Consider the following 576,716-nt stretch of genomic DNA (forward strand, 5'->3'; position numbering starts at 1 on the left):
CCTTGAGTTTGGACCAATAGGAAGCACCAGAAGGATATTGATGGTGTGAACAGCAAAAATCTGAGACTGGTCTCAGTTAATTTAGAAAGTCTATTTTGCCAAAGTTGAGGACACACGACTGTGACACAGCCTCAGGAAGTCCTGACATCATGTGGCCAAGATAGTCGGGGCACAGTTTGGTTTTGTACATTTTAGGGAGACATGAGACATCAATCAATATACGTAAGAAGTACATTGTTTCTGTCCAGAAAGGCAGGGACATGTCGGAGCAGGGAGGGGGCTTCTAGGTTACAGGTAGGTTTGAGACAGATGGTTGCATTCTTTTGAGTTTCTGATAAGCCTTTCCCAAGGAGGCAGTCAGAATAGACATCCATCTCAGTGAGCAGAAGGATGACTTTGAGTAGAATGGGGGCAGATTTGCCCTGGGCAGATCCCAGCTTGAATTTTCCCTTTAGCTCAGTGATTTTGGGAGCCCCAAGATATTTTCCTTTCACAAAGGGCAGGAGGAGAAAGAAGCAGAGTATTCACCCCTAACGCCAGCTCCTTCCCTGGACTACAGTACAGTGAGGCTCTATTCTTCCCCCACAGAACCACACTCTTATGGAGTAGCTCTCCCTATGGCATTCTTCCTATAGCTCTTCCTTGTAGAGTTGATGAAACCACTCCCTTCCCTTGAGCCTTCAAGCCCAGGGATGGAATCAGCCCAGGGCACTTAACTACCTCGAATTGGCTCCGCTTAACTCAGCCCACCTCCCTGTAAATAGTCACTACACTCTCTTCAGCCTCTCCTTTGGAGTGCACCATCTGCCTCCTGCTGGGACCCTGCCTGAGACAGATGTTTACACAAATACTTTGAGACTAAAGGATTTAGATCAATCCCAGAATTATTTCCCTAGTGAGCACAATATTTTATGGAGGGTCTCATTTGTAGACTTAAGAAAGAATGGTATAAGTGAATATGTAAGAAATCCTTTTTCAGTATCTTTTTCCCTCTAGGAGGATTTCAGAAAGCTTAAAATCCCCTGGAATTGGATCCTCCTGGATTTCTGGTTTGGAATCACTGCTCAGCAATTATTTAGTAACTGCACATCCCTCAGAACGAGGAATGAAATATTCACCAAGACAGCCGGGCACGGTGGCTCAAGCCTGTAATCCCAGCACTTTGGAAGGCTGAGACGGGCGGATCACAAGGTCAGGAGATCGAGACCATCCTGGCTAACACGGTGCCCGTCTCTACTAAAAAATACAAAAAACTAGCCGGGCGAGGTGGCGGGCGCCTGTGGTCCCAGCTACTCCGGAGGCTGAGGCAGGAGAATGGCGTAAACCCGGGAGGCGGAGCTTGCAGTGAGCTGAGATCCGGCCACTGCACTCCAGCCTGGGCGACAGAGCCAGACTCAGTCTCAAAAAAAAAAAAAAAAAAAAGAAATATTCACCAAGACATTCAGAGCTCACTGCCATTTGGTACTGAGCTGCCCCTCCATTCTCTCCTTCCAGTCTGTGCCTCTATAATCACAGCCACCAGAGCACTTCCTCACCCCTAAGTTCATTCTGGTTCCTTCGACTGGCATGTCCTGCTCCTTCCAAACACATCCATCTCCCATTTCTCCCTTTATTGAAGTCCTAGTCGTTCCTCAAGTCTCAGTTCAAATCCTCGCTTCCCTCTCAGTCTTACCGGATTCCCTACTCCTTTGGACCATCAATTCAGCTCCTGTTCTTTCCCTTCTTTGAGTTCCCAGAATCAATCTATTTTTTAAATTAACAGTTAATAAAATCGGCTTTCTGGGGGCCATAATGTTCTGTAAATTTTAGCATGTGTATACAATCATGTGAACACTACCATAAACAGGAAACAAACAATTCCATCAACCCCAAAAACTTTCTCATGCTATCACTTTGGAGTCATGTATATATGTGTGTGTATACATATGTGTGTGTGTATATACATACATATATATTTATATAATATAATATTTTTGTCAGCAAAGCAAGTTGACACATAAAATTAGCCATCACAAGCATATAAATATTTATATGAATATATGTATGTATTTATATATACACTATCTATAAAGATAGATAGATAGAGAGATAGACAGACAGAGAGACAGACAGACAGACAGACAGACAGATAGATAGATAGATAGATAGATAGATAGATAGATAGATAGATAGATAGATAGATAGATAGATTTATTGCAAGGAATTGGCTCACATGATTATGGAGGCTAACCAATCCCAAGATATTCAGGGTGAGTCAATGACCTGGAGACCCAGGAGAGAGGAAGATAAAGCCCAGTTCAAGTTTGAAGGCCCGAGACCCAGAACTGATCATGAGTTCTTGTCCAAAGGCCTACATGCTGAAGACTCAGGAAAAGCCTATGTTTCAGTTTGAGTTCAAAGGCAGGAAAAGATGATGTCTCCGGTTCAAGTAGTCAGGCAGGAGGAAGCCTCTCATACTCAGAGGAGGATCAGTCTTTTGTTCTATTCAGGTCTTCAGCTGATTGGATGAGGCCCACTCACCTTAGGGAGGATGATCTGCTTTACTCAGTCTACCAATTTAAACGTTAATTTCATCAATGTCAACACCCAGAATAACGTCCCACCAAATATCTGGGCAGCCTCTGGCCCAGGCAAGTTGACACATAAAATTAGCCATCACAAGCATATAAATGGGATCATAGAATATGTAAGCTGTTAAGAATGACTCCTTTCGCTTCATAAATGCATTTGTGATACATTCAAGTTATTGTGTGTATCAATAGTTTTGCTCTATGGAAACACCATTAAGAAAAGAAAAAGACAAGCTACGGACTGGGAGAAAATATTTGCAAATCACATAGCTCATAGTTCATTCTGTTTTTTTTCTTTCTTTTGCAGAGTAGTATTCATTGTAGGGACTCACCACATAGTTTGTTTATTGATATCCATCACTCATTGAATAGTATTTGTATCATTTCCAGCTTTGAAACGATGAATAGAGCTACTATAAACATTGGTGTATAGATTTTTGTGTGAACATAAGTTTTAATGTCTCTAGGATAGCCTAGAAGTAGGATTATTGGGATCATTTAACTTTACAAGTAAATTTTTTAAGAAACTGTCAAAATGTTTTCCACAATGTCTTGACTACTTTGTATTCCTACCAGCCATGCACAAGTGTTTCCAGTTGTTTCACATTGGAAGCATTGGCATTATTAATAATGCCCTCTTTTGTTTTTCTCTGGGCTTTTTTTTTTTTTTTTTTTTTTTTGGCATCCTAAAGGTACATAGTCATATCTCATTGTGACTTTAATTGGCATTCCCCTAATGGCAAATGATTTTAAACATCTTATACTATACTAATTTGACTTCCATATATGGTCTTTGGTCTTTTTCTGTTCAAGTCTTTTACCCATTTTCTAATGAGGTTTGTTTATTTTCTTACTGTTGAGTTTTGAGAGCTCTTTTAACACTCCTGAGACAAATCATTTGTCAGCTATATGATTTACAAATATTTCCTCCCAGTTTGTAGCTTGTCTTTTTATTTTCTTAATGGTGCTTTCATAGAGCAAAACTTTTAATGTTAATGAACTCATGCTTTGCTTCCATGTGAAGAATTCTTGCCACTCAAGTGATGGGTGCACCACGATCTCATAAATCACCACTAAAGAACTTACTCATGTAATCAAAGCACATGTTTCCCAAAAACCTATAGATTAAAAAAAAAAAACAAAAAAAACTTGAAAAATGAACTCTTGCCAAATCTCATGTTACAAAGATTTTCTCCCATATTTTTTCTAAAAGATTCATAGTTTTACCTTTTACTTTAAATTGATGACCTTCTATTTTGAGTTACTTTTTTGTATAAGGTGTACAATTTAGATTGAGATTCATATTCTGCCATACAGATGTCCACTTGTCCCAGAATTATTTGTTGAGAAGCCTATGCTTTTTCACCGAATTGCCTATGAACAGATGCCAAAAATCAATTAACCGTATTTGTGTGAATTTATTTCTGGAATCTTCATTATTTTATATTGACCTATGCATTGATTCCTTCACTTTCTTGATTATTGTAGCCTTGTAGCAAGTCTTTAAATTGAGTAGTGTGATTTCTTCCATTTCATTCTTCTTTTTTGACATTGTTTCAGTTGTTGGGTCTTTTTTTTTTTTTTTTTGCCTTTCCACATAAATTTGAGAATAAGTTTGTCTATATGTACCAAAAAAAAACTTGCTTCAATTTTTATTGCAATTGCATTAAATGTATAGATCAGTGTGGGGAGAAGCTTGCCTGATATGACTCTCCTTTTATTTGGATTTATTTTGATATCATTCATCACTATTTTGCAATTTTCAGCATGCAGATTCTACACATGTTTTTTACGCATATATCTAATATTTTCATTATTTGGAGCTATTGTAAATTGTACTTTTTGGTTACCAGTTGTCCATTGTTACTATGTAAGAAAGAATAAGACAGATTACTTTTTAATGTTGACCTTGTTCCCTCATTTACTAGTTCCAGGATGTTTCTTGTAGATGTCTTGGGATTTTCTATATACAAAATCAAGTCATCTGTAAATAGAGAAAGTTTTTTATATTTATTTCCCACTGTATTCATTGTATTTCTTTTTCCTATCTCATTGAACTGGCTGGATCTTCTAGTATAATATTGTATTAGATTGGTGAAAGTGGACAACTTTGAATTGCTTTAATTCTTAGGGGAAAACATTTAGTGTTTCACCATTAAGTATGATGTAGGCTAATTTTTGTAGGTACCCTTTATCAGATTAAGGAAGTTCTCTCTTATTTTTAGTTTGCTGACAATTTTTATCATAAATAGAAGTTGAATTTTTCAAAATCTTTCTCTGTATTAATTGGTATCATGTGTTTTTTTCCTCTTTACACTATTAATGTGGTGGATTACCTTGATAGATTCTGAGTATTGAACTAGCTTTGCATTCCAAGGAAAAACTCCACTTGATCATTATGTATTTCTCTTTTAGTATATTACTAGATCTGATTCACTAATATTTTAGAAGGACTTTTACACCTGTACTCAGGAAGGATAATGGCTTAGAATGTTCTTGATTTACACTGTCTTTATCCGGTAATTTGGGCCTCATAAAACAAATTGACAAGTATTCCCTTCTCTCTTTTTTCTGGAAGAGATTGTATCAAATTTGTGTTATTTCTTATGAAATAATTGGTAGTATTCAGCAGTGAAAGAAATCTTCTGATGCCAGAGATTTCTTTTTCAGGAGATTTTTAATCATGAATTCAATCTTTTTAATAATTAAAAGTTCTAGTTATCTCTTACATTTTGGTTGAGTGTTGCTAGTTTGTGACTTTTTGAGGAATTGGTGCATTTTATCTAAGTTGTAGTGTTTACAGGTATATAGTTACCCAGAGTCTGCCCTTATTTATTCCTGATATTAATTTGTCTTCTCTATTTTCTTCTTTGTCAGTCCTGCTGGGTCCATAGCATCAGATGGTTCCTCCCACAGTTTCATGTTTCCACCTCACATTTTTGCACTATTACAGTGTTGTTTCCAAGTACTTTTTATGTGTTTTCCCTTCCCAAGTTTCTCGGGATCTAGAATAGAGACTCGCACACTGAAGAGATGGCATTTTTTTCTTTTAACTAAGAGAAGTACCCACAAGCTGGTTTGTAGGTCCTCTCCTCTCCAAAGGCAGTTCTGACTTCCTGAGCTAGATTTTTTTCTTTTTCTTTCAGTAGTTTTGGGGATACAGGTAGTTTTTGGTTACATGGATGAGTTATTTAGTAGTGAATTCTGAGATTTTTGTTCACCTGTCACCTGAGCAGTGTACATCGTAACCAATATGTTGTCTTTTATCTCTCACCCTCTTCCCAGCTTCCCCATTCCAAGTCCTCAAAGTTCATTATATCACTCTGTATGTTTTTGTGTCCTCATAGCTTAGCTCCCACTCATAAGTGAGAATATATAGTATTTGGTGTTCCATTCCTGAGTTACTTCACTTAGAAAAATAGCCTCCAGCTCCATTCAAGTTGCTGAGCTAGTTGTTGATAACACCTTGGTCTGCTGCAGCCACATTTACCTGGTGAGAAGCAGCAGCGCCCACTACTGGCTCCTAGGGGAGCTCATTACACCTCTAGCACCACAGGCCGCCTCCTCTGGGCAGGAGTTCTCAAGTGCATTGGTCAAGCACAAGGACGTTCACTGCATCATCAGGCTAGGGGTGTAGATTTTCCTTCTCTTTTGCCTTTGTTATTGCTTTGGTTTTTGTTCCCCCTCTTACTTCATTAAGTCTGGGGAGGAAAGTGGGGTTATAGAAAGCTTCTGTTTAGGAATCACTCAGTCCTGCAGTTTCTGTGTGTCTATCTCTCTGTGGACTTTTTTGGGCCGTCTCTCATGCTCACTCTCTCTCTCTCTCTTTCTCTCTGCAGAATGAGAGGTCTGTTCTGCTCTCAGCATTAGGGCAAATACTCTTCAATGATTTTCTACTGTTTCCTTAAATTGCCAGATCTTCAATTGTAACAATGATAGAATATGGAGGCTCAAAACTTGAGTAGTACAAACTCAGAAGAAGAGGCGTGGAAGAGGCGATCCAGTCTGCCATGGCTCTATGTCTTGAGTTTGTCTCAAAGTCAGGAAGAAAGACTCCATGTGATCCAGTCTACCCCTTTAGGAGACATGGGAAGTGGTTTGGAGCAAAAGCTTCTTGATATGAAAGAGTGTGTTTTTGCCTGGCTCTTAGCTCTATGTGTAGATTTCATTCAGGTACCTTGCACAGGGACTTGGGGGAAGCTGTGGCAGGGAAAGTATTGGAAATCCAGCTGCTGAGCCCTCAGCCATCATTCTAGACTTACATGGGACTGTGGTTCGGCTGATAATGAAGAGGCTACTACAGTCAGGCACAGTGGCTCATGCCTGTAACCTCAGCACTTTGGGAAGCTGAGACAGGAGGACCCCTTGAGGCCAGAAGTTTGAGACCAGCCTGGGCAGCATAGTGAGACCTGCCCCCCCTTCTCAACAATTACAAAAAAAAAAAAAAAAAAAAACTGCTCAGATGCCAGGCATGGTGGTGCACACCTGTAGTCCCAGCTACTCAGGAGGCTGAGGTAGGAGAATTGTTTGAGCCCAGAAGCTCAAGGCTGCAGTGAGCTATGATCATGCCATTGCACTCCAGCCTGGGCAACAGAGCAAGACTCTGTCTCAGAAAAGAAAAGACCACCACACAGATTCTGTAGCCTTTCAAAAAAGACCATGATCCAGGTAACTCTGCAGCCAGAGGCATCCCTGATGACAGACTGGTTTGTCATCAAACCATGGCTTGGTTCTTTGTCCTCACCCAAATCTGATCTCGAATTGTAATCGTCATATGTCAAGGGAAGGACTAGTAGGAAGTGACTGGATCATGGAGGCAGTTTCCTCTATGCTGTTCTCATGATAGTGAGTGAGTTCTCATGAGATCTGATGGTTTATAAGTGTGGCACTTCCTCTCTCTCTCTCTGTCTCTCTCTCTGTCTCTCTCTCTCTCTCTCTCTCTGTCTCTCTCTCTCTGTCTCTCTCTCTCTCTCTCTCTCTTCCCTGCCACCATGTAAGACATATCTTGCTTCCCTTTTGCTTTCCGCCATGATTGTAAGTTTCCTGAGGCCCTCCCAGCCATGTGGAACCGTGAGTCAATCAAATCTCCTTTCTTTATAAATTACCAAGTCTCAGGTAGTATCTTTATAACAGTATGAGAATGGACTAATACACAGACCCTTTGGCATAATTAAAACTCAAGCCTCTTCAACTAAAGAACAAATCAGCTGAAAATATTTTAGGGGCTCCCAGCAGTTTACTCCATCTACTAAGTAGGCTCTCTGCTCATTGAGCCTATTCAATTTCTGTATAATGTCAAAATCTTCAGACCCTGGTGGATCTCTGACTCAGATCCCATCCTCCTCCATCTCACTAGCTTGTGCCAAAGCTTAAACCCATTCGTACAAGCCAACCACAAACACTTCAGTGATTCCCCTAAATCACATTAATTGCAAGAGCTGTCATAACATGATCAACAGAATCCAAAAGCATCATTTGAAGTCACTTCTCATCATAAACTCCATTCAGTATTTTTGAAGGAGAGAAATTAAGTTGAAAGCGAAGAAAGAGTCTTAGAAAGCATCCCCACAGTGCCCTTTTTCAAAGACTTAATCAAGATTTATTAAGTTTTAATTACATGCAAAGCACATAACTAGATACTCTGATGAATACAAAGCAAGTATTAAGCATGGTCAACCTTGAGAGCATCAGCTCTGGTAGAAAGACAATTAGATTTCAGACCAGAGCTTAAAATCCGTATCTCTTACCTACTTACTGTGTGATTCAGACTCTAGACTTGTGACAAGTTATTAAGAAATCTAGGGCTCAAAGAAGAACCAATGAAACTATAGCGATAACCCCCAGGGGTGTTTTGTGAGGAATAAAATTAAATAACCAGGTTGGGCATGGTGGTCCATGCCTATAAACACCAACACTGTGGGAGGCCGAGAACAGTGCTTGAGCCCAGGAGTTCAAGACCAGCCTGAGCAACGTAACAAGGTCCTATCTCTACAAAAAAAACAAAAACAAAAACAAAAAAAAACTGCTGTGGTGGCATGCACCTGTTGTTCAAGCTACGTGGGAGCTGAGATGGGAGGATCTCACTTGAGCCCAGGCGTTTGAGGCTACAGTGAGCTATGACTGCACCACTGTACTCTAGCCTAGGCAACAGAGTGAAGACAGTCTCTAAAATAAAATGAAACAAAACAACACAACTGGTGGGCACTTGGTCAATATCGGCTGGCCAAATGGTTACAAGGATGCATCTATGAGGTTACTATCTAGTTAGAACACCAAGAAAATACAAATAAAATAATGAGAGAAGAACCATAAGTTATGCACTAGTGGTAATATAAACTGCATACTTACATTATGAGTGGAAGAAAGAAAAAAAAAAAAAAGATCACTTGTGGAGTGAATTTGGCCAAGAAACACTTTGGGAAGGAAGGAAGATGTCAATCGGCCCTGGAAAATGGGCATGCTTGGGATCAGCAGAGAGAGACAGCAGCAGGCAGTGGAAACCCTGTGAATTGAGCAAACCAGGAAGGTATGTGCAGCTTCCAACATCCACATGTAAGCCTTCAGATGCCCTCACGAACCAAACAAAATGAAAACATTGTGCAAAAGCTACGTACTACTTGGCCTCCAGCTATGTCTTTCACTACTAAGCTCCATGCCCCATCACACCAGAAATGACACATACTCACGATTTCTAGGTTCAGTCTCTCTGCCAAAACCTCTCCGGGATTTCTGGCAGAGAAACAAGCCTTAAGATACAGTCAGCAGGTGTCTACGTGAGGATGTCTTCCTTAAGCATGAGCTTCCTCATATCTCAATCGCTTATGTTCTCCGAAAGAAAAATTGTTTTTCTCTTCTTTGAAATAGATAAGATCAAGACTCCATGTAAGGTGATGGAGGGCGACGCAAAGACACTCCCTCAGGCTTCTGTAGACCCCAGAAAACACCCCCGTTAGCACATTTGTTGTAATGTTTGTTTACATGTGCGAGTACCCCACTACTTAAGGTGGTGGGAGGATGTCAGACAAAATCTTGATACATTCTAGTCATCAAGCTAGAAAATCTATTTCCTTCAGCCTAGAAGAAATGTCTTATATTGGAAAGGGGAGCAGAAAAGATCGAACATTTTCAAGAGCAGATTCTCAACATTCTGCACCAGATAGCATGCTAGACACTCTGCGTATTACCTCCCTTGGTAATTGCAATGACTTGAGGACGTTGGTAAATGTCGCCTTAATTTACAAGTATTATTCCACTTACAGAGATGAGGTAACTTGCTGAAGATCACAAAGCTGGAAAATGGTAAAATTGGAATTTGAAGTTAGGCTTGTTTGGCTCAAAAGCCTCTTCTGAAAGCATTAAACACTGAGGTGGATTAGGTGGCCTGAGAAGGTGGAAGTCACATTGCCCTGTCCCTCTTCCATCTGTGTCCATGGAAGTTAGAGTAGTGATTTGTAAGAAATGAAGGCAAATAAATAAATGAAAATTAGGTGCAAATGGAAAGGCAGAGAAGTGTGGAGGGAAAGAATTCGATACACACAAGAGACTGGGGACAGGGTTGTGGGATATCATTACTTAACGTCATTATAGTTCATTACAGATGCTTCACAGTCCTAAATTTTATATTTACTTGCAGCTTCTTTTTGAAACACAGTCTCTTTTTGATATGAGAGTCATGCTGACAAAACAAGATTGATTAAAGTTTCTAATTATCTGTCATCACAGCATGACCATTGGCAAATGAAATGCATTTTCTTGTTTCTTCCAGCAAAGATAGAGAGTTCACTAATGCAAGACAGAAAGCTCTTCTGGTTCACTTCAGTACTCAGTAAAAACCTGCACAGCAAGGCAATAAGTCGAGTGGGTGAAATCACACAGCCTCTCAGCAATGCTGATTTTCCATAAAAAAAAAAAAAAAAAAAAAAAAAAAAAAAATTAGCCAGGGCTGAAAGTAAGGACTCCAGGACGAGTTGTCAATGCAGACATCTTATAGAATGATTATTATCTTCCTGACTTTAATTTTGGTCCCACATACAACCAGGTTATATCTGCAACTCATTATATCTTCATATGGTAGCCACTAAACAATCCTATAGAAATTCCATATGAGTAGATTATTTAGAGCAATGCTAGCTGCTATAACAAATAAATCTTTAAATTATCAGTGGCTTAACACAAAAGATATGTATTTCTTGTTCAAGTAACAGTCCAGGGCAGGTATTCCTGATTGTCCAGCAGCCTTCCACGAGGTGATTCAGGGATCCAGGCTTTTTCTGTCTCGTGGTTGCCCCATCCTGTCAGGCCTCAGAGCCTTCTCAATCCAGCCAGTATATCAGCCAAAAGAGGAAGAAGAAGGCACAACCACTTTTGAACCTCTTTAGTCTTTAAATGGCACTTAACTTTTACTTTATGGACAAGAACAAGTCACCTAGATGGCAGAAAGACTGGACAAACATTTCCAAGTAAAACTTTCTCCCCTGGAACAGGACAAACTTTGGTGGGCAGTTAGTGATCCTGCTACTGTTGTTTCTTTCAGCCTCCAACATCCATATTAACCTTTATTAATTTTTTTTCTTTTGAAACAGGGTGTCTCTCTGTCACCCCAGCTGTGGTATAGTGGTGCTATCACGGCTCACTGCAGCCTCTGCCTCCCAGGCTCAAGTGATCCTTCCACCTCAGCCTCTGAGTAGCTGGGACTACAGGCACGTACCATCACGCCTGGATTTTTAAATTTTTTGTAGAGACAGGCTCTCGCTATGTTGCCCATGCTTGTCTCAATCTCCTGGGCTCGAGGGATCCTCCTACTTGGTCCCCAGAAGTGCTGGAATCACAGGCATGAGCTACTGCACCCGGTTCATATGCATTATTTTTTTCTACACCTAGAATATATCCATCTCCTCCTTAAGAGAGACCACCCAAAGTCTCACCTGAAACGACATCTGTGCAAAGCATGGGAGCTCTGAAAGACAACAGCCATTTCCCCAGTTTTTATGAAGCACGTCAAGATATGATCAGTTGTACACATAAAAAACAAGAAATCATCTGCCCTCCATACATTTCATATACATAGTGGTGATAAAACGAGGACCAGAAAACCACAAAACAGCAACAAAAAGCCCTCCCAGTCTTCTTTGTGAAGGAGGAATTCCACACACGCCAGTGACATCCTGTTTTCTGACTTCTTCCACCAGAGCGGCAGCCTTAGATATATTCAATCTGCCTTTCAAGTTATGCTAGACAATATTTTCCTTTCTTCCTCTTTTTTTTTTCTTTTTTTTTTTTTTTTTGACGAAGTCTCGCTCTGTCACCAGGCTGGAGTGCAATGGCGTGATCTGGGCTCCCTGCAATCTTCGCCTGCCGGGTTCAAGCGATTCTCCTGCCTCAGCCTCCCGAGTAGGGGGAATATAGGAATGCACCACCATGCCCAGCTAATTTTTGTGTTTTTAGTAGAGACAGGGTTTCACCATGTCAGCCAGGATGGTCTCGATCTCTTGACCTCATGATCTGCCAGGCTCGGCCTCCCAAAGTGCTGGGATTACAGGTGTGAACTGCCATGCCCGGCCAACAATACTTTTTAAATTGACAAGTTATAATTGTATCTATTTATGGGGTGAAATTGATGCTCGGATACATAGGCACAGCACAGAATGATTGAATCAAGCTAATTAACCTATCTACCACCTCAAACACCTCTGTGTCCTTTGACCAATGCCTCTCCATTGCCCCCACCCCCAGCCTGTAGTAAGCACTGTGTTCTCTGCTTCAGTGAGTTCGATTGCTTTAGATTTCACATATAAATGAGAACATGCACTATTTGTCTTTCTGTGTCTGGTTTGTTTCACTTACCATAATGTTCTCCAGGTTCATCCACATCAGACAATACTTTTTTGTTTATCTGTTGTATAACATGGGCCTGTACCTTCTCAGTTTCTGATATCAGTATCCTCAAAGCCCACCACCCAAACACCAAACCAATATCACATGTTTTATGCTTTTTCTGATGGGAGCATCCTTCATCATGAAGGGGCTAAAAGTGAGAATCCTACTGAAAAAAAAAACCCTCCATTCTTTTACTCTCGGCGGAATTCAGAAAATGCCCCCAAATCAACATTAGAACAACATCATCCTAGGGATGTTATGTGTATTTGGCAGGCTAAGTTTAAAGATTTTTGTAGAGTTGTTTTTTTTTTTTTTTTAAATTAACGTCTCAGAAACAAAGCTATGAAATATTGCCTTCTTTCCTTCAATCTATGGTTTGATAATTTTACTTGTGTTCAAGGACTCTCTATAAATAAATGCGATCAATTGGGTAACAAATCTCTCAGGTTATATATGTTTGTATCATCCCTTCAAAGTAGCCTTATAAAGAGTCAATACTGGCTGGGCGCGGTGGCTCACGCCTGTAATCCCAGCACTTTGGGAGGCCAAGGCAGGCGGATCACGAGGTCAGGAGATCGAAACAATCCTGGCTAACACAGTGAAATCCCATCTCTACTAAAAATACAAAAAATTAGCCAGGCATGGTTGCATGCACCTGTAGTCCCAGCTACACGGGAGGCTGAGGCAGGAGAATCGCTTGAAACTGGGAGGCGGAGGTAGCAGTGAGCCGAGATCGCACCACTGCACTCCAGCCTGGGCAACAGAGCGAGACTCCGTCTCAACAACAACAAAAAAAGTCAATATTTGCATTCCTCCTTACAAACCATTTTCAGAGCCTTCAATACCTTCTTTTTGACCTTCTCCATTGTGCCAAGATTTTGTCAGTAGGCCATTTCCAAACATATAATTTATTTTCAAAGGTATCTATTATTAAGTCTGATTATTGAAATAAATGGTCGAGTACTACCACGGGGAGTCAAATACATGGGGTATATTTCAGCAGGAATACAGCAATAATTTGTGTATCAGGATCACAGGTGGAGTCTTGTAAATTGAAGCACCCCTAGGTGGGAACTGGGAGAGATATACATGTATCGCTTTTCATATTGCGAAAGGTTTGAGGAATAATGTAACATATACTTGTGAACTCACCACCCAGTTTAAGAAAGGAAGTCTTGCACATACATTTGAAGCATCCCCCGCACCACCAGTGGCATTATCGACTCCCCAACAACCTACCCTCACCCAGTCATGATATTCTTTCCCTGGATTTATGTCTTTTTATAGGTGTCTTTATGGTTCATTATACGTTGATCACATATGCATCAAAATGACCCATCACATTATTGTGCAAATTCTTGAATCATAAACAAATAATATGCTACATTCATTCCTGTACAATTTCCTTTTTTCTTTGTCTTGTATTTGTAAGATTTCTCCATATTGATAAATATAACTCTAGTTCATCCATTTTTCATGTTCCTTTGGCGATCCACTGTACAAATCCACCACAGTTGACTTCTCTGTTGCCCTGCCATTGGACATTGAGCTTGTTTCTCATTTGTCAGAATCACATACATGTCTGCTGTGACCATTTTTGCAGCTGCTTCCTTTTGCATTTTTGAAGAGTTTTGCACGTGTTCTGCTTATCCAGCTAGGGTCAAGAACTGGTTTTCTAGTCCAGTGCTTTTCAAAACATGGTCCCTGGACCAGAAGCATTGACATCTTCTTGGGAACGTTCCAGAAAAGCAAAGCACAAGACCCTACCCAGACTTAATCAGAAACTGGACTGGGTGGTGGGTTCCTGGGGGAGTGATTTGTGTGGTAACAAGCTTTCCAGTTTTTAACAAGATTCTGGGGCTCACAAACATTTAAATACTACTCTTCTAGTTTAGTAGGATAATATCTTTCAGGCTGGGCATGGTGGCTCACACCTGCAATCCCAGCACTTTGGGAGGCTGAGTTTGAAGTCAGGAGTTTGAGACCAGCCTGGCCAACATGGTGAAACTCCGTCTCTACTAAAAATGCAAATATTAGCTGGGCACGGTGGCACATGCCTGTGATTCTAGCTACTTGGGAGGCCGAGACAGGACAATGGCTTAAACCCGAGAAGTGGAGGTTGCAGTGAGCTGAGATCACATCACTGCACTCCAGCCTGGGTAACAGAGTGAGACTCTATCTCAAAAAAAAAAAAAAAAAAAAAAAAAAAGAATAATGCCCTCATTTTGCATGTCTTTTAACCCAAATCAAATCAATATTTCCAAAATGTTTTGCAATGGCTGCAACATTGGAAAAAATCCAGAAACTCCCATGGACTGCTTCAAAACACAGTACGCATTTTCATGAAATATACTAAGCTGTAAGAAAGAGCTTTGAAAATCACAAACCATAATATGAACAAATAATAACCAACATGGTAAATTTATTTTAAAACACAGTTGTGTTGCATTATAAGTCACGACTCATGGATCTAAAGACAGCCAGAGAAAAGAAAAACACAGGGGCATAAAGTCATTTTAGTCAACTGTAAGTGTTAAGAAAACATTCGAGAACATCCCAGGCATTAAATATATTTCTGAATGAGTTTCAGTATCATCTCCCATATGGCATGGAATTGTTTTCCTCTGTATTTCTATGTGTGTTCTTGCTTGCATTTTTGCTGTCTGGACTACTTAAGATTCTAGGCTCTTGAAACAAATGAACAAGCAAACAAATACAAAGTCGTATCTCAGGATGTGTTGGTCAAGCATGGCAGCCTTCTGGAGTAAAACAGAGCAGTGAGGGAACAGGGTAAACATTTTCCAACCCTAGGCACTGAGGGAAGGGTACCAGCCAGGTTAACAGCAGAAGGTCAGCAACAGGCATGGGGCAGTACCTAGGAACTTGGCAATTGCTCATCACAATGCAAGAAAACATTCACTATCACAGGTCTTCGGTGTCATTGGAGAGCCCCAAGAGGTAAAAAAGCAAGGCTTTAGGTCAGATACACAGAGCTCTGTGTATCTGGAAAAATCCAAGTATCACCAAGAGTTTTCATCTGGGATAGGGTCTTGTCAAAGAGCAGAGAGGAAATGGTCAAGAATAAAAAATGTCCCCATTTTTGTTGAGGGACTTAGGTTGCTAGAAGGACTGAAGATGAGAAACAGTGGAAGCTGAAGTCCAGGGAAAGGGGTAAAGGAAATCACACACAGGAACTCAGTCAGCAAAAACAGAGAAGGTGCTCAGGCTCATGCCTGTAATCCCAGCAATTTGGGAGGCCGAGGCGGGCAGATCGCCTGAGGTCAGGAGTTCGAGACCATCCTGGCCAACATGATGAAACTTGGTTTCTACTAAAAATACAAAAATTAGCCGAGCGTGGTAGAATAATGCCCTGCAGGCTGGGTGCAGTGGCTCACACCTGTAATCCCAGCATTTTGAGAGGCTAAGGCAGGCAGATCAATTGAGGTCAGGAGTTTGAGACCAGCCTGGCCAACATGGTAAAACTCTGTCTCTACTAAAAATGCAAATATTAGCCTGCCACAGTGGCGTATGCCTGTAATCCCAGCTACTCTGGAGGCTGAGGCAGGAGAATCACTTGAACCGGGGAGGTGGTGGTTGCAGCGAGCCGAGATCATGCCACTACACTCTAGCCTGGGCAACAAAAGCGAGACTTCATCTCAAAAAAAAAAAAAAAAGGGAAGGTGTGACCTAGGGATCATCCTGGAGCAGTCTTTTAGGGATCAGGGCTCCCTGAAGAATGACTCAAAAGCAAGTCCTTGGATGGAGAAATTGAGCCATGGATGTACTTTTGGTTTCAATCAAGCTAGGCTAGGAATATGTACAACTGAGTAGTGAACTAAGGATGTGTGAGGAGCATCGCTAAGGCCAGATGTACGGAGCTGGGAAGACAGATCCTGGGGAAATGAACAGAAAGTCCATAAAAGAAAGAAGAAGAAACAAGTCCCAGCTGCGTTCCGTGGCTCACGCCTGTAATCCCAGCACTTTGGGAGGCTGAGGTGGGCAGATCACTTGAGGCCAGGAGTTCAAGACCAGCCTGGCCAATGTGGCGAAACCCCATCTCTACTAAAAATACAAAAATTAGCTGGGTGTGGTGGTGCGTGCCTGCAGTCCCAGCTACTCAGACGGCTGAGGCAGGAGAATCACTTGAACCCGGGAGGTAGAATTTGCAGCGAACTGAGATTGTACCACTGCACTCCAGCCTGGGCGACAGAGCCAGACTCCATCTCAAAAAAAGAAAAGAAAAGAAAAGAAAAGAAAACAAGTCCAGTGCTTGATCTGCTTGCCTATGCCTCTCTTTTCCCAAGGGATTTATTAATGAATGGTCAATTCCCCATTCTTGAGGGAATGAGGCAGGTGCAGGAGGGGTGGGCTAACTGGCCTCCTGGACTCAGGTGGACATTGTGGGGAGGGTGACTGGAGTCAGAGAGCATATATCCCAATTCCCGTCAAACTAGGGATGTCAGAGTCAGAGCCAGGAGCATCATTTAGTTCACATTAAATCTTTTTTTTTGTTTGTTTTGAGATGGAGTCTCACTCCGTCACCCAGGCTGGAGTGCAGTGGTATGATCTCGGCTCATTGCCCTCTCCACCGCCTCCCCCCAATTTTTTGTATTTTTAGTTTTTCTGTATTTGGATAGGGATGGAGTTTCACCGTGTTGGCCAGGATGGTCTCGATCTCCTGACCTCGTGATCTACCCGCCTCGGCCTCCCAAAGTACTGGGATTACAGGTGCAACCCATCCCTCCTGGCCCCCCGCCATCCTTCTTTTTTTTTTTTTTTTTAAGAGACAAGGTCTCACTCTGTTGCACAGGCTGAAGTGCAGTGGCTCTATCATAGCCCACTGTAACCTCCAAACCACTGTAGCTTCCAATTCCACCCAAGGTCTCGCTCTGTTGAACAGACTGGAGTACAGTGGTGTGATCACAGCCCACTGTAACCTCTAACTCCTGGACTCCAAGACTCAACTCCAACTCCTGGGCTCAAGCGATCCTCCCACCTCAGCCTCCTGAGCAGCTAGTACTACAGGCACGCAGAACATCCAGCTAATTTCAAAAAAATGTTTTGTAGAGACGGATCTCGCTATGTTGCCCAGGCTGGTGTCAAACTCCTGGGCTCAAGCGATCCATCCTCCTGCCTCAGCTTCCCAAGTAGCTGGGAGTACAGGCATGAGCCCCTGCACCTGGCTCATACTGAATCATTAAGCAAGGTGATTATGGGGGAAAAATGGTGCCAAAAAAGATGGAGGAGAGGAGGGGGAATGGGTTAAGTATACTGGAGCGCCAAGAGGAAGAACAAGTCAGAAAGACAAGCTAAGGGCATTCTGGATAAACCCCAGACAGCAGAGCCAGCACCCATAATGTGAAAGCTGAGTTCACTCAATGGAGCCAAACAGGATGGATGACACCCTCCTAAATCACATGCAATCAAAACGGAAGGAACAGGCTTGCTGATAAAACTCCTGGACTCAGAGAAACGAAGAGAATCAAGAGTCCTTACAAGAAGCCTTCTGCCCTCCGGGAAGACTGTGGCTCCAGGCAAGTAACCCAGCCAGATATTGGACCTAGAAAATTGGATACTGCTGAGAAGTTTGACAAGGCTCGAAATGCCAGGGCTTCTTTTCACGGAGTCCTAAATAAACAAAGGTTTCACTCACAAAGCAGGCGCTCTCGCTTATTTGCAAGTCTAATTTATGCAAAACCACCAGTGGCCAGAGGTAGATTTTCTTACCCAACCCAAACCACTTTTCACTGCGACAACGCTAGAATCTTTGGACTGCTTTGTGTTTGTTGAACTGAAATGAACCCACAGTTGTGGCCAAATGTTTGTGGAGAGCTTTCCGAGTGCCAGGTCACGGGTTCAGTTGAGTGAGACCTAGTTCCTTCCACATCGAAAGAGAAAAATGCATTCAAACTCCTGTGGTGAATTACGTCAAGATTGGGGTCTTTTCTCTCCCTTACTCCTCACTTAAAAGGAGCTTCTGATTCTGGAACGATTTCACCAAAATGTCATACAGACATTTGAAATCAGAGCAATTGCAAAAGCACTATTTATGACTACATTGAAGTTTTATAGAATACTATCTGCTTAAAAACAAAACTGATCATTAAGTTGGACCCATTGTGGGCTGCATTTAGTTCATGAAATACTAAGTGGACAGTTAAACAATGGTATTTTACCCTGAGCTCTCAGCTGGCTACTTTATATTATTTTTCTCTAATCTGCTCCATCACACTCAGATTATCAGTGTGGATCCAGCAACGGGAACACATTTTGTTCTTGAATTAACAAAAAAATCGATTCAGTTCTGTCAATTCATGACATTTTTGTTTTGTTTTGTGTTAGAGACAGGGTCTTACTCTGTCGCCCAGGCTGGAGTGCAGTGGCACAATCATGGCTCACTGCAGCCTTGAACTCCTGAGCTCAAGCAATCCTCCTGCCTCAGCCTCCCAAGTAGCTGTCACTACAACCAAGGGCCACCACACCCCTCTAATTTTTTTATTGTTTTTATTTTTATGGATATGAGATCGTGCTATATTGCCCAAGCTGGTCTCAAACTCCTGGCCTCAAGCAATCCTTCCACCTCAGCCTCCCAAAATGCTGGGATTGCAGGTGTGAGCCCCTGTGCCTGGCTACGACATTCTCTTTGGTGTAATTCTCTAAAAGCATGTTTAAATTAAACAGCTTTGCTATTTATCAGGCCGAATGTATGCCTGGTAATTGGCACCAAAGTATTTCCCACTTACATTGCCTGAGTCTCTTGCCGATAGGAAATTGTAGTAAGAACCAGGCCCACTGGGAGTGAAAGGCCATTGAACGGGAAGCGATGCCATAACTTGTGCTGTCATTTGACTTATTAATAAAATAAGTACGTTGAAAACTACGTACAAATGACAAACACCCTGAGGTCGTATTTCCGTGCTTCCGAAGGTAGAATTACAATTTGGCTTCTCCTCTAACTCTGGAGAGAAATGTATGATATATGCACAGGGGCGGCCCTGGGCAAATCTTGCCTGGCTGACCTCCAAGCAAGGCAAATAGAACCAAGGGTGGGCACAGATTCATCTCCAGAGACTACTGTAACAGATTACCACACCATTCATTATCTCAACGTTCTGGAGGCCAGAGGTCCACAGTTAATACTCCCAAGGGACACCAATTCCTGTTCGGTGTTGGACATCGACCATAGGAAGCCTTGGGAGAATGGCCCTGTTTCAGGAACAGGAACTCTCCTGTTCCTAAGCCAAAATCTCCTGCCTTCTCTCTGGCCGTTCCCCTTCCATACCAACTTCTCATTGCGTCTCAAACGTAGACACTCTGTGCATTAACCCACCTCGGTTCCTTTGCTCCTGCTTCCTATAGAACGCCGTCTCCTCCAGTGAAAACCTCCTCACCCATCAAGGCTCAGGAAAATGGAGCCCCTTCTGACCCTCACACAGCCAATGGCTTCCTCTGCTGACAGGCAGCACGTGGCTTATATACCCTCAGCACACACACATCCTGTGTTGGGCTGTGTGTGTGCAAGAAATGCATCTCAAAATGTGCTCTTAGAACCAACAGCATCTGCATTTCCTGGGAGCCTGTTTAAAGGGCAATTTCTCAGGTCCCACTCCAGACCTACTGGATCAGAGAGTCTGACCGTGGGGCCCAGTAATCTGGGTTTTAATCAGCCCTCCAGACTCAGTGGGGCACTCAGTTGAGAAATCACAAATGCAGGCTATGTCTATCCTATAGGCAGTGTTTGGTGCACAGAGAGAAATGATGTGTTAGATCAGATTACTCTGGTAGCTTTGAAAAAACTACTGAGTGGACCTTATTTGCCCCCTCTGGAGGCTCTGGGCAAGACACATTCCTTGCTTCCTTCAGTTTCTGATAGGCACTGGCATTCCTTGGCTTGTGGCTGCATCATTCTGATCTCCACCTCCACCTTCACACTGTCTTTTCCTTCCTCTATGTTGTTTGTTTGTTTGTTTGTTTTTGAGACAGAGTCTCACTTTGTCACCCAGGCTGGAGCTCAGTGGCGTGATCTCGGCTCACTGCAACCTCTGCTTCCCAGGTTCAAGCAATTCTCCTGCCTCGGCCTCCCGAGTAGCTGGGATTACAGGCATGTGCCACCACACCCGGCTAATTTTTGTATTTTTAGTAGAGATGGGGCTTCCCCATGTTGGCCAGGCTGGTCTCAAACTCCAGACCTCAGGTGATCTGCCCGCCTCAGCCTCCCACAGTGCTGGGATTACAGGCGTGAGCCACCATGCCCGCCACACCCCCCCACCCCCGTATGTTGAATCTCACTCTGCCTCTCTCTTATAAGTACACTTGTGTCTGCATTTAGGCTGCACCCAGATAATCCAGGATCATGTCCCCTTCCCAAGACCTTTCCTTTAATGACATCTGCAAAGACCCTATTTCCAAGGAAGGTAACTGTTGCAGGTTCCAGAGATTAAGGCCCGAAGTCTGTGGGGGTGCCATTATTCTATCTACCTCACTAGGGTTCCCTCCATGAGATGAGGCTAATGATGGAACTTCACCAGAAATTAGACCCTCCTTGCTTGGCCTCTTCCATTTTCCTATCCTGCATCCGCCCACCCCCCACCCCCCAATCAGTTTCTCCTGGGAGTACATCCTCAGAAAATTGCTTCCTTCTCTCAGAGTGTATTCTTGGACAACCTGACCTAAGATGAAATTATAGAAAAGGATAATACATTTGTACTGTACTGTATTGTTTTGTTTTGTTTTGTTTTTGGGTTTTTGTTTTTGTTTTACTTTTGTTTTCATTTTGAGATGGAATCTCGCTCTGTCCCCTAGCCTGGAGTGCAATGGCGCAATCTCGGCTCACTGCAACCTCTGCCTCCCAGGTTCAAGCAATTCCCCTGCCTCAGCCTCCTGAGCAGCTGAGATTACAGGCACACACCACCACCACCACACCTGGCTAATTTTTATATTTTTAGTAGAGATGGAGTTTTGTCATGTTGTCCAGGTTGGTCTCAAACTCCTGACCTCAGGTGATCTGCCTGCCTTGGCCTCTCAAAGTACTGGGATTACAGACATAAGCCACCATGCCCGGCCTGTACTGTGTTGTTTTTAAGCTACCAAATTTATGGCAATTTGTTACAGCAGCAATTTGAAACTAATACCCATGGAGCATAACTTAGTCCACAGGGTTTGTTCTGCCTCAAGACATTGACAAAAGGAAGCCTTGGGAGAATGTAAACTCCCAGGTACTTTTGGGGCTGGTGCCTCTGGATAAAGCCACGGTGGCCCCAGGATAATCTGCTGAAGAAGGTGGCAGGTGTGCACAGTTAGGAGGGAGGCTTGCAAAATCTAGAGAAAGCCACAGAGCCAGAAAAAGGAATCTTGGGAGAGAACACACAACATCAGCTACAGATGCAGTGGATTCACACCCAGGACCCAGGTCTACCTCAGTCTATGAATATAGAAAATTCAGGACTCGGCCAGGTGCGGTGGCTCACGCCTGTAATCCCAGCACTTTGGGAGGCTGCGATGGGTGGATCACCTGAGGTCAGGAGTTCGAGACCATCCTGGCCAGCATGGTGAAACCCCATCTCTACTAAAAATACAAAAATTAGCTAGGAGTGGTGGTGGGTGCCTATAATTCCAGCTACTCAGGAGGCTGAGGCAGAAGAATCACTTGAACCCATGAGACAGAGGTTGCAGTGAGTGGAGATTGTGCCATTACACTCCACCCTGGGTGACAAGAGTGATACTCTGTCTCAAAAAAAAGAAAAAAGAAAAAGAAAAAGAAAGAAAATTCAGGATTCCAGGACTCAGCAGCATTTATCCCTCTGCATCAAGACCTTCTACTCCAGGTATGTGGGTCCCTGCCTTATGACATAGTACTTGTCTCCCTAGACCCAGCACTTGGCTAGGTTCTTGCCATCTTTCCAGTTGACCCTGTTTCAGGAACAGGAATTGGTCAGGCTGCTACCTGTATTAGTTTTCTAGGACTGTTATAAGAAAGTGCCATAAAGTAGGCTGCTTTAACAGTAGACATTTTTTTGTCTCACAGTTCTGCAGGCTGGAAATCCAAGATCAAGGTGCTGGCAGGGTTAGTTCCTTCTGAGGGCTGTGAGGGAGGATCTGCTCCAGGCCTGTCCCTTAGTTGCTGGTGGCTTTGCAGGCAATCTTTGCTGTCTCTTGGCTTGTAGATCTCTACCCTCAGGATTTTCTCCCTGTGTGTGGTCTATGTTCAAATTTTCTCCTTTTTTTTTAGAGATAGAGTCTAGCTCCGTCTCCCAGGTTGGAGTGCAATGGCAGGACAAGAGCTCACTGCAGCCTCCAACCCCTGGTTCTCAAATGATCCTCCCACGTCAGCCTCCTGAGTAGCTAGGCTACAGGCATGAGCCACCAGGCCTAGTGAACTCTTTAATCATTTTTTGTAGAGATAGTTTTTGCTTTCTTGACCAGCCTGATCTTGAACTCCTGGCCTCAAGTGATCCTCCCCCTTTGGCCTCCCAAAGTTCTGGCCTCCCAAACTCCTGGCCTCAAACGATCCTCCCCCTTCGGCCTCCCCAAGTTATAGGTGTGAACATCCACTCCCAGCTCCTTTTTTTAGTAAGGACCCTGATCATATTATAGTATGATCATCTTAACTAAGGACATTTACAATAAACCTATTCCTAAATAAGGTCACATTTGGAGACACTGGGGGCCAGGACTTCAACAGAGGAATTTTAGGGGGGGGTACAATTCAACTCAGAACAGTGCCCAAGGGCTCACTACCTTCTTGTAGATTTCTCTGATGCTATCTGCCTCGATTTCCGTTCATTTCCAGCTCCTGGACACTCTCTGTCTGTCTTGTTGACCAACTGCAGCCTTGCCATTTGGTGCTGGGTAGACAAGAGCACCAACTGGCTTTGTCACCAGCTATCAGATAGTTTGCTGGCTTGTCACCAACTATCACCTTACCCTTTGGATACTTTGTTTTGACTATTGACCTGGAAATCTTCCTAGCACTTAAAAGTTAGCAAGCTGGGCTGGGCATGGTGGCTCACGCCTGTAATCCCAGCACTTTGGGAGGCCAAGGCAGGTGGATCACAAGGTCAGGAGCTCAAGACCAGCCTGGCCAATATGCTGAAACCCTGTCTCTGCTAAAAACACAGAAATTAGCTGGGCATGGTGGCAGGTGACTGTAGTCCCAGTTACTTGTGAGACTGAGGCAGGAGAATTGCTTGAACCCAGCAGGCAGAGGTTGCAGTGAGCCCAGATCGCGCCACTGCACTCCAGCCTGGGAAACAGAGTGAGATTCCCTCTCAAAATAATAATGATAATAATAATAATGAGTAAATAAATAAAAGTTACCAAGCTGGTATAGTATTGGCATTCAATAAGGAGTCATTGAATGAATTAATTGATTAATCACCATCGAGCAGGTGGGATGTACTTTCTAGATTCTGATCTACACAGGCTGGTGGAGGTATTTGCATTTACTTAAGCCATGCTCAGCTACATCTTCAGACACGACATTATCTATCAATGATGAATGACTAAGAATCCATACTTCTGTAACTCCTACACTACAGACTCAGGTTATATACATGGTGTGTCAAAGGAAAAGAAGCACATAGCTTTCTGATGAGTCAATAAAGGAAGGCCGGGCACAGTGTCTTATGTCTGTAATCCCGGCACTTTGGGAGACTGAGGCGGGAGGATCGCTTGAGGCCCAGAGTTTGAGACTAAGCTAAGCAACATAGCAAGACCCTGTCTCTACAAAAAATAAAAAAATTAACAGTGCATGGTGGTGCGCACCTGTAGTCCCAGCCACTTAGGAGGCTGGGGCAAGGAGATTGTTTGAACCCAGGAGTAAAATGTTGCAATGAGCTATGATCATGCCACTGCACTCCAGCCTCAGTGACAGAGCAAGACCCTGTCTCTTTGTGGCTTCAAAGGCGTAGAATGTAAATGCTATGGAACTTGAGGTACTGTTATTAGGTATAGCTTCCCTCAGGCATTCAGGTTGAGTTCAGCTCCATAGTTGTCTAGACGGGCATGACCATCTCCCCCTCCCACCTGCTTTCCTCTTTTTGGGTGAAGATAAAAAGATTATTATCCATTTTTGAGGTATTGATGTATACCAAAGGCCATGAGCCAATCAAAGATAGGAAAGCTGAGTGCAATTTCATTTCCTCCTCTTCCATAAAGTTCATTATTTCATCTTATTTTTTAAATTAAATATTAAATATATACATAAGAATGTTTCCAACTCATGTCAAGTTTATAAAGAAAATCTCTGACAAATAGGAAGGTCCAAAAACCTAGATCTAAATAATTTCAGAAAATATCCCACACCTGCACACTTGATCTGGTGACCTTAAGTCAGTCCAAGTTTATATTCCATGAATTACAGCCAACAAGACACACCCTTTCCTCCCAACAATTGTCTTAGATCCCTTTTGCTTTGTGCATACTTCCTGTCAGTTTTTACTCAGCTCCTACCCCCTTGAACCATATCTTCTACATTCAGCTTTGAATCCACACTTTGCATTTATTGACTGCTCATAAGAGATTTAACTGCAGCAAGGTTTTGGCTTGAACCCACCTCCCTAGAACTTTTCCTAAACTGTTTTCATGACTTCCAATATCTTTTGGGGAGTTAGCCAAAAACTTTTTGCTGAGACTGATGACAAGAAAGGTATTTCCTAAGTTGTCTTTCAGGATTTTTAGAGTTTGAGGTCTTATATTTAAATATTTAATCCATTTTGAGTTAATTTTTGTATATGGTAAAACATACGAGTCCAACTTCAATCTTCTGCACATGGCTAGCCAGTTATCCCAGCACTGTTTGTTGAATAAGGAGCCTTTTCCCCATTGCTTGTTTTTGTCAGCCTTGTTGCAGATCACATGATGGTAGGTGTATGGCTTCATTTCTGAGTTTTCTATTCTGTTCCATTGGTCTAAGTGTCTGTTTTTGTACCAGTACCAAGCTGTTTTGGTTACTGTAGCTTTATAGTATAGTTTGAAAGGTTGTGTGAGGTCCCTGGCTTTGTTCCTTTTGCTTAGGATTGCTTTGTCTATTCAGGCTCTTTTTTGGTTCCATATTAATTTTAGAACAGTTTTCTCTAATTCTCAGAAGAATGTCATCAGTAGTTTCATAAGAATAGCATTGATTCTGTAAATTCCTTTGGACAACATGGCCATTTTTACAAATTTAATTCTTCCAAATAATGAGCATGGAATGTTTTTCCCTCTATTTGTGTTGTCTCTGATTTCTTTCAACAGCATTTTGTAATTGTTGTTGTAGAGCGCTTTCACCCAAATATCTAAAATCTTCAAATATCTAAAATTCCAAATAGCTGAATTCTTCTGTCTGTCATATCTACAAGACCCAGAGGACCTGACCCCCACCCTGGCTTCCTTAGCTCACATGGCAGCTAAGCCCAGCCCCACTTAAGAGGGGATTTAGAAAATATCACTTTCTAAAACTCACCTATTCAATCCACCTGTGGGTGGTTATTATTATTATTTTCTTTGAATGGGCATGGCTGTGCTCCAATCAAACTTTATTCACAAAGACAGTCAGTGGGCTAGATTTGACTCATGGGCCGTAATTTGACAATCCATTATTTTTTTAAATAGCATTATTGTGTTTTTATTAATGCTTCACATAATTATTTTAAGATATGTAATGTACAGCATGAGTTATAGGTAGCCTTTTGAAGAGTGACACAGGAAACAGTCAGGGGATGGGGGGCAAGGGGAGGGAGAGTATTAGGACAAATACTTAATGCATGTGGGGCTTAAAACCTAGATGATGGGTTGATAGGTGCAGCAAACCACCATGGCACATATATACCTATGTAACAAACCTGCACGTTCTGCACATATATCCCAGAAATTAAAGTAAAAAAAAAAAAAGATAGGGCGGTTATTTACAAAAAGAGTTATATAGCAAAACCCAATTGAGGGATAGTTTAATCTTATCTTCCTAGGGGCAGGGGCTACTCAAATAAATGGAGACTGAAGTAAGTCCTCAATTAATGTCCTCAACAGGTTCTTGGAAACTGCGGCTTTAAGTGAAACAATATACAACAAAACCACTTTTACCACAGGCAAATTGATATAAACAAGAGTTCAGTTCCCTCGGCATGCCTCTGGTCACAAAGAACATCACCAAACTTCTAGACCCAAAATGCTGCTAGTATTAAACATTGAAATAAGTGTGCGTTATAAATATAGTCAAGAAAGATTAGGCCTGGCATGGTGGCTCATGCCTGTAATCACAACACTTTCGAAGACTGAGGCAGGTCGATCACTTGAGTCCAGGAGTCCGAGACCAGCCTGGGTAACATAGGGAGACCTTGTCTCTACCAAAAGTACAAAAATTGGCCCATCTCGTAATCTGGTCTCAAAATAAATAAATAAATAAATAGATAGATAAATATGTAAAATAATTAAGAGGAACAATTAATTATTTATCCAATTTTTGGTGAATCGGTGAGTGACATGGTCATCATAGTGGTGATAAATTAAGGAATAAACGTTTGCAAAGTGAGAATTGTAAGATACACTTCCTGCCACCACATGGTTGAACAGCACTCACAAATGTGCCAGCCCCACTGAACTCTTGCGGATCACATCATTTATTGTCTAGCATTTGTGTGATTATCACATACTTCACAAAATTTTATTTGACAAGAATTTGGATTTATTTATTTCCTCACTCGCCAACCCACTCTTTTCAGTTCAAGGTTGCAGGTGGTCAGAACCTGTGCTAGCATCTCGGGGTACAAGGCAAAAACCAGCCTTGGCCAAGACACCATATTCCGTCACAGAGTACACTCCTACACACACCCATCTTTGCGCAGACTTGGAGAACGTAGACCTGTCAGCTCACCTAACTCACACTTCCTTGGGATGTGGGAGAAAATCCAAGTACCTGAAGAAAACCCAGACAGGCAAGGAGAAAACATACAAACTTCACACAGACAATGGCCCCAGCCAGGAATCTGTTTGTTTGTTTGTTTTCTCATCACCGTTATAATGAAACAACATTGAACAAAACGACGTTATTCAAAGACCCACTGTGTATCACTTCTGAGTAGTAAGGAGAACATGTGTGGTCAACCAGGTATGAGTTCTCTTTCTTCGATGCTCTTCAAAAACATCCATGGTAAATGCTCCACTGTTAATAGGGCAGCTAGACATGCAAATGGGTTGCTGTCACACAGCGTGGTAAAGGGGGTACCCACAAGGGGTTCAACCGGTTTCTGAGAAGAGGCACCTCATCTATCCCTGTGAAGATAGGATGCAGAAGGACCAGGGAGCCCTTTCAGAGGAGGTGATAGCAAATCTGAGTCATAAAAGAGTAGATATTCTGTCTCTTGCGCCACTTTTTAAAATTTTCACCCACTATGAGCTTTCCCTTCTGTGATGGATAATTTCATGTGTCAACTTGATTAAGCTTATGGTGCTCAGATGTTTGGTGGAATACCAGTCTAGATGTTGCTGTGAAGGGTTTTTTTGATGTGATTAACCCTCAATCCACCCATGGGTGGTTATTCACAATAAAGAGTTAAATAGCAGAATCCAATGGAGGGATATTTTAACCCTATCTTCCACAGGGGTGGGGGCACTCCAATAAATGTAAATATAGATTACAGTACATCCTCTTGGTAAACTCTGAATAAAGCAGATAATTGTCTCTAATGTGATGGGCCTCATCCAATCAGTTGAAGGCCTTACAGGCAAAGAATAAGGTTCCCTGAAGGAGAAGGGATTCTGTCCCAAGGCTGCAACATGGAAGCTCTGCCTGAGTTTCCCACCTGCTGCCCTGTGGAATTCAGCCTCAGTTCTGTCACATCAATGCTCACCCGGATATTCAGCCTGCTGACCTCTCCTGTAGATTCTAGACTTGCCATCCCCACAATCACATAAGCTAATTTCTTAAAATAGATGACGTATGGATGAATGGATGAGGAGACAGATGGTAGATAGATAGATAGATAGATAGATAGATAGATAGATAGATAGATGACAGAGGAGATAGCTACGGATATAGGGAGAAAGATAATAGAGATAGATGGAGAGATAACTAGGGAGATAGAGATACAGACACATGACAGAGAGATAGACTACAGAGATAGACAGATGATAGATGATAGATAGATAGATAGATAGATAGATAGATAGATAGATGATAGAGGAGATAGCTAGGGATATAGGGAGAAAGATAATAGAGATAGATGGAGAGATAAGTAGGGAGACAGAGATACAGACACATGACAGAGAGATAGACTACAGAGATAGATGATAGGAAGATAGATAGATAGATAGATAATAAATAGATAGATAGATAAGATAGATAGGAAGATAGGGAGAGAGGTAATAGAGATTGATGGAGAGTTAGAGAGCTAACTAGGTAGATAGAGATATAGACACATGACAGAGAGATAGATAACAGAGATAGATAGATGATAGATAGACAGATACAGACACACACACACACACACAGAGGCTGGGCACGGTGGCTCACACCTGTAATCCCAGCACTTTGGGAGGCCAAGGCAGGTGAATCACCTGAGGTCAGGAGTTTGAGACCAGCCTGACCAACATGGTGAAACCCTGTCTCTACAAAAAAAAAATACAAAAATTAGCTTGGCGTGGTGGCACATGCCTGTAATTCCAGCTACTTGGGAGGCTGAGGCAGGAGAATCACTTGAACCTGGGAGGCAGAGGTTGCAGTGAGCCCAGATTGCGCCATTGCGCTCCAGCCTGGGTGACAAGAGAGAAACTCCGTTTCAGAAAAAAAGAAACTCCATTTCAGAAAAAAAAGAAAAAGAGATAGATAGATAGATAGATAGATAGATAGATAGATAGATAGATAAGCTAGAGATAGATGATAGAGAAGGGTAGGTAGATATACAAGTAGAGACAGAGAGAGATGATAGATGATAGATAGATATAGATAGACAGATACATACATACATAAAATGAATGAGTGAATGAGAGGTAGATAGAAGATAGATAGATAGATAGATAGATAGATAGATAGATAAGCTAGAGATAGATGATAGAGATGGGTAGGTAGATATACAAGTAGAGAGAGAGATGATAGATGATAGATAGATATAGATAGATACATACATACATAAAATGAATGAATGAATGAGAGGTAGATAGAAGGTAGATAGATAGATGATGGATGGAAGATAGATAGAGAGATAGATATAATAGATGATGGAAGATGATAGATAGATAGATAGATAGATAGATAGATAGATAGATAGATAGATAGATTAGATATCTAGATATCCTATTCGTTCTGGTTCTCTGAAGAGCCCTCATTACCCACACAATGGGTGGGTTTAATTGTTTGGTGGGTGACTGTCCAATGACCAAAACCAAGGAGAATTTCACAAGGGGATTTTGTAATATTACATGCACCATGTAAGGAGAACACTGGGGATAGTTCCTGAAGCTCCCCTAACAAAGGTGAACACAGGGCTTGTATTAGAATGGTTAGCTGAGTCATTGAATGTTCGGGTGGAGTCAGAGCAGTGCAGACACAGTCGCAATCGTGCTTCTACACACATCGTACCTGTGGAAAATAGTGAGTAAGTTCCCCCCACCTCAGTGGGGTTTTCAGTACGACAATGAGGAGTGTTTCCCAAAGTTCATCTCCAACTCAGGTATCTCTGGATCCAACCAGTTTTTGTTTTTTTGTTTTTTTTCTGGAGCTGAACTTCTTCCTGCAACTTTTTGAAACAAGAAATCAAGGTGCAGCTTTTTCACAGTGTGGACCAGAAAACCCAGGAACTCTGAGTCCACCTAATACACCTCCTAAATCACAAATCTCTAGGGGCAGTGAGTTCTGATAGAGCTAATTCAGGACCAGAGACAGCAGCAACCACTCCATGAGGCCTGGGTAGGGGGCGAGTGTGAACCTAAAAGTCTAGGCCTTCCATGAGGTGGCTGCAACACCATCAAAAACCGGAGCTACTTCCCTGGCAGCTTAGACAGTCCTCTCCTGAAAGAGCAAGAAATTCCTGGGGCCAGTCCGTTGTGGGGATGCAGAGATGTGCTGCTAAGTGCCGGCACCCCGGGGAAGGTGCTCAGAGGAAGGTCCTCTGGGATCTCTATTCTCTTATTCAAGGGACTGGGCAAGCCACCAGGACTTGGAACGACAGTAGGCAAGAGACTCAGGAACAGGGCAAGGGTGGTGGGGAGAAGGAAGAGAATTTACAAAGGCTACAAGTGCAGCAAGAAAAAAATCCACTGCCAACAGGTGGGTCTCTGAATTCTCATGCATTCCCTCTGCTGTCCTCTGCCCCCAAATGGAATCTGAAACTCATGGTTCTAAAATTCTATAGGTGATTCTCTCCATGCCTCATCGTATTCCACAAACTGGACGCTTGTTTGATGAGGGTTTACCTACACCGATCGAATGTTCCTGGTCTCAGGAGCTTGGTTCTCAAAAAGGAGCTGAGACAAACAGCTCCAAAACCCCAGAAGCAGCCCCCAGGACACTTGAGAGTTGACTCAAACTTCCGGGAAACATGGTAATAAAGTGAAGGCAAGAACTGTTCTCAAAAGGAGCTCATAGAACAGAGAGGTGGGGACAGGGCACAGTGGTTCTTAGGCCTGTAATCCCAGAGCTTTGGGAGACAAGGTGGGAAGATTGCTTAAGCCCAGGAGTTTGAGGTCAGCCTGGACAACATAGCAAGACCCCATTTCTTTAAAAAAAAAAAAAAACAGTTAAAAATTAGCTGAGTGTAGTGGCACATGCTTGTAGTCCCAGCTACTCAGGAGGTTGAGGTAGAAGGATCACTTAAGCTTGGAAGTTGGAGGCTGCAGTGAGCTCTCATGGCACTGCTGCACTCCAGCCTGAGCATCAGAGCAAGACCCTGTCTCTATAAATACATGAATAAGTATATAAATATATAAAGAAAGAAATGAATGAAGATGAGTGATTGAGGTGGACGGAAAAGTCAGGAAAGTCTTCCTTAGTCATGCTTTGAAGAAAGGTTCCAATTTGGTAGCTGAGCACTGTGATAAAGGATACATCTTAAGGAACCAAAGTTTGTAGGGGAAGGACAGGAGCAGAGAGGAGACCCACCTGTGCTAGATAGATTGTGCAACTCAGGTCTGGAAGTTGAAGGGAAGAAAGGAAAGAAGGAGGGAAGGAAGGAAGGAAGGAAGGAAGGAAGGAAGGAAGGAAGGAAGGAAGGAAGGAAGGGAGGGAGGGAGGGAGGGAGGGAGGGAGGGAGGGAGGGAGGGAGGGAGGCAGGGAGGGAGGGAGGGAGGGATGGGAGGGGACGGGAGAGGAGAGGAGGGGAGGGAGGGAGGAAGGAAGGAAGGAAGGAAGGAAGGAAGGAAGGAAGGAAGGAAGGAAGGAAGGAAGGAAAAGAAAGAGAAGGAAGGAGAGAAAGAAAGAGAGAAAGAGAGAAAGAAGGAAAGAAGGAAGGAAGGAAGGAAAGAAGGAGGGAGGGAGGGAAGGAAGGAAGGAAAGGAAGGAAAGAAGAGAGGGAGGGAGGGAGAGAGGGAGGGGAGGAAAGAAAGAAGTACAAAGAAAGGCAAGTGAGGCTGCACCTCGGCTTTTGGCTTACCTATGAGCCCCACCCTAAAAGTGCAAGACACTCTACAGGCAGCATTCCTTCTGAAATTCTCCCTGACTCTCTCCTCATACCTGATTCTGGTCCTCTCAGCGCCAACCCTGCTGACTGTCCCAGGCTCCAGCCTCACCGTGACACTTGGCATGGTTGGCCCACCCCTAAGTCCCAGCTGTTCTTAATAAAAATCCTGGTTTGTCACACCATTAATTGGCCTATGTCGGCCTTGAAATGCCCCCTCTGGTTTGACTTGGCTCCTCAAACAGTCTCCCCTCAGTCCCGCCATGAGCAAGGAGCAGGCCTCCAGGTCACATCACCCCTCGCTGTGTCACTTTCTTCTCCACTCGACATTTTTCCCTAAGTCCCCATCATCAACAGTTGTCATTGCAGCTCCCATTTTAAATGCTCATTATTTGCCATTTTTAATAGAGATGCAAATCCAGATTATAAAAAGCACTTGTAAAAATAGAACATCTTTGCTTATAGAATAAAGCAGTTTGTGTGCACACGCACCCACACAAACACACAAAACCAACCATTCGTGAAATGCCTGTTTGCAAAATAAAGCCACATTCTCCAAGCTGTGAATCACACTGTCCCCAGAAAACAGTGCCACTTGGCTGTGACCGCGGGACAGGGTCAGTGAGTCAGGCTGCTACAAGCCAACTGAGGAACTGCAGCCTTGTAGGATGCATTCAATGGTCATTTCTACCTGTCACTAATTTTCCTCTCTGGATGAGCAGCAGCTCCATTAATCGGAAAAGACCTTGATGGATACAGCTTTCCTATCTCCAGAGGCAGGTGCACCGTGGGTAGCTTGCAGAGCATGACACGGGCACCAGCCCTGCCAGGCTGCTCGCCACTGCCTGCATGGGTCAGTAAATCTGATTACAGTGCTTCTTGGTCCAAAGTGTCTCGCTCTGGGTTTTTTTTTTTCCCCCTCTCCTTAAAGAGTGGTGTGATTACTTTATGCCAAACCACTCAAGGATAATTCATACTGTCAGGAAACCCTTGTGTCTGCCCATTATCCGACAGTTTTCGGCTCACCTCATATTCCAGAGTGGCATGACATAATGTAACACATTTTGAAATACTGTAAGGCAATAACCAAAGTAACACAGTTTGACATCTTGAATCTCAGAGGAGGTAGGCACACTCTGGCTACACCGTATTTCCACTTCCCCAGTATCTGCTACTGATACTATTTGACTTTTTACAGCATTATGTGTTTTAAAATGTAATTAGAAGAGTGAGGTGGTAGCATAAAAAAAAAATTCTCAGGCTTAAGAAGAACAGTCAGTAGCATATCCATCCTCAAATTGAGACCCCTCCAGTGGGACTCCATGAGCCCACGCATATGAAACACTGTAGATTTTAAAGAATCAGTGCACAGCCGGGCGCGGTGGCTCGTGCCTGTAATCCCAGCACTTTGGGATTCCAAGACAGGCAGATCACAAGGTCAGGAGTTCGAGACCAGCCTGGCCAACAGAATGAAACTCTATCTCTACTAAAAATACAAAAATTAGCCAGGCATGCTGGCACATGCCTGCAATTCCAGCTACTCGGGAGTCTGAGGCAGGAGAATCACCTGAACCCAGGAGGGGGAGGTTGCAGTGAGTTGAGATGGTGCCATTGCATGCCAGCCTGGGTGATGGAGCAAGACTCTATCTAAAAAAAAAAAAAAGAATCAGTGCACACCCCATACCCCATATCACATGATGAGACACTGCCGACTCATTTACGGGAGCCTCAAAGCCCTTTGTACATCAAACCCATCCAACTGAACCACAGCTATTCACTGTGCACCTACTATCTGCAAGGCTTTAAAAGGAAATAGTTGGTAGGTGGATTGGAAATCAGGAGGGTCAAGATGAGGTGCACCTGTCATCTTAGAGTAAATATGGAAAGTTTTCTGGATCAAGTACCAGACCTGCTTGCCTAATTGATTTGAATGTTCTTTACATGAGCCAAAAGGAAAGGTCTGGGCCAAGTGGAGAGTCTTGTGATGCTGTCTCGGCCTCAGCATCGCAAAGTTCCAAAAAGCCAATAAAATCCACAACTCCAGCACTAAGGCTTGGCACAGAGTCCATTCTAAAGAAAACAAACAAATCCTTGCAAACAAAGAAACTCCTCATAGTCCTTCCTCCTTCTCAAATTATTACCCAATCCATCTTTTCTTTCACTGCAAACATTTTATTTTATTATTTTACTTTATTTTTTGAGATGGAGTATTGCTCTGTCACTCAGGCTGGAGTGCAGTGGTGCAATCTCGGCTCACTGCAACCTCCGCCTTCTGGATTTAAGCAATTCTCACACTTCAGCCTCCTGAGTAGCTGGGATAGCAGGTGTGTGCCACCAAGCCTGGCTAATTTTTTGTGTTTTTAGTAGAGATGAGGTTTCACCATGTTGGCCAGGCTGGTCTCGAACGCCTGATCTCAAATGATTTGCCCGCTTTGGCCTCCCAAAGTGCTGGGATTACAGGCATGAGCCGCCACACCCAGCCTCACTGCAAACATTTTAGAACAGCAGTTCCCGACAGCTGAATCCGTTTTCTTTCCTCGTATGCTCATGCCAGCCCCCTGCAATTCAACTTCCCATCTCATCATTCCAGGGTGTCTCCAACTGCTTGGTCTTCCTCTCCCCTGCGCTTGAGCTCTGAGCTGCACCACACACATGGGGCCACCTGTCCTTCCTAACGCAGTCCCTTCTCACAGCCTACCTTTCTTGCTTTCCTTCCCACCTCTCAGATTGCTCATTCTTGGCCTCTGAGGCTTGTCCATTCTCTCATGAGTTTCTGTGCTTGGTTCTCTCTCTTTTCACACCATATACAGTGATAAATGCATCTGTCTCCGCCTTGACATCAGCTGCCGCACTGGTAATTTATGACTCCCAAATCCCTACTTCCAACCCAAACCCCATTCCCAATTTCCAGGCTTGGAGTTCCAGTTACCTGCTGGGCAACCCTAGGTATCAGGCCTCTTCCTCTCCTTCCAATCGACATAAATGCTGGAGGCCTCCAATGTTTATTTTGAGGCTGTCCACACTCTTTCAACTCTTCTGATTCGGTAACTGGTGACTTCTTTGAGAAACTTACATATGCCAAGCCCTTTCCCAGCTCCTGGTTTTTCAACTTTGAGTTCCTTCCTCCTGAAATGCCCCTCCCGCAAATCTTCACATCCTGGGTGGGGCACAGTGGCTCACATCTGTAGTCCCAGTACTTTGGGAAGCTGAGGCAGAAGGGTTGCTTGAGGCCAGGAGTTCAAGACCAGCATGGGCAACAGAGCAAGACCCTGACTCTACTAAAAAATAAAAAATACCCCAGCATGGTGGCGTGCACCTGTGGTCCCAGGTACTCGGGAGGTTGATGTGGGAGGATCAGTCGAGCCCAGGAGCTATGACTGCACCACTACACTCCAACCTGGACAACAGAATAAGACTCTGCCTCTTTAAAAAATTAATTTTAAAAAATTCACATCCTATCCTCAAATATCCCCTCCTCAGAAGGGCCTTCCCTGCTCAAAGCAACTACAAAGCCTTCATACTTACTCTATCTCATCACTTATCAAATGCAGCCATTATTTTATTTATTTACTTCTTCGTTGTCTCTCTCCATTGCTAGAAGGTAAACTGCGTGAGGGTAGGCACTTTGTTTTACGGACTGATTTATTTCCAGTACCTATTAGGGAATACTGAATGCTCCATAAATATTGCTAAAGGAATGACTACTTCTGACCCTCACAATTTAACTTCAGCACAGATTTTTTTCTTGGAACATCAAGTGGATATGCCTACTGTCTCATGATGTCTCACAGAAAACCCAAACACATCACATCTAACCCCAGATCCTTGATTTTCTGTTGTTCCTCCTCTACCTTCAGGACAGTATTTGGATGGTGCTAGTTACTGGTTGTGCAGGATACAAATCTGGGAGTTGTTCTTGATTCCTCCCACTCATATCCAATTCATCGTGAAGTCCTATGAGTACCGCCTCCAAAACAGAGCTCCAATCTTCTCTCCAGCCCAGCCCCATGCTACATTCCCGATATGGTTTGGCTGTGTCCTCAACCCAAAATGTCATCTTCAGTTGTAATCCGCATTATCCCCAGTGGAGGTGATTGGATCATGGGGCCGATTTCCCCCATGCTGTTCTCATGATAGTGAGTGAGTTCTCACGAGATCTGATGGTTTTTTTAGTAGTTCCTCCTGCATCGTTCTCCCCACTGCCATCTTGTGAAGAAGGTGTATTTTTATATTTTTAGTACAGACAGGGTTTCACCATGTAGGCCAGGCTGGTCTCAAACTACTGACCTCAGGCAATCCACCCCCATTGCCCTCCCAAAGTGCCTCAATTACAGGTGTGAGCCACCATGACCAGCCTCCAGAGGTAAATATTTCAAAGTAGGTAGAAGAGAGAATTTTGAATGTTCTCACCACAAAGAAAGGATAAATGTTTGAGATGATGGATATGCCAATTATCTTAATTTGATAATTACACGATATATACATGTATCAAAACATCACACTGTACCCCATAAATATGTGCAATTATCATGTGTCCATGAAAAATAAAATAAAACTTGAAAAAAAAAACAGAGGTATGATGTCACATCTCTTGAAAATCTTTCACCATTCTCAATTGACTCAGGAATTGTTTGGCATGACTTTCAGAACTCTGAGATTCTAGCTATATTCTATATTTTCTGTCTTATCTCCAGGGAACAGTCCCCAACCTTTTTGGCCCCAGGGACAGGTTTTCTGGAAGACAATTTTTCCACAAGACGGGGTGGCAGGGAGACATGGTTTCAGGATGAAGCTGTTCCACCTCAGATCATCAGGCATTAGATTCTCATAAGGAGCGTACAACCTAGATCCATTGTATGCACAGTTCACAATAGAGTTCACACTCCTATGAGAATCTAATGCTGCTGCTGATCGTGGCAGGTGGAGCTCAGGTGAGAATACACACCTGCCCGCGGCTCACCTTCCTGGTTCCTAACAGGCCACAAACTGGTAAAACCTGTGCCAACAGATGCTAGAGATTATCTCACTCCCATTCTACAGGAAACGTATCATCCCCAATCATATTTATGCTGCCAATCTTTGTCTTGCCATCCCTTCAATCTAGAATTCTTTGCAACCCCTTTCCTGTCTACAAGACCCCAACTTATTTCCAAGTCCATTGTCAATGTCCTCTTCCCATGAATTCAGTAAAAGCTAAGCATTTTTATCAAACCTTCAAATCAATGATTGGATTTCTTTTATGTTTTGTAACACATGAGCAACTGAATTGTCTCTTCACTGAGCACTTACCATGTGCTAGCCTTTGTATATTCAGCCTTGACACACTCTATGTATTAGGCTGTTCTTGCATTGTTATAAAGAAATTCCTGAGACTGGGTAGTTTATGAATAAAAGAGGTTTAATTGGCTCTTGGTTCTGCAGGCTGTACAGGAAGCATGACACTGGCATCTGCTCAGCTTCTGGGGAGGCATCTGAGAGCTTTTACTCATGGTGGAAAGGGAGGTGGGAGCAGACACATCACAGGGCAAAGGCAGAAGCAAGAGAAAGGGTTGCTGGGAGAAGAGTCACACATTGTTAAACGACCAGATCTTGTGAGAACTCACTCACTATCACAAGGACAGCACCAAGGGGATGGTGCTAAACCATTCATGAGAAATCTGCTTCCATAATCCAATCACCTCCCACCAAGCTCCACTTTCCACACTGGGAATTGGGCTGGGACAAATATCCAAGCTATGTCACGCTGCAACATAGATACTGCTATTATCTCTACTTTTACAGAGCAAGAAACCAAATTTAATTAAAAGGGTTTCGACTTTCCTCAGGTCATACAGCAAACAGGAAATCTAGGAATGTAACCCAGATCGACTGACACCAGAGCCTGTTTTTATTTAAAACACTGTCTGGTACACCCTCAAAAGACAGAGGTCTCGTTTAATTTATCTTTAATGCTCCATATCTAGGCTGCAGTCGGTGATCAATAAATGTCTGTTGATTGAAGGAGAGAGAGTAGAATATCATCAGACTTCCCCAAGGTTCACCAGGGAAACCACGAGACTCCTTTGTAATTTGGCTGAAGTAACTATTCAGTCAACATTGAATCAAATGTGAATTGAATTGAGTTACCCCAAGTAATAGAGCTAGATATGTCTCACGAATTGAAGACAGAGAACTCCCTTCTATATGAGTTTGCAACTCATCACTGTCAGAAAGACTGGGCAGGGAGAGCTGGGCTCAAGCCGGCATACACAAAAGAGTCTAAAAAATAATCAATTGAATTCAAACCTCCATACATCATGGATGTTGAGACCCAGAGAGGACCTGGGAGATCATCTGCTTCTCTTCTTTCATGTCACAGAAGAAGAAAATAAGGGCTAGTAGAGAATGTAGCCCAGCAAAATCATCCAGATTGGTGAAACCACATCCCTTGCTGCCAGAATGCCTGCCTACATTATTATCTTTCTTTCCATATATTTTTCATTTTTATTGCCTTGGGTACCTATTTAGAATTTTTACTTATTCTTTAATTAATGAATATACTGGGTTTCTTGTGGTTGTTATTGCTCTTTGGGGGTCTTTTTGAGGCAGGGTCTCACTCTGTTACCCAGACTGCAGTGCAGCAGCACAATTGAGGCTCACCGCAGCCTCACCTGCCTAGGCTCAAGAGATCGCCCAACCTCAGCCTCCCAAATAGCTGTGATCACAGATGTGTGCCACCGCACCCAGTTTATTTCTTTATTATTTGAGGAGATCAGGTCTCCCTGTGTTGCCCAGGCATGTCTCAAATTCCTGGGCTCAAGCAATTCTCCTGCCTCTGCCTCCCAGACTGCTGGCATTACAGGCATGAGCCACCACGCCCAGCCTTTACTGTTTTATTTTAAAGGATTGTCTGCTTAAATGTTTTGTTTCCATTTTTGACCCCCATAAAAGGGTAATTTATAGCATCAGCCAGCAAATAAAAGCCATGTGTCTATGAAACTTCTACTTTTAGATACCGAATGTGACCTTTCTAACCATCAGTCCAGTGAACGATTTTATAGGCCCTCATGGTTGAGACAAATGAGACCAAGTCAAACCAATGGGGGACAAGACAGGGGTCAGAAGGCAGGAGAACGGTGTTAAAATACTTAGGAGTCGCAGCACTCTCAACTGCAATGCACAAAAAAACACCACTCAAATAATAAAGGGAATGCACGTCCGCTCTTGCAACCGAAAAGTCCACAGGGAAGGTTGGCATCAGGTAAGGCTTGTTCTGGTCACACATAGAGTACACTCATGACTCAATTTCACCTGCTTTGCAACTGAGATTGCCAAGGTGAAAAAAAAAAAATCATAGTTTTCCACCCTCAAGGAGCTCCCTGCCTATTGAGGGAGACAAATAGATTATAGCCATCTCCTAAAAACAGTCATCTGGGTATGCTGAATCCACTTCCTCACCACCTATTCAGCCCTGAGCCCATGTGAGTACATGCAGGCCACTTGAGAACATAGCAATGGGTACTTCCCCAGCCCAGGCAGCCACTCAAACTCCTCTTCAGAGTGGCCAGGAGGTACTGTCTGCATCTTTAAAGAACTCAATACAATCAGTCTGGGAAGAAACATAAGCACAGGGGAAAAAATAATTCTGGGTCACGGTAGGAAATTATGGACTATTAAGTGGTGGCAGAGAGCAATTCAGAAAGAGAAAGGGAAGAGAAGAAGAAGCAGGTAACCCCAGATCACAGAAAGCCTTTTATATAGGGTAGAACGATGCCACAGACAGGAGGCATTGCCTTTAAGGACTCACAACAAAGGTAGATTTTGGGGTTGTTGGCATAGAGGACTGGCCAGCCTGAGCTACAGTGTATGGCCCTGTATTAAAAAAAAAAAAAAAAAAAAAAAGCCATGTCCATGATGGGGACAACAGTGGGGAGACAAAGGCCTTACAATAACGGGCTAAAAAGTGAATAAGAGTTGGAGAAGTAGAGCCAGGATACCCAGAAACTCCTTCCAGAAGTTTGATCATAGAAACAGGTGAAAGATTGAACAGAAACTAGAAATGAATATTGCATTGTAAAGGGGACAGAGAGCCAATCCTCTTCGTGGCTAGAATTAAGTGAAGTAAGTACTGGAAGAATAAGTCAGAAATTTTTCTGTGGGCCCAGAACTCTGGGAAAACCTTTCTCAGATGCCCAAGTAAGGGTTGCTGGTGTGCAAGCTATTGATCTACCAGGCCCACAGGTTCTGGCCACGTGCAGTGAACCCTGTGACTGCAGTTTGCTTACTATATCACACTGGCTGGGCGTGGTGGTTCACGCCTATAATCCCAGCACTTTGGGAGGCCAAGAAGGGAGGATCACTTGAGGCCAGGAGTTTGAGACCAGCCTGGGCAACATAGCAACATCCCATCTGTACAAATAATTTATAAATTATCCCAGTGTGGTTGTGCACACCTGTGGTCCCGGCTACCCAGGAGGCTGAGGCGAAAGGATCACCTGAGCCCAGGAGGTCAAGGCTGCAATGAGTCATGATCATGCCACTGCACTTCAGCCTGGATGACACAGCAAGACGCTGTCTCAATAAAAAAAAAAAAAAAAAAAGCTTAAGAACTTCAAAGACATATTCTTACATTAGCTGAAGAACCAGCAGAATTCTCTACCTGGGGTCCACTGGAAAATTGCCCTAAGGCACCCACTGTACCGATTTAAATCCTCTTCTTTTTATGTTTTGTTTGTTTTGTTGTTTTATTTTGTTTTGTTTGATACAGGGTCTCACTCTATCGCCCAGGCTTGACTGCAGTGGTGCAATCAGGGCTCACTGCAGCCTTGACCTCCCGCCTCAGCCACTCGAGTAGCTGGGACTACAGGTGCACACCACCATGCCTGGCTAAGTTTTGTATTTTTTTTTTTTTTTTTTTTTTAAGTAAAGACAGGGTCTCGGTATGTTACCAGGCTGGTCTTGAACTCCTGGGCTCAAGCGATCCTCCTGCCCCAGCCTCCCAAAGTGTTGGAATTACAGGTGTGAGCCACTGCACCCCACCAAAATTCTCTTCTGGTTCATTCCAAAAGGTTTTAGTTATGTTCTATTCTTACGCGAATAGAGAAAAATAGTTACTCAAGTCCGTTTCTGGGTTCTGTGGCTGAGATGAGGAGCCCGGCTGGGGATAACTATGTGACAGCTTACTATTTATTTTACTGCATTCTGACTCTTTATAAAGAAAAAAACCCAAAAAACAAAACTAAAGTAAACATAGGTTAGTATGTTTACTAATGGCAAGTAAACATAGGTTAGCCCAAATATTTAACTTAGGAAAATAAGCATCATGCCAGTGTAGATGTATGTAGGACTGCATGAATGCTACGACTCTCTTCAATGGTAGGAATTTTTGCAGATGTTTTCTTTTATCTGAAATGGGCAAATGGGACTCTTTCAGGTTTACAGAAAATGCAATGTGGGGCCAGGTGCAGTGGCTCATGCCTGTAATCCCAGCACTTTTGGAGGCCAAGGTGGGCAGATCACCTGAGGTCAGGAGTTCAAGACCAGCCTGGCCAACATGGTGAAACCCCCTCTCTACTAAAAATACAAAAATTAGCTGGGCATGGTTGTGCACGCCTGTAGTCCCAGCTACTCAGGAGGCTTAGGCAGGAGAACTGCTTGAGCCCGGGAGGCAGAGGTTACAGCGAGCTGAGATCATGCCATTGCACTCCAGCCCTCCAGCCTGGGCGACAGAGAAAGACTTTGTCTAAAAAAAAAGAAGCAATGGGCGGGGAGTTCCAGAAGGTACAGCAGCAGGCCCCATCATGCTGGTAACAGGGACTAGGGTTTCTTGACCCCTAATGGAATCTTCTCTCCTGTCCTCTGCTCTTTGTCTGTTGGAAGAGTGTTTTCTGATTATTTTCCATTAAAGGCATCATTTGCATTCACTCACATGAGAGCACTTTTGAAGCATCTTCATTCTTTTACGCAATCACTTAGCATGGTTGCTCTGTGAAATCTGTGGTTTGGAAACCTGCATGCTGCCCCTAATCACATGCTTTTCAGTTCTCCTCTCCCCTTCCTTGAATTCCTAGGATGTGTGCACCTGATAATCAAGACTTATTCATTGGAAGTCTTCATTGCATTTGATGTGGATAATACAAATTTTACTCGTGAAATGCTACTCAGGGTCTCACTTTTGAATGAAGACGTTGATTTACTTACATTTTCAGAACACACACAATAGGCGGAGAATTAAAATAATGGACAACAGCTAATAGAAAACAGGTGTGACTCTAAAACTTAAATTGTGTATTCCCCGGTCTTGGAGAAGCACTGGGAGAAGAATGTTTACCATACAATAACAGAGACAGCAAAAAATAAAATGAAACAAACAATACATTCACATTGAATGAGTGTGGCTTTCCAGCTGGGGCCCATTTCAGCATCTAGCAGCGCAACCAAAAATGAATAGACAAAGATGGCTAAACTGGGTTGGTATTATCCCCCTAGACACCGAGAAGAAGATGGCAAGAGTGTAATTTGATTTCAGTAAAATATTTTCTAAACAAGTTCGGGGACTGTATCATCTGGGTTGACAAATTGAATACCAGGTCTGAAGTTTTCCTAATAAGGTAGATGCAGTGACTTCATAAGACGAACTCATCAATCAAATCCACACTTGAGGGCCGGGTGCGGTGGCTCACACCTGTAATCCCGGCATTTTGGGAGGCTGAGGTGGGCGGATCACCTGAGGTCACAAATTCGAGACCAGCCTGGGCAACATGGTGAAATCCTGTCTCTACTAAAAATACAACAAGTGAGCCAGGAATGGCAGTGTGCGCCTGTAATCCCAGCTACTCGGGAGGCTGAGGCAGAGAATTGTTTGAACCTGAGAGGCAGAGGTTGTAGTGAGCCAAGATCATGCCACTGTACTCCAGCCTGGGCAACAGAGCAGGACTTTGTTTTAAAAACAAACAAACAAACAAAACAAACAAACAAAAAACAAATCTGCAACTGAGAAGGCAGCAACATTTAAGGGAAATACAAAAAAGCACCAGAGGCCAAGCCTTCAGACTAGCTCCTGATATATGACAAGGGAGGGTTTAATCTGCTGACCTGCAATCCACAGGAGAACTTGAAAGTGAAAAGGACTAATGTGTGTGGTTATTTCTTCTTTTCTTTTGTTTTGGTTTTTGTCTTTTAGAAACAGGATCTTGACGTGTCACCCATGCTGGACTGCAATGGTACAATCATAGCTCACTGCAGCCTTGAACTTCTGGGCTCAAGTCATCCTCCTGCCTCAAACTCCCTAGTAGTAGCTGGGACTAAAGGCATGTACCACCACTCCTGACTTTTTTTCTGTAGATATGGGATCTTGCTATGCTGTCCAGGCTGACCTGGAAGTCCTGGGCTCAAGAGATCCTTCTGCCTCAACCTCCCAAAGTGTTGAGATTATAGGCATGGTCTGCATGGTTATTTCTGCCATCCTGTGCCTACTCGTGCTGTAACACTGAATTCGCTCCACTGGCCAGTTTTGGCTGAATGACATCGTGTTTAAAGCACCTCTTTTCCTCCTATTCTAAGCTCTGAATTACACTCTGCCAAATTAGCCTGACTCCATACCCAGGGCATTTCTGGAGATGTCATTGCATAGAGATGGATCCATGTCACTTAAGAGAACTGAGAAGGGACCAAAAAACTGTCATTTTTCTTGTCTTTTCTTTTTCCTTCTTTTTTTTTTTAAGACAGAGTCTCACTCTGTTGCCCAGTGCTGGAGTGCTATCTAGGCTCACTGCAACCTCCACCTCCTGGGTTCAAGTGATTCTCCTGCCTCAGACTCCTGAGTAGCCAGGATTACAGGTATGCACCCCCCACACCAGGCTAATTTTTTTTTTTTTGTATTTTTAGTAGAGACAGGGATTCTCCATGTTGGCCGGGCTGGTCTCGAGCTCCTGACCTAAGGTGATCCACCGACCTTGGTCTCCCAAACTACTGGGATTACAGGCGTGAGCCACTACACCCAGTCAATAAACCAGAAAGGATTCATTCCATAAGCTGGGGATTGAACTCAGGCCACTATTTGTGTGAAGGAGCAGAGCTTTAGCAACTGAGCTAATGCACAGAGTCATTTTTCTTTTGGACACTGACCACCTGGAAAATCCAGGTAGGGAAGAGGAGAGAAGAACTGAAAAGCTTGTGTGACAGAAAACAAAAACAAAAACAAAAAAACAGGTCTTATAAACACGGATGATCAAGAAAGACACCTGTAGACCCTATTCACATCTTCCATTCATGATAGCTTCCTTCTTCCTTTAAAGTGTCCTGTGGGCCAGGCACAGTGACTTGGGCCTGTATCCCAGTGCTTTGGGAGGCCAAGGCAGGAGGTTCACTTGAGGCCAGGAGTTAGAGGCCAGCCTGGGCAACAGAGCAAGACCCTGTCTCTACAGAAAAATCTAAAACTTAGCCAGGCGTGGTGGTGCACGCCTGTAGTCTCAACAACTTGGAAGGCTGAGGCAGAAGAATCGCTTGAGCCCAGGAGTTAGAGACCAGCCTGGGCAACAGAGCAAGACCCTGTCTCTACAAAAAAATCTAAAAATTAGCCAGGTGGGGTGCTATATGCCTGTAGTCCCAGCAACTCAGAAGACGGAGGTGCGAGGATCACACGAGGCCTGGAGTTTGAGGCTGCAGTGAGCTATGACTGTGCCACCGAACTCCAGCCTGGGTCTGGCTCCAGACAGAGCAAGATCCCATTCTGCAACCCTGCCACCCCCCAAAAGGTGTCTGGCCATAGCTCCTCAGATTGTCTTTTATAGACAGTAAGAGCCAAAAGTTTGGAAAAAACCTTAGAGAAGTCATCTAGTCCAACTCTCCATTGAAGGCAGTGTCTACTATGGCCATGACTCTCAAATTTCATGAGAAACTTGTTCAAAATACATATGCCTGAATCTTTCCCAAAAATATTGTGATTCAGTGGATCTAAGGCTGGGCCCAAGAATCTTCGTTATTAACAAGCTCCCAGATGATCCTGATGCTGGAAATCTGCAGGATACACTTGGAGAAATGCTATATCCTAAGTTTCCATGGGACACCAATGCTTCAAAACTTCTAAGGCTGTGGTTTTCATGTCCAAGCAGGCAGCCAGCACTCAGGCAGATTCTATTATTAAAAAGGAGACCAAGGGGCTGAGCATGGTGGCTCATGCCTGTAGTCCCTGCACCTTGCGAGGCTGAGGCAGGCAGATCGTTTGAGCCAAGGAGTTCAAGGCCAGGCTGGGTAACATGGTGAAACCCTATCCCTACAAAAAATACAAAAATTAGATGGGCAAGGTAGTGCATACCTATAGTCCCAGCTACTCAGGAAGCTTAGGTAGGTGGATTGCTTGAACCTAGGAGGCGGATGTTGCAATGAACTGAGATAGCACCCCTGCACCCCAGCCTGGGCAACAGAACAAGACCCTATCTAAAAAAAAAAAAAAAAAAAAAAAAAAAGAGGCCAAGGCAGGAGGATTGCTTGAGCCCAGGAGTCTGAGACCAGCCTGGGCAACATAGCCAGACCCTACATCTACAAAACATAAAAAATTAGGTTGTGCCTGTGGTCTCAGCTACTCAGGAGGCTAAGGCAGGAGGATCACTTGAACCAGGACTTTGAGGCTTCAGTGAGTTATGATCCCACCACTGCACTCCAGCCTGGGCAACAGAGTGAGATCCTGTCTCAAAATAAATAAATAATTTTAAAGGACTTTCTTGTTCATTAGCCCACTGGTGCCGGCTCTGCATTCCGGAGCTGCCTGCAGCAATTCTTCCTCCTAGAACGACCCTCCAGAGATTAAAAGACCCCCATTGGCCCTTCCCCCAGAGATTTCCCTTTTCCTTTCAGTTTCTTTCAATGGTTCCCTTTCCTGATTTAGAATCAAGTTCAAATGCATGGAGCTGTGAGATCCACCATGACTGACTGACTCACACCTGTCTCTGTCCAGCCCCATGGTTCCTCAGTGCTTGCTTCACACGTGCGATTTCCACAAAACCCAAGAGCGGTTGTCCATACACATTGCTGCCGTAGGTTTCCATGCCTCAGCTCGTGGTTTCTTAGTTTTGTTTTATTTTCGGTGTTTTTTTTTGTTTTTTTTTTTTTTATGTGAAATATGTTTCCCTGACTCCTCTTTTCTTCTCCATCTTCTTCTTGAGGTGGTAGAACTTCAAGACTCACTCAGGCCGGGTGGCCTCTAAGAAACCTTCATCACACCAGAGATCAAACCCCATGTGATTTCTGTGTGCTTCGTTTCACCTCAGCCTTCCCCTACTGTGGCATCAATCACCATGTTATTCAAATTACCTGTATTCTAGCTGGGAATGGTGACACTTACCTGTAGTCCCAGCTACTTGGGAGGCCTAGGCAGGAGGATCACTTGAGTCCAGGAGTTCGAGACCAACCTAGGCAATGTAGCAAGACCCTGTCTCTACCAAAAGATAAACAATTTGAGCACATGGTGGCATGCATCTCTCTTCCCAGCTCCTCCGGAAGCCCAGGCAGTACGATTGCTTGAGCCTCAAAGTTGAGGCTGCAGTGAGCTATGATCACGCCACTGTACTCAAGCCTGGGTGACAAAGTAAGTCTCAAAAAAAAAAATTATAAAAGATACAAATAAATGAAACAGCCATATATAAAGATATAGGTCAGGGTATTGGAAAAGGGTGCAGAGGTCTGAAACCCTCTCTGGGCACACCACCCTCCCAGCATCTCAATGTGTCCTCCAACTCAAAAGCTCGCTGAGTCCCATCCTTTACCGTTCTTATGGAAGTTCCATGATGTAGGAACGACTGATTAAGTCACTTGCCATTAGAGATTCAATCTGCAGCCCCTCACCTCTCCCTGGAGGTCAGGGGGTGGGGCTGAAAGTTCCAGCCCTCTAACCCCATGGTTGGTTCCTCCGGCAACCATCTCCCTTCCTCCAGGAGTTACCTCATCAGCATAAACTCAAGTGTGGATGAAAGGAGCTTATTATGAATAACAAAAGATGCTCCTGTGTCAAATGGGAGTTTCGTTTTAAGTTTTTTGAGAAATCACCAAACTGCTTTCCACAACAGCTAAACGAATTTACACTCTCACCAGTAGTGTATAAGCATTCCCTTGTCTAGGCAACCTCGCCAGCATCGTTTATATTTTGACTTTTTAATAACAGCCATCTTTACTGGTGTGAGATGGTATCTCATTGTGGTTTTGATTTGCATTTCTCTAATGATTGTGATGTTGAGCATTTTTCCATGTTTGTTGGCCATATATATGTCTTCTTTCAATAAGTGTCTATTCATGGCCTTTGCCCACTTTTTAATGGGGTTGTTTGTTTTTTCTTGTTAATATGTTTAGGTTTCTTATAGATTCTGGGTAATTGTCCTTGGTTGGATGCATAGTTTGCAAATATTTCCTCCTATTCTGTAGGTTTTCTGTTTACTCTGTTGATAGTTTGTTTTGCTGTGTAAAAGCACTTTGGTTTAATTAGGTTACATTTGTCAATTTTTGTTTTGGCTGCAATTGCTTTTGGTGAAAAACTACCTGTGCTTATTACCTGAGTGACAAAATAATCTGCACGACAAACCCCCGTGACAAGCAATTTACTTATATAATAAGCCTGCACTTCAGGTCAGCTGCAGAGAGCCACTCATTCATGGTCACACCACAAAGATGTAAACCAAAAATAAAATTCCTAGGCCCCAACCAACTGAGTGAACCCCTTTCTTGAACAAGGAGATCTGGAAAAAAAAAAAAAAAAACTAAAAAACTAGTTCAGGCCATGACAGAAAGAGGGGTACATGTCTCAATATACCCCTTCCCTTTGGAGTTTAGGCACAACTAACCAGCGTTAACATTAAAATAGAGATCATAAGACCACAGAACAGACATTTTGTAGCAGTAATGTCAGAGGCGTTTGAACCCGAGTGACCAGAGTGATTTCATCTTGAGCAGGGGCAGGAGAATGGCGTGAACCCGGGAGGCGGAGCTTGTAGTGAGCTGAGATCGCACCACTGCACTCCAGCCTGGGCGACAGAGCGAGACTCCGTCTCAAAAAAAAAAAAAAAAAAAAAAAAAGATCCTAAAAGAGGCATTTACCATTCATTTTCTCTGAAGCTTGTTACCTAGAGGCTTCATCTACATAAAATCCAACCTCCTTATCTTAACTCAAGCATTTATTTCTGCTGACTTCAACTCTTTAGGCAAAGCTAACTTCTTCAACCACTTGTCAATCAGAAAATCTTTAAATTTACCTAATGACATGTAAGCTCCACCTTCAAGATGGGCTGTGTTTCAGGGCTGAATCAATATATACTTTCTATGAAGATATTACTCAAAAGGCGTCCCAATCCAGACCCCAAGAGAAGGTTCTTAGACCTAGCACAAGAAAGAATTCGGGGCAAGTCCATAGAGTAAAATGAAAACAAGTTTATTAAGAAAGTAAAGGAATAAAAGATTGGCTACTCCATAGGCAGAGCAGCGGCATGGGCTGCCCTACTGAGTATACGTATGCTTACTTCTTGATTATATGCTAAACAAGGAGTAGATTATTCATGAGTTTTCCAGGAAAGGAGTGGGCAATTCCTGGAAATGAGGGTTCTTCCCCTTTTTAGACATTATAGGGTAACTTCCGGATGTTACCATAGCATTTGTAAACTGTGTTGGTGCTGGTGTGAGTGTCTCTCAGCATGCTAATGCATTCTAATTAACATACAATGAGCAGTGAGGATGACCAGACGTCACTTTTGTGGCCGTTTTGGTTTTGGTCGGTTTGGTTTCTTTCTTTCTTTTTTTTTTTTTTGAGTTGGAGCTTCACTCTTGTTGCCCCGGGTGGAGTGCAATGGCACGATGGTAGCTCACCACAACCTCTGCCTCCCGGGTTCAAGCAATTCTCCTGCCTCAGCCTCCCGAGCAGCTGGGATTACAGGCGTATGCTACCATGCCCAGCTAATTTTGTGTTTTTAATAGAGACGGGGTTTCTCCATGTTGATCAGGCTGGTCTCAAACTTCTGACTTCAGGTGATCTGCCTGTCTTGGCCTCCCAAAGTCTTGGGATTGCAGGCGTGAGCCACGATGCCCATTGACCGGCTTCTTTACTGTTTTATCAGCAAAGTGTTCGTGACCTGTATCTTGTGCCAACCTCCTATCTCATCCTGTGACTAAGAATTCCTAACTTCCTGGGAATGCAGCCCAGGAGGTCCCAGCCTTATTTTACCCAGCCCCTATTCAAAATGGAGTTGCTCTGGTTTAAACACCTCTGACATATTTTGACAAATTGGTTTACATCTTTACCTGTAACTTCTGTCTCCCTAAAATGTATAAAACCAAGCTGTCACCCCACCACCTTGGGCACATGTTCTCAAGACCTCCTGAGGCTGTGTCATGGGCCATGGGCACTCTTACTGGCTCAGAATAAACCTCTTCAAATGTTTGACAGAGTTTGGCTTTTGTTGTCAACAGCAGTAACCCACATCTAAGTCACATCCTGATCCTGAATGTGGTGGGAATTGAAAGGCTGGGATGTTTTTGCTCGTCTTGGGACACTCCAGGGGCTAATACTGATCCAAGCTCCTGCTTCATTGGCTGAAGATTTGTGGGTTCTGCTTCAGTTCTCCATCTTTCTCAGTTCAGTCCTGTTTCCTTCCTGCTTCCTTTCCCCATAAACATCCTACACCCCAACCTTTGTCTCAAATCTGCTCCCAGAAAGCCCAGCCTGTGATACCACAGTCTCTTGACTACAAACCCACTGTTTACTTCCATAAGAATGACAGATACATATTTTTTTAAGCTTGAAAAACAAACCCTCAACACATCTATGCCTGAGGCAAAGCAGGGCAGAAGATCACAGGGTTTCTGTTATGCCAAAATCTCTCCTAGGTAAACGCTGCGTGCCGGCATCTAAGCCCCTGGAGGTGCTTCAATTTATATTTCATGTGCAAACACTCTAAGGAAGGCTGCGTGTGGAAGCCAGATCAAAACATTTATCCTCACTGTGTCTTGGAAAAAACTTATTAGCTGGCTGTATACAGATATTGAAGAGAAGCAGGAAAATGGAGGGAAAGAAAAAGAACAACCACCACCAAAAAAAAAAAAAAAAAAAAAATTCTGTTGCTACTAGTTAAATAAAGAAGGCTGGTAGCAGCAGATTTTTGGAGAGCCAGGGCTGCAGGTTGCTACTGTAATATATTGTTATGCATTGCCACCAGAGCCCTTGTAGAGCAACCGCAGACCATGTCTGACATTGCCTTCACTGACCTTTTCAATATTGCCCCAGAGCGTTGGAGCTGGTGTTTCTAGAGGAATTCAAATCGAATGTACTCAGGCAGAAAGGATTTGGCTGTGGGCAAACCCTATCAGTCTCTTCACGTTTTGGCCTTGTCATTCTCATGTAAATTGCAATTCTTTATTAGCATGGCCAGTCTTCTACCCAGGTGCAAGATGCGCCGGTCTAAATGTTAGTGAGGCCACATCTGCCTGCTCAGAGCAGCAGGGCTCCCCTAGGTATGACACTAGTTCAGATCATTTCCCCGGGGCATACAGAGGCAGGGAGACTGCCAGGGCCCCACTTGAAAGTACAATAGGAATGTGAAGTTCAAAAAGGAAGGGGAGCTGGGCATGGTGGTGCAGGCCTGAAGTCCCAGCTACCTGGAAGTCTGAGGTGGGGGGATCGCTGGAGCCTGGGAGGACGAGGTTGCAGTGAGCTATGATTGCGCAACTGCACTCCAGCCTAAAAAAGGAGAAGAAAGAAAGGGGAGAGCAAACCTTGTCGTTTAGTCAATACTTTGATTTTTTCTTTTTACTTATTTATCATTTTGGTGACAGGCTCTCCCTCTGTTGCCCAGGCAGGACTGCAGCAATGCAATCATAGGTCACTGCAGCCTCAAACTCCTGAGCTCTTGCAATCCTCCTGCCTCAGCCTCCTGAGCAGCTGGGACTACAGGCTCGTGCCACCACACTCAGTTAATTTTTTTAATTTTTTGTAGAGGCAGGGGTCTCACTATATTGCCCAGGTTGGCCTTGAACTCTTGTGCTCAAGTGATTCTTCCACCTTGGCCTCCCAAAGTGCTGGGCACTGTGCCTGCCCTGCTTTTTTTTTTTTCATTTGAGATGGAGTCTTGCTCTGTCGCCCAGGTTGGAGGGCAGTGACACGATCTCGGCTAGCTGTAAGCTCCGCCTTCCGGGTTCATGCCATTCTCCTGCCTCAGCCTCCTGAGTAGCTGGGACTACAGGAGCCTGCCACCACGCCCGGTTAATTTTCTGTATTTTCAGTAGAGGTGGGATTTCACCGTGTTAGCCAGGATGGTCTCAATCTGCTGACCTCGTGATCCGCACGCCTCGGTCTCCCAAAGTGCTGGGATTAAAGGCGTGAGCCACCGTACCTAACCTCTTCATGTCTCACCACCATACAGTCATTGGCAGAGGAGACTCAGGGGAGAGCTGCCTTAGGAGACAGAGGGAGCCTTAGAGAGGTTTAGAGTGCAAGGTGGTAACACTGTGGATTATATAATCTTTCACTGCTTTCTCTGCTGCTAAAAGCATGACCAGGAGCACTAGGGAGGCCAGGTTGGTAGCAATCATTTAAGGCCCCATGGCTGCCCATGGCAGTTCTCCAAGGCCCCATAAGGACAGGCTCAGCGATCAGGATCTCCTGCCAAAGTGTTTCTCTTATTCCTATTCATTGCTTCCCTTCCTTGCACACAGCCACAGTTCTCAAAGTGTTATCTGCATAGCAGAAGCATCGGTAGCACCTGGGAACCTGTCAGAAATGCAAATCCCCAGGCGCCATCCTAGATTTACTGAGTCAGACAGTCTGGGGTGGGGCCTAGCAAACCGAGTTTTGGCAAGTTTTTCAGATGATTCTGATCCACACCAAAGTGTAGGAGCTCCTGCTCTAATAAAAGCCTTTGTCTGCCTCTCTAGCCTAATCTGCATCTAAGTCAGGGACTTTTAATCACTTGAGGGGAGAGTACTGTATTAGTCCATTTTCACACTGCTATAAAGATACTACCTGCAACTGGGTAATTTCTAACAAAAGGAGGTTTAATTGACTTACAGTTCCGCATGACTGGGAAGGCCTCAGGAAACTTACAATCACGGTGGAAGGTAAAGGGGAAAGCATAACACGTTTTACATGGCTACAGGAGCAAGAGTGGGGCAAGGGAATGGTCACACGCTTTTAAACCGTTAGCTTCATGAGAACTCACACTATCACGAGAACGGCATAGGGGAAATCCATCTGCATGATCCAATTACCTGCCACCGGCTCCCTCCCTCAACACATGGGGATTACAATTTGAGATGACACAGAGGAGCCATACCACATCAGGGACAGTGAGTTTATCTCACCATGGTCACCTCCTTAGAGGCATATCTAAGGAGGAGAAACTTGTATGCCTGGGAAAGCAGTCAACAATTTAATGTTCCAGAAACACGGAGCCAATGAATTAGAAGAGAATAGACTGACTTCTCCAGTGGCTGGAGGTCAGTAATGTGGGGAAAACTAGAACCATCCCTTCCCTGGCATTTTTGGGGGCAGGTGAACCTCCTGGAGATGTAGCCATGCAAGGGAATCTAAGAACTGTGATGTTAGGCCAAACTCGGTGGCTCATACCTATAATCCCAGCACTTTGGGAGTCTGTGGCAGGAAGATCCCTTGAGGCCAGGAGTTCGAGGCCAGCCTGAAGAACAAAGGGAGATCCTATCTCTACTAAAAATTAGTGAGGCATAGTGATGTACACCTGTAGTTCTAGGTACTTGGGAAACTGAAGCAGAAGGATCGCTTGAGCCCAAGATTTCGAGGCTACAGCGAGCTGTGATCTCACCACTGCACTCCAGCCTGGAGAACAGAGTGAGACTCCCCACTTGAAATAAAAGAGGAAGAAGAACTGTGATGTTGAGAACCCAGGTCTGATTTCACATGGCACCTTCTCAGCTGGGCTATCAGTCCACATACAACAGGAAACTGGTCATTAGCGAGAGATGGAGAGCAGCACCCAGGCACTTGCAGGATTAGATCAGGAGCCATCAGGCTGCACCCTGCACTGGGAGGGAGGACTTAATCCCAGCAAGCGGCAGAAATACCTGGCAGGAGAACCGAGGCAGCAGCCCAGTATGGGGACAGGATACAGAGGAAGATGGTTCTCGACCCAGATAGCAGGTCGATGGCAGCACAGGCATCTCCAGCTGGCTAAGGTCTGACTTACGCATCCTGTCCCAGTTAAGGTTGGCTCAGGAGCTGGGGAGCCTCATTCTGATAGGAAAAGGATCAAAACAGCCTTGTGAGAAAGGCTAGAAAGACAAGGGCAGATGGATCCAATCCAAACTTACAGGTTTGAGAGTTTAAATAAATTCAAGGACTTTTTTCCCCTCAAGCGAGGGATCTGAGGAGTCCGTTGAGGCAAATACAACAGACGCTCTGTGCAAAAAAGAAAGAGCTTATAAAGAAGGCGCAAAAGGCTTCCATCACATCAAAAAGCTCTGAGAAAACAATATTTTGTCAAGTTAAGTGTAAAATAATCAAAAACATGTGGATAATGTCTCTAAAAATATACACAGCTCTGAAAATCAAGGTGGAGAAGAAGCTGATAAAATCTGCTTTGGTTTTGGCAGAGGAGCATGTTTAGGAGCGAGGTGCATCTCTTCAGGAAACAGGTTTTTCCTATTATTTTTCTTTCTCTCCACTCATAATCCTTGGGATTCAAGGAGTTTTAGAGGGAAAAGACCTTAAAAATCATCTCCTGGACTCCCTCATTTAACGCACGCTGAGGCTTCAGAAGGTTCAGTTATATAGAGAATTTCAAAAATAAACAATGATAAATCTTAGAGCACTGGAAAACCAGTGCTTAAATGAGAGATTATTTTACTAAATAGAATTTCCTCTGTTATCCTTGTCTTCAAGTGACATATCCAGGAGCCATTCAAGACCAAGTGATTCACATACTCCGTGGATCTTCTTGGGTGTATTCACTACTTTTCATACTGCTATAAAGAAATACCTGAGACTTGGTAATTTATGAAGGAGAGAGATTTAGTTGACTCACAGTTCCCTATGGCTGGGGAGGCCTCAGGAAACTTATGATCATGGTGGAAGTGGAAGCAGGCATGTCTTACATGGCAGCAGGCAAGAGACAGCATGTGAAGGAGGAACTGTCAAACACTTATAAAACCATCAGAGCTCATGAGAATGAACTCTATCACAAGAACAGCATTCGGGAAACCTCCTTCATCATCCAATCACCTCCCATTAGGTCCCTTCTCAACACATGGGAATTATGGGGATTAAAAGTCAAGATAAGATTTGATGGGGACACGGTCAAACCGTATCATTGGATAAAGACAAATTTGATAGATACATCCTGGTCTTGGGCCTTGCCAAACTTGGGAGCTAAGCCAGGAGAGATGTCTCAGGTCTGCAGGGTTGTGCCTTCTCACTTATGTTAGTTTTATTGCTATAAAAAAATTACCCGAGACTGGGTAATTTATGAAGAAAAGAGGTTTCATTGACTCACAGTTCCACAGGCTGTACAGGATGCATGGCTGGCAAGACTCAGGAAACTTACAATCATGGTGGAAGGTGAACGGGAAGCAAGCACATCTTACACGGCAGGAGCAGGAGGAAGAGAGAGAAGGGGGATGTGCTACACACGTTTAAACAACCAGATCTCATAAGCGCTCACTCACTATCACAAGAATAGCAAAATAATTACTGGAAGAGATTGCCTGGAATGTAGCGCAAAGAGATGAGGAAAGGAACTTCGGTCTAATATACACCTAATCAAAGTTCCAATAGAAGAAAGTGTACAGAACACAGAAGAGAACATATTAAGAGAAGTAATCTCTGATAATTTTTAAAAAATAGTGGAAAATGTAAATCTTCAGATTTCGATACCACAAAAAACGTAAAGCAGGAGACATAAAAAGACCATTGTATTAGTCCATTCTCATGTTGCTATAAAGAACTACCCGAGACTGGGTAATTTATGAAGAAAAGAGGCTTAATTGGCTCATGGTTCTGCACACTGTATAGGAAGAATGGCTGGGAGGCCTCAGGAAACTCACAATCATGGCAGAAGGCAAAGGGAAAGCAAGCACATTTGCACATGTCAGATCTGGAGAGAGAGCAAAGGGGAAAGTGCTACATACTTTTAAACAACTAGATCTTGTGAGAACTCACTATCATGAAAACAGCAAGGAGGAAATTTGTCCCGGGGATCCAATCACCGCCCACCACGCCCCTCCTCCAACACTCGGGATTACTGTTCAACATAAGATTTGGATAGGGACACAGAGCCAAACCATATCACAAAGTCAAGGTGTGGGAGTGAGGATCATTAAAAAGTGACTGAGAAGCCCAGCAATGAGATGCTAAGGTTCATCAATCATTGAGAGACAGGTACATAATTACATAAGGATAAAAGGGTCAATTTTCCAAGAAGACATAACACTCCCAAACACACATATGCCAAACAACAGAGCCTTAAAATATATCAATCAAAACTGATAGAGCTGAACAGAGAAATAGACCAACCCACAACTGGAGACTTCAACACTCTATTCTCAGCCATTGATGGAACTACTAAACAGAAAACCAGTATGAATACAGAAGAATTGAGTAACATGATCAACCAACAAGAGCTAGTTGAAATATATGCAACACCCTACCCAATTTCAGCAGAACCTACATTTTTTAAATCAAGGGCCCATGTAACATTTACCAAGATTTGTGTTTAATGTGTGTGGTTACATTTAAGTCTATCACCTCCCATTTGTTTTCTACTTGTCCCTCTGTTCTTTGTGTCATTTATCATATTTTATCTTCTTTATTTGCTTATAAGCTATAAGATACATTCTGGTCTTGGGCCTTGCCAAACTTGGGAGCTAAGCCAGGAGAGATGCCCCTGCATCTCTGCAGAGTTGTGCCTTCTCACTTATCTTAGTTTGTGTTCTTTATTTTGGTGGTTTTTTTCCTTTTTTTTTTTCAATCTCTCACAATTTACTTTCAAACAACATATTTCACATGTAAGAAACTTATAATGATATACTTTCATTTATCTCTTGATTTTGTGCTAATGATGCCATACCTTTTACTTATACCTACGTTATAAACCCCAAAATATTGCATTATTTTGGTTTAAATAGTTGATTATCTTTTAAGGAGATTTAAATAGTAAGAAAACTTCTTACATGATATGATAGTTACCAGTTCTGATGCTCTCCATTTCTTTATGAAGATCCATATTTCAAACTGGTATGATTTTCCTCCTGCCTGATGGACTTCCTTTAATATTTCTTATAATGTGAATGTGCTGGTGATTAATTGTTTCAGCTCTGGTATCTCTGAAAGAACCTTTATTTCATCTTAGTTTGGAAAGATTTTCATTTGGTATAAAATTGTAGGTGAACAAGTTTTTCTTTCAGTACTTAAAAAATATTCCTCCATTATCTTCTCTCTTGCATTGCTTCTAATGAGAAATCTGATGTCATTCTTATTTTTATTTCTTGATACATAGCATATCCTTTTGCTCCAGCTGCTTTTAAGATATTTTATCAACAGTTTGAATAATTTGATTGTACTGCATCATGGTGTAGGGCTTTTGAATGTTTCTTGTGCTTAGGGTTCATTAAACTTCTTAGGTCTGTGGGAATATAATTTTCACCAAATTTGAAATTTATTTGGTCATTATTTATTATAATTTTATCCCCTCCCTCTCTCTCTCCCCTAGAAGCTCCAATCATGCGTACATTAGGCTACTTGAAGTTGTCTCACAGTTCTCTGGTGTGCCGTCCATTTTTTTCTTTAATATTCTTTTTATGATTCATTTTGGTAAAAGGCAAAAGATTTATACAATCTGAAGAGAAACCAGAATCTGTGTGATTCATTTTGGATCATTTCTATTGTTGCGTCTTCAAGCTTGTGAGTCATTTTTTCTACCACGTCTAATTTTTGTTAATCCCATATGCTTTTTATCTCAGACATTATAGTTTTTACCTCTACGACTCTGATTTAGAATTGTTCATGTATTCAATGACTATGCTTAACCTTTTGAATACATGGAAGATATTAATAAAATATATTTTGATGTCCTTGTCTGCTCTCTTCATCATAGACTATATTGTCAGATTTCTTTGCATACCTGCTAGTCTTATACTGGATGGTGGACTATGTCAATTTTTCCTTACTGGGTATTAGATTGTTTGAATTCCTGTGATATTTTTGAAATAACTATATTATTAGGATTTTCATAACATTTTTGAGTCCTTGGTTGCAGTTAAATTATTTGGGAATAGTTTGATCTTTTGGGCAGATCTGAAGCCTTGTCCAATCCAGAGCAAATTATCTCCAAATACTGAGGCAAGACCTTGTTGAGTATTCTACCCAATGTCCCACGAATTATAAGTTTTTCCAGTCTGGCTGGTGAAAACAGGTGTTTTTCCTGATGCTATGTGAGCTCTGGGAACTGTTTTCTAATCTTTTTGTTTCCCTTGCATCCATGCAATCACCAGCATTTTGCTGGCACTTGAGGGAGCATCTTTGCAAATCTTCAGAGTTCTCTCTCCTTGTAGCTCTCTCCTCTCCAGTACTCTGCCTTATGAACTCCAGTCACCATGGTCTCCCTGGACTCTCAGCTCCATCTTTTCAACTAAGAGAGTCTGCTGAGCTCTTTTTGAGTTCTGTCTCCCTGTGCCACAGCCTAGAAACTCAAGACAGTAAGCTGAGACTGTAGTAGGACTCACCTCATTTTTTTCTTGGGCAACATGGCACAACCCCATCTTTACAAAAAAAAAAAAAATACAAAAATTAGCCTGGTGGTGTGCACCTGTAGTGCCAGCTCCTTGAGAGGCTGAGATGGGAGGATCGCTTGAGCCCAGGAGGTTGAGGCTGCAGTGAGCGGTGATCATACCATTGCACTCCAGCCTGGGTGGCAGAGCAAGACCTCATCTCAAAAAAAACATTGTTTTATACATTTTGTCAGAGTATTTTTATTGTTTCTGGCAGGATGGAAAATCTCCTCTCAGTCATTTCATCTCAGGTGAAAGCAAAAGTCCTATAGGAGCTTAATCTGGAGCCAGAGCCCAGCCACAGGATCTCAGCAGAGGCCAAAGCTGGGGATTCATCATACAGCATCCAGCAGGAATGTTGTCTGTCTGGGTCCCACAGTCAGCAATCTCATTCGTCAATTTTAATCCCAGTGCTGGTCTCAAATGCACAACAATGCCTTCTCTTTGTACTCATACTGGCTAAACGGGGGAAAGGAAAGAGAAGTTCAAAGTGAGTTTTCTTTAACACAGACTTTGTTGAATTTTTTAAAATTGAAAACAGCTCATTGACCCAATGTTTTTAAATTGCAATTTAAATTTAATTTATTTTGGCTGGGCACAGTGGCTCACGCCTATAATCCCAGCACTTTGGGAGGCCGAGGCAGGCAGATCACTTGAGGTCAGGAGTTTGAGACCAGCCTGACCAACATGGTGAAACCCTGTCTCCACTAAAAACACAAAATTAGTCAGACATGGTGGTGCGCGCCTGTAATCCCAGGTACTCAGGAGGCTGAGGCAAGAGAATTGTTTGAGCCCAGGAGGCAGAGGTTGCAGTGAGCCGAGATTGCACCACTGTACTCCCAGTCTGGGCCACAGAGCCAGACTCTTTCTCAAAAATAAATAAATACATACATATATTTAATTTGTTTTAAGTATGATGTAATAAAATCGTAACATCATGGCTTTCAAAACAACTTTTAAAATAATGGTATTAAAAATCACTGCAACTATGTAGCTCTTATAATTTACGAAGCAATTTCATATGCACTATCATCGTAAACTGTTTTCAACCTCTTTAGTACAGATACCTATACTAAGGCTTTTAATGGTTATTTGACCCCATATTTGTCAGCTACAGCTGAGACTCAAATTCAGATTATTATTTAACTCTGATGTACAATGTCTAAGTAATTATAGACTCTTAACTTCAAAAAGTTGATGTCATGGGGGGAAAAAGTTGGAGTCTGTTCTGAGTTAAAGGAGTCCAGAGAGACAAAAATAACAAAAATCAAAGCATTGCTCTTGATTCGATTCTGGTTCAAAAAACAAACCAAAACTACAAAAGACATTTAAGGAGAAAATTTGAATATGGATTGGATTAGATCTTATCAGAGAATGGTCCTAAATGTCACAAGTGTGATCATGATAGTGTCATTTGCAGGGGAATGTTTTTATTCCTAGGACATAAGTAGGGAAAAATTTGGGAGTTAAATATCATGATCTTTACAACTTACAAGTGGTTTAGGATCAACTATATGTATACTCATACACGTATGTAAGTAAAGCAAATATGATAAAATGCTATCAATTGTTGAGTCTAAGCAGTGGGGCTTACAGGAATTTAATGTATGATTCATTCAATCTTTCTGTATGTTTGAAAGTTTTAACAACAAAAAAGATGGGGGGTGCCGGGTGCCATGCAAGCCTGTAATCCCAGCACTTTGGGAGGTTGAGGTGGGCAGATCACTTGAGGTCAGGAGTTCAAGACCAGCCTGGCCAACATGGTAAAACCCTGTCTCTACTAAAAATACAAAACTTAGCCAGGAGTGGTGGTGGGCATCTACGATCCCAGCTACTCGAAAGGCTGAGGCAGAAGGATTGCTTGAACCTGGGAGGCTGAGGTTGCAGTGAACTGAGACCGTACCACTGCACTCCAGCCTGAGTGACAGAGCAAAACTCCATCTCAAAAAAGAAGAAGAAGAAGATGGGGAAGGGAATAACCACATTAGCCTCTAAAACAAAACAATAAAAAGAATCTGCAGATAGACAAGGGATGGCTGTAATGCTGTAACCCTATTCTTGCGGAAAAAAAAGAATCCCAGGACTGGGAATTTTCCTTCCAGACATTGGCCATGCATATAATCTTAGAGGCAGATAAGTAAAATGTGAAATGCATGACTTGAAACCAAAACCTATTTGGATTAAAGTAGTGTTGAAGTGAGTAAGCTACAATTTATGCAAATATATCAGAATGCTTTAAGCCCTCCTTGTTATAACTCAGACACTTTTTATCATAGAAACCTACTTCCCAATAGCCAGAAAAAGAAACTTTTAAGTAACAAGCTTAACATGACATCACGTGTTGAGATGTATAGTCAGCTCTCATTATTCCCAGTAGTTTATGGTCTATAAAGTTTCTGCAAACGCTGAATTAGTAAATATTGAATCATGGCTTCTAGGGGAAATATGTACATATGTAGATATATATCACACATCCCAGCACTTTGGGAGGCTGAGGTGGGTGGATCACCTGAGGTCAGGAGTTCAAGATCAGCCTGGCTAACATGGCAAAACCCCGTCTCTACTAAAAAATACAAAAAAAGAAAAAATCAGCTGGGTGTCATGGCGGGCATCTGAAATCCCAGCTACTCGGGAGGCTGAGGCAGGTAGAATTGCTTGAATCCGGAAGGCAGAAGTTGCAGTGAGCGGAGATCATGCCACTGCACTCCAGCCTAGGCGACACGGAGAGACTCTGTCTCAGAAAAATTATATATATAAAATCTTAAATTCTACAAACAATGAATCCTGGTGGATTCTGTTTTCTTTATTTTTACAAAGGAGAAAATGAGGTTTAGAAGTGCTCAATGACATGCCTGAGGCTACCCTCTCATAAGTGTTAAATTTGGAATTCAAACCTAGTTCATCTAGCCCCAGAATCAGAGCTTCTCTCCCTACACTTTGCTGTTCCACTTGCATCTTCTGGTCATCTCTGTGGGAGGCTAAAACAAGAGGAAAGAGCATTGCCTTGTTGCACCTCAGCTGGGAAAGTGTGCCTCGGGTGCCTCCGATTTTTTTTTTTTTTTTTAGATGGAGTCTCACTCTATTGCCCAGGTGGGAGTGCAGTGGCGTGATCTCAGCTCACTGCAACCTCGGCCTCCCAGGTTCAAGTGATTCTTCTGCCCCAGGATCCTGTGTAGCTGGGACTACAGGTGCATGCCACCATGCCCAGCTAATTTTTGTATTTTTAGTAGAGGCGAGGTTTCACCGTATTGGCCAGGCTGGCCTCAAATTCCTAACCTCGTGATCTGCCCGCCTTGGCCTCCTAAAGTGCTGGGATTATAGGCGTGAGCCACCGCGCCTGGGTGGTGCCTCAGGTTTTTAACTGCTTCACATGTATCTACAAATGACCATGAAAGTGCAGGAAGTATTGGTTTGGGGGACTACAAATACATTTTAGCAAGTTGGTAAATTTGCGAATTCAGAATCTGCACATAATGTGGGTTGACTGTAATTTACAATCTTTTTTGTTTGTTTGTTTTTGAGACAGGGTCTCGCTCTGCCACCCAGACTGGAATGCAGTGGCACGATCTTGACTCACTGCAGCCTTGACCTCCCAGGCTCAAGCAATCCTCCCTCCTCAGCCTCCCAAGTAGCATGCCACCACGCCTGGCTAATTTTTGTATTTTTTGTAGAGACAAGGTTTTGCCACATTGCCCAGGCTACAATCTTGAATCTTTCTATTAAATTGCAGTGGATGGTATCCATGTGAAAGTTATTTTATTTATTTTTAGTTTTAGTTTTTAATTTTTTTTTTTTTTTTTTTTTTTTTTTTTTTTTTGAGACAAGATCTCACTCTGTCACCCAGGCTGGAGTGCAGTGGTGCAATTATAGCTTATCGAGGCCCAACCTCCTGGGCTCAAGAGATCCTCTCTCCACAACCCCCCTATCCCCAGTAGCTGGGACTACAGGTATTCCCATAGCTGGGAATAGAGTGAGCAGATAAACAAGGGATGGCTGTAATGCTGTAACCCTATTCTTGCAGAAAATAAAGAATCCCAGGACTATGAATTTTCCTTCTAGACATTGGCCATGCATCTAATCTTAGAGGCAGATAAGTCAAATGTGAAATGCATTTACTCGAAACCAAAAACCTATTTGGATTAAAGTAGTGTTGAAGTGAGTAAGCTAAAATTTATACAAATATATCAGAATGCTTAGGCCTTCCTTGTTGTAACTCAGACATGTTGTCTGAGTTGTTTAGGCTGGTCTTGAACTCTGGGCCTCAAGTGAATCGCCCACCTCAGCCTCCCAAAGCACTAGGATTACAGACATGAGTCGCCATGACCATCCTAAATGTATTTTTCTATGCTCAACAGTGCTCACCCCAAAAAGATGCTCAGTATATCTTTGATAAATAATTGAACAACTGAATATAAAGTTAATACTCTATACCCAATAATAGGCGGTGCTTTATGGATAGGACCATTTAGAACTAAGATAAAGAAGACCAGGCAAAGATTACCTCTAATTCTTTCTCAGCTTTCACTATCAAAATCAAAGATGAATAAGCCCTTTAGAAAAATGTTGGCTAAGCATAGTGGCTCACGCCTCTAATCCCAGCACGTTGGGAGGTTGAGGTGGATGGATCACCCGAGGTCAGGAGTTCAAGATCAGCCTGGTCAACAAAGCAAAACCCTGTCTCTACTAAAAAATACAAAAATAACTAGCCAGGGGTGGTGGTGCGCACCTGTAATCCCAACTGCTCAGGAGGCTGAGGCAGGATACTTTCTTGAATCTGGGAAGTGGAGGTTGCAGTGAACCGAGATCACACCACTGCACTCCAGTCTGGGTGACAGAGTGAGATCCTGCCTAAAAAAAAAAAAAGAAAAAAGAAAAAGAAAAATGTTAAAGCTCATGATATTGCTTCCAGACCGATGGGACAGGCTGAGTAAGAGTGCACATAGAACAGTTGCCAAGAAATTTCCAAATGACAAAATAGGTTACATATCTATGAAAGTGGTAAATCATTGTTTAACGATCAAGACAGATTTTCTCAGGTTGTGAATAGTGCTAGTTTCCAGTCTACAAAGGTAGGTATTAACCCAAAATATCTAAGACAGATCTAAGTCAATTTAGAAAGTTTATTTTGTCTCGGTTAAGGATGCATCTGTGACACAGCCTCAGGAGGTCCTGATGACAAGTCCCCAAGGTGATTGGGGGCTCAGCTTGGTTTTGAACATTTTAGGGAGACATGAGACATCAATCAATACATGCATGATGTACATTGGTTCGGTCCAGAGAGGCGGGACAACTCAAAGTGGGGAGGGGGCTTCCAGGTCATGTGTAAGAGACAAAGGCTGCATTCTTTTGAGTTCCTGATTAGTTTTTCCAAAGAAAACAATCAGATATGCATTTATCTCAGTGAGCAGAGGGGTTACTTTGAATAGAATGGGAGGTAGGTTTGTCCTAAGCAGATCCCAGCTTGACTTTTTCCCCTTAGCCTGATGATTTTGGGGTCCCAAGATTTATTTTCCTTTCACACAAGTATTACACAGACTGTAGCTTGTTACCGCGGTATATTAACTGTGAAGAAATGTGTTAACTGCAAGCTTTAGTGCTAGATTGTCCGTCCACACATCACATGATCCGTGAACGATTCTGCCACTCTTTTCAAAGCCCGTCACTGCACATCTGTTATTTGGTTCACACACAGACAGCAAAGTGTGTAGGCGTGTTGCCTGCCTATCTAATCCCAGTGTTCAATCCATGTTACATTTTATAAAAATGGAAAAGTGGAAAAGGGAGTTGGCCAGCAAAGATCAAAGTATAGCAAGGAAACAAAAGGTGATAATATTGGGAATGAAATTTGATGGTAAAATAAATGGAATTATAAAAGTGATAGCTGACCATGGAAATGCTGGTCAGCTATACCTTAGACTCCCAATCAGAGAATTAGTGAAGGCGAGTTTATCAATATAAATGAAGAAGGATTTACAAAAAGAATGAAGGTGTCCCAGAGGAAGTGGCACCAGTGGTAAACAACATCGCATTAAAGGAACTGTCAGAGGTATTTCCCAACATTGAAAGCACAAAGAATAGAACGTTGAAAGCTGATTCAGGCTTACACAGCAGTATGACAGTTCACCAAAATGTTCACTCTGTGTCATAAGTTGTACAAACAGAAGAAGGCAAGCAGTGTCGAAACTACTCTTGATACATATATCGCAAAGAAATCAAGATTTTAGTTCCCTATATTTCATTCATTTAAAATTTCAGTTTACCAAATATTCATTTTTTATTTTTAAAAATTTCTATACATTTATAATTGACAGTAAGAAAGTTTTTAAAGTTCTGACTTTTAAAGTTCATGAAACAATCACAATTTTTCCCATTGATTCTTTGTTTTGTTTTGTTTTGATATGGAGTCTTGCTCTGTCCCCCAGGTTGGAGTGCAGTGGCGCAGTCTCAGCGCACTGTAACCTCCACTTCCCAGGTTGAAGTGATTCTCCTGGTTCAGCCTCCCAAGTAGCTGGGACTACAGGCACATGCCACCACGCCAGGCTAATTTTTTTATATTTTTAGTAGAGATGGGGTTTCGCCATGTTTGCCAGGCTGGTCTCAAACTCCTGGCTTCAAGCCCTCCTCCTGCCTCGGCCTCTCAAAGTGCTGGGATTATAGGTATGAGCCACCACACTAACCAATACCTTCTAAAGGAACATTTGGTTAATCAAAAGAAAATCTAGATGAAAGAGGCAGGAACGGGAAGCATAAATTTGTCTTCATTGGTTAAATGCATTTTCCTTAGTTAAGGCATTCTGGCATAATATTTTTTTATTTTTTATTTTTATTTTTTAAGAGAACAGGGTCTTGCTCAGTGACCAAGGCTGGAGTGCAGTGGTACAATCACAACTCACCGTGATCCACCTCCTGGGCTCAAGTGATCCTCCTGCCTCAGCCTCCCAAGTAGCTGGGACTCCAGGCATGTGCCACCACATTGAGCTAATTTTTATTTATTTATTTATATTTTTTGTAGAGCTGGGGGTCTCACTACATTGCCCAGGCTGGTCGCAAACTCCTGGCTCCAAGTTGTCCTCCTGACTTGGCCTCCCAAAGCACTGAGATTACAAATGTGAGCCACCACATCTGTCCAAAATTATGTATATTTAGTGCTAAGACATTTGAAGATTTCACTTGGCAGGCTCAAAGAGTTTTTTACACATTGCTGAGGCAGCTGCAGATAGTATTAGTAGGCGTTGGCTCTAAGGAGAATGAAGCTTTCACAAACGAACATTCAGCTGAAACCAAGGAGAACTATAGCTTTGAAGGGAATTTCTGGGGTGACGGTTGGCCATTAAATTTTAGGAACAGCAATTTCTGCTCTTTATTTTGAAGTTATTTCCTGCCCTGTGCTATCATTTTCCTCTGTCCCCCAACCCAAAGTTCTCTGGTGAAGTCCCTTGTGGGTTGGTGGTGCTATGGAGTTGAAGGCGAGGCACCTCTGTTCACATATGGTGTGAAATCATAAGAAAGATACAGCATTTGCAGACAGCCAGCGATGTGTTGGGGGTTTGGCAGTCAGAACCATCTAGCACGCCCTGGGGAGGTTGGGGGAACACCAGATTCACTGCGAAGAAGCAGGATAGAGGTTGCATTTATATGATATGGTTAATACAGGAAGGTGTGACCTCAGAAGGCTGGAGAAACGAGACACTCAGGTTGCCGGCTGTGCTCCCTGCAGAACGTCTCCTAACTGAGATGGTTGCTGGCAGCCTGGGCCCCTTTTCAATGGTCTGAATGTCTATGCACCTGCCCTGCTTCTTACCAGATTCACACTAGCTTTGCAGCTTAAATATTCCACCTGCCACCCGCCAGGGCCAACTGCCTCTTTCCCGCCTGCTCAGGGAAATCAGCCCAGATCCCCTGCGGCAGCCACCACATGGAAAGACTGTCCTCAGTTTTTGGCTCAGGTGAGGACGCACTAATCTGTGTCTCCATCCCCAATCCACAGGATCCCCAAGGAGTTTAATCCACACCACCCAACCCGTGCATCCCAGGAAGAAGGCGACGTCTCTGAAAATCCCATACTTTGTTTCTTATTTCCCAGTCTCTTAAAAAGCCCCTGATCCTCTGAATTCAGCTAAATCTCTCCTCCATCAGAAGATTTGTTCCCTGTGGTCTGTAATCCCAGCACTTTGGGAGGCCAAGAGGGGTGGATCACCTGAGGTCAGGAGTTCGAGACCAGCCTGGCCAACAAGGCAAAACCCCGTCTCTATTAAAAATACCAAAAAAATAAAATAAAATAAAATTAGCTGGGCGTGGTGGCACATGCCTGTAATCCCAGCTACTCAGGAGGCTGAGGCAGGAGAATCACTGGAACACAGGAGGCAGAGGTTGCAGTGAGCCAAGAGCACACCACTGCACTCCAGCCTGTGCCACAGAGTGAGACTCTGTCTCAAAAAAAAAAAAAAAAAAAAAAGAAGAAGAAGAAGATGTGTTCCCAATAGAACATAAAACAAGCAAATTATCCTGAAAAAGAAGCCCCAACATAGAGTACAGCAGTTTGAAAAGAGATGTTCATTCATTCATTCACTGACCAAAGTTGCTGAGCTGCCACTATGCACAAAGTGTGGAAGACACGATATTGATTTAAAAAAAGATACACAAAATAGAGTCGCTGCTGCTCTTTGAAAGTGACTTGCAGAGATTAGTCCAATTATCTTGCAGCTGATGTATGTACAAACTGCTGTCAGTGTCATGAAGGGAAGGAACTCACCTCTTTGAGAAATTTTTTTTTCTTTTTTTTAGAGACAGGGTCTCTCTCTGTCACCCAGGTTGGAGTGCAGCAGCAAGATCATAGCTCATTGCAGCCTCAAACTCCTGGGCTCAAATGATCCTCCTCCCTTGGCCTCCTGAGTAGCTGGTACTACAGGCGCACACCACCACACCAGGCTAATATTTAAATTTTTTTATTTTTTATTTTTTATTTTTTAGATGGAGTCTTGCTCTGTCACCAGGTTGGAATGCAGTGGTGCCATCTTAGCTCACTGCAACCTCCACCACCCTTGTTCAAGTGAGTCCCGTGCCTTAGCCTCCCAAGGAGCTGGGATTACAGGTACACACCACCATGCCTGGCTAATTTTTTGTACGTTAGTGGAGACAGGGTTTCATCATGTTGGCCAAGATTGTCTTGACCTCGTGATCCACCCACCTCGGCGTCCCAAAGTGCTGGAATTACAGGAGTGAGCCACAGCACCCAGCCTAATATTTAAATTTTCTTGTAGAGATGGGGTGTAATTACGTTGCCCAGGCTGGTCTCAAACTCCTGGTCTCAAACAATCCTCCTGCCTTGGCCTCCCAAAGTGCTGGGATTAAGGCATGAACTATCACACCTGGCCTTTGGAAATTTTTAAGAGAAGAGTCTGGCCTGGCCTGGGCAGCCATGAACCCCTTCCCTGATGGCATATAGTGTGAGAGAGATCTGGGGCTCAGTAAGAGGAACCTAGGCCAAGAGGCAGAGATGGGAGAACAACATGCCTCGGGAAGGCAGGCAGGTACCTATGGATCGAGGGAATAGAGAAAATTGTGGGAGCCATAGGACTCCAGGGTGTGGAAAGCACGCAGTATGAGAGGCAAGACCACGTGCAGCCCCTACAGAGGCCACATACACGAGAAGAGACTTAACACAGCCTCGCTCTGTAACCGAACCAGGATTCAGCTGCTGATCACTTGAAAGTCTTACACAAGAGACAAGAATGTGTGGGAAGAAAAGCTGGTTTATTTGGAGACCAAGCAAAGCAAGAAGATGGTGGACTATCGTACCAAAGTAGCATCTTAAGTCACAACCAGTTTTAGGCTCTTTTTACGCTAAGAGCAGGGGGACGGTGGGCGGCTAGGATCAAGACGTAACTGACAGTGCTTTCTTTGGCAGCACATTTACTAAAATTGGAACAGTACAGAGAAGAATAGCAAGGCCCCTGGGCAAAGATGACAGGCAAGTTCCTGAAGCATTCCCTATTTTTAAAAATAATTTAAATTTTAAAAAGAGGTAACCGGCCACCGCAGACATCCGGGCACTAGTGAGGGTCCAAGGAGGTTGGAAACTTCTTCGTCCTTGGTCAGGTCACAATGCTCATATAAATCTTACAACAAAACAGCGAGATGTTTACATACTTCTCCCTTCATCCCAGAGTTCGTTTGTAAAACTACATGATTGCTGTGTGTGTGTTATTATCCCAGTGTTCTAAAATTATCCTAGGCTACGTGCAGGAATGAGTGACGGTCCCTTAAACAAAAATGGAGTTAGTTATGTTTGTTCTTTTGCTGTTTCTCCGCTATAGTTCAAAGATGGCTTCCTAATGAAATGAAGCTCCTGGGACTCACACCCTCACGCAATCGCTGTTCCCTAAGTCTCAACAGGCCTATGACTCTGCATGGCTTCTGAAGCTGTCATAAGAAGTCTTGTGACTTCCTCTGGGAGATCTTGGAAAGTTTGCACTGGCCTGTAAGTGCTTTGCAGTTGGGTACCCCAGGTTAACATGAAAAGAGAGTGTTGCCCAGCTGACCCACATAGCTCTGCTACCCCCACTGAGACATCAGGCATATCAGAGAAGAGTTGAACCTTCAGATGACCCCAGCTGTAATCAATATCTAAATGCAAAACTATTTAAGAGATTCACAACAGCAAAGACATGGAATCAACCCAAATGCCCATCAATAATAGACTGGATAAAGAAAATGTAGAACACATATACCACGGAATACTGTGCAGCCATAGAAAAGAATGAGATCGTGTCCTTTGTAGGGACATGGATGGAGTTGGAGGCCATTATCCTCAGCAAACTAACGCAGGAGCCGAAAACCAAATGCTGCATGTTCTTTCTCACTTACAAGTGGGAGCTGAATGATGAGAACACATGGACACATGGGGAGAACAGCACACACTGGGGCCCATCACAAGAGTGGGGGGAGGGAGAGCATCAGGAAGCATAGCTAATGCATGTGGGGCTTAATACCTAGGTGATGGGATGGTCTGTGCGGCAAACCACCATGGCACATGTTTACCTATGTTTAAGAAACCCGCACATCCTACACATGTACCCCTGAACCTAAAATAAAAGTTGAAGATTTAAAAAAAAATGTTGGAGAGACCCCAGGTGAAAACCATCCAGCTGAACCCGGTTCACCCACAGAACTGTAAGAGCCAAATAAATATCTTCTTTAAACCGCTACATTTTGTGCTGGTTTGTTCTGCAGAAGTAGACGAACAAAGTTCATGCCCGGAAGTCAGTGCTTCCAAGAAAAGAAAAAAAAAAGAAAGAAGAAAGAAAGAAAAATAAAATATTAAAACAAGGCTCGAGACATACAAATGTGCCAGTGGATCAATAGGGTTGCCCGTTTCACATCTTGAGTAACAAATGCTGCCCAGACAGGCTTAAAGGCACAGAGCCTGCTGGATGGAGTTTGGCTCCTATCCACCTGTTGAATTTCTATAGTCTTTAATTTGTCTGAGTCGTGTGTTTTCCTGACTGACACCGATAGTTCAGTGTGTCCTTCTGGGCATAGTGCTATAAAATTGTAGCCTAGTTGATTAATAAGGTGTCTATTCCCCGCTTTCCTTCACTGTCATTTACAAGAAAACAGCGTGAGTGAGTGGCAGAATATAGCCCTGTCAGGATCCTGCCCTCACAGAAATAAAGAAAAATGTGAAACTGTCAAATCTCAAGTGTTCTATATCCAAAGGAACATTACTGCATCCTCTCTGGCATCCCTCAACATCCCATCATGCTCCTATCAGTGAAAAAAAACAATAGCGTAATGTGCAGATGCTTCTTCTGAGTTTATTTTTATTTGGTTCAGTAATAACCAGGGTGATTTCTGAATGCCAATAAGACAGCTACACACAGTATTCCTGTTTTTCCATTCAGACAGAAATGTAGTTTATTCACCACGCCAGCCACGCTAAAATGCCCAGAAAGTTTCACATTGGCCTATGAAAGAATTCTAGTATCATTGACAGAGATATTAGGTGTTATCTGATCTACCTAGTAACTGGATTCATTGATTTCTTCATTCAAAAATTTGCTATTGAATGGCCACTATGAGTCAGGCACTGTGATTGATAATCTACATTTTTCTATTGTAGCAGGTAACTGTGGTCTGTAAACTAACAATGAACACCTAAGCACCACCTCCACCCTGCTGCCCCAACCAACTGAACAAACTCTCTCGGCCAAAGGGACCCCAGAAAAACCTTCAAACTGAGTTCCCAGCCATGATGAGATGGTGGGGTCAGACATGCCTCATAATACATGCCCTTTTGCAGTTTAGACACAGCTGACCAGCACTAATGTTAAAACAGAGACCACAAGACTGACAGAACAGACTCATAGTGGCAGTAAGATACCAAATTCTAGACAGGATCTAAGGTCATGTCAGGCAAGGGTTAAGTCAGACACCTCTATGCTTTAAGAATGAACTACATTCTAACTACCACAGGTTTTTATTTTTCTCTAGCAGCTAAACAAGCACTGACCTTGGGATAAGTATTACTAAAATAATTAGGTCACCACCAAACACTAACTGATCCCCCCCATTCCTCCAGTCACAACTACAGCTTTGACTGGACAAGAGGCTGCTTTCTGTATCTTCTTCTGATAAGAAGACCACTAGCCATGGGCTGGTTCCAGCCGGTTTATAGAGGCTGCACATTTGAGTAGCTCCAGCTCTCGAAAAGATGTTTTGACATTTAGAGGCTAACTGTAATACGTTTAAGTGTAAAGTCTTCACCACAACGTGAACATGGGTCCTGTGTTAGATGCATGTTTGTTCAATACAAATACATTAGGACCACTTTCATGAATATTCATAGCTCTTCCTTAACCTGTTGAATATGTATGTTTAGCCAACCTGTTCAGCATAAACTCCTGCCCCAGCTCTTCTTCCTCCTTTGACGTGCCTATCTCTGTTCTGGGCCAGAGTCTGTGATTCCCAGCATATGGGATGGCCATCTTGCAGGATATAACCCTTTACAAGAAATAAAGTCTTCTCTAAATTTATAAATTTGTGATTTTTTTTTTAAGTTCACAGGTCTTAGCCTGCAGAGCTTTATTTACTTTGGGGTTCTGGTAGAGCTACTTCTGAGCCCAGGTTTGGGCACGTGATAATTTGTGTGTTTCTACTGCCCGGTCTTCCAGAATGGTGTTGGTGCTTTTTTTGAAACTTGGTTATCCAGTTCTTTCTTCAATTCCAAGACATATTTTCTATTCTTTCAGTAAACTCTTTTTCTTAGTTGAAATTACCTGGAGTCCATTTTCGTGGCTTACAACTTAGCAACACCACCTGATACAATTCTCCTTAGAGCTGAGATGGCAAGGAGTTTTGTTTTCTCCTAAACTTCATCCAGTTTCAAATAAAATAGACAGCTCTATACATGTGTGTCTTAACCACCTTAGGTGTTGGTGCCACCTCTATGCAATGGAAGAAATCAGTTTTGACCATGAAACCTTAAGTCTTGAGTATCCGTTCTCTGCTAGGCCAGATGGGAAGTCCAAGTTGAAAACGAAATGCATGTGCACATCTAATCTGACCTGATAGACTGTAAACTCCTTGCTGTGAGAGACTATGGCTTGTTCAATTTTGTATCCTTAAAAATGGTGATTCCTAAGCATTGATGCTTCAAGGGTAGTAGATGTGGTTTTTGAGGCTCATCAGAATATAGACAGTCATAAGATGGATGGAAGTCTTGGAAACAGACGACAGTATCTTGGGAAATTGAAGAGATTTGTATTAGCTCGTTCTCACGTTGCTATAAAGAAGTATCTGAGACTGGGTGATTTTTAAAGATAACAGGTTTAATTGGCTCACGGTCTGCAGGCTGTACAGAAAGCACGATGCTGTAATCTGCTCGGCTTCTGGGGAGGTCTCAGGAAACTTACAATCATGACAGCAGGCAAAGTGGAGAGCCAGCATTACACACGGCTGGGAGCAGGAGGGAGAGAGCGGGGGGAGGTACCACACACTTTTAAAGAACCGGATCTCATGACAACTCATTATCACAATGACAGCATCAAGGGGGACGGTGTTAAACCATGGAAACCACCCCCACGATCCAGTCACCTCTCACCAGGCCCTACCTCCAACACGGGGGATTACAATTAGACATGAGATTTGGGCGGGAACACAGATCCAAACCACATCAGGATTTAAAAACGAAACCCGGGGTAATACCAACATTTAAGATAAAGAAAGAGGTGGAAAGAAAAGTCAGCAACAGAAGCAGAGAAAGGAATCAGAGAAGTAAGAGCCAAGCGTGTTAGCACAGAAGTCAGTGGAGACTCAGGTTTTGAGAACCAGGCTGTGGTCAACAGCACCACGTGCTGCAGAGGGTCCAGGCCAACTGTGCACTAAGGAGAGTTCAAAGAACTCAGCAACAAAAAAGCCTCTCATGATTCCATTCCCAGCAGAGCGATGGGAACAAAAGCCAGCTTGCCCCGGTGGACACGCAGAATCGGGTTGTAATGATGACCCCTTATTGTGGTGCTTAAAAGGAGGAAGAAAGAGGGGGCAATATTTTGTGTGGCAAAAATGAGATGGAGAGGAGCTCTGGCTGTTCTTTGTAAAGGCTCAAATAATTAGATGAATTATTGAATGAATTATTATCTTTCAAAAGAAATACCCTCACTAATAGTGAATACCCTGAACACCACTAACCCCCAAATTCCATTTTAAAATCATAAAAGTAATTGGCACTTGGATAGGACTTTGTAGTTGACAATGCATGGGTTAGTACTCTTTCTCTCTGGTGTTTAAGCAAAAATGATTTACTCAAAACCCCGAACCAAGAATAGTCTTATATGGAATCTCCAATAAACTAAGGCTCTAAAGCCCTCCCTTTGATCAGGGACTGAGAGCACTTGAAAAGAAAACCATGTAATCCTCCCACTCTCCGCCTCAAAAAAAAAAAAAAAAAGCAACAAGCACTGATGCAAATAGCAAATGCTTTGAACTGAAAATCACACAATGGTAGGGGAGCATCAAAAGTGCCCACATGAAGGTTTTCTCTAATGGAGACAAAGACAAAAAAAAAACTCCACTTCCTATAGCATGTTCAATAGGGCTTAGAGCGTAAAGCCAATGTCATTTTCATGCTATCTGCACGCCAAAAGTTTTACCCGTATAATAATGCATGTTTCTAGTTATTTTATTCTATTTTTTAAATGCCTCTTAACATGACATGGTGAGATCACACATCTTTACGTTAACACAATGAAGCAGTTCAGTGGCTCCATTCTATATTCCATCCTCTCTGCCCGGTAGCCAGTCAGTTTCTTCAGTAGACGAGACCTTGTCTACCCAGTTCACGTTATATTTCCATGTCATAGCACCATGCCTGACATGTCATAATTTTGCTCAATTAATGAATGCCTTAGCTAAGTCCTCATCATCTTTTGCCTGAGTAATTATGTTCTCTAATGAATGCCTCTGCTTCCATTCTCCCTCCTGGTATCAGTTATCTATTGCCTAGTAGCAAATCATGACAAAATTCAAAGTCTCAAAACAATAATAATCCTTTCTTTTCTTTTGCCCTTGAATGTGCAATTTGGGCAGGGCTGAGCAGGGTCAGCCTCTCTCTGTCCCATGTGGAATTCACTGAGAACGAAGGATCCACTCTCAAGATGGTGTAGCCCCGTGGCTGGTAGTTGACACCGACTGTCAGCTGGGAGCTCAGCCACGGCTTTCAGTTGGGGTCCTGAATTTCATTCCTTGTGGATCTTTCCACAAATGCTTGGGCATCCTCATGGCATGTTGGTGAGTTCCAAGAACAAACATACCAAGAGGCCTAGGAGGAAGCTGTGTTGGGTTCTGTGATCCGGCTTGGGAGTCTCACCGTATCATAAGTCTGCCCAGATCTACTCAATGGAGGGAATACCCAAGTCATATTGTAAGAAGAGCCTGTTGGATATCTGATATGGTTGCAGCCGTGTATACAATCTCCCTCATTCTTTTTAACCATCTCTTTCAATGCTCCTACATGATTTTTTAAAATGCAAATCTAATTGTGGTTAACTCTCAGCTTAAAAACATCCACTGGTGGCCGGGCGCGGTGGCTCACACCTGTAATTCCAGCACTTTCGGAGGCCGAGGCGGGCAGATCACAAGATCAGGAGGTCAAGACCATCCTGGCTAACACGGTGAAACCCTGTCACTACTAAAAATACAAAAAAATTAGCGAGGCATGGTGGCGGGCACCTGTAGTCCCAGCTACTAGGGAGGCTGAGGCAGGAGAATGGCATGAACCCCAGAGGCAGAGCTTGCAGTGAACTGAGATTGCACCACTGGATTCCAGCCTGGGGGACAGAGCAAGACTCTGTCTCAAAAAAAAAAAAAAATTAAAAAATAAAAACTCCATTGTTCCTAAGAACAAATTCCAGGCCAAGCACAGTGGCTCATGCCTGCAATCTCAACACTTTGGGAAGCTGAGGTGAGAGAGCTCAGGAGTTTAAGACCAGCATAGACAACATAGTGAGACTTCAACTCTACAAAAAAAAATTTTTTAATTAGCCAGACATGGTGGTGCACACCTACAGTCCCAGAAACTTGGGAGACTGAAGTGGAAGGATCATTTGATCCCAGGAGGTTGAGGCTGCAGTGAGCTATGATTTCCACTGCACTCCAGCCTGGGTGACACAGTGAGATCCTGTCTCAAAAAAGTAAAAAAAATAATAACAACAACAAAGAATGGAGGACACACAAATCTTCCATGACGCAGTACCTGCAGCCCCTGAGTTTCACCTCCCACATGGCCCCCCAGAGTCACATCAGTTACACACTTCCCTCACATGTCCTTCCTGCTACCTCCAACAGGTCATTTCAACTGTCTTATCAGGTGCACGCTCACTTGGAAAAGATGAGTGATCACCCTTATCCTCATTGTCCTTTCTCTATTGCCCTCTGAGGATCATCCAGAGAAGGCTTCCATTGGACTGAGTACTCTCCATTTTAAGTAATCATTTCTTTTTCTTTTCTTTTCTTTCTTTTTTTTTTTTGAGACTAAATCTTGCTCTATCACCCAGGCTGGAGTGCAGGGATATGATCTCAGCACACTGCAACCTCTATTTCCCGGGTTCAAGCCATTCTCTTGCCTCAGCCTCCCAAGTAGCTGGGATCACAGGCGTGCGCCACTACATCCAGCAAATTTTTGTATTTTTAGTAGAGACGGGGTTTCCCCATGTTGGCCTGGCTGGTCTTGAACTCCTGACCTAAAATGATCTTCCCGCCTTGCCCTCCCAAAGTGCTGGGATTATAGGCATGGGCCACTGTACCCGGCCAGTAACCATTTTTCAGACTGCCTTTGAAAATTATCTTGTGGAGAGAACAAAGATTGTTTTATTCGTGTATACATCCCAGAACCTCACCACAAATTAATTGTTACCACGGTGTTAAAGGAGAAAACTGAAATACAGAGAGTAAGTAACTTGCTCAATATCCCATAAATGACAGAGCTAAGATTTGATTTGAAGTCTTTCTGGGTCTAAAGCCCTCACTCCCCGCAGAAAGGGACCGATATGGTCTTGAATGTACTATTAAGGTAATAAAGAGGCATCATGGTGTCTTCAGCTCTCAAAACTAACAAAACAAATGTAAAAGACAAATTTAAAACCAAACCACCATAAAAATAGACAATAAGCAAAAAAACCAAAGGGCCACAAGGCTTATGTCAAAAAATCTTTTGGATGTTTTGTTGTTGTTGTTGTTGCTGTTTGAGACAGCATCTTGTCTCCTAGGCTGGAGTGCAGTGGCATGATCATAGCTCACTGAAGGCTCAACCTCCTGGGCTCAAGTGATCCTCCCACCTCAGCCTCCAAGTAGCTGAATCTACAGGCATGTGCCACCATGCCTCGTTAATTTAAAAAAATTTTTTAGAGGTTGGCAGGGGTGGGGGAGTCTTACTATATTGCCCAGGCTGGTCTTGAACTCCTGGCCTCAAGTGATCCTCCTGCCTCTGTCTCCCAAAGTGCTGGGATTACAGGCATGAACCAATACACCTGACCCATAATCCTTTTGTGAAAGTCTAGAAATAATGTCTAAGAATTAGTGCTTCTCATGGCCATCTTCTCCCCAAAACCAAAACAGAATAAAGATGGTCAATGGACAAAATCTTAAGATAGCTCATGAATATCTCAATTTCTAGAGAAGCAGGCAGAGGGTATGTGTGGCCAGTTGGGGTGAAAAGGTGTAGAAAATGCTTCAAAGACTGAAGCCCTCCCCCATAATCTCGGTGTCTCACTTTTGTTTTTCCCTGGTGGAGAGGAAAGCCAGAGAGCAATCGAGAATGATTACAATTGCGCAGAGCTAATTACCTTCAGCAATAACAGGGAGTTTGCGATGTAGTCATGAAAATAAATAAGACTTCCTGAGGGAAGGAGAGGCGTGGAAGGGAAAGAAACACAGAGACTCAGTTCTGTCCCCCTCTTCCCGCAGGTCAAAACATTGAGCCCTGAAACCCCGGGTTTTGCCTTCTGTGTCTTCCACAGACGGGAGTGGTGAAAAACAGCCCCTGGGGAGAGATGGGGGAAGTCAAGGAAGAGTCTCATTGAGACCAACCTTGGTTCAAAGGGAAATTTTGGACTCTGCCTGGAATTGGGGAAATGGCCCGAAAGTGACCTTGGTGAGAGCGACAGGACAAGACTTTCTAACAAACTTGAGGAAGAGAGAGCAGAAAAACACCCACTCCCCATGATACCCCACATCCCCAGCCTGCTTACCTGCATGAGCTCCCTCTCCCTCTCTCCCTTTCCCTCCCTCTCTCCCCTTTCCTTTCTTTCTCTCTCTCTCTCCCCCTTTCTCTTTTTCTCTCTTTCTCCCTGTCCTTCTCTCTCTCCCTTTTTCTTTCTATCTCTCTCCCTTTTTCTTTCTCTCTCTCTCCCTCTCTCTCTCCCTGTCTCTCTCTTTTTATCTTTATTTCTCCCTCTCTATCCCTTTCCCTCTTTCCTCCTTCTCTTCCTCTCCCCCTCTCTCCCTCTATCACTTCCCCTCTGTCTCTCTCCCTCTCTTTCATCTCTCTCTCTGTTTTTCCTCCCTCTCTCCCTCTTTCTCTTCCTCTCTCTCATCTCTCTTTCTCTCCCTGTTTCCTCCCTTTTTCCCTCTTTCTCTTCCTCTCTGTCTCTCTCTCATCTCTTTCTCTCTCTCATCTCTCTCCCTCTCCCTTTTTCCTCCCTCTCTCCCTCTTTCTCTTTGTCACTGTCTCTCTCTTATCTCTACTTCTTTCTTCCTCTCATCTCTTCCCTCCCTCTCTCCTTTCCTCCCTCTCTCCTTTCCTCCCTCTCTCCCTCCCTTCCTTTTTCTCCCTCTCCTTCCCTCTCTTTTCCACCCTTTCCTTGACCTCACACTCTGCAATCTCAGGCAAGGAGAAGATAAAAGGATACTAAGGTCAAGGAGACTTGACCCAGACTCTATTAGAACAATACCTGTAACCATGTTTAACATGAGCAAATAGGGAATAAAGTCTTAGCACTAGCACTTGTGCTAAATAACTAGTGAAGAATATATATCAGAGGAAGAAAAACAGCATGCAAAATACAGGCAAAGACACTTTACACCTGGTGCAGTGACTGACGCCTGTAATCCCAACACTCTGGGGGGTCGAGGCGGGAGAATCGCTTGAGCCCAGGAGTTCCATACCAGCCGGGGCAACATAAGGAAACCCTCATTCCTACAAAAAATAGAAAAAAAATTAACCAGGCATGGTGGTGCATCCTTGAAGTCCCAGCTACTCAGGAGGCTGGGGTGGGAGGATTGCTTGAGCCCAGGAGGTTGAGGCTGGAGTGAGCCATGATTGTGCCACTGCACTCCAGCTTAGGTGACAGAGCGACACCCTGTCTCTAAAAAAAGACTCTCTTCAGATCTCCTGCTTTAGGATTGGATAGATATCCTGGGAAACATTTCACTACGAAACAAGTAGATGCTGGGTATCCCACAGCAAATATGGCTCTGAACGCACAGAAAATTTCACAAGAAATTAAAGAAGGTTTCCAGGGATTGAAATGAAATAGGAGCTGATGCCAGAGTGGTGAGTACAACCATGAGCCAAAGCTGCCCTGGGGTGCGTGCTGGCGTCCGTATTCTGGACTTGGGTTTTGACGGCTTGACCGGGAAGAGCAGACCAAGTTTTCCATACATCCATGGTGAAGCACTGAAACTGAGAGTCCTCACATCAGTGAGGACCCCATAAGAGCTATGCGCATAATATGAAGCTGAGCTAGGGGAAGAAAAAATCCTTCCTCAAGCAAAGGAGCCCAAAACACAGGCAAACATGTTTGTCTTGGCCAAGACGGTGAGTAGAGGAGGTCTCCTCTGAGAATGTGTAATTAAGCCCTTTCCTTACGTGAGTGTGGGGTTGAATTTACTCTCTGATTGCTCCAGGAAAGCCCAGGGTAAGTGACTAGATTGAAGAGGCACCATGCTGATAGCAGTCCGGGCACCTAAGAGCAACCAACACAAATCCTGTTGTAGAGGAAATCATTCCTATCCCAGGCTCTTCAGGAATCTCAAATATAAAAGCCAGTCACATATGAGCTCACAATTAAAAATCATAAAAGACATGAGGACAAAAGTCACCTTCCTCAAGAGTCAATAAGATTAATACACAATAAAGTCTCAAGAACATTTAGCATTAGAGTTATCAGATACAGACTATAAAATAACTGCATTAAAAATATTTAAATAGGCCAGGTGTGGTGGCTTACTCTTGTAATCCCACCACTCTGGGAGGCCAAGGCAGGCAGATTGCTTGAGTCCAGGAGTTCGAGACCAGCCTGGGCAACACGGCAAAACTTTGTCTCTACCAAAAAAAAAAAGGCAAAAATTTGCCAGGCATAGTGGTGGGCACCAGTAGACCCAGCTACTTGGGTAGAAGGATAGCTTGGGCCTGGGAGGTCAAGGCTGCAGTGACCTTTGATTGTATCCCTGCACTCCAGACTGGGCAACAGAGAGAGAAGCTGTCTCAAAACAAAACAAATACATCAATATAAATAAATAAATAAAACATTTAATGAAATAAAATGTATAATAAAAAATCTAGAGGCTCCCAAAATAACCACTGTGGTATTTGTGGTATGGTGGTTAGCATAGCTTCCTTCCAAAATAATCATATAACTTTAAAAAAAAGTAGAACTTCTAAACGTGAAATGTAAAATGATTAAAATTCAGAATTCAGAATTCAATGTGGTTTAAAGAGTTGAATGAACACAACTGAAAAGAGAATTGACTAGGTATGATGACACATGCCTGTAATCCCAGCACTTTGGGAAGCGGATTGCTTGAGCTCAGGAGTTCAAGACTAGCCTGAGCAACATGGCAAAACTCCATCTCTACAAAAAAATTAGCCAGGCATGAAGGTGCATGCCTATAGTCCCAGCTACTTGGGAGGCTGAAGTACAAGGATCACTTGACCCCGGGAGGTTGAGGCCTCAGTGGGCTGAGATCACACCACTGCACTCCAGCCTGGGTGACAAAAAAAGAGAATTAACGAACTGAAAGGGATTACCCAGAATGTAGCACAAAGAGATGAGGAAAGAATGATTTGGTCTAATATACACCTAATCAAAGTTCCAAAACAAGAAAGTGTACAGAACACAGAAGAGAAAATATTAAAAGAAGTGATGGCTAAAAATTTTTTTTAAATAGTGGAAGATGTAAATCTTCAGATTTAGATACCACAACAAATCTAAAGCAGGAGCCATAAAGAGACCATTGTATTAGCCTGTTCTTGCATTGCTATAAAGAATTACCTGAGACTGGGTAATTTATGAAGAAAATAGGTTTAATTGGCTCATGGTTTTGCAGGTTGTATAGGAAGCATGGCTGGAAGGCCTCAGGAAACTTACAGTCATGGCAGAAGGTAAAGGAGAAGCAGGCACATCTTCACATGGCCAGAGAAGGAGGAAGAGGGAGAGAAGGGGCAGGTGCTACACACCAGTTCTCATGAGAACTCACTCACCATCACGGGAACAACAAGAGGGAAATACGCTCCCCGTGATCCAATACCTCCCACCAGGCCCCTCCTCCAACACTGGGGATTATAATTTGACATGAGATTTGGTCAGGGATACAAATCCAAGCCATATCCACCATCCAAGATACGTCATAGTAAAATCACAGAACACCAAAGGTAAAGGAAAAAAAAATCTTCAAAGTGGCCAGTGAGAAATGACAGATCACCTGCAAAACAATGCCAATTAAACCATCACCAGAAATCTTTAGCAACAACTATAAAATTCAGAAAATTATAGAATAATAACTTTAAAACACCAAGAGACTCTCATTTTTACTAATGTGTTAGCACTAAGTGAGTCTAAGAGCTTTAAATATAATTTTATAAAGATGGACATGAGAAGATAGCCCAACAAGAACTAAATTGGAATTTTTTTTTTTACTGGTTCATCAAGATGGGGGCTTAGATTTAAAAATAAATATAAACATAATAGGATGTGCTATTTCTTACCCACCCTCCCCCACAATAAAAAAAATTTAGAGAAAATATACCCAGCTAAAGTATCATTCCATCCAAGATATAACATTAACCAATGACAAAGTCAAGAAATCTTGAAAACCTATGACCAAGAGGCCCTCACTAAGGAACTATCCAAAGAATATACTTCAGGAGAGAGGAGATGACCTAGAAGGAAAGTCCAAGATTCAAAAAAAAATGGGAACTAAGTAAAGCAATAATCACATCAGAAGATCTAAAGCAAGTGTTGACAAACTGTGGACCAAATCCAGTCCATTGCCTATTTTTGTAAATAAAACTTTCTTGAAACACAACCACTCTTATTTGCTTATGGTTTTATGGCTGTTTCTATAGTACAACAGTAGATTTGAGTAACTGTGACATAGACCCTTGTGGCCATAAAATCTGTCCCCACACAGTATGTAAGACAGAGGATAAGTTATTTGAAGTATTCTAAGGTCTATGATTGTTCAGAGAAAGAAATATTCTATTTAACTTTGGTCTTTAAGTTACTTAAGCATATCAAAATGTTAAGGGTACTGACTAAAAGAGTAGAATAGGTCAGGCGTGGTGGCTCACATCTGTAATCCCAGCACTTTGGGAGGCCAAGGTGGGCAGATCACTTGAGGCCAGGAGTTCGAGACCAGCCTGGCCAACATGGTGAAGCCATATTTCTACTAAAAATATAAAAAATTAGTCTGCAAACCTGTAATCCCAGCTACTTGGGAGGCTGAGGCAGGAGAATCTCTTGAACTGGGGAGCTGGAGGTTGCGGTGAGCTGAGATCACACCACTGCACTCCAGCCTGGGCAACAGAGCAAGACTCTGTCTCAAAAAAATGAATGAATAAATAAAATAAAAGAATAGGATAGAGTGAAAACTTCCAAAACAATAGAGAGGACAATGAAACAAATACAATCAATCCAAAAGAAAACTGAAAAAGAAAATCCATAAAGCACAGAAAAGGCAGATCAAATAGAAAGTAGAAACTATAATGCAAGAAAGAAGATTAAATATATCAGGAAATGTAATGGAGTGACTAATATTTTCCAGTAAATAGAGAATGTCAGATTGAGTTTAAAAATACACACACACACACACACACACATATATAAATACACATACACACACACACATATATATATATACACACTAGTATACAAATCAGAGTTTGAAAGACAAAAAAAAATCTGGCATAGTTTCTTGAAATCAGAGAAAATAAAATTTAAAGCAAGCAAGTATTATTATGAATAAAGAGGATTGCTATCATGATCAAAGGTTTACCTTGCCAGGAAGGTAATTTTATATTTGTTCATGATTAGTAGCACAATCTCATTTATAAGATAAAAATTACAGAACTACATGAGAAATTGTCAAATCCATCAACAGAATGAAATAGAAAAACACACCTTTCCTAGGAATAAATAAAGTAAGCAGTAAATTACAGAACGGTTGAACTGCACAATTAATAAGCTTGACCTTATGAATATGTGTATGTGCATCCCTGCCTCAAACAATTAGGGGAATTATATACCTCTCAACCACTCATGAAACATTTATTAAAAATGACTGCACTGTAAGTCAGAAAGTTCTTTAAATTTTTATAGGACTGACATCTAATAGACCACATTCACCAAAATTTAATGGTTAGAAATCAGCAATAAAAAGGTAACTAAAACCCATGCATTTAGACATTTCAAAAACATTCTTTAAAAAGATCTTTTTATTCTCAAAATCACACGCACACTGTAATTTGTGGGTCAAAGAGGAAATTAGCATGGGAATGTTTCACTACTGAAGACTGAACCATAATAAAATCTTATACATTGTAAGTGTTAGTATGCACTAAAGCAATACTCATAGGGAAATGTAGAATCCTAACTGCTTATATCAAAAAGATAAAGAGTAAAAATTAATGATCAAATCATGTAATGTAAGAAGTTAGTGACAGAACACAGAATAAACTTGAGGAAAGTAGCAGGAAGAAAATAACAAAGATAGAAATGGTGGCTCATGCCTGTAATCTCAGCATTTTGGGAGGCCGAGGTGGGCGAATCACGAGGTCAGGAGATCGAGACCATCTTGGCTAACACAGTGAAACCCCATCTCTACTAAAAATACAAAAAAATTAGCCGGGTGTGGTGGTGGGCGCCTGTAGTTCCAGCTACTCGGGAGGCTGAGGCAGGAGAATGGTGTGAACCCAGGAGGTGGAGCTTGCAGTGAGCCAAGATCATGCCATTGCACTCCAGCCTGGGTGCAGAGTGAGACTCCCTCTCAAAAAAAAAAAAAAAAGGAAGATGAAAGGAATGAAGTCTAAAATAAAAATACAGTAGAAAGAATTGTCAAAGCCAAAAATAACTTGTTGGGAAAGACACAGAAAGAAAAATGCTGCATGATTTCACTTGCATGTGAAATAAAAAAAAAACAAAAACAAAAACAAAAAAAAACGACGCTTGAATATATAGAAATAGAGAATAGAACAGTGGTTACCAGGACTGGGGGAGTGGGGAGATGGGGAGATGGAAGTCAAAATGTGCAAAGTTACAGTTATACAGAATGAATAAGTGTGGAGAGCCGATATATAACATTAAAACTATAGTTAATAGTATTGCACTGTACACTGAAAATTTGCTAAGAAAGTAGATTTTAGGTACTTTCACCATGAAAAATAGCTAACTACGTGGGATGACAAATATTTTAATTTGTCTGTAATAATCATTTTACTATGTACATGTATATCGAAGCATTTTGTACACCAGAAATATGTACAATAAAAATAAATAAATATTCCATTGAGAGCATTTTTTAAAAAGTGGGGGAAAGGCATAATACCATGATTTTAAAAGGCATAACTCAAAGCAAACAGGCTGAGCACAGTGGCTCATGCCTTTAATTCCAACACTTTAGGAGACCAAAGTGGGAGGATTGCTTGAGGCCAGGAGTTCAAGACGAGCCTGGGCAACATAGCAAAACCCCGTCTCTACAAAAAAAATATTTTTTTGAGATGGAGTCTCGTTCTGTCACCCAGGCTGGAGTGTGGTGGTGTGATCTCGGCTCACTGCAACCTCTGCCTCCCGAGTCCAAGTAAATTTCCTGCCTCGGCCTCCTGAGTAGATGGGATTACAAGTGCCTGCCACCAAGCCCAGCTAATTTTTGTGTTTTGGGTAGAAATGGGATTTCACCATGTTGGCCAGGCTGGTCTCAAACTCCTGACCTCAAGTGAACAGCCCGCCTTGGCCTCCCAAAGTGCTGGGAGTAGAGGTGTGAGCCACCGCGCCCAGCCCTCTACAAAAATTTTAAAAATTAGTCAGGTGTGGTGGCACATGCCTGTAGTCCCAGCTACTCAGGAGGCTGAGGAGAGAGGATTGCTTGAGCCCACAGCTCAAGTCTTCAGTGAGCCATGATTGCACCATTCTACTCCAGCCTGGGAGACAGAGTGAGACCTTGTCTCTTAAAAAATATTTTTAATTAAAACAAATTTTAAAAGAGAACAGATTAAATAAAGATAAAAGAGATGATGTACATCATAAGAAAACCAGAAACATCCTAGTATCTAAAAATAGAAGAAGAAATGGACATTGCCTTGGGGGGAAAAGTTTATCCAGGTTACTCAAGAAGAAAGAGGAGACTTGAATGCTTCTGAAATAACTAAATCGATTGAATTTGTACTTTATCCAATAACAAAGAACAAACTCATAGAAATGCCCCCAAAATAAGTAGACTTTTGGTTTTGTAAGTTTCTTTCTTTTATCCCTATTCATCACTTACATTAAAGTTATTCATAGCCTATAAAGCTAAGATCTGCAGCTACCAAATCTGATGACTGCTTGGAGATTCAGGCAAAACTGCATAGCCAGATACTCCAAACATCAAGAGAATCAGTCATTCAACCTCATAAACAGCATGTAAGTTCCCTTAAACATTGATGTTTAAGGAACTTCAAACCAACACTTTGGGAAAGTTGAGTTTCACATTAAAGACACAAAGAGTCAATGAGATGTTAAGCAACCCAGATAAGAAATTAAGATCTTCCATCCCCTGAGTTTTCCCAGGAAACCCAAGGTGAATCTAAAAAGTCGCCAAAATCTTTCTGGAGCAGATATTCAAAGCATCCCCGGCTGTAGTTCTGTAGTTCTCTGAGCTACAGGTTTCAACCCTTACTTGGGTTAAAATTCCCCCTTTAATGTCTCCCAGGGCTCTCATGGCGAACCCTCAATTCCCACCTCGCTCCCCCCTCAAAAAGCTGCTTGCTTTTTGCCTTGGAAACCTGGAAAAAGTGAAGAGCAGGTGGTTTTAGAGTGTCAGAACTGAAAACGAATGTCTAGCCTTGTAGGGAAGAGGGAGCCGGTAGGCACAGGAGACTGAGATCTCAGGATGGCTCTTCTAGCACACGTCGAAGGAAAAGAGCTATGCACAGTATCCAAGGGCACTTCTAAGATGCCACTTAATCCTGTTATGCCTAGCACTTATGGGCAGTGGACAAGATAGAAGGACAGGAACGCAATACAGCCGTGATCTTTTCCTACCCAGCCCCACCCTGTGACCCCACCCTGTCCACATTTACCACAGGCTTATCATCGTCACTTGCTTCTGCAGTCAATGCAATTAAACTTCCATGCGCAATCCACTGGAAACTTGAAATGTGGCTTGTAGATGACCCAGCTTCTTCTGCTATGATGGTGCCTGTTGAAGCCAGTATTGCGCTCTATAACAACCAGTGGGGAACTACGGAAAAGGCAAGGCTTGGAAGGACGAGGGACCTGAGCTTATATCCTGCATCGGGCGGGGGGGTCTCACATCTCACCATTTAGGATGTGTCTTAGTGAAACTTAATTTTAATGCACCATTACAGATGCTTTCATTGCAAACCCCAATCCCTGCAGATTTGCTATTGGCCCTGGATTCACGGCATTGCCTTGTTTCTTGGCTAAGATAGCCCTAGACATGACATGAAGTTCCTGTGACCCTGGAAGCCTCTGTTGCAAGGTATCATTGCCTCTACAGACCTGGTACCTCTGTATCAGGTATTACTGTCACTAGCAGGCATGGCCAAAGAGCATCTTGCCTCATACCTGTGCTCTCTTCCTCTGCCATTCTGGGGCTCCCACACTGCTGCTGAAGTACAGGATGCCTTAGGACCCATTAAGCACTTAGCCTCGAAATGCTGTGCAAACTTTAAACAATGGAAGACAGATGTCAATAGATCAATTTTTTCATCCCTTTCCCTCTTGGCAACGTGGCCTCTCTGAAGACAACCCAAGAAACTGAGACCTCACCATGAACATTGTGCAAAGTCAGCAACACATTTCCTTATATTTGCCCTCCCTCCTTTGGGGCTTACTCCTGCTACTCTGGGATGGCACTCCCCAATAAAGTGTTGAGCTTTAAGGCCTGAAGCTTAAGACACTATTCTTTAAAAGTGAATTTTGGCTGGGAGCAGTGGTTCACACCTGTAATTCCAGTGCTTTGGGAGGTCAAGGCAGGAGGATCACTTGAGGCCAGGAGTTTGAGACCAGCCTGGGCAACATAGTGAGACACCATCTCTAAAAAAGTATAGAAAAATTATTTGAGAAGGGTGATACACGCCTGTAGTCCCAGCTACTCAGGAGGCTGGAGCAGGAGGACCCCTTGAGACCAGGAGTTGGAGGATGCAGTGAGCTAGAATCACACCACTGCACTCCATCCTGAGTGACAGAACGAGACCCTAAAAAAAAGATGGGTTTTATTTTTGTCACTTTGTGCTGCCACCTTTAGAAACTGCCCTCCTAGTTTTATGGGCCATGAGCCCAAACTAACGCTGACCACTCACCCAGTACTCCAGCCCACCCCTTCCCTGGTCCCACCCTCACATTAAATCCATTAGAGAACTAAGCAATAGATTATGTACAAAACAAAGACTCAGCTTCAACTTTTGCAAGAGAGCTTTCTACTTGAGCATTTCACAAATATACTTTTGTCCTGTAGCCAGAAAGGGAACACTGAAGAATCTGTTTTCAAGCAAATTCTGGTTCAACAAAATATGAGCTAAGGGGGAAGGAGGGGCGCCATTCTTCAAGCAGATTGTCATCACAAATTAAAGCATTTTAACACTCAAATATAATAGTTTATTTTCTGACAGCTGGGTGGTTTCCTTAGATTTTTATTGACAAGAAAAAAAAGTAATTGTATAAAATCAGGATGTTTGAAAGTAATTTCTCTAATCACACACAAGGGTGATATAAAACGGAGATATAACAGAAAATTAAAAATTTTGCTAGTTGACTAGGTATTATGTCACATCTCACAGTCCTGAATCGCTAGATTTCAAAAGAAGAAAAGCAAATGAAGTTACTATTTTTTTTTGGAAGACAGAGTCTTGCTCTGTCACCTAGGCTGGAGTGCAGTGCTGTGATCTTAGCTCACTGCAGCCTCAACCTCTGAGGCTCAAGTGATCCTCCCACCTCAGTCCCTCAAGTAGCTGGGATTACAGGCGTGAGCCACCACACCCTACCAATTTTTGTATTTTTAGTAGAGATGCGGTTTCACCATGTTACCCAGGCTGGTCTCGAACTCCTGACATCAAGTGAACCTCCCGGCTCAGCCTCCCAGAGTGCTGGGATTGCAGGAGTGAGCCACGGTGCCCGGCCTAAAATAAAATATTTTTACATGAAATATTTTCTTTAATGATTAGAATTTTAATTAATAGACAGAAAAACACAGGAGGATATTATATAGCCCTAGTGGCCATTCTCTTCTCTATCAAATGCTACCACCTCATGATTAGGAACAGAGAGGTCTTGAGATGTCTGTTGGTTCTTTAATAAACCACGAGACATGAGTTTTTCTTTTTATTTTCTTTCTTTCTTTTTTTTTTTTTGAAGTGGAATCTCACTCTGTTGCCCAGACTAGAGTGCAGTGGCCCCATCATAGCTCACTGCAGCCTCCAACTCCTGGCCTCAAGGGATCCTCCCAGCTCAGCCACCTGAGTAGCTGGGACTAGAGGCATGCCGGCCACCACGCCTGGCTAATGTTTGTATTTTTTGTAGAGACAGACAAGGCCTTGCTGTTTTGCCCAGGCTGGTCTCGAACTCCTGGGCTGAAGTGATCTAATTACCTTGGGGTTTCGCTATGTTGCCCAGGCTGGATATGAGTTTTTCTATGGGAGCATTTAAGTCTTTTTCATAAACTCATTCTCCTTTTTCAATGATGCTAAATATACAGCACAAATATCAATACTAACGTGAAATTTGAAAGGAGACGTGTGCTTTATACAAGCAAATGTAGTCACTCATTGCTATTTATCCAACTTTTCAAACAGACAAAGATAAGCATGGAAGATTACAACTAAACAAGTGTGCTAAGTGTGGTGCCTCATGTGAGATTCTGAGTAGGTGGAAGATAGGTAGATATCCTGCGTTCATTCAAAGGGACAAACAAAAACATTTATTGAACATGGCTGTCTCCCAGACACTGGACTTACCATTCTGTATACATTATTTCCTCTGACTCTGTAATAGTTACGGTAACATTAGCTGCTGTAACAAATAAACCCCCCAAATCTCTGTGGATCATCACCCTCTCCTCTAATTATCTATTGTAGATGTTCCTGGTCAATGCATATATTTCTTCCACACAGTGAACCCAGGACTTGCTTTTTTTTTCATCTGTGGGCTCCACCTCTATCTCCCAGGATCGTGGAGTCTTCTTCAGTTTGCTCCCAGATGGTAGGCAACAGAAGAAGACATGGAGGAGGCATCCAGTCATCTAACTGTGTTGGCTCATATGTACACAGATCACGCCTGTCCATGTGGTAAGCCTAATTCCAGCCTCATCTGGATACAAGATGAGAACCAGCAAATGCATCACCTGGTTAGACGTCACCCAGAAACAACTATACATTACATAAGGGGAAGTGCATGTTTTAGGGAAAAACTAGCCATCTCTGTAACAAATGCTCTCTCTTTCTCTCTCTTCCTCCCTCCTTTTCTCTCTCTCTCCCTCTCCTTTTCTGTCTCTCTCCCTCTCTCCCTCCCTCTCTTCCCGTATCTCTCTCCCTCCTCCCTCTTCTTCTCTTTCTCTCTCTCTCTTTCCCTCTCCCTCCCTCCTTCTCTCTCTCACACACATATACCCACAGCTGTGCACACACAAACAAACGCTATGAAGTTGGTGTATTTTCTTTTCCATTTTACTAATGACAAAATGCACCAAGAGAAGTCTTATATATTTTCTGAGGTCTCAGAGTAAATGGGTTGTGATAATAATCCCAGTCTGGGAGACTCTAAAATCCCGAATCTTTCTAATATATCATGTGATATATAACAAGAATTTGTACAGCTCCTTTGATAGAAAAGTGCTTAGGGCTTATTGGGAGCTGGCGTGTGAAGTGACATGTCCTCCCTCAGTTCATATAAATAATGTATTTCTTACCATCTTACCAATCAATTTGGATTGAATTAGTGTGTACCCCAAAGGGCTTGAACAAATGACATATTTATTTATTTGCTTATGAGGTTTTTTCAGATTCATTTTAGAGAAAGCAAAATATTTACATGACATTTATTTATTCACTTATGAGGTTTTTCTCAGGTTCATTTTAGAGAACAGCAAAATATTTTTATAGCATAATTTTTAACATGGCAAAAATTATTTTACAAGATAGATTGGTTTGGTTGTAATTTGAATGGAGTACTTATATTCATAATGTTTTAAACAACTTTGATTTGGTTTATAGTTCACTAAAAATAAAAGAGATACTTGGAACTGGTTCTGCCTGGGTTCAGGAAATTAATGTGGTTAGTTCTGGTTTATTGGTCAGTGGCGTTCTGGGTCCTGGTAAAAACAGAGTCTTATTTCAAGCAAAATGGATTGTTACTTGTTTTTTAAAATATCTTTCACTGTAAAGTTGTTTCCTTGCACTTTGAGGGAGTAAATCTTTGGTAAGATGAATAGCCCTGGGCCAGGTGTGGTGGCTCATGCCTGTAATCCCAGCACTTTGGGAGACCAAGGCAGGAGAATCACTTGAGGCCAGGAGCTCGAAACAAGACTGGGCAAGATAGTGAGACCCTGTCTTACAAAAAAATAAAAAATAAAAAAATTAGCTACGCATGGTGGTGCTCGCCTATAGATGTGGCTATTTGAGAGGCTGAGGCAGGAGGATGGCTTGAGCCCGGGAATTCAAGGCTGCAGTGAGCTATGATGGTGCCAGTGCACTCCAGCCTGGGTGACAGAGCAAGACCCTGTCTCAAAAAAAAGACTGATGTTTCTGAGTTGAGGTTTCTAGACAGCCTCACCTAGAAAGTAAGCATGAACATCTTCTAGCTATTTGGATCAGCATAATGATCCAATCCAAAACTGAGTGACACAAAACAGCCATTGCATTGTGCTCATGGAGTCTGTAGGCCTGAAATCTAAGAAGGACACTGGAGAACAGGTTGTCTCTGCTCTACAATGTTTGGGGCCTCAGCTAGAAAGCCTCAAAGGCTGTGAGTGACATGACAGCTGGAGGCTGAAACCATTTGAAGAAATCTGGGGGTTGATACTGATGAGGACCTCAGATGAATCTGTTGGCTGGGATATCACCATGTGACCTCCCCACGTGGCCTGGGTTTTCTCATTGCATGGTGGCTGCATTCCAAGAGCAAATATCTCAAGAGGACAAAGCAGAAGTGAAGGACATTTTAATGACCTACTTGAGAAATCATATGGCATCATTTCCATCATCCTCTGTTGGTGAAGGTGTTACAGGAAACGGCTCCCAATTCCAGTCCCAAGACCCCAAGTGAGGGTTCTTGGACCTCGCACAAGAAAGAATTCAGGGTGAGTCCACAGTGCAAAGCAAAAACAAGTTTATTAAGAAAGTAGAAGAATAAAAGAATGGCGGCCAGGCGCAGTGGCTCATGCCTGTAATCCCAGCACTTTGGGAGGCCGAGGCGGGTGGATCGCCTGAGGTCAGGAGTTCAAGATCAGCCTGGCCAACATGGTAAAACCCCATCTCTACTAAAAATACAAAAAATATTAGCTTGGCGTGGCGGCAGGTGCCTGTAGTCCCAGCTACCCGGGAGACTGAGGCAGGAGAATGGCTTGAACCCAGGAGGCGGAGCTTGCAGTGAGCTGAGGTTGTGCCACTGCACTCCAGCCTGGGTGACACAGCAAGACTCCTTTTCAACCTGAGGTCTGCAGGTTGCCCATTGTTATGGTTATTTCTTGATGATATGCTAAACAACGGGTGGATTTTTCATGCCTCCCTTTTTAGACCATTTAGGGTAACTTCCTGACATTGTCATGGCATTTGTAAACTGTCATGGCCCTGATGGGAGTGGAAGTGTAGCAACAAGGGTGACCAGAGGTCACTGTCATTGCCATCTTGGTTTTGGTGGGTCTTAGCCACCAAACAGCAAACTGTTTTATCAGCAAGGTTTTTATGACCTGTATCTTGAGCCAACCTCCTATTTCATTCTGTGACTCAGAATGCCTTAACTGTCTGGGAATGCAGCCCAGTAGGTCTCAGCCTCATTTTACCCAGCTCCTATTCAAGATGGAGTTGCTCTGGTTCAGACGCCTCTGACAGAGGCAATTGCAAAGCTCTTCCTAGGCTCCAGGCCACGGGACATGGAATAGATCATTAGATGAAAGGGTTGTCAAGGTCACATGTCGGAAGAGGCTGTGGGATGGGAGAGATTGCTCTATCTTTGGAAAATACAGTCTACTATAGGGAATTCAGGTGATGCAGTCAAGAAGGTGGCAGCTGCCTCTCCACTGTTTCTCTTAAGTTGCTGCTGTTTCCTGAATCACTGCAGGTGTGGCCATGCTTCTCCACCATTCTTCCCCACGATGGAAGCCAGGCCAGACTATAATGCTTAATGGACTTCAAGAAAGGTTTGGAATTAACAAGAGAATGATAATGAGGACAAATTCCTTCTATAGACTAGCTGTAGCTGTTCTCAGATGCACAGACTTGGCCCCTGAAGAGCAGACCTCTCATTCCCAAGGTCCTGGAATGCCACCAGGTTGTAAGAGTCAGCCTCTCTCCCAACAGCAGCAATGCCCAGGAGGGCATCTCCTCCACCCAACATCCAGGACATAGTTCTCTGAGGCACAGGTAAAGTCTCTGGTCTCCCGCTCCAATCTTTCCTTCTCACCCCAAGCTGGTTGGCAGTGGAATACATCCCTTCGGGTTTAAGATCTTATTACTGGGCTCCCCCCAAAAACATCAGAACACTTGAGTATGATATTAGTCTATTTCTCAGAGCATAGAGCATTGAATACTGAGTTCACCAGGTATATGGCTTCCAAAGAATAGTCCAGGCTAAGCTTCAGCCATTCTGTTCAGGCCCTTGGTATTCTCCTCCAGCAGAAAGGTAAGAACATGTCTTCCTCTGTCTTCCGGGTTGAGCTCACAATTTCCTGTGAGCAAATGCATGGGAAAACATACACCCACAGCTTCCCAATATATAATCACACTTGACACTCAAAATTACCTATTGCAATAGGTATTCATTTTGCATACTAGGAAACAAAGGCTTAGCAGAAGTGAAAGGCCATGCTCAAATGTCTTAAACTAGGATTAATAGCTCAGCCTCTAACTCCCAGTTGTTCTCTCCCTTGGACTACATTGGCAGTGCAGATTCAGAAATTGTAATTTTGAGTCTCATGCACGTGAGTCAATATTTCCTACTTGATATTAACTAATTCATCATTTCCTTTACAGGAGCCTTTGCCACGGGTTGTAGGTAGCTCCCCTATCTCCCTCCTCCTTCTCCAACCCTCCTTTTTGAGGCCATCAATTTATTTCCCATCATTATCGCTTGGGTTTTCAGTTTTCCATAAGTGATAGAACACCTTGTATCCCAAAGAGAAATGCCACTACTCTGCGAAGCCAGCCTTTGAGTCTCTTTTAAAAGAGAGTTCCTACAGTGTGGCAGATTTTAATGACCTCCATCTCTCATGCCTGCATTAGGTCACCTGAGCCTCGCTGCTCAAAATGATCTAACCACCTCATAATGCAGGCCGAGGCAGGCTCAGACTCACTGTGGGGCGCCCAGCCTAATTCATTATACCTCTCAAAGCCATAAATCACAGGATTCTCCCACCTTTTCTCCCTTCTCTCCTACCAAAAGGAGAGCTCACATGAAATCTATTTACGTGGAATGATTATTCAATTAATTTTTTCATTACATTTGCCAGAAAGCATTGCCAGGATTTCTAAAGCTGTCCTGTGTGTTTGCATTAATAATGACAGTGGTTCATGATACTTAATTTAGCAATCGTGACCCTTTTGGAGGTCATGCCCTGCCATACGCAGACTGGAGACAGTGGAGGGGTGGCTTCCTGGTCAGGAACACGTGAGTGCCTGACACGTATTTAGGAAAATCACAGAGGTATTAACGTCTCTGCAAGCTATCCCCACTGCTTCATCCTCACTGTGGCGGCCTTAACACAAGCTTTGCCCCATGTCCTTTCTAGCCTGGGTGATTATAAGAGCCCCCTAATTCCTTTCAGTGTCTGTTTGATCCCTTCCAACCCAAGGGGGAAGCTGAAACAGGAGGATCTCTTGAGCCCAGGAGTTCAAGGCTGCAGTGAGCTCTGATAACACCACTGCACTCCAGCCTGGGGGCGCTGGAGTAAGATCCTGTCTCAGATAAATAAAGTGTACACCTGACTTTGCTGCTCCCTTTTCTCATACACATCAGTGGTACACAGTGGCCCAGGGAATAGAATCCAAGTTGCTGGCTTGCCTTGCATGCAATACTCTTTGTGATCCAGCCATGACCCCCTCTGGCTTCAGCTCTCACTACCTACTCTCCCAAGATGAGATCCATGTTTCAAACCAACACCACTAAACCACCACAACTTCTCAGACACACAAGCCCTCCCTGGTGCCCACATTATTCCCTCTGCCTTGAAATGTCCTTTACCTTCTCGACCACCTGGAAAATGTGCTCCCCTTATTCAATACCCAGCTCAAATATCACTTCTTTGGAGATGATTGCTCACACCTCAAGAGAAGGTCTAGCAATCCTTCTCTGTGACCTCCAAGCACATTGTACATGCTTTAATCACAGCCCTTACCTTGTATTCTAATTGCTTGCTTTCCTGTGAGTTAGTTAAAGTCAGAGTTCTGGTCATCCTTTCTTCTTCTTCTTTTTTTTTTCAGTAGAGACAGGGTCTCACTCTGTTGCCCCAGCTGGTGTGCAATGGTGTGATCATAGCTTACTGCAACCTGGATCTCCTGGGCTCAAGGGATCCTTCCACTCTCAGCCTGCCAAGCTGCTGGGATTACCACCATGCCCAGCTAATTAAAAAAAATTTTTTTTTAGGGATGGGGTCTCACTATGTTATCCAGGTTAGTCTCAAACTCCTGGCCTCAAGTGATCCTCCTGCCTTGGCCTCTCAAAGCACTGGGATTGCACACATGAGCCACCATGCCCGGCTGCTGGTCATTCTTTCTTGTACTCCTAATATGGGGACATTCAAATGAGTACTTTTTAAAAAATACAGATTATTTGGAATTCACCTAGACCTGTGGAGAAGCCCAGGAACTGGTATTTTTAAGTTTCCAAAGCTGTTTTCTTTTGCTGCCAGCCTGGCAAAATCCATGAACCTTGAGTTTGGGAACAACCACCCTAGCACGTGGCCTGCCTTAGCCCAGATGTTTGATGATTGCTCCTTGAATGAATGGAGGAAAGTATATCTGTTGAGCAGGTTGGGTCACAGAGGAAGGTTATGCTGATGAAGGTGAGGAGAATAGCTGCTCTTTCCTTCCTCTGACCATTATAGGGCAATGCTGATCTAAGACAGATCCTAGGTCTACAAACCCATTTAAAAAGAAATGGATGATTGATGGGCATTTCGAGTGGATAAAGAAACTGTGAGATATGTGTATATATATGTGTGTGTGTATATGTGTGTGTGTATATATATATACATGTATATGATGGAATACTACTTAGTCATAATAAGGAATGAATTAACGGCATTCACAGCAACCTGGATGAGATTGGAGACTATTATTCTAAGTGAAGTAATTCGGGAATGAAAAACCAAACATCGTACGTTCTCACTCATAAGTGGGTGCTAAGCTATGAGGATGCAAAGGCGTAAGAATAACACAATGGACTTTGGGGACTCAGAGGGGAAGAGTGGGAAGGGGATGAGGGATAAAAGACTACAAATCGGGTGCAGCATATACTGCTTGGGTGAAGGGTACACCAAATCTCACAGATCATCACTGAAAAACTTACTCATGTAACCAAATACCACCCGTTCCCCAATAACCTATGGAAATAAAAAATTAAAAAAAAAAGAAATGGATGAGACATCAATTTGGGTCTCATTTAAGAGCACTTTGACTTCTAGGTTCCAAATACAGTGTATCCCTTCACCCTCGCATCTGCCGTTTCCTGTGGGTTCGTTCTCCTTAGCCCACACAGCCTCAGGATCTACTGCTGAAAGTCCAAGGATGCCTCTGGAAATCCCAGCCCTCGCTCCCTTTGTCCAGGCACTTGGAGACCCTCCCAGATCCACTGACCCTCTGGGTTGTAAACCAGCATTGTAAATGTCACCTCTTGTCCTACTGTGGCTGAAAATAAGATGCCTGGACTGCTTCTGCTTCCTTTCTGGAGGACTGACATCTCAGGGCTCCAGAATTGTCTGGAATTGTTCATGGCTCCAGAATTGTCTCCCCCTCCTGGATTTACTTAGAGAAAGCAAGCTCATTCTGAAGCACTGAGTAACTGATTATAAGACTTTTGCTGGTCAGGCCTTCATCATTGATTTGCCAATATCCTCACTGGATGGATACAAACCTTTCCCTATGAGGACCAGGGTGTGGAGTGGGGAATTTGTCTCTCCTTACGGCTGTGGAAATGGCTGCTAAGTTCACGTCGGAAACTGTGATGTCTTTGTGCAAAGAACTGGTCCTCCCTACCATGCAGGGTTGGGGCAACCTCTGCACATTGTTGACATAAGGTTCACAGAATTCGCTGTCTGCCGGGTGCTGTCTCCTGGCTGCCTCCCAGGTCACTGAAATGCCCGCCATGCCACGGATACCGCCATAAGCTTCCTGACTTGGACACTTTACCTTCCTAGAAGTAACCAATATACTTTTAGGGACTGAGCTCTTAGTTAAGTCATCATTACCCATCATACCGCAGTAGAGAAAATTCCAGAGAAACCTAGAAAATTACAGGGAAATCAAAAAATATGAGAAAAGGTGGGAAAAAAACCTAACATTTGATGAGTTTCTCTTCAGTGCCTGGGATGAAACTATATCCTTCTACTAAAGGTTTACAACTACCTCCTCACAAGGGTAGTATTCTCCCCGTTTATGGATAGGGAAACCGAGGCTCCTATGGGCTGGGTTACTTGCCTAATTTTGTGTGGATGTCCAGGCCATGGCTATCTGACCCCCAAAGCCTTAATCTTTTCATTATTCAATCCTTTATCCAAGTGAGTCCTTCCAGCAGGGCCTGAAGTAAAAGTCTGAGGTTTTGTGTACCTATTGGGCATTTTAATTTGGGGAAATCCTGTAAAGAAAGACACAGTGCTTGGCATACACATTCCCAAGGCTTCGGCTGCATGAGACCTCAAGGTTCTAGAAGAGTGGGCTCCAGAGGCCTCAAAGGTCAAGACCTCATACACTTCTGAGCTCAAGAAGCTCAACCCTCTCTGATCCTCTGGGGAACACAGGGAGAGGCAATTGGCTAATTCATTTCTTTGGAAAGAGCCAGCTGTGAGAATTCAAAATTGAACACACATTTATTAAGAACATACACTGTGCAGGTGTTGAACTATGGGACAAGAGTGGGGGGAAAAATGAGAAAATTCAAAAGAATGATTAGATGAAGATGTCTGTATTAGTCTGCTTTCACGCTGCTAATAAAGACATCCCTGAGACGGGGTAACTTATAAAGAAAAAGGAGGTTTAATGGACTCACAGTTCCACGTGGCTGGAGAGGCCTCACAATCATGGCGGAAGGCAGAAGGTGAAAGGCGTGTCTCATCTGGTGGCAGACAAGAGAGAATGAGGACCAAGTGACAGGTGTTTCCCCTTATAAAACCATCAGATCTCGTGAGACTTATTCAATACCATGAGAACAGTTTGGGGGAAACTGGCCCCATGATTCAATTATCTCCCACTGGCTCCCTCCAATAACATGTGGGAATTATGGGAGCTACAATTGAAGATGAGATTTGGGTGGGGACACAGCCAAACCATATCAATGTCTTCAAGGAGACAGAGGGAGGGACTCACAAAGGCATGATTACAATAAGCCTGAGAGTCTCTCTGCATTCTGATAACCAGAAATGTGCTTAAAATGTGGGGGGTGAGTCCACAAGGGGCAATTCATCCTGGTGGGCAAAAGGGGTACAGGGAAAACAGGCACTTGAAGAATGAAGAGAACATTCCCCCCGTGGCCCCAGGCTGTGTGAGGATAGCTGGTGGGATATGGGCCTCCAGAGTCGTCAATTCCCTCCCGACCACATAAAGGTGGCAGGTGATTATTTCATGTCCCCAGGAAGATTTATTTAACTTCCTTTTGGTAGAGACCTATAAATGTGATCATAGTCCCTCCTGTAAAGTTTTGCAGGCCCTTTAAAAAACTTCAGCTCTTAATTCACTTCATTGCCTACCAGGGACAGTGGAGTCTTCCACGGATACTTCATGGGGAGGAAGGAGGCGGGACTTTCATCAGCACCAGTCCTGTCTCCTCAGGGGCCTTCTCCTGTGCTTCCTTCCTGCTCCCCTCCCCTCTCCCTGCCTCCCCTCCCCTCCCCTCCCCTCACTTCCCCTCCCCTCCCCTCCTCTCAACTCCCCTCCCCTCACTTCCCCTCCCCTCCCCTCCTCTCAACTCCCCTCCCCTCCCCTCCCCTCCCCTCCCCTCCCCTCCCCTCCTCTCCCCTCCCCTCCTCTCCTCTCCTCTCCTCTACTCTGGACTTTGTGAAACCTGGGTGGTAAGGTCAGCTGGCCAGCCACAAAAAGACATGGGAGATCTCTGTGATGTGTAGGATGGTTTCATGAAGGTCCTTCTGTTTTCTGCTGTCAGGATGCCCATCACTTTCTGCCCCAGCCTCCCAGGAATCACCAGCTGTGGGCAACCATTTCAGTTCCTCTCTTGGGGATTAGCAAAGACTCAGCAGTCATCAGGTCAGTTGCCCAGTTCTCTGTTTCCCAGGCACAAAGTCGGGAATTCCAATGCTAGTCTTTAAGCTACTCGATGGCCAAGGTTCCTCTTCCATTATCTAACTAAACACAAGGTTAACCTATAACTTTCCTATAACTTGAGCTCACTGGTCTTCATCTGAAACTATCAGGGGAATCTGTGAAATGTCTCCTGATGTTGTGGAAAAGGCCATATGGCCTTCTGCCTGTGTCACTGAAGAAGGAAAACCAAGAGCTCTTTAATCTCCTTTGCTTTGTTATTAAAATTAATATGTAGACCAGGCACGGTGGCTCATGCCTGGAATCCTTGCACTTTGCGAGGCCGAAGCGGAAGGATCACTTGAGGCCAGAAGTGTGAGACCAGCCTGGCCAACATGGTGAAACCCCATCTCTACTAAAAATACAAAACTTAGCTGGGCATGATGGCATGGGCCTGTAATCCCAGCTACTCGGGAGGCTGAGGCAAGAGAATTGCTTGAACCTGGGAGGCAGAGGTTGCAGTGAGCCCAGATTGTGCCGCTGCACTCTGGCCTGGGCGACAGAGCGAGACTCTGTCTCAAAAAGTAAACAATAAATTAATGTGTCATCTTTTGGAAAATTTGAAATATTCTAGAATGTATTTAAATAAAAAAAACTCACAACTTCACAATTCAGAGATAATCACTGTTAAAATGTGGGTAGATTTTCTTACACACATATACACATGATTTGCAATTTATTAGTTTCCCCTGCTATTTTCATCCACTAGTCATCATAAGAAGCGCATCTAGCACAGCCATGGACTCCTGTGAGGAGTCTTGGCCCAGAATAGTCACCGATTGGCCTTTATTATCTTTGTTCTTGTATCCTATAAGTAGCAGCATAGAGAAGTCTGTAGGAATAAGATGCTTGGAACTTTGGGATTGGTGACGTTGTACACATTAGATTTTAAAATGTATAGGTTCTACGTTAGGATTCAGTTGGGAATCTCTTGGTTGTGACAGAAAATAGACTCAAAGTGCCTTAAGCAGAAGGGTTAAGGCGCTTCAGGAATGTATTGGTTCACACTACTAAAAATTCAGGGAGAAACAAATAATTGGACATGTTGGGATTCAGAGATTCAAACTATGCCACTAAGGCCTGGGCTTTCTCCACCTCAGCTCTGCTGCTGTGTGGTTTCCAGCTCTCCTTGGCTTTTTCTTCATGGTGGCAAGATGGCAGTGAGCTGCTCCAGCCTTTTCTTCATGACTTCACGGCTAGAAGTCATGAAGATTTGAAGAAAATTTCAAATCAAGTTCTAGCCAAAGTCCCGTATCATTGGGTTTGAAGCGGTCACCTGCTCATCTCTGAGCCAATCCCATGTCCCAGATGATATGGCTCTCTGATTGGCCAGACCTTTGGCACACGCCCTTTCCTGGAGCCAATGGGAGTAGTCTCTGCCTCCAAACTTAATGGGCTAAGAAGGGAAAGGTCCTCCCCTACAAGGAATTGGGGCACTATCACCAATGTCACAATCTTCTGATGGAATCAGTGTTAGTGACACAGTCCATTGCTGTGGTTGCTGCTACTATGTATGTAAAGGATTCCTGCTCACACCTCCAGGGGTGCTGATGCTGATACATGAGTAGTAGGAGACAAGTACAACATGTGACTTTCTATCTTTTGATGAATCTGATACTTTGATTTTCTTCACATGCTTCAAAGAAGACTTACAGAGTGATGCCTGACCCTCTTACCCTCAGCCCTAAGTTTCAAAACCCAGGTTAAACACCTTGCTAAATTCCACCTGCTTTGTGATATTGAATGAAGTCCAGCCTCTGGTCCCATCATCTGGCACAGCCATGGGTTCCTGTAAGAAGTCTTGGCCCAGAATAGTCACGGATTGGCCATTGCTTAATTCTTCCTTTGTTCTTGTATCTTATTGGTAGCAGCAGAGAGAAATCTGCAGGAATAAGATGCTTGGGTCTTTGGGGTGTGTGAGACTACACACATTAGATTTTTAAAATGTATAGGTTCTAAGACTTATCCAGATGTTAGTTTTCAGTGTCTCGTTTGTCATTAGTTCACTGTGTTTGCACGCTGCTTGTAACATTTTTGAAAAATTTGAAAACTTTCAGTAAATGTCTTGGCACTAAAAAAGTAATGACAAAAGAAAATGTATAAGTTCTAGATATGTGAGTGTCATGTAGAATACAGGAGGGCTGCCATCACAGCAATCAGAACAAAAGGAAAGGATGTTGGTGAACAAAAATAACAATGTGCACAGCAAGCATTTTCCCATGTCCTTAAACGTTCTCTGAAAGCATGATTTTAATGGCTGCATAATACACGATCGTGAAATGCGCCGTATTAACCAATCACTGTTGGAGGTTTTCTAGTCTTGTGTTTGTTTTGAACTGTTATAATGCTATAAGAAACATCCTTACATATAACTCTTTAACTGCTTCTTTATTTTCTCATAATAAATTCCCACCAGTGGAAGTATTTGCTGATAGCCTCAGAAAAGCATTAAATTACAGAATCACTCACTAGGTGTGACCTGGATCTCACCTGACCCTTATCGTTATGGAGAATCTGAATCTTGGCCATTCATTCAGACCGTCTTAATTTACGCATTCCCTTGCTATGTTAACATGAGGAAAAGAGAATATTGGGATTAAAGGGAAATGTAAAGTAGATAACAGGCCACAAGTGATTTCTGCCATTCAGTCTTGGAAGAGTTAAAGTTAAATCAAAATAAGAAAATGAAGTCAAAAGCTATACTTTGTTGAGTTGTATATGGAATGAAGTCGTGACAATGTCCCTCTGGACTCCTTCTTGACATGAAACTGCTCTGAACAGTGTGATATTAGTAGAACCTTGGGTCTTGGGCAAGTCGACTAGAAAAATTCTTTTGTCCACCATTTAGTGTTTGTTAAAATCAACTAAATATGTTAAATAAAATTGACTTTTTTCTATCTAATCATTGAAGCTACACAGAGACAAAATTTAATCCAGTCATTCATTCATTCAATAAACATTTCGTAAGATATTTATTTGAAAGACATTATTCTAGATACTTGAGGCGACAGAATTTGAAATGAAGAAAGTGAATCTGCTTGCTTTCTTTCTTTCTATTTTTTTTTTTTTTTTTTGAGACAGTTTTACTCTTGTTGCCCAGGTTGGAGTGCAATGGCACACTCTCAGCTCACTGCAACCTCCGCCTCCCGAGTTCAAGCAATTCTCCTGCCTCAGCCTCCTGAGTAGCTGGGATTACAGGCACGTGCCAACATCCCTGGCTAATTTCGTATTTTTACTAGAGATGGGGCTTCTCCATGTTGGCCAGGCTGGTCTCAAACTCCCAGCCTCAGGTGATCCACCAGCCTCAGCCTCCCGAAGTGCTGGGATGACAGGTTTAAGCCACCATACCTGGCCTGAATCTATTTTCTAATACCTAAGTGAATTATTCTACACATAAAGGAAGAAATTGGAAATATGTACATTACCCTTACTGGGATGAAATGGTTCCTAGGTAAAAATAAGACCTAGTGGGAGTTAACTGATTTTATTTTATTAACTTATCCAGAGAAAGAATGTGTTAGACCAAAGGGGGATGTCATCACAGAACATAGAAAAGGGACTACGGGAGAGATTTATTTTGGCAATGCCCATCAGAGCACTCTTCTGGTATCCTAAGAAGTCCACAGAAACACATGATTTGTTTGATTTCTCTGCAAACATCAATGCATTGGACTATCACTGCCTGATGATATTAAACTTTCAAAGCTGCCACCAAGGTCCCTTGCTCTGATCTCTCGTAATCCATGCAACCTTCTGATGATTCGGCTTTCTATGTAGTTTTCCTAGATGGAGAAAATGTGCAGATCAGGCAAATGCGAATGTCTGCTCCTCTTGTAAGTTGTATTTCTCATCGTAAATTAGTGAATTGACATTTTGATTTATATACATGAGATTCTTGTGAGCTGGGTTAATTTGCACCCTGAGAAATTACTCCACTTAATATGCTGAGAGAATCAAGCTTCTGAGCCCCTAAGGCTGAGGGTTAGAGTTACTAAAGTGGTACCGTCCTGTATAGCCACTGATGTCCGACCAACCTGCCTGATATGTGGACATTGCTCAACAAATGCTTCTTGACTTATATTGATTTGAATTGAATGGCTTTGATTTAATTAAGGTTGGGTGAGAGATAAGGGCAGGTTCATAGACTTGGGAAGTCACCAATACAGATCAGATGAATCTATATGAATAGAGGAGATTGTACAGGAATCACAGAATTTGTTGAGGGGTGGAAAGGGGAGCTGATGGCAGTAACTGAGGGAATGTCCATTAGAAGGATCTGGAGGCTGGGAGTGGTGGCTCACATCTTCAGTCCCAGCACCTTGGGAGGCCAAGGTGGGAGGATAGCTTGAGCCCAGGAGTGCGAGAACAGCCTGGGCAACATAGCAATACCCCATTTCTTTAAAAATTGTAAAAGTTAGCCAGGTGTGATGGCATGTGCCTGTAGTCCCCCAGCTACTTGGGAGGCTGAGGTGGGAGGCTTGCTTCAGCCTAGGAGGTGGAGGCTGCAGTGATATATGGTCATGCCACTACACTCCAGCCTGGGTGACAGAGTGAAACCCTGTCTCAAAAAAAAGTAGGGGGGATTTGGAAGAGGAAGACAGTTACTGGGGCATTTGAAGTTGAGTAAGAGAAGAAATCTCAGTAGGCTGAAGATAATATAATGAAACACCCCAAATTCTAGTATGTTCTTCTCCATCTCTACCCTGTCCACCAATTATCTACTGGCTTTAAAGATTATTTATATAACCCTACATTTTTAGCTCAAATCTTGACCTTTTTCCTGGGTTCCAAACTCCTATATCCAACAGACTATTTGCCATCTGTAATGAGGTTTCCAGGAAGACTCTTTAACATACTTGAAACAGAACTGTGGATGCTTCTCCTACAAAGGGGAGGGATTTTTTTCCTCTCCCAGTCTCCTCAGCTTAGTAAATACCACGCCAGTTGTTCAAGCCAAAAACCAAGGCATCACCCTTGATTCTTCTATTTTCTCTACACACCCTCTCCATGCATCAAGTCCATCACTATCACCTGTGACTCTATTTCCAAAATAAGTTGCATTCATAAACTTCCCTCCATCCACGCCACTCTTAGTCAAACTGTCTATTTTCTGCATTCTAGAAGATCCTCCTGACTATATCTCTGGCACCTCTATTCTTTTATGAATGCACATTGGTTCACGGTGGTCCTCTAGAACCTAAATACATGCAATGGTTTTCCGTTGTAACTAGGATAAAACACAAAGTAAGTCCTCATCATCACCTAAAATTTCTGCATGAACTAGTCCCAAAGAGACCTACAATTCCATTTCCTACCACTGATGGCTACTACTACAGAGAGGAACCTCTTTCGTTCCTCAAGGGCTTGGCACTTGCTATTCTCTCTGCCCCAGGGCCCTATCTCCAATCTTTGCAAGACCATTAACTGTGACTCAGATCCCACTTGCAATGGACTGAATATCTGTGCCCCTCACCCCCAAATCTGTATGTTGAAATCCTAACCCGAAGTGTGATAATTTTAGGAAGTGGGGCCTTTGGAAGGTAAATTAGGTCATGAGAGTAAAGTCCTCATGAACGGGATGAGTGCCCTTATAAAAGAGACCCCAGGCTGGGTGCAGTGGCTCATGCCTATATTCTCAGCACTTTGGGAGACTGAGGCGGGTGGATCACTTGAGGTCAGGAGTTTGAGACCAGCCTAGCCAACATGGTGAAATTCCATCTCTACTAAAAGTACAAAAATTAGCAGGGTGTGGTGCTGCACGCTTGTAATCTGAGCTACTTGGGAAGCTGAGGCAGGAGGATCACTTAAACCTGGGAGGTAGAGGTTGCAGTGAGCCAAGATAGCACCACTGCACTCCGGCCTGGGTGACAGAGCAAGACTGTGTCTCAAAAAAAAAAAAAAAAAAAAAAAGAGAGACCCCACAGAGCTCATGTGAGGATACAAGAAGCTGGTGATCTACAACCCAGAAGAGGGCCCTCACCAGAACCCAATCATGCTAGAACCCTGAGATCAGACTTTCAGCCTTCAAAACTAAGAGAAATAAAGTTTTATTGTTTATAAGCCACCCAGTCTATGGTACTTTCTGATAGCAGCCTACACTAACTAAGACACCCCTCAGATATCTCCTCACTACCTGTAAGGACTTGATCAGATTATCCAGTCCCACCTAGAGCCACACTGTAACACACCACCTTGTTCCATTTCCTCCATGGTGCCTCTCTGTTAACTTGTTAATGGTCTTTCTTGCTTTACTTCTCCACCACACCTAATCTATGAGAGCAGGGACATTTTGTCCCCACCACTGCTTTCTCCAGAACCTGAAAGACTACCTGGCACATAGTAGGTGCTCAACAAACATTTATTCAATAAAAGATGAATAAATGTGTGGGAGGCCAATGCAGAAGGATCGCTTGACTCCAGGAGTTTGAGACCAACCTGGGCAATATAGCAAGACCGTGTCTCTACAAAAAATTTAAAAATTAGCCAGGTATGGTGGTGCACACTTGTCATCCCAGCTACTTGGAAGGCCAAGGTGGGAGGATCACTTTAGCCAGTAGATAATCTGTGGACAGAGTAGAGATAGAGAAGAACACACTAAAATTTGGGATGTTTTTACATTATCTTCAGCCCACTGAGATTTCGTCTCTTACTGAACTTCAAATGCCCCAGTAACTGTTCTTCCTCTTCCACATCCTTTTTTTTTTTTTTTTTTTTTTTTTTTCTTGAGACAGGGTCTTTCTCTGTCACTCAGGCTGGAGTGGAGTGGCATAATCGTAGCTCGCTGCAGCTTGGACCTCCCAGCCTCAAGCAATCCTCCTACCTCAGTCTCCTGGATAGCTGGGACTACACGCACGTGCTACCACGCCCAGCTAATTTTTAAATTTTTTGAAGAGACAGGGTCTCGGGATGTTGCCCAGGGTTGTCGTCCTCCTGTCTTGGCCTCCCAAAGTGTTGGGATTACAGGTGTGAGCCCAGGAGTTCAAGGCTGCAGTGAGCTATGACTGCACCACTGCACTCTAGCTGGGGCTACAGAGCAAGACCTTGTATCTTAACCGAAAAAAGAAAAAATGGAGTAAGAAGGTAAAGGTAAGAAACTAAAAGGAGACTATATAAGAGAAGGAGGAGACAATAAACCTCCTCATTTTTTGCCGGAACATAGTATTCCCCACCAAGAATCCCCAGTAACAAACCTAGTTCCACTGGCAATACTTTTTATTTTGCATTTAAGGACTCAAATTCTTGATCTCTGGCTCTTCTTAACAGCCTCAGGAAACAGGCCAGAAAGGAAAACAAAATCCAACTGCCCTGTTACATACCAGGAAAATGATTTTCATGCGTTCAAACTCAATATTTATACTGGAATACAAAAACGTGATTCTGAGAGAGAAAAAAAAAAGTAATGAGGAGATACCATTAATTGCAATCTAGCCCTGCTTTCTATTTTTTTCACCTTGAACAGGTAAGTTAACCTCTCTGACCCTTAGTGTTCCAGGCAGGGAAGTAGATGGACCAATACTTTCCTCTTCTTAACTCTCAAGTCTATTTTAACTCATAAAATGTGAAAAATATATAACAATGGCTTAAGGTTAGACAGTTTATAGGTTATAGAGCTCGAGAATTTTTTGATAGCTTTGGAGAAAAGAGTAAATTATTATTTTTATGGTCATAATTCAGGGTCAGTTTATCACATTATGGAGCTTTGAAAAGAATTATTCTTTAACCAGAGAAATAACATGTGTATATTACTGACTGTTATGCTAGTAATAAGATCCGTGACTATAGCATCAATGAAAGGAAGAAACTAGAATGAGAGAAATGGAAAATCAATTTGTCTACTTTTCCAACCCAACATTTATATGCTGACACCAAGTGCCGATAGTTAGAGTCAAGTATCAGATGTTTATGTAATGCCTCAAACACCGCGGGCTGCCAGGATTTCCTTCTGCAAATTCCAACTGCCTGACTTCAGTTCCAAATAGGATTTCTTTCTTCTTCTGCACATCCGTGGTATGACGTTGAATATTTTCCACCTGTGTTTGGTAGGGTGAGATAAATGACTTAATAGCTATATACATTAGACATAATTTTTGTGCAATACCATAAGAAACCTTGACTAATGTTGACTTTAAAATATTAGGGCTTATTTGTCTTATCCCACAAGAATTCCAGGAGATGAGACTGAGATGGCAAATCAATGATCCATCGGGAAGCCAGCAGTGGTGAGCTTGAGCTGCTAAATGTTTAACAACCATTCTGAAGGGACAGTACTATTTTGTTATGCTTGTCAATTTCCATAGCATACCTACTTCCATCATGGTTTGATTTCCAGCTATCAACGTGACACATCTAAGTGCAGAGTAGGGAAGAAATGCTCAATTCCATTCCAGTACAAAACATTTCCACCAATATTATATGCATAAATAATCTCATGAGCATTAGATAGTAGTAAAACAGTAAAAAAAAATATTAGTTTGCACTATTATCTTTGCTTTAACATAACTTATTTCATTATAAGTTTATATAAGGCCATTTTTAATCATGGCTGTGCTGAACAACAGACATGCAAAATTCTTGAGAAGCTATTGGTCAAATCTTGCGAACTGGTAAAAGCCAGTTCCAACACAGGCTCTTCACATCATTTTGCTCTGCCATCTTTAATGTGTGGACCTTCATCCACATGCCTATTGCTTCATAGTCACAGGATGTACTGGCCTTCTGAGCCTTGCGTGGGCATGCAAGAAGAAGGAAAAGGATATAAAACAGCTAATGCAGCATGACAATTAAAATACATATTTCCCAAAACCCCACCTAAAGGCTTCAGTTTACAATGCATCGGCCAGAATTGAGTCATGTGTGCCTAGTTTGAAAATGGCGAGGTAGAAGAGGAAACAGAGATGATGGCTGAGTTGGCCAGCCAGATGGGTCTGCCATGATAATAAAAATGTATTTATGGAACTCCAAAGTTCAAGACACCATGCTTTGCACAATGAGGCAGAGAAGAAAATAGAATGGTTCAAAACTCAGTGCTTGCCCTCCGAGATTCTTGGAAGATAAGGCTAGGCAGGGTGGCTCCCACCTGTAATCCTAACACTTTGGGAGGCCAAGTCGGGAGGATCGCTTTAGCCCAGAAGTTCAAGATCAGCCTAGGCAATATAGCAAGACTTCTTCCCTACAAAAAATTTAAAAATTAGACAGGTGCCGTGGCACATGCCTATGGTCTCAACTTTTTGGGAGGCTGAGGTGGGAGTCCAGGAATTTGAAGCTGCAGTGGGCTGTGATCATGCCACCCTACTCCAGTCTGGGCAACAAAGCCAGATCCTGTCTCTTAAACAAACAAACAAACAAACAAAGATTCTTGGAAGATAAGACAGAGAAATATAACCAACAATTCCAATTGAATTTTCCTTTAACAACACGCTAAGAGCCAAGTGTTGGTCCAGAAGCTAAGTATCTCTGTTGTTGGTAGAGGCAGACATCACTCTTGTTTGGGTGGTCCCTTCCAACAGAAGGGGTTATCCTCACAGAAAGAAAAGTCAAGTCAAACAAGTAACTGCCAATGAGTTTATAAATTCTGCTTCATTTGACTCATAAATTAATGTACATGGGTATAGCCTTTAGGCACTCCCCTATTTCAGTTATTTTAGCTAATTGCATGGGAGGTCTAAGTTGGTGTTGAAACATGTGGGCTAAAATTAAATAGCTCTATCGGCACTGACCTACCTGCTTTTTCTGGGTAACAGATAACTGTCATTTTTCTAAGCTTAGTTCAATTCTTCTCAATGCCCTCTGGAAAAACTTTACTGGTATCAAATGCTTTTTTTTTTTTTTAAGTGTTCTATTTTAAAAATTCTTTCTATGCAAGAAAGAGTTCCCATCACGATGGTTAAAAGCACCATGTTACCATTTCCAAAGATAAGCATAATACTGGTTGGTATGTTATGGCCGTGTCTCTGGAACTTTCTATCACCATCAAGGTTGAATTAAATTATGCCCATATTTCTTCAAATTTTCTGAATCTCCTCCTGCACCTGGGCAGAGTGGGGACCCTCACTCTGTGCGAATAACTTCACCAAAATGAACAAGAGGAATGGTTGCTGTAAGTTGCTGAGCTACATAAGCCTTTGGGGCTGTTGAATCAGCCATCAATTTTGCCTGATGTAAAAGGTTATTCTCTGACTTCCTTTCAGTTTTGCCCTTTCAGCTCTGTACAGGCCACCACTGAATTTTTCCCTTAAAAAAAATTTAGCATCGTGGCTTGTCTGGCACAATGATAGGTCTGGAAAGTTCAGAGAAATTCTTGCTACAAGGTCCTTCAGGACCTATGATAGACAGCAGGTTCCTCTCCTCCCTAGTAACCTAATAACCTTTCTTTTTCCCCACCACCCCATCCTTCTCTCCATATGACCCACTTTGCCCCATATAAGAATGATATGTTAATCAGCTATTGTTGCATAATAAACTTCCCCAAAACATACTGCCTCACTGCAGCCAGCATTTCTTTTGCTACTCCCAGGTCTGTGGAGTTCGTGGGACATCCCTGCTCTAGGCTGTGGGTTAGCTTAGCCAGGCTGCAGACTGCAGGTTGAATTCAAATCTTATCTTCGTCCATTTGTGTTGCTAAAAAGTGTCGACGAAAAGAGTCAAAGTTTGTGAAATATTTGGAGATTGATTCTGAGCCAAATATGAGTGACCATGGCCCCCTCAGGAGATCCTGAGAATATGGACTCAAGGTGGTCAGGGTGCAGCTTAGTTTTACACATTTTAGGGAGGCATGAGACATCAATCAAATACATTTAAGAAATACATTGGTTTGGTCCAAAAAGGTGGGACAACTCAAAGGTGGGGAGGGGCAGGGGAAGGGGGAGGGGGAAGGGGGAAGGCAGAAAGGGGAAGGGGGTAGGGGGAAGGGGGTAGGGGGAAGGAAGGGGGGAGGGGGAAGGGGTAGAAGAGGGGGGAGGAGGAGGAGGATAGAGGAGTGGGGAGGGGGATGAGTGGAGGGGAAGGGGGATGAAGAGAGGGAGACTTCCAGGCTATAGGCAAATTTAAACATTTTCTGGATGACAATGGATTCAGTTTGTCTAAAGACCTGGGATCAATAGAAAGGAAATGTTCAGGGTGAGATAAAAGATTGTGGAGACCAAGGTTCTTTTGAAGTCTCACAGTGGCTGCCCTTAGAGACAATAGATGACAAATGTTTCCTATTCAGATCATTAAAAGATGCTAGACTCTCAGTTAATCTCTTCAGGATTGGGAGGGCCTGGAAGAAAAAGATCTAGCTATGTCAGAGATTTTTTACAGATGCAAATTTTCCCCCCCGAAGGACAGCTTTGCAGGACCATTTCAAAATATGCTAAAGAAACATGTTTTCGGGTAAAATATTTTGATTTTCTTCTTTATCATGCAGTGTTATGCCAGAGTCAGATTGGAAAGTAAGTCATGATATATAGTGTTAAATAAAACCCATCTGATGAGAATTTAGGATTTGTAAGGCATGACTCCCCAGACCACTTGGATAGGAATTTGGGCAAGATTTAAAAAAAAAAAAAGAATCAGCTTAGTCCTCAAAAGCAGTATCTAGGACTGTGTAATTCACAAAAAAAAAAAAAAAAAAAAAAAAGGTTTGTTTGGCTCATGATTCTGATGTCTGGAAAAGTCAGGTATTTGGCATCTATATCTGTGATGGCCACAGAACGCTTCCCCTCATGGGGGAAGGTGATAGGGAGCTGGTGTGTGCAGAGATCACCTGGTAAGAGAGAAAGCAAGACAGAGAGGCGGGAGGTGCCAAGCTCTTTATAACAACCAGCTCTCCGTGAACTAACAGAGACAGAACTCACTTACCTCCTCTGACCCCAACACTGCCACCACCAACACTCGGGATCTAATTTCAACAAGAGGCTTGGAGGAGACAAATACACAAATGATAGCAGGTTCCCTCCATGTGTCTCTGCCTCTGTTTGGACTAGCACCTACCCCGGCGTGGTCTTTTCATGGCGGACATCCAGGATACAAAAGGACAAGCAGGAACACGCAAAGCCCCTTGAGGACTCACAGCTGCCACAAGCACTCACCTCCCACTGGCCAAATGCAGTGTCAATGGGGAGGGAAATATACACCCCCTCATGCCAGTGGAAAGTGCTCAAAATCACATGGCAAAGGATGCGGATGACTAATTCTAACTCAGGGAGATTTGGAAGAATTGTAAGCCAGGATTCCATCTTCCACAGATAACCCTTGCCTTTTGGAATCATCTGTTTTCTCGAAAGCAGTTTGCACATCACGGTTTTGTAAAGAATCTTTACACAGTGGCTCACGCCTGTAAATCTAGAACTGTGGGAGGCTGAGGCAGGTGGATCACTTGAGCCCAAGTGTTTGAGACCAGCCTGGGCAATATAGCGAGACCTCATCTCTACCCCAAAAAAGTACAAAAATTAGCTGGGCATGGTGGCCTGCATCTGTAGTCCCAGCTACTCCAGAGGCTGAGATGGGAGCATGGCTTGAGCCCAGGAGGCAGAGGCTGCAGTGAGTCGAGATGGCACCACTGCACCACTCCAGCCTGGGAAACTGAACAAGATCCCTGTCTCCAAAAAAGCTTCTCCGCTGCCTGATTTTGTTCTTCCCTCCATAAGCATACAGTAAATCCCTGTGAAATGCCCCGCTATTCAGCCTGAAGGCTAAGATGTAGGGGGCTCCTCTGAAAAAAAAAATGCTGGGCTTGGTAGCGGGTGCCTGTAATCCCAGCTACTCAAGCGTCTGAGGCAGGAGAATCGCTTGAACCCAGGAGGCGGAGGTTGCAGTGAGCTGAGATCGTACCACTGCACTCCAGCCTGGGTGACGGAGCAAGACTCCATCTCAAAAAAGAAAACAATAAATAAGAAAAATGTAGTAATAGAAACAATTTACACCAACATACTTGGTACAGGTGGCTGATATTACAAAGAAACATATGATTACGAGCCAGAATGAGGATGGAAAGGTAAGACGTTGATGGGCATGAACAGAGCATTTTCAAAAGGAGAAGCACATCTCAGGATAGAAAGTCTCACGTGGGAATGACATAACCTCAGATGTATGTCATCCTTTTGCCAAAAAAAAAAAAAAAAGTGAAAAATGAATAAGTATGTTTAACCAGTCAGCAGGCTGGTTATATTTTGGCCCTGTTTCTATGCTCCTAATTTTTTAACTAATGAACCTTCCACTATTTGATTTTTTAATGATAATAATAAGGTCTAGCATAGTGGCTCACACCTATAATCCCAGCACTTTGGGAGGCCGAGGTGGGAGGATTGCTTGAGCCCAGGAGTTGAAGACCAGCCTGGGCAACATAGCCAGACCTTGTCTCTTCTCAATATCAAAAAAATTAGCAAGGCGACACAGCAAGACCATGTCTCAAAAAAAAAGAAAAGAAAAAGAAAACTTAGCCAGGCACAGTGGAGCATGCCTGTGGTCCCTGCTACTCAGGAGGCTGAATTGGGAGGATCACTTGAGCCCAGGAGATTGAGGCCGCAATGAGCTATGATAGCACTACTGCACTCCAGCTTGGGCAACAGAGCATGACCCTGTCTCAAAAATAATAATAATAAATGCAGAATATCACAACGGAGGTATTCTTCAGAATTCTTTTGTAATGCAAACATTTACAGCCCCAATTGATTCATTTTATAGATTCAGATTTCCTTCCTTAACACCAGAAATGCCTTTCTACCGAGGCTTTTATTCATATGTAAAGAAATAACACCTAAGGAAACAGTGACTGAAAGATTTCATTCCAGGCAGCCTGGCAGGAAGAGACCTCGGTCACTCGGTTCTGTGGTTCCCTGGCAGTGGTGGTGCATGAAGAAATTGCCTTGTGTCTTTTATCTGTTTCAACTGCAGAATGAAAGCAGAGACATTTGAGCTCTGTACGGGTTTGGATTCAGTTCCAAAGTTTGCCTCCTGGACTCCGAAACTGGCCATTGGTCTGAATTAGACTCTGAGCGCTGGCAGGTCACTGAGCCTTCCTTCATTTTATGGACGATGAAAAGGAAAATTGGGAGTTCAATAAAACTGGGACTAAAATCCAGGTCTCCTGATTTTCCAAGTGAAGGCAAGATTCCGCCAGTCACCGACTGGGTGCCTCTTATACTCCTAGAGCATGTGCTATAAGCCGTCTCCTCTCCAGCCTCTGCAAAACTGACCCTCCAGAACAGCCTTGACTTCAGATGAAAGAACTTGATTCAAATTACAGCTCCCACTTATTAGCTGGATGTCCTAGGACAAATTGCACACTCTTTGCTTCCATTCGCTCCTCTGCAAAATGGGGTGATGATATCTGATGTTCAGTGGAGGCAGTGGAATAATGTCATGTACAGTGCCTGACGTGTAGGAGCAGTGTCAAACAGCCATAACGATGGTGACAAGGAGGAAAAATGAGCATGGTAGACTTAGACACCTGTCCAGAGATAGACCTGCACAGAGAACTTGGAGAAGGGATGTGGCATGAACTTGCCTGAGACTCACACAGGGCATCTGTGGTTTTTCTGCCCTGGGATAGCAGAAGCAATAGTTTCCCTGTCCTAGGTGTTGCCATGAATTTAATGAGCTGCTGTTGGATCAATGCACCTTTGGGACGGGAGAGGGGAAAGTGGTAACGGGCCTTGAGATTCAGAGATTTCCCTGAGGATAGGGAGATATTTGCGGTTTTTGCCATTACTTTTAATGGCATTACTTTTTTTCTCTCTCTCTCTTTTTTGAGATAGAGTCTCTATCACCCAGGCTGGAGTGCAACAACACAATCTCAGCTCACTGCACCCTCCGCCTCCAGGGTTCAAGCGATTCTCCTGCCTCAGCCTCCCAAGTAGCTGGGATTACAGGTGTGCACCACCATGCCCGGCTAATTTTTGTATTTTTAGTAGAGATGGGGTTTCACCATGTTGGCCAGGCTGATCTTGAACTCCTGACCTCAAGCGACCCGCCCACCTCAGCCTCCCAAAGTGCTGGGATTACAGGCATGAGCCACCACGCCCAGCCAAATGGCATTATTTTTAATGGCAAAAGCCACAATTAGTTTTGCACCACCCTAATAGAGTTCCCAAAAGGAAAATGGAGATGCACCCCATGGAGATTGGAAGAATGAGACAGTTGATGGGGCGTGGCGGGGACAAAAAACCTGACGGTAGAGAACAGCAGGAAAAAAAAATGATGTGCCACAAGGGACCCCTGTGGAGAGTTTATCTTCCTGGGGGCCTTCCTCGTGAGCTATGGAGAAATTATCCTTGACAGTCTCTTTTTTTCTTTTTTTTTTTTTGAGACGGAGTCTCGCTCTGTCGCCCAGGCTGGAGTGCAGTGGCGCGATCTCGGTTCACTGCAAGCTCCGCCTCCCGGGTTCACGCCATTCTCCTGCCTCAGCCTCCCCAGTAGCTGGGACTATAGGCATCCGTCACTGTGCCCAGCTATTTTTTTGTATTTTTGGTAGAGACGGGGTTTCACCGTGGTCTCGATCTCCTGACCTTGTGATCTACCTGCCTCGGCCTCCCAAAGTGCTGGGATTACAGGCATGAGCCACCGCGCTTGGCCCCTTGACAGTTTTAAGCTTTTCCCTCCAATGTTGCAAGTCCCCACATCCACAGCCTAATCCAAACTTGAGTGGTAATATGACGGAGGACAAAGCATCAAGAGAATAATGAAAAGCGGGACCTGCCTGCACTGTTCCGGAGGTAAAAATTGAACTATACGAACTCTAACTGCGCCACTCCCAAGGGCAAATGTGCATTGTCACTGATAGCACCACTGAGGTCTAGAAGGAAGACAGATCTCTTTTCCTGTCTTGTCTCATGATTTGAGAGGTTCTTCTCTTGCACGGTGGAGACCATCCTCTACATTATGACAATGACACAGAGCTGTCGTGGGTCCCAGCCTTCATCCTGTCTTTTCAAATGGCCCTTGTGTGGCCCATTGGAACTAAGAGAGGGGACAATTGCTCAGCCATATACCTCCCAATGACCACACAAAGACCAGAGAGAAGCCCAGAATTACTGCCCGTTGGGATACCACAACTCTCTCTTGTAGATAAGTTACCGTAAGTCTCAGTTTCTCCATCTGCAAAATGGAAAGAATAGGTCCTACCTCATATGGGTATCACATCACTTCGATGAGCAGCTCCGGCTTTATTAACGCATCCTCTGCAGGGCTTGGCACATGGTAAAGACTCACATTGTTAGGTTCTCTCCTCCAACTCTTAATATCTCTCACTAAAGTCAACTCTCCCATTTTATCTGTGAAAAAAATCAACGCTTCCAACAGCACTGTGGCAGAACCTTAAAGCTGGGGACCCCAAGGAAAGCTTTGCGCAAGGGGACATATGGAGCCTCTTCAGAAAGGCTACTCAGTCAGGAAAGTGTTTCTAGGAATATGACCTAGCATTATTTCCAGGAAGAAAAAGTGACTCATTGGAAAACGTGATTAGACATTTTTCAAAGTTCCCCCTCCCCTTCCAAACGGGGTTCATTTCTACCAAGATGCAAGGGGCTGGTTAAAATACACTAAAAGAGATGTCAAGGGAAAGGAAGTTCCAATATGTCAATCTGAGGGTTGTGAGCAGACAGAGAAGGTGCAGTTCACCACTGGGGCTTGGTGATGAAGGGATCAGGAGGGCCTTGGGGGTTTCATGGGAGGAACATCTTGTGCACCAACTTGAACCTTGGGTGTTCTTTTTTTTTTTTTTTTTTTTTTTTAGAGAGACAAGGTCTCTCTCTGTCACCCAGGCTGGAGTGCAGTGGTACAATCACAGCTTACTGCAGCTTCAAACTGCTGGGCTCAAGTGATCCTCCTGTCTCAGCCTCCTGAGTAGCTTGAACTACAGGTGTTCACCACCACACCTGGCTAATTTTTTTTTTAAGAGAGGGGGGTCTCGTTATATTGCCCAGGCTGGTCTCAATCTCCTAGGCTCAAGAGATCCTCCCACCTCAGCCTCCCAAAGTGTTGAGATTACAGGCATGAGCCACTGTGCCCAGCAACTCAAGTTTTCTTTATAAAAACCATTGGCAGTGACCTTGGTCTCTTCAACTTCAGTGATTCCTGACCAGATGCCAGCAGGTCAGGAACTCAGGACAATGACCTCACTTCCAGGCTGCCCAGTGCTGCCAAGGTGGACAGGAGGCTCCAGATTCCTAGGGATTTAGCCTTCAGGTATCTCCTTTCTGGAATGACTACTGCCGGGTTCCCCCGTGGAAATCGCCGTGCTGTCCCGCCATCCTCCTTCCCTGTAGGTCTCCACAGATTGTCAAAACACCAGCTGGTCCTCCTCAGCTGCTAAGCCTAGGAGAGAAAAGAGCAGAGGAGTTATGGACATAGCTTTGAGGGTTTTTTTCATCATCTAAGGGTTCAATATTTAGAGCAATATTGATTCGATTTATCTAGTGTTGTAATGTTCCATTGGTTGCTAGGCAACAGAGTTCTTTCTGCTGTGTACTCTGGGTGGCTCATGGGAGTTTGACTACCAAAGAGATTACTTTGTGTATGTGGGACTAAATGGACCATAGGTGCTATACATAAGTGCGGGGTGGGGGATACTCTTTTACCGAGCAGTGTTAAGACCAGGTTTCCTATCACATCTTGGTAATTGCAATTCAGCCTCCAGAACAACACAGCCATTCATATTCACATTCCTCTACAAGATACCCTCTGAGAACAATTTAACACAAAGTTGTGCTGATGCATAAAACCCTATGTTGTATGCTTACCATTCCATCCTCATAAACTTCAAACCTGCACTGGGGCAGGGATGGATTTATTTCTCCCCCTTTCCATCCCCCACAAGCCCATTCATAACCAAAAATAGCAACGTGGATTACAAAAGGACGCATTCTGGTTTGCGCTTCAATCCCGGTATGGCAGGGTCTTTCTTCATTTCCCTTATCCCATCTTCTCCCCTGCTCATCCCAAAATTGCCTTCCCTGTCTTGGTTTTTGTTTTTTGGGGGGCTCTTTTGTAAGTCCTTGACACCGATGCTTGCTGTGACTTTAAAATCCCATCAGAACAGCAGGTAATGAGGCACTGTCAGCTTGGGCTATATGGTTCAGTGACTTGGCATTGATGACGTTTATTTTGGAAACTGCATGATGGCCTGACCTATTTTAGGATCTCTGCTTTCACCATACCTCACTCCTCCGTTTTTCCAATTAGAAGCGAAGATAAAGGGGAATTGGGGGAGGCTGGAGAGGGAGAGAGAGAAGAACCTGGAAAGTGATTCTCCAGGAGTAACGTGAGAAGCTGCCCACCTTACCCGTTACCCGTAACATTGGAACCACTGTCATAAAGACAATTTCAAGCCCTACTGGAAAAGGCAAGAACTCTAAGCTGTGTCTGCAAAATGGGAAGAAACTCCAGAGGCAGTTCTCTGCCTAGTTGCCCCGTGCAGCCACAGGAAATACACAAATCAAAGCCCACATTTGGTATTGTTCAGCATTTTCCTCTGCAGGAAGACCTGTTCAGGAGAGAAATGATCCCATTCTTCCTAAGAGAAAAGCTATCTAGGGGAGAGAAAGGAAGGGGAGGGGGCAGGGAGAGGGAAGTGCAGGCAAGCGGCCGACAATGCACATTTACAGGGAATAGAAATGGAACACAGATGCTGTGCAGCAGTATAAAGCATTGCCCTAGGAGAACCATTATCAGCCTCTGGAGAATAGAGTTTCTCAGATCCAGGCAAATCATACAGTAAGTCATTGGGACCTGCAGACTCATTGTAAGTAGCTCTAAGCAATGGCCCTCCTGGGCTGCCTGGTACCCTGTCTCAACATCTTTCTCGTGGCTGTGCAGTAGCCAGCATTCCTCTGATAACCATTGAGGTTTTCTTGAATTGTCCACAGAGCAGCTGCCCTGGGTCACGGACCACTGACCTTGATGAATTCCTTCTTTGCTCCAGGAGTACTACAACTCCTTCGTCAGACTCCCCAGATAGTGGCCTTGGTCCTTTCGCGTTCTTATAACTCCCACTCTCTTGGAACAAATTCCACTGGGTCCACTAGGAAACGGCTTACAGAGCCACCATCTCCCTCTTGGAGGTCCAGGTCTTGCTGCTCCTGCCAGGTAAGAAGCTCTGCTATAGATGAGAACACCTCATTGCTAATTAAAGAGACAAGAACATCTATTCAGAGAAATGCTGGCTACACAGAAGACTCAGAGAAGGCAAGGAAGATTGACTAGAAAAAGGATGGCTTCTGATTTTGTCAATCTATTTTGCAGCTCATAGAAGTTGTTGATTTAAATGATCTATTGTAAGACTTCGTGGCTGGGCGCGGTGGCTCATGCCTGTAATCCCAGCACTTTGGGAGGCCGAGGCAGGTGGATCACTTGAGATCAAGAGTTCAGGACCAACCTGGCCAACATGGTGAAACCCCATCTCTACTAACAATACAAAAATTAGTCAGGTGTGGTGGCGTGCACCTGTAACCCCAGCTACTCAGGAGGCTGAGGCAGAAGAATCACTTGAACCTGAGAGGCAGAGGTTGCAGTGAGACTCCATCTCAAAACAAACAAACAAATAAAAAACAAACAACAACAACAACAAGACTTTGTGAGCTCTGTCTTCAGGAAACAATTTGCTAGCTGGACTTATCACTACATTCCATTTTAATTTTTTTTTTTTTCAATTTTGGTAGAAACAGGGTCAAGCAATTCTACTGCCTTGGTCTTCCAAAGCCCTGGGATTGTAGGCATGAGCCACTGCACCCTGCCACTATGTTCAATTTTGGTGACTTGCCAGAGAGGACACTTATTTCTTGCTTGTATTTCTCTGCTTATGACTTGCCTGGGCCCCTTACGTTCTTGGGACCTGTCTATAGCACTGTGCTCTGTCTGCTGTAATGGACTTGCTTCCTGGGCCACAACCTGGTCAGAGAAGAGAGTTATACCTCTGGCTTTCTACCTTCAAGAATGCTGGGACCCCCACACCTCTTACATTCCTTATTCTGTCTCTTTAACTGGGAATGAGTCTCATGTACCCCAGAGCTTCTTACCTTGCAGGAGCAGCAAGACCTGGACCTTCAAGAGAGAGATGGTGGCTCTGTGAGCCTTTTTCTAGCAGCCCTGATGGAATTTGTTCCAGGAGAGTGGCAGTTACAAGGAAGCAGAAGGACCAGGGTCTGTATTCGGAGAGTCTAACAAAGGAGTTGTAGCACTCCTGGAACAAAGAAGGAAGTCAAGGTCAGTGGTCCATGACCCAGGGCAGCTGCACTGTGGACAACTCAAGAAAACCTCAATGACTATCAAGAATTGTCTATGCTTGAACCACCTGGGACCTGCCAAGGGGAAGAAAGGAATGTAAAAGGTATGGGGTCCCAGCATTCTGGGAGGTAGAAAGCCAGAGGTATAACTGTCTTCTCTGACCAGGTTGTGGCCTCAGAAGCAAGCCCATTAGAGCAGGGGTCCCCAGCCCCTGAGTCACAGACCGGCACCAGTTCTGGTACCGGTCTGTGGCCTGTTAGGAACCAGGCTGCACAGCAGGAGGTGAGCCGCAGGCAGGCAAGCAAAGCTTCATCTGTACACACTGCTGCTCCCCATCACTCACATTCCTGCCTAAGCTCCGCCTCCTGTCAGATCAGTGGTGGCATTAGATTCTCATAGGAGCAGGAGCCCTGTTGTAAACTGTGCATGTGCGGGATCTAGGTTGCGAGCTCCTTATGAAAATCTAATACCTGATGATCTGTCACTGTCTCCCATCACTTCCAGATGGGACTATCAAGTTGTAGGAAAACAAGCTCAGGGCTCCCACTTATTCTATATGATGGCAAATTGTATAATTATTTTGTTATATATTACAATGTGAGAATAATAGAAATAAAGCGCACAATAAATGTAATGCCCTTGAATCATCCCAAAACCATCCCCCCCACCCCCACTGTCTGTGGAAAAATTGTTTCCCACCAAACTAGTCCCTGGTGCCAAAAAGGCTGGGGACTGTTGCATTAGAGCAGACAGAGGACAGCTCTGCTCAGGGGTTCCAAGAACATAAAGGGCCCAGGCAAGTCATAAGCAGAGAAATAAAATAAATTGATGTCTATTGTGACAAGTCACTAAAATTGAACATAGTGGCTAGGTGCCATGGTTCCTGCCTGTAATCCCAGCACTTTTGGAGGCTGAGGCAGGAGGACTGCTTGAGGCCAGGAGTTTGAGACCAGCCTAGGCAACATAGCAAGACCTTGACTCCACAAAAAAAAAAAAAAAAAATTAAATTGAATCTGGTGATAAATCCAGCTAGCAAATTGTTCTCTGCAAACTGAGCCCATGAAGTCTTGTCATAGATTATTTAAATCCACAACCTGTATGAGCTGCGAAATAGATTGACGAAATCAGAAGTTGTCCTTTTTCCAGTCACTCTTCTTTACCTTCTCTGAGTCTTCTTTTAGAAATTCACATGGCAGGTAGGCACTGCAATATTTCGGGCCCAAAAATATTTTTCAGGAAAACGAACTCAAAATATCAACCTGTCAGACGTTCTCTTAGGTTACTAGCCTGTCTGGTGGCTGCCTTGCAGAAGCTGGCTGGAAATTGGACCAGGTGTATGTTTCCCCTCTCTTTCCCTGTATATTTCCTTTCTTTACCCAGCATATTTTCCTAGGATTATGATTCACATATTTAAAATTAGAGCAGAAAAAGTGGGGAAAGAGGTGATTCATGTTCTTTCCCCATTCCTAGCAATGTTTAGCCTCTGGAATCTAGATTAACAATGTGATGTGCTGAGAGCCTGAAGGAAAATGAAAGAGAGAGGAGGAAGAAAAGGAGGAAGATGAATTGAAGAAGATGGAGCTCACTGCAAATGATATTTCCAGTTCCTAGACTTAGAAGGACATTGCAACTGAAATTGCTTGTGCTTGTAAAATTCTATCATGCTCAAAGAACCTCTTTTTATAGATGAAATCAGGTTTAACAGAGGAATGTTGTGCCTCAAATTAATTAGAATAAATTAGTTCCCTAATGAAATATACCATCAAGCATGAAAAAAAAAAAAAACCTAAAGCGTAAGAAGTATTAATGTGCCGATTAAGAGGAATGATGATAAGGATGTCAGTTTATGGAAAGTAACGCTGTGTCTATATACACAGATGGCTTTGAAAGACATCGACTCTTCCAACACTTGGATCACAACCAACCGGTTACAAACTGCTTGGTTGCTTGACTGAATTCAGCTGGTTTGTTTTGAAAATAACCCACACTCTGCCTAACATCATCACTTTCCAAACCACTTTGCTGGGTGCTAGCTTCACGTGTCTGCCTGAGCTCAAACTGTTGATGGATGACACTTGGGAATTGGCTGAAGAAGAGAGTTAACAGAACGTCCTGAAATCAGGAGAGAACCAAACTAGAGCTGCTGGCAGAAAGCCAACTTCAATCGAAGAGAGATACCAAACTGAGACAGTGGAAGTGTTGGAGAGAAAACCGGGCGATTCTAGAAAATTCCATCCTAAAACATGCCAAGGGAGTCGGGTTTTTCCTAGGCACCAGTGCTCAGGGGGCAATCCTTGAAAACAGGAAGAAGGAACCAGCTTGGTGATCTGGTCTTTCCATATGGGAACTTAGCAAGATGGGATTATTAGTCAATGACACCTTGGCACTCTCCCCGATGTGGAATGTCATTCCTATTTTCATAACCCAGAAGTTTTTAAGAACAGAACTGTTGATATACTGCTCAACTGACCTTTAGTTAGTTCCAAGAGAAAGATGGAGAAGTCCACAGAGAGCCGGCTCTTATTCTAAACAGCTGGGATGGAGTTTGAATGATACAAATGTAGACATTCATTTCTAGCACCTCACAGTATTCACACAGCTCCAGAGAAAGGCAGGGGGACTGATTCCTTTCTAATTAGTCACAGAAGCTTTTGATAAGAGCCCCAAGAGGTCCATGCCCCCAAATATCACTTGACACATGAGCACATGAGTCGCTAAATGCATCCTGGATGAGATGGATAGGTGGTGCCAAGTCCTAAATCTCCTGTGGGGTTTCCCTTGACAGCCCACTCTTATGATTTAGGGCACCATCGGTGGCCCTGGTTTGATTCATCACTTGGTAATTCATCTTCCCCAACAAGCTATGGTTCCTGTTTTGTAACGCCCTTCCATTCTTCTCCTTTGAAGAGAGAGAGAAACAGTGATAAAAGCCAGGCTTTGGAACAGAATTCTAGCTTTTTCCTTCCAGAATTAGCCCTCGATAAAAAAGAAGAAACAGACAATGAAATCAACTTAAAGAAAGATGTACCTATGGTCTTTCATAAGTACCATAGTACGTATGACCATTTACATCAAATATGCCACCTGCATTATTCCACATGTTTGTGTAAGTCCCCTGACCAGCCACAGCAACATATGAACAAGTGAGTGGATTTTTCCATTCTGACTATTTAAGTTACAAACACATATGGGTTTTTGTTTGTTTGTTGTTTGTTTGTTTTGTTTTATTTTGTTTTTGAGATGGAGTCTCGCTGTCTCCCAGGCTGGAGTGCAGTGGCGCCGCCTCGGCTCAGTGCAACATCTGCCTCCCAGGTTCAAGCGATTCTCCTACCTCAGCCTCCCGAGTAGCTGGGACTACAGGTGTGTGCCACCACATCTGGCTAAATTTTGTGTGTGTGTGTATTTTAGTAGAGACGGGGTTTTTCCATGTTTCCCAGGGTGGTCTCAAACTCCTGAGCTCAGGCAATCTGCCTGCCTCGGCCTCCCAACATGAGTTTTTAAAGGAAAATTATATTTTGACTCTTATGTACATAAATTTGTTAATATATTATGTCTCACAATTCTGTCCCACAAGTTATTATTGCCATTTTTTATTTTATTTTTTTTTTTGAGACAGGGTCTGGCTCCATTGCCCTGGCTGGGGTGAAGTGGCATGATCTTGGCTCACTCCAGCCTTGGCCTCCTGGGCTCAAGTAGTCCTCCCACTCCAGCCTCCCCAGTAGCTGGGACTATAGGTGTGCACCACCACACCTGGCTAACTTTTGTACATTTTGTAGAGATGGGATTCCACCATGTTGCTCAAGCTGGTCTCAAACTCCTGAGTTCGAGCAATCCTCCTATCTTGGCCTCCCAAAGTGCCAGGATTATAGGTGTGAGCCACCACGCCTGGCCATTACTGCCATTTTGAATTTTGTTATGTATTATCTGCTTTGGCAATTGTAAGTCCCTACACTTCTTGCTTTTACAACATTTGTAAGCAATAATTACTGTGCTTTTATTATAGAAGCAATGCATATGCATTATAGTGAGCTTAGAAAAATAACATTTCAGGTTAATATAAAGAAAAAATGCTTAGTTTACTACTATTACTATACACTAGAAATAATCATCATTTATAACTTGTTAAATTTTGTTTATTTACATACAACATACATATTAGATAAAATATTTAAATATTAGGGTCATCTAATCTAAGGGTAACATAGTAACGTGTTGCTTTTCTCTGTAAACTACCCTCATACCCTAGTGAGCCCTAATCAGCCTGTAATAAACTCTATCAGTGTGAAGGGAGTTTATTAGCTAAAGAAAGCATAGAGGAAACAGAAGTAAAATTCAGCTTTTGAAATTCAAAAATGGGATTCTGCATCAGACAACACCTTGCAATCTGAGGTATGTACCCAAGAAAGGTTTGTCTAAATTTCATAATCTCCCCTACCCTAACACAACCCAAGCCAACTATTTTTATCATTTCAATTGCAGGTTTTTATTTAAGAGACATACAGATAGAAAGAGGAAAAGGGAAATCTCACCCTCTAATATAGATGTGCCAATTTTCCCCTCTCCAGCCTGAGAAGGGCAGCTATACAGATGAATGAAGGTGTTACAGGAGGTGGATATATGGATAAATGAAGGCATTACAGAGTGCAAAGGAGACCCCAGACTCCATTTGTCATCTACGACTCTACTTCTGAGTCTTGCCTCTCATATTTCCCCAGCACCATCTTGGGGTGCAGTCACATGAATCTGGCTGCAAAGTATCAGTCAGACAGGGAGACACGCTGAGATGTGGCTCTCCTGAGCTGTCCTGGGTTCCCAGGTAGCAAGGATATGCAGTCAAGACCCAGATGGGCTGCCCAGGGGTGTGACAGAGCAGGGTGGGTGTATTAGTACATTCTCATGCTCTATAAGGACATACCTGAGACTGGGTAATTTATAAAGAAGAGAGGTTTAATTGACTCATAGTTCTGCATGGCTGGGGAGGCCTAAGATGTTTAGATCCATGGATTTTAAACTTGGCTAGGTTTTTATTTACGTTTGAAGGTAGATGTAAAATATTATAGAACATGTAAGGATCTAGAAAAGTTACCAACTATTTGCTCTTTGTGGGAAAAAATGGTTTTGGAAGACATTGTCCAATTGACCCACAGCTAAATCAATATTATGAACTCATAAAAGTCAGTGCTCTGACATGCTTTGTATATAAAAATGAAACTTACGATCATGGCGGAAGGCACCTCTTCACAGGGTGGCAGGAGAGAGAATGGATGCTGAGCAAAGGGGGAAGTCCCTTATAAAACCATCAGATCTCATGAGAACTCACTCACTATCACAAGAACAGCATCAGGAAAACTGCCTCCGTGATTCAATTATCTCTACCTGGTCTTGCCCTTGACACGTGGAGATTATTACAATTCGAGGTGAGATGTGGGTGGAGACACGGAGCCAAACCGTATGAGTGGGCCTTCGGCAGAGCTGAGATGGGCCCCTAGGTCAGCAGCCTGGATGAAGGATGAGGCAGAAGCTCCAGGATCATTTTTTTTCTTGAGACAGGGTCTCACTGTGTTGCCCAGGCTAGAGTGCAGTAGTGTGATCATAGCTCACTACAGCCTCAAAGTGCTAGGCTAAAGCAATCCTCCTACCTCAGCCTCCCAAGTAGCTATGACTACAGGCACACACCATCATGCTGGGCTAATTTTTGGTTTTTTGGAGGGGCTGGAGTCTTGCTATGTTTCCCCAGCTGATCTCTAACTCCTGGCCTCAAGCAATCCTCTCACTTCGGCCTCCCAAAGCTCTGAGATTACAGGAATGAGCCACTGCGCCTGGTTAGGGATCATTTTTTATACAAAGGGTGTCAAAGCACTGAGTGTGTGTGTGTGTGTGTGTGTGTGTGTGTGTGTGTGTGTGTTTGTTTCTTCTGAGACGGAGTCTCATTCTGTTGCCCAGGCTGATGTGCAGTGGCCCGATCTCGGCTCACTGCAACCTCTGCCTCCAGGGTTCATGCCATTCTCCTGCCTCAGCCTCCCGAGTAGCTGGGACTACAGGTACCCGCCACCACGCCTGGCTAATTTTTTGTGTTTTTTAGTACAGACGGGGTTTCACCGTGTTAGCCAGGATGGTCTTGATCTCCTGACCTCGTGATCCGCCCGCCTCGGCCTCCCAAAGTGCTGGGATTACAGGCTTGAGCCACTGCGCCCGGCCAGAACACTGACATTTATGGTTCATAATATTGATGTAGCTCTAGGTCAATCAGACAATGTCTTCCAAAACAGTTTTTTTCCCACAAAGAGCAAGTAGTTGGTAAATTTCCTAGATCCTTGCATTTTCTAGAATATTTTGCTTCTACCTTCAACCACAAATAAAAACTCAGGCAAGTTTAAAATTCAAGGATCTAAACATCTTTTCTGTAAAACCTGGGGTGAAACTGATTATTTTACTGCCTAGATATTCCTAGATATTTGCAACTCTTGCATGGTTTTTTTGTTTTGTTTTGTTTTTGTTTTGTTTTGTTTTGTTTTTGTTTTGTTTTGTTTTGTTTGAGACAGGGCTTCGCTCTGTCACCCCGGCTGGAGTACAGTGGCACAGACATTGCTCATTTCACCCTCCAAATCCTGGGCTTAAATGTTCCTCTGCCTCAGCCTCCTGAGTAGCTGGGACTACCAGGCATGTGCCACCACACCTAGTTAACTTTTTTATTTTTTGTAGAGATCGGGGTCTCACCGTGTTACCCAGTTGGTCTCCACCTCCTGGGCTCAAGCTATCCTCCTGCCTCAGCCTCCCAAAGCGCTGGGATTACAGGCATAAGCCACTGCACCAGGCCTGTGTGGCTTATTTTAATTCTTAGAATTTTTTTTTAATTGCTAGAATATGAGTGAGTGTATATGTGTGTGTGTGTGTGTGTGTGTTTTACTTGTAATATAACAAACCATTTCAATATTTAAATTCAGATTTTTTTCAGATTCATATAGATTCCTTAAACATACATTTTTAACATTTTGTTGCATTTGTTTTGTTTCTTTCCTCAGAAATCTCTATCATTCTTAAGTTTTCTCTATGTATGATCCATATCTGTCTAATTCTTCTGGCCTTTATCTATTAGGTTTTTTTTCATCCTGAACTCTGAAAGCCTCTCAAGTTTGTCTTCTATGTCATTGTGTCTTTTTATCTTAATACTGTGTATCAGTTTCCTTGATTTCTCCTGTTAATTTCTCTTTCTTCCTGTTTGTCTCGGCTTGCTAAATCTGAATCTCATCCTGTTAAACCCTTCACCTCTTCCATTTCCTTCTTATGATTTTGCTTCCTCTTTGATCAGGGCAGTCTTCCTGCAACTATTGTGGTCACCGAACAGTTTTCGAAAAGGTTGTCTTTGTTCTTTCAGTAAATATTTCCAGAACTATATTTTTCTACTTAGTATACCAAGAGCTTCTGCCCTTTCCTTATTCTTCAGCATTTTTTCCACCTAGCCTATGTGAATTATTCTTTAATGTTCTCATCTTGAAAATAGGAAAGCATACCTATATTTGGAGTTCTCAAGGGATTTCATGTGAACGTCTTTGGGCTCTACTCACATGCCCCATAAGTGCCAGGATGTCCCCTTTTCTTTACATCAGAATGACCTGAATGAGGTTCCCTTAATCAGTGGCTACTTTTACATCGTTTAGCCTATTGATTTAACACATTGTGCCCCTGCAAAACGCAAAACATGTTGGAAGCTACTTTGAGGTTATAGTTCTTAAGAATAATTATAACAGTTGTAGTAAGAAGACTCTCCTTTAGAAAACTCCTTAACATCATCTTAGGAAATCTTTACCTAGGTTTAGATCAGAGCAGGGGATGTCCTGGCCCTATGGGGCTTGTGAGTGTCTGAATGATCCCAGGTCATTCTTAAGGATCTTACATGCATTGATCTAGTCCTAATTTTCAGTTTTCTCCCATATCCACAGCTTGGTCCTCTACCCTTAAGAAATAATGGAGGCCCAGTGCAGTGACTCATGCCTGTAATCCCAGCACTTTGGGAGGCTGAGGCATGTGGATCGCTTGAGGCCAGGAATTTGAGACTAGCCTGGCCAACATGGCAAAACCCCATCTCTACTAAAAATACAAAAATTATTCAGGCATGGTGGTACACACTTGTAATCCCAGCTACTTGGGAGGCTGAGTTGGGAGAATCGCTTGAACCCAGAAGGTGGAAGTTGCTATAAGCAGAGATCATGTCACTGCACTCCAGCCTGGGTGACAGACTGAGACCCCATCTCAAAAAAAAAAAAAAAAAGCAAGAAAGAATGGAATATAGACTTATTGGTCAGCATTTGTATGCATTAAAAATTAGACCTAAAAGTTTATAATGGCTCAAATACAGCAGACATATATTTCTAGCTAGTGTAAGAGTTCAAGAGCTTCTGAACAAGAAGCAGCTCTCCTCCATGCAGTGATTCAGGGACTCAAGCTCCTGGAGTCTCCATCCAGAAGATGGAGGAAAGGAAAGAGAACAAGGAGGAGACACACTCTCCTCTCAAAAGTCTTCGCCTAGGATGAGCACAAATCACTTCCACTCACATTTCACTGAAAATAACTAAATCATGACCATATTCAGCTTTGAGAGAAGTCCAGCTGCGTGTTTAGGAAAGAGAAAAGGACACTGATGTGGGTGAACAAGTCTGCCACAACATTAGAAACTATCATCACCAGTACATAGTACTATGCAGATTTTTCCTGCCTTCTCCCCTGGTCACCATTGTTTTCCTTGGTTGTAAAAAATATAACTCCCAAATTCATCTACTATGACTCCTATGGCTCCTTCTCTTCCTGGCTATTTTAAGTAAGATGGCCCATCCATCCCAGCCTCAGCCCCTGGGGTGCAAATTCCATAACTAGCCCAAGAAGCCTCGGATCATACTAGAAATTAATCAGAGAAAATGACAAGGAGAGGAGGAAGTGGCCAACGTAAGCTAATTCCTCTTCTCTGCTTGTTTCAGAAGACTCAGATTTTCTCTGGCAACAGAGGCAAAACAAAGCAAGTCAACACCCCCCCCCAACTCAACAGTTCTCAACGTGTGGTCCTCGGGTCAGAGCCTTAGCATCACCTGTATACTTATTAGAAATGCGAATTTTCATGCTCCACTCCTGACCTGCTGAATTAGAAACTCGGGAATAAGGCTCAGCAATCTGTTTGAACAGCCTTTAGGGTGATTCTGTTATACACTAAAGTTAGTGAACCACTGCTCTAAATAAAGTAAGGCTGTGACCCGGGCCCTAGCAAGGAACCCTATGTGAACTAGGAGCAGTTTATTTTCATTGTAAGCAAAACATATAAGAAGAATGACATTCTAATCTTATGAAACTGAAAGTCCAGAATGATGATAGGAAAACTCAAAGCTCTGTTCCAACTTATGAGGGAAACTTTTAAAATTAAAGTCTTCATTAAATAGGAAGATTTCATCACTCACAAACGGTTGCTTGTTTTCTTTAAGGCTAGTGATCTCATGCCCTGTGCTAAATCAACATGACCATTGGTGATAAACACAGAGACAGAAAATATCTGATGTGAAAGGAATTTCAGTGACCATCAAGTCAATCCCCTTTATTTTATTTATTTATTTATTTTGAGATGGAGTCTCGCTCACTCTCCCAGACTGCAGTGCTGTGGTGCGATCTCAGCTCACTGCAACCTCCACCTCCTGTGTTCAAACATTCCCCTGCCTCAGCCTTCCAAGAAACTGGGATTACAGGCATACACCACCACCACGCCCAGTAGAGACAGAATTTTCTGAATTTTCAGTAGAGACAGAGTTACACTATGTTGGCCAGGCTGGTCTCAAACTCCTCACGTGATCCACCTGCCTCGGCCTCCCAAAATGCTGAGATTATAGGCATGAGCCACCATGCCCAGCCAGATCCCCTTTATTTTAGAAACTGGAAAACTGAGGTCCAGGAAGAGTAAGTGGATTTTCCAAGGTCCCACCCTCTGGATGCAGGGAGAGCCAGAACTAGTGCTCAAAACTCCTGATTCTGGACCCAGGCACTCATTCTGCCTACATCATCTCATGCAATCACGTTTGTGAAACCCTCTGAAACATACAAAGTGTGAAGTGGTTGCATTCTATTAATATTAAATTGGGTTCGGATAATTTGAATTCCAAATCTTAAAGAGCCAAAGTTAAACGTGTGTGCAAATTTGTTCTCTAAGCCCTGTCCAAACGCAAATAAAAAATGAATGAACAGCATCGTCACAGAATTATGGAGCATTTTGGAGCACTAATGTTGATATTAAGAAATGTAATGGAAAACATCAGACAGTATGCTCTGATATCTCCTTTTCATGTTTTCCTCTAAAATGCCTGTGGTATCATAGAGATTTCAGATAAATTTCCACTAACTGTAAGACCAATGGGCCTGAACAGGGAACAGTAATCTGTGGGTTCCACAGACCTCATTTCACAAAGAAATGCGTTGTAAAAGAAAGTGGGAAACGTGATTTTTCTCTCACTGTCCCAAGAAACTAGAACAAAAGCAACAAGAAATCTGGATGGCACAGATGGTACACAAAACACTCTTTCCTGCCACTTTCCCCTGCCTCAGCCTTCCCACATCATTTCAACAACCCTTCAGCAACAGCACCTCCTAGGAACCCACTGGCTGACCCGGTCAGAGACGTTCAGTTTCCGAATGCAGTAAGAGTCAGAGTCACGCACTGTGGCAGCGTCAGAACGTGTCAGAGATGGAAAGCAAGCGAGGCAGTCATGGGCTGGTGTCCCAGGTCACTGATAAATGGTGTTGGGTGACCCTGAGTTGGTTTTTTGGGTGGTCTTGCTGCTTAGTACCCCACTGGCTCAGACAGGGCTGTAATAGCCTCGGGAACCCTGTTTACCTTGCAGTTGTCTTTTTCCTCAGGAGTGGTGTTCCTTCCTGTTTATTTTTTAGTCATCTCTCTGCTTTTGACTTGGGAATCTTTTTTTTTTTTTGGAGGAATTCTCGCCCTGTTGCCCAGGCTGGAGTGCAGTGGTACCATCTCAGCTCACTGCAAGCTCCACCTCCTGGGTTCACGCCATTCTCCTGCCTCAGCCTCCCGAGCAGCTGGGACTACAGGTGCATGCAGCCACGCCCGGCTAATTTTTTGTATTTTTAGTAGAGACAGGGTTTCACTGTGTTAGTCAGGATGGTCTCGATCTCCTGACCTCCTGATCTGCCCGCCTCGGCCTCCCAAAGTGCTGGGATTACAGGTGTGAGCCACCGCGCCTGGCCGGGAATCATTTTTTAATAGCTTTATTTATATAGAATTCACATACCATACAATTCATCCATTGAAATTGTACATTTCAATGGTGTTTAGTATATTCACAGATCTGTGCAACCACAGCCACAATTTTAGAACTATTTCATCACTTCTAAAAGAAACCCTATGCCCTTTCACTATCACCTTTCTATTCCCACAGCCTTCCCAGCTCTAAGGAACCACTAATTTACTTTCTCCATCGATTTCCTTGTTATGAACATAATATGAATGGAGTCATATAGCACGTGGTCTTTTTTGATTGGCTTCTTTTACTCAGGGTAGTGTTTGTATGAGTCATTCATGTCGTAACATGTATCAGTGCTTCATTCCTTTACATTGCTGAATACTATTCCATTGTATGAATTTAATCACATTTCATGTATCCATTCTTCAGCTGATGAACATTTGGGTGGTTTCTGCCTTTTGTCCATTATAAATCATAGAACTGGAATCTTAGAATTGTCATCTAGCCTAAGGGAAAAAAATTTTTGAATTAGATTATTTCCTTAATAACTAGCTACTTTTACATTGTTTAGCCTATTGATTTAATATATTGAGCCCCTGCAAAATGTAAAACATATTGGAAGCTACTTTGAGGTTACCGTTCTTAAGAATATTTATAACAGTAGTAGTAATGTCTCTCTTACAAAGCCCCTTGACATTGTTTTAGGTAATCTTTATAACACTATGAATCTGATATTACCAGTCCCCTTTCATAGAAGACATCAACTCTGATAATTCAGGATCACTAGAAGACAGTTTGGAAGACTTCTAGTCCAGTCTCTTGGTAAGATATATTTTCATAGGAAAGAAATCCTTTTAGAACCATTTTCCATAACAATTAAGGCTTTTACAGTCCTACGTTCTGAAGACAAATCTGTTTCCCCTACTCTAAATTCCATACCTCTTTTTCTACCTTGTAAAACATCACCTTTTGCCTTTTATCATCACATCTGGGTTTGGAGTTATTCTCTTTGCTGGTAGTTCATAGGAGAAGATTGCATCAGAAGGCCTCTGAGATGGCTTCTAGCCCTAAAGCTTCTATAGCGTTTTATTCAGAGATGTGGAATGATTCCACCATTAAAACCACGCCTGTGGCCTTCCTATCAGTGGTTCCTTTCTGTGAGTCTGCGTAAACCCGACAGAAATGCTGGCCATGTGGACTCATGCTGTGGGGACCTGGAACCACAGAAAGCCAGAGTCTTGGGTGGGTCAATGCCAGGGAGGGTCAGGTGTTTGCTACAGGAATAATATCATGAGGAAGGGAGATTCCCACCAGAGCAGGTAATGAGTGAGAATTCAGAAGGCAAAGAGATGAGTCGGAGGCTGGAAATGGAAAGAAACATAAGATGAGTTAGGCCTGTGGATGAATCAAGGTAACTGCAGTCTTAGTTATGTTGTATCTTTGTGTCTTGCTGAAAAGCAGGGTTGTCTAACAACCTAAATGTCCATCAGTTGTAACAAATTAAACCATGGTAAATCCATACAATGGGTAAATCCATACTGTCAGTTCTTTAAACAGTGGTAGAAAGCTACACATTTTTCTGGGAAGATATTCGTGGTATAGTATTGAGTAAAAACAGGTTATGAAACACCATGAATATTATGTCATTCACGTAAAAATCTGTGTGTATGAATATATGTGTATGTGATTATGTGTGTATATATGTGTATGTAATTATGTGTGTGTGTGTGTGCACTTGTGTATATAATTTTATGTCTCTAAGTATAAATGTACATAAAGAGATCGCTGGCAGCTTGAATGAATATTTACCAAAATTAAAATTGCTTTCAGAATAAGAGGATTTTCTGGTGATGTTTTACTTTTCATTTAGCTCTTTCAATATTATTTTGCCATTATCCTCTCCTTAAAACTTACTAAATGCTCCAAATCTACAGTCTACTTTAAGATAACACTATTGACCAGATATTCACTATTTGCTAGTAACATGCATTATCTGGGCAGGACTTCACAGCAGTTCTCAGAGGTAAAATATTATTATTTTTTGAAAGACGCAAGCAGGACTTTAGAATGTTGAGAAATTGACCCACCGCCACAGAGCAAGCAAATGACAGAGCTGGAACAGTAATGTCAGACTAACTCCACAGTAGATGGCCTCCATTACTGTACTGTACTGCTATAAAGAATACAAAGAAATACAAGTCTTCTCTAGTAAGGACCATGACAATCCGTGAGCATAATTTCCCATGTTACTTCTTCTCCAGGGACACAGTGAGAAGATTATTATGAACTCGAATCAGCCTTGACAGGGAAGGTTCAGCACTCACAAACCTATTCAAAATTGAGTGATTTAATCCTCTTCATATACTAATGTGATGATTACTTTTATGTGTCAACTTGACTGGGCTAAGTGATGCCCAGATGGCTAGTAAAACATTATTTCCAGGTGCATCTATGAAGATGTTTCTGGAAGAGATTTTAGCATTTGAGTCAGTATCAGACTGAGTAAAGAAGATTGGCCTTTAGCAGTGTGGAAGGACACCATCCAATCCATTGAGGGCCCAAACAGTACAAACAGGTAGAGAAAGGGAAAATTAACTCTTTCTTCTTGAGCTGAGACATCCATCTTCTGCCCTCAGACGTCAGAGCTCTGGGTTCTTGGGCCTTCGAACTCTAGTACTTACAGCAGCGGCACCCCCAGTTCTCAGGCCTTCAGATTTAAACCAGGAGTTAATGTCATCAGCTCCCTTGATTCTCAGGTCTTCAGACTTAGACTGAATTACAACACAGGCTTTCCTGGGTCTCCAGATTGCAGGTGGCGGGTGGTGGAACTTCTCAGGCTCCATAGTCCTCTGAGCCAATTCCCATGATGAATCTCCTCTTAGATATAAGTATACACACATTACATAGACATTATATATTTTATATTATATATGCATTATATATTATCTAGCATGCATACATTACATATTATATGATACAATATATACATTACATACCATACATATGTACTATATATTCTATATATTATATATTCTATATATGTACTATATATTCTATATATGTATTATATATGTATTATATATACATATATTATATACATATATAATATATGTTTATATAGAATATATAGATATTATATATACAAGGTATATGTTATATCCACATTATATGTTATATATAATATTACATATAATCTAGCTAACACAGATATATCTATAGATATACTGCATTATGTTGGTACAAAAGTAATTGCAGTTTTTTTTTGTTTTTTTTTTTTTGAGATGGAGTCTCACTCTGTTTCCCAGGCTGGAGTGCAGTCTCGGCTCACTGCAAGCTCTGCCTCCCGGGTTCGCGTCATTCTCCTGCCTCAGCCTCCTGAGTAGCTGGGACTACAGGCACCCGCCACCACGCCTGGCTAATTTTTTTGTATTTTTAGTAGAGACGGGGTTTCACTGTGGTCTGGATCTCCTGACCTTGTGATCTGCCCGCCTCGGCCTCCCAAAGTGCTGGGATTACAGGCGTGAGCCACCGCGCCCGGCCAGTAATTGCAGTTTTTAACATCGGAAGTAATGACAAAAACCGCAATAACTTTTGCACCAACTTAATACATTTTTTTTAATATATATATCCTGGAGTCCAAAGTTCTTGAGTCCTGGAGCCCCAAAACACCTAGGGCCACCCCGATTGAGGATGCTCAGGCCATGTGGAGGTTCCCTCATTGAAAGTCAGAGTCAACTGCCACATTGAGTGAAGACATGTCTGTATGACTTTAGCCTCCAGATGACAAACCACCCCCAGCTACTGAGCCTCTCCAGCTGAGGCCCAGACACCACCGGTCAAAGTCCGGCTATCCTCGTCTAATTCCTAGCCCACGGAATCCATGAGCATAATCAAATGGTGGTTTTATGGCGCCAAGTTTTGGAGGGTCCATTGTGCAGCAATAGTAAACCAGAACAGATACGCATGCCTCCAGCCCCAACTCCATCTCCTTCCTTCAATGGCTGTCCATTTCCCTGAACTCTTACTAGTTGGATTTCAGCCTTGGGGGTTATTTGGACGGAGCTATTGACTGCAATCTGTTTCTCCATAAAGCTCAGACAAGTCGCAAGCTCCCTGAAGGCAGGAATGACTTTGTCATTTTGACAATTACAGTCCCACGCCAGCCACAGCGCCTGGAGCATAGGAATAGGCCGTTTCAGTTATTTAGCAAATTGTTGAAGTCATCCCAAAGCTTAGTGACTTAACACAGGGGTCAGCAAATTATTGTCCACAGGCAAGTCCAGCCTGCCAGCTCTGTCTCTAAATAAAGTTTGATGGGAACACAGCCACACTCATTCATCTACATATTATCTATAGCTGCCTTTACTCTACAGTGGCAGAAGTGAGTAGTTACAACAGGAACCATAAAGCCCTCCTGCGTAGCCTAAAATACTTACTATCTGGCCCTTTACAGAAAATGTTTATTGGTCTCTGGCTCGACACAACAAGAATTTATTATTTTTACAACTTCTGTGGTTGGCTGGGATCGGCTGAGCAGGCTTTTCCCCTCTACACGGTCACTAATGAGACTGCATTTATCTGAGAGCTTGGCTGCTGCTAAGACATTCAGGGTGGCCTCCCTCACATGACTGGGGCCTTGGTGCTGTTGGCTGGGGCATCTTGCTGGTGCATCTCAAATCTCTTCCACTTAGCCTTCCGTTCTCTGTCTCTCTCTCTGTCACTCACCCCTCATCATTCATTAACCCGCCTCAAGTTTTCCTAGAAAAGCCTCCAAGAAAGAAAGCAAAAGCAGATGCTACCAACCCTCTTTAGATCACGCCCAGGATTGCTTGAGGATAACTTGAGCCCAGGAGCTCAAGACCAGCCTGGGCAACATAGCAAGACTCCATTGCTATGAAAAATAGTTTAAAAAATTAGCCAGGCATAGTGGTGCATGCCTGTAGTCCCAGCTACTTGGAAGGCTGAGGTGGGAGGATCGCTTGAACCCAGCAGTTGCACAACCGACACAGCATCATTTCCACTGCATTCTATCAGTCACAGCAAGTTACAAGTCAGCCAAGATTGAAGAGGAGGAGACCACCCACCCCTGGCTGGGCGGAGCCGCATGGGCACACAGAGAAGGCAGGAACCGCTGGGTTTTTTGCATCTTTGGATGCAATCTACCATTAAGAGCACAAGCTCACTATTTGCTGAGTGAATGCAGGAGAGCTCACAAAGGCATAGAAGCAGGAAGAAAGTAAGCAAGAGAAAGGTAATGCCCTGAAGGATACTTCCTAGCTTATCCACATAGAAGGCAAGGTCTGTGCGAGCTGTCCACAGTAGGAAGGGCCCAGTGGAGCCGCAGAAGAGAATGGGTTCCCACTGAGGATGGAAAGAACATGAAACAAATCAGAAATATGGTCAATGAAACAATCTGGGGAGGGGAGGAGCCATAGGGGTGAGGTGGAGGGGAAATTAGACTGGATCTATACAGCAAGAAACTTCAGCTCTCTCTGAAAAAGTGCAAAAACCACACTTCAGGTGTACCAGCTTTTTTTAGAAGTTGTCTAGAAGGTTTTCCAGCTTTCACCCAAACCTCCTCCCACACACACACAAAAATAGACTTCACAGGTTAATGGCAGACAAGAGCTAGCAGGGATTGATGGGGAGGCAAAGCAATGAACTGTCGTGTCTGCAACATCTGAATGAGCATATTGAATGGCCTTCTATGGTACTAGTCATGTGTCAGACCAGACAGCTGATCTCAGTGGATATGCCTCCTCAGGCTCTGAGTTCTGTCATGACAGCATCTGACCCAGGCTGGTTAGTTTATACGCTTGGAAGTACTTGTTATAATCCAAGGCAGAAATATGATAGTCTTCAACAACAAACAACAGAGCATTATCTTCCAATGGTACACGCAGGTTGCCATGAACAAAGCCAGCAACTCAGGAAGTAAAATGACTGGAAGAAAATAATTCCTATTTATTATTTCATTGAATCTTGTGAAGAAGTTGAAATTTACCCATTTCATAGAAGAGAAAACTGACCATTCATGGTGGCTCATGTCTGTAATCTCAGTGCTTTGGAAAGCCAAGATGGGAGGACTGCTTGAGGCCAGGAGTTCAAGACCAGCCTGGACAACACAGTGAGACCCCATCTCCACAAAAAAATTAGAAATAAGCCAGCTACCTGGGAGGCTGAGGCAGGAGGATTGCTTGGGTCCAGGAGTTGGAGGCTGCAGTGAGCTATGATTGCACCACTGCACTCCAACCTGGGTGAAAGAGTGAGACCTTGTCTCTACAAAGCAGAATAGGAAACTGAGGCTTCAGGATATTAAAGAATTCTCCCACATTCATGCAGCTAACCTGTGGAGAAGGTAGGATTTATACCCAGTTTTGCTATAGCCTGTAACATTTCAAGTTGCTTCCTGGTCGAATACAGAAATTTCTATATAAGGAAAAAAATCAATTAAAAAAAAGAAAGAAATTTCATTTGTCTGGAAAAATTTGTCTGAAAATATGGCTCCCGCCTGTAATCCTAGCACTTTGGGAGCTGACTTTGCCCTGTTACAGCATCAGATTATGGGTTAATTTATCCTGTTTCTAATCTCAAAAGATACCCGAAAAGTCAGCCTCTATCTATCCTGCTGTGTTTACATCATCCTAATGGCTCAGAATTTAGGTGGCAATTACTTGTGCAACACTGGTGGGATTGTAAAATGGCACAGCCACTATAGAAACCAGCATGGCAGTTCCTTGAAAAATTAGAAAAAAAATTACCATATGATCCATCAATTCCACTTCCGGGTATATACCCAAAAGAACTGAAAGCAGTGTCTCGAAGAGATACTTGTACACCCACGTTCACACCAGCATTATTCGGAGCAGCCAAAGCATGAAAACAACCCAAGTGGATCCAACCAATGGATAAATGGATAAACAGAGGGTTGTCGCAATGCAGTATAGACATTTATGTGTATACTCTGATTATAAGTATATAAAATAACTGCATAGAGACTAACTGGAACAGAATTTAAAACTGAAAATTGTTACCATAGAAGGATGGTAGAATTATCAGTGACTTTTTTTCTTTTTAAAAATATTTTATTTAAATCATAGATTAAACATTATTATCAGAATGATTTAAGAGCCAGGACGCATCTCAAAATGTATTATTACTTCCCATCATAAACCCAGTTTTCAGAGGTTTATAACTCAGACCTTTCTATACGTATGAGTCATATAGAGAGAGAGAAGAGAGAGAAAGAGAGAGGAAGGGTGGGAAACAAGATTTGTCAAGCGAATTTATGCCTTAAAGGATTGATTGGTTATTTCAAATACCCTGCCCTAGACTGAGTTAGGAAATGCAAAGAAGCACAAAAATACAATAACAGGGAAAATAGTCTGATGCTTCTACAAGAAGTTTAAACACAGAATTACCATAAAACCTGGTAATTTCACCCCTAAGCATATTCCCAGAAGCATTTTAAACACGTAGTCAAGCAAAAACTTGTACGTGTGTGTTCGTAGCGGCACCATTACCGAAAGGTGGAAACGACCCAGATGTCAATTAACTGATAAACCAAACGTGGTATAACCATACAACAGAATATTATTCAGCCATGAAAAGGAATGAAGTTCTGATACGTGGAACAATATGAATGAACCTTGAAAACACCAATGCTAAGTGCATGAAGCTAGACACAAAAGGCCACATATTGTATGATTCCACTTAAAGGAAATATCAAAAATAGGCGAATCTATAGATAGATGGAAAGTAAATTAATGGTTACCAGGGGCCAGGAGAAGAAATAAAGGGGGGTGTGACTGCTTAATAGATAGGCAGGGGTTCTCCCTTAGAGGTGACGAAAATGTTTGGTGATAGTGATAGCGATAGTGATAGACAGTTTGGTGACAGATAGTGACAGGGATAGTGACAGTTTGGTGATGGTAGTGATAGACAGCGGTGATAGTTGCACAATGTATGAATGTACTGTCACTGCATCTACACTTTTGAATGGCTAAAATGATGAAATTTATATGATGCGTATTTTACTAATCACCCAGGCTGGAATGCAGTGGCGCAATCTCGGCTCACTGCAAGCTCTGCCTTCCGGGTTCACGCCCTTCTCCTGCCTCAGCCTCCCGAGTAGCTGGGACTACAGGCACCCGCCACCGTGCGCAGCTAATTTTTTGTATTTTTAGTAGAGACAGGGTTTCACCGTGGTCTTGATCTCCTGACCTCGTGATCCGTCCGCCTCGGCCTCCCAAAGTGCTGGGATTACAGGTGTGAGTCACCGCGCCTGGCCCAACTACTTTTTTTTTTTAAGTGCAACACTGGGTTCATGGCCTCAAGTTCATGGCCTCATAGCCAGGAAGTAGGCACCCATGCTGAAAGACAAGAGTAGTAGCCATGTTCACATCCACAATGCCCAGCATAATTCTTGGGATATTATAGGGACTGGAAAGATGGGACGAAGGGAAGAAAGATGGGAAGTGAGGGAGAGGGGAACAGGGTAGGGGAGCCTGGCACACCTGAAATGAATTAAGTACCTTATACAAAATGTACCTTAGAGCCACATATTCCTTCTTAATAGTTTCAAGATTGTGTTCACATCTGCTGCGTAAAAAGAATGTTAAAGTCATAATAGCTGCAGCCATACTCCAGTCCTGAAAGTGCTGGTCACTTGATTTGAATAGATAAATTCCTTTTCCAGGAGCACGCGGGACAACATATAAAATGTAATTGTCAATACTGGTCCATGAGGAGTTTAAGGGACACATCCTGGAGGGGCATGTATGCTTTTAGACTATACTTTCAGTCTATAATAAAATAGAAAGAGTGCAGGTGTAGGCCAGGTGCGATGGTTCACACCTGTAATCCCAACACTTTGGGAGACTGTGGCAGGCAGATCATGAGGTCAGGAGATCGAGATCATTCTGGCCAACATGGTGAAACCTCATCTCTACTAAAATACAAAAAATTAGCCAGGCATGATGGCATGTGCCTGTAGTCCCAGATTCTCGGGAGGCTGAGGCAGGAGGATCACTTGCACCTGGGAGGCAGAGGTTGCAGTGAGCTGGTATCGTGCCACTGCACTCAGGCTGGTGACAGAGCAAGACTCTGTCTCAAAAAATAAAAATAAAGAAAAAAAAAAAAAGAGTGCAGGTGTAGATAAAATAACTTAAATGAAGATACTTGGCAGAGAGTCTGGCTTAGAGTCGATGCTGAATAAGTACACTGAACCTTCACTAATAGGAAAATCAAGAAATCGAGCTCCCGGTTCTAGGTAGGCTGAAGTACATGACATTAAGGAAATCACTCAACCACTCCCAACTCAGTTTTGTCCAACCATGACTAGAGGCAGCTGCGTGAGATGATCTTTAACCTTCCTCTTAGCTTTTGTACATAGCATAGCATATAGATTAAGAACACCATTTCTGGAGTGGACTCAGCAACACTGGAGACATCAAAAGGTGGGAGGGTGGGAAGAGGGTGAGATGAAATACCACCTATTGGATAGAATGGACACTATTGGGGTGATGGGTGCACTAAAAGCCTAGACTTCATTATACAATATGTCCTTGTAACACAACTGCACTTGTGTTCTTAAATTCACGAAAATAAAAAAAAATAAATAATTTTTTTAAAGAACACTTTCTTTGGAATGTCTGGCTCCAGCCCTGACTTCTTCCAGAAACTCCAAGCCTTCATTTGGTAGCCACACATACATCTCAAAATGAACAGGGTTGAATAAAACTTTTGACTCCCCCACGAGTTTGCTCTTCCCGCTTTTCCCATCTCAGTAAACGGCGCTGCTATGCGCTCAGCCACTCAAATCTCATATTCCTGTGAATCCTCAATTTTATCTCACCCTTTCTATCCAGCAGCCCAAGAGCCATGAACATTTTACCTACTTGCACTCCTTTCACACACTGACATTATAACATCCTTTTAAAAATTAAACCTAATTGGGTTTCTCAACTGTTTCAACAGTTTCCCATTGAGCTTCCAATAAAATCCAAACTCCCAACAATGCTACAGGCTCTATGACCCTGCCTCTGCCTCCTCTTGGACTTCATTACCCCCTCCCCACCAGACTCCATTATTCAACCACACCGGCTTGGCCCCTTCCCTCATCTAGGCCTTGGCATTGACCATACCCTTCCCATAAATGATATTTGCCTTCCTGGCTCACCCACAACTTTCTGATTCCAACATAAATATCACCACCTCAGGGAGTATTTCCATCACCCACCCAAATTAAATAACTTCGTCAACTCACTCTATTTGACTATCTGCATAAAACTTAGATTTCTTTCTTGCTTATTCATTGGATTATTATCCTTTTTCTTCAGAGAACTTTTTAAGTCCCATGAGAGCAAGAACCTGTCTGCCCTATTGACTGCTATATCTCTAGCACCAAGGACAGTGACTGGAACATACTAAATGTAACAGGTATCTATTGCTGTGTAACAAACTATCCCAGAGCTTAGCAGAATAAAACAACAAAAATGCATTATCTCACACAGTTTCTGGGAGTCAGAAATCAGGGGTAGCTCAGCTGTGTGGTTCTGGTTTGTCTCTCATTAGATTGCAGTTAAGACGTCATAAGGCTACAGTCATCTGAAGGTTCAATCGGGGCCTTCCAAGATGGCCCCCTCCCATGGCTGGTGGCAAGAGGCCTAATTCAAGTGAGGCCAAGGAAGAAGCCACAGGGTCTTTTATGACATAGACTTGAAAGTCTTCTACAATATCCTACTGGCTGCATAGGTCAGCCCTACTCACTGAGGAAGAGGACTACCTCCTTGTGAATATCAGGAGGCAGAGATCATTGGGGTCAGCTTGGAGGCTGGCTACCACACTAAGTATTCAATTAATATACATTGATGAATAAACTCATGATCATACACTACAAAGGGCCAGCTGTGGTGGCTCACACCTGTAATCCCAGAACTTTGGGATGCCAAGGGGAGAGAATCACTTGAGCCCACGAGTTTCAGATCAGCCTAGGAAACACAGAGTGAACCCCATCTCTACAAAAAAAAAAAAAATTACCTGGGCATGGTGGCTTGCACCCGTGGTCGCAGCTACTCTGAAGGGTGAGGTAAGAGGATCACTTGCACCTGGGAGGCTGAGGCTGCAGTGAGCCATGATCACACCACTACACTCTAACCTGGGCAACAGAGCAAGACCCTATCTCAAAAAAAATAGTAAAAAGAAATCCGACTGCTTACACTTAAATTCTAGCTCTTGCACTTGCTAGCTGCATGGTTTTGGCAAACAAGCCAACTTCTCTAAGCCTCAGTTTCCTCATCTATAAAATAAGATCGTTGTAAGAATTAAATTATGTATTCAATGCAAAAGCACTTAACATGATGTGGAGCATATAATCAAGGCTTAATATATGTGACTATTTTTTATTGTAGTTACTATTAATTCTTGGTCATAGGCTCCTCATGAATACTCCTTGTAAGGGTTTATATTTCAAGGAGAGGAAAATTCGCTCACCTAGAAAGAAATGCTTAAAGCATTTTGCCTGTGCCAGAAAAATCCAAAACATTTTTGAGACTGCCATGAAAACAAGATAATTGGCAGTAGACTACCTGAAGATTTATTGAATCCACCAAGGCCACTGAAGAAAACTGAAATCTGAAAAAATTGGATCCAGATGCCAGCTGAGCACTTGCTTTGGTCACTCCTCATGCCCAGGAAAAAACAGAAAATCAATACTATTGCTAGAATATAAAAAAGTGTACCATCAGCAGACCAAAAACTTTTAGGAATTCATACGAAACAGAGAGCAGATGTGCACAATCATACTTTGCTGATAGTAATGTCAAATGGTAAAGCATTTTTTGGTGGCATTGGCTGCGTGTATCAAAAACTATTTAATATGCATGTTATTTATACTGTTTCCATAATAGAAATGTATCTTAAAGATGCATATTCAAACATGTACCCAAGAATTGCCTGTGTATATTTGTATATAAGCATATTCACTAAAATATTTTTCTGTAATTGCAAAAAAATAGAAAAAATCAAAAGTTCTAGGAGTGGTTATCATTAGACAAATTATGAAATACTATGCAGCCATGAAAAATGATAAAGAAGCTTCATATGTACTGATATGGAAAGTCATTTTTGAATATATTCTCATTATTTTTTCTTATTTCTTATTTATATTTAAAATTAGATAATAAAAAGAAAGTTGCAGAAGCTTGGGCAAACAATATGATGCCACTTCTGTAAAAATAAAGTCATATAGTCATAAGTAAACATAGAATATGTGTGTGTCCATAAATGCACAGAAAAAAATCAGAAATTTATAAACCAACTTGTTAAAAGTAATGTATCAGTCACACCCAGTAAGGAATCAGAAATCACAAAAGTTATTTGCATAGAGAGAATTTAATAAAAAGAAATTATTAACTGGGTATAGAGTTGTTGACTAAGTAACTGGAAGTTACCATAGTGGTAGCAACTACACGAAGCAGTGAACACTCCTAGTACTCCCAAGGCTGGGGGAAAAAAAGAAGAGGCTGGAATCATTAAAACCTTGAGGCTTTGAGAAGGAGCTACTATGGGGTTGGGACTCTAACCTCTAAGGAGAGGAGAATGATCAATGCTGGTGTCTCAGAGTGGGACATAATGAAGCTTGTCTGCAAACACTGGAGAAACTGCAAACTGAATTCAGTCACTACTACCGAAAGGAATTGCCACTGCTGGAGTAAAACAGCACTGCTTGGGTGGCACTGGCAAGAACGGGAAGCAGAAGTCCACAGGAAGCAGACAGAAAGTTCAGAAGAAGTACACAGGAAGTTCACAGGAAGCACACAGGAAATTCACAGCAAGATGACAGGAGGTCCACTAGAAGCAGACAACAAGTCCACAGGAAGCAGACAGGAAGTCCACGAGAAGTGCGCAGAAAGTCCACAAGAAGAAGACAGGAAGTCCACAGCAAGCCAACAGGAGGTCCACAACAAGTACACAGGAAGTCCACAGCAAGACAACGGGAAATCCACAAGAAGCACACTGGAAATCCACAGGAAGCAGACGGAAAGTCCATAAGAAACATACAGGAACTCCACAGGAAGCAAACAGGCAGTCCGCAGCAAGCCAAAATGAGGTCCATCAGAAGTAGACAAAAAGAATCCACAGGAAGAAGATAGGAAACCCACCATGGGCCAACAGGAGGTCCACAGGAGGCAGACAGGAAGTTCACAGGAAGCACACAGGAAATCCACAGCAAGTCAAAGGATAAGAAGCACACAGGAAGTCCACAGGAAGCACACAGAAAGGAGTAATTACTTCCTCCTCTCCCCATGCAGTCTCCCTCTAGCCCACCCTTGGCAGAGCCCTACAAAACCAAACATGGTCTGCAGGCTCAGATCCCTACTCCGGGATTACAAAGAAGACTTAATACTAGAGTCAGTGACTCCATTCAGAGTCCCAGTGGTGAGGATCCTTCCTGAGTTCATGTTGACAAGGCTTTGTTTGAGACTCCAGGCAGATGTATTTGCAAACTCTCAGAGACGTGATGAGCAATTGCCTCAGATGCAATCCATGAACCATTATTCAGAAGCAAGGTAGGGCTGGAAGACAGTAACTCAATTACTAGAGGTAGCACTTCTCAAAACAGCATATATTTCCATTTTTGTGGAGCAGGAAGAGTCTTTTATGTTTAATTTTTATCGAGCTGTGAAATGAGGTTTTAGCTGTGGATGTCTCATTGATGCCAGCCGTGCTCAGGAGGCTCTGTCTCTGGAGTGTCTTTAAAATTGTGCCCCTGCAGTGTCCCCCACAGGCAAGAGCACACAGCCCAGTTGAGATGGGAACTTTTTCCTTAAAAGTTTCCTGAGAAGGTTTTATCTTTCTTTACTATTTTTTTTTCAATTTCATTCATCCTAATATCTTAGGAAGCCCCACTCAGCAGCAGTGTCAGTGGCTCACCAAAAGCATGTCAAAATTAATAAAAGCTGCAGGGCAGCCAAATTGCCTTTTTGGCATTAAGGGCTGGTGGGCACACGTGTGTGTGTGTGCGCATGTGTGCATGTATGCATGTGTGCATGCGCACACACATGCGTCTGAAACAGATAGAATGTAAAAATAAGAGATAGTTTTGCTTTTACAAGACAACTGAAAAATCCAACTAGGGCTTAAAAGAAAAAACAGCTCTTAAATTTTCCTTAAAGAAATGCAGCTGATATACATCAAAATAATAATATTCTATGAGTCTGCACCTTAAGTTTGAGTCCAGTGTTGGGTTCATTTGCTTTTTTGGAAAGGAGGATAGTAGAAAACCCAGTGTTATCCACACCACAAAGCATAGAACCAATGAAGAACTAAGAATTGTGGGAGTGGAAAGAGTCATGTTGGTCCTTTGAGAAACACCCTCTTGGTCCAAACTTTATAAACTGACATCCCAAGAAGATAAATAATATATCCAGGGCCATGCAGCTGCTAAGAGGAAGAACTAGAACTAGAACTTAGGTCTCCCTGGTCATTGCTGTGTCCGTTGCCCCACAGTGCTTTTCCATATCAGTGAATACATATGTAACTAGATGGAGAACATCAAATGTTCACCAGGAATCCTCTTGGGATCAGTGGGCCATGCGTTAGGAAGAAATAGCTGATGATACATTTAGAGTCATTTAAAACTCAAAAGGTAAGTTCAAGGAATTAAAGATGGTTTCCCAACTATCTTCAAATGATGGATCCTATTAAATGGAGATTTTCCAAGTTTCTTCTTGAATATGAGAACAGAGTTCAGGATCAGAAGCTGTGACAGCTCTGCTTAAGTTGGTGAGGATGGGGAAAAATGGGAACACTTGCACACTGTTGTGGGAATGTAATAAATTAGTACAACCTCTATGGAAAACAGTGTGGAGATTTCTCAAAAAGCTAAAAATAGAACTTCTATTCAGTCCAGCAATCCTACTACTGGGTATCTATCCAAAGGAAAGTAAATCATTATATAAAAAAGACACCTGCACTTACATGTTTATCACAGCATTATTCACGAAAACAAAGTCACGGAATAAAGCTAAGTGTCTATCCATAATGATTAGATAAAGAAGATGCGGTACATATATACCATGGAATACTACTCAGCCATAAAAAAGAATGAAATCATGTGTTTTGCAGCAACATAGATGAAACTGGAGGCCATTATCCTAAGTAAAATAACTCAGAAACAGAAAGTCACCAGCCACATGTTCTCACTATACCCAGTAAAATGGAAATAAATTCATATACCTTTATTTGGGGGATCAAGAAACAGGTAAAACAACCATCTTTGAACAGGATAGTGTGACCAGAACACCACCACTGCTAGTTGGAGTCATTGCTGTAGCTACCATTAGACACCTCCGCAGATGCGTCCAAGCATAAATTCTACTTGGTTCTTATCTCTGTTTCACTTGTTTTCAGAAGCAAACACCCAGGAGGGGGCATTCAACTGGTTGAGCAGAGGTCATATGCCACAACATGGCCACCAAGGAGCCAAAATGGAAGGTCTCCATTTTCTATAGGTAGGTGCATATTAATTCCCTGACATTTCACTCAGCGAGAGAGTTCTCCAAGACAAGAAATGGGGCTGGATGTCAGAACTCAGAAATAAAGCTGACAAAGCCCTCTACAAAAGGATAACATAGATTTGCTTTGACCTTAACCTTGTCCCTCTCTCATCCACACTCTATTTTTTCACAGTAGGAATTCTCAGACTTGGATTCTCTACCGCAGGGTTTTTCTTCAATGGCCTTCATGGTTGATGAGAGAATTCTGCATTCACAATCTACTAAGACAGCAACACAGAAAATCTCTTGACCAACGGTTTCATGACCTGCCTTAAGGAAGCATTGGAGATACTCATATAGTCACAACTATGCCAACAGATACATGCCTTCTTGCTATGAAAGCAACATCCAGGGAATCAGTACATACTCAAACCCCCAACTGTAGGCCAAGTGACTTTGAGAAAGTCAACTTTCTAAGCCCTGGATTTTTGCACCTATAAAGTAAGGTTAACAATCTCTGTCTTATAGGATTGTTATGAGAGGTAAATGCAAGAACACTCAAAAGAGTCTGGCAAACTGCCTGGCACAGAGGAAGGTCTCAGATATAAGAGTTAGTTTATCATCTTTAAAAGTTTATGAGATAGTTAGAAAGACCAGATGTGTCCCTTCTGTGAGCTGAAAAGTTTTGAAACCATGCTATCCAAGAGTTTTCGAAATGGATTCAGCTGCCCAATTCGCCTTTGCAAATTCATGGAGCCCCCAAATATAAAACAAATAAAGCTGAGCTGCTTCAGCTGAAGTTCTGGGGAGCTTGGAACCTGGCCTGCTCAAGTGACCCCCCATCCCTTCATGCTTCATGCTTTTCTCCTGCCTCCACACAGGAGTTGCATCTATCAGAAACTCTCAGACCTCTCTACAGAACTGGAGCGCTTCATGAAACACAACAGAAAACCACCATCTACTCCAATCACTTATTCTACAGAGGTGGAAAATTTGAGGTTCAAAGAGAAGTCATTTTCTCAAAGGCTTCGTAAGAAGTTCCTTCTCTATTGAAAGTTAGTCATTCCTTATACTTAAAACTCATCTTCAGGATGGATAGATAAGTAATAAAGCAAACAGAACAAACTGTTAATGGTAGAATCCAGGTGGCAGGTGTATGCATGTTCACTGTTAACATTCTTCAAAATTGGCTGCATATTTGAAAATTTACATAATGAAATGTTGAGGAAAATTTGGAAGAGAAAGCTAAACTTTGTGGTCAGAGGCCAATGAGGTTTCTAAAAACATAAAACGGTCTCAGGTTTACAGTTTATCAACTTCAAGCTATTGAAATAAGTATTCCCCTGAATTGTGTGATCATGTCAAGGGGTAAGTTTAAGATTCTTTCTCTTCTCAGGATATCTAAAACCACGATAAAACATGTGCTGGCTGGGGATTTCTCTTGGAGAGTAAAATTATCAAAAGAAACATGGAAACACTTTTATTTTATGTTATTTATTTATTTATGATTTTTCCTTTTTTTTCCCCCCTTTCTTTTTTTTTGAGACAGAATCTTGCTCTATCAGCAGGCTGGAGTGCAGTGGTGTAATCTCAGCTCACTACAACCTCCACCTCCCGGGTTCAAGCGATTCCCCTGCCTCAGCCTCCCAAGTAGCTGGGACTACAGGCACCCACCACCACGCCTGGCTAATTTTTGTGTTTTTAATAGAGATGGGGTTTCACCGTGTTGACCAGGATGGTCTTGATCTCCTGATCTCGTGATCTACCCACCTCGGCCTGCCAAAGTGCTGGGATTACAGGCGTGAGCCACCATGCTGGGCCTATCTATATTTTATTTTTTAGAAACAGGGTCTCACTGTGCTGCCTAGGCTGGAGTGCAGTGGCCTGATCACAGTTCACTACAGCCTTGACCTCCTGAGCTCTAAGCAACTCTTTCACCTCAGTCTCCCAGGTGGCTGGAATTACAGGCACATATCACCATGTCTGGTTAATTTTTTACTTTTTTTTTTTTGTAGAGAGGGGCTCTCACTATGTTGCCCAGGCTGGTTTCCAACTCCTGGCCTCAAGTGATCCTCCCAGCTAGGCCTTCCAAAGTGCAGAGATTACAGGCATGAGCCATCACATCCAGCCAGAAACCCTTTGAAAGAGCGAATCTACAGAAGATACCATGAGCAATTTAGAAAAGCTACAATTCCTGGACCAAAGAACCAACTATACCACTATCATACTGTTGCAATTACTGTATTTTTATATTAGATCACACAATATGTACATATATAAAAACATCATGTAGCACACCATAAATATATAATTTTCGTCAATTAAAAATATTTTTAAACCAACTATAGAATCTAGAAACAAAATTTTTATTTGGAAAAAAAGGAAAATTGTTCATAGATTTGTGTTGATAATTTTATCTGAAGTATAATCATCCTACACACTCACACACAGTGTACACACAAGTGAACACCCCCAGGAGTTGGTCAGGAACAACTGAGGGCAGAGGTCCAGGTTCCCAGGCCATGCCGTGGGTGGAAAAGAGAATAATGAATGCAGAGAAGAAAGAATCCAGTAATGCTAAAAAAGCAAATAATAGTTTCCATGTCAAAAGAACAGCTTTCAACCAACAGCTCTCCATTTCTCAAGGAGGAAAGAAAAGTGATAGCCCTAAAAATAGAGCAAGATTATCCAAACTGAATAACACAGATCCCAGGAGGAATAGAAAAGGTAAGTAACCTTGAAATCATAATTAAGGAAATAATTGGGGAAACATTTCCCAGATCTGTAAAGAGAGCTCAGCAGACAAATGGAAGAAATGCTCAGAATTCTGGCCAGAAATGTCCCCAAAACAAAAGTCCCAATGTCATGTAATTACAAACAGTAAAAACAGAAAGAAAGATACAGAAAGAAAACAGAATGCCAAGAATAAAGGATAATTAACTGGGAAGAGAGTTAAGGGAGCCAGCAAGTTGTACAGAGGGGAGAGACATGCATTCGGAGTTAGCAGATTCAAATAGGCATCTGGCTCTCTCACTTTGTGGACATGAGGCTTATTCACCATGTTGTCTTGGCCAGCTGACACCATCTTGTTAGTTACCTCATCTATGAATGGGGGTAGTTATATCTGCTTTGTAGGGTAGTCATAGGGATTGGGTGAGATAACCTACATGTGTGGTTTCCAACATACCCAGGCTGCCAGGGGAGGTGAAGAGCTGAAAGGAGCTCTGTGGGGAGAGGGGCACCTCCCTTCCCTGGCTCCCACCTGCCATGCCATCACATTACTCCAAATACATCCGGTTTGCATTATTAGTCTTCTTTGTGAGACTTTGTTTGCAGAGAACGTTCTACAGCTGAAAAATCATTTGAAAACTACTAACCAGAGTGAGGGTCTTTAATGACCTGGGAAGAGTGAAACTAATGTATTATGATCCATTCATTCACACATTCATCAAATATGGATTGTACCTGGAGCTGTTCTAAGAACTAAAGATTACAGTCATGTAGCCGGGTGCAGTGGCTCATGCCTACAATCCCATCACTTTAGGAGGCCAAGGCAGGAGGATCACTTGAGCCCAGGAGTTCAAGGCTACAGTGAGCTATATGACTGTACCACCGCACTCCAGCCCTAGTGACAGAGCAAGACCCTGTCTTTAAAAAATAAAGTAAACAGATACAGCAGTGAGCACAATTATGGGGAAGACAGATGGTCAACACACTAATAAATATATAACATGTCAAGTGCCATGAAGAAACATAAAGTGAGGTCGAAGGAGTGGATGATTAATGGTGTTATTTAGCAGGGTGGTTAGGAAAAAGATTTTGCTGATGAAATGATATTTGAACAGACATAAGAGAAAGAGGGGCTGAACCAGCAGACATATGGTGGAAGAACATTGCAACAAGCATAGGGAACAGAGGAGGGCGGAGAGGGAGAAAAGAGGAGATACGTGGGCTATGTCATGAGACCTTGCTAGCACAGATTTCTTTCTGAATGTACTTTTTGTTTCTTCGATGAGGCCAATGAGATGAGGATCTACTAGAGGGTTTGGAACAGAGGAAGTACATGATCTTCTTTGCATTTTAGATGGATCATTCTGAATGCTGCAGAGAGACTCGACTCCAAGGAGTCAAGAGTGTAAATAAGAAACCCATTTAGCAGGTGAGCACAGAGAGAGAAGTAGAGAAGTAGGGGAGGAGGTGGTGAGCAGGGCACAGATTCAGGATGAACTCGGAAATCAGAGCTGCAGCATTTGTTGGAGGGTTGAATATGATGTGAGAGAGAAGCATCTAGGGTGGCTCTCAAGTTCTAGGCTAGACAACTGGTGGAATGGAGCTGCTGAGACAAAAAGATGGGCGGTGTAAATCTGGAGGAATTTTGGTGGGAAAAGAAAAAGAATCAAGAATTCTGTTTTGGTACATTTAAATGTGAGATGCCTCTTTGACTTAGAAGAAGAGATAAGCAGACACTTGTAAACGCATCCTAGGGGTAGGGAAGAGACTGAGTTAGAGCTCAACCCATAGGCTTGTCTCAGTCTATTTTGTGTTGTTATAAAGGAATATCTGAGGTTGGGTAATTTACAAGGAAAAGAGGCTTATTTGGCTCACGGTTCTGCAGACTTTACGAGAAGCATGGCACCAGCTGGGTGCGGTGGCTCACCCCTGTAATCCCAGCACTTTGGGAGGCCGATGCAGGTGGATCACCTGAGATCAGTAGTTCGAGACCAGCCTGGTCAACAGGGCAAAACCCTGTCTCTACTAAAAAATACCAAAATTAGCCAAGCGTGGTGGTGCATACCTGTAGTCTCAGTTACTTGGGAGGCTGAGGTGGGAGGATCATTTGAACCTGGGAGGCAGAGGTTGCAGTGAGCTGAGAGCATGCCACTGTACTCCAGCCTGGGCAACAGAGTAAGACTCCATCTCAAAAGAAAAAAAAAAGGCCGGGCGCGGTGGCTCAAGCCTGTAATCCCAGCACTTTGGGAGGCCAAGGCGGGTGGATCACGAGGTCAGGAGATACAGACCATCCTAGCTAACACGGTGAAACCCCGTCTCTACTAAAAAATACAAAAAAACTAGCCAGGCGAGGTGGCGGGCGCCTGTAGTCCCAGCTACTCGGGAGGCTGAGGCAGGAGAATGGCATGAACCCAAGAGGCGGAGCTTGCAGTGAGCTGAGATCACGCCACTGCACTCCAGCCTGGGCGACAGAGCGAGACTCCGTCTCAAAAAAAAAAAAAAAAGAAAGAAAAAAAAAAGAAGACGAAGCATGGCACCAACACCTGCTTGGCTTCTGGTGAGGCCTTTTGTGCTGTCTCATATATAGCTGAGAAGGTCAAAGGGGAAGACAGACCAAACCCAAGGGGGTACTATCTTTATAACAACATACTCTCTCAGGAACGAATCCATTCTCCCAACAACCATCCCAGTCTCGCAAGATCAAGAACTCACTCACTATGGCGAGAACAGCACCAAGTCATTCATGAAGGATCCGCCCTCATGAGCCAAACGCTCCCCTCTAGACTTTGCCTCCCAATACCACCAACTGTGGAATTAAATTTCAACATGAGATTTGGTGGTGATACACAATCCGTACCCAAACCATAGCAGGACTTACCATGCATGAAGGCCCCTGAGTACAGGGAGCCTGGGGAAGCCTCTAGAAATGGGGAAAATGGAGAAGAGGTCTGTTAACATCACTTATCAAGGATCACTTTTTTTTTTTTTTTTTTTTTTTTGAGATGGAGTCTCGCCCTGACACCCAGGCTTGAGTGGAGTGACCTGAACTCAGCTCTCTCCAACCTCCTCCTCCTGGGTTCAAGTGATTCTCATGCCTCAGCCACCCCAGTATGTGGGACTAGAGACCCACACCACCCTACCCAGCTAAGTTTTATATTTTTAGTAGAGGCAGAGTTTCCCCATGTTGGCCAGGCTGTTCTCGAACTCCTGACCTCAAGTGATCCACCAGCCTCAGCCTCCCAAAGTGCTGGGGTTACAGGCATGAGCCACCACGCCTGGCCTCAAGGACCACTTTAGAAGAATAATCTTTAAATTATTGTATCTGCTACCACAGTAAAAGAATGAAAGTTACCCAAAATAAGTAATTTAAATATTTTGCTATGTCATTTTATAATACCATGAAATCTCAAAGGGAAATGAGAAAAAAAATTATGTTTCCAAGGCCCAAAACTATATCAAAAAGTAGACACTAGGAAGAAGAATACGAGTCCAATGGAACATCTCCAACCCACTCTAAAATTTGGGTTTAAAACAGAGTTGTAGGTTCAAATATATCTATTTGATGTCGTTAAATAGGTTTAATTACAAAACAATACTTGGCTGATAGAAAAAGTTTCCTTCCAGTTGCATATAAATAGAAATAGAAAAGCTCAAAGTACTGAATAGAAAGAATATTTGCAATTGGAGAAAACAAAGAACTTCATTAAGTGGTAAAGAAGACACACTGAAGAAGCAAAGGATGAATGTCACAACTACAAAATTAGGCACTAATGGGCTGTATTCAGCTCCTACTTTTCAATATCACCTACTTAGCAGCCCTGAAGCAGCCTTTCCCAATTTTTAATTAAAATGCCTTTAAAAACACAGAAAAATAATAAAATCCATAACTCCATGGAAAACTAGGACCAATAGTCAATCTATTTCTAGATAGAATTGGGAGATTTTCCCCTACAGGGTCAATGGAACGAGTAGCTCACTTGGGCTGAAAGTAGACAGATATTATTCTTCCTCTCCAGTGTTTTGTCTCCATTTCAAAGTATGTATCACCAGAAACTTGAGCAGTAGCCTATCTCCTGCAAAAACGTTCCTTTTTTTTTTTTTTTTTTTTTTTTTTTTGAGACAGAGTTTCGCTCTTGTTGCCCAGGCTGGAGTGCAATGGCAGGATACGGCTCAGGGCAACCTCCACCTCCCAGGTTCAAGCGATTCTCCTGCCTCAGCCTCCTGAGTAGCTGGGATTACAGGCATGTGCCACCACGCCTGGCTCATTTTGTGTTTTTAGCAGAGACGGGGTTTCTCCATGTTGGTCAGGCTAGTCTCAAACTCCCGACCTCAGGTGATCCACCTGCCTCTGCCTCCCAAAGGGCTAATGTTCCTTCTTAAAGGCCATCAGAGTGCGATTTCCCTTCCCCCCAGCTCTACCTCTCCTCACCCAAATTAGGGGCTCTTTTTAAAATATTCAATCGGAACATGCCATTCTCAAAAAATAACGAACCCAAGTAGATGGGCTGGACGGGTTGGAGTCTGGGAGTAAGATGCACCTTGAAAGGTGAAACCCTAAGGAAGGGTGATTATTTTATTCATTTACTTATGAGTAGTGAGTAAAGATGAGCTTTCGTAGCACTCTATTCTGGGAGCCGTGGGTAAGATTTCACTTCCTACACTTGTTAGAACCTCCAGCTTTGGGAATGAAAGGCATCATCTCTTGTAGCAGAACCTCCCTAGAGTAAACTCACCACACATTGAGAATCAGTCTTTTTTTTTCTTTTTGGTTTTGGTTTTGTTTTGTTTTGTTTTTTGGTTTTTGGGTTTTGGTTTATTTTTTTTTTGAGATGGAGTTTCGCTCTTGTCTCCCAGGCTGGAGTGCAACTGCGTGATCTTGGCTCACTGCAACCTCTGCCTCCCAGGTTCAAGCGATTTTCCTGTCTCAGCCTCCTGAGTAGCTGGGATTATAGGCACACGCCACCAAGCCAAGCAAATTTTCGTAATTTTAGTAGAGATGGGGTTTCACCATGTGGGCCAGGCTTGTCTCAAACTCCTGACCTCAGGTTATCCACCCACCTCCGCCTCCCAAAGTGCTGGGATTACAGGATTGAGCCACTGTGCCCGGCCGAGAATCAGTCTTAAAAGCTGCATTCACTGAAGCTCTGAGAAGGGTGTTTGACCCAGTGCATAAGTCATATTGTCATACAGGCAACGCACATATTCAAGCAATGGTGAGTCCCATGACTAAACATATTCCCTCCTCTCAAGGACAAGGAAAGAGACCTCAGCACAGTGACCACCATATGCAAAATGCCTAAATAAGAGGTTAGGTATGATAGCTTATGCCTGTAATACCCGTGCTTTGGGAGGCTGAGGTGGGAGGATCACTTGAGGCCAGGAGTTCGAGACCAGCCTGGGAAACATAGAGATCCTGTCTCTACAAAAAAGTTTAAAAATCAGCCTGGCATGGTGGTGCATGCCTGTAGTTCCAACTACTCAGGAGGCTGAGAAGGGAAGTTGAGTCTGGGAGTTTAAGACTGCATTGAGCTATGATTGCACCACTGCACCCCATCCTGGGCAACAGAGTATGACTCTGTCTCTAAAATAAATAAATGAGTAAAATTATAATAGAAGACCTGATGAAACAAAAACGCATAATAAGTGGGAAAGGATTTCACTACCTAGACTAAAAGGAGGCGCAGTGAAAGAGGAAATTTTATTTATTTTATTTTGTTTTAGTTTTTGGGACAGAGTCTCACTCATCACCCAGGCTGGAATGCAGTGGTGCAATTTTGGCTCACAGTAACCTCCCCATCCTATGCTCAACCATCCTCCCATCTCAGCCTCCTGAGTAGCTGGGACTCCAGACATGGATCACCTTGCCAGGCTAATTTTTGTAAATTTTGTAGAGACAGTGTCTTGCCATGTTGCCCAGGCTGGTCTTGATCTCCTGGGCTCAAGAGATCCACCCGCCTCAGCATCCTAAAGTGTTGGGATAACAGGTGTGAGCCACCACGCCTGGCCTAGAAAACTTATTCTTGATAGGCAACATCTACCTCTATGATCCAGGAATGCAAAGCCAAAAGAGAAAAGGCTGAGATGAAAACACAACAAAATAAGAAGGAAACCAAGCAAGTTAAGAAAAATTACGGAGAAATTTAAAATATTATTGGGCAAAGAGAGTGACCATTTTGTTAACTACAATATTGCCAAGGCCTAACACATCATCTACAGGGTGCTAATCTCTATTCCAAAAATTGCCTAGGCAAAGCACAGAAAGGTCATTACTTCATATCCCAAATACTAGAATAGGCTGGGCTCTGTGTAAAAATAGTCCTCTATTAGTAGATTAATATATCTTGATTTTTCTGATAATCTGATCATCTAATCACAAGCTATTAGATTCACCTCATTAATAACCAACAATTCACACCGCTGATACCTTGGATGTAGTTGGGGAAAATAGGAACAGCTACAAAACAAAATAAAGTTCATTAGATCAGGGGTCCCCAAACCCTGGGCCGAGGGCCGGTACCAGTCTGTGGCCTGTTAGGAACTGGGCCGCAGAGCAGGAGGCGAGCGGCAGGCAAGTGGCGAGCATGACCGCCTGAGCTCCACCTCCCGTCAGACTAACAACAGCATTAGGCCGGCACAGTGGCTCATGCCTGTAATCCCAGCACTTTGGGGAGGTCGAGACGGGTGGATTGCTTAAGGCCAGGAGTTCAAAACCAGCCTGGCCAACGTGGTGAAACCCCCTCTCTACTAAAAATACACAAAATTAGCCAGGCATGATGGTGGGTGCCTGTAATCCCAGCTACTCGGGAAGCTGAGGCAGGAGAATCGCTTGAACCTGGGAAGCAGAGGTTGCAGTGAGCCGAGATCATGCCACTGCACTCCAGCCTGGGCAACAAGAGCAAAACTCAGTGACAAAAAAAAAAAAAGGATTCTCATAGGAACGTTGATATGAGACGGGGCAGGGAAGTGCTGGGTAGAGAGGGGTGGGGTCCCTGGCAAGGACTCCACCCTCGGGCCTGTGCCCACAGACCTAGGTGAGGACAGGCATTCCTGTTTTAGTGCCCAAATGTTGCATTTTCCAAAACCACTCTGGCGCACCACACCCCCCATCCTGTGCCTATAAAAACTCTGAGACCCCAGCAGGCACACACACAGGCAGCCGGACATCAAGAGGAACACACTGGCAGAAAAACACACCGACAGACGCTGGCAGGTCATCGATGATGGAACGACAGGGACGCCAAGGGGGATTTGGCAGAGGGCGGTTGGAGGAGAGCACGGCCGCTGAGCAGCCCAACTCCAGGGAAAGACCACCTTCCCACTCCATCCCCCTTCTGGCTCCCCATCCATCTGCTAAGAGCTACCTCCACCACTCAAAAAAGCCTTGCACCCATCCTCCAAGCCCACTTGTGATCCAATTTTTCCAGTACACTAGGGGACAAGAACCCTGGATACAAAAAGCCCTCTGTCCTTGCGACAAGGCAGAGGGTCTAAACGAGCTGATTAACACAAGCTGCCTGCAGAGGGCTAAGCTGAAAGAGCACAGGGTAACAGACGCCCACTGGGGCTTTGGAAGCTGTAGACACTCACCCCTAGACTTGCCTGTCTGCATGCTCGCCCTAGGGGTTTGAGAAGCGGAGCACTGAAGAAGTGAGCCACACCCCCATTGCATGCCCTGTTAAGGAAGGAGACCACTACTACCCCTGCTGCCCTCCTCCCCCCACCTTGCCTAGTTCACAAGACAGGAGGAAAGCGAGAAAGAAACAAAAGTAAGATAAATAGCCAGACAACCTTGGCACCACCACCCAGCCCTAGGAGTTAAACAAAGTAATAATAATATCAACCCCTGGCCTAAACTACTTGTGTTATCTGTAAATTCCAGACACTGTATGAAAAAAGCATTGTGAAACTTTTTGTTAGCTGATGCATGTAGCCCCCAGTCACGTTTCCCACACTTGCTCGATTTATCACGACCCTTTCACATGGACCCCTTAAAGTTGTAAGCCTTTAAAAAGGCCAAGGATTTCTTTCTTGGGGAGCTTGGCTCTTAAGACGCGAGTCTGCCGACGCTTCCGGCCGAATAAAAAACCTCTTCCTTCTTTAATCCGGTGTCTGAGGAGTTTTGTCTGTGGCTCATCCTGCTACACTGTGAGGGAGACAAAGACAAACTTTTTTTTTTTTGAGATGGAGCTTTGCTCTTGTTGCACAGGCTGGAGTGCAATGGCACGATCTCAGCTCACTGCAACCTCCGCCTCCCGGGTTCAAGAGATTCTCCTGCCTCAGCCTCCTGAGTAGCTGGGATTATAAGCATGCACCACCACACCCGGCTAATTTTATATTTTTAGTAGAGACGGGGTTTCTCCTTGTTGGTCAGGCTTGTCTCAAACTCCCGACCTCAGGTGATCCGCCCTTCTTAGCCTCCCAAAGTGCTGGGATTACCCGTTTCAGCATGAACCCTATTGTAAACTGCGCACGTGAGGGATCTAGGTTATGCGCGCCTTATGAGAATCTAACTAATGCCTGATGATCTGAGGTGGAACAGTTTCATCCCACTATGTCCCTACACCCCCAGACCCCATCCATGGAAAAAGTGTCTTCCATGAAACCAGCCCCTGGTGCCAAAAAGGTTGGGGACCGCTACATGAGATCCTATGGAGATAACTCTGTCATTCTGGCCCTTATTAGGGTTATGCCCTTAAGAGCTAATAAGTGAATGGCATTTCTCCAAAATCAGAGAATCATTGAGAGCTATTTAAAACCATTAGGATCAGTGCCTCTTTTGGTTTGGACATATACTTACATGCTTTCCTCTTGTTCAAGATAACTCCCCGTGCTATCAATACCTCTCCATCACATTGGTTAAAGGATATAATAATTGAGCAATACTTCATCCTGTTCGAAGACATCCATCATGTCATCAGAGCCTTACAGCAACCCTGAAAGGAAATAGATCAGGTGTCTGCCTGTGTCCACGCTGGAGAAGTCAGTGCAGAAAGAAAGAAAGAGATGACTGTGGCTTCCCAAGACAGGCAGGGGAAAGGATGATAGATTCGTGTCTCTCATCATAAACCTTTGCTCCCTTTCCAGCCACTATGAAACTTCAGGACACAGTGCCCAAATTGAACACCTGAGTCATGGAAACCTTAGTCTACAAACACACCCAGGACTTCCTCACAAGGAACTGGCTGAGAAACTGCTTGAATGACAGTTTGCAACGATCCTTAAAAACAAATCAACAAGGCTGAGTGTGGCGGCTCACGCCTGTAATTCTAGCACTTTCGGAGGTCAAGGCGGGCAGATCACCTGAGGTCAGGAGTTCAAGACCAGCCTGGCCAACATGGTGAAACCCCATCTCTACTAAAAATACAAAAAAAAATTAGCCGAGCGTGGTGGCAGGTGCCTGTAGTCCCAGCTACTCAGGAGGCTGAGGCAAGAGAATCACTTGAACCCGGGAAGCGGAGGTTGCAGTGAGCCAAGATCATGCCACTGCACTCCGGCTGGGATAACAAGGGCGAGACTCCATCTCAAACAAAAAACAAAAACAAATCAACAAAAACACAGTCGATCTCAGGTACTTTGGGGAAGGGAGGTATAGGATGAGGTATGGAAGGGTTGTTCTAGATTGTTGATGTGTTGCATTTCTTGAGCTGAATGTTGGCATGTGGATGTGCTCCAATTGTGACAGTTCATTGAGCTGTGTTCTTATAATTTGTGCATGTTTCTGTGTCAAGTTTATGCTTCCATAAAAGTAGAGATTTTCTTTTTGTTGTTGTTCTTGAGATGGAGTCTCACTGTGTCGCCCGGGCTGGAGTGCAGTGGCGCGATCTTGGCTCACTGCAACCCCCACCTCCCGGGTTCAAGCAATTCTCCTGCCTCAGCCTCCCGAACAGCTGGGATTACAGGCGCACCGTCACGCTCGGCTAATTTTTGTATTTTTAGTAGAGATGGGGTTTCACCATGTTGCCCAGGCTGCTCTTGAACTCCTGATCTTGTGATCCATCCTCCTCAGCCTTCCAAAGTGCTGGGATTACAGGCGTAAGCCACCTTAGTAGGCCAAAGTAGAGAGTTTTTAAAGACACAGATATCTTGCTAATTCCATGCTCGCCTTTGCCTCTCTTTTTGTCTCTCGGTTTTTGCATATTCTTCTTCTCTCCCCTCCCAGGGTGAATCACCCTACTTGTTAAAATTGTACTACAGCAAATGTTAGTAAATTATGTGCCTTGTGGTGGTGATTAAGTCAAATCAAACACATTTGTCACTGAAGAGATGGCCTCCAGCTGTTTATCTGGGAAATATAATTGAATACTAATGGGATAAACACTAGAAGTCGCCAGTTTTATTTTTACTATAGGTGCAGGCTAAAATATGAGAGAGTGAATTTCACTGAGTTGAAAATACAAACAGAATTTTTTAAATACACCATAGTTCTGCCAAAGAATTTAACACAGGTGATGTCAAAATCAATTCCTCTCACTCCATCCGTAAAGAAACACAGAGGATGCCCTTATTTACCTAGCACAACTGGGACTTTGTTTTAAGCCCAAACTTACTATGTTCATTACTTATATATGAACTTGTCTCTGCATTTCACATTGCATTTGCTCAATTTGCACTTTCCAAAAATACTTGTTATATTGCTTACCTTTGAGCCACACTCGCTGCCAAATAGAAGTTTTAAAGATTTCAGCAAAAATGAGCTGGGCATAGCGGCTCATGCCTGTGATTCCAGTGCTTTTGGAGGCTGAGGCAGGAGGATCACTTGAGCCCAGGAGTTCAAGGTTACTGCGACCTATGACTGAACCACTGCTCTCCAGCCTAGTTGACACAATAAGACCCTGTCTCAAAAAAATATACCTATATTTGACAAAAGTGGTAATGAGCTTTGAAAATATTTAAGCAACTCAAAAAGTGGATTTATGATTTAGAAGACAATGATATTGCAAATAGAAGTGAAACATTTGCATAAAATTTAACGAATTTTTTAAATGATGATGACCAGGCACAGTGCCTCAGGCCTGTAATCCCAGCACTTTGGGAGGCCAAGGCGGGTGGATCACAAGGTCAGGAGACCGAGACCATCCTGGCTAACATGGTGAAAACCCATCTCCACTAAAAAATACAAAAACTTAGCCGGGTGTGGTCGTGGGCACCTGTAGTCCCAGCTACTGGGGAGGCTGAGGCAGGAGAATGGCGTGAACTCAGCAGGTGGAGTTGCAGTGAGCCGAGATCGCACCACTGCACTCCAGCCTGGGCGACAGAGCAAGACTCCATCTCAAAAAAACAAAAAGTCCAATGACATTCTATAATACTTCTGAAACATCCTGCATGCTCTCCAAATTGAACTACAAACTTGGGTCCTACTCTGAGGATGCCTGCCCTCCTACGGAGGTGAAATACAGCAAGCACAGACCCAATAAACACACCAAGACATTAGCACAGTTTGTTGTTATCAAGCATCTTTTGACTTTTGGTTTACCTAGTTGCAAAGGTGCGAGGTCCAGCTTCCACGATCCCATCTTTGGACAAAGCCACTAACACAGGGAGCAGTTAAGGAACACATCCAAGGTCCCAAGACTGAAACCCAGGTTCCCAATACTATTTTGTGACTGTCCATGAAGATAGTTAGAAATCACACGGGTCAGCCACGTGCGGTGGTTCACCTCTGTAATCCCAGCACTTTGGGAGGCCAAAGCAGGTGGATCAACTGCGATCAGGAGTTTGAGACCAGCCTGATCAACATGGCAAAACCCCGTCTCTACTAAAAATACAAAAATTAGCTGGGTGTGGTGTCACACACTTGTAATCCCAGCTACATGGGAGGCTGAGGCACGAGAATCACTTGAACCTGGGAGGCAAAGGTTGTAGTGAGCCAAGATCGTGCCACTACACTCCAGCCTGGGAGACAGAGCAAGACTCTGTCTCAAAAAAAAAAAAAAAAGGAACTTAAAAAAAAAAGGAAATCACACGGGCCAAGCATTCATGAATTGCAGTGGTAGTGTAACAGGAGGCAAAATATGCTTGTACTGGGAATGCTGTCACAGGCATGGACTGAATGGTGGAGGTGCAGCTGATCAAGACCAGGATCAAACCGATCAGCGATGATAGGAGTAGTGGAAGGAGACGCAATGGAGTAGGCAATACGCAGTCTACGTCAGGGGACAGTCAGTATTTGCAAAGCATGACACTAGGCTATTATTATCAGAGGTATTGCAGAAAGGCAGAGCCCAGGATCAGAAAAGTCCATCATGATGCAGGCAATAGGGGCTAACTTCCAGGAGAGTGTTCTGGACGAAGCTGAGTATCGGGTTCAGGAGACCTTGCAGAGTTCCAAGACCATCTGCAGTCAGAAATCAAAGAGATTCTATTACAGGCATGTATTAAGGTGTTCCCTTTTTTTTTTTTTTTTTTTTGAGATGGAGTTTTGCTCTTGTCACCCAGGCTGGAGTGCAATGACACGATCTCAGCTCACTGCAACCTCTGCCCCCTGGGTTCAAGCGATTCTCCTGCCTTCTGAGTAACTGAGATTACAGGTGCGTGCTACCGCACCCAGCTAATTTTTGTATTTTTAGTAGAGACGGAGTTTCACCATGTTGGTCAGGCTGGTCTCGAACTCCTGACCTCAAGTAATCCACCCACCTCAGCCTCCCAAAGTGCTGGGATTACAGGTGTGAACCACCACACCCGGCAAGGTGTTCACTTTTTAAACTTCTCCCGTATATATGTGTGTGTGTGCATATGTGTGTATGTATACATATACACGTATATATAAACATATATACATACATATACACACACATATAAACATATATACGTATATATACACACATATATGTGTATGCATATATGTGTGTATATATATATATATAGGAGACAGAGTCTCTGTCACCCAAGCTCTGGCATGCAGTGGCACAATCACAGCTCAGCTCACTGCAGCCTTGACCTGCCAGGCTCAGATGATCCTCCCACCTCCACCTTCCAAGTACCTGGGACTACAGGTATGTGCCACCACGCCTGGCTAATTTTTGTATTTTTTTGTAGAGACAGGGTTTCGCCATGTTGCCCAGGCTAGTCTTGAACTCCTGAGCTCGAATGATCCTCCTGCCTTAGCCTCCCAAAGTGCTGGGATCACAGCCATGAGCCACCGTCCCCAGTCCTCTCTCCCGTATAGTTCTGCATTTAGCCCATCACCTCCCACTGCTGAGGAAGGCTTGTCCAAACCAGTCAACCCCAGGAAGGGAAACAGAGAGGAGACAAGTCATCAGTTCTTTACCCTGCCACCTCTTCCAGATGACTGCTTGCCTCTTTCTCTCTGGTTAACATGAGCCTGTTCACTGAGCCACAATTTTCAGAAAAATTCAATCTCCTTGAGTTAGAACCAGAGAAACACATTGTTCATCAGTATTTTTTGCTCCATCAAATCAGCCTTACCTTTCCCCTTCAACCCCTTCTTTCCATTCAAAATTCTTTGAAAATACACACAAAGAGGAACAGGCAGGCCAGCATGCATGCTAATTACATTGTGTTCATTTCTCCTCAAGCACAGCCTGCTAACAGAATCATGTTACACATTTGTTTCACTCTCTGTTCTATTCTGTAATGCACAGTTGTTAGACTCTCGCTTGGCAGACACAGCAGAACCAAAGGGATTATACACTTCGCATCTGGAAATATTCCACGATCATTATAGACCAAAATCTGTGCTGGGTTTCTTCCCTCCTATGCCAACCAGGTAAAACAAGAAAGAGAGAAGGATACATTTGCTCACCCAGAGAAGCCCCATCAGAGAAACCGCCGGGATAATGGGAATCACATGTTCTCAGAGCCGGTGACTTATTCTGGACGTGAAACCCACATGTGGCAAGTAAGCAAAGAGAGGACTTGGAAAGGCTTAGGTGATAGGCTTTTAACGCTGTCAAGGGAAACATTCAAATCCTCCAATTCGTGAATACTATGCCAGTACATTTTTTTCTCCAAAAACTGGAGTACAACTCCAGACCCTTAATGAGGCAGAGTCATAGAACGACTAACCAACCAATACTCAAATTTGGGGAAGCTGGGTGGGCTTACTGATGTCGTCGCTTTCACCACAGGTCTCACATAGGGCAGGTTTCTGATTCCCGCCTCTGCACAGATTTCTGCAATGCAAGGAGTTATGGGGCCACTCTAGGATAATGAAATCCACAAAAGTGAAATTGTCATGAGGAAGAACTTAGCATCGTAGTGTTCAACCTTTGACATGCGTCAGAACAGTACTTCGAATGTCCAGGTGCAAACCTACGTAGTCAGAATCACTGAGGATGGGATCCAGGTATGCCTAATGGCAAATGACGGCAGGCACGAGTTGGCTGTGCCCCCTCCCCTGTTCAGAACAACAGTTTCTCAAAAAATATTGATATGCAGTTTCATTTATTTTTACATCTCACTCTACCATCTGTGATAATGAGTGATTTCTTCTTTGGAGAAGATTTCATCACAGAAATATTCCATGGGAGGACATCTCACCGTAAATTAAAACCAAGTGAAAAATGCAAGGGTCAGATCTCCATGCTGAATCCATTAGCTCTTATTCCCAGCCCTTTCTCACCTCATCTCAACTCCAGCTGACTCACAGCCAATATGGAAAAGGCAATAGCTTTACCAAATCTAGTGTCCACTTCTCAGGTATTCAAACACATAGAATTTTCCCTACCAAAAAGGAGCCAAGATTTTACAATCCTTATAAAATATGCACACGTGGACCCAAGCCAAATGCAAATCATGACCTGGCCCCGTTTGGAGAGCTGGCTGTGGTGCAGGGAAAATAGCACAAGCCAGGAGTTCAGAGACCCAAAGCCATTTCTGTTTTCACCACTTAATAGCTTTGGGGCTCTGGGCAAAGTGACTTCCTCTCAAAGCCTCAGCATCTTCAACTTGAAACAGGGCTGTAATACAAGTACATTGATTTCCACATAAAGACGGGGTCTTGCTATGTTGCCCACGCTGGTTTCAAACTCCTGGCCTTAAGTTAATATCCATGCACTCACCTTCCCTCCCTATCTTCACCTTCTAATCTGCTCCATCCTCAGACTAGGAGCCTCACCAGGAGCACTGGAAGAACTTGTGGATGAGACAGAGCTTCACCCTTGCTTGGTGCTGCTTTGCTCTTAACTGTTCCTTGACCCAGTTTCGTGACATTACTTCTGTTCTCTATAGCAAGCCTTGCTGGCTTCAACCACAGCCACCCTCTATTTGATACCCCTCCTGACAATTCCAGAACTGAACTGTTGCAGGAAGGAGAACTAACTCCCTCCAGACCTTGCTCTGACAGTCAGCCTCAGTTTCTCATCGCCTAGATGCCTCTGCCCCTACTTCTCAGAGCATATTCTGATACCTAGACTTGCACCTTGTTCACTCAGACCAGGATCTCCCAAACCTGGAATCTCACCTTTTCATTTGTTTTCTGTTTTAGTCCAGCTCCTAGTCATTCATTTAGCATTCTAATTCTCATCTTGGACTGAAGCCCTAAACTTCAATCCCAACCCAGCGAGTGAGTGACTCAGCCTGTTTCCTATGGAGGAGACTGTTAAATTTTTCTTTTTCTTTTTTTTTTTTTTTCTGCAACAGAGGCCTGCTCTGTTACTCAGGTTAGAGTGCAGTATGGCACTCTGGCTAGGTATGTACATAGCTCACTGCAGAGTCTACCTCCAGGGCTCAAAGGAGCCTCCCACCTCAGCCTCCTGAATAACTGAGACTACAGGCATGCGCCACCATGCCCAACTAACGTTTTTTATTTTTTGCTTTATTTATTTATTTATTTATTTATTTATTTATTTATTTATTTATTTTTGAGACGGAGTTTTGCTCTTGTTGCCCAGGCTGGAGTGCAGTGGTGCGATCTTGGCTCACCGCAACCTCCGTCTTCCAGTTTCAAGTGATTCTCCTGCCTCAGCCTCCTGAGTAGCTGGGATTACAGGCACCCACCACCACACCTGGCTAATTTTTGTATTTTTAGTAGAGACAGGGTTTCACCATGTTGGCCAGGCTGAAGAGACAGGATTTTGCCATGTTGCCCAGGCTGGCCTCAAATTCCTGGCCTCAAGTGATCCTCCTGCCTTGACCTCCCAAAGTGCTAGGATTACAGGCATGAGCCACCATACCCAGCCCCAGGGAGGCCTTCTTAATGCCAAGAGTCTGCAGGACTGTCCAGCTAGACACACCCCACCCCCTTCCCAGGTGCTCCATTTCTGTGCACTGCCCACCTGCCAATCCTGCCCAAGTGACAACTAGCGATTGCCTCACTTTTCTTCTATCTGCGGTCCCTGCAGCTACGCTGATGGCCCCACCAGACTCTGGCTAACCCCAGGAGGCGGGCTTGGTGCCAAGACCCAACCCCTTCCAGCCTGGCTCACCCTTCCTGTCCCAGGTCAATGAAGTCCCACCCCTTATTCTGAGCCTTGCCCTCACAACGTGTTGACTCCACCCTACTTTTATTTTTTATTTTATTTATTTATTTATTTATTTTTGTGAGACGGAGTCTCGCTCTATCGCCCAGGCTGGAGTGCAGTGGCCGGATCTCAGCTCACTGCAAGCTTCGCCTCCCGGGTTCACGCCATTCTCCTGCCTCAGCCTCCCGAGTAGCTGGGACTACAGGCGCCCGCCACCTCGCCCGGCTAGTTTTTTGTATTCTTTTTAGTAGAGACGGGGTTTTACCGCGTTAGCCAGGATGGTCTCGATCTCCTGACCTCGTGATCCGCCCGTCTCGGCCTCCCAAAGTGCTGGGATTACAGGCTTAAGCCACCGCGCCCAGCCTCACCCTACTTTTAAAAAATGCACAGCCGACCTTGACTTAGAGCGCCACCCCATCTGCTGCCACCCATACGCCTGGAGTGTTAAACCCTGCAGGCCACTCCCTCCTTCTTTGAACAGTTTATCATTCCCTTGGCGACTGCATTCCTTTGCTTTTGTTGCTGTAACAAGTTACCACAAACTTAGTGGTGTAAAGGATACAATTGTATTATCTTTATTTATAAAGAAAGGGTGGTAATGTGAGCCATGGGGAATGGCTGTAAATACAGATGAAGCTTCGCTTGCTCGCTGGCCCAGTTCCTAACAGGCCACAGACTGGACCTACCTTCCTTCCTCCCATCCATCCTTCCTTCCTTTCATTCATCCTTCATTCCTTCCATCCTTCCCTCCTTCCTTCTTTCCTTCCTTCCATCCTTCCTTCTTTCCTTAGGTGAGGCAACATTTTTCCCATGCATGATTTTCTTTAACTTGCATAACAAATAGTTGCCATTCCTGGCTGTATATATCCAAAGGTATTCCTCCAGATCCAATAGCTGAAAAAGCCACTTTTAACCATACTGTGAATTTATCCTTGAGTACAAGAATTCATCAGGGACCTCCTGCATGGCAGCAAGTAAAAGATGAGACCAGTGCTGTAGATGAGAATAAATGACATCCTGTTGACCTGTTCATGGCTTTCTTAGGTGATAACATAAATAGGCAAGTATTTCTTCCTGCTGTGCAGTCAGTCCTAACAGTTCAAGGACTGGTACCAGCACTGTCTGTGGCCCAGGGGTTGGGAACCCCTGAGGAAATGGACATCTTTGGGAGCCACTATTCTGTCTACCACAGAGATGGGGACATTTCTGTCTCCTCATTCTCTCTGCCTCCTTTCTGACCACTCCTCTGCCTTATTTCCCTTCACTGGCTTTTTATTCTCCTGTGATTTTTTTTTTTTTAAGGCAGGGTCTTGCTGTCTTGCCCAGGCTGGAATGCCATGGTGCAATTTTGGCTCACTGCAACCTTCACCTCCTGGGCTCAAGCAATTCTCCCACCTCAGCCTCCCAGGGAGCTGGGACTACAGGTGTATGCCATCACGTCTGGCTAAGTTTTGTATTTTTTGGTAGAGATGGGGTCTCACCATGTTGCCCAGGTTGGTCTCAAACTCCTGAGCTCAAGCAATCCGCCTGCCTTGGCCTTTCAAAGTGCTGGGATTACAGGTGTGAGCCACTGCACCTGGCCCAGGTGAGCTCTTAAATGTTGCCCTACCACCACCCTGATTTCACTGTGGCCCTGTTTCTGCTATAAATCTCCCTGTGCACTCCTACCAATATGGCTTAACTCATACACAGATGAATTCCTGAGTAGATATCTCCAGTCTAATCCTTTCCCCAAAGCTTCAGACCTATATGTCCAGTGGTCAGACCTCTCTGCCTGGGTAGATGGCAAGGCCAGTGTTCCCAGGGGGCATTGCACCCCAAAACAAAGTAAAAAAATAGCTAATGTCAGAGCCTTAATAAGGGGACCTCTGGGCATGGTTTGTTCCTCCTGGGTGCAATGAGCAAAAAGAGACAAGTTGATTTCCTGCAGAAGAAATCAACGTGGACAAGCAGAAGGAATAAACATGTATTAATTTTTTCCTAATCTTCCTTTTTAGATATATAGATAGCCGCATTTTCCCACATCTTGCTTTCCTAGTACCTTCTCCATGAAAGAAAAAAAATTACTTAAACATAATACAAGGAAGAAAATTAGAGGATAAGAATGTAAATGGCTATCCCTTACTGAGAACTTATCAGGAATTTTGTAAAGCACAGTAAGTGAAATATTTTATACCATTTAATCCCCACAAAGAGCCAGTGAAGTGAAGTATTTTTTAAATCAAATGAAGAAAGTGCACCCTTGGAGGTTAAGTCACTCAGCATGTTCGTACCACTGTAAAAGAGGCTGCGCCCAGACTTGAACCAAGATCTGCCTGACAATGATGGCCATGCATCTTGAGATAAGACAGAAGGCAGATGTTCAAGAATAAAGAACATGTAAAAGCAAACAGGCAACAGCTTCTCTTTTTCCATAAGGCAACACTCACACTTTCTGGTATCTTTTAATTTTTTCTTTTCTTTTTTGAGATGGAGTCTCGCTGTTACCCAAGCTGGAGTACAGTGGCTGGCTGGATCTTGGCTCACTGCAACCTGCACCTCCCGGGTTTAAGCAATTTTCCTGCCTCAGCCTCCCAAGTAGCTGAGATTATAGGCCTGCATCACCACGCCCAGCTATTTTTTTTTTTTTTTTCCTAGACATAATCTTTCTCTGTCACCCAGGCTAGAGCGCAGTGGTGGAAACTTGGCTCACTGCAACCTCCAACCTCCACCTCCTAGGTTCAAGCAATTCTCCTGCCTCAGCCTTCCAAGTAGCTGGGATTACTGGTGAGTGCCACCATGCCCAGCTAATTTGTTTGTGTGTGTGTGTGTGTGTGTGTGTGTGTGTGCGCGCGCGCGTTTGGTAGAGCCAGGGTTTCACCATGTTGGCCAGGCTGGTCTCAAACTCCTGACCTTGTAATCTGCCCGCCTCAGCCTCCCAAAGTGCTGGGATTACAGGTGTGAGCCACCTCGTCCGGCCCAGTTGTTCCAATGTTTAGCTCCCACAAACGAATGAGAACATACGACGTTTGACTTTCTCTGCCTGGTTTATTTTGCTTTAGATAATAACCTCCAGTTTCTTTCATGCCATTGCAAATAACAGGATCTCATTCTTTTTATAGCTGAATAGTACTCCATTGTGTATATGTACCCCCCGTGTTTTTTTTTTTTTTTTTTTTTGAGAAGGAGTTTTGCTCTTGTCACCCAGGCTAGAATGCAATGTCACAATCTCGCCTCACTGCAACCTCTGCCTCCTGAGTTCAAGCAATTCTCCTGCCTCAGCCTCAAAAGTAGTTGGGACTACAGGTGCCCGCCACCACAACCAGATAATTTTTGTGTTTTTAGTCGACACGAGGTTTCACCGCGTTGGTCAGGCTGGTCTCGAACTCCTGACCTCAAATGATCCACCTCCCTCAGCCTCCCAAAGTGTGGGATTACAGGTGTGAGTCACCATGCCCAGCCCCATTTTCTTTAACCATTCCTCTGTTGATGGACACTTGGGCTGCTTCCAAATCTTGGCCATTGTGAACAGTGTTGCAATAAGCATGGAGTGCAGATATCTCTTGCCCATACTGCTTTCCTTTCATTTTGGGTACATACCCTGCAGCAGGATTGCTGGATCTGATGATAGCTCTATTGTAAGTTTTTAAAGGAATCTCCATATCATTCTCCATAGTGTCTGTACTAGTTTCTATTTGCTCTTATTTTATTTTTTTGCCACAGTCACTCCAGGATTCTGCAGCCTAGAGAGAAGAATGTCTGGCTCCCTGCTCACTCACATACTTGCCACCATTCCCCTGGCTCTGGAGTCAGATTACCCAGCCTGCCAGCCCCCAAGAGGTCTCCAGTAATTAAAGTGTCTGGAGGACAGATTGCCTGGGAACTGCCGGGCAGTCATCACCGGCCCCACCACGCCCTTGGATAATTTCCTCCAGTTGGTGGAAATTGTTGCTGGCTATTGATTTTAGAAGATGCCAAGGCAAAAGGAACCAATGCAGCCCAGTACTCACGCAACAAGGGAGATGCACCACAGGTCCCTAACTGCTCCATGGTCAACAGGTGGTCTGTGGAGACACACTGCTCTTCCCAGGTCTGCTCCTGGGTCCCAAGGGCATGGTCATCGCCTAGGGGCTCAGGGTTCCTCCTCACTTAGGTGCTTATCCTAGAGGGTGCAGTCTGGGCTTTGTACAACAGTGGATAATGGTAACCCCCAGACAGAGCCCTGCAAAGCACAATGAAGGGAGGTAGTTCCGTCCATAATCTTGCAGCAGGGAATAGAAGAGCACGTTCCAGCCTCCCCTCCCCCACCTCCCTCCACCCTTCGCCTCCCTTTCTTCCTGCCCATTACTTTTGTTAACTGAAAAAAAAAAATCACAGTTTAGAAACGTGGAAAACACTTTATTTCTTTATTTATTTTTTATTTTTTTAAGATAGTCTCACTCTGTCACCCCAGCTGGAGTGCAATGGTGTGATCATAGCTCACTGCAGCCCCAAACTCCTGGGCTCAAGCAATCCTCCCACCTCAGCCTCCTAAGTAGCTGGGACTACAGGTGCACATCACCACACTTGGAGAATTTTTTTTTTTTTTTTTTTGTAGAGACAAGGTATTGCTATGTTGCCCAGGCTGGTCTCAAACTCCTAGGTTCAAGCAATCCTCCTGCCTCAGCCTCCCAGTGCTGAGATGAGATTACAAATGCAAAGACTTTATTTCTGGTAAAAAGTTACAGCCTGCAAGATGACCATCCAATAGGCTGGGAAGCACAGCCTCCAGCCAAGACCAGAAACAGGCACGTTGAAGGAGGATGGGCTGGAACAGGCACTTTATGCTGAATAGTTTGGCTAAACATACATATTCAACAGGTTACAGGAGGAGCTATGAATATTCATGAAGGTGGTCCTGACACATGTATATTGAACAAACCACATAACATGATGACTCAGGTTCACTTTGGGGTGGAAACTTAACATTTCCATGTGTGACAGTTAGGCCCTGTATGTGAAAAGGTTTTTTCAGAACACAAAAGCACTCAGTGTGCAGCCTCTGCAAACCGGCCAGAACCAGTTCATAGTTGGTGGTCTTCTTATCAGGAGAAAGTTACTGAAATCAGGTGCCTGTCCAATCAAAGCTGGAGTTATGGCTGGTGGAACAGGGGGTCAGTTAGACAGAGTCTGTGAGCTGGATGAGTTGTAATTGTTTAAATATTGCTTATCTCTAGGGCAGTGATTGTTTAGCTGCTAGAGAAAAAGAAAAACCTTGTGGCAGGGAGAACATAATTTATTCTTCCAGTGTAGGCGTGTGTGACTTAAGGCCTGACATAACCTTAGACCCTGTTTACAATTTGGTATCTTATTGCCACAAAGAGTCTTCTGTTCTGCTAGTCTCCTGGCCTCTATTTTAACATTAATGCCAGTCAATTGTTGTGTCTAAACTGCAAAAAAACAGGGGTATTACAAGGCACACCTGACCTCCTGTCATGGCTGGGAACTCAGTTTTTAAAATTTTTCTGTGGTCCCCTTGGCAAAGAGGAGGTCCACTCAGTTGACAGTGAGCAGGAATTTAGGAATTTTTTTAGTTTACACTTCCGTTTTTGTTTTTGAGACAGAGTCTCACTCAGTCGCCCAGGCTGGAGTGCAGTGGTGTGATCTTGGCTCACTACAACCTACCCCTACCCTGGTTCAAGCGATTCTCTTGCCTCAGCCTCTGGAGCAGCTGGGATTACAGGTGTGTGCCACCAAGCCCGGCTAATTTTTGTATTTTTAATAGAGATGGGGTTTCACCATGTTGGTCAGGCTAGTCTCGAACTCCTAACCTCAAATGACCCACCTGCCTTGGCCTCCGAAAGTGCTGGAATTACAGGCATGAGCCACCACTCCTGGCCAGTTTACACTTTCTTTTCTTTTCACAAATATTAAATTACATGTCTCACTCCTATTTGGGGTGCTATAACAAAATGCCATAAACTGGGTGGCTTATAAACAACAGAAATGTGTTTTTTACAGTTCTAGTTCTAGGGCCGGAAGTCCAAGTTCAACGTGCTGGCAGATTCAGTGTCTGGTGAGGGCTGATTCATCATAGACGGCTGTCTTTTCACCCTAACTTCAAATGGCAGAAGCAATGAGGGATCTCTTTGGGACCTATTTTTAATGAGGGCACTAACTTTATTCCTGAGGGCTCCACCTTCATGACCTAATCACCTCCCAAAGGCCTCACTTCTAATGCTATCACCTTCGGTGTCAGTATTTCAGCATATGAGTTTTGGGGAGACATAAATATTCAGTCCATTGCCACTCTACTCCAAAAATCATTTCTAGGTAAAGAAAGAATGAAAGACAGAGACAGAGAGAAAAAAGAAGGAAGGAAGGAAGGAAGGAAGGAAGGAAGGAAGGAAGGAAGGAAGGAAGGAAGGAAGGAAGGAAGGAAGGAAGGAAGGAAAGAGGGAGGGAGGGAGGGAGGGAGGGAAGGAAGGAAGGAAGGAAGGAAGGAAGGAAGGAAGGAAGGAAGGAAGGAAGGAAAGAGGGAGGGAGGGAGGGAGGGAGGGAAGGAAGGAAGGAAGGAAGGAAGGAAGGAAGGAAGGAAGGAAGGAAGGAAGGAAAGAAGGGGAAAGGAACATCCCCACCCTCTGCTTTGGAATAACATTTTGTTCATTTGCAACTTTATTAATTTAAAATTAATTCAGCATATGGGCCAGTAGCGGTGACTCACACCTGTATTCCCAGCACTTTGGGAGGGCGAGGCAGGTGGATCACTTGAGGTCAGGAGTTTGAAACCAGCCTGGCCAACGTGGTGAAACCCCATCTCTAATAAAAATACAAAAAAATTAGCCAGGCATGGTGGCGGGCACCTGTAATCCCAGGTACTCAGGATGCTGAGGCAGGAGAATTGCTTGAACCAAGGAGGTAGAGGTTGCAGCGAGCCGACATCATGCCACTGCACTCCAGCCTGGTGACCAAGCAAGACTCCATCTCAAAAAAAAAAAAAAGAGAAAACTAAACAAAATAAATAAAACTAATTTAGCATATGTATTCATTAAGCATACTTTCATTCATAGTTTTTAGATTAAATTTCCATATGATTAACTCTGCGCACAAACTTAAATTCCCTCATACATTGTATACTACATTTACAAATATTTCCCTTCAAACTTCAAGTACCTAGAGGAAGATTTACAAATCTAACAGGAAATGTCACTAGGCTCTTGAACAGTTCATAAATCCAGTCACTCAAAGCCTTAAATATAATCATTCAGAATCTTAAACACTCGATATAGTTTATAAACAGCCTTGTTCTCTTAAGTTGTTTATATTAAAATCACAAGTATAATCGCTTTTGTAAATTGACAAATAATAACTGTATATATTTATGGGGTACAATGTTTTGATGTCTTGATAGATGTGTGCATTGTGAAATGCTTAGATCAAGCCAATTAACATATCTATCACCTTACATACTTAACACTTTTTGTGGTGATAACATTTAAAACCTACTGTTTCTGCTATTTTGAAATATGCAATATGTTATTATTAACTATAGTCTCCATATTGTGCAGTAGATCTTTAAAATGTATAGAATAACATTTTTAAAATATTCCAACACCAGCTGATGTCTCTGAGTGCCTTGTAACTTGCAATGCATTATCACAGCGGTCCTCAAGCTTTTTGGCACAGGGGACTGCTTTGCTGGAAGACAATTCTTCCATGGACTGAGGGGAGGGGGGATGGTTTTGGGATGATTCAAGAGCATTATATTTATTGTGCACTTTATTTCTATTATTATGACATTGTAATATATAATAAAATGATTATACAACTCACCATCATGTAGAATCAGTGGGAATCCTGAGCTTGTTTTCTAGGAACTAGATGGTCCCATCTAGGGGTGATGGAGACAGTGACAGATCATCAGGCATTAGATTCTCATAAGGAGCACACAACCTAGATCCCTCACATGCGCAGTTCACAACAGGGTTCATGCTCCTGTGAGAATCTAATGCCACTACTGACCTGTCAGGAGGTGGAGCTCAGGCAGAAATGCGAGCAATGGGGAGTGGCTATAAATACAGATGAAGCTTCGCTTACTCACCTGCCTCTCACCTTCTGCTATGCAGCCTGGCTCCTAACAGGCCACAGACTGGTACCTTCCTTCCTTTCTTTTCCTTCCTTCCTTTCTTCTTTCCTTCCTTCCTTCCTTCCTTCCTTCTTCCTCCCTCCCTCCCTTCCTCCCTTCCTTCTTTCCTTCCTTCCATTCTTCCTTCCATCCTTCCATTCTTCCTTTCATCCATCCTTCCTTCCTCCATCTTCTTTCCTTTCATCCATTCTTCTTTCCTTCCTTTCATTCATCCTTCCTTCCATCCTTCCTTTCTCCATCCTTCCTTCCTTTCATCCATTCTTCCTTCCTTCCTTTCATCCATTCTTCCTTCCTTCCTTTCACCCATCCTTCCTTCCTTTCTTTCTTCTGTCCTTCCATCCTTCCTTCTTTCCTTAAGTGAGGCAACATTTTTCCCATGCATGATTTTCTTTAACTTGCATAAAAATAGTTGCTATTCCTGGCTGTATATATCCAAAGGTATTCCCCCAGATCCAGTAGCTGAAAAAGCCACTTTTAACCATACTACAAATTTATCAATGAATACAAGAATTGATCAAGCACCTCCTGTAGGCTGGTGAGTAAAAGACGAGACCTGTGCTCTAGATAAAAATGAATGTCACCATGTTGACCTGTTCATGGCCTTCATAGATGACAACATAAATAGACAAGAATTTCAGCTTCATGATCTGTGACCCTTCCAGGCCCATGTTTCAGCTCTGAAAGTGGCACCAAGGAACATTTGAGGAAGAATATGGGAGTAATCACAAACACTACCTTTAACTTCCTAAGTAACCTGGTGCCACCAGGCAGTTGCACCTGGCACACAGTAGGTGCTCACTAAAAGAGGTCGTGCATGAAAGACAGAGGTCAGAGGTCAGGCATGGAGAGACTGCTTTGTGGGTTTGCTCTTTCTTTTTTCTTTTTTTTTGAAACAGGGTCTTGCTCTGTCACCTAGCCTGGAGTGCAGTGGTACCATCTTGGCTCACTGCAACCTCTGTTCCCCAGGCTCAAGTAATCCACCCATCTCAGCCTCCTAAGCAGCAGGGACTACAGGCACATGCCACCAAGCCTGACTATCTTTTTTTCTGTATATTTTTAGCAGAGACAGGGTCTTGCCATATTGCCCAGGCTAGTCTCGAACTCCTGAGCTCGAGTGATCCACCTGCCTCAGCCTCCCAAAGTGCTGGGATTACAGGTGTGAGCCACAGCACCCAACCACAAGTTGATTCTTGATTACCTGCACACCACTTGGAGAACAAAACTAAGGGTTAGTGAACCATGATCCTATGCCAGGCATTATGAGATATACTTTACAAACAGATATACTTTACAAACAGATATAGTTTATAAAATAACCCATGAGATGGGTTATTTTAGGAGCGAGTGGGCACAGGAGGTGAAGGGACTCACCACGATCTCTGATGCTCTCCTGCTCCCAGAGCTTCCACTTGACTTTAGAGAGAGCCAGGGTCTACTGGAGAATCACGCAGCCAAGTCCTAAGAGAAAGAGAAGCACCCAGGTGGCACCAATGTCTGCTCTTGGGAAATCCTTGAGTGCACATCCATGATGAGAATTCAGGAGTATTTCTAACCCAAACCAAGGGCAATCAGATCTACTTTGCCCCAACACTATCCAGCCGGGGCCCAAAGGATTCCTGAAATTCCCTCAACAGCCAGTTGCGGTCAGTTAATTGTCATTGTCACGACCTAGTCTCTTTGGTATATACAGAGAATCCACCTCCTACCCAAGAGGACACAGTTCTTGAGGGACTATAACAGCACCAAAGGCCTCCATTTTTTGTTTGTTTGTTTGTTTTAGTACAATTATGTATTTATCTTTTTCCCTTTTTTTAGACGAGGTTCTCACTCTGTTGCCCAGGCTGGAGTGCAGTGGAGTGATCACAGCTCATGACAGCCTCTACGTCCTAGGCTCAAGCAATCCTCCCACCTCAGCCTTCTGAGTAGCTAGGACCACAGATGTATACCACAATGCTCAGCTAACTGGTTTTATTTTTTGTAAAGACAAAATCTCACTGTGTTTCCCAGAGTGGTCTCAAACTCCTGACCTCAAGGGATCCTCCCACCTCAGTCTCCCACTGAGGATTACAGGGATGAGCCACTGTGCCCAGCCAAGTCCAGTTATTGAATAATTTTTTATTAAGAACCTACCATGACCAGGGCAGTGCCAGGCACTAAAGACACCATGATGAACAAGACAGACATGCCCTCTACTCTGACAGCTTAAAATCCACTAATAATTCGATTTCAGTGGAGACACTGGCAATCTAGAAAGTGCTCAGAGGAAGGCAGATGGGAACAAGGTCAAGAAATCATATGATGAGATTAACAAAAATACTGGTAATTTCTGCCTCTGGGTGATGGGTATGGGTGAATGGGGTCATTATAGAATTCTTTCTGTTTTGAGGTGTTTTTGGAAACTTACATAAGTCACGTGGGGTTGTCATGCTGAAACGAGGTAAGCATGATGAACGTTGCCCAAAAGGATAATGACACCCCTTAAATTTTTAGCACTTTCCAAGCCAGTGTGGTCACAACCAGTGCTAACAGGAGTGGTATGAAGTGAGCAGGGGAGGTAATAACTCCCCTCTGCTCATTTTATGAGTGAGGAAAAGACTGAATTAGAATCATAGAGGCTTGGAATTAGAAGGGACTTAAGCAGCCTGCTGTCAGTTTTCCATCCTAATGTTTAACTTGACAATGATCCCATCGAGCACAGCATATTACATCAAAAGTTATAGAGAGGGCTGGGCGTGGTGGCTCACGCCTGTAATCCCAACACTTTGGGAGGCCTAAGCAGGCGAATCACTTGAGGCCAGGAGTTTGAGACCAGCCTGGCCAACATGGTGAAACCCCGTCTCTACTAAAAATTCAAAACTTAGCCAGCCATGGTGGCAGGCACCTGTAGTCCCAGCTACTCAGGAGGCTGAGGCAGGAGAATCGCTTGAACCTGGAAGGCAGAGGTTGCAATGAGCCAAGATGGTGTCATTGTACTCCAGCCTGGGTGACAGAGAGAGACTCTGGCAAAAAAAAAAAAAAAAAGAAGAAGAAGAAAGGAAGAAAGAAAAAGAAAGAAAGAGAGAGAAGAAAGAAAGAAAAAAAGAAAGAGAAAGAGAGAGAGAAAGAAAGAAAGAAAGAAAGAAAGAAAGAAAGAAAGAAAGAAAGAAAGAAAGAAAGAAAGAAAGACAGACATTATAGGGAGATAGATGTGATCCCAACATGAAACAAGAACTTTTTAAAATCTGAAAATGGTCTAGGCATCTTTAAAAAGTACTGAGTCTGTGTCCCTAGCAGTATTGAGCAAAAGCTAGAAGCTTCTCCCATTGGGAATGACTTGGAGAGATTTTTGTTGTAAGTGGGATTAAAAAGCATCAAAGGAGCCCAGGTGCAGTGGCTCACACCTGTAATCCCAATGCTTTGGGAGGCCTAGGAGGGAGGATCACTTGAGCCCAGGAGTTCAAGACCAGCCTGAGCAATATAGTGAAACCATGTCTCTACAAAAATAAAAATAAAAAATAAAAGTAATAATAATTAGGTGGGTGCAGTGGCACATGCCTGTGATCCTAGCTACTTGGGAGGCTGAAGCAGGAGGATCACTTGAAATCAGGAGTTGGAGGCTTCAGTGAGCTATGATTGCACCACTGCACTTCAGCCTGAGTGACAGAGCAAGACCCAGTCTCAAAAAAACAAACAAACAAACAAAAACAACTTAGATTTTTGCTGTAGTTGAGATTAAAAAGCATCAAGGGGGCAGTGGCTCACACCTGTAATCCAAGCATTTTGGGAGGCTGAGGCAGGTGGATCATCTGAGGTCAGGAGTTCAAGACCAGCCTGGCCAACATGGCAAAACTCTGTCTCTACTAAAAATACAAAAAATAGCTGTGCTGGTAGCGCGCACCTGTAATCCCAGCTACTGGGGAGGCTGAGACAGGAGAATTGCTTGAACCTGGGAGGCAGAAGTTGCAGTGAGCCCAGATCATGCCACTGCACTTCAGCCTGGGTGGGTGACAGAGCAAGACTCCATCTTGAAATAAATAAATAAATAAGCATCAAAGGGGTCCTCCAATTATTAATTTTCCCAGGTGCTGAAGATTTCAAAAGGTTTCTTTGTTTGTTTGTTTGTTTATGGATTCCCTCCTGGGGTAGGCAGGAGTCGTGGGGACCATTCAGACAGGACTTTGGTCCCCTCTTGATGGAAGAAAGAACATTGAAATAACAACAGCTCCCTTTTAATGAGCAGGGGCGCTCTGCCTTGCATTTGCTAAGGGTGTCTATGCCTTATTTCACCCAACCTTCCCATGAAACTAGTAGGTAGGTACCAACATGATCCCAAAACTGCGGCATGGAGAAATCAGGTGACATTCCAGCTGACAAAAAGGATCTCGAGAGTAACCTTCAGTTTCCTGCTCCCCAAGGTTTCCCTGTTTTCCTTGTTTTGAGTTCTCTAGCACCCAGGGAGGCCAACCAGAGACTGACAAGGGCACTTAGGGAGTGGAAATGAAAAACAAAGGCACCTGCAGAGCCAATTAGTGAGTCGAAATTCAACTCCCAAACCTAAGGGCTGGTTCACTTGAGCTAAAGCGGAGAGCTTTGATCACCGTTACTAACTCATGAGGAGCACAGGACTGACCTCGGTTCCCCGCAGGGAAAGGTAAACATTCTTGTGGAAATACAAACACATCACTAATGGTCTAAAATGGCCCGTAATGGAGGCATCATTTCTTTTGGAAACAAGCCCCCCATCAAGGTAAAGGCGGTGGTATTGTTGGTACCCCCTGTGGAGACGATCTTTCCAACTCCAGCCAGCAGTCTTTCTCTGCTAGTGACAGTCCCACAGGGCCGGTGAAGAATGACATACTAATTTCCTAACCCCCAAATGTGCCTTGATCTGCTTGAAAAGTCAGCACCTCCTCTACTTGGGGGGTGACTGCCACTCAGTATAGTTCTCCTCTGAAAAGGAGGTGGATAGGTGAGGTTGAGAAGGTGTAATTACAGGTGGATCCCGGAACATCTCAGACTGTGATACCAGGCGAGGCTTTCTCTGCCAAGTGCACCCATGAAAGAACCTTCCCCGCCACCATTATCAAAACAGCTGTCAGGAAAGCACCCCTGTTATTAAATGTCGCTCTGCACGTCTGCATGAGAGACATAATCACAGGTGGTCGACCTGGAGGGGAAGCTGTTCAAGGGGAGGAAAGAAAGAAAACAGAAGAATGAACGGACTAAAAACTCATAAATGAAGTACAAAAATTCAATTAGAGCTCTAGGAACAGTGAGACGAAATGGAAAAGTGGGGAATAGGGGAGACTCTCTGAAGGTTTCTTTCGGTGAATAGATCTGTTCTTTTTTCTTTTTCTTTTTCTTTCTTTCTTTCTTTCTTCCTTTCTTTTTTTTTTTTTTTTTTTTTTTTTTTTTTTTTGAGATGGAGTTTCGCTCTTTCGCCCAGGCTGGAATGAAGTAGTATGATCTCGGCTTACTGCAACTTCCGCCTCCCGGGTTCAAGTGATTCTCCTGCCTCAGCCTCCTGAGTAGCTGGGATTACAAGCACCCACCACCATGCCTGGCTAATTTTTGTGTTTTTAGTAGAGATGGTGTTTCACCATGTTGGCCAAGCTGGTCTCAAACTACTGACCTCAGGCGATCCACCTGTCTCAGCCTCCCAGAGTGCTGGGATTACAGGCGTGAGCCACTGCTCCTGGCCCCTTTTTGTTTTTCAATCCATGGAGCAGAGAGAGAGGTTCTAGAAAGGTGATAAACAGGAGAACGTGCAGTCCCAGCATGGCCATGTCTCCCTGGCCCACCCACCGCTTCCTTCAATGAAATAATGGGGTCCTGGATCAATAAACCAGAAAGCTATTGGTGGCGTGTCTGACCTGGCCTTTGTCAAGTCATGAAAAACACAAATGACTATCAAAGACCGCTCACCAGGCACAGCTGAGTGAGAGGAAGGGGTAGATCAGCCTCCCGAGATTCAGGCACGAGAAATTAAGTAGGATTTGTTATCCCCAGAGTCATCCCCATGATGGGCCAGTGAACTAAAGATAATCGCTAGGTGTGCGAGTGTCAGTCACCAATTAATAACATTGTCTTCGAGCTGTGGCTGCAAACCCAGGTGCACATTAGAATCACTGGAGGGAGAGGGTGGTTTAAACAGAATTCAATGGATTGGGCATGGTGGCTCTTGCCTGTAACCCCTGTGCTTTGGGAGGCCAGGGCAGGAGGATCACTTGGGGCCAGGAGTTCAAGACTAGCCTGAGCAATATAACAAGACCCTGTCTTTACAAACAACAACCACCACCACCAAAAACAACCCTTCCACAGTTCAATGCTAGGTCTCATTCCAGGGCAGTTAAAGTAGTTTCTGGGGGCAGAGGGGGGCTCAAGCAACCCCTTGTCATTTTTTTTTTTTTTTAAGAGACAGGGTCTTGCTCTGTCATCCAGTCTGGAGTGCAGTGGTACAAGCATAGCTCGCTGCAGCCTTCAGCCCCTGGGCTCAAGTGATCCTCTACCTTAGCCTCCTGCATAGCTAGGACTACAGGTGTGTACTACCATACCTGGCTAATTAAAAAATTTTTTTTTGTAGAGACAGATTCTTGCTATGTTACCCAGGCTGGTCTCAAACTTCTGGGCTTAAGTGATCCTCTTGCCTCAGCCTCCAAAAGCACTGGAATTACAGGCATGAGCTGTCTCACCTGCCTTTTAAAGCTCCCCAAGTCTTTTAAAGCTCCCCAAGATGATTCTAGTGTCCAGCCATGATGGAATTACCAATTCGGCAGGAAGCAGGGTTTGTATCCTATGTTCCAGGAATACCCATCCACACCTAATCTAAATCCTCCCAACCTCGAAGGCACAGCTCACATGTCACCTCTGAAAAAAAAACCATCACTGAGCCCTTAGAGGGTGCAAGATAATGAGCTGCACGCTCTCATGGACACAAATAAGAACAAGACAGTCTCTGCCCAGACAGTTTATAAATGCAAGGAGGGAGAAAGCAAGTATCTCGTTCAGAAGGAGAGCTCAATAAATATTTATGAAATAAAAGAAGGAATGAATAAATAAGCGAGTGACTTTACAATAATAACACAGCAAATTAAATACCTGAAAACAGAGAAGCAAGTATTATGCACAGAGGAAGGGATGATCGATGGGGTGGGGGCTGGGGGGGACTATAAAGGTGGTAGCATTTGAATTGGACATTGAAGGATGAGTAGTAATAACATGTAACATTTGTTCAGAGCTTTAAAGTTCACAAGTGTTTTATGCGCATGAACCCATTTAGTGCCTTTCTATAGTGCTTGAGGTTGGCAATGGTTGGTATTTCAGCCCCTACTTTAGAAGTGAGGAAAGGTCAAATGGGTTAACCAAGGTCATGTAGCTGGTGAGGAAGGGAAGCCCGGGTCTGAAGCCTGGAATCCATTGCCTCTCCGTAACACTGCTGTGGACTTGGGACATTCCTCTGGAGGGAGGACATTACAGGCCAGGAAAACAGCGTAAGACAGACATGGATATGTCATTTTGAGCATGTGGTTTATACATGGAAGGGTGATTTTTTTTTTTAAAGGAGCCTTCCTTTTAGGAAGATAATTGTGAATGCAAGAAAGGCTGGCTGGCATAAAAATGAATGAAACCATGTCCTTTGCAGCAACATGGATGGAGCTGGAGGCCATTATCCTAAGTGAACTAACTCAGAAACAGAGAGCTGTTCTCACTTATAAGTGGGAGGTGAACATTTGGTACATATGGACAGAAAGATGGAAAATTGTTAGAGACACTGATGACTCCCAAAGTGGCCAGGGAGGGAGTGGTTGAAAAACTACCTATTGGTGTGTACAATGTTCAACATCTAGGTGACACGTTTACTAGAAGCCTAATCCTTACCATTATGCAATATATTCATGTAATAAACACGCAGATGTACCCTCTGAATCTAAAATTATTTTTAAAAGAAGGGGCCAGGTGCAGTGACTCATGCCTGTAATCCCAGCACTTTGAGAGGCCGAGGCAGGAGGAGGGTTTGAAGCCAGGAGTTTGAGATCAGCGTGGGCAACATAGCAAGATCCTGTCTCTACAAAAAAATATATAAAAATTAGCAGGTGTGGTGGCACCCACCTGTCATCCTACCTACTCGGGAGGCTGAGGTGAGAGGATTGCTTGAGCCCAGGTTATGTGAGCTATGATCGTACCACTTCACTCCAGCCTGGGTGACAGAGCAAGACCCTGTCTCTAGAAAAAGAAGAAGAAGAAGAAAAAAGACTGACTGGGAGAGCTGAGATGTTGGTGAAGGTGTCCCCAGAGGCCTCTGAACCCCCAAAATCATTGTTAACATTTCTCTTGAGACTCTTGTCACATCCTGCCAGGCATTATTCTTGGATGAATTTGTCTCATCTCTCCTCCTATATGATAAACTCCTTGGCTGGTCACTGGCCACATCTGCATTTAAATTTCTCTCAAACCCAGCCAGGGCAGATGTAGGTTTTGCGGATCCTGTAGCTTATACAATTTGAAAAGTCTTCTTTAAGAAAAATAATCCAAAATTATAAACACCAGAGTCAGTACAAAGTGAATATTTATTTAGAATGAAGGAAGGGCATATTGCCAATTACAGACTTTAAAAATAGACAAATATAACAAAACCAGGAAAAAAACGGATATGTTTATTTCTTAACTGCCTGACACCCCTTTGTAATACATTTTTAACCTCCAATTTTTTGGCCACATAAACCTTGTTTGGCTTTTGAAATGATCTTTAAATTTGTAATATCATTTTTGCTAGCAAGCATGGTTGAGTAAAACCTAGTTTCATATTATTGAAGGTTTGCAAATGTTTGAGCATCATAACTTGTTAATAATGATGCTATGTTTATAAAGTTGTTTTTTTTTTTTTTTTTTTTTATAGCCTTAAGATTTGGAGACATTTCTTGCACAGGAACAAATCTTAATACTCATTGTCTTGATGACTGAGAGATAGGAAAAAAGGTAAATCACACATCACTCAACACAACACTTCTGACATCAGATGTGTAGGATATGGAGGGGGCTGTTTCCCCCACATGCCAACCAAGCAGTTCTCCAACAGACACCAACTGGATGTCCCACAATTCAATTCAATTCAGTTCTGACACTATCTATCTGGAGATAGCATCCGATCCTACAGGTTAAAGACTCAGTCCAAAGACTGCCCCCCACTTCAGATGCCAATCACAAGACCTAGTTTGTGATTTGTGCTTTTAACCTACTATCAATCAGGGATTCTCACAACCCCCTCCTTGGATTCCATTAATTTGCCAGAACAGCTCCCAGAACTCAGGGAAAGGCTTATGTTCACCTATTTATTGCAAAGGATATTAGAGATGATAGAAATGAACAGCCAGATGGGAGACAGGCATGAGGCCAGGCACGTGGGTGGGCGAGGGGGAGCTTCTGCACTCTCCAGGCTCACCACCCTCCAGGAACCTCAACATGTCCCGCTATCCAGAAGCGCCCTGAACCCTGTCCTTTTAGGTTTTCATGGAGGCTTCATGACATAGGCCTGATTGATTACATCATTGGCTACTGGTGATCAACTCAACCTTCAACCCTTCTCCCCTGTTGGGAGGTCAGGGTTTGGGCTGAAAGTTCCAACTCTCTCAACATGTGATTGTTTCACCTAGTAACCAGCCCCATCCTGACGCTGTGCATGAGCCAGCAACCATCAATCACCTTATTAGCCTACAAAGACACATCGTGACCGGGCGCAGTGGCTCATGCCTGTAATCCCAGCATTTGGGGAGGCTGAGGCAGGTGGATTGTCTGAGGTCAGGAGTTCAAGACCAGCCTGGCCAACATGGTGAAACCTTGTCTCTGCTAAAAATACAAAACATTAGCCTGGTGTGATGGCAGGCGCCTGTAATCCCAGCTACTCGGGAGGCTGAGGCAGGAGAATCATTTGAACCCAGGAGGCAGAGGTTACAGTGAGCCAAGATCACACCACTGCACTCCAGCCTGGGCAACAAGAGCGAAACTCCATCTCAAAAGAAAGACACATGACTTTAGAGATTACAAAGGCTTTTAGGAGCCATGAGCGGGGAGATGGGGGAATATATTTCTTATTATAAATCACAATTTTACAATGACCCTCATTTACTAATGTGTTATAGATGTTCTCATTGCAGTGGTGTTGTATCCTGCATGTTATCTTTTTTTTCTTTTTCTTTTTCTTTTTTTTTTTTCCGAGATGAAGTCTTGCTTTGTCACCCAGGCTGGAGTGCAGTGGCGCGATCTCAGCTCACTGTAACCTCTGCCTCCTGGGTTCAAGCGATTCCCCTGCCTCCGCCTCCTGAGTAGCTGGGATTACAGGTGAGCACCAACACACTAGCTAATTTTTTATTTTTAGTAGAGACAGTGTTTCACCAAGGTGGCCAGGCTTGTCTCAAATTCCTGACCTCAAGTGATCCCCCTGCCTCAGCCTCCCAAAGTGCTGGGATTATAGGCATGAGCCCCCGTGCCCAGCCCCCTGCCAAAGGAAAATCTTGAATTCCTTCAAGGGAAATTCCAGGCACCTAGCCAGCTCTGAGACGTAAATGAGCAACTTGATGAGCAAGAAGGTAACAGTGGCTTAAAATGATAGCCAAGGAAGTTACAGTGAAATGTTTGATCCCCTATGGAAACTAAGATAACATCTTAACATATGACCCCAAGTCGCTTTTCAGAGACCCAGACACTCACCAAATGGATCCACTGACACAGAGACCTCAGATAAGGGGAAGCTGAGGACTGAACCCTGACCCCCGTCGTTTGTTCTAAGTTTCTTCCTGCAGGACCTGGAGGAAGCCATGCTCACAGGCCAGAGCTAACATTTCTTTTCTACTGAACCCTAATTTTTAGACAAAGCTTTGCCTCTTTAACCAGTCTCAAATCAGAAAACCTTCGAATTCCCCTATGACCTATGCCCCCACACCCCCGTTTTTAGATGTCCCACCTCTTTAGGTCAAACCAACGTAGAGCCTCCATGCATTGACTTACGGCTTTGCCTGTAACCTCTGCCTTCCCATCTTTAAAAACCCTTCCCTGCAAGTCATCAGAGAGTTCAGGTCTTAGGCATCAGCTGCCTGATATTCTCCTTGCTTGGCGCTCTGCAATAACCGCTTCGCTTTCTCTCACTGAAAATCCCCATGTCAGCATTTGGCTTTGCTGCGTTGGGCGGGGGATCCCAAGCTCGGTTTAGTAACAATGACAGTTATAACGCATTAGGTTTATGAATTTAGCAAAAACATATGAGCATGCAAACACATTGCTGAGGCTCATCCAACACCTTGGAAGAAAAACTGAGGCAAGAAAGGAGTTTGAAGCTTCAGTTTCATCAGTTTCAAAGTAGATTCACCTTTTTTTGTTTGTTTGTTTGTTTGTTTGTTTGTTTGGAAATGGAGTTTTGCTCTTGTCGCCCAGGCTAGAGTGCAGTGGCACGATCTTGGCTCACTGCAACCTCCACCTCCTGGGATCAAGTGATTCTCGTGCCTCAGTCTCCCGAATAGCTGGGATTACAGGCATGCACCACAACACCCAGTTAATTTTTGTATTTTTAGTAGAGACGGTGTTTCACCATGTTGGCCAAGCTGGTCTCGAACTCCTGGCCTCAGGTGATCTGCCCACCTCAGCCTTCCAAAGTCCTGGGATTACAGGCATGAGCCACTGCACCCGACCGTAGATGCACCTTTGAACACATTCCAGTGCTTTCAAGAGAATAAGTGCTGAATGAATGAATGAATGAATGAATGAATGAATGAATGAATGCCTTTTTCTCATAACGTGGAAGCCTAGGCTGGAAGCTGACATTACAGAACACGCCAAACAAGGGACTTGCAGGGTCTCTCTCCCTGATATGCGTCCCAGGTTAGTGGGTTCAGCCCAGAATTAACCACAGTATTCCAGGGGTGATCTGGCTCTGCAAGGTGGGCAGAGTGCACCTGTTGCCTTCCTCATTCCAGACCATTTGTTTCTATTAATCCAAACTAAAATTGCTCTATTGGGCTTTTTTCCTTTCCTTCTCTTTTTGGCCAACTACTCTTGACATGGATGCATACTGAGCTTGTAGTCAACTAAAACCTTTCAATGTTTCACACTTGCTAAACCAGTTCTCTCTCAGGCTGTAGCTCAGCAATTGAAGGTACAAATGCATGGTTCCATATTGATTTCAATTAAATTCCACATTTTTGTGCTTAGCCCACCACTCTGACCACATGAGATGGATTTCACTCTCCAGTGTGTCATCCAGCATGATGACTATGGCTCCCCTTTCTAGAATATCCAAGTCACTGATTCCAATACATCGGATGTGGCTCTGAGTGGACCTCTGAGTCTCATCCCCCTGAACTTCCACTCTGGCCTGACATTAATTCATCCATCAATATCTTTTTAGTCCAGATGTTTAATCTACTTTGAATCTATGGTTGTTTTTGAATCCATTGTAATGTCTTACAATCCCAATTTCAAACTTAGAAAGATATCAAATGGCTTGGTAGAATCTATGTATATTCCATAGTTCCACAATCCAACAGTACAGATATTCCATCAAAAAATTAAATGGGATGGGCGCGGTGGCTCACGCCTATAATCTCAACACTTTGGGAGGCGGAGGTGGGAGGATCACTTGAGGTCAGGAGTTTGAGACCAGCCTGGCCAACATGGTGAAACCCTGTCTCTACTAAAAATACAAAAATTAGCCGGGCGTGGTGGTGTGTGCTTGTAATCCCAGTTGCTCTGGAGGCTGAGACAGTAGAATCACTTGAATTCGGGAGGCAGAGGCTGTAGTGAGCCAAGATTGTACCACTGCACTCCAGCCTGGGCAACCGAGTGAGACTCTGTCTCAAAAAAAAAAAAAAAAAAAAACTAAATGTAGTTGGTAGAAGATGCCTTTTTTTTTAGCGCATCTATTCTTTTTCCTGTTGACCATCACTTCTTTTTTTACAAGCACATGACACTGGCTTATCAGCATCTGATATGGTTTGCATCTGTGTCCCTGCCAAAATCTCATGTCGAATTGTAATCCTCAGTGTTAAAAAAGGGGTCTGGTGGGAGGGGATTGGATCATGGGAGTGGATTTGCCCCTTGCTATTCTCGTGATAGTGAGTGAATTCTCACAAGATCTGGTTGTTCAAAAGTGTGTAGCACGTCTCCCTTCTCTCTCTCCCTCCTGCTCTGGCCATGTGAAAGATGTGCCTGCTTCCCCTTCACCTTCCATTATGATTGTAAGTTTCCTGAGGCCTCCCCAGTCATTCTTCCTGTACAGCCTGTGGAACCATGAGCCAATTAAACCTCTTTCTTTATCAATTACCCAATCTCAGGTAGTTCTTTATAGCAATAAGAGAACGGACTAGTGCATCTCACCAGTTCATCTGATTCATGGCTCTCTGAAGGAAGAACTCTTGCAATAGGCAAGAATACATCTTCCCATGTCTTTTGAGGTCAATGATTCCAGAATGTATTCACATGCAATTATTAGTGTCCGTAATAATACTTTGAGGCTGTGCAGTTTACAAGGCTCTGTCTTGCATAACCTCACTTAACAAAAAGCTACCTAGGAAAAAATACAAGAATTCTACTTTAAGAAAAAGAGTAATGAACTCTAATTACTAATGCCCTGTCCAGCTCCCGGACATTTGACTCCAAAAGTCAGTGAAATTGTACTTCCCAATTGAGCATTCTGAAATCCAGGTAACATGATACCAGGATTCTAGAAGCCTTTATCTCCATATCACAGTCGTCGTTAGAGCAAGAAAAGAGTTCGACAAAATACTGATTTCCAAACTGCACTGGCAGCCTCCGTTAGGACTTAGAATGTATCTACACTGTCCTTTCCCAAAGACTTACAATTTGCATTCAAATAATGGTATCAGATTGGAGATAGGATGAGGTGTTAAATAGAGTCAAGGAAACCAGGTTCAGAAAGTGGACAAGTTGCATGTTTTACACCAGGGATAAAGCTCCTAAATCTTGAATTTGACTTTTTATTCACTACCTGGCGTTCAATGTAGACTATGAGGAGAATGGATTAAATAAATATGGAGACCTGGAAAATGTGAACTTCTTTGGAAGTTAAGAGCATAACCATTCCTGGCGTGCTTCTCCTTCAAATGGGAAGGAAGCCCAATGGAGCCAGAAAGCCTGGAGTTGCAGTCAGAAAAGAGGATTTTAAACCCCCAGCTCTGTCACTTAGCGGTGGCCACTTTGGGTAAACCATTTAGTCCCTTTGGCTCGAAATACATCCTTTCTGTAAAACAGGAATAATTCCCCCATTGCTGAGCTTTTCCGGAGATGTCCTAATCTACTGGTTTTCAAACTTGGTCTCTGGACTGGCAGCATTGGCATCAACCTGGAACTTGGTTAGAAATGCAGATACTCAGGCCCTTTCCCAATTCTATTGAATCAGAAATGCTGGAGATGGGGCCCAAGAGTCTGTGTTTCAACAAGCAGTCCAGGGGATTCTGGTGTATGCTAACATTTAAGAACCTGACTCAATATAATGTCAGTAAACTTTTATTTTATTTTATTTTATTTTATTTTTGTTTTATTTTATTTTGGATTCAGGGGGTACATGTGCAGGTTTCTTCCATGGGAATTTTGCGTGATGCTGAAGTGGGTTTCTGCTGATCCAATCACCGAAAGAGTGAATATAGTACCCAATAGGTAGTTTTTCAACCCCTTCGCCTCTCTCTCCCTCCCCTCTTTTGGAGTCTCCAGAGTCCATCATTCCCATCTTTGTGTCCATGCGTACCCAATGAATAGCTCCCACTTATAAGTAAGAATAGGCAGCATTCGATTTTCTGTTTCTGCATGAATTCCTTTAGGGTAATGACCTCCAGCTGTATCTGTGTTGCTACAACAGACATGATTTCATGCTTTTTTATGGCTGCATAGTATTCTACGGTTTATATGTATCACATTTTCTTTATGCATTCCACTGTTGATGAGAACCTACGTTGGTTCTAGTCTTTGCTATTGTGAATATGGCTGTGAAGAATATACAGGTACAGGTGACTTTTGGTAAAATAATTTATTTTCCTTTAGGCATATACCTGGTCATGGGATTGCTGGGCCAAAGGGTGCTTCTACTTTTAGTTCTTTGAATAATCTTCCAACTGCTTTCCATGGGGGCTGAACTAATTTACATTCCCACCAACAGTGTATAAGCATTTTTTTTTTCCTCCTACACAACCTTGCCAATATCTGGTGAGGTTTTTTGACTTTTTATTAATAACCATTCTGACTGGTGTGAGGTGGTACCTCACTGTGGTTTTGATTTGTGTTTCTCTCATGACTGATGATGTTGAGCATTTTTTCATGTTAGCCACTTGTATGTCTTCTTTTGAAAAGTGTCCATTCATGTCCTTTGCCCCCTTTTTAATGGGGTTATCTGGGGTTGTTTTCTTGTTGATTTGTGTAAGTTTCCTATAGAATCTGAATGTTAGTCCTTTGTCAGATACATACTTTACAAATATTGTCTCCTATTCTGTCGGTTGTCTGTTTACTCTGTTGATAGTTTCTTGTGCTGCGCAGAAGCTCTTTAGTTTAATTAGGTCCCAGTTGTCAAGTTTTATTTTTGTTGCATTTGCTTTTGAGGTCAGTAAACATTTAGAGTTTGCAGATGAAACACTGGATCACATTCATGGTTGTGGTCGCTTTGCCACTAGCACACAGTTTGTGCTCTCTGTCACTGGAAATATAAGACTCTCCAAAGTTAGACTCCTGTAGGAAGACCTGTCAGAATGACCCACATTCAGAGGCTGCTATTACCAAGGGTACTAGTGGTTTACCTGGAAAGGCATGAGCAGGGTCATATACAACCCTCCATCCAGGGAGGTGGGAAAGTAGCTGAATCAGCTCTGCGTGGTTTGATTGTGCTGAGACCTTCTTCACCCCCGCTAGCAATGTCACAAAGCAGAACACATGTCAATCAACTCCTCATTCTATTACATATGGGCCCTACAAAGGAGTAGACACTGTGCTGGGTTCCCAGCAGCCTCCTTTTGGATATAGGACGTGTCTGTCTAAATACTTTCTGCCCCACCTCTGACCCTTTAAATCAAGGTAAAAAGTCAGGTATCAAGGGTGACCAACCATCCCAGTGTGCCCAGGACTGAGGGATTTCCCAGGAGATGGGTTTTTCAGTGCTAAAACCAGGGATGTCCCAGGCAAATCAAAACAGTTGGCCAGGCCGGGCACAGTGGCTCATGCCTGTAATCACAGCACATTGGGAGGTCGAGGCCCATGGATCACTTGAGGTCAGGAGTTCGAGACCAGCCTGGCCAACATGGTATAACCCTGTCTCTACTAAAAATACAAAAAATTAGCTAAGTGTGGTGGTACACGCCTGTAACCCCAACTACTCCAGAGGCTGAGGCAGGAGAAGTGCTTGAATCTGGGAGCCAGAGGTTGCAGTGAGCCAGTATGGAACCACTTGCACTCCAGCCTGAGTGACAGAGTAAGAAAAAAAAAAAAACTGGCCACCCTACAGTGAGACAGCACACACTGCAGATAGGCTTCTTGAGAGATATTTACCACACGCATCCCTGAGAAGGAGCAGGGAACCCTCTTAGAAGTCTGCTGAGCCCCCTGAGGAGGGAAATAAAGAAAAATCTTGAGTTCTTTTAAGGGACATTCCAGGCGCCTAGCTAGCCCTGAGAACTAAGCGAGCAACTTGGTAAGCAAGAGGAAACCCGGCCCCACCAAACAGTTCTGCTGGTGTGTAGACCTCAGATAACGGGGAGCTGAGGACTGAACTTTTACTGCTATTCTTTGTTCTAAATTTCTTCCTGCAGAGCCTGGAGGAAGTCACAACCACAGGCCAGACCTTAACATTCCTTTCTGCTGACCCCAAGTTTTTAGACAAAGCTTCACTTCCTTACCCAATCACAAATCAGAGTCTTTGAATCCACCTCTGGCCTGCCAGCCTCTCCACTTGAAAATATCCTGCCTTTTTTGGCCAAACCAATGTATAACCTTCATGTATTGGTTTACAATTTTGCCTGTAATTTCTATTTTCCTGAAATTTACCCCTGCCTTTAAAAATCCTTGCTTGCAAGCCATCGGGAAGGTCAGGTCTTAAGTGTGAACTGCCCAGTTTCCCTTGCTTAGTGCCCTGAAAATAAATGCCCTCCTTTCTCCTGCTGCAAAACCTCAGTGTGGATGTTTAGCTTCACTGCACTGGGTGAGGGGACCTCAGTTCAATTTGTCACATCCTGAGTCTTCTCTGATCCAGACAGATTAACTGACCAGGGCCCTGTCTTAGTCTTTGATTTCAAGCCTATTTCTATTGGTAGTTTTCTGGACCTGATGACTGCACTGTCTTACTGAGGTTTGACCATTGGTTTCCCCTACTACATTTTCAGTAGATCCACATCTCTGGTTCTCACAGATGGTGCATTCACAGGTCACTACAATCTCCAACCCCTCAACACAAGCGATCCTCTTGCCCCAGCCTCCCAAGTAGTTGAAGCTACAGAAGCATACCACGACTCCTGGCTAAGTCACATGTTTTGAGCCAACCCACTGTGCTCCATTTCTTAGCATTCTTAACCTATAAAACAACTTCACGTATGTTATTTCAGTATGACCTCATGATAAATCTGACACCAACCCTATGAAACAGAGAAAAGGGTACCATTGTCTTGTTCTTGACGAACTGACGGATGCCCGGAAGGAACAAGTGACTTATGACCCCAACAGTTAAAACCGCCATTTAAGTTGCTCATGATGTTGTGAGTTAGAAAGTCTTGGCTGACGGTGCATCTCTGCTCTCCATGCCACAAGCTGGGAAGGTGAGGACTGGAGGATCCACTTCCAAGAGGGCTTCCTCACTCTCACGTGTGCTGCCTCGGTACTCCTTGGCCTCCATCATTCCACAGGTGCCACATCTTCCAGGCCCTCGCCACATGGCTCAAACTTTTACTACACGGAGACCTCATGGTGAACACACTTCTAAGGCAGATGGCTCCCAAGAGGCAGGAACTAGAAGCTGCCAGGCCAGCAAAGAGCTATGCCTGAACTGACCCAGAGTCATTTGTTCTGCGCCCTCTTTATTAAAGTAGTCATAAGGCCTGCTTGGGGTCAAAGGGATTCTAGCTCCACTTCCTGATAAGGTAGAATAAAGTCAGGCTGAGGGATTATTCTGGTCACCTTTGCTCCATGTCAGGACTTTGATTTCCAAAATCCCATTTCCTAGTTCTTCCCAGCAAATGACACTTTTTTTATTGTTTTTAGACTGGGGTCTTGCTCCATCACCCAGACTGAATGGCATGGTGTCATCACAGCTCAACTGCAGCCTCGACCTCCTGGGCTCAAGTGGTCCTCCAGCCTCAGCCTCCTGAGTAGTTGGGACTACAGGTGTGTGCCACCACACATGGCTAATTTTTTTATGTGTTGTAGAGATGAGGTCTCACTATGTTGCCCAGGCTGGTCTCCAACTCCTGGCCTCAAGGAATTCTTCCACCTCGGCCTCCCAAAGTGCTGGAATTGCAGGCATGAGCCACCACACCTGGCCAGATAACACTTCTTGATTATGTACCAAATGTAAATGATGCACATATATTTACCTTAGCAGAACATAAGTGCTTCATTCATCCCTTGTCTAACATTTTCCCCAAGAAAACAATTTGAATTTAGCCCAATTTTTGGCAGTTATAAATTCACGAGTGGATGGTAAATTTTTGTAAGCCAATAAAACACACATCCAGAATCAGCTCTTCTGAAATTAGTAGCGATTCTAGAAATATGTTTGCAAATCAAATGATCAATTCTAACAAAATCGGAAGGGGGACGTTGAATCTACTTAAGAAAATTAACTCTGGATACTTGACAATCACGTTATCAGCATCATTTGCATGTAAACATTCTGCTCTTATCAAAGATTCTTATCTAGTCATTAAAGTAGGCCTTGTACTTGGCTAAATGCTTGTCATAATTTCACAATTTTCACTCACTAGGGCTGGCCACCCTCCAAGATATTCCAATTAAGAGTTTATTACACTGTCACATTTTCAGGAGCCTGAGTAGACATATAGTTAAATTCTATCTAAAGGAAGTATCCCAGGCTATAGCTGCTCTGTTTCTGTGTGTTTTTTTTTTTTTTTTTTTTTTGCCTTGTGTTTCTAATGAAAATAATCTATTGATCCTGTTCAAAAGAGGAACAAACAGCTCCAAATCATTACCTCCTGGCAGTAACTAATTTTTGAGTCCTATCTGCTTCACCACACTCCTTTAATGGCAGTTGAATAAATATCTAAAATGCAGACTTTTCAGTCCTTTCTGAAGCATAGTGTCTTCCAAGAAGGGGGCGAAAATCAATAAAACCAACAAATATTTACCGAGCATCAAACTATGCGTTCAATGCCAAGCTAGGCACCCTCAGGGTCTTTGTCCTTAAGGAGGTTACACACAGCAGTGGAAACAGGATAAGGTCAAAAGGGTAATTCTGAACTGCCTGAAAGAGACCTCAAACCTGCCATTTGACCTTCCCTTGCTTCTGATCAAATAACAGCTCAAGGGACCAGGGATGGACATGTGACCAAAGGCAGCCAGTGCGAGCCATTGCTTGTGTGTGTGGCCTGGCTCAGGGAGATAAACTGGTACAATCCAATTCTCACCAGAATTTAAGCTAAAAGGCATAGAAGTTTTTGCCAACGGGGGTGGTGAGCACTAGAGCTGAAAGGTCATATCGATTTAGGGAAGAGGGCAAACAATTTTCCACGAAAAAAGGGCTAATCTGCACAAAGAGATGAATTGCACAAACCCACAGCACACAATCAGACAGAGAAAGAGAAGACAGGTTTCGGTTTGTGATGCCCAGATACAGTTCCCAGAGACTGGTTCTATTTAGATTTCTTTCCTCAGATTCTGTGAGATTTCTTTACAAGACAACAACTATTTTTTGAGCCTGAGATGGTTTGACTATGTCCTGTACCTTGGTACCCCAAAACCCAAAAGAAACTCGTGCACATATGTACTAAATGCCAGCCAGGTGCGCTGGCTCACGCCTACAAATCCAGCACTTTGGGAGGCCGAGGTGGGCAAATCACCTGAGGTCAGGGGCTCGATACCAGCCTGGTCAACATGACAAAACCCCGTATCTACTAAAAATACAAAAATTAGCCAGGTGTGGTGGTGGGCACCTGTAATCCCAGCTACTCGGGAGGCTGAGGCAGGAGAATCGCTTGAACCAAGGAGGTGAAGGTTGCAGTGAGCCGAGATTGCGTCATTGCACTCCAGCCTGGGCAACAAGAGTGAAACTCCATCGCAGTATACATAAATAAATGTCACATGGGCAGTGTTGACAATTTTTGCAACCAGTGTTCACTTGACGCAGCGCTGGTTTTGGGCTGCAGTGGAGGACTAGAATTTTAAAACTGAGCACAACTCGAAATGATGCAGATAACACAGACTCTTTCTAAGCCCAGAGACCTTTTTGATGTTGGCAAATAACATATAACAAAAACTCCTAACAAAACCTGTTAGGTTGCCTTAGAATAAAGAACCGGCTAGCCATGGGGAAAGGGTGGGCAGGAGCCTTAACTGGTGTTACATACCTTTGAGTGTTTTTAGGTTTTTGTTCATTTATGTTCATGCATATTCAAAAAATGAATAAACAATTTATTTTTTCACAGGCAGCAAACTTGGGCATGAACAAAACATGTAGCAATGCTATGTTTTCCTGAAAACAGCATCTCACCCTAGAAAAACATTTTGTTATTTGACCTGGTTACTGGGTCTACCTCAGTCTGGTTCAAACGAATTTACTCAATCCTGCCGCCAGTGGCCCACCTTCCAGAACATTCCATTCCAGCCACTCTGGTCTGACACCAAAGTTACCTTTTTCCTGTATTTTTAAAAATAATAGTACTCTCTTGCAGATCTACCGATATAATGAGTCTATTTAGAGTCAGTAAGAAAATATTTCAAGAAACTGAAAATCCAAAAACAAACTTATACATTAAAAAATTGTCTTCTACTTTCTCCGTTCTGAGGTTTTGCCTTTGAGGTTCCACTCAGGAATGCTCTTCTTGCCCCAATCCCTCACCCCCATGCCCCTCACTCCTCCAACCCCTGGTGCTATCCACCTGCTCTTCAGGCTGTGAAGAATTTTCCTCTTGAAGGCCTCCCAGATCCCCCCAACCCATTTTCCTACCTCACCTATGGTTCCTTCAGGCAATTTGTCAGTTTCTCATGTCTCTTCCAATCAGGCACCGTATGGTCTATAACCCTAAGATAAATATTAGTTCTTTCTTGGCTTAAACCATTGTATTCAGTGGCTACTGACATTGTATTGCTATATAACCTCTCACAGGTAGACCCTGCTTCCCTAGAGATCAGGTACTATGGCCTACTTCAAATTCCCTGACTGAATATAGAAGTTTCCCAGTAAACAGGAATCAATTAATTGAAAGCTATACACAAAAAACTTTTATTAGCACACACATATCAGAAGACCCAGGCCAGGCGTGGTGACTGGTGTCTGTAATCTCAGCATTTTGGGAAGCAGAGGGCTGGGGCATCACTTGAGATCAGGAGTTCAAGACCAACCTGGCCAACATGGCAAAACCCTGTCTCTACTAAAAACACAAAAATTAGCCGGGTGTGGTAGTGCATGCCTGTAATCCCAGCTATTCGGTAGGCTAAGGCAGGAGAATTGCTTGAAACCAGAAGGTGGAGGTTGCAGTGAGCCGAGATCATGCCACTGCACTCCAGCCTGGGTGACAGAGTAAGACCCCATCTCGGGAAAAAAAAAAAAAAGAAAATCAGAAGAACCACATTTCCAATCCATCCAGCTGCATAAATCGTTCATTGTGTTTCCATAATCTTCTCGAAGAGCTACTATAGTCAATTTCCAATTATTTGTGTCAGTGGGGAACAGGAACAGTCTGAAAACTGAAACCCACAAATAATCCATACATTTAATTTTGGTGGATGCTTCCAGCCAGTATGAAAATTTCCTACTGTGAATGTCACCTTTGTTCCTGCCCCTCCTCTCTGGCCGGGGCAAACATTGCTGAAAAGTCACCTTAGCAGGGAGAAGCGAAAACCAGCGTTCAAAGGACCTGGGGACTGTCTAATCACGGCTAATGAGGCTGCAAATAATGCAGCCTGACTCCGAGTCATAGGAAGCATTGCCCAGTATGGTGGCAAAGGACAGAGTGGATCGGTAGGGTCCCACCCTGAATTCCAACTCATAATAGCACTCTGACCTCTCGGGCCACCAGCTATGTGTGACCCTTGGCTAAACCAGCCAACTGTGCTGCCATTTCTTCATTCTGGACTCTGCAGCAAAGACGCATGTGGGAAATAGAACAAGAGGCGGGGGCGGTGGCTCATCCCTGTAATCCCAGCGCTTTGGGAGGCCAGGGCAGGCAAATCACCTGAGATCAGTTCGAGACCAGCCTGGGCAACATGGTGAAACTCCGTCTCTACTAAAAATATAAAAATTAGCCGGGCATGGTGGCAGATGCCTGTAATCCCAGCTACTCGGGAGACTGAGGCACAAGAAAGGCTTGAACCTGGGAGGCGGAGGTTGCAATGAGCCGAGATCATACCACCGTACTCCAGCCTGGGCAGCAGAGCAAGACTCTGTCTCAAAAACAAAATGAAGAAGAAAAAGAAAATAGTATAAGAATCACACTAGCTAGTGTCAAATTGACTTCATTCAATTAGCAAATATTATTGCACACACACCATGACAGGTGCCAATTATACATATATATGTATGTGTGGATTGTTAGGTGTGTGTATAACATACATACATACAAAGCAAACACTGTGCTTGGAAATATTAAATATGCTCAAAATGAAATGGGACTGATTTAAGAAGCATTCCATAGGGCAACTATCTATCAGAGCCTTGAACACAAATGGCACTTGGGTCTACTCATTTCTGCTCACTTTTTAAAATGATAACCAAAAATCAGGGGTTGTTTTGTGTTTGTTTCTGTTTTTAGACTTGGGTTCTCACTCTGTCACCCAGGCTGGAGTGCAGTGACTCTATAATCTTGAACTCCTGGGCTCAAGGGATCCTCCCACTTCAGCCTCCCCAGTAGCTGGGACTACAGGTGTGTGCCACCATGTCCGGTTAATTAAAAAAATTTTTTTTTGTAGAGATGGAATCTTGCTCTGTTGCCCAGACTGGTCAACAGTCTCAAGTGATCTCCCCTCTTCAGCCTCCCAAAGAAGGAGGGAAGGAAGGGAGGAAGGGAGGAAGGAAGGAGAAAGGGAAAGAAGGGAGAGAGAGAAGAAGGAAGGAAGGGAGGAAGGAAGGAAGGAAGGAAGGAAGGAGAAAGGGAAAGAAGGGAGAGAGAGAAGAAGGAAGGAAGAGAGGAAGGGAGGAAGGGAGGAAGGAAGGAAGGAAGGAAGGAAGGAAGGAAGGAAGGAAGGAAGGAAATATTCATTACTTCTAGACAGAAGGAAAAATATGGATAGGTTTGGAGAAGAGCAAGAATTTGGATATATTTAGAGCAAAAGGTACACAGAGAGTTCAGAAGACAGCTTGGGGTCAGATTAAGTTTGACCTTTATTCTATGGGCAAGGTAGGGTTACTGAAAATAAGACAAAATGACATGATCTGATCTGTATTTTCTAAAAATAACTCCCTTAGAGGCAGATTGGAAAATGGCTCAAGAGGGGACTTAATTGTAGGAAAGGAGGACAATCTGAAGGCTATTGCTTGGCCAGAGGCGATGAGGACTAGAAATGAGGTGGTGACCACTGGAACAGAGGAGAGATGGGACTTGTGGGTTAAACATCAGAAGATTTGGTGAGTGCTTGCATCTGGAGGCTGCAGGGTGGCTTAGAAGGATTGGACTGTGTGGAGCAGGAAGAGGAGAGCAGGAGGAGTTATATAATGGTAGCAGAAGTAGCTTCAGCAGCAAACACATATATGACACTATATGCCAAGCATTATTTTAAGGGCTTTATTATTACATTATTATTTAATTCTCACAGCAATCCTGTGAAGTAGATTTTATTATTATTATCTCAGTTTCACAGATGAAGAAACTGAGGCACAGGGAGATGAAGTTACATACATAAAGTCACAGGGCGGGCGGGGATATTTAAATCAGGCTCTTAATGATTTCCCGGAATGGCCCCTCCAGGGAATTAACATGAGGCAAAAGCACATAGGGTGGCAATCGGACTCTGAAGCAGTGTACCCAGCTCCTAGAGTTGGGGGAAATGAAGATAAGGAGGAAAGGTCTTTTGAAGGAAGAAACAGAGCTAGGTAAGAGTAAGATCTGAAGGACTGCCAACCTCTGCTTCCTTTCCCACCTCAGTCTTCCTAGCTTTTCATGGCCAATGGCCTCCAAAACCCCTAGGTAAAAGCTGACACCCTTGTTGTGTGTCAGGACACCCATCAGTAACCACAGTTCTGCTGCCCTGAAATCCTGGCATGATCCCAAACTTTGGACCCAATGTCTCAGTCCCAAGTCCTCCACTGATGCCAAACATATCTGGAGTCAACACTGTGGGGAAGCCCCCAGAACAGCCTCCTTTCCTCCTTTTCCCACTGACCCTTCTGCGGAGCCAGCTGACAGCCCTATCTTTGGCTCCATCACACGCTCTGCCAAGTACTTCAGAACGTGTCTCTGGGCTGGGCACTGCGGTTCATGACTGTAATCCCAGCACTTTGGAAGGCCAAGGTGAGAGGATTGCTTGAGTCCAAGATGAGCCTGGGCAACACAGCAAGACCCCATCCCTACAACAAATAAAAAATAATTAGTTAGGCATGGTAGTACATGGGAGCTACTTGGGAGGCTGAGGCAGGAGGATCACTTGATCCCAGGGGGTTGAGGCTGCAGTGAGCTCACCACTGCACTTCAGCCTGGATGACAGAGTGAGACCCCATTTAAAAAAAAAAAAAAAAAAAGAACAAGTCTCTGGCCAGAGCCTGGCCCACAAGCTCTCATGCTTCTTTGTGAGCCAATACCTACCCAAACCACCGCCTAATCCTATACACAGCTACATACTGGCTGCCACCCAGAAACCCTGCTGCTGTGCTCCCTTGACTGATGGGTTCCTTGGAGCTCACCCCTTCTAGAATTAATAATGAGACTAGTGGATGCCCTTAGATTCTGTGCCTGGAGCTAGGTTGGCTTTCATCCACACCTGCCTTGGCCTAAGTGATTGCCTTTTGTGCCCTCTCTCTTGCACCATCCTGGCTGACCCAATGTCTGTCAAGGACAATGATGTCTCTGGACAAAGCTGTGCCAAACCACAGCTACAGGAAGGAGGAAAGTGACAGCAGAGTCAGAGCCAGCGGCAATGTTTCCAGCCTGAGAGGAGGAGCAGTAGCACCAGAGAAGCAGAGTAGCAGGAAGGGCGTGGGGCCATTTTGTTCCCTTTCTTCTGGGTGGGTGAGATCCAGACAGCATCGCCGCTCCTGTCGTGCAGGCAGCTGTGCCCATTAAACCATCTGCGTCACAGAATGCCAAGGGACTCACGCAGGGCTTGCATCTGCTTGGGGGTGGGGAGACGAAGCTTCAGGCTGACTCAAGGGCTGTTGTGCAGCGCTGCTCATTCTAGCATGCCTTTCCAGTGGGGCCAATTTACCACTGCACAAAGCCCATGAGCTGCTGATCTGTGGCCGTTTGTGGGTCGTTTGTGCTCACTAACGAGGATTGGCTGTCACTGAAGGCCTGATTTCCATAGCCGAGCATTATTTCTGCATGGAATTCCAAGCAAATTTGCCAATGGCCTAAAGACACAGGGTACTTTATTTATTTCAAGACACAGCTTCTAACCACACCAAGAATTCTTGAAGCATTCAGAGTACCAACAGTAAAGGGCTTGACCTTGTGGCCCCCCACAAGTGGCTACTTTGGGTGTTTCCTAATGGTACTAGGGTTTTGACCTCAGCTACTGCCATGCCACATGAAGAATGAATGTTCATTTCTGTATACCTTCTTTAGAGCCTTGCCTTCTATCCTCATAGGATAGTTTAACAGTGATGGCTAATCTCAGACTATTCTGGGGAGCAACAATTTGCAAGCCAGTGTTCATTAACAATAAGCAAAGTGATAGACTGTGTGCATAGTAGTGTGGGTAGACGATTGACTGGATGGATGGATGGATGGATGGATGGATGGATGGATGATGGATGATGGGTAAGTGAGTGGATGGATGAATGTATATATGGATGGATGGATGGGTGGATAAATGAGTCGATAGATGAGCAAATGGATGGACAGATGAATGGATAGATGGATGGATGAGTGGATGAACGGATAGGTGGATGAGGGGATGAATGGATGGTGGGTGAGTGGATGGATGAGTGGATGGATGGATGGATGAATAGATGGATGGATGGATGAGTGGATGGATAAATGAGTGGATAGATGAGCAGATGGATGGATGGATGAATGGATGGATGGATGAGTGGATGGATGGATAGGTGGATGAGTGGATGAATAGATGGTGGGTGAGTGGATGGATGGATGAATGTATGGATGGACAGATAAAAATCTCTATCCAATATGTCATGCCTCAACATTTGGAAAAGGTAAAATAGGGTCACATTAGAAGGAATTCAAACCTCCTCAACCTACCCAAGAAGAAAACTAACCCTTATTCGAGGGTCTTCCAGTTATTTCTGGCAGCCGACAAACACCCTGGCTCCCACTTGGACTCCACTATTGTAATTCCTCTCAAGGGAGCAATGCAGCTGCCCTTGTAGCAGTCACTGTGTGGGAAACTCATGCAAGAGCTGAGGGTGTTTCCTTGGTGGTAATCCCAACATTGCCATTCCTCAGCCTGCCCAGGGAGTGCTGGATGCCCTCGGAGATTCCTCCCCAGCTTCACATTACTCATCAGCCCTGATAGTGATCAGAGGCCAGTACATTCTCTAGAATCTTTCTGCCGAAGGGCTGGTCCATGGGTGATGGATGATGGGTAAGTGGGTGGATGAGCGGATGGATGGATGGATGGTATCAACATCACCTAGAAGCTTGGTAGAAATGCCCAGGTCCCAGAGATCCTTATTTAATGGGTGTGGGGTGCAGCAGAGGCATTGGGAGTTTATTTTATTTTGTTTTCGAAACAATGTCTCATGGTGCAGTCATGGCTCACTGCAGCCTCGACCTCTTGGGCTCAAAGGATCCTCCTACCTCAGCCTCCCCAGGACCTGAGACTACAGGCACATGCCAGCACATCTGGCTAGTTTTCTTATCTTTTATAGAGATAGGGGTCTCTCTAAGTTGCCCAGGCTGGTGTCGAACTCTGGGCTCAAGCAATCCTCCTGCCTTTGCCTCCCAAAGTGCTGCAATTACAAGGGCGAGCCACTGCATCCAGCCAACATCAAGACTTCCTCAATCTCCCTAAGTGTTTCTAATGCGTAGCTGAGCTTGAAACCACCATCCCCGCTGCTTCTCAAACTGTAATGTGCTGAGGAATCACCTAGAGGACTGGTTAAAATACAAATTCTGATTCTGTTAGGTCAGTGTTGGGGCCTGGAAATCTGCATTGCTGCAAGCTCCAGGGCGGCACTGGTGCTCCTTATCCAACTACACTTTGCACAGCAAGAATGTGCAGGAGATCTTTCAGCCCCATTCTTGGACCCCCCCCCCCCACCCAAGAGCCTCAACCTAGTCAAAGGGATAGAACTGGAGACACCCACCACACCAAGTTTTTCCTCCCCCTCTTCTCTCCTCTCCATTTCCCCAGTTAGTAAGTCTCCTGTAAAAATTAAAAATCTAGAGTATGGAAAGGGGTGGGATGGAGGAATAGAGATTATATGTGTGTGGTCTGAAGGAACACTCCAGGGGTATGCCGTCCTATGTGTGGGATGTGGAATAGGTTGCCAAAATGAGCAATGCCTGAACATCATCTCAGCCACCTACCCGCATCCCCCCAAAACAATGTGACTACGAGAGAAAGAAAGAGAGAGAGAGAGAGAAGTATTACCAGGGTAAAACTATGTTAAAGGGTTAAAACTCTGCTTGCATTTACCCTTAAGATCTCAAGGAAGCTTACAGAAAATTACAAGCATGTTTAATAATCCCTAAAGAGGTCATTTAAATAAACCATTTGTTAGAAACCAGAAGTTTCAACTCAAACACAGTTTGGAATTGGCTAACATGTGATGGATTTTAGACACAAATAAAGTCAGTATGGGTTTCATAGCAACACTACCGGAACCTGCCCGGAGCACAGAGCTGCCAAGCTCAACAGCCATTCCTCACATCCAGTGACCCTAAAGAAGGGCTGCTGTCACCTCCGTGCCCACCCCATGCCCTCAGCTGGCTCCTTTCTGGACTTGTGCAAAATCCCCTAATGCTTCTCCTATCCCCAGCCCGTCCTCACTCTAGTCCGCAGTCAACCTTCTACAGGCAAAGGGCTTATCATGTCTCTGTCCTAATCTGAGCTTTCCGCTGATTCTTCATGGCCCCCAGAATAAACCCTGAGTTCCCCAGGCCTGACACTGAGAGTTCTGTGTACATTGACCCCAAAGGACCATTTTCCTCCAAAGCTCCCTCCCGCCTCTGGCTGTATGCTGCAAGCCTGGAGCTCAAACTGGCCTCTCACCATTTCCCAAGTGCCTCCAGGCATTAATTCATTCTCTTTCCTCCACCTGCAATGCCCTCTGTCCTTCCAGCTCCTGTTCTGTTCTTCTGTACCTGTCAGAGAGAGTAATCTTTGTTCGGAAAGAGACAGAATTAACTGTGAAAAGCAGGAATCAGAGCTCAAGTGGGGCAGCGTCCGCAGCTGAGCACTTAGGCACTCAGGAGTGCAAGTCTCTTGAACTGAATGGATTCCAAAGGAATGCTAAGAACTTATTAATTAGACAGCCAAGCCAGTAGCAGAAGCAGCAAAGAGTAGACCTGAAGATGTACAAGCTGAATTCTGCTTCCCAGAAATTGCAAGAGTGATGTTCAAATGTATTTGACCACTTGTAAGGCACAAACACTGACCAATCAGAAGGCAGCATTGGCCTGGAGTCCTGGAGGCCGCCTGATGGGCTGAGCCTTTGGTTGCCAGAGCTTGGTTGGGGGTTGGCAGGGTTGAGGGAGGGGGTGGACTCAGGAAGTTTCCTGCTGGAGCTTGGAGGTGGGAGAGAGACCCGCAGAGAGGCCAGGAGAGCTTGAAGAGTAGTGGGAACAGGGCCATCCAGGGGCTCAAGACAACAGCTGGCTAGTCCTCTTTTTGGAAGTTCCCCTCACTCCCACCCTCAGAACCGAGGATGTGTCTTGCTTTTGCCAGTTTTGTGAAAGAGAAGGAGATTGGAACCCTGCCTCTAAACCCAAGAGAGGCCTAAACCAGTATGCTTTGTATTGATCCAGGAAATGTTATAGAGCAGTTGGTTTTTGAGCTTTTAAAACAGGAAGCAGCACAGTTTCATTAAGAACTTGCTGTACCAGACCAGACACAGTTGTCCTTGCCTATAATCTCAGCTCTTTGGAGGCCAAAGCAGGAGGATTACTTGAGGCCAGGAGTTCAAGACCAGCGTGGGCAACACAGTGAGATCACATCTCTACAAAAAATTAAAAATTAGTTGGGCATGGTGGTGCACACCTGTAGTCTCAGCTACTCAGGAAGTTGAGGCAGGAACATCTCTTGAGCCCACTGAGTTTGGGTAAAGCCTGGGCAATATAGTGAGACCCTATCTCAAACAATAAAAATTTAAAAATTAGCCAGGCATGGTGGCCTGTGCCTGTAATCCCAGCTACTCAGGAGGCTGAGGCAGAAGGATCACTTGAGCCCAAGAGGCTAAGGCTGCAGGGAGTTGTCATGGTGCCACTGCACTCCAGCCTGGATGACAAACAGAGATCTCATCTCAAACAAATTTTTTTTTTTTTTTTTTTTTTTTTTGCTATACCAAGTTAGCCTCACGTCCAGTTTTCCCATTGGGTACAAGCTTCTGGATAACAAGCCACACATGGTCTTCGAGTTGCAGCCTTTCTGATCTGCCCATCTGAATCCACTTTCTCTCCACGTGCTCCCGTCCCTCCAAGGATCCAACATCAATGCTACCCAGAGGCAAGACCCTCAATTTCTGGAGCTCATTATTAGGCTACTGTTGCTTGTAGTCTGCCCCTGACCTCATGCCCAAGTTCAGATTATTGCTCTATCTCTTAAAAAAAAAATTAGTATTATTTTTAAAGAAGTGCCTTCATACGTTTTGGTCCCCTTTGAGCTACTACCGCATTTCTCTGCCTCCTTTCAGAGTAAAGGTTACTGAAAAAAAATGTACTGTCACTTCCCCATAGTCTCACTTCCCACTCGCTCTTCAACACCCAATGCCACTGAAATGGTCTGACAAACGTCACCACCGCCCTGCCTTGTGCTAAAGCCAATGAATGCTCTTCAGTCTTCATTCTAATTGATCTCTCTTCTTTTATTTGAGACAGAGTCTCGCTCTGTCACCCAGGCTGGAGTGCAGTGGTGCACGGCTCATTGCAACCTCCGCCTCCTGGTTTCAAGCAATTCTCCTGCCTCAGCCTCCCAAGTAGCTGGGATTACCGGCACGCATGATCACACCCAGCTAATTTTTGTATTTTTAGTAGAGACGGAGTTTCACCATGTTGGCTAGGCTTGTCTTGAGTTTCCGACCCCTTGATCCACCCACCTTGGCCTCCGAAAGTGTTGGGATTATACTGTGTCGACCTCTCTTAACATCTGCCCTCGTATCTGCCTAACCCTCCTCAGTCTTCTTTTTCTTTTAATCAAGATAGGGTCTCACTCTGTTGCCCAGGCTGGAATGCAGTGATGCAAACATGGCTCACTGCGGCCTGGAGCTCCTGGGCTCAAGGGATCCTCCCACCTCAGCCTCTTGAGTAGCCAGGACCACAGTCGCATGCCACCACACCTGGCTAATTTTTTAAATTTTAAATTTTAAATGGGGTCTCATTATGTGGCCCAGGCTGGTCTCGAATTCCTGGGCTCAAGCAATTCACCCACCTCCACCTCCCAAACTGCTAGAATTACAGGCCCGAGCCACTGCACCTGGCCCTTCCTAGTCTTCTTGACAGACCTCCTTCCCCGGCTGGTCATTTCTCTTTTCTCTCTCTATATATACTAGGTGTGTGCATTCATTCCCATGGCTTCGAGACTGCCTGTATGTGCTCTCAGCATTCAAATTTGTATCTCTAAACTCTTTCTGTCCTGCTACTGATTCATATTTCCAACATCCTGCCCAACATCTTCATTTGAATGACAAAAAGAAACCTCAAATCTAACCTGGCAACAAGCAAACCATTTACTCCCATCTCCCACAAAAAAGCATTGCTCCATCCTCAAGCCTTCTTTATCTCAGCAAATAGCATCACCGTCATCCAAATTCTTATGCACAGAACCTAAGCATATTCTTGATTATTTTCCTCACACCCTACATCTAATCCAAAACTATGTTCTATCCATTAAATCTCCAAAATTCATATCAAATATGACCATTTCTCCCATCTCCCTTGCCACCTCCCTCATCAAACTACCATTATCTCTTGCCTGGACCACTGTCCTAATTGGTCTCCCTGCCTCCACTTTTGCCTCACTACAAAACATCATCCACCTAGCAACAAGGATGATCTTTCCAAATCATAAACCAGCTCATACGTATGTTCCTGGTGAACAATCTTCCCATCACAGCCAAAGTCCTCAGCAAGGTCTATAAGATCCTACCTAACCTGCAAGGCACCTGACCACCTGCTTTACATCATCCTTACCACTCTTTCCCTTCCTGCTCACTACCCTCCAGCTATTCCAGCTTCTCATTCACAAAGGCCAAGCTGATTCCTCTCTCTCTCTGCATCTTTGTACCTGTCATTCTTTAGTCATTCCAGGCTCGTCCCCCCGATTGTTGCATAAAACTGCCTCCTTCTCATTTAGGTCTCAATCAAAATGCCCCTTCTTGTTTCCTTACCATCCCAGCTAATGCTGCTTCGCCTAGTTGTTCTCTTTCACATCACCCTATTTTATTTTTTTTATGCCACTTGGTAACTACAGTTATCTCATTTTCTTATTTGCTACATGTTTATTACCTGTCTCCCACCACAGCCATCAGAATACAAACTCCTTAGGGAAAGAGGACTCTACCTTTTTTTATTTGTCACTGTCATTGACCCATAGAAGGTACTCTGTTTGCTAGACTGATGGATAGTTGGATGGATAGATAGAGGAACAGAGGGATGGATGGATTGATGGATGGATGGATAGATGGTTGGCTGGTTAGATGGATGGATGGATAAATGGATGGATGGATGGATGGATGGATGGATGGATGGATGATTAAGTATTTAGATGGATGGATGATGAGTGGATGGATGAATTGACGATTGGGTAGTTAGATGGATGGATGGATGGATGGATGAATGGATAGATGGATAGTTAAGTGGTTAGATGGATGAATGATGAATGGATGAATTGATGATTGGGTGGTTGGATGGATGAATGGATGGATGGATGGACGGATGGTTAAGTAGTTGGATGGATGATGAATGGATGGATGGATTGATGATTGAGTGGTTAGATGGATGGATGATGGATGAATGAATGGGTAGGTGGATGGGTGCGTGGGTGTGTGGGTGGGTGGGTGGATCGATGGGTGGGTAGGTGGTTAGATGGACAGATGAATGATGAATGGATAGATGGATAGATGAGTGAATATATGCTGACCTCATAAAGTCTTCATCTTAGCCCTTTCTTTACACTTTCCCTAAACATTATTACCCCTCCATATTCAACTATTATCTCAGGGTTGATGATCCCCAAATCTGTATTTCCAGTCCACTTCACTTCTGCCCATGTGGATGGATGTATTCAACTGTCTTCTGGACATCTCTAATTAGATGCCTCACATTGCATCAAAATCAAAGACCCATACTGAAACCTATTTCTCTTCTCAATTTCTTTTGTTTGTTTGTTTGTTTGTTTGTTTGTTTGTTTGTTTTGAGATGGAGTCTCACTCTGTCACCCAGGCTGCACTGCAGTGGCACGATCTCGGCTCACTGCAAGCTCCACCTCCCAGGTTCACACCATTCTCCTGCCTCAGCCTCCCGAGTAGCTGGGACTAAAGGCACCTGCCACCATGCCCGGCTAATTTTTTTGTATTTTTAGTAGAGACGGGGTTTCACCGTGTTAGCCAGAATGGTCTTGATCTCCTGACCTCGTGATCCACCCACCTCGGCCTCCCAAAGTGCTGGGATTACAGGCGTGAGCCACCGCACCCAGCCCTCTTCTCAATTTCTTATCCAAATTAAGATTACCATTATGTACTCCGGTGCTAAGGCCAAGATTCTTGGCACCAATCTTCACTCTTTCCTTCCAATCGTTACCAAGACCTGTTGACTCAATCCCAGATCTACATACACTCCTGTCCATCCATACCACCTTGCTTTATCATCATCCCAACAACTCTCACCAGGAGGATGGTTAACAGTTCCACTGTCCTCTCCACGTCTAGGTATGTACCATGTGCCCAGTCCCCTTCATCCTCAAGCTGCATGTGTTTCTTCAACCCAAATCTACATGTAAAAGTCTTCAGCCTTTCGTATCTGACCTCTGCATTCCCCAAGTGCTTGCAGGTTCTCAAGTGTTCCATGCCTTAATGTATCCAACATCTTCTGCTCTCCTACTTTGTATGCAGGATTTATTGTAGGTGTCACCCCTGCAGGGATGCCTTCCCCTATCCCCCATTTCTCACCCTGGTCTAGATTAGGGACCTCTTCTACCTGCTTCCATCAAACTTGGTTTCTCTTTTATTGCACCCAGTGCAATGACCCTTTTTTTTTTGCCTTTGTGCGTGTCTGTGAGCTCTCTGAAGGCAATGAGAGAGTCTCAAACATCTCTAAATCCTCAATGTTGAGAATAGCACTGACACAGAAGAGGGATTCAAATATGTGTAGATTGATGGGTGGAAACTTGTGGGAGTATAGCATGTATTTTGGAAAACCTAATAAGGGCTCCAGGCATTTTTGACAGGATAGAGTGATGAACTGGGTTTAACAAGATAAAATTTAATTGGAACAAATGTAAGGTTCTGCCCTTGGGTCCAAAAGGCACAGGTGTGGGAAAAGGGAGCCGCACGTGGTTGCAGTTTATATGAAAAGCCTGGGGAGTTAGACTTGTCAGTAAGCTCAGCATGGGTCAATAGTGTGATCTGACTGCCAAAACAATTAACACAGTCTTAGCTTGCACTGAATGTGTAGTTTCCAGAATAAGAGAAGTGACACATGCAGTGCAATCAGCCCATACTGTCGATCTCGGTTCGTTCTGAGCTTCACACTTTAGGAGTCAGACAGTAATAGGTGCTGAGGAAAAATACCAGGTGGTGAGAAGACACCAGATCAAGTCTAACGAGAAACAGGTGGAGGACCAGATCCACTTAGCCTTCAGAAAGTGTTTGGGTCCGTGCTAGCTATCTTCAAACATCCAAGGATGTATAACCTATTTTAAGGAATTATTTTCTAACCAAGGAGACTGTCCGAAATGTGGACAGGTAGAAAGTCTCTTGCCAATGGTGATATTTCAAAGTATGGCAGAATTGTTTTTTCAAAAACATGTATTGTGGCATCACACACACATACACATACTCACAATTTCCGTATGCTACACACCCTGCCCCACCCCTACCTGCTCAACCCCTACCCAAACTTTCTTAAAACCCTTCTAAGGGTTTTAAGGGTTTTCTAAGGTTGTACTGGACTTTTCTTTTTATTTTTCTTTTCTTTTTTTTTTTTTTTTTTTTTGAGAAGGAGTGTTACTCTCTCACCCAGCAGGCTGGAAGGCAGTGATGTGATCTCGGCTCACTGCAACCTCTGCCTCCCAAGTTCAAGCGATTCTCCTATTTCAGCCTCCCGAGTAGCTGGGACTACAGGTGTGTGCCACCACGCCTGGCTAATTTTTGTATTTTTAGTAGAGACAAGGTTTCATCATGTTGGCCAGGCTGATCCTGAACTCCTGACTTCAAGTGATCTGCCTGCCTTGACCTCCCAAAGTGCTGGGACTACAGGCATGAGTCACTGTGCCCGGCCCCAAGAATTTTTTTTTTTTCTTAGAGATGGGGTCTCATGCTGGGTGTGGTGGCTCACGTCTGTAATCCCAGCATTTTGGGAAGCTGAGGCAGGCAGATCACCTGAGGTCAGGAGTTCGAGACCAGCCTGACCAACATGGTGAAACCCTGTCTCTACCAATAATATAAAAATAAGCCAGGCATGGTGGTTCACACCTGTAATCCCAGCTACTTGGGACGCTGAGGCAGGAGAATCACTTGAACCCGGGATGCAGAGGTTGCAATGAGCCAAGATTGTGCCATTGCACTCCAGCCTGGGCAACAAGAGCGAAATTCCATCTCCAAAAAAAATAAAAAGAGAGAAATAGGGTCTCACTCTGTTGCCCACGATGGAGTGCAATGAAGCTATTAATATCATTGCTCACTGCAGCTTCCAACTGCTGGGTTCAAGTTATCCTCACACCTCAGCTCCAAGTAGCTGGGACTACAGTTGTGCCCCACCAAGCTGGGCTAATTTTTAAATATTTTGTAGAAATGGGGTCTTGCTAGGTTGCCCAGGCTAGCCTCAAACTCCTGACCTCAAGGGATCTTTCTCCCTCAGCCTCCTGCAGTGCTGGGATTACAGGAGTGAGCCACCATGCCCGGCTCATATTGGACTTTGTAATGTGCTTCCCCATATTTGCCTCACTGGTTGACAAGCTGCTTGCTAAATGTACAGCTCTGGTTGTGCTCATCTTCTCTGCTGTGAGGACCCTCTCAGGCATGGCCCCCATTGCACCTGCCAGACCAGTTCTCAAACCAGTCCAACCTGAACTTGACCATGGAGTCTCTGTCTCCTCCCACCCTTTCCAGACTCCAGAGATAGCACTGTGCCTCACTCCAGCTATGACTTCCCCAGGGGTCCCCTGGAGAGGTCTTTGGTGACATAGACCAGGAGTGTTGTATTAGTCCATTTTCATGCTGCTGATAAAGATACACCTGAGACTGAGTAATCTATAAAGAAAAAGAGTTTTAATGGACTTACAGGTCCATGTGGTTGGGGAGGCCTCACAATCATGAAGGAAGGCAAAAGGCATGTCTTACATGGCGGCAGGCAAGAGAGAAAAATGAAAACCAAGCAAAAGGGGTTTCTTCTTATAAAGCCATCAGATTTTGTGAGGCTTATTCACTACCATGAGAACAGTATGGGGGAAACTGCCCCCATGATTTAATTATATCCCACTGGCTCCCTCCCACAACCTGTGGGAATTCTGGCAGCTACAATTTGAGATGAGATTTGGGTGGGGACACAGCCAAACCATATCAAGCGTTATCGCCCTGTGAGGTCTGCCCTGACCAAAGAGGGGCAAGAGGTGCAAAAAAGCCAGCACATGAATTTACCCCCTCACTCCTTGGTGGACCACTCTGTGCACCACAAATTATGGTCCATATGGCCCAGCTGTGCAACCCATAAAGCTGTGGCCAGCTCCCTACTGCACCATTTTTTTTCTTTTTTTGTGGGGGGTGGGGGGACAGGGTCTTGCTCTGTAGCCCAGGCTGGAGTGCAGTGATGTGATCACAGCTCACGGCAACCCTGACTTCCTGGGCTCAAGCAGTCTTCCCACCTCATCCTCCTGAGTAGATGGGACTACAGGTATGCGCCACTGTGCCTGGCTAATTTTTAAATTTTTATAGACACAGAGTCTCTATGTTACCCAGGTTGGTCTTGAACTCCTGGCCTCAAGTGATCCTCCCACCTCAGTCTCCTAAAGTGCTGTGATTACAGGTCTGAGCCACTGCACCCAGCTTAATGATTTGTATTTGCTTTTTCTCCTTCTTTTTGACTCTCTCTTGTTGCTCTGGAATTGTATCTCCTCCCTTGTAATAAAACATTAGCCAAAACAAACAAACAAACAAAAAAACAAAACACCCTTCTAAGGCTCCCCAACATCCTTAGGACACAAAACCACAGTCTTCATGAGACTTCTAAGGCTCTGCCCATTCTAGCCTCTGTCCCTCTCTATCCTCTCTCCTTGTTTCATCTGCTCCTGTAGAAACCTCTCACCAGACTCTTCCGCCTTGAGACTCTCTCAAGGCTGTGCCAGCACATGAATTTACCCTCTTCCAGGCTGTGCCTCTGCCTGGAATCCTCTCTTCCCTCCCTTCTATGTGTGTTTTTGTTTGTTTTGTTTTGTTTTGAGATGGTGTCTCCCTCTGTCACCCAGGCTGGAGTGCAGTGGCGCGATCTCAGCTCGCTGCAGCCTCCACCTCCCAGGTTCAAGCGATTCTTCTGCCTCAGCCTCCCAAGTAGCTGGGATTACAGGGGCCCACCACCACGCTGGGCTAATTTTTTGACCAGCCCCTGGTTCCTCATTGTACTATTTAAGTTCTGGCCTTCCACTCTCCACCTCTCAAGGTGGAACATTATCTCAAATCCTCAGATGTGGTCGTCCCTGCATGCTGACATCTGTTGAGGAGTCCCTGTCATTGTCTTTGGTCTCAGACATGGCATGGTTTCAGTTAGGATTGTGTTATACTGCACATAGCTGTTGTCCTGACTTACAGTGAGTTAAACCTGTGGTTCTCAATGTCTGGTCCCAGATTGACAGCATCAGCATCACCTGGGTACTTGTTAGAAGTACAACATTCTCGACTGGGCACGGTGGCTCACACCTGTAATCCCAGCACTTTGGGAGGCCAAGGCGGGAGGATCGCTTGAATCCAGGAGTTTAAGACCAGCCTGGGTAACATGGTGAAAGCTGTCTCTACTGAAAATACTAAAATATTAGGCGGGCTTGGTGGCACATGACTGTAGTCCCAGCTACACAGAGGGACTGAGGTGGGAGGATTTATTGAACCCAGGAGGTTGAGGCTGCAGTGAGTTGAGATGGCACCACTGCACTCCAGCTTGAGTGATAGAGCAAGACCCTGTCTCAAAAAGAAAAAAAAAAAAGCCTCCACCCTAGATGACAGACTCAGAAACAGCAATCTGTGCTCTAACAAGCCTTCCAGGTGGATCTGAGGCAAACTCAAGTTTGAGAAGCGCTCAAAGGGAGTTTATTTTTTTCACAGAATCTGAAGTCCAGAGGTGACTGAACTACCGCTTGGTAACATGGCCCCACCTAGCTGAAGTGAAAGCTGAGGAAAAACCATTAACACTTGCAGCTGGCCAGGTGCAGTGGCTCATGCCTGAAACTCCAGAGCTTTGGGAGGCCAAGACAGGAGGATCACTTGAGGCCAAGAGTTTGAGACCAAAGTGGGGCAACACAGTGAGACCCCATCTTTAAAATAAAAACAAAAATAAGTTAGCCAAGCATGGTGGTGCATGCCTGTAGTCCCAGCTACTCAGGAGACTGAGATAGGAACATGGCTTGAGCCAAGGATGTTGAGGTTATAGTGAGCTATGATTGCACCGTTGCACTCCAGCCTGGGTGACAGAGTGTATTAGTCCGTTTTCATGCTGCTGATAAAGACATACCAGAGACTGGGTTATTTATAAGAAAAAGAGAAGTTTAATGGACTCATGAGAAGAGTATGGGGGAACAACCCCCATGATTCAATTATCTCCTACCAGATCCCTCCCACAACGTGTGGGAATTATGGGAGCTACAACTCAAGATGAGATTTGGGTGGGGACACACCCAAACCATAACACAGAGTGAGACCCTGGCTCTAAAAAAACAATAAAAATAAAAATAAATTTTTAAAAAATGAAACACTTTTGGCCCCTGTAGTGGGAGGTGGCAGAGGAAATGAGGATGGCAATGGCCATTGAGTCACCCAACAATCGGTTTCTTCCAAGGCTGCTGTGCTCTGCATGGCAGCATCCCATTTGCATGGCAATGAGCCTTCTGGTCTACCAGCACCCCTTTTTCCACTACCTACCACCTGCTCTTGGAGCTCTGAGAATTCTTCTGCTCTCATCTTGATGGCTCAGGGCCACAGGGAGCTTGGTTTCTCTTCATCCAGCACAGTCTCTTTCTGCAGTTATATGTCTGCACCATGCCGTGGACAACTCCTGCAAAGCCACTGCCCTCTGTGCTCAGGTGCTCAAGTGTGTTGGGGAACTCCATCGCCTACCTCCCTTTTGCAATGAGGCATGAAGAGGATCTGGAAAGGCGGTATACAATACCGGAGGCGCCCTGGTTACCAAACTTGGTAACATCATGGCCCCACCTATCTTTTCTCACCCATCTCAGTGAGAGTTTCCTCTAAAAATCTCATCTTGGGTGGAGTGCAAAGACTCATGCCTGTAATCTCAGCACTTTGGGAGGCTGAGGTGGAAGGATCACTTGAGGCCAGGAGTTGGAGACCAGCCTGGGCAATGTAGTCAGACCCTATCACTACAAAAAAAATTTTTTTTAAATAGCCAGACACAATGGCATGCACATATAGTCTCAGCTACTTGGGAGGCTGAGACAGGAGGATCTCTTGAACCCAGGAGTATGAGGCTGCAGTGAGCTATGATCATGCTGCTGCACTCTAGCCTGGGTGACAGAGCAAGATCCTGTCTCAAAAAAAAAAAGGAAAAGAAAGAAAGAAAATCATGATACAATATGTATTCTTCAAAATCTCTCTGATTTATACCAGGAATGCATCTTAAAAGCCAAACATTTGAAGTCTCTTTTCTCTGACTCTGTTCTTGAAGCAATGGAAGCCTCAGATGTAGTGGTCCGGAGGAGGTGGAGGTGGAAGGAGTGGTGCTGAGTTGAAGAGAGAATGACGGAGGGCGGAAGGCATTGAATACTTGACAGTATCCTGTCAAATCTGGGATGACTTCATAAACACTAGCTGCTGTTTGCGAAAACATCTTTGGAAGAGAATACTGTACAGATGTTAAAGTGTGTTGGTGGGGGGTGTGTCCCCTAATGCTGTGTCTACAAAGTCCAAAATAGCAATGTGCCAAGAAATCTCTCTCCAACGCAGTTATTTCGAGAGGAAACTTGGTGGGGTGGATGGAATAGTGGGGTAAGAATCACAAGAATTGGGTTCTCTGTCCAGATCTGCAGCTTCCTACCTGGGTAATCACATCAAGTCACATCGTCTCTTTGAATCCGGATTATGGAGCCGGTAAAATGGGTGTGAAAACACCCGCTTTGGCTACATGGTGTGTCTTTTTGTACCCATTTTATGGATAAGGGTTGTAATCAAACTAAAGGGATATAAAAGTACTTTGGGCCAGGTCCAGTGGCTCAGATGTGTAATCCCAGCACTTTGAGAGACTGAGGTAGGAGGCTTGCTTGAGTCCAGAAGTTCAAGACTAGCCTGGGCAACTTAGCAAGACCTTGTCTCTACCAAATAAAATAAAGACATGTAAATAAAGGCATGTAGAAGAAGTACTTTGGGCCAGGTGCAGTGGCTCACATCTGTAATCCCAGCACTTTGAGAGACTGAGGTAGGAGGCTTGCTTGAGTCCAGAAGTTCAAGACTAGCCTGGGCAACTTAGCAAGACCTTGTCTCTACCAAATAAAATAAAGACATGTAAATAAAGGCATGTAGAAGAAGTACTTTGGGCCAGGTGCAGTGGCTCACATCTGTAATCCCAGCACTTTGAGAGACTGAGGTAGGAGACTTGCTTGAGACCAGGAGTCCAAGACCAGCCTGGCCAACATAGCAAGACCCTGGCTCTACAAAATAAATTAATTAATTAAACAAGTAAAATTTTTTTTCATTAGGAAACAAAGTACTTTGAAATGAAACAGTGATTACACGAATGAAAGGTCGTATAAGTACCATTATCTTCTTTCTTATAATCTAAAGGAAGACATCATTATTTTCTTTAATAGAACTGGATTATTGTTGTTGTTGTTATTTTACCGAATTAAATTTCAATCACGTTTCTAGGCTTACTCTATGGTTTTCTCTTCAGACATTTCAAAGCGGTTAGAGAAACAAAATTAAGAGGTTAGGGAAATAAAAGATAACAGAAAAGTATGTTTCACATGTAACTCAGCAGGTTATTTTACATCAAGTATATCCTTAGTGAGTCTCTGCCTGCTTGATCTGTCAGTTACTGAGAGGGGGATATTGAAATCTCCAACTGCAATAGTGGATTTGTCGACTTCTTCTTGCAGTTCTCTCGGTTTTTGCCTTACGCATCTTCATTGGTGATTAGGTATACACACATTTAGGATAGTTAGATCTTCTTAACTTCAAGAGAATTGCCCTCCTTATCATAATGTAATACCTTTCTTCGTCCCTTATCGGGTTACTTGTTCTGAAGTCAGCTTTGTCTGAAATAAACAGAGCTGCTCTAGCTTGCTTTTGACTGGCATTAGCATGGTATATTTTTGTTTATGTATCTGCTTTTTCTTTCTTTTTTTTTCTTTTATTTTTAGTTGATATGAAATAATTGTCCATAGTTACGGGATATAGAATGATATTTCAGTACATGTCTACAGTGTGTAATGATCAAATCATGGTGATTAGCATATTCATCACCTCAAATATTTACTTTTCACCTACTTGACTCTTTATATTTAAAGTGGGTTTCCTGTAAACAACATATAATTGGGTGGTTGTTTAAGTCTACTATGACAAACTGTGTCTTTTAAATTCATATATTTAGACCATTCACATTTAAAGTGATTATTGATTTAATTGGATGGATAACTACAATGTTTGTAACTATTTTCTACTCATTATATTTTGTTCCTTTCTCCTTCCTCTTTTTCTGCCTTTTCTGGTTTTAATCAAACATTTTATATCTTAGCATATCAAGTATACTTATTTTTAAAAACATTTTAGTGGATGCCCTAGGGTTTCTTATTTACATTTTTAACTAATTAAGTCCACTTCCAGGTAACACTAAACCACTTCACATGTAGTGTGGGTACCTTAGAATACCCCCAATTTATCCTTCTCATCCCCTGTGATATTGCTGTCATTCATTTTACTTACCTGTATGTTGTAATCACCACATAACAGGTCTCTCACTCTTAGGCAAATTCACAGTCTGCCTCTAGCAATCCATCAAAATTACTATTTAAGTTTTTCTACCAGTTGATCCTTCTGTTGTCTTCAGGTTCCGATAAACAGATCTTGGCTATGTCTCTTTGGATTTTCCTCTCTCTCCAGATGTTAAGGTGGCCGTTTGCCTGAAAACTTTATTCTCTGAGGGGATCCAAGAGAAGTCCCAGTTTTCAGTTTGTTTGGCTTTTACTTTCTGTGAAGGATGGGAATGATGACTTCCAAGCTCTTCATGTGTCAGAGCTGAAATTGGAAGTGGTCCAGCAGATTGGTTTACATCATGGAGACTGTAGTTGTGTTTGCTGATTTTCAAAAGCATCCAAGCCTCAGCTCAGGCCTGTTTCATCCAACTAGCCAATTCTGGACTAAAAAGAGAGAGAGACTATTTTCTAACTCACATGAAAGAGATCATTTAATCCTCCAATCTGATCTGAGGACCCCAGACGTGGTGTTACTTGCACAAAGCAAGAACGGTTAAGTCCCTGCTTTGTGTTGGTTACAACCTCAGTGACATTGGTGTCATCGTTTCAGGACATAACTGACATTTTTCAGTACAGACACCTCAACTCCCTACCCTAAGCAAGGACTGGACTTACAAATTTATCTCCCAGATAATCACTATTATTTATACTCTTATCCACCCAACAGCTCATCAGAATTAACCTTCTCTGTCCAAAAAAAATTTTAAATCAAGGATTTGATTATAATATGCACTTTAAAGACACTTAGGCAAATTGTTGGCTTAAAAAAGAAGAAGAATTCTGATTTCTCCAGGACTCTATCAACCTGCACTCCCTAACTGGCAGCTCCACACAATGAGAACTGATGCTCACATTGATGACCCTCCAGCACTACAAGATCCTGGAGAGCCTTTGAATCACCCAAGAAAGATTAAATTATATTCAGTAGCGCTTTAGTGTTAAGTGCATTTTATACTGTATTCCACATCTACAGAATTTGATCATTTATAGGAGGCACAAGGTGACTCTCTTATTGTCCAGGTTCTGATTCATTTTAGCTCAATTTAAATTACAAAGGTTTACTAAACTCCTACTGCTCATCCCAAACTATGGCACACACTGGAAGGTGTATTTCACTTATTCGTGGAGCTTACAATTTCATGATTTAAACAAAAAAAAAGCAAACAGGCCAACAGAACAATACACATCTTATAACCATGGTACTCAGCACATGCAAGAGTTGATTGGATGAGTGTGTTTGCTCAGTGACCTATAAACACAGTGCTAGACAGGCACAGAGACCAGAGTAATTAGAGAATGTGACACGAGGAGAAAATATTTCCACTCAGCTACGTAAGATGATCAGGACTCTGGCAGTCAGTAAAGCGGAGGAAAGTATTCGAGCAAACGGGACAGTGAGGAGAACGTCCAGGGAATGGAGAACATCCTGGTATTTCTGGAATATGTGGGTAGGAAATGCCAAGAAATGATGCTGGAAAACCGAATCACAGAGGGCGTTGAATGTCAGGCTGAGGAATTTGAATGTTTTCCTGGAAGCACTAGGACGCCAGCAAGGGTCTTGAGCAAAAAAGTGACATAGTCAGGTGTGCTTTAGAAACATCACTCCAGAAGCACTGGGGACAGCAGATTGGGGTGAGATGGGAGGTGGGAGACATAGAATCCATTTAGAAAGTGGCTGCATACGTTCAAGCATGAGATTAGGGATAGCAGTAATGGGAAAACGGAAATGAGGGCATGATTCAAGAGATACTACAGAGGTAGATTTGACAGCACTTGGCAACCAATTGGCTATGAGAGGTAGAAGGAGTTGAAAATGGCTCTGGAGTCATTTGCAGAAAGAGCTCCAGTTCTCCACACCCAACCCTGCATCCATAGTCTTTGCAATGGGACTTTGCAGCTCCTCTCATCCAGAAATGAAGTCTATTTGTCTGCCCCCTCAAATTGGGTTTCGGTTCTATATTGCTTGGGTCTTGAACCAACACTGAATTATGCTGGTGTAAAGGGAGAGGATGCTGAAACCACATAACTTAGTTTGGGCTTCCCCAGCAATGCACACTATGCCAAGGATTCAAACAGATGTAATATGTTTGGGAGATAATCTCAGGAAGCACGGTTAGAAGAGTGGGAAAATGAGACTGGGGAAGAAAGGAAGCAACAAAGGGTATGTTATCAAGCAAGTTACCACTTTGCACAACTGAAGCTTAATCCGGCTGATATGGTTTGGCTCTGTCCCCACCCAAATCTCATCTTGAATTGTAGCTCCTATAATTCCCACATGTTGTGGGAGGGCCCAGTGGCAGATAATTGAATCATGGGGGCAGTTTCTCCCATACTGTTCTTGTAGTAATGAATAAATCTCACCAATCTGATGATTTTATAAGGCGAAACCCCTTTCCCTTGATTCTCATTCTTTCTTGCTGCCACCATGTAAGAAGTGCCTTTCACCTTCCGCCATGATTATGAGGCCTCCCAGGCCATGTGGAACTATGAGTCCATTAAACCTCTTTTTCTTTATAAATTACCCAATCTCAGGTATGTCTTTATCAGCAGCATGTATTAGTCAATACACCTGCTGAGTACTCTGGGAGACATCTCTGAGTTATTCCACCTGAGGCATGAAAGATTAGGGGTATTTATCTATCAGTCATTGCTTAAAGGTTGCTGGTGAGAGGATGGAGAACTTCTATGGCCTGTCTGACATGTGGGCAGAGCTACCACCAGCCCACCCAGCTCCTACCTAGGCTGCTTCCAGATGGGACAACTCATAGACGACCAGCTGCAGGCACCTGCTAGTGGGGCCAAAGTGCCCAGAAGAGCTGCAGGCCAAGGTGAAATGAGCAATGCCCTATGTTCTGTGGTGAGATCTGTGCAAACCTACTGCCAAAGTCTATGGAAGGTGACACCAAACAAGAGGCAGATAAATCCAGCTTCTTGGAAAATAACATTTCATGGGAACTTATGAACAGAAGCCATGTCTCAGGAGGATTCAAGATGGTTGGATCCCTACAGTATTACCCCCCAGACCCAGGGCTTATGTACCACAGAGTATTGCCTAAGGGCAAGATAAATAGTAAGTGTGTGTCTACAGTAACATCAATCTTGCTTTTACCTAAGAGCAGGATTTACAGTAAGTAAATGCTCTTACATAAGGAACAGTAGATAAAATAGAAATCTTAGCAGTATCCCCAGAACTAGGGTTAATCAGAAGTCAACATGGTGGATTAGCATCCAAGATGGAGTTGCTTTAGCCTCCATGCCCCATATGGGTGCACTGCATCTCTTCTGCCAGGAAAATAGGAATGGAGTTCAGACAGTGGGACAGAGCAAGGAGGAGGAGAAAAGAGCTGTTAGGAGTTAGAGATATGCTGTCCCTAGGATCATGGTGAACCCCAGCTTCATTTGGAGTCCATACCCTGACACAATCATAGGAACCAGAGGCTTGAGCAGTTGTAAAACCCTCAGAGAGTATGTTAAGCACACATATACACACAGATGTGTTCACATCTGAGGTGAAGTCTGCAGTTGGTCTTGGTGCCCTAAGTCCACTAAGCATGGGCTTACCCATGTGCCTGTCCACTTGCATCTCCCCATTCCCCGCTACCTTTGTCTTTGCCCCATCTATACAACTGGTTCTCATGGGCCATGTGCTTCCTCATTAGGATCAGACTTCTCTTAGTCTGTTCAGGCTGCTATAACAGAATACCTACACTGGGTAGCTTAAACAACAAGTCATTTCTCATGATTCTGGAGGCTCAGAAGTCCAAGATCAAGGTACCAGCCTGTTTGGTTCCTGGTGAGGGCTCTCTTCCTGGTTTGCAAACCGCTGCCTTCTTGTTCAATCTACATATTATAGGGGAAGATGAATCTTATGCCTCTTTCTCTTCTTGTAAAGACACTAATTCCATCACCAGGGCCTCAACTCATGGCCTCATCTAAACCTAATCACCTCCCAAAGACCCCACTTCTGAATACCTTTACAGTGAGATTAGAATGTCAACATATGAATTTGTGAGAATGGAGAGGAACACAAATGTTCAGCCCATAAAAAGACCTTTCCTTGAAGCCCAGATAGCTTGCCTAGGCCCTTCCCACCTTGTCTAATTCTTGCCAGACCCATGTTTCTGCAGTCAGGACCCTGCCTGGAAAGCCTTTGCTGCCACCTAGACTCCTGCCCAGGTGAGATAAGACATTTACAACCAAAGCCCTGACACTCACCATACTTTAATAAATGTCACTCTCCAAAGACCTCTGCAGCAAACCCAAAGGCCCTGCATTTGGGAATTCTTTGGGGACTACAGGCAGCCCCAATGAAGTCAGTTTACCTATATCCCTTGGGCTCTGTCATTTGAAAAATGGCTCTCTCTTCCCCCATCACCATACCCTGAGCCAGCCCTGCTGTCAGGTTAATTCATCCCACTCCTCAACCCTTCCACAATCTCCACTGCTTCCTTCTCTAGTTTGGTCCATTTTGCAAAAGAGATTGTTTTTTGTTGCTGTATTCTTTTTGTTGTTTGTTTGTTTGTTTGTTTTGAGACGAAGTCTCACTCTTGTCCCCCAGGCTGGAGTGCAATGGCGCAATCTCGGCTCACTGCAAACTCCGCCTTCTGGGTTCAAGCAATTCTCCTGCCTCAGCCTCCCAAGTAGCTGGGATTACAGGCACCTGCCACCATGCCTGGCTAATTTTTGTATTTTTAGTAGAGACAGGGTTTCACCATGTTGGCCAAGCTGGTCTCAAACTCCTGACCACAGGTGATCCGCCCGCCTTGGCCTCCCAAAGTGCTGGGATCCCACAAGTGTGAGCCACTGCACCCAGACAAAAGAGCTTGTTTTTATGCACTCATCCATTCAGTCAATGTTCATTAGCACCTGTCACATGTCAGGCATTGCCGGGATCCAGGAGTGAGTAAGAGAGCATAGGTGCCATCCAATGCAGAAATCCCTGTTGTCTAAAAAAGGCAAAAAAGTACACATGCAGCGGTTTACTAACAGGAGAGCACTAGCATGCCGGCTCCAGCACTGACTACAGCTGGTACCAGGCAAGTGAGTCAGTATCCTCCCCCAGCAAAAAAATAAAATATAATATAAAAGCATTTCCACAACCAGGACTGTAGGAGGTGAAATGAAGAAACAGACCAGGCCTTGGCTTAATGATGGTTCTAAGCTCATTAGTGGTTCCCAGTTGACATGAGGCAGCTCGGTCCAGCTTCCCGGCACCCAGGATCTGAGGACAGATGCATCAGTGGGAGGCAGCTTTCCCATGGTGAGGCTCTGTGGAAGCATTTGCAGCATCAGCGAGCTCTTAAAATGCTCAGTTGGAGGAGCCGCCAGGTCATATCTAAAAAACTATGTGCTTGGCACTGAGTCTGGTGGGGCCTGATTCATATAGAAACCCCTGAGAGCCATGGACGAGAGTGTTTACAGACTTAGAAAACCCTGCTTGCTCTTGTAATTTTTTTTCTTCTCCCCTGAGAAACATAGGAGTTAAGAGATTTATGGAACCTCCTGATTTATGGGGGACTCAGCCCTCCTCCCCTGATGGCCTCTCTCCAGGGCATTCCCATTTGTTCACATGGGAGAAGAGAGGCAGTTCCAGGTTCCCTTGCATGGAGAGAAAAACAGCATTTCCCCTGGACACACAGCATAGTTTAGCCAGAAATCCCACAGCACTTTCTAAAACCATGAGCAATAATGATAGCATCCTGGGTGCCTCTGACAAGCTATCAGGCTGGGCTCTGTTTCCCCCACTAAACTAGCATAGCCCAGCCCCTGCCTCTGGGAGCTTGAATTGGCTTAGAGGCTAGATTTTCTCATCTTAGATCCTAGATATGCCTGCCTGGCACATCAGCTAGGAGCAATATCATGTTGCATTGTCTTACTCCCAAATCCTGGAAAGAGCGAGACAAAAGCTGCTGCAAGGTTGGTCTGTGAGTCCTACCTTCCCCAGGAGACACCTACAGTGGCACGAACTTGTCAAGGAGGCAGAGAAGGTCCCTCCACCACGTGACCAAATGAGACTTCCCTAAACGTAATAGCAAGTCCTGCCACCCTCCGAGGGATGTTTCATTACTTTGCTCCCTTTGCAGATGTGGGAACAGAAGTACAGAATTTTTTTAAGAGAAAGGGTCTTGCTCTGTCACCCAGGCTGGTGTGCAGTGGTGAAACCATAGCTCAATGCAGCCTCAAACTCCTGGGTGCAAACAATCTTCCTGCCTCAGCCTCCCGAGTCGTGGAGCTACAGGTGTGTGCAGCCACATCTGGCCCATTTTTATTATTTATTGTAGAGATGGGGGTCTCACTATGTTGCCCAGGCTGGTTTTGAACTCCCATCCTCAAGTGATCCTCTCACCTCAGCCTCACAAAGTGCAGGGATTACAGGACTGCACCACCACGCCTGGTCCCGGAAGCGCAGATTGATTCTGGTCTTGCCCGGTGTCACACAGCTAGTAAAGGGTGGGGTAAGATTTGAACCCCAACACACACATGAGTAGGCATCTCTTCTACTCCCTGATTCCCAGCCCCACGTTTCCCAGACCATAAGAGAGTGATTCCCAGGGCCCTCTTCTGGGATCCCAGCTTGTATGAGTCTGAGGTCTCCGGAGGGCTTACCAGATCCCCTCACTGAGCCCTCGGAGGCCCCGGGATGAAAGTGATTATGCTAAGCATGAGCATTTTTTTCTTGTTAGATTGTCCATTTTTTGCCTTTCAGCACGTTCCTCGTTTCAGTCATTCCTTTTCCTTTCCAGACCCCAGGAGCCAGAAATAAACATAGGCAGTCTTCACATTGATGTAAATAACCGTTGGCTTTATTGAACCCATCTGCTCAGGCTGTTGGTTGAAATCATAGCTCTGGAGTGTTTTCCACCCCTTGGGCATTCGGGAAGTTTAGCTGCCGCCCTGCCTGGGCAAGTTTGTTCTGCTCCTTCAAGAAAGACCCTCACAACAGAAGCCTTGGGTTCATTTCCTTGCTATCCTCAGAACTCAGGAGTCTAGCCCTTTTCTCCCCATTTAACTAATGCATGTATTTATTTAGAGACAAGATCTTGCTCTCTCTCCCAGGCTGGAGTGGAGTGGTGCAATCACAGCTCATGGCAGCCTCGAACTCCTGGGCTCACGCAATCCTCCCTTCTCAGCCTCCCAAGTAGCTGGGACTACAGGTGTGCTCCACCACTCCTGGCTAATGTTTTAATTTTATTTTTGAAGATGGTGTCTCACTATATTGCCCAGGCTGTTCTCGAACTCCTAGTCTCAAGCAGTCTTCCTGCCTCAGCTTCCAAGTGTCTGGGACTACAGGTGCACACAACCATGCCTGGCTAACTTCTAAAATCTTTTGTAGAGACGGGTTCTCACTATGTTGCCCATACTGGTCTCAAACTCCTGGGCTCAAGCGATCCACCCGCCTCAGCCTCCCAAAGTGCTGGGCTTACAAGCATGAGCCACCACACCTGGCCCCTCTTCTGCTCATTAACAGTCATTTTCCCTCTCACTTTTTCTCTCTTCTGGCACCCCTAGAAGCTGCCTCCTGCCTCCCAGTCCTGCAGACTGCTTGGCTCCATCAATCTGTCCTGGGACCTTGAGTTCAAGGACAGACAGAACCAATGGCTACAACCCACAGCCACAGCCTCTGGCACCCATCAGCCCAACGTGGCCCTATGTTGGTGTCCCATGCCTCTACACCTTGTACTGGGCTCTCTTCTCTTGTAATAACAATTAACAACCAGGTGCCATGGCTCACGCCTGTAATCCCAACACTTTGGGAGGCCAAGGCGGGCGGATCATGAGGTCAGGAGTTCGAGACCAGCCTGGCCAACATGGTGAAAACCCGTCTCTACTAATTAAAAAAAAAAAAAAAAAAATTAGCCAGGCATGGTGGCACACACCTGTAATCCTAGCTACTCAGGAGGCTGACACAGGAGAATTGCTCGAACCCAGGAGGTGGAGATTGCAGTGAGCCAAGATCACACCACTGCACTCCAGCCTGGGCGACAGAGTGAGACTCCATCTCAAAATAATAACAACAATAATAATTAACAGGAGCAGCTAAGTGCATCAGACACTTGTTATATGCTAGGTGCTGCCATAAGCGAGTACTGTTTTTTTCATCCTCACAATCACCCCAGGAAACTGAGGCACTGACGGTGATGAGGTAATTTGCCCAGGATCACAGAGCTAGCAGGAGGGTCAGCTGGGATTTCAACCCAAGAAGTCTGTCTCTTGGGCTGGGATTCTTTTCTATAGAGAAACTTGGCTTTAAAGTAAGCAGGTCTCTGCACCCCATGGGTCTAGAAGCCCCAGCTAGGGGTTGGAGCCCATGTCTTTGGTCATGTGTGGTTGAGTTTTTGTCTTCTTATTTCTGGTTCTCCTTTGTTTTCCGGTTTTCATTTGTTTGTTTGTCTCTCTCCTTCTCCTTTCCTATTTCTCCTGAGCGTAACTCATGCCTTGAGCCTTTACTGCACTTGATGGCCTGGTCCTCACTCTGTTCTTTCTCTCTTGCCCCACATTCAACCAGCAGCCACGTCCTAGGGATTCATTCATTTCAGAACTATTTAGTGAGCACCTACTATGTGCCGAGAGCACAGTAGGTGAACAAGATACAAGGAGTCTCTGTAGGTGGGGCACTTTTGTTAGCAGCAGCAAATCTACATGAGTCTACAGCAACGTCAATTCTTGCCTCCTCGGAAGAAAGAATTCTACCGAGGGGCATAGGGCACAGGAAGAGATTCACGTAAGTTTTAGAGCAGGAATGAAAGTTTATTCAAAAGCTTTACAACAGGAATGAAAGGAAGTAAAGTACACTTGAAAGAGGACCACACAGGCAACTTGAGAGATCAAGTGAAGTTTGACCTTGGACTTGGGGTTTTATAGGTTGACCTGCTTCCGGAGGGTTGCATCCCTTCTCCCCTGATTCTTCCCACGGGTTGGGCTGTCCACATGCACAGTGGCCTTCCAGCATCTGGGAGGGGCCGCGTGCACGGTGTGTTTCTGAAATTGTACGCATGCTCACTTGGGGCGTTCATCCCTTACCAGTCTAGTTTTCCTAGAGGAAGGTCATACACCAGTGAGACTCAGCCATTTTGCCTCTTAGGGTGCATGCTTGAGCCCACTCACCCAGCTCCTGAGGTCTTAGTGGGAAGCTGCTGATCACCAGTTTCAGGTTTTTCTTGTCTATGGGGAGACTGCCTTTCCCTGACACTGGCTGCGACCAATTATATTTTAGAGAGACAGCGTAACAGCCACCCACCTGACCATCACCTGATGGTCTCTTGATGTTTCTGGGTTTGGTGTGGGGGTGTCCTCTCCTGACGTGCTCATGTCTGCCTGACGGCGTATTGGAACACTCTCAGTATGGTTGTTCTGCCTCTTGTCTCTCACACCCACTAGCTCAGAAACCAGTACCCCAAAATATGGCATTTAGACATTCTGAAATGAAGGAGCTTCAAGGTCTCTCTGGCCTCCCCATCACCACACCTGAGAAGATGAAATTCCTTTATCTGCCTGAGATCCAGAACCTCCAGGGAGAACAACTGTTTTCCTTCTCCTTTGTCTATCTCATTGTCTATTGCAGAAAAGGAGACCAAGACGTAACCACACCTGAACAGACTCTTTTACAAGTATAAGGATTGTCTCCAATGATCATTTAAATTCCAAAGAGAACTGTTTACAAGTTCCCCAATCCATTCATTCTCCCTAGTAATCTCCTCAACAGAATTCTTCTCCCTGCTCCTTTCCCATAACCTGTTTTACCAGGATCCAGGCCTCCATTTTTTCTGTAACCTCAAAATGGTCTATAAGCTTCTGGTCTTGAACTGACTTCAAGCAATCCTCCTGCCTGGGCCTCCCAAAGTGTTAGGATTACAAGCATGAGCCGTTGCACCCTGCCAAGATGGCATACAATCTTCTGTAACTCATTGAGAGGTTGGGTCTTTATTCTGAAAGATCTTGTGTATATGTATTAAATAAATTTGCATGCTTTTCCTCCTATTAATCAATCTGCCTTATGTCAGTGATTTTCAATAAACCTTTAGGAGGCTAAAGCCTTTGCAAAGGCTGGTGGATCTGCCTAAATGCTCTTCTGCCATGGGGCAGCCTGGATCACTCACTCACCTCCGTTTAGACTTTCCTCAAATGTCACTTTCTCAGCAAGGCCTACCCTATCTACTGTATTTAAAACTGCACCTCACCCCTGTACTCCTGTGACCTTCCTGTGCTTTTTATGTTACCCAGAATAATTTATTATACATGAATTTATTTACTATATGTATTGTATTTTTATATTATATATATTAAATAATATATCTTTATTACATTTATCATATTATAAAAATGTATTCTATTTATACTTACTGTTTTAAGTGGAGATTTATTCTTTCTCCACTCACTCTGTAAGCTCCTTGTGAATGGAAATCTTTATTTTGCTCACAGACATATTCCAGTGATATGTTTTGGCTGTGTCCCCACCCAAATCTCATCTTGAATTATAGCTCCTGTAATTCTCATGTGTCATGGGAAGGACCCAGTGAAAGGTAATTCAATCATGGGGATAGGTCTTTCCCATACTGTTCTCATGATAATGAATAAGTCTCAAGAGATCTGAGGGTTTTATAAAGGTGAGTTTCCCTGCACAAGCTCTCTCTTGCCTGCCACCATGTAAGACATGCCTTTTGCCTTTTGCCATGATTGTGAAGCCTCCCCAGTCATGTAGAACTGTGAGTCCATTAAACCTCTTTTTCTTTATAAGCTACCCAGTCTCAGGTATGTCTTTATCAGCAGCATGAGAGCAGACTAATACACCCAAGCACCTAAACTGGTACCTGATGCATAGACAATGCTCAGTAAGTATTTGTGGACTAATGAATAAATGAGTGAATGGATGGGATCTTCAGCTCTAGCCTGATGCTCTGTGCATCATAGGTGTTTAATTATTTCTTACTGAAGGGAAGAGCTTCACAATCAGATCCGGTTCACATTCTTGATGACAGCAGCCCTGGAAAAACCAGTGTTTGGTATGATCTCATTCTTCCTGATTGCATTTTTGTTCTTAGAGACAGGGTCTTACTGTGTCACCCAAGCTGGAGTGCAGTGGTACAATCATAGCTTACTGTAGCCTCCAACTCCTGGGCTCAAGCAATCCTCCCACCTTAGTCTCCGAAGTAACTGGGAATACAGGTGTATACCACCACACCTGGCTAATTTTTAAAAATTTATTTAGAGACAAGGTCTCACTACGTTGCCCAGGATGGTTGTGAATGCCTGGGTTCAAGCGATCCTCCCACCTCAGCCTTCCAAAACACTGGAATTATACAGGTGTTAGCCATCTTGCCCAGCCCTCTGTTTGCATTTTTAGGACCAAACCACAGTCATGGATACTGTGAGGTATAATCAGGATGAAGGGGAGTTCAGAGCTCACTAGGACCCCTGGCCTCACATCCCCTCAAGTCAGCAATAGGTGAGCCCATTTCCTCTCTCCTTGCCCTACCCTGGGGACCCTCCTGCAGATGAGGACCCCAGCTCTCAATCGTCAATCTGGTCTTGCTCCTCATCCTGCTCTGAGGAACAGAGAGGCCAGTGTGGCTGGAGCACAGTGAGTGAGAGAACCAGGAATTGAGACACTAGTGGAACCCAGATGATGCATGGTCTCGGGGTCATGCGGAGAAGTCTGGGGTTGTCTAAAGGCGAGGGGAGCCTGGTGCAGTGGCTCCCACCTATAATCCCAGCACTTTGAGAGGCCGAGATGGGAGGATCGCTTGAGGCTAGGAGTTTGAGACCAGCCTGGGCAACATAGTGAGACCCTGTATCTACAAAAAATATTAATAATAAATTAGCTGGGCATGGTGGCACATGCCTGTAGTCTTGGGAACTCTGGAGGCTGAGGTGGGAGGATCACTTGAGTCCAGGAGTTCAAGGCTGCAGTGAGCTATGATCACACCACTGCACTCTAGCCTGTGCCACAGAGCAAGACCTTGTCTCTAAAATAAATAAATAAATAAAAATAAAAGTAAGGGGAAGTTGATGAGAATAATAAGCAAAATAATAGCTAGCCTTTATATTTATAGCAAGGTGCATATGTTTACTAAGACTTATATGTATAGTAAATTAACATTTACTATGAGGTACTGTTAGAGTACTTTATTTACACCAAATCAATTATCAAAAATTTGCGTGAGGTAGGTACCATCATCCCCATCTTACAGCCGAGGAAACCGAGGCATGGGGAGGTTAAGGAGCTTGCCAAGCTTGCACAGCCCACAGGAGGTGGAAGCTGGAATTGAAATTCAGGCCATCTGGATTTTCAGTTCCTGTAGGAAGCACTGGGCTGTACTGTATTTCCTGCCGAGGATTGTACAAAAAAGAATTATTTGGACTTTAGCAGGAAGGTGGATTGTGGAGGGGTGAGCAATGGAAATAACAGATTAATTGAGAGGGCTTTATAGAATTCAGGTAAGAGATGTTGGTGGCAGACATAGGGTGGTAGCAATGAAAAACAGAGAAAAATGAACAGATTTAAGATAGGTTTGTGATTTCGGAAGAATGAAAGCTGATTATTCCTAGCTTTTAAACTTGAACAACTAAGTAGATAGCCATGCCTTTCATGACACAGGAACAGGCTTGGAGGTGCAGAGTCCCCAGAACCCAGTATCCTTGCCCTTGGATGGTCTCTGATAGTCAATCCCGCAGCCGCACGCTAGAGAAAGTCTGGCACACGGATGCCAAGGTTAGCCTGCACCAGCGAGCCCATGCCAAGAACAACAAAAGCCTCATTTTATTTAAAACACAGGGCTTGGCTGAATTCCCCACCTAGACAGAGGCAAGCGCATTACTTCATCTTGTGAGCTGCATTACAGCCTCTGTTTTCGTGTATCTATTAGCAAGGCCTCTCAGCCGAAAATCCAGCCAGCCCATCAATCACTCCTCCCGGAGGCCCACAAGCCAGGCAGCAGAGGCCAAAATCCCAGTAGGCATCTATCGGCGTTTGCCCGTGGGACTAGGCCCCAAAGACTTCCCTGTTTATGCATAGGATGGCTTGTTTCTTTATATTTTTAATTAAAAGCAGATTTTTATCAATCCCCCCACAAAATCTATTGGGGGAACTGTAATTTTGCTTCCAATCTCCCTATTTAATACTCCCCTAGTGCCCATAAAAAGCTGTGGTGTTTCAGTTCATGATTTGAATCTTTACAGATAATTAGTTGGCAGAATGACTTGGAGAGAGAAACAGGTATATATTTTCACAGCTTGGTCGGGAATGGGTGGAAAAGTGGTGGGAGAAGCATCCCCAGGCAGGCTTGGCACAACTTGGCTCCTGAAACATCAACATGCAATTCATTTAAAGACATGTTCATTTAGGTTCTTTGGTTGCTGCCATAAAAAGTGCTTTTCCCCCTTATTTCTGAGATGTCTTTATTAGAACACCTCTAGGCTCTTCCACCTTCGACTCCCCATTCACATCTGCAATCATTTGACTTTGCCTGCTCCCGCCACCTCGGCCTGGCCCTGAACCTGCAATCTTCTTCTCTGCAATTGTCTTTCCTGTGATCTGCTTCTCTCCTGCCTTCTCCACCTCCTCCCTCCTGATCAGTCTGCACCTCACAGTTCCCTCCTTCCCCTCCAGTCCCCCATTCCTTCCCCTTTCAGGCTCAACTGCTATTCCCATTAACTGACCACGTTCTGTGTAGGTCAGAAGATTTGTTGGAACAAAGGTACTCACCAAAGCCTGATGAGAATCTTGTGAAATGATACTTTTATACACACACGCAACAACATCTGCGTTCACTCACCCCCACCCACACACCTGCTTCTTTGACATCTGAAGAATCTGAGGCTCCTAGAGGTTAAAAATTTTACTCAAGTCCTTTTCTCCCTCTTTCCCTTCCTTTTCACTTTCCATTGTCCTTCACTTCAGTTAAAAAAAAAAAAAATATGTAGGCTGGGTGCGGTGGCTCACGCCTGTAATCCCAGCACTTTGGGAGGCTGAGGTGGACAGATAACCCCGAGGTCAGCAGTTTGAGACCAACTTAGCCAACATGGCAAAACCCTGTCTCTACTAAAAATACAAACATTATCTGGGCATAATGGTGCATGCCTGTAATCCCAGCTACTCGGGAGGCTGAGGCAGGAGAATGATTTGAACCCAGGCAGCAGAAGTTGCAGTGAGCCAAGATCACACCACTGCACTCCAGCTGAGCCTGAGCAACAGAGTGAGACTCTGTCTCAAAAAAACAAAATGCAAATACATGAATAGATACACATACAGACATATAGGTAGACAGTCAAAGAGACAGGTACACAGAGGGACAGACAGACTAACAGAAGGACACACACTAGGATAGTTAGATAAATAGAAGAAAGACAGGTAGACAAACACAGATAGATGATAGATAATAGATAGATGATATACAGCTAGATAAATAGATGATAGCTAAATATATAGATGATAGATAGATAGATAGATAGATAGATAGATAGATAGATAGATAGATAGATAGATAGACAGAGATACGATTTGGCTCTGTGTCCCCACCCAAATCTCACTGTGAAGTGTAATCCCCATAATCTCCACATGTCAAGGGCAGGACCAGGCGGAGGTAACGGAATCATGGGGGTAGCTTTCCCCATGCTGTTCTTGTGATAATGCGTGAGACTCACAAGATCTGATAGTTTTATAAGCATCTTGCATTTCCCCTGCTTTCCCTCGTTTTCTCTCCTGCCACCCTGTGAAGAGGTGCCTTCCGCCATGATTGTAAGTTTCCTGAGGCCTCCCCAGCCATGTGGAACTGTGAGTCAATTAAACCTCTTTCCTTTACAAATTAACCAGTCTTGGGTATTTCTTCATAGCAGCTTGAGAATAGATAATATAGCTAGCTAGCTAGCTAGATAGATAGATAGATAGATAGATGATACATACATGCATACATGGATAGATACATAGATATGATAGATAAATGAGGAAGAGACTGCAATAGCTGGCAAAAATCAACCAAATACCCCCCTCCATCTTTTGTCCTTTTTCACATGAAGCTCTCCACTCGCATTTCTCACTCTATCTCTTCTCCTGTAATCTTCTGCTAGGCGGAATTGTAACTTGATGAAAACTCCATGAGGTAGATTTTAAAGACGGGAAACAATAAGAAGTAGCTAACAGGGCTGCCTGGCGGCCCGGGTGTCAATCAGAACAAATGAGCCAGGGGGTGGGAAAGCTCTTCCTTTGTAAACAGTCAGGTTCTCACACATGGGAGGGTGTCAGACCCATTCGTAATTCAACAGGGTTTAAAGTGCGAGGAGAGGTGACTTACAACAGTGGGCAACAGTGACTCACAACCTTACCATGCATTTGAATTACCCAGAGGACTTCTTAACCCACAGACCGTTGAGCTCTACTCCAAGAGTTTCTGATTCCATAGATCTGGGTAGGCCTGAAAATTCACATCTCCTGAATAATCCCGATTGTTGTTGATCCAGGGACCTCACTTGGAGAACCGCTACTGTAAAATAATTTTTCAAAGGTTATTTTGGCTATTATGATGATGTTCAATCATGTCTCTTTTAATTAAATCCTATTATTCAGCATATTTGAAAATGAAGGGCCAGGCGCAGTGGCTCACCCCTGAAATCTCAGCACTTTGGGAGGCCGAAGCAATAGGATCACTTGAGGGCAGGAGTTCGAGACCAGCCTGGCCAACATGGGGAAACCCCATCTTTGCCAAAAATACAAAAATTAGGCAGGCATGGTGGCGGGTGCCTGTAATCTCAGTGACTCAGGAGGCAGAGGCAGGAGAATCGCTTGAACCCAGGAGGTGGAGACTGCAGTGAGCCGAGATGGCGCCACTGCACTCCAGCCTGGGTGACAGGAAATATAGAAGTTTGATTGTTTTCAAGGTTGGGTCAAAATTTCAGAGGAAGACTAAACTTTAAATGGTCCACTTAACACATCCCACCCCCACATTTTCTAACACTATCTGGAACTCCAATATCTGCCTGCCATCATTCTATCCATCTGCCTCATGATCCTACACAATGAGAACAAAGACCTTATCTGTCTTCTTTGCCATTAGAACTCCATGGCTTAACACTATGTATGGGGCCAGGTGCGGTGGCTCATGCCTATAATCCCAGCACTTTGGGAGGCTGAGGGAGGCAGATTACTTGAGTTCAGGAGTTCGAGACCAGCCTGGGCAATATAGTGAGACCTTGTCTTTACTAAAAAAATTTTTAAAAATTAGCCGGGCATGGTGGTGCATGCCTGTAGTCCCAACGACTCAGGAGGCTGACATAAGAGGATTGCTTGAGCCACAGAGGTCAAGGCTACAGTGAGCCTTGATTGCACCACTGCACTCCAGCCTAGGAGACAGAGTAAGACTGTGTCTCAAAAAAAAAAAAGAGTTTAAGAAAACCTCTGTCTGGAATTGTGTGTGTGTGAGTGTGTGTACACAAATGTAAACGTATATATGTGCATGTTCTGCTGAATGAGACAGTGAAGGGCTAGGTTTCCCTGTATAACGGGTCTCATAAAATGGGAAGGAGAATGGACTCAGAGATGGCTCTAGACAATGTTTGTGTCCTCCCAAAATCTATATATTGAAACCCAATCCCCAATGTAATGACATCTGGAGGTAGGACTTCGGTACGGTGATTAGAGCATGCAGGCAGAACCCTTAGGAATGTAATTAGTGCTCTTATGAAAGGGACGCCACGGAGTTTCCTTGTCCTTTTGCTATAGGAGGGCACAGGAAGAAGACAGCAGTCTACGAACCAGGAAGCGAGCTCTCCGGACGCTGAATCTGCTGGCACCTTGATCTTGAACTTCCCGGGCTCCAGAACCATGAATAATAAAGTTCTGTTGTTTCTAAGCCATACAGATTCAAGCATTCTGTTATAGCAGCCCAAGGTATTAAGACAGAGCTGGCCCAGCTGTGTAGCCCAGCTGTGTTCCTCTGGGCTCACAGCCTTGAGGAAGGAATTCCTGAAATAATTCCTGCTCCTCTTCCTAACATACCCCATTCCCCAGCAGAGTCCTGGGTGGCTCACATGCCCCTCTGAGCATATAATCTCCTAACCAGAAGATGTTTGATCTCTCCTGCCCTGTCCACTGTGCTGGCACGTGCTTAGGACAGATTGAGTTCAGGGGAAAAGTCCTTCCACCAGTACTTTGAATACTTGTACTGGCCAAATGCAGTGGCTCATGCCTGTAATCCCAACACTTTGAGAGGCGAAAGCGGGAGAATCACTTGGAGCCAGGACTTGGAGAACAGCCTGGGCAACTCTGTGAGGCCCTTTCTCTGCTAAAAATAAAAAATAAAAAATTAAAAAATTAAAAAAAGAAACTAGCTGGCATGGTAACGTGCACCTATAGTCCTAGCTCCTTGCGAGGCTGAGGTGGGAGGATCCTGTGAGTCCAGGAGTTTGAGGCTGCAGGAAGTTCCAGGAGTTTACCACTGCACTGCAGCCTGGGCAACAGAGTGAAACCCTGTCTCCAAAAAGAAAATTCTGCGGCCAGGCGCGGTGGCTCACACCTGTAATACCAGCACTTTGGGAGGCCGTGGTGGGCGGATCACCTGTGGTTGGGAGTTCAAGGCCAGCCTGACCAGCATGGAGGAATCCTTTCTCTACTAAAAATACAAAATTAGCTGAGCGTGGTGGCGCATGCCTGTAATCCCAGCTACTCAGGAAACTGAGGCATGAGAATCGCTTGAATCTGGGAGGCGGAGGTTGCGGTGAGCCGAGATCATGCCATTGCACTGCAGCCTGGGCAACAAGAGTGAAACTCCTTCTCTAAAAAGAAAAAGAAAGGAAGGAAGGAAGGAAGGAAGGAAGGAAGGAAGGAAGGAAGGAAGGAAGGAAGGAAGGAAGGAAGGAAGGTAGGAAGGAAGAAAGGAAGGAAGGAAGGAAAAGAAAGAAAGAAAATTCTGTTTAACACACCCCTCACCTAGGCTTCCAAGTTACCAGATCTTTTGGGCCTGAATCAAGAGATGGTTTGACCCTCCCTACAACGTCACATTCAAAATCATTCCTCTCAACCAGGGCAAAATTGGTAGGGGGCCAGTGCAAAATGAAAATGTAGGACCTCTTGTTTAAAAATGATTAAGAATTTCAAGACAGCAACAGCAGAGCATTAACCAAGTGCCTGACACTGTACAACTGCATGGGTTGCACCCAACCAGTGTTGCTAGATGGAGCTGATAGGCCCAACATTCTTGCCCCACTCTGGGGAAATTCTGTTCTCGTCCAGCATTTTGTGCATGGAATTAAGGGGTGGTCTTTTTTTTTTTTTAAGACAGAGTCTTATGCTGTCACCCAAGCTGGAGTGCAGTGGCAGTGTGCAGTGGCACAGTCTCGGCTCATTGCAACCTCCACCTCCTGGGTTCAAGCGATTCTTCTGCCTCAGCCTCCTGAGTAGCTGAGACTACAGGCATACACCACCACGCCCGGCAAATCTTTGCATTTTTAGTAGAGACAGGGTTTCACCATGTTGGCCAGGCTGGTCTTGAACTCCTGACCTCAAGTGATCCCCCTGCCTCGGCCTCCCAAAGTGCTGGGAATACAGATATAAGCCACAATGGGTGGCCTCCCCTTAGGAATTTCTCACACCTGCTTCCTCTTCCTGGATGATTGCTAACTCCCTCCTACAGCCATGTGTGCGTTTCCTTCCTTCCTTCCTTCCTTTTTATGAAATGGAACCTCATTCTTTCTCCCAGGTTGAAGTGCAGTGGCATGATCATGGCTCACTGCAGCCTTGAATTCCTGGGTTCAAGTGATCCTCCTGCCTCAGCCTCCTGAGTAGCTGGGACTACAGGCATGCGCCCCCGCACTTGAATAATTTTTCATTTAATTTTTTGTAGAGCTAGGGTGTGGCTGTGTTGCCCAAGCTGGTCTCGAACTCCTGGTCTCAAGCAATCCTCCCACCTCGGCGTCCCCAGGTGCTGGGATTACAGGTTTGAGCCACCACACCCGGCCCATCCAGTATCTTAAAATTGAATTGAACTGATTTCCGGGCAGATGCCCATGAACACGCCCATTTCCTGTTTGAGGGAAAGAGATGGTGAAGTCTTAAGAACCACACCCTGTTTCTAAAAATGGGTCAGCTTATTATTGGCAGGCATTCTCCGAGGCCTCGAGGGCAAAATAAGCCAAATACAAAATGGCTATTAACTTCCTGAAGTTTCAAACCAGCTAGGGAAATTAGAAAAACTAATAGAAAAGTAGATCTTGCAACCCTGAAACCAAAGTAAATGAAAAAGTTTCGAGATGAAGTCCATCACAAGGGAGAGAGTGGCCCCCCCAAGGACGGCGTCTCTCTAGAGGGACTGAATTCCAAACCCCACTGCAGAAAGGTTGTTAAGGAAAATCAAAGGAGCTTCCGGAATTAGTGCTGCATATTAAAATCACCTAGGGAACTTTAAAAGGGAAAGACAAAACTGAACCCAGACACTACCACAGGCAATTCGATAAGGATTTTTTACTCCATAACTTTTTTAACATTTTAGATAGAAAATTTTAAGAATATACAACTTACAGAGATCACCATGATGAACCCTCGTATACCTCATCAAGTTTCAGTAACTCACAACTCCAGATCAATCTTGTTTCAACCTCTGCTTCCACCCATTTCCCTCTCCACCCCAAAATAATTGTGTTTTTTTTGTTTTTTGGGGTTTTTTTTGAGATGGAGTTTCGCTCGTGTTGCCCAGGCTGGAGTGCAGTGGTGAAATCTCGGCTCACTGCAACCTCTGCCTCCTGGGTACAAGCGATTCTCCTGCCTCAGACTCCCAAGTAGCTGGGATTACAGGCACCTACCACCACATCCTGCTAATTTTTGTATTTTTAGTAGAGATGGGATTTCACCATGTTGGCCAGGCTGGTCTCGAACTCCTGACTGCAGGTGATGCACCGGCCTTGGCATCCCAAAGTGCTGGGATTACAGGCATGAGCCACCATGCCTGGCCCAAAAATAATTATTTTGAAGCAAATCCAGATGCCATATTTACTTGATATTCAGATTATATTTCCTGAAAAAATAAGAACACTTTAAAAGAAATCACAATGTCATTATCACACAAAAAATTAATAATAATCTCTCATATAACAATAATTTCTCAAATAATCACTCAAAATCTAATTTCCCCTGTTGTTTTATAACTATATATACACATTATATATAATATATACACACGCATTTTATATACATTATATATACACATTATATACACACACATACATACATATATATGTCTTTAATAGATATTATCAATATTATTTTAAAGATTAAATAATATATAGTAATATCTATTAAAGACATATATGTATGTATGTGTGTGAATATAATGTGTATATATAATGTGTATAGATACGTTCCAGCCTGTGACCTATGCTGGAATGCAATAGCACAGTCACTGCTCCCTGCAGCCTTGAATTCCTAAGCCCAGGTGATGAGCAGCTGGGACTACAAGCACACACCACCACACCCAGCTAATTTCTTTGTATTTTTTGTAGAGTGAGGATCTCACTATGTTGCCGGGGCTAGTATTTAATTCCTGGCCTCAAGCAATGGTCCTGCCTCAGCCTCCCAAAGTGCTGAGATTACAGGCATAAGCCACCACGCCTGGCTAGAATATTGTCTTTTTGAAAGTCCTGACCACCTATGAAGTAGTCTTATCAAATAATTCAAAATTGAAATGTATTAGGTCTCCAGATCTAACTACCAATTTTCAGCAAATACAGGGACAGTGTGTTAAATTACATCATGGAGCTTCAATCAGCAAAATCTAGATGAAAAGAAACCTTGCAAGACACTGTCCTCATTTCTTCTTTAAAAAATTGCTCAGTAGGCCGGGCACGGTGGCTCACGCCTGTAACCCCAGCACTTTGGGAGGCTGAGGCGGGCGGATCACGAGGTCAGGAGATCGAGACCATCCTGGCTAACACGGTGAAACCCCGTTTCTACTTAAAAAACAGAAAAAATTAGCCAGTCGTGGCAGTGTGCGCCTGTAGTGCCAGCTACTTGGGAGGCTGAGGCAGGAGAATGGCAGAGCCTGCAGTGAGCCGAGATAGTGCCACTGCATTCCAGCCTGGGCAACAGAGCAAGACTCCGTCTAAAAAAAAAAAAAAAAAAAAAAAAAAGGCTCAGTAAAAAGGAAAGTGAGAGGAGTAATTTATAGGTTAAAAGAAATTTAGCAGCTGGACGCTATGGCTCATGCCTGTAATCCCAGCACTTTGGGAGGTCAAGGCAGGCAGATCACTTGAGGCCTGGAATTCAAGACCAGCCTGGCCAACAAGCCGAAACCCCGTCTCTACTAAAAATACAAAAAATTAGCCAGGCATGGTGGCGTGTGCTTGTAATCCCAGCTACTCGGGAGGCTGAGGCAGGAGAATTACTTGAACCCGGGAGGTGGAGGCTACACTGAGCTGAGATGACGCCACTGCACTCCAGCCTGGGCCACAGAGTGAGACTCTGTCTCAATAAAAACAAAAAAATAAAAATAAATTCAGTTCTATGGATTTAGAATTGTTTGCTAGAATGCTTCCATAAAGAGAAATGTTCTTTTATCTACTTTGTGGATAAGGAAATATACAAAAAGTATATATGTATATACATATATAAGGTATGGTTCAAATAAGAAAGGCAGAATAAATACTTGATACATTCACTTCATTTACCAGCTTCCAAAAGAAGGAACTGGTTCCCTAGTGTTCTCCCAAGGTGACCGAAGGTTTGTAGTTGTGGTTTATTCTAGTATCATTAAGAACTCATTAATATGAACATATTTGATGGCTTCAATCTGCTGCTATTATTACTCTTATTCTGATTGAATACCCTACCTTTGGCAGTGAGAGTCTATTTAGTTTGGCTCCTGAGTCCTTCTGAGATGATCCTTCTGTTGTCATCACTAACAGATGATCCTTGTGTCTGGTGTGGCAAGATGTTCCAGGCTCGTGTATACATTCCTGCCCCAAACCTAGAATTTAGGCAATTTATTTCTCTAAGAGGCCCTGGTTTGTTTTTTTGCAAAATAGCATTTAGAGACCACAATCTGGGGGCTAAGCGTACTTATTGCTACTGAATTGGTAACTGTTTCTAGGCCTTTTTAGAGGACAGAACTATAAAAAGTGCTTTGTTTTTGAAGAAAATATGAGTTTATATCATATTTCTAATTCAAATTCTGGACTACAGAGTTCTTAATTCATTGGTTTTACATGTGTAAACTTTCTCACATTAAAAAAAGAAATCTCAGTTTATGATTATTCATTTGTTTAATCCCATACAACACACAATAGTCTCCAAATGATGGTATCAACTACTATCAACAATATGATTACTGAAAACAGCTGAAATTTTCCCCAGCTTTTTGTCCTTAGGGTTTATCTTACTAAGAATGTATAGTCAAATTACTACATTCTTAAACACTTGAGAGCAGATACTACACTTGACCTAACAGTGTAGATCAAAAACAGATACTAACTTTGAATCCCAGCTCTGCCCTTAACTTACGCCTCGTAAAATCAAAGTTACAGTAGTTCCTACCTTGTAGATTTCTTGAGAGATTAAATGAGCTAATATATGTAAGTGCTTCACTCAGTTTTTAGCACATTTCAGGAGACAGAAAAGGCCAAGAAGCAATCAATTACTACATTTTACAGGTACTTGGAATCGTTAATTCTTTCTGTTTTATTCCAACTAGATAAAATATTTGGATGCATTTGTTTCATTTTATCTTCATATTTTGGAATTGCTTATTTTTAATTAATTTGGTTTTACAATTACATAAAATATTTATATGGTTCAAAAGACAAAAAGTCAAGTCTAAAAATGGTACAAAGGAGTTCAGCTTCTTATCCCTGCCCCTACCCCAATTCTACTCCTCTCTTCCTACAGGGATTCTTTTTATTAAATTTAATTTTATAGTTTATCTTTACCTATTTAATATAAGGACATTTACATGTATATATGTGTGTATATATACGTGTGTATATATATACATGTATATATACATGTATATATATTTCCTTACATGTAAAGAAATGTTACACGTATTTTCTTTTCCTTTTTTTTTTTTTGAGACGGAATTTCACTCTTGTTACCCAGGCCTGAGTGCAATGGCACGATCTCAGCTCACTGCAACCTCTGCCTTCTGGGTTCAGGCAATTCTCCTGCCTCAGCCTCCTGAGTACAGGCACTTGCCACCACGCCTGGTTATTTTTGTATTTTTAGTAGGGATGGGGTTTCACCAACTTTGTCAGGCTAGTCTCGAACTCCTGACCTCTGGTGATCCGCCCACCTTGGCCTCCCAAAGTGCTGGGATTACAGGCGTGAGTCACCGCATCCAGCCCATGTGTTTTCTTTATGTACATACATGTCTATATACATGTATATTTCCTTATACCTGCACTTATAAGGAAATATACATGTACATATATGTATATAGACACATCTTCCTTATATTAAGGAAAATACATATATATGTATATTTCTTTATATAAAGGACTATACATGTATATGCATATACTTTAAGGAATTAATGTATGCATATATACATGTATATTTACTTATATTAAAATATAAATATATATACACATATAAACATATATACATACATATGTAATGTGATTTATGTCACACATATAAACATGACCCCTTCCTTTCTTGAATGAAAGCAGCATACCACACACTGCTTTTTTCACTCCCTGCTGGAAATCCTTCCCTATGCCATGTGGAGATCTTCCTCGTTCCTTTTTACAGCTGCACAGTAGTCTGTCATGGGAACATGCCATAGCTCTGTTTCTGGGTTATTTCCAGTTTTTTGCTATTACAAACAGAGCTGCAATGCATGACCTTATGTGAACGACTTTTCGTATTTTCAGGCTCTCTAGTGAATCAAATGTGCAACCGGGGTTGAGAACTTCTGATCTAGAGGGAAAGCAGGTTGTTAAGACATCTAACTTGGAATCCCAGCTCTGCCCTTAACTTACATCTCATAAAATCTAAGTAACAATAGTTCCTACTTTGTAGACTTGTTGAGAGGGTTAAATGAGCTAATAGATGTTAAGTGTTTAAATCAGTTCTTAGCACATTTTAGGAGATGCACATTGTTATTGTTATTGTTGTTGTATTAGTCTGTTCTCACACTGCTAGTAAAGACATACCCGAGAATGAGTAATTTCTAAAAGAAGGAGGTTTAATGGACTCACAGTTCCACATGGCTGGGGAGACCTCACAATCATGGTAGAAGGCGAAAGAGGAGCAAAGTCACATCTTACATGGTGGCAGGCAAGAGAGCTTGTGCAGGAGAACTCTTATTTATAAAACCATCAGATCTCATGAGACTTACTACAAGAACAGTGTGGGGGAAAACACCCCCATGATTTAATTATCTCCACCTGGCCCCACCCTTGACACATGGAGATTATTATAATTCAAGGTGAGATTTGGGTGGGGCCACAGCCAAACCATATCAGTTGTGAATCTTCAAATTCCTTCCTTCCTTCCTTCCTTCCTTCCTTCCTTCCTTCCTTCCTTCCTTCTTTCCTTCTTTCCTTCCTTCCTTCCCTCCTTTCTTTCCAGAGACAGGGTCATGCCCTGTTGCCCAGGCTGGAGTGCAGTGGTGTGATGATAGCTCCCTGCAGCCTCCACCTCCTGGGCTCAGTCAATCCTCCCACTTCAGCCTCCTAAAGGGCTGGGATTACAGGTGCATACCACCATGCACACCCCAAATTTCTTATCTAGCTTCCCTGTTTCAATGGTCCTAACTGCCTCAGGATGTTGGTACAATAAAATTAGATCATGATTGTGAAATGCTTGAAATAGTTATCATCCCCGAAAATTTGGAGAAAGGGTGTTGTTTTCATCACCATGATTGTAGACTGGCCCTTTAGGATGGTGTGACTCATCTCTGGAGCTGCCTATACAGTTTTCAGACTCAACTAAATCCATGAGACAAACTGTCAATTCATTCCAACCACTAATTTCATTGATTTCTTTATTTTCTACTAAATTGACAGACTGAGTAAATTGACCAAATTGACTGGCTGTTTTGATATCATTTAGACCTAGCTCAAGTGGTGCTAATCATGAAAGGAGAAATAATTGTTATTGACATTGCAGCAATGATCAAAGACACGCTTAGTGTGGGCTGACAGAGGAGTGCTGGGATCTTACCATGGAACTAGCTTCATGCTTCACCACGCTAAGATTCAGAGAACAAACCCTGCCCAATCTACTTTGCTGCCGTAGTAGAGGGATGATCAGAATGGAGGGCAGATCAGGACACAAAAACCTTGGAAAGAATCCATCCATACATAAGTGCACTAGCTACTCAAGAGACTGAAGGAGGAGAATCGCTTGAGGCCAGGAGTTCGAGACCAGCCTGGGCAAAATGGCCAGCCCTCATCTCTACAAAAAATGAATTAACTAGTTGGGCATGGTGGTACATACCTGTAGTCCCTGCTACTCAGGAGGCTGAGGTTGGGGGACCACTTGAGACAAGGAATTTGAGACCAGCCTGGACAATATAGAAAGACCCCATCTCTACAAGGAATATTAAAAATTAGCTGGGTAAGATGATACCTACCTGTTATCCTGGCTACTCAAGAGACTGAGGCAGGAGAATTGCTTGAGTCCAGGAGATCAAGGCTGCACTGAGCCAAGATGGTGTCACTGCACTCCATCCTGGGCAATGGAGTGAGAATCTGTGTCTAGAAAAAATAAAATAAAAATGTTTTAAAAGAATACATAAGTGCATATTATTGGTGTGAGTCTATGTGCCAAATTCTGACTGTGGGAAAGAGCTAAAGGAGCTGAAGTGAGTTAGATACTCACTGTGGTAGGCTGAATAATGGCCCCAAAAGAGCTCCCCATCCTAATCCCTGGAATCTATGAATGTTACTTTTCATAGCAAAAGGAGCTTTGAACATGTAGTTGGTTTTTTGTTTATTTGTTTGTTTTGGTTTGTTTTGTTTGTTTTTTTGAGATCAAGTGTCACTCCATCACCCAGGCTGGAGTGCAGTGGTGCGATCATGGCTCACTGCAACTGCCACCTCCCATGTCCAAGCGAACCTCCTGCCTCAACCTCCCTAGTAGCTGGGATTACAGGCGCCTGCCACCACACCCAACTAATTTTGTATTTTTAGTAGAAACGGGGTTTCACCATGTTGGCCAGGATGGTCTCAAACTCCTGACCTCAAGTGATCCACCAACCTCGGCCTCTCAAGGTGCTGGGATTACAGATGTGAGCCACAATACTTGGCCTAAAGATGTGACTAAGTTCAGGATCCTGAGATAGGGGATTACACTAGATATCTGGATGGGTCTAATGTAATCACAAGTGTCTTTTTTACTGGAGGGAGTCTGGGGGAGCTCTGACTTACAGAAGAGGAGCAGGAGCTGTGAGGACACAAGCAAGGGGCTGAAGTGGTGTGAAGAAGGGGCCATGAGCCAAACAGTGCAGGCCGATCCCAGAAGCTGGGAAAAGTGGGAAAATGAATTATCTCCTAGAGCTTCCAGAAGGAGCTGGTCCTGCCAATACCTTGACTTTAGCCTGGCAAAACTTGTTTGATACTTCTGGCTTGCAGGACTCTGAGAGAACAGATTCATATTGTTTTAAGTCACCAAGTTTGTGGCAATTTCTTAGAAGCAGTAATAGGAATATTCCGAATACGCTCCCTACTGGTGGTCTTCTAGCTGTAGCCTGAGGTGGAGATGCTTCAGGGAAGAAGGGGAGGCTGAATGGCTGAAATGGGTGGAGGTCCTGTCCCTTGTTTTTGCTTCAAACAAAGTAGTTCTCTGTGTGTGTGTGTGTGTGTGTGTGTGTCTGTGTGTGTTTGTGTGTGTTTTCTTCTTTCCAACTTTTATTTTACATTCAAGGATACCTGTGCAGGTTTGTTATATGAGAATTGCATGTAAGGAAGGTTTGGTGTACAGATTATTTCATCATCCAGAAATAAGCATAGTGCCTGATATACTTTGGGTGTGTCTAAATCTCGTGTTGAAATGTCATTCCCAGTGCTGGAGGTGGGGCCTGGCAGGAGGTGTTTGGGTCACGGGGGCAGATCCCTCATGGCTTGTTGCTCTTCTCACCATAGTGAGTGAGTTCTCCTGAGACCTGGTTATTGAAAACTACACGGGACTTCCCTTGCCCCACTCTCTCCCTTGCTCCTACTCTGCCATGTGCGATGCCTGCTCCCCATCCACTTCCCACCATGATTGGAAGCTTCCTGAGGTCTCCTCAGAAGATGATGCCAGAGCTATGCTTCCTGCACAGCCTGCAGAACTGTGAGCAAATTAAACTTCTTTTCTTCATAAATTACCCACTCTTAAGAATTTCTTTCGAGCAATGCAAGAACAGCATATACAGTATTCAATAGGTAGTTTTTCTATTCCCACCCTCCTCCTACCCTCAAGTAGGCCCTGGTGTCTGTTGTTCCCTTCTCTGTATTCATGTGTACTCAACATTTAGCTCTCACTTATAAGTGAGAATACGTGACATTTGGTTTTCTGTTGCTGCATTAATTTGCTCAGGATAATGGCGTGCAGCTCCATCCATGTTGCTGCCAAGAATATGATCTTGTTCTTTTTGATGGCTGTGTAGTATTCCATGGTGTATATGGACTATATTTTCTCTATCCAGTCCATTATTGATGGGCATTTAGGTTGATTCTTTGTTTTTTCTATTATGAGTAGCCCTGCGATGAATAGACGGGTGTGTGTGTCTTTGTGGTATAACAGAAAAATTTATGTTCCTTTGGGTAGAGACCCAGTAATGGAATTGCTGGGTCAAATTGTAGTTCTGTTCTAAGTTCTTTGAGAAATCTCCCATCTACTTTCCACAGTGACTGAACTAATTTACATTTCCACCAGCAGTATATAAACATTCCCTTATACATGTCCCTGTAAGGGGCAGCTGATTCCCTTTTTTGTTGTTGTTTGATTAGTTTTTTAGATATAGAATCTTGCTCTATTGCCCAGGCTGGTGCAGTGGTGCCATCATAGCTCACTGCAGCCTTGAACTCCTGGACTGAAGCAATCCTCCCACCTCAGCCTCCCAAGTAGCCAGGACAACAGGTGTGCACCACTATGCCCGGTTTATATATATATATATATATATATATATTTTTTTTTTTTTTTGGTAGAGTCAGGGGTCTCACTATGCTGCCCAGGCTGGTGTCAAACTCCTGGCCTTAAGTGATCCTCCTACCTCAGTCTCCCAAAGGCTGGTATTACAGGCGTGAGCCACTGCATCCAGTCCAGTTCGATTTTAATTTTTGGTTACATGTAAGATTTCACTGGGGCAGAAAAGGTTCTTCTAAAATGAGGAGGAAGGAGAAACCTGAAACAGAGATAGTTGATACTCCTGCAATTAATACATGGGAAACACTTGGCACATCATAAACATAATGGTGGTGGTGATGGTGGTGGTAATGCTGGTTATTATCTGTTCTGATTCCTTCATTTTACTGATGAGAAACTACAGCTCGGTGCAGTCAAGTGATTTACAAAGTGTCATCCAGCTCCTAGCAGAACCAACGCAAGAACCCAGGTCTTTACAATCCTAGTATTCACTGCAACCCACACCTTGGATCTTCCTCCAAATAGTAAATGTCACCAGCTGACTGTGCCTTACTTTACAATTAAATTTGCTGCATAAAGGCTGTTTGGGACTGGGCATGGTGGCTCACACCTGTAATTCCAATGTTTTGAGAGGCCAAGACCGGAGGATCACTTGAAGCCAGGATGTATTAGTCAGGATTCTGTACAGGGACATAACTAATAGGATATATACATGTCTGCAAGCTGAGGAGCAAGGAGAGCCAGTCTGAGTCCCAAAACTGAAGAACTTGGAGTCCAGTGTTCAAGGGCAGGAAGCATCCAGCAAGGGAGAAAGATGTAGGCTGAGAGGCGAGACCAGTCTCTTCTTTTCCCATTTTTCTGCCTGTTTTATATTTGCTGGCAGCTGATTAGATGGTACCCACCAGGTGAAGGGTGGATCTGCCTTCCCCAGCCCACTGACTCAAATGTTAGTCTCCTTTGGCAACACCCTCACAGACACACCCAGGATCAATACTTTGTATCCCTCAGTCCAATCAAGCTGACACTCAGTATTAACCATCACACAGGAGTTCAGAGCTGCAGTGAGCTATGATCACAAAAGCCACTGTACTCCAGCCTGGGTGACAGAGTGAGACCCTGACTCTAACAAATAAATTAAGGCTGTTTTCATTTTATGCCTTTTAGTATAGAGCCATTACCAAGTTTCAGGACAGTTGATCACTCCGCGAGTTCCCTGTGTTACCCACTACCTTGCTTGGGCTATTGTGCCAGTGGATGACCTTACACCAGAAAGGGATCGCTGATTCTGGTCCCTCCTGCACTCCACAGCTGGAGAGATGAACGCTGCCTTGTGCACAGAGCAGATTGTCATGGAGGTGGCAGAGCAGGCCGGGGAATGGGGCAGGGACAGGGAGGCAGCGTTGGAAGCAGCTGCAGGCTCATTAGGGGCACTTGGGTGAAATCTGGACCACCCCACTCCTAGACATATGCTCAGCTGCAAACCACAGCTGCTTGCCAACGAATATCTCCTCTAAACAGCAGCGACAGAGTCAACACACTCTCCCAGCTCTGGAGGCAACTTCTCTTGCTGATCAGCCACTTGCTTTGAAGTCCAACTGAGGAGGCATCCTGTTGGCCAAGCATCGAGAAGAAGGAGCAGGGTTTTCAATCAGGCCAGTGCTTTTCTGTGATTGCACCATAGAGCAATGAGGGGGAAGCAATAGTGGATTCGCTGGGAAGGCACTGTCCTGTGTGGTTCCGCTTCCCAGAGGTCTTCTTGCCTTTACCCAACTACAAGCATTGCAATTTCTTATCTAAATAAAGCTTCTCACCTGGGCATTCGAGATTCTCATCTATCCTGTCCCTACTAACTGCTCCAAGGATTTTTTCAATTCTTCCACTCAGTGGGCACTCATTGGCCCCCAAGTATGCCATTGCATCAGAATGGCATACTTGGGGGTTTCATGATGGAAGTTTCATGAAGGAAGCAGCTTTGACAATCTTTTCAATGTTGTCTCCCAGTCCTCATATGTCTGGCACAGGGTGGGTACCATAATTACTTATGGAGGGATGAATGCCACTCACTCAATACCTGCTAGGTAGTAAACACAGTGCTAGGCATTTATTGGTGTGAGATCCTAGCCAAGCTTCTGAACCTCCTTGTGTCTGTAAGTCTGAAACGGAGGTAAATATACAGTATATCATCAAGGATATCTTCCATCTTAAAAATATAGAACTCCAGTCTGGAAAACGTAGCAAAACCCCATCTCTACAAAATAAAAATAAAAATAATCAGCAGGGCACGGTGGTGCATGTCTGTGGGCCCAGATACTCGGGAGATTGAGGTGGGAGGATCACTTGAGCTTGAGAGTTTGAGGTTGCAGTAAGCTATGATTGAATCCCTGCATTCCAGCCGTCGCAACAGAGCCAGGCCCTGTTTCCAAAATAAATAAATAAATATATAAAATAATAGTACCCATATCTCCAGACTTTATGAACCTCCTATAGAAAATTGCAATAATAGTATGTTCAGAGGGTTGATGTGAGAATCAAATGAAACTATATATATACAGCATCAAGTTCGGTCCCTGACACAGTCCAATCATGTTAGCCATTATTATTATGTGGCTATTATTACAAAGATTAATAGAATGTAGGAGACAAACAAGTAAACAATTGCAGTCCAAACTGAAAGGCACCATCACAAAATTATGAACAAAGCCCTGTGTGGTCCCAGAGGCTCTATCTTAAAAATGTGTCTAGAGGCCAGGTGATGTGTTCCCAACATGTAAACTGGTTTTTAGTACAGAGTAATTACGCCTGTAGTCCCAGCACTTTGGAAGGCCGAGGCAGGTGGATCACTTGAAGTCAGGGGTTCGAGACCAGCCTGGCCAACATGGTGAAACCCATTATCTACTAAAAATATAAAAATTAGCCAGGGGTGGTGGTGGGCGCTTGTAATCCCAGCTACTCAGAAGGCTGAGGCAGGAGAATCGCTTGAATCCATGAGGCAGAGGTTGCAGTGAGTCGAGATTGCACCCCTGCACTCCAGCCTGGGTGACAGAGCCAGACTCCGTCTCAAAAACTAAAAAATGTGTCTAGAGCCAGGATCTTTCTACACGATCCCCACCAGTAGCATTCTAGTACAAGTTTCTTACTTAGATTATTTCAATTGCCTCCTAACTTCTCTCCCTGCCCTAACATCTGCCCTTTCCCTGTTCTGTCACCTACAATCTATTCTCAGCACAGCAGCCAGGGATGTTACTAGAACTTGCTCATATCTCCTCCATTTGAAACTCTCCAATAGCTCTCCGTGTCACTCCAAGTAAACACCAGAAAGACTATGATCGTCTCCTGTGAAGTTTAACTTCAGGTTAACTCGACTGGGTCTCATGGTGCCCAGACATTCGGTCAAACATTAATCTAGGTGTGCTCGTGAGGGTGTTTCCACATGAGATGAACATTTGCACTGGCAGACTGAGTCAAGCAAATTGCCCTCCCTAGTGTACATGGGCCTCCTGCAGGCAACTGAAGACCTGAATAGACAAACAGGCTGACTCAGAAGGAATTCTTCCTGCCTGACTGCATGAGCTGGGACATCAGTCCTTTCCTTCATTCACGCTCAAACTGAAACATTGGGTCTTCTGGGGACTTAAGCCTGCCACTCTCAGAATGGAACTTACACCATCAGCTCTCCTGAGTCTCCTGCTTGACAATTGCAGATGTTGGCCTTCATAATCACATGAGCAAATTCCACATAATAAATGCCTTTATCAACCTCTGTCTCCTTCTCTCTCTCTCTTTATATATATATACACACACCTTCATACATATATACAGAGTTGATCCTTGAACGATGCAAGGGTTAGGGTGTTCAACTCCCTGCGCAGTCAAAAATCTGCCTATAAGTTTTTTTTTTCCTTTTATTTTTTGAAACAGGGTCTCACTGTCACCCAGGCTGGAGTGCAGTGGTGCTATCTCAGCTCACTGCAACCTCCGCCTCCCAGGTTCAAGCAATTCTCCTGTCTCAGCCTCCTGGGTAGCTGGGACTACAGATGCATGCTACCATGCTAATTTTTGTATTTTTTGGTAGAGATGGGGTTTCGACCACGTTAGACAAGCTGGTCTCAAACTGCTGACCTCAAGTGATCCTCCTGCCTCAGCCTGCCAAAGTGCTGGGATCACAGGTGTGAGCCACCGTGCCCCGCCCAAAAATCTGTCTATAACTTTGGACTCCCCCAAAACTTCACTATTAATAACCTGCTATTGACCAGAAGTCTTACTGATAACATAGTCAATTAACACATAATTTGTATATTATATTACATACTGTATTCTTACAATAACGTGAGCTAAAGAAAATGTTATTAAGAAAATTATAAGGAAGAGAAAATCTATTTATTATCCATTAAGAAGAAGCGGATCATCATAAAGGTTTTATCCTCATCCCCATCATCTTCGCACTAAGGAGGCTGAGGGAGAGAAGGAAGAGAAGGTGTTGGTCTTGCTGTCTCAGGGTGGCAGAGGTGGAACAAGATGCACATGTTAAACCATGTTGCTTGATGGTCAACTCTGTGTGTGTGTGCGCGTGTGTCTCCTATTGTTTCTGTTTCTCCAGAGAACTCTGCCTAATACACCTACAAATTCTAGGTGTATCACCTACACCACCACTACCTTTCTTTTTTCTTTTTTCTTTTTGAGACGGAGTCTCACTCTGTTGCCAAGGCTGGAGTGCAATGGCGCCATCTCAGCTCACTGCAACCTCTGTCTCCTGGGTTCAAGCGATTCTCCTGCCTCAGCCTTGTGAGTAGCTGGGATTACAGGTGTCCACCAGTAGGCCTGGCTAATTTTTGTATTTTTAGTAGAGACAGGGTTTCACCATGTTTGCCAGGGTGATCTCGAACTCCTGATTTCAGGAGATCCACCCACCTCAACTTCCCAAAATGCTGGGATTACAGGCATGAGTTACTGTGTCTGACCCTGTTACCTTTTTTATTACAACTCTTCCCGTTTTTCCCTTGCTTGCTCTGTTCCAGCCAGTGTAACTTGTTCACTACAGCAAACTTACTGTTCTCCAAGATGAGAGGCCCAGTTAAGCCTCCAGAGCTCCGCGCCTCCCATGACAGAGGGGCCAGTGTCATAGCAGAGGCTCAGTGTGCTCTTTTCTCCCGTATCTAAGTGGCACCCACTCTCAACTCCTTCAGGCCTATGTCCAATCTCATGTGATTATGAAGCCTTCCTGGGCTTACCAATATGAAATGGTATACACACAGACACACACACATACACAGACATACACACACACACGCGCACACACACACGTACACACACATATGCGGACACACACACACACACTTTTTATTTTCTTTCCCTTGAAGTGCCATAACTTTAGAGCGTTTATCGTTATCTGACATACTATATATTTACTTGTTTATTTGTTTAAGGTCTATCTCTCCCCTCTAACTAGAATATAAACCCTTTGAGAGTAAGAACTTTGTCTTGCTCACTGCTGTGTTCCCAACATGTAAACTGGTTCTTAGTACAAGGTAAGTGTTCTGTATCTATTTGTTTTTGTTTTTGTTTTTGAGATGGAGTCTCAATCTGTCACCCAGGCTGGAGAGCAGTGGTGCGATCTCAGCTCACTGCAACCTCCACCTCCCGGGTTCAAGGAATTTTCCCTGTCTCAGCCTCCCAAGTAGCTGGTACTACAGGCACCCACCACCACGCCTGGGTAATTTTTGTATTTTTTAGTAGAGATGGGGTTTTGCCATGTTGGCCAAGCTGGTCTTGAACTGCTGACCTCAGGTGACCCACCCACCTCAGCCTCCCAAAGTGCTGGGATTCCAGGCGTGAGCCACGGTGCCCAGCCTGTATCTATTTGTTGATTGAGTCAATGACTACATCAAATATTTAAGCTTGACCTTTGAAGGATGGAAAAGTGTTCTAGATGGCACGATGAGATATGTGAACTATCACAATAGAAAACTGAGGTTTTGCTGAGTGCTGGTTAAGAATTCAGGAGCCTCCAGGCACAGTGGCTCATACATGCAAGCCCAGTGCTCTGGGAGGCCAAGGTGGAAGGATCACTTGAGGCCAGGAGTTTGAGACTAGCCTGGGCAACATAGCAAGATCCTGTGTCTAAAAATAAATACAAAAAAATATTAACTGGGCATGATGGTGCATGCCTGTAATCCTAGCTACTCCGGTGGCTGAAGTGGGAAGATGGCTTGAGCCCAGGAGTTCGAGGTTGAAATGAGCTATGATCTATACCGCCACACTCAGGGCGACAGAGTGAGAACCTGTTTCTGTTAAAAAATAATAATAATAAGCAGCAACGAATTTAGGGTTTGGCCCTCCAACAAGGACCTGGATTACAGACACTCCACACTGCTGATGAAGGCCTGATCTTTATGCTTTAACAGCCAGCAAAGCACACAGCATGTTTGACATCCTCATCTATAAATTAAAGAGCCTTACAAGGATATAAGCTTGAGATAAACGAAGTGAGTAGCTCCATGCAGGGCCAAGATTTTCCTCAGAAAACAGCCCTGGGTCTGTTCCAACACTGAAATAAATTGGAGACAGAAGCCCCCAAGTCAATGCCAACGAGAACAGCTGCAATATTTTTAGGTGGAAATAGCCCACCAGAGCCGTCCCATCTCAATGAAGAAATCAAACACAGAAGGTCTCGTTTTGAAGCAGTGTGACATCCTGGTAAAACCTGCAAGAAAAGCTGGTAGTGAAATATTGCCCCCGGTAAGTAAATGAGTTGCCTTTGCTAGAAATGGTTGTCAAAAGAAAGAAGTTGCGAAGGTTAAAGTTGTAATGTGCATCTTGATCAGGAGGCAAGAAGAAACAAAGAGACTGGAGGCCTGAACTTGAGAGAGCTGGCTCTAGTCTACACTGGGATCGTAGCCAAATAGGAAACCGGGTATTTGCTAATTGTCCTCACCCATGAAATGGGGCTATTCAATACCCTACCCTATCCCATAGGGTAACCACATGAGTCAAATGAGGTAAAGTTTGCAGAAGTATCTTAAAAAATTGTAGGCTGGACACTGTGGCTCATGCCTATAACCCCAGCACTTTGGGAGGCTGAGGCAGGAGGATTGCTTGAGACCAGAAGTTCGAGACCAGCTTGGGCAGCAGAGCAAGACCCTTTCACTAAAAAAAAATTTAGAAGTTAATTGTACCTGGTGACTTGCATCTGTATTTCCAGCCACTAGAGAGGCCAAGCAAGGAGGATCCCTTGAGTCCGGGAGTTTGAGGCTGCAGTGAGCTATGATGATGCTCCAGCCTGAGTGACAGAGTGAGACCTTGTCTTTAAAAATTAATATTTAAAAAAATGGTAAGCCCCGGCCAAGCATGGTGGCTCACGCCTGTAATCCAAGCACTTTGGGAGGCCGAGGCAGGCAGATCACGAGGTCAAGAGATCGAGACCCTCCTGGCCAACATGGTGAAACCCCGTCTCTATTAAAAATACAAAAATTAGTCAGGTGTAGTGGCACACCCTTGTAGTCCCAGCTACTCAGGAGGCTGAGGCAGAAGAATCGCTTGAACCCGGGAGGCAGAGATTGCCGTGAGCCAAGATCGCACCACTGCACTCCAGCCTGGGGACAGAGCGAGACTCCAACTCAAAAAAAAAAAAAAAAAAAAAGGTAAGCCCCATATAAGTGTAAAATAGCAAAAGTGGACTATCAGCAAGGATTGTTAAAGGGAATGGTCTATGGATGTAAGTTAGCTAGACAGGTGTTCCTCAAATGGATTAACTGCTATTTGGGGAATAAGCCTAACTAATGTTGTTTGTAGGACACATCTTACATATATCTCAGCTATGAAGGCGCTTCCTTCCTCCCTGTCTCTCCTGCCCATCCCAGCTGTGTTACAATCGACAGTGTATCTAACACACTGGACATGAATACCAAGATCTTGCCTTTTGGGCAAGCCACCTCTTAAGGTCTTGTTGACAGTCATAATCAGCTGTTACTAATGATAAAAGTCATATATGTGGGGGCTGGGCTTGGTAGCTCATGCCTGTAATCCCAGCACTTTAGGAGGCCGAGGCAGGTGTATCATTTGAGGTCAGAAGTTTGAGACCAGCCTGGCCAACATGGCAAAACCCCGTCTCTACTAAAAATAGAAATTTTTTAAAAAGTTACATATGACTGGAATGACCTATGTTCAAGGCTATTTATCACAGCGTTCTTTATAACAACATAAAAAGATTGAAAACAGCTTAAGTGTTGCTTTAAATAAATTAAGATACCCCCAAAGAATGGAACAATTCCTAAACTATAGGAATCTCTGTATGTCCTTATATGGCATTACTACCAAAACATATTAAGTCTTTTTTTTAATGAACAGAATGACATGCATATAGGTAGGCTACTCTTTATATAAATAAGGAAGAGAAAAAGAAGATATACTTGTAGGGTTTTTTGCTTGAATACACATAGGATATCTTTGGAAGTACACCCATTATATTAGTAATATTAGTTGCTTCCAAGAAGAATAAATAGCCAATTGATGAATAGATGAATGACTGGATGTGTGGAAGATAGATGTAGCAATAAACTTTTTTTTTTTTTTTTTTTTTTTTTTTTTTGAGACAGAGTATTGCTCTGTCACTTAGGCTGGAGTGCAGTGGCACAATTTTGGCTCACTGCATCCTCCACCTCTCAGACTCAAGGGATTCTCCTGCTTCAGTCACCCAAGTAACTAGGATTACAGGAGCCCACCACCACATCCAGCTAATTTTTGTATTTTTGAGAAAAACAGGGTTTCACTATGTTGGCCAGGCTGGTCTCAAACTCCTAGGCTCAAGTGATCTGCCCACCTCAGTCTCCTGAAGTGCTGAGATTACAGATGTGAGCCACTGCACCTGGCTGACAATAAACTTTTCACTATATATCTTTATACCTTTTGGATTTTGTCCCACAGGAACGCATTACCTAAATAAATTAAATTAAAAATAAAAAGACAATTAAAATACATTAGACATGTTCGTTGTAGAAAAACTTCAAAATATAGCAAAATATAGAGAATAAATAAATATAATTCTATAGTTTCATAACTGAAAATAGTCATTATTAATGCCCAATGTATTTCTTTCTAGTTGATTTTTTTGCAAATTTTACGTAACTAAGACCACATGGTATGTAGATTTTTATAATCTACCCTAAAAACAATATCATCAGCATTTTCCCACATCACTAAATGTTAATAGAATGATTATTTTAATGAATGACTCCAAGTCTATCATATGAATGCACCGCGATTTAACTAATATCCTTGAACATTTAAGCAGTTTCCCGCTTTTTATATAATCATCTTCCGGCATCGATCCTGGTCTGTGACTCTGATTATATCCTTAAGCTGAATTCCTAAAAATAGACTTACTGGGTCAAAGGGTATAATTTTTTGTTGTTGTTTCTTGATACACATTGCCAGATTCCCTTCAGAAATCTTGTACTGATTTACAATCCTATCAGCAAGGTATGAAAGCCCCCTTTTTGATACAACCCGGGGCTGTTTTGACATCACAGTAGGATGTTCAGAACTCTAGCCATTCTCCAGCTCCAGATGAAAACCAATCAGACAGACAGCCACTCTGAGAGCCTGCAGGTGTAAATTACACAACTCTGCTAATTGCCTTGTGAAAACACCTTTTCTGGATTCCTGAGAAAGGTATCCCGAATTGGTAGGTACTGAAAGCACTACTATCACTAAAAATAACACTGTCCCAAGTATCCTGAGAGATACGTTGTCCCTGGCCTGAGAGAAATCTCTATTTCATAAAGCAATTTTCTGTACTTACAATTAAACACACCAGGCTTTAAATTCTACCAAACAATTGTGCTGCAAGAAAATACCAACCCTACATGGCCTTCTTGATTTAAGAAGCAAGACTTAGCTGGGCGTCGTGGCTCACGCCTATAATCCCAGCACTTTGGGAGGTCGAGGTGGGTGGATCACTTAATGCCAGGAGTTCAAGACCAGCCTGGTCAACACGGTTTAATCCCTTCTCTCCTAAAAATACAAAAATTAGCCGGGTGCGATGGCAGACACCTATAATCCTAGCTACTCGGGAGGCTGAGGCAGGATAATTGCTTGAACCTGGGCGGCAGAGGTTACAGTAAGCCAAGATCACACCACTGCACTCCAGCCTGGGCGACACAGCAAGACTCCATCTCAAAGAAAAAAGAAAAAAGAAAAAAGAAGCAAGACTTTTGGTGTGAACATGGCTACGTAAATAAGTAGCCTTTCTCCCTTTATCTTATTTTACCCCCTTTTCACCCTAGAAATCACATGAAAGCAAAAGGAGAATTATAAACCACACTGATATGGTTTAGTTTTGTGTCCCCACCCAAATCTCACCTTGAATTGTAATCCCCATAATTACAATTATGTAATTATGGGCAGGACCTGATGGGAGGTGATTGTATCATAGGGGAAGTTTCCCTCATGCTGTTTTTGTGATACTAAGTGAGTTCTCACGAGATCTGATGGTTCTGTAAGTGTTTGACCTTGTCTCCAAACACCCTCTCTCTCTCCTGCTGCCTTGTGAAGAAGTACCTGCTTCTCCTTCTGCCATGATTGTAAGTTTCCTGAGACCTCCCAGCCACGAGGAACTGTCAGTCAGTTAAATTTCTTTCCTTTATAAATTACCCTGTCTTGGGTAGTATCTTTACAGCAGTGTGAAAACGAACTAATACACATACAAATCATTGCTTCTGCAGAACTTAGAAATAAGTATCTTCCAGTTTTCAAAGTACATGGAAGGGGCCTGCTGGGGTTGAATAGGGTTTGTTGTGTCACCTCCAAATTCATGTTGAAAATTGAAAATTGATCCCCAGTGTTGGAGGTGGGGCCTCAGGAGAGGTCATGGTGTCCTGGGGAAAGAGCCATCATGAATGGCTTGGAGCCATTCATTCAAGAGTGAGTTATCACTCTCAGCTCCTGCTAGAATTGGTTGTTGAAAAGAACCTGTCACCTCCTCCTTCTCTCTCTCTGGCTTCCTCTCTCACCATGTGATCAGCACATGTTCCCCCTCATGGAAACTTCCTGAGGCCCTCATCAGAAGCAGATGCTGGCACCATGCTCCTTGTATAGCCTATAGAACTGTGAGTCAAACAAACTTCTTCTCTTTATAATTTACCTAGCCTCAGTTATTCCTTTTTTTTTTTTTAAGTTTTTTTAGAGACAGGGTCTTGCTCTATTGCCCAGGTAGTAGTACATTGTTGCCATCATAGCTCACTGCAGCCTCCAACTTCTGGGCTCAAGAGACCCTTCTGCCTCAGTCTCCTGAGTAGCTAGGACTACAAGGATTTATGCCTCCATGCCCAGCTAACTTTTTCATTTTTACTAGACGTGGGGGCCTCACCCTGTTGCCCAGGTTGGTCTCAAACTCCTGGTCTCAAGCAATCCTACCACCTCAGCCTCCCAAAGTGTTAGGATTATAGAAATGAGCCACTGTACCTGGCCAGATATTCCTTTATAGCAACACAAATGGACTAAGACAGGGCCCACAAATTGGCTGAGATTGAATTGAAATTCAAGTGATGGAAGTGAAGAGTGAAAGCACTAAGGGTGACAAGAAGGCCCTAGGGGGACAAATCTCAGAAAGCACCAGAAAATGCCCTGGACTGACAGTAAGTGCACATCCTAAAGAGAAAATTCTGGCCAGGTGTGGTGGCTCATGCCTATAATCCCAGCACTGTAGGAGGCTGAAGTAGGAGGATTCCTTGAGCCCAAGAATTTGAGACAAGCCTGGGCAACATAGCAAGTCCCCCATCTCTACAAAAAAAAAAAAAAGAAGAATCTGTAAAAATTAGTCTGGTATGGTGACTGATACATGTGGTCCCACCTACTGGGAAGGCTGAGGTAGGAGGATTGCTTGAGCCCAGGAGGTTGAGGTTGCCGTGAGCTATGATTGCAACCACTGCACTCTAGCCTGGATGACAAAACAAAACCCTTTATCAAAAAAAAAAAAAAAAAAAAAAGGCCAGGTGCAGTGGCTTACACCTATAATCCCAGCACCTCGGGAGGCCGAGGTGGGCAGATCACCTGAGGTCAGGAGTTCGAAACCAGCCTGGCCAACATGTTGAAACTCTGTGTCTACTAAAAATACAAAAATTAGCCAGGCACAGTGGCAGGTGTCTGTAATCCCAGCTACTTAGAAGACTGAGGCAGGAGAGTCACTCAAACCCAGGAGGCGGAGGTCACAGTGAGCCAAGATTGTGCCAGTGCACTCCAGCCTGGGCGACAGAGCAAGACTCTGTTAAAGAAAAAAAAGAAGAAGAAGAAAAGAAAAAGGAAGAGCAAAATCTATGTTTAAAGAAACTAGTGAACAGAGCTGTTGACTTATGCCGTCTGGGGTTCACAGTGACAGAGGAAGAGGGAGGGCACACAGAGAATCACAGAATGAGCCAGATTTACAGGCAGCAGTTTGTTTCTGCAGAGCAGAGGAGGAAGCTCAAGAGGCTCCCTGGCCCCTTCCTGCATAGCGTCTTCCAGCAATTAGCTGGCTCAGGAAATCCAACCCATATCATGATAAATAATAATAATAACAATAGTCTTGGTGCAGCAGCTCATTCCTGTAATCCCAGTACTTTGGGATGCCAAGGCGAATGGACCACTTGAGGCCAGCAGTTGAAGACCAGCCTGGCCAACATGGCAAAACCACATCTCTACTAAAAATACAAAAATTAGCCGAATGTGGTGGCACATGCCTACTACAGGCTACTGGGCAGGCTGAGGACAGAACTGCCTGAACCCAGGAGATGGAGGTTGCAGTGAGCCAAGAACACACCCCCTGCACTTCATATTGGGCAACAGAGCAAGACTGTGTCTCAAATAATAATAATAATAACAATAACGGTATCATGATTATTCATTACTGGAATAAGAATAATAAAAAGACATATTATATAATATAAAAAAACAACAACAGTAATAATATAGGCCATTGGTTCAGCACCAATGCAGATTTTCTATAAGAAAATATATAGGGGGAAAAAGCAGCAAAATTATCAGTTTCCAAAACTTCTTAATGAAATGTGGCTGGCAAAACTCAGGAAAGAAGTAAAGAAAATAGAATAAACATCACAGAAATGAAAACAAAATCTGAAGGTGCAGAAGGGAGAAGAGATGCTGCAGAAAAGAGAGAAAGGCATATTAGAGACAGGCATACAAAACTTCAATGAAATAATGTAAAATATTACAGAGTTATAGAACATGAGGGATAAAATTGCAAATGTAAAAGACAGGCAAAGGAGATCCAATATTAAACTCCCTTTAAAAATACGGAATGTAAAATAAAATGAGCCAAAGTAATGAAGGAAAACAAATGTTTAACAAATACAATTCAAGAAAACTTTCCTGAAATAAAAGGCTTGACTCTACAAATTCAAAGGGAATACCATGATCATGGAAATTGACCCAGAATAGTTAACATTGATACATCTGTGTAAAGCTGCCGAATATTATACATAAAGAAGCCTTTGAGTGGCATTTAAAAGTTCACTGACAGGAGCAGAAGATCAGGTTGGCTTCAGTTTTTTCCATGGCAACATTCAACACTTGAAGACACTGGAGAAATGCTCAAAAATCACAGCCAAGAATTTTCTACTTAGACAAATTATCCTTCAAGTATAATGACTACGAATGGTTTTGAGCCTACAGAATCTCAAGGAGCTATAAAGTGGAGACTGAAACACATACATGCATTTGGATGACAGAAGAGATTGTCAGTGATATCAGCCCTGACAATCTAGAAATGATACAGCTAACAAAAAATAATGGACAAGAGAAGGCAAAGAAAGAAGGAGATAAAGTGTAGGAATTTTCTGTTCACTTCCTCTAGGATAGATGAGAGTCACAGAATATTATTTAAAGCTGACAAATCAAGTAATCAAGGTGTACTAGATGTAATAAAAGTCTATTGACAGTTCGAATGTAAACTGCAAGAAAAATAACGCTATTGACTAAATTCAGAAAACTAAAGAGAGGGAAGGAAAGAAGGAAGAAGACAGAAACATACTAGGTTTTTAAGTTTATAACTGTTCAGCCTAGGAAGTAATTAGACACTGTAAAGAAATAGAAACTATGATTATATAAAGTTACAATTAATTTTATGAGGGTAGTGACTAGAATAAAAATACCAACCTTCCTGCATATCAGAAGAATTACACACACACAGAGCAAAGATCACAGTGAAATACTATTTAAAAAGAAACTATAAGAGGAATACAATATGAGAAAAACCCAAGCATGCATATCAGTATGGAAACAAACCTCAATCATTAATAAAAGTAAGATAATTTTTTTTTTTTTTCTGAGATGGAGTCTTGCTCAGTCGCCCAGGCTGGAGTGCAGTGGTGCAATCTCCGCTCACTGCAGGCTCCGCCTCCCGGGTTCACGCCATTCTCCTGCCTCAGCCTCCCGAGTAGCTGGGACTACAGGCACCTGCCACCACGCCTGTCTAGTTTTTTTTTTTGTATTTTCAGTAGAGACGGGGTTTCACCATGGTAGCCAGGCTGGTCTCGATCTCCTGACCTCGTGATCCACCTGCCTTGGACTCCCAAAGTGCTGGGATTACAGGCGTGAGCCACTGCGCCCGGCCAAGTAAGAGAATTTTAAATCCTATCACAAAGCAAAACCAAACTCCATGCTGTATAAAAGAGACATATGTACAACAAAGCAATCCAAAATAAAATAAAAACGACTAGGAAAAGGTATACCTGGCAAATCTAAGCAAAATGAAAGCAGAGTTTCTATGAATATTAGACAAGGTGAAATTGAGATTTAAAAAAACATTGAATGACACAAAAAAAGGCATTTTGTAAAGCTAAAGGGTACCATTCACAACTAAGATATAACAGTTATGAATATTTATATATCTGATTACACAGCAGTAATATTCTCAAAGCAGAAATTATCTAGACATAGAAAAATAAACAAAAACCTGCCAGCTACAGAAGACTAATTCAGTTCCCTGAGTATATACTAGTGCAAGTTGACAAAACATAGCATAAATCTCTGGTCCTTTTCATCCAGCAATGCCAGGTGGGATATAGCCTTCAGATATATACACAGGCACATGCACAATGACACGGACATAGGCCTTATTTCAGCATTACAGTCATACACTGCACAATGACATTCTGTCAACAACAGACCACATATACAACAGCGCTCCCACGAAATTATAATACTGTATTTTTACTATGTTTTATCTATGTTTAGAAACACAAGGCTTATCATTGTGTCATAATTGCCTATAGTGTTCAGTACAGTCACTTGCTGAACAGGTATGTAGCCTAGGAGCCATAGGCTAGACCATATAACCTAGGTGTGTGGTAGGCTAGACCATATAACCTAGGTGTGTGGTAGGCTAGACCATCTAGGGTTGTGTAAGTGCACTCTGTGATGTCAGTATGATGAAACTGCTTAACAGTGCATTTCCCAGAATGTATCCCCATCTTTAAGTAACGCATGACTATTTGTAAAAGGATGACTTTCCTGTTTGTCAATAGAGGAGTGGTAAAAAAAAATTATGATAGCAATTCAATGTCCTATAGCAAAAAGAAAAAGATAGCAAAAAGGATGAAGACCTCCGTGTACTGATGTGAAAAGCACCGATATATGTTTATTTTCCGTTTAAAAGAAACAGCAATGTACTTAACAGAGAAGTACACTACCTTCTATGCAAAGGAGACAAGTAAGAATATAAACTCACATTTGCCACGAGAAGACATGGAGGACATTTTAATGCATATTACTAAATGAAAAAGAGACCAATCGGTAAAGTCTACACTTGGTACGATCCCAAATATATGGCATTCTGGAAAAGGTGACAGTAAAAAGATCAGTGGTTGGTTGCCAGAAGTCGAGGGACAGGGGTATGGGGGGAGGGGACAGAGGAGTTTTAGGGAAGTGAAACCTTTTATTTTTATTTTATTTTTATTTATTTATTTATTTGACACAGAGTTTCACTCTTGTTGCCCAGGCTGGGGTGCAGTGGTGTGATCTTGGCTCACTGCAACCTCCACCTCCCAGGTTCAAGTGATTCTCCTGCCTCAGCCTCCCAAGTAGCTGGGATTACAGGCATGAGCCACCACGCCCGGCTAATTTCATATTTTTTTTTTTTTAGTAGAGACCGGGTTTCACCATGTTGGCCAGGCTGGTTTTGAACTCCTGACCTCAGGTGATCCACCCTCCTTGGCCTCTCGACGTGCTGGGGATTATAGGTGTGAGCCACCGTGCCCGGCTTTTTTTTTTTTTTTTTTTTTTTTTTTTTGATACAGGGTTGTGTTTTGTCATCCAGGCTAGAGTGCAGTGGTTGCAATCATAGCTCACTGCAACCTCAGCCTCCTGGGCTCAAGCAATCCTCCTATCTCAGCCTTCCCAGTAGGTGGGACCACATGTATCAGTCACCACACTAGACTAATTTTTACTGATTTTTTTTTTTTTTTTTTTGGTAGAGACAGGGAGTTGCTATTTTGCCCAGGCTTGTCTCAAATTCTTGGGCTCAAGGAATCCTCCTGCCTCAGCCTCCCAACGTGCTGGGATTACAGGTGTGAGCCACTGCACCCGGCGAGGTGAAACTTTTACTATAATGTTGGATACATGTTGTCATACATTTGCTTAAGCTCACAGAATGTACAGCACTAAGAGGGAGCCCTATTGCAAACTACGGACTTTGGGTAATAATGATGTGTCAATGTAAGCTCGTCAACTGGAACCAATATACTACTATGGTGGAAGACGTTGACCATGAGGGAGTCTGTGCACGTGTTGGGGCAGGAGTATATAGGAAATCTTTACACCTTCTTCTCAATTTTTCTGTGAAACCTAAAACTGCTCTAAAAAATAAAATAAGTTTTTCTTTATTTTATTTTTTTGAGGCAGAGTCTCTCTCTGTCTCCAGGCTGGAGTGCAATGGCATGATATCAGCTCACTGCAACCTCCGCATCCCAGGTTCATGCCATTCTCCTGCCTCAGCCTCCCAAGTAGCTGGGACTACAGGCGTCCACCACCATGCCCGGCTAATTTTTGTATTTTTAGTAGAGGCAGGGTTTCACCATGTTGGCCAGGATGGTCTCAATCTCTTGACCTCGTGATCCACCTGCCTTGGCCTCCTGAAGTGCTGAGATTACAGGCATAAGTCACCGTGCCCCACCTAAAATAAGTTTTTTAAAAAGAACTAGACAAAAATTCACTTTTGTTGATACACACGTGAAGAGGCTCTGAAAGGAGATCCAAGAAACTGGTAATGGTGGTGACTTGAATGTTGGAAGCAGGGATGAGTGAGATGTGAGCCAACATGAACAAGAAGGAGAAGCTTTGCTGCAAACCACACACATGTACGTGTACAGGTGTATGTGGATGAGGATAACTGCATTTCCCATTTGCGATAAACAAAACAAAACAAAACAACAGCCTGCAAAACATTCTTCCTTAACTGGCGATGGGTCCATCTATGTTGACGTTAGTATACTTTAAGACACAGACTTTCAAATATTTTATAATAAAATATGTAAAATAGTAAAATATTTAAAACACAGGCCAGGCACAGTGGCTCTCGCTTGTAATCCCAGCACTTTGGGAGGCCAAGGTGGGAGGATCACCTGAGGTCAGGAGTTCGAGACCAGGCTAGCCAACATGGTGAAACCCCGTCTCCACTAAAAATACAAAAATTAGCCAGGCATGGTGGCACATGCCTGTAATCCCAGCTAGTGGGGAGGCTAAAGCAGGAGAATTGCTTGAACTCGGGAGGTGGAGGCTGCAGTGAGCCAAGATCACACTGGGCGACAGAGTGAAACTCCATTTCAAAAAAAAAGTATTTAAAACACATAAAAGCCTGTGTACAAAAGGGCCCTACATCCATTTTTATTCCACACTAGTACAGTAGTCCTCCTTTATCCTTGGGGAATATATTCCAGGACCTTCAGTGGATGCCTGAAACCACGGATTGTACCAAATCCTATATACACTATGTTTTATCCTATGCATACAGGCCTATGGGAAAGTTTCATTTACAATTACACACAGTAATAAAGTAACAAAATGACTAACAATAAAATAGAATGGTACTGTGACAGTCGATGTGATAACTGAGACAGTTCCTAAGTGACCCAAGGGTGGATGTATGTTGGGCAAAGTGATGATTTATGCCCGGGCGGGACAGAGCTGGATGGTGGGAGATTTCATCATGCTACACAGAATAATGCACAATTTAAAACTTATGAATGGACTAGAAGACATTGGAGAAGAAAAAGGTGAAAGGGTGGGAGGAACATGCAGGGTGAAAAATTACCTGTTGGGTTCAATGTACACTGTAAGGGTGATGGGTACATGAAAACCCCAGACTTCACCAGTAGGGAATATATCCATGTAACAAAGCTGCACTTGTACCTTCTGAATCTATAAAAATAAAAAATAAATAAAATTTTAAAAATAAGTATGAATGGTTTATTTCTGGAACATTCCATTTCATATTTTGGTTGTGATTGCCAACGGGGAACTGAAACCATGGAAAGTAAAACCATGAATAAGGAGGGACTTACTGTAGTCTTTTTCAGTCTTGATAAAAAGTAATATCTCGTTCCTTCTTTTACCTAAAAATCAATATAACAGTCCTTTTGTTTTGTTTATAAATGCTTAATCATTCCCCTTTACACAATGAATATGGGCCCAGTTAAATAAAACATAGCAAAAAGGCCTGCCACCTCCTTTCAACATTCCACTAGAAAGTCATAACAGCCGGGCACGGTGGCTCACGCCTGAGGTCGGGAATTCGAGATCAACCTGACCAACGTGGAGAAACCCCGTCTCTACTAAAAATACAAAAATTAGCCAGGTGTGGTGGAGCATGCCTGTAATCCCATCTACTCAGGAGGCTGAGGTAGGAGAATCTCTTGAACCCGGGAGGCAGCAGTTGTGGTGAGCTGAGATCGTGCCATTGCACTCCAGCCTGGGCAACAAGAGCGAAATTCCGTCTCAAAAAAAAAAAAGAAAGTCAAGTCTTATTCTCAAAGCCCCCAGCCATGAGCTGTCCAGTGGGGCACTGGAAATGTGGTTTGCTCAAACTGACATGCAAAATATTTGTAAATATTACATGTAAAATACACACCAAAGTTCAAAGACTCTGGATGGAAAAAAGTGTAAAATAGCTCATTAATAATTTTCAATATTGATTACATATTGAAATGATATTTGAAGTATATTGGGTTAAAGTACATGACTAAAATTAATTTCACATGTGGTTTTTTTCTTACTTTCTTAACCTGACTACTGGAACATTTAAAATTGTATGTGGTCCACATATTTCTGCTGGTCAGCTCTGCTCTAGGTGGTAGAAACATAAGCAGACAGGCTAGACTAGAGTATGCGGCAGTAAGAAGCCACCCTAGAAATCTCACTGATGGACCACAACGGTGTTTATTTCTCAGCCATCGTGAGGTAGGAAGTGAGACCTGACTTTGGACCAGATTGAAGACTTGCTGAAACAGGGAAGAGACACCAGAAGCATCAGACACCAGACACCATCAGTGACATGACAGTTTACCATTGCCATGGCAATACCCAGAAGTTACAGCCCCTTTCCATGGCTACAGTCCAAAAGTTTCCACTTTTTTCCTAGAAACTTCTGAATAGCCCACCCTTTAATTTGCATATAATTAAAAGTAGGTATAAATATGACTGTAGCACAGTCCCTGAGCTGCTGCTCTCCACACACTGCCCGTGGGGTAGCCCTGCTCTGTAGGAGCAGTCACAGAGCTGTAACGCTGCCACCTCCATAAAGCTGTTTTCTTCTGCCACTGGTTCTCCCCTGAATTCTTTCCTGAAAGACGGCAAGAACCCTCCCGGATCAAGCCCCAGTTTGGGGGCTCACCCGCCCTGCATCAATAACACATGAGCAACATAGATTAGCAGGGAAATCTGTTTCTGCAATCATGATGGAGGCTTCTCCATCACTTCAGGCTCTCTGGCACTGCAGCAGTGGGAAGGAAGCACAGAGAATCCTGCATACGTTCATCAAGTTTCCTGTTGGAAGTAACACACATCATCCCTTCTCGGAGATCTTTGGTCAAAGCAAATATCATGGTGATGCCTAATTTCACAGGATGCAAGTGCAATCCTTATGTAATAGAAGAAGAAAAGCCAGAAATATTTAATGAACAGCGCAAGTGACCATGACAGCATCTCACTTAGTGTCCCATACAAGGCTAAAGTTGGTGTCTAAACAGACATGCATGTTGACTCTTGGTGATTTGAAATTAGCTATTTTTAGCAAAGACTTGGAACCAACCCAAATGCCCATCAATGATAGACTGGATAAAGAAAATGTGGCACATATACACCATGGAATACTATGCAGCCATGAAAAAGGATGAGTTCATGTCCTTTGCAGGGGCATGGATGAAGCTGGAAACCATCATTCTCAGCAAACTAACACAGGAACAGAAAATGAAATACCCCATGTTCTCACTCATAAGTGGAAGTTGAACAATGAGAACACATGGACACAGGCAGGGGAATATCACACACAGGGGCCAGTTAGTGGGATGGAGAGCTGGGGAAGGGATAGCATTAAGACAAATACTTAATGTAGATGACGGGTTGATGGGCGCAGCAAACCACCATGGCATGTGTATACCTATGTAACAAACCTAAAATAAAATAAAATAAAATAAAATAAAATTTAGCTATTTTTCCAACTTACCTAGAGTTCACTTACACTCAGAAGGCAATGATTTCAGAGGCTCAGGGAACACGCGATTGTATGGAGCCCTCTTAAGTCATCTCATCTGAATTCCCACCCGTTGACAGCCATCACTTGAAGACTTCCAATAATTCGTTTGCCTACTCTACCATAGGGAGATCGCATTAGCAGCATGCTCAGCAGCCAGTTTTTACTAGAATTTATGTTGTGTCAAATACTACCTTGTGCTTTGTACCCTAATTCAGAGCCATGCAGATATATTTCATCAATTTTTCACCAAATAGCTTTCAAATATGTGAAGACATCTACTGTTACTCCTGTTGGACTTCTGCTCAACAGGCTAAATATTTTCAACTGTTCCTCGTGTAAAATGGTGCCATGTCATCTGACTACCTTGGTTATTTTGGTATCTAGTTGTCTTGTTCACAATTATACGCTGCCACTTCCCAGGAAGCAAATGGTGCATTTCGATCCACTGCCATGTGACTAGCCTGAGCTTGACCACGTTGCCTCCAAATAGAAGTTTTAAATGCAATTGCAGTGTTCTTCTCAGACCACTTGCTCTTCCCCTCTGTCAGAAGTATGGGCAGGCCAGGTGCAGTGGCTCATGCCTGTAATCCCAGTACTTTGGAGGCAAGGCAGGAGGATCACTTGAGGCCAGGAGTTCAAGACCAGCCTGGGCAGCATAGCGAGGCTCCATCTCTACAAAAAAAATTTTTAAATGGCTGAGCATGGTGGTGTGCACCTACAGTACCAACTACTTGGGAGGCTGAGGCAGGAGGATCGTTTGAGCCCAGGAGTTCAAGGCTGCAGTGAGCTGTGATTGCATCACTGCACTCCAGCCTGAGTGACAGAGCAAGACTCTGTCTCAAAAATAACCAAGTATGGACACATCCCACATTGAGGTTACTCCTGCAGCCTGGATCCCAGAGTGACTTGTTACATAGTACAGGGACCTGATGAGCCACAGCAGTAACCCACCTAAAACATGGCCAAAAAATTACTATTTCTATAGGCCAGTGAGATTTGAGGTTGTTTGTTGCATGGCAAATTGTTCAATACAGAAATAATCCACACGTACAAATTTTGGGAAATGTTGGGTTTTTACTATCTTTCTCATTGTCAAGAGATTTTCTCCATGTTAAACTTCATAATGCAATATTTAATTTCATTTATTGATTTCACAAACATTTATGTCGCAGTTACTATATGCCAAGAACTATGCCAAGCCATTTGCAAAAATTAATTAACTGAATCATCATAAAACCTCCTAAGATAGATTCCCTTATTGCGCCCATTTCACCAATGTGGAAACTGAGACACAGAGAGGTCAAGATCACACAGCCGATGAGCAGCAGTGTCAGAGGTCAAACCTACATAGTGTGGCCCTAGAGTCATGTCTTCAACCACTACACTATGCAATGATCATGACCATTAACATCTATTGACTATGATCTATACTTAGCATGATCAATTATATTTGATGCTCATAACTCCAGGAAGTGGGGGGAAGAAATTTACACTCAGAGATGTAAAGTTACTTGCCCAGTGTCACACAGTGACCTGGATGGCAACAAAGTCCATGCTCTATTTAAAAAAAAGAAAAGAAAAGAAAAGAAACCAAGCTGGGCATGGTGGCTCACGCCTGTAATCCCAACACTTTGGGAGGCTGAGGTGGGTGGATCGCCTGAGGTCAGGAGTTCGAGACCAGCCTGGCCAATATGGTGAAACCCCCGTCTGTACTAAAAATACGAAAAATTAGCCGGGTGTGGTGGTGCGCACCTGTAATCCCAGCTACTTGGGTGGCTGAGGCAGGAGAATCGCTTGAATCCAGGAGGCAGAGGTGGCAGTGAGCTGAGATCACGCCATTGCACTTCAGCCTGGGCAACAAGAGCAAAACTCCGTCTCAATAAATAAATAAATAAACAAATTTTAGAAATTAAAAAAAAAAGAAACCTCCAAACAGTAATATAATCCATCAGTTTAATTCTTCCTACTTAAATCTGATGGGCAGAGATGTATCAACTAAGTCTTCATTGTCACTCTGTTACCAATAATTTGTTCATGCTCACCACCATCACTATCCTTAATAAATGTTTCCTGGATGTCTACTTTATGGGAGGCATTGTAGAAGGCTCCCATGCCCCAGTTAAGACTGGAGAAATTGGCTCACTCTAACTAGGTCTTGATGTGGTGAAAGGTGAAATAAACAAACACCCCTGTGGACAAAGAAGCATCCAGCACCCTGGTCAGGTAGCTCTCACTTGCAGACGACAGTTTTCACAAGATTGCATAGCAACCAGCTGCCCCAGAAAGTGGCAGGAACAGAAAACACAATATTCCCATCCTCCTCCTGTTTCATTATCACCAGGGAGGGCGTCAGCATGAAAGGAGCAGTGTGAAATGGACAATTCACACACTTTCCACGTTTCTCAACAATGTCAGTCCCTGCTGTTGCCACAGCCGCTATGGTCTTCTCACAACAAGAAGAGTATTAGACATGGACCAGCAGGGAAGCACATGCTCACAGGCACGTGCCCGTGCTCACAAACACACACACACGTACATGCACACACACACAATCCCTACACCCCTTCTGCACACCCAAAAGATGGCAGGGAATCTGGAATCTGGAGAAAAGAGAGAGATGGTGAGCATTTGAAGAAGGTCTCTTCTTGTCTTTTCTGGGAGCCTTCAGAAGACCATCTTCTTTAAGTCCTCTTACAGCAGTGGTCGCCAAATATTATGGCACCAGGGACCAGTTTCGTGGAAGGCCATTATTCCATGGATGGTTGTGGGGAGGATTGGATTCTCACTATGAGTCTCTGGTATGCCTTTCCTGCATGTCACACATTATGAGGAGTACTGAAGACAGGAATGACACCAGTCTTGGACAATACTGTACAGCAGCGGTCCCCAACCTCTTTTTTTGGCACCAGGAAGCAGTTTCATGGAAGACAATTTTTCCACGGACTGGGTTGGCAGGGATGGTTTTGAGATGATTCAAGTGCATTACATTTATTGTGCACTTTATTTCTATTCTTTATTATTATTATTATTATTTTATTTATTTATTTATTTGATACAGAGTCTCGCTCTGTCACCCAGGCTGGAGTGCAGTGGTGCAATCTCGGCTCACTGCAACCTTCCACCTCCTGATTTCAGGTGATTCTCTGCCTCAGCCTCCCAAGTAGCTGGGATTACACACGCTGGCCACCAGGCCCAGCTAATTTTTGTATTTTTTTTTTTTTTAGTGGAGACGGGGTTTCACCATCTTGGCCAGGCTGGTCTTGAACTCCTGACATCAGGTGATCCACTCACCTCAGCCTCCCAAAGTGCTGGGATTACAGGAATGAGCCCTATTATTATTACATTGTAATATATAATGAAATAATTATACAACTCACCATCATGCAGAATCAGTGGGAACCCTGAGCTTGTTTTCCTGCAGCTAGATGGTCCCATCTGGGGGTAGTGGGAGACAGTGACAGGTCATCAGGCATTAGATTCTCATAAGGAGGTTGCAACCTAGATCCCTCGTATGCACAGTTCACAGAAGGGTTTATGCTCCTTTGAGAATCTAATGCTGCCACTGATGTGACAGGAGGTGGAGCTCAGGGGGTAATGTGAGCAATGGGGAGTGGTTGTAATACAGATGAAGCTTCGCTCACTTGCCTGCCGCCCACCTCCTGCTGTGCGGCCTGGCTCCTAGCAGGTCATGGACTGGTATCCGTCCATAGTCCAGAGGTGGGAACTTCTGTCTTACAGCACAAAGTAACAGACCAGTGGCTCCAGCGGAATCTTTGTCCAGCTTCTTCCTTCACTGTCAAACAGACTACTTCTGGAACTCAGAGGTCTGAGGGCCCTTGAGGTCTCATCTGGTACACCTGCCACCTTGAGTCAGGGCACAGTCAGTGATGATATGGGCTTTCCTTTATCCCTGCCCACCGAGCCCTCCTGGAGCCTCCTGGTACCAGGGGAAAGTTCAGTCCTTCTCAGACCTTTGAGAGACTCTTGCCTTTAAATGGGGAGAATTAAGGAGCTCTACTTTCATATTCTGAGCATTGGGATGTCAGTCACTTCTTCTCTAATCACGTGGCCTAATTCTCAAAAATGAGCTTTGTCCCCACTGACACCCATACCCTAGCCTCTGGCGATACAGACCTTGTTTTGATGAACTACTCCCTGGTGATAAACACCTATTCCTCCAGGACAAAGAGAAACCATGCTTTGGGGTTGTTATTTGCTTGCTTGCTTGTTTGTTTGTTTGTTCGTGGTAGAGACAGAGCCTCGCTCTGTCACCCAGGCTGGAGTGCAATGATGCAATCATAGCTCACTGCAGCCTCAAACTCTTGGGCTCAAGTGATATTCTTGCATCAGCCTCCCAAATAGCAGGGACTGCAGGTGCATGCCACAATGCCTGGCTAATTTTGGGGGTGGGTTTGGTAGAGGTGGGGTCACACTATGTTGCCCAGGCTTGTCTTGAACTCCCGGGCTCAAGCAACCCTCTCACCTTGGCCTCTCAAGTAGCTGGGATTACAGGTGTGAGCCACCTTGCCTGGCCAATCACCAAGCTTTTGCTAGTCTTCCTTTTCAAGGCCAAGTCTCCTGTCATACAAATCCAGCTCTAAGCTTGAGCCTGGCTTTCTACGTTAATGCCACCACATGTCTCATCTGCCTCACTGATCTTCAACACAGCCCACCACCATTTGTTCGGGGGCCCTGATTACTTCTTGCTGAATCAGTCATTTCCTGTCAGTTACAGGTCATATTATTTGGTCCTATTATAACACATTTCTTACTGTAATAGAATCTGGGCGTTACAAATCCCGCCCCCTCCACCAGTCCCTCAGTCCTTTTGGGCAAGTACCACATAGGTAATGCATCTTATTCATCTGTGTATCCATAGCAACCAGCCCCCAGAGAAAGCCCTCAGCTAGTAGTTGCTGAACAAACACTACTCACCAGCCATGGCAGTCTGGCATTCTCAGCTGGGTGACCAAGATTCAAAGGGCTAGGAAGCCCAGGTAAGACCAAGAGAGTTACCGTCAAGAAGCTAAAAGACACACTGCCTCACAAGCCCAGTTGAGATTTTGCCTTTTTCTGTCTCTGTTGCTATGGGAATAGAGCTCCCCATATGTGGCAGAATCATATAAGTAGAGTATTTCTTCCAAGTAGCATCTCTGAGTGGAATTCCCATTGCAAGGATTCAGCCTTTCTCTCCCAGGAAGCTTTAGATGCCATTTAGATCCTCTGGGATTCAGAGGATCCTAGAGTCTGAAGAGAAGGCAGAGAAGACCACCTCCCTGTTCTCTTTAACCACCCCCAACCCCACACCCCAAAACTTTCATTATCTCTCTCTTCCTTTCTCTCCAGCCCAAATGTTCAGAGAGCCAAGTGGCCTCTCAAGGTCTTCTTATAAATATAGGCCTCTGGCCAGTCATGGTGGCTCATGCCTGTAATCCCAGCACTTTGGGAGGCTAAGGGGAAGACCATTTGAGGCCAGGAGTTTGAGATCAACCTGGGCAACATAGCAAGATCCCATCTCTGTTGAAAAAAAAAAAACAGTCAAAACAAAACAAAGCAGAAAGATAGACTCTAATCTGTGAAAGGAGAGTAACAAAATCACCTCCACATCAAGGGAACATCTGAAGCAATTTTATCTGATCTGTAACCACAATGGAGTCAATATAACTTAAAGGGGAAAAAAATGGCCTAGATGAGGGATATCCATAAGGAAGAAAGGATGCAAGCATTTTTTAAGCACCTACTTTGTGTCTAGCTTTATATTGGTGCATAATATCGTTTGGTTCTGTGTCCCCACCCAAATCTCATCTCGAATTGTAATCCCCATAATCCCCATGTGTCAAGAGCGGGGCCTGGTGGGAGGTGATTGGATCATGGGGGCAGTTTCCTCCACGATGTTCTCATGAGAGTGAATGAGTTCTCATGAGATCTGACAGTTTTATTTTATGAGTGTTTGACATTTCCTCCTACACACACTCTCTCTCTTGCCTGCCACCATGTAAGACATGCCTGCTTCTCCTTTTGCCATGATTGTAAGTTTCCTTACAATTTTACAATCTGACAGTGAATCAATTAAACCACTTTCCTTTATAAATTACCCAGTCTTGTATATTTCTTTATAGCAGTGCAAAAAATGGACCAATACGGTGCACTTTCTCACTTAACTTGCAGAGCAATTCCATGCAATAAGTATCACTACCTCCTTTTATGGATGAAATAATGGAGGCTTAGCAATCTCAAGTAGTGGTTAAGTTATAAAGCCAAGACTGGAACTTAACTCAGATTTTCTGAATCCCAGCGTAGTGCTCTTTCTACTATATTTGAGCCTCTCCCACACATAATGAGTATGCATTATCCTAAGCAAGAGTTTCACTTTTGATTTCATTTTCAGTGCTCCAAATAAGTTGCCTTCAGTTTGCTCTGTGGCTCTGACACCTTCTTGTATTGCCAAAATAGTCAAAATATGAGAAGACAATAGGTGAGATGGGAAAAGATCAACTATACAACATAATTGGCCCTGGATGTGGTTTCGCTTTGTCCCCACCCAAATCTCAACTTGAATTGTAGCTTCCATAATTCTCACATGTTGTGGGAGGGACCTAGTGGAAGATAACTGAATCACGGGAGCAGTTTTCCCCATACTGTTCTTGTGGTAGTGAGTAAGTCTCACGAGAGCTGAAGGTTTTATAAGGGGAAACCCCTTTCCCTTGGTCCTCATACTCTCTCGTCTGCCACCACGAAAGACGTGGCTTTCGCCTTCCGCCATGACTGTGAGGCCTCCCCAGCCACATGGAACTGTGAGTCCATTAAACTTCTTTTTTTTCTTATAAACCACCCAGTCTCTGGTATGTCTTTATCAGCAGCATGAGGACAGACTAATACAGTCCCTTAGTTCTCAAATACTGGCTGGTTTGGGGGCCACACTTCTGACCTCCCTGCCAAGTCTGCAGGCCAGTGGCATCAATGTGCCAGCAAGCATTTTAAAACAATCTGTTCTTATTTTGAGTCAGCATTTCCTGAGAGTGAGACTTCTGGATAAAACTGCAATCAAGTATCAGACAGGACTCAAAATGGGAAAGAAAAAAAAAAAAGTCCATTTTAGCCGCATTTCAATCTTCCCTGCCACTGAAATGCCACCTTTCTCAACTTGAGTCCTGTGGGAAATAAAGGGATGGATAAAGGGCGTAGAGAGAGGGGATGTGCTTTCTGTTTGATTTGGAGGTAAACGTTTTCCCCAGCCCCACTCTTGTGTCTCACGGTAGGTTTCCATTCTGCCCTATCTAAAGGCCACCCACCAGGTATGCTGATTTTAAAACAGTGATTCTCAAAGGGGGGTAATCCCAGGCCGGCAGCATCAGCATCAATGGGGAACTTGTTAAAACTGCAAATTTGGGGGCCCCACTCCAGGGCCCTACTGCATCAGAAAGTTGGTGGCACCCACTGAGATCTGTCTCTTAGACAGTTTTCCGGCTGGTTCTGGAACACTCTCAAACAACCCTTGACTTGAAAGGCTGGTTCTTTTTTCCTTTCTTTTTTTTTCAGAGACATAGTATCACTCTGTCACCCAGGTTGGAGTGCAGTGACACAATCATAGCTCACTGGCAGCCTTGACCTCATGGGCTCAAGCCATCCTCTTGCCTCAGCCTCCCAAGTAGCTGGGACTACAGGCATGCACCACCATGCCTGGCTCATTTCTTTATTTTCTGTAGAGATGGGGGTGGGAGGGTCTCCCTATGTTGTCCAGGCTGGTTTCAAACTCCTGGCTTCAAGTGATCCTCCTGCCTCAGCCTCCCACAGCGCTGGGACTACATGTGTGAACCAGCACACCCAGCCTCCAGGTTGGTTCTCTTACTCTCTGAACATATTCCCTCTCTGCAGCCCTCCACCCATCCCTTTATTTCCCATAGGACTCAGGTTGAGAAAGTTTGCATCCTAGTGACAGGTGAGATTTAAACATTGCTGAAATTTAAACGTTTTGCTTTTTAAAATTTCCAGTCCTATCTGATACTTGATTGCAATTTTATCCAGAGGTCCCACTCTCAGAAAATACTGACTCAAAATAAGAACAGGTTATTTTAAAATGCTTGCTGGCACATTGATGCCACTGGCTGGTTCAGACTGATTAATTAATCCTGATTTGACCTGAATTAATGCCTAATCTGTGTAAAATGATGGAGATTTACTGGAATGCGGCAAATGTGAGAATATGAAAACCAAAGGCACGTGGGAGTGGATTCAACATCAGGGTGACATAAGGATTACAGCATTTCTTCAGTTGTTACATTATTTGAAGTTTGATTTTTCTTCCTCTCTCCCCTCCACCCCCACCTCCTCCAAGGGAAAAAAAAAATTACCAGAAGACATGAGCATATTGTCTCCTTTCTTCCCAAATAAAGGTAAACTGACAGCGCTTTCAATGAAAGCCTCTGTGTGATTGGAATTAAATGTCAAATACGATTTTCTGTTGGCAATTCAAAGTGTTGGTGTCAAAACCAAAACTGACAGCATGGCTGCAGATTAGTATCTGTCTGGATCGCGGCGTCACACTGCAGGGAAGGTTTATGATTTAGTAGATTAACACAGCTCTCTTCACGCTAGCACTTAAGAGATAATTTGTTCAAGCAGGAGCCGATTAGATTGCGATGCCCGTGAGCAGAAGCTCTGTCCCCTGAAGTTCCGTCAGGCATTTGATAGCACACCCTGCCCCTGTGGGGGTCTGCCATCATTACTGGGTGACAGGCAGGAGAGGTGAGCGGGCCACAGCTCCAGCTGCCTGGCTGTCAGTAGCCACCAAGTGATGTCTGCTGGCGATATCTCAGAGGAAAAAAAAAAAAAATGGAGCTTCTATTGATCCAACCAATATGAACTGGCCTTGCAGGTTGCAGATTTGATTCATTGAACTTTGCTGCCCACGTGGGATGGAGGGAAGAGAGGGACTCCCTGGCAAGTCATTGAATCATCCACTTGACCACTAGATTTCTCCTAGCTCTAGAAAAAAGACAGCAAGCAGGGCTCAGAGAGGTTAAGAGACTTGCCCAAGATCACAGAGCTCAGGGGGGTGAGAAAAAGATAGTTGATATGCTCAAGACTTGCAAAGTGGCACAACCTGTGTTAGGCACTTTTCTCTCCAGTATCTTGTGTGATATTCACAATGACTTTGATGTTTTTATGGGGCAAACTAGGTTAAGAATGTTAGGGAAACTGCCTAAGCCACAACAAGTCCACAGTAGTGTTAAAACTAGGCCTCTTATTATTTCTTTTTTAATTTTTTTATTGTTATTACTTTTTGAGACAGGGTCTTACTCTGTTGCCCACGCTGGAGTAAAGTGACACGATCATGGCTCACTGCAGCCTCGATCTCCCAGGCTCAAGTGATCCTCCCACTTCAGTCCTCCATAGCACTGCAGGGATGCGCCAGCCACCACACCTGCCTATTTTTTTATTCTTTGTAGTGAGAGGAGCTTGCCATATTACCCAACCTATGTGCTTCTATCTTATGCACCTGACATTTCTGCCAAATGACAGCCGTAGAGCCCAGATAATAAAATAAATAAAATGAATGTCCTGTGTCTCCACCAACCATAAATTGTAAGGGATTCTTGGCAAGCCAGATTTAAGAGTTTCATCTTGCAGAGGCGATGTTTGTTCTTTCTTTTTCCCCTCTTGTCCTCACTGCTGGGGAAGAAGGAAAAACGGTGAAAGTCGTCCGCTCAGGACAGCGTTTCTATCATTCAACAATGCCGGGGTATGACAGCATAGAAGACTCACAAAATAATGTTCAGACTCTGGTTTTAGAATGTTTACTCTCTTCTGGATGAACTCTGACATCCAAATGCATTAATGCAATGCCATTTTCAACTCTCATGCCAATCTCCATCCTTGTGCGTATCAGAATTTTAATGTCTGCTTCTCTGTTTGGTTTATGGTAATTTATTGTAATAGTGTATTTTGACCTTTTCAGTATTTTGTATTTTTATTGGATAGCTGTTTCACCTCTTCCCTGGAGGGTTAGCCAGGCTGAAAATGAGAGAGAATGGTAAGACCAACCAATCAAAATACAGAATATTAAAAAGGTCAACACACAAGAGCAAACTACTAATTTGGAAAACACACAAATGCAGAAAGGATGAAAGCGCCAAACAGCATGGTGGTCACAGCAAGAGTAAGTGGACAAGAGAAGGCTAAGAGGAGCCTCTCAACCCACGGCCCAGCAGTCTGTTCAGCCATTGCATGGAAACGAGGCCGTCATCAGACACCAAAGGGCCGCAGGAATCAATGCAAACTCCAAAGGGCGTCACCTGTGCCATTTTTGTTTCTACCTGGCCAATGAAAACGGCAAGGAGAGGGAGTAAGACTGAAAGGTACCAGCGTGGAGATGCCAGGGGACTTTTAAATGTGATGTTACTGGTGAAACCCCGTCTCTACTAAAAATACAAAAAAAAATTAGCCGGGCATGGTGGCGGGCGCCTGTAATCCCAGCTACTCGGGAGGCTGAGGCAGGAGAATGGCGTGAACCCGGGAGGCGGTGCTTGCAATGAGCCAAGATCGTGCCACTGCACTCCAGCCTGAGCAACAGAGCGAGACTCCGTCTCAAAAATAAATAAATAAATAAATAAATAAATAAATAAACAAGATGTTCAATCGCCAGTTGCACCCAGAGTATTGGCCGGGCGCATTGGCTTATGACTGTAATCCCAGCACTTTGGGAGGCCAAGGCTGGCCTGAGGTCAGGAGTTCGAGGCTAGCCTGACCAACATGGAGAAACCCCATCTCTACTAAAAAAAAAATTCAAAATTAGCCAGGCGTGGTGGTGCATGTCTGTAATCCCAGCTACTTGGGAAGCTGAGGCAGGAGAATCCCTTGAACCCGGGAGGTGGAGGTTGCAGTGAGCTGAGATTGCAACACTGCACTCCAGCCTGGGCAATAAGAGCGAAACTCCGTCTCAAAAAAGAAAAAGAAAATAAAAGGATTATTAAGGACAATCCTCTATCTACAGTCAGATAAACATCTCAGGGGTCTAGAACTGATACTCACCTATTTCTTTAGCTCACTGCAACCTCGAATTCCTGTGCTCAAGCGATCCTTCCATCTCAGCTTCCTGAGTAGCTGGGACTACAGGCACACACCACCATGCCTGACTAATTATTTTATTTTTATTTTTATAGAGACAGGGTCTCCCTATCTTGCCCAGGCTGGTCTCGTACTCCTAGCCTCAAATGACCCTCCCACCCTGGCCTCCCAAAGCGCTGGGATTACAGGCATGAGCCCCGTGCCCAGCCCTCATCTTTTTCTTTGTTGATCCTCTCCAGGACAAGAAATCCCCAAACCTCCTCCATTGACTCTTTCCAGTTGTATTATATAAATTAAAGTATAGTAATAAGTATATCTTGACAATCAAGATTAATAGAACCATAGAATTTGAAGCACACTAATTCAAGTGGTCTTTCAGGGCTAGTGTCCTTGAGGTTAGACCCAGTAACCGAAAGCACACTGAACAAGTTACCTGGGTATAATCTCTCACCTACTAAAAACTTATTATTATTATTATTATTTTTTTTTTTTTTTGAGACAGGCTGCCACTCTGTCTCCCAGGATTGAGTGCAGTGGTGCAATCTCAGCTCACTGCAACCTCTGCCTCCCAGGCTCAAGCAACCCTTCCATCTCAGCCTCCCAAGTAGCCAGGACTACAGGTGTGCAACACTTTGCCCGGCTAATATTTTTACTTTTTGTAAAGGCAGGGTCTCACTATGTTGCTCAGGCTGGTCTCGAACTCTGGAGCTCAAGTGATCCACCTAGCTCGGCCTCCCAAAGTTCTGGAATTACAGGCATGAGCCATTGCACCTAGCTAAAAACTTATATTGCACTGGTTGTTAATAACACAGAACAATATAAAGGTCCCTATTATCCCGGGATTTTTGGTATCAGAAAAGCACCTCTTAAAGAAAATGCACTTAAAACAGAGACCAAAATCTCAATGTCAAAAGTGAAAATATTTTGACTGTGACTTCATGTTGTAAAAAGAAATGAAAATTTATGAAGCGATGATTATGTTGTATATTAAAAATGTAGGTTAAAACTCCAACCATATTCTTAAAGTCAAAAGGATTTAAAGGTTGACTGGGAAGCTGGGGCACAATTTTTCCAACAAAATTTTTTATGGTAATATAGATAAATCACCCTTTACGACACCTTTGACACAATCATAAAAAGCATGACTTTTACAACATATTTAGAGAGCCTTAGGGCTCCTTTTGACGGAGTCTCGCACTGTCGCCTGGACTGGAGTGCAATGGCACAATCTTGGCTCACTGCAACCTCCACCTCCTGGGTTCAAGTGATTCTCCTGCCTCAGCCTCCTGAGTAGCTGGGATTACAGTCACCCGCCACCAGACCCGGCTAATTTTTTTATATTTTTAGTAGAGATGGAGTTTCACTATGTTGGCCAGGCTGGTCTTGAACTCCTGACCTCATGATCTGCCCACCTTGGCCTCCCAAAGTGCTGGAATTACAGGCATGAGCCACCGCGCCCAGCCAAGGCTCCTCTAAATCCTTTGATATTCCAGTGTTTTTATTTTAATATCTTGATCCTTTTTAATCTTGTGTTATTCCATTGGTTGAATGTGTTTTTTTTTTTTTTTCCAACTTTTATTTTAGATTCGGGGGGTATGTGTGCAGGTTCGTTACCTGGGTATATTGTGTGATGCTGAGGTTTGGAGTACAATTGAACCCATCACCCAGGTAGTGAGCGTGGTACCCAATAAGCAGCTTTTCAGCCCTTCCCCCCTTTTTTTCCTCCCTGCTCTCATATTCTCCAGTGTCTGTTGTTCTCATCTTTATGTCCATGAGCAACCAATGTTCAGCTCCCACTTATAAGTGAGAACATGTGGTATTTGGTTTTCTGTTTCTGCATTAATTTGCTTCAGACAGTGGCCTCCAGTGGCATCCATGTCACTGCAAAGGACATAATTTTGTTCTTTTTCATGGCTGCATAGTATTCCATGCTGTACATGTACAGGTTTCTTTGTACACATTTCTTTGTCCAATCCACCATTGCCAGGCACCTAGGTTGATTCTATGTCTTTACTATTGTGACTGCTATGCCAGTGAACATACGGCTGTGTGTGTCTTTTGGAAGAATGATTTGTTGTCCTTTGGGTACATAGATACCCAGTAATGGGATTGCTGAATCCAACAGTTGTTCAAATCTTAGTTCTTTTTTTTTTTTTTCTTTGAGACAGAATCTCACTCTGTCACCCAGACTGGAGTGCAGTGGCACAATCTCAGCTCACTGCAGCCTCCACCTCCCAGGTTCCAGTGATTTTCCTGCCTCAGCCTCCTGAGTAGTTGGGATTATAGGTATACGTCACCACACCTGGCTAATTCTTTTTTTGAGACAGAGTCTTGCTCTGTTGCCAGGCTGGAGTGCAGTGCACAATATCAGTTCACTGCAACCTCTGCCTTCTGGGTTCAAGTGATTCTCCTGCCTCAGCCTCCTAAAGTAGCTGGGACTACAGGCACGTGCCACTACATCCAGTGGCACTAAAAACATCCACTAAAAACACTGATTTTGGTGTTTTTAGTAGAGAGGGGAGTTTCACCATGTTGGCCAGGATGGTCTCCACCTCTTGATCTCATGATCCGCCCACCTTGGTCTCCAAAAATGCTGGGATTACAGGCGTAAGCCACTGCGCCTGGCCTAATTTTTGTATTTTTAGTAGAAACAGGGTTTCACCATGTTGGCCAGGCTGGTCTGGAACTCCTGACTCAGGTGATCTGCCTGCCTCGGCCTCCCAAAGTTCTGGGATTACAGGCTTGAGCCACCATGCCTGGCCACCAAATCTTAGTTCTTTGAGAACTCTCCAAACTGCTATCCACAGTGCCTGAACTAATTTACATTCCCACCAACAGTGGATAAGCACTCCCATTGGTTGAGTTTCTATTACTCAAATGTTACATGCCAGATTCTTATTTGTCAATCCATTTGAGAGCAATTCAAGTCATCTTCCTATGTCACTTTTATCAATTTCATGAAATCTCAAGTTGTTTGCAAAATTTGCAATTTCCATTTGCTTTTTATTTACATTGTATGGCTAAAACATCTGAAAATGATCTGCAAACTGACCAGACATTGCACTATACATATTTGTGTTAAACTGAGTTATGTTTGAATATGGTCTAAGTTTTAAAGTTTGCTGGTGAATATTTGACGACTCTTCATTCTCTATGTAAACTTAAATGCAGGGACTCTAAAAATGAAAAACAAGGCAGATAGACTCTAGACTTCCCAAAATGCAAAACAGAATCTGTTCAATATAAAATATACCATAAGAGACATAAAAGTGCTTGTGAACATATATCCAACTATTAACACTTTCTAGTCTGAATCTTATGAATAGTAGTCCAAGCAAGTCACACTATAGGGTAAGAATTTGGGATGAGATGCACCATGCAGATTTTTAACGACTCTTTTTAAAGAATATTTAATATAGGCTGGGCACGGTGGCTCACGCCTGTAATTCCAACACTTTGGGAGGCTGAGATCACAAGGTCAGGAGTTCGAGACCAGCCTGGCTGATATGGTGAAACCCTGTCTCTACTAAAACTACAAAAATTAGCCAGATGTGGTGGCGGGCGCCTGTAGTCCCAGCTACTTGGGAGGCTAAGGCAGGAGAATCACTTGAACCTGGGAGGCAGAGGTTGCAGTGAGCTGAGATTACATCAGTGCACTCCAGCCTGGGTGACAGAGTAAGACTCCATCTAAAAAAAAAAAGAAAATTAATATATAATATACTCATATTACATTGTTAAATTTAAAAACATTTTTAAATAAAACCGCGTAGTACATGATTCCTGTTTTTAGAAAACTATCCTTTACTAAACATTTACTGCATACCAAGAACTATACTTTGTACTTCATATGCACTGTTATTTAATTTTTTTTTTAGACAGTCCCAGTCTGTCACCCAGGCTAGAGTGCAGTATCATCATCATAGCACACTGCAGCCTCAAACTCCTAAGCTTAAGTGATCCTCCCACCTCAGCCTCCCAAGTAGGGACTGCAGGTGTGTGCCAATATGCCCAGCTACGTTTTTTGTTTTTTGTAGAGATGGGGTCTCACTATGTTGCCCAGGCTGATCTTGAACTCATGGCCTCAAGTGATCCTCCCATCTCGGCCTCCCAAAGTGCTGGGATTGCAAGGCTGAGCCACCACACCCAGCCTATTTAATTCTTGTAATAGCCCAAAGAAAGACATAAATACCTGCAAGTTATAAATATTTGTTAGTGAAAATTTGAAATAAGCAATGAAATAAAATACAGAGAGGTTAAGTGACTTGCCCGAGATCAAACATCTAATTAATGGTGGAGGCAAGCCTCAAACCCAGGTCTCTCAAATCCAAGACCATTTTCCAACCATTCTATTACAATGCATAGGAAAAACATCTAGAAAAATGTACATGAAGATACCACAGTTAAGATTGTGGATGTTTTTATTCACTTCTTTATGTTTTCCACATTTTCTAAATTAAAGGCCATTACTTTTATAATAACAATAGAAAAGAAAAATAATTTGTTAAAGAAGTTAGGGTTGGAGATTGCAGGTCACTGCACTGCTTGTGGCTAATGGGGAGCTTTATGGAGAAAAGGAAGGAAGGTCTCTGACTGAGTTGCTGCTTGGAGGGAAGACTCTGGGATGGAGAGGAGGCTTCGGAGGATGGGACTGGCACATCTCCTAAGTGCCACCCACAGAGACACTGCCTACTTTACCTACTGAGGCACCTGAAAGAAAAGACTGTGTGTGGTCAGGGAGAAAACACTGACCACAGCCAGAGGCAAGTCCACCCACCACTTCCTTCCTGCCTGTTCCCACCTGTCATCTGCTCCATGGGCAGCTTGGCTCTACCCTCAGCTCTGAGACCAACTCTATCCCAAGTCAGGAAACACCCTAGAATGAAGCCCTGCCTTCCCACAGTCTTCCTGGAGAGTGCCCGTGTGTGTCCCAGCCTCCCCAGGCCTTCTGGGCAGCATAGTGAGACCCCATCTCTAAAAAAGAATAATTTAAAAATTAGCTGTGTGTGGCGGTGTGTGCCTGTGGTCCAAGTTACTCGAGAGGCTAAGGCAGGAGGATCGCTTGAGCCTGGCAGTTCAAAGCTGCAGTGAGCTATGATCGCACCATTGCGCTGCAAGCCTGAGTGGCAGCTGCGCTCGGGCTTGGCGTAGCTCTGTTGAGGCTGCTGTCCATGGCACAGCCAGCCACACCTCGCTGGACCTCAGTCGCACTGACAGCCTGGCTGCGTGAGCCGTCCTGTTTCCCAGTCACCATAACCTTTCAGACAAAGTTCCTGGTATCTCTCAAAGTCCATTCCCAAGTGTTTAACCTGTGCTTCACACGATGGGTTACAGGAAGGCTGAGATGTTAATCTCTCCTCTGCCAGGGGAGTAGATGGGCCATGGGCCCTTCACCTCTGAACCCAAGCAAGCCCATCCAATGTGCTCTCCAATGTGCCCTAAAAATATTACCAGTTTCTTTTTCTTTTCTTTCTTTCTTTTTCTTTTTTTCTTTTGCAGGGTCTTGCTCTGTTTCCCAGGCTGGAGGCAAAGGCACAATCTTGGTTCACTGCAACCTCTGCCTCCTGGGTTGAAGCAATCCTCCCACTTCAGCCTCCCAGGTAGCTGGGACTACAGGTGAGCACCACCACAGTCAGCTTATTTTTGTATTTTTGGTAGGGACAAGGTTTCGCCATGTTCACCAGGCTGGTCTCAAACTCCTGACCTCAGGTGATCTGTCTGGCTCAGCCTCCCAAAGCGCTAGGATTACAGGCATGAGCCATCACACCCGGCCAAAAATATTATCATTTTCTGTGAATGCTACCACATGCAAAACTCAGGGAGCATTGACTTTGAACCACTCTGACGGATTTTCTTTTTCTTTCTTTCTTTCTTTCTCTTTCTTTCTTTCTCTTTCTTTCTTTCTTTCTTTCTTTCTTTCTTTCTTTTTCTTTCTTTCTTTTTTTTTTTTGACAGGGTCTCACTCTGTCACCCAGGTTGGAGTACAGTGGCATGATCTCAGTTCACTGCAACCTTCACCTCCCAGACTCAAGAGATCCTCCCACTTTAGCCTCCCAAGTAACTGGGACCACAGACACGCATCATCGCACCTGGGTAAATTTTGCATTTTTTGTAGAGACAGGGTCTTGCCATGTTGCCCAGGCTGGTCTCAAACTCCTGAGCTAAAGGGACCTACCCATCTCAGGCTCCCAAAGTGCTGGGATCACAGATGTGAGCCACCACACCCGGCCCTGGTTGATTTTCTTTGTGCACATAGACCATCCCTTATGACTTGGCCCATCTTAGACCTTCTGAGCTCCTGCTTTGACTCTTGGCAATTTAAGTAATTGTAGGTAACGGTATTGTTCATCTGCTGTGTGTCAGGCACTCTTCTAATTTTTACATGCACATGGCTTTGACATGAGTTACAAGTTCTGTGGCTCTCTTTTGCTTCACCTGCAAAATGGGAGTGTTATGAGTCGAATATTTGTGTCCCCTCCAAAATTCGTATGTTGAAATCTAATCTCCAATGTGACGGTATCTGGAGGGGAGCCTTTGGGGAGGTAACTAGGTCATGAGAATGAAGCCCTCATGAATGAGACAAGAAGAGGCCAAGCTGGGTGCAGCGGCTCACACCTGTAATCTCATCATTTTGGGAGGCTGAGGTAGGAGGATCGCTTGAGGCCAGGAGTTCAGAACCAGCCTAGGCAACATAGTGAGATCCCATCTCTAAAAAAGAATAATTTAAAAATTAGCTGTGCATGGTGGCATGTGCCTGTGGTCCCAGCTACTCGGGAGGCTGAGGCAGGAGAATCACTTGAGCCCAGGAGTTCAAAGCTGAAATGAGCTATGATCACACCACTGCACTCCAGCCTGGGTGACAGAGCAAAACCCTCTCAAAAAAATTAATTAAAAAAAAAAAAAAAAAAAAAAAAAAAAAAAACAAGGCAGGGTGCAGTGGCTCATGCCTATAACCCCAGCACTTTGGGAGGCCAAGGTGGGCAGATGACCTGAGGTCAGGGGTTTGAGACTAGCCTGGCCAACAGGGTGAAACCCCATCTCTACTAAAAATACAAAAACTAGCTGGGTGTGGTGGTGCATTCCTGTAATTCCAGCTACTTGGGAGGCTGAGGCAGAAGAGTCATTTGAACCGGGCAGGCGGAGGTTGCAATGAGCCGAGATCACGCCATTGCACTCCAATCTGGGCAACAAGAGTGAAACTCCGTATAAAAAAAAAAAAAAGGCCAAAGAAACAGCTTACTCTCTTTTAGCCATGTGGGATACAACATGAAGTTGGCCATCTGTAACCCAGAAGGCGACCCTCACCAGATCCCGACCACGCTGGCACCCGGATTGGACTTTCAGCCTCCAGAACTGTGAGAAATACATCTCTGTTGTTTCCAAGCCACCCAGTCTGTGGTATTTCTCATAGCAGCTCAAGTTAATTAGAGGAATTAGCACCGGAATTAATGCAGCCACCTCTAAGTACATTCCTTAAGGGCATTTAGAAACAGAACACTTTCTCTAAAATAATGTTTTCAAACCCTTAACCTAAAAAAGAAGTGCTGGAATTTCCAGCAGAAACAGAACAAGAGGAGGAAGAGTTGGCACTCGGCTGGGGGAAGCAAGTTTGTGGTAAAATAGAACACATGAGTGGATGGCTGGCAACTGCAGAGATGAGCTACTTAGAAAATCAAGCCCAGGGCTGGACATGGTGGCTTATGCCTGAAATCCCAGCACTTTGGGAAACAAAGGTGGGCGGATCACCTGAGGTCAGAAGTTTGAGACCAGCCTGGCCAACATGGCAAAACCCCATCTCTACTAAAAATACAAACATTAGCCGGGCGTGGTGGTGCATGCCTGTAATTCCAGCTACCCAGGAGGTTGAGGCAGGAGAATCAGTTGAACCCAGGAGGCAGAGGTTGCAGTGAGCCAAGATCACGCCACTGTACTCCAGCCTGGGCAAGAGAGTGAGACTCTGCCTCAAAAAAAGAAAAAGAAAATTAAGCCCAATAGTAAGAAATCAGGTTCCAGAGAATTTCAGTCCCAGACCTAGGCCCAGAAACATGACTGGGCCTTTCTGAATGGCTCTAAACATTCTTTCTTCTTTTACAATATATGTCTGATTTTTGTAATCTCTCAGGCTACCACCAAATGATTTCCATTTATTTCAAAAGACATTTCAACTGCCTTGAGCTTTTACCTACTAGAACTTGGTTCTAGTATCCACTGCTGCTATGTTATAATATGCACCAAATTATGCACAGAAATTACAGACGAAGGCTCTCATCTTCACACGAAAGTGGCTTAAAATCCCATGTTCCTCTTTGCAGACGCTGGTAAAACTATCATCAAAAACAAGATGAGGCCGGGCGTGGTAGCTCAGGCCTGCAACCCCAGTGCTTTGGGAGGCCAAGGCAGGAGTTCAAGACCAGCCTGGCCAACAGGGTGAAAACCCACCTCTACTAAAAACACCAAAATCAGCCAGGTATGGTGGCAGGCGCCTGTCATCCCAGCTACTCAGGAGACTGAGGCACGTGAATTGCTTGAACTCGGGAGGCGGAGGTTGCAGTGAGTCAAGATCACGCCACTGCACTCCAGCCTGGGCAACAAAGCGAGACTCCATCTCAAAAAAATAAAAATAAAAAGATGAAAATTAAGTATCTTCTCGCTCTTGGTGTTTCACAGAGGCTTTCCTCTTCTTTCCAGGGTAAATCACTTATGACTATTGTTTCTTTGCCTTGACTCCTCTGTGTAACAAATCATCAAATCAACTTTTGTTCTAGGAATTTATTTAGTTAGTGAATTCATCCTTCCAGGCTCAGAGGTACTGAGCTTGACACCAGAGGCCCTTTTCTTTATAGTAATATAGCACCTTTCTCTAGAGAGTGCTAAGCATTTGCTAATACCAACTAATTCTTCATTGAAGGTATTTCACTGATTTAGAAAGTTGCAAATTATAGAAAAATTGAAATCAACAACTGTTTCTTAATAATTACAGTTCATGAAGAGCTTATGTATTTTCATGCATTGGTCATGCTCTAATTATGGTCTGGAGTAACCACTGACCAATCAATAATTAGTAGCATTATAATTATAGGAGGTTGTAGTTGTTTTTGGATTTTTATTTTGAGATGAAATCTGGCTCTGTCTCCCAGGCTGGAGTGCAGTGGTACTGTCTCAGCTTGCTGCAACCTCTGCCTCCTGGATTCAAGGGATTCTCCTGCCTCGGCCTCCCAAGTAGCTGGGACTACAGGTGTGCGCCACCATGCCTGTCTAATTTTTGTATTTTTAGTAGAGACAGGGTTTTATCGTGTTGGCCAGGCTGGTCTCAAACTCCTGACCGCAGGTGGTCCACCTGCCTCAGCCTCCCAATGTGATGGGATTATAGGCTTGAGCCACTGTGCCTGGCCTGTAGGAGGGGTTTTGGTTTTTGTTGTTGTTGTTATTGTTGTTGTTGTTGTTATTGTTGTTGTGGAGATGGAGTCTCGCTCTGTACACCAGGCTGGAGTGCAGTGGTGCAATCTCGGCTCACTGCAACCTCTGCCTCCCAGGTTCAAGCGATACCCCTGCCTCAGCCTCCCCAGTAGCTAGAATTACAGGCACACACTGCCACACCCAGCTAATTTTTTTTGCATTTTAGTAGAGACGGGGTTTCACCATGTTGCCCAGGCTGGTCTCGAACTCCTGAGCTCAGGCAATCCATCCACGTCAGCCTCCCAAAGTGCTAGGATTACAGTCGTGAGCCACCATGCCCGGCCCCTTCCTATGTTTTTGAACCCTAGTCCCCAGAGCCCCAAAATCCGAGCAGAAACACCATAGGAAATCAATCCATTGCCACTTTATCTGTCTATATTACCATTAATAAATTATGAAGGGAGTCCTTTCTGAAAATTTAAGGGCACAGGGCATATATTCATGCCATCAGGCTCTTACTTGTACTGTACAACTGATGTCTAAATCTAGACCTATTTTGTCTCACATTTTGTTCTTATTCCTTTTGTCTCCTTCATTCTCTCTCCTCCCTCTAGTTCCTTCTAAGTGTACTGTCATTAATATTCTTCCTTTCTTTGAAATTCCTCCTTAAAAGATCTCTGTACAAAGATGAAAGATGTAAGAGGAAAATAGTATCATAAAATTGACATGAAATTTGAGATCAGCTGTTCCAGCTGGAGGATGGGAGGAAGAAGGGCCACACATTAAAAGCAGAGATTGTGGCTGGGAACGGTAGCTCATGCCTGTAATCTCAGCAGCTGGGGAGGCTGAGGCAGGAGGATTGCTTGAGGCCAGGAGTTCAAGACCAGCCAGGGCAACATAGTGAGACTCCATCTCTACAAAAACTAAAAACTTAGCCAAGCATGGTGGCATGCACCTATGGTCCCAGCTACTCAGGAGGCTGAGGTAGGAGAATCGCTTGAGCCTAAGAGGTCGAGGCTTCAGTGAGCCGTGATGGGGCAGCTGAGGGACAGAGCAAGACCCTATCTCAAAAAAACAGAGGTTGGAGAAAAGGTAACACTAATCTTCTTGCTTCTCCTATCCAGAAGAGCTTTATGTTCTAGCTCTGTCTCCTTCCCACCTACAAGCAAAGATCACTGAGCATTCTTGAGGACTATGTTTTACTCCTGCCCTACACGGAAAGGTGAGAAGGGAACTCCACCTATTATTTGCTCAGAAAGAATATCTAGAGAATTCTAGGAGGCAGAGGCCAGATAATTGCTTAAGGCCAGAAGTTCAAGACCAGCCTAGACAACATAGTGAGACCCCATTTCTTTAAAAAAAAGTTTTAATTAACCAGGGTGGGCATGGTGGCTTGTGCCTGTGGTCTCAGCTACTCGGGAAGCACAAGCATGAGAATCACTTAAGTCCAGGGGTTCGAGGCTACAGTGAGCTATGATCATGGCACTGTACTTCAGCCTGGGTGACAGACTGAGACCCTGTCTCTATTTTTAAAAAAGTAAAAAATATCTAGAGAATCCTGCATCTAATAGTCTGGTGCCTTAGATATTTCAAAAGACCATTCTACCCCAAAACAGTCAGATGATGGGAGAATTACAATAAACATATTCTAAATGCTTTGCTGAGCCTACAAGAAAATAAGAAAAACCTCCAAGGGCAAAAAAAAAAAAAAAATGTTTTATAACACCAGACTTCTAAGCAAACACCAAAGTAGGGTTGTTTGGGGAAAATGCTGATTCTAAGAATCTAGAATTTTGGAGATTAGTAGCCACACCTAAAGGCATAAGGGACTAGGCTTGTAGTCCATGCAAAGTAGAAAAGCAGAACTTAAGAACTGCACATAAAACAGAATATCCTAAGGGACACGTTCTAAGTAAAAGGGAGGGCCATGAAGTAAAAAAGGATATAAAAATATTAACAACCCAGGCCGGGTGCAGTGGCTCCCTCCTGTAATCCCAGCACTTTGGGAGGCCAAGGCGGGCGGATCACAAGGTTAGGAGTTTGAGACTAGCCTGGCTAATGTGGTGAAAGCCCATTTCTACTAAAAATACAAAAGTTAGCTGGGCGTGGTGTCATATGCCTGTAGTTCCACCTACTTGGTAGGCTGAGGCAGGAGAATCACTTGAACCGGGAGGCAGAGGTCGCAGTGAGCCGAGATCGCGCCACTGCACTCCAGCCTAGGCAATAAGAGTAAAACTCTATCTCAAAAAAAAAAAAAAAGTCTATGTTAATGTTTTCTCTCTATTCATTTGGATCAATTCAGAGCAACTGAAGACCATCATTTCACACAGTTTCCTCCCTTTTTCCCTTTCCTCTGAGTCTGCTCAGCCCTGGCCAAAGGAGTGCCTTTGGGGCCTGAGTTTCTTCTTCAGTGCTCTCCCAGACTAGACTATTTCCCATAGGAACATCAACACCTTCAAAATGTGATTACCCGAATTTCTTGAATGTCCAATCTTTCCAGCATTTCAGAGAATTATCAGGAAATGCAATACAATAACATGAGGCCCAAATCCACAATATTTAGAAAAATCACTTAATCCCCAAACCAGATATGCCCATTAGAGTAGTTTACAGCCTTCACACTAATTCCCAAGTAGATATCATGTTTCCTAAACCGAATATCCATACATGCGAGATCCAAGTTGCTATTATTAGCCATAAATAAGAAGTTCATATTAGCTTGGTGAAAGGATTAGCAAAAAAAAAAAAAGAAGAAGAAAAAAAGTAAAAGTGAAAGCAATAGGCCAGATTTCTGTATGGTTTCCGCTTTTCCAGCCTGTCAATCAACCATACCAGTTGTCCAAAATTATACCACTTGATATGACTTTGTGCCTGTCCTTCTTTTCTAGATGTATCATCCTTTCTGTCTGTCATTCACCAAATCTGCAGGTTTTGTTGTTGTTGTTGTTGTTGTTGTTGATGTTGTATGGAGTCTCTGTCATCTCAGTTCGCTGCAAGCTCTGCCTCCCAGATTCAAGCAATTCTCCTGCCTCAGCCTCCTGAGTAGCTGGGATTACAGGCACATGCCACCACGCCCAGCTAATTTTTATATTTTTAGTAGAGACAGGGTTTCTCCAGGGAGGTCAGTATAAGGGATCAGGTTTGCCTTTTAACATGACTAATTATTATTATTTGTTTTAGTACAAGTTGGACTAGTCATTGTTGAATGGAAGTCAATCGGTTATTAATTAAATGACTGGGGATTGGAAATAGTATAGTAGGAAATAAAATGATTAGTGTTACTACAGGTAGACCTAGAATTGTCAGGGTAGTAAAAGAGGCGAATAAATTTTCGTTCATTTTAATTCTCGGGGGTTTCATGTTTCTGCGCTGTGGTTGTTTTTGTTGTAGGGGGTAGATGGTAACTGATATTTGATACTTTTAACTGGAGAATGGAGAATAGACTTATGATTATCGATAGGATAACAATGGACCATGTGGAAGTATCTAGTTGAGGCATTTCACTATAGAGGGGGCTTAGCTCTCCTCAGTCTTTAACTTAAAAGGTTAGTGCTAGATTAGCTTTGCAGTGATATCATAGTGTAGACATTGATCAGGTTTGGAAGCATTTTAAGGGAACTAATTCTAGGATGATAGATATAAAACTGTGGTTGCGTCCACAAATTTCTGCGCATTGGCCATAGTAAAGGCCTGGTCTTGTAGCAGTTAAAATGGTTTGATTTAAGCGTCCGGGGATTGCATCTGTTTTGAGCCCCAGTGACGGGATAGTTAGTGAGTGCAGGACGTCTTCGGATGAGATTAATATACGAATAGGGATTTCTATTGGGAGAAGTGTTTGGTTACCAGCTTCAAGGAGTTGAAGTTCTCCTGGTTTTAAGTCTGTTCTTGGAGTCTTGTAATAATCACAACTTAAATCTTCATAGTCTGTATACTCATAGCTTCAGTATCATCGGTGGCCAGTTGTTTTGGCAGTGAGGGAGAGGCTATTAATTTCATCTGTCAAGTATAGAATACGAAGAGAGGGGAGGGCAATTAAGATCAGGATAATGGGGGGTAAAATAGCTCACACAGTCTCGATCTCTTGAGCATCTGTAGTGCTAGTATGAGTTAATTTTGTTGTCAGTATTAGGGAAATAATATATAGGGCCAGGGAACTAGTCAAGAAGAGAATTGTAAGAGCGTGGTCATGGAAAGTGAGTAGTTCTTTCATAATAGGGGAGGTAGCGTGTTGGAGACCTAGCTGAAATAGATGAGCCGTTAAGATATATAGGGTTTAGCCTATTAATTAACTTTGACAAAGTTATGTAATAATTTTATTAATATCTGATAGAGAAAGTCAGAGAGGTTATGGGATTGGCTTGAAACCAGTCTCTGGGGGTTCGATTCCTTCCTTTCTCATCTAGGCTTTCACTTAAGCTGGCTCCTCAAATGTGTGATAAGGCGGGCAGTTGTAAAGTCACTCTAGGTTAGTAGATGGTTGCTCAATTATTAATACTTCTCGTTTTGAAGCAAAGGCCTCTCAGATTATAAAAATTATTACCATGACTGCTGTTAGTGAGATAAATGAGCCCACAGACAAGGTAATATTTCATGCAGATATTGCATCAGGATTGTCAGAGTCACATCGAGGTACACCGGAGAGGCCAAGGAAATGTTGTGGGAAAAAAGTTAAATTAACACCTGTAAATATAATAGGGAAGTGGATTTTGGCTTAGGCTTGATTGAGTGTATAGCCTCAAAATAGGGGGAACCAGGAGACAAAGCCGCCTATAATGGCAAACACTGCTCCTATGGATAGGACACAGTGGAAGTGAGCTACAACATAATACGTGTCGTGTAAGTCAATATCTAGTGATGAGTTAGCTAATACGATGCTGGTCAATCCTCCTACTGTGAAGGGGAAGATAAGCCCTAGGGTTCAGAGTATTACAAGGGATCATTTTATGTTACCACCATGTAGGGTTGCTGGTCAGCTAAATCCTTCAACACCAGTCGGGACAGCAATAATTATAGTAGCAGATGTGAAGTATGCCTGTGTGTCTACATCTGTTCCCACCATAAATATATGGTGGGCTCATATGATAAACCCTAAGAAGCCAATTGATATTACGGCTCATACTATGTCCATGTAACCAAACGGCTCCTTTTTTCCAGAATAATATGTTACAATGTGGGAAATTATCCCGAATCCTGGTAGGATGAGGATATGGACCTCAGGGTGACCAAAACATCAGAACAAATGTTGGTACAAGACAGGGTCACCCCCACTAGCAGGATCAAAAAAAGAAGTATTGGCCGGACAGGGTGGTTCACGCCTGTAATCCCAGCACTTTGGGAGGCTGAGGGGGGCATATCACGAGGTCAGGAGATCGAGACCTTCCTGGCTAACACGGTGAAACCCCATCTCTAATAAAAAAGCAAAAAATTAACTGGGCATGGTGGTGGGCGCCTGTAGCCCCAGCTACTCGGGAGGCTGAGGCAGGAGAATCGCTTGAACCCAGGAGGCGGAGCTTGCAGTGAGTCGAGATCGCCACCACTGCACTCCAGCCTGGGTGATAGAGTGAGACTCTATCTCAAAAAAATAAAAACAGAAGTGTTGAGGTTGAGATCAGTTAATAATATAGTAATGCTGGCATCTAGGACTGGGAGGGATAGTAGTAGAAGGACTACTGTATTGAGGACAGATCAAACGAAAGGAGGTGTCTGATATTGGGATATTGCTGGGGGTTTTATGTTGATGATTGTGGTGAGAAAGTTGATGGCCCCTAAGATAGAGGAGACACCTGCCAGGTGGAGCAAGAAGATGGCCAAGTCCACGGAGGCTCCTGCATGCTCTAGGTTCCCTGCTAAAGGGGGATAAACTGTTCAGCCAGTTCCGGTGCCTGCCTCTACCATTGAGGATGCAAGTAGAAGCAGAAAGGATTGGGTGAGAAGTCAGACACTCATGTTATTTATTTGGAGAAATGCCATGTCGGGTGCTCCCACTATCAAGGGAACTAACCAGTTGCTGAAACCTCCAATTATGACTGGTATAACTATAAAGAAGATTATAACATGCGCAGGCGGTAACAATAACATTATAGATTTGATCCTCTCCTAGCAGAGTTCCTGGCTGGCCAGGTACTGCTCGAATTAGGAGGGTTAAGGCAGTGCCTACTATCCCGCTCATGCCCAAAATAATAGGTATAACGTTCTGATATCTTTGTGGTTAGTTGAAAACAATCGGGGATTCATGAACACGGATATAAGGGTAAAATGGCTGAGCAAGCATTAGACTGTAAATCTAAAGACGGAGGTAAAAGGCCTGTTTTTACCAGTCCTATCCTGGTGCTTCTCCAGCCTTCCTCCCCTAAACGGCAAGGGGCGGGAGTAGATTGAAGCCAGTTGACTAGAGAATTTAGCTGTTAACTGAATTTCCGTGGGTTTGGTCCCCACCAGTCTAGCAAGGGCTTGGCTTAGTTAAAGTGGTTGATTTGCATTCAATCGATGCAGGATAGTCTTACAATCCTTAGGTTTGTTATGGAAATTAAGTATAATTTATTTACTAAGGGCTTTGAAGGCTCTTGGTCTCATTTAACCTAAATTTCTAAGTCATAGTCAGTAGCAGTGGAGAGAGAGGGAGGAAGAGGGTGGAAGAGATAATAAGTGAAGGTAAGAATAGTATAGGTTTTGTGTTTTCGAGCTGTCATTTTATTTTCATGTTACTGGACATGGGAATAGTCTTATTGGGGTGAAATAAATTAGGCATATATAGAAGTATATGTTGTGTGAAGTTATAATAGCTATAATAGTTGGGGTAATAAGGCTGTTATTTTTTATAAATTCTTGAATGATAGCTCATTTAGGCAGAAATCCTGTTAATGGGGATAACATATACTGGTTTCACCTGGCTGGCCTTGAACTTCTGACCTGGAGTGATCCACCCTCCTCAGCTTCCCAAAGTGCTAGGATTACAGGCGTGAGCCACCGGGGCTTCTGCTAGTTCTTAAGGCTTCCCCCCGCCCCCGCCCCAGCAACATCCATGTTTCTGTGGCTACCGAATCTTCCTTCCATTCTGTAATGCCTTAGCTTTATCCTGGAACATCTGCCTCCAGGCCATATTTTTCCCAGCTGGAGAAATGCACTTGAAAGATTTCTGACTCTCAGCTGTTTCCAGCGAATTCCTTAAACTGCTCTCAGCCATAATGCGAGGTCCAAAATCCCATAACTCTTGTCCTGAATTCCCCGGGTCTTGACAGCTCAAAATCTACGTTCCCAGGATACAGATTCAGATGACTTTTTTGGGGTTTTTTTTGTTGTTTTTTTTTTTAAATTTTTTTTGAGAGAAAGGTATCACGCTGTCACCCAGACTGGAGTACAGTGGCATGATCACAGCTCACTGCAGCTTCAAACGTCTGGGCTCAAGCGATCTTCCTGCCTCAGCCCCTGCTGTATCTGGGAGCACAGGTGCGTGCCACCACATCCAGCTAATTTTGTTTGCTTTTTGGTAGCGATGGGGTCTTGCTATGTTGTCCACACTGGTCTCAAACTCCTGGCCTCAAGTGATCCCCCCTCCCTCTCCTCCCCCAAAGCACAAGGACTACAGGCATGAGCCACCACGCCTGCCCCACAAGAGTTTTTAAACCATCGGCCTGCCTCTAGATGGGAGGTCCTGTTTCTCCCACCCACGTCTGAGATACGCCTTTTTCAGCCTCTCAGCATCTTTCTCTCCTTCCATTCCTCTTCCCAGAGGTCTTTGTAGGCCTAGAAGATTAAAAACTATTTTTAAGCCAATCCCATAAATTGCCTCTGAAGACCTGAGTATTTTCTGTTCACATATCAACAACTCCTGCATTCTCCTCACTTTTTTTTTATTTTTATTTTTTATTTATTTATTTATTTATTTTTGAGATGGAGCTTCACTCTTGTTGCCTAGGCTGGAGTACAATGCGTGATCTTGGCTCACTACAACCTCCGCTCCCCCAGGTTTAAGTGATTCTCCTGCCTCAGCCTCCCAAGTACCAGGGATTACAGGCACCCACCACCATGTCCAGCTAATTTTTGTATTTTTAGTAGAGACAGGGTTTCACCATGTTGCCCAGGCTGGTCTCAAACTCCTGACCTCAGGTGATCCACCCACCTCAGCCTCTCAAAGTGCTGGGAATACAGGCGTGAGCCACCGCACCCAGCCTCACTTTCCTTTTCAACCTCCAGTGAGTAGACTCGGTTCCCAGCAAAAGAAAATTGTTGTGTGTTGTTGCTGTTGGCTTTCTTCTCAAACACTCACTTTTGGATAACTTCATGAAGTGGTTCCCTGACTCGATCTAAGAAGATCACACACCACGTGCCCACGGAGCACTCACCCCCATCCTACTTCACCTGTTCTTGTATAAATTCCACCATCTCCTAATGTTTGAGCCCATCTTCTGTGTTTTCCTAAGGAACAGCCCCTCCAAATGGGAAAAATGAACAAGAGAATAAAATGAAATTTGCCTCCATTAATACCAACTCACTCCACAATACAGATGCTAAAACAATTTCACGCAAGAAGTCCACTTATTTGGAAGTCAGCTTTTTCAAGAATCCAGTTTTTACCCCTGCCAAGCCTGGCTTAATCAAAAATCAATGCACAAACCCTCTCGTGCTGTTTCTCTCTCTGTGTCTTTCTCTCTCTCTCTCTCCCTCTCTTTCTCCCTCTCTTTCTCTCTCATTCTCTTCCTCCAAGCCCATATTCCAGCCAATCAAAATCAATGCACAAATTCTCTCTCTCTCCCCCTCTCCCTCCTCCCCGTGTTTTGCAAATGAAAACCAGAGCTGCTCTTTTTGGTTTTGTTTTGTTTTGAGACAGAGTCTCACTCTTGTGGCCCAAGCTGGAGTGCAGTGGCGCGGTCGTGCAACCTCTGCCTCCCTGCAACCTCCGCCTCCCGGTTTCAAGTGATTCTCCTGCCTCAGCCTCCCAAGTAGCTGGGATTACAGGCACCTGCCACCACATCCTGCTAATTTTTGTATTTTTAGTAGAGACGGGATTTCACCATGTTGGCCAGGCTGGTTGGTCTCGAACTCCTGACCGCAGGTGATCCGCCCACCTTGGCCTCCCAAAGTGCTGGGATTTCAGGCGTGAGCCACCGTGCAGGCCTCAGAGCTGCTCTTAACAAGGCTATACCAAATTCCCTATCTTCTATGCATAAACTCCTCACCTCTGTGCTGAAAGACAATGCCTGTTAATTATCATAAAGGTAACTTACAATGCCTTTACAAGGGCGACAAAACTAGATCCTAAATCCTTGACTAGCACTGGCCACAGCCACCATCCACCATCCCCACTGCCTTCCCTGGGAATTCCAGGGCCGAGGGTTTTGCTTCAAGTCCCTAATGAGTCACCTAACCTGGTGATCTAGTCTGAGTCCCACATGGGACCCCTCTGGTCTCTTTACCTTGAGGTCCATGAGCAGCCTGTTCATGGCCCCTTCTCCAGGGCCCCGCCACTCGGCTTTTTAAGGGCAGAGCTGCTTCCCAGCCTGGCTGTGTCAGGCTCCATCTTATCATACCATCTGCTTCACGTGGCATTGAGAAGAGAACCAGAACCCCAAAACAAACCCAGGCAGCAAGAGGGCTTGAATCTTCCTCCTCCCTTTTGTCCTTGGGGTCTGGAGAGGTCATCTTCCACCCACAGCAGAACCGCTCCTCCCTGACGTCCCAAATTGCTCTGGAGACAAGACTGTGTGTGCCCAGCTCACAGGGTTCTCACAATTAAGCATTGTGAAAGGAAAATAAATCTTGGGGCCCCCAAATCACTAAGCGAGAGGGAAAAGTCAAGCTGGGACCTGCTTAGGGGCAACCTGCCTCCCATTCAATTCACTCTGCTCACTGAGATAGATGCGTATCTGTCTCAGCCTTTCTTTGGAAAGGCTACTTAGAAACTCAAAAGAATGCAACCATTCCTCTCTCCCCTACCTGTGACCTGGAAGTCTTCCTGCCTTTGCTTTAAGTTGTTCTACCTTTCCAGGCCTTTCTTACCTATGTTGATTGCTGCCTCCTGTCTCCCTTAAATGTATAAAACTAAACTGTGCCCTGACCACCTCGGGCACATGACATCAGGACTTTCTGAGGCTGTGTCACAGGCGCACGCCCTCAACCTTGGCAAAATAAATTTTCTAAATTAACTGAGACCTCTCTCAGATTTGGGGGGGTTCATAGCACCCAACAGCAAAAATAATGGAATAAAACCCCCGACAGTCTCCCCCTCTCAGGAACTGAAGGAGATTTCAGCCACTCGAATCTGCACTGCTGACTGTTGGTGCCGGTAGTGACATACGGCTGTTTACTGATTTATGGAGTGATAAGTAGCAACGGGATGGAGTCTGACAGGAGTGGGCTATATATATTCCTGAAGCTGTGTTCTCCCAGTGTGGACGCTTGAATCAAGCCATATGCACTGTAGGCTGACTTTGATTCTCAGTAACAACTGTTTAAGAGAGGACAGAGGCAGGGATTCCAGATTTGTTGACTCGTGTTGTTCTTGGGGAGACAGGGGGAGTGAGGTTCTGTTTCCAGGACTTCCCCTGGGAGGCTGTCTCCAAAGGAACGCAAATCATTCATGGAGGCAGGAGATGTTAGTAGTAGTTTGGAGTTAGACCCAACATATGCCAGGACCTTCAAAGGGGTGTGGGTTGAAACAGAAGGAAGTTTATTTTTTTTTTTTATTCATATGCACCCAAAAAAGCCTCCCTCCTCCCAGCTTATAATAAGAACTGACAGTACTCAGATGTGATTCTAACATATTCTGAAAGATTTATAATGTCCCGTGAACACAAGAAGAATTTTTAACAGAGAAATCCCAAAACAGGACCATGATGTCAATCAGCTAAGCAATGATGGATACTTGCATTCTGATGGGGTGTTGTTTTTTTTTTTCCTTTACAGAATCATATATTCAAACATTTATCAGATAAGTTTTATGGGCTGGGGCTGAGCTAGAGTCTGAGGGTGGGTTGAAGGTAATGGGTTGCAGCAGTGCCCCTCCTCAGAGCACAGGGATGCTTCTGCAGATATGACTGGCCTTCCGAGAGCTCCAGGGCATACATCCCTCCAGATTCTAATTGTTCAAAGAAAGCCCATTCTTCTTGAGGTCAAGAGCCAAACATTTCCAAGTTCTTTTAAAGAGCACAAAGGAACATAAATCATTCTAACATAAAGAAACATGCCCGCGAATGTACATTGCAGCACTGTTTAAAATAGCAACATCATGGAATCAACTTAAACGCCCATTGATGATAGACTGGATAAGGAAACTGTGGTGCCTATACACCATGGAATACGATGCAGCCATAAAAAGGAATGAGATCATGTCCTTTGCAGGGATGTGGATGGAGTTGGCAGCCATTACCTTCTGCAAACTAACACAGGAACCGAAAACCAAACACTGCATATTCTCACTTATAAGTGGGAACTGAATGATAAGAACACACGGACACACGGGGCAGGGGAAGCAACCCACACTGGGCACCCTTTGGGGACGGGGAGAGAATCAGGAAGAATAACTAATGGATGCTGGGTGTAATACCTAGGTGATGGGTTGATCTGTGCAGCAAACCACCATGGCACACGTTTACCTATGTAACAAACCTGCGCATCCTCCACATGTACCTGGGGACTTAAAATAAAAGTTGAAGAAAAAAGAAAGAATACATGAGTTGGTTACTGCCATTCTAGAATTGCCTCCCACCTCAGCCAAAACTACAGATCATCACGTTTTAACATGAATAGAGGAATTCTGGTTAAACTACCCACCTGATTGTTGAGTCTTCTCTGCAACATTCCCAGCAGGACAGCAGAAAGCTGTACTTGAATGTCTCTGGTGACGGGGAACTCGCCACCTTTGTAGAAGCCCTTCTCAGGTCATCTGGGACTCCCTGGACTCAAGTTGAGCTTAGTTCTGCCTCCCTGCAGCTTTTGCCTGTTGGGTTCTTCCATTTGGAGCCATGCAGAGCAAGTCTAATTCCTCTTCCCTGAGATATTAAACATGTGTCCTAAGTCCTCTGTCTACCTGGCTAGGGATCAGCCATCCTTTGATCAGTTCATCATAGAACGAGCATCAGCTACTGAGGCTTACTGTGTACGATTGCAGTGTGTTAGATGCTTTACACCATTATTTCATTTAATCCTCATAGCCATTCTTTGAGAATTTTGTGCCCATTTTATAGGTGGGAAAACTAAGGTCAATTAAGTAGTTTGCCCGGAGTTATTCTGCAGGTATGGCAGAGTGTGAACTTGAACCCAGGGCTGTCTCACTCCAGGGCTGTCATGTGCTCTCCATCATGGATATTCAGTTCCCACTTATAAGTGAGAACATGCAGTGTTTGGTTTTCTGTTCCTGTGTTAGTTTGCAGAGGGTAATGGCTGCCAACTCCATCCACTTCCCTGCAAAGGACATGATCTTGTTCCTTTGTATGGCTGCATAGTATTCCATGGTGTGTAGGTACCACAGTTTCCTTATCCAATCTATTATTGATGGGCATTTAAGTTGATTCCATGATGTTGCTATTTTAAACAGTGCTGCAATGAACTTTCGCGGGCATGTTTCTTTATAGCATGTAGATTTATCCATCAGTCTTTCATTTTCCTTCCCTCTCTAAAAGGATATTCACACCTGCCTTGCCATATCCATCTGTTTTGTTTATTTATTTATTTATTTATTTTGAGATGGAGTCTCACTCTGTTACCCAGGCTGGAGTGCAGTAGCATGATCTTGGCTCACTGCAACCTCCACCTCCCGGGTTCAAGCGATTCTCCTACCTCAGGCTCCCGAGTAGCTGGGATTATAGGCATGCACCACCACGCCCAGCTAATTTTTGTATTTTTGATAGAGACGGATTTTGCCATGTTGGCCGGGCTGGCCTTAAACTCCTGACCTGAGGTGATCTGCCCACCTTGGCCTCCCAAAGTGCTGGGATTACAGGCATGAGCCACCGTGCCCAGCCTGTTTTGTTTCTTCACAGCATTTAATTATTGGTAAGTAAGGGACTAGTAGAGTTATAGAGTGGGTACTGTTAATAATCTAGCTGTGTCCCATAGATGTAGAAGGAGAACCATCACTTGAACTTGTCAATCACCTTTTATTCTGACTGACAAAAGTTTGAATGCTCCTAGTACAGAGCACTGAACTATGCACAAGGGATACAAAGCTGATTACCAACTGGTCACTCCTTCAAGGGAGACAAATAAGTAAATGAACAATCCAGAGATACGAGGGCGGACCTCTATGTCAAGGGTCCTGTGATCATGGAAAGAAGAGTAGGTCCTATTGCATGCTGGATTAGAGGAGCAGGAGTCAGAGAAGACCTTACAGAGGCTAGTACATTCCAGCCCTCTCTTAGGCAGTGGACCTTTGTAACAGAGAGGTGGAGAGTTAAGTGGGAGGCACCTGAGGCTCATTCCAGAATGAGCCAAGTCACTGTCATGAAGGGAACTGGTATCATCCAAGGTCGAGGAATTTTCTGGTAACACACCAATGTATCAGATGCACAGAGGGCAGGTGGTGTAGACGACAAGGCTAAAAATAAGCAGTTGGGGCAAGATTGATAAGCTAAGCCTTGAAGTCTTAGCAGGGAGCCAACAAAAGTATGTATGCAATAGAAGCAGAACTACATTTTGAAAAGGTATCTCAGGCAACTTGCTGTGAACGCTAGAATAAGGTAAGACTGGTAGGACAGAAACTTTATGCTTATAATACCAGTATCCAAGGTCACATTTACTCTGTTTTCAACTATATTGCATAGTTCTTTCTCAGCTAACTTTTTTTTTTTTTTTTTTTTTAAAGAGCCTCACTCTGTCGCCCAGTGCAGTGGTGTAATCTTGGCTCATTGCAACCTCCACCTCCCAGGATAAAGCCATTCTCATGCCTCAGCCTCCCGAGTAGCTAAGATTACAGGCACACGCCACCACACCCAGTTAATTTTCATATTTTTAGTGGAAATAGGGTTTTGCCATGTTGGCCAGGCTAGTCTCGAACTCCTGATCTCAAGTGATCGGCTCACCTCAGCCTCCCAAAGTGCTGGGATTACAGGTGGGATCCTACTCTTTTCTTTTTTGAAACATGGTCTTGGTCTGTCACCCAGGATAGAGCGCTATAGTGTGATCATAGCTCCCTGCAGTCTCCAACTTATGGGCTCGAGCTGTCCTCCTGCCTCAGCCTCCTGAATGGGACTACAAGCACGCACCATCATGCAAGGCTAATTTTCTTATATTTTGTAGAAACAGGGTCTCACTGTGCTGCCCAGGTTGGTCTTGAACTCCTGGCCTCAAGTGATCCTCCTGCCTTGGCCTTTCAAAGTACTGGGAATACAGGCATGAGCCATTGTGCTCAGCCTAACACTCCTTTTCACATGTAGTGCTGTTAGGCCATGTCTCTCCAGCCATGGGCAGTGGGGCCTGCATTTATCCCCAGTGCATGGCTCTAGTTAAATTTGTTCCCTCCATCCCGCTGTTTACAACTTTCAGGATATTGGTTTTTATCATCCAACATGCTTACCAGGCTCCCAGCTTCATATTGTACAATTATTTAATAAACCTCTTTGTAAATATTCATGCAAATCACAGATCAGAAAGAAAAAAATCAGAAGGCAAGGGCAGAGCTCCAAAGCATGTCACTAGACACTTCCCACTGGATTAACATTTACTTTTAAATCAAGTCCTTTAAAGGGGAGCTCTTTAATCAGTAACTATTTCCATTCACTTGTCCCTTTCTTTGCCAAATACTGTGCTTTCAACATTCCAGATGAAGTTAATCACACAAAACTTGCGCATGGTGGAGCCACACTGGTTGCTAGTGTCTGCGGCTTCCTTTGCTTAATGCTCACAGGCCAGCCCTTGAATCTTTCATTATGCATTCCTTTTTTAAAAAAAAAGTCAAAGTCTCACTCTGTTTCCCAGGCTGGAGTGCAGTGGTGTGATCATAGCTCACTGTAGCCTCGAATTCCTGGGCTAAAATGATCCTCCTGCCTTAGCCTCCCAAAGTGTTGAAATTGCACAATTATGCATTCTTGAATGCTATTTAGTCGAGATTCCAGCTTCTTTCTTGGTTGGAAAACCAAACACCAATTGCTTGTCTCCAATTTTCCAAACCACTTAGGTTCTTCATAATTCACAAAGGCCACTGTAGCAGCTTGGGTATTCTAGTTTGACAGGCTTGGGGGTTTTTTTCCCTGTAATATGGGGTAAATTTTTCCATCCTCGAATACCACAAATGTCTGTTTCATCATTTATAAAATGGAAATTACCATAGCAGTACCCCATGGGGTGGTTTGATAATTAAATGGCATAATATACTGAAAAGACCAGTGTCTAACACATATTAAACATTCCAGGTCAATTGGCCTAAAAACCCAACTCTTCTAAAACCTTTATTGTTTCCTGAGTCTCCTAATTCTGTACATGATACCACTATTCTTGCAGTCATTCAAGTTGGACACTCAAAGACATCTTTGATTCATTGCTTGCCTTCACTTCCACATCAATCAATGTTAAGTCTAGTAGACTCTATCCCTGCAATCCTGCAGACACCAGCCCTTTCTTTCAATCCAGTGGTCACTGTTATGGACTGAATGTTTGTGTCTCGCCAAAATTCACTTGCTGAAGCCTTAACCCCCAATGTGACTGTTTGGAGATAGGACCTATGAGGAGGTGATAAGGGTTAAATGAGGTCATAAGAGTGGGGCTCTAATCCAATAGGGCTAGTGCCCTTATAAAAAAAAAAGAAGAGTCACCAGAGCTCTCTCCCTCTCTTTTCCTCTCCTGGCCATGTGAAGACACAGCAAGAAGGTGGCCATCTGCAAGCCAGGAAAAGAGCCCTCACCAGGAACCTAATTGACCAGCACCTTGATTTCGGACTTCCCGGCCTCCAGAACTATGAAAACTAAATTTCTATTTTTTAAGCTGCTTGGCCTGTGGTATTTTGTTATAGTAGCCCAAGTGAACTAAAATAGCTACCACCTCACTTAAGGCCTTCATCACTTCTTACCTGGACTGCAGCAATAGTGTCCTGATGATTACCCCGTCCCTGTCTTTCTCCACTCCAATCTAGCTCTCTTATTGCAACCAACTTAAACTTCTAAGTTCTTCCCCCAAATCACCAGTAGTTCCCTACCAAATTGAGCATAAACTCACCACTACATTCAATCTTCCACATAAGTTTCCCATATAAACCCTATGTATGATCCCAATCTATTCCTGAAACCTCATATCCCTAACTCCTTATATACCCTTCATTCCAGCCAAACTTCTCACCATTTCCTAAGAAACATCTTTGATCATTTGAAATTTCTTTTGTGTGTATGTGACAGAGTTTCACTCTGTCGCCCAGGCTGAAGTACAGTGGCAGGATCTCAGCTCACTGCAACCTTCACCTCCTGGGTTCAAGTTATTCTCCTGCCTCAGCTTCCCAAGCAGCTGAGATTAAAGGCGTGTGCCATTGGATGCAGCTAATTTTTGTATTTTTAGTAGTGATGGGGTTTCACCATGTTGGCCAGGCTGGTCTCGAACTCCTGACCTCAAGTGATTTGTCCATCTCGGCCTCCCAAAGTGCTGGGATTGCAAGCGTGAGCCACCACACCTGGCCCCCATTTACATTTCTTTAAATCTCTCCACTAGTGTGTTCTTCAGGAACATATTCAGCTTCAAGAAACAGAGTAACTGACTAATAGTGACATAAACGATTGGGGGTTATTATTTTCATATAACAAATCCAGGGATGGAAAGTTGCTGCTGTCAGCTTAGTTGCTCCATAATGCCATCAGAGAGATTGAAACTCCTTTTATTCTGTTCTAGCTCAAGATAAAAATATAGCTGCCAGAGCTCCAGACATCAAATAGATGTTCAATGCATGACAATAGGAGAAAGGGTTTAGCAGCCAAGAAAGCCCCCCTCTTTTTTTCTTTTTTCTTTTCTTTTTCTGAGAAGGAGTGTCACTCTGTCACCACGCTGGAGTGCAGTGGCACAGTCTTGGCTCACTGCAACCTCCACCTCCTGGGTTCAACCGATTCTCCCGCCTCAGCCTCCCAAGTAGCTGGGACTACAGGTGCGCACCACCACACCCAGCTAATTTTTGTATTTTTAGTAGAGACCAGGTTTCACCATGTTGGCCAGGATGGTCTTGATCTCTTGACCTCGTGATTCACTCACCTCAGCCTCCCAAAGGGCCAGGATTACAGTCATGAGCCACCACGCCCAGCCAGAAAGCCCCTTTCGCTGGAAAACTCAGAACACTTCATGTTCAATGCAATAAGTTGTATTACCAATTTATTATTGCCTACAAGTGGCCCCACAATCAATAAGTATTGACTAGTTTCTGTTAGGTGTATTGGAAGTAAACAGGAGTGAAGGAAGTTATATTTGTCCTCAAGTTGGAGAGAGAGAGAAACAAAGTGACTGCTGCTAAACTGCTTTGAAAAACGCAGTTGGTTTCAGATCAGTTTCACATCGCTGGCACCAACACTCATCTTTGCTCAACAAAACCTGTCTTCACGGGATAATACACATAGAATCCTCAGCCCAACTTGGTCAACTTACTATGACATCTGCATTTCTCTGGCTTGATTAGACAAGGTTTTACTATAGCTATACCTTTGTTAAAAGAAATATAATTAAACATTATTGCATAAAGAACATTAAAAGGGAGGAGGCAGTCATTAAAGTTGACACTACAGAATAATTGATGATATAAAATAAATATTTTAAGAAAATCCAAACTATAGATCGGAGTGCTCAGGAGCCATAATTACTGATAAGATACATCATGTGCAAGGGTGAATTTATATATAGATATAGAAGGGTCTAGAGTCGGGAGAAACAGAAACAAAGACAGAGATTTTTAAAACATATTTACACCGGGTGTGGTGACTCATGCCAGTAATCCCAGCACTTTGGGAGGCCAAGGTGGGCAGATCACTTGAGGTCAGGAGTTCAAGACCAATCCTGCCAAACAAGGTGAAACGCCATCTCTACTAAAATACAAAAATTACCAGCACTTTGGGAGGCCAAGGTGGGCAGATCACAAGGTCAAGAGTTCGAGACCAGCCTAGTCAACATGGGGAAACCCTGTCTCTACTAAAAATACAAAAATTAGCCGAGCATGGTGGTGGGTGCCTGTAATCCGAGCTACTCGGGAGGCTGAGGCAGGAGAATTGCTTGAACCCAGGAGGCGGAGGTTGCAGTCAGCCAAGATCATGCCATTGCACTCTAGCCTGAGTGACAAGAGCAAAACTCTGTCTCCAAAAAAAAAAATTACAAAAATTAGCCAGGCGTGGTGGTGCACACCTGTAATCCCAGTACTCGGGAGGCTGAGGCTGAGAATCGGTTGAACCTGGGAGGCGGAGGTTGCAGTGAGCCAAGATTGCACCACTGCACTGCAGCCTGTGCGACAGAGAGAGACTCCCTCTCATACAAACAAACAAACAAACAAAAAATATTTACCAAAATTTTGGCAGTGGTAATCTCTGGGTGCTGCATTACAGATGGCTTTTATTTTCTGTTTTTGCTTGTCAGTACAGACATACCTGGGAGAGACTGTAGGTTCAGTTACAGACCATGGCACTAAAGCAAATTATACAAATTTTTTTCGTTTCCTAGTGCATGCAAACATTATGTTTACACTATACTCCAGTCTATTCAGTGTGCAATAGCATCGTGTCTAAAAAACCACATGCATACCTTAATTTGGAAATACTTTATTGCTAAAAAATGCTAATAATCGTCTGAGTCTTTAGCAAGTCGTAACCTTTTTGCTGGTAGAGGGTTTTGCCTCAGTGTTAAGAGGCTTCCTTTAAATTAGGCTTTGGTATAAGGGAATGCTGTGGCTAGTCTGATCTTCTATCCAGCCCAGTAAAATGGTCTCCATATCGCAATAGGGCTGCTTTGCTTTCTTATCATTTCTGTGTTCACTGAAGTAGCACTTTTAATTTCCTTCAAGAATTTTTCCCCTGCATTCACAACTTGGCTGTTTGGTGCAAGGGGCCTAGCTTTTGGCCAGTCTCAGCTTTTGACATGCCTTCATCACTAAGCTTAATCATTTCCAGCTTTTGATTTAACCTGGCCTGACACTCTGTCCCAGCACTTTAGGAGGCCAAGGCAGAAGGATTGCTTGAGGCCAGGAGACCCCCTTCTCTACAAAAAATTTAAAAATTAGCCAGGCATGGTGGTATGCACCTATAGTCCCAGCTACTCAGGAGGCTGAGGTCGGAGGATCACTTGAGCCCGGGAGATCGAGACTGCAGTGAGCTGTAATAGTGCCATTGCACTCCGGCCTGGGTGGCAGAGAGAAACCGTGTCTCAAAAGAAAATTTAATAAAGACACACGCACGCACACATATGTTCACTGCAGCACTATTCACAATAGCAAAGCCATGGAATCAACCTAAATGCCCATCAACGATAGACTGGATAAAGAAAATATGGTACATACACACCATGGAATACTACACAGCCATTAAAAAAGAATGAGATCATGTCTACGCAGGAGCATGGATGGAGCTGAAGGTCATTATCCTTAGCAAACTAATGCAGCAACAGAAAACCAAATACCACATGTTCTCACTTAGAAGTGGGCACTAAACGATGAGAACACATGGACACACAGAGGGGAACAACACACACTGGGGCCTTTCTGAGGAAGGAGGGTGGGAGGAGGCAGAGGATCTGGAAAAACAACTAATGTGTACCTGGGTGATGAAATGATCTGTACAGCAAACCCCCATGACACAAGTTTACCTGTGTAACAAACATGTACATGTACCCCTAAGCTTAAATAAAAGTTAAGAAGAAATTCATGTAATTTACATTGAAAAGAATAATGTGAAAGACTGGGAGCTCTTCCTTTCACATGGACTCTTAGAATTATTAATTGGCCTAATTTCAATATTGCTGTGTCTCAGGGGCTGGGGCAGGGCAGAGGAGAGGTAGAGAGAGTGGGAATGGCCAATAAACACACAACATTTATCGATTAAGTTGGCTGGCTTATATGGGAGTGGTTTACGGTGCCCCAAAACAAGTACAATAATTAACACCAAAAATCACCTATCACAGCTTATAATAACATAATAATAACGGAAAAGTTTGAAATATCGTGAAAATACCCAACATACATCACAGAGACACGAAGTAAGTGCATGCTGTTGGAAAAATGGCAGAGAGAGACTTGCTCGACGCAAAGTTGCCACAAACCCTCAATTTGTAAGAAAAACATAATATCTGCAAAGCACAATAAAGTGAGGCACAATAAAACTGTACTCTCTGATTTTTCTAAAATGAACCTGCATTATTTTTGCAATAAAAAAGAAGTGTTGTTTGGTTTGGTTTTTTAACTTCCTGGTTTTAGGGGACACACCGGCCTTCTCATGCTTCAAGAGATGATCCGAATCGGATAAAGGCTGGAGAACCTAAGTGGTTACAAATTTGAAAGAGGTACTATTTATGACACCCAAATCATTTGCAAAGCAGGAGTGAGTCACTAACTGTTATTTGCAGCTTTAAAACACAAGGAGCAAAATATAAAGACAGTTTGAACTTGCAGGTAGGTGATGCGCAGCTGAAATTAATTTTGCACGGAGGTTTATTCACTCATTTCGTATCTTCAGAGGTTCCCATTCACTGCAGAAGTGTAACCCCAAAACAATGAAATCATTCAGCACAGAAGCACTATCTTCAGCGCTCTGAATGCTGCCACTTGTACTTCAAGGCTCCTTGAATAAATAAACACTGGAGAGCTCATGGATTTTTTTCCTTTTGTTTTAGTAATGGAAAGTCTTTACAGAGGATGGACTCACATCGATTTGATGACAATGGTCATGACATTCAAGTGATTCCTATTTTACATGCAGTGCTAAACCTGAGTGCCTGTTTTATCTTGCTATTCACATGACAAAGCAGCCACTTATCAGTTATAACTGCAGCAGAAAAGGCTGGAAAGTCCTAGAGAGCCTGGGCTAATGGTACCTTTGGGGAAGCAATCTGGGGTCACTCCAGAGATTAACCCTTGAAATCTCAACAAAACCATGACCTGCCTCGAAGGCTCTGGTTTCAACAAGTTACCCTACCTCCACCTATGAGGTGGTGTGATGAAGATTTATGTGATATGTTACTAGAAAAGGGAAAGTATAGCATTTTATATTGAGATAAGAAATGAAAAATGACCAAAAAACATACTTCTGGCCTAAGAATATATGTGACAGTGTCAGAGCCCAAACAGTAAGGGAAAGAAGACTTCAGCAGGGCATGGTGGCTCACACCTGTAATCCCAGCAGTTTGGGAGGCCAAGGTGGGCAGATCACGAGGTCAGGAGATCAAGACCAGCCTGGCCAACATAGTGAAACCCCGTCTCTACTAAAAACACAAAAACTAGCCAGGCGTGGTAGCAAGTGCCTGTAATCCCTGCTACTCAGGAGGGTGAAGCAGGAGAAGCACTTGAACCCAGGAGGCAGAGGCTACAGTGAGCCAAGATTGTGCCACTGCACTCCAGCCTAGGCAACAGAGTACGACTCTGTCTCAAAAAAAAAAAAAAAAATATATATATATATATATATACACACACACACACACACACACACACAGAGAGAGAGAGAGATAATAAATGAATAATGGAAATTTTAATAGCTTAACATAGCAATTCAAGAAACATTCCAAAGTAATATGTGATTGACTGCCAAGAAGGAATGCTGGCCATAAAACAATAGAAGTTAAGAAATGGTACCAATACTGCCTGAATATTCATCATCTTGGAAAACCTCAGGCACTTCCAGGTTGACCAGACAGTGAGAGTGAACTGAGAAAATGGAAAACTCTCTTCCTCAACCTTCTCCTCCAGAATCTTTTATATCTAGTGGGATTCTCCAGGTTGAATGGAGCCAGATCTCTAAGTGGATTAATTGTTATTTATAACAACATTCTGAACCATGACGCATGGTGGCTTCCCATCACTTGCTCTCCACCAGATAAATTGTCCAACAGTAATAAACAAATAGATGGAATTTGCCTCCCTGCCAAGGATGTGCTGCTGTCATCTTTCTGCCATGGTCATCAATTAAAGGATTAAATAATGAATGAACTGTCAGAGTTCAACTCTAATCTTTAGACTCAAACTCCGAAGATGTTCCAGGAACAGCAGGATGGGATTTATGCCCTTTATTTTCCTTCACCTCACTCTGTGAGGGTGCACGCAGCCATAAACACACTCAAGTGCACAGTCTCACACACATTCACACGCTACACCCCACACATTCTCTCCCACAACTTCTCTTGCCATTTAAGTAATTTTTTCTTTCTTTCTTTGTTTCTTTTCTTGCTTGCTTGCTTTTTTTTTTTTTTTTTTTTTTGAGACAGGGTATATTAGTCCGTTTTCACACTGCTCATATAGACATACCTGAGACTGGGTAATTTATAAAGAAAGAGGATTAATGGACTCACAGTTCCATGGGACTGGGGAGGCCTCACAATCATGGCAGAAGGTGAAAGGCACGTCTTACATGGTGGCAGACAAGAGAAAATGAGAACCAAGCGAAAGGGGTTTTCCCCTTATATAACCATTGCATCTCAAGAGACCTGTTCACTACCAGGAGAACAGTATGGGGGAAACTCCCTCAGTGATTCAATTATCTCCCACTGGGTCCTTCCCACAACACGTGGGAATTATGGGAGCTACAATTCAAGATGAGATTTGGGTGGGGACACAGCCAAACCACATCACAGGGTCTTATTCTGTCACCCAGGCTGCAGTGCAGTGGTGCAATCATAGCTCACTGCAGCCTCAACCTCCAGGTCTCAGGTGATCCTCCTTCCTCAGCCTCCCAAGTAGCTAAGACTACAGGCACATGCCACCATGCCCAGCTAATGTTTGTGTTGTGTAGAGATGGGGTTTCACAAGGTTTCCCAGGCTCGTCTTAAACTCCTGGAATCAAGCAATCCTCCCATCTTTGCACCCCAACGTGCTGGGATTATAGGCATCAGCCACCTCCCCCAGCCCTGAGTGGCTTTTGCAATTAGGTAATGAATTTATTAAAATCATGGAGGGAAACACATTTATGTTGGAGGGAAGTGGTTTTAAGCCTTTAGAAAAGGAGAGCTCTAGTAACGTTTGCCAGCAGCCCCTACCTACAGTGAGGCCAAGAAAGAAGGACAGGCACTCAAACCACCAGGCCAGGAGACATTCAGCCAGACATGTGGAACAGTGGCTTCCAGCTGCCCAAGAACACCCACCTGGAGGGGCATTTTTGCCAAACGATGGTGAAGCTACAAGTATGCATGAGTTCAGCAAAGATTTAGGTAAAGACATGATGCTCATCTATGATGACATACTGAGAGGTTGTTAGAGATATTGATTAATCATAGTAGTAACTTACATTTATAAATCCTTTACAATAGGCCAGGTGTAAGTGTTCACACCCATAATCCCAGCACTTTGGGAGGCCGAGGCTGCAGTGAGCTATGATCACGCCACTGTACTCCAGCCTGGGTGACAGAGCAAGACCTTGTCTCAAATTAATAAATAAAATCTTTTACAATAAATAGGCACTGGGCCAAAGTCTTTTTTCTTTCTTTTTTTTTTTTTTTTTTTTTTTTTTTTTGAGGCAGAGTTTTACTCTGTTGCCCAGGCTGGAGTGCAGTGGCATGATCTTGGCTCACTGCCACCTCCGCCTCCCAGGTTCAAGAGATTCTCCTGCCTCAGGCCCCCGAGTAGCTGGGATTACAAGTGCCTGCCACCACGCCTGACTAATTTTTGTATTTTTTAGTAGAGACGGGGTTTCGCCATATTGACCAAGCTGGTCTTGAACTCGTGACGTCAGGTGATCTGCCTGCTTTGGCCTCCCAAAGTGCTGGGATTACGGGCATGAGACACCGTGCCTGGCTGGCCAAGCTCTTTCATGGATCAACTCATGTAAGCCTCATCATAGCCCCATAATGTAAAAATAATGACTTGCCTGATCTTTGAAATGAGAAATCTGGGGCTCAGGGAAGTTCAATAACCAAACAAAAATCACACAGCTGGAAAGTGGATTCGAGTTGGGATTCAAACCAGTCAGATGGATTCCAGAGCCCGCTTCATATCATAGCCACATGCCTAACTTCTTTCATTTTTTGTTAACATTCCTAAACTTTTGAGATTCATTTTATAAAGGAAAACACCCATTACCATATTCTCCATGAATTCTTCTGTAATACCATGATGAGAGACAGACTTAGTATAGACAGACACATACACACATGCACACATACACACACACACATGTCTAGCCAAGGAAGGTAACTAAAGGGTGTATAGAGAATACCATTATTTCTCTCTCTCTCTGCCTACCAGGCAATTGCTCCTGGCAGGTGGAGAGAGAGAGATACTTGAGTCAAACTCTCACTTGAGTCAAACTCTCAGGCACAGTCTTTCATTACCCCTTCTACCTACCACCCCAAACCATCAAAGGATTATTATGGGATTGTGGCTGCCCCAATGCTAGACAGGAAATCGCACCTTAAGGACTTGAAACTAACACAAGAACTTCACATAACATGAAACTACAGATAGCCCAAAAGTGGGCAGAAAAAGGTCAATCTGAGCACACAGATGACTTAGCCATCAGCAGCCTCTTCCAGAGCTACCCCGAGGGAAGGAAGATTAGGGTCTATGCTTGGCCAATGCAAAGCAGAGTCTTATAAGGAAGACGAAGGTGATTCGCTCAGACCACATCGAGTCTGTTACCACCCTCAGCCAATGTGCTTCCACCCTGGTGCCGGGACACAGCATAGAGAAGCCTGATTTGCCTCCTCTCCTGTGCTTCCCGCCTGCTGTCCTCCTGAGACATCAGTTCTTCCTGATTTGTTTTTGTTGGCAGTGTTGGTTGTGGGGGGTCCTGGGCAGGGGGGGTTAGAGAGGGGCTCAATGCCTCCTCAGGAGTGATCTTCGCTCTCAAGGCCCAGGGGTAACCTTGTTGCCTACAGCTCCTTGCAGAACTTGGCCTTTGCCTTTCGACAGCACACATGGCATCTGGAAACATTCCTGTGCCTTGAGAGCCCCATCTGCTCCCTCATGGAAGCTGCCCACGCGAAGGCTAAACTTCCCTCTGTTGTTGTATAAAGAACAGAGCCTCCTTCTCAAGTCTCCAAATAAACTTCCTCCTCTCCCAAACACAAACACCGACACCCAAATGTCTGGCTTTATTGGGTCTCTTATTTCCAACCACTCGCTAGGGGAGCTGAGTCCAACACCACGTTTTATCAGCTTAAAAGGATCACAAATCCTAGCACTTTGGGAGGCCAATGTGGGAGGATTGCTTGAGGCCAGGAATTCGAGGCTTCATGAGCTACGATCACGCCGCTGCACTCTAGCCTGGGCAACAAAGCAAGACCCTGTCTCTAGAAGGAAAAAAAGATAAAAGGAGCACAGTCTGCAGCCCTCCTCACTGCCTGTGGCACAGTGAGGTCAAGAGAACCAAGGAGAATGGTAACCCCTTCCAGAAGACGGCCCAATCTGCAGGAAAGGAGAGCACAGGAAAACTTACCAGTCACGCAAATGCTAATACATTAATGCAATTGGGTGTGTGGGCAGAGATGGGCCTGGTCTGGAGCTCGTAAAGGCAGGAATACATCTTCCTTCCAATCTACTAGTGACTTCCATCGCAATATTGAAAAGTCATTGTCAGCTGGGCACAGTGGCTCACGCCTGTAATCCTAGTACTTTGGGAGGCTGAGGCAGGCAGATCACTTGAGGTCAGAAGTTCAAAAGCAGCCTGGTCAACATGGTGAAACCCTGTCTCTACTAAAAATACAAAAACTTAGCAGAACATGGTGGCGGGCACCTGTAATCCCAGCTACTTGGGAGGCTGAGGTAGAAGAGTTGCTTAAACGTGGGAGGCAAAGGATGCACTGAGCCAAGGTCACGCCACTGCACTACTGTACTCCAACCTGGGTGACAGAGCAAGATTCTGTCCAAAAAAAAAGAAAGAAAGAAAAGAAAAGTCATTGTATTTTTCTAAATGTCTAAATTGCTGGGTGCAGTGGCTCACGCCTGTAATCCCCATACTTTCAGAGGAGGATTGCTTGAGGCCAGTAAGTCAAGATCAGCCTGAGGAACATAGTGAGATCCCATCTCTACAAATAATTTTTTTTTTTTTTTTGAGATGGAGTCTTGCTCTGTTGCCCAGGCTGGAGTGCAGTGGCACAATCTTGGCTCACTGCAACCTCTGCCTCCCAGGTCCAAGCGATTCTCCTGCCTCAGCCTCCCGAGTAGCTGGGACTACAGACATGCACCACCATGCCAGGCTAATTTTTGTATTTTTAGTAGAGACGGGGTTCCACCATGTTAGCCAGGATGGTCTTGATCTCCCGACCTCGTGATCTGCCCACCTCAGCCTCTCAAAGTGCTGGGATTACAGGCGTGAGCCACTGTGCCCGGCCTACAAATAATTTTTTTTAATGACCTGGGCTTGGTGGCACATGCCTGTAGTCCAAGCTACTCAAGAGGCCAAAGAAGGAGGATCACTTGAAACTGGGAGTTCAAGGCTGTGGTGAACCATGATCATGCCACTGCACTCCAGCCTGGGCAACAGAGTGAGACCCTGTCAATAAACAAATAAATACATGTGTAAATTTTAAGTCTCTGCTGAAGTTTGACTCCCTGGGATAAGACAGGACGGAACATCCTCCCTGGAACAGGCAGAAGGCTGGTTTGGAGGCAGGGGAGGAAGAGCCCATGGCCCCTGGGATCCAGAGGTACTTGAAACATCAGATTGGCCTGCTCTATTTGGCAGGGCTTTTGTCAGCACCAGCTCTGGCTGGAGGTCATTACCTGGGCAGAGGAGCCTCCAGGACCCCTCTTCCCCACTGTCCTAAATCCTTGGTATGCTGAAGATGACCAATATTCCCTCCCTCACCCACATTTTCTTTCTTTCTTTTTTTTTTTGAGATGGAGTCTCATTCTGTCACCCAGGCTAGAGTACAGTTGCGAGATTTCTGCTCGCTGCAACCTCCACCTCCCAGGTTCAAGCAATTCTCCTGCCTCAGCCTCCCAATTAGCTGAGATTACAGGCATGCACCACCATGCCTGGCTAATTTTTGTATCTTTAGTAGAGATGGGGTTTCACCATGTTGACCAGGCTGGTCTTGAACTCCTGACCTCAAGCAATCCGCCCACCTCAGCCTCCAAAAGTGCTGGGATTACAGGTGTGAGCCACCGCGCCCGGCCTGGCTGGGCCGTTCTCATCTGGAGCCTCTCACACAGTAGGGGTCAGGCGTCAGCTGTGCTGTGGTCATCTGGGGGCTCAGCTGCACCAGATGCTCTAGGTGGTTCACAGATGGCAGACACTGGATGCCGCTGTCTGCTGGTTGCTCAACGGTGTCTGAAGACATGGCCTATTCAGGGTAATCACTTCGTTTCGTCTTACACGGTGGTGTCTCCACCCAGAATAAGTATCTCAAGATACTAGGAAGAGTCTGGGTAGCTGTATGACCTAGCCCCAGTAGCCACTCAGCCTCACGTCTGCCATGTTCCATTGACTAGAATATCTAAGAGACCCACCCAGATTCAAGAAAAAGAACACATAGACTCCCACCTTTCAATGGAAGAAGTAGCAAAGAAGTTTGGGCCAGTTTTAATTCCTTCCATTTAAAGTTGAGGAAACTCAAACAGGGTAACTACCTTGTCAAAAACCGCATTCCTGGCCTGGTGCAGTGGCTCACACTTCTAATCCCAATACTTTGGGACGCCAAAGTGAGTGATTGCTTGAACCCAGGAGCTCAAGACCTGCCTGAGCAACACTGCAAGACGCTATCTCTCTAACAACAACAACAAAAAAGGCCAGGCATGGCGGCTCACGCTTGTAATCCCAGCACTTTGGGAGGCTGAGAGGGGCGGATCACTTGAGGTCAGGAGCTTGAGAACACCACGGCCAACCAGGCAAAACCCTGTCTCTACTAAAAGTACAAAAATTAGCCATGTGTGTTAGTGCATGCCTGTGATCCCAGCTACTCGGGAGGCTGAGGCAGGAGAATTGCTTGAACCCAGAGGGTGGAGGTTGCAGTGAGCCAAGACCGCCCCACTGCACTCCAGCCTGGGTGACAGAGCGAGATTCCATCTCAAAAAAAAGAAAAAATAGGCCAGATGTGATGGCATGAGCTTGTAGTCCCAGCTACCCAGGAGGCTGAGGCAGGAGAATTGCTTGAACCCAGAGAGTGGAGGTTGCAGTGAGCCACGATTGCCCTACTGCACTCCAGCCTGAGTGACAGAGCAAGACCCTGTCTCAAATAAATATAAATAAATAAGTAAATAAATAAAAATTAAATTAAATTTAAAAAATTACATTTCTAAAAATTATCATAATGGAAATGCAAGCTGGGTGCAGTGGCATATGCACCTGTAGCTCCAGCTACTAGGGAGGCTGAGGCAGGAGGATCACTCGAGCCCAGGAGTTCAAGACCAGCCTGGCCAACGTAGCAGAACTCTGTCTCTGGTTTTTCTTTTTGGTTTTTTTCTTTGTTGTTTTTTTTTTGAGACGGAGTCTCGCTCTGTAGCCCAGGCTGGAGTGCAGTGGCCAGATCTCAGCTCACTGCAAGCTCCGCCTCCCGGGTTCACGCCATTCTTCTGCCTCAGCCTCCCGAGTAGCTGGGACTGCAGGCGCCCGCCACCTCGCCCGGCTAGTTTTTGTTGTTTTTTTTTTTTTTTTTTTTTTTTGTATTTTTTAGTAGAGATGGAGTTTTACCGTGTTAGCCAGGATGGTCTCAATCTCCTGACCTCGTGATCCACCCGTCTCGGCCTCCCAAAGTGCTGGGATTACAGGTTTGAGCCACCGCGCCCGGCCCTGTCTCTGTTTTTTTAAAAGAAGAATGGGAATTAAAACCCCGCCTTGTCCAATTCGAAATTGAGCACCCCTCTGGCAATTTCAAAACTGCCCAGTAAGCTGGGGCATTCTTGCGTTTTGCCTTGGTAGTCAAGGTGCGGGGTGGCTATAGGCGCACTCTAGCTACAGAAATGTTAGGCCCTTTCTCCTTCCTTCCTTCCTTCCTTCCTTCCTTCCTTCCTTCCTTCCTTCCTTCCTTCCTTCCTTCCTTCTTTCCTTCCTTCCTTCCTTCCTTCCTCCCTCCCTCCCTCCCTCCCTCCCTCCCTTCCTTCTCTTCTTTCCTTCTTTCCTTCCAGCTGACTGCCTTCCTGAGTTATTTCTAAACCAAGAGTCAAATTCTACCACCCCAAGGTAGGAGAATCACTTGAACCTGGGAGGCAGAGGTTGCAGTGAGTCAAGACCGCGCCACTGCACTCCAGCCTGGGTGACAGAGTGAGACTTTGTCTAAAACAAAACAAAACAAAATGTGTTCCCCCACCCACAGGTCCATACAACTTAAGGCAGAGAGAAGTGATGTCACCATGCTAAGGGCCCGAATAGAAGGGAATCTCCACTTTGTCACCATCCTGCCAGTAAATAGTGTCTTCCCAAAGGCTGAAATCACATTACATTCTTGCCCTAAAAAGATGGACACATCTATTGAATTAGAAGCTCTAGCAAGTGCCAGAGACCTACACTTTGAGAGGCTGAAGAGTCACCCAGTCTCTTCCAATCTCTCATGAGTGTTTTGAAGACACTTAGAGATATTTTCTCCTCATCCATCTGGAATGACAAGCAGAGGCATTATGAGTATCAAACATGAACACCTACATAATCCGCACTGCTCATTGGAAAGAGTTCTCATTTCCAAATGTTCCCTCAGATGATCATAACAGAATATAGACTTAATTGCAACCTGTTATTAACCACTAAATGTTTCAGCTGAGTGGCTTCTCTTGCCAACGTTCCCCGCTCTCAGATGAACAGTCCAAGTCCTCAGTGCCCATAACAACTGTCCCCTCCAAGTCCCCAGACCAGGTAGTACCGAATGAGTGTTTTGGCACAATGGCTAAGCACTGGTTTTGAAGCCTTATAGTCCTGGATTCAAATTCCAGTTCTGTCACTTATCAGTCCAAGTTTCTCAACCTCTTCAAGCCTCAGGTACCTTACTGTCAGATGCAGATCATAAAAGCATCTCCTCATTTGGGTTGTCGTGAGATTAATGCAAGAAATTACTTGAAGATTAAAGGGCAGTTTATGCAGACACTAGGAAAACACTCGGAAAAAGGTGGTAGCTTTTGGGTTTTTTGGGTCTTTCATTACCATGGAAAGGGGCAGTAACTCCTGGGTGTTGCCATGGCAACAGTAAACTGACATGGCACCCTGATGGGCGTGTCTTATGGGAAGCTGCTTCCATCCTATCTCTGTTTTACCTACTTCTCCATTTGGTCCAGTGTCCAAGCCCCACCTCTCGAGTTGTGTCCCACCTCCTACCTCAAGATCATGCTAAGTGAGACTAAGTGAAATCATGCCCTTAGCACAATACCTAACATCTGGTAAGCATTAAATAAATATTGGCTACTACAATCCCAGAAATAACTAGACAGTGTTGGAGTAATGCTAAAGCCCAGGTTGAAAGAAAAATGAGCTAGTCAGGAGTTCAGAGAGATACAACACGTTCAACAGTTGTAGGCAGGCAAGGAGACAGATCCCAGATCAACTAGGGGAAGGAGATGCCGAAAAGCATACAGAATCTAGTATCTGGAAGACGAGAAGATGAACAGAATCCACACATTTGCAAAAGCCCTTAGTACCCTGCCAGGGGTTCTTATCTCTCTTTCAAACAGCATTCTGGGAATGGGCAACCCAACATTCACATACAAAAAGACAGACTTCTAAGATCAAGTAATATCTAACGTCTTTAATATATGCAGTTACAGACATTTAGGAGAAGTAATGCTTACTGTACACCTACCATGTGCAAAGTACAGCACAATCACTTTTACATGCGTGATATCATGGATTCTTGACATTATGCTGCAGAATTAGAAGGTTTATCCCCAGTTTTTGAAAGGTAAAGAAAACGAGGCTGGGAAATGTTAACATAACCAGGGTCATGGGGTCAGGGTGTGGGTGAGCTGGAAGTTGAAGCCCAGATGACTCTGAAATTTGCAGTCTTTCCTCTCCATCTACCAATGATGTTTCAGAGGAGACAGGCATGAGTTGAGTGGCATATGAGCAATGACTGGTTCCTCTGCAGTGAGGAAACAGAAGACAGTTGTCAAGGATTCTTAGCTACAAATGAAATATCATCTTCTCTTCTCCTAATTTTTTCCTCCAAAATTTCATTATCAGGCTGAGCCCAGTGGCTCACACCTGTAATCCCAGAGCTTTGGGAGGCTGAGGCTAGAGGATCACTTGAGCCCATGAGTTCAAGACCTGCCTGGGCAAAAAAGTGGAACTCCATCTACACACACACAAAAAAAAAACTTAATTAGCTGTGTGCAATAGTGTGTGCCTGTAGTCTCAGCTACTTGGGAGGGGGAGGTGGGAGGATGGCTTGAGCCCAAGAGTTTGAGGCTGCAGTGAGCCATGATCACACCACTGTATTCCAACCTGCTGGGTGACAGACTGAAACCCTGTCTCTTAAACAAATGAAGAAGAAGGAGAAAAGAAGAGGAGGAGGAGGAGGAGGAGGAGGAGGAGGAGGAGGAGGAGGAGGAGGAAGAAGAAGAAGAAGAAGAAGAAGAAGAAGAAGAAGAAGAAGAAGAAGGAGGAGGAGGAGGAGGAGGAGGAGGAGGAGGAGGAGGAGGAGGAGGAAGAGGAAGGGGAAAGGGAAAGGGAAGGGGAAGGGGAGGGAGGGAGAGGGGGAGGGGAAGGGGAAGACAGATTCAAAGTCAAGTCTTAACATTTTTGCTTTTCTAGCGGAAAATGATAACTGGAATCAGATAATGGATTTTGCTGGGGTTTTGTTTGTTTGTTTGTTTGTTTTTGAGGCAGAGTCTTGCTCTGTCACCCAGGCTGGAGTGCTGATGTACTCTTAATTTTCATACTTCCATTCAGGCACGATCTTGGCTTACTGCAACCTCCACCTCCTGGGTTCAAGCAATTCTCCTGCCTCAGCCTCCTGAGGATTACAGTTGCACATCACCGTGCCCAACTAATTTTTGTATTTTGTTGTTGTTGTTTTGTTTTGTTTTGTTGACGGAGTCTAGCTCTGTCGCCCAGGCTGGAGTGCAGTGGCGCTATCTCAGCTCACTGCAACCTCTGCCTCCCGGTTTCACGCCATTCTCCTGCCTCAGCCTCCCGAGTAACTGGGACTACAGGCGCCCGCCACCACGCCCAGCTAATTTTTTGTATTTTTAGTAAAGACGGGGTTTCACCGTGTTAGCCAGGCTAGTCCCGAACTCCTGACCTTGTGATACACCCGCCTCAGCCTCTGAAAGTGCTGGAATTACAGGCGTGAGCCACTGCACCCAGACTGGATTTTGTTTTTTTAAAACAGGGTCTCGCTGTGTCAGTCAGGCTGGAGTGCCGTGGCTCAATTATAGCTCATTGCATCCTCAACCTCCCAGGTTCAAGCAATCCTCCCACCCCCACCTCTCAAGTAGCTGGGACGACAGGTGCATGACAACACACCCGGCTAAGTTTTAAATTTTTTCTGGAAATAGGGTCTTGCTGTTGCCCAGGCTGATGTACTCTTAATTTTCATACTTTCATTCAGGCACATTAAGTAGTTGTCTGACCTTATTTTAAGCAGTTTTTTCTCATAAGAAAGCATTGCATTGGCAACACCCAAAGCAGAGGCCCTGGTAAATTAAGAAAGAAGGTTGGTGACTGTGCGGGGGATTTTGACAAATGGAAACCCAACTACAAATTGCTCTTGCAGATCATAACTTGCACACAGTAAGATATACACTAATTTGGTGCATTGAATAATGAAAACTAGGTTGCAATAATGACGTAGAAGTGACCTAAAAATATGGTGTCTTCACCACCACGCTGAGAAGCCAATGGTGATTTCCTGTTTCAAGAAAATGGCATTGTTCTATATTATGTTTAGAACTGTGGTTTGTCTGATAGAATGCAGCTGAACATTTTGTCCCCTGTACCAAAGGCACATGGTGACAATGTTTATGTACACTCTCCAGCATGCCCCATACATGGAATCAATCTGGAATTATTTTTTAAAGAGGATTTGAGTTTAGCATTTCATGGGAAATGCCTGTGTCAGGAATTCAGTAACACGTTAGTACGTTATGTCAAAACAACCGTACTAGTAAAGCTCTTCACATTGCACCATCTGAGAACAATAGTATTGCCTGAGGCACAAAACTCTCACCCCGAGATGAGTGTCAGCCTGTGTCACCTGTTAAAGTTGTCAGAAAATATTTTGATCAGTGTACCTGTAGTCATTGTGTTTGCTTTCCTTTGTGAAAGATTGGAGTCACTAGCATTCTGGATTACTACCAACGTTTCTTGTTCTTTCTTCATCTTTACCCAAGGAAACTGAAAAATACCTGCTTCTGGTATGATCATTGATATGGTTTGACTGTGTCCCCACCCAAATCTCATCTTGAACGGTAGCTCCCATAATTCCCACATGTTGTGGGAGGGAGCCGGTGAGAGGCAATTGAATCATGGGGTGGGTCTTTTCCATGCTGTTCTCATGATAGTGAATAAGTCTCATGAGATCTGATGGGGTTTTTTGTTTTGTTTTGTTTTGTTTTTTTGAGACAGAGTTTCTCTCTTGTTGCCCAGGCTGGAGTGCAATGGCACAATCTCAGATCACTGCAACCTCTGCCTCCCCAGTTCAAGCGATTCTCCTGCCTCAGCCTCCCAAGTAGTTGGGATTACAGGCATGCACCACCACACCTGGCTAATTTTTGCACTTTTAGTAGAGACGGGGTTTCACCATGTTGGTCAGGCTGGTCATGAACTCCTGATCTCAGGTGATCCACCCACCTCAGCCTCCCAAAGTGCTGAGATTACAGGTGTGAGCCACCGTGCCAGGCCAATCTGATGGTTTTATAAGGAGAAACCTCTTTCACTTGTCTCATTCTCTGTCTTGCCTCCTGCCATGTAAGACGTGCCTTTCACCTTCCGCCATGATTGTGAGGCCTCCTCCACCATGTGGAACTCTGAACCCATGAAACCTCTTTTTCTTTAAAACTTACCCAGTCTTGGGCATGTCTTTATCAGCAGTGTGAAAATGGACTAATATAATCATCAAATGCCAGAAAGAAATCTACCTATATAAGGTAGATTTCTACCTACCTGAGGACTGCCTTCTTCAAATAATGAAATGGAAGCCCATAGAGTATAAGCAATGTGTATAAGCGCACCTAATAGTGGCAGAACCAAGCTCAGAACCTACTGAGAGACAGGTACATTATGGGAAAGCATGTGTTGATAAGACAGAACATAATTCCAAAGGGAGACGTAAAATACATTTTCATCTGGTTTAATTTGGGGGAAAAAATCCCCACAGTTTCTCATATTTAAAAATAAAATTTTTTAAGTAGGCAAGAAAATTAGTACGCTCTTGATTTAAATATTATGATACAATGCTGAACAGTATACAAGTACCCAAAAGGTCATGTTTGTAAAATTTTAAATATCTAAATAACAAATTATAAAGGGTATCAATATCATTCCATTTTGAGCATCTTATATGTATTCTGAGAACAAATTATGTCTTGGCACTTGCTGTAATGTAAAAGGCTCTGTAATAGAACTTAACAGACTTTGGTTTGAGTCCTCAGTTAATCAAAGTGGGCCTCTTAAAGAAGTCATTATATGAAAAACACTTTCACACATGTTTGTAGCAGCACAATTCGCAATTGCAAAAATATGGAACCAACCTAAATGCCCATCAACCAGTGAGTGGATAAAGAAAATGTCGTAAATATAAACCATGGAATACTACTCAGCTATAAAAATAAATGAAATATAATGGCATTTGCAGCAACTTGGATGGCATTGGAAACAATAAAGCCATTTGCAGCAACTTGGATGGCATTGGAAACCATTAATCTTTTTTTTTTTTAAGATGCAGTCTCGCTCTATCACCCAGGCTAGAGTGCAGAGTTCAAGTGATTCTCCTGTCTCAGCCTCCCGAGTAACTGGGACTATAGGCACACACCACCAGGCCCCGCTAATGTTTGCATTTTTAGTAGAGATGGGATTTTTTTCACCATATTGGTTAGGCTGGTCCTGAACTCCTGACCTCTGGTGATCCACCCACCTCAGCCTCCCAAAGTGGTGGGATTACAGGCGTGAGCCACTGCGCCCGGCCTGGAAACCATTATTCTAAGTGAAATAACTCAGGAATGGAAAATCAAATATTGTATGTTCTCACTTACGAGTGGGAGCTAAGCTATGAGGATGCAAGGGCATAAGAATGATATGATGGACTTTGAAGACTCGGGGGAATGGCGGAAGGGGGATGAGGGATAAAAGACTACACTGGGTACAGTGTACACTGCTCAGGTGATGGGTGCACCAAACTCTCAGAAACCACCGCTGAAGAACTCATTCATGTAAACAAAACCGACTTTTATCCCAAAAACTATTGAAATATATTTTTAAAAAATAATGAGTCTCCTTGCTGTTGGTGTCTTCCTTTGAATGAAGGTTTCTAGTTAATTTTAAGGCAATGGTCATATCCATTATTGTCTCACTAACTTTCACCTCAGTCTTTGGAGAAAAGAAAAATTGAATGATGCACCTTTGATCAAGAAAGGGCTATGATGATTATACAGACAAACATTTTTATTTTACCGTTGAAGAAACTGAGACCTAGAAATATTAAATGACTCTCTCATGGCCCCTTGAAAACAAAAGACACCCTGAGAGTCAGCTTGTTTTCCATTCTCCTTCCCTTTTTCTTTCCCATCACCTTCATCCCTTTTTGGAATTTCATGCATTGTGGAAATTAAAAGACAGCACCTGATTGGAAACCTGGATTCTCCTTTGAAAAGTCTGTGCTCAGCCAGGCACAGTGGCTCATGCCTATAATCCCAACACTTTGGGAGGCCGAGGCCAGCGGATCACCTGAGGTCAGGAGTTCGAGACCAGCCTGGCCAACATGGTGAAACCCCGTCTCTACTAAAAATACAAAAATTAGCCGAACGTGGTGGCACATGCCTGTAACCCCAGCTATTCAGGAGGCTGAGGCAGGAGAATCACTTGAACCTGGGAGGCAGACGTTGCAGTGAGCCGAGATTGTGCCACTGCACTCCAGCCTGGGTGACAGAGTGAGACTCCATCAAAAAGAAAGAAAGAAAGAAGGAAAGAGGGAAGGGAAGGGAAGGGAAGGGGAAGGGGAAGGGGAATGGGGAAAAAGTCTGTGCTCTTTCCCAGAGGCTTTTCTTCCATTTTTCTCTACAAACTACACTGTGTCTCTGCTTTCACTGGTTGTAATTTCTGGAACAACTTAGCATAAACACCTTTCAGGGAAAGCAGACATTCTGCGTTGCAAAAGGAGAAAAGTGGAAAATAAGATTCCAGAATCAAAATTTCACTTTATGAAAATGTTATAAAGTTTCAGGGAAAAATTGAAAATTCAGCTAAAAGTTGAGAAAAGGGGTAGCTTGCCAATATGTGATCACTGCCACCCTGCCCGTGGTTTGGAATGGGGGACCAGGCGGGGCGTTCTAGTCTGCTTGTAGGGGATCCCAGTGCTCACATCAGCATTTGACATGCAGCCAGCCATCCAGATTAGAAATTTGGTGACTATAAAAACAGTTTTAGCTTCTTCCTAAATTGATGTGTATCTTGGGTGGGTTGACTATAATTCGTTTTCCCTATTTCTTAAGTGGGCTGTCCTGTCTCTGCCCCAGTATATTCTTTTTCCTACCACTTCATCACTCCCAACCACTTTTCAATGCTTTTGACATTTATTGCTAATAAAAATAATAACACTTATCATCTAAAAGTTAGTATTTCAGTTTGAAAGTTTTATGTATGTTATTTTTACTTGGATTTATGTCACTCTCTCCTCCAAGCAAAGAATAAATAAATAAAAGCACTTTATCAAATTTATAACCTACTCAAATTCAGAGATTTCCGAATAGGAAACAGACCAGGGACACTTAGCTAAGATTAGCTTAAATAGAAACCAAAATTTTGCATACAGGGCTCTGAAGAAAGATGTTCGTCTTTAAGATCGTCTTTTAAGATCGTGTCTACATGTGAAATGGGAAGTGGATAATGAGGGTAATTACCTCTGCACCAGAGGCCTTCGAGCTTACCTGTTCCCTGAAATGCTCAGGTAACTAACAAAGGCAAACGGGCTCTCTGGTCTCAGTTATATCCTAATAATTGTTTCAATTCTCTGCTTCCTTTTGAGTGTGAAGATCTGGGCTAAAAGGCTTTAAAAAACAGGCTAAAAAGGTTTCCCAGACGTAAAGTAGATTTTACAAAAGAAACTTCTGGCAAGTTGAATGTAAGTAAATCAGAAACATATGGACTGTGTTTCCCTCAAAATACCCATGGGTTTATAAGCCCAGAAAACACATAAAAAGTAAAGGGAACTGTTTTCCAAAGCTGAACTTATCTGAGACATTGCACACTGGATCAGAAAGCCTGGCTGAACCCACCCAGCGCGGGGGACGGAGCTGGTCAGGCAGCCACCAGTGCCTACCCCAGAGCTGATGCCGACGGTTCTCATTTCTGAAGATGACATGATTGATGGAGTCTTGACCAGTACATATGGGCGTGACTGAGAAAACATCACTCAGTACTTCCCATACTGAAGACATGACTTCATAGCTCCTTTGCAACCATCTGTAGTAAATGTTTACACAGCCTGTTTCTCTTCTTGAGGGCCTCTCATGCTAAACCATCAGGCTGGTGTCAGGCACGCATTTACTGAGCGTTTAGCATGCGCCCCGCAGGGAAGAATCACAGAGAAAGAGACGATCCTATGATCCTATGCCGGCCCAGAAGGTGCATTACAGACTCTGAATTGGAAGGTCCTTAAAGAGACCTGAGTTTCTCTTTCCACCCTGTGCGGGGATTCTGGTTGCAGTTTGCAGTCTAGATCATGGAAAGAATGGTCACAAAATAACTCAAATGGTTACCAGCACATCATAGATTCCCTGTTGACAGGCAAGGTCCTTAAACAGTAGCACGTGGTGCTCGTGTTGGTGGGTGGTGCTGGTGTTGGCGGGTGGGGCTTGAGAGAACAAATGGAAGGTTGACAGAGAGTAACCCAGCCAGAGTCCAAGCTCTCAGTCTGTCCGTCAAAGTTGGGCTTATATGTGCTTTGGAGTGCAGCACTGAGGCTACTAACTTACACACAAGCACACATAAGCTTTTTTGTTTTGTTTTGTTTTGTTTTGTTTTGTTTTGTTTTGTTCTTGAGACGGAGTCTCGCTCTGTCGCCCAGGCTGGAGTGAAGTGGCCAGATCTCAGCTCACTGCAAGCTCTGCCTCCCGGGTTTACGCCATTCTCCTGCCTCAGCCTCCCAAGTAGCTGAGACTACAGGCGCCCGCCACCTTGCCCGGCTAGTTTTCTGTATTTTTTAGTGGAGACGGGGTTTCACCGTGTTAGCCAGGATGGTCTCGATCTCCTGACCTCATGATCCACCCGTCTCGGCCTCCCAAAGTGCTGGGATTACAGGCTTGCGCCACCGCACCCGGCCTTGTTTTTTTTTTTTTAAGACAAGATCTCACTTTGTCTCGCAGGCTGGAATGCAGTGGTGCAACTGATCATGGCTCACTGCAGTCAACCTCCTGGGCTTCAAGCAATCCTCCCACCTCAGCCTCTCAAGTAGCTGGGACTACAGGCACATGCCACCACGCCTGGCTGATTTTTTATATTTTCTGTAGAGACGGGGTTTTGCCACGTTGCTCAGGCTGGTCTTGAACTCCTGGGCTAAAACTATCTGCCCACCTCTGCCTCTCAAAGTGCTGGGATTCCAGGCATGGGCCACTGTGCCCAGCCACATTCCACGCTCTTATCACAGCAAAACTTGTGTTACTAATGTAGCAAATTACGTGTCTGAAATCCTTTCAAAGCTCAGTAACACATATTGAGTCCAGATTATTTTAGAAGACTATTATTATCCCATATCTATATACGTGTTAACATTGTGTTCAATTTTGCATTCAAATTTACAAGATAGATCTGTCCTTATGTCAATGGTCACCCAGTGTTATATTATGTCAGACTTGCTTCCTTAATTCTGAATGATCTTTTTCTGAATTAAAGTACTATGTTTAAGAAAAAAAAAAAAACCTGGAACGGAAAGAACACAGTTTGGAGAGTCAGACATCTGATACCAGGTCTCAGAAACACTCCGACTGTAGACCTGTTGTTTGACCACTCAGAGCCTCAGTTTCCTCTTCAATTAAATAGGAATAAAAGTCAAATTACCTATTGGCATGAGAATCACCCGAGGTCGGGAGTTCAAGACCAGCCTGACCAACATGGAGAAATCTTGTCTCTACTAAAAACACAAAGTTAGCGAGGCGTGATGGCGCACGCCTGTAATCCCAGCTACTCGGGAGGCTGAGGCGAGAGAATCGCTTGAACCCGGGAGATGGAGGTTGCAGCAAGCTGCGATTGCACCATTGCACTCCAGTCCGGGCAACAAGAGCGAAACTCTGTCTCAAAAATAAATAAATAAATAAATAAACAAATAAAATAAAATAAAATAAATAAAAAATAGTATGTTTCTTCCCCACCCAGGCTGTAAATAGAAAAACAAAATGAAGACTAAGATGGGGGCCAGAATTTTCACCTTTATTCCTGAAAGAGGCCCAGTTGGAAGGCAGAGTAGAATGAGAAATAAACGGACCTGAAACCCAGATTAAGGCAGAGGACTTGTTCAGTCCCAGGCCACGCTGGGCTGGTGCAGGCTTCCACACGCCAGAGGGGATGGTTGAATTACAGCCTGGAAAGGCGAAGGAGAAATCAGAGCCTCAATGAGCAGCTCATCCCAGAAAGAAACCAGAGAGCTGAGTTTACCTGAGCTCATCCAGATTATTCTTCCACATCTGCCAGACAGATCCTGCTGCTCCCAAGAGAAGGAGTGATTAATGGGTAGAGAGCAGCCAGAAGTGACTCATAAGATGTCACCTCAATGGAAATGCCAGGAGTAGAGAAGTGAGCTAAGTAGGACAACGCATGGGAAAGGCCTCTTGTGATCTGCAAAACGTCATGTCCATTTCAGGCTTTTGCTCAATCTGCCTGCACGTATGATACGTCTACTATTTGCTCAGTTCCCAACACCAGCTTCCAGAAAATTTAGGTTGAACAAGACATTGTTCCTTTAATTAAGATTACAGTCTAGTAGAAGAAATAGGCAAGGAATCCCCAAATTACGGTATACAGGAAGTTTTCAACTTAATATGCAGACACCGAAGTCTGTGCAAGATGTAACAGGCATGCAGAGAAGGGGTCGCTGATTCATTGCATGGCCAGGTAAAGCTCCTTGTGGAAATGACATTGGATTGCTGAGACTGGAAGGTCACAAAGTAGGTGGGAATAAGAAAAAGTGGGGCTGGCTGTGGTAGCTCAAGCCTATAGTCCCAGCTACTTGGGAGGCTGAGATGGGAGGATCACTCGAGGCCCGGAGTTCAAGACCAGCCTGGCCAACACGGTGGAACCTCATCTCTACTAAAAATGCAAAAATTAGCCAGGTGTGGTGGTGCACCACTGTAATCCCAGCTACTTGGGAGGCTGAGGCATGAGAATCGCTCGAACCTGGGAGGCAGAGCTTGGGGTGAGCCAAGAGGTTGCACTCTAGTCTGGGTGACAGAAAGAGACTCCATCTCAAAAAAAACAGAAAAAGAAAAAAAAGAAAAAAAAAGTAAGTGAGAATTGGAGTGGCTTTCAAGACAGAAGGAAGAAGGCACAAAGGGAAGGGATGCGACATTTAAGGGAACGGAAAGTCATCCCACACAGCTATAGGAGAAATCATCTTAATATTATGAAGAATAATCAGAAAAAGCATTACAATCTAGAACAATACAGTAGAGTGCAAGAGTAAGAAAACTAGAGGCCAGACGCAGTGGCTCATTCCTGTAATACCAGCACTTTGGGAGGCTAAGACAGGTGGATCATGAGGTCAGGAGTTCAAGACCAGCCTGGGCAACATGGTGAAACCCCGAATCTACTAAAAATACAAAATTAGCCGGGTGTGGTGGCAGCCACCTGTAATCCCAACTACTCGGGAGGCTGAGGCAGGAGAACCACTTGAACCTGGGAGGTGGAGGTTGCAGTGAGCCGAGATCGTGCCACTGCACTCCAGCCTGGGCAACAGAGCAAGACTTAAAAAAAAAAAAAAAAGAAAAGAAAACTCAATGTGGACATGGCCGAGACAAGATGAGCACTCCATCACATCTGAAATGTGGCTAACTGTAAGGATAGAAATGAGACCAAGCAAGGAGGGAAAATTTTAACTGACTTGAATAATTCTACTTTTGTTTTTTATAAAACAGAAATTGGACTGGGCGCACTGGCTCGTGTCTGTAATCCTAGCACTTTGGGAGGCCAAGGTGAGAGGATCACTTCAGCCTAGGAGTTTGAGACCGACCTGGGCAACATAGCAAGACCCTGTCTCTCCAAAAATATTTTTTTTTAATTAGATAGGCATGATGGCATGACCCTGCAGTTCTAGCTACTTGGGAGGCTGAGGCAGAAAGAGCACTTTAGCCCAGGAGTTTGAGGCTGTAGTGAGTTATGATCCTGCCACTGCACCCCAGCCTGGGTGACAGAGTGTCTCTAAAAAAAAAAAAAATTAAATTAAATTATTTAAGAAACGACTGTGTGTGTGTGTGTGTGTGTGTGTGTGTGTGTGTGTGTTATAGTGTGTGCCATAAGTGCAGCCTGGAAAGTTGCATCCCAAAATGTTAGCAGTGACTATATCTGGCTAGTAGAATTGCTAATTATTTTTTGTTTACCTTCATTTCCTATCATAAATATTTACCATTTTTACAAAAGAACCAATAAAACTGACCTGGCCACAGAAGGTTTTCTATGTAAATTACGCTTTCAAGTGTTTTCTATGTAAAATTACACTTTCAAATACACTTTCAAAGCATGGGGTTGTATAATATTGCTAGCTCTTTCTAGCAATTAATAAGCAGGTCACATGGCCCCAGGTTATGAGTCCTAGTTCTGCTTCTCCCCCATCTCAGTTATGAACCTCCAGAACATTTGCAGTGAACATTAGGTGAGTACAGTGATACAATAGCTCCCGGGTTCCTGCTGGCAGGATTCATTCAATTGCAAGCTCAGAAAAGAGGTCAAGTTCCATCTCATCCTTCCTTCATTCATTTATTCATTCAACTGTGTTTACCGAGGCAGGCCCCGTCCTAGGTGCTGAGAGCAAAAGCATGAGCAAACAGACCCGGCCTGACCTCATGTCACTTACTGAAGCAGAGCTCTGCAAGGCCCATATTTCATACTTACAGAGAAGACTAAATATTGTTACATACTCTTTCAAGCACTGTGGCCCCAATTTTGTTTCCTTTGAGTTTCCACAGTTAAAAATGTCTGGGTCAACCCAAAATATTCTTTTTCTGGATGCGTGAATTTTTTCTTTTTATTTAACATAAATACTACATATACAAGGCAAGCGACACACATTCTGCTGGACTTTTCATCTTTCACTTAAAAATCTATCTTGGCCAAGTGCATTGGCTCATGCCTGTAATCCTAGCACTTTTGGGAGGCCAAGGAGGGAGGATCATTTGGGTCCAGGAGTTCAAGACCAGCCTAGGCAACATAGCAAGACCCTGTCTCTAAAAAATGTGTATTAAAATATTAGCTAAGTGTGGTGGTATGTGCCTGTAGTTCCAGCTACTAGGGAGGCTGGGGCAGGAGGATTGTTGGAGCCCAGAAGTTCGAGGCTACAGTGAGCTGTGACTGCACCACTGCACTCCAGCATAGTGAGCCAGAGTAAGACTCTGTCTCTTAAAAAAAAAAAAAAAACAAAACTTAAAAATCATATTATGCCAGTAAACACTCTCTTTTGCATATCAGCAAGTATAAATACTTTTCTAAAAGTGAAATGTACATTTGTGATTGCGATAGACATTGCTAAATTGCTCTCCATGAACACTGTTCCAATTTATACTTCCCCCCATGCCTGCTGTCCAGTCCTACCCCTAACCCAGCATGGTATCAAACTCTCTTGATCTTCCCCCAACCCATAGGTAAAAAATGATATCTCAGCCAGTTGCGGTGGCTCCCACCTGTAATCCCAGCACTTTGGGAAGCCAAGGTGGATGGATCACCTGAGGTCACGAGTTCAGGACCAACCTGGCCAACATAGTGAAACCCCGTCGCTACTAAAAATACAAACAATTAGCCAGGGGTGGTAGGAGGTACCTGTAATCCCAGCTACTCAGGAGGCTGAAGCAGGAGAATCGCTTGAACCCGAGAGACGGAGTTTGCAGTGAGCCGAGATCGTGCTACCGCACTCCAGCCTGGGCAACAGAACAAGACTCTGTCTCAAAAAAAAAAAAAAAATTCTCATTTTAGTTTTCATTTGCATTTCTATTGTAAGTGCAGAATATACTTGAATGGGATTAAAGAGCCATTTTGCTAAAAGCCTGTTTACTGCTACCAAACACAATCTCTTTAAGAGACAAGGACTGCAGACTCTCTAGCAGGAAAAAAAAAAAAAAAAAAAAAAAAGCCATGCAACAGCAGGCAGTATCAATCTGTTCTGAACCACCACTGTGAAGCAATCGACTGTGCTTTCCACCTATAACCTGAGGATTCAAGAGCTGCTTTCTGGACCACGGCAGAGAAATCTCAGAGGAAAACAAAACCAACGTTTGAGTGCTTGCTATACGCCAGGCACCAAGCTCTCCAGGGATTCTCGTTTAATCCTCCTAACATGTTTAATCCAGGAGGCTCTGAGAGGTTAAGTGCCTGCTCAAGTTCACATAAACTGCAAATGGCAGAGGAGGACTTGAACCCAGTCCTAGACCCAGGTGTCTGTGCACTACACCACACAAAAGCTACGTGCGTGGGATGATATCATAGCTCACTCCAGAAGGCTCACTGGATGCCTCCTGCGATGCTGAGATGGTTAATGTCCATTCAGCTGCATCCTGAGATTCATAGGCTAACTAGCCATCTCTGGAATTTAGTCATGACCTTCTAAGTAGAAGCATACTACAAGATTGCCCATCTATGGAGCCCAAACCAATATAGGTCTCGATAAGATTTCTTATGATGTCAGCTTCCCTTAAGACACACCCATTACAAAAGATTCAACGTTGCATTAACTTGTACAATTATTGAAGACATACTTGTCACACACACCTAGAACTGTTCAGAGATTTAAATATTGTTGCCAGGCGTGGTGGCTCATGCCTATAATCCTAGCGCTTTGGGAGGCCGAGGCAGAAAAGGGGCTTGAGTCCAGGAGTTCCAGACCAGCCTGAGCAACATAGTAAAACCTCATCTCTACAAAAAATAAAATTAGCTGGGCTTTGAGGTACACGCCTGGAATCCCAGCTAGTCAGGAGGCTGAGGCAGGAGGATTGCTTGAGCCCAGGAATTGGAGGCTGCACTGAGCTATGATGGCACCACTGCACTCCAGCCTGGGCAACGAAGAGAGACTTGTCTCTAAATAAATAAATGAATACAGTTAGTAAGACCCAAAAAAGGGCTAGGAATTGGTGCATATATTTCAGAAGGGCCATGTACCTCGGCAAGGTAACCTAAAGGATTTCTTACATGGCGTGTTGATAACTCACCTTGGGAATAGAGTATAACAAAGCTCTACAATAGTGCCCTGAGGAAACCAAATGTGACAAATTTTAAAGCTCCAAATGAATATACTAGCCAATGGCATTTCATAGCTTCACATCAGAGTTCCTGACCCAAATATGACATAGAACAATTGGTAGAACCTCTCACCCAGAGTCTGGGTAATAGAGGTTTGTTCAGGCAAACCAATCTACTCCCATAGTATGAGGAAGTAAAGAGTCAGTAAAAGGAAATGTTGTCTTTTTTTTTTTTTTTTTTTTTTTTTTTTTGAGACCGAGTCTTACCCTGTTGCCCAGGCTGGGAGTACAGTGGCGCGATCTTGGCTCACTGCGACCTCTGCCTCCTGGGTTCAAGCAATTCTCCTGCCTCAGCCTCCCGAGTGGCTGGGAGTACCGGTGCCCGCTACCACAACCAGCTAATTTTTGTATTTTTAGTAGAAATCGGGTTTCATCATGTTGGCCAGGCTGGTCTCAAGCTCTTGACCTCAAGTGATCCACTGGCCTCGGCCTCCCAGAATACTGGGATTACAGGCATGAGCCACTGTGCTCGGCTGGAAACATTGTCTTGAGGGAACATATCTTTCAAAAATGTTATTAAAATGAGCTCTGGCCAGGCAAAGTGGCTCATACCTGTAATCCTAGCACTTTGGGAAGCTACGATGGGAGGACTGCTTGAGCCCAGAGGTTTAAGGCCAGCATGGACAACATAGTGAGTCCCCATGTCTACAAAAAAGGTTTTTTTTAAATTAGTCAGGTGTGGTGGTGTGCACCTGTAGTTCCAGCTACTTGGGAGGCCAGGGTGGGAGGATGGCTTGAGCTCAGGAGTTTGAGGCTGCAGTGAGCTGTGACTGCACCACTGCATTCCAGCCTTAGTGACAGAGAAAGACCCCATCTCTTACAGAGGACCCATGAGAAAGTGAAGAGGAAGAAGAAGAAGAAAAGAAGAAGAGGAAGAAGAAGAAAGAGGAGGAGGAGGAGCAGGTAGGAGGGAGAGGGAGAAGGGGGAGGGAGGAGGGAGGAGGGGGAGAAGGAGAAGAGGAAGAGGAGGAAGAAGAAGAAGGAGGAGGAAGAGGAAGAAGGAGAAGAAGATTATAGAGAAAGTAAATGCCGAAGGTCAGGTGAGTACAGACAAACTCAACTCAACATTTCTGCTTGAGCCCAGGAAGTCGAGGCTGCAGTGCACCATTGCACTCCAGCTTGGGCAACAGAGCAAGACCTTATGTGTCAAACTAACATAAAGTGAGCTTCCAAGCAACCCATCTCTTCTGCTACCTACAGCAGAGCTACTTGGGGTGTGGTGTGAGAACCCTTTGCTACTGGGCCACAAGATAATCACAGAAATCAGGAATAAGCATTTAGAAACTTTTATAGCAATTTGGCAGACTAATTTTATGCCTGTTGAATCTGATAATGAAAACACGGGGGCTTGTAAAATTTTTTTATTAAAGCCATTAAAATGAAGAAGTGTTTTAACATGTGACAAGCGCTCACACCACAGGGGTTGTAATGACTCAGGATAAGGAAGCCCAGGCATCTATTGCATGATGAAGAATTTCCGGGGCCCCTACGTGCCCAGCCACGCACAGCACAAAGCACCTTTGCAGTGGATTGGCACTGCCATCTGCCACATTTTCTCTGCAAAAAGTCTTTGGCAAATGTGGAAACTAGCATCTCACAACTGTTGCTACGGGAGGTTGTATTAAAAATGTGCAAAATGAGTTTTTTGGATAGAAACTTCTGTTCACCATCTCAAGAAGGGGCAGAGCCTCTGAGAAAATAATTGAAGAATTATGTCACATACTCCAGAAATCTGTATCCAAAACATTGGAGCGGCCACATTCCAGAGGGCTGTCAAGAATTCCTAAGGATATGCTAAGTGAAATAAACCAGACACAAAAGGCTGGGGTTGTATAATTCTGCATGGAGAGCCTGGGATGGGGGGAACAGAGGGAGCAAGTGTTTACTGGGCACAGAGTTTCTGTTTGGGATGATGAAAAAGAACTGGAAATGGATAATGGTAACGGTTGTACAACATCGCACATGTTTTAAATGCACTTAAAATGCTTAAAATGGCATATCTGTATGTATACTTTACCACAATGAATAACTAAATAAGAATTCTCAAGGTATTTTCCGAGAACTCATTGCTTATTAAAAAGAGGGCTGGGTGCAATGGCTCACACCTGTAATCTCAGCACTTTGGGAGGCTGAGGCAGGAGGCTTACTTAAGCCCAGGAGTTCGAGACACTCTGGGCAACAAAGCAAGACTCCTATTTCTACAGAAAAAAAGTAAAAATTAGCTGGGCGTGATGGCGCACATCTGCGATCCCAACTACACCAGAGGCTGAGGTGAGAGAATCGCTTGAGCTTGGGAAGTCGAGACTGCAGTGAGCCATGTTCACACCACCGCATTCTAGTCTGGATGACAGAGCAAGATCCTGTCTCAAAAAAAAAAAAAAAAATGAGACCAGGTGCAGGGCTCACACCTGTAATCCCAACACTTTGGGAGGCCAAGGCAAGCACAACCTTGAGACCAGGAGTTCAAGACTAGCCTGGGCAATATAACGAGACCTCGTCTCTACAAAAAAAAAAAAAAAAATTAATTAGGGATGCTGGCATGTATCTGTACTCCCAGATACTCAGGAGGCTGAGGCAGGATGGCTTAAGCCCAGTAATTCAAGGCTGCAGTGAGCTATGATCGTGCCACTGCACTCTCAGCTTGGGTAAGAGCAAGATCCTGTCTCTAAAAAATAAACAAAAAAAACCCACATGGGTCATCCCATCTGGATCTAGTTATTGCACTTGTAAACCAGAAATATACCTTTTGCTCATGGGGAAAAACCATGGGGTAAAGAAACCAGATTGTTCCAAACGTTAAAAAAAAAAAAAAAAAAAGCAGCCAGCATTAAAACTCCAGTGACTCTTAGTGTCATTTGACATTCCCATTGATCATCGAAATCTTATTGAAATTTTCCTTGCTTCCACGCAAAATCCATCTCCTCACTGATTGCCCGAGCTGATTCAGCAGGTCCAATTGGCTGGGTGAGACCCTAACTTCGTGTGCAAGCTCCGAACACCCCGCATGTAGTGGAGGAGGGTGTCATTCAATTCTATTTTCCACTTAAGATATATAAGTAAAAGTTGCCTTTCATAAAGTCTGCAAACAAGCGTTCTACAAACTCTTCTTCGTAAATCTCAGCAGTTTTATATTATTCTGAGACTCCTACATCTTTCTGCATCCCTTTAGCTCATTGTTAGAATAGATGTTCTCTAAATATCCATTTACTAGCTTCTTTTATCTCTCTGTATTCTTTCCTGGAAGGCCCATGCTCCCCCTTAGCTGCAGTAAGCCACATCTTTCTCACTATGATTCTGATTTTTTTTCTTCCCAGCCTGAAACCCACATTTCTGACTGCTCACAAGCGCTTCAAGCTCTGCATGATCAAACACACATTATCTTTCTTCTTCAACCTGATCTTCTGCTGGGCACTTCTGCAGAAGTGCGTTTTGTAAAAGGCACCATAACGTATCCTCTCAGTAACCCAAACTTGGGAGCTCCTGCGCTCCTGTGATATCCCTCCAAGTCCTTCCCCTGCCCTCTGGTTTTCCTTCCCTCCATCCATCTGGCACATATCCTGATTAGATCACTCCCTGGCCCATGTGAAGCGTCAAGAACCAGGGTAATAATTGATCAGTCTTTGCAAACATTAGAACATCACAGTTCCAAGAACCTCAAATCATCACAAACCAGAGGTTAGGGGCAGCTCCAGTATGGGAAGCTGGAACTTGCCTGGAATTCAATAACGGGTATCTGGAAGCTGGAAATACCTCTCTATTTTTTTTTTTTTTCTAGAGACAAGGTCTCACTCTGTCACCCAAGCTTGAGTGCAGTGGCACGATCACAGCTCACTACAGACTCAAATTCGTGGGCTCAAGCAATCCTCCTGCCTCAGCCTCCCGAGTAGCTGGGACTACAGATGTGTGCCACCACACTCAGCTAATTTTATTTTACTTTATTTTTTTGTAGAGATGGGGTCTCACTATGTGGGTCAAATTGTCCCAAACTACTGGACTCAAGCCATCATCCTGCCTCAGCCTCCCAAAATGCTGGGATTACAGCTGTGAGCCACCTCACCCAGCCTCTGAAATGCCCCACCTTTATGCCAAACCTAAGACACCATGCCAGTGCTTAGGGAGCAGTGGCAAGTACAATACATCCTCCCAGCATTGTGAGCTGGAGATCGGCACCACCATCAGAAAAAGTGGAAGGAGTTGGAGCCTCGGTAGATAGGATGGGGGCAGCTATTCAGGCTCTCCTCGTGTACGGAGCTTCATTTATGTGCCAAGCATTATACTAGGGAGCTAGAGACAGAAAACGGAGTCACAGCCCTTCAAGGAATTCCCATTCCAAAGAAGAAACATAAAATTGTGATAAAGAGGCCATGAGCAGTGGCTCACACCTGTAACCCCAGCTACTCAGGAGGCGGAAGTGGGCGTATCACTTGAATTCAGAAATTCAAGACCCCCGGCACTGAGGGAGGCTGAGGCTTGTGGGTCACTTGAGGTCAGGAGTCCAAGACCAGCCTGGCTGGCATGGTGAAATTCTGTAACTACTAAAAATACAAAAATTAGCCAGGCATGGTGGTGTGCACCTGTAATCCCAGCTACTTGGGAGGCTGAGGCATGAGAATCACTTGAACCTGCAAGGTGGAGGTTGCAGTGAGCTGAGATCCCGCCACTGCATTCCAACCTGGACAACAGGGTGACTCTGTCTCAAAATAATAATTTTTTTTCTTAAAAAAGAAGTTCAAGATCATCCTGGGCAACATAGAGAGACTTCATCTCTACAAAAAATAAGTAACATTAGCCATGCTTGGTTGCACGCACCTGTAGTCCCAGCTACTCAGGAAACTGAGACAGGAGGATCACTTGAGCCCAGGAGATTGAGGCTGCAGTGAGTTGTGAAAGCACCACTGCACTCCAGCCTGGGTGACATAGGGAGACCCCTCTGTCTCTCAAAAAAAAATTACTATAGAGGATGTTCTTGCTTCACTAGAAATATACACAGGACACCAAAGAGCAGAGGGCAGAGGCCCCAACACTGGGAACTTGGGTGGGGTGGTAGAGACTGTGGATAGCTTCACAGAGGCTGTCACCTCCATGGTTTGAGCTGGGATTGAAAGGATAAGGGAAGAGCCTTGCAGGAAGAGGAACCACACGTGCCAAGTGGTGACAGGAGCGTGGGATCTTTGGAAGTATCCTATGTGACAACATGGTCATGAAGGGGAGTAGCAGGAAATTAGGCTAGAGAGGTACTAGGGGCCAGGACCACACAAAGCTTTGTATAGCAAGCTAACCCACATCTTTAACCTTCTCCTGTGATCTCTTGAGCAAGGATTACAAATCATGAACAATTAATCCTTAGGATAGATGTCAATGTAAACACCATCAAGTCCAGTTCTCTCATTTCAAAGGCTGGGAAAGGAGTTACAGTGAGAGGAAGGAGTTCTCCCCGTACCTTCCAATAATCCTTGCATGTTCCACTTCATTATGGAATTAAAAACCCCATACACAGAGTTTCCATGAAGAGCTCACCATAGGCCAGGCATGGTGGCTCATGCCTGTAATCCCAGCTCTTTGCAAGACCATGGGGGAAGGATTGCTTGAAACCAAGAGTTTAAGACCAGGCTTGGCAACATAGTAAGTTCCCGTCTCTATAAAAATTAAAAAACTAATTAGTTGAGAATGATTGTGCACACCTGTAGTCTCATCTACTAGGGAGACTGAGTGAGGAGGATTGTTTGAGCCCAGGAATTCAAGGCTGCAGTGAGCTACGATTGTGTCACTGCACCCCAGCCTGGACAACACAGAGAGACCCCATCTAAAAAAAAAATATATATATATATATATATATATATATATATATATATATATGAAAATAAAGGAGTTAACCATGCAAAATAGACTTGATGACAAGAGGAGGGTGGGGAGGCACAAAGGCACCTGCTCCAGGTACCCTTCTTGAAAGTAAGACTTATGGAAGAAATTATCAATTGCAGAAAGAATAGATTGCCCGAAGGCTTAACGAGGAAAAAAAAACACCTTTCAAAGCCTAGCACTATCTGTGAGCCATCCCCAGGCACAGGCACCCAACCCCAGAATGTGTTAACAACACTTAATGCTTTCATATCTCTAGCCAGCTGTAAGACAAACAAGTAGCCTTAGTCATAATCAAGAACAAATGGTCAAATACAGGCATATAACCTCTAAGTTCAAATTTTTAAATGGTGCGCCGGGCTCGGTGGCTGACGCCTGTAATCCCAGCACTTTGGGAGGCCAAGGCAGGCAGATCGCTTGAGGTCAGGAGTTTGAGACCAGCCTGGCCAACATAGTGAAACTCCGTCTCCACTAAAAATGCAAAAAATTAGCCAGGCGTTGTGGTACGCGCCTGTAATCCCAACTACTCTGGAGGCTGAGGCACAAGAATCGTTTGAATCCAGGAGGCGGAGCTTGCAGTGAGCCGAGATCGCACCACTGCACTCCAGCCTGGGTGACAGAGCTAGACTCTGCCTAAAAAAAAAAAAAAAAAAAATATATATATATATATATATATATATATATAAAATTGTCACTTTTCTCTTTGTATATTTATTTCTGCAGCAGTAAAAGGGATTCTTAGCACAGCATGAAGGCTAGAGGATACAAGAAGGTTGTACTAACCAGCTAGAGATGGTGGGGGTGTGATTAAGCTCTGACTTCATTTCTTTGGGTTTTTATTTGTTTTTCATTGTTGTTTGTTTGTTTGTTTGTTTTAAGAGACAGAGTCTGGCTCTGTTGCCTAGGCCGGAGTGCACTGGTGCAATCATAGCTCACTGCAGCCTCCAACTTCTGGATTCAGGTAATCCTCTTGCCTCAGCCTCCCAGGTAGCTGGGATTACAGGTGCATGCCAGTACACCTGGTTAATTTATTTTTATTTTTTTAGTGATGGGAACTCCCTATGTTGCCCAAGCTGGACTCCTGGGCTCAAGTGATCCTCCCACCTCAGCCTCCCAAAATGCTGGGATTACAGGCATGAGCCACCACCCCTGACCTAACCACTAACTTTGGATCTAGATGTAGAGAGATTCAAATCACAGCTCATTCACTTAGGGCTGATTTTTAACTTTTTTTTCTTTGAGACAGAGTCACACTCTCACCCAGGCTGGAGTGCAGTGGCCCAATCCTGGCTCACTGCAACCTCTGCCTCCTGGGTTCTAGCAATTCTCCTTTCTCAGCCTCCCATGTAGCTGGGACTACAGGCATATGCCACCATGCCCAGCTAATTTTTGTATTTTTAGTAAAGACGGGGTTTCACCATGTTGGCCAGACTGGTCTCAACCTCCTGACCTCAAGTGATCTGCCCTCCTCAGCCTCCCAAAATGCTGGGATTACAGGTGTGAGCTACCATGCCCAGCCTGATTTCTTACCTCTATAAGTTTCCCTGAATTGCCCAGCACACTACCAGGCACTCAGGGTGTCTGTGGCCTCCCTAACCACCAGTAATACCTCTGTGGGAAAGTGATTGCAAAAATAGCCACAATGACTCACATTTCTGAATCTAGGTGCCTTTCCACACCTGCTCTGGGCTTGCCAAGTGAATTGTTTTGACAAATAGCACATGGCAAGTGTGACACAAGCAGACCCCCACAGAGGGCTTCAGAATTGAAGTTTTTCCCTCTTAGGTTATTCTTGTGAATCCCCACCATAGGACTGAGCCTGGGCTAGCCTGTTGGATGATGAGAGACACATGGCCAAGTCATCTTATTGCCCCCTAGCTGACATGGAGTCAACCCCAGACGTGTGAGAATGGCCATCCTAGGTCATTCAACCTCAGCTCAGCCAGCTGGACCACTTGAAGAACCACCCAGCCAAACCACAGAATCACAATGATATGGTTTGGCTCTGTGTCCCCACCTAAATATCATCTTGAATTGTAATCTCCACATATTGAGAGAGGGAGCTGGTGGGAGGTGATTGGATCATGGCGGCAGATGTCCCCCCTTGCTGTTCTCTTGATAGTGAGTCAGTTCTCACAATATCTGATGGTTTAAAAGTGGCAGCTTCCCCTACACTCTCTCTCTCTCTCTCCTGCCATTATGTAAGACATGCCTTGTTTCCCCTTCGCCTTTTGTCATGATTGTAAGTTTCCTGTGACTCCCCAGCCATGTGGAATTGTGAGTCAATTAAACCTCATTTCTTCATAAATCACCAAGTCTCAGTATCTTTATAGCAGTGTAAAAACGGACTAATACACATGAGAAACCACAAATGTTTGTTATTTTAAGGCCCTGCATTTGGAGTGGTTTGTTATGCAGGGAAAGCTAACAAAAGTACTGCTTAGATGTTAGGAATTCCTGTTTTATGGCCTCAGGTCTCTCCTTATTCAACTTGAGAGATCAATAGAGTAACATCAAAATGAGGACTCTGAAAGCTATAAGCCTCAGAAAGGTCTCTCTTAATTACTGGAAAATTTCATCGTCTATCTTTTAGATACCTCAAGTCAGGGCCAACATGAAACTCATTATATTCCCCACAAAACTAAACAAAAACTTTTCTTCTTGGTGTTCTGTTCCCAATATGTGAAACAGGAACATTCTTCTCAACTCTTCCCTCTTATTTACCCTCTTAACCTGTCAGCCACCAGGTCCTGTCAATTTCACCTCTTAAACATTGATATGGTTTGGATTTGTGCCCCCACCCAAATTTCATGTTGAATTGTCATCTCCGATGTTGGAGGAGGGGACTGGTAGGAGGTGATTGGATCATGGGGGTGGATTTCCACCTTGCTCTTCTCATGATAGTGAATGAGTTCTCCCAAGATCTGGTTGTTGGTTTTTCTGTTGAATGGGGAGGGGTGTTCTGCTTTTGTTGTTGTTGTTGTTGTTGTTGTTTGAGACAGAGTCTCACTCTGTCACCAAAGCTGTAGTGCAGTGGTGCAATCTCAGCTCACTGCAACCTCCACCTCCTAGGTTCAAGCGATTCTCCTGCCTCAGCTTCCCAAGTAGCTGGGATTATAGACGTGCACCACCACACCCGACTTATTTTTGTATATTTAATAGAGACAGGGTTTTGCCATGTTGGCCAGGCTGGTCTCAAACTCCTGACCTCAAGTGATCCACCCATCTCAGCCTCCCAAACTGCTGGGATTACAGGTGTGAGCCACGGCACCTAGCAAGATCTGGTCGTTTATAAGTGTATAGTACCTCCCCCTTCCCCCGTTCCTCCTGCTCCAGCCATGTAAGATGTACCTGCTTCCCTTTTGCCTTCCTGAGGCCTCCCCGGCCATACTTCCTGTACAGCCTGTGGAACCATGAGTCAGTTCAACCTCTTTTCTTTATACGTTACCCAGTTTCAGGTAGTTCTTTACAGCAAAGTGAGAACTGACTAATATTGTAGTATTCCCTTCACTCCTCTGTGCTTCAGTTTCCTTAATTATAAAATGGGACTACTCAAATGGGAATACTACTGGTTCCTTCCCTTCCCCTTTATGTCCTTTATTTCTACCTCGTGGAAGCCTCTTTCACTGTCCTATTGACACTATTGCAATAGCCCCACAGCAAAGTCCTGCCTTCAGAATGTTCCCCTTCCAATGCAGCTTCTCACAGCTACTTCCCTGTGAAAACTCTTCAGCACATCCTGTTGTCTATGGGATAATGACCAAATGCCTTAGTAGATCACATAAATAGATCTTAATAGATCACCCCTTCCTGATACAGTTTGGATGTGTGTCCCTCCCTCCACCGCAAATCTCATATTGAAATGTAATCCCCAATGTTGAAATTGGGGCCTGGTGGGAGGTGACTGGGTTATGGGGCCGATTTCTCATGAATGGTCTAGCACCATCTGCCTTGGTTCTATCCTTGTGATAGGGAGTTCTCCTGAGATCTGGTCATTTAAAAGTGTGTGGCGCCTCCCACCTCACTCTCTTGCTCCTGCTCTGGCCATGAGATGAGCCTACTCCCCCATTGGCTTCCGCCATGATTGTAAGTTTCCTGGGGCCTCCCCAGAAGCTGAGCAGATGCCAGCATCATGCTTCCCATACAGCCTGCAGAACCATGAGGCAATAAAATTTATTTTCTTTATAAATTACCCAGTCTCAAGTATTTCTTTAGAGCAATGTGAGAATAGACCCATACGCTTCCCAAACCAGCCTCCTCTCCACTGCCACTTCCAGTTCTATCATGTTCCATATCTCACTGAGAGTTCCCCCATCATGCCAGGCTGCTTCATGCCCCAGGGCCTTTGCACATGTGATTGCATAGACACAAAATGTCTGTCTCCTTTGTTCTCTTTTTGAGTTTCTATTCACCATAAGGCTCAACTCAGAAGTCACATTCTGGCAGGGCATGGTGGTGCATGCCCATAATCCCAGCACTTCGGGAGGCCGGGGCAGGATAATCACTTGAGTCTAGGAGTTCAAGGCTGCAGCGAGCTATGATCATGCCACTGCGCTCCAGCCTGGGTGACAGAGCAAGACCCTGTCTCTTAAAAAAAATCCATAAAGGGCAAAAATTGATGAAACTTTATGCACTCTGTGTGAAAGAAAAAGACGTTCCATCCTTATATAAAGCACCCTCCCAGCCCTACCTCAGAAGTTAATCCCTTCCCCCACAGAATCACTGTGCTTTGCACTTTCCTTGAATTTTGCAGTTATCACACTATATTACAGTGGCCTGTTAATACTTCCTTCTCCGCCACCTTCCCAAAACCATCCTACAAGCTTCCTTATTGCAGAATCTGCAACAGTAATGAGTATATCATAAACATTCAAAACAAAAGTTTGTCTAAAATGAATGAAATCTCAGCATCTTCCCTTCTTCCTTACAATAAGGAAGCTTTGTGGATCTGTCATTAGTAACTTCTTAATGCAAATAAGCTCATTTTATAGAGTTTTGAACAAAATTGTGAATGCACAATGTACAAAGCCCTTAGATTTCAGATTTCTGTTTGAGATGCATCCTTTTCGATATTCATACCCCCTGGTGAATTGTGTTAGTCTAGTTCTACAAAGCAATGTACATCTTGGACCCTCAGGAAGGAGTTCTAAGAATAAGGAATTTGATAACTCCTGCAGAAAATCTTACATTCTGATAAATGTACAGATAAAATAAAGGAATGGGAGATACGAAGACAAGCAGCAGATTCCAAGTTCGTAAGAGATTGTAACACTGTGGATGCACCACATAAAATCTTCTAAATCCCTTCCCAAGTGGGGTGATGTATTGGCAAGAGCACAAATATCAGAGATGAGAGGACTGAAGTCAAGTCTTTGCTACTATGTAGCTCTGTGACCACTGGAAAGTCTCATAACTTCAGCACTATCCACAACAGCAAAGACATGGATCCTATCAATGATAGACTAAATAAAGAAAATGTGGTACATATACACCATGTACTATGGAATATGGAATATATACTATGTATTATGGAATATGGAATACTATGCAGCCATAAAAAGGTACAAGAGCATGTTCTTTGCAGGGACATGGATGGAGCTGGAGGCCATTTTCCTCAGCAAACGAACACAGGAATGAAAAATCCAATACCACAGGTTCTCACATATAAGTAGGAGCTAAGTGACGAGAACACATGGACACATGAGGGGAAGCAACACGCACTGTGGCCTGTTGAGAGGAGGCAAGGGGAGGGAGAGCATCAGGAAGAATAGCTAATGGATGCAGGGCTTAATATCTAGGTGATGGGCTGATCTGTGCAGCAAACCATCATGGCACCCGTTTACCTATGTAACAAACCTGCACATCCTGCACACGTACCCTGGAACTTAAAATAAAAATTGAAGAAAATAATATCAATAATAAAGTATACAGGATTCCTGGAAAAAAAAAAGTCTCATAACTTATCTTTCCTCCTCTTTAAAATGAAAGTGTTGGACCAAATTATTTCGAAGTCCTATTAAATTCCTATGGGTCTGAGACTTTGACAGTGATTCCTAAATCTGCCTAGGCATCAACATCACATGGGAAGCTTTATGGATCCACAGCTTCCCAGCCTCCTTCTCGAAGGTTATGATTGCACGGATTTGAAGGGAAGTCTGGGAATCTCATAGTTTTAGAAAGCCCCAAAGGGTGGTTCTAACGCAAAGTCCAGTTTGGAAGCTTAGCCACCGAATAAAACCTTTGCTGACTTTTTTCAGTCACATCTACCACCTACAGAAGAATGTTTTCCAGTGGGAATATATCTCTGATTTCATAATAATGGCTAAAGGGAAATATAGGATTCACTTTACATAAAGTCTCCTTACGGGCACTTTACTGGAACACATTTATTGCTCAAATATGGAAAGTACCTATATGGACTTGTATTTTGATACCTGTATGATCACCATTTTAAGCATGTTGTGTGTGGTATCATTTCCAGCAAAATATTTTTCATTGAAACCCATCTTAGTTTTTTCATGAAAATCAGTGCAAAAATAATTATTTCACTAGATATTTACAGCCACCACCCAGGAATATGTCTACGTTGTAAAGAAAGATATATATTTGTAGCACAAACAAATCGCAGGATTAAAACATATTATCTATACTTAGATGGTACACTGTGTAGATGATAGATAATATATCATCTACACAGCGTACCTTGAGGAAGTTTGTAGCAGACACTATACTTGCCTAACCAACTTCACCATCTTCTTTAGGGCCTGTTCATTTCCAGTCAATGCATCATGGTGGGTCTAAGTTAATTTTGACAATTCTATTTCCCCGTACAAGATACAAATTGTTGTTTTTAAGAGACAGAGTCTCATTCTGTCATCCAGGCTGGTGTGCAGTGGCGTGATCATAGTTCATTACAGCCTTGACCTCCTGGGCTCAAGCAATCCTCCTGCCTCAGCCTCCCGAGAAGCTGGAACCACAGGTGTGCACCACCACACCCAGCTAATTTTTCTTTAATTTTTGCAAAGATGGGGTCTCACTATGTTGCCCAGGCTGGTCTCGAACTCCTGGCCTCAAGTGATTCTCCCACCTTAGCATCCCAAAGTGCTGGAACAAGATCCTAATTTTGCGGCCCCTCTTGCAGCTGGGGAGAACCATGTGATCTGTGTACAGACAATGAGACTCAAGAAACCAGTCTGTTAGTGCACTCCTGGGAAATAACTTTTCCTTCCTTGATAAAAAGCAGATACTTTTTGTTGCCCACATCATTGCTTCCTTCCTTAAATGCAAAGGGCCAATAGTTGATAACCATGAGGCACTAAGCCAAAGGCCCACATCTCCATAGCCAGAGATGGCAAAGTAGTAAATGAAGTCACAGCTCCACAGATTTTTTGTCATGTGAGACAATTAAGAATCTTTATTGGGCCAGGCATGGTGGCTCACACCTGTAATCCCAGCACTTTGGGAGGCTGAGGCAGGAAGATCACTTGAGCCCAGGAATTTAAGACCAGCCTGGGCAACATAGCAAGACAACATCTCCACAAAAAAATATAAATTAGCTTGGCATGAAATCATGCACCTGTAATCCCAGCTATTCAGTAGGCTGAGGCAAGAGGATCACTTGAGCCCAGAAGTTGGAGGCTACAGTGAGCTATGATCGTGCCACTGCACTCCAACCTGCGTGACAGAGCAGGACCTTGTCTCTTAAAATATAAATGAATATATATATATATATATATTCATTAAAACAAGTGTGTGTGTGTGTGTATATATATATAGCCACATTTCTATTAGCTACCACTAAAAATACATCTTAACTAAATCCATTTCTGGTCAGGGTTAAGTACCATCAGCAGGAAGCAATAGGCATATTTGGGGTCATTTCAAGAACGGCTTTTCAAGAACTGCTTGAAGGATGGGAAAAGGGTGGAAGGATGGGGAGAGGTAGGGACTGTATAGCATTTATGGAGAATGCTTGAAAGTTAGAGAAAGGAATAAAAACGGCTTTGAGTTTATCAACTGCCACTCAAGTAGGAGAATCTTCACAATGAAAACGTGTAAGGATTTTTTTCCCAAAAATCTAAGTTAAAAAGTGGTAGGAGTCACACGTTCAAATATTTTTATTGCTCTTATTCACTCGCCATGTTTTTGTTTTGTTTTGTTTTTTGTTTTTTTTTGGAGATGGAGTCTCGCTCTGTCAAACAAGCTGGAGTGCAGTGGCGCGATCTAGGTTCACTGCAAGCTCTACCTCCTGGGTGCCTCAGCCTCCTGAGTAGCTGGGACCACAGGCACCCGCCACCAGGCCTGACTTTTGTTTTTTTTTTTTTGGGGGGTAGGGATGGGGTTTCACCCTGTTAGCCAGGGTGGTCTCAATCTCCTGACCTTGTGATCCGCTCGCCTCGGCCTCCCAAAGTACTGGGATTACAAGCGTGAGTCACTGCACCCGGCTTTTTTTTTTTTTTTTTAGATGGTGTCTCACTCTTGTTGCCCAAGATGTAGTGCAATGGCGTGATCTCAGTTCACTGCAACCTCCGCCTTCTGGATTCAAGTGATTTTCCTGCTTCAGCCTCCCGAGTAGCTGGGATTACAGGCGTGCGCCACCACGCCCAGCTAATTTTTTGTATTCTTAGTAGAAATGGGATTTCACCATGTTGGCCAGGCTGGTCTTGAACTCCTGACCTTAGGTGATCCGACCACCTCGGCCTCCCAAAGTGTTGGGATTACAGGCATGAGCACCCACACCTGTCCTCACTCCCCATCTTGAAGGCTCTGTTATCATGAGTTCTGCCTGACAGTTGTACCCCAGGAGATGCTGCATTTCAAGACTTACGAACTTCTTCTGGCACCAAGGCGTGTTCTTGGCCCCCGGACCTTGGCCCCTTTAACTCCAATGATGCTCTCTCCAAGTCAAGTCCTCTGGGATCCTGGAAGCCATATTGGAGTAAAATTCTTATGTCTGGAACCAGTTTCTGGAAAACATCAAGAAAGGCAACACACACTCTATCTCCTGTCTCTCTCTCTCTCGCTCTCATTTTCTCTCTAACACTTAAGGAAATTAAAAAGAACCCATCTGCACATTGGCACATCAAACTCCGCAAAGGAAAATATTTGAATTTTTTCCATCTATTTTCCTCTCCGGTTCTTTATGCGTCTTGAGGAGAAGAAAGGTAGAGCTTACATTTTATGTCAACACAAAAGGCCTCCGTTTGTGTGCATTACTTATTAAAGTATTCAGTGATTCAATGTCAAGGTATGTATTGTACATACTTTTTTTTTCTAGGCCATTATTAGCTTTCTTACAACACTATTATTCTTCAGCCCAGCTAATGCTTCTGTCAAAGATTTAGCAACAAGCATGGAAAATGTCAAACAGTAGGGAAGAAACCTAGCTGTTTCCACAACTACACAAAAAGCCGTGTTGTCTTTTATAGAAAAGCCGCATAATTCCGCGATGAACGCCAGTGGATGTTTTATCAGGGGACAGAGTCGTGGGATGGTTTATTTGTTTTCCTCTGCACACCTGAGTCCATCTCCTCTGAATAAGTTTCCTTTCTTCTCTTGCCAATATACTTAATAAAACAGGGCCTACGTTGTTATTATCTTGCCCTCTCCCCAGGAGGTACCCGGCTTAGAATGCGACAGAAATCAGCCAAGAGAGTCAGTCTTGTTCTGTCTGCAGAGTAGTGTGATAAGATTTAAGGAGCACTAAAAGGCTCCTCTGGAGAAAAATATTTTCCCAACCTGCTTACCAGGGTGCCTGAAATTACAACCCTTCTGCTTTAAGGCATTGAAAACCTCCATTAAAATGCAAATATGTTAGGTGAGTTGTTTTATCAAACTATCACATCTTAGTTTGAATTAGTTTATGGCTTAATCCAAAATCCTGAAGTGACAGGGACACAGGGCCATTAAGTTTGGATGTGAGCAAAGATCATACAAAGATTTAGGGTTTGAAAATGCATTGCCTAAGGTGCAGACCCAGGTAATGGAATAGAATAATCTAACAGCACCAAGAATGAGGTCCAGAGTTCATACTTACAGACAGTGGATGTTCCACCCTCCTGGCAGAGCAACAGGCTGGTCCATGGCATTGAGAAGTTGTCATTCTTACCTTTCAAAGATAAATTTTAAGGCCAGGCGCTGTGGCTCACACCTGTAATTCCAACACTTTGGGAAGCCAAACTGGGAGGATCATTTGGGGCCAGGAGTTTGAGACTAGCCTGAGCAACATAACAAAACCTCATCTCTACAAAAAATTTTTTTTAATGAGCAGGGCATGATGGTGTGCATTTGTGGTCCCAGCTACTGGGGAGGCTGAGGTGGGGTGGGAGAATCGCTTGAGCCCAGGAGGCTGAGATTGCAGTGAGCTATGATGGTGCCACTGTCCTCCAGCCTGGGTGACAGAGTGACACCCTGTATCTTAAAAAAAAAAAAAAAAAAAAAAAAAAGGATAAATTATAAGAAGCATCAGTGAACACTTGATCCGCATCCTCGGTTGGGTTTATTTACCATTTCTTCCCTGTGTAAGCCTTCCATGGACTCTTCCCCACTGTCTCTCCCGCAGTTTCGGAGGCAGTATAGCTTCTGTGGTCAACACGACCATCTTCTCTAATATTTCCATTTCTCCTCTCCTTCCACTCCCTTGAAGTTAGTCATGGCTATTTCACTGACTTTGGTCAATGAATTGCAAGCAAAAAAATGACATGTGTCACTTCCAGGGAGGGGTATTTCAGAGCTGGTGTATGATTCTTCATGCTCTCTTCCTCTGCCACGGTGAACTCAGAAGCATGATGAACTTGAAATAAAAATGCTACAAGGGGCCGGGCGCGGTGGCTCACGCCTGTAATCCCAGCACTTTGGGAGGCCAAGGCAGGTGAATCACTTGAGGCCAGGAGTTCGAGACCAGCCTGGCCAACATGGTGAAACCCCGTCTCTACTAAAAATACAAAAATTAGCCAGGCGTGGTTGCGGGCACCTGTAATCCCAGTCACTCAGGAGGCTGAGGCAGGAGATTCACTTGAACTCAGGAGGCGGAGGTTGCAGTGAGTCGAGATCGTGCCACTGCTCTCCATCCTAGGTGACAAGAGCGAAACTCCATCTCAAAAAAAAAAAAAAAAATTGCTACAAGGTCAAAACAACCAAAAAGAGAACATCTACTTGGAAAGCTACTTAGATCTGCAGATGACTGTAACTGAGCAGGAATGAACGTCTACTGTGTCCGGCTATTGATGTCTTGGTATTACTACTTTCACATAACATCGCCTACCCTGGCTGATCCAATTCCCATAAATAGCACCTCAAGAAATCTCACCAGGCCCGCTCTACTACCACACACTCATCATTCAGCAAATATTCACCGAGCTCCTACTATGTGCCTAATAGTAGCATAGATCTGAGAGATTTCATGCTAACAGTAAAGACAAAGTCCTTGGAATCATGAAGCTTACAATCTAGTCAAGGAAGAAAGATTATAAATAAGTTTTTGTTTTGTTTTGTTTTAAGGCAGAGTCTCACTCTGTCGCCCAGGCTGGAATGCAGGGGCACAATCTCGGCTCACTGTAACCTCTGCCTCCCAGGTTCAAGTGATTCTCATGCCTCAACCTCCCCAGTAGCTGGGACTACAGGTGCATGCCATCACACCTGGCTAATTTTTATATTTTCAGTAGAGACAGGTTTTTGCCATGTTGCCCAGGCTGGTCTTGAACTCCTGTCCTCAGGTGATCTGCCCACCTCAGCCTCCCAAAGTGCTGGGATTACAGGTGTGAGCCACCACATCAGCCTAAATAAGTTTTTTTGGTAGACAAAGTCTTGTTCTGTTGCCCAGGCTGGAGTACAATGGCATAATTATCACACACTGCCGCTTGGAACACCTGGGCTCCAGTGATCCTCACACCTCAGCCTCCTGAGTAGCTGGGCCTACAGGCAGGCATCACCATGCTGGGTTAATTTTTTAATTTTTTTAGAGACAGGGTCTCACTCTGTTGTCCAGGCTGGTCTTGAACTCCTAGGCTCAAGTGATCCTCCTATCTCAGCCTCCTGAGTAGCTGGGACTATAGGCATGTGCCTCTATGCCCTGCTAATTTTTTGTAGAGACAGCGTATTTCTCTGTCACCCAGACTGAAGTGCAAAGGTGCAATCATAGTTCACTGCGGCCTAAACCTCCTGGGCTCAAGCAATACTCCTACCTCAACCTCCCAAGTAGCTAAGACTACCAGCATGCATTACCACACTCAGCTAATTTTTTTTTTTTTTTAATTTTTTGTAGAGATGGGCTTTTACTATGTTGCCCAGGTTGGTCCCAAAGTCCTGGTCTCAAGAAATAAGCCCACCTCAGACTCCCAAAGTGCTAGAATTACAGGTATGAGCCACCACATTTGGCCTTAAATAAGTTTATTAGTTAGAAATACATTTGGTTGAGTATAGCAGAAATCCAAATAATACCAGTTTAAGCAAATCAGAGATCTCGTTCCCCTCACATAAAATAAGTCTGGAGACTGGCATTCCAAAATGCATAGAGTGACCCTGTAATGTCATCAGGAACTCACACCCCTATCTTTGCTCTACCATCCTTAGGATGTGACTTTCATCTTCCAGAGCACCTCATATTCCAAAGTGGCTGCTAGAGCTCCATTCATTTCATCCACATTCCAGCAAAAAAAAAAAAAAAGACAGACACTTCGGGAGGCCAAGACAAGTAGATTACCTGAGGTGAGGAGTTCCAGACCAGCCTGGCCAACATGATGAAACCCCGTCTCTACTAAAAATACAAAAATTAGCTGGGCGAGATGGCGCACGCCTGTAGTCTCAGCTGCTGGGGAGGCTGAAGCAGGAAAATCTCTTGAATCCAGGAGGCAGAGGTTGCAGTGAGTCAAGAACACACCACTACACTCCAGCCTGGGTGACAGAGAGAGACTCTGCCTCAAAAAAGTAGTAATTAAAAAAAAACAAAATTTAAAAAAGAAGAAAGAAAGAGAAAAATAAGTCGTTGGGGGGTATGCCTCCCAACTCAGTTCCCCTTAAAGAGCTCACCCAACCCAGGTCCATGTCCTGGTCTGCCAAGTGTCTTCAACAAAACAGCAAATTCTACTAACACAGTCCAGTGGTCGGTGTAAGGACTGAAGGTAAACTCTGGGTTCAAATCCAAGCTCCTTCACCTTTCAATTGTGTCCCAGCACACAATACTCAACCTTTTTTGTGCCCCAGTTTGTTCATCTGTAAAATGAGGATATTAATCAGACCAGCCTTATAAGGCTATTGTGAAAATCAAATGAATTGGTAAAAGGGATACTGAAGAGTACCTAGCACACGATAAAGCTCTCCTTATCCAACCTTGTTATTTATTTATTTATGTATTTATTTATTTATTGAGATGGGGTTTTGTTCTTATTACCCAGGCTGGAGTGTAATGGCACCATCTCGGCTCACTGCAACCTCCAACTTGTGAGTTCAAGCAATTCTTCTGCCCCAGCCTCCCGAGTAGCTGGGATTACAGGCACGTGCCGCCACGCCTGGCTAATTTTGTATTTTTAGTAGAGAAAGGGTTTCTCCATGTTAGTCGAGCTGGTCTCAAGCTCCCGACCCCAGGTGATCCACCCGCGTTGGCCTCCCAAAGTGCTGGGATTACAGGCATGAGACACCGCACCAGGACGCAATGTTATTTTCGTTTGATTGTTTTGAGACGAAGTCTCACTCTGTCACCCAGCCTGGAATGCAGTGGTGAAATCTCGGCTCGCTGCAACCTCCACCTCCTGGGCTCAAGTGATTCTCTCACCTCAGCCTCCCAAGTAGCTGGGACCACAGGCATGCAGCACCACACCTGGCTAATTTTTTGTATCTTTAGTAGAGACAGGGTTTCGCCATATTGCCCCGGCTGTTCTCGAACTCCTGAGCTCAAGCGATCTGCCCGCCTCAGCCTCCCAAAGTGCTGGGATTACAGGCGTGAGCCACCACTCCTGGCCCCAGTGTTGTTATTTTATTATCATCTTTCTGCATTACTCAGCTTGAATCTCACTCCCTCCTTAAGCCTCTCACCCCACCCCAGCCTTCATTTCTCTCCTTTTCCTAACTCATTTCATACTTACTATTCATAACACATAATCCACATCTTACAACATGCTGCCCTGTTCTCTAATTGTTGAAATCACTCAATTTGGCACTTGGATCTATGGTAATTACTGTATGCTAATATGTAAAATCACACTTTGCCCTAATTCTTCATGTATGTGCCTTAGCTTTTCTCTCCAACTGCACTGACTTTCCCACAAATCAATCGCATACTTCTCTCACACCTTCACGAGAGAGAACACAGTGCTAAATACAAAATGGGGATTTGCTAAGTACAGATGCTCCTTGGCTTACAATGAAGTTACACCCCAATACAGCCATCATAAGTTGAAAATATCATGAGTTGAAATGCACTTAATACACCTAAGCTACCAAACATCATAGCTTAGTAGAGTCTTACCTTAAACATGCGGCCGGGTGCGGTGGCTCACGCCTGTAATCTCAGCACTTTAGGAGGCAGAGGCAGGTGGATCACCTGAGGTCAGCAGTTCGAGACCAGCCTAGCTAACATGGTGAAACCCTGTCTCTGCTAAAAACTACAAAAATTAGCCGGACATGGTGGTGGGCACTTGTAATCCCAGCTACTCGGGAGGCAGAGGCAGGAGAATTGCTGGAACCCAGGAGGCAGAGGTTACAGTGAGTCAAGATTGTGCTATTGCACTCCAACCTGGGTGACAAGAGCAAAACTCCATCTCAAAAATAAAATAAAATAAAACAAAGTAAAACAAAACAAAATAAAAACAACATGCTTATAACACCTACATTAGCATACAGCTGGGCAAAATCATTTAACATCATGCCTATTTTCTTTTCTTTTCTCTTCTTTTCTTTTTGACACAGACTCTCGCTTCATTGCCCAGGCTGGAGTGCAGTGGCACAGTCTCGGCTCACTATAACCTCTGCCTTCCAGGTTCAAGCAATTCTCCTTCCTCAGCCTCCTGAGTAGCTGGGATTATAGGCGCACACCACCAGGCCTGGCTACTTTTTGTATGTTTTTAGTAGAGATGGAGTTTCACCATGTTGGCCAGGCTGGTCTCCAAACTCCTGGCCTCAGATGATCCACCTGCCTTGGCCTCCCTAAGTGCTGGGATTACAGGCATGAACCACTGTGCCCAGCCTTACATCATGCCGATTTTCTAATAAAGTGTGGAATACTGTACACAGGCCTTTTGTAGACATGATGGGGGTCAAAAACACAAAGTACAATACGCAAAACAATATGAGCAACACAGAACGCCGTATTGGTTGTTTATTCTCATGATCATGTGGCTGATGGGGATCTGTGGCTCACTGCCACTGCCCAGCATTGCAAGAGAGCAGCAAACCTGCAGATTACTAGCCCTGGCAAAAGATCAAAATTCAAAAATCAGACCAGGAACAGTGACTCACACCTATAATCCCAGCACTTTGGGAGGCTGAAGAGGATCGCTTGAGGCCAGGAGTTCGAGACTAGTCTGCAATATAGTGAGTTCCCTGTCCCTCCAGAAAAATGTTTAAATTCACTAGGCACAGTGGTGCACACCTGTAGTCCCAGCTTCTGGGGAGGCTGAGGCAGGAGGATCACTTGAGCCCAGGAATTGAAGTCTGCAGTGAGCTGTGATAGTGCCACTGCACTCCAGCCTGTGTGACAGAGAAAGACCCTGTGCTTTAAAAAACAAACAAACAAACAAACAAAAATCACAATCTGGAGTATGGTTTCTACTGAATGCATATTGTTTTTGCACCACTGTAAACTTGAAAAATTGTAAATCTAACCATCGTAAGTTGACATCACAAGTCAGAGACCATCTGTACTTGGGTATTAAAACAGGGCCTTTTGTTTGGAGAACTCCAGAAATCCTCTGCTTTGGAAAACCAAGCGGAAGTGGAGGGGTGATGTTTCAGACGTGGAATTGACTTACATAAATCTCCAAGTAAGCCAAGCACTCTCTGGGCAGGGCCTGTGCTATCCTGGGGAGAACACTGTCATGGATTTTCTTCTTAAAAGCCTCAAAAAGCCTTCCAAGAGATAGTCTGACTCATTCAAGACCAAAAACCGCAACTTGAGCAGGCGCCTCAGACCTCCTGGAGTGAGGGGAGAGGTTGCCGGCCCTCAAAGCAAGTAAGCTCTTCCTGAAAATTAGTCCAGGGCTTCTGCAGCTATAGGAAAACAAGTGCTAAGCAGAAATCGTGAGCCTGCTGAAAGCCACCCTGACCTGAACCCACTCGATGGCTTTGGAGGCCACATAAGCTGGAGAAATAGGCACGCACAGGGGCACGGAGAACTTGTGCAATGGAGAATGATACAGTTTGCCCATTCTACAGCCCCTCTGCACACACTTTTAACACGGCTCATACTGCAGAGAGGCAATGTGGAATCAGGATTGACAGCCTCAAATCTGCGGCCAAAGTGTCAGAATCCAAAACGCAGCTCTGCCACTCACCCGCTGCATGGCTTTGAGTTACACTAACCTCTCTCTGCCTCAATTTCTTCATCTGGAAAGTGGTTATTATAATCGTCCCCAATGCTTATGGTTTGTATTAGGATTAACAATTATTTTTCTTTCACTTTTTTGAGACAGGGTCTCACTCTGCTGCCTCGGCTCACAGCAACCTCCACCTCCTGGGTGCAAGCAATTCCTGTGCCTCAGCCTTCTGAGTAGCTGGGATTACAGGTATGCACCACGATGCCTGGCTAACTTTTTTGTATTTTTAGTAGAGTAGTAGAGACAGGATTTCATCACGTTGGCCAGGCTAGTCTCGAACTCCTGGCCTCAAGTGATCTGCCCGCCTCAGCCTCCCAAAGTACTGGGACCACAGACATGAGCCACCATGCTCTGCCAGGATTAAGAATTTTGAAATTTTTACAGTGTTCAGGACAGTACCTGGCTGTCAGCATTATGTAGTGCTTGCTGAATTTTTATTTATTGTATTTATTCACAGGTGTGTGTGTGTGTGTGTGTGTGTGTGTGTGTGTGTGTGTGTACGAACTCTGAGCATTTCCCAGGAAAATGCATTTCCTAGAAATTTCTAGGAACTCAGAAAACAATGATGAATGAGACACAGCCTTTTCTTTTGAAGAACTCAATGTCTATTTTAATACACAGACTGGTTTGTTCTGTTTTTAGAGATGGGGTCTCATTCTGTCACCCAGGCTGGAGTGCAGTGGCACAATTATAGCTCACTGAAGCCTGTAATTCCTGGGCTCAAGAGATCCTCCCACCATAGCCTCCCAAGTAGTTGGGACTACAAATACGTGCTATCGTGTCCAGCTAATTTTTATTTTTTATTTTTGTAGAGACAGGTTCTCACTATGTTGTTCAGGCTGGTCTTGAACTCCTGGCCTCAAGTCATAATCCCACCTCAGCCTCCCAATAGTGTTGGGGTTACAGCCGTTAGCCACCTCGCCCTGCCAATTGGTTTTTAACAGCTCTAGTAGAGACATTGGCAAAGTGCTGGGGGAAAATCCAGGAAGAGGCAAGTAACTCCACCCAGGGATAACAGGAATGGATACGCACAGCTCACATCTGTAATTGAGCAGAATTCAAGGTGTAAGAGGAGGTACCTTGTAATAGTGGCTCTCAACCTTCCCTTGAATTTAAATCTCCTAGAGGGCTTTTTAAAACACAGATTCCCAAGCCCTAGGCCAAAAGTTCTGATTCAGTAGGTCTGGGTAGGACTCGAGAATATGCCTTTCTAACAGGTTCCCACGTGATGTTGTTGCTGATGCTGGTCCAGGGATCCCACCATGAGAGCTCTGCCTTACAGGACCTGGGAGAAAGCAGCAAGTGCCTGGGTTCAGGAAAATGAAAGAACCTGGCCTTCTCAGGGGAGCAAAGGTAGTCTGGCAGGGTTGGGTCAGACAGCAGTGTAGAAAATAACAAAAGATGAGGTGGGAAGAGTGCAGAGGCTGCAGCAAATCCTGAACACTTAGGGGACCTTTGGAATTTGTGGCCTTGAATAACTTGACCCAACTTGTATTTCCAAAATGATTGCTGTGGAGGAAAGGAGATCAGCTTGGAGGTTGCTGTTAGAGACCAGAGGAGAAATAATGAGGTCAGAGCTGGTGCAGGTGCAGTAGAAATAAGAAGAAACAGGCCAGGCACAGTGGCTCATGCCTGTAATCCCAGCACTTTGGGATGCAACAGTGGTAGGATTGCTTGAGGTTAGGAGATTGACACTGGCCTGGGCAACACAACAAGACTATATCTCTATAAATAATTTAAAAAATTAATTGAGGGTCAGCACAGTGGCTCACACCTGTAATACCAGCACTTTGGGAGGCTGAGGTGGGTGGATTGCTTGAGGCCAGAAGTTCAAGACCAGCCTGGCCAACATGGTCAAACCCTGTCTCTACTAAAAATACAAAAATTAGCCAGGTATGGTGGCACACACTTGTAATCCCCACAACTCAAGAGGCTGAGGCAGGAGAATCACTTAAGCCCGGGAGGCAGAGGTTGCAGTGAGCTGAGATCATGCCACTGCACTCCAGCCTGGACAACAGAGTAAGACTCCATCTCAAAAAATATGTATGTATTAACTAGGCATGGTGATGTGTGCCTGTAGTCCCAGCTACTGGGGAGGCTGAGGTAGGAGGACAACTTGAGCCCAGGAGTTCAAGACTGCAATGAGCTATGATTGCACCACTGCACAGACTGGGCAACAGAGTGAGACCCTATCTTTAAAAAAATAAAAGAAATACATGGACATCATAGAGCATATAATTAGGTATCTCTGTGAATGCCTATACAGAACGTAAGAAAGAGGGAAGGGTTAAGGCTTGCTCCATTCTTAGCCAGCCCTCATGCCTGGATGGAGGGGATTCTATCAACTGAGAAAAGAATGGAGGAAACAAAACAGATTTGGGGAGAAGAGAATATCAGAAATTCAATTTGCAATAATTTTGAGGCATCACTGACATCCAGCAAGCAATTAGAAATACAGGGCCAGAGCCAAGGAAAGAAGCCAAGACTAGAGATAAAGACCTGGGCATCCCTGAGCACAGGGTCAGGTTAAAATCAAGGCTTTGGATATGATGGCCAAAGGAAACAGAGCTGACTGGGGGAAGAACAGGCACAAAATTCTGACTTACCTCTTTTAAATGGCTTAGCTTAGCAGTTGCAAAGAAGAAGAGAAAAGGGAGAATAAGGAAGGAATCCAGAAGCTAGGACCCAGCAGGACTTAGCGAAGATGTTTACAGCATCCTGGTGCTAGCTCTGTCATCTGTGAATGCTATGGTTTTGATGTGTCTCCTCCAAAATTCATGTGTTGGAAACTTCATCCCCAATGCAGCAGTGTTGGGAAGTGGGGCCCTTTGGGAGGCATTTAGGTCATGAAGGATCTGCACTTGTAAATGGATTAATGCCACTGCAAAAAGGGCTTGCAGGAGTGGGTCTGCTCTCTCTTGCCTTTCTGGTTTCTGTCATGTGTGAACACAGCAAGAAGGCCCACACCAGATGCCAGCACATTCATCTTGGACTTCCCAGCCTCCAGAGCTGTGAGAAATAAATTTCTGCTCTTTATAAATTACCCAATCTGTTGTATTCTGTTACAGCGGCACAAACAGACTAAGACAGTGTAGCATCACAAGCCTTTCTGACCTAACCTGCATTTAATTGCAAAGTGCCTGCTAGTCATTATCTATTCTCAGGCCCATGGGCTGCCTGCTTTTCCTGGTTCTGCTCCTATCACAGAGGCCTGGCCCATGGAAATTACATTTCTCAGGCTCCTTGACCAACTGGCTTCTGGTGAATTTCCACCAAAGAGTAGCACTGGCAGGAGATTGCAGGGAAAGGAGTAGTAAAAGTTTGTCCTCCCCCACCCCTTTTCTTCTCCAGCCCTTGCCCCATCTATCCCTTCTGGGGTGCCTCATGAGAGGTGTGCTGGGTCTCAGCACGTATCCCAACTCCTGGCATCTGGTGACATTCCCTCTGTCTTCCGTCCCTCCAGCTGCGTGTGGGTGGGGAGTCACAGCTTGCTGCTGTTGCTCATCTCTGCAATGACTCACTAGCCCATTTGACTTTCAGCTCTTCCAATATCTGACGACTAGTTCTCTGTATTTGAATTTCTTCTATTGAACTAGCTGGTGTGGGGCCTGTTGTTGTCCTCACTAGTGCCTGATTGATAAACATACATTGATAATCCATCAGCTTCTCCCCCCACCACTGTGTCAGGCATCAGAATCTTATTCAGGCTGGGATTACCCAAGCTGATATTAACAAAGCCTGTCGTTTAAAAGTTAAGCAGAAAAGCAATTTTAAAAGAGGTGGTAAATAAAGATAAAAGCTGAAATAAACACATTGTACAACATAAAGCAGTAAAATGATAGATGAGTTCAAAAGCTGTTTTTTTGATAAGATGACTAAAATAAATAAACCTCTGACAAATTTAATTAGGGGAATATTTTTAATTAGAAATGAGAAAGGAGATAGGACAATTTATAGAAAATAGATTTTCCCTCAAATCCAGAGAGAATGTTATGCATTCTTCTAGACTAATAAACTGAAATCCTCAATGAAAAATTTCTAGAAAGATATAGATTACTAAAAATAATCCAAGTATAAATCCAAACAGAATAACAACTGAGAAAAAAATTGAGAAAATCATCCAATAACAGTCCCCAAACTGCAGTTGGTCTCATTATTTCCACCAGGGCAATTTTTATATGTTTAAGAAACAGATAATTTTCATGTTGTATAAAACATACAGAGTGGGCCTGGTGTGGTGGCTCATACCTATAATCCTAGCACTTTGGGAGGCCCAGGTAGGCGGATTGCTTGAACTCAGGCATTTGAGACCAGCCTGGGCAACGTGGCAAAATCCTGTCTCTACTAAAAACACAAAAATTAACCGGGAATAGGGCATATGTGCCTGTAGTCTCAGATACTTGGGAGGCTGAGATAGGAGGATCACTTGAGCCTGAAAGATTGAGGCTGCATGAGCTGTGTTCGCACCACTGCACTCCAGCCTGGGTAACAGAGTGAGATCCTGTCTTAAAAAAAATATGTATATATGTGTATACATATATGTGTATGTGTGTGTGTGTGTATGTGTGTGTGTGTGTGTGTGTGTGTGTGTATATATATATATATATATATATGCAAAAAGAGATGAGTTCCTTTATGTCTATCCGGCAAGCATGAACTTCTTCTCAAACCCTGATAAAGATAAAACATACAAAAAGAAAATTATAGGCACGTGATAATGAATATGGATAGGAAAAGCTTGAAGAAAATTCTCACCTCTAAAAAGGAACTTGTTTTACTATACTGCTATCTTCACAGGGCTGATAAGTTTTTTATGGGGAGGAGGGTGTTGTAACAGCTTCCCTGAGATCTAATTTTTTTTTTTTTTAAACGGAATTTCTCGGGCCGGGCGCAGTGGCTCAAGCCTGTAATCCCAGCACTTTGGGAGGCTGAGACGGGCGGATCACAAGGTCAGGAGATCGAGACCATCCTGGCTAACACGGTGAAACCCCGTCTCTACTAAAAAATACAAAAAACTAGCCGGGCGAGGTGGCGGGCGCCTGTAGTCCCAGCTACTCGGGAGGCTGAGGCAGGAGAATGGCGTAAACCCGGGAGGCGGAGCTTGCAGTGAGCTGAGATCTGGCCACTGCACTCCAGCCTGGGCGACAGAGCGAGACTCCGTCTCAAAAAAATATATAAAAATAAAAAAAAAACAGAATTTCTCTCTTGTTGCCCGGGCTGGAGTGCAATGGCACGATCTTGGCTCACTGCAACTTCTGCCTCCCAGGTTCAAGCGATTCTCTCACCTCAGCCTCCTGAGCAGCTGGGATTAGAGGTGCTCGCCACCACGCCCAGCTAATTTTTGTATTTTTAGTAGAGACGGAGTTTCATGATGTTGGTCAGGCTGGTCTCAAACTGCTGACTTCAGGTGACCCACCAGCCTTGGCATCCTAAAGTGCTGGGATTACAGGTGTGAGCCACTGAGCCTGGCCTATATTCTTATACTAAAAAAAATATGGACTTTATAAATCTGTCATCCTGATGCAAGGGCCATGCAGATCTCCACTGTAGTGTCTCAACTTCAGTATATGTGATGCTAACGTGAGCACAAAGGGTGATAACTTTACAAGTTAAATTGAAAGAAATCACAGAGGATGGATGGTTTGTATGTTATCAGTAAACAACCACTTGACAAAACTTCCAAAGCTAAAATTAAAGGGAAACTATCTGGAGCAAATGTTCACAGAAAATATAACAAAAAGTTCTGTGTTACATAAAGAATTTACATATGTTGGGCCGGGCACGGTGGCTCACTCCTGTAATCCCAGCATTTTGGGACGCTGAGGTAGGTGGATCACCTGAGGTCTGGAGTTGGAGACCAGCCTGGCCAACATGGTGAAACCCCATCTCTACTTAAAATACTAAAAATATTAGCTGGGTGTTGTGGGGGCATCTGTAATCCCAGCTACTTGGGAGGCTGAGAGGCAGGAGAATTGCTCGAACCCGGAAGGCAGAGGTTGCAGTGAGCCAAGATCACGCTATTCCACCCTAGTCCAGGCAACAAGAATGAGACTCCATCTCAAAAAAAAAAAAAGAACTTATGCATGTTGATACAAAATAAATAAATAAGTCTCCAATATGTAAACTGGCAAAGAACTTGAGAAGGCAATTCATGAAAAAAAGAGATGCTATTAGTAAACAAGCATGTGAAAAAATGTTCAACTTTGCTGTGATCAAATAAATACTCACTAGCACAGTGTGGGAGCATCTTACACCCACTACATTAAGATAATTGGGTGTTTTTTGTTTTTTGAGACAGAGTTTCTCGCTCTGTCACCCAGGCTGGAGTGCAGTGGTGTAATCTCGGCTTACTTCAGCCTCCACCTCCCAGGGTCCAGTGATTCTCATGTCTCAGCCTCCCAAGTAGCTGGGATTACAAGTGTGCACCACCACGCCTGGCAAATTTTTGTATTTTTAGTAGAGACGGTGTCCTGCCATGCTGGCCAGGCTGGTCTCAAACTCCTCGCCTCAAGTGATCCACCCCACTCAGCCTCTTAAAGTGCTGGGATTACAGGCATGAGCCACCATGCCCGGCCCCCTACATTAGGAGAATTTTAAGAGTTACCTAGTATTACAATACTGGTAAAGTGAGTTGAGTCATACACTATTGGACATCAGGGATCATCTCAAAATTTCATAATATCCCTTTATTCTAAGGAATTTTTAAAGATTTAAAAAAAAATACATGAGATGCTTTTTGCAAAGTCATTTCTAACAAGAAAAATAAATGTACATATACATGTATATATTTATGTATTTTTGTGTGTGGGTATATATATGTATATACACACATATGTCTATATATATATATACACACATATGTCTATATATGTATGTATATATACACATATATTTGTGTATATATGTGTGTATATGTACATATATGTGTGTATATGTGTGTATGTGTGTATATATGTGTGTGTGTATATATGTGTGTATGTGTATATATATATATGCTTCAATTTCCTCATCTGTAAAACAGGGCTAATGACAGTACCTAAAAAGTGATTATGAGGATTAAGTAAAGCTCTTCAGGCTGGACATGGTGGCTCACGCATGCAATCCCAGCACTTTGGGAGACCAAGGCAGGCAGATCACTTGAGACGAGCCTGGACAACATGGTAAAACCCTATCTCTACAAAAATACGAAGACAAGCTGGGTGTGACAGCACATGCCTGTTGTCCCAGCTGGTGGGAGGGATGATTGAGCCCAGGAGATCGAGGCTGCAGTAAGCAGAGCTCACACCACTACTACACTCCAGCCTGGGCAACAGAGCAAGACCCTGTCTCAAAAAAAAAAAAAAAAGAATAATGATAATACAAAATGGTATCACTTCAAATGCATTAACACAATGATTTACAACAATGTAAACATGATGAGAAGTGGACAGAGAACCAGAAGGAGAAAGGAATAATGAAAATCACCACTGCATGAACAAGGGAGGTGTATAAATCACTTTTCCTTTTGGAATTATTTTGGTTTTAGTACAAGTAGAGATCTGGTGGGAAACAAAATTAAAATATACCGAAAGCTACTCTAATGAATTGGCACCTTCTGGGCAGCCTAATATTACATCTGGGAACTCTGCATCTAAGATATTTGAAATAATAAACTCAGCATACATCCCCCCTGGGGACACCATGTGGTGTGTGGGACCAGCCAGCTGATGGCACTGCTTCACTTGCCTAGAGGACCAAAGAGGCATTTATTGGCCTCAATAATATACCAGGACTGGTTATTCGATCTTCCTTAAAGATAAAGTCTTTTCCTTAACCAGGCATGGTGGTGCATGCCTGTAGTCCCAACTACTGGGGAGGCTGAGATGGAAGGATTGCTTGACACCAGGAGTTCTAGGTTGCACTGAGCTATGATTGTGCCACTGCACTCCAGCAAGACCCTGTCTCAAAAAAAAAAAAAAAAAGAAAAGAAAAGATGAAGTCTTTTTCTTAAACCCAATACTCAAAACGCAAAACAAATCTCTGCACAGTTGGGAAATTGACCCAGGTTTGATCTGGATGAACAGTAACCTTCCAGAAATAGTATGGAGAATCCTTTAAAAACTAAATGTAGAACTACTATTTGATCCCGCAATCCCACTACTGGGCATCTACCCAGAGGAAACAAAGTCATTATACAAAAAAGATACTTGCACACACATGTTTACAGCAGATTAGCAATTGCAAAACCGTAGAACCAACCCAAATGCCCATCAATTAACGAGTGGATAAAGACACTGTAGTACATATAAATGGTGGAATACTACTCAGCCATAAAAAGGAATGAATTAACGGCATTTGCAGCAACTTGGATGGAATTGGAGACTATTACACTAAGATGGAAAACCAAACATCGTATGTTCTCACTCATAAGTGGGAGCTAAGCTATGAGGATGCAAAGGCATAAGAATGACACAGTGGACTTTGGGGACTCAGGGGGAAAGGATGGGAAGGGGGTGAGGGTCAAAAGACTACAAATTGGGTTCAGTGTATACTGCTCAGGTGATGGGTGCACCAAAATCTCACAAATCACCACTAAAGAACTTATGTAACCAAATACCACCTGTTCCCCAATAACCTATGGAAATAGAAAATTTGAAAAAAGAAATACTAAATTAAAAACAAACCAACAACAACAACAACAAAAACAGTAACCTTCCAGGAAGCTGCTTTGACCTTCAGGACCAGGACCGGGTGGTTACGCCTCCCTTGTGTGATTTGGTCAACAGGCAGGAAGAGTTGAACAGCAGGCAGCATTATGCCCAGATTCATTTAAATCTACAAATGGAGAAAAATGCAAATCACCAGAGTGACAGGCTTCAGGATAATGAGAGACAAACCTAAAGGCGGCCTTAGGCTTTTTCTTCCCAAAAGTCAGCAAAGCTTGAAAATCTCTACCCAGTCCAAAGCCATGCGTGGAAAGTGACTTCACTGGCGGCTCCTGCATTGTTACGGGCTTGTGAAGGACAAATCGAGACACGAGTAGCCGAGAGACGGAAACGTAGCTGATCCAAGTTGAGCTGGAGTCCTGACAACTGCCTACATGACTCAGAATGTGTGCAGTTAGTAAGTATATGGCTCCAATAAAGGAAGTGACAAGTTCAGCGGAGGATATAAATCCAGAAGAGAAATACCAGAAGATAACATAGAACCTAGTGTGACCAGAGGCTGAATCACACTGAGCTTAGATTCATATGTCCAAAAGCCGATTCCACTTGGGATGTCAACAGGCATCTCAAACCTAATAGGTCAAACACAGGGCTCCAGGTCTTTGCCCTCACCTGTCCTGCCCGCTGCCTTCCAGTCTCATGTAAGGCATCCTTCCAACTCTTCTGCTGGAGTCTCTTTACTTTCTCTCCTTGTTTTACATCTCACATCCAATCCATCAGAAAATCCCATTGGTTCTAGATTCAAGATACCCCCAAATCCCTCGTCTTCTCATCATCTCCGCTACAACCGCCCTGGTCCAAGCCATCATCATCTCTTGCCTGATTCTTTCTTTCTTTCCCTCTTTCTTTCTCTTTCTTTTTTTCTTTCTTTCTTTTCTTTCTTTCTTTCTCTTTCTTTTTTTCTCTTTCTTTCTCTTTGTCTTTGTCTTTTCTTTTCTTTTTGTACAGGGTCTCACTCTGTAATCCAGACTGGAGTGCAGAGAAGAGAAGAGAAGAATGACAAGTGTTGGCAAAGATGCGAAGAAACTGGGACCCTTACACCTCTTGGTGGAATACAAAATGGTGCGGCTGCTACAGAAAACAGTATGGCCACTCCTCAAAAACTTTAAAATAGCGTTACCATATGATCCAGCAATTCTATTTCTGGGTATATACCCAAAAGAATTGACGGCAGGATCTCCAAGAGATATTTATACACCCATATTCATAGCAGCGTTATTCATAATTGCCAAAAAGACAAGCAACCCAAGGTCTATTGAGAGATGAATGGAGTTTAAAATGTGGTGTATATATTACAATGGAAGGAAAATCCTGTCACATGATACAACACAGATGAACTTTGAGGACATTATGTTTTGTGATATAAGCCAGTAATCAAAAGACAAGTATTGGGCCTGGTGTGGTGGCTCACACCTGTAATCCCAGCACTTTGGGAGGCTGAGGCAGGCGGATCACTTGAGGTGAGGAGTTGGAGACCAGCCTGGCCAATATGGTGAAACCCTGTCTCTACTAAAAATGCAAAAAATTAGACAGGCGTGGTGGCACGTGCTTGTAATCCCAGTTACTCAGGAGGCTAAGGCATGAGAATCACTTAAACCTGGGATGTGGAGGTTGCAGTGAGTTGAGATCACACCACTGCACTCCAGCCTGCACAACACTCGGTCTCAAAAAAAAAAAAAAAGACAAGTATTGGATTATTCCATTCATACAAGGTACTTAGTGTGGTCAAATTCACAGAGAGAGGCCAGGCACTGTGGCTTATGCCTGTAATTCCAGCACTTTGGGAGGCCAAGGTGGGCAGATCACTTGAGGTCGGGAATTTGAGACCTGCTTGGCCAACATGGTGAAACCCCATCTCTACTAAAAATATAAAAATTAGCTGGTCATAGTGGCCCATGCCTGTAATCCCAGCTACTCAGAAGGCTGAGGAAGGAGAATGGCTTGAGCCTGGGAGGCAGAAGTTGCAGTGAGCTGAGACCACACCGCTGCACTCCAGCCTGGGCAATAGAGCAAGACTTTGTCTCAAAAATTTAAAAAAAAAAAAAAAAAACTCATAGAGACAGAAAGTTACATGGTGGTTGCCAGGGGCTAGGGGAGGGGACAATGGGGAGTTGTTTAATGGGCGTAGAGTTTCTGTTTTGCAAGATGAAGTTCTGAAGTTTGGCTACTCAACAATGTGAATGGTCTTAATGCTAAGGAACCACACACTAAAATACGGCAAAGATGGTAAATTTTATGTTATGCATATTTTACTACAATTAAATTTTTTGTGTTGTTTTTGTTTTGAGACAGGGTCTCACTCTATTGCCCAGGCTGGAGTGCAGTGGTGACATCTTGGCTCGCTGCAGCCTCCACCTCCAGAGTTCAAGTAATTCTCCTGGCTCAGTCTCCCAAGTAGCTGGGATTACAACCACATGCCACCATGCCCAGATAATTTTTATATTGTTTTTAGTAGAGACGGGGTTTTACCATGTTGCCCAGGCTGATCTCAAACTCCTGACCTCAAGCGATCCACCCACCTTGGCCTCCCAAAGTGCTGAGATTACAGGCATAAGCCATCACAACCAGCCTACACATTTTTTAAATTACCACACTGCACACTTGAAATGTGTATAGCCTACCGTGGGGCAGGGCAGGGAAGGGGAGGTGAGGGAAAACTTATTGGAGGTGATGGATACGTTGACAGCATTGATTTTGATGGTGGTTTCATGGCTTCACAGGTGTAAACTTTTCTCCAAACACATCAAGTTATATCCATTAAATCTATAGCTTAAAAAAGATCTACAACTTAAAAAAGGAAATAAATAAGTGCCATTTACCCTATGTCACTTTTATCTCAATAAAGCTGTTTTAATTTTTTTTTTTTTTTTTTTTTTTTTTTGAGAACAGAGTCTCGCACTGTTGCCAGGCTAGAGTGCAGTAGCGAGATCTCGGCTCACTGCAACTTCCGCCTCCTGGATATATGCCATTCTCCTGCCTCAGCCTCCCGAGTAGCTGGGATTACAGGTGCCCGCCACCACGCCCAGCTAATTTTTGTATTTTTAGTAGAGACGGGGTTTCACCATGCTGGCCAGGATGGTCTCGACCTCTTGATCTTGTGATCCACCCGCCTCGGCCTCTCAGCGTGCTGTGTTTTTAATTTTTTGATTTAATTTTTACAAATTCAATGGGATCCTATCCCTCCGCTGCTCTAAACCTTCCATGGTCTTCCCATTTCACTGAGAGTAAAAGCCACAGTCCTTGGAATGATCCACAAGGTGGTAGATGATCTGGTCCTGAAGTTGCAGTTTCCGCATTCCCATTCCTCTCCCCCTCACCCATGCCAGGCCAGCTACACTGGCCTCCTTGCTGTTTTCTCAAACACACCACGCGCCCTCCCCAGGCAGTTACCTGGGCTGCTAGCATTTACCTGGAAGGCTTGTCCCCCAGGCAGCTTCACACTTATTCACCTCTTTCAAGGCTTGATTCAATGTTACCCTCTCAGCAGGGTCTTCCCTGCGTGGTATTTAAAACTCAAAGAGTCCCCCACTCTGTAAGTGTCCATCTTTCTTCCCTGCTTTATTTTCTACACATCACTTATCACTAATAAACTACATTTTATTTTTTATCTATGTCTGTCCTGACTGGAGCTCAAAAAGACAGATTGTTTTCGGGTTTTTTGGTTTTGTGTTTCGTTTTTTGTTTTGAGACAGTCTCACTCTGTCGCCCAGGCTGGAGTACAGTGTGACGTGACCTCGGCTCACTGCAACCTCCAACTCCCAGGTTCAAGCGATTCTCCTGCCTCAGCCTCCCAAGTAGCTGGGATCACAAAGGTCCACTGCCATCTCCGGCTACTTTTTGTATTTTTAGTGGAGATGGGGTTTCACCATGTTGGCCAGGCTGGTCTCGAACTCCTGACCTCAGGTAATCCGCCCTCCTGATCCTCCCAAAGTGCTGAGATTACAGGCGTGAGCCACAGAGCCCAGCCCACTTCTGGTTTTCAAATGCAAATTGATGACCTCAAATGCAGAAGTACAGACAAACCCTCTCCCGTGTCTCCATCTATGTGGAGGCAAAAAAGACCAAAGTCAGAAGCGCTCGGGCTGTGTGGCCTCCCTCCTCCACCAGGTCCAGCATTTCCCACACTTTGTGGGTCTGATGCTTGATTTTAGCAGCCTGGGCATACAAGAAAGGAGTGCAGCTGGAGCCATCCTCCCCTCACCACTCACGGTGACCTGAAGTCTCAGAGCATCCAGAAAAAAATGCAAACACCAATTAATCGGGAGGCTGAGGCAGAAGAATTGCTGGAACCCAAGAGGTGGATGTTGCAGTGCGCTGAGATCGCACCACTGCACTCCAGCCTGGGCAAAAGAGCGAGACTCCATATCAAACACACACACACACATGCACGCACGCACGCATGCACACACACACAAACAGGTTTTTATGAGGGCTGTAACCCAATGGACAAGGTGCTCTCTCTCAGCCTGGGAATGTCCCTGCTCTGAACCAGTCGCCTTGCCAATAAGCCACATGTTTCCACTCTGCAGAATCCAATTTCTGAGCAATGTGACAGTGACAGGTCCAGAGACATGCTACACACTCCCAAGGTGCCTTTGAACACTTGCTGAATCGTTAAGAACAATGTGTATCTCTGGATGTACTTAGCAACATGGAACACGCACCCGGCAAATGCTCATCACGCTCAGTTTATGCGGCAGCCCCCACCACCCCAGGCCACCCCCAAGCATCTTGCAAGCTACAGAGCACACAAGGCTAAGCCACCTTCTTTATCACCACCATTCTCAGAATCACTGCAGACTCACTCCTTAAGTCCCAGATTAAGTATTAAATATTAACATCTTAATATTAAGTTATTTAATCCTCACAACAACCCTATGATTTAAATGATTATTATTCCATTTCAGATGGAGGAAGAGAGACCTAGAAAGGGTAGCTAGTGCTGGGTACTGTGGCTCACACCTGTAATCCCACCACTTTGGGAGGCAGAGGCAGGAGGATTGTTTGAGGCCAGAAGTTCGGGGCCAGCCTGGGCAACATAGGGAGACCCCCTCCTCCTCATGTCTACAAAAAGAAAAATTTAAAAATTAGCCAAGTATAGTGATGTGTACCTGTGGTCCCAGCTACTTGAGAGACTGAGGCGGGAAGATCCCTTGAGCCCAGGAGCTGGAGGCTGCAGTGAGCAGTGATGGCACCACCGCACTCCAGCCTGGGTGACAGAGCAAAAGCATGTCTCTCCAAACACAAAGAAAGAAAGGGTAAGTAATTATCCAAAGTCACACAGCTAGAGAAAAATGACACCAGGATTTAAACCTAGACCGTCTGCCTCCAGAGTTTACCCTCTCAAACACTCCCCTATACTATAACTCTGTAATACTCCTTAAATGTGCAGGCTGAAAGATCGTCGTAATTATCATTGCTGCCTACCTACCCACCCAGAAACTTCACAAAGAAAAATATCAAGTTCATTCTGTTCAGGGACACAGTGGGTGAGGAATTTGGGCAGGACACCATGGGGACAGCTTGTCTCTGCTCTACCGCGTCTATCCAAGGCATCAGCTACAAAGGCTCAAAGGCTCAGAATGACTCAATGGCTGGGACCGATATCATCTGAAGGCATTGCACTAACGTCACTCTGTACGCACAGTCTCTCCATGTGACCTGCACTGCTCAGCCTGGTGGCTGCGTTCCAGAAGCAAGCGTCCCACAAGGCAGGAAGTAGAAACTGTCGGTTTCTTAAGACGGATACTGGAATCCGGAACAGCTTCACGTCTGCCGTTTTCTATTGACCAAGCAGTTCCAGAGTCCAGATTCCATGGGAAGGGCAGAGACCCTACCTCTCAAAGAATTTTGTGGCCATTTTTTTAAACCACCAATAAGACCGTTTAGTCTAACTCCTTTATTTATTTATTTATTTATTTATTTATTTTTATTTTCTGAGATAGAGTCTCACTCTGTCACCCAGACTGGAATGCAATGGCACGATCTTGGCTCACTTCAACTCCTGCCTCCCAGGTTCAAGCGTTCTCCTGAATCAGCCTCCTGAGTAGCTGGAATTATAGGTGTGCGCCACCACATCCGGCTAATTTTTATATTTTTAGTAGAGACGAGGTTTCACCACGTTGGCCACACTGGTTTTGAACTCCTGGGCTCAAGTGACTCTCCCACCTCAGCTTCCCAAAGTGCTGGGATGACAGGCGTGAGCCACTGCACCCGGCCGGTCTAACCCCTTTAAATTATAGCTGAACAACTGAAGCTCAGAGAAGTTAAGCAATGTGTCCAAGATCGCATAACTCGTAAAGTGCTAGTGCCAGGATGGAACAGGTGCGTTCAGGCCTGGTCTCATACGCTATGCCACTCCATCTCACGTGGCGTGGCTGCACATTGAAATCGCCTGGGGAACTAGAGTGCTGACACCCGGGTGCCCCCTGCAGAGATTCTCCATTGTTTTGACATGGCCTGGGCGTGGGGTTCTTTAAAAGCTCCCCAGGGGCTTTAACGGTCTGCAGTGTGAGAATCATGCTCTATGCAATATCCCCAGATGGTTCCATAGAGGTGAAATCTACCACTGTTTCAGTGTCTCCACGTTTGCAGTGACCCTAGCCTACAATGGGAACAGTTACACCAAGAACAGATTTCTGACGCCTTCACCTGGTTCTCTAACTTCATCCTGAACCTTTGTCCAACATGCCTAACAAACTTTTGTATTTTTTTTTTTTTTTTTTTGTAGAGACAGGGTTTCGCCACATTGCCCAGGCTGGTCTCGAACTCCTGACCTCAAGCAATCTGCCCGCCTCAGCCTCCCAAAGTGCTGGGATTACAGGCATGAGCCGTGCAACTTACCACCTTCTCCTTCTTGATAATACTTTGTGGGGTTTTTTTGTGGAGGAGGGGTCTTAACCTTTGTTTTATTTTTATTTATTTATTTATTTATTTATTTATTTATTTATTTATTTGAGATGGAATCTCGCACTGTCGTCCAGGCTGGAGTACAGTGGCGCAATCTCAGCTCACTGCAAACTCCCCCTCCCGGGTTCACACCATTCTCCTGCCTCGGCCTCCCGAGTAGCTGGGACTACAGGTGCCTGCCACCATGCCCAGCTTTTTTTTGTATTTTTAGTAGAGACGGGGTTTCACCGTGTTAGCCAGGATGGTCTCGATCTCCTGACCTCGTGATCCACCTGCCTTGGCCTCCCAAAGTGCTAGGATTACAGGCGTAAGCCACCGTGCCCGGCCAGTCTTAACCTTTATTTTAAGTTCAGGGGTACAAGTATGGGTTTGTGACATAGGTAAACTTGTGTCTTGGGAGTTTGTTGTACAGATCATTTCATCATCCAGGTATTAAGCCTGGTACGCGTTAGTTATTTTTCCTAATCCTCTCCCTCCTCCTTGAAGGGCAAACCCTCCACCCTCTGAAAGGTCCCAGTGTGTGCCATTTCCCTCTATTTGTCCATGTGTTCTCATCATTTAGCTACCACTTATAAATGAGAACATGCAGTGTTTGGTTTTCTGTTCCTGTGTTGGTTTGCTGAGGATAATGGCCTCCAGCTCCATCCATGTCCCTGCAAAGGACATGATCTTGTTCTTTTTTATGGCTGCATAGTATTCCATGGTGTAGATGTACCATATTTTCTTTATCCAGTCTCTATCACTGATGGGCATTTAGGCTGAATTATGTCTTTGCTATTGTGAATAGTGCTATGGTGAACATATGTGTGTGCATGTATCATTATAACAGAATGATTTGATCCCCTCATCTTCTGCCTCCCACCCCCTTCCAGTGGCCCCTCAGAAGCAGCACTTTAACACTCAATGCTTCAACTACAAGTCATGCTCACCTCTTCACCACCATCTGCCAAGCTCCAGAAATTTATTTCTGCCTTTGGAGTTCCTCACAGGTGGAGACCCAAAGGCCAGGTTATCCTGTTCACCCTGCCTGAGCCTCCTGGATAACCACTAACCCGTCATAACATTCCTCCTCCAGCTCCAAATATGTCTTCCTTCCTCTTCCTGGTCCATATGGCACTGGGCTAAAATTCTAAATTATGCTTTGAAAGTTTGATTCTGGCCAAGCATGGTGGCTCATTCCTGTAATCCCAGCACTTTGGGAGGCCAAGGCAGGAGGATCCCTTGAGGCCACGAGTTGGAGATCAACCTAAGCAACATAGCAAGACCCCGTCTCTGAAAAAAAAAATTGGCCAGGCATTGTGTCACACACCTATAGTCCCAACTACTCAGGAGGCTGAGGTGGGAGAATCACTTGAGTCTAGAAGTTGGAGGCTGCAGTGAGCTGTGATAGCACCACTGCACTCCAGCCTGGGCAACAGAGCAAGACTCTGTCTCAATTTAAAAAAAAAAAACCTTGATAGGTTGATTCTGCGAAGCCATCAGTTAACTTAGCAGGGGGGAAAAAATCCATCAATGTGATTCTTTCACTGAAATAATTGATCAGTTGCATCCTATGTCTTCTATCATAACAAACTGGCTAAAAATATTAGCCTAAACAAGTATTTTTAGCGTTTCTCCTTAGCTTCAAATTCTCATGAAGGGCAGATTTTTTAAATGCAGATGTAAAGAAAGAAACTTTCTGATATTGCTATTCTACTAGATTTACTGATTTATATTAGGAGAAGATCTTTACAGTTTTATCACGGGTACATATCTCCTGAGGATAATTTTATAAAACATGTTTATGCTTCACTTTACACAAAATGAAATCTTCCTAAACTTCATAGGCAATTATTTCAAATACGCCAAAGAAAAGATATTGAAAGGAACTCTTTATCTGGGTTCATTATACTTTTCTCTTTACTTTTGTGTATCTTTGAGCATTTTCATAAGATTAAGAAGGAAGCAAAGAAGAGGGGGAGGCTGGGCAACCTCAGGGAATTCTATGATAGTCTAAAACCTCATTATATAAGGAAATGCAAATTAATAACCCCCACCAAAAAAAAATGCAATTTTTATTTGTTTGTGTGTTTATAAAGTCTAATTTCTCTAGACTAGGGCTCTAAAAATCTAAAATAATTATTCTCTCTTTTTTTTTTTTGAGGCAGAGTCTTGCTCTGTTGCCCAGTCTGGAGTGCAGTACTGGTGCAATCGTAGCTCACTGCACCCTCAAACTCCTGGGTTCAAGTAATCCTTCCACCTCAGCCTCCCAAAATACTGGGATTACAGGCATGAGCCACTGCACCTGGCCTAAAATAATCTTTTTTTTTTTTTTTTTTTTTTTGAGACGGAGTTTCACTCTTGTTGCCCAGGCTGGAGTGCAATGGCATGATCTCAGGTCACCACAACCTCTGCCTCCTGGGTTCAAGCGATTCTCCTGCCTTTGCCTCCCGAGTAGCTGGGATTACAGGCATGCGACACCACACCCAGCTAATTTTGTATTTTTAGTAGGGGGGGGTTTCTCCACCTTGGTCAAGCTGGTCTTGAACTCCCAACCTCAGGTGATCCGCCCACCTTGGCCTCCCAAAGTGCTGGGATTACAGACGTGAACCACTGCACTCGGCCAATAATCATTCTTATAAAGCAGTTTTTCCAACTGCACTTTAAGCTGCCTTTGTTCTCCTCTCTCAAGTCCTACTTGCATGCTACAGGCCATGATACAGAGTTAATGCTTCTTCAGTGCCCCATTACTGAAATAAATCCTGAAACGCACTGCTTTGTAGATCAAAGTGCTTGCGAGGCACTTCCCTACCCAGATTCCATGTGATTCAATGGATTCGGTAGATGCATTAGGCCATTCTTGCATTGGTAGAAAGAAATGCATGAAGCTGGGTAATTTATCAAGAGGTTTAATTGGCTCATGGATCGCAGGCTGTAAAGGAAGCATAGTGCTGGCATCCGCACTCCTTCTGGGGAGGCCTCAGGGAGCTTTTACTTATGGCAGAAAGCAAAGGGGAGTAGTCACGTCATATAGCAGGAGCAAGAGAGAGGGGAAGGTGCCACACAGTTTTCCATGACCAAATCTCATGAGAACTCACTCATCATGGTAAAGACAGCACCAAGCTATGAGGAATCCACCTCTGTAACCCAAACACCTCCCACCAGGCTTTACTTTTAACATTGGGGATTACATTTCAACATGAGATTTAGAAGAGACACATATTCAAACTGTATCAATGAACTGAATCACAAAGTCTGCTTACAATCACAATATTAAAAGAAAGCTTAATCTCATCAAAACCAATTGCCCATACAATGATGTGCCTCTTTAAATAAAACCTTGGTTCTTTAGAGTATCCAGAGAAACCACACCTGCGTGGATATGGTTTGGCTCTGTGTACCCACCCAAATCTCATGTTGAATTATGATCTTCAGGGCTGGAGGAGGGGCCTGTTGGGAGGCAATTTGATCATGGTGGCAGATTTCCGCCTTGCTGTTCTCATGAGAGTGAGTGCATTGTCACAAAATCTGTTGTTGTTTAGAACTGTGTGGCACTTCCCCCTTTGCTCACTCTCTCTCTCTCCTGTCACCATGTGAAGATGTGCTTGCTTCCCCTTCACCTTCCGCCATGATTGTAAGTTTTCTGAGGCCTCCCCAGCCATGCCTTCTGTACAGCCTGTGGAACTGTAAGTCAAATAAACCTTTCTTCATCAACTACCCAGTCTCAGGTAGTTCTTTGTACCAATGTGAGAATGAACTGATACATGCACCTTCTGTGTTGATCTTGAAGAGCTATAGCAAGTTGAATAATTAAGCATTTAGACTCCAGAGCCAGGAAGACTGGATTGGAATCCCAACTTCACCACTTTCTCGCTGTGTGACCTTGGACCAATCACTCCAGCCCTCTGTTTTCTCATGTGTTAAATGGGGGTAATAATAGTACCTATCTCATGCGATTATTATAAGTGTCAGATAAGATGATATTTACAAAGCACAGTGCCCAACACAGAATCAGTGTCCTAGAAATGTGAAGTCCTATTGTGGAACTTGTCGATGGTGATGCTGTTACTATTATCAACATTTCTCAAAATCTGCTCATAAACATATTTCACTTCATATATCTGTCATACTCCTGGGAGGCAGGGCTTTCATTATTCACAATTAAGGAAACCAGTTCAGAAAAGTCACTTGACTGGCCCCAAATCACACAGCCTTGGGGTGGAAGAAACAGAAGTGGAAGATCAAGTATTTAAACCCAGGATTGTGTGTAGTTCATTTCTCTCTTTTCCTGAAGCAACCTTTCTACCAAGTGATTTTCCAGTCTATAATTAAGCTCTTTATTTTTATTTCTTTTTCTTTTTTTTAGAGACAGGGTCTCATTCTTTCACCCAGGCTGGAGTGCAGTGGCGCCATCACAGTTCACTGCAGTCTCTAGCTCTTGGGCTCAAGTGATCCTCCGGCCTCAGCCTCCTGAGTAGCTGGAACTACAGGCATGTGCCACCATGCCCTCCTAATTTTTTCTTTCATGTAGATATGGGGTCTCCCTGTGTTGTCCCAGCTGGTGTCAAACTCCGGGTTTCAAGTGATCCTCCCCCTTCTGCCTCCCAAAGTGCTGGATGACAGGTAATTAATCACTTTCAATGACAGGGAACTCACCACCCACTGATTCAGCCCTAACAACCCACTTTCCAACATCTCCATCAGTAGCATGTTCGCCCTTCTCTGGAACTGGAATCTGTCTCCGTGTAAGTTCTCTCCGTGGGTCTGACTCTGCCCTGCAGGGCCACCAGGAAGAAGTCTGCTCTCTCTGTCACATCACAGCCCTTGAATTTTTAAAGAACCAGTCATGTAACCCACCCCTCACCCCCCGCCTCGCCAAGTCCTCTCCTCTCCAGGCCCAACACCCCCAGATTCTTTCACATTCCTCTTCCAGAACATATTATGAATCCCCTTCCCACCTAGGCCCCCTGCTCCGCCTCAGGGCTTGACAAGAGGCATATACTATTGATGACCAAAGAAGCTTTCATGCTGCCCCCAGAGGCTTGTAATACATTTATGCTTTCTCGGGATGACACATACTCCAGGAGTACTAAGAATTGCTGTCAATCTCTCTGGCATTGTGAAGGACTCTGGCATTTCACCATATAATCATTTTTTTTTCTCCCAAGGGGCTGCCTGCTTGAGAAAACTGTCATATTCTTCAGCCAAGGGGAACCAAAGTGTTCTGAAGCAGATAAACATAGCTCTGCCATGTGGCTCTTTCCAGACACTTTTCTGATGCATCAGCTTGTGGTAAAGAAGCTAAAATAACCTGCAGTCAGAGATATTGGCCTCATACCAGCTCCCCAGGCCTCACCAGCCTTAGAGAAGAAGGGAGTATTTTTGTCAGGATAGGATAGGTTAGGCTGCATTGCAAAAGAGCCCTAAAGGCCAAGCATGGTGGCCCATGCCTGTAATCCCAGCGCTTTGAGAGCCTGAGGCAAGAGGATTGCTTGAGCCCAGGAGTTCAAGACCAGCCTGGGCAACATAGCAAGACCCCATCTCTACAGGGCATTGAAAAATTAGCTAGGCATAGTGGCATGTGCCTGTAGTCCCAGCTACTTGGGAGGCTGAGACGGGAAGATTGCTTAAGCCCAGAAGTTTGAGGCTGCAGTGAGCTATGATCACACCATTGTACTCCAGAGTGGGTGACAGAGAGAAAGCCTGTCTCTAAACAAAAAAAAAAAAAGAAAGGAAAAAAAGGGACAGAAAACCTCAGTGACTTAACAGTAAAAATTCATTTCTCATTTATGCAAAGTTCACTGTAGATCTGGTAAGTTCCCAGGGCGGTTTGCTTTCAAGGGGTGACTCACGGGTCCAGGGACTTACATCTTATTGCTACACATCCAGAAGACATGGCTTCCAGGTCACGGTGGCAAGGGAAGAGCCAGCTCTTCAATGCTTCAAACTGGAACCAACATAAATCACTTCTGCCTATAAGCCCTGGCCAGAAATAGTCATATGGCCCCACCCAACAGCAGGCGGCTGGGAAAATGTGGGTGAACACAGGGATATTCAAGGAGCAGTCAATGGCTGGGTGCAGTGACTCACACTTGTAATCCCTGGGAGGCAGGAGGATTACTTGAGGCCAGGAGTTCGAGACCAGCCTCGGTAACATAGGGAGACCCCATCTCTACCAAAATATATATATATATTTTTAGTTAGCCAAGTATGCTGGCTCATTTCTGTAGTCCCAGCTACTGGGGAGGCTGAGGTGGGAGGATCACTTGAGCCTAAGAGTTAGAGGCTGCAGTGATTCATGATTGTCCCATTGCACTCCAGCCTGGATGACAGAACAAGACCTATCTACCAAAAGAAAAGGAAGCAGCAGTAAGTAATTATTCTGCCACAGAAGAGAACAATCTCAACAGCCTTTAACCCCAACACACTTGCCTGCACATCTAGAGAAATTGCTGTGATGGTGAGCTCCCAGCATCGCTCCTGAGGACTCACAGCCCTTCGGCAGCCACAGTGTTTGATGACCACTGCACCAATGTCACCCTCTGAGCCACTGAATGGTGATCTTAATTGGCAGCTACAGAAAACTCCCTCCCATCTCTCTCTGCTGCCATTAACCTCATTGAGACTCTTGTCATTTCTTTTCCGAATTTTTTTTTTTTTTGAGATGGAGTCTCACTCTGTCGCTCAGGGTGGAGTGAAGTGGTACAATCTCAGCTCACTGCAAACTCCACCTCCTGGGTTCAAGCAATTCTCCTGCCTCAGCCTCCATTGTAGCCAGCATTACAGGCCCCCACCACCACACCCAGCTAATTTTTGTATTTTTAGTAGAGACAGGGTTTTGCCATGTTGGCCAGGTTGGTCTCAAACTCCTGACCTCAAGTGATCCACCTGCCTCAGCTTCCCAAAGTGTGGGGATTACAGGCATGAGCCACCGCGCCCAGCCTCTTCCAAATCTATTGCCACGGCATTCTTAACTGGTCTCCACTCCTCTCTCGGTCATACCACTGTCCATCACCATTTTAAAAATCTCATCTGATTATATCCTTGGTCAGTTTCAAATCTGCCATAGCCACAGTTCAACAGGATAGACTATTTCCTTAGAGCAGTGGAAAGAAAACTTTTTTTTAGAGACAGTGTCTCGCTCTGTCACCCAGGCTGGAGTGCAGTGGTGCGATCATACCACACTGCATCCTCTACCTCCTGGGCTCAGGTGATCCTCCTGCCTCAGCCTCCTGAGTAGCTGGGACTACAGACATGAGCCACTATGCTTGGTTAATTTTTGTATTTTTTGTAGAGACGGGGCTTTGCCATGTTGCCCAGGCTGGTCTCCAACTCCTGGCCTCAAGCGATCCTCCCACCTTGGCCTCCCTATATGTTGGGATTGCAGGTGTGAGCCACCGCATCTGGCCAAAATAACTTTCATAATCTGGTCCCAAAAAACCTTCCAACCTCATTACCCAATGTCCTACTGCTGTGTTCCCTGTATTCAAGCCACCCCAAATTTATACTCCCTCACCAAAGAGCCATAACACTTCCCAGAAAGCTCCCTCCAACCTGCGGCAACTGTAGAAATTCTACTGGCTCTCGAATACCCAGCTCAAGTATCCTGTTCTCTATGGTGACCTCCCCCATTCTCCCCAACGGGCCGGTTGTCCCCCGCTCTGGGTTCCAGACGCCTGCCTCAATTGCACCTCTTGGTTGAAGTGTGCTTCTCATTCTCTCAGTGGATTTCTCCTTGATAGTGGCGGTGCCTTGATCATCTCTGTATCTCCAGTGGATAAAATTATTCCTGGCCTCATAGGTGTCAGTAAATGTAGAATAAATCCATGCTACAAATTTCTCCATCTCATCTTATGCTGCTGAGAAAGAAGCCATTCCTTCACACACTGCGAAGTCTTTATTCCAAAATAGTGAGAGAGAAACAGGAGCTGTAGAGAATAATAACACAGCTCCCAGGCTGGGCTAGAGGGGTTGAAAGAACATAAAACTCCCAGGAATTTTCCCAGAAACCTGAAGACCAGAAGCTCCAGGGGTACCACTTTGACTTTCTAGATCATTCTAAAGTGGCCTCTCTACCTTATTCAGAAAATCCTATGAGGACAGACTGAAAATAAATAGCTGTTTGATTAGCCGAGTATTGAGCTATTTTAATGCCTTTCCTCTCCTGAGCAGAGAGATTGTATGCCCTGAAATAAAAAGGAAGTGTGTATGAAAACCCTCGTTATTCAGAAGGGAGAATAACGGGGAGAAAAAAAAGACTTTAAAACTCTCCAGAAAGCCTTCAGCACTGTAACTAAATGCTAATGTTTAAAGATATCCCAATATTTCAGGAAGCCATTGGTAGTGCCACACTAAAGCTCATTCTAGTTTTAAAGAGAAATATTTGACTTGGAGGAACAGGCCTCATGCTGGCTCCAAGATAAACTTTCCTAGCTCTCTCAGGCCAATTTTAATGCTAAGAGCAGCTCCATTTGAGTAAAAGTTCATTTTTGAGAGCCAAGCTGTGAATTATGCTACAGGCTGAGCTGAGCAGTTGGTCTTTTGCTGATGAAGGCAGAAGCTTGAATATGATACAGAAATGGAGGGGGAGCCGGGGACATCCAAGGGGGATTATCACAGAAGGTCAGACTAATTAAATCAAGAGAAGTCACCAGAGAGCCGGAGCTCCCACACATCCCATCTTCAAATGCTCTGACACATGCAGGGGTTGATAAGAGAAAGAGGGTTGAATTGCCACTTTCATCTGCCTGGAAGGACAACAGTCAACCAAATACAACTTTTTAGTATTGGTTTAAACCGAGGTGGGGAGGGAAGAATTGAAACTGCTGCCAATTCCTAATTATGCAGTTGAATCAGAGACAGGGAGCATGAGGAGAGGCGGAATCCAGTAGTCTCTCCGGTTAGACATTGAATGCATGGTCGTTGTGTACCTACTATGTGCTGGGCACAACGAATGAAACAAACAAGAAACGTTCCCTGACTTCAATTAATAAATCTTTATGTATTATTTATTGTTGTTGTTGTTGTTATTATTATTTTGGAGACAGGGTCTCATTCTATCGCCAAGGCTGGAGTGCAAGGGTGCCATCATAGCTCACTACAGCCTCGACCTCCTGCCTCAGCCTCCCAAAGTGATGGGATTAGAGGTGTGAGCCACCACCATTCATACAATATTATTACACAATATTAGCATAGCACAATGGCTTATGCCTGTTATCTCAGCACTTCGGAGGCCAAGGTGGCAGGATTGCTTGATCCCAGGAGTTTGGGACTAGCCTGGGCAACATAGTGAGACCCCATTTCTACAAAAAAATTAAAAATTAGCCAGTGTGGTGGTGCACACCTGTAGACCCAGCTACTGGGGAGGCTGAGGTGGCAGGATCACTTAAGCCCAGGAGTTAGAGGCTGCAGTGAGCTGTGATTGCACCACTGCACTCCACCCTGGACAACAGAGAGAGACACTGTTTCCAAAAAACATAAAATAAAAGAAGAAACTCCAGTTCCTTTGCTTCTGTGTCCATCAAGTATCAGAGATCTCATAAACAGAAAGACATCCATTGGCTCGCTCTGGGGGCAGGTGGCTGTAGTCAATTCACAAAACACGACCTTGCAGGTTAAAAGCCTCCTGAAGCCTTGGGTCTGTGCTGTGCTGGTGCTTTGAGTTTCAAACCTGGATGAATGTTTGACATCTCCCCAGGCACAGAGAAAAGGGGAAAGAATGGCATGCTAGGGCACATGAACATGTCAACAGGTCACAGGTCCACAGTCCTTGGTGAATTACAGAATCCTGAAATGTATGAAATGCTATGAAATAGCCCTTTTGGATTACTTAGTCCAAGACTCACAAAGAGATTTCAATTCACATGTCTACACCAGCTAAGAGGAAGTGGCTGCCTGGGGTGCTGGGGAGAAATGGGGCTAGGACTGGGTGTGAAGGGGAAAAAATGCTGGGATGGAGTTTCTTATGTCTACAGTGAATCCTGGAAGAAAAAAAGGTGGCACTCATTGGAGACCCAGGCAAACTCCCTTGTTACAATTAGGGAAACCAAGACAGTGAAGTGACTCCTCCAGTGCACCCCGGTCATCAGGCCAGTTCCTGTGTCCCACCCAAGTGTTGTCTACGGTTCACCCGCCATGTTGTTTTGGTGAACCCCACTCTCTTCTTGGTTCTTGTTTTCTTTTTTGTTTGTTTGTTTGTTTGTTTTTGAGACTGAGTCTCTCTGTCACCCAGGCTGGAGTGCAGTGGGGCGATCTCAGCTTACTACAACCTCAGCCTCCCAGGTTTAAGCAATTTCCCTGAGTAGCTGGGATTGCAGGCCTGCGCCACCACATCTGGCTAATTTTTGTGTTTTTAGTAAAGATGGGGTTTCACCATGTTGGCCAAGCTGGTCTCAAACTCCTGACTTCAGGTGATCTGCCCACCTCAGCCTCCCAAAGTGCTGGGATTACAGGCGTGAGCCACTGCGCCTAGCCTTGGTTATTTTCTCATCAGTTCACCCACCTAGACCCTGTGTAACTCCCACCAGCAATTGTCCCTTCCTGGTGCTTTCTTCCCAGGCTTTTGTGTCTCCTAGAACAGGCTGAACATTCAGAATCTACAGTATTCCACCTGCTTCCCCAGGGCCCTCACAGGGAGTTCTGTTTCTGGGACGTCCAGCCTACTCCACTGGAGTCACTCTCTGGTTGGCAGGTTTTGGAGGGAATGCATTCATCTGCTTAAAGTGGATCTCTGTATCTTTACCTGGATTGGTGCATTCTAGTTTTACTACATTCTCTTCACTTTTTCTTTTTTGAGACAGAGTCTTGCTGTGTCGCTTGGACTGGAGTGCAGTGGCATGATCTCGGCTCACTGCAACCTCAGACTCCCAGGCTCAAGCGATTCTGTGTCTCAGCCTCCTGAGTAGCTAGGATTACAAGCATACACCACCATGCCTGGCTAACTTTTTCGTATTTTTAAGTAGAGATAGGGTCTCGCCATGTTGGCCAGGTTGGTCTCCAACTCCTGGCCTCAAGTGATCTGCCCACCTCAGCCTCCCAAAGTGCTGGGAATTACAGGTGTGAGCCACCTCGCGCAGCCTCTCTTCACTTTTTATGACATTTACCACACTTAACTAGTATTTGAATTGTAGCTGTTCCCATATTGTTGTCCCTCCTTATCCTCAAGGATACGTTCCAAGATCTCCAGCGGATGCGTGAAACCTCAGATAGTTCCAAACTCCATATAAACAGTACTTTCTCCTACACACACACCTACAATGCTTTCTCCTACACACACACCTACAATGAAGTTTAATTTACAAATTAGGCACAGTAAGAGATTAACAATAACAACTAATAATAAAATAGGACAATTATAACAACACTCAGAATGGCATGCAATTTAAAACTTATGGATTGCGCCAGACGTGGTGATGTACACCTATAGTACCAGCTACTTGGGAGGCTGATGCGGAAGGATCAGTTGAGCCCAGGAGTTCAAGACCAGCCTAGGGAACATAGCGAGACTCTGTCTCTACAAAAAAATATATAATAATTAGCCAGGCATGGTGACTCATGCCTGTAATCCCAGCACTTTGGAGGCCAATGTGGGAGGATTGCTTGAGCCTAGGAGCTTGAAACTGACCTGGGCAATATAGCAAGACCCCTTCTCTTAAATTAAAAAAAAAACAAACGAACAGAAATTGTTTATTTCTGGAATTTTCCATGTAATATTTTCAGACCAAAGTTGACTGCAGATCATTGAAATCACAGAAAGTAAAACGATGGATAAGGGGGAACGACTGTATTTGTCAACAATAAGATCCTTTAAAGAAGTAGCTGGATTTTTATACAGTGCCTAACACAGATCATAAAATAAATGTGATGTGAGAAAATGAGAGGACATAATTTAGTCTCATGTTACTCTGCTGTACTTTAGGGCTTAAAATACAAAGTACAATTTTTTTTTTTTTTTTTTTTTTGAGACAGGGTCTCACTCTGTCACCAGGCTGTAGTGCAGTGGTGCTATCTCAGCTCACTGCAACCTCTGCCTCCCAGGTTCAAGCAATTCTCCCGTCTCAACCTCCCAAGTAACTGGGAGTACAGGCGTGCACCACCACCCCCAGCTAATTTTTGTATTTTTAGTAGAGACAGGGTTTCACCATGTTGGCCAGGGTGGTCTTAAACTCCTGGCCTCAAGTTATCCACCCACTTCAGCCTCCCAAAGTGCTGGGATTACAGGCGTGAGCCACCACCGCACCCGGCCTCAAAGCACAATTTTTACATCTAATGAATAAATGGATTTCGCCACCATTCTGCTATAGAACACAAACCCTCCCCCACATTATTGAAGTTTTTAAATCGTTTTCCCAGGTTGTCTGCATGTCTGCTTCACAAGCCTTCCCTCTATTTGCTTAGTGCAGTGGTTTGCGAATTTTATTTTAGCAGCAGAACTCTTAAGCCCAGTGAAATCTTTTGCAAAACCCAAAGACAAAGCAGAGAAGAGCCAAGACACCCTAGGAAAGTGAGGATGCTTGCTTGCACACCCCTAGCTCTTTTTGGCAGTCCCTGACCCACCCCCGCTGTGCCCCGAGACTCCTAAAGGGCATGGGTCTTGCATCAGCCTCCTTCTTGGCTTTTCTCTCCATTATCTTTTTCTCCAGCCCAACCCACACTCAGCTGCCAGCTTAATATTAACACAGCTCTAATCCCAACACCCCTTTCAACCTGTCACTCTCCGGTGCCATCACGTCCAAATCCTTCCTGCGGGCTTGAAGACACGGATGCGTCTCATCACACATCCAACTGACACCCCGTTTCTTCCCTGTAGCCACGTCACTTTGTCTTCAATGGGATCTCCTGTGCACAGCACACTCCAGGCTCACACTTTCACACACAGACATCCTGAGCCTGGGGTGCTCACCCAAATCCCCTCCTAACCCCTCCTCATGGTTCCCCTTTATCCATCCCACTCTTGGCTCCTTCTTTTCTGGATCCATTGCCTGCTATCACCTTTCACGCATTCCTGAATCCAGAGTCACCCGAAATCCTCCCTCTCCCTCACTCTGCACTTCCAAGCAATCACCAGTCCTAGGGTTTGCCCTTGTAAATGTGTGTGTGTGTAACCTTTTTTTGAAATGGAGTCTTGCTCTGTTGCCCAGGCTGAAGTGCAATAGTGCAATCTCAGCTCACTGCAACCTCCACCCTCCAGGTTCAAGCGATTCTCTTGCCCCAGCCTCCCAAGTAGCTGAATTACGGGCACCTGCCACCACGTCCGGCTAATTTTTGTATTTTTAGTACAGATGGGGTTTCACCATGTTGGCCAGGCTGGTCTCGAACTCCTGACCTCTGGTGATGCACCCACCTTGGCTTCTCAAAGTGCTGGGATTACAGGTGTGAGCCACCGCGCCCCGCCTTGTAAATATTTCTTGAACCCATGCCCCTCTCCCTCCTCATTGCGGAAGCCTTCAGTTGGACTCCTTACCTCTCTCAAGGATTCCTGGAAAAGGCTCCTAATGGATCTCCCTGCCTGGACAATTCACTTCGTCCAGAACCTCAAGGCCAACCATCCAAAATGAAGCCCCTTCCCAGGGCCCCCCTTGCTGGAAACTTTCCCACAGTTCCCACAGTTCCCACCAGCTTTCTGTTGAAGGCCGCGCTCCTCAGCTGAGCATAAAAGCTTATTTGTGCTCTGGTCTCCTCTTACCCTTTCTTTTTTGATTTCTATTTTTATTTTAGGTTCAGGGGTACATGTGCAGGCTTGGCACAAGGGTACATTGCATGCAGCTTCTATGCAGAGGATTCTATTGATCTCATTGCCCAGGTAGTGAGCACAGTACTCAATAGGATGTTTTCAGCCCCTGCCTGCTTTCTCTCTCCCCACTCTAGTAGTCCCCAGTGTCTGTTGTTCCCACCTTTATGCCCATGTGTACCCAATGTTTAAGCGCCCACTCATAAGTGAGAATATGGAGTATTTAGTTTTCAGTGTCTGTGTTAATTTGCTTGGGATAATGGCCTCCAGCTGCATGCATGTTGCTGCAAAGGACATGATTTTGTTCTTTTTGATGGCTGTATAGTATTCCATGGTGTATATGTACCACATTTTCTTTAACAGATCCCCTATTGATGGGCACTTGGGTTGATTCCATCTCTTTGCTATTGTGAATAGCACTGTGATGAACGTGTGGGTGCAGGTGTCTTTCTGGTAGAACGATTTATTTTCCTTTGGGAAGATACCAAGTAATGGAATTGCTTCATTGAATGGTAGTTCTGTTTTTGGTTCTCTGAGAAATCTCTGAACTGCTTTCCATAGTGGCTGAACTCATCTACCTTCCCACCAACAGTGCACAAGTGTTCACCTACCTTTCAACATCATCTCCTACCACTCCCCGGGGCTCAGCCAGCCCACATCAACAGCCCTTTTCCCTGGGGTCGTTTCTCTTTCACCTCGCAGCAGGCTGACACTCCACTGATATGCACCGGGACACAAACACACGGCATCCATTGGTAAACAGCCACTAGCCCAAGAGCTTCATACTATCCCAGCCCCTCTAGCAGTTATAAGGTAAGTTATAGGGTATGGCCCAGCAAGTGGCCAGCTTGCTAAATACCCTGGCTCTCACCCCTGCCCAGGAGCTCTGCCCTCACCCTCTGTCTGTACCATCCCTCTCCCCAGCTTCTGATGTCCCCATGTCCATATCCTTCATCCCAGGGAGAGACAGGGACTCTTCCAACTTTACTCAGTTGCTCCCATCCTGGTATCCCCATAGAACCTCCTTGGTGTGCAATCCCAGCACTTTGGGAGGCTGAGGCAGGCAGATCACCTGAGGTCAGGAGTTTGAGACCAGCCTGGCCAACATGACGAAACCCTGTCTCTATTAAAATACAAAAATTAGCTGGGCATAGTGGTGCACACCTGTAATCCCAGATACTTGGGAGACTGAGGCAGGAGAATTGCTTGAACCCGGAAGTGGAGGCTGCAGTGAGCCGAGATTGTACCACTGCACTCCAGCCTGGCCAACAGAGCTAGACTCCATCAAAAAATAAATAAATAAATAAATACATACATACATACATACATACATACATACATACATAAAAATAAAAATAAAAAAACACCTCCTTTATACAACTTGCCTTGGCATGTTGTGATTTCTTACTCATCTCTCTGTCTTCCACTTAACCAAGAGCTACTTGGGAGCTGGAGCCACAGTTCATTCACATAATAGATACTCAGTAAGTGCTTGGCGAACTAGACCTTTTTAGCAACTAAGCAAAGTCCTCTTCTCTCTTAAGGCTCTTCTAATTGCTCTTGTACCCACAGTCCTAGCCTTTCCCATATCTATACCTCCACTGGTTTACTTTGTGTAGAGATAGGCTTATTATAGGCGCTCAAACTGGGCACAGTGGCTCATGCCTGTATTCCCAGCACTTTGGGAGGTCGAAGTGAGAGGACTGTTTGATGCCTGGAGTTCGAGACCAGCCTGGGCAACATAGTAAGAACCCCCATCTCTACAAAAAGTAAACAAAAAAAAATTAGCCGAGTGTGGTGGCACATGCCTGTGGTCCCAGCTACTCAGGACACTGAGGCAGGAGGATCACTTGAGCCCAGGAGGGTTGAGGCTGCAGTGAACTATGATTGCGTCACTGTACTCCAGCATGGATGACAGTGCAGGACCCGGACTCAAAAAAAGAAAAAAATTAGGTGCTCAAAAAATACGATTTCTAAGGCTCATATGTATGTATCCCCTCCCCCATGAAATGAGGACATAACAGGCCCTCTTAGCTAAAATAAAGGGATCCAGCTGAGGCCAAGTAAATCAGGAAATCGCTGCCAAAAACAGCTAAGCTCACTCATCCATGCTGCTGGCGAGCCAAGAACCACGCGCGCCAGCTCTGCTTTGGAAAGGAGGAGTGCTTCGTGGGTCCCCCCCCAACCTCCCTAGAAGCTCTTCTTCCTGCCCTGAGATCCCAAATAAGGCAACCCAAAGCCCAGGCTAGAGAAAGATAAAGCAGGAATCAAACAAGGCTCTGGGTCCAGCTGTAAGGTGCTGAGTGTTTTTAAAGGAGAGAGGAAACAATCAAAAGGGTGTCTTGTCTCTTTCAGGGACAAGCACAAGTGAAATCACGGAGGCGGTCCAATGTTCGGTAGATTTCCCCTAACAGGCCTCGGAACACTGGGAGAAGGTGGGGGTGGCTCTATCCGCCTCTGATCTGAGACCAGGAACAGCTATGACTCTTCTGTCATCAGGCCTTCCTGGGTTTGCTGGGGAGGGAAGGAGGAAGGAAGGAAGGAAGGAAAAGGAGACAAGGGAAGCGGAGAGGAAGGAAGAAAAGAAGGAAGGGAGGGAGGACATCGCAGCTACTATAGGCCGGCATTCTGCCAAAAGCTTTGCACGTGTCCACTCCCCAAACCATAAAAGCAGCCTTCTGAGCTTGGTGTCTTTCCTGTTCTAAGGCAGAGGGGACTGCGACTTGGGGACGTCCTTTGATTTGCCCAGGGGCAGAGAACTATCAAGTGGCAGGGCCAAAAAGACAAGCCAGGGTGTCTGATCGCAATTCTAATAGCTCTCTGAGAGCAGCGGCCCTCTCTCACCTTTCCTTGAGACTTCCCCAAATCTCCAGCAGGACCAGCCTCTGCGTGACATGGCGTCACTCTCCTGCTTTCTGCTTGGCGAAGCAGGTCCACGCCTGTGTGGCTTCCCAGCATCAAGGGATTTTACTCTCAACACCCACATGCATGCATGTGCTTTGCACAAGGGCAGAGAGAGCTAAAGATTAGTGGTGAATGGAGATTAGCACTGTCCGCATGAGCCCAAGGCAACTGGGACACAAGAATCACCCCTTGTTTGAACATCTGTTCAACATGTCACCTGTGACCACCAGGCCTTCCTTCCTATGTAGTGTTGTCCCCACCCACCTCCCATCACCCTTGCTCTATTTAACACACTTTTATTTTCTCCTTAGCCCTTGCTACAGTCCAGTATTTATTTTATTTTATTTTATTTTATTTTATTTTATTTTATTTTATTTTATTTTATTTTATTTTCCAGACAGGATCTCACTCTGTCATACAGACTGGAGTGCAGCGGTGCTATCTTGGCTCACTGGAGCCTCCAACTCCTGAACTCAAGCAATCTTCCTGCCTCAGCCTCCTGAGTTGCTAGAATTACAGGCAAGCACCACCATGACTGGCTTTTTGTTTGTTTGTTTGTTTGTTTGTTTTTGAGACGGAATCTCATTCTGTCTTTCAGGCTGGAGTGCTGTGGTGTGATCTCAACTCATGGCAACCTCTGTTTCCCGGGTTCAAGCGATTCTCCTGCCTCAGCCTCCCGAGTAGCTAGGACTACAGAGGTGTACCACCATGCCCAGCTAATTTTTGTATTTTTTTTAGTAGGGGATTTCACCATGTTGTCCAGGCTGGTGTTGAACTCCTGACCTCAGGTGATCCACCCGCCTTGGCCTCCCAAAGTGCTGGGATTACAGGCGTGAGTTTTTTGTTTGTTTTTAGTTTTTTGTAGAGACAGGGTCTTACTCTCTTGCCAAGGCTTGTCTCAAACTCCTGGCCTCAAGTGATCCTCCCAACTCTGCCTCCCAAAGTGCTGGAATTACAGGCGTGAACTGCTGTGCCTGGCCCAGAATTACTGTTACCCAAGTATTTCCTTGTTTAGTGTCTATCTTTCCCATTATAACGTAAAGCCCAGCTATGACCAAAGTAAGGCATGCTGTCCAGGAGTTTGCTGAGTCAGTCTAGAACCCCATATTAGCTTATTCCACAGGCTGAAAGGTTCTCCTGTGAACTCCTCTACCTAGCACGCCTCTCCACCACTCAATTTACCAGGTGTGGGATGCATGTAATAGATTTTTCCTGATGCGACTACTCTCCAACTAGATGTAGAACCTCAACTCTGCCAGTGTCTATTTCTGAGAGATTCCTCCAGGAGCTGGAAACAATGGCCTCGATACCAAAAAGCTGCTGCAAACAGGGCCAGGGGATCTCTCTGAAAGCTGTATGTCAAGGATGCCTGTGCCCTGGTGCCACGGTTTGCACGGTTACTACTTGAGATCGCCACTAGGGCAGTTACTACTGTCATTACTTGAGACCATCATTACAAGATTGAATGAAGCGGGACGAACGCAGAAATGAAAACTTGAAAGTAACTATTTTAAAGGAAGGGTAACATGGGGAAGAAGAAGAGGGCTCCCTGCTTCTAGCGAGCAAAGGCATCTTCCTCTTTATTGGGTAGAAAGAGCAGGGAGCAGGAGGTAACGATTGGTCAACTGCTTAATTGATCACAGGTTCACATTATTGCTAACAGGCTTCAGATGCGCCTAATTACAAGAAACACTTGCGCCTGGGACGTGACTGCCCTCAGCATCCCTTCTGGGTGGCAGACGCAGTTTGTCAGTTTGCCAACAACCTGCTTTCAAGAGAACAGTTTGCTGTTGACTCATATAGCCTCCAGTGGTATAGTGAGTTGATCATGACCCTCACTCTTTTGGCCTTCAACACCCTGGTCACCCACACTTTCCATCCGTTGGAAGGAGGCATTGCCCCCCATTTTCCAATGATCTGGTTGTTGCCAATCACACGGTTTTGGCTTTATTTGTTTTGTTTCCTTTTATTCTTTTTCTTTTTTTCAGATGGGGTCTTGCTATGTTGCCCAAGCTGGTCTTGACCTCCTAACCTCAAGTGATCCTCCCACCTCAGCCTTCCAAGTAACTGGGATTAGAGGCACATGCTGCGGTACCTGGCTAGGTTTAAGTTTAGAGAAGTGTTTGAAAGTGCAGTTCCCGGAGTGTTTGTCAAAAATGCAGATTCCGGGGCTCTGAACTTCTGATTCTGATATTTGTGGCCTTGAAATAGTTCCTTCTTTACTGGACTCCTGGGGTAAAAAAACCAGAAAGGTTGATCAGTCCCTGCTTTCTTGAAGCGAAGAGCCACCTAAAAGCAGGTCAACCCTCGTTGCTTATGGACAAGTCAAGCTTTGGTAACTTAGAGTTTGCTCATACAAATAACTTCTGATCCAATACCATTTGAAAAACCCCTACATTGGTATCTTTTGAGGAACTGGACACCTTAGTCACTCACCCCCACCAAAAGGACATTGTCACACAGCAATAGCTCCCACTCACCCACTGTCACCCGAGCAACTTACTATTTCTAAGCATGCTCAGTATTTCCTTCTCAACTGGAGCTCCAAAATCTACATGTGGATGTGACTAAACAGTTACACTCAGTGGAGAAATCAGATCCGGCCAATAGGTGTTGCCCCTGGCATTTATTTTGAGGGCTTGTGTAGGATGAAGGCCTTAAAATCCCATTCAGAAAGACCTCACCCAGGCTCTTCTATTTCCTTCGAAGAGCCACAAACTCTGGTTTGGAGGGAAAGAATCTCCAAAACAAAGTCTCTTCAGCCCCATACACAACCATATGCCTGCCTTCTGCTTCTCTGTTTCACACACTTCTCTCTTTCCAGTGGAGAAGCTGGGCTTATAACCTGATACAGTTTAGATACTTGTCCCTGCCAATCGCATGTTGAAATGTGATCCCTAGTGTTGGAGGTGGGATCTGGTTAACACCAACAATCATGGCAACAGATGCCTCATAAGTGGCTTGGTGCTATCCCATTGGTGATGAGCGAGTTCTTTATGAGTTCACACAAGATCTGGTTGTTTAAAAGAGGCTGACAGACCGAGCATGATGACTCACACCTGCAATCCCAGCACTTTGGGAGGCCGCGGAGGGCAGATCACCTGAGGTCAGGAGTTCGAGACCAGCCTGGCCAACATGGGGAAACCCCGTCTCTACTAAAAATATAAAAATTAGGCGGGCATGGTGGCACACATCTGTAGTCCCAACTACTCGGGAGGCTGAGACAGGAGAATCGCTTGAACCTGGGAGGCGGAGGTTGCAACTGCACTCCAGCCTGGGCAAGAGAGCGAGAATCTGTCTAAATAAATAAATAAAACAGAGGCTGACACCTCCTGCTCCCTCTCTCGCTCCCCATCTCACCATATGACACACCTGCTCCCACTTCACCTTCCACCATGATTGGAAGCTTCCTGAGGCCTTCCCAGAAGCAGATGCTGGTGCCATGTTTCTTGCACAGCCTGCAGGACTGTGAGCCAAATAAACCTCTTTTCTTTACCCAGTCTCAGGTATTCCTTTATAGGAATTGCAATTTTGCATTATAGCAACACGGAACAGACTAATACACGACCTCAGTGGAAAATCATCCTGGCACTGTTGTGCTCAATGTACCATGAAATTCACAATAGATGCTGACGAAACCACAAGCCACAATCACCCCCACCAAAATCTCAAACCTTTGAGAAAGCAAAAGATTAACCCTTTGAGATATCCTGAAACTGATCACTGGTGGTGAAATTTCGTGACCCGGGCCAACAGCATGGAAATTGCCCCACGGATAAGTGTTCTGTGGATTCTCAGCAACCTGTGTTCAGAAGAGAGCCCTGGCTCTAGGCATCCTCCCACCATGGAAGTATCTCTTTCTCCTGAATGGCTTCCATGCTCCACCCACTCCATGAGCCAGAGCCTCAGAATGTGGTCCACTCACATAGTTAAGAGCTTTTACCAATAACATAACCCCTGGCCCTCCGCCCTCACTCCCTCACTCCCACAATTTCATTCATCACATTTGGTTATTGATGGCAAGTCTACTTCCAAGTTAACTTTGCATGTACTACTTCCTTCCCACTTCAAAACCAAAAACAACAGGAGACCACTAGTTAGAAGAAACAATTTGTGGAAGTGTTTCTTAGGAGTTCGTCAACCACACCAGTACTTTGAAAAGTACTTTTCCCTTTGTACTCCAGCCTCTGAAATTATCCTTACAAAGTCACTTCATGTAGGAGACAGTGAAGAAGATGTGCTGTTTCCAAGAGCAGGGTGTGACAGGCATCCGAAATACCTCCTCTAATTAAGAAATATTTCCAGGCCAGGCATGGTGGCTGACATCTATAATCCCAACACTTTGGGAGGCTGAGGCAGGAGGATCGCTTGAGCCCAGGAGTTTGAGGCTGCAATGAGATATGATTGTGCCACTGCACTCCAGCTTGGGCAACAGAGTAAGATCCTCTCTCTTGGAAAAAAAAAAAAAAAAAAAGAAGGGTTAGTCAAAGACACTTGCTTCCCATTTAAAACACAGTAGTCCCCCCTTACCTATGAGGGATACATTTCCAGACCCGCAGTGGATTCCTGAAACGGCAGATGGTATTGAACCACAGATAGTTCTTTTTTTTTTTTTCCTCTATAGCAATGGACACATAGTGTATACAGCATAAATATTCTGGACAAAGGGATGATTCACATCCTAGGTGAGAGACAGTAGAATAGCAAGAGATGTCATCCCACTACTCAGAACAGCACACAATTTAAAATTTACAAATTGTTTATTTCTAGAGTTTTCCACTTAACATTTTTGGACCACGGTTGACCACAGGAAATGAAAACCTCAGAAAGTGAAACCGTAGATAAGGGGGGAGTATTGTATGCAAAATTAAACAAATTATATCAAGATAGCTCTTTTTTTTTTTTTTTTTTTTCATTTCCTTATGGGTTTGAGGTATTATCAGAATGGTGCTGCAGTTCAAACCAGCATTTCTCTCCCCAAACACATGAGCTATTTGACAGCGACAACAGCACCGTGTACCTGGAATTGCTACTCCTCAAATTATCTCTCCTCCTTCGCCTTTCCAGCCAAGAACCCTGGCCTTCCATGCCTGTTCCCCACTAAACAACACTTTCTTGAATGTAACTTGACAACCCAATTCAGTCTGATCCATAGGCATTACACTTCCCTTCAGCAAATTTATACCTCTTGGTCTGCAATTAAGAAGGAAATGTGGTCCATGGACCCCACGTGTGTTACAGCAGGAAGAAAAATGTTTATAGCTGACTTCAAATGAGAACTCCCAGCAAGCTAGGATCCAAATGCAGATCACAAGTAAAGAGTCTGCCCTTCCAAAATGGTTTCTGCTGTGGCCACGTGTGCCTTCTCTCTTCCTTTCATGTCAGGACCTTCCCAGCCATCCACCTTCTTATTTTTCTTACAGGCAGGGTCTTGTTCTGTCATCCAGCCTGGAGTGCATTGGCAGAAGCATAGCTCACTGCAACCTCAACACCCTGAGCTCAAACAATCCTACTGCCTCAGCCTCCTGTGTAGTTGGGACTACGGGCATGTGCCACCAAACCCAGCGAAATTTTTTTTATTCTTATTTTTGTAGAGATGGAGTCTCGTTATATGGTCCAGGCTGGTCTCCAACTCCTGGACACATGCGATCCTCCCACCTTGGCCTCCCAAAGCACTGGGATTGCAAGCATGAGCCACCATACCCAGTTGCCATCCCCCTTCCACACGAAGGAGAAAGTCAAGGGTCAGAAATTAGCAACTGGCCTGATATGGTTTCAACTGTGGGAGCTAGTCCTAAGGCATTACCCGTTTAAATGTGTCCCTAGGATCCATGTGCCTAGCCAAAGGTTCATTGGCATCAATAGCTCTTCTGAAGGCCGGGTGCAGTGGCTCATGCCTGTAATCCCAGCACTTTGGGAGGCCAAGGTAGGGGGAATCCGTTGAGGCCAGGAGTTCAAGACCAGCCTGGGCAACATTATGAGACTTCCATCTCTATATATATATAAAAAAAAATTAAATTAGGCAGGTGTGGTGGTACATGCCTGCAGTTCCAGCTACTCAGAAGACTAAAGCAGGAGGATCGCTTGAGCCCAGGAGTTTGTGGCTGCAGTGAGCTGTGATTGCACCATTCACTGCACTTCAGCCTAGGCAACAGAGTGAGACCCTGTCTAAAAAGAAGGAAAAAAAAAAGTAATAGCTCCTCTGTTTGGGATTTTGCAAACTCTACTGCCAAAGGCCATTACTGTTGGCAGATGTGAACAAGGACAGCGCTGGCTGGTGTTTCTCTAAGCTGAGCTAACCACACTGCTGCTTCCTCATGCCTATGAGAAGTGCTGAATGAGCCCTCCATTGGCCAGCAATCCACTGAGCCTCCTTCCAGTCCTCCCTGCCCTCACCCTCTTGTCTGGGTTCTGTTTCAAGTGTTTCTGGTTTCTGTGGCATGTTGCCTGTGAATGTTAAATATTCAGCAATCTCTGGGCTCCTTAGTGCTTTTATGCAAATAGCTTGGCTTGGAGAAAAGAACAGGTTTATCTAAACAAGCGGGAGCAGCACAGCAAATGAGCAGAGTCAACAGTTCAAATAAAGTTAAAAAGGGCTAGGCGCAGTTGCTCACACCTGAAATCCCAGCACTTTGGGAGGCCAAGATGGGTGCATTGCTTGAGGTCAGGAGTTCGAGATCAGCCTGGCCAACATGGTGAAACCCCATCACTACTAAAAACACAAAAATTAGCCCGGCGTGGTGGTGCATGCCTGTAGTCCCAGCTACTTGGGAGGCTGAGGCAGGAGAATCACTTGAACCCAGGAGGCAGAGGTTGCAGTGAGCTGAGATCATGCCACTGCATTCTAGCCTGGGCGACAAAGCAAGACTCTGTTTCAATAAAAAAAAGAAAATGAAGTTAAAAAGGAAGAAGCCTGCCTATTCAACAAGACACACACACCACAAACACAACACAGCAAAGGTGGGGGACGAGAATGCACCTCTATAGAAGACAGGGTGGTGCAGGCAGGGCTAAGGGTATAAGTCCTCAGGAAGTAAATCCTGCAGGGCCTTGTGTAAATATCAACCTCTCTGTGTTCTCTAAAATGGAGAGATTTGGGCTGACCTGATAGTGCTTTTGTGAAGATTAAGTGCAATGAGGCACGTGCTTGGTTCCAAACATATGCGCTCCAATTAGGCCAAAATGTACTGCTAAAAGGAGACCTGAGCATTATCCAAAGAAAGGCTTTATCTGTACATATTTAAAATCTGGAGGCTGGGTGTGGTGGCTCACGCCTGTAATCTGAGCAACTTTGGGAGGCTGAGGTCAGAAGATTGCTTAAGGCCAGGCATTCAAAACCAGCCTGGGCAACATGGTGAGACCATGTCTGCACAAAAAAAAAAAAAAAAAACACCAGTATTTTTAATTAGTTGGGCATGGTGGTGCACACCTTAGTTCCAGGTGAGAGGATCAGTTGAGTGCAGGAGATTGAGGCTGCAGTGAGCTATGATCACGTCACTGCACTCCAGCCTGGGTGACAAAGCGAGACCCCGTCTCAAAAAATAATAAAATAAAAAGAAAAAATAAATTAAAAAAAATTTGGCAGTTCAAAAAATTGCATGTGTGTATGTTTTCTATACACACACACACTCAGCCTGTGTTCTTTGCAATAAACAATGATTATCAAAATAATGATTATGTAGTAATACTGGCTACTACATGCCAAGAGCTGTACCAGTAGCTTTAATCTATACTCCTTTCATTTTCAAAACAGCCTTTGAGGGAACGACTAGAGTTCAGTTTCTCAAAGAGAGAAGTTACTCGCCTCCGACTACACCACAGTGAGTGACAGATCCCAAGGACCAACTTCAGGGCTGCTCGACACTCACATGCAGGTTCTTAGCACTGTACTGCACAACCTCCATCTTGGGCAGAAAAGCTGCTGCTCTGTGCAAGTTGGAAATGTCCATCCAGCACAGACCTCCTGTTTCCCAGATGCTGAGTATATGAAAAAACTGCTAAAGTAAGCTTCAGTTCAGAGAGAGGCAGATTCCTCCTCGTGTGAGCTGCCAAACTGTGCTGACAGCGAACGTGTTCCAACAGAACTCTCCAGATCTCTCTCCTACCCAGTGAATTCCCCTCGTCCGGGCGGCAGCCCCAACAAACCGTCAGGGGTCCCCATTCCAGGGGTGTGACCTCTCTCCACTGCGCAGAGACAGCAAATGGACCACAGGAACCCAAGACACTCTCAAAGCACATCCACATGTGCCAGGCCTAATTAGCTAATTTTTACCTACGCTACTCCTCCCAGCAGTGTTCAATCCCTGCAGCCAAAAGGCTAAGGACCCGGCTGCCAGCGCCTCGGCGTCCGCTTCTCAGAGCCTGTTCATAATTAATTTTATAAAGGGCCTTGGCTCCCCAGCCTCATTCCATGTGCCTGATTCAGGTGAGGTCATGACAGTAATCACTGCCAAAGTTCTGTCCAATGGACAAAACGCTCACTGGTGTGCACGTGTGTGCACGTGTGCCTACACGTACATGTGTGTGCGTGTGAGAGAGAGAGAGGAGAGAACGATAAAAAGACTCTTGGCCAGGTGTGGTGGCTCATGCCTGTAATCTCAGCACTTTGGGAGGCCAAGCCAGGCGGATCTCTTGAGATCAGGAGTTCAAGACCAGCCTAAGCAACGTGAGGAAACCCATTTCTACTAAAAATACAAAAATTAGCTGGGCACGGTGGTATGTGCCTATAATCCCAGCTACTCAGGAGGCTGAGGCAGGAGGATCACTTGAGCCCAGGAAGTGGAGGTTGCAGTGAACCCAGATTATGCTGCTGCACTCCAGCCTGGGTGACGGGAGTGAAACCCTTTCTCAAAAAAGAGAGAGAGAGAAAGAGAGAGAGAGACTCTTCAACACATAAAGAAGCTAATAAAAGAGGCTCCCATGATTTTTAAACCCTGACCTGGCTGGAAATGGTACTTTTTTTTTTTTTTTTTTTTAACATTCAGTAATTTATTCAACTAATTGAGTGGTTTTTGTGTGAGTGCCAGACATCACCCTGGGCACTGGGGTTATAAAAATAACTCAGACTCATGATCTCTGTTCTCAAGGAACTCATCATCAAATGGAGAATCTACACATGTAAATGACAATACAGGTGATTAATGCCATGTGTATTAGTCTATTCTCATGCTGCTAATAAAGACATGCCCAAGACTGTGTAATTTATAAAGGCAAGAGGTTTAGTGCACTCACAGTTCCACACAGCTGGGGAAACTTCACAATCATGGCGGAAGATAAAGGAAGAGCAAAGCCACATCTTACATGGCAGCAGGCAAGAGAGAATGAGAGCCAAGCGAAAGGGGAATCCCCTTCAAAAACCATCAGATCTCATGAGATGTATTCACTACCACTTTAACAGTATGGGAGAAACTGCCCCATAATTCAATAATCTCCCACCAGATTCCTCCTACAACACATGGGAATTATGGGAGCTACAATTCAAGATGAGATTTGGGTGGAGACACAGTCAAACCATGTCACCATGACAGGCATTAATGTAAGTGGTTACGGGAGCACGAGGGAACATTTCACTCAGTCTTAGGAGGTGCAGGAAGACTTCCTGGAAGCCATCAAAAGTCCAGAACCAAGCTTAGAACCTAGCACAGGGGATTAAATCAAGTGTCTTCTATGTTGACTTCTTGAAGACCAAATAAGAATTAGCTAGGCCAAAATGGGGGGACCATATCTGTATCCACTAGGAATCCTTTTGCCTACAGCAAATAACTTAAACAAATAGGGGGTTTATTTTTCTTACATAAAAAGAAATCTAGAGATAGGCAGTAGTTAATATTGACCCAACATCTCAGGGATGTCAGGAATAACATGTTGGCTGTGTGCTTGATATTTCTCTCATGGTCACAAAACAATTCCCTTAGCTCCAGACATTTCATTGGCCTCCAAAGCTAAAAAAAGAATGAAGCATCATGTCAATGTCAGCTCCTCTTTTTAAAGAAAAGTTTTCTCTCAAAAGTGTCCCAATATGTTTCTGCTCATTTATGGTTGGCCAGACCTTCCTACATGGCTACCCCTAGCAGTGAGAGAACCCAAGAAAGTAAGAATTTTGTTTTTAGGTTCCGTGGTGAAGCTGAAGCATGGAAGAAGGAAGCTAGGATGATGGGCTTTGGGTGGGCCAAGCAGCAGAGTCGACCGTAGTATTCCAAAGGCTATTTTTCTTTTTCCTTTTTTTTTTTAAATTGTTTTTGTTGTTGTTGTTTTAAAACAGGGTCATGGTGTGTTGCCCAGGCTGGAGTGCAGTGGTACAATCACTGCAGCCTCACTCTGAGTCTATTTTTCTTCAGCACTTCCTGATTTCATTTACTATCCATTCAATTACTAGCAATTCTTGTTATCTTTATGTTAGAGTCCACATAAGGCACAAAGTCTCTGCCTTGAGATGCAAACTAATCAGGACAAGGGCTAAGGACAGTGACGGGGATGGGCAGGGAGGGGTGGGAGAGCTTTCCGGGAGAAATCTTCTCTCACCCTCTTCTGGAGCCTTTTTCCACCCATCCTCCTCCTCCTCCAATTATTCAGGTTCTCTCTATATCTTTTAATTAAAAAAAAAAAAAAACTTCAGGCTGGGCACGGTGGCTCACGCCTGTAATCTCTGCACTTTGGGAGGCTGAGGCAGGCGGATCACAAGGTCAGGAGATCAAGACCATCCTGGCTAACACAGTGAAACCCTTGTCTCTACTAAAAAAAAAAAAAAAATTAGTTGGGCGTGGTGGCGGGCGCCTGTAGTCCCAGCTACTCGGAAGGCTGAGGCAGGAGAATGGCGTGAACCCAGGATGTGGATCTTGCAGTGAGTCAAGATCGCGCCACTGCCCTCCAGCCTGGGCGACAGAGCAAGACTATGTCTCAAAAAAACAAAAAACAAACAAATAACAAAAAAAACTTCATTGCCATAAAATACATATAACATAAAATGTGCTATTTTAGCCATTTTTAAGCATACAGTTCAGTACTGTTAAGTACATTCACATTGTTGTGCAACCAATCTCCAGAACTCTTTTTCATCATTCAAAACTGGACATTGATACTCATTATAACAACTCCTCATGTCTCCCCACCCCCAACCCCTGGCAACATCATTCTACTTTCTGTCTCTACGCATTTGACTACTTTAAGCATCTCATCTAAGAGAAATCATCCTGTATTTGTCCTTTGGTGACTGGTTTATTTCATTCAGCATAATGCCCTCAAGGTTCATCCATGTTGCAGTATGTGTCGCCATGTCCTTCCTTTTGAAGGCTGAGTAATATTCCATTGTATGAATATGCCATATGTCCCATTTTGTTTATCCATTCATTCACTGATGGAATCGATGGGCATCAAGTCCTATCTGTTTTCTTTTTTTTTTTGAGATAGGGTCTCACTATGTTGCCCAGACTTGATCTCAAGCTCTTGGGCTCTAGTGATCCTCCCACCCCAGCCTCCCAAGCAGCTAGAATTATAGGCATGAGCCACCACACTCAGCTTCCTATCTGTTTTTGTAAACCTGAACAAAAATGCTTTCTCCCAGGATGACCAGACCAATCCAGTGCTCAGTAACCCTTCGCAGTGTAATCACCATCTCTATGAGAAATAAACAAACATCTATCGGTTTCAGCCACTGACATTTGGTGTTTTCTGTTAGTAAAAGCCTAATCTTTGTTGATATACCTCATTTGTCAAACAGATATATCTCCAAGGCTGATAATTATATGATACATACATTAGTTTGTTTCGTGATATGGTTTGGCTGTGTCCCCACCCAAATCTCACCTTGAATTGTAATAATCCCCACATGTCAAGGATTGGGTCAGGTGGAGATAATTAAATCATGGGGGCTGTTTCCCACATACTGTTCTCATGGTAGTGACTAAGTCTCATGAGATCTGATGGTTTTATAAATGGGAGTTTCCCTGCACAAGCCCTCTTGCCTGCTGCCATGTAAGACATGACTTTGTTCCTCATTTGCATTCAGCCATGATTATGAGGCCTCCCCAGCCATGTGGAACTATGAGTCCATTAAACCTTTCTTCTTTATAATTACCCAGTGTCAGGTATGTCTTTATTAGCAGCATGAGAACAGACTAATACATTTGGGCTGCCATAATAAAATACTACAGACTAAGCGGCTTAAATAACAGAAATGTAGTTTCTTACAGTTCTGGAGGCCGGAAGTCCAAGATCAAGATGTTGGCACTGTTGGTCCATTCTGAGGCCTCTCACCTTGGTTTGCAGATGGCCGCCTTCTCACTGTGTCCTCAGGTGGCCTTTCCTCTGTGGGCAGGTGCCCCCAGTGTCTCTGTGTCCAAATCTCCTCTTCTTATAAAAACACCAGTCAGATTGGATTAGGACTCACCCTAATGGCCCCATTTTTAACTTAATCACCTCTTTAGAGATTCGATCTCCAAATACAGTCACATTGTAAAGTACTGGGGGTTAGGACTTCAGCATATAGATTTGGAGAGAGGACATAATTTTGTCCATAACAGTATGAACTCTGTGGTCATACCAGTTGCTAACATACTCACACCACTGCATGCCAGCCTAGGTGACAGAGTGAGACTCTGTCTCTAAAAGAGAAAAAGAAGAAAAGAGAAAAAAAGTCTAAACCACTAACCATTACTATTTCTAAAGCTGAAGCAAAACAGGTGAGTTATAAATAATTCTTAATTTTTCTTTTTTTTTTTTTTTTAAATCCTGGGTGTAAAGACCAAGCTAGAAACCAAAGCTTCAGAGAAATAAGTTGGCTCCATGCAGAAGCATGGCCTTTGAGTCAAAATGCCCATCTGACTGTGTCCCTCACCCTGCCCCCAACCTCTTCACCACCACCTGTCAGAATAGCTGCCAGCCAGTGGTCTCTGCAAGTTTCCAGCAAATATTCCTTCTTTGCACAGAGGACACAAATACCTGAGACTGGAAACAAATTTCTTGAAGTTGCTCAGGTCCTTTACCTAAGTTAAGTTGAGCTGCTTTATTGATTTATTTATGAGATAGAGTCTCACTCTGTCTCCCAGGCTGGAGTGTAGTGGAGCAATCTGGGCTCACTGCAACCTTCGCCTCCTGGGCTCAAGCAATCCTCATGCCTCAGCCCCCCGAGTAGCTGAGATTACAGGGATGTGCCACCGTGCCCAGTTAAATTTTGTATTTTTAGTAGAGATGAAGTTTTGCCATGTTGCCCAGGCTGGTCTTGAACTCCTGCCCTCAAGTGATCTGCCTACCTCAGCCTCCCAAAGTGCTGGGACTACAGGCATGAGCCACCTCACCCGGCCCAAGTTGAGCTATTTTAAACAGTGTTTGGAGAAAACGTTTTTTCCAACAATTACTACCAAGTTCTTTCTAAATAGTTTATAGTGCATGGTTTCTAAATGTCCTATAATAATTAAAATTTAAAAAGAGCAAACATTTAGTATTTACTAGGTTCTAGGCACTATGTTAAGTACTTTATGGGTATCTCAATTAATTATCACAATTGTATGATAGAAGGAGGGATGTCTTAGTCCATTTTGCATTGCTGTAAAGGAATACCTGAGGCTGGGTAATTTATAAAGAACAGAGGTTTATTTGGCTCACGGTTCTGCAGGCCATACAGAAGCATGGTGCCAGCATCTGCTTCTAGTGAGGACCTCAGGAAGCTTCCAGTCATGGTGGACGGCAAAGAGGAGCTAATGTGTCACATGATGAGATGAGAGAGGGAGCAAAAGAGAGGCGGGAGGGAGTGCCAGACATGTTTGGTTTTTTTGTTCAGACTGGATCTCCCTCTGTCACCCAGGCTGGAGCAAGGTGGTGTGAACATGGTTACTCTAGCTTTGACCTCCTGGGCTGAAGTGATCCTCCTGCCTCAGCCTCCTAAGTATCTGGGACTATAGGCCTGTATGACCTTCCCTAGGTAATTTTTAATTTTTTTTTTTTTTTTTTTTGTGGGGGAGACAGGATCTTGCCATGTTGCTCAGGCTGGTCTTGAACTTCTGGGCTCAAGCAATCCTCCAGCCTCAGCCTTGCAAAGTTTTGGGATTACAGGCATGAGCCACCATGCCTAGCCTCTTAGATTCTTTTAAACAATCAGATCTCTAGGGAACTAACAGACTGAGAACTCATTTATTACCTTGAGGAGGGCACCAAACCATTCGTGAAGGATCTGCCCTCATGACCCAAACACCTTCTGCCAGGACCCACCTCCAACACTGGGGATTAATTTTTTTTTTTTTTTAGACAGAGTCTTGCTCTGTCATCCAGGCTGAAGTGCAGTGACACAATCTTGGCTCACTGCAGCCTCAAATTCCTGAGCTCAAGCAATCCTCCCGCCTCAGCCTCCTGAGTAGCTGGGACTCATAGTGCATGTCACCATACCCAGATAATTTTTTTAATCTTTTATAGAGATGAGGTCTCACTTTGTTACCCAGGTTGGTTTCGAACTCCTGGGCTCAAGTGATCCTTCTGCCTTGGCTTCCCAAAATACTGGGATTACAGACATGAGCCACCACCACGCCTGGCTGTTGTTTTTCTTTTCAAGTGACAAATTTTCGTCACCTCTTCCAGGCCACCTGCATGCCCGTGTGCGTTTCACAGTGCACAGCATTTAACTGCATTCATCAGCCATACTAATCCTACTTGCTCGTTTGCCCAAGTCATGCCAAAACCATCAGGTCGGCTCAGTGCTTCCCTCTCACTTGGCCTGTGATTTTGATGTCCTCCCCACCTCCGCCTCTCAGAACTGTGTGTTCAAAGAAAGACCTTGGATTCAAACTTCTATCTGCCCAGACTCATCTTTGCTAGAACTGTGACTTCCAGACCTCTCCCTCTCTCCCTCTGTGCTGCTGATTCAAATTTTAAAATGCCCCCAGGAGGTGACTCCAATCAGTAGGAGGAGACATGGTCCAGAAATGATCTGGGAGGGTTTTGTCAGTAGGTCTCACCAACAAAACAGATCTGCACCAGCAAAGGCACGAGCGTGGCCTCGCTGTAACAAGAACAGAGAGGCTCCGGCCTGAGCGGCACCGGGTCTGCCCTGCGCAGCAGTGGGGCATAAGCACGATGGCTGATAAAAGGACAGGGAGCCTGGAATGATCTGATAAGAAGCAGATCCCACTGCAGAATCTTAAACAGAGCAAGGGCGTGATCAGAATGGTGATGGGGACTCCGTTCTATGGGCTGGGTGACTGGAGAAGGTAAGAGGCAGCAGAGAGGACGGTCAGGACAGACACTAGAGCAATCAGCGTGACGGGGACAGACGGATCCTGACTTACGACTGTGGGAACAGACACCGCTGGGAGTCATCAGTGAGCAGTTGTAGGGAAGGACAAGGACTTGGTGGTTGTCTGAATACAGGGTGTAGAAGGCATAGGAATAACAAGTGCCAAGTTTCTTCCCCCAGGAATAAAGAGTGCTGAAACTGGAATCGGGGCACTCAGAAATCAATTGAGAGACCAGGGCAGTGGCTCATGTCTATAATCCCAGCACCCTGGGAGGCCGAGGCGGGAGGATCGTTTGAGGCCAGGAAATCAAGACCAGCCTGGGCAACATAGTGAGACCTTGTCTCTACAAAAACATTTTTAAATTACCTGGAATGGTGGCTCATACCTGTAAATTTATTTTATTTTATTTTTTGAGACGGAGTCTCACTCTGTCACGTCGCCCAGGCTGGAGTGCAGGGGCGGGATCTCGGCTCAATACAACCTCCGTCTCCTAGGTTTAAGTGATTCTCATGCCTTGGCCTCCCAAGTAGCTGAGACTACAGGCACACAATACCACGCCCAGCTAAATTTTGTATTTTTAGTAGAGACAGGGTTTTGCCAGGCTGGGCTGGAACTCCTGGCCTCAAGTGATCCACCTGCCTCGGCCTCCCAAAGTGCTGAGATTACAGGTGTGGTCCCAGCACCCATCCATACGTGTAATTTTTTAATTTGTGAGGTGGCTTATACCTGACTACCTATATTCCCAGCTACTTGGAGGCTGAGGCAAGAGGACCGCTTGAGCCCAGGAGTTCGAGGCTGCAATGAACTATGATTACACCACCACACTGCAGCCTGGGAGACAGAGCGAGACACTATCTAAAACAAAAAACAAAAAAAACCTGAAAGCAAAGAGTCAAAGCCTGACATTCCAGAAAAGGAGCAGAGATGCTCTCTGAACACAGGATAATGGGAAAATAATCTGCTGTTTAAGCTGGAGCTCAAGCCTCAGACATCCCAACAGCCCACAAGGTGATGGAACAAAAATGTGTAAACACAGCACCTGTATTCTCACCTACCCAGGAGGCTGAGGCAGGAGGATCACTTGAGCCCAGGAGTTCAAGGCTGCAGTGAGCCACGTTCATGCCATGGCACCCCAGCCTGGACAAGAGAGCAAGACCCTGTCTCAAAAAAACAAAGTCAGATGGCACTGTTCCAGCGTCACAAGAGGGTCCTAAAATCCCAGCATCTCTCTCCAAACCCCAGCAGCACTACCACCACCTTCATTCAGGCCTCTTGCCCATTACCTTGGCTTTGGTAACAGCCTCCCTAGCTTGACTCCCTGCTTGTGGTGTCCAATCCCTCTGTATTCCACATCTGGTCTCCACATGACAGGCCCTAGTATTTTCTTTTCTTTTTTCTTTTTCTTTTTTTTTTTTTTTTTTTTTTTTTGAGATAGAGTCTAGCTCTGTTGCCCAGGCTGGAGTGCAGTGGCACTATCTTGGCTCACTGCAACCTCCACCTCCCAGGTTCAAGCAATTCTCCTGCCTCAGCCTCCCAAAAAGCTGGGATTACAGGTGCCCACCACCACACCTGGCTAATTGTATTTTCGGTAGAGATGGGGTTTCACCATATTGGCCAGGTTGGTCTCGAACTCCTAACCTCAGGTGATCCACCCAGCTCGGCCTCTGAAAGCACTGGGATTACAGGTATGAGCCACCACCCCTGGCCCCCAGTCTTTCCTCAGTGTGAATACTATCTGAGGCCACTACTGGCTTCAGCTTGCATTCCAGGGCTGATGCACCAGGCCCTCCAGACCCAGTCTCCAACCCTCTCTGGCTTCACCTCTCAGCAGCCTCCCTGGCTCCTCTGACTCCTAAAGCACCCACCTCTGGCTCCCAGGCCCTTATCACTAGTGGATTGCTCTGTCCACAAACCTTCTGCCCACTTTGCAACCCCAGATAGCCTTTTGACTCGTCTTCAAGGCTCAGTTCAAAGGTCATCTGCTTTCTCCAACACTGCATTGAGAGTATCTCTCTGCCCCGCAAGCATCCTAGGCTTCCTGACATTGGGGTGCTTGTCACATGGCACGAACCTCTCTTGCTGCAATTGCCAAGCCCCACACCCTGGGCCCCACAGCAGGAGCAACATCATTTTCATGGTGAGAGACCTCATTCCCGGCATTTAGCTTGGCCGGGCTCACTCTGAGCACGCAGTCAATGTTTAAATGAATAGATGATGTCATCAGAGCCTTGGCATGTTGCTACTTGCGAGTATGCTGTCTCAGAGAAGAAAAGGTCAGCGGTTTAAGAACACAAACTCCAGAAGGACTTAGATGCATATGCCCGCCATGCACTCCTCACTGTGTGGCCTTGGGCCATCGCTAATATGAGTGCTATAAAAATTCTCTATGTATTCACTCATTTAATCCTCACAGTCACTCTATGAGGGACATATGGGACATACTGCGGGGGCTGCAGCGTTTTTGTTTTGTTTTGTTTTGTTTTATTTTTTGGAGACAGTCTCTCCCTGTCACGCAGGCTAGAGTGCAGTGACGTAATCTCGGCTCACAGCAACCTCTACTTCCCAGGTTCAAGCAATTCTCTTGCCTCAGCTTCCCAAGTAGCTGGGATTACAGCACACGCCACCACGCCTGGCTAATTTTTGTATTTTTAGTAGAGACAGGGTTTTGCCATGTTGGCCAGGCTGGTCTCGAATTCCTGAGATCAAGCAGTCTTCCCACCATGGCCACCCAAAGTGCTGGGATTAAAGATTTGAGCCACCACGACTGGCCTAGGGTTATTATCATTACTTTTTTTTAAAGAGATGGTGGCTTACTCTGTGGCCCAGGCTGGAATGCAGTTATAGCTTACTATGGCCTGGAAACTCCTGGGCTCCAGTGATCCTTCCACTTCAGCCTCCTGAGTAGCTGGAACTAAAGGCATGTGCCATCATGCCTGGCTAATTTGTTTATTTTTTGTAGAGATGGGGGTCTTGCTATGTTGCCCAGGCTGGTCTGGAACTCCTGGCCTCAAGCGATCCTCCTGCCTCAGACTCCCAAGTAGCTGGGACTATAGGCATGCACCATCACACTGGCTAATATTTTCATTTTTTATAGAGATGGGGGTCTCACTACGTTGCCCAGGCTGGTCTGGAACTCCTGGCCTCAAGCGATCCTCCTGCCTCAACCTCCCAAAGTGCTGGGATTTACAGAATAATAAGCTGAGGCACAGAGATGTTAGATAACTTGGTAAATGAGAAAGTCAGGATTGGAAGCCTCATCCTTAACCACTAGGTTGTACTGCCTAGCTTAGCACAAGGCCAGACACATCACAAGTACTAGAGAAATGTGACCCTCCACCAGACAACAGCTTTGGAGAGCTCCAAAATGCAAATCAGTTCCCCGTATCTAGGAGAGCACGCAGCCTGGTCCATCCATGCTTTAATCCAGAACAGAACCTTCAACCACTGGTGTCATTTTGGCCCCAGCACCAGCATCACCAGGGGAAGTTTCCTTCACCCAAAGGAATACCGTATGGACTGTCATTGAAATGACCACAAACTAAGAAGAACTCAATTTCTTTATCTGTAAAATAAAGGGAAATAGGCCGGGCGTGGTGGCTCACGCCTGTAATCCCAGCACTTTGGGAGGCCGAGGGCGGGGGTGGATCACTTGAAGTCAGGAGTTCGAGACCAGCCTGGCCGACATGGAAAAACCCCGTCTCTACTAAAAATACAAAAATTAGCCTGTCGTGGTGGCACGGGCCTGTAGTCCCAGCTACTCGGGAGGCTGAGGCAGGGAGAATTGCTTGAATCCCGGAGGTGGAGGTTGCAGTGAGCCCAGATCGCGCCACTGCACTCTAGCCTGAGCGACAGAGTGAGACTCTGTCTCAAAATAAATAAATAAATAAATAAACAAATAAAAATAAAGTGGAAATAAAGGCATTGACTACCTCACAGTGTTGTTCTTAAGTTTAAATGAAATAAGATGGGAAGTTGAGGCAGGAGCACTGCTTGAGGCCAAAAGTTCAAGACCAGCCTGAGCAATATAGGGAGACTCCCACCTCTACAAAAAATAAAAAATCAGTCGAGTGTGGTGGCACACGCCTGTGGTCCCAGCCACTTGGGAGGCTGAGGTGGGATGATCACTTGAGCCCAGGAGGCAGAAGCTGCAGTGAGCTATGATGGCACCTCTGCACTCCAACCTAAGCAACAGAACAAGACTCCATCAAAAAAAAACTTGCGACCAGGTGTGGTGGCTCATGCCTGTAATCCCAGCGTGATTTGGGCGGCTGAGGCGGATGGATCATGAGGTCAGGACATCAAGACCATCCTGACCAACATGGTGAAACCCTGTCTCTACTAAAAGTACAAAAATTAGCTAGGCGTGGTGGTGGGCGCCTGTAATCCCAGCTACTCAGGAAGCTGAGACAGGAGAATCTCTTGAACCCGGGAGGCGGAGGTTGCAGTGAGCCGAGATCACACCACCACACTCCAGCCTGGGTGACAGAGCGAGACTCCGTCTCAAACCAAACAAACAACGAACACAACTCCCAAATAACACAACACACGTGCACACACACACACCTCACACCATTATTTATAAATGGAAAAGAATTTATCGATGAAGGCTAGTTTATACTCATTTCATAACGGTTTTTGCTTGTTCGTAATGCAGTACCATTAGTTTCTAGTTTTGCAGAGTTGTAATCACTAGAAAAGCTACTATGGGACAGAGGAAGATGGAGCTGGCAGCCGGCTTCACAAGGCAGCTGGCTTCACAAGGCAGGCCTGTACATTTGTGTTTCCTAGCTTTTGTGAGCTTAAGTTCACAAACCAAAGTCCTCATCAACAAGCCTTTTACATTTGAATAGATTACAAAGTGTTTATAGGTCTGAGTCCTTGCAAGACAGTAGTTAATTGGCCTCACAAACAGCAGCAGGAGAGTCTCATTATCCTGATTTAACAAAGGAAGACACTTCATCCAGAGAAGTTAAGGGACTGGATCCAGGCCCTAGTGCTGAGTCTAATCATCATTGTCATCAGCATCGTTATCATCGTCACTAATTTTTAACATGCTAGGAGGACACTCCAACAATCTGTCCTCATCTGCCAGGAGCTCGTAGATTAACAGACCTTTGATGTAACCATTTTTCAAAGAGCTAAGTAGGTAATAAAACATAAATATTTATTGCAAGTAATACTGGAACCTCAGGCCTCATTCCTCATTAGAAGGAGACCAAGGGGCTAAATATAAAATTGTGGGGCAGTCACCTTTCTGCTGGGGATCTGTTTCCCCATCAGTAGTGAAGAATTAGTACCACCTGGCTGGGTGCAGTGGTTCATACCTGTAATCGCAGCATTTTGGGAGGCTGAGGCAGACAGATCACTTGAGGTCAGGAGTTCGAGACCAGACTGGCCAAAATAGCGAAACCCCATCTGTACTAAAAATACAAAAATTAGCCAGGTGTGGTGGCACACACCTGTAATCCCAGCTACTCGGGAGGCTGAGGCATGAGAATCACTTGATCCTGGGAGGTAAAGGTTGCAGTGAGTCGAGATACCACCACTGCACTCCAGCCCGGGTGACAGAGCAAGACTCTGTCTCAAAAACAAGGTACCACCTGGCTGAGTGTGGTGGCTCACACCTGTCATCCCAGTGCTTTGGGAGGCTAAGGCAGGGGGATTGCTTGAGGGCAGCAGTTTGAGACAGCCGGGGCAACATAGCCAGATGCCATCACTACAACAAATTAGCTGGTCATGGTGAAACATGCCTGTAGTCCCAGCTACTCAGGAGGCTGAGATAGGAGGATCACTTGAACCCAGGAGGTCCAGGCTGCAGTGAGCTGTCATTGCACCACTGCATTCTAGGCTGGGCAACAGAGCAAAACCCTGCATCAAAAGAAGAAGAAGGAGGAGAATTAGTACCACCTGACAATGTCTTCTTTCCTAGGGATTGGTTGAGATATTTGTTACACACCTAGATTCCTAGGCCTCTACACTGCAGATCTGGGGTGGGCCTAGGATCAGAGACTATGAAGATTGTTATTTTAACTAAGGATGCAACAGAGGTCAGGACAGAAAGCTTTGGGGCTAAATGTGTCTAAGGCAGTCATTGTTCAATGTGGCCCTCACAGCTGCTGACCCAGAAACATGGCTTATTTTTAGAAGTCTGGACAAACCCAAAGCCTGACAGATCACTTTTCTCTGTAGTACATAGAACTGAATTGAACTAAGAACCTTGAATGGATAGTAACATGGTCATCTAATTAGGACCTTTTTCCACAGGGCACAGCCTGCTCAAGAGTAACTCAGAAGGGCATAAATATGAGAAAAGGCCCAGATCAGATGGCTCAGGCTTTAAGTGACCTTGGGCAAGTTACTTATCTTTTATTTTTTGTCATTTGAGGCAGGGTCTCACTCTCAATCCCAGGCTGGAATGCAGTGGCAAGATCTCGGCGCACCACAACCTCCACCTCCTGAGCTCAAACAATTCTCCTACCTCAGCCTCCGGAGTAGCTGGGACCACAGGAGCACGCCACCATTCCTGGCCAACTTTTGCATTTTTTTTGTAGAGAAGGGATTTCACCATGTTGCCCCGTCCGTTTTTTTGTTTTTTGCTGTTTTTTTTTTAGACAGTCTCGCTCTGTCACCCAGGCTAGAGTGTAGTGGCACCATCTTGGCTCACTGTAAGCTCTGCCTCCCGTGTTCAAGCTACTCTGCCTCAGCCTCCAGAGTAGCTCGGAATACAGGCACCCACCACCACGCCTGGCTAATTTTTGTACTTTTAGTGGAGACAGGGTTTCACCATGTTGGTCAGGCTGGTCTTGAACTGCTGTCCTCAAGTGATCCACCAGCCTCCCAAAGTACTGGGATTACAGGCATGAGTCACCGTGCCCAGCCCCAGGCTTGTCTTGAACTCCTGCAAATTCTCTTCCTTGAGCCTCAGTTTCCTCATTTTTCCTGTAAAGTGCAAGTAATATACAACATGAATAAACCTTAAAAACCCTATATAAAGTGAAAGAGGTCAGACACAAAAGGCCACATATCATATAATCCCATTTACATAAAATCTCCAGAGTAGGCAAATCCATTGAGACAGATTAGTGCCTGCTAGGGGCTGAGGGAGGGAGGAATGGGGAGTGACTTTTTAATAGTTAGGACTTGCCCTTTGGGGCAATAAAAATGTTCTGGAACTAGATAATGGTGATGGCCGCACAACCTTGTGGATATATTAAATGCCACTGAATTGTACATGTCAGAATAGTTAAATGATGTTATCTTATGTGCAGTTTATTACAGTTTTTTTAATGCAATCAAGGCCGAGCTCAGTGGCTCAGGCCTGTAATCCCAACACTTTGGGAGCCCGAGGCAGGAGGATCACTTGACCCTGGGGGTTCGAGACCAGCTTGGGAAACATAATGAGACCTTGTCTTTACAAAAAATGTTTAAAAATTAGCCAAGCGTAGTGCCGTTTTGCCTGTAGTCCCAGCTATTCTGGAGGCTAAGGTGGGAGGATCACTTGAGCCTGGAAGGTCAAGGCTGCAGTGAGCCAAGATTGCGCCAGTGCACCCCAGCCTGAGTGACGAGATTCCGTCTCATAATAAGTAATTAAAAATAAAAATACAGATTCCAGGGCCCTGCCCCCAGGGATTGTAAGTGAAGCTCAGCAATCTGTATTTTGAAAAGCTTTCTGTGCAATTCGAAGGAAGAGCCAAATCTCAGACCAATGACCAAGTCCTTCCCAAACTTGCCCAGTCACAAGAGACACATGGGGCACCAGTTAAACATACAGATTCCCAGGACTTTCTTCTGGGATGACGCCCTGGAATCAGAATGTGTAATAAAGCACATCAGATAATTCATGGGATCCGGCAAATTTGGGAAGCACGGCTTCAGTCGCATTTTCTTTTCTTTCTTTTTTTTTTTTTTTTGAGACAGTCTCACTCAGTCACTCAGGCTGCAGTAAAGTACCATGATCCCAGCTCACTGCAACCTCTGCCTCCCAGACTCAAGTGATCCTCCTGGCTCAGCCTCCTGAGCAGCTGGGGTTACAGGCATGCACCACCATGCTCAGCTAATGTTCTAAAATTTTTTATAGAGACAGGGTCTCACTATATTGCCCAGACTGCATTCAAACTCCTGGGCTCAAGGGACCCTCCCATTCAGCCTCCCGAAGTGCTGGGATTATAGGTGTGAGCCACTATGCCTGGCTAACAGTCTTAGACACACCATACACAACCCAATTCTCATCTCTCAAGCCTTAATCTCTTCACACTGGAATAACCCCACAAGATATTTTGGTTCCCCCATAATAAAATGAAACCAGTTGCCTATAAGGTCAAAAGCCATCCTAGGCTGGGCCTGGTGGCTCACACATGTAATCCCAGCACTTTGGGAGGCTGAGGCTGGAGGATCACTTGAGGCCAGGAGTTCCAGACCAGCGTGGCCAACATGGTGAAGCCCTGTCTCTACTACAAATACAAAAATGAGCCGGGCATGGTGGCAGGCACCTGTAAGTCCAGCTATTCCAGAGACTGAAGCAGGAGAATCACTTGAACCTGGGAGACCGAGATTGTAGTGAGCTGAGATCATGCCACTGCACTCCAGCCTGGGCGACACAGTGAGACTCTGACCCAAAAAAAAAAAAAAAAGGCTGGGCACGGTGGCTCAAGCCTATAATCCCAGCACTTTGGGAGGCCGTGACGGGCGGATCACGAGGTCAGGAGATCAAGACCATCCTGGCCAACACAGTGAAACCCCGTCTCTACTAAAAAATACAAAAAACTAGCCAGGCGAGGTGGCGGGCGCCTGTAGTCCCAGCTACTCGGGAGGCTGAGGCAGGAGAATGGCGTAAACCCGGGAGGCGGAGCTTGCAGTGAGCTGAGATCCGGCCACTGTACTCCAGCCTGGGCAACAGAGCGAGACTCCGTCTCAAAAAAAAAAAAAATCCATCCTGCAGGAAGCACTTCATTCTCACAGGACTCTTCTCCCTTTAGCACGAATTTGATAAGAAAGAAGACACGCCCTCCATGTATTTGTGCTCAACTCAAAACAAACTCTGCTTTCAAAGAAATTGTGTTTCTATGCAAAGACCTTCAGTGCCAAGTTAACCAAAAGACATTTCTCTTGTAAAGCCATGAACCTGCATTATACCTCTAATGGCTTATAAATAAATAATGGACATAAAAATAGCAATAATGAACTTGGAAAATACTAGCTAATTTACACCATAATAGAAATACCCAGGGATCTTTAACAATTGAAGGACCGATGCCAGCTTCTGTAGTAAGTACACCAAACCATATTATTCCACATGTGAGTGTAATTTCTAAATTGCAGTGTGTCATTCAGAAGGGTGTATGCTCTCTGAAAAGCAAAGAAGTATTTATATGAGTGCTATTCCTCAACTGCATCATTCCCTGATGAGAAAAAGCAAAGGAATTATTGGAAAATGTATTCGTCGAGGCCCAGAAGCAGAATGTTTCAGAAAAAGGCTATCATTAATCTTTTGGGGTTTTTTTGTTTTTGCTTTTTTTGAGTTGGAGTCTTGCTCTGTCGCCCAGGCTGGAGTGAAATGGCACAATCTTGGCTCACTGCAACCTCCGCCTCCCAGGTTCAAGCGATTCTCCTGCCTCAGCCTCCTGAGTAGCTGGGATTACAAGTGCTCGCCACCTCGCCCAGCTAATTTTTGTAATTTTAGTAGAGACGGGGTTTTACCATGTTGGCCAGTCTGGTCTCGAACTCCTGACCTCAAGTGATCCTGGCCTCCCAAAGTGCTGGTATTACAGGCATGAGCCACTGTGCCCAACCAAAAAAGTCTGTCATTAATCTTTATGCAGTTGTGGAGATAGACCAGTGCCCCACGCCACATGAAGCGTACAGAGGTATGGGCACTCTTGTCCCAGCAAAGCCTGCCTTAAGGCCAGCCATTGATTGACATGCAGAATCATGGGGACAGCTGCTGCGGATGAATGGATCACACACACCAGTCACCTTTCCAAAACCCAAATCTCAGCCCATGTAGTAGTTGGCAGTTGCCTAGACAGGAAAAACAAAAAAAAAAGTTTTGGCTGAGTGTGGTGGCTCAGCTGTAATCCCAGCTCTTTGAGAGGCCAAGGCAGGCGGATCACAAGATCAGGAGTTCAAGACCAGCCTGGCCAATATGGTGAAACACTATCCCTAGTAAAAATACAAAAATTAGCTGGGCATGGTGGCAGGCTCCTGTAATCCCAGCTACTGGGAAGGCTGAGGCAGGAGAATCACTTGAATCCAGGAGGCAGAGGTTGCAGTGAGCCGAGATCGTGCCACTGAACTCCAGCCTAGGGGAGACAGTGAGGCTCCATCTCAAAAAAAGAAAAAAGAAAGAAAAAAGAAAACAAAAGTCTCAACTCCTAATTCAACATAAGGGATCCTCCAAAAAACAGCCCCTCCCTACTTCGTGGGCTGCATTTTTAGCTTTCCTCCCCTCCCTTGTTCAGTTTCCTCATTTTGTATCTTACACACCAATGATTTGGGAATATTTTGAGTTTTCTAAGCATATCTCGATACAGTGGTTTCCAATGGGGGTCATTTTGCTCCCCTTCCCCATTACCCCACCCTCCAGTGAACATTCAGAGACTCTGAAGACTTTTTTTTCTTCTCCCTCCTCCCATCCTCCACCTTCAAGTAATTCCCAGTGTCTGTTGTTCCCTTCTTTGTGTTCACATGTTTGCATCATTTAGCTTCCACTTATAAGTAAGAACGTGCGGTATTTGGTTTTCTGTTTCTGTGTTAGTTCGTGAAGGATAATGGCCTCCAGCTCCATCCACGTTCCTGCAAAGGACATGATCTCATTCTTTTTATGGCTGTATCGTATTCCAGTATACGTGGACCACATTTTTTCTTTATCTAATCTGCCACTGATGGGCATTTAGGTGGATCCCATGTCTTTGTTATTGCGAATAGTGCTGCAATGATGTCAAAAGTCACCCTGAAGGAAGCACTCCATTCATACATAGGCATGCACGTGTCTTTATGGTAAAATGATGTATATTCCCCTGAAGATATTTTTTATTGCTACTAGCGGAGGTGCTGCAAGCATCTAGCAGGTGTAGGGGTCAAAGATGCTGCTAAACATTCTGTAGTTCACAGGACAGTCTCCCATAAAAAAGAAGAATCCGGCCCCAAATGTCAATAAGGCCACTTTTGAGAAACTTTTCCTTGGTAAATTGAATTAATGGCCCCAAATTTTTACCCATCCCTAAGTCCATACCATAAGCCGTTTAATTTTGCAGTGTTCTCTCATCATGGGAAGGGCTTCTTCCCCACTCTTGACTCTGGGCTTAGCTACGTGACTTACTTTGGCCAAGAGAATATGGCAAAATGACAGTACCTTTTTTTTTTTTGAGACAGCATCTTGCTCCGTCGCCCAGGCTGGGGTGCAGTGGCGCGATCTCAGCTCACTGCAACTCCACCTCCTGGGTTCAAGTGGTTCTCCTGCCTCAGCCTCCCGAGTAGCTGGGATTACAGGCACGCACCACCACACCTGGCTACTTTTTAGTATTTTTAGTAGAGATGGGGTTTCGCCATGTTGCCCAGGCTGGCCTCAAACTCTTGAGCTCAGGCAATCCACCCGCCTCAGCCTCCCAAAGTGCTAGGATTACAGGAGTGAGCCACCCCGCACCGGGCCAACTGTACATGTTTCTACTTGGCTTGTACCTCTGCCAGTGCCACGACAAGGACTTGTAGTGATCTGGGAGCAGGGAAAGGATGAGAGACTTATGGAACAAAGCCAGTCCCCCAGCTAAGCCCAGACTAAATCCACCAACCCACAGGCAAACTTATGAGAAATAATTATTGTTTTAAGCCCTTGAGTTTTGGGAGAATTTGTTATGCAGTAATAGCTAACTATTGCAGACACAATGCTGCTTCATGCTTTTGGACGTGCTGTTTCCTCTGCTTAAACATGTCCCCTACTCTCACCCCCATATGACTTGGAAAACTGTTCTTCATCTCTCAAAGCCCAACTCAGAGATCACCCTTCCTGGAAACCTTCTTGGATTCCCTGCAAAAAAGTAATCCATTCCTCTTTTCCTACAGACTTTGATTGTTGAACTGCCATATTTGTATTAACTTGTCTTTATCTCTTACTAGATAGCGAACTCATGAGAGCAGAGACTTTGTCTCAAATCTGACCCCAAGGTAGCACAATCAGAGTGGACACTCAGGAAATACTTGCAGAATGCAAAGGGCTGGCCTGGAAGTTGGGGGAAGGTGATTATCAGAGACATTCATCAGCTTTGGCTCTAGCCCTGGAATGGTGCCTGGAACGTGGCCCAATCCCCGTGACAAAAGAAGAGACTATGGGCTCCAGCCTGTAGTCTGGATTTCCCTGCCAATCAAAGTTGTCATGGAGAGGAACAGCCTCTGCCATTACTGTTTAGCACAATGAAACTGTTTAGAGGAGAGCCTTACCTTCAGGAAATTCCAATGAGCCTGTTTTATTGTTACCCTCCAACAGTAATGACTCCCGTAGGATTAAACAGAGTGTAAAGTAATTGCTAAAACATCCCCTGCCGTGGACAGAGAAGCCTGCACAAGATGTAATGCTCCCACTTCACTTGGGAGGGAGGGGGCTTTCTCATGGAAACAAAGTGTGTCATTAGAGCTTTACAGAGTAGGAAGAGGCAGCAGTGGGAGGAAAAATGCAAGGCAATGCAGAAGAAAGAGTCCAGACTTTGGAAACAGATCAGCTCCAGTTGAAAGCCCAACCACACCCCAGGTCACTTCATGCCTCTGAATCTTGATTTGCTCATCTGTAATAGAGAAATATAAAACGTGGCCAGGCGCAGTGGCTCACACCTGTAATCCTAGGCCAGGAGTTCAAGACCAGTCTGGCCAAAATGGTGAAACCCTGTCCCTACTAAAAATGCAAAAAAATTAGCCAGGTGTGGCGGCGCATGCCTGTAATCCCAACTCCTTGGGAGGCTGAGACAGGAGAATCGCTTGAACCCAGGAGGTGGAGGTTGCAGTGAGCCGAGATCGTGCCACTGCACTCCAGCCTGGGTGATAGAGCCAGACTTTGTCTCAAAAAGCAAAAAAAAACCCAAAACAAACAAACAAACAAACAAAAACCACATATATATGGGAAGAGCGAGAGAGAGAAAATGTAAAACATCTGTCTTCTAAAGATTGTTGCGATGATAAAACAGATAATTCATGTGACAATGGCTGGTGCAGAGAAGTCACTTGGTAATTAGTTTCCTTTCCTCCTGCAGAAGTTTGGAGGAGAAACATACCTGAACAAATAGGTCAAAATTAGGGAGCCAGGTGCAGAGGTTCACACCTGTAATTCCAGCACTTTGGAAGCCCAAGGCCGGAGGATTGCTTAAGGCCGGGAGTTCATGACCAGACTGAGCAACATAGCAAGACCTCATCTCTAGAAAAAAATTTAAAACTTAGCCAGACATGGTGGTGCATGCGTGTATTCCCAAGTATCTGGGAGGTTGAGGTAGGAGGATTGCTTTGGAGTTCGAGACTACAGTGAGCCATGACTGTGCCACTACACTCTAGACTGGGTGACAGAATGATGAGACCTGGTCTAAAAAAAAAAAAATGGCCAGCCTGGTGGCTGATGCCTGTAATCTCAGCACTTTGGGAGGCCAAGATAGGTGGATCACCTGAGGTCAGGAATTCGAGACCAGACTGGCCAACAGGGCGAAACCCATATCTACTAAAAAAAATATAAAAATTAGCCAGGCATGGTTGTGGGCACCTGTAATACCAGCTACTCAGGAGGCTGAGACAGGAGAATCTCTTGAACCCGGGGACAGAAGTTGCAATGAGCCAAGATCGCACCTCTGTACTCTGGCCTGAGTGAAAGAGCAAAATTCTGTCAAAAAAAAAAAAAAAAAAAAAAAAGCTCATGCCTGTAATCCCAGCACTTTGAGAGGCTGAAATGAGTGGATCCCTTGAGGTCAGGAGTTTGAGACCAGCCTGGCCAACATGGTGAAACCTCGTCTTACTAACAAATACAAAAACTAGCCGGGTGTGGTGGTGGACACCTGTAATCCCAAATACTTGGGAGGCTGAGGAAGGAGAATCACTTGGACCCAGGAAGCAGAGGTTGCAGTGAGCCGAGATCATGCCGCTGCACTCCAGTCTGGGCAACAGAGTGAGACTCTGTCTCAACAATAATAATAATAATAATAATAATAATAATAAGGGGCCAAGAGTGCCTCAGACCAGGGGTCCCCAATCCCTGGGCCATGGACTGGTTGTTCCCTTCTTTGTGTCTATGTGGTCAATGCACAACCAGGCTGCACAGCAGGAGGTAAGCGGTGGGCAGGTGAGCAAAGCTTCATCTGTATTTACAGCTGCTCCCCATTACTCGCATGACCACCTAAGCTCTGCCTCCTGTCAGATCAATGGCGGCATTAGATTCTCATAGGTGTGCAAACCCTACTGTGAACTGTGCATGCAAGGGATCTAGGTTGCATGCTCCTTATGAGCATCTAATGCCTGACTATCTGTCACTCTCTTATCACCTCCAGATAGGACTGTCTAGTTGCAGGAAAACAAGCTCAGGGCTATCACTGATTTACATTATGGTGAATTGTATAATTATTTCATTATCTATTACAAGGTAATAATAGATATAAAGTGTACAATTAATGTAATGCCCTTGAATCATCCTGAAATCATTCCCTCTACCCCTGGTCTGTGAAAACGTTGTCTTCCACAAAACTGCTCCCTGGTGCCAAAAAGGTTGGGGACCGCTGCCTTAGACAATAGAGACATTTAATTATTTCAGCTAACTAGAAACCTGCAGAGAAGCTCTTCCTGGGTGATTCTGCATCTCTGCCACTCTCCTTGCCTTGAGTTAGTGATCACAATAAGGTTGCAGCTGCTCTAAACACCAGGTCTGCGTATAAGACTATCCAGAGGAGGAAAGGAAAAAGGGGACTCTCTTCCCACATCTCTCTATTTTTTTCGAATTTTTTGGAGAGATGGGGTCTTGCTATGTTGTCCAGGCTGGCCTCAAACTCCTGGCCTCAGGCGGTCCTCCCACCTTGGCCCCCTAAAGTGCTGGGATTACAGACATGAGCCTCTGCACCTGGCCAACATCTCTCTGCTTTTATGAGAGGACATCTTTTCCAGAAGTTCCCCCAACAGATTGCTCTTTGGGTTTCATTTATCCAGAACTGGAACAGATGGCCATGGCTAGCTACCAGGGAGGCTATTGGGCAATAACAAATCTACCACTGAAGTCTGAGATGATGGTGGCCACTTTGTGTGATCTGAGCAATGGTGGGCTCTGTAAGCAAGGAGGAAAGAAGAATGGCCAAGCGAATGGCCTTAAACTTAGTTGCCCTCCCAGCCCCATAGCTAAGCCTGCCTTCATATGGCTTACTTCATTCACTACTCATTGCTGTCCAAAGCCCTTCTGGAACAGGCATTGTTTGGGGAGTAAGGGCACTTCATCATCCCATGAAAACAGCTCAACATGAAGGTATCAGGCTCCCAGTTTTAGAAACCAGGCCGGACGCAGTGGCTCATGCCTGTAATCCCAGTACTTTGAGAGGCCAAGGCAGGCAGATCACCTGAGGTCAGGAGTTCAAAACCAGCCTGACCAACATGGAGAAACCCTGTCTCTACTAAAAAAATACAAAATTAGGCAGGGCACGGTGGCTCAAGCCTGTAATCCCAGCACTTTGGGAGGCCGAGACGGGCGGATCATGAGGTCAGGAGATCGAGACCATCCTGGCTAACACAGTGAAACCCCATCTCTACTAAAAAAAATACAAAAAACTAGCCGGGCGTGGTGGTGGGCGCCTGTAGTCCCAGCTACTCAGGAGGCTGAGGCAGGAGAATGGCGTAAACCCGGGAGGCGGAGCTTGCAGTGAGCTGAGAGCATACCACTGCAGTCCAGCCTGGGTGACAGAACGAGACTCCGTCTCAAGAAAAAACAAAAAACCCCACAAAATTAGCCAGGCGTGGTGGCGCATGCCTGTAATCCCAGCTACTCCAGAGGCTGAGGCAGGAGAATCATTTGAACCCGGGAGGTGGAGATTGTGGCGAACCAAGATCGCGCCATTGTACTCCACCCTGGGCAACAAGAGCAAAAATCCGTCTCAAAAAAAAAAAAAAAAAAAACTTCAGGGAGTTGGAATTGGTAAAAATGCAGAATCCTGTACTCTCTCTACAGATATAGATTTAGTAGGTCAAGAAAGAGGGACAAAAATCAGCATTTTTAACACACACTTCAGGCAATTCTTATGCACAGTAAAGTGAGAACCACTGCTTAACTCTTGCTAATATTCGTGCAATTATAAAATACATAAGATTCTTCTTCTTTATTTATTTATCTATTAGAGACAAGGTCTCACTCTGTTGCCCAGGCCGGAGTGCAACGGCACAATCCTAGCTCACTGCAGGCTGGAACTCCTGGACTCAAGCGATGCTCCCACCTCAGCCTGGTGAGTAGTTGGGAAGCTAATTTTGTAACTTGTTTTGTTATTGTTGTTGTTGTTGTTGCTTCTGTTTTTTTTTGTTGTTGTTTTTTTTTTTTTAGACAGGTTCTTACTATGTTGCCCAGGCTGGTCTCAAACTCCTGGCCTCAAGCCATACTCTCACTTCAGCCTCCCAAAATGCTGGGATTTCAGGCGTCAGCCACCATGCCTAGCCAAGATTATTCCCTAATACTATAGAACTAGTCCCTAACACCACAAATGGCACATAGTAAGCACTGAAATATTTGTTCAGCAAATGAATTTTTATAAAAAGAACATCAGTGGCCGGGAGCAGTGGCTCATGCCTGTAATCTCAGCACTTTGGGAGGCCAAAGTGGGAGGATTGCTTGAGCCCAGGAATTTGAGATCAGCCTGAGCAACATAGGGAGACTGCATCTCTACAAATAATTTAAAAATTAGCTGAGCATTAGGGGGGCACACCTGTGGTTCCAGCTACAAGTTAGGCCGAGGCAAGAGGATCACCTAAGCCTGGAAGGTCAAGGCTGCAGTGAGCCATGTGATCACACCATTGCACTCCAACCTGCACAACAGACCAAGACTCTGTCTCAAAAAAAAAAAAAAAAAAAAAAGTCACTGTCAACTTTTGCCAGGGGATTGGTGTTCTCCTGGGAAAGGAAGGTCTTGGTGGTACTAAAGACTTGATGAGAAATAGAAAGAGTAAGGAACAGGCTGAGAGGCCCCAAACACAGATTTTCCTACTTTGCAATTTTGTCTCTAAAAATCACATCCAGAGGGATCAGGAAAGTGTAACCACCTCGAGAGCGACGCGTGACAAGAGTGTCACCACCTCAAAGATAGTTGTGTTTTCCTTGAGTTGACAGAACAAGGGTGGAAATGTAATATAGAATTGTGAAAGTCATATTAAATTAGGGCAGAATTCAGATCCTGGCATGGAACTTAAGATAATAACAGTCTATTGATTTGAGAATTGCATTCAGCCTGAATCGGGTCTGTCAGCCTAAAGCTGCATTTTGGCAATGTGATTATTTTCAGTAACATGGCGCTTGAATATCAATATCAATAACATTCACCTGTAGAGAAGGAAAAAATAAACACCAACTACCATGACCCTTAAGAACGATGGACCTCCCAATATATGCCATTAGGCAGGAAGGTCCTACAGGTCTGTGGCCCCGGGAGCCTGGGCATTCATCCCCTTGAGGAGGCTATAGTGTTGCTGAAGTCATCTCGGGAATGTTTCGTGAAAAACTCTCACACTGTGTTTTTTCTCTGCTCTCATATCACCACTGCTATCATCAACACAGAAGACTTCTGAGACCAAGGGAATGAGGGTTTATCCCCACACACCAAGCAGCAGACATCTGGGTATCCTCCAATTTAATTCCGACTCTGTTCACATGGAGATTGTGTCAGATCCCATATGTTGAGGGCTCAGTCCCCAAGACTGCCCCCCAACCCCCCGCCAGCATCAGACACTAGCTGCAAGTCTGGGGATCTGGAACTTCTGACCAATTGCTTCAGGTTGGAAATCCTATGACCCCCTCTTTGGGTTCTATTAATTTGTTGCAGCAGCTCACAGAGCTCATGGAAACACTAACTTACATTTTCCAGTTTCTTATGAAGGAGAGTGCAAAGGAGACAGATGAAGAGGTGCAGAGGATGAAGTATGGGGAAAGAGGCACAGGGCTTTCATTGTCTTCCCTGGGTGCAATTTCCTCCAGGAACCTCCAGGTGTTCAGCTGTCTGGAAGCTCTCCAAACCCTGTCCTCTTGGGTTTTTATGGAGGCTTCATTATGTAGGCATGATTGATAAAACCATTAGCCACTGGTGATCAACTTGACTTTCAGCCCCTCTCTGGCAGGTGGGGACTGAAGTTGAAAGTCCTAATCCTTTAATCCTGCCCTGGTCTTCCCAGTGACCAGTCCCCCAACCCCGCCAAAGCTATCAGACAAAAGACCCAGAAAAGGGCTGGACGCAGGGACTCATGCCTATAATCCCAGCACTGTGGGAGACCGAGGTTGTGGGATCACTTGAGGTCAGGAGTTCGAGACCAGCCTGGCCAACATGGTGAAACCCCCTCCCTACTAAAAACACAAAAATTCACCGGGCTTGGTGGCCTATGCCTGTAATCCCAGCTACTCAGGAGGCTGAGGCAGGAGAATTGCTTGAACCTGGAGGCAGAGGTTGCATTGAGCTGAGATCATGCCACTGCACTCCAGCCTGGGCATCAGAGTAAGACCCTCTCTCAAAAAAAAAGGACCCAGATAAAACAGCATTTTGGGGATCTCAAGGATTTTAGGAGTTGTATGCCAGCAAAGAAATGAAGACCAAATACATATTTCCTAATATCACAATGGCACACCTCCACATTTCACCATCTTCACAAACTGTATTCTCCCACCATCTGCCTTCACAATATGAAGAGTAGCAAGAAAACCACAAGCTCGGGCCGGGCGCAGTGGCTTACGCCTATAATCCCAGCACTTTGGGAGGTTGAGGCAGGTGGATCACCTGAGGTCAAAAATTTGAGACAAGCCTGGCCAACATGGCAAAACCCTATCTCTACTAAAAATACAAAAATTAGCTGGGCATGGTGGTGCACGCCTATAGTCCCAGCTATTCGGGAGGCTGAGGTAGGAGAATCGCTTGAACCCAGGAGGCAGAGAGGTTGCAGTGAGCCGAGATCGTGCCACTGCACTCCATCCTGGGCAATAGAGTGAGACTGTGTCAAAATAAAAATAAAAATAAAAAAATAAAACACACACACACACACACACACACACACACACACAGAGAGAGAGAGAGAAAAGACAGGAGTTTGGAGAGCCCAAGGATTTTAGGAGTTGTATGCCAGGAAACAGAAATGAAGACCAAATATATATTTCCCGGTATCACAATGGCCCACCCCCACATTTCACCATCTTCACAAACTATTCTCCCACCATCTGCCTTCACCATTATGAGTAGTAGCAAGAAAACCACAAGCCGTGATTTGTAGAGGTTTAAGGAACTAATCCCTCAAACATCACTCTCCTCTAAATGTTAAGCCTGGAATTCAACCCTTGATGCTGTATTCTGTCATTGGTGGTGCACGCATTCTGTTCTAACCTCAGCTGTTGTGCTCTAATTTAATTTGGGGTTCACTACCTGAAGTTGGCGTAGACCCCACAAGTTAAGGGCTTCACAAGAAGGCTGACCCTCACTTTAGACACCAGCTGCACTTCAGGGCCACCCACACTTCAGACTGCCTACAAATGTAGGGGTCCCCACCACCCCCTGAGGTTTAATCATTGGTTTAAATGACTTACAGAACTCAAGAAAATACTATAACTACAGTTGTTTTGCTTTGTTGTTTTGTTTTGTTTTGAGACAGGGTCTTGCTCTGTTACCCAAGCAGGAGTGCAGTGGCATGATCATAGCTCACTGCAGCCTTGACCTCCCAGGCTTAAGCAATTCTCCTGCCTCAGCCTCTTGAGTAGCTAGGTCTACAGGCATGAACTACCCTGTCCAGCTAATTGTTTTATTTTTTTGTATAGATAGGAGTCCCACTTTGTTGCCCAGGCTGGTCTCGAACTGAGAGGCTCAAGCAATCCTCCAGCCTTGACTTCCCAAAGTGCTGGGATTACAGGTGTGAGCCACCACACTGGGCCACAACTACAGTTCTGGGGGGGTTTCTGGGTTTTTTTCAAAGACAAAGTCTTGCTCTTTTTCCCAGGCTGGACTGTAGTGGTGAATCTCGGCTCACTGCAACCTCTGCCTCCTGGGTTCAAGTAATTCTCCTGCCTCAGCCTCCCAAGCAGCTGGCATTACAGGCATCCACCACCACGCCTGGCTAATTTTTGTATTTTTAGTAGAGACGAGGTTTCACCATGTTGGCTAGGCTGGTCTCAAACTCTTGACCTTAAGTGATCCTCCTGCCTCAGCCTCCCAAAGTGCTGGGATTACAGGCATAAGCCACCGCGCCCAGCCCACAACTACAGTTTTTTTTAAATGAAAGATACAAATCTGGACCAGCCAAATGAAAAGATACTTAGGACAAGATCCGGGAGGGTCTCAAATGCAGAGCTTCCATGCCCCTCCCCATCAAATCAGAACGTGTCACATTGATGTATTCACCAACCAAGAAACTCCACTGAGCCCCAGTGTCCAGTTTTTTTATTGGGGTTTCAGTACATAAACATGACTAATTCAATCATCAGCTGCATCACTGGACACATGAGTGAACTCCATCTCCAGTCCTGTTGTTGCTCATTGGTAAACTGGCTTTCAAAGTCCTCTAATCACATGGTTGATCTCTCTGGCAACTAGCCTAAGGACCCACCATGAGTCACTGCAGTAGCATAAACTTGGGTGTGATCCAAGGGGCTCCTGAACAATAAAGATACTCCTACCAGTTGAGAAATTCCAAGTGTTTTTGAAGTTCCATGCCAGGAATGCAGGACAAGACCAAGCAAATTCTTTATTGTACAATACACATGTGCTACCTTTGCCAGTGCAAATACAGCTAAGCAGGCAAGCCACAGAGCCCCTGAGTCTGCCTTTCTCCCTTTCAAGAGGAGACACTGAAGGAAGTAGTTACATTTGCTTTTTGTGTTTGTTTGTTTGTTTTTTAAAACGAGGTCTTGCTCTATCACCCAGGCTGGAGTGCAGTGGCACAATCGTAGCTCACTGCAGCCTCAAACTCCTGGGCTCAAGCGATCGTCCCATTTCAGCCTCCTAAGTAGCTGGGAGTACAGGTGTGCTCCACCACATCCAAGCAAATATTTTTATCTTCAGTAGAGACAGGGTTTCACCATGTTGCCCAGGCTGGTCTTGAACTCCTGGTCTCAAGTGATCCTCCAGCCTCGGCCTCCCAAAGTGCTAGGAATGCAGGTGTGAGCCACTGCACCCAGTCATCCAGAAGTATTTCTTTTGTCAATATCCTCATCCAAAATCTGGGTCACTGAAATTTTGCCTGCCCTAAATGCCAAACTGACCTATTACTACCAGCTTCCCATCCCCAGCTCCAACCTCGTAATGATAAACACATCAGCACCAAACGTAAACTATTGTCTCAATGACATTATAAACCCAAGGAAATTGTTAAACAGGATACTCATTTCATATTCTCCACATCTAGCACCTATTAAACTGCCAAGAACTTACCTGGTGCTCAATAAATACTTGTTCAGTTTAATTAACTGGTTAATTTAAATATTAACTATAATGTACCCAATTCAAAAAACCACAAACATTTAATGAATACTCACTGTAAGCCAAGTTCTTAAGAAATAGCAATGAAAAAAGCATAGCCCTTGGTCCCTAGAAGCTGTCAAAGGTAGGCAGAAGAACACTAAAATTATTTCATTATAAAATTGAAATTCTATAATAGAAGTAAGAGAAAAGTACTATGGAAACTTTAAGTAATGAGTGTTTTTGAGCATCAATGTGTGTGTTATGGGATTGGGAGGTAAGAACGTTAAAAATGGAGTTTGTAGAAGAGAGGATGTTTGACTCACCATTAGTTGGTAGTTAGATACTAGCAGAGGAGAAGTAGTAAATGTAGGCAAAGTAAACCTGTGAAAACAAAAGGAAGCTGGGGAGAGGGTCACAAAGGGGATACAGGAAAATTTGGGGATTATGGAATTATTTTTTATGACACTGGGGAATTGTATACAGTTTGCTATGTATTTGTCAAAACCTGTAGAACTTAACATCACAAAGAGTAAACTTCAATGGATGCAGATTTTAAAAAGTAAATCAGAAGATGGGGGTATCCCAGAATGAAATGGAGACTGTGAGAAAAGAATCTAAATATTTTACAAAGCTGTGAAGTGGATTGGGGAAAAAAGAGCTGATCTAAATAACTTTGGAAAATACAAGGCTAAAAACAAATGGAAATCCACATAAACACATACTCCAGTTGGTGAAGTTGTTTCTCATAGGATTATAGGTTAAAATTTCTGAAACTATTTTACATGCATACTGGGGATAAACTAATAAGCAAATAGAGGGTAGATGGTGGGAGATGAGTTTATCACTATTCTCAAGGGAAATTACGGATAAGCAGGAGGGAAGGACTAGACTAAACCATGTGGTGCTGGATTTAGAGTCAGAGATATCAGCATGAATTCATGTTTAACTGAATAGGGAAACAAATGGATAAATACAGAAGCTATCGTAGATAAGTTATATAAACATGGTGATATGGTTTAGCCCTATGTCCCCACCCAAATCTCATCTTGAATTATACTCCCATAATTCCCACGTGTTGTGGGAGTGACCCAGTGGGAGATAATTGAATCATGGGGACAATTTCTCCCATACTGTTCTAGTGGTAGTGAATAAGTCTCACGAGATCCGATGATTTGATAAGGGGAAACCCATTTCACTTGATGCTCATTCTCTCTCTTCCCTGCTGCAATGTAAAACGTGCCTTTCACCTTCCACCATGATTGTGAGGCCTCCTCAGCCACATGGAATTGTGAGTCGAATTAAACCTCTTTCTTTTGCAAATTACCCAGTCTCAAGCATGTCCTTATCAGCAACGTGAAAATGAACTAATAGTAGTATTAGTACACGAGGTAGTATACACATATATTTTCTAGTTCTGTCAGTTTGTTGGGCCTAGAGGCAGTGACATCCCTGTAGAAATGAGCACATTAAGTGTCCAGACCTTGGCCTCTAATACCATTCTGCAATAAAAGGAAGCAGAGCACCTTGCAGATATGGCTGAAGCTAGGGCTGTGGCAGGGAAGATACAAGATGAAACTGGAAATCTTATGGCGCTAGAAAGTAAGAAAATGGCTGGATGAAGCAGCTCAGGTCTGTAATCCCAACACTTTGGGAGACAGAAGTGGGCAGATCACTCGAGCTCAAGAGTTCAAAATCAGCCTGGGCAACATGGTGAAATCCCATCTCTACAGAAAAATACAAAAATTAGCCAGGCTTGGTGGTGTGCACCTGTTGTCCCAGCTACTTGGGGGGCTGAGGCGGGAGAATCACTTCAGTCTGGGAGGTCAAGGCTGCAGTAAGCCATGTTCATACCACTGCACTCCTGCCTGGGTGAAAAAGTGAGATCTTGTCTCAAAAACTTTTTTTTTTTTTTTAATCCAGAGGCATGCGCCTATAGTCCCAGGCACCTGGAAGTTTGAGGTGGGAGGTTCGTTTGAGCCCAGGAGTTCAAGCCTGCAGTGAGCTATGATTGCACCACTGCACTCCAGCTTGGGCGACAGAGCAAGACCCCATCTCAAAATAAACAAAAAAAGAAAGCAAGAAAGGACTCAGGAAACAAAAGGATAGGGCATATCAAAGTCTGAAAGATTCCAAATGGCCAAAGCTGCAACAATTTAAACAACAAAATAAATAGCATAGTATGGATTATAACCCAAAGTATACAAGAAACAACCATGAGTCCATACTGATTGTATTAGTCCATTTTCCCTCCCTCCACACATGGGGATTACAAATCAAAATGAGATTTGGGCGGAGACACAGAGACAAACCATACTACTGATTTAAGTAAACAACTGAGTAAAATAATTGTGGGCCTTAGAGACCAATTTTCCTTACAGAAGAACGAAAAAAGTATACAAAGGGGAAAAATAGGCAGGGTGGGGTGGCTCATGCCTGTAATCTCAGCACTTTGGGAGGCCAAAGTGAAAGGATCACTTGAGCCCAGGAGTTGGAGACCAGCCCGGCAACAGAGTGAGACCCTGTCCCTACAAAGTCTTCTTAAAAATTAGCTGGACATGATGGCACATGCCTATAGTTTCAGCTACTTGGGAGGCTGAGGTGGGAGGATCGTTTGAGCCTGGGAGGCTGAGACTGCAGTGAGCAATAATTACGCCACTGCACTCTAGTCTGGGTAAGAGAGCAAGTCACACATCAGAAAAAAAGAAAAGAAAAGAAAAGGAGTGGGGAGAAAAATAAGGTAACGTTTCAGAGAAGAAATCTAGCAAGCAGCAAACACTTCTTTTATCTGATGATCAAGATCAAGGTTAGTATCAGTGATACATCATGTTAATAGTACATAACTTTCATGTGATGTGATGAAAATGGCATTTCATCTCTATAGTCTTCCTTCCAAAATCCCAAAGCCCAACCTAGCCATGAGAAAAACATCAGACAAGCCCACATTGAGAGAATTTTACAAAAATACCCAGCAGTATTCCTCAAGACTGTCAAGGTTATCAAACACAAGAAAAGACTTGAAAAACTGTCACAGATCAGAGGAAACAAAGGACAGATGACAATTCAGTGTAATGTGGTGTCTTGGATGGAATCCTGAAAAAGAAAGAAAACATCAGTGAAAGAAAAAAAAAAAACTACTGAAATCTGAGTAAGCCAGAAGTTTAGTTAACAGTAATATTCCAGCGTTGGTTTCTTAGCCGTGACAAACGTACCATGGTAATGTCAGATGTTAACTATAATGGAAACTAGATGGTGGGGGTGGTATATGTGAGCTCTCAGAACTAACCCTGCAACGTTTCTATACATCTAAAATTATTCTAAAACAATAAGGATTTTGTTTGTTTTTAATACAGGACAAGTTGGAAAAAGCAAGAAATCTGGCATGGTTGGCATATCAGTTGATTGGCACAATGAGAGGGGATGAGGCTTAATGGTGTTTGGGGTCAGATTCTAGCAGCTCTGTAAACCGTATCAGTTAGGAACACGAGGCCAGCACTACTTAACCAAGTCAGGGTGTTTTTAGTTACACAATGGGAAGTCTGTGAGTAGGCTCTACAAAGCTGGTAAAGAAACTCTTGTTCTTACCATCATTACTATGTTCTTCCCTCCCCTCCCCTCCCTTCCCTTCCCTTCCTTTCCTTTCCTTTCTTTCTTTCTCTCCCTCTCTCTCTCTCTCTCTCTTTCTTTCTTTTTTCTTTCTTTTTTTTGAGACGGAGCCTTGCTCTGTTGCTCAGACTAGAATACAGTGGTGTGATCTTGGCTCACTGCAACCTCCACTTCCGGGGTTCAAGCGATTCTCCTGCCTCAGCCTCTCAAGTAGCTGGGATTACAGGTACATGCCACCACACCCAGCTAATTTTTGTATTTTTAGTAAAGACGGGGTTTCGCCATGTTGGCCAGGCTCGTCTTGAACTCCTAACCTCAGGTGATCCACCCACCTCAGCCTCCCAAAGTTCTGGGATTTCAGGCGTGAGCCACCACATCTGGCCATTTGTTTGTTTGTTTTTGTTTCAAACAGGGTCTCACTTCATCACCCAGGCTGGGGTGCAGTGGCATGCTCACAGCTCACTGCAGCCTCAACCTCTAAGCTCAAGAGATCCTCCTGCCTCGGCCTCCCTAGTAACTGGGACTACAGCTGTACTCCACCACATCCAGCTAATTTTTTTAATACCTTTTGTAGAGATGGGGGTCTACACTGTATTGCCCAGGCTGGCCTTAATCTTCTGGGTCCAAGTGATCCTCCTACCGTGGCCTCCAAAAGTGCTGGGATTACAGATGTGAGCCACTGTGGTTTTTGATTTTCATTTTCACAATTGTAAAATGGTCACACTGTAGGAGCATTTTTGCAGGAAAAGGAACAAGTGAATCAGAAAGGACCAAAGGAGCCTGATGGGTGAATCTGCCTCCTCTCTGATACTTTCCCACAAGTCCTGCACACTTCAACTTCTTCTCATTGTCCAGAAGGGATCACATGGCCATTTCTCTTTTTTATTTAGAGGTAGGGTCTTGCTCTCTTGCCTAGGCTGGAGTCCAGTGGCATAATTATAGCTGACTGCAGCCTCAACCACCTGGGCTCAAGCAATCCTCCCATCTCAGTCTCCCAAATAGCTGGGACTACAGGCATGTGCCACCATTCCCGGTGGCTAATTTTTGTATTTTTTGTAGAGACAGAGTTTTGCCATGATGCCTAGGCTGGCCTCGAACTCCTGGGCTCCAACAATCCTCCCACCTTGGCCCTCCAAAGTGCTAAGATTACAGGTGTGAGTCACCGCACCCAACCACATGAATATTCCTTACTGCAAGAAAGCCTAGGAAGGCTAGTATTCCTTACTGGACACAGTGACTCTCCAAACAAAATCAGCATTCTGTTTGTAAGGAGGAAGAGATGGATATTGAGAAGTTGAGAAGTTTTTTGGTAGAGACAGGGTTTCGCCATGTTAGCCAGGCTGGTTTCGAACTCCTGTTGCGTCTCACTCTGTTGCCCAGACTGGAATGCAATGGTGCAACCACAGCTCACTGTAGCCTCAACCTCCTGGGCTCAGGTGATCCTCCCACCTCAACCTCCCAAGTAGCTAGGACTACAGGTATGCACCACCACACCTGGCTAAATTTTTATTTTTGTAGAGACAAAGTCTCACTGTGTTGCCCAGGCTGGTCTCAAACTCCTGGACTCAAGTGATCCTGCCACCTCCATCTCCCAAAGTGCTGGGATTACAAGCATGAGCCACTGCACCTGGCCTCACAAAAAAAAATTTTTTTAATTAACCAGGTGCACCTGTGGTCCCAGCTACTCAGGAGGCTGAAACAGGGGAATCTCTTGAGCCCAGGAGTTGGAGGCTGCAGTGAGCTATGATCACACCACTGCACTCCAGCCTGAGCAACAGAACAAGACCCTGTCTTTAAAATTAAAGAGAGAGAGACGCACAACCAACAGGACTCGGTGTTAAATTAGAAAGGTTATTTAGATAGGTTGTGAGGATCAAAAGAACTCAAAGATTACTGAGGTGCAGTAGCTCAAGCCTGTAAACCCGGTACTTTGGGAGGCTGAGGTGGGAGGCTTGCTTCAGCCCAGGAGTTTGAGACCCATCTTGGCAACATAGTGAGACCCACCCCCCATCTCCACAACAAACAAAAATATTAGCCTCACGTGGTGGTACACACCCATGGTCCCAGCTACTCAGGAGGCTGAGGTGGGAGGATCACTTGGGTCCAGAAGGTTGAGGCTGCAATGAGCCACGAGCCACTGCACTCCAGTCTGGGCAACAGAGTGAGACCCTGTCTCAAAAACAAACAACAACAACAAAACAAAACAGGCCGGGCTTGGTGGTTCATGTCTGTAATCTCAGCACTTTGGGAGGCCGAGACAGATGAATCACTTGAAGCCAGGAGTTCAAAACCAGCCTGGCCAACAAGGCAAAACCCCATCTGTACCAAAAAATACAAAAATTAGCCAGGCATGGTGGCACACATCTATAATCCCAGCTACTCGGGAGGCTGAGGCATGAGAATCACTTGAACCTGGGAGGCAGAGGTTGCAGTGAGCTTAGATCGAGCCACTGCACTCCAGCCTGGGTGACGGAGAGAGACCGTCTCAAAAAAAAAAAAAAAAAAAAAAAGATTACTGAGTATTTTAATCTTAAATAACTGAAAGGATGGTTATACTGGTAACCAAGCAAGGACTATGGGAAAAGGATCATAAGTGCAGCTTGAACTTGCTGACTGTAGCGGGCCTGAAGCATCAACCCACAGCAGGTGAAAGGAATTCCAGATCTGACCTCAGGAGAGACACGGGACTGTGCTGGAAGCAGTGAGCACATCAAGTACTCGCCAATCTACTCACATTCAAAACATTGCGAAATGCTAGAGTCTTCCCATTCCTGTATTCAGTTCAAAACTATTTCATGGGTAAGCACATTTCTGGAAAAAGAAAAAACAACTATTTCAAGCATGATGATAGACTTCTCTCAGTACAAAACTCCTTTTTTGCTTGTTTGTTTTTTGAGGCAGAGTCTTGCTCTGTCACCCAGGCTGGAGTACAGTGGTGTGATCTCAGCTCACTACAACCTCTGCCTCCACGTTCAAGTGATTCTCCTGCCTCAGTCTCCCAAGAAGCTGGGACTACAGGCAAGCCCTACCACAGCCAGCTAATATTTTGTCTTTTTAGTAGAGACGGGGTCGCACCATGTTACCGAAGCTGGTCTTCAACTCCTGAGATCAGGCAATCCGCCCATCTCGGCCCCACAAAGTGCTAGGATTACAGGCATGAGCCACCGTGCCCAGTCACAAAGCTCCTTTTAAAAATTATTATGTGACCTACAAGAAATAGAAGTGTTTCAGCCATCTCGAGTTTCAGTCCTGAAATTAGAATTTGCTTCTTCTGAGAAACAATGAACTTTACACGTCCAAAGTCAAATCGACCTCTTGGATGATGAATCTTATAATTACTCTTAAATAATGGCTCAGCAAAGCGATGTAGGATAAGTTAGTGTAAACATAAAAGCAAATCAGAAATCACTTGAGGAGGAGGACATTGTGGTTAAGAGGACAGGCATGGGCAACAGGCTGAACTAGATACAGATCCTGAATTCACCACTGACGAGCAGTCTGATCCTAGGCAACTTACTAAATCTCTCACATCCTCCATTTCCTAGCCTGCAAAATTAAAAAAAAAAAATAGCCGGGCTGGGCTCAGTGGTTCACACCTGTAATCCCAGCATTTTGGGAGGCTGTGGTGGGCAGGTTACCTGAGGTCAGGAGTTGGAGACCAGCCTGGCCAATGTGGTGAAACCCTGTCTCTACTACAAATACAAAAATTAGCCGGGTGTGCTGGTGGGTGCCTGTAATCCCAGCTACTCGGGAGGCTGAGTCAGGACTTGAATCCGGGAGGCTGAGGTTGCAGTGAGTAGAGATGGCACCATTCCACTCCAGCCTGGGCGACAAGAATGAGACTCCACCTGAAGAAAAACAAAAACAAAAACAACTAGCCAGGAGTGATGCCTCACATCTGTAATCCTAACACTTTGGGAGGCTGGGAGGATCCCTTGAGCCCAGGAGTTCGAGACCAGCCTGGGCAACATAGTGAGACTCCATCTCTACAGATAAAAAATTTTTAAAATTAGCCAGGTATGGTGGTACATGCCTATAGTCTCAGCTACTCCGGAGGCCAAGACAGGAGGATTGCTTGAGCCCCAGAGTGGGAGGCCGCAGTGAGCTATGATCATACCACTGCACTCCAGCCTGGGTGACAGAGCCAGACTCTGCTTGCAAAAAATAAAAATAAATAAATAAAAACAGTGCCTATATATAGTACCCCACAGAAGAGTTATTTTGAGAAATGAATGAGATATAATGTCTGGCACATACTAAGTTCTTAAATAAGTGTTTATTCATAGTGGTAGCAGTCTAGTAGTAGTACTACTATCTGCATACTTAGTATGATAGAGAATTATGATATGCAGGAAACTAAGTTTCTTGAATTAGTGCAGAAATGTTTTTAGTTACACAGTCACTCATCAGCTTGCCAAGACCGTACAATATTTTACAGTAAATGAGTGATAAAATATTGAATTAATTCATTTTGTCACCAGTTTATGACTTCAGGGAAAAGGAGGCTAGTTTACAAGAGGAAAAAAAAAGTGAGCTGGTTATTTCTTTTTATTTATTATTTTTTCAGAAGGCTAGCATTTTTAAACCCTCATTTTGAAAGGAAAAGTCGGCATTGGTTTTCCCCACTTTTTTTTTTTTTTTTTTTTTTTTTTTGAGACGGAGTCTCGCTCTGTCGCCCAGCCCAGGCTGGAGTGCAGTGGCGCAATCTCGGCTCACTGCAAGCTCCGCCTCCCGGGTTCACGCCATTCTCCTGCCTCAGCCTCCCGAGTAGCTGGGACTACAGGCGCCCACAACCGCGCCCGGCTAATTTTTTGTATTTTTAGTAGAGACGGGGTTTCACCGTGGTCTCGATCTCCTGACCTTGTGATCCGCCCGCCTCGGCCTCCCAAAGTGCTGGGATTACAGGCGTGAGCCACCGCGCCCGGCCGGTTTTCCCCACTTTTGTAGCAAAACAGGGTTGTTTTTTTTTTTTTTCTTTGAGACAGAGTCTAGCTCTGTCACTCAGGCTGGAGTACAGTGGCCCAATCTCGGCTCATTGCAACCTCAGTCTTCCAGGTTCAAGCAATTCTCCTGTCTCAGTCTCCCGAGTAGCTACAGGCGCGCGCCACCACGCCCAGCTAATTTTTCTATTTTTAGTAGATATGGGGTTTCACCATCTTGGCCAGGCTGGTCTCGAACTCCTGACCTCAGATGATCTGCCCGCCTCAGCCTCCCAGAGTGCTGAGGTTACAGGCGTGAGCCACCGCGCCTGGCCAAAACAGGGCTTTCTTAACTTCCAAGAAGGGCTCCTTTAAGGAAGCTAAGGTGATACACGCAGTGTAGCCACAGACTTTCTGCAAAGAACTTGATGATCCAGTCACGCCAAACAGAAAGAAATGCTGCAGGCAAGATTACCCCGTTTGTAAAACAACAGCAGAAACAAATCCCGCCTGTTTACAGGATGACACGTGATGGAAGCACAGTGGAGTTAGCTCTCTTTACAACAAAAATTTAAAGGCAGTTACCTTGCAGGCCAAGAAAGAACATGTAATTAATTAATGCCAGAGGTTGTTGTCCATAATGAAAAAGACACAATGTACCGCCATTCGCCTCATTTGCATTCGATTCAGAAGACACTTCTCATGCAAACATACCCGTTGTAGTTTAGATTATTATTTAAGTGATGGATTAAAACCAGGAAGCTTGAACATAGCAAGGAACATTTTCTTCCAGTGCCTTTCACACATACACAGTTTGGCATTCTGCACATTGTAGGCAGCTGAGAACAGTTGATGATTTTGACCTTGAGATGAGTAATTAGAAGAGAAATCAATTCTAAATCATGAATGTCAACAAATACTTTAAAATATTATAATTGATTTTGGTCGGGCGTGGTGGCTCGTGCCTGTAATCCCAGCACTTTGGGGGGTTAAGGCGGGTGGATCACTTGATGTCAGGAGTTCAAGACCAGCCTGGCCAACATGATGACATCCCATCTCTAATAAAAATACAAAAGTTAGCCAGGGTGGCACGCGCCTGTAATCCCAGCTACTCAGGAGGCCAAGGCAGGAGAATGGCTTGAACCTGGGAGGCAGAGGTTGCAGTGAGCTGAGATAGTGCCACTGTACTCCAGCCTGGGCAACAGACCAAGACTCCATTTAAAAAAAAATTATAATTGATTTCATAGACCAAGAACAAAATAGAGCAAGGATTAAAGGCCACTCAATAGCTGCAAAATTGTGGATGCCTGAGCCTGGAGTTCATTATCTGCAAAGTGGGAATACCATAACAGGGCCTACACTATGAACTTATTCCCAGAATTGAGAGCTTGTGTATCATATTCTGCCCAGGAACTGAAGAAAACATAAGCAATCAATAAATAGTCCTGTTTATACTGGGTTGGTGCAAAAGTGATTGCAGTTTTTGCAATTTACTTCTAACGGCAAAAACCGCAGTGACTTTTGCACCAACCTATAATATTAGTCCTCTTCGGAAATAATTAGAAAATAGCCCTTAGGGGTTGCTGTAGTGGGGGTTAAATTTCTCCTCTACTCTCCTAGGATCTCCAGCTGGGCCTTAGAATTACACTGACATGAAATAGATTAACAGGACCAAAGCATACAAATTCTATTTAATAATTTTTACATACATGGGAGGCTTCGCAAGAAAAACCAAGACCGCAAGAAGTTACGGCCTGTGGACTCAGAAAATCTGAGACAAGTCTCAGTTAATTTACAAAGCTTTTTTTTTGCCAAGGTTGAGGACGCACGCCTTTGACACAGCCTCAGAAGGTCCTGATGACATATACCCAAGGTGGTCGGGGCACAGCTTGGTTTATACATTTTAGGGAGACAGGAGCCATCAATCAACATATGTAAGAAGTACATTGGTTCAGTCTGGAAAGGCGGGACGGTTGCATTCTTTTATTTATTTATTTGTTTTTTGAGATGGAGTCTCGTTCTGTCGCCCAGGCTGGAGTGCAGTGGTGCGATCTCAGCTCACTGCAAGATCCACCTCCCGGGTTCACACCATTCTCCTGCCTCAGCCTCCCGAGTAGCTGGGACTACAGGCGCCTGCCACCACACCTGGCTAATTTTTTGTATTTTTAGTAGAGATGGGGTTTCACTATGTTGGCCCGGCTAGTCTTGATCTCCTGACCTCGTGATCCACCCGCCTCGGCCTCCCAAAGTGCTGGGATTACATGGAGCTACCGAGCCCAGCCAGTTGCATTCTTTTGAGTTTCTGATTAACCTTTCCAAAGGATGCAATCAGATACACATTTATCTCAGTGAGCAGAGGGATAACTTTGGATAGTATGGGAGGTAGGTTTTACCCAAAGCAGTTCCCAACTCGAATTTTCCCTTTAGCTTAGTGATTCTGGGGGCCCAAGATATTTTTCTTTCACAGGCCCAACATTTATATATTAGGTTGGACAAAGAGTAGTAAATTGTGAAAGCGTGACAAGAAAAAGGCGTTTACTTGGTTCAGGGTAGTTAATTGTGGAAAAGTAACCAGGAAGATAAGGGTTCGTTTAGCAAGGTTTGTTTGTATGGATTTCTCTCAGCCTCAACTCTCCACCACTAGTGATAAGACTATCTTCCTCCTAGTACAGAAAGGGCACCTTTCACACAGTTTTACCTCCTACTTTAATAATGAAGAAAAAAGGAAGATCAGAGGGTGGTTGCATCTGCAGTTTTTTCAATGCCTTTAATTCAAAATAATCAATATATCAAAGTGGTCTATTTTAGGGGGAGCATATTCTGACATCCTTTATTGCTTTCACACATGGGGTACAACCCAAGTCAAAGGCAATAGGTATACTTAAAATAAACATCAGACAGAGAAAAGATCCTCTTTTAGGATCCTACACGGTCCCAAGCATGGAAATAAAGGAAAATCTTGAATTCCATCCAGAGAAATTCCAGGCACATAGCTTACCCTGAGAAGTAAATGAGCAACTTGGTAAGCAAGAAGGTAATGGTAGTTTAAACACAACAGCCAAGGAAGTTAGAGTCTGGAGATGTTTCCTATAGCAACTAAACATAACATTTTAGCATATGTCCCTGAGTTGTTTTTCAGATCCATTTTCAGACCCAATGGATCTGCTGGCACATAGATCTCAGATAAGGGGAAACTGAGGCCTGAACGCTGACCTCCGTTTTTTGCTCTAAACTTCTTCCTGAGGGGCTTGGAAGGAGTCACACCCATGAACCAGAGCTAACATTCTTTTCTACTGATCCCCATTTTTTAGACAAAGCTTCGCCTCCTGAACCAATTACAAGTCAGAAAGTCCTTGAATCCATCTGTGACGTGTGGGCCTCCTGCTTCGAGAGATACCCTGTCTTTCTAGGTCAAACCAATGTATAGCCTCCATGTATTTATTTATTTAGAGATGTAGTTTCGCTCTTGTTTCCCAGGCTGGCATGCAATGGTGCAATCTCAGCTCACTGCAACCTCCACCTCCTGTGTTCGAGTGATTCTCCTGCCTCAGCCTCCCAAGTAGCTGGGATTACAGCAGCCTGCCACCATGCCCAACTAATTTTTGTATTTTTAGTAGAGAAGGGGTTTCTCCATGTTGGTTAGGTGGGTCTCGAACTCCTGACCTCAGGTGATCCACCCGCCTTGGCCTCTCAAAGTGCTGGGATTATAGGAGTGAGCCACCGCACCCGGCCTCCATGTATTGATTTATGATTTTACCTGTAGCTTCTGCTTTCTTGGAAATTACCCCTGCCTTTAAAAATCCTTATCTGCAAGTCATCTGCGAGTTCAGGTTTTAAGCATGAGCTGCCCTGATTCTCCTTGCTTTTGTACTGCAAATAAGCATGTCCCTCTATGCCAATGCAAAACCCCAGTGCGGATAACTGGTCTTACTGTGCCAGGCAAGCAGACCCCAGTTTGGTTCTGAGAGACAGAAGTAGCTGGATTTCCTAGGCCCACTAAGAATTCCTAAGCCTAACTGGGCAAAGTGACTGCACCTACCTTTAAACACGGGGCTTGTAACTCAGCTCACACCCAACCAATCAGGTAGTAAAGAGGGCTCACTAAAATACAAATTAGGCTAAAGCAGGAGGTAAAGAAATAGTCAAATCATATGCCTGAGAGCACAGGGGGAGGGACAATGATTGGGATATAAACTCAGGCATTTGAGCAGGGAGCAGCAACCCCCTTTGGGTCCCCTCCCGTCGTATGGGAGCTCAGTTTTCACTCTATTCAATCTTGCAACTGCACACTCTTCTGGTCCGTGTTTGTTAGGCTGGAGCTGAGCTTTCACTCACCGTCCACCACTGTTTGCCGCCATCGCAGACCCACCGCTGACTTCCACCCCTCCAGATCCAGCAGGGTGTCCACTGTGCTCCTGATCCAGCAAGGCGCCCATTGCCGCTCCGGATGGGGCTAAAGGTTCGCTGTTGTTCCTGCATGGCTAAGTGCCCGGGTTCATCCTAACTGAGCTGAACACTAGTCGCTGGGTTCCACCGTTCTCTTCCGTGCCCCATGGCTTCTAATAGAGGTGTAACACCGCATGGCCCAAGGTTCCATTCCTTGGAATCTGTGAGGCTAAGAACCCCAGGTCAGAGAACAAAAAGCTTGCTGCCATCTTGGGAGCCGCCCGCCGCCATCTTGGGAGCCGCCCGCCGCCATCTTGGGAGCCGCCCGCCGCCATCTTGGGAGCCGCCCGCCGCCATCTTGGGAGCCGCCCGCCGCCATCTTGGGAGCTCTAAGACCAAAGACCCGCCCTTAACAGTTCTATGACAAGAACTGCCCTATGAGGTAGGAACTCTGATTATATATCTATTTTACCCCTGAGGAAACGGAGATGAAGAGAGGTTAAATGACTTGCCTAAGGGCACACAGAATGAGAATTTGAACCCAACTTCCTCTGCACTATTCCATGACTATTTCTGTTACACGGGGCTTGAAGGTATTAAGGATATACTTCCCGCCGTCTGCAAAACTTCCAGGGCAAGGAAGAAGGGGTGGATTTGGGAACTGAACAGGTCATCAGGAGCCATTTTAGAACTCTCCACAAAGATAGCTGTGATCCCTGTGGGATCAAAGACAAAGCTAAATGACCCTCAGCTCCAAAGATCCACAAACAGCCAGGGTTCTAAAGCTGCCCGGACAAGGGCAGAGAAAAAAAACCCAGGAGAAAAAAGATGGGGCTATCTGGGATTCAGCCCATTCCTACCCTAAGGGTGGAAGGAAAGGCAGGGCTCAGTGGCTCACACCTGTAATTCCAGCACTTTGGGAGGCTGAGGCAGGTGGATCACATGAGATCAGGTGTTCAAGACCAGCCTGGGCAACAGGCAAAATCCCATCTCTACAAAAAATTAGCTGGCCGTGGTGACACGCACCTGCAGTCCCAGCTACTCAAGAGGCTAAGGAGGTAGGATGGCTTGAGCCTGGGAGGGGGAGGTTGCAGTGAGCTGAGACTGTGCCACTGCACTCCAACCTGGGTGAGGGAGCAAGACCCTGTCTCAAAAAAACGAGCCGGGAGCGGGAGGACAGATGATATTGCACATTGGGATCATTGTAATACATGATTTTCTTTTTCTGGTTTTTTGTTTTTTTTTTTTTTTGAGACAGAGTATTGCTCTTGCCTCCTACGCTGGAGTGCAATAGCACGATCTCAGCTTACTGCAACCTCCACCTCCTGGGTTCAAGTGATTCTCCTGCCTGAGCCTCCCAAGTAAGTAACTGGGATTACAGGTGTGCACCACCACACCTGGTTAATTTTTGTACTTTTAGTAGAAATGGGGTTTCACCATGTTGGGCAAGTTGGCCTTAAACTCCTGACCTCAAGTGATTCACCCGCCTCAGCCTCCCAAAGTGCTGGGATTACAGGCGTGAGCCACCATCCCCAGCCCATTGTAATACATGAATTTCATTAAGGATTTTTCTCAAACCATATTTTTATCTGGTTACACAAGTAATACATATTTATTAGAATTATCTTGGGAAATATACACAAGTAAAAATAATACCACCACCAGACAGAACCACATTTAATAGTCTGATGTATTCATTTCTGTTTTGTTTTATCTAAATACATACATTTTAATACCAAAAAATGCTATTATCCTGTTCTTGCTATTCTGTAGCCTGCTTTTCCAGGTAATATTTTCTTCACCTTTTCCCAAAGCATGAGTGTTTCCGCCTGAGTTCCATGATAGCACATTTAACAACTGCAGGTACATGTATTTGGACTTACTCAAACAGTCTTTAATTTTGAGATGTCAAGATGGTTTCTAGATGTTTTTACTATTATGAACAACGCTTCTTACACAAACATATGTACCAAAGTCACGATTATCTCCCTAGAATAAATTCCTAGATGAAACTGCTGGGCCAAACGACTTGCTTGTTTTTAAGGCTTAAATGAATACTGCCAAGTGTATTGAATTGAAATGAACACTGTGCTTCCAGTAGAGATGCTCTGATTTATATTCCCACTAGCAATGTGTGAGGATGCTCCCTTCAAAAACAAGGCATGAAAAAACCTGGTTATTGAATGCTAGCAGCTCTGTTAATGTAGATTAATAGCTAAAATACAACTGGATGAGAGCAAGAACAAGTCTGTTCTGTCCTTTCTACAGGGTTTACTCAGCTCCCTCCGGGCTTTTGTTGTTGTCATTGTTTTCTGAGACAGAGTCTCACTCTCTCGCCCAGGCTGGAGTGCAGTGGCATGACCTCGACTCACTGCAACGTTAACCTCCTGGGCTCAAGCAATCCTCCCGCCTCAGCCTCCCAAGTAGTTGGGACCACAGGCATATGCCACCATGCCCAGCTAATTTTTGTATTTTTTTTGTAGAGATGGGTTTTCACCATGTTGCCTAGGCTGGTTTCGAACTCCAGGGCTCAAGCCATCTGCCCTCCTTAGCCTCCCGATGTGTTGGGATTACAACCAGGAGCCACCGCACCGGGCCCCTTTCTTCTTCCTGTATCTTTATTACTTCGGATAAAAAGAACAGCCCTAATTCTATCACTGGTTTACGCAGGAAACAATGGTACCCACTTCCTATAGGACGCTGGGTACTGCTGAGGTAATCCATTGTCTAGATTTTATCTAACTTTGTAAATTCTTATCCTTTTAAAGACATGTTGCTAATCAAGGGAACTTTCCTTTGAAGGTAAGAACTCTATTGACATATTAAAGGACAGGACTCCTGGGCAAATCACCCATCAGCTCCAGGAATCCCTCTTCCTGGATAACTACTTTAACTATCTGGCACTATATAAAAATTTGTATCTTAAATCACAACAGGGGCCGGGCATGGTGGCTCAAGCCTGTAACCCCAACGCTTGGGGAGGCTGAGGTGGGTGGATCGCTTGAGCTCAGGAGTTCGAGACCAGCTGGGCAACATGTCAAAACCCCATCTCTACAAAATAAAAAAATACAAAACTTAGCCTGGTGTGGTGGCATGCACTTGTAGTCCCAGCTATTCAGGAGGCTGAGGCAGGGGGATGGCTTGAACCTGGCAGGGAGAGGTGACAGTGAACCACGATTGCACCACTGTACTCCAGCCTGGGCAACAGAGTGAGACCCTATCTCAAATAAATAAATAAAATTTAAAAAAAAAATCCCGACAGGTATGACCTCTTTGGGTTCCTTTACTGATAAGAAAAACTCCTTGATTCCAAAAGCCTAAAAAGTCCAGGATCATAGTAAGGAAAGATTGGAAGCTACTGATCAAATACTTGGTGGAGTTCCAAGATCAGTCTATTTCCAGTGTGTTGCAGAAAAGCTAATTTATGGCAGAAAACCATGATTAATTTCAGAATAAACAATATTCAGACTCAAGTGAGTTACGAGTTGCTGGAGATAGGAGGCACATTTAGTAGAACATGACTTATTCAGACATGTAATTCTTTCCTTAGCTCAGTAAAGCTAAGTATGGCAAAAATGCCAGAAACAGCTTTGCAATTGGAATATGCAATTTAAAATAAGTAAAGATTACTCCCAGGTAGTTTATTGCTTTAACTACATTGAGGCATGTCCCTGTAGCAGACAGCATAATGACTCTCATTTCATTTTTGGTTTGTGCCAAATATCTTCTGTTAGTTTTGCTTTATTGGCTTCATGCAATTTATTGCAGCTCTAGAATGCGATTGTAATGCAACTAGTATTTTAGTTTTATCTTCTACTGGTAATTTTTCTTCTTTATGGTGGCTATACTGTCTGCATTAATACAAGCCATAGAAATTATACAGTGTGGAACCTTATTTTCAGCAGCTCCCTCTTTCATGAAGAGCAGAACCACCAGAGCCAACTCCCATAACCCAGTGATAGCCAAGGATGTGCCAGGGGATGACATAATGAACAGCATTTGCAATTCAGTAAAGTGATTTGTTTGATGAAGAGTTGCTAGAAAGCCTAATTTTCTCATTGATTCAAAAAGAGGCAAAATGTTCTTCAAGATCTTCTAAGTATTCCTCAAATCAATCCCTGGAATACAAACCCAGTAGCTAAGGTGGCAGCATTTGGGGCAGATGAGGACTCTTCTGTTATTCTTTGAAAATACATTTATTTAGCCTGGTTTGCATTTATTGATTTGACCAACCTTACAACAGCACTGTAATCTGCTAAGGAATTATTTAACCATTTCCAATTTCCTGCAAGTTGCCTAAGTGATGTGCTAAATATAATTTTACCTATAGCTAGCCCAGATCAATAATACATATCGTTTCCTTAGGAAGTGGCTTTCTGTGAAAAGATGGAAGAGGACTCGATCTTCCAGTCCTGCGAACTTCTTATTCCAGGCACCTTTGCAGAGCTGGTACAAGAAAGAAACCAAACTAAGTCAGATAAGTCATTTGGGCCTGCTGAAAACATATTTCTCAACTTTTCTCCTTGTATCCTGCCAAAAATTTGCTGAGTAAATCATCCTATAGGCTATGGTATATGTCTTTTTTTTTTTTTTTCTATAGAGAGAGGGTCTCGCTACGTTGCCCAGGCTGATCTGGTCTTCCTGGGCTCAAGCAGTCTTCCCACCTTGGCCTCTCAAAGTGCTGGTATTGCAGCCACCGTGCCTGGCCTAAGGTGTATATCTTTAAGCATCCCCTATTAAACTCCATATTTCCCGGGAGGTGTAACACAGCAAACTATTATCAGTTATTACTTCTTAATAAAATGAGATTATCAAATGGATGTAAAAATATGTAGCAGAGCTGTGATAGAATAGCTCTGAAAGAGGATAGGGTACTTATGTTTTGAGTGCAGAAGGGAATATAGGATACTTATAGGATACTTATGTTTTGAGTGCAGAAGGGAAAATTTTTTTTGAGACGGAGTTTCGCTCTTGTTGCCCAGGCTGGAGTGCAATGCTGCGATCTTGGCTCACTGCAACCTCCGCCTCCCAGATTCAAGCAATTCTCCTGCCTCAGTTTCCCAAGTAGCTGGGATTACAGGCATGCACCACCACACCCGGCTTATTTTGTATTTTTAGTAGAGATGGGGTTTCACCATGTTGGTCAGGCTGGTCTCGAACTCCTGACCTCAGGTGATCCACCTGCCTCAGCCTCCTAAAGTGCTGGGATTACAGGTGTGAGCCACCACACCCGGCCATCCTGTCTTGCTGTGAGTAAACACCCATGTCTTCCAAATAAGTTCCAAATTTTAAGTTTTAAAAAATAATATTCTGGGCTGAGTACAGTGGTTCATGCTTGTAATCCCAACACTTTGGGAGGGCAAAACAAGAGGGTATCTTGAGGCCAGGCGTTCAAGACCAACCTGAGCAACATAGTGAGGCTCTACAAATTATAAAAATAAATAAATAAATAATAAGAATACATTCTTGGGTCCAAAGGAGTCAAAAAATATAACAACAAGGAAAACAATTCCTGATCATTCATTAGAGGCAGACTAAACATATTCCTGATTGTCATCTAACACATCTGAGCCACCAGGAGAATGGTGACTTGGCCTCTTAGTTTGAATGCCAAGGAAGAAAAAATACAAACTTGACAAAATTAGGGAATTGGCATCACCATTGGAACCTAGAGGAAGCAACATAGAAATGTGTCAAGTTCAAAGCCTCTCATAAATAACGTCATTTGCCAAAAAATTTACTTTTAATGGAATTTGGACACAGCTTCAGTAGATTTGGAAGTCACGTTTGGCTGCCCATAACGTGACTTCTGCAAGAAACTGTAAAATAACAAATAACTACTGACAACGGAAGGAGTTAGTCTTTTGAAGCTCACAGTCTGAAGATGACCTCTCCATGTTTCAATCATTTTCATTAATTCCCAGAATTCTCTATAGCTGAGTATAGGAAACTCCTCTACTACAGTACACCTCATTATCTCTAAGGCAAAATGTAGATGTCTACCCCACCCTTACTGAAGCTTCTACACAAAATGACTCTTCAGATTACAGATCCTTCAGAGTGAACATAAAGAGTTCACTCCCTCTTCAAATAGAGCTTTCTGTTATCTGTCAAAGATGATAAGACTCGTTAACTTGCTAGATTTATCCTCAGAATTTCATATTGTCTTTCTTCTCAGCAAGCCACAGAGCTAGTCCTCTCTCTCTCTCTCTCTCTCTCTCTCTCTCTCTCTCTTTTTTTTTTTTTAGACACGGTCTCACTCTGTTGCCCACAGTGGAGCATACTGGTATAATCTCAGCTGACTGCAGCCTCAACCTCCTGGGCTCAAGTGATCCTACTGCCTCACCCACCCAAGTAGCTGGGACCACAGGCATACACCACCATACCTGGCTAATTTTTGTATTTCTTATAGAGACAGGGTTTCACCATGTTGCCCAGGCTGGTCTCGAACTCTTGGGTTCAAGCTGTCCACTGGCCTCACCCAAAGTGCTGGGACCCAAATAGACCTGGTCCTCTCAACCAAACATATCATATCGTGAAAAAAAGCGTTCTAGGTACAACTTATCCTCGAGTACAACTGTATACTCCGCTTGCTGTGTATGATATATCTTCTTGAGGAGTTAGTTATGAACAATGTAAGACTTCCTAACACATTATTTGTTAGTCTATCGTCAGCTCTTGATTCTGTGGAGAGGGGCTATCTTTGCACTAAATTTGATGATCTTGGCAAAAATCTCAGGTAATTAACACTGCCTAAACCTGTATCATAATACCACTGCCAGAATCAGAATGACTAGGCATGATCTTAGGTCAGATAAAATTCCTTTTATTTTTTTAAATTTATTTATTATTATTATTATTATTATTATTTTTTGAGAAGGAGGAGTTTCACTCTTGTCGTTGAGGCTGGAGTGCAATGGCATGATCTTGGGTCACTGCCACCTCTGCCTCCTGAGTTCAAGTTATTCTCCTGCCTCGGCCTCCCTAGTAGCTGGGATTACAGGCTCCCACCACCATGCCTGGCTAATTTTTGTATTTTTAGTAGAGATGAGGTTTCACTATGTTGGCCAGGCTGGTCTCGAACTCCTGACCTCAGGTGATCCACCCACCTCAGCCTCCCAAAGTGCTGGGATTACAAGTGTGAGCTACCATGCCTGATGGAAATTCCATTTTTAAACAGAATAAAACAGGACTGTCTGAGTCCTACTTCATTTTAAACTTGTACCTATGATGCAACTTTATTCCTATCAGTGATGCACAGGATGCCTGCCTGCGCTCCCACCACCATTAATAGGAAGATGGATGACTACATCGGTGGGGAGGCTTTATAACACAAAGAGCCTTAAGACCCAGCTCAAACTGTCGACTAATCGCCATCAAAAAGAGCAATTCAAATTCAACTATGCCAAAAAGAAATGATTGATTTGGGCAGGAGTCTGTCAATGTTCAAATGGACAACACTACAAACCTCCATCCATCAAGTTAAACGCAGGCTGTAATCTGAGGCTACGAGTTTTAGCTAATTCATCCTGGTGGCCTTATCAGCAGGCTGTGTGCTTCCAAAGAGGCTTCTAAAGGGACTTTCTGGAGGCCACTTCATGTCACGGAAGTCTTTTGATTCTCCTGGCCAAAATGCTCGCTTCCTGGTTCTATGATGGGAAATTATGGAGTTTCAAATGAGAACTTCTCTGAGTATTGAAGTCCTAGCTTCATTTTGAGGGAAATATTTTCTTTTTCTTTGTTTTTTTGAGACAGGATCTCACTCTGTTGCCCAGATTGGAGTGCAGTGGCCCAATCTCAGCTCACTGCAGCCTCAACTTCCTGGGCTCAAGCAATTCTCCTACTTCAACCTCCCAAGTAGCTGGGGCTGCAGGAATGTGCCACCTTGCCTGGCTATTTCTTTTTTCAGAGATGGGGTCTTACTATGTTGTCCAGGCCAGTCTCAAACTCCTGGCCTCAAGTGATTCTCCCGCCTCAGCCTCCTGAGGAGCTGGGATTACAGGTGTAAGCCACTGAGCCTAGCCAAGGGAAATTTTTCTTATCTAGAAGCTCCCCTGTTAGTTATAACCATGCAAAGGGAAAGTAATCTCTGCTTCGGGGCAAAAGCAAAGGCTTTACAACTTTGTTCCTGAGTAGAAAGTAACCTTTGTCAACTGGGATCCTACAAGTCCGTTGCTTGACAATGACAACACAATGAGTCCTTCCTTGCAAACTCGTACCCTAAAGCTGACTCTGCATGATCAATCAGAAAAGCAAGGACTTTTTGTTTGTTTCTTTGTGGGTTGTCTGTTTATCTTAAGGACATTGATTAACTCTTTAAGTCACCACGGGATGGTGAACCAGGTTTGAAGTTCAGCTTCCAGGAGCCATCCCCAAAACCACACCACAGAACTGAGCTGATGAGGGAACCATTGGGAGTGACCCTGAGCTCTGGACTCTTCAATTGGGCCCTCCACTTTAACACAAGGAATTTCACCCACCCTGCCACTACTACTGCTGCCTTCAGTACTGAGAGAGCTCCACACCCCTGCCTTGTAACTCTGGGACCAGAGCCAGAGTTTGACATGGATATAACCAATGGCACAGCCTAAGTCACATGCCTGAACCCTAGTTTCAAAGGACACTAGGAAAACAAATTTAGATTATTTTTAAGGACCTGACATGTTTGGTCATGCCTGTAATCCCAGCATTTTGGGAGGCCAAGGCAAGAATGTGCCACCTTGCTTGGCTATTTCTTTTTTCAGAGATGGGGTCTTACTATGTTGTCCAGGCCAGTCTCAAACTCCTGGCCTCAAGTGATCCACCCACCTCAGCCTCCTGAGGAGCTGGAATTACAGGTGTAAGCCACTGAGCCTAGCCAAGGGAAAGTTTTCTTATCTAGAAGCTCCCCTGTGAGTTATACCCATGCAAAGGGAAAGTAATCTGTGCTTCAGGGCAAGGAGTTCAAGACCAGCCTGGACAACATAGCAAGACTCCATTTCTACCAAAAAAAAAATAATAATAATTAGCCAGGAGTAATGATGCATACTTGTAGCCCCAGACACTCAGGAAGCTGAGGTGGGACGACCTCTTAAGCCCAGGAGTTCGAGGCTTCAGTGAGCTATGATTGCACTACTGCACTCCAGCCTAGCTGACAGAGCGAGACTCTGTCTCTAAAAGGAAAAAAGTGGTCCGGGCGCAGTGGCTCATGTCTGTAATCCCAGCACTTTGGGAGGCCAAGGCAGATGGATCACGAGATCAGGAGATGGAGACCATCCTGGCTAACACGGTGAAACCCCGTCTCTACTAAAAATACAAAAAATTAGCCGGGTGTGGTGGCGGACACCTGTAGTCCCAGCTACTCGGGAGGCTGAGGCAGGAGAATGGCATGAACCCGGGAGGCGGAGCTTGCAGTGAGCCAAGATCGCACTACTTCACTCCAGCCTAGGCAACAGAGCGAGACTCCATCTCAATAAATAAAGAAAAAATAAAAGAAAAAAAGTGATATTTTTAGGGCTTATGCAGGGTGTTTTTTGCCCTAAACTAAGATGCAAAAAATGAGTCTCTTCCTAAGCAAAGAAAGGGATTCAGCTGCTACATGACCATGATGAATGGCTAATATCTACCACAAGTGCCATTCAGGTACTATACTTCCAAAGTCTCATTTTTAGAACAACTGGTACTGTATTTGTGAATGAGAATGTATACACAGCACAAGTTGGCCATAGGTCAATAATGTCAGTGGTTCCAAAACCTAATTATTCATCAGAATGATTAGAGGATCTTTGTTCAGGCTCCACCTACAGAGATTCTGATTCAGGGGGTCTAAATCAGGGCCTTAGAATGTGCACCTTTCACAAATCCCCCAGGTAACTCAAACATGATAAGGCTCCAATCATTTGGAAACTAGATTTTCTTTTTAAAAATTTTTCATATTTTTTAATAAATAAAAATGGGGTTTTCTGTGTTGCCCAGGCTGGTCTCCAACTCCTGGGCTCAAGCAACCCGCCCGCCTTGGCCTCCCAAGGTGCTAGGATTACAGGTGTGAGCCACCTCACCCAGTCTGAAAAACTACTTCTTGAAACCCTGTCCCTACACTCACAGCCAACAGAAAGCAAATACTGGCCTAACATTAGTTTTGCTCCTAAAGTCCAAGAAATGGCCACATAAAGAATCCATTCTCATGTTCTATAAATTTACTATAAAAGATATCAAATTCAAGGAGAATAGATAATAATTTAAGCTTATCTATATGATGAATTTTTGTGAAGAATTTTATTTTTATTTATTTTTAATTTTGTATTTTTTTATTGTATTATTCTTGATTTTTAAATTTTGACTTTTTTATTATACTTTATGTTCTAGGGTACATGTGCACAATGTGCAGGTTTGTTACAAATGTATACATGTGCCATGTTGGTGTGCTGCACCCATTAACTCGTCATTTACATTAGGTATATCTCCTAATGCTATCCCTCCCACCTCCCCCCACCCCACAATAGGCCCCAGTGTGTGATGTTACCCTTCCTGTGTCCAAGTGTTCTCATTGTTCAATTCCCACATGTTCACCAGTGAGAACATGCGGTGTTTGGTTTTCTGTTCTTGTGATAGTTTGCTGAAAATGGTGGTTTCCAGCTGCATCCATGTCCCTACAAAGGACGTGAACTCATCCTTTTTTATGGCTGCGTAGTATTCCATGGTGTATATGTGCCACATTTTCTTAATCCAGTCTGTCATTGATGGACATTTGGGTTGGTTCCAAGTCTTTGCTATTGTGAATAGTGCTGCAGTAAACATATGTGTGTATGTGTCTTTATAGCAGCATGATTTATAATCCTTTGGGTATATACTCAGTAATGGGATGGCTGGGTCAAATGGTATTTCTAGTTCTAGATCCTTGAGGAATCGCCACACTGTCTTCCACAATGGTTGAACTTGTTTATAGTCCCACCAACAGTGTAAAAGTGTTCCTATTTCTCCACATCCTCTCTAGCACCTGTTGTTTCCTGACTTTTTAATGATCACCATTCTAACTGGTGTGAGATGGTATCTCATTGTGGTTTTGATTTGCATTTCTCTGATGGCTAGTGATGGTGAGTATTTTTTGATGTGTCTGTTGGCTGCATAAATGTCTTTTGAAAAGTGTCTGTTCATATCCTTTGCCCACTTTTTGATGGGGTTGTTTGTTTTTTTCTTGTAAATTTGTTTGAGTTCTTTGTTGGTTCTGGATGTTAGCCCTTTGTCAGATGAGTAGATTGCAAAAATTTTCTCCCATTCTGTAGGTTGCCTGTTCACTCTGATGGTAGTTTCTTTTGCTGTACAGAAGCTCTTAGTTTAATTAGATCCCATTTGTCAATTTTGGCTTTTGTTGTCGTTGCTTTTGGTGTTTTAGACATGAAGTCTTTGCCCATGCCTATGTCCTGAATGGTATTGCCTAGGTTTTCTTCTAGGGTTTTTTATGGTTTTAGGTCTAAGATTTAAGTCTAATCCATCTTGAATTAATTTTTGTATAAGGTGTAGCAAGTAATCTAGTTTCAGCTTTCTACTTATGGCTAGCCAGTTTTCCCAGCACCATTTATTAAATAGGGAATCCTTTCCCCATTTCTTGTTTTTATCAGGTTTGTCAAAGATCAGATGGTTGTAGATGTGTGGTATTATTTCTGAGGGCTCGGTTCTCTTCCATTGGTCTATATCTCTGTTTTGGTACCAGTACCATGCTAGTTTGGTTACTGTAGCCTTGTAGTATAGTTTGAAGTCAGGTAGCATGATGCCTCCAGCTTTGTTCTTTTGGCTTAGGATTGTCTTGGCAATGCGGGCTCTTTTTTGGTTCCATATGAACTTTAAAGTAGTTTTTTCCAATTCTGTGAAGAAAGTCATTGGTAGCTTAATGGGGATGGCATGGAATCTATAAATTACCTTGGGCAGTATGGCCATTTTCATGACATTGATTCTAACTATCCATGAGCATGGAATGTTCTTCCATATGTTTGTGTCCTCTTTTATTTCATTGAGCAGTGGTTTGTGGCTCTCCTTGAGGAGGTCCTTCACATCCCTTGTAAGTTGGATTCCTAGGTATTTTATTCTTTTTGAAGCAATTGTGAATGGGAGTTCAGTCATGATTTGGCTCTCTGTTTGTCTGTTATTGGTGTATAAGAATGCTTGTGATTTTTGCACATTGATTTTGTATCCTGAGATTTTGCTGAAGTTGCTTATCAGCTTAAGGAGATTTTGAGCTGAGACGATGAGGTTTTCTAAATATACAATCATGTCATCTGCAAACAGGGACAATTTGACTTCCTCTTTTCCTAATTGAATACCCTTTATTTCTTTCTCATGCCTGATTGCCCTGGCCAGAACTTCCAACACTATGTTGAACAGGAGTGGTGAGAGAGGGCATCCCTGTCTTCTGCCAGTTTTCAAGGGGAATGCTTCCAGTTTTTGCTCATTCAGTATGATATTGGCTGTGGGTTTGTCATAAATAGCTCTTATTATTTTGAGATACATGCTATCAATACTTAATTTATTGAGAGTTTTTAGCATGAAGGGCTGTTGAATTTTGTCAAAGGCCTTTTCCGTATCTATTGAAATAATCATGTGGTTTCTGTCTTTGGTTCTGTTTATATGCTGGATTACGTTTATTGATTTGTGTATGTTGAGATGAAGTCTCGCTCTGTCACCCAGGCTGGAGTGCAGTGGTGTGATCTCAGCTCACTGCAAACTTTACCTCCCAGATTCAAGCATCTCCTGTCTTGGCCTCCTGAGCAATTGGGATTACAGGCATGTGCCACCACACCTGGCTAATTTTTGTATTTTTAGTAGAGATGGGGTTTCACCATGTTGGCTAAGCTAGTCTCAAACTCACAATCTCAAGTGATCTGCCCCCCTTGGCCTCCCAAAGTGCTGGGATTACAGGCATGAGCCACCATGCCTGGCCAAATGCAGAAGTTTTAAATGGTCATTGCAAATAGTTTTTTTATTTGTTTGTTTTTTGAGACAGGGTCTCACTTTGTCACCCAAGCTGGAATGCAGCTGCGCAATCTCAGTTCACTGCAACTTCCGCCTCCTGGACTCAAGTGGTCCTCCCACCTCAGCCTCCTGAGTAGTTGGGACCACAGGTGCATGCCACCATGCCCAGCTAATTTTTGTATTTTTTGTAGAGACAGGGTTTTGCCACATTGCCCCAGCTGGTCTTGAACTCCTGGGCACAAGCAATCCACCTGCCTTGGCCTCCCAAAGTGCTGGGTTTACAAGAGTGAGCCACCATGCCCAGCCCGCAAGTAGTTTTTAATAGCATGAGAAAGTGCTTATTATACAATATTAAGAGAAAAAAGCATGACACTCAATATTATGTGTGTGTGCAGGGGGTAGGGAGGTGTGAAATAAGTGTATGCATAAATAATAAAAGCAAGATTTAATGTGTGTATTCCATGCCTTCCCTCTCCACCCACTAATGGCAAAGAAGCCAAAAAAAAAAAAAAATTAGGAGGATTGAAGCAAAGAAGTTAAGTCTGTCAAGATAATAAAAGGCTGAGGAAGAGGGGGAAGTAAACAGTAAAGACTGCAGTTGCAAAGGAGAGAAAGTATCTTTTGAAAAGTAGATCTGTTGTCAGGTGTGGTAGTTCATGCCTATAATCCCAACACTTTGGGAGGCCAAGGTGCGTGGATCAGTTGAGGTCAAGAGTTTGAGAAACACCGTAGCCAACGTGGTGAAACCTTGTCTCTACTACAAATACAAAAATTAGCCAGGTGTGGTGGCAGGCACCTGTAATCCCAGCTACTCGGGAGGCTGAGGCAGGAACCCAGGAGAGACTCTGTCCCAAAAAAAAAAAAAAAAAAAAAATTAGCTGGCGTCATGGCGCCTGTAATCCCAGCTACTTGGGAGGCTGAGACAGGAGCATCTCTTGAACACGGGAGGCAGAGGTTACAGTGAGCCAAGATTGCGCCACTGCACTCCAGCCTGGGCAACAGAGCCAGACTTCGCCTCAGAAAAAGAGTGAGAGTCACATTGTTTATGTCCAGAAAAAGCCTCCCCTGAAGCCAGAATTAATTCTCACCTCTGTTATCAAATTGGACTGGGGTTCATTCACCCAGTGCAATATGACCACAACATCCACGCCAAGGTTTGCAGCAGAAGAACGAAGGCATTTATTTGCAAGCTCCAAGCAAGGAAAATCAAGCAGCTCATGCTTAAGACCCGAACTCTCCGATGGCTTACAGGTGAGGGTTTTTAAAGACTGGGAGGAAGAGGCTACAGGCAAAGTTATAAATCAATACACAGAGCCTGCACGTTGGTTTGACCTAAACAGGCAGGCATCTCAAAGCGGGGGCCCATAGGTCATAGGTGGATTCAAATATTTTTCTGATTTGTGATTGGTTAAGGAAGCAAAACCTTACCTAAAAATTGGGGATCAGTAGAAAAGAATGTTAGCTCTGGCTCATGGGTGTGACTTCCTCTAGGCCCCTCAGGAAGAAATTTAGAGCAAAGAATGATGGTCAGGGTTCAGTCCTCAGTTCCCACGTATCTGAGGTCTGCATTCCAGAGGATCTGTTTGGTGGGGGTCCGGGTTTCTGAAAAGCAACTCAGAGACATAAGTTAAGATGTTATCTTTATTTGTAGAGGGGGACCAAACATCTCATGATTTTAACTTCCTTGGCTATTGTTTCAAGCTGCGATTACTTTCTTATTTATCAAGTTGCTCATTGACTTCTCAGGGCTAGCTAGGTGCCTGCAAATTCCCTTGAAGGAACTCAAGATTTTTCTTCATTTCCTGCAGGGAACTGTGCTCCATCTCACCTCTGCATAAACTTATAAGTCCCCCTTTTATGTTTTATAATTAAGCTGGTTTGGGTTGAACTTTTTGTTGTTTGCATCAGAAATCACCTTCTCTGAGACTCTTAAAGTTTTTCAAGAGAATCAGGTAAAGTCTTGTGGAGAAACTGAATAAAAGAATTAGAATCCCTAAAAGCATCCTCAGCTGGTTAAAGGGATGGATTATCTGTCTAGACTTCCAGGTAGTAGAAGAGTCACCTGAAATATATCAAAATTCCAAGGTAGCACTCTTTGCAGGAGTAGAGACCATGTTCACAACCACTCATAGGATGCAGGAACCATGTACTGCGAATTTGATATACACACTAGCCTGGAACCTACAAAATCCAAAGGGTAAACATGGAATCATCTAGTAGGGACACCTCTAAAACTCAGCGCAAATGGGTCACCCAAACCACTAGATTGATTACCCAATCCATTTCCACTCAAGATAGGCTCTTAGTAAATATATATAGGTATATTTAACAGGTTGAAATCCTATATTGATAGATACAGGATTCCAAAGTAAGTTGTAAGGCAGCTCTTCATGTAGAAATTTCTCCTCTTTTTTTTTTTTTTTTTTTTTTTGAGATGGAGTTTCACTCTTGTCACCTAGGCTGCAATGGCGCTATCTTGGCTCACTGCAACCTCCACCTCCCAGGTTCAAGAGATGATTCTCCAGCCTTGGTCTCCTGAGTAGCTGAGATTACAGGCACCTGCCACCATGCCCAGCTAATTTTTGTATTTTTAGTAGAGACAGGGTTTTGCCATGTTGACCAGGCTGGTCTCGAACTCCTGACCTCAGGCGATGTACCTGCCTTGGCCTCCCAAAGTGCTGGGATTATAGGTGTGAGTCACCGCGCCTGGCCCTATGTAGAAATTTCTAAGTGTTACCAAATGCTAGAGGTCCGGTCTAGGACCTGTTGCTCACTGCACAGAAAGCCAATCACTGAGAAAATGAATATTGCCAGGGAAGCAATGCTTTATTCAGGTGACATCAGCCAGGAGATGGGAGATAAGTCTCAAATTCGTCTCCTCAACTGACTAAAATTGTGGGTTTATATAGGAGGGAAGGAATGTGACTGTGTGCAGGAAAACAGGAATTAGAGAGGGGTAAGTAAGCAATTATGGTGGATGAGGGATCTGGCCTCGCATCGTCTGGATATGATGATCTGGTGAGTTCCAGTACCTTGATACTATCTGGTATCTACCGAGGGTTGGTTCCCAGAGAAAGGATCTCGGAGAAGACAAATGTTAAGCTTCAAACTTTTAAGATCAAGATGGTCAGGCCAGGAGCACTGGCTCACGCCTATAATCCCAGCATTTTGGGAAGCCAAGGCAGACAGATCACCTGAGGTCAGGAGTTCGAGACCAGTCTGGCCAGTATGGTGAAACTCCTCCTCTACAACACACACACACACACACACACACACACACACACACACACACAATTAGCCAGGCATGGTGGCATATGCCCGTAATCCCAGCTACTTGGGAGACTGAGACAGGAGAATCACTTGAACCAGGGAAGCAGAGGTTACAGTGAGCTGAGATCGCACCATTGCACTCCAGCCTGGATGACAAGAGTGAGACTCCGTCTCAAAAACAAACAAAAAACCCATAAACATCAGTCCTATGGGGAAATTGGGCCAGTTTCAAAAGGAGGTGGTCAAGAATAGAGTTAAACGAACTTTAAACCCCTCACCCACATCAAGGAGGGGTTGTGGGTATTAGTGGAAGATTTCTCTGGAGAAGGTTATTGGTGCGCCATGACCCACTCCATGCTATAGGACAAGATAGAGGAAGGTAAGGGCAGACAGAATGGACTCCCACCTGAGAACCTCATGGGTGAGAAGCAGTCTGGTGGGCTGTGGATAGATGAGCCAAAGGAAAGACAGGTGTTTGGAGATCTGCCTGCCCTCCTTAATGTGTTGGGCCAAAGAATGCATGCGGATTTTCCATGGACTGGATGTGGGCCACGTGCAAGAGAGGATTGACCTAAGGTCTACTGAAGGATGTGAACAGGACTTGGCGGAGAGAAACTGAAGGAACCACCAGATTCTAAGAACTGAAAAGAGCATGAGACAACCACAGGCATGTGTGTCTCCCAGATGAAGGGAGCACTGGAGAAGGGAAAGGACATCTCAGAAGAACCCACAACACACCGGGATTAGTCAGAGTTCTCCAGAGAAACAGACCAATAGGATAGATGTAGACCTAGAAGAGGAGATTTGTTATGGGAATTCGCTCACATGATTATGGAGGCTGAGAAACACCACAATACACCATCTGCAAGCTGGAGAACTAGGAAAATTGTGGTTTAATTCAGTCCAAGTCCAAAGGTCTGAGCCTCAGGGGAGCCAATGGTATAACTCCCAGTCTACAGCCAAAGGCCTGAGAAGCAGAGGGTAGGAGGGGAACAATGGTGTAAGTCTCAGAGTCTAAAGCATGAGAACCAGGAGTACCAATGTCTGAGGGCAGAAGATAAACGTCCCTGCTTAAAAAGAGAGAGAAAATTTGCCTTTCCTTCCGTCTTTTTGTCCTATTCTGGCCCTCAGTGAATTGAATGATGCCCATTCACATTGGTGAGAGTAGATCTATCTACTTTACTCCATTTCTCAATTAAAATGCTAACCTCTTTAGGAAACACCCTCACAGACAACACAGAAGTAATGTTTTACCAGCTATCTGGGCATCCCTTAGCGCAGTCACATTGACACATAAAATTAATCATCACACCACCCAAGGAAACAAGTCAACTTTAAACTCTTGCTAGGCTCAGATAGCACAAAATCATCTGATGACAATACCTATCAATTAGGAATGTTCTCCTCCTCTCATCTTTTCCCCCAGCCCCACAGGGATCAGAAACCATTTTCATTGAGCTGGCAGAAAAGAACTGGAGAGAGAAAGAACCCAGTCATGACCCCTGATATGGTTGGCTGTGTCCCCACCCAAATCTCATCTTGAATTGTTCCCATAATCCCCACGTGTCATGGGAGGGACCCAGTGGGAGGTAATTGAATCATGGGAGTGGGTTTTCAGATGCTATTCTCATGACAGTGAATAAGTCTCACAAGATCTGATGGGTTTATCAAGGGGAGTTCCCCCACACACGCCCTCTTGCCTGTCGCCATGTAAGATGTGCCTTTGCTTCTCCTTTGCCTTCCACCATGATTGTGAGGCCTCCCCAGCCATGTGGAACTATGAGTCCATTAAAACTCTTTTTCATTATAAATTACCCAGTCTCAGGTATGTTTTTTTGTTTGTTTGTTTGCTTGCTTTTTGACAAAGTCTCACTCTGTCACCCAGGCTGGAGTGCAATGGTGCTATCTCAGCTCACTGAAACCTCCACCTCCCAGGTGCAAGCGATTCTCCTGCCTTAGCCTCCCAAGTAGTTGGGGTTACAGGCATGTGCCACCACATCCAGCTCATTTTTGTATTTTTAGTAGAGACAGGGTTTTGCCATGTTGGTCAGGCTGGTCCCGAATTCCTGACCTCAGGTGATCCACCTGCCTCTTGGGTATATCTTTATTAGCAGCGTGAGAACGGACTAGTATAACCCCCTTCCCAGGAAACCTTCTGCAGGAAGGGGTCAAAATTCTGCCTTTGAAGGAAAATGAAGTGCTAATGATTACATGGGACTGGACAAATGCATAATGGATACTGTGCTTTTGAAGTAAAGTGATTATAGAACTTATTATTTCCTAAGTGTATTAAAAAAAGTCATGGGGGCTGCTGCACAAGCCTTCCTCCAAGGGTAGTGGAAGAACTGGAACAACTAAGGAAGTTTAAAGGAGTAACAGAAATAAAATTACAAATCACACGAGGAAACCACTCCTGATGAGGTAGACAACAGAAGCAACAAACTGCACAAGGTACACATTCAAGAAATCTATCTAGGGGGTCATAAAAAAAATCCTGAAGATAACTGTGCTTTAATTTTTGAATACAAAGGAATAGAATTTATTAGATAAGGCTGGGCATTATGAAAAAAGAAAAAAAAAATTGAAAAATCTTGGCTGGGTGTGGTGGCTGATGTCTGTAATTGTCCCAGCACTTTGGAAGGCCAATGCAGGAGGATCACTGAGGCCAGAAGATTGAGACCAGCCTGGGCAACATAGCGAGATCCTATCTTTATAAAAAATGCTTTTAAATTAGCCAGGTATGGTGGCATGCACCTGTAGTCCCAGCTATTCAGAGGCTGAAGTGGGAGGATGGCTTGAGTCCAGGAGTTCGAGGCTGCAGTGAGCTATGATTGCACCACTGATCTCCAGCCTGGGTGACAGAGCAAGACCCTATCTCCAAAAAGAAGGAAAAAAGAAAAAACCTAGCCAAGTGGAAGTTTGCAAATCGAAACTACAGTCCATGAAATTAAAATAATGAGAGGGTAGGTTGGACAGTGGACTAGACGGTGGTGGTGAAAAAATTAGTGAACTGGAAGATAAATCTTAGGAAATCATCTAGAGCTTCTCTGAGCTTTTCAAAGAGGCTGAGGTCCCATCACCAGTGTGTTTCTCCATATCTGCTCCCCACATGTTTCCTCCTAGTGTCCCCCAGTTCATATCAGCCGAGTCCTGCAATTGGAGGTGGTGGGTGTGCTATTTCCTCCCAGAGCCATGACTGTTTTTCCTCACTGAACTGACCTGATTCTAACTCTCAGTCAGGAGGCAATGAGCAACAGTGATACAGAAGCTAAAAAGAAATTATTTAGGCAGTTAGTGAGGGTAAGAGAGTCCTCAGTAAGGTTTCCCTTTTAATAAAAAAGCAACCCCAAAATCATTTATTTTCTAACAAAAAGCAGCCTGAAAATTCAAACTGCGAACATAGATAAGCAGCGTGGAAGCTTGCATAGGTAAACGCTGTGCCAATAGAAAAGGGATACCTGGAAGCCAGGTATATTCAACATGGGGGCTCCATCTTCCTTTTTCTTTGTCAACCACATGTACAGTAAAGGAACAGGAAACATGGCACCAGCCAGGTAGAGAATCCATCTACATAATAAAAGATTAGAGTGGAGCAGCCAGCTTCTTCACAGAGTATGTAAATGGCACACCTGTCTTGCACCAATCTCTTGCGCCCTGTGTAAATCAGACACCACCTCCTCAAGTTCATCTATAAAACCCCATGCATTTCACCACAAAACCGGAAGACCCACTCAGGAGCCCCTGTCTCTCTGCGGGAAAGAGAGCTTTTCTCTCTCTTTTACCTATTAAACCTCCACTCTTCACCTTACTCCTTGTGTGTCCATGTCATTGATTTCCTTGATGTGAGGCAACGAACCTCAGGTATTACCCCAGAGGAAGAATGCCGCTTCAACAAGACATTGAGAAAGACAAGAATCATCTTGTGAGGCTCTGAAGATCTCCAGGCAAGGGAAGGCTGCTGTCTCCTAGCAAAGGAGAAATTCTGCCTCTGCCATCTCAGAGTTACAGGAGAATCTGTGAGTTCTAAGATTCTCAGGCCTGTCCAGCCAAACATCCTAATGCCAGAACTCAGAGTCCTACTCTTCTTCCTATCCCCCTGCCTTTGGGATAGGAAGCTTCCTGGGGTCATGCTTTCTGTTTCCCTTATAGCTTTGCTATCCTTAAAACTGATTTCTGAGCCTGAATTTCAGCACTGTCTGCTCTGCAGCTGTGGGAGATGAATCTCTTTCAAGACTGCCTTGCCAACTTTCACAGTGTGCCTGAGTTGACTATTAGCTGAACTGAGCCTGCGTTTTCTATTTTCAGGACTTCTGTATCAGTCAGGTTTGATCAGAAAAACAGAACCACTAGAAATCATCTAGAATATGGGATTTATTACAGGAATTCAACCTTATATAATTTGGAGAGCTGGCTATCCAGTCTATGTACAGCTGCTGCTTCTGCATCCAGTTTTACAAATAAATTCAGCTAGGGAGAAAGGCTGGTCCAGGAGTCAGAGAAGGTGAAGGAGGTTTCTTCATACCTATGAGTGAGCAAGCAGATCAGCAACCAAGTTCCTGAGCTACAACAGTGCCTGGTACCCTGCTCACCCTCTTGAGTGTAGAACAACTATGGCTGCCTCCCAAAGCCTGCACAAGATCACATGGCAAAGACCATGCAGAAAAGGGAATTTTGGGAACTGTAGTTCCAGCTTAGCTAAGGTGACTCAGAACAAATCTACCACAGCTTCTAAGACAATTAACAAAAGTCCACCAACCCTACAATCCTTGTCGTTATCATTGTTCCCATATTATCCAACTGTCATAGCTACTGCAAAGCCAATGCTTCACCCTCCATCTGCCTCTTGGGCCACTGTCTTCCCAGGGAAAGTCTAGCAACTGGGGTGCTACTGAAGATCAGGGGTTATCTACCTCACTTACCACCAAGAGTGGGGTCCTTACTGCCCTCTGACTAGAGAGTGAGCCCAGTTCCAGAATCCATCCTGAAATTCTGCTTTCTAGATCATTTTGTTCTGGATTTTCCCCTGGAAAGCAGAACCTGAGAACAAGGGCTTTTGGGCAAGCAGCTGATTTGGGAGGCAATTGCAGGGCTAGGAGGAGGGGGACGGGAGAGAGGCGAAGCTGATGTGAGACTGAGACTTTGAGCTCCTCACTGCTGTGGGAAACTATCCTGCCAGAATCTCTGAGAAGCCACATAAAATGCACCTCAGAACCACCCACAGGAAAGATGGATAAAAGGATTATTCATGGATAAAGGGAATATTTATCCACTTTCTCCCCTTCCGCATTAGACAAAGTTTGCACCCTAGGATGTTAACTCTCTCTTTCTCTCTTTCAAGAGGCAGGTGCATGAGTGACAGGAGGCCTTTTTTTTTTTTTTGAGACAGAGTCCAGGCTGAAATGCAGTGGCACGATCTCAGCTTACTGCAACCTCCACCTCCCAGGTCAAAGTGATCCTCCCAACTCAGCCTCCTGAGTAGCTGGAACTGCAGGAGCATGCCACCACACCAGGCTAATTTTTGTATTTTATATTTTTAGTAGAGACAGGGTTTCACCATGTTGGCCAAGCTAGTCTTGAACTCCTGATCTCAAGTGGTCCACCCTCCTTGGCCTCCCAAAGTACTGGTATTACAGGCGTGAGCCACCGCACCTTGCCCAACAGGCTTCTGGAGGCACACCAGTGGTGCAACCCCAGAAAAGCCCAGGATGGAAAGTGAAAGCCAGGCAGGACAGCTGAGCTGGGGGTTATCAGGTTTCACCAGTACTGAGCTGGTTGCTGCAGCAACAGCCAAAGTGAAAAGTGAGATCAGAGGACGTGAAATGGGATGCAAGTGCTATTCAAAGCAAGGAGGAAGAGGCAAAGAAGAAAAGGAAGAGTAGGCCGGGTGCGGTGGCTCACGCATGTAATCTCAGCACTTTGGGAGCCTGAAGCGGGCAGATCACTTGAAGTCAGGAGATAGAGACCAGCCTGGCCAACATAGTGAAACAGTGCCTGACACATGCTTGTAATCCCAGGTACTTGCGAGCCTAAGGCAGGAGAATCACTTGAACCCGGGAGGCGGAGGTTGCAGTGAGCTGAGATCCCGCCACTGCACTCCAGCCTGGGCAACAAAGCGAGACCCTGTCTCCAAAACAAAACAAAACAAAACAAAAATGGAACAGCATAAGGAGGACATAATAAAACTTCTGAAAACTCTGGTCCCTCTGGTAATGCTTGACTAAGGAGAAATTGAAGATGCAGGAAGTAAAGGGTTAATTTAGCAAGCTGTCACCATGGATACTCAGGACATCCCAGCTGCTGGTGGATGATGTCTGGGTAGCAGGAGATCAGCACTGGTGTACATACACCTGTCCAAAGGGTATTCCAGGATAGCTGTCGCCCCTGCTTTCCTAAATTATAACAAACTCATCTGTAACCAAACTCCATCTGAAAATGGCCCATGGGCCAGGCACAGTGGCTCACACTTGTAATCCCAGTACTTTGGGAGGCCAAGGCAGGATGATCGCTTGAGGCCAGGAGTTTGAGACCAGCCTGGGCAACATAGCAAGACCATATCTCTACCAAAATGAATTTAAACTTGGCCAGGCTTGGTGGCATGCACTTGTAGTCTTAACTGCTCGAGGGGCTGAGACAGGAGGATAGCTTGAGCCCAGGATGTCGAGGTTGCAATGGGTTGTAATCACTCCACTACACTCCAGCCTGGGTGACAGAGCAAGGCTCTGTCTCAAAAAAAAAAAACATGAAAGAAGGAAAGAAAGAAAGAAAAAAGAAAGGAAAGGAAGGAAGGAAGAAAGGAAGGAGAGAGAGAAAGGAAGGAAGGGGGAAAGGAGAAAGAAAGAAAGAAAAAGAAAGAAAGAAAGAGGAAGGAAGGAGGGAGTGGGGGAGGGGAGGAGAGGGAAGGGTGGCCCACATAAATGAAGGAACATAGTAATAATGGCAAACACAAGATGTATAAGTGACTTAGCCTTAGACATTTTATTGACTAAGGACCGAGAGAGGAAGAGAGATGAGACTGCTTCTACGCCTTTTACGAAGCAAGGCACAGGTCTGGTTCTGCAGAATGGTTCAGAAGAACGAAGGTCTAAATGCCCTCCCAGTGGAATCATGCCAAGAGCACTTCATCACAGCTTAAACTCTTCCTTGACAGGTTCCCATTTTCTATGTTGTCTCTAACGCACAACTAGAGTGAAAAGGAGGGAGCTGAAAATAGGTTGATTTGAGAACGCTGAACAGTCACAGCCCACCCATAGAAAGAGACTCCCTTTTTTTCCTGCATCCGCTTTAGAAATGCTTCCGGAGAGGGCAACAGCTCCTATAAGATGTGTAATCCTTATCAATACAGCAAAGAGGCTATCAAAGCAGGAAAGATCACATGGCTGTTAAGATAAAGGTCTGGCTGTTCCAGGGTGGGCTTATCAAGGTTTAGCAGTAAGCGAGTTTTGTTGCTTCGACTGCATTTAAAAAGTTCATTGATTTGCAGCTAATACCAAGTTGTCATAGTTTCATGAGTAACAGCTTGTGGTTTGCAGAATCAAAGCCTTTTCCTGAATCAATAATAGCAGATTCACTGAGGTGCCTGGGCCTTTACAGAGAGGGGAAAAGCTGAGAAAGACGGCTGGATAGAGAGAGGGAGTAAATTTGGTCAGACCATAAGTGGCCTATAAAAGAGGAAAAATGGCACTTTCCCTCTCAAAGCCCTCAAAAGCAACAGAAATTGAGCCTTTTAAAAATTCAAAGTGACTTGTAAAGAGGTCATTGTTTGCAAAAATATAGAGATGAAATGTGTACATACATGCACATAGTAAATTGACTCTAAGAGGAAAAAAGTCAAATTGAAGATTTTTAAAAAATTCATCAACTGGTTATCTTTATCCCGACAGCCTTTAACATCCCGAGCTTCGGTCAGGCACGGTGACTCATGCCTGTAATCCCAGCACTTTGGGAGGCCGAGGTGGTCGGATCACCTGAAGTCAGGAGTTCGAGACCAGCCTGGCTAACGTGGTGAAAGCTCGTCTCTACTAAACATACAAAATTAGCTCGGCATGGTGGTGCATGCCTGTAATCCCAGCTACTCAGGAGGCTGATGCAGGAGAATCACTTGAACCTGGGAAGCAGAGGTTGCAGTGAGCCAAGATCGTGCCACTGCACTCCAGCCTGGGCAACAAGAGTGAAACTCAGTCTCCAAAAAAAAAAAAAAAACACTCCTGAGCTTGGCACAACTGAGCATTTTCCTAGACCCATCTGCTTGGGAAGCATTGACCTGTACTTCTCTTTTTCTGCTGTTGGAAAACACACACACACACGTGCACATGTACACACACACACACACCGACCCATTACATTAGCCCTGACCCAACTCAGAAGGCAAATCTCTAATAATATCTTAGTGTTGTTTTGGACTTTGAAAGCATTTTCTCAGCCTACTCCATTTGAGCTTCGTAAGTGTCCGTGTTGGGCTGAGAGAGCTGTTATTTTTATCCACTTTTGAATGAAGAGAAAATTGAGTCTTGGAACAGCCTGCCCAATTCTCCTGGTGGTGCCCAGCACAGACATCACGAATTGATCAAGGCACTCTTCCCAAGAAGTTCAGACTAAGTCTCAGAATCCTGTCCTCAGCCAACCTCCAGGCAGCCACTATCAATTAATAGAAGAAAATAAAATCTATTTGCTATCCTGGACCCACGTGATCTGCCCAAGGTCACAGAACTACTTGATGGACTAAAACCAAGTCATACATCTCTTGTTTCATTGCTTTTTATATGAAGTAGAATGTTTTTACCCCGGTGAGGGGAGCTTACCACCTTTGCCACAACTAAAAGCTACAACCACCTGGGGTTTTGCTTCTCTTCACACAATTGCTCAACCCCATTCACACTCACTATTTAGAAAGCTTAAGAAGTAACAGAGAGCTCCTAGAAATTTTAAATTACATTTGTGATCCACATTATATTTCCATTAGACAGTCTTGCCCTAAATGGTAGGTAGCCATCAGAATCTTTTTTTTTTTTTTACTTTATTATTTATTTATTTATTTTTTGAGATGGAGTCTCGCTGTGTTGCCCAGGGTAGAGTGTAGTGGTGTGATCTTGGCTCACCACAACCTCTGAGTCCCAGGTTCAAGTGATTCTCCTGCCTCAGCCTCCTGAGGAGCTGGGATAACAGGTGCATGCCACCACACACAGCTAATTTTTGTATTTTTAGTAGGGATGGGTTTTCCCCATGTTGTCCAAGCTGGTCTTGAACTCCTGACCTCAGGTGATCCACTCGCCTTGGCCTCCCAGAGTGCTGGGATTACAGGTGTGAGCCACAGTGCCCAGCCCAGAGTCTTTACATTAAAGAACTGTATTCCTAAATTGGGCACAGTGGCTCATGCCTGTAATCCCAGCACTTCAGGAGGCCAAGGCAGGAGGATGGCTTGAGCCAAGGAGTTTGAGACCAGCCTGGGCAACATAGCAAGACTGCATCTCTAGAAAAAATAAAAAGATTAGCCCGTTGTGGTGGCATACACTGTAGTCCCTAATACTTGTGAGGTTGAGACAGGAGGATTGCTTGAGCCCAGGAGATCAAGGCTGCAATAAGCCATGATCACACCACTGCTCCAGGGAGACAGAGCAAGACCCTGTCTCGAAAACAAAACAGAACTGTATTCTTTAATTTACACATGTATTGAGCCCAAATTTAGTAATATACTTTTTTTTTTAACTCAACAAATGCAGTAGTGAGAAGTGGGAAAAGAACAGAATCAGGAGTTCCATCAGTAACTGCTTGTGAACAATCAGCTGAGATAACTCACTCCACCTGGACCAGCCTCATATAATTTCAAAGAGTGGCAAATGCCAAGAAAAAGATGACACAGGGTAAAGGGACACAGAATGACAATGGGTGTGGTTGGAATGAGTTATGTATGTATTTATTTATTTATATAAGAGACAAGGTCTTGCTCTGTTGCCCAGGCTGGAGTGCAGTGGGGCAATCATAGCTCACTGCAGCCTCAAACTCCTCGGCTCAAGGGATCCTCCCACCTTGGATCATTTGAACCCTAGGGTGAGCAATTTTAGAGAAAGTGATCAGGGAAGCCTCTCAAAGGAGCTGACAGTAGAGCAGAAACTTGAATGAAGTGAGGAGCATGCCACCTGAAGATCTAGAGAAAGAGTATTCCAAGGAACCATGGAGGGGGGAACACACTACGCATGATTGAGAAATAACATGGGGGGACCAGGCGTGGTGGCTCCCGCCTGTAATCCCAACACTTTGGGAGGCCAAAGCGGGCAGATCACTTGAAGTCAGGAGTTCGAGACCAGCCTGGCCAACATCTCTACTAAAAATACAAAAATTAGCCAGGCATGGTGGCAGGTGCCTGCAGTCCCAGCTCCTTGGGAGGCTGAGGTAGGAGAATCGCTTGAACCTGAAAGACAGAGGTTGTAATGAGCTGAGATCATGCCATTGCAGTCCAGCCTGGACAACAGAGTGAGACTATCTCAAAAAAAAAAAAAGAGAGAAGTGGCCAGGCATGGTGGCTCAAGCCTGTGATTCCCAGCACTTTGGGAGGCCGAGGCGGGAGGTCAGGAGTTCAAGACCAGCCTGGCCAATGTGGTGAAACCCCATCTCTACTAAAAAAACAAAAATTAGCCGGGCATGGTGGCCTGTGCCTGGAATCCCAGCTACTCGGGAGGCTGGGGCAGGAGAATCACTTGAACCCTGAAGGTGGAGGTTGCAGTGAGCCAAGATGGTACCATTGCACTCCAGCCTGGGCAACAGAGCAAGATGCCATCTCAAAAAATAAAGCGAAATAACATGGGGGGATGTGATAGGAGATAAGAGTCCAGCAGGAGTCAGCTGTCCTAGGGCTTCATAGGCCATATGAGTCGCTTCCATTTTATTCTAGTTGGGATGGGAAGCCACTCTACGTTTTTGTTGTTGCTGCTGTTGTTTTTGAGACAGTGTTTTCTCACTCTGTCCACCAGGCTGGAGTGCAGTGGCACAATCACTCCTCACTGCAGCCTTGACCTCCTGGCCTCAAGTCATCCTCCCACCTCATCCTCCCAAGTAGCTGGATTTACAAACATGACCCACCACACCCAACAGTCTATACAATTTAAAGCAGGCAAGAAATGCACCCGACTCACATTTAAAAGACTGTATGACCAGGCCAGGAGTGGTGGCTCATGCTTGGAATCCCAGCACTATAGAAGGCTGAGACAGGAGGAGTCCTTGAGCCCAGGAGTTCTAGGCTGCAGTGAGCCATGATCACACTGCTATATTCTAGCCTGGGAGACAAAGACCATGCCTCAAAAAAAAAAAAAAAAAAAATTAAATGACCAGATGTATATTTTATTTATTTATTTATTTTTCATTTTTATTTTATTTTGAAACAGAGTCTAACTCTGTCACCCAGGCTGGAGTACAGTGGCACAATTTCGGCTCACTGCAACCTCTGTCTCCTGGGTTCAAGCAATCCTTCTGCCTCAGCCTCCCAAGTAGCTGGGATTACAGGTGCCCACCACCCCGCTCAGCTAATTTTTATATTTTTAGTAGAGATGGAGTTTCACCATATTGGCCAGGCTGATCCTGAACTCCTGACCTCAGGTGATCCACCCGACTTGGCCTCCCAAAGTGCTAGGATTACAGGCGTGAGCCACCACGCCCGGCCCAGATGTGTATTTTTAAAGATCACTTGTTTAGAAGTGTACCTGTAAGCGAGGTATTAATACTTAGTGGATGAGGAAGAGAATAACAATGAGAGAACAAGCTGCGGTCACTGGCTGCAATATTCCAGTTGAAGTTATCCAAGAGGAAGTTAGAAATACAAGTCTAATGGTCAGGAGAGAGTAGTCCCTAGACAGGGAATGGTTTGGGGGTCAGTAGCTGTGTCAGTCTGGGTCCTTCTAGAAGCAGACACAAAGACAGGATTAGACATGCAAGAGGGGTTGGGTGCAGTGGCTTTTGCCTAAAATGCCAGCACTTTGGGAGGCCGAGGAGGAGGGAGGATTGCTTGAGCCCAGGAGTTCAAGACCAGCCTGGGCAACACAGAGAAACCCTGTCTCTACCAAAAAATTTTTAAAAATTAGCCAGGCTTGGTGGCATGCACCTGTAGTCCTGGCTACTTGGGAGGCTGAGGTGGGTCATGGGAGGTCAAGGCTGCAGTGAGCTATCATTGTACCACTGTACTCCAGAACCTGGGCATCTTCAAAATCAAGACCCTGTCTCTAAAAAAAAAAAAAAAAAAAAAAAAAAAAAAAAAAATTGGGAAGGGATATGCCTGAGAAGGATAAAAAGGAGGGAGGCAGAAAAGGCAGAGAGACCTTTCAAACCAGCAGGCAGGTCTGGCACCTGTGAAGGACAAGGGGAAGGAAGATTGGATGGAAGACTCCTAGACTGCAGCACAGCTCCAAGAAAGGCTTGGCTAGGACTGTGGGGAGTCCTCATGCCAAAATTGCCATAAGAATGGCCCTGCCATAGTAAATGCCATGATTGTTTAGGCATTTACTGAGAATAGCCTTAGGGAAGCATGGCCTTAGCAGGGATGCAGAGTGGATCCGGAAACACAGCAGCTGAGACCATCAGTCAATTACACTCCTGACAATGGTCCTAAGCAGCTGGCTCTCATATCCACCATGGCAGCCAAGGATGTCAATGGATCCCATCCCCTCCTGCCTTCTCAGGGACTTGTCTTCTAGATCTTCAACATATCCATCCATGAGCCATCATGCTTTAGACAGTTGTATCCCTAGAAGACCTTCTCTTGACCTCAAATCCTCCTCCGAATATGTGTTCTCTTAAATTAAAAATTTAATTTAAGACAAAATTTAATTTTTTTTTGATGACCACACCTGGTCTTCTTTGTGATTTTTTTTTTTTTTTTTTTTTTTGAGATGGAGTCTCGCTCTGTTGCCCAGGCTGGAGTGCAGTGGCACAATCTTGGCTCACTGCAAGCTCTGCATCCCGGGTTCACACCATTCTCCTGCCTCAGCCTCCTGAGTAGCTGGGACTACAGGCGCCCGCCACCATGCCTGGCTAATGTTTTTTTTGTATTTTTTGTAGAGACAGGGTTTCACCGTGTTAGCCAGGATGGTCTCAATCTCCTGACCTTGTGATCTGCCCGCCTGGGCCTCCCAAAGTGCTGGGATTACAGGTGTGAGCCACCGTGCCCAGCCTTCTTTGTGATTTTTAAAAAACACTCTGTCACCCAGGCTGGAATGCAGTGGCAGGATCATACATAGCTCACTGCAGCCTCGAACTCCTAGGCTCAAGCCATCCTCCCACCTCAGCCTCCTGAGTAGCTGGGACTACAGGTGTGCACCACCACGCTTGGCCAACTTTTTATTTTATTTTGTGGAAATGAGGTTTTGTTATATGTCCCAAGCTGGTCTTGAACTCTTGATCTCAAACAATCCTCCTGCCTCAGCCTCCCAAAGTACTGGAATTACAGGTGTCAGTCACCACACCTGGTCTTCTCTGTGATTTTTAAAAAATTAATCTACTTTTAAAGCAAGGTTCATCCTCAGCATCTCGTTCTAGCTATGTCTCTTCTGTGAAGCAATGGGAGGCCTCACATTCCATGAGTGAAGAGTCCTGGGGGGGAACAACATTGCTGAGAATTAAAATACTTGGGCTGACACATCCCCCTGTATGTTTCAGAGGCATGACACAATGTTACATGCTTAAAACTTGTGATCCTCTCCATATACAAATCTGTACCATCGCTAATCGCCTCCAACCAGGAGAAAAGCTTCTCTATCCATTCCATTGCTCAAGTCATGAATCTTGGACCTAGTCTACCAACTCCTCTTCCCTCACCCTCTCACCCACCACCTCTAATGGAGAACCAGATCTTGCCCATTCTGCCATCCCAATTTTCTTTCACCTCTGTGCACTTGGCACCATCCCCATCCTCCTGCCCAACTCCTAGCCATCAGTTTCACTTCTCTGAATTACTGCAAGAACCTTCAACCTGGTCTCTCTGCTTCCACTCTTGTTTCTTTCCAATCCTTTCCCCACACAGTCAGCCAGATCTGACAAAACCCCTCAGGTCAGGTGAACACCCTACTTTATATCTTTCCAATAGTTTCCCATTGCACTTGCAATAAAATACAGAATGCTTAAAATGGCCTATGAGGCCACATGTGTTCTGTCTGCTGCCTCCTCTGGGCTGTCAGCAACTTTGCTCCCCTGGCTCTGAAACTGGCCTTCCCATGGTCTCTGAAGGTTTGCAATCAAAAAATTCACAAAAATCTATATATTTAGAAAGAAATGCTTGCTTGCCTTTTTTTTTTTTTTTTTTTTTTTTTTTTTTTTTTTTTTGAGAGTTTCGCTCTTATTGCCCAGGCTAGAGTGCAATGGCGAGATCTCAGCTCACCGCAACCCCTGCCTCTCAGGTTCAAGCGATTCTCCTGCCTCAGCCTCCCAATTTAGCTGGGATTACAGGTGCCTGCCACCACTCCCAGCTAATTTTTTTGTATTTTTAGTAGAGATGGGGTTTCACCATGTTGGCCAGGCTGGTCTTGAACTCCTGACCTCAGGTGGTCCACCCAACTTGGCCTCCCAAAGTACTGGGATTATAGGTGTGAGCCACCACGTCCAGCCAGAAATGCTTTATTTCTAAAAGGAGGTATCACAACATGCAAGCAGGAAATGGAGCTTCAAAGGAGGAAGGACGAGACAGTAATTTATGCTGAATGGGTTGGCTAAGTATGCACATTCAACAGGTTATAGGAGGAGCTATGCATATTCATGGCGGCATGCGTACATAGTAAGTTAACATATATGTTACATACATCTCATGTTCTCTTTGGGATGGAGACTTAACATTTAAAGGTATTACAGCTGGGCACAGTTGCTCACGTCTGTAATCCCAGCACTTTGGGCAGCTGAGGCAGGCAGATCATTTGACCCCAGGAGTTCAAGACCAGCCTGGGCCATATGGTGAAACCCTGTCTCTAACAAAAATACAAAAATTAACTGGGCGTGGTTGCACGTGCCTGTGGTCCTAGCTACTCGGGAGGCTGAGGCGGGATGGATTGCTTGAGTCCAGAAGGTGGAAGTTGCAGTGAGCCAAGATTGCACCACTATACTCCAACCTGGGCAACAGAGTGAGACCCTGTCTCAACAAATAATAATAACAGGGCCAGACATGGTGGCTTAGGTAATCCCAGCACTTTTGGGAGGTCAAGGTGGGAAGATCACTTGAGGTCAGGAGTTCAAGACCAGCCTGGACAACATGGCAAAACCTCGTCTCTACTAAAAATACAAAAATTAGCCAGGCGTGGTGGTGGGCACCCATAATTCTAGCTACCTGGGAGGCTGAGGCAGGAGAATCACTTGAACCCAGGAGGCAGAGGTTGCAGTGAACAGAGATCATACCACCGCGTTCCAGCCTGGGCAACAGAGCGAGACTCTGTCTCAAAAAATATATATAATAATAATAATAATAGTGTTACAATTAGGCCCTATAGATCAAAAGGCGAGGCAGAGGACACAAAGGCACTGAGTACACAGCATCCATAAACTCGCCGGAACCACTCCCTGGCAGGTGGTCTGCTCTCAGGAAAGAACACTGGTCAGCTGTGGTATAAATCAACAGTGGAGCAAGTTTCGTAGAAGGGCTGGTTGCTGTTGAACTCTTAGGAAAGAAAGCCTAATGGCAGTTAGCAAACAAAGAAGGGTCACAAGGCTTGTTTGAACTCCTATCCCAGAGTGTCTGGAAATTCAGTTTTTAAGTTTTCTCTGGAGTCCCCCTTGGTCAAGAGGGAGTCCATTCAGTTGCTTGGGATCTTAGGGTTTTTTTGTTTTGTTTTATTTTTAGACGGAGTCTTGCTCTGTTGCCCAGGCTGGAGTATAGTGGTGCAATCTTGGCTCACCGCAACCTCCGCCTCCTGAGTTCAAGCGATTTTCCTGCCTCAGCCTCCCGAGTAGCTGGGATTACAGGTGCATACCACCATGCCTGGCTAATTTTTGTGTTTTTAGCAGAGACGGGGTTTTGTCACGTTAGTCGGGCTGGTCCTGAACTCCTGACCTCAGGTGATCTGCCCGCCTCAGCCTTCCAAAGTGCTGGAATTACAGGCTTGAGCCACCAGCCTGGTCTTTATTTTTATTTCTTAGTTCCAAGTGCTTTCCTCCCTCAAGCTTTCATGTGTGCTGATTCTTTCTCTCCCCAACACCGATCCCTTCTCTTCTACTCAATTTTCCTTCTCAGCTCCCTTCCTCAAAGGAGCTTTTCCTAAACTTTTTCATCCAAATGAAGCCCTAAGCTACTCTCATGGCACTTGTTCGTTTTCCTTCATAGCAACGATTACTGTGTGTAATTACAGTCAATTGTGAGATGTACCTGTTAAATGCTTGCCCCCTCACTAGACTGCAGGGACAGAGACCATGTTTGTTTTGCTCATTGCCTGGCACAATCCCTAGTGCATGGCAGGGACTAAGTGTTTGTTGAATGAACATGTGAATGACCGGCCAGGTGCAGTGGCTCGTGCTTGTAATCCCAGCACTTTGGGAGGCCAAGGAGGGTGGATCACCTGAGGTCAGGGGTTTGAGACCAGCCTGGCCAACATGGCGAAACCCTGACTGTACTAAAAATACAAAAATTAACCAGATGTGGTGGTGCGCACCTGTAGTCCCAGCTACTCGGGAGGCTAAGGCAGAAGAATCACTTGAACCTGGGAGATGGAGGCTGCAGTGAGCGGAGATCACACCACTGCACTCCAGCCTGGGCAACAGAGTGAGACTCTGTATCAAAAATAAATAAATAAATAAGTGAATGATCTAGTATAGGTAGAATAATAAAAGAAGAAGAAAAAAGATAAGCTTTAGGAAAAAATAACATGTAAAGAGTAAGCAAAGGGCTGGCTGCAGTGGCTCACACCTATAATCCCAGCACTTTGAGAGGCCAAGGCAGGAGGATCCCTTGAGCCTGGGAGTTCAAGATCAGACTGGACAGTGTAGCAAGACCCTGGGTCCACAAAAATATTTGAAAGTTAGCCAGATGTAGTGGCATGTGCCTGCAGTCCCAGCTACTTAGGAAGCTGAGGTGAGAGGAGGGCTTGAGCCCAGGAGTTCAAGGCTGTGGTGAGCCATGATCATATCACTGCACTCCAGCCTGGGTGACAAAAGCAAGACCTGACTCTTGTTTTTCTTTCTTTCTTTTTTTTTTTTTTTTTTTTGAGACAGAGTTTCACTCTTGTTGCCTAGCCTGGAGTGCAATGGCATGATCTCTGCTCACTGCAACCTCCGCCTCCCGGATTCAAGCAATTCTCCTGCCTCAGCCTCCCAAGTAACTGGGACTACAGGCATACACCACCACACCTGGCTAATTTTGTAGTTTTCATAGAGATGGGGTTTCACCCTGTTGGTCAGGCTCAAACTCCTGACCTGAAGTGATCCACTCACCTTGGCCTCCCAAAGTCCTGGGATTACACAAGTGTGAGCCACTGTGCCCAGTGGCTCTTTAAGAAAAAAAAAAGAAAAGAGAGAAAAAAAAACTGGAAACAACCCAAATGCCCATCAAAATGAACAAATTGTCATACATTCACACAGTATGGAATACAATATAAGAATGAAAATGAATGAATTAGGCCCTACTCAATGACTTGGATGCATCTCACAAATTTACTGTTGTGCAAAAGTAGTCAGACATAACAGAGTATAGATGGCATGATTTCATTTCCTAAAGTTCAAAACCAGGCAAAACTAATATATAATGTTAGAACTTAGGATGGTGGTATGTAGTGACTGAAATGGAGCACACACAGGGCTTTGGAGAACTGGTATATTCTGTTTCTCAATCTGAGATGTGATTACCAGATGAGTTTGTGAATATTCATTGAGCTGCATACTCATGATTTGTGCACTGTGTGCTTGTTATATTTCAATAAAAGTTTAGTAAAAAAGACAACTTGGTAGCCTTCTATTTAAATTGCTTAGCAGTGCCTAAAATAGATTATCACTGAATCTTTTCAGGAAATGGAAGTGTTGGTGCGTATGCCTCTGAGTGTGTATGCAAGTGTGGGTGTTGAACATTGAATATTCTTCAGGAATGCAGTCAGGTGAAAGGAAACATGAAATTTATTATGCCCTCTTAAATAACGGCTTATGTGCCGTAGTGTTTCCATAAAAGATTCTCTATGTGATAAGCGTCAATCTACTTGTATTGTTAGAAGGATCTTATGTAACCCTGGCCCTATACCACATTCATCAAATTCCATTTTTATGCCTCCCTTGTATTCAGCACATCATTTAATCACTGAGCATTTTCTCTGCACCAGTGCCTGTGAGGGGTGGTGGGGATTCAGAGAAAACTCTATACATGTCCCCTTCTTATCTCCATTCTTAGGGCTTAAGGAATTCAGCGGGGATACTGGCCAAGAGCATCTAAGCCAGAGGAACAGGATCTAGGGCAAGACTGTGTGAGGTTTTCACCTAGAATAGCTGGAAATTGTATAATCAAAGGGGCAAGGAAAGCCAGGGCCCAGCGTGAGAGAGAATTGGTACATGGAGTCAGGGATGGCAGGCTAACTGAGCTCAGGAAACAGACGTTGAAGACATCAGGCACAGATCAGGAAATAGACACAAAGATGACCTCAGAGAACAGTGGAGAACCCAGGACCGTAACAGGCGGGGTCCTCACTGGGAGCATTGATAAAGGGTGCATTGTCTCTGGAAATTCAAAAATAATAAGAAACTGACCAAAAGTCTGTCTGCTTTTTGTTATCACCATGTACCAGCAATCCTAAAAAAATGTTAGTAGTAAAGTACTTCTACCTAAGAGTGCTCGGCACAGTAATGTTTGTAACAGTGAAAAACCAAAGAGTGGATAAATGGATCGCAGTGTGTTCAGATCAGAGAACACCATGCATCAGTGTGAACAGAGGAACCATAACTCCACACGTCAACCAGGACAACCCCAAAGCATGATGTTGCTACTTGCGGAAGTCTACATAGTCTAATGTCATTCACATGAAATTTGAAAACATGTAAACTGAGGGTTGTGTGTGACTCCATATTGTAAAAGTTCACAAACGTGGCTAGGCACAGTGGTTCATGCCTGTAATCCCAGCACTTTGGGAGGCTGAGGCAGCTGGATCACTTGAGGCCGGGAGTTCCAGACCAGCTTGCCCAACAGGGCAAAGCCCCTGTTAATCTACCAAAAAAGATTTAAAAATTAGCCAGACATGGTGGTGCACATCTGTTAATTCCAGCTACTCAGGAGGCTGAGGCTCAAGAATCACTTGAACCCGGGAGGTGGAGGCTGCAGTGAGCCGAGATGGCACCACTGCACTCCAGCCTGAGTAACAGAGTGAGACTCTGTCTCAAAAAAAAAAAAAAGAAAAAGAAAAGAAAAAAAAGTACACAAACATGTATACATATGACAGACACCGGGCAGAATGGTGATCTCTAAGGGATAGGGAGGAAGAAATGCATTCAGAAAGGGCACACAGGACATTGTTAGTAACTGGAGGTAGAGAGTATTTTTTATTTATTTTACAAAGATGGCGTCTTGCTATGTTGGCCAGGCTAATCTTCTGGGCTCAAGTGATCCTCCTGCCTTGGCCTCCCAAAGTGCTGGGATTACAGGCGTGAGCCACCGCACCCAGCCCATTGTGAGTATTGTTTCTGTTGTTTTTGTTTGTTTGTTTGAGACATAGTCTCACTCTGTCGCCCAGACTGGAGTACAGTGGCACAATCTCGGCTCAGTGCAACCTCCACCTCCCGGATTCAAGCAATTCTCCTGCCTCAGCTTCCCGAGTAGCTGGGATTACAGGCACGTGCCATGCCTGCCTAATTTTTGTATTTTTAGTAGAGATGGGGTTTCACCATGTTGGTCAGGCTTGTCTCAAACTCCTGACCTTAGGTGATCTGCCCACCTCAGCCTCTCAAAGTGCTGGGATTACAGGTGTGAGCCGCTGCGCCCGGCCATTGCTGCTACTGTTTTAAGCCCAGGGTTGGAAACCATGTGTTCATTATATTTACTATCTGTTCTTTTTCTACATGTTAGAAATATTTCTTAATACAAACAACATTTTGACCCAACAAAAAGGCCCAAATGCTCCTAACTGCCAGGAAGGACTGTGCCCACCTTACCCCTCATAAACCAGTGCAGGTGAATGATTCAGGAAAAAACAAAACAAAACAAAAGCTGTGACGTATGTGAAGGTGTCAAGAGTCTATTCCTATTGTGTCATGAGATGGGCATGGGGCCAGATGAAAAAAAAAACAAATCTGACCTTCAGGGAAAAGGCTCTTGCAGTATGCCTGAAAACAAGGTGCCATGTCTTTCATGCCGATACAGGGTTGAAAGGTTAACATCCATGTAATAACTGGCCCCAAAACACCTTGCACAGACCTTGTTATATATAAGCAGGCAGAGATGACTCAACTCTAAATCTGGGAAACAGCCTGCCCGTTACAACCAGGCACCGTGACATTTTGGAATATGTGTTGGCAAGGTTCTCCATGTTAAATAGCTTTACAAGTTGTTATTAGAATCACGTTAGCTCGGTGCTACAGTGAATGTCCCACGTCCACAGGCGATTCTCTCCAAGAAACCTATTGATTTGCTTTTCTTCTCTTTTCCTTCTGAATAGCAACTGACAGACAAAGGGGAGCTGGCCAGGGCCTTTGATGGTAATGCCAGTTGAACAATAGCCCTGCTTGTGGCAAGCACCCTCTTTGTTCAGCCAGGAGAATGCTGAGCTGGTTGCTCATTGGATCCAGTGTATGTGGGTGGCCAGAGCAAGGTGCATTTGGCAGCCAGATGTAGATTCTGGGTGGTATGAGCTGACTGTCCAGATAGCTAAAGCTTGGGACTTGGCTGGAACTCCCCTGGCCAGTGCAATCAGAGAGACCAGATGGACTCGCCTCCTTGTCCTTTGAAGATGGTGTCCTTTATTTAGCTAAAGGGAAGAGGCAGCCAACTATCTGACCTGGAAAGCATTCTCAGGCAGCCTGGTCCTTGTCGTACACATCTAAGAAAAAGGGAAAGTGTACTTTTGAAAGGAAATTCAGGGAGAGCCTTCGCAAGCCACCAAGGAGGTTGCAAAATTACACTTATAAATGGGCACCAGAGGTTCTATTAACCAGTGGGAGCTTCCCCTTTATTTTCCTGGGGCAGTTCCGCTTAGAAGGCAGATGACATTGCAGGGAATTTGTCACTATTCTAGGGGCTTCTGTGCTGTTGCTGTCAATGCTACTATGGCTACTGCTGCCACCAGAGAAGCTAGAAAATGCCTGGAATTCAAATAATAGACAAATAATGCCTGGAAGCTGGAAATGCCCCATCTGTTGTTGTTGTTGTTTTTTTTTTCAGAGGCAGGATCTCTGCCTGTCACCCAGGCTGGAGTGCAGTGGTGCCATCATAGATCACTGCAGCCTCTATAAACTCCAAGGCTCAAGCCATCCTCCCATCTCAGCCTCCTGAGTAGCTGGGACGATAGGTATGCACCACTATGCCCAGATAATATTTTTTTTTTTAAGAGATGGGGTCTTACTATGTTGCCCAGACTGGTCTCAAACTCCTGACCTCAAGTGATTCTCCTGCCTTGACCTCCCAAAGTGCTGGGATTACAGGCATGAGCCACTACATACAGTCAATAGTGTTCTTTAAAGCATAAAAGTTTTGGCTGGGTGCAGTGACTCAGGCCTATAATCCCAGCACTTTGGGAGGCCAAGGCAGGAGGATGACTTGAGGTCAGGAGTTCAAGAAGTGAGAGCCCATCTCTACAAAAAATACAAAAATTAGCCAAGCATGGTGGCATATATCTGTAGTCCTAGCAACTCATGAGGCTGAGGCAGGAGAATCGCTTGAGCCCGAGAGTTCAAGGCTATAGTGCGCTGTGATTGCACCACTGGACTCCAGCCTGGGTAACAGCAGAACCCATCTCAAATTAAAAAAAGGAAAAAAAAATCACAAAAGTTTTGAAATTTGAAGTTCAATTTATCTATTTTTTTTCTGTTGTTACTTGTACTTTTGGTGTCATATCTAAGAAACTTTGCCCCTAGCCCAATATCACGAAAATTTACTCTCTTATTTTCTTCTAAAAGTATAGTTTTAACCCTTGCATTTAGGTCTATGATCCATTGTGAGTTAATTTTGGCATATGGTGTGAAGAAGGGGTCCAACTTCATTCATTCGCATGTAGACACCCAGTTGTCCCAACTGTTTGTTGAAAAGACTATTTTTTTCCTCCTAAATTGTCTCGGCATCTTGTCAAAAATCAATTGACCATACATGTAAAGGTTTATTTCTGGACTCGAAATTTTATTCCGTTGATCTATATGTCTATCTTTATGCCAGTACCAGAGTACTTTGAACACTGTAGCTATTTAGTAAGTTTTGAAAGAAGGAAGCATGAGTCCTCCAAGTGTGTTCTTTTTCAACATTGTTTTGGCCATTGTGGTCCCTTTCATTTTCATTTGATTTATAGGATCAGCTTGACAATTTCTATAAAAAGGTAGCCTGAATATGACAGATATGCATTGAAGCTGTTGATCAATTTGGGAATGTTACCAACTTAACAATATTATCTTCAATCCAGGAACAAGGGATATCTTTCTATTTACTTAGTATTTCTATTTTTTCATGCTAATGTAACTGGAATTGCTTTCTTACTTTCATTTTTGAATTGTTCATTGCTAGTATGCAGAAATGGAATCATGTTTTGTATATTGATCTTGTACACTACAAGTTTTCTGAAGTAATTTGTTCCAATAATGTGTGTGTGTTTCTGTGTGTGTGTGTGTATGTGTTTTAAGATTTTCTTTCTTTTTTTTTAATAGAGACTTGGTCTTACTATGTTGCCTAGGCTGAAGTACAGTGGCTATTCACAAGTGCAGTCATAGTTCACTACAACCTCAAACTCCTGGGCTCAAGTGATCCTCCCGCCTCAACCTCCTGAATAGCTGGGACTATGGGCATGCACCACCACACCTGGCTCTATTTCTTAAGATTTTTCAATGTGCAAAATTATGTTATCTAAAAATAGAGATAGTTTTACTTCTCTCTTTCTAATCTGGATGTCTTTCCTTTTTACTGTGTAGTTGCTTTGGCTAGAACCTCCAGTACAATGCTCAATACAGGTGGTGAGAGCAGACATCCTTGTCTCATTCCTGATCTTAGGGTGAAAGCTTTCAGACTTTCCCCATTAAGTACAATATTAGCTTTGGGTGTTTTGTAGATGATCTTTATCAGGTTGCAGAATTTTCTTTCTATTCCTAGTTTTGTTGAGCTATCTGGGCCTGGGATTGTCTTTGTGGGATGTTTTAAAATGAATTGTTACAGTTTTTAGACTATAGACTGATGGTTCTATCAGTCTTTTTACTTGTTATAGTTCTAGTCAGATTTTCTAATTCTTCTTGAGTCAAATTTGGCTGTTTGTGTCATTCGAGAAATTAGTTCATCTCATCTAAGTCATCAAACTCATTGGCATATGGTTGTTCATGCTGTTCCCTTATAATCATTTTCATTTCTCTAAGATACATAGTGACATCTACTTTTTTATTCCTGATTTTAGTAATTTGAGTCCTTTTTTAATTTTTTGGTCATTCTACGTAAAGGTTTGTCATTTTTGTTGATCTTTCAATCAACTCTTTTGGGTTTGTTGATTTTTTTTATTGTTCTATTCTCTTTTTTTTTTTCTTTAAAAAGTTTATTTAGTATCAAACAAGAAGAGACTTTAACCTTAAGACAACCTCTTAAGTCTAGTTGGTTTATAGTGTTGTTCAAGTTTTCTGTTTCCTTGTTGAGCTTCTGTCTAGTTCTTCTACCCATTATTAAAGGTAGGATATTGAAGCCTCCCCAGTGATAACTTTTGTTGTTGTTGTTGTTTTTGGTTTTGTTTTGCTTTTTTTCTTTTTAAGAGGTAGTCTTGCTCTGTTGCCCAGCAGGCTGGAGTGCAGTAGCGTGATCTTGGCTCACTGCAACCTCTTCCTCCCAGATTCAAGCAATTCTTCTGCCTCAGCCTCCCGAGTAGCTGGGATTACAGGTACCCACCACCATGCCCAGCAAATTTTTGTATTTTAGTAGAGATAGGGTTTCGCCATGTTGGCCAGGCTGGTCTCGAACTCCTAACCTCAGGTGATCCACCTGCCTCGGCCTCCCAAAATGCTGGGATTACAGGCGTGAGCCACCATGCCCAGGCTCCAGTTATAATTTTTGAATTGTCTATTTCTCTCTTCAGTTCTGTTGTACTTCCGCTTCATGTATTTTAAGGCTCTGTTTTTAGATGCACATATGTTTACAATTGCTAAATTATCTTGATGGATCGACCCTTTTATAAAATGTCCCTCTTTATCTCTAATAATATTTTTGTTGAAAGTCTAATTTGTCTCATATTAATATAGCCACTCCAATTTTCTTAACATTGCTATTTGCATATCTTTTTCAATCCTTTTACTTTCAACCTACTTGCATCTTTGAATGTAAAGTGTGTGTTCTATAGACAGTATGTAGTTGGATCTTACTTTTTATCTGTCAGAACACACTCTACCTTTTGATACAATTGTTTAATCCATTCATATTTAATATTATTATTGATATAACTGGAATCACATCTGCCATTTTGCTTTTTGTTCTCTATGTGTCTTAAGCCTGCTTTGTTCTTCTGCTTCCTCCTTTACTCCTTTCCTTTTGCATTAATTTAATACTTTCTAGTGTAACATTTAAATTTCTTTTAATGATTCCCTCACTATGTATAGTTTTATTATTTTCTTATGGTTGCTGTATGGCTTAACATAAATATCTTAATTTATCAGAACCTACTTCAGATTATAGTTTCTTAAACCCAGTAAAATATAAAATCATTGTTCTGTATAGCACTATTCCTTTTTAAATTTATGCTACTATTAATATACATATTACATCTGCATATGTTACAAACCCAACAATATATTTTATAATTACATTATATAACTGTATGTGTGTTGATGAAGAAAAGAAATGAAAACAAGTAATAGTAGAGTTTGTTACGTTAACCTTCTTATTTGCCATTTATGTTTCTTTTCATTTGTTCCTGTGAATTTGAGATACCATCTGGTGATGTTTCTTTCTCCAATACAGTTTTGCTCCCGTTTGCTTCCTTTGTCATGTTATTGTCAGATGTATTACTTTTTAAAAATACAGACAGGTTCTCACTTTGTTGCCCAGGCTGGAGTGAAGTGGCATAAACATAGCTTACTCTAACCTTGAACTCCTGGGCTCAACCGATTCTCTTGCCTTAGCCTCCTGAGCAGCTAGGACTACAGGCACCCACCACCATGCCTAATTTTTAAAAATATTTTTGTACAGACAGAGTCTCGTTATGTTGCCTAGGCTGGTCTCAGACTCCTGGCCTCAAGCATTTTTCCCACCTCAGCCTCCCAAAGTGCTGGGATTACAGGCATGAACTTCTGTATCCAGCCACATTTTTATATATTAAAAACTCAACAATACTGTTATAAACACACTGTTTTATGCAACTAATTTTTAAATCAATTAAGAGAAGGAAGGAAATATATGTGTTTATAGTTTATTTTAGAATTACATAATGGACTTGATCCTTTCTTCTTTCTTTCTTTGTGTGGATTTGAATTACTGCTTGGGGTCACTTGCTTTCAGCTTGAAGAACTTGTAAAATTGGTCTACTAGCAATTAATTACCTTGGTTTTTTGTTTGTTTTTCTGCAATGTCTTTCCTTTTTTTTTTTTTTTTTTTTTTTGAGACACAGTCTCACTCTGTCACCCAGGCTAGAGTGCAATGGCACAATCTTGGCTCACAACCTCCGCCTCCCAGGTTCAAGCAATTCTCCTGCCTCAACATCCTGAGTAGCTGGGATTAGAGGTGCCTGTCACCACACATGGTTAATTTTTGTATTTTTAGTAGAGACAGGGTTTCACCATGTTGGCCAGGCTGGTCTTGAACTCCTGACTTCAGGTGAACCACCCCACCTTGACCTCCCAAAGTGCTGGGATTACAGGCATTACCTTAATTTTGAAAGGTGGTTTTACTGGATATGAGATTCTTGGTTGATAGGGATTATTTTTCTTTGAGCATTTTGTATATGACATCCCTCTGCTGTCTGGGCTCCATGGTTTCTAATGAGAAGTCAACTGTTAATCTTATTGGGGTTTCGTTGAACATGAGTAATTTTTCTGTTGTTATTTCAAGATTTTCTCTTTGTTTTTGTCTTTCAACATTTTTACTCTGATGTATCTGGTATGTATCTCTTTGCACTTATCATACTTGGAGTTCATTGAGATTAATATTTCTCATCAAATTTGGGAAGGTTTTAGCCATAATTTCTTCTAATAATTTTTTTCTGCTTCTTTCCTTTCTCCTCTCCTTCTGCTACTCTCATTACGTATATGTTATTACACTTAATGGTGTCCCCACAGTTCCTTGAGACTCTATTCATTTTTCTTCATTTTTTCTATTATTTGGATTGTATAACCTCTCAATCAATCTTCATGTTCATAGATTCTTTCTTCTTCTGGTTCTCATCTACTATTGTGCTCCCACAGTGAATTTTTTAATCTCAGTTATTGTACTTTCTAGTTCCAAAATTTTCATTTGGTTCATTTTTTATCATTTTATCCCTCTTTTGAGGAAGGAGATATTGTCATTATACCTTCCTTTACTTCTTTAAGTATAGTCTTCTTTAGTTACATATTTATAATGCTTCTTTGAAGTCTTACGGTTGAAGTCGGATGGTTCACACTTGTTGCACTAAAGTATTAATTGAATGCAAATGCCAGAGAGAAGCAACCTCCTGGGCATGGGCATTCAGAGACAAAATGGCGGAGTAAGACCTTACAGGGGCACTCCACCGGAAACGGGAAGAAAGCTTCAGATGGACATGCATACAACTTTCTAAACACACTGCTCATGCTCACTTCCCAAGTGTAAGGAGGGTACTATGCATGCAGGCAGCCTACCCTAAGGGAAGAATCACGGGAGGGGGTGCAAGAAGCCAGAAGTGGGCGAACTTATAAAATCCTAGGATCTAAGTTCAATGTCACATCTGACCTCAGTGCCTGCTTGGGTCTCTTCCAAGCGTACTTTCTTTCTTTCCTTTTCTAAACCTTTTAAATAAACTTCCACTCCTGCTCTGAAACTTGCCTCAATCTCTTTTTCTGCCTTATGCCCCTCGGTCAAAATCCTTCTTCTTCTTCTTTTTTTTTTTTTTTTTTTGAGACCAAGTCTCACTCTGGTGCCCAGGCTGGAGTGTGCGATCTCAGCTCATTGCAGCCTCTGTCTCCCAGGTTCAAGTGATTCTTCTGCCTCAGCCTCCCGAGTATAGCTGGGACTATAGGCACATGCCACCACGCCTGGCTAATTTTTGTATTTTTTTAGTAGAGTCAGGGTTTCATCCCATGTTGACCAAACTGGTCTCAAACTCCTGACCTTAAGTGATCCTCCCGCCTCAGCCTCCTAAAGTGCTGGGATTACAGGCGTGAGCCACCACGCCTGGCCCAAATTCCTTCTTCTGAAGAGGCAAGAACTGAGGTTGGTGCAGACCCATACAGATTCACTGCCGGTAACTCCAATACCTCCCACCAGTAGCAAAGCCTCTGTCACAGTGAACTAGGGATGAAAGTCAGGGAGTTGTGGGAAAGGAGGCAGGTCATGGTTCAGATGCCACAGAGTCTTATTGTTATTGCGATTTAGTAGATTTTCTTAAATAAATGTTTCTTCATTCATTGTATGCCTGTAGGACAATTTCCAGAGACTTCAGATGGTGGTTTTCACATAATTTTTACCAGTTGTGGTTGTCTCACTGGGAAGAGGGTCTACAGAGCTCCTTGTGCTGCCATTCTGAAAGTTGTCTCCAGTACACACTGTTATGAAAATTGCATAACTTTGCATCCTTCCTTTTTTACATGCTTTAATGATTTTCTGCGTAATTACAAATGCTTCATAAATGTCATTTCTAGCTATTGTGCAACAGTCCATCAATTTGGATATACTGTACCTTACTTTGATAAACTTTTTTGATGTTTTGGTTTTTGTTTTGTTTTGTTTTGTTTTGTTTTTGAAACAGGGTCTCACTCTGTCACCCAGGCTGGAGTGCAGTGGCCTGATCTCAGCTCACTGCAACCTCTACCTCCCAGGTTCAAGCAATTTTCCTGTCTCAGCCTCCTGAGTAGCTGATATTACAGGGAACTGCCACCATATCCAGCTAATTTTTATATTTTTAGTAGAGACGGGGTTTCATCATGTTGGTCAGGCTGCTCTCAAACTCCTGACCTCAAGTGGTCCACCCACCTTGGCCTCCCAAAGTGCTGGGATTATAAGCATGAGCCACCGCACCCAGTCTGATAAACTTATTTTAGAACAGTTTCAGATTTACGGAAAAATTAGGTAGACAGTTCAGATTTTCCATATACCCTACACCCATTTTTTACCTATTATTAACATCTTAAATTAATCCAGAATTTACTTTTGGTTTGCTTCTATTTTTTTTCTTTTTTCTTTTTTTTGAAACAGAGTCTCACTCTGTCACCCACGCTGGAGTGCAGTGGCACGATCTCTGTTCACTGCAACCTCTGCCTCCCATGTTCAAGTGATTCTCATGCCTCAGCCTTCCAAGTAGCTAGGATTACAGGTATGTGCCACCATGCCCGGGTAATTTTTTTGCATTTTTAGTAGAGATGGGGTTTCACCATGTCCACCAGGCTGGTCTTGAACTCCTGACATCAAGAGATCCGCCAGCCATGGCCTCCAAAAGTGCTATGATTATAGACGTAAGCCACCACACCCAGCCAGTTTGCTTCTAATTTTTCACTGTGTTAAATAATGCTGTGATGAGCATCTTTGTGCATACCTATTCTTTTGCAATTTTTTTTTTTTTTTTTTTTTTGGAGACAAGTTCTCACTGTCACCGAGGCTGTAGTTCAGTGGCATGATCTCAGCTCACTGATCTCAGCTCCACCTCCTGGGTTCGAGTGATTCTCTCACCTCAGCCTCCCAAGTAGCTGGATCTACAGATGGTGCACACCACCATGCCCAGCTAATTTTTGTATTTTTTGGTAGAGACAAGATTTCACCATGTTGGCCAGGCGGTCTCAAACTCCTGACCTCAAGTGATCTGTCCGCCTTGGCCTCCCAAAGTGCTGGGATTTCAGAGATGAGCCACTGCACCTGGCCTCCTTTGTATTCTTAACGGTTTACTTGGGATAGATTATTTTCAGAGACATAATTACTCAGTCAAAGCATTTTAGAACATATTTGAATCTCTAAAGTCAAAGTCCCTTAACTTGAGTCTGCTATCAAAATTCTACACGATAGCTGAGTAGTAATTAAGGTATGATTTCTAGATTTGGTCAAGTAAGAGATGTGCCTCTTCAGCAGAGTCTCTGGCAAACAATGATCATAAAGCTAAATAGTTTCCAAGAATTGATGGAAGTCCTAGATATAAGGTGATCTTGACACCCCTAGGCAGATTTGTCTAAGCCTAAGAATGCCAGTCACTCTTACTGATCAGGATAATCATGCTTATATATATTCAAGAGTAGTTAGACCGGGCATGGTGGCTCATGCCTGTAATCCCAGCACTTTGGAGGCCAAGGTGGGTGGATCACCTGAGGTCAGGAGTTCGAGACCAGCCTGGTCAACATGGTGAAACCCCGTCTCTACTAAAAATACAGAAATTAACTGGGCATGGTAGCAGGTACCTGTAATTCCAGCTATTCGGGAGGCTGAGGCAGGAGAATTGCATGAACATGGGAGGCGGAGGTTGTGGTTAGTGGAGATGGCACCACTGCACTCCGGTGTGGGTGACAAAGTGAGACTCTGTCTCCAAAAATAATAAATAAATAAATAAATAAATAAATAAAGAGCAGTTAGCCTTTCCAAGTCAACCTCCAGAGAAATAATCAAACATAAATTACTTATATTTGGTTCTATGTGATGCAATGATGGTCTATATCAGTGGCTCTCAAAGGAACCTCAAGGATTCCTAGACCAGCACAATTACTGGTTTAGAGAGATCAGACCAGGGCTAATGCTGGCACGTATCAGTGTCAAAACCCTCAAACCTTAAAATCTGACATTTGTTGCCTCACATCCAGCCCCAAGGGCTTGTGTGTTTCTGCTGCAAACATTTTACCTTTCTCCAACTGATAAGAAAAAGGATGAAGGAAGGGTATAAGACTAATTGTATGATAATCAGCTGGGAGTGATCTGATATAGGAAAAGGATGTAATGAATCATTAATGTTATGGAACCACTTTCTGGTATTCAGGTCAGTCTGACTGGCTGGAGGGAGGGTACGAGGGCTCAGAGAACACAGAAGGCAAGTTCAGTGTACTCTGTGAATTAGGATTTAAGGGCAAGGTCTTAGAACCACCTGTTCCTCTCCTGCCATGAATAACCCCTGTGATGTAGGGCAAGTTAGAAGTCCCCTGAGATTCATTTCTCGAACTTGAAGGCTACAGGGGCTGCCATGGCACCTGGGTAGCCATTGGCCTATGGCCCCCTGTGAGTGACACTGTGGCACCAGGGAACCTTGGTCACACGGGCTAGGAGAGTCAGCCTTGCAGAATGTTTTTGAGGCTCTGCAGAAAAGCTGCACTAATATGCCTCTCTCCATCCATCCCAACAGTGATGAGAATACAAGCACGACAGCATCAAACACAGGGCCTAGTTTGCATGCCCTCTTATGAATGCTGGGGAATTATAAATGCCTATAGGCCGGGTGTGGTGGCTCACAGCTGAAACCCCAGCACTTTGGGAGGCCAAGACTGGCGGATCACCTGAGGTCAGGAGTTCCAGACCAGCCTGGCCAACATGGTGAAACCCTGTCTCTACTAAAAATACAAAAATTAGTTGGTGTGGTGGCATGGTCCTGTAATCCCACCTATTTGGGAGGCTGAGGCAGGAGACTCACTTGAACCCGGGAGGCGTTGCAGTGAGCCAAGATTGTGCCACTGTACTCCAGCCTGGGTGACAGAGTGAGACTCTGTCTCAAAAAAAAAAGAAAAAAGAAAAAGAAAAAAGATATCCAGGCAAGAAAGCAGTCTGGAGTTCAGAGACCAGACAGGTCAGTAAATGATGCGTTTTTATGGACACAAATATGTACCATACAAACTGGCTTTTCTAATAATTGTCTTTGATGAACAGCGGTAAGCTACAGCACTCTGTGGTTTCAGCGTGGCTTTAAAATTAAGACACATAATATAACTTGCACATGCAGTTTTTCAATTTTTTCCCCTTAGAGCTAATCTTCACAGATTGTCAGAGATGATAATGATTATTGTTCACTCGGGTAGCTCTGGCCTGGCAGAAGCCTGTAGAAGGAAACTGTCTAACAACAACATTAGTGCTTTACACTGGGTTCAGTGAGTGCTGCCTGTGGCCAAGGAGGGAGGGGGGCGGAATACAGGGAGTGGAGTGGTGGAAGCGAAGGTGTGGGGAAAGGGGGGTATATAATCATTATGGAGGGGCTGTTTTGGGGGAATGTATCCACATTCCTAGAAGGAAAAAACTTGAGCACTTTTCCTGGTGGCATTAGAGAATTTTTTTTTAGTGTTTAATTTTTCTTTTTGTTTTTTTTTTTTTTTTTTTACTTTTTAAAATTTTATTAAATGTTTTTAAAACGTAATGCATAAATCAGGCGCGGTGGTTCATGCCTGTAATCCCAGCACTCTGGAAGGCCAAGGCAGGCGGATCACTTGAGCTCAGGAGTTCAAGGCGAGTCTGGACAACGTGGTGAAACCCTGTCTCTACAAAAAATACACACACACACACACAATAGCCATGCATGGTGGTGTGCTTGTAGTCCCAGCTACACAGGAGGCTGAGGTTGGAAGATCACTTGAGCCCAGGAGGTTGAGGCTGTAGTGAGCCGTGATCACACCACTGCACTCCAGCCTGGGAAACAGGGTGAAACCCTGTGTCAAAAAAAAAAAGTAATGCACAAATGTTTAAGCAAATCAAATAATTCAAAAGGCATATAATGGTCATTCCCTTATTTTCTCTGTATTAGTCAGAGTTCTCCAGCGAAACAGAATCAGTAAGAGATAGATAGATAGATAGATAGATAGATAGATAGATAGATAGATAGATAGATACATAGACAGACAGACAGACAGACAGATGACCGACCGGCCGCAGTGACTCACACCTGTAATCCCAGCACTCTGGGAGGCCAAGGCGGAAAGATCACTAGATTGCTCGAGGTCAGGAATTTGAGACCATCTTGGCCAACATGGTGAAACCCCGTCTCTACTAAAAATACAAAAATTAGCCAGGTGTGGTAGCGGATGCCTGTAATCCCAGCTACTCAAGAGTTTGAGACAGGAGAATCACCTGAACCCAGGAGGCGGAGGTTGCAGAAAGCCAAGATCATGACACTGCCCTCCAGGCTGGGCAACAAAGCGAGACTTTGTCTTAAAAAAATAGATAGATAGATAGATAGATAGATAGATAGATAGATAGATAGATAAGATAGATAGATGAAAATTTATTGTGGGAATTGGTTCTGCAATTATGGAAGCCACAAAATCCCACAACATGCCATCTGCAAGCTGAAGAACCAAGAAAGTTGGTGGTATAATACAGCCTGAGTCCAGAGGCCTGAGAACCAGGGTGGGGAGCTGCTGGTGTTAGTCCTGGAGTCTGACAGCCCGAAGAGAACCAGGAACTCTGATGTCCAAGGGCAGGAGCAGACAGATGTCTCAAGAAGAGAGAGAGAGAATTTTCCATTCATCCACCTTTTTATTTTTATTTTTTTCCAGAGACAGGGTCTTGCTATGTTGTTCAGGCTGGTCTTGGACTTCTGGGCTCAAGCCGTCCTCCTATCTTGGCCTCCCAAAGCACTGGGATTACATGAGCCACCACACGCAGTCTCTACCACCTTTTTGTTCTGTCCAGGCTTTCAGATGGTGAATGGTGCCTGCCCACATTGGTGAGGGCAGATCTGCTATACTCAGTCCACTGATTCAAATACTAATCTCAGGCCAGGGGTGATGGCTCACACCTGTAATCCTAGCACTTTGGGAGGCCGAGGCAGGTGGAATACCTGAGGTCAGGCGTTCAAGATCAGCCTGACCAATATGGTGAAATCCCATCTCTACTAAAAGTACAAAACTTAGCCAGGCTGTGGTGGCACATGCCTGTAATCCCAGCTACTCAGGAGGCTGAGGCTGGAGAATCGCTTGAACCTGGGAGACAGAGCTTGGAGTGAGTCTAGATCATGCCATTGCACTCCAGCCAGAGCAACAGAGGGAGACCCTGTCTCAAAAACAAAACAAAGAAACAAATGCTAATCTCTTCTGAAAACACCCTCCCAGACAACCCAAATGTTTTATCAGCTATCTGGGCATCCCTTAGCCCAGTCAAGTTGACACATGAAATTAACTATCACACCCTCCAATCCCATCATTTTGAGTTTGCCATTTTTTTCTGTTTATTTTAAAATAGCTAAACATGTTCACATCTATAGGAGTTTTTCTCATGAGCAATTCTAATCATTAATCCTGATTGATGTGTTTCCAGTGCTAGGAAAATAAAGTCACACCAGTGTTCCAAGCTGTCATCAAAAACCAAAGCTATCATGTCAATATATGACATCAACTGCATGACTGGCTCTATTCTCAGCCCTTTAGCTGTCGCCTTATTTTTGTGTTGTTACAACAAAACCTCTGAGATAAGTATTATTATCAGTCACATTTTAAAAATGAGAAAACTGAGGCTGACAGGAGTTAAGGAGTTTATCATTTGACCATGAAATCTGACAGGTCAGAAACCCTGGATTTTTTGTTTACTGCAGTATCCCCAGTACCCAATACAGTGCCTGGCATGTAGTAGATTTGATAAATAGATTTGGGAATGCTGGTAGGGCACGATGGCTCATGCCTGTAATCTCAGTACTTTGGGAGGCCAGGACGGGCAGTTCAACTGAGGTCAGGAGTTTGAGACCAGCCTGGACAACATGGTGAAACCCTGTCTCTACTAAAAATGCAAAAATTAGCCAGGTATGGTGGTGGGTGCCTGTAATCCCAGCTACTCAGGAGGCTAAGGCAGGAGAATTGCTTGAACCCGCGAGGCAGAAGTTGCAGTGAGTCAAGATTGTGCGACTGCACTCCAACCTGGACAACATAGTTAGACTCCTGTCCCTACAAAATATATATATATATATATATTTTTTTTTAATTAGCCTGGCATGATGGTGCATGCCTGTCGTGCCAGCTACAAGGGAGGCTGAGGCAGGAAGATGGCTTGAGCTTGGGAAGTTGAGGCTGCAGTGAGCTATAAGCATGCCACTGCACTCCAGCCTGGGTGACAGAGTGAGATCCTGCCTCAAAAAAGAAGGAGGGAAGGAAGGAAGGAAGGAAGGAAAGAAGGAAGGAAGGAAGGAAGGAAGGAAGGAAGGAAGGAAGGAAGGAAGGAAGGAGGGAGGCAGGGAGGGAGGGAGGGAGGGAGGGAGGGAGGGAAGGAAGGAGAAAGGAGAAAGAGAGAAGAAAGGAAAGAGAGAGAAAGAAAGAAAGAGAAAGAGAGAGAAAGAGAGAAGGAAAGAGAGAAGGAAGGGAAGGAAAGGAAAGGAAAGGGAAATGACTCTTTGTGTTCAGATTGTCTACAAGGGCAAACAGTAAAGTTTCCATGAGGCTGGCCAAGGGTCAGTGTTTCTGCCTTGCTGATTCAGGAAAATCAAAAATGAAAAAAGAAATGAGTAAATGAACATACTCTGAACACCCACAGACGAGGTGAGCCTAGCTATATCACAGTTTAATTCACTCCCTGAATGGTAGAGTGATTTTGTGGATGAAGATACTGAAGCTCAGAGAGATGCAATGATTGTCCATGGCTGTAAGGGCAGAGCCCACATGGTCCAACTACCAGTCCAAGGCTTCTTCCACAGTTATCACTCCATGAAATGTCTTCGTGTCTCACTTAACTGCTGTGGTGTATGAACTCACAGGGGTATAGGGGCTCCATTTGCTCTACTAACTCCAGTTCCTGCCTCTTGATAGCTCAACATCTAGAAGCTAAGGCAACCTAAGAAGAAATTAAAGAAGCATAGATGAGCCATTTTCTCACTGTAATGTTGCAAAAACGCCCCTCAGAACATGTCTGGTTTTTTTGGTTTTGTTTTTGTAGCAGCAGTTTTGGAGAAAAACATATGAATGAAGTCAAATTGACCAGTGATACAGTTTAGATGTCTGTCCCTTCCACATCTCATGTTAAAATGCCATTCCCAATGTTGGAGGTGAGGCATGGTGGGAAGTGTTTGGGTCATGGGGGCAGATCCCTTATGAATGGCTTGGTGCCATCCTCACAGTAGTAATGAGTGAGTTCTCATTCTGTTAGTTCACATGAGAGCTGGTTGTTTAATGGAGTCTCACACCTCCACTCTCTCTCTGTCTCTCTCTCTCTCTGTCTCTCTCTCTCTCTCTCTTATCATGTGATATGCTGGCTCCCCCTTTGCCTTCTGCCTTCACCATAAGCTTCCTGAGGCCTCACCAGAAGCAGAGCAGATACTGCGGCCATGCTTCTTGTTCAGCCTGCAGAACCATTAGCCAAATAAATCTTTTTCTTTCTTTTCTTTCTTTTTTTTTTTTTTCTGAGAAGGGGTCTTGCTGTGTGGCCCAGGCTGGAGTGTAGTGGCATGACTTCAGCTCACTGCAACCTCCGCCTCCCAGGTTCAAATGATTTTCCTGCCTTGGACTCCTGAATAGCTGCGATTACAGGTGTGTGCCACCACGCCTGGCTAAGCTTGTATTTTTAGTAGGGACAGAGTTTCACCATGTTGGCCAGGCTGGTCTCCAACCCCTGACTTCGAGTGATCCACCCACCTCAGCCTCCCAAAGTGTTAGGATTATAGACGTGAGCCACAGCTCCAAGCCTAACCATTTTCTTTGTAAATTACCCAGCCTCAGGTATTCCTTTACAGCAATGCAAAATGGACTAAGACAGCCAGCTGAACTCCAAGAAGGACGGGGCTGGCTGAATAAAAGTGGGGTGTCAGAGGAGGGGGAGCCAGGTCCTAGAAGGAGCAGGGTAAAAAGAAGAGCTTTGCAGCTTAGGTCAAGGAGGAGGGAATTGACCTCGTTTCCTGGCTAAGCAGGGTGCTGAAGGAAGAGACAAAAAAGCATTATCCAAATGACCTCATGTTGCATGAGAGGAGGGGACCTCTTGGAGGTGGAATTACAGGCAGGACCCAGAGGCTTCATGACCCAGAGGAGCTAATGTGAGTCAGCAGGAGAGGGGTCACACGCAGGCAAAGCCAGTAGCCTGGTGTTGGAGACTGATATGGTTTGAGTCTGTGTTCTCTCCCAGATTTCATGTCGAATTGTAATCCCCAGTGTTGGAGGAGAAACCTAGTGCGAGGTGATTGAATCATGGGGGCAGAGATCTCCCTTGCTGTGCTGTTCTCGCGATAGTGAGTGAGTTCTCACGAGATCTAGTTGTTTAAAAGTATGCAGCAGGCTGGGCACAGTGGCTCATGCCTGTAAACCCAACACTTTGGAAGGCTGAGGCAGGCAGGTCACTTGAGGTCAGGCATTCAAGACCAACCTGGCCAAAATGGTGAAACCCCATCTCTACTAAAAAATATAAATTAGCCAGGCGTGGTGGCAGGCACCTGTAATCCCAGCTGCTCGGGGGGCTGAGGCAGGAGAATCACTTGAACCCAGGAGGGGGAGGTTGCAGTGAGCCAAGAATGGACCACTGCACTCCAGCCTGGGAAACAAAGTAAGACTCCGTTTCAAAAAAAAAAAAAAAAGTCTGCAGCACCTCCCCCTTCCCTCTCTCTTCCTCCTGCTCCAGCCATGTAAGACGTACCTGTTTCCCTTTTGCCTTCCACCACGATTGTAAGCTTCCCGAGTCCTCCCCAGCCATGCTTCCTGTACAGCGCACAGAACTGTGAGTCAATTCAACCTCTTTTCTTTGTAAATTACCCAGTCTCAGGTAGTTCTTTATAGCAACGTGAGACCGGACTAATAGACAAAAGCTTTCTAGCAATGCAGTTGGCTCTCTTGGCATTGGGTTCCTGAACATACAGTAGGGCAGGGGGCTTCCTGCAGATTCTGGGCAGTGAGATCAGTTAGGAGCTTCTGCAAGGGAGGCTCTGGGGAAGGCCGCCTTCCCTGAGACATGACAGACAACAGTTTATTTCCACATCAACTTATACTCAGCTATAGCTGCAGGCTGAGAAGGCTGGCCAAGAGGGGAAAGAACACTACTTATTATGTTTTTTCCAATTGCATATTTTGCCTCAAAGTCACTCATTGAAAAGGACTGGCTGGACAGGGCGGTCATGCCTGTAATCTCAACACTTTGGAAGGCTTGAGGCCAGGAGTTCAAGAGCAGCCTGGGCAACACAGTGAGACCTCATCTCTATAAAAAATATGTTTAAAATTAGCTTAGGCCGGGCGTGGTGTCTCATGTCTATAATCCCAGAAGTTTGGGAGGCTGAGGCAGGTGGTTCACTTGAGGTCAGGAGTTCAAGACCAGCCTGGGCAACATGATGAAACCTCATCTCTATGAAAAACACAAGAAAACTAATCAGGTATGGTGGCATGCACCTGTAGTCCCAGTTACTCAGGAAGCTGAGGTTGGAGAATTGCTGGAGCCCAGAAGTTCAAGGCTGCAGTCAGCTGACATCACATCACTGCACTCCAGCCTGGGCAGAGAGTAAGACCCTATCTCCACAAAAAAAAAAAAAAATTTTTTTTTTTTTTTTTTTTTGAGACAGAGTCTCTCTGTCACCCAGGCTGGAGTGCAGTGGCGTGATCTCGGCTCACTGCAACCTCCGCCTCCCGGATTCAAGTGATTCTCCTGTCTCAGCCTCCCAAATAGCTGGGACTACAGGCGTGTGCCAGCACACCAAGCCAATTTTTGTATTTTCAGTAGAGCTAGGGTTTCAGAATGTCAGCCAGGCTGGTCTCAAACTCCTGACCTCAGGTAATCTGCCCACCTCAGCCTCCCAAAGTGCTGGGATTACAGTTGTGAGCCACCTCACCCAGCCAAAAAAAATTGTTTAAATTAACCAGACATCATGGTGCATGTCTGTAGTCCCAGCTACTGGGGAGGCTGAGGTGGGAGGGTCACTTCAGGCCAGGGGTTCAAGAGCAGCCTAGGTAAGATAGTGAGATCCCATCTCTACAAAATAATTTTTTTTTTTTTTTTTTAATTAACCAGGTTTGGTGGTGCATGCCTGCAGTCGTAGCTACTGGGGAGGCTGAGGCTGGAGGATCACTTGAGCCCAGGAGTTCAAGACTGCAATGAGCACCACTGCACTCCAGCCTGGGCAACGGAGTAAGACTGTCTCAAAAAAAAAAAAAAAAAAAGCAAAAGCAAACTACAAAGGGGACCAACATTTTAAAAGCTAGATTTGAGTGGAAGATACATATTTGTTTCCAAGATAGGTAGTTTTTTGAGGCTTGCCAGTACATATCTGGAGCCAGTGCCCTCACAGTCTCCCTTTCCTTTCCCCACCCTTCACCCTTGGGTTGCATTTTCTCATCTTGCTTCAATCAGCCTTATCCACATTAAGGGAAATCAACTACTCCTAAGGAGGCTTCTCTGCTGTTCCTCAACTTGGCAACTAGTTAATTCTCAAAAGAAGGGTTGCATTTGAAAGCAAGTACCGCCTTTATTTTATTGTGATGCAGTTCTCTGATCCTCCTGCTGCTGCTTTGAATAATCAGTATTTAAAAAAGAAAAAGGACAGGGCGCGGTGACTCATGCCTGTAATCCCAGCACTTTGGGAGGCTGAGACTGGTGGCTCACCTAGGTCAGGAGTTCGAGACCAGCCTGGCAAACATGGTGAAACCCTGTCTCTACTAAAAATACAAAAATTAGCTGGGTGTGGTGGTACACACCTCTAGTCCCAGCTACTTTGGAGGTCGAGGCAGGAGAATTGCTTGAACCTGGGAGGCAGAGAGCCAAGATTGCACCACTGCACTGCAGCCTGGGTGACAGAGCGAGACTCAGTCTCCAAAAAAAAAAAAAAAGGAAAGAAAGAAAGAAAAAAAGAAAAAGAAAAGGATCAAACAAATGGTTAACCTCTTCATTCTCTTCATTGGCCTTCAGCATGGTGGCTCCAGTGAGCTGTCAGGAATAGCATTCCGTAACAAATGAGATTATACCTCTTTTCATTATCCATCCTTTTCATTTGAGTACAGTAGCAGTACTGGGACTTTCAAGGATCACATCAATTAAATCCTGAGTTAGAGACATTTAAATTCAAAAATCCACACTCAGCTGTACCTGTTCTTTCCTAGATACCTCGGTGAATTTGGGGTTTGGTTATAACTGCTTGAAATTCTATTTTAAAGTAAACGGAAGCTTGTTTTGACATCGCAAAGTTATTTCAACATGCATCCCCGAGAGTATGCTGCAAATGGAGTATAAATATGACAGGATCCCAACTTGAGATTTTCGTTTTAGCCCAGCTCATTCAAAGCAGTAATCTACATTGTGCCATGCCAAGTAGTGAGTGACTACGCTAGGAGGATTAAAGGATTATTTTTTTAATCCACTGGAACTCAAGCCATGGCCCCTCTATCAGTAATATTAATAACTAAAATGTACTGAATTCACATACCTCTTTTCTCCAAGATTCTCAAAATGTTTTTGCCAAATGTAACATACCAAATCACAGATTAATTTTTCGAGCTGGGAAGAGAGCTTAGAGATCAACTAGACAAACTCAATAATTTAAAGATGAAATCCGGGACCCAGGGCTGTTCAATAACTTAGTCCAGGTCTTGTGGCCACTTACTGGCAAAGCCGACCTATAACCCAGGCAATCAGATTTTTAGCCTGGTGTGCTTTCCCCCAAAACTCTGCTCTGTGGATTTGCATCCAGCATTGACGTCACATGGGAACTTATTAGAAAAGCAGAATCTCAACCAGGCGCAGTGGCTCATGCCTGTAATCCCAGCACTTTGGGAGGCCAAGACAGGCAGATCACCTGAGGTCGGGAGTTCAAGACCAGCCTGGCCAACATGGTGAAACACTGTCTTTACTAAAAATACAAAAATTAGCCTGACGTGCTGGCAGGTGCCTGTAGTCCCAGCTACTCGGGAGGCTGAGGCAGGAGAATCACTTGAACCCAACAGGCAGAGGTTGCAGTAAGCCAAGATCATACTACTGCACTCCAGCCTGGGCGACTGAGTGAGACTCCATCTCAACAAAAAAAAAAAAAAAAGAAAAGCAGATTCTCAGGCTCCATACCAGACCTGCTAAATCAGAATCTGCATTTGGACAAAGCCTTCTGTGTTTGTGTCCCCATTAAAGAATGAGAAGCCTCCGAGAGGCTATGGCAGGAGGATCACTTGAGCCCAAGAGTTTGAGGCTTCAGTGAGCTATGATCATGCCACTGCACTCCAGCCTGGGCAGCACAGCAAGACCCTGTGGCTGAAAAATATAAATAAAATTAAAAGGATGAGAAGCCTTGCTTCACATTTTTCTGCTATCATCCCACAGCTCCGTGACCTTTGCACTTAACATTAGTACCATTTTCTGAACATGCCCAAGAGAGTCCAATAAAATAAGTACAATAATAGTGTAGAAAGAAAATTCCCTCCTGAAAGAAAAGTGTCATAGTGCATCTGGCCATGGCAACAGACGGAAAAGATCAGAAGAGGATCCTGTTCTCTGGGGTTTTTCTTTTTTTTTTTCTTTCTTTTTTTTTATTTTATTTTTTTTTTTATTTTAAGAGATGGTGTCTCCTCTGTCACCCAGACTGGAGTGCAGTGGTGACAGCCTCACTGCAGCCTCAACCTCCTGGGCTCAAGCAATCCTTCTACCTCAGCCTCCCAAGTAGCTGGGACTACAGGCATGTACCACCATGCCAGACTAATTTTTGTATTTTTTGTAAAGACGAGGTCTCACTATATTGCCCAGGCTGGTCTCGAACTCTTGGTCAAGCAATCTGCCTACGTTGGCTTCCCAAAGTGCTGGGATTATCATGAACCACTGTGTCCAGCCTCTGGAGATTTTATGGGAACTTAATTCTGTGCCCTTAGAAAAACAAGGTCCCCACCCTGAACAAGCTTATAATCAGGTAGGAGAGAAAAATTCAGTGCCTGAGGAGCAAAAATAGAAACATTAAATTCTAAACTGGGATGTAATGAGTCTAGAGGAATAGGTATTAATATACAGACTGAGTGGACTGGGGTGCTCAGGGAGAACTTCCATGGTACCTCCTCTAATTCATCCTTCTCCCTGCTGCCTGAGAGAAGTGTCTAAACTGCAACTGTGACCAACTCTTATCTTTCAGGGATGTGCCACTGCCTTCAGAGTCAAGTCCAAAGTCCCCTGGGTAGTTCCTGGAGTCTCTCTTCAGCCTCAGCGGTCACTTTCCCCATCACCGCTTCTCACGCCCTTGTGAGCCAGGAACACGGAGCTGCTTGAAGTTCCCTAGTTTGCCTTTGCTTCTTTGGCCCTGGATCTTTGCAAGAGGCTTCTCCTGTATGGAATGCATTCTCCCTCCCCCATTCCCTTGTTACTGGTAGAGGGTCTTTTTTTTTTTTTTTTTTAGATGGAGTTGCACTCTTGCTGCCCAGGCAGGAGTGCAAAGGTGGGATCTCTGCTAACTGCAGCCTCAACCTCCTGGGCTCCAGCAATTCTCCTGCCTCAGCCTCCCAAACAGCCGGGATTATAGGCATGGCTAATTTTTGTAATTTTAAGTAGAGACTGGGTTTCGTCATGCTGGCCAGGCTGGTCTCAAACTCCTGGCCTCAGGCGATCCGCCTGCTTCAGCCTCCCAAAGTGCTGAGATTACAGGTGTGAGACAGTGAGACACCACACCCGGCCTGGTAGAGGGTCTTAACTGCAAGTTATCCAGGTTCTTGGTGTTTTGAACAAAGCATTGGACAAAATGCACAGCAAGGCAAGGAAAGAATGAAGCCACGAAAGCAGAGATTTATTGAAAATGAAAGTACACTCCATAGGGTGGGAGATGGCCGAGCAGCAGCTCAAGAGCTCTGGTTACAGAATCTTCTGGGGTCCAAATACCCCTTAGAGGTTTCCCATTGGCCACTTGGTGGCCCACAATCAGAGACTAAAGTGACGTTACCAAGTTATACTCCTATGCAAACTATTACTTTCTACAACCAATCAGAGGTACTTTCAATTTTCCATCTGTCGTGCAGAAAAGCAGGGTGTGGTTTGCTAAGGGAGTAGCCTCTGGTCCTTTTGTTATTTGGGCATGGAAAGTTGGGGTTTACCTTTCGATTTAGTTCTAGGAAGTCAGCGTGAATAGTTCTAGGAAGTCAGCGTGAATCAGCCTTAGGTTCCCTGCCTCCAGACCCTATTCTCCTGCCTCAGCCTCATCCAGCTAATCCTTTCGCATCCTATAGTCTCTGACTAAAGACCAGGAGACAGCCTCTGAAACTTGGATAAGTGGCTGTCTTCTGTGTTCCCATCATGCCCTGTGTTATGGACTGAATGTTTGTTTCCCACCTGCCCCCAAATTCACATGTTGAAGCCCTGACCCTCACAGTGTGATGGTATTTGGTGGTGGGGCTTTTGGGAGGTAATTAGGTTTAATGAGGTCATGAGGGTGGGGCTTCCATGATAGGATTAGTGCCCTTAAAAGAACAGACACCAGAGAGCAGGTTTCCTCTCTCTCTCTACCATGGGAGAAGAAAAGAGTAACTGTCTGCAAGTCAGGAAGAGGGACCTCACCAAAAACTGAACCCTGCCAGAACCTTGATCATGGACTTCCTAGGCTTTGGAACTGTGAGAAATAAATATCTGTTCTTTAAGCCACTCAGTCTATGGTATTTTAGCTCACTTAGACACCCTGTGTTAACAGCTATCTTAGTCAGTGGGTTATTACTCATCCGTGTCTCCCACAGATGGCAGGCTCTTTGAAGGCACGGACTGTGTCTCTCAGTAAACCTCTGTGGGACCCTTGGCCTGGCACATAAACCACACTCTGCAGATGCTTGTCACATGACAAAAAGAGTGTGTGAATACATTTGTGCTTGCAGGAGATGGAATTTGAGCTGGGCCCTGAAAATAGATTTTAAAAGCTATGAAAAGGCTGGGCACAGAGGCTCTTTCATGCCTATAATCCCAGCACTTTGGGAGGCTGAGGTGAGTAGATCACTTGAGGCGAGGAGTTTGAGACCAGCCTGGGCAACATACCAAGATCCTGTTTCTACTAATTTTTTTTTTTTTTCAAGAGAGATAACATGGTTTGTCTAAAGTCACATGGCTACTAAGTGGTAGGTCTGGTTCCAAACCCAGGCACACTGACTCCAGTTCATTCCATTTATTATGCTTTTGGAGGGAAAAGGAGTCAGCTGAAAAGGAGGCTAGTTCAAATAAACTAGCTGTATTGCACTGCTATAAAGAACTACCGGAGACTGGGTAATTTAAAGAAAAGAGGTTTGATTTGGCTCATTGTTCTGCAGGCTGTACAAGAAGCATGGCTAGGGAGGCCTCAGGGAACTTACAATCATGGTGAAAGGTGAAGGGGAAGCTGGCATGTCTTTCATGGCCAGAGCAGGAGGAACAGAGGGAGTGGGGAGGTGCTACACACTTTTAAACAACCGGATCTTATGAGAACTCACTCACTATCACGAGAATGGCACCAAAGGGGAAATCCACCCCTATGATTCAATCACCTCCCACCAGGTCCCACCTCCAACACTGGGGATTACAATTTGACATGAGATTTGGGCAGGGACACAGACCCACACCATATCACTAGCCTGGTGCTTTTTTTTTTTTTTTTTTGAGACAGTCTCACTCTGTCGCCCAGGCTGGAGTGCGGTGGCGCTATCTCAGCTCACTGGAATTTCTGCCTCCCTGATTCAAACAATTCTCCTGCCTCAGCTTCCTGAGTAATTGGGACTACAGGTGTGTGTAACTACACCTGGCTAATTTTTGTATTTTTAGTAGAGATGGGGTTTTGCCTCCCAAAGTGCTGGGATTACAGGCAAGAGCCACCAAGCCCGCCTGCCTAGTGCTATTCAATGTCATTGTTTAAAATTCCTCAAGCTACGGTGCTGATGCTTTCAGAAAGGAATAAGCCTTTGACTCTGACATCAGTGTGTTCCTCCTGATACCTCACCTACAGCACCCTGGTTGCATTTTAATGAAGAATGCCACCTTCGCTCTGTTCAGCTGCCTGGTGAGTTTGGATCTGCTGCTGATTTGTTATTATTACACATCCTTGAAGACGGTATATCTATTAACAGTTGTTCTAGTTACTTAAAAATGTGAGCTTCTTATGCTTTTCCTTTACTTCTGGCCCTTGAGTTCAAGCTCCCCCTCTGTGGTCACTTTTCTCTTGACAGCTCAGTTATCTTACATCTCTGGCACGCGGAGACCCTGCACAGCTCATGGAAGCCTCTGGCACTCAAGGTCCCCATAGGTCTAGGAGAAGACAAGATCACATTCCCATGAATGTGCTTCTATGCATATTTTGCAACTTCAGAGTTGTCCATATGCCCGAAGAAATATCCTATACTGAGGCCAATAAAAGACATCAACAGGTGCAAAGCTTAGAACCACCAGAATTTAGCCAAAAGGGTCTCTAGACCTTTCTCTCCAAACAACTTTGTGGGTTTTTTTCCTTTTTTTGCTCCAGATTTATCTCTCAGTGTGCTTTATTTTCTAATAATTGAACATTTATAAAATAGCACCTCAAATGCACCTAGCAAATGTGCAAACTGTTTCATAATTAAAGAGATATCTAGTCCCTAAAACCTGAGGGGTGTGGTTAAAACATTTGATTTGCTTAGTGTTTTAATGGAATGTGTGACTAAAGGTCAGAGCCTCACTCTGATCACCAGCTGAAACAATGCTCAGAGCATCCAGCCATTATGTGTGAAGCCCTACCTTGCCATTATAGTTATCATAGCTTTTTTTTTTTTTTTTTGAGAAGGAGTCTTGCTGTGTTGCCCAGGCTGGAGTGCAGTGGCACGATCTTGGCTCACTGCAACCCACGTTTAAGTGATTCTCCTGCCTCAGCCTGCTGAGTAGCCAGAATTACACGCATGCACCACCAAGCCCAGCTAATTTTTGTATTTTTAGTAGAGATGGGGTTTCACTGTATTACTCAGGATGGTCTCAAACTCCTGACCTCAGGTGATCCACCCACCTTGGCCTCCCAAAGTGCTGTGATTACAGGCATGAGCCACTGCACCCAGCCATCATAGCTATTTTTTGACCAAGAAAGCCCCATTCCTAGTAGTGATGCAGCAGGATTCTTAAGAAAGACAGAAAAGGGCCATTTGGAGAAAACAAAATGCTAAATCTAGAAACATTCTGGGTTCCCGATGGTTGTTTTTTTTCCCCAAGTCATCTGAGAGACGTTTCTTATTCCATAGCAGATGTCTGGCCATGAACATCATAACCTAATTAATTATTATGGCTATTTATAGGTATGACTTGCATGTAGAACATTAATAATAATCTCAACAATGACTATTAACAAGAATGAATTGCCCGTGTATTGAGCTTTATGACTCACAAAATAATTTCACTTATTTAATTTTATTTTAGATTCTTCCAACAACCCAAGGAGGTAGTCAAGGTAGGTGATATGGTTGGGATTTGTGTCCCCACCCAAATCTCATGTGGAATTGTAATCCTCGATGTTGGAGGAGGGGCCTGGTGGGAGGTGACTGAATCACAGGGGCGGATTTCTCCCTTGCTGTTCTCGTGATAGTGAGTTCTCACGAGATCTGGTTGTTTAAAAGTGTATAGCACCTCCCTCTTTGCTCTCTCTCCTGCCACCGCCATGTAAGATGTGTCTCCTTCCTCTTCATTTTCCACTATGATTGTAAGTTTCCTGGGGCCTCCCCAGCCATGCTTCCTGTACAGCCTGTGGAACCGTGAGCCAATTAAGTCTCTTTTCTTTATAAATTACCCAGTCTCAGGCAGGTAGTTCTTTTTTTTTTTTTTTTTTTTTTTTGTTTTTGAGATGGAGTCTCGCTCTGTCACCCAGGCTGGAGTGCCATGGAGCAATTTCAGCTTACTGCAACCTCAGCCTCCTGGGTTCAAGTGATTCTCCTGTCTCAGCCTCCCGAGTAGCTGAGATTACAGGCACCCACCACCACGCCAGGCTAATTTTTGTATTTTTAGTAGAGACCAGGTTTCGCCATGTTGGCCAAGCTGGTCTTGAACTCCTGACCTCAGATGATCTGCTCACCTTGTCCTCCCAAAGTGCTGCGATTACAGGCGTGAGCCACTGTGCCCAGCCTTCAGGTAGTTCTTTATAGCAATGTGAGAACTAATATTGTAGTATTCCCATTTTAGTCTTTCCGTTTCATAGGTAAGGAAATTGAACCACAGGAGTTTCTGAATAATATGTAATTGGAGGGAAAGAGCCTTGCAGGCCGCGTTTTTCTTTAGATTGGCAGGATAATGAGTATAATCTCAAGAGTTATGATTTATCCACAGATATCCAGAGTTTAAGTACTTAAACTATCTCTACACTGTGAGTATTTATGTAGTCAAGTGAACTCTCTGAAGGCCCGGCTGTTCCCTATCTTGCAGATGAAATCAGCTGAGAAACTGTCCATCACATATGCTACCTGAAGAGTACAAATTGAGTCGTCATCAATTTGAGACAAGACATTGTCTGATAAGGTTCAGTTTTGAGGGTAAACGACCTCAAACTTTCAGAACATGATATCAGACCATTTTGGGCTCATTTAAGTAATGGGATAACATGGTTTTCATGTATTCCTCTGGTGATGAATGTGGGTGACCCATTTCCTTCATCAGTGTCAATAATTCACATTAATAGTTGGATAGCACCTTAGTTTGTCAAAGAATATTTGCTTAGAAGATTTGATTCTGTTGTAGACCCCATGAGCCAGGATGGGTTCTAGTAATACTATATTCCCATTTTTCAGACGAGGAAATCAAGGTGCAGTTAAAAGAAGGTATTCAAGTATTTACAGCACACCTACTATGTGACAGGTGCCACACAGTGCTAGGGGTACAATGAAAAGAAAATGCAGGTGTATTTTAAAAATTAGCCAGGTGTAGTGGAGCACACCTATAGTTCCAGCCACTCAGGAGGCGGAGGTGGGAGGATTGCATGAGGCTGGGAGACAAAGGTTGCAATGAGCCATGATCACGTCACTGCACGCTAGCCTGGGCAACAAAGCAAGACCTTGTCTCAAAAAAAAAAAAAAAAAAAAAAGCCAGGTGCCATGCTGTGGCTCCTGCCTGTAATCCCAGCACTTCGGGAGACTGAGATGGGCGGATCACTTGAGCCCAGGAGTTCGAGACCAGCCTGGCCAACATGGTGAAACCCCATCTCTACTAGATGGGGTTTTTTTTTTCTACTAAAGATATAGTATTTATAATATAAAGTATAGTATAAAATGTAGTATTTTTAATATAAAGATATATAGATATATATTTTTTTCTACTAAAGATTTATTTTTCTCTACTAAAGATAGAAAAAATTAGCCAGGTGTGGTGGTGTGTGCCTGTAATCCCAGCTACTTGGGAGGCTGAAGCAGCAGAGTTGCTTGAACCTGGGAGGCGGAGGTTGCAGTGAGCTGAGATTGCACCATTGCACTCCAGCCTGGGTGACAGCACGAGACTCTGTCTCAAAAGAACAAAACAAAACAAAAAAACCACACACACACACACACAGAAAACAGGCCAGGCAGGGTGGCTCACACCTGTAATCTCAGCACTTTGGGAAGCTGAGGCAGGTGAATCGCTTGAGGTAAGGAGTTTGAGACCAGCCTGGCCAACATGGGGAAACCCTGTCTCTACGAAAAAATACCAAAATTAGCTGGGTGTGGTGGCAGGGGCCTATAATCTCAGCTACTCAAGAGGCTGAGGCAGGAGGATCGCTTGAATCCAGGAGGTGGAGGTTGTAGTGAGCTGAGATTGCACCACTGCATTGCAGCCTGGTGACAGAGCAAGATTCCATCCAAAAAAAAAAAAACAGAAAAGAAAGGAAAAAGCCAATGCAATCTTGCTTCTGTCATTTCTTACTGTTTGGTGTGGAAAATAATCAAATATTTTGCCAAGAAATGTAAAATTTTGACTGAGTGTGGTACTGCTTTCGTCCATATATTCCATCAAAACATTGTACACAGCCAGGCACAGTGGCTCACACCTGTAATCCCAGTGCTTTGAGAGGCTGAAGTGGGAGGATCGCTTGAGCCCAAAAGTTTGAGACCAGCTTGGGCAACATGGCAAAACTCTTTCTCTACAAAAAACACAAAAATTAGCCAGGCATAGTGGCACACACCTGTAGTCCTAGCTACTCCAGAGGTGGGAGGATCACTTGAGCCTAGGAGTTCGAGGCTGTAGTAAGCTATGATTGCACCACTTTGCTCCAGTGTGGGCAATGGAGTGAGACCCTGTCTCAGAAAAAGAAAAAAAATAAATAAAATAAAATAAAACAAGGTCCAGGTCAGGTGCAGTGGCTCATGCCTGTAATCCCAGCACGTTGGGAGGCCGAGGCTGGCAGATCACTTAAGGTCAGGAGTTGAGACTAACCTAACCAACGTGGTGAAACCCCATCTCTACTAACAATACAAAAATTAGCCGGTGGCAGGCACCTGTAATCCCAGCTACTCGGGAGACTGAGGCAGGAGAATCACGTGAACCTGAGAGGCAGAGGTTGCAGTGAGCCAAGATCAAGCCACTACACTCCAGCCTGGGCAACAGAACAAGACTCTGTCTCAAAAAGTAATAATAATAAAATAAATAAATAAAGTTGAGGAAACTCAAAGAGGGTAACTACATTGTCAAAAATCACACTCCTGGCCTGGCACAGTGGCTCACACTTCTAATCCCAACACTTTGGGAGGCCAAAGTGGGCCGATCACTTGAGCCCAGGAGTTCGAGACCAGCCTGGGCAATATTGCAAGACCCTGTCTCTATTAAAAAAAAAAAAAAGGCTGGGCGGGGTGGCTCAGGCTTGTAATCCCAGCACTTTGGGAGGCTGAGGCAGGATCACTTGCGGTCAGGAGTTCAAGACCAGCCTGGCCAACATGGCAAAAACCCGTCTCTGGTAAAAATACAAAAAATAGGCAGGCCTGGAGGCACATGCCTATAATTCCAGCTACTTGGGAGGCTGAGGCATGAGTATTACTGGAACCCAGAAGGTGGAGGTTGCCTTAAAAATAAATAAATAAATAAACAAACAAACAAACAAACAGGGCCTGGGGTTGAATCACAGCTCTGGGCCTTTCCAGTCCTGGCATTATAGGTTTCTATAGCAGACAAGACCCATTTAATGGCATGGTACCTTGGGAGGGGGGAGAAAAGGAAGAGGGATGCAGAGAGAGAGAGACAGAGACAGAGAAAGAGGCATTTCTCTTGCCTCTAGAAAGATGTTTAAAGTTAGGTTGAACTAGAATAGAACCAATTGAGGTGTGTAAATCAGATCGCATTTTAAGTGCTCAGAGAAGCTGCTATTTTTAAAAAAAGAACTCCTGAAGGCAATCTTCAGTAAAGTGAGGAGTTCTTTTGTAGAAGGCATAAATGCCCCTGGATTGATCCTCTTTTAATCGCCTAAACGTTTGTCTATCAGGTTTCCATAAGGCACTAGGTACATTTGTCCCCAATAACAATAAGTAGTAAAGAAATGGTTGAGATGCTCTGATCAAGATTAATGCTTGACTTCCTCTTTGAATTCTTTCTTACACTGCATTTGGCTTTGAAAAGTACTTCTCTCCCTTTGTACTCCAGCCTCTGAAATCATCCTTACGAAGTCACTTCATGTAGGAGACAGTGCAGAAGATGTGCTGTTTCCGAGAGCAGGGTGTGACAGGCATCCAAAATACCTTCTTTAATTAAGAACCGTCTTCTGGCTGGGTGCGGCGGCTCACGTCTGTAATCCCAGCACCTTCGGAGGCCAAGGTAGGAGGATCGCTTGAGCCCAAGAGTTCGAGACCAGCCTGGGCAACATAGTGAGACCTCGACTCTACTAAGAATTTTAAAACTTTAAAAATTAGGGTGGGCACAGTGGCTCACACTTGTGATCCCAGCACTTTGGGAGGCTGAGGCAGGTGGATCGCATGAGGTCAGGAGTTCAAGACCAGCCTGGGCAACACAGTGAAACTCCGTCTCTACCAAAAAATACAAAAATTAGCTGAACATGGTGGTGCAGCCTGTGGTCCCAGCTATTCGGGAGGCTGAGACAAGACTGCTTGAACCTGGGAGGCGGAGGTTGCAGTGAGCCAAGATTGCACCACTGCATTCCAGCCTGGGTGACAGGGCGTGCCACCACACCCAGCTAATTCTTGTATTTTCAGTAGAGATGGGTTTCGCCATGTTGGCCTGGCTAGTCTCGAACTCCTAGCCTCAAGCAATCCACCCACCTCAGCCTCCCAAAGTGCTGGGATTACAGGCATGAGCCACCGCGCCTGGCCAGATCTCAGTATTTCTGTTCTTGCGGGCTTCTCTCAAAGCTGGCTAGCACTCCAGCCTCCATTTACAGCCACCACTTCCTCCGCTCTGCAAAGACAAGCTGTCTAAGTTAATCCATTAGTTAGCCTTCTGCATTTACACATAACACATGGTGCTCCATGCTTCATTAGGACGCACAAGGTGTTCCAGTCACCGTGTTCCTGCATAGAACGTACTGCGGTTGCTGTCCCCAAACAAATGCTTTCATACTCTGCACCCTTCCTGCCTCTGTCCGCAGCCTCTCTCGTCACTCTATGAACCTGGACAAAGCCTTCTGATCTCCTGCCAGCAACCACTTCTGTGTTAATTGATACTTCCGTCTCGCTCTGTGCCACGCCAAACCGAGCTGGGTTTGCTGCCCGTCCAGAAGAGCAAGAGCCGTGCAGCTGGACAGATTTGTCGGCCCAGGGCAGGCACTAGACACGAGGTGATTAAGGAAGATAATGATGAATGAAAGACTCACAGGTGAAAAATGACCTCTTTGCAATCCTTATTGATCCACCAGCTGAGGTCTTTTTTATGTGGAACCTAAATTTGACATTTCAAATTGAACCTGACTCTCAAATAGCTCATGCAATTTTAGAACTGGCAGTGATTTTAGATGGAATCCAGGATGTTGCCTAGATGGGGAAACTGAGGCTTACAGTATGAGAGTGACTTGCCTACAGTAACAGAGTGTTAATGGCAAAGCCAGGGCTAGGACACGGATCTGAGGCTCAGGTTGCCGTCCTGGGCCAGGGCTAGATCACCATCCCTGACTGCAGGGCTATTTTCTTCTGCACAACCCACGTTTTGTCAGTGAGCTAATGTTGTACCCTTGCCCGTTAAAAAGGACAAGGTCACACTGTTATAATTTGAACCTTGGCTCCCAAAGGGACAGTAAAAAAGAAACTGAGGCAGGGCATGATGGTTCACTCCTGTAATCCAAGCACTATGGGAGGCTGAGGCGGGAGGATCATTTGAGCCCAGGAGTTTGTGACCAGCCTGGGCAACATAGGGAGATCCCATTTCTACAAAAAAATTTTCAAAAAATAGCTGGGTGTGGTGGTGCACACATGTAGTCATAGCTACTCAGGAGGCTGAGGTGGGAGGATCACTTGAGACCAGGATTTTGAGGCTGCCCTGCAACCTGGGCAACAGACGGAGACCTTATCTCAAAAAAATAATAATAAAATAAAAGAAGATGACAGGAGGAGGGATGGTGCCTAGAGAAAGGAAAACCAGTCTTACAGGGAGTAGCCAAGAAACAGCTCTTCTTTTGGAGAGAGCTATCTTTTCTCAGAAGCGTCTGACTTTGGGATTTATATCTCCATGCAGTGAACAACACGAAGATGAAATGAAGCTCTACCAAAACAGGCCCTGGCAGTCAGAGGCAATGTGGGATGGAACTCCCTCTTAATGGGCAACCAGGAATAGCATCTGGATTGGGGAGAAATGCAAACTGCCTGGAAGCAGAGCAGGGCAGGCTCCACTCACGGTGTATGACAGATACGATTCCCCAGTTAAAATGTAAACCACCCCAGGAACTCTTACCGGCACCATCTTAAGTGACCAGTTAACACCTGAGCATGTATTGTCACCACAGAGTTCCTTGCCTGAGAGTATATAAATTTTACTTAAGAAAAGAGCACTAGGCCAGGCATAGTGGCTTAGTCCTGTAATCCCGGCATTTTGGGAGGCTGAGGCGGGCGGATCACCTGAGGTCAGGAGTTCAAGGCCAGCCTGGCCAACATGATGAAACCCCATCTCCACAAAAAACACAAAAATTCACTGGGTGTGGTGGCGTGCACCTGTAGTTCCAGCTGCTCAGGAGGCTGAGGCATGGGAATCACTTGAATCCAGCAGACAGAGGTTGCAGTGAGCAGAGATCATGCCACTGCACTCCAGCCTGGGTGTCTCTAAAAATAATGACAAAAAATAAATACATATATAAATAAATCAAATATAGTAAAATGTTGATAATAGAATTTAGGTAGAGGGTATGTAGGTGTATACTGTACAACTCTTTCAATTCTTCTGAAAGTGTAAAAGTTTTCAAAATAAAATATTAGGGAAAGTAAATCTTAAAAGTTCAGTAAGTATTCGTCTGAGGAGGGGCAGATCACGAGGTCAGGAGATCGAGACCATCCTGGCTAATGAGGTGAAACCTCGTCTCTACTAAAAACACAAAAACAAAATTAGTTGGTCATGGTGGTGGGCGCCTGTAGTCCCAGCTACTAGGGAGGCTGAGGCAGGAGAATGGTGTGAACCAGGAGGCGGAGCTTGCAGTGAGCCGAGATCACACCACTGCACTCCAACCTGGGCAACAGAGTGAGACTCTGTCTCAAAAAAAAAAAAAGTTCAATAAGTACTCCCCAGGCAAACAGAATGAAGAAGGGATAATCTAACACCATTTCAAACTTCCCAACCCTCATCTGCTTTTCCTGCTTCCTCTATAAAGCTTGGCAGCTAAATATTTACTTACCTCCTTTGCTGCTGGGGTAAACACATGGCACGGTTCTGGTCAGTGAGACATTAAGGGAACTCTACTGGGCTTTTTGGGGAAAGCTTTCGCTTAGTTGGTGCTGCCCCTTCCTGACTTGAATACAAACATGATATCTGGAGCTGCAGCAGCCCTTGCAATTGCAAAGGAAAATCTAAAAGAATCCGACTCCCACCCTGGCCTTATTAAGCCACAAAACCAATGTCAGCAGCTACCCATCTCCAGACTTGTTGGCTGTGTTAGAAAAATAGACCCTTATTTGTTTTAGCCACTGTTAGTCAAGTTTACTTGCAACTGAAACATTCTGAGCAGAGGCGGAAGTGTAAAACCACTTGGTTTTCAGGTAATTGCAAGCAATTTGATGGCTACAGCCAGAGCTTGGAGACAAAAATGTGAATCAAGAGATGGAGCCAAAGAAGTAGGAAGAGGCCAGATCCTGCAGGGCTGTTTGCTATTCTGGGGACTTCAGATTCTCTGAAAGTAGCACAGCTTGGGGGAAACCTGTTCAGATTCCCTTTCACAGCCATGATTCTTAAGCTTTTGTAAAGATCAGAATCATCTGGGGTTGAAAATACAAAGTTCCCAAGTCCCACAGCCACAGCCAGAGATTCTGATTGTAGCTGTCAGAATCACACCCATATCCCTCCAACCTCTCCTCTTTTTTTTGAGACAGAGTCCATTTTTTTTTGTGCACCCTGGATTGCAGTGGTGCGATCATGGCTCACTGAATATCTGGGCTCAAGCCATCTTCCCACCTCAGCCTCCCAAGTAGCTAGGACTACAGGTACACACAACCATGCCCAGCTAATTATTTATTTATTTATTTGTTTTGGTAGAGATGGAGTCTCACTATGTTGCCCAGGCTGATCTTGAACTCCTGGGCTCAAGCAATCCTCCTACCTCCAGCCTTCCCAGTAGCTGAAACTACAGATACGCCACCACCATGCCTGGCTAATTATCTTATTTAATTTTTTGTAGAGACAAGGTCTCATGATGTTGCCTAGGCTGGTCTCAAACTCCTACATATCCCCTCCTTTATGGGGAGCTTCCATGACTAGTCCCTGCACACTAGAGATTTCTACCTTCGTATCTCTGTGTCTTTCTGCCTGGGGATTTTCTCCGGTCACAGAAGCATGCTGTGTGCACACGCAAGGCAGGCCAGAAGTATCAGGGAGTCCACGCCCCCAACAGCAACTGTCAACCAATGAGAAACAGGAGCGTCAGCTTCCTTGTTTGTCAGTGAGAGACTACTGAGGTGCCTTGCAGTGTCTCAGGAGGTCCCCTTGGGGTTGACCCTCAAGTGGCCGTGGTGATAAATAACCTTCTCATTAATACAGCCTTTATTGCTTTTCCTTCCTTCCTTCCCTGCTTCCCTTCTCCAGACCCCTTTCAGTGAGCCATTGGGATCATTTCTCAAATAAACTCCTGGCACTCAAATCCTTGTCTAAGGCTCTGCTTTGGCAGAACCCAAAGTAAGACACTGATTCAGAATACTTAGGATGCAGGCCAGACATGGTGGCTCACACCTGTAATCCCAATGCTTTGGGAGACCAAGGCAGGAGGATCACTTAAGGCCAGGAGTTTGAGACCAACCTGGGCAGCATAGTGAGACCCCATCTCTACAAAAAATAATAAAAGGTAGCCAGGCATGGTGGTGTTCACCCGTAGTCCTAACTACTCAAGAGGCTGAGGCAGGAGCGTCACTTGAGCCCAGGAATTAGAGACTGCAATGAGCCATGATCATGCCACTGCACTCCTTCCTGGATGATAGGATGAGATCCCATCTCTATAAGAAATTTAAAAATTATCTGGGCATGGTATCTGAACCCGTAGTCCAGGAGGCTGAGGCAGAAGGGTCACTTGAGCCCCAGAAGGTCAAGGCTGCAGTGAGCTGTGATAGCTGCATCCCAACCTGGGTGACAGAGCAAGACCCTGTCTCACACACACACACACAAATGCTTGGGGTGGGGCGCAGGACTCTGCATTTAACCATCATCACTCTCTAAGCACTCAGATATGCAGACTCAACCTCTATCCCTCTGCCCCAAGTAAATTTTCCTATTGATGCTGTCAGACAAATTTGTAGATTAGACTGAAATTCCTCAGTGACAAGCAGATTTTTCAGTTGAGTTGAGACCAAGAGATTTAGCAAATTCTCTAGCTAATTCAGTTAATCTATGAAAAGTTTCCAAACATAAGCATTTTCAAACATAAGACCTAAGTACAAATCAGCTTATGACATGGAAAGTAGTAATCAGGATATTGTCAAAACCCTACTACATAAATAAATAAGGATAAAGAATTCTAAATGTTCCTTACCTCGTAACACCCAGAATAATTTTGTCTAAATTAATTAATATTTACTATCTATCCTTTTAGTTTCTTTCAAATGAGGAATTTATCTTTCACAGAAAAAGAGAGGAAAAGTTGATCTTAATTGAAGCAATGATATTAGTATTTTTAGGGGTTAGGTAAAAATCATCCCCTGTTGCTTTAATATTTCCTTACCAGGAAAAGAGATGGCCAAGTTTTTTTTTTTTTTTTTTTTTTGGAGACAGGATCTTGCTGTGTTGCCCAGGCTGGAGTGCAGTGGTGTGATTTCTGCTCACTGCAACCTCCCAACCTCTGTCTCCCGGGTTCAAGAGATTCTCTTACCTCAGCCTCCCAAGTAGCTGGGACTAGAGGCACATGCCACCATGCCCAGCTAATTTTTGTATTTTTATAGAGATGGGTTTTCACCATGTTGGCAAGGATGGTCTCAAACTCCTGACCTCAAGAGATCCACCTGCCTCGGCCTCCCAAAGTGCTGGGGTTACAGACTGAGCCATAGTGCCTGGCCATGGCCAAATATTGTTATACCATCATTCGTTCTCAAATCAGTATTTTGAGAGGAGGAGCTGATGGGGAAGAAGAGGACACAAGAGAGGTCAGAGTGGAAAATGTTCTTGAGTTCCTCTAATGAGACAATCCTCTCCAGGTGAGTGGACCAAAGCGAGTAATATAGTGTCTCATTATCGTAAGCTATGGCTTATGAGGTTTTTTTTTTTTAAGTATCATTTAAATTTCCAGCTGCAATTCTAGGGATTATTCCCAACAAGAAAGTCTTTTGGGTTGGTTTTTTTGTTTTGTTTTGCTTTTTGAGATAGAGTTTCACTCTTGCCCATGCTGGAGTGCAGTGGTGCAATCTCAGCTCACTACAACCTCCACCTCCCAGGTTCAAGCAATTCTCCTGCAGCCTCCGGAGTAGCTGGAACTAAAGGCGCACATCACCACACCCAGCTAATTTTTGTGTTTTTAGTACAAATGGGATTTCACCATGTTGGCCAGGCTGATCTTGAACTCCTGACCTCAGGTAATCCGCCTGCCTCAGCCTCCCAAAGTGCTGGGATTACAGGCGTGAGCCACAGTGCCTGGCCAGGTTTTGTTTTTAGAGATAGGGTCTCACTGTGTCACCCAGGCTGGTGTGCAGTGGCACAATTATAGCTCACATCAGCCTCAAACTCCTGGACTCAAATGATCCTCCTGCCTTCGCCTCCCAAGTAGCTGGGACTACAGGCACACACCACCATGCCCAGATAATTTATATCTTTTTAGAGATAGGGTCTTGCTATATTGCCCAGGCTAGTCCCAAACTCCTACGCTCAAGCAATCTTCTCACGTAGGCCTCCCAAAATGCTACAATTACAGGTGTGAGCCACCATGCCATGCCTAATTTTGTTTTGTTTTTATTTTTTGTTTTGTTTGTTTGTTGTTGTTTTAGAGTTAAGGTCTCACTATATTGCCCAGGCTGGTCTTGAACTCCTAAGCTCTGGCAATTCTCCCATCTCAGCCTCCCAAACTGCTAGGATTAGAGGCATGAGCCACCGTGCTAGCTTGTTTTGTTTGTAAATCTAGTTCCTACATGGGCTAAAGTGAAATTCAAAGGAATTTTCCCTCAGGTGCCTTCACAGTCCTGGGATGCTGGTGGTTGTCATATGAAAACTACAAATAATCTTAATTAATTGAGGGCATGTAGACAGCACCCAATTCACCCTGAAAACGTAACAAGCCCCCACTTACTTGGTTAGTTGTTCTTCCCTTGATTGAATATAGTTGAGCCAGTGTGTATAACTTGCACAGGTAAAATCTTTTTTTTTTTTCGAAATGGAGTCTGGAGACTTGCTCTGTTGCCCAGGCTGGAGTACAATGGCACAATCTCGGCTCACTGCAACCTCTGCCTCCCAGGTTCAAGCAATTCTCCCATCTCAGCCTCCTGAGTAGTTGGGACTACGGGCATGTGCCACCATGCCCGGTTAGTTTTTGTATCTTCAGTAGAGATGGGGTTTCACCTTGTTGGCCAGGCTGGTCTCTAACTCCTGACATGAAGTGACCTGCCCGCCTCAGCCTCCCAAAGTGCTGGGATTACAGGCGTGAGCCACCATGCCAGGCAACTTGGGCAGGTAAGATCAGAAAGATGTTTGTGACCCTCTCAAGTTTTAAGAAGAAAAATTACACTATTATATACATCCTAATATATCACATGATGCTTTTTACCTATTCCATTTTGTTTTGTTATCTCGTCAGTCAGGTAGGACTAGTTTTTTTAATCCTAATTAGACAATTACACATCCCGATACACTAATTTGTTAACCTATGTTCACAAATCATTTAATTACCACTGCTGGCTTTGATGTGCTGTTACTATTCAGTTATGGGAGTAAACAATTCAACCGCTAACAGGAAGAAACTCATTATTTTCTGAGAGATATTGTTGTTATTTTCAGTGTTTTAAAAACACTTTAATCAAAACTTTAAAAATACTTCAATCAAAACTTTTACAAAATATTACATTGTTTTTATAGTAGTAGTAAGTAAAAGAGTATTCATTGCTTTCATGTAAATAATTATTTAAAGGACCAAATAACAGCTCCTGAAACTCACAATGAATAGAATTCTTTTAAATTTTTTTTTTACTTTTACTACTTTTGTAGACAGGATCTCACTCTGTCACTTAGGCTGGAGTGCAATGGCGAGATCATAGCACACTGCAACCTTGAACTCCTGGGTTCAAGGAATTCTTCTACCTCTGCCTCCCCAATAGCTGGGACTACAGGTGCGTACCACCACATTTGGCTAAACTCACTTTTTTTTTTTTTGGTAGAGACAGGGTCTTGCTGTATTGTCCAGACTGATCATGAACTCCTGGCCTCAAGCCATCCTCCCACCTCAGCCTCCAAAAGTGCTGGGATTACAGGAATGAGCCACTTCACTTGGCTGAATAGGATTCGTTTTTTTTTTTTTTTTTTTTAGACAGAGTCTCACTCTGTTGCCCAGGCTGGAGTGCAGTGGTGCGATCTCAGCTCATTGCAAGCTCCACCTCCCAGGTTCACGCCATTCTCCTGCCTCAGGCTCCTGAGTAGCTGGGACTACAGGTGCCTGCCACCTCGCCCGGCTAATTTTTTGTATTTTTAGTAGAGGTGGGGTTTCACTGTTAGCCAGGATGGTCTCGATCTCCTGACCTCGTTATCCACCCGCCTCCCAAAGTGCTGGGTTTACAGGCGTAAGCCACCGCGCCCAGCCAGGATTCTTAAAGAAAACTAAGTTTTTGTTCTTCATGCCAATTCACAGACAATCTCCCATCATGGTATAATTTTTTAAATGCAGCCTCCAATATTGATTTGTGAAGCACTTTGATGACTAGAGATAAGAGGAGCAATCTCCTTCCCATTTGATGCTGCTATCTACTGTCACTCAAACTTTCTTGATCTTCTAGAATCATTCACCCCATTTGGTAAGCACTCTGGGTCGCTGCCACATCCTGGGAGCTGTAGGTGCTTTGGGGTTCTTTCCCTGGCTCCTTGATGAATAGGGAAACCAGGCTGCCAGGTGCAAACTCCCAGAAGGTTTCACAACTGTTTCTGCTGGGAGTTTGCATTCAGGATCAATAATATCATTATGCGTTCCTGTGCAAACATCAAAATTACTCTAAGCAATTAAGCTCCTACCTTTGCTGCACTCCCCCAGAAAGAAAATATCCTAAGGGAGGAGGAGAGGTTTCTATGTGAAGCTTTGAGATAATATTATTGACCCATATTGTCATTTATTGCATAACATATGCACATTTAGACTTGTTTGTTTATTGGTTTGTTTTTGGTTTGATTTGGGTTTTTTTTGAGACGAAGTCTCGCTTTGTCACCCAGGAGTGCAGTGGCACAATCTTATCTCACTGCAACCTCCACCTCCCGGGTTTAAGTGATTCTCCTGCCTCAGCCTCTTTGGTAGCTGGGATTACAGGCGTGTGCCACCATGCCCAGCTAATTTTGTGTATTTTTAGTAGAGATGGGGTTTCACTATGTTGGCCAGGCTGGTCTCAAACTCCTGACCTCAAGTGGTCCACCCGCCTCGGCCTCCCAAAGTGCTGGGATTACAGGCATGAACCACTGGGTGTGGCCTCTGTGTTTTTTGTTTTTTTTTTTTTTTTTTTTTGAGACAGGGTTCCACTCTGTCACCCAGGTTGGAGTGCAGTGGCACGATCATGGCTCACTGCAACCTCCGCCTCCCAGGTTCAAGCGATCCTCCCACTTCAGCCTCCTGAGTAGCTGGAACTACAGGTGTGTGCCACGATGCCCAGCTAATTTTTTTGTATTTTTTGTAGAGATGGGATTTTGCCATGTTGCCCCAGGCTGGTCTTGAATTCCTGAGCTCAAGCGCTCCATCCACCTCGGCCTCCCAAAGTGCTGGGATTACAAGCATGAGGCACCGCAACTGGCTTCAGACTGTTTTTTATCTTTTAGGTTCTTGTCATTTCTCTTCAACTATACTGTGAATTTCAGGCCTGAGATTGTGCTGTCTACCTTGATGAAATCTTTGTATTACCCAGAAAAGCACCTGGCACATAGTAGGTTCTCAAATAAATATTTGTGCTGGTGAGCAATAAAAGTGAGAATGCAATAAATAAAGTAACTTTTTCCTTTGTAACTCAAGGTATGGGTATAAGGTTCCTATTTTCCTGTTATGACAAAATATCGCTTTATGAAGCTTTTTCTGGGAGACTTTTAGGTGGCACTGTATGCTTCCTCTGCATGCAAACTCACTTTTAATCTTCAGAAAAACACACCAACTGAACACGAATCCAAGGCATAGAAACGCAGACCTTCTCTACATCTCCTGTTAGGATTGAAGAAAAGCCGATCCAGTAGTATCTTTGCATTCTTCCTTTATCCTCTATCAGTCAGCAGCTTTAGTCATAGCCCACACTCACTTTCTGACAGGTTTCATCTTCATTTCCATCCAGAACAGCAAGGAAAGTGATGTTAGCGGTAAGGCTTGAAGACAGTCCTCTAACTCTTGAAGATTTTGTTGGGAAGTTGACTGAACATCCTGTCTGGCTTCTGAGGCATTAGGTATAACATCTTACGATAAAGTAGGGTAATACTACAGTGATTCCCCCTGACAAGGCACAGAGATAGGGCAGTCCTGCAGCTCGCAACACTGGGGCAGCCTGGAGGTACAGGGAACAGCATGTGTGTGCTGCTCACCATCATTAGGGAGGTGCTAATATTTCAGTGCAAGTCTAAAAGCTTTCCTTGTTGGCGCCGGGTGTGGTGGCTCATGCTTGCAATCCCAGCACTTTGGGAGGCTGAAGTGTGAGGATTGTTTGAGTCCAGGAGTTTGAGACCGGCCTGGGAAACATCGTGAGACCCCATCTCTACAAGAAAAATTTAAAACTAGCTGGGTGTGGTGGTGCACGCTCATAGTAACAGCTACTTGGGAGGCTGAGGTGGGAGGATTGCTTAAGCCCAGAAGGTCGAGGCTGCAGTGTGCTATGATCACAGCACTGCGTTCCAGCCTGGGTGACAGAACAAGACCCTGTCTCTTAAAAAAAAATTTTTTTTTTGAAACAGAGTGTCACTCTGTCTCTCAGGCTGGAGTGCAGTGGCAGGATCTCAGCTCACTGCAACCTCTGCCTCCCAGGCTCAAGCAATTCTCCTGCCTCTCAGCCTCCCGAGACTACAGGTGCGCACCACCACACCCAGCTACTTTTTTAAAATTTTTAATGGAGACAGGGTTTCGCCATGTTGGCCAGGCTGACCTTGAACTCCTGACCTCAGGTGATCCACCCACCTCGGCCTCCCAAAGTGCAAGGATTACAGGTGTGAGCCACCACACTCAGCAAAAAAATTTTTTTTCAAATAAGGAGGATTCATCCCTTACTCTTATTATTAAGCATTTGTTATTTAGTATCCACTTACTCAATACATGCTTACTAGGCACTTACTGTATGCCCAACAAAGCATTAAGATTTGTCTTTTTGTCTGTCTTTTTTCTTTTTTTTTTTTTTTTTTGAGATGGGGTCTCACTGTCACTCAGGCTGGAGATAGTGGTATGATCATAGCTCACTGCAACTTCAAACTCCTTGCCTCAAGGCGTCCTCCCACCTCAACCTCCTGAGTAGCTAGGACTACAGTCATGTGCCACCATGCCTGGCTAATTTTTTATTTTTTATTTTTTATAGAGACAGGGTCTTGCTTTGTTGCCCAGGCTGGTCTTGAACTCCTAGGCATAAATTATCCTTCCATTTTGGCCTCCCAAAATGCCTTGATGACAGGCGTGAGTCACTGTGCCCAGTCTCCGAACGTCTTAGAATCTTCAGTGATCATGTAAGTAGCCAAGTTCCCTAAATATATACAAGTCTTGTATTGGAATGGATTTGAAAATTTAAAAAGGCCCGTGAAACTCACACAACACTCTTTCCTTTCAGTCTCCATGCTTGTGATGTTGCAGGACACTTTCAGTCCTAGGTGTAGACACATTCTTGGGAACAGGGAAAGCACTCCCTGGTTTACACTCCACCACCGTATCCTCCTGCAGCCTTGGAAAGCAGCTTCAAATTGCTAGCTAAATACAAAGCAAGGATGTGTTGAAGGAGGTTTCCTGCTTTTCCTATTAGTTGCAAGAATTGCCAACAGTCATTGGGCTGTGTGTGTATCTACGTGGGCAAATAGCAGAGATCAAACTGCTTATTAATCCAAGTCAGGGCAAGGAGGAAGAAGCTATCAGCAAAAAGAAGTGATTTCTTTTTAGGGTTTTACTCTGAAGACAAAAATTTGTTTAATGAAATGAGACCTTCTGCCCTTTCCCTGACACCAGGACATTTTCCTTTCACACCAGGGACCTCCCACAGTGAACCATGAACATTCAGTCTCAGAGCCTAACCTTTCTTCTGGTTCAGTTCCCATTGTTTAGTCATTCATACCTTGTATTCCAGCCATTGTCATTCATCTCTTCTGCCTAGTATCATTAGCCAGTTTTCTTTTTTAACTTTTGCGTAAGAAAATACTCAGGTACATTTTTAGAAAATGTACATTGGGATGTGAGTTATGTGAGTAATGCAAAACTTGGAAGCTATTCAAATAGAGATTGCAAAGTGGTTAAAAGTCTGTAAAATAAAATCACCTAAAATCCCAACACTTTCGGATCACGAGGTCAGGAGATTGAGACCATCCTGGCTAACACGGTGAAACCCCGTCTCTACTAAAAAAATACAAAAAACTAGCCGGGCGAGGTGGCGGGCCCCTGTAGTCCCAGCTACTCGGGAGGCTGAGGCAGGAGAATGGCATGAACTCGGGAGGCGGAGCTTGCAGTGAGCTGAGATCCGGTCACTGCACTCCAGCCTGGGCGACAGAGCAAGACTCCGTCTAAAAAAAAAAAAAAAAAAAAAAATTCCCAACACTTTGGGAGGCCAGTGTGGGAGGATTGCTTGAGCCAAGGAGTTTCAGACCAGCCTAAGCAATATAGTCAGACTATGTCACTAAAATGAAAAAAAAAAAAAAAATTGGCAAAGTGTGATGGTGTGAGCCTATAGTCCCAGCTACTCAGGAGGCTAAGGCTGGAGGATGGCTTGAGCCAGGACGTGGAGGTTGCAGTGAGCTGAGATTGTACCACTGCACTCCAGCCTGGGCAACAGAGCGAGACCCTGTCTCAAAAAATTAAAAAAAAAAAACATTATTTTTGCTGGACATGATGGCTCATACCTGTAATCCCAGAACTTCAGGAGGCCAAGGTGGGAGGATTGCTTGAGGCCAGGAGTTTGAGACTAGCCCTGGCAACATAGGGAGACCCTCTCTCTACAAAATAACAACAATAATAATAATAATAAAATTAACCAGACATAGTGGTGTGTGTCTGTAGTCCCAGCTACTCAGGAGGCTGAGGCAGGAGGATTGCTTGAACCCAGGAGTTTGAGGCTGCAATGAGTTATGGCCACTGCACTCCAGCCTGGGCAATATATTGAGACCCTGTACCCTGTCTTAAACAAAACAAAAGTTTCTTTATTTTATTTTACTATTTTTTTTTTGAGATGGAGTTTCAATCTTGTTGCCTAGGTTGGAGTGCAATGGCGCAATCTTGGCTCACTGCAACCTCCACCTCCCGGGTTTAACAGATTCTCCTGTCTCAGCCTTCCAAGTTGCTGGCATTACAGGCGTGCACCACCATGCCCAGCTAATTTTTGTGGTTTTAGCAGAGACAAGGTTTCACCATGTTGGCCAGGCTAGTCTCAAACTCCTGACCTCAGGTGATCCACCCGCCTTGACCTCCCAAAGTGCTGAGATTACAGGCATGAGCCACCACACCCAACCAAAACAAAAGTTTCTTTCACGTGAAAGAAATTGACTTAGGAGGACTACAAGGGAGAAGAGAAGAACAGAGGCATCATCTAACACTGTTCTTTCAGGGTTAGGGAGCACCAGTGCCCATGCTGTTAGCTTGTCTCACTGGAATCATGGCTGGGACTGATTTTATAACATGCTCACGCAATCTGGTTCACAGGAACTCACAAGCTGTCCCCCAGAAACCCAAAGCTGATTGAGAAGGCAGGAGAACCACTTCCATTATTGCAGGCAGGAGTCATAAATTCCAGTCCCTGCTCAGTCACCAACTTGCTGTGGGAGACCTTGTGAAAGTCATTTAATTCCCCTGGACCTTAATTGTTGCCTCTCTAAGATGAGGTTATTGAGCTTTAAGAAAGGAGATCATATAATTTATCGGAAAAACCAAGACTTTTTGCCAGGACACATGTTAAACTGGACAGGTGACTGCATGGCAAACCAGGACTGCTGGGCATGCCATCTCAAAAATCCCTGTGGGCTGGGCATGGTGGCCCATGCCTGTAATCACTTTGGGAGACTGACACTGGCAAATCATTTGAGGTCAGGAGTTCAAGACCAGCTTGGCCAACATGGTGAAACCCCCGTCTCTACTAAAAATACAAAAAAAAAATTAGCTGAGTGTGGTGGCTAAGTCAGGAGGCTGAGTCAGGAGAATCACTTGAGCCCAGAAGGTGGAGGTTGCCATGACTCAAGATCGCGCCACTACACTCCAGCCTGGGTAACAGAATGAGACTCCTTCTCAAAAAAAAAAAAAAAAGTCCCTGTGAACTCTGGAGTCTGATTCAAAAGGCCCTTCTCCCAAGAGTAACCCCAAAACTTTCAATAACACAGGCAAAATTAAGGAGAACACAAACACAGTAATGTAACAAAAATTGCTACTTTGGAAAAGATATTTTAAATACAGTTTCACTGTTGTAAAAGTGAGAGGCAGAAGGAATTTCGTATCAGAAATTAAGAATCACTCAAAATAGCTTATTTAGGAAGGGGCATTGAATTATTTCCTAGAACCTATTGAGGTTTAAAATTTATATATAGGCCAGGTGCGATGGCTCACACCTGTAATTTCAGTACTTTGGGAGGCCAAGGCAGGAGGATCACTTGAAGCCAGGAGTTTGAGACCAGACTGGCCAGCATGGTGAAACCCCGTTTCCACTAAAAATACAAAAATTAGCCGGGCGTGCTGACCCATGCCTGTAGTCCCAGCTACTCAGAAGGCTGAGGTGGGAGAATCACTTGAACCTGGGGGGCAAAGGCTTCAGTGAGCCGAGATTGTGCCACCGCACTCCAGTCTGGGTGACAGAGTGAGACCCTGCCTCAACAACAAAAAAAAAGAAGAAGATAAGGAAAGAGAAGAAAAGAAAGTCCGAGAATGCTCTGTATGGCTCAACAAAGGGAAGAAATTTCTAAGGACCAGAAGTTTTTAGCACTGAAACAGACCTCTCTGCAAGAAGAGGGTTCCCCATCACCAGAAGTATTTCGGTAGGTTCTGGGTAGTCATCTCCTAGGGTCATAGTGGAGACAAGTTTTCATTGGAAGAGAGGCTACATGAGGTAGTCTCTAAGATACTGTCCAGTTCTAAGTCTTGTGACTTCTATGATTCTAGGGCTCTGGATTCTAGGGTTCTGATTGAATCGGTAGTTAAATATCAACTAACACAGTCTCTTAGAGCAGGGCACTTCATGCATTAACATCTCCCCGTAGAAAGCCGCCACCATCACCCAAACTGTCGTATGTGTGCTGAAGTTAAACTGCTTGCCTGCTGCTTGGCCCAGAATGAAACTGAGTTTCATTTTGACTGAAACAATTTTAATGCATTTGGGAGAAACAAAGTTCTAATAACACGCCTCAGGTCTGTGAAAAGAACACTGCTCCACAGCCAGTTCACGGCAAAAGAGGAGCACATTGGCCCATATAATAAAATTGTATCTCAGTGATTTAATGTTTAGTGGAAAACTAGTGGAAGTAAAATCGGACCTGGATTCAGTTCAACACATGGGGCAGTAGTGCAAAGTGGGCCAATGATGAGCCTTTGCATTCATTTGTGTTGGCAGATGTCCAAGGCTGCTTCACATCTGTACTGTGAAGCCTCTGTTGGCAGGCAGTGTGGAAGAAAACATGCAATGTTTTTCCCCACGTTGTGGTGCCCTTTCTGGGGCAAACGAGCAGGGCTGTTGCTGACTGATTGAGTGTTGCTTGCAGCAAACTCTACAGCTCAAGGAGAAATCCGTCACCCTTCTGGAACTTTAGAGCTATGCTTCACAGCGAAACTAAACCTGAGAGCTCTGCAGAAGGGTGAAAGGGTGAGCTAAATTGAGAGGACTGAGCAGTGTTGGAGGGCATTAGATTTACAAGGATGCCTCTTAACTCTTAAAGAGTACTCTCTTTTCCTTTATAGGACTGGAAATTCATAATTTCCTTGTTTTAAAACAAGGACTGATAGGAATGTCAATTTTCTTCCTCTTTGATCATAAAATATATATATATATATATATTTTTATTTATTTTTAGAGACAAGTTCTCACTCTCTCACCCAGGCTGGAGTGCAATGGCACGATCACAGCTCACCACACCCTCTACCTCCCAGGCTTAGGTGATCCTCCCACCTCAGCCTCTGGAGTAGCCGGGACTACAAGCCTGCGCCACCCCACGTGGCTAAATTTCTTTTTTGTATTTTTTTATATTTTGTAAAGACAGGTTCTCGCTGTGTTGCCAAGGCTGGCCTCTGACTCCTGGGCTCAAGCCATCATTCTGCTTGGGACTCCCAAAGTCCTGGAATTACAAGCATGAGCCACAACATCCAGCCAAATATATCTTTTATTTATTTATCTATCTATCTATGTATTTGTTTATTTATTTATTTATTTATTTTTAAGAGACAGGGTCTCTCTCTGCCACCCAGGCTGGAGTGCAGTCGCGTGATAATGGCTCATTGCAGCCTTGAATGAATTCCTGGGCTCACATGATCCATCCACCTCAGATTCCTAAGAAGCTGGGACCACAGATGCACAGCACCATGCCTGGATGATTTTTAAACTTAAATTTAAATTTTTTGTAGAGATGGAATCTTGCTATGTTGCCCAGGCTGGTCTCTAACTCCTGGTCTCAAGTGATCCTCCCACCTCTGCCTCCCAAAGTGCTGAGATTCCAGGTGTGAACCACTGTGCATCGCCTCAATTGTTCTTTTTGAGTCTCATCGCTGAAACTGGCTAAATAAGTCACCTACAATGTGAAAAACTACCCAAATAAAAGACATGTAACACATTAACTCTACAAGAATGAAATGCACTCAACAGACTCAAGGCCAAGTATTCTGATTTATAGGCTTTTGTAGGACTCAGCAAGATATAAAAGTAGCCATTATCAGCTGAGTGTGGCGGCCCGTACCTATAATCCTAGCACTTTGGGAGACTTAGGTGGAAGGATCACTTGACACCAGAAGTTAGAGACCAGCCTGGGCAACATAGCAATACCCCTGTCTCTACAAAAAATAAAAGATTAGCCAGTCATGGTGATGGGCACCTGTAGTCCCAGCTACTCTGGAGGCCAAGGCAGGAGGATCACATGAGCCTGGAAGGTCAAGGCTGCAGGGAGCTGTAATCACGCCCCTGCACTCCAGCCTGGGTGACAGTGAGATTCTATCTCAAAAAAAAAAAAAAGCGGTCATTATCAAAGGCATTTCCTCACCATGGCTGGGTTCTTTATAAATATATGGATGAGACCATCACCTGAAGCATCTTGGCCAAAATATTTGAAAGTTCGGTCCAAAGACCTAAATAAGAAACTGACCATCGGTGTGGCCTCAGGTAAACATTCCACCTTCTAATCATTATCTAAAAAATAGAGACAATAAAATCTGTTTACCGTGGTTACTGTGGTGATTAAATTTTGTAATTAATTATTTGAAAAATGTAATGAGCACTTAAAGAGTCTAAATAGACACTTCCCCAAAGACATAGAAATCGCCAATAAGTATAGGAAAAGATGTCCAACATCATTAGCTATCAGTGAAATTCAAATCAAAATGAGTCAGATACCACTACACATCCACTAGAATGGGTATAATCAAAAAGATGATAAAAAGTGTTGGTGAAGATGTGGCGAAATCAGTACCCTCGTGCACTGCCAGTGGGAATGTAAAATGATACGGCCACTTTGGAAAACAGTCTAACAGCTCCTCAAAAGGCTAAACGTAGAATTCTCAAACAATCCCGGAATTTTACTCTTAGGTATATACCCAAGAGAAATGAAAACATAAGTCCACACAAAAACATATACATAAATGTTCATCGCAGCATTAGTCATAATAGCCAAAAAGTGGAAATAATCCAAATGTCACCGGATGAATGGATAAATAAAATGCGGTAAATATCTATGATGAAATATTCTTTGGCATCAAAAGGGAATTAGCGATACACGCTACTATATGGATGAACCCTGAAAACACTATCCGAAGTGAAAGAAACCAGTCACGAAAGACCACATATTGAGTGATTTCATTTCTATGAAAGGTTCAGAATAGGTAAATCCAAAGAGACAGAAAGTAGATCAGTGGTTGCCTGGGGCTGGAAGGAGGAGGGGGAGTGGGGTTTGGGGAAGGTAAAAGCTAAGGGCTGCAAGCCCTCTTTCTGGGGGAGATGAAAACATTCTAAAATTGATCATGGTGATGGTTGCACAACTCTGAATATACTAAATGTCATTGAATTGTACACTTTAAATGGGTGAATGGTATGTTATATGAATTATATCTTAATAAAGCTATTTCAAAAAATATGCCAAGCAATTTCCTAGGTACTCAATACGTAACGAATGTGAAATGCACGTGGTGTGAGCTTGATAAATACAATGCAAACATGTCGTGCCTCATTTACTTTGAATAAAAGGGAAAATAACTTTTAAAAGGAATACAAATGCATGTGAAATATAAAAGCCTAAATTAATGTGCTAATTAGGAATAAAATAACCATAACTAAGGCATATCACCACGTAGTATTGTACTGGGACATCGTTAAGCTATACTTAAGTGTACAGCTAGGCACAGCCTTCAGTAGCAATAATCTTTGGTAATATGCCATTGAATCATAGTGTTATTTAAACAGAAAGCGAAGGTCATTATAAACTACACCTGAGAATCAAAGACAAAGTGATACAATGACAGTTTATTGCACAAGAAGAGAAACCGTGCCTCTATCTTTCTTGTCTTGGCTGTCATATCCTGAATGGGTATGATTTGCACATGTTCCCAGCTCCCCCACACAGTCACTCATAATGCAAGAAAACAGATATCTTGCTTTTCCATATCAAGGAATTTTTAAAAAATCAATGACATACTTCTCTAGTCCCTAACCTTTCCCATTCTCCTGTTATCCCCAGGAGGCTGTCGTTTCAAAGCCTAAGAGCTAACACAACCCTCAGATTATTGATGGGAATGGGTCCTACAGAAGTCACCATCCATGTCCTGCTCAAATAATACGTGGGCAGTCTGAGAACAGATGCTGGCACCTACCTGAGCTTTCAGTGACTCAAGCTCTTAGCATTTTTGTTTAGGCTTGACGTTATGGATGGAGGAAGGTATACTGGGGAAACACGTTAACACAAGCAAAGGCAGTTTTGTGAAAGGTTTCCAGCAGCGGTCATACATCTGGTCCACCCAGCTCTGGGTAAAAGATCTGGCGTTGTGCCGATCCCAGTAAGGACCAGAACTCTGGATGGAGAGCATGTGTGGGTACATGAAAAGTTTACTTAAAAGTGATCACCAGCCTGCCCAACATGGTGAAATCCTGTCTCTACTAAAAATACAAAACTTAGCTGGGTGTGGTGGCACATGCTTGTAATTCCAGCTACTTGGGAGGCTGAGGCAGGAGGATCACTTGAACCTGAGAGGCAGAGGTTGCAGTGAGCTAAGATCACGCCACTGCACTCTAGCCTGGGCAACAGATCTCAAAAAAAAAAAAAAAAAAAAAAAAAAAAAAAAAAACAAAAAAAAAAACAAAACACTCCATCTCAAAAAAAAATACAGTAAAAAAACCCAAGGCCAGAATTGACTACATGATGAACTTGGCTAAATGAAAACAGTCCAGGAAGATAAAGTAAAATCATATTCAATGACATAAAAAGAGTGAAAGAGTGACTACGATGCACCTCCAAATAGAAGCAGATTTAAATGAAATTCCAAGACATTTGCTGAAAGGCTTACATGACTTTGAAGAATTTATTTATTTATTTAGAGACAAGATCTTACTTTGTCTCTGAGGCTGATGTGCAGTGGTACAATCACAGCTCACTGCAGCCTCCACCTCCTGGGCTCAAGCGAGTTTCCCTTCTCAGCCTCTTGTGTAGCTGGGACTTCAGTCATGCACCACCATGCCCGGCTAATGATTGTGTACTTTTTGCAGATACAGTTTTTTTCTATGTTGCCCAGGCTGGTCTCAAACTCCTGAGCTCAAGCAATCCTCCTGCCTCGGCTTCCCAAAGTGCTGGAATTACAGGCATGAACCACTGAGCCCAGCCAAGAAGTGTTATTTAGTTGGGAAGAGCAACTAAAACTTGAAAATAGAATGCGAGTTCTAAGCCTGAAAAACTAGCAAGAAAACTTACTTTACACAATATAAATAAGTTATGTTCCTTCTTTTCATTCACTAATTGTTTGTTTTGCTTTGGAACTGAGAAACGCTTTCCACGGCAACGATGTGATAACCAGTGGCTAAGTTCCAAAGGTACCCACCAAAGACTGTTGACCTATAACAACTCCACCTTCCCAATAATTCTAGTAGTATTGATGCAAGGCAGGCAAGCACCAAATTAGGGATTATCCTGGAAAGGTTCTTGGATTCGCTCAGGAAACAATTCAAGAGCAAGAAAGAATTCAAGAGCAAGCCGAAAAAAACAGCTTTATTGAGGGGGCAGTGTTACAGCTCCTGTTACAGCTCCGTGACTGTTCCTGCAGAGAGGGCTACTCTGCAGGCAGTGTGGAAAGCAGCTGCTCAGGGGCACATTTATACCCACTTTTAATTACACACAAATTAAGGAACAGGCCGGGGGTGGTGGCTCAAGCCTGTAATCCCAGCACTTTGGGAGTCCAAGGCAGGCAAATCACCTGAGGTCAGGAATTCGAGACCAGCCTGGCCAACGTGGCGAAACCCTGTCTCTACTAAAAATACAAAAATTAGCCAAGCGTGGTGGCGCACACCTGTAATCCCAGCTACTCAGGAGGCTGAGGCAGGAGAATTACTTGAACCTGGGAGGCAGGGGTTGCAGTAAGCCCAGATCGCGCCACTGTACTCCAGCCTGGGTGACAGAGCAAGACTCCAGCTCAAATAAAAAAAAAAAAAAAAGAAAGAAAAAAATAGACCTGGTGTGGTGGTTCATGCCTGTAATTCCAGCACTTTGGGAGGCCAAGGCAGGAGAATTGCTTGATGGCAAGAATTCGAGACCATTCTATAACATAGCAAGACCCCATCTCTACAAAAAATAAATTAGCTGGGCATGGTGGCACACATTTGTAGTCCCAGCTACTTGGGAGGCTGAGGTGGGAGGATCATTTGAGCCCAGGAGGCTGAGGCCAGAGTGAGCCATGATCGTGCCGCTTCACTCCAGCCTGGGTCATATAGTAACACCCTGTCCAAAAAAAAAAAAAAAGAAAAAGAAAAAATGATTCCTTCAATTGTACATAGAGAAGTTATAAAGTAAGATGATGTATACATAGAGACTATTTAAATCTTTTAACATGGAGAAGTACTCTATAATGTTCAAAACACTACGTCAATGGGTGAAAATTGTGTGATTACTCAGAGATCTAGAAGGAATGTAACAATTTAGGGATATAAAGAAGTGACAGATTTAGAAAAAACATGGAGACTCAACTTGGAAGTTAAGGTATGGAAAGAGAAATGACTCAGGCAATTGAAAAGATATAAAAAGAAAAAATGGTCAGAATTAAATATGATATTTGCGTAAGTAAGAAAACAAGATTAGTCAAGCTATGAAGAAAAGTAAGAATTACTCTTAGAACAAAGGAAGAAAATGAAAAAGGTATACAAAACTCCCACTGATCAGATAATTTGAAAGGTAGTTGTTAATACCTAAATTCAAAAGAATAAAAAACGCTGAGACGAGAAAACCTTCAAAAGGACCCAAAAAATGTTTAAATTGTAAAGGTATGTATTACATTTGCAGGATGCATAAATAAATCTGTGAGAGGCTTAGAAGAGGAATTTTTAAATGTAATTTCCCAATAAAAGGTCTTGTTATTGGGCCGGGCATGGTGGCTCACGCCTGTAATCCCAGCACTTTGGGAGGCGGAGGCAGGCGGATCACTTGAGGCCAGGAGTTCCAGACCAGCCTGGCCAACATGGAGAAATCCTGTCTCTACTAAAAATACAAAAATTAGCCGGGTGTGGTGATGCATGCCTATAATCCCAACTACTCAGGAGTCTGATACATGAGAACCACTTGAACCCAGGAGGCAGAGGCTGCGGTGAGCCGAGATCACTCCACTGCACTCCAGCCTGTGTGACAAAGCGAGACTTGGTCTCAAACACAAAAACAAAAAAAAGGTCATTTTGTTGTTGATGTTTCAGGGGAAAATTATCTCCACGGTGTTTGAGACCAGCCTGGGCAACATGGAGAAATCCTATCTCTACAAAAAAAAAAAAAATACAAAAATTAGCCTGGCATGACGGTGTGCACCTGTAGTCCCAGCTACTTAGGAGGCTAAGGTGGGAGGACCACTTGAGTCCAGGGGTGTTGAGGCTACAGTGAGCCATGCTCGATTGAACAGAATGCGCCACTGCACTGCAGCCTGGGTGACAAACGAACAAGCAAAAACTTCCAAAGAACAATGAATTATATGGCACATTTCCATTGAAAGTTGATTTATTTTCAATGTACTACCTCCCCCAGGGGTGATATGCCTCTAAATTGCACAGGTAAAACAAGTAGATACACTTGAAAAATTTTATTTAGTAATGTTGCTTATTTTTAGCTGTCCAGAAGTTATTTTTATTCACCTTATTTCCTAAGAAGCTTGGCAATTTTCTAATTTATCATCAATAACATTTAATTGAACACTCTTTCACATGTAATTGCTAGCTGCCTGTACTTGTAAAATAGGGCTGAGAATATTGAGTCAACTAACCCAGGTTCGAGCCCCTGCTCATTCACGTATCAATAACTTTAAGCAAATCCATCAAACCTCAGTTCCTTTATCACTATATAAAGTGAAAGCCTTGAACAGAAAGAAATTATATGATATCTTAAATCCCTTATAGGTATGGTTGTTATTCTCTAAAGGATAATGTTTTCCCTAATCTGTGTAAGTCATTATTGCAATCTTGTCTTCAGAATGATTTTATAGTGTGCAATTTTTCACTAAAATTTATTGACAGCCTAGAATAATTCAAAATTGCAGATTTTAGAGAATAAATAGAATATGGCTTCCAAGGCAATATTTCTGCCTTTATATGAAGAAATTATTTGGATATCATTTTAAAAATTTAAACACACAAATTACATAAATAGATCAGGTACAGTGACTCATGCCTGTAATCCCAACACTTTGGGAGACTGAGGCAGAAGGATCACTTGAGGCCAGGAGTTCAAAATCAGCCTGGGCAATATAGTGAGGCCTCATCTCTACAAATAAAAATAAAAATAAAAATAAAAAAATTAGCGAGGCATGGTAGTCCCAGTTACTAGGGAGGCTGAGGCAGGAGGATCACTTGAGCCCAAAAGTTGGAGGCGGCAGTGAGCTATGATCATACCACTGCACTCCAGCTTTAGGCAGACCCTGTCTCACAAAGAAAAAAAAGAAATTATATAAATAGCATGCATTTATTATATCAATAAATGCATAAGTATACATTAGCAAATTAATAATATATTAATAGCTAGTTAATATTTTAACCGGTTAGTATTAATCATAGCTAACAAACTGCATAAATGTGTCAAATATGATATAGCCTTCACAATGACACCATGAAATTTATACTTTTTTTTTTTTTTTCCTTTTTGAGATGGAGTCTCATTCTGTCGCCCAGGCTGGAGTGCAGTGGTACGATCTCGGCTCACTGCAACCTCCATCTCCCGGGTTCAAGCGATTCTCCTGCCTCAGACTCCCGAGTAGCTGGGATTACAGGTGCCTGCCACCACGCCCGACTAATTTTTGTATTTTTAGTAGAGACGGGTTTTTGCTGTACTGGCCAGGCAGGTTTCGAACTCCTGACCTCAGGTGATCCGCCTGCCTCAGCCTCCCAAAGTGGGATTACAGGCGTGAGCCATCATGCCTGGCCAAAATTTATACTATTATTATCCTTATTTAACAAATAAGGGAGGTTGGAGATACTAAGTAACTCATCCAAGATCACACAGATTTTAAGTAGTACAGCCCAGGACCTTTTAATGCCAAAATTAGGACATTATTGTATACTGAGATATTATTGTATATTAATGGGATATTATTGTGGATACTGTTTTGTGATTTGCTTTTTAAATTTAACATGTCCTGACTATAGTTCTTTGTCACACATTTACTTCAATAGCTTCATTTTGAAGGATGGCAGAGTATTCTATATACATGAATGTATGAATACACTATAATTTGTTTAACTATTCCTCCATTGTTGGGCATTTAGACAGTTACCAGTTTTTTACTCCTTGTACACAAATTTTTGTAAATCTAATATTTAGGCTGGGTGCAGTGGCTCACGCCTATAATCCTAGTCCTTTGCGAGGCTGAAGCGGGAGGATCACTTTAGCCCAGGAGTTCAAGACAAGCATGGGCAACGTAGTGAGAACCGGTATCTACTAGAAAACAAAAAACTTAATCAGGCATGGTGGCACATGCCTGTGGTCCCAGCTATTGCAGAGGCTGAGGTGGGAGGATTGTTTGAGCCCAGGTGGTCAAGGCTGCATTGAACTGTGATTGCTCCACTGCACACCAGCCTTGGTGACAGAGTAAGACCCTGTATCAAAGAGAAAAAAATTAAACATTTCTTCCAAATAAATTTTGAGATACATAATTGCTCAAAAGCCATATTTTCTTTCTTTCTTTTTTTCCTTTGTTTTTTTTTTTTTTTGAGACGGAGTCTCACTCTGTCACCCAGGCTGGAATGCAGTGCTGCAATCTCGGCTCACTGCAACCTCCACCTCCCGGGTTCAAGTGATTCTCCTGCCTCAGCCTCTGGAGTAGCTGGGATTATAGGAGTGCCACCACACCCACCTAATTTTTGTATTTTTAGTAGAGATGGGGTTTCACCATGTTGGGCAGGCTGGTCCCGAACTCCTGACCTCAGGTGATCCACCCACCCCGGATTTCCAAAGCGCTGGGATTACATGCGTGAGCCACCACGCCCAGCCAAAAGCTACATTTTTAAGACTTAAAATATATATACTGACTATGTATTTCATGTTACTCTTTTAAATGTAGTCTTTAATACATTTAACCTAATACATAATAACCTAATACAATTAGGTTAGCTAAAAGATTGTTAAACGTTTTGTTGGTTGTTGTCAATAGTCCCTCTTGTGGTCTCTGTCTGCCATTTAAAAGGTAAGTTCAAGTAAGTGAAGAGATAGTTCAGTAGTTCCCAACAGATAAAAGAATGAGGGGATAAATTTTTTGTTTTCCCCACTCTTTGTGGAAAATTACAGAAACGGACAGAGTAAGTGCCAGGAAGGAAATTGATTCCCTTCATGGGTGTAGTATTGGGACTGAACAAGGGAGAAGAAAACTGAAACATTAAGAACAAACAAAAACAAAAGTATTTTGGTACCAAACATACTTTTTTCTTAAAATTTTATTGTATATTTTTAAGATACTCATCATGTTTTTATATACATACAAGTCATGAAATGGTTACTATAGTCAAGCAAATTAACATATCTATCATCTCACATAGCTACCTGTTTTTTTGTGTGTGGCAAGACAAACTTTTTTTTTTTTTCTTTTTGAGACAGTTTAGCGCTTGTCATCCAGGCTGGAATGCAGTGGCGTGATCCTGGCTCACTGCAAACTCCACCTCCTGGCTCCTGGGTTCAAGCAATCCTCCTGCCTCAGCCTCCCGAGTAGCTGGGATTACAGGCGCCCACCACTTGCCCAGCTATTTTCTGTATTTTTAGTAGAGACCCGGTTTCAGCAAATTGACCAGGCTGATCTCAAACTCCTGGCTTCAGGTGATCCACCCGCCTCGGCCTCCCAAAGTGCTGGGATTACAGGTATGAGCCACCGCGCCTGGCTGACAAACATTTTTATATCTGGAAAAATCTAGCTATTTGGCCAAACATTTTTTAAAGCCCTGAATCGTCAGAATAGAGGTTACTTGGGGAGGAACTTGGGATGGGATTTGACTGAGGAGATGAAAGGCAGGAGGGAAACTCCTCGGGTGCTAGAAATAACATATATTAAATCTAGATGATGGTCATGTGTATAAAAATCTGTGTACTTTACAGTACATAAATGACGCCTTCAAAGAAACAAACTCAGATAGTTGGCATCACGGAAACCAAACATCTAGGAACAACTGGACTTCCGTTTTTCTCAGATATTTTGTATATGTTTTACTATAATTTAAGCATTCCATATTTAAGCCATAAATAAATAAACACATAAGTCAAACTCTGACAAACTGACAGAGTATTTTTTTTTTCTCTTTCTAAGTATTTGTTTGGATGAATCCACACTTCTTTTCTCTCTTTTTTTCTTTTTCTTTTTCTTTTTTCTTTCTTTCTTTCTTTCTTTTTTTTTTTTTTTTTTTTTTTTTTGATACAGGGTCTCACTCTGTCCCAGGCTGGAGTTCAGTGATGCAATCACAGCTTATTGCAGCCTTGAAGTACTGCTGGGCTCAAGCAATCCTCCCGCCTCAGCCTTCCAAGTAGCTGGGACCACAGGCACATGCCACCACAGCCAGATGATGTTTTTTAAAAAAATGTTTTGAGAGACGTGGCCTCCCTATGTTACCCAGGCTGGTCTTGACCTCCTGGGCTCAAGCGATCCCCTTGCCTTAGCCTCCTAAAGTGCTAGGATTATAGGTGTGAGTCACCATGCCCAGCCCCATTTCTTATTTAACCAACCCCTAACAGTTGGGCATTTAGATAAGCCTTCAATTTTTTGCTATGATTACTCCTGGCACATACATTTTTGAGTGTGCCTTTAATTATTAACTGAAGGGAGATTCCTGGGAAGCTGCCTTTCAGACATCTGAAGAGAAGATGACATGCAAATTCTGCTAACATTTATCTAGAAGTTAAATGGGGCACAAGGTGTCTCAACAGAATAAGACTTTGATCAAACACTGTTTAGGTCGCTTGGGCCACACTAGAAAAAAAGGTTCAGAATGTAGCATTCACTCATCTTTAAAAAGTATGGGTGTTTAGAGTAACTCAAAAGAGAATAGTGAGTATGTAAATAGTCTACTTTTCCTAAGCATCCACAGGTCAGTTTTCTGTCTCCAGAAATTCAATCTCAGTCTTTACGTTTTAGAGGATTTGGCTGGGCACAGTGGCTCACGCCTGTAATCCCAGCCCTTTGGGAGGCCAAGGCAGACGGATCACCTTAGGTTGGGAGTTTGAGACCAGCCTGACCAACATGGAGAAACCCCATCTCTACTAAAAATACAAAACTAGCCAGGTGTGGTGGTGCATGCCTATAATCCCAGCTACTTGGGAGGCTGAGGCAGGAGAATCGCCTGAACCTGGGAGGTGGAGGTTGCAGTGAGCCGAGATCATGCCATTGCACTCCAGCCTGGGCAACAAGAGTAAAACTCCATCTCAAAAAAAAAAAAATTTTTTTTTTTTTTGAAGGATGAAGCATAAGATTTGGGGACTTTTCCAAAATCTTAGTTACTTTAGAAAATATTGACCCGGCCTGGTGTGGTGGCTCATACCTGTAATCCTATCACTTTGAGAGGCCAAGGAGGGAAGATTGCTTGAGTCCAGGAGTTTGAGACCAGCGTGGACAACATAGTGAGACCCCCCCAGCACACACGTCTCTACAAAAAATAAAAATAAAGACAAGTTAGCTGGTAATGGTGGCATCCACCTGTAGTCCCAGCTACTCAGGAGGTTCAGGTGGGAGAATCATTTGAGACCCGGACTTTGAGGATGCAGTGAGTTCTGATTGCATCACTGCACTCGCCTGGGCAACAAAGCGAGATACGGCCTCAAAAAACAACAGAAAAAACAAAAAACACAGAAAATGTTGACCTAACTTTTGATAAAAGTGCATCTGTCATTATCAGCTATGTCATGACACATAGATTGGGATCCTAGCTCTTTTTGACTCAGACTATATTGTACAGGCAATGTTTTATTATTATTGTTTATTATTTTTTCTCACACCCATTTACTCATTCGTGGAAAGGCAATATTTTTATACTGCTGAATAATTACTTGGATGCAGGTGTGTTTAACATTAGACAAACCTGCTTTCCTTCTGCCCTTTAAACACCCCCACTCCCTTTGTTTTCTAGAACGCATATTTTGGTTGGCAGCAAGAAGTAAAACCTCAGCCTCCATTTGCATTTCTCTAACCTCTCCGTACAATGACATAGACATTTGTTTGTGAACACAATATTGTAAGATATCTGTAGTTTTGGTTGAAATCCAGTTCATCTGTTACAATTTAGTGATGTTCTAAGCTTTTACTTCCATCTCTTGGACCCTAAAATGACTTCATGTTTTGGCCAAGCCTCAGAGTTTCAACATCCACAGACAGAGCCAGACTTTCTTATTCACCCTGCCATGCTGGGCTGCCACCAGCAGTTTCTGGGGCATGAAAAACATCCAAACTGGCAAACTTCAGAAAGAGCAGGCATTTTTTTTTACGAAGCATATTTTGTGACAAAAGGCCAACCTGTTCCCCTGATTAAAATATTCAGTGGAGTTATTTTAGCTTCTGAAATTTTCCGTTCTGAATAATAATTTATATTGAGAAAAAGGAGATAAAAAGAAGAATTCTATCTACTCTCCTTAGCTTAGTAACTGTAGGTGCTCTGAAACCGATAACATTGGTCTGGAACCTTATAACCCTCACCTAGATAAATGCTTAGGATGCAAGTAGTCAAGCTTACACCTATCTCTCCTCCCCACAATCAGCCTGGCAGGAGAGAATTCTTCTCTGTGGAAACTAGACAGCCCCAGAAAAAAAGACCTACAAATACCAGCATTTATAGGTCTGCCCAGGGACAAAACCGCTTGAAGTCCCATCACCCTGTGATGAAGCTCTTCAGCCACCAATCTTCTCTGGAACCTAGATTTCCAATTAGCTTGTTATTCCCATATCCTTTAATGTGAACAGGCAGCCCAGGAACCAGACACTAAAGAAAAGACTCAAATATGAAGGACAGAAACTGGGCCAGATGCAGTGGCTCACGCCTGTAATCCCAGCACTTTGAGAGGCTGAGGTGGGCAGATCACGAGGTCAAGAGATTGAGTCCAACCTGGCCAACATGGTGAAACCCCATCTCTACTAAAAATACAAAAAATTAGCTGGGTGTGGTGGCACGTGCCTGTAATCCCAGCTACTCAGGAGGCGAGGCAGGAGAATTGCTTGAACCCGGGAGGCGGAGGTTGCAGTGAGCTTAGATCATGCCACTGCACTCCAGCCTGGGCGACAGAGTGAGACTCCGTCTCAAAAAAAAAAAAAAAAAAAAGTAAGACAAAAAAACAGGGTTCAGTAGCACTTGCCTGTAATCCCAGCACTTTTGGGAGGCCAAGGCCCATGGATCACTTGAGGCCAGGAGTTCGAGAGCAGCCTGGCCAACATGGTAAAACTCCATCTCTACAAAAATAGCTGGGCATGATGGCAGGTGTCTGTAATTCCAGCTACTCGGGAGGTTGAGGCAGGAGAATCACTTGAACCTGGGAAGCAGAGGTTGCAGTGAGCTGAGATAGCACCATCGCACTCAAGCCTGAGCAACATTGAGACTCTGTCTCAAAAAAAAAAAATTAGAGGGCCGGGCACGGTGGCTCAAGCCTGTAATCCCAGCACTTTGGGAGGCCGAGACGAGCGGATCACGAGGTCAGGAGATCGAGACCATCCTGGCTAGCACGGTGAAACCCCGTCTCTACTAAAAAATACAAAAAACTAGCCGGGCGAGGTGGCGGGCGCCTGTAGTCCCAGCTACTCGGGAGGCTGAGGCAGGAGAATGGCGTGAACCTGGGAGGCGGAGCTTGCAGTGAGCTGAGATCCGGCCACTGCACTCCAGCCTGGGCGACAGAGCCAGACTCCGTCTCAAAAAAAAAAAAAAAAAAAAAAATTAGACATAGAATTATCATACAATTCAGCAATTCCACTTCCAGGTATATACCAAAAGAAAGTAGGGATTTGAACAGATATTTGTAAACTCATATTCACAGCAGCATTACTCACAGTAGTCAAAAGCTGAAAACAACCCAGGTGTTCACCAACAAATGGATGAACAACGTGTGGTATACACATACAATAGAATATTATTCAGCCGTAGAAAGGAATGAAATTCTTTTTTTTTTTTTTTTTTTTTTTTTTGAAGTGGAGTCTCTCTGTTGCCCAAGCTGGAGTGCAATAGTGCAATCTCGGCTCACTGCAACCTCCACCTCCTTGGTTCAAGCAATTCTCCTGCCTCAGCCTCCCGAGTAGCTGGGATTACAGGCGCTAACTACCACGCCTGGCTAATTTTTGTATTTTTAGTAGAGACAGGGTTTCACTGTGTTGGCCAGGCTGGTCTCGAATTCCTGACCTTAAGTGATCCGCTGACCTTGGCCTCCCAAAGTGCTAGATTACAGGTGTGAGCCACCACTCCTGCCTGGAAGGAATGGAATTCTGATAACATGTTACAACATGTGTTACCGAAACATCAGCGGTTAAGTCTAGGTCCTGCTGCTTGCTGCACAGAAAGCCAATCACTGTGACTATGATTATTGCCATGGAAAATTATTGCCAAGGAAGGCAGCTTTATTTAATCAGGTGCTGCAGCCGAGGATTGGGAGATCAGTCTCAAATCCATCTCCCTGATTGACTAAAATTAGAGATTTATATAGCAGGGAAGAAAAGTAACAATGTGTTAGAAAATAGGAACTAGGAGGCTGGGTGCAGTGGCTCACGCCTGTAATCTCAGCACTTTGGGAAGCCAAGGCGGGTGGATCACTTGAAGTTAGGAGTTCAAGACCAGCCTGACCAACATGGTGAAACCCCATCTCTACTAAAAATACAGAATTAGCCCGGCGTGATGGTGCATGCCTGTAAGCCCAACTACTCAGGAGGCTGAGGCAGGAGAATTGCTTGAACCTGGGAGGTGGAGGTTGCACTGAGCCGAGATCGCGCCATTGTACTCCTGCCTGGGTGACAAGAGTGAAACTCCATCTCCAAAAAAAAAAAAAAAAAAAAAAGCAGAAAACAACAACAACACAAAAAGAAAGAAAATAGGAACTAGGGAGGAGCAAGGCAGCAATCATGATGAATGAGGGGGTTGGGCATCTCACTATCTGGAAGCAGTGATCTGGTGAGTTTCAGTACTTTGATAATTTTTTTTTTGAGATGCCTGAAGGTCATTTCCCTGGGAAGGAACTCAGATATAAGTTTCAAACTTTAAGACCAGAAGGGTCGATTTCTATGTTTATAAAAAAAAACTGTGTTTACGGGTCCGTTCGCTTGCATGAGCCTTGAAAACATTATGCTAAGTGAAATAAGCCAGTCAAAAAAGATAAATTTTGTATAATTCTGCTTATGTGAGGTATCTAGAATACAAATTCATAGTAAGTAGAATAAAGGATACCAGGGGCTGAGGGAGGGGAGAAAATGAGGAGTCATTGTTTAATGGGTTTCTGTTTGGGATGATGAAAAGTTCTGGAAATGGATGGTGGTGATGGTTGCACAACATTGTGAATATACTTGATGCCACTGAATCATATACTTAAAAATGGCTAAAATGGGCCGGGCGTGTTGGTCCATGTCACTACAAAAAATAAAAAAATTAGCTGGCTATGGTGGCACATGCTTCTGGTCCCAGCTACCTGAGAGACTGAGGTGCGAGGATCACATGAGCCCAGGAGGTCCAGGCCGCAGTGACCTGTGATTGCACCACTGCACTCCAGCCTGAGCAACAGAGCCAGACCCTGTCAAAAAACAAAAACAGAAACTCTAGAACGGTAAATTTTATATGTGTATTTCACCACAATAAAAGAAAAACAAAAACTTGTAAAAGGAAGACACAGTGGTCATAGTATTCTACTTGGTGTTATCAGATTTCTGGGGCATTTTAAGAGTAGCCAGAAATTAGGGTATCTGCTGAGTTTTAATTTGCAAAATGTAATGACATCGCATGAATCAGACAAAATAATTCTGTAGGCGTGTGGGCTGTCAGTTGAGACTTCTAGAGAGATATGCTAGCATGTGATTCTGATGGGGGAAGGACTGGGATTGAAGAAATCCAGATTCTAATCATTCTTTAAATTACTTTCTAACTCGTGTCTTACATTTTCCCAATCTGTAAAGGGGAATGAGTAATAGCTGCTAGCTCAATCTCCCAAAAGTGTTAGAGCAAAGCCAACACTGGTCACATGGTACATTCTGCATCTTGAAAGATGTCTTATGTGATCCTCACATCTGATGTCATTATGTTGGGTTAGTTGGTAAAGAAAGGGTCTTCACGAATCTTTTGCTTAAAAACCAGAAAGGTGGCGGTGGCTCACGCCTATAATCCCAGCACTTTGGGAGGCCGAGGCGGGAGAATTACAAGGTCAGGAGATCGAGACCATCCTGGCTAACACGGTGAAACCCTGTCTCTACTAAAAATACAAAAAATTAGCCGGGAGTGGTGGTGGGCGCCTGTAGTCCCAGCTACTTGGGAGGCTGAGGCAGGAGAATGGCGTGAACCCAGGAGGCGGAGCTTGCAGTGAGCTGAGATTGCGCCACTGCACTCCAGGGTGACACAGCGAGACTCGGTCTCAGAATAATAATAATAATAATAATAATAATAATAATAATAATAATAGAAGAAAGCTATTCTTTTACCCCATACAGAGAGAAGAAAATTGTCTTTGAGTGATAGAGGTTTTATTGAGCAAGAGTCAGGATATTGGTTCCCACAGGCTTTTTCTAGCATTTAAAATGTTCTTTGTTAGTAAGAATCCTGCTTTACCTGCTTTACCTGTATTATTAGGAAAGATACTTGGATATCCAGAGAACCCTTCTTCAAAGTTCTAATGAAATTATAATCTTTTTTTTTTTTTTTTTTTAGATAGAGTCTCACTCTGTTACCCAGGCCGGAGTGCGATCTCCACTCACTGCAACCCCCACCTCCTAGGCTCATGTGATTCTCCCACCTCAGCCTCCCGAGTAGCTGGGACTATAGGCATGCACCACCGCGCCTGGCTAATTTGTGTGTTTTTAGTAGAGATGGAGTTTCACCATGTTGGTCAGGCTGGTCTTGAACTCCTGAGCTCAAGTGATTTCCCTGCCTTGGCCTCTCGAAGGGTTGGGATTACGGGTGTGAGCCACTGTGCCCAGCTGAGATAACAATCTTCTTAAACTTGTTGAGCCTCAGTTTCTTATCTGTAAAATAAGGATAGAATCTACATCATCTACTTGACAGAATTGTTTTGAGGATTCAATAGATCTTTATGTTCATTTATTCTCAGTAAATATTCATGTATGCTTATCAGTCATGCTGATTGCTGGAAATGTAATGGTCAAAAAAAGAGACATGGTCCACACCTTCCTAAAGTCTCCAGGTAAGGGGATCAGATGCTGTATGTAAAGCACACAAAACAGTTCTTGGTACATTAGTAGATGTCAGTAAATATTAGTTCCTTAACTGTAATGGTTAACTTTATATGTCAATGTGACTGGACCACAAGGTGCCCAGATATTTGCCTAAATACTCCTTCTGGGTATGTCTGTAAGGGTGTTTCTGGATGAGATTAGCATTTGAATCAATGAACTGAGTATAGCAGATTGCCCTCCCCAATGCAAGTGGGCATCATCCCATCCATTGAGGGTCTGAATAGAACAAAAAAGTGAGGAAGAGTGAATTCTCCTTCCCAGCCTGACTGCTTGAGCTGGGACATTGGTCTTTTCCTGCTCTTGCACTAGGATTTATACCATTGGCACTGCTGATTCTCAGGCCCTTGGACTTGGATTGGAACAACACTACCAGCCTTCCTGGGTCTCTAACTTATAGACAGCAGATCATAAGACATTGCAGCTTCCACAATCACAGGAGACAATTCCTTAATAAATCTTCCTTTTGACCGGGCGTGATGGCTCATGCTTGTAATCCCAACACTTTGGGAGGCCAAGGTGGGTGGATTACTTGAAGGCAGGAGTTTGAGACCAGTCTGGCCAACATGGTGAAAACCCATGTCTACTAAATATACAAAAAAAAAAAAAAAAAATTAGTCAGGTTTGGTGGTTTGTACCTGTAGTTCCAGCTACTTGGGAGGCTAAGCCAGAAGAATCGCTTTGAACCTGGGAGGCAGAGGTTGCAGTGAGCCAAGACCACACCATTGCACTCCAACCTGGATGATGGAGCAAGACTCTGTCTCAAAAATAAATAAAATAAATCTCTCTCTCTCTCTGTCTCTCTCTCTTTCTCTCTCTCTCTCTCTCTCTCTCTCAGTACACTAACCCTTGAGATAAGAACCCTCAAAGTCACTCATGCAAATCTAAGCAATACCCTGAAATAAGCAAAAAAACAGTTGCAACTTGGTTCCTTATTTCGTAAGGTCATATTGCCCATATTTACAACTCGAGGCCACTGCTAGCCATACTGTAAGCATTGAAGTCATTCTTCTGCCCTGTAATATAAAACTTGTGAAGGAGGAAGTCACTCAGTTTATCTTCCCCAGAGAGCTGGGAAATGTAATATTCTGTCCAGAGCATAAGGGATTCAAAAGTTTACCAAAGTCCTGGGAACTTAAATTGTAGGCAAAGATAATATTGCTGTTCGTCACTGTCTACTTATTTTCTATTTAAAGAGTTTTATCTTCTTAGTAGAGGGGGTTGGTTTAATAGAGTGTCAGGGGAAATGTCTAGTGAATGTATTGATTGACTGTAGGATGATAAATGTGGGCAACTTATCTCCTAATCTTCCTCCAGATTTGCCTGAGGGTGAATATAATTATTTTTAATATAGCCAAGAAGTCTTTTTTTCTTTGCCTTGGGATTCTGCTACCATACATGTGCCTAGATAATGCTTCTCTCCACCACCCCACCAAGAAATTATAAGAATTTATAGACGGGCACCAGGTAGAAGATATTTCAACATATGGTATTTTATGCCCGAATGTGGAGTCTTAGCATCTCAGCTAGGAATAATTAAGTTATGCCAGGGTAGTACTTAAGGAAGGAAAGAAAGACATATATATAGTATTTACACATCAAATACACCAACATTTTACCAGAAAAGAAGATGATCATAATACCTCATACCTCATAGAGAAAGAACAAGGACCTTCATTATCAAGGGAAGGAAAGGTTTCTAAGGCATTGCACATATTTCTTTCTTTTTTTTGTTTTAATTTGAGACAGGGTCTCACTCTGTCACCCAGTCTGGAGTGTAGTGGCATGATCAGAGCTTACAGTAGCCTCAAAGTTCTTGGCTCAAGTGATCCACCCACTTCTTCCTCTGGAATAGCTGGGACTAGAGGCATGCACCACCATGTCTGACTTTTAAAAATGTTTTGGAGAGACAGGATCTTGCTATGTGGCCCAGGCTGGTCTAGAACTCCTGGGTTTAAGCGATCCTCCCACCTTGGCCTCCCAAGGTGTGGAGATTACAGGCATGAACTACTACAATCCAGCTGCATTGTACACATTATATGCAAAAAAGAAGCAACCGCAACCTGATGGGAAAGGAAGAAGATGAGGCTGTTTAATGAAGCAAATTAGTTTTATGTCAGATTCCACTCTCAGGTATGAAATATTTCTGAATAAAAAAGTTTGTGCAAAACACAGCACTCTTATTATTGCACATTTCCTCCCTTTTGCTTGCTCAAGACAAATGCAATGCTGAAGAGGTTTTTACTCTGATGCTCTAACAAGAAGTGTACTTCTGTCACATCCAGAGTGACTGATAATGGTCAGGCCTATCCATTACTCCATTCAAATAATAGGGTTTCCTTGCTTTTAAGGTCACTTGAGCTATAATGTTGTTATTGTCCTTTCTTCTGCTCTGTAGTGTCATTTTCACAGAGGACTGGTAGAGAGAGAAAGAGGTATTGGGCAGCACTCAGTCATGGGCAAAATGGCACTGTCACCAGTTTCGCTGAAGTCCTGAATCTTCTTGCTACTGGCAGACATGCATGAGACAGTGGGTTTAGTGGGGACAAGTAGCTTGGGCTTCAATATGGATTAAACAATAGCAATAGAACACAATAACAGAAATCCATTCCTGGGCCGGGGGCAGTGGCTCATGCCTGTAATCCCAGCACTTTAGGAGACCGAGTGGATTTAGGAGGCGGGTGGATCATCTGAGGTCAGGAGTTCAAGACCAGGCTAGCCAACATGGAGAAACCCTGTCTCTACTAAAAATACAAAAATTAGCCAGGCCTGGTGGCATGTGCCTGTAATCCCAGCTACTCGGGAGGCTGAGGCAGGAGAATCACTTGAATCTGAGAGGCAGAGGTTGCAGTGAGTCAAGATTACGCCATTTGCACTCCAGCCTGGGCGAGAGAGCAAGACTGTGTCTCAAAAAAATAAAAAACAAAAATAAGAAATCCATTCCTGGATATTTTTTGTTCCAATTAGAAACTAGGGTGAAAAATACTCTAGTTCTGGCCGGGCCTGGTAGCTCACACCTGTAATCCCAGCACTTTGGGAGGCCGAGGCAGGCAGATCACAAGGTCAGGAGATCGAGACCATCCTGGCTAACACAGTGAAACCCCATCTCTGCTAAAAATACAAAAAATTAGCGGGGCGTGGTGGCAAGCGCCTGTAGTCACAGCTACTCGGGAGGCTGAGACAGGAGAATGACGTGAACCCGGGAGGCGGAGCTTGCAGTGAGCCGAGATGGCGCCACTGCACTCCAACCTGGGCCATGAGCAAGACTCCATCTCAAAAAAAAAAAAATAATCTAGTTCTATGCTCAGCCACCATCTTATTATTAGACTGAAAAAGGTCGGGTATGTTGGCTCACACCTGTAATCCCAGCACTTGGGGAGGCCCAGGCAGGAGGATTGCTTAAAGCCAGGACTTCGAGACTAGCCTGGGCAACAAAGCAAAACTCTGTCTCTACAAAAAATAAAGTAAAAAATAAACTGAAATATACCACGCAGTGGCTCACATTTGTGATCCCAGTTACTTGGGCGGCTAGGGTAGGAGGATCACTTGAGCCCAGGAGCTCGAGGTGCAGTGAGCTATGATTGCAACACTACACTCCAGCCTGGGAAACAGAGCAAGACCCTGTCTCTGAAACCCTTCCCCCGCCAAAAAAAAACAAACAAAACAAACAAAAAACAAAACACACACACACACAAAACCACACAGGACTCCTGGGTTCTCTCCTAAGTCCAGCTCTGTCACTATATAAGTATGTGACACTGAACAAGACAACATATGCCCTGGGCTTCTGTTTATCTATTTGTATTAATATATGGACTACAGCATTTCTAATGTCATATTCAATTAAATAAATATCTGTCTGTCCTGAAACAAGTCTACATGGCAATGTCCTGCTGGACAGTTGGTCACTTTGTCACACATTTGGACTTCTTCATAATTTCTTGTAGGCCTGAAGCAAAGCATGTTGGCTTAACGTATTTAACTCCAGGATGTCTTTTCCCAAGAAATGCAAGGCTTGGCTAGGGACAGTGGCTCACGCCTGTAATCCCAGAACTTTGGGAGGCCAAGCAGGTGGATCACTTTGAGGTCAGGAATTCGAGACCAGCCTGGCCAACGTGGAGAAATCCCATCTCTACTAAATACAAAAATTAGCCAGGTGTGGTAACGCATGCCTGTAATCCCAGCTACTAGGAAGGCTGAGGCAGGAGAATTGCTTGAATCCAGGGTGCAAAGGTTGCAGTGAGCCATGATTGCGCCACTGTACTCCAGTCTGGGCAACAGAGCAAGACTCCATCTCAAAAAACTAAAGAAAAAAAAATAAAGAAATGCCTGGCTTTGGTTTAATAGTTTTTCTTAAGCTTTTAATTTTGTAATGTTTCAAACCTTCAGAAAAGTTGCAGGCACAGAACAATGAAAGGTCTCATACCCTTCACTTAGATTTACCAATTGTTAACATTTTGCCACATTTATTTTCTATTTCTCTTGATTCCCATCCTTAATATACACATTGCTGAACCATTTGAGAATGTATTGTAGACATCATGACACTTCATCACTAAATACTCCCTAAATATAGCATTTATTTCCTAAGAAAAGAGACATTCTTCTACATAACCACAATACAACTACTTGAAAATTTTAACAATGATTCGACACTATTATCTAAAGTATATTCCATATTCAAATTTCCCCAACTGTCCCAATAATGTGTCCCAATAATGCTTGATATGGTTTGGATGTCTGTCCCCTCCAAATCTCATGTTGAAATGTGATTCCTCTTGTTGGAGGTGGGGCCTGATGAGAGGCGATCGGATCTTGGGGGCAGATCCTGTATGAATGGTTTAGCACCATCCCCTTAGAGATGTGTGAAGTTTTGCTCAGTTAGTTCACATGAGATCTGGTTGTTTAAAAGAGTGTGATGCCTCCCGCTTACCCAACCCTTGCTCCCACTGTCACCACATGACAGCCCTGGTCCCACTGTGTCTTCTGCCATGATTGTAAGTTTCCTGAGTCCCTCACCAGGAGCAGATGCTGGAGCCATGATTGTACAGCCTACACAGCATGCAGAACTGTGAGCCAAATAAACCTCTTTTCTTTATAAATTACCCAGTCTCAGGTATTCCTTTATGCCAACACGAAAATGGCCTCATTCAATGCCCTATGTAATTTTATTTCATTTTATTTTATTTATTTATTTTTTGAGACAGAGTCTTTGTTTGTCGTCCAGGCTGGAGTGCAGTTGCAAGATCTTGCCTCACTGGAACCTCCGCCTCCCGGGTTCAGGTGATTCTCTTGCCTCAGCCTTCTGAGTAGCTGGGATTACAGGCACCTGCCACCAAACCCAGCTAATTTTTGTATTTGTAGTAGAGATGGGGTTTTGCCATGTTGGCCAGGCTGGTCTCGAACTCCCGACCTCTAGTGATCTGCCTGCCTCAGCCTCCCAAAGTGTTGAGATTACAGGCATGAGCCACTGCTCCAGGCCAATGTCTCATGAGGTTTTATTTATTTTTATCTTTGGTATTCCAGGATCCAATCAAGAATTATTTGTTGCATTCAATTTTCATTTTTTTTCCTTCCCTTGAGCTATAATTCCCCAGCCTTGTTTGTTTGATTTTCATGTTATTGACATTTTTTGAAGAATTTAGGCCAATTGTTTTGCAGAATGTCCCTCAATTTGAATTTGTTTGGCTATGCCCTAATGATTAGATTCAGGTTAAGTATTTTTGGAAGGAATAGCTATGGTATTGCTGTGTTCTTCTCAGTGTATCACATCCAGAGGTAAGTGATGTAACTGGTGATAGTAAGTTTGATCATTTGGTTAAGGTGGTATTCACCAAATGTCTGCAAAATTAAAGTACCATGTCCTTTTAAATTAACAAGTAATCTTGGATGTGACACTTTGAAACTTGGTTAATATCCTGTTTCCCAAAGATTTTGACATCCATCATCAGTGCTGGTTGTAAAGTTACTTTGTTTTAATTGCTCTTTACCAAGGTGAATTGGGATAATCAACAGATCTCTGGCAGAAAGGAGGAAGAATCAGTCAGGGTGTCCACAGAAAAACCCTGGTGGGAGAGAGAGAGAGAGAGAGAGAGAGAGAGAGTGTGTGTGTGTGTTCATGATGGAGGTGCTGAAGTAAATTGAGAAGGTAAAGTGGGGCTGGTCAAAGTGGCTCATGCCTGTGATCCCTGCACTTTGGAAGGCCAAGGCAGCCAGATCACTTGAGGTCAGGAGTTTGAGAGTAGCCTGGCAACATGGTGAAATCCTATCTCTGCTAAAACTAAAAAAATTAGCCGGGCGTGGTGGCACACGCCTGTATTCCCAGATACTTGGGAGGCTGAGGCAGGAGAACCGCTTGAACCCAGGAGGCGGAGGTTTCAGTGAGCTGAGATTGTGCCACTGCACTCCAGCCTGGGCGACAGACAAGACTCTGTCTCAATAATAATAATAATAATAAAGTAAAGTGGGCTCAGCACGGTGGCTCATGCCTGTAATCCCAGCACTTTGGGCGGCTGAGACAGGAGGATCCCTTGAGGTCAGGAGTTTGAGACCAGCCTGGGCAACAGAGCGAGATCCCATCTCTGTAAAAATAAATAAATAAATAAAATTAGCCAGGTGTGGTGGTGCATGTCTGAAGTCCAAACTACTCAGGAGGCTGAGAAGGGAGGATTGCTTGAACCTAGGAGTTTGAGGCCTGAGAGCGCCAAAATCATGCCACTGCACTCCAGCCTAGATAACAGAGCAAGACCTTGTTTCAAAAAATAAATAAATAAATAAAACGACATGCTGTTAGCATTTTAAGCCATTTTAGTGGAGGCTTTGGGGATGTCTCACGTTCAGAATCAAGAAAAATAAACTGTTGCTAGGTGTTAAACAGAACAAACACAACATACTATTTCTGTCTTTACAATTTCTCCATAGTGCAGGACTTAGAGCTTGAAAATAATGGGTACACACAATACAAATAATGCATTCATGTGTCAATTATAGATAAAATAGGCTGGGTGCGGTGGCTCACACCTGTAATCCCAGCACTTTGGGAGGCCGAGGTGGGTGGATCACTTGAGGTCAGGAGTTTTAGACCAGCCTGGCCAAAATGGTGAAACCTCACTTCTACTAAAAATACAAAAATTAGCTGGGTGTGGTGGTGCGCACCTGTAATCCCAGCTATTTGGGAGGCTGAGGCACGAGTCACTTGAGCCCTGGAGGCAGAGGTTGCAGTGAGCTGAGATCATACAGCCTGGGCAGCAGAGTAAGACTCTGTCTCAAAAAAAACAATAAAAATTAAATAAATAAATAAAATAAAACAAAAAATATTTTATTGGTGAATTATAACTTCCTTTATTTCTTCTTCCACCATCCGCATTCCATTATATTTTTGTTGTAATTTCACTACACTTCTGTTAGATAAAATTTAGGTATTATTAACAGGAAACACAATTAGTAATCAATAATGTAAGATGAGCAAAAATTTGCAATCGATTTTACAGATAATGAAGTGATGATTTCATGCAGTAAGCGAGAGTAACTTTCAGGAGATTGATTTTAAAAAGAGAGAGCAGCAAATAATTTGAGTATGCCTTTTTGTTGTTGTTGTTGTTTTCGTTTTTTGTTGTTTTTTGAGAGAGGGTGTTGCCTTGTTACCTAGACTGGAGTATAGTGACACAATCACAGCTCACTGCAGCCTCGACCTCTGGGGCCCAAGCAATCCTCCCACCTCAACCTTCTCAGCCTTCCTAGTAGCTGGGACTGTAGGCGCATGCCACCACACCCAGCTAATATTTGTATGTTTTGAGAGAGGGGTTTTCACCACGTTGCCCAGGGTGGTCTTGAACTCCTCAATCCACCTGCCTGAGTCTCCCAAAGTGCTGGGATTACAGACCACCCTGTGCCCAGCCAAGCATGCCTGTTTTTATCTTGAAGAATTATACTACAACATGTCTACATTTTTTTCTTCATGTTTCCCTGATTTATCAGAGCTAATTTTCAACAAAAGCAGAATTCTATACCAATGTGTGAGACTAGTTATTAAATGATAGGGAGAACAAACCAAATGTTACAATAAAGGGAAAACATTGTGCAGAGAAGAACAAAAATAAATAATAATAGCGATAATCATCATGATGATAAAGAATGCTAATGAACTTTGATTAAAAAAAATCCTGGAAAGCGAAGATATTCTAATAATAGTACAGTAACATGAACAGAGAAGGTGAATTGTGTAAGAGTTTACATTTTAAGTGGCAAGAACAATTGGGCATAGGAAACGAGGAAATAAGATCATAAAACAATAGATGCCATGTAGTCAAGCAATAGGCATAAAGAAGTCTTAGCAAATTTATTTTTTGCCTTGCAGAATTACATTAATGTATGTCTTCTTTCGTTAGCTTCATATTTCTGTGGTTTATCAGGCGATTTGAACTCAAAGCAGGGAGAACAATGTTTTACTATGACATCAGTGTTTTAGGAAAAAGAGCCAGGAATGTGAAAAGTAAGCTCTTTGCAAATACAATGATGTCATTGTTGCTGCTGTTGTGCTTCTAGGATAAGTGTGTGATTGTTAATTATGAAAACAGAAATAGTAGTGGATACAATTTTTCTTAGAACAGAAGTGCTATGCCACTAAAACACGCATAATGGAGATTACAAGAACAATCAACAAAGTGCAGGGTATTATAAAGACTGACTTTTAAGCTTCAATATAGCCAATATACACTGTTAAGAACCCAGAATTGTCTCATGAATGAATAGTGAAATAAATAGCCATGTTTTATTAGCTTTATATAAAACTATCTACAAGTTGAACAACCTTTTTGAGCCCTTTTTAAAAACATTTTTGCAATTTGCTGGAGCAATGATTTCTTTTCTGTTTTTTTCTTTGAGCTACAGTGGCTAATCTGATTTTGGCGTTTCAGTAATTATGTCAATTAATATGTGCTGAGAGAAATTTCATTTGTTGAAATGGATACTAGGTGAATATATAATTAGTAGAAGGTTGTCTCTTTAAGTCTTTGTGTGCAATTTTCCAAGATTAGCTGCAATGGAACAGTAGCATTAGAATAGAGATAGCTAGCTTCTTATCAACTATCCTTCTACTTAACTATTTCGTGAAACTTTCTGGTAAGATGAGCCCATCCTAGAAATGGGGCAACATTTTTTAGTTGGGTAGTTCAAACAGCAAAGTGTTTGTTCTGAAAGTCAAGAAATTTTCATTATAAATGAAGATGTTTCCTCTTTTTAGAATCTTTCTAAAGAAAAATGGAACTTGAAGATAAATGAAATTCCTAGATATTCATTATTTCATACAGAAACATCTACTGTCTTCCAAAGCTGACAGAGGCACTAAGGTACTCAAATACTACCAACTCATTTTTAAGGACACATGCTTGGTAGGATCCCATGTTAATACTAAGGCTAAGTTCCTTCAGGCTTCTTTTCAGGGGTTTTGAAGTAGAAGTATGAATATCCAACAGTTCATGTCTTTATCTGTACTATAAAATACAACAGCCTAGTTGGATGAGATGGTTAATTCCTGTAATCCCAGTACTTTGGGAGGCTGAGCTGGGAGGATCACCTGAGTCCAGGAGTTTGAGACTAGCCTGGGCAGCATAGTGAGACCCCATCATTAGAACAAATTTTAAAAGGCCGGGCATGGTAGCTCACACCTGTAGCCCCAGCACTTTGGGAGGCCAAGGCAGGAGGATAGCTTGAGGCCAAGAGTTCAAGACCAGCCTGAGTAACATAGCTAGACCCTGTCTCTTAAAAAAAAAATAGCCAGGCGAATGGTGGTATGTGCCTGTAGTTTCAGTTACTCGAGAGGGAGGATCGCTTGAGCCCAGGAGGTCAAGGCTGCAGTGAGTTATGATCACACCACTGCACTTCAGCCTGGGCAACAGAGCGAGACCCTGCCTCAAGAAAAGAAAAGTTTTAGAAGAATAGATAATAGATTGATATCATTTATATAGGTTTTAAAACATGCCAAAAGTACTATATGTTGGCTGGGTGCAGTGCTCATGCCTGTAATCCCAGCACTTTGGAAGACCTAGGCAGGTTATTGCTTGAGCTCAGGAGTTTGAGACCAGCCTGGGCAAAATAATGAAACCCCATCTCTACTAAAAATACAAAAAATAGTTGAGTGTGATGGTATGCACCTGTAGTCCCAGTTGCCTGGGAGACTGAGGTAGGAGGATCACTGGAACCCGGGAGGAAGAGGTTGCAGTGAGCTGAGATTGCACCACAGGGCTCCAGCCTGGGTGAGAGAGCAAGTCAAAAAGAATACTATAGGTTGTTTAGGGATACTTCCACATGTTGTAAAAATATAGAGAAATGCGTGGAATGATAAGCAAGGAATTCAGGAAAATGATTCCAGGGAGGGGGTAGGGGAGTGGAAGCAGATAGGGTGATGGGAAATGGGGAGAGAAAACAAGATCCCAGAGGAGATATTGTTACGGGATCTCTGGGGTGTTATTTTTTCTGGCCGGAAACCTCTGTGGCTGTGGCACCTTGGCCTGAGTTCTTGTCCTGTGTCCAGGAAGAATGAGGGTTGCAGACAAGTGAAGGAGGAAGAAGAGTTTTATTTTAGTGTTAGAACAGCTTAGAGGAGTGGGTAGCTTTTCTTTGTAAGCATGTCATCCAGTCTAGTGTTCAGCAGTTAGCAGAGAGGAAGCCCTGGAGAGGGTGGGCCTCCTCACTGTGGGCAAGTCATTCCAACGTCTCTGCAGGTCTCTGAAGCTCTCAGCAGAGAGGGTAGCTCCTTTTGGCCGGCAGGTGATATCTGCAGCTCTCAGCAGAGAGGGTACTCCTCTCTGCAACTGGTCACCCCATTGTCTCCAGCTATCAGCAGAGAGGGTACTTCTCTCTGCAGCTGGTCGTCCCATCCCTATCTCTCCCTGTTCGTCCTCTAGCCGTCCTCTACCCTGCTCTGCCTGAGCCCAGGGCTTTTATGGATCTCAGAGAGGAGGACGTGCCTACTGATTGGCCCATCGGTGGCCATGGGTGGCCATGGAAGAGGCACCATGAGTCCCCACTTCCATTGGAGGGACTGACAACCTAGTCCCAGCCTTCAAGCCCTCCCTGGCCTGAGGGTGGGGCCTTACTGGGGACCCTGCCCCATTCTGCCCAGAACTCTGTCTGCCTACTACTGCCATTCCTGGCCCCAAGGCTTGACTCCAACCTTGCTCTGATTCGGGAGCAGAAAGAGGCCAGACAGTGGGAGTAGATACCCCTAAGCCTGCAGGGAGTGAGATGTGGGGGGATCCTTCCTAGGGCACCTGAGGGTGCAGGCTGCAGAGAAATCCTGGTCCTGTGCACCTGGGAAGGCGACTGCAACTGCTCCCAAGAGCTCCTGCCCCGCCAACTCAGAAGGGGCATGTCCCCTGCTCCTGCCTGCTTTTTCCTGGAGCAGTAGGCCCAGGTCTGCAACCACGGGTGTCTGCACCCAGGAAGGTAGATCCTGCCCCTTCCTGGCTCCCTCAAGAGCACAGGGAGGCTGGGATCCACAGCTGCAGTTTGGGTGGCTGTAGCCCCACTCAGGAAGGTGGGGCCCTTGCTTGCTCGGTACAGCAGGAGGCCTGGGTCTGCGGCTGTGGTTTGGGTGGCTGCAGCGGCTCCGGGGGCTCCTATCCCAACTCAAAAGGGACAGGGCTCCCAGTTGCTCCATGGAGTGTGCAGCCCCAGCTGTGCTTCCCTGCTGCAGCAGGCATGATGGAAGCAGCCACTGACATCAGTATTATACATAGGAGGGTTCAAGTATTTTGGAAATGTTTTATTTCTTACGCTACTGGGGAGTACATGATTGTTCATTATATTATTTTGAAATATTTAATAACACATTAAAATATTCATAATTAAAGTGTCACATAAGCAGAGAAGAAGCTGTTAATTCTGAATGGAAGTCATAACTAAAGTAAGCTTTCTGGATGAGTTGGCCTTAATGGTTAAATTGGTCTTGAGGGATGGGTGGAAATTCAGCAAGTCTGGATGGCAGGAAAGGAGATTGTAGGACGCTGGACCAGCATGAGCAAAGGTGTGGGTTTCTTCTGGGAAGGAGCTAGGATGCATAGAAATATATTAATATATACTACAATAAATGAAGTTGATAAGATTACTGGGGCAAGACCATGAAAGGCTTTGAACACAGCAGAAATACAAAATAATTATTATACTAAGCTTTGTAAATAGAAGCGTGCAATTAGGTCTGGGCTATAATTTTTTTTTTTTTTTTTTTACATAATTCCAAAGGGTTGATAATTTCTTCAACTGGGATGTTATCTGAGTCTGACCAGTTTAGATTTATACTGCTCTTCAAATAAAAATAAAAATCACAATTCATCACAAGTCATCTACCAAATCTATTAGAAGAATTGATCGTCAGACTCATGATCAGTAATAAATACTGAGATCTCTCACTGGTAGCTTTAAAGAGTCATTTAAAGTTTTTTCTTACGACTATTCATCAATTTTCCCACCTGGTCATGTCAAGTGAAACTTCAAATAGAAAACATTGCCTTGAGAAGGGACAGAAATACTGGTTGGTTTTTTAAAGAAATCTAAAGCTTATTAAATTTGCCAGAACGGCCGTTTTACATGAACATCATTTGGTCACCAGCAGGCATCTTTCATTGGCTTCATATGGCAGAGTCTGAAGAATATGAGTTGATCGATGTGTCATTCATCAGAGACACCTGCAGAGATGATGAAAGTTTATCGTGCAATATTATTGAAGGAAACACAACATTTAGAAAATTGAACCACTCATCTCCTCCTCCCCCCTTTTTTAAACAATAAAACTGCAGTTTGAAAAACAACTTCCAACGTGAAAAAAAAATTAAAACAGCAGGTGATAATTAGGGCAAAGTTACAACAATGTTATTGCTGATGGGCTACCTGTCAGTTAATGCAAGTTATCACTTCACCCCAGGAATAGTTATTATTAAAAACAACTTATGGGGGTTAAAGAAGGGATGTTAAATGTGTTAGTCTCGTTATTTGCTCACTTGGAAATGGCTTAGAGATAGCTCCATTAACCACCTCAGTTCTACCCTGGTCTCAGTAAGGAATGCACACAAAATAACTGAAAGTTATAAATGACCAAAACATAAACCTTAGCTGCCTTGAGTTAAAATCAATTTTCCTAATAAATTAAATTCAAATATTACAAACCGGTATGTAATATCAAGAATGATGTGCTAATAATTACCATGTTGGCAGAGTACAAAGTGCAAGACAGAGGGATATAAAAATTTAGCGATTTAGAAAGTCTGATACAAAAATAGCTTTTACTAGTGTGAGGCTTGGAGTTCAATTCAATCACTGAGCTATAATAGTATTCTCTGACTAGTCAAGGTTGAATGTTCAAGATGTAGTTTGAGTATTAATCATTGATTCAGATAAAAGATAGCACAACTGAAGAGGCTCTCCTGAGTTAAGTAGTTTATTCCTGAACACAGATGTAAGTTTTTCCCTTTGTGTTTTCCAGAACCACTTGAGTGTTTTCCCTACTATAGAGGCAACCTCTTTTGGAATTATTTCTTTAGCTTTACTCTTTATCAACTATAATCTTTTGGGCAAAGGATTCACCTAAGCTTTTGCTGGTATGAATTATGAGTTCATTCATACTGGCCATTTCAAGTTTAAGCTTTAACTTTCATGCTACTCAGTAAGAAATCTGATAATATGCTATGCTTCATCTTGGTTTACTATATGGTATTCCATTGTACAGCAAATGCATTGTAGGATTCCATTTATATGAAGTACAAAAACAGACAAAAGTCATTTATGCTACTAAAAGTCAGGATAGTGGTTACCCTTGATAGAGAGGTGATGGCTAAGAGTGGGCACAAATTCGGCAAATAGCATTGTATGACTAAACCACGTCTTTTTTTTTTTTTTTAAATACTTTAAGTTCTGGGATGCATGTGCAGAATGTGCAGGTTTGTTACATAGGTATACATGTGCCTGATGGTTTGCTGCACCTGTCAACCTGTCATCTAGGTTCTAAGCCCCGCAAGCATTAGGTATTTGTCCTAATGTTCTCCCTCTCCTTGCCCCCCACCCCTCGACAGGCCCCAGTGTGTGATGTTCCCCTCCCTGTGTCCATTTGTTCTCATTGTTCAGCTCCCACAATGAGTGAGAACATGCGGTGTTTGGTTTTCTGTTCCTGTGTTAGTTTGCTGAGAATGATGGTTTCCAGCTTCATTTATGTCCCAAATAAATCACATCTTATTTATCTATTTGACTATTGATAAGCATTGGGTAGCGTCATCATTAAAAAAAAGTATTATATTGGTACTCATATGTACACAAGCAATACTCAACATGCATTTATATATCACAGCATTTTAAAGCTTTTTATTGAAGCATAATTTACATACACGGAGATGCATATATCAATAGTACAGTTCAATGAATTTTCACAAACTGAACACACCAGTACCCACATCAAGAAACAACACGACCAGCTCCCCAGAAGCTGATTGGTGTTCTCTCCTAGTCATCAGTTCTCTCTCAAGGGTAACCACTATCCTGAGTTTGAATAGCATCAATGACTTTTGTCTGTTTCTGTACTTTATATAAATGGAGTCCTGCAATTGTACATCTCCCTTTTTTCACTTAGCATATTTGTAAGGTTCATATATTTTACTGCATTTGGAAGCAGATTGTTCATTCTTAGTGTGGTAGAATGTACTCTGTTGTATGACTATACCACCAATTATTTACCTATTTTACTGCTTATGACCATTTGGGTTATTTCCTGTTTGGTGGTTATTTATGAATAGGGTTGCTCTGAGTGATTTAATAGTATTTTGGCACACATGTGACATTGGTATATTCCTAAGAGTGGAACTGCTGGGCCATAGGGTTTTCATATGTTTACCTTTAACAGATATTGACAAACAGTTTTCCAAAGTGGTTGTACTATATACATAGCATTTGACTTCTTGAGGAATCATTCTAAGAAGGGCATTTCAGCATAACCATTAAGAGAACAGGTTTTGGAATCACTCAGATCAAATTGAGCTTATGACTAAGGAGTTGAGGCACCTTGGACAATATGCTTAACTTTTACAGTTTACTCAACTGTAAAACAGGAATAATAAAACCTTTCTCAAAATTTATGAGAATTAAATGAGATATTATTTTAATGCAGTTAGAACAGTACCTGAAACATAATAAATGCTTAGCTTATTATATGGCAGTTATTAATCATTAGCAATTAAAACACAGGCAAAATGGAGAATTACAAACAAATAGGGACAATATAATCCAAAAACAATTTTAATTGTATGATGGAAGAAACCTATGAAACTCTGACCCAAAAGGCATTGCTAATTCCAGGGAGGATTATACTTGGATCCTGAATATTATCCCAAAATGCGTTTGCAAATTACCCTCACCAGAGGCAAGGTTCTTGGATGCAGCGTATTACCATCCATTTTTTTTTTTCCAGTTATTACTCTTTAAAGACAGGACTGCCAAGGGCTACTCTAGAAAGTCACTAATATAATGCCTTTTATTATATTTCCCAATTTCACACCTTCCTCAACCCAATCCCCAAAGTTGTTGAAAGTGACTGTAATTGCATCATTAGTTCTTAGCTTTCCTGGAATCTTACCTACGACAACTTTCACATCCCCCAAAACTCTAAAAATGAGCCCAGATTTTTGCTTTAAATTGCAAAGAACTTGCTTTATTTTGTAGGATGAGCTTGATAACCTCAGCGTGGATTTCAGCAGCTGCCGGAAACAGCACTCTAGAAGTTAACACAGGTACACTCCGTACTGAGGCACTGTTTTAGCTAACTGCTCCAGGGACAGCAGGCTCAGTCCTCTTAGGTAAGTAATTTTGGAAGGTGGCACTGTGTTCCTAATAAATTGAATCAGATCCCGTAGGTTAGTCACTATTCTTAAGAAATAAAGCACGAAATCAACTTGAAGTCATCTGTTGAGAAGGCCATGGATAGACCTGAAAAGGAACATTTTGAACATTTAATTGAACCTCTTTGATTTACAGATGAAAAAACTAGTCATTTAAAAGTCTTGCCTAAGGTCAAATGGTTTGTTTCCTGGACTGGCATAAAGCTCATCTTAGTCACAGTCGGGTGGATGTTCCTTCCTGCTCCTGGCAACTTGTCCCTCACCGTCCCCCCAACCCCATCTTCCCATCAGATTTCATAAAGATCCAGACCTGGGATTCAGAAATGGGGAAGTTGAAGAAGTGTGACTTAAAAGAACGACAAACTATTAAATTGTTATTAGGAATTAATGACAATTGCCTGCTAGAACGTCAAGAAGCAGTATCTTTTCTGTTTTGTACATCGCTGTATTCCCAGCACCTACAACTGTGCCTGCTAAGCCTGGTAAGGCCTAATAATTGTTAAATGAAAAACAATCACTCAATCATAGATATGTCAGATTGTGAGAGAAAACACGTCTTTACTGTTTTCTCTACCACCCTCCTTCCAGTTAATACTAATAAAATGTGCAGATTTGTATTCTAAAGAGGCGAAATCATATACATAGCACTGTAGCACGGTGCCTGGCCCATTGTGAGTAATTAATACATGTCAGTTTATTTTCCTTTTCTTCCTCCACAAGTATGGGCTACTAGGGAGGAAGGAGGGTTGGTGCCGTGGTGTTTATGTGCCTGGACAGAAAGTGAAGAGCATCCAAGAAGCTGCTAAGAGCGGGCTGTCGGTGTCTTTCTGATACGTATAGATCAATTCCAGTGCCCTGAAAAACGCACAGCTATTTTACCCAGAGAGGCTGGTCGTTTTTGTTGATCGATTCTCGGCTGCAGTCAGCTCTTTAATACAACTTTTTATAAGCATCAGCCACATTGCGGCGGGAGAAGCGGCTGTGGTGGAAAAAGCAGGGAAGCCCCCCCCACCCCGCCCCACTCCCAAAAAGTAAAGGAAGCCCGCGGGGCAGGGACTGCGGTTTGCGGGTCTAACGGGTCCTTGAGCTGGGGCGGCGGTCCGGCCACTCCAGCCCCGCCCCTCGCCCGCAGCCGCCTTCGAGGTTCAAGTTCAGCCCCCGGCTGCTAGGCCTCGCGCTCCCGGATTCGAAGCCGCCCGTGCGTCCCAAGGTCCCCCGCTGGAAGACGAGGCGGGGATCCCAGCGGTCATCCGGGCGCGGGGTCACTCGGCCACGCACTGTGGTGCCACGTGGGGGAAAAGTTTCCAACTCTGCCAGTTGGTGTTCCCATTGCGCCCAGGCGGAGCAAAGGCCCGCGCTTTGGCACCCGCTCCCAGTTCTGTCTCCTCCAGTCGCGCCCCCTCCCAGGGACGCCCCCCTTGTGCCCCTTCTCTGAATTCCCTCCTCCCCTCGCAGCGCAGGTAGCCAAGGGAAAACACCCTTGGGGACTGGGGGGTTTCCCGAGAAGGCGGCCTCGGGCCGGCCAGGGGTAGGGGATCCGGGGACAAGTGTCCCGAGGAGGATGTGGAGCACGCGCGCGAAGTGGCCTGGGAGCAGGGGCCCGCACGCGTCCCCGCTGCGACAGGCGGGATCCTCCGGCTGCTTCCACACCCTGGCGCGCCAACTCTGCCCGGCAGCGGCCGACCCCACGCGGGCGGCCCCCTTCACGCCCCCGCCCCCGCCCCTCACGACTCCCCACCGCCCCCAGTGCGCAGGCCCGGCCGCCCCAGCGCGCATGCCCTGGGCTTGCGAGCGCGGCCAGCCCCCAGCCTTTTGCTTTCTACACACTCTACAACTGGGGAGGGGGCGGGGGAGGAGGGAGCCCAGCCGTCCACGTGATCCCGCCGGCCGGGGCCGCGGGGGCGGGAGCGCGCGCCGAGAGAGGCGCGGGGAGGGCGGGTGCGCGGGAGCGCGCTAGCGAGCGAAAGCACGAGCGAGCGAGCGAGCGGGCGGGCGCGGGGCTGGGCTGAGGCGGGCGGCGGCGGCGGCGGTGGGCCGGCCGCGGAGGGGGAGGAGCGGGAGCTGCGCGAGGCAGGCAGGCGGGCGGAGGATGGGGCAGTGCCCGGGCTCCCGCTGCAGCCGCCCGGGGACACGCCGTGCACCCTCCGGCTCGGGGCTTTCTCGGCGGCGGCGGCAGCGTTAGCGGCGGCGGCGAGAGCAGCGTTCCCGGCTGCGCTTCTCCCTCAGGCGGGGCGGCGAGAGAAGCGGCGGCGGCGGCGGCGGCACACCGGTGTCTCTCCCGCTGGAGATTTCTTTCTGCTTTCCTCATCGACTGACTGACTCACCCCCTCCCTTTTTTGAGGAAGGGTGACCTCTTCTTTGGGACTGGAAAAAATATTTTTGTGAGGAGGGGGGCGGGTGGCAGCGACAGGGTTTGCTTCTTCTCTTCTTTCATCTCGCTCTCCTCCCCCCTCGAAGACCGAAAAGCAAACCCCACAACTGCTCCAGCAGCATCCTCCTTCCCTTCCTCCGCCTCCCTTCTCCTCCGCCGCTCGCAGTTTCGCCCTCTCCTCCTCTAATGATTGCATTATTAGGCTCCCCTCTCTGGGGGGTCTCGCCCCTTTTGGGTCGCTCCGGAGCCCCGGCCTCCCCTGGCTGCATTTCTTAAAAATTAGGGAGACTGGGAGTGAGTTTTCTCCGAGGCGTGTGTGAGAGGCGGCGGGGGTGTTTTCCTGCGCGAGGGGCGGGTGAAGTTCATTGCCCCCACTTTTCCCGCGACCTTTTTCGGACCCGATTTTGGATCGGGTTGAGGGGGGCGCGGGCGTTTTCGGGGGGCGGGGGGCGCGGCGGAGAATGGCCGCGGGGAGGGCTCCCCGGAGCCTCCCAGTCTCTTGATCAAAGCATTCCGCTATTCTGATTTATTGCCTGCTTGGTGAGTTATTTTTTTTCCTCTAAAGGAGACCTGTGTGTTCAGCCATTACTTTGCTCGGCGCTGCTCCCAGGCATCTCCGACCCTCGGTGCTGTGGGGAGCCCCACACTTGGGCTCCTCGCCTCTCGCCCTCGCTCCCCGTCCCTCCTCCCCTCTCTCCGCCCCTTCCCCCTTTTCTTTCTCCTCTCTTTCTTCCCCTCTCTCCCTTCTTTCGGCCGCCGTCTCCCCCGCGCCCTCCTCGGGGCGGAGGGAAGCCGTGAAGGGGAGGGAGGGCTCGGTGTCAATTTTTTTTGTGTGGCCGCGGCCGTAGCCTGTGGCGGGCGAGCGGGGAGACCCCGGCGCAGCAGAGCCATGGATGGCCCGACGCGGGGCCATGGACTCCGCAAAAAGCGGCGGTCGCGGTCGCAGCGAGACCGGGAGAGGCGCTCCCGGGGCGGGCTGGGGGCCGGCGCGGCCGGCGGCGGCGGGGCTGGCCGGACCCGGGCGCTCTCACTCGCCTCGTCGTCGGGCTCCGACAAGGAAGACAATGGGAAGCCCCCGTCCTCCGCCCCGTCCCGGCCCAGACCCCCGCGGAGGAAGCGGAGAGAGTCCACCTCGGCCGAAGAGGACATCATTGATGGATTTGCCATGACCAGCTTTGTCACTTTTGAAGCGCTGGAGGTAAGGGGGACCCCCCTCCCCCCGGGTTCCCTTTATGCACGACCCCACTCGGCTGCGCCCGGCTCTCCTGCCTCCCCCGCCGCGCTCCGGGCTGTCTGTCTGTCTGTCTGTCTAGGCTGAGGTCTTATTGTTGGTGGGGGGAGCTGGGGGCGCGGGCAGACAGGCAGCAGGAGGGAGTCGCAAAGCCGTGCCTGGTCTCCTCGTTTCCTCGTTTTCTCGCTCGCCTGTCCCCTGCGCCCCCTCCCTGCACCCCCTCCACAGCAGATGGGCAGAAAGAAAGGGGTTCAGGCATCACAACAATGCGCCCCCTCTCCACGGAGAGCTCTGCCCCCACTTCTTCCTCCTCTCCCTCCCCAATCATGGCTTCTTGGCTGGTGGAAGTCTCTTTGCTGGGTTTGGGGCGCCTGTGGACGGTTCTCTGTGTGCTTTCTACAGAGTCATATATTCGTGTGTGTGTGTGTCTGTGTAGTGTATACCTTTCTCGGGTGTCCTCGGGACCGGAGACTGATGGGGTTTTGTGGTTTCTTTGCGCCTCCCCCCATTACCCCCCATATTCTTTTTTTTTTTTTTTTTTTTTTTTGGTGAAGCTGGGGAAGGGGGCGTTTTCTCCTGGTTGGGAGAAAGGAGGGAGGAGGGGAGAGAAGAGGGAAGGGTGGAATAGCTCTCTGTATTCTGTTATGGGGCTCTGTTACAGAAAGGGTTAATTATATTATCTATACACATACATAGGCACATGTGTGTGTGTACATGAGCAATTTAGTTAAAGGACAGAAAAAGGTACACCAGGGAAGACTGGTGGGAGGAAAGAATAAAATCCTAGCTGCTGTCTGAAGGGCTTGTCACCAATTGTCCCTCTGCCTTTCCTTTTTTTGTGTTTTCTTTTTTTTTCTCTCTCTAAGTGATTGGCTTTGTGTGTGTCTGTGTGTGTGTATTTCTTTCTTTATTCCTTGGGCACCTGCAGCGTTGATTTCCAAATGCACATTTTCCTTCCGGCCAACTGGCTCCTAGTGTGGGGGAAAAGGGAGGGAGGGGGAGACTGTCCAGGGGTTAGGGGGAAACTATCTTTGCCTGGACCTATCTCCTTTGGTGTGGTATTGGTCATTGGCCTCTATAAATTTAACCGCCTTCTTTCCTCCCCCACCTCCCTGTCCCCACCCCCCCCCACACCATGCACACATACACACAGAAGGCTTTGAGATTCTGCAGAGTTGGTCCACCTTTCTTAAGCACAAAACCAAGATACGGTTTATAGTTGGCTTATAGTGTTTCATGCACCTGATGTGATGGTTTGAGGTTCCTGAAGGAAACTTTTCCCTTTCCTTTTTTTTTTTTTTTGTTGTTGTTATTATGGTATTGTTTCAAATGCTCAGATGCGAGCTTTGTTAATGACAGCTTAAATCTCATATACAGTAACTGTACAGGTTTAGATTGCTGGTTCTGTTGATGTGTTTGGGTGTCAGGTTTAAATTTTGTTTTCAAAGGAAGGCTTCCTATCAGTGTTGTCCTTTTCTGTGTGAACTGCTTTTGGTTGGGCTGCTGGTGGTGATGGTGGTGGATGGTGGCCAGTGGTTGGGAGTAAGGGAGGTACTGGTGGTGGTGGTGGAGGTGGTGGTGATGGTGATGGTAATATTGGTGGTGGTCATAGATTTTGATGTCAGCGATTGAATCAGTTACTCTCTGGTTCTAGAATTGGTGCTTTATTGGCCAAAATTTTGAGTGTTGAGGTTCACCACTTATTAGAATAATTCCAACTGTGGCTTTAAGTTTGCCAAGGTGGGTGGTTACCGTACAGTGTGACCTCTTTCTGTCTCTCTCTCTTGCTTTAAAATAGGAGTTGAAATGGCAGCATGTTCCTAATAGAACATGCTGTTTGGAATTTGGTTCATCATTGCTGTCTGTGGTTGGTTTAGGAAAGTACTTGTAAGAGCTGTTACAAGTGGTTCTGCTTTCTGCATGGTTATCCTGGGCTGTGGTGTGGCCCCTCTCAGGAATCAGGAGGGGCCACTAGATTCCCACGAACATTTTTCGAGGACAAGTAGGGATATATGTGTGTGTATATATGTATATCACTTATGCAGTTCTTTTTGATGGTTTTATTTTTAACAAATAGGTGTTTGACTGGGCTTGTGATATATATCTATTTATTTGGCTTTGGCGAGAAAATGTGCTCATTTTAATTTATTTTGTGCTTAAAAACTTGTAATTTTAAAAGAAGACCAAGTTCAAAATGTACAGTTAATACCATTTCTTTCTTTGCTCTGATTATTTTTTTCTGCTACTTTTTTAGATTCAAAATCCAAGTTATTTTGGTTAGCTGAATACTGTGCCACCTTCATATCTAAATATCATATGTATATCTATGTGTAGGTATAAAAGGTCTAACTTTTTTAAAAGTTTACTTAAAATTCTGTAGAAAAATTTAAACATACAGAAGTAGACAGAACACCCAACATCCAGGTTTGAGAACTACCAACTCATATCTCATCTTGTATTTTCTATGTTTCATCTGTTTTCTCTCCCACATATGATCTCATCCGTATTTCTCATATAGAAATGCTTCTGTATGAATCCCTAAACCATAATGACTCCAAAAATCCTCAGATCCCACCAAAACCCCCACAGCAGTATTATCACACCTAAATAAATGTGTAACAGTTCACTAATACCAAATATCCTGTCAGTGTTTACATTTTAAGAGGCCCAAGTTTTTAGGGAAGCCATAAATACATTTGTCAGATTAAAAACACACAATGGGAAATAGAAATCATCATATATGTCTGGTTCTTTGGCAAAAGGTAGTTTCATTGGCTGTGTGCTATCACATTGTGTCCATGCTGGATGGTCAGAACATATGTGTGTAGTGATTATTAAATTAAAACCTCTGGTGGTCCACTGTATTCAGTCTGGAAGATTTATTGAACTATCACCAAGAAATGTGAGGGCTTATTGGGAACAGGCAACTAAACTATGAGCTTGGACAAAATTGTGTGTTGCGGGAGTATTTGTAAAAGTTAGTAATTATTATACTTGCTAAGAGTTATCCTAAATACGTGGTATGTTCTTGGGCCTTGTGTTTAGAAATGAAATCAGTTGTCACCACATGTCATTAAGGGTGCTGCTGGTATGATATTGTGAAAAGAAACCAGAAATATTGGCTTGTACAGCTAGGTTTATAGCTTGTGCCAGTTCAGAGCAATAACTGGCAAACAGTGGAGTAGCATACTTTGTGTGTTAATGGACACATTATTTGATTTTGTTCTGAGTAGCTGATTTTGGACTTCGCTTTTTAAAAAAGAGGCTTCTAACTCATTATGAAATGTGCTAATATAAATAGTTCCAGTTCAACTGATTTTACTGATACTGGAGTAAAAGTGATAACTTGCCTAATGAGAACCTGCATTTTTATCTTGATTATTTTTTGCTGTTGTTGGATTCTTTTTTTGAGATGTTGAAAGCTTTAGACGTAGTTTGACAAGTCTCACATTTTATAGGCGGTGAAACTGGCTGAGATAGTTTTATATTCACAGGACACTTGTCTTGAGTAATTGTGCCCTGAAGTTCAAGTGTATGATTATGAAGAGTCTCATGATAGAAGATAAGAGGGTAGGCGAGGAGGCTAAAGTTGAACGTGGTGTTCTTTTCATTATGCAGTTGAGAAGCAGAATTAACATTGGTATATAGTACATTGTTTGTTTGGATATGCTTTGAGTGACAGGATGAGAGCAAAAATCCCCAAATAAGATGTCTAGTTTTTTTAAAAAGTGGCTTTTAGAAAACAAAGAATAAATGGGAATGTTGGGGTCCTACCACCATCAGTGTGTCCTGATGTGTCAGATAGTGTTGGCTTTCTGCTATTTGGGTTTCTTTTCTGTGTTGTCGCTATTAGGAAGCCATGTGAGTACCATGGCTGAAAACTTGACTTTGCAAATTCATTATTTTTTCCCCTTATTCCTCTTTTGTGCACTGGGTTCTTAGAGCAGCCTCCTTTTTTACAGCTGACCAAGGGAAGCTAAGATGAAATTTGTGGAATTAGCAGAAAAGAGGCCAATTGGAGCTTTGTAGGCTTATGAAAGTAAAGGAAGACTCATTTCTAGTGGTTAGAGCATCAAACCAAGACTTTGATGCGGTCTTCACTTCCTGGCTCTGTTTCAGGGCTTACCCCACACACACATCAGTAGCATAAGCAGGCTGTACAGAATTTGATGTACTTATAACATGCTATGTTAATAGGCTCTAACAATTTATTATGGTCAGATCACTTTTATTTAGTTGTTTAAAAAACAACATTAGTTACGTGCCTTTTATCAGTCAGCAGATGTTTATGGAGTGCTTAATATGTGCAAGGCACTAAGAATATAGAGAACCCAAACATAAATGTAGCGTTTTGAAAAAGTATGTAGTTTAGTTGATAAATTAAAGCCAGCACCTGTGAAATAATTTTGAAACAGGCACTTGAATGCCTAATATCAACTAAGCACGATAGGCTTTTAGAGACAGGCTAGTGAGATAGGCTGAAGTGTTCAAGAAGGCTTCATGGGGTAGATGGGACCTAGAAGGGTGAAGTGATTTGGATATATGGGAAGGAGTTAGGGCTAGGGAGAGCATTCTAAAGGAATAGTGAAGAAGGCACATGAACCAGATGCTATGTGGTTAGGACTCGGAGGCTAGGAAGGGCTGGTGGAAGTAAGTACAAAGGTAAGTAAAGAGTGCTTTTAGTGGGGCGGGAGACCTGTGGAGACCCACATTCCATGCTTGGCCTGCCTAACTAGTGTAGCCTTTGGAAGTTAACTTTCTAAAAGCATAATTTCCTTTATCCATTAGTGGAGAGATTTAAACTAGTTTAGAGCAAAGCTTCTCAAGCTGAAAGGGAACATAACTTTACAGGATGTTCATAAATTGTGTTCTAGACTGAAACAGAGTGATCTACCCTCAAATAGTTTTTGAAAATTGATGGGGTAGACAAAATTAAATGGATGCCTTGTTCTTTCAGAATTAAAAGTCTATTGTGTGAATGTGAATTTTGAATATCAGAGAAGGCACTGTGATGTGTCTAATTTCCTAAATCTATTTTGACCACAGAACACTTTTATTCTCTGCATTGTAATCTATAATCTAGTATGGGAAGTACTAGAAAGGATCCAAAAAAGTCCCTCCAGATCTTGGAATTTGGTGATATCTGAGTCTGGGGTGAGTGGGCTGATGGTAGACGACTTGGAAAACCAGGCACAGAAGCTTGTAGTCAGTGCGTGGGAGCTGCTTCTTAAGCAGGAGTGGCAAGGGGAGTGAAAGTGAGGAAGATGTAAACAGTGAGGGAGACTAGTCCATGTCTTTTCCTGCTCCCCTTTCCTGCCTGATATCTGCCTTTTTACTGATTCTCACCAACCCCAACAGGAGGTTCTCATTAATAGCTCTTTCAGTGTGATGATACTAGCCCAATTCTGATGCCACCAAGCTGCCCTTCAGCCAATGTTTTATCCTCTCTGTCCCTTCTAGTTTCATGTATTGCTGCTCTTTAGCAACCTGTAAAAAAAGTTGGATGAGAAAGGAGGTTGACATTGATGTTAAAACAAGGATTTCAAATTATCTGCCTTTGGCTTGCTGTATATGAAGTGGTAGTTCAAAAAAGGGTCAGAACCTCTCTTTTGCTATTAGAGAACCAGGAAAAGCTGTGGAACTGTGTTTCTGTTGCATTTTTCACTTTCTTTTTTTGGAAAATTTGGCCATGGGACTGTAAAGGAAATGGGTCAGTTCCAGCGTTTGACTTCTGAAAGTGTGCATAGCTTTAGGACCTGAGAAGTGATGAGAGAATTTGGAGGAAAGGAAGGGTATGAATAGTGTGTGTGGTTATGAATTCAAGTATTTTACTATACTTACCGAATTTCAGTATTTTACTCTATAAGGCAGACCATCACTTGAGGAGTATTTATGTGAGATGTGGTTGAAGGTTGTGAGATGATGGTTCCATGCAGCTTGTGTTAATTGTGGATATTAACTACTTGCGCCTTTTTTTGGAATTAGAATATAAATGAATTCGTGAATTTAAAAAATGAATTGTGAGGTTAGGAATTGAACCTTTGATCCTCTCTGAGAGTAGTGTTCTGTAGTTCTCACTGTTGAAAAAGGGTTAAGAAAACAGAACATTAAACATGATTCAAGGAGTGTTAAGGGTGATAAAGAGATTCTGAGACTCTTCTACACCACAATTCTATGTATTGTCAAAGATAAATGGTGACTATTTAGTTTGAAAGAATGTTAGGATTAGAAATAAGGTCCCCAGATGGACACAACAATAGTTGAGGCTAGCTATTAAGGAATAATTTAGGTCTTAAGAGTTATGAGATTTGGAAGCCTTTGGACAAGAAGGTCTGTGGCACTTTGTGTGTTTGTGTGTGTGTGTGTGTGTGTGTGTGTGTGTGTGTGTATGTGCCCACCTGTGTGCATGTGCAGGGTGAAGGATGGTGGGTTAGTGGCTTTACATTTTATTTTATTTTATTTTACCCCTATCCTATATAGTTGTCATAATATACTAAATGCAACCTAACTTTGTAAAAGTGCTTCATGCTGTTTTTTTTCTCCTCAAGAAGCAACTTTTTTTTTTTTTTTCAGAATTAGGATTAAACCCAATATGCTGCAGATGTAGGATAAAGAACCTAGTAATGGGATAGCAGCTGTTAATTTTAGAAAGTTTTGAAAAGATTCATGTAGATTTGAAAACTCAGATCACTGAAGTTAAGAAGAGCAATATGATAATGAATTTGGTAAAACTTGGGACAGGAGAGGATCAAAAATAATTAGTAAGCTGGAGCAGAACTGTTTTCTCTTAGGTAATCAGAACCTGTTCCATTAATGTAGACTTTTTTCCCCTCTGGAAGGTGGAGAGAATATCGAATTTAAGACTGGTGAGACCCTAAGTGTGACTTCTTTCTTCAAAATCTGAGCTATGTTCTCCTTCATTTCTTCTAACAAAATTCCAGAGTAATGATAGTTTCTATTATAGCTTTGTATCTGTTGGTATGCAATCAATACATATTGTGAGGTCACAAAGAATAGGCCCTTTTCATGCTGTTAGTATGAGGAGGGGAGGAGTGGATTTTCTAGAATTTGACTGCCCCTGTTTATTTAGGAAGAGACTAGACAAGTATAGGCTTCTATGTCTTAGTCCTGTTCAGGTCTCTGATTCCATCCATTGCAAGGGGCTCTGGACCCCAAAATCATATGAATTGGTGCCTTCTTTGAAGGTGTTTATTTCACATATTAGTGTATGTGACTCTCCTAGGGTCCAGTTAGATTCCCCGCTCACCTGCTGCCTACTTTCCTCCTTTCCTTCTTTTATCTCTCCTTCCGATCCTTCTTTCCTCTCTTCCCTTACTGAGGTAGAGCTATCAAAATTATGAATGCTGTTAATAAAAGGGAGTGCATTTAGAACATTGTGTATGAAACGCGAAAATTGAAAAGTTTTTAAATTTCATTATTTGAACTGTGACAATCTGCTTGAGGAATTCTAATTTAGCTCTCTAAAGGTGAATTGCTTGCCACAGCTTTCTTGGCTGTTACAGCTCACTTTTCTAATTTCTCAGCTTATATCTGAATTCTAGTTAGTTTGTTTGCCAGAGCAAACTTTATAAATGATCAACTGCATACAAATATTTTAAAAATGACTTAACTGTCATTTTAACTTGCCACTATACCTCACGGTGCCATACCTCCTTGTTACCGCTGGAGTCCTGGAAAACCCATGTGCAGTAAAATGGAGTCACAAGAGAAAAGCCCACAATTTGTAAGTAATGGAAAATTGCCAATGCAAGTTGGGATTCATTTTCGGCAGAAAGTCTTTAAATTGAAAGTATTGTGTGGCCGCTATTAACTGAAGCACAGCTTGCAAATACAGATTGCAACTCTTGGTTATATGGGTGAAATCTGATATTTTCTTTCTTTTTTTAATTTATTTATTTTTGAGACAGGGTCTTACTTTGGTTGCCCAGGCTGAAGTGCAGTGGTATAATCATGACTCACCGCAGCCCTGACCTTCCTGGGTTCAGGTGATCTTCCCACCTCAGCCTCCCAAATGCTGGGACTACAGGTGCATGCCAGCATGCTCAGCTAATTATGTATTTTTTGTAGAGATGGAGTTTTGCCATGTTGCCCAGGCTGGTTTCAAACTCCTGGGCTCAAGCAATCCACCCTCCTCAGCCTCCCACACTGCTGGGATTACAGACGTGAGGCACTGTACCCGGCAAGCAATCTGATATTTTCAAACTGTGGCTAAGTTGTAAACCTGAGACTGAGTTTTAGTCATTGCCAGGGGCAAGTTGTGATGACACCTGAGGGATCTCATTTTCCTTTTTGTCCCCATACCTACCCTCCTCTGCACCACAAAACCTCATTTTAAGTTTTTGTAAAGTTTCTGATCGCAGTAATATTTTAGAACTTAAAAAGAGGAATTAAGAGATTACAGTCCCATATTGTAAGTATTTCTTGGTTGTTATATTGAAGTGGACTTCTTTTTCTTTTTTTAATTTCTTCTAGATCTCTTTGTTCAGTTATACTTGTTGGCTAAAGGTTGCTGGTTAAATGTTGTTTAGTGAAATGTTCTGTAGTTAAAATCTTCACAAAGGAAAAAAAGTAAGAATGAAGGTGTGGATAGCACAATAATTGAACGTTAGATTATTACTTGTTTTCTAGCCACATGATAGAAATTCCAGTGACTTCCACACATTCTGTCTGTACACGTTCAGCTGGCAAAGAGAATGAAGGTCCTGGACTGTGTTTTTCTAAGAAATGATCTTATATAGTTGAAGTGAAATTATACTTTCACTGGAGCAAAAAGGGAAACAAGCATTTGATAAGTGTGTCATGCTGCATATTACGGTTTGCTCCCTCATTTGTTATGATTACTTGAAAATTACAGTTTTGAGATTAATATGCAGAGCTAAATCTTTAGGAGGTATCCTAAAGTTAGGACCTACACTTTTTCAGAGCAGCCTTTTGATCCATTTTATTCCAGCCATTGGTAGTTGATGTGCTTTCTAAGCCATGTGGCATCAGAGGCACAGATGTTGTCTTTAGTGATGTAGTTCTACCTCTCATTTTGCAAATGAAAACACAGCCCACGGGGGTTAATTGACCTGTTCAAGATCACACTGGGAGTTAGAGGCTCTCGCTGTTACCCTATGAATCTAGGAGACTACTTCTTGTAAGTTAGTACTGGGGAGTCCCAAGGATTGGGAAGCTTGGAAGGAGATTTTTTAAAAACATAATGTATAAATGTGGATGAGCACCCATGATTGTAAGCTTCCCATTTCAGCTAAGAAATGTTCTGATTTACACAATATCAAGAACCTTTAAAAAGCATTGTTCCCTCCCTGCACTCTCTCCCAGTATATCACCCTGAAATTAGTTGGCCTTTCTTTGTAGATACACTCATCGTTTTTAAACACTGCCCCCACCTCCCTTTTATAAGGATGTAAAATAAAAAAATAAATATTGGGGTGGTTTCTCATCATTGAATGTCCAGTGGAAAGATAAAATAATTATTTGGATGTAAGATGACCTTAATGTGGCCCATGTAAAATTTTAACAAAATTTCTTGTGTAAAATATTTTCGTTAGCCTAGCAATCAGTGGAAACTCAGAGCAACTTCATAACATTGGTAGCAGGATGTATGGAGTGAGTGAACTTTGGAGTATAGTGGAGTTGAGGCTCAACCAAAATTTTCTTCTGAAGAAATACTCAAAATATTAAATCCACGTGATGTGTTGACTAAGGCATCTTGCCTGTTCATTGCTGAACCAGAACATTTATAACAACTGTTTGTCATGTGTATATATTCATAGCCATTCATATAATTAAAAGAAGTTTTCATGGGATTGTAATAACATATCAAGATGGATGTAATTAAAACAGAAGCAGATTGACACCCTGAATTAAATGCAAACCATAAACCAGGATACCTGAGCATTGTGGCTTACATATTTGCTGTAGGGGGCAGTGAGCCAAATATGCAAATAAAAAGACATTGATGAATTTCCCTGGATGTGTATGTGGTAGCAGAGAACCCAACTATTTTATTAATCTTTTATCAAGCATTGTTTAGATTTGCAGCAGCCATGGAATGTATTAATTTGGCAGACCAAATAGCTTAGGACCAGAAAGTAGGAAATAATAAAGGGAAGACATGATTGATACGCTGTCCTATAAATAACACATGCGACTGACAAAGGGGCTGAGTAATCTTTAGATCTGTGCTTCATTTCATTAATGGAGTTGTTAAACCAGGATGTTTGAGTTGAACTTCAATCAGAGAGGCTCTGCCTCCCATTTAAAATGCAGGCCTGTCTCTAGTTACTCTCTGGACTGATATGTTGACAAAATTGGTGTAAATCGAATTTTTGTAAATTGGATCAAATGCACCAGGGGAATCTTGCTGTGAAAAATATGAGTCCTTTTTATCAACTATAGTACTCCTCCTCTCTGCAGGGAGTCTGGGATTTTGGTGGAGTAAGTCTCTTTAGATGGGCATTGCTTCCTCTGAGACAGTTTTCTGCATATGTTCCCCGTGCTCTGTTCCCTGTGCTCCTGGAAGACAGTGACTGTGAGATTTGCATTTTCTCTTCAGGTTTTATACCTCACTTGGTCGGTGCTTCCAGGAATAATTGGTGGTGATTTGAATAAGCCCGCATCATTCAGATTTCAGAGCTTGGTTTTCAAGTGCTTGCTAAGGAGGGCTCCCGGCTATGAATATGGAGTATGATTTCCATATCTGTTCCACTGGGGAGTCCAGGCATGTCATAACCACTTCAGAGTCATGATTGTACCGAGACACCCTAGCTATAATTTTTCTATATGACAGTTCAGTTTTAAAATTGTAAAGATGCCAAAAGCAGGGCTGCATTGTTATTAGGGAAGTCAGTGACATCTGTTATATCTTGTTAACCAGGGGAGGAAAATGCTTTAATCAAAACATCTAATTATGCCCTATGAACTGATGAAATAAATATCCTTTGCTAAATTTTTGGAATTGGCCTTAATGGAAGAAGCTGGCCTCTATCAGAACTGTGAAGTAAATTTACCATTTTTATTTGGAAAAATATTTATTCCTAACCATAGTGACATAAGGGTATTTTAATTGTATCAGATTACTTTTATACTGTGTGTTGAAAATAGTTGTTTTTCAGAAGTTGTTGAAGCCAGCATCACGTTTCTGTTATTGTGCTCTCTGACTCCCTTAGCATATGAGGCCTCCAGAGGGAGTTTGTATTTCCAGATGTGAGCCTAGGAGGATATGTGGTGTCTTAGAGCCACCTGGGGAGGGAGCAAATGATAATTGCAGGTGAGATGCAGGGGGATAATTCAGCCTGTGTGCTGGGAGGTGCAATTTCACACCTGAATGTTGAGACCTGCTGTGTTAGACACTTGTGTTGTTTTAAAACGTTTTATTAGTCTAATATAGAAATGGACCAGATTGTCCCAGGTCACCTTCAGTTGAAAGAATATAAATGTTTTTAAATATTGAAGTATAATGTGATTCCAGAAATGGTTCCTGTGTTTAAAAGGAGTTTTACATATATCTGAAAGCATTAAAAGCTGTTTAACTCAGCATATCTATACTGCCTCTACCTCTCTTGATCATTTCTTAAAAATTGTAAATTATTTCGGCAATGTGGCTTTCCACTTTGAATCATTCAAGCTTCAAACTATCCAGTAAAACCATCCTTTTTATCTATATTTCAAACCTAGAATTAATTTTAACTATAGTTATTACTTGTTTCCAGAATCACTGATGATGATGATAATAATATTAATGATAGTACATTACTGATAGTCTTAATGCTGGGATATGGATTATTTCTGAGAAATGAGTAGGTCTGAGAAATGCTTTACTTCTTAGCTTTGGGGGCATTTCATCTTTCTGACATGGTTTTCCCATGTATGGAGATCTTGGGACCTACCTGAAGGAGTTTCTGAAGTGTTGACTGTGACACTATGGGCTTCATGTTTACTTTGGGATCTGGTGGGAAGTTCAAGTCCTATTATTTTTTCCTTGGTCTGTTTTATGCTTTGTGATGGCTCACTGTGTGTTTTTTGGGAGTTATGACTAGAACCTTGGAAAAAAGAGAGCCAGAGTTTTCTCCCTATATTTCTATTTTAAAACTTTTTTTTTTTTTTTTCCTGAGACACGGTCTCATTCTGTTGCCCAGGGTGGAGTGCAGTGGCACAGTCATGGCTCACTGAAGCCTTGACCTCCTGGGCTGAAGTGACCTTCTCACCTCAGCCTCCTGAGTAGCTGGGACCACAGGCGCATCTCACCACGCCTTGCTAGTTTATTATTTATAGAGACCGAGTCGCCCTGTGTTGCTTAGGCTGGCCTTGAACTCCTGGGCTTAAGCGATCCTCCCATCTTGGCCTCTCAAAGTGCTGGGATTATAGGCGTGAGCCACTGTGCCCAGCATTATATTTCTTATGTATTGTTATTCTCCCTGTATTCTCTGCCTAAATGTAACCCCTGCACTCTTTTTATATATATCCTTCTGGGGATATTTGAGGCTTTCAGAATTGTTTATTTCTTCACTCAATAATCTGTGCATAGTAGGTACTCAGTCATTGTTTATTTACAGTTGACAAAATTTCCATGAGAAGAAATTTTTGAAGAGGGAGCTGCTATTTACTATTTGCCTTGTGCCAGGCATTGTGCTAGCAATTTTGCATTCGTTATCCCATTGACACACCCTATGAAGAAAAGAATAATATCTCTGTTTTATAGTTGAAGACACTAAAGCGCAGAGCCGTTAAATCAACTTGGGCAGGATCAGTATAAGAGAGGCAAGAAATGTAGCAGTTTTTGCCTGACTTGAAAGCTTGGGCTCCTTACCCCTTTACTCATTTTCATACAGATACATTTTGTGAAAGATTGCCACATGGTCTCTAGTAGACCACATTTGTTCATTGTTGTGCTGAAAATGTTACAAAGGATTTTCTAGGTATAATAATAGGATTTACAGGAGGGGAGAGTACTTATTGTCCAGGTCTTTATTTCCTTTGAAAAGTTAGAGCTTACAGTTAGGTTGCTGCCACTCATACAATATATCTGTAACATATTCCTTGTTGTTTTTTCTCTATCTGTGTCCCTTTCACTGTTTCTCCCTGTTATAAAATCTGACCTTTTCCTAGGTTATACTACTCAGGTAGATTTTAAACCATTGTCCAAGGCAAGGATTCAGGCTCATGATATTGAGGGTTATTGTATGTCAGTGTCTGTTCTAAACCCTTGCACTCATTTATCTCACTGAATTCTAGAAGTAGCTCTCTGGAACACAAATGTAAAATTGGAATAAGGACTGGCATGCCCTCACAGGTTACTGTGCATATAAGCTTATATTCTGCTATAGATTCTGAAGTATTTTGTCTTGTCTGCTTTTAAACTATTCTGGGAAGCAGCTCTTCTCTTGGGAATCTATTTCACAATAAAAAAGACCTTGTTTTGAGGGCTAGGTGTGTGTTTTTTTAAAAAAATCTATTAGGAACTCTATTCTTTCTGGTAAAAGACCACACTAAATAGCTCTTTTTGCTTTTCTTGATATCTGTATCTTGAAGATACCAGGTGACAAATAGTCCATTGATATCCTCTGTCATTATTTCCTTTCATTATTCTAAGCAGATTTGCAAATTGTTCTCCCTCATTTCCCATTCCACCCTGTTGAGGTTTGTTTATGCTACAGAGTATCCTAATGAATATGACTTGTTAGATTTGCTTCTTCAGGAAATCCCAACTGCATTTAGAGTACTGTACATTTTTGAGAAGCCCCCTCCTCATTTCCCCTGGGCTAAGTTGGGCCTCCACACAGGTCATCCTCTAGGACTTCAGGATTCAAAACTACTCCATTACCATTCATTTACAAGGAATGGGGGTTAGTACAAAGACACACACACAGAATACCCTCATTGGGCCTGAATTTTCTAAAAATTTCTAGATGAATATGAAGATCAGTCAAGTTACGTACTTCTGTCAAGAGTCACTCTCTGTCTCTCTCTCTCTTTTTTTAAGAGATGGGATCTCACTCTGTTTCCCAGGCTGGAGTGCAGCAGTAATCATAGCTCACTGCATCCTGAAACTCCTGGCCTCAAGCGATCCTCCTGCTGCAGCCTTCTGAGGAGCTGGGCCTACGGGTGTGTGTCACCATGCCTGGCTAATTTTTAAATTTTTTTTTTTTTTTTTTTGCAGAGACAGGGTCTTGCTATGTTGCCCAGGTGTTCTCAAACTCCTGGGCTCAAGTGATCCTCCTGCCTCAGCCTCCCAGGTAGCTGGGACTGCAGGTGTGAACCATTACCCCGGCTAATTTTTTTTTGGAGGGGTAGAAATGGGGTCTTGCAATGTTGCTCAGGCTGGTCTAGAACTCCTGGTCTTAAGCGCTTCTCCTGCCTTCACCTCCCAAAATGCTGGGTGTGGGCCACTGTACCCATCTGAGTATCCCTTTGAAGAGATGTGGCAATTTCTTCTTGGAATCACCATGCTCTGAGATACACAGTCTTGCCTTTCTCTCTCCAACTACCTCAATAAGCACAATTGCCCCTTTGTATGTCCAGAATGGAAATGCCATACTAGAATTCTGTTTTACAGATTATAATTGTTGGGGAGACCCAAGTCAAAACATGTTCTTTGAAATTTAAATATAACTGTAAAAGGAACCACAGAGTCCAGGGCTTTAAAGTTGATCTTTTATACTTTAATTTTATGTATTTGTAAAATACGAGTTCTATATTGACTCTAGGGCCTGCTCAGATTGTAAACTCTTAGTAACTGTGTCTTTTTAACTATTCCCTGTGTCCTTCCTTGCCCCTCTGGTGGTCTTTAATACCCCTGTTGTGATATTTTTGATTAAAGAAACATAGTATGAAGATGGGCTGTCAGGGATGGATGTCAGTTTCACTTCAGGGTAGTGGGTGCCACCTATTTTCTGTTTTCAGGTGAACATTACTTTAGCATTATTTTTTTTGAGACAGAGTCTTGCTCTGTCGCCCAGGCTGGAGTGCAGTGGTGTGATCTCAGCCTACTGCAACCTCTGAGTCCTGGGTTTAAGTGATTCTCCTGCCTCAGCCTCCTGAGCAGCTGGGATTACAGGTGCCCACCACCATGCCCCGCTAATTTTTGTATTTTTAGTAGAGATGGGGTTTCTTCGTGTTGGCCAGGTTGGTCTCGAACTCCTGACCTCAAATGATCTACCTGCCTCAGCCTCCCAAAGTGCTGGGATTATAGGTGTGAGCCACTGCATCTGGCCTATTTTAGCATTCTTGTTGTAGATTTCTACATCTGCTGCCCATATTTCAGCTGTACTCTTATTTTGTTTAGTATGATATACCTGGGATTAGGGACAGACAAATATGTATGCGCAACCTCATTTGGAAATTACATTGTTGAAATACAGCCCATATGGCCATTGTAAAATGGTTAGTACTGCATATAATTGCCTTTCCAATGATGTGCTTTGTCATTACTTCCATCTTCCAAGAAGCACTCCTGTAGCATGCTGACAGAAATAGCGTCATTAGAAAACATATGGACATGTAAAGGCATTAAATCATCTTTAGTTTAAGGATTAGATTACAGTGTTAGAGGATGGGTCACCAGGCTTTCAATCGATGACTCTTGCTTAGTTCAGCACTGCTAGACTGGATGATAGAGATTTGCCAAAGTCCAATTTACTTGTCTGCTAAGTGTACTTCATATCTTCCCTGCAATTGTGAGGACGTCCTTTAGCTGTGTATAAGTCTCTATATCATAGTATTGCAGCCAGTTGGCTTCTCAGGAATGTTTTTTTCAACTATTCATGTCCTGTGCAGAATTCCTTTCTAGGATGCTCCCTCAACCTCTGTTTTTCTGAATGTGAGCCCAAAGCAGGCTAAGCCAGGATTTATTTTATTTGGGGGTCATTTAGATATAAAAAGAGACTAGGTGGTGGAGTCAAGAAAGTACCAGGTGGCTGTCGTGTTGCCCAAATATTTCCTCCCTTGTATAGCATCTATCTCCACATGGGTCTCAAGTCCACCTCCCTTCTTCCTTTCCCCTCTTAGAAGCAATGGGATTGTTGCAGCCTAGAGGCTCAGTGGTAGATCCCAGAGGCCAAGGGACCATGTGATAGAGTATGGAAAGAGACCACCCCCTGAATCCTGCCCTTTGTAGTTGGATGTTTTTTTCCCCCCACATACTATCTGGCTGTACATATTCTAGGGATGCAACAGCTGTGGGACATGGTATGATTTGAATTTTCAGGGTCCTTTTTGTAGTTGTCAGTGAATAGTAAGTGAAATTGCAGAATGGAACATCATTCATCAAATTTAATATGTCTTCTGTGGAGTTTAGCAGAAATAATGTGGATTTGGGGACTTTCAGAGTGATAAGGGACTTTGGAGATCCTCATGGGCAGTGGTTTTGGGTATCCCAGGGTACGCTGAGTCATTTGAGGGGAGATCCTGACTTTATTAAACCAGAACTCCACCTTTACCTGTCTTACATATTTATATTGATGTATTAGGGTAACATTCTCTTTGGGAAGAAAAAGGTGTCTGGATTTGCTTATTCTTTCATTCAAAAAAAATTTATTGACAGCTTCTATGTGCTAGGCAGGCACTATTCTAGGCACAGGAAGTACCATAGTAAATAAGAAAAAATAGATATCTATTCTAATGGAGTTTATATTCTAGCAAAGGATGGGGGGACATACTGTAAAAAAAATAAACAAATATATAATATGTTGGGAGGTGACAGGGGATTTTATAAAGCAGGGTAAAGCAAGAGTGAGAACTTAGCACAGCAGGTCCTCAAATAACATCAGTTCTTTTCATTACAATGTTGATGAGAAAAAAAATTGATTCCTGGCCAGGGCAACTGTGTGGAGTTTGCACCATCTCCCCGTGTATGGTCAAATTGCTTTCATTATGCATCGTATCACGTATTTAACTGAGGACTCACTTGTATGTGTATGCCTCCGTGATGTTTTATCCAGGGTGGGTTAGATAAGGCTTCTCTGAGGAGGTGATATTTGAGCAGAAACTTGAAGGAAGCGAGGGAGCAAGAAATACAGATACACCGGAGAAGAGCTTTCAAGGACAGGGGAGAACAAGTGTAAAGGCTTTGAGGAAGAAGGAGTGGCATGGCATGTGAGCAACATAGGAGACGTTGGTGACTGGAATGAAGCCATTGAGGAGGGTACAGAGAGTGGGGAGGGGCCTGTGGTCACTTTAACTGAGTGACTCCAGAAGCTTAGAAACAGCAGGAAGCAACTGTCCAAAGCCCTCATTCCCCAACTGAAAGTGTTTTTGAATTTCCCCAAGGTCACCCAGCTGATGTTTAAACAAGAGCACATCTGGAGCTCACATTATATTCTTTTATGGTAGCTTCTCATTGTACCTCGTGCCGCCACTCCAGGTCTTAGGAGACATGGGGCATCTTTTTGGAGACAAGATTTGTGTCTCCTTTCCTGTTAGTGGGTGTGGCTCCTCCAAGAGATGTGCTTCAAGACTGTACAGAATTCCAGTGCCCAGTCATCACAAATTGGGAAACGGCTTTGCCAGTGCCAGAATCACCACCATTTGGGTGATTATTTTAACCACAATGGCTCATGTTTATCACAGGCTTACTGCTTGTGATATTTGTTGTACCCAGAGCTTTACGTGTATTAACACGTCTAACCCTCACAACATCTCTGTATAGTAGGTCACGTTATCGTTATTTTAGAGATGAGGAAACTGAGGTGCAGAGAAGTTAAGTGATTTCTGTATGGTCATGTAGATAGAAAGTTGTGGAGTCAGGATTTGAATTTAGACCATTTGCATTCAGGGCCTGCATTGAGCCTCTGACACAGAGGGGGTTGAGCTTGTCTCTAGAGAAACTAATTGGAATACGCTCCCCTTGCCTCCATTTTAAGGTGGTTCTAGGGCCTAGCCTTGGGTGTAATACCAGCTTGTCACAACCCACTTCTGTGACTCCCGGTGTTAGTTTGTATAGAGGATTTCACAGCCAGTCTGGCTCAGTACTGGCAACTTTGCTGATTTTAGGTGGATTCCTGATTCAGCAGGTACCTTTGGTCTTTCTGAGCTGAGTTTGACTAGAGCATTTTTCAAGACCTGCATGAGAGTGTATTACAGAATACAGGCCAGTGTTTTCAAGTCAGCCGACCCAGTTTTAACTGGTCTTTTTTAGCCCCAGTGAAGTAAAAGCCCCAGACACCACCAGTGCCCATAATCCATAGGAATGTAAAATCATCTATTTAGTACTGGTGCTTTTGAGGACCAGTACACTATGAGCTTGTTTTAAATTTGTCTAAAAATGTGTGCATATGTATATATGTATATATACGACTATGAAATGTTTTCTAGGTATGGAAAAGTATAAAGCATAACATAGACAACACCCATGTACCCACCACCAACTTTAATAAACCTTATGATTTTACTATAATTTTCTTAAAATGGTAGGTTATTTTTAGTGAGGAGGAACCACAGTCAACCGTAAGTTTCAGAGCCCAGGAGGCTCAAACCTGGCCACACATTAGAATACCCTGGGGATACCCTGGGGAGCTCTAAAAAAGTCTCTGTACCTCTGGGAGGGTGTAGGAAGCCCCCACCTCTGTCATCAGAACTTTGAAAAGCTCCCCAAGGGAGGGATTCTGTCATGCAGTCGGGGTAGAGACCTACTGTTCGGAGGGTTGTGTTCGGTTTTTCTTCACTGGGTTCTCTCAGATGCCTGGTACCAAGCCATGTGTGGTATTCCTGGCCTTTATATTTCATTTTCTTAAAGCATTTTTTAATGTGGTTCTACTTTTCAAGATTCTGGGGGGTAATGTCCTGGGGAGTTCCTCTCCTTAGACTCTTCCCTCTTCAGCACCTTATGAGGCAAACCAGATATATTTACATATTCGTTACAAAGTATAAGCATCAGGAACTCTTAGAGAGTAGGAGTGAGGTATTAGAGAGGGGACTGAGAAATTCAGAAGTATTGGGAGCTACCGTCTGTTGAAAGTGTTTGAGATAAGTGAAAGTTATAACATTACTTTGGAAGCCAGTGGGGATGCAGGGTTTCATTTAGAAAACCTGGAGTCACACATACCTTTACAGGAAGGCTGTGAGCTGTGGGATGGTAGTTGAGGGCCTTTTTGGTCTACATCACAGGTTTATCAGTGAAATACGTGGTAAGATGTACAATAAGATGTGCCTTGCCACCAGAGTGGTCAGTTCTCTGTGGCCACACGTCCGTGACTGTATCCTCTTTCAGAAGTGCTGTCAACTATGTGTTATGTTTGGCCTATTTATCCTCTGTGGGCCTTGGCTCCGTGCAGCACCTCCATCCCTGTCTGCCCACTCATTCATTCAACAGATAGTTGCTGAGTTTCTTCTCCGTGCCAGGTTCTGTTCTAGGCACTTGGGATAAAAACAGTGAACTAAACAAAGCTTCTGCCCTCAAGGAATGACATTCTGGGGATGTGGGGGAGAGGTGGGTGAGTGGGTGGTGTTACATTCTGGTGTCGCATTGTTTTTTGATGTGTCTAACACAGAAAAAGATGTGTAACTGTAATCCTCTTTTAGAAAGCTCTAGGGGAGCCATTTGGCAGGTAGGGAAGTGTTTTGCCTAATTTGGCTTAAATTATGGTTTTTTGATTCTGAGGATTTCGATTACAAATGCCTCCATGAATGTATTTCTTCAAGAGAAATTAAGTGCTGAGACATTAAAGCTTGCAGGGACCTTTTGAATTGGTTGGATTTTATTAACAGCTTAAAATGATGAGCATGGTGTACAGTAAGGTTCAAGCTTAGGGGAGATGCTGAAGAAATAAGGATACTTGATTTTCTTTCCACTTGAAGTGGAATCCACTAATCCATCTGTGCTCATAAATTTAAGAGAAGGAGGGCAGAAAACGAAAGTTTATTTCTAGGGCTCTCTACTGGGCAAGGCTATCAGGTTACCTTCATTGAAAAGACTTAATCAGAAGTGAAACTTAAATCTGTTACAGTTGTCCACAGCTGTCCAGGGAATTGGGCACTGATGAATACCATCGGACGGACCCCTGAATTGAGGGAATGCCTCAGAGGTCATGTTTGGAGTTAGTCAGTAAAATGGATCTTGAGAAGAAAATAGAAAGTTTGAGGGAAAAAATTACTGGAAAAGAAATCTTAAAGCGTTTGGATTAGATGTTAGATGGATGAAGAAAACAGTGGGTGATATGATTTCCTTTCTGGATTACCATCTTCATCAGATATTGTTGTTGACTAAAGAAAACATATTCCCAGCATGTAAGGACTCTTTATACCTGTGAGCTCTTAAAAAGAATCATCTGAAATACTAAAAAAGCAAGAATATGTTGTTTCACTAGCTTTTGATTCCTAAAGTAGATTTTGACTTCTGGGTGTGGGAAGGTGGGTGGAAAATGAGTTTTTGTTGTTGTTCAAAGGCATGAAAACATTTTTGCCAGTTTATGTTTTCCTGGTGCATTTAGAAATCTGTGGATCCTTGGGGATAGTGTATGCAGGCAAATAGAGAATCCAGTACTTGTGAATCTCCCTGAATCCACAGGTTTGGGAATAAGGGCAGGGACTTGAGGGTTCACAGATGTGAAGGTTATACACATAACTCATGCAGAGAGATACAAGATCTTTTTGTACCCCCTTTGATTAGAAAGAATGGGACGTGAAAGTACTTAATTGTCAACTTCGTCTTCACCATACGCCCAGTATTGATGCACCAATGATAATAATAATGAGAACAAGCATTTATTGAGTATTGAGTATTCTAATTGCTTAAATCAACTCGTGTAATTCTCACAGAGTGGTCCTGTGAGGTTAGTGCTGTTATGATTCCTATTTTAAAGGAGAGGAAACAGGCACATAGAGTTTACACCCAAGGACGAGTGTGTCAGTGGTGGAGCCTGTACATTTTGGCTTCAGAGCCTGACTTGAACCACTACATAAGGGAACTAAATAAATGCTTCTTAAGAGTTTTATTCTGATGTTGCTTTTACTGGGACTTTCACTCTTTTTTCTACCCAACCCGGCCCACCCTCACCCCACTCGCCTCCACTTTATCTTTGGATGTCTTCAGAAGTTATAATATACCTTAAGCTTGCACCTTATTATAGATGAGAAAATAGAGATCTAGAAAATTATATTATATAATTGTTCTGTATGACCTAGTGAATCAGTGGTAGAACAGGGACGTGGAACCCAGGTTTTCTGATATTTAGGTCACTGCTTTTTCTCACTGCACTGTATTGCTTCCATTAAAAATATTTTAAACTAACTGAACTAAAAATTTATAAACTTAATTTGTGTCACTTGTACTTCTGTGGATGAACTAGATTAAAATAACTAGGTGCTATGAGATTGTGCTCTAGGGAGGAGGGTGGTAGACATTTTAGGAACTAACATTTGCCTCTGGGGTTATTTGACCTACTCTTGAGGATGTCTTTCTAATCTTTGGTAGGCGTACTTAAAAGTGAGGGAAAGTATTTGAGGAAATACAAGAGCCATTTGCAGACTTTAGTTTTGTATGATCTGTGGGTTTATGGAAGGGTTTTTTTCTTTCTTTCTTTTTCTTTCTTTCCTTCCTTTCCTTCCTTTCCTTCCTTTCCTTCCCTTCCTTCCCTTCCTTCCCTTCCTTCCCTTCCTTCCCTTCCTTCCCTTCCTTCCCTTCCTTCCCTTCCTTCCCTCCCTTCCTTCCTTCCTTCCTTCCTTCCTTCCTTCCTTCCTTCCTTCCTTCCTTCCTTCCTTCCTTCCTTCCTTCCTTCCTTCCTTCCTTTCTTTCTTTCTTTCTTTCTTTCTTTCTTTCTTTCTTTCTTTTCTTCCTTTTTTACTTTAACCTCCAGTGGGGACACAACTAACTGAAATCTTAAAAACAAACAAACAAAAACCCTAAATACAAGCCTTCTTTCGCTATTGTTTGGCAAATAAGATTTCACAAGAGGGTAGAAAGAACTGCCTTGATTCTTGGTGTTTTAGACTTTCCTATAGTCTAGTTTTTTGTTTTTGTTTGTTTTTTCTTTTGGTCTTGTGATTCCTTTTGTTGTTATCTCTTTCCTTGGCTAATGCTTTGTTTAAAAACAAGTGCTCGTATTCCAAAACAAATTATCCAGCAGGCTTCCCGATTGTGTTCTCAGATAAAAGACCCCAGGGTAGTGCTCTAACTCGAATTTCTAAATTCGGTTGCCTATGCATGCCTGAGAGCAAAATTCAGTTTACTAGTTCGCTTCCAACCCAGATTAATATGGTTATCTAAAGCGAGGGAATGTACATTTGAAACAGGAAATGTGGATTGGATTTACCCTTTCAAAGACCCCTAATGGGAACTCGGGATGTAATGAGTAGACTTTTGTCTGGGGTTAGATACTGTGGGCTCCCGTTTGTTTTTGAGTTTTTAGGTGAATGAATGACTTTAGTTCTGTCATTAAACCTCTGGAATTCTAAGGTTTCAACAATGTAATAATGATAATGAAAATAGGGAAAGGCTCCTAGACTATGCTGTGGAAAAATACATGTTCAGATTTTACTGAAAACCCAGAATCCCATGTGGCCACAAATAATTTGATTTCACAGTTTCTATTTCTAGATATACAGGATGGGGTTGCCAGCAGAAGTTATATAGTGGTTATAACATATCAGCTTCCTTTTTAGGGAAGATACTGTAATTGTGAGAAAAATGGTCACAAAAGCCTTGGCCAAATATTGTTTGTAGTTGGTAAGAGAACACTCAGTTATTGAAGCTTCTGTGAACCTTTTCCAAATAATTTACACCTTTTCCCTAAAGGAATCTTCCCACCTCAGCCTCCTGGGTAATTGGGACCACAGGTGCTCATTACCACACCTGGATGGATGAATGGAGATATATATATACATACACACACACACACACATATTTGTAGAGACGGAGTCTTCCTATGTTGCCTAGGCTATGTTACACTTTTTGTCACACATGCTGGGTATGGAGAATTTGGAGTAGGTAGTTTCAGATTTGCAGATCACAAGTTCTTGCCTTGTGCAGTGGTTTCTAAACCCAATTGCATATCTATACCTCATGGTAACTTGTTAAACATACTGATTCCTGGACTCTGTGTCTGATCTGCTAAACATTAATCCCTGCTCTGTGGCTCTGGAACATTAGTTTTTTGTTTTCTTTTTGGGGTGGGGAGGAGGGGACAAGGCCTCGCTCTGTCACCCAGGCTAGAGTGTAATGGGCTGACTGCAGCCTCAAACTCCTGGGCTCAAGCAGTTCTCCTGCCTCAGCCTCCCCAAAAGCTGGGACTACCACCACCATGCCCAGCTTTTTTAAAAATTTTTTGGGTTGATACAGGGTTTCACTTTGTTGCCCAGGCTGGTCTTGAACTCCTGGGCTCAAGGAATCTAGCTGCTGAGGCCTCTCACAGTGCTGGGATTACGGGTGTGAGACACTGTGCCTGGCCTGGAACATTTAGGTTGGTTTTTTGTTTTTGTTTTTGTTTTAAAAATCAAGTTCCAATATAGAAGCTTCGGAATCACTATTTCATAAAATATTTTTGAGTGTTTTCCTGAGGCATTGGTAATGGTGGTGGTTTATAATAATTTATTTCTATGCTACGTAACTTTTCTGAAAAGAAAACGTTCATGTGTATTTGGTTTTAAAACCTTATTTACTGTGAAATAGAACAGATCCTGGAAAAAGTATAGTGTACAGCTCAATGAATGATCACAAAGTGAATACCCAGGTAACCAGTACTCGGATAAAGAAATAGGACTTTGACCCCCCGCAAAAAATTATTTTTATTAGATTCCTCAAATTTTCTCTTCTATTCCTCCTCAAATCCCAAGAAATTAGAGATATAAGTAAAAGTTGATGAAACAGTATATTAAGGTATAAGTGAAAAAAGCATTGTCTTTTGGTAGGTGGTCTTTCTTAATTACTCCTTTCAGTAAGATTTTGGTGGTTAAGTTTGTGTTGTTTATCTATGTTTTGATTCAGTCTTAAGCCAGTTCTTGACAGTGACTGTCTATTAATGCTCACAGCCAATATTAAGATTATGTTCTAAGATGTATCTTTTCTGCAGTCTGTTTCACTGAAAATATTCTCATGATAGTTTTGAAAATGCGTAAGGACAGATTATCTTCTGACTCTAATAAACAAGTGAGTCTTGTCATTAGTGTCCAGGTAACTTAGGAAACCTGTCTCAGTAGCCAAGTATCTTTATCTGGTACATGATAAAATGTGGTTTCTAAGTTAAAAAAAAAAAAAGTTCCTCCTCCTCTCTATCCACCCAGAATAATCTCTCCTCCATTCCAACCCAATCAGAACATTTAAAGCCCTGATGGCTTTTCTTTTTTCCACTGAAGAATCATTCAATTCTTAGTGAGAGAAGGTCCAGCTGTATTAAATAGCAAGCTTGCCCATTTTCTTTGGAAAGGGATGCTCATGGTAAAAGGACCTCAAGCAAACCCTGCACTTAAGCTGTGTGCAAGTGGAGGGAGAGAGCTGTCTGCAGCCACCTGCCAGCAGCTACACATCTGTGCTCTGCTAGCAACCATGTGGGCTCTGTGGATGTGAGAGCTGCTCCCTTTCCCCTCCCTGCCTCATACTTCCCCATCATAGTGATCGCCACTATCAACTAAACAGGTGACAAGACTCCAATCACCCTGCTCTGAATGGCTCTCCATCTTCCCAAAAGTACACCAGAGGCCTGTTTTGTTACAGTACATTGATTAAATAAATATTCCTATGTGCACAAAGGAACTGAAATCTGTTATGGCACTCTGCAGTTATCTGTCCATTAATAGTGGAGAAACTACTGCCACTTTTCTCCCCTCAGTGCCCTCCCCCGCCCCCTTTCTTGTCTCTACCACGCAGATTCTCAAAGGTGCCAGTAACAGATAAATTATCTGACCTCTGCTTTCAGGCTTGTGTGAAGCAGGAGGGGTGGTGTCATGCTCTTTGGTGAGGCATGCCGTTGGGGCAGTGCCCAAGTGTATGGATAATAGGAGAGCCCGAATGATTTAGATTAGAAGATTCTTTCTTGCTTTGGGGTTGTGGGACCTTTGTCTCTCCCCTTCAATTCTTAGCAGAAGCGGACTCAGAAAGGTCTTTCAAATTAGCTTGCCTCCCTTTTATAGAAAAAGGGTGCTTCTGGCCTTGAAGTAGTTCTGTGTGTCTGCTGTCAGATGTGGAAGCCACAAAGCGTCTGTGAAACTTGGTCCCTTGCGTTTATTTACAAGTTTCTTTCAAATGGCAGTGGCAGGAAGGACCTTTACCATTTGGGCAGATAGCCCTAGTGGTTGATGGGAGGGCTTGGTGGAAGGGCAGGCTTTGTGAAAGGTCCAAGTGTGGAATGGTAGGAATTCTAGCCATGGTGGTGCTGACTGGTTTCCTTTCTTTCTTGGCGGGGCAGGGGCTGGGGTGGAGTGTTGATTAAAAGAACACCTAGATAAAAAACATGACTGATTTAGAAAGTGTTATTTGGGCTGTGCACGGTGGCTCATACCTGTAATCCCAACACTTTGGGAGGCTGAGGCTGGAGCATCCTTTGAGTCCAGGGGTTTGAGACTAGCCTGGGAAAAACAGTGAGACCCCGTCTCTATAAAAAATTTAAAAATTAGCTGGATGTGGTGGCTTACAATGGTAGTCCTATCTACTCGGGAGGCTAAGTCAATAGTATCGGTTGAGCCCAGGAGAACGAAGCTACAGTAAGCTGTGATTGCCCACTGTACTCCAGCCCGGTGCCAGAGTGGGGCTGTGTCTCAAAGAAGAAAAGAAAAGAAAAACGTCCCAGACAGGGAAGGAGAAGAAAGAATGACAATGGAACATAGGAAATTAGGGTTGTAGGGAAGACTCTGTGAACATTATTGTGGTGTGAAGGAATGGCATGCAGAGAGAAGTGTGATGGAAGGGAGGTGTTGAAATGTTTACAGCTCCTAACATCTACCACCAAGGAGGGGGCACCCCTTTGACAGAAATGAGACGGGTGTTCCTGAGTAGTTGTGACATTAAAAAAAATTGCAGGGAACCTTGTAGCTGCGTGGATGGCACAGACACATAAGTAGGGAAAACTGTTGGAACAGGTAAAGTGAAATCTCTTAGTGTGTGTGTCTTCCAACTGACTGTGGGTAATTAGT

At 44.0% G+C, this 576,716-nt stretch overlaps 1 protein-coding gene and 2 non-coding genes across 12 annotated transcripts in view; 2 read left to right on the top strand and 1 right to left on the bottom strand.

Annotated features, from left to right (window-relative positions):
• Positions 1 to 67,663: 67,663 nt before the first annotated feature.
• LOC114677153 (U6 spliceosomal RNA) lies at positions 67,664 to 67,770 on the top strand. Its single transcript, XR_003728462.2, has one exon. It is a non-coding gene; the product is annotated as a U6 spliceosomal RNA (small nuclear RNA).
• A 287,470-nt stretch (positions 67,771 to 355,240) lies between these two features.
• Positions 355,241 to 355,342, bottom strand: LOC114677192 (U6 spliceosomal RNA). The gene has a single exon (XR_003728493.2). It is a non-coding gene; the product is annotated as a U6 spliceosomal RNA (small nuclear RNA).
• Positions 355,343 to 549,128: 193,786 nt separating this feature from the next.
• The window catches only part of AUTS2 (activator of transcription and developmental regulator AUTS2), a 1,204,012-nt gene continuing 1,176,424 nt past the window's right edge, over positions 549,129 to 576,716 (top strand). For all 10 annotated transcript variants that reach the window (XM_015133354.3, XM_015133357.3, XM_015133359.3 and 7 more), the window contains exon 1: positions 549,129 to 550,601. In XM_015133354.3, coding sequence (XP_014988840.2) covers positions 550,293 to 550,601 — 309 coding nt within the window. In that variant the 5' untranslated portion in view covers positions 549,129 to 550,292. The remainder of the gene's footprint in view (positions 550,602 to 576,716) is intronic.

Source organism: Macaca mulatta, chromosome 3 (genome assembly GCF_049350105.2).
Source record: "Macaca mulatta isolate MMU2019108-1 chromosome 3, T2T-MMU8v2.0, whole genome shotgun sequence".
NCBI lineage: Eukaryota > Metazoa > Chordata > Mammalia > Primates > Cercopithecidae > Macaca > Macaca mulatta.